Consider the following 576716-nt stretch of genomic DNA (forward strand, 5'->3'; position numbering starts at 1 on the left):
GGGGATGGAAGGCAGTTGATTTGGTGAGCTTGGTGTCCAATATTGTCCAAAGGCTTGACCAGAATGTGCTTAGGAACCTACTATTCTGATATGATATAATGGTTTTCAGGATCCCAAAATGTATCCATACTCGTTCAAAGAAGAGTTTTCCAGTGTTCTCTGTTGTGATACTCTTCTTGCAGGTCGCCAAAATAGCCATCTTAGAAAATCTATCCAAGACCACAAATACATAGTCATTACCATGATTGATAAAAGGGAGGCCAGACATATAGTCCATGTAGATGGATTCCCTCGGCTGGCTAGGAGTAGGCAGAGGAGTGTACAGGTCTTGCTTCTTGATGGTTGGCTTGGCAATGGCGTAGGTAATGCAAGATTTGATATATTTCCCAACATCCAGTCTGAGTTTGGGCGAATAAAAGTAATTTTGTAGTACAACCACATTTTTCTCCACACCAAAGTGTCATACGACTCGACTGTAGTGCGCCTCCCAAATAAGCTTGGCACGCTCGCTTGAAGGAACACAAAGGTGGCCCATGTAGCATAATAATGCGTCCTGGGGGTGGAAATCAGGGACTTGCTTTCCAACTACTAGCATCTGGTATGTCGAGGCGAACTCTGGATTATTTTTGTATAGTTGTGGCCATCCAAAGGTCTCGTGGCCACAAGAGTTGAGAACAATAGTCAGTGTTGCGACTAGGGGCCAGCTGAGGCATTTTGCAACATTATTGGTGCTACTTTTTTTGTATTTAATGTTCAAGTGGAATTGTTGCAGATATGTAGACCACTTCTGATGGCGATTGTTCTGCAACTTCCCCTGTTCCTGTATAAACTGAATAGGTCAGTGATCGATGTGGATGACTGTTTCCTTCCACAGAATGTAGTGCTTCCATTTTTGGCAAGTCTCCATGATGGAATACATCTCTTTATCATAGGTGGGGTACTTCTGAATTGTATCAGAAAGTGTCTCACTATGATAAGTCACCAGATGCTCGTGTTGGGTGAGGACTGCACCAATAACATAGTTTGAGGCATCTGTCTTGATTTCAAATGGTTGTTGCATGTCTGGCAGTGTGAGTACCAGTGCAGAGTAGAGGCAGTGCTTCAACTCAATGAATGCCTTCTGTTGGGACTCGGACCAGGAAAACTTTTCTTTCGCCTCGCCCTTAGTAATTTGACTCAAAGGGCAAGTGATATGGGAGAATCCCAACATGAACCTCTGATAAAAATTTTCAATGCCCAAAAAGCTACGAAGCTTCATTAGAGTGGTCGGGACTAACCAATCGCGAATGACTTGGATCTTGGTTGGGTCCACATGCACACCACGCTCATCTATGATGTAACCCAAGTATTGGACCTGGCTCATGCCAAAGGTGCATTTCTCTAAGTTGGCACATAGTTTGTGCTGCCGAAGGGTTTGAAGGACCTGTCGAATGTGTTGCAAGTGTTATTCCCAACTCTTGTTGAAGATAAGGATGTCGTCCAGATAAACCACCACGAATGAGTTGGTGAAGGGTCACAAGATGCCATCCTGCATTAGCCTCAAATGTAGCAGGGGCATTTGTCAACCCAAAGGGAATAACCAACCATTCAAAAAGGCCTTCCTTGGATTTAAATGTAGTCTTCCATACATTTGTGGGCTCTATTCGAACCTCGTGATAACCAGATTTCAGATTGATCTTGCTGAAATACTTGCCCCCCTTGAGTTGGTCCAGCAGGGCATCAATCCGTGGGATTGGATACCTGTTCCTGACAGTGATTTTGTTTAGTGCCCGATAGGATTGGGTACCTATTCCTAACAGTGATTTTGTTTAGTGCCCGATAGGATTGGATACCTGTTCCTGACAATGATTTTGTTTAGTGCCTGATAATCAATGTAGAGCCTCCAGGGCCCATCCTTATTTTGTACAAGTACAATCAGGGTCCCACAAGGCAAGGAACTTGGTCGGATGTGCCCTTTTTGCAACAACTCCTGGATTTTCCACTTGATCTCTTCATTTTCCAAAATGGAGTGACGATATATGAGCCCGTTGGGTAGAGGTGCTCCGGGAGTCAGATCGATTGAATGCTTGACCTAACAATGCAAAGGCACCCTTGTGGGTGAGGAGAAGATGTCCCTGTGTTCTTCCACGACTGTATCCACCTGCTTCTGCTGCTTGGAGGAACCCTTCCTAGGGGCCATGGATGTGGCTACGACCTTCCCATTACTTTGAGAGTGAATCAAAAAGAAAACAAATTTCTCAGTCTGGGAGATGACCTTACTGCATTTATTAACAAAGATCAAAGAGATGGCGGTAGGTGGGGCTACCTCTGGTATCCTGTATAACTTAGCACCCAAAGAAATAATAACAGAGCAAGGTCTAGACTCATATACAACATGCCACTTCCATAAGTATGGTTGTCCTAATAATACATCACAAACTTCAAGAGGAGCAACATCACATAGTACCTCATCCGTGAAGGGCTTGATGTTGTAGGGAAGGCGACACTGCTGGCTGACGTGAAGATCTCATCCTTGGTGAAGCCACTTGATGGTGTATGACTGCGGATGTGTTGTAGTCGGTAGGCCCAACCGCTTCATGACCTCTGTTGAAATGAGGTTCTTTTGGCTCCCGTTGTCAACAATGAACTACAACAGAGAACCCTTCACCCACATCTATGAGTGGAATAGGCACTCCCCCTCTTCTAGATCTTCAGGCTCAATCTTCTAGATCTTGGTAGTGGCCACAGTGGCACTGGGCTCTACGTCAATGATCTGCTTCCCTTTGTCATTTCCCTTGTCAGATTCTGACTCAGAGTCGGAACATGCGTCGTACTCAGAAGCCTTCAGCTCGGCCAACAGTGACTGCTTGGCGTGACACTCACTTGTGTTGTGAGTGGAGCTCTTATGGAACCCACACCACTTTCCCCTGTCCTTCTTTGTCCTCATGGTGTTGTTCTTTGCTTGCGGCTTCAACAGTTTATCCTGGGTCGTCCCACCTTGGCATTTCCCTTTGCTCTGCGGTTTGAGGGTGCCTTTCTCTTGCTTCGGATTCGCAAATCCTGTCATATCCCTTCTCAAACACATTTGTAACAGGGTGCTGTTACACAATTTTGCACAATTTTTGATAAGGAAAAGAACCCATCATTTTTGACTTAGGGACTTAAGAGGCAATTTGACTTTATTTGGTTGCTAGTGGAATGTGAGGGCCACCCACATGGGAGGTCGAATTGGCCCATTTGAATAGCTTGGAGGGAAAGTCAAATAGGTGGATGGAGGGGCCCACATGAAGCTAGGGAGGCCCATTGAGTTATAAGGAGGGAGCAACTCTCATTTTGGATTCATTCATACATCTTGCAAACAAAATCACTTGATTGTTCACTCTGTTGTTTAGCTGAGTCAACCAGCTGTTTAGTCATGAATCTCTCAAGCGGGAGAGTCAACCGATTGTTTAATCAAGAATCTCTCAAGTGGGAGATTCAACCTCTACTTCAGGGGACCATCCGTGCCCACCCTAGAGAGGCAATTCTACAAGGATTTCAGGAGTTTCGGGGTAGTCACATAGCACCGCCAATCAGCGCAGAGCTAGGAGTGCGTATTTCTAGGCAGCCAGGAAACACATAAATGGAGATTGAGGCAAGTATAGATTTGATTGCTTGTCTGGGAGTTGGGAGCTGAGGTAGCAGCATTGGACCAACGTTCTTGCTGGGTTTTACAGCCAGCTGAACCAACATTCCAACATTTCGAACTGCTGGGCTCAGGGACAATGCAGAGGCCACAGAACAGATTTTCGTGGTACTTGGGAGCAGTTGAGTTGGGCCAAGAGATCATTCGGGGAGTCAAGGATTAGGTAGCAAGGTGAACTCAGCATTTGGAGAAGTTTTCAGGTGGGATTACAAGGAGTTTCCAGCAAATCGAAATTGGCAACAAGAGTTGAGGTGAGGCTCCAAGGGAGTCGAAAATCAGAAGTCTAAACCAACCAAAATTCTTTTTGGGTTTTTCTGGTTTTTGACAAGGATTCCAAATATAAAGTTTCATAATTTTCTGAGCACCGGAGGTGGGGTTTTAAGTCGTAGCTTTGTAGTAGACAGTGTAGAATTTCTCGGGATTGAACAGTGCCTTTGGGGTCGATTTTGGGAAGTCCAAATCGGGCCAAACCATTTCTAGGTTTTTGTGGGTTTTAGCCAAGGGGTTCGGAGTTAATAGCATATAAATTTATGGGCAGTTTTAGTGTACCTTCCAGCCATTCAAACTTTAGTGGAGCAGTAGTTTCTAAGCAGCGTAGTGTAGATTGGTGCAGCAGCTGGGAAACCTTCAACTCAGCCATTTTCCTACCTAGGTTTGGTCCTGCTTGTCCTTTCAAACAAGCCCAGGTGCACCATTCCATCATCTATTGTATCTGACTTGTAGAAATATGATAAAATGGCTCAAAAATTCTCCATTTGCAGCGTTTATATGGGTGTTTGCTGAATATTTCGTTTTTGTAATTTGTTGCATGTATTATTTGCTTGTTATCAATTGTGTTCCTATTAAGGATCATTACAGTGTTATTAGAGCGGCTCAGCCTGTGGGAAAGATTTGAATCAAATAGCATGGTGGTCACTTGGAATGAGGTGGTGAGGACAACACATGATGATTGATGTGGGGAAGAAGTTGATTCATTCCTCAGTTGGGAATCTGGACATGATTGCAACTAATGTGGAGTTATTGGGGGAAAACTGGTGGGCATACCAATCATTGGGTCATGGCATTCAGGCGTCCCTCTCTTTTTGGGAATTTTGTGAACTAAGGGGTATGCACAAACCAATGGAGATTCAGTGGGATTATGTAGGGATGATAAGAGATGAAAGAGTAGTTGAAGGGGCCATGGTTAGCAAAGAGATAGTTGAGCATACACCCATTGATGAGGCGTCATCCATTGATGAGGTATTCGGGGTTGTGATCGAGTTCTTAGGTGATAACAATGCACCACAGGTTGGTGAGGTGCTGGAAGACAACTCCACTATTGTTGAGGAGACGATAGGTACAAAGGCTTCTAGATCTATGAAGGATTTGCTAGACGTCAGTCACCTACAACTGACTGGTGAGCATATCGTGCACTTTGGGTTGTCTATGGAGGAGCAGTCAAAGGCTCATGTCAAGCCTGTGATGGAGGAGAATGTGCAGCTATCCCTTGGGCTAGCCATTGATGAGGGGCAGTGCAGAGGTCACATGCTGGGTTTCCAACACAGTTCACTTCAGAGGCCCACTGGCGGGGTCTATAGCATTATCAACCCACCCTTATGCGTTGGATTGAGGGAGGCCGAGTTGTCTAGACATACCCGAGGGGGTGGACAGGTTAGCAGGACTGAGCTGAGCATGATACCACATCAGCTTGGAGGGCTTGTTCCTTCCACAAAGGATTACACATTCGATCTCTCCTTTGGGATTGGATGGTGAGAGGTACTGAGCTGGTACTCGATGGAGCAGGTTAGGCGGTTGGATACATCCATGGCCACATGTCAACAGAAGCCATGGATTACAAGAGGGACTTGAGGGTCAGACTATTTTTGGGATCCAGGTGGGATTTTCCATCACATCATAGAGTTGGTAGGTGATGGTAGTAGCTACGGGATGGATTTGACGCTTGAGTGCACCCATATTTTCAGATCTCCATCAGAGCCCTAGTCAACACTAGTGACAAGATGGTTTGACAGACGAGCAGAAATATTTCATGAGTTGTCTTGGTATATTGACGATGCGTGGAGTCATAGGGTGACTAGCTTACTCTAGGAGGAGCTGGTAGGAGGAGGTGGCATCGACAGGCTATCAAACATGACATTGTATGGAGAGAGTGCTCTCTTACTAGCATATGGGATGTAGTGACTATTGAGGATAGGCACAGTAGTGTCATTACCATTAGCATGTGGGGAGTCGGGCTACTCAGATCTTTTAGAGCAGGTGGGGGGATGTAGCCCACATCATGGAGGGCGTACTAGCAGAGAGGTGGATATTTTGGCCCATGCAAGATACTGTATGTTACAAGGTGGTACGACATTGGGCATTGGTACACAGGATTACATAGAGTTATGTCATAGAGTCTAGTGTTATGTAGAGGGATGCAGTTTGATGCATACAAACCCAATGTTAGGCCATAGCATCCTGTGGTGTGCGGGGCTATGGAGTGAGGAGTAGGGGCCTGCAGAGGAGCATGGAGATGCAAGGTGGTGTGTCATAGTATGTTGGGCTGCGTTGTGGAGTGGGAGTGCCTCACATCGCATTGAGTACATGTGAGGAGTGACAGGTATAGTGACACATGCGGGACCTAGGCTAGTACAAGATGGCATAGCTGAGGGTATCCAGCGGTGTACAGGGTTAGGCCATGGTGTACAGTTGCATGTCTAGGAGTACTAGGATGATCGGTGGCATGCAGGGGTGTATAGTGTTGCACAACGAGGTCATGGAGTGTTTCCTCCAAGGAGACCCTTGGACGGAAACACTGAGCATACCTTTGGGCGTAGTTCACCCAGGATCGACGGGGACACAGATGAGCGATACTTGATGGTATCCGCGGGGACTCACATGCCTGACCCTCTTCTACATCCCTCACGGGCGCAGTTGATTTTGTTGTCGACTTTCTGCACTTTGGGCATGAGCCATGGGGGACGAGGAGCTGACTTGAGATATTTGGGTGAGACTCAGTGCACTAAGGGGAGACTTTTCAGCAGTGGCATTGGGTTGGTGCATCAGTTGAAAACCACAGGTTGGGGGATGAGGTGATCATCTGCAGGGGTGGCATATCATTCATCACCGAGCCTATGTCTAAGGATCTAGTCCCGAGGGAGGCATGTGTCACTCTTTTCTAAGGGCATGCGGTGAGGTAGGTTGAAGGAACCACATATACAAGGTGATCCATCATCAGTTTCCAAAGGGTGACTTGCTCATAAGGGGGAGACTCAGCAGTGGCATCATCAGTTGAAAACCACAGGTTGGCATCTGCAGGGTGGCATATCATTCATCACCGAGCCTATGTCTAAGGATCTAGTCCCGAGGGAGGCATGTGTCACTCTTTTCTAAGGGCTTATCGGGATTGAGCATGAGTAGAGGATAGCGGTTACAACTGAGGTAGTTTCCCAGTATGTGTCTGGGCTCCAGACCTTACATTGGCACATTATCGAGAGGGCAAATGGCAAACCCAGGGGAGATGGCTGGTAGGGACAGGAGGATCCACATACCCTGAGTCGATTATGAGTATCGGATACCCATCTTTTTGTTGCATTCAGGGGGTAGCTCTTTGGCACACGTGGCTTCTAGCGATCATCGATACTACACAGTGGTAGGCACAGGGCAGATTAACATGCATCAAATTAGCCCATGATATATGGAGCCTATATAGCGATCACATGCAAGGACTAGAGACGAGGGCTAAAGGGATTCCATTGGTTGACAGGGCTTTTCCACAGCAGGTCTGGCTTTGGGATGCAGGGATTCAGTTGATCCAGTGTTACTTGGGAGCATGAGCGAATCCGGGAGCGATTTTTAAAAAATATATATATATATATATATATATTTTAAATTTTTAAATTTTTGAATTTTTGATACATATATGTCAACAAAAACATGTAGAATGATGAATTAGATATAAAAAACATAAAAAAAACATAGATTGATCATTGAACCATATCACATCAATCATCTAGATTCTAGAATCTAGAAATTATAATCTTCATCAACCATGTCAACAAGTTAGTAAAATACATATTACAACTGCAACATAATGAGTCTCGTGAATCATGATTCATCAAATTCAATCTTAAAGTTTCAACTTCAAGCTTTCAAAATTGAAAATTCAATATATAACATTTATCATCATTGATCACCAAAGTTGTACTTGTAAGCTAAGTTTAACGGTTAACCACTACAAGAAGTAATATCTTAGATATTTCTAAGTCCTAACTTCTAATTGTTAACATGAAATGAAATGTTATAAAATGAAACATGAATAATGAAATGAAATGAAACAACTTTAGTCTTTCACAAAGCATCATATTCATAATTCACAATCATTACCAATGAGTTATAATTGCCAACTTCAAACTTCAAATTTTCATTGTCACAGTCATATATTGTTTACAAAAAATATCATTATGATATGAAAGAGTCAAGAGTCAAGAGTCAAGGACTCAAAACTCAACAGTTATGAAAAATAAAGTCTAGTAGAAACTAGAAGAGACAAGTAAACTGTAAATCTACATGTGGCCCTTGCCACGAGAGTCTCCAGGAGTATAAGCAGGTCGTGGTGGTCTTCTAGGAGTCTCCCGCACAGACCGACAACCAGAACTAGAACCTCCACATGAGGGTGTAGATGGAGGTGGCGACAGTAAAGGAACGAGACTCAGACCTCGAGCACTGCTACTGGATGGTGGAGGTGGAGGTGGCATGGCTGCTACAGCTGCAGCTGCTTCATCTTCATCCCTCATAAGTTCCTCTTCCAGTTCTTCAAGATGCACTATACCATCCTCCAAATTGTCATCCTTTGGGTGATTGTCCCAAATTCTATATGTAGGATCCTCATAAGCCCGATCACAGTAATGACTCATCAACCTCAAGTTGTAATGCACATAAACCAAGATTGCTGCTCGGTTTTCATTGAGTCTGTTTCTTTTCACATTGTGTATGAAGCTATAGGTGCTCCAACACCTCTCTGCAGAAGAAGTATTCACAACCTGTGATAGAACCTTTTTTTCCAATTTTGGCAAAAGTCCATGGCCGCCATATGTTTCCCACCATGTGAGAGCATCAAATCTGTCTCTGTCTTCCATTGCATGGAAGGTACCAAACAAACCAGTGCCACTGAAGTATCTGCCTATTTCTAGGTGCACAGCTACACATTCCTCCCTGTCAGGTGTCAACTTTTCCAATGCTTGCAAATATCCACTAATTACCTCTGCATCTAAATGGGGTTTGGTCCTAATCCCACCCCCTGGTGCAGGTTGGCCCAACCAAGATGTAGAGTAGTATTTTGGCGTAAGGATATACGCCAAGTAATGTAGTGCAAGATTAAGTTTATTCCACCGTACACACACAAAATCGTGAATCATTTTGTACAAGTCGGGATCTTTGTTATGAACAATATCTTTTATTTGCCCCAACATGGTATCCATTTACTCATACACCTCGCCAATCACTAGTTTGTCTGTATCTGCAAACCGAATCATGTGATAAATGGGCTTGGTGAAATCCAACACTTGCCTCACACTTGTCCAAAACTGACCATCAAGAGCGGCCTCCTTCACCAGTTCAAAACCTTGCATGTTAGCTACATTTGTAGCCCTTTCCTTTAATACCTGCCAATGTGGACTTGATACCATGCTAGCCAATGACTCTCTTACCTTCAAAAGGCGCCTGAAGGTGAGGTAATATCTACCAAATCTGGTCTTCGCAATCTTCAACGACTCCAATCTCGAGTGACTACAGAAAAGGCCATGTGTATTGCTATGATTTGTAATAAATTTTATCATTTGTTTGCCTTTCTTGTACAAATCACCAATCCATTGGTATTGTGCATTTTTGTTCTTGACAACATCATGCATCAGAAGGCTCAATGTGTGAACCAAACATCTAGACCAAAATATGTTGGGGTATTTATCCTCAATAATTGCTCCCGCTGCCTTACAATTAGGAGCATTATTAGTGATGACTTGGATGACATTGTATGGCCCAATACGGTCAATTGTTTCAAGTAATGCTTCTGCAATGTTGATGCCGGTCCTGAACTTGTCTAAGTAATCATGTGCAGTTAGAAAGATGGCACCACTAACAGACACAGCAAGAACACTTATCAATGGCTTGCCTTTTACACTTGTCCATCCATCAGATACAATGGACACCCCATGGTCAGTCCAAGAACTTGTCATTCTATTCAAAGAATGTGATATTTTTGCTTTTTCATGATCAAGTCCAACGGTTCTTGCCTTGTCATACCCAGGGCTCTTGTATCCTTTAGGGGCATCATTTATGGCAGAAACCATTTCGTGCCAATAAGGTGAGCGAAGAACATTGAATGGTATCCCACATGCATAGAGAAACATGTAAACCTTAGAATCCACATCATTCTTACACCCCTCATCAAGGAAATCTGATATGGTTCTACGCCTTAAACCTGATGACCCAGTGCCTCCATATCCACTGCCTTGGGAGGATGCTGAAGGAGTTCTTTGTGCTTGTGATTGTGAGCTTGGTTCAAAGAAACCCTTTGATTTTTTGATTTGTATTGGGCTTCCTCCTCTTCCCTTATGTATTTGGCTCTATCCGTTGCTAGACAAGTTTTGATTCCTATTTGTTTGTCTCCATCCCATGGCCTTTTCCCACATAGGTGTTTTCTGGCACGGGTGTATGAACCCGTGTAATCATTGTTGCAATGGGGGCAATGAAATTTAGTGGTTCCACCCCCTTTCCCTGCTTCAGGCCTGTTAACATATTTCCACAATGGGGTTTGGTATTGTTTAGTTTTTTGAGAGTCATGTTCACCCTCCTCCAGCGTCTCCTCACCGGGGTTTTCATCAAATCCACTTTCACCAGCTTCTTCATCCCCCTCTTCATTTTGGCCCCTCTGTTTCTTACTCTCCAGCACCATAATAACCATAAAAGGGACCAAGAAGAGGAAAATCCCAAGAAATATAGCCAGGTCCATGATGTTTGATATTTGTAGGCTTTTGAATCTGCAAATTAATTTAATTTATTTAGATTAATTAATTTAATAATTTTAATCTATTAATTTAATTTAAATTCATAATTTTTTTACTAAATATAGTTAATAAACTAAATTAAACTACCTAAATTACTACCTAACTAAATTAAACTAACTAAACTAACTAAATTACTAAGTTACTTACCTCTCTGCAGGCTTGCTCCTTGCTCCTCGCTCCTTTGCTCTTGCTCTCCTTGCTCTGGTTCTCATTCAAGTGATAATGAAATGTTTGTTTGCCCCATTGGGCTTTTAAAACATTTTTTTTTTAATTGGAAAAAAGTTTCGTGTCCGCGGCTTTTTTTCTGCCCGGATCGCTCCCGGCGTCAGGCGATTCGCTCCCGGAGCGAATTTTTAATGCTCAGGAGTGATCGGGAGCGTTCGCTCCTCGATCGCTCCCGAGCGTTAAAAATTCGCTTCAGGAGCGATGCTCCCGATGTCGCTCTCTAAATTGGCAGGGAGCGGAATTTTTTTTTATTGGGAGCGCACTCCCGACTCGCTCCCGCCCGGAGCGCGGATTGGGAACGGGAGCGAGGGGGGGGAGCGCTCCCCCACAACACTAAGTTGATCAATAGATCACTCGTGATGAGCAGAGTCGTGGCAAAGAGTGATATAGTTCGCTCTTGGGATGACACATGGGGGTTCACAAAGGGTTTCATCATATGGGGATGCAAACATTCTTTGTTGCTGCACAAGTTCAGAGTTAGATTTGGATGGGTACGCCTGGGTGCCATGGAGATGCCTAGGCAGGACGTGTCTCGCCTCTTTTAATATTCCACCATCGAGTTCCAGGAGAGGAGGATACTAATTGCACACGATGGGGAGTATGACATAGTCAGAGTAGCGCAGCGTCAGCATGGTGGAAACACTCTGGGACTAGCAGGGAACTGGGGCATCACAACTCTTCAGGAGCAGATCATACATATCTTCCATTGGGCTTTAGCGAGTCACTAATGGGGCAGGGGACTTCTGGTACTGTCACCGAGCAAGATAGTGAGTGAAGCGAGGGGAGCTTCATGTTGGACAAGATTGCCTGGAATCCTGGCACATTTGGGACCTTGGCACATTTTGCAGTGACATTGGGGAGCAACAGTTAGAGAGGTTGCTTGCTCAGGCATTGCTTGAGGACAAGTGATTTTTGATGCATTGGAAGAGCCTGCCAGATGAGGATGCCACCTGGGAGGGTGAGCACATTTTGGAGCACTCAACTTTGAGGTTGCTTGTGGGCAAGCAACATTTGGGAGGGGAGGACTGTCATGTCCCTTCTCAAACACATTTGTAATAGGGTGCTGCTACACAATTTAGCACAATTTTGGCTAAGGAAGAGAACCTATCATTTTTGGCTTAGGGACTTAGGAGGAAATTCGACTTTATTTGGTTGCTAGTGGAATGTGGGGGCCACCCACATGGGAGTTCGAATTGGCCCATTTGAATAGCTTGGAGGGAAAGTCGAATAGGTGGATGGAGGGGCCCACATGAGGCTAGGGAGGCCCAAGGAGTTATAAGGAGAGAGCAACTCTCATTTTGGATTCATTCATACATCTTGCAAACAAAATCACTTGACTGTTCACTCTGTTGTTTAGATGAGTCAATCGACTGTTTAGCCACGAATCTCTCAAGCGAGAGATTCAACCACTACTTTAGGGGACCATCAATGCCCGCCCTAGAGAGGCAGTTCTACAAGGATTTCAGGAGTTTCGGGGCAGTGACATAGCACCACCAACTAGCGCAGAGCAAGGAATGCATATTTTTAGGCAGCCAGGAAACCCACAGAGGGAGATTGAGGCAAGCATTGATCTGATTGTTTGTCCGGGAGTTAGGGAGAGAAGGTAGCAACATTAGACCAACGTTCTTGCTGGGTTTTACAACCAACTGAGCCAACATTCTAGTAATTTGAATTGCTAGGTTGGGGAACAACGCAGAGGCCACACAACAGATTTTCATGGTACTTGGGAGCAACTCAGTTGGGCCAAGAGATCATCCAGGGAGTCAGGGATTGGATAGCACAGGTGAAATCATTATTTTGGAGAAGTTTTCAGGTGGGATAACAGGCAGTTTTCAACAAGTCGAAATTGGCAACGAGAGTTGAGGTGAGGCTCCAAGGGGGCCGAAAATCAGAAGTCTAAACCTGCCAAAATCCTTTGTGTGTTTTTTTGGGTTTTTGACAAAGATTCCAAATATAAAGTTTCATAATTTTCTGAGCACCGAAGGTGGGGTGTTAAGCCATATCTTTGCAGCAGAGAATGTAGAATCAATGAGATTGAATAGTGCCTTTGGGGGTTGATTTTGAGAAGTCCAAATAGGGCCAAACCATTTCTAGTTTTTGTGGGTTTTGGCCAAGGAGTCTAGGGTTAATATCATATAAATTTCTGGGTAGTTTTAGTGCACCTTCAAGCTATTTGAAATTTAGTAGAACAATGGTTTCTAAGCAATGCAGTACAAATTGGTGCAACAATTAGGTAGCCTTCAGGTCAACCATTTTCCTACCTAGGTTTGGTCCTATCTAAAGCCATTCCACCATCTATTGTATTTGACTTGTAGAAATATAATAAAATGGCTCAAAAGTTCTCCATTTGCAACTTTTATATGGGTGTTTGTTGAATATTTCATTTTTGTAATTTGCCGCATGTGTTATTTGCTTGTTATCACTTGTATTCCTATTAAGGATCATTACAAATCCAAAGTCTCGTTTTTTCTATTTAAGCTTCTGCTCAATCTTGACAGTGTATCGGTACGCCGTGCCAAGCAAGGAAATGTCTAGGACCTCCATCTCATCTTGGATGTATCTATGTAGGTAGCCACAGTACTTGAGTACCAAATGTTTCTTAGAATCTTTGATACCGAACTTTGTGCAAAGGGTATGGAAAACATTGGTGAAGTCTGACACGTCTTGGTCCCTTTCCTGTCGCAGTGTGATCCACTTTATGTATTTATCCTCATAGCTCTTGACAAGGTAGTACTGCTCCTTGATGGCGTCCTGGAATGAATATCAAGTGGGTGTGACAGAAAATAGTGAGGGTGTATTTTCATCTTTCTTCTCACAGTAAGTTTCCCAACAGTGCTTGACGTCGGGGGCAGCTTTGAGAAAAACAAAAGTAATATTTTCCTAGCTAGAAAAATCATGAATAGAAAAATATCCTTCTAGCAGATTTAACCATTTATTTATAGTGTCCACATTTATCTGACCCTCAAATATGGAATGTCAAAGTTAACTTGTACCTTAAAAGATGTGGCGCTTCCAGAGTAGCACCTGGAAGTAGATGTGTCACCCTTGGGTAGCCGCCGAAAGATCTAGGCAAAGTTGTCCATCATCATGTTCCTTTGTCGCTCGAGGGCTTCTTTGAGCAAGATTTTGAAAGGATATCCTGCCCCCTCGTCTTTCTTTTCGTCCACCATGAGAGACTGTTGAGATTTGCGAGACCGATCTTGCAAAGGTTTGACTAGTTCAAGCCCTAACTCCTTATATCCCAACCTCATTGGGGACATGCAAAAAAAAAAACAGAAAAAAAAGCATACTGCTTTGATACCATTGATCTGAATTTAAACATGAACGCAATAAATTACAGATATAACCATAAATACAAAGATGCAACATAAATAACACTTCATTTCATTAATATCAAATACTAAAATATGCTTATAAACATAATGGAAATAAAACTAGCTCAGGCGATGGTGGTTTATCTTTGAGAAAAGATGTGGTGGTTACATGCCTCTGAACTATGTTACAATGAGTCTCAAAGACCTATTTATTATTGAAAAACATGAGAAAACCTTAAACAACCAAAACCCTAACCCCGGGAGATGTAACGCCAACAAGAGTTTGTGGGCCCTGTTGGGGTTAATTGGGCAGCCAACTTCCCAGAGTCATAACTTGGTCATATTATCTTCATTTGGCGCGTATGATACCTTGTTGGAAAGATCTCTCCGAGTACTATGGGTTTTTCCGCAAGCCCCTTCCTATGGCGATGGGCTTGCAACGGAACTCAAAAAAATGTCGTTTAGGGGGTCAAAACTACTCTGGAAGTTCAGGGCCCAAAAAACTGTTAAAAATAGTAAATGCTGGAAAAAACAAAAAAACAAAAGAAACTGACTGGAGGTCTAGGTGGCTGACTACTAATATCCACCTGTATCAAGTTCTAACATCATTGGATTTTATATGATGAAAATAAAAAGATAAAATATTACAATGTTTCTACTCAATTATGTGATGTATGAGGGTATGCAACTTTCATTGAATCAAAAGCATCAAGCCCTTTATGTATTTCAATGTTGGTGACATTGATTGTTGAATTCCTTTGTCATGGCCCCACTAAAAATGTAGCATTCATTGATTAGGCATGTTAAACTTTTTCCATCTTATTTGAATGCTTAAAGGGCAATATTGACGAGGAGATCCCAATATAGGCAATGATTTTGTTGTTATGTAGTTATTTGTTGTAACATGATTTTTTTTGATGTTATGTTGTTATTTGTTGTAACATGATTTTTTTTAAACTTTAGGGGCCATTTAGAGCCTCTTTGTTGGTGTATTTTGATTCAAAGACTCATTACACTTGGTGCTATTTTGGTATATGCACTCTTATTTGCTATATACATGAGAAACTTTGCATATTTGTGTAAAATAATTTGGATTCATATGGATGCACATTAATTACAAGTTCTTTTCAAAATTTGAATAATTTATGTATTATTTAGTTAACCAATCTTTGGTTCGATTCTCATAACATTGTTGAAAATGTTGTGATCATTTCTATCAAATAAACAAAGAGAAAATTCTTAGTTTTTATTATCATGATTCATCTCATCAAATACATTTATTTTTGTTTTGATATGATTTTGTATAATCCTATCACATCTTATAACTCAGATTTAGTATTGATATCTTATAACGGATGTTTAGCATCAATATATAATATACCACTTAAACATCTTATGCATCTAATATACCAATTTTATTTTTTATTTTGATATTCATATAGGAATTTGTTTATGTGATGTTCCTTCAAAAGTTAAAAAATTGAAAAGAAAAAATTCAATATTTTCCCATTATCACTGGCAATTTAAATTCCCAATTTCTAACCCCAACCATAAATTGCCAATAGGGATAAATCTCATTGATTCAGACACGCATGCTTGATGCAAATTTCTCTTAATGCGCATTATTTTCCCGATTTGGATGCCAACTTCGGTAGAAACAAGAACTCCATCTCATTTTATACTGTCCAGAGACCACCGCGACCAAGAAAAACGCGTTACTTATGATTTGTTGCGGAATGCAAAAACATCTATTTTTGAGATGCTGTAATTAAGAAAAAGAATGTGATGAGAAACAAACCCGTTAGTCGATCACTTTACAGGGGTCTCAAATTTGTGCGGACTGAGACATTTATCACTCACGCTTGATGCAAGTCTTTCTATTTAATACATATTATTTTCCCCGAGCTGGATGCCAACTTCGATAGAAATAAGAATCTCCATCTCATTTTATGCTAAACCATTCATAATTGAGCCTCGGAACCTAATCATGACAATTTGCACAACACTCTCGAACTCGATTGAAAATGAACGTTCGAATGTTGCACCTAAGAAACTCAGGTACATAAAAATGCTATTACAGAAGTCTTGGAACAGGTGGTTTCTAATTCACTGCATGAAGGATCTCATGCTTTTAAGCACTGGTAAAAAAGATGACGAGCAGCTGAAATCATTTGTACGATTGTGAATTATCATCAGCAACAGCTTTCTCCAATATGACTTCATGTGCTGTAAAGGTCATACTTTCGATGCAAGAGTCTGAAATTATCTCGAAATCGTAAGAATTGACATGCAAATTTTATTTACAAGATCCTTGTGGCAGACCCCAGCTTTAGTAGTTTCTGAAATTCAGGCAAATTTATTTTCCCATCCATGTCAATATCAGCCTCGTCCAAAAGAGTTTCAATGGATCCTTTAATTCCTGTATGCTGCAGTACACATCGCAAATGTGGAACACAGCCAATGTTAGTCGTTCAAATAACTTTCAAAAAGTGACAGAAGACACCTTTAGAAAGTGACAAAGTTGTTTTGAACCAAAAGATGTTTCTGATATTTATACCATCCTGAGTTCTTCAGCAGTGATGTACCCATCCTTATCAAAATCAAATTTGTCAAAAGCATCTCTTGAACGCATTTGCCATTTTACAGTGTCACCCTCTTCTAGCTGACGCACATGCAACGTAGCAGCTACAAATTCCTGAAAATCTACTAGCCCATCTCGATTGGTGTCCATCTATCAAACAAAACAAGCATTAGAGGCACAAGCACCAAAATGTTTTCTATGCAATGCTTCAATCTGATAATATCAATTCTTGAAACCTTTTCTGCAAAGAAAAACTACAAAATTTTTGGTGAGCGTGAACGATGCAAGACTGACAAAAGTTCATAAAACATATCAAACTCAACACAAAAATTTGAATTGAAGTCTGGAGATAGAATACATTGTTTGTAAATATTCCATCATCACAAATGTGCAGTAAGGGTTCTAGTTGCTAACCAAGAACTTCAATATCAAGTTTTCTTTAATTCAGCCAATAGTATACGTAACTAGAGATAAAAAACCTAACAGGCTCATTAACTAACAATTAAATTACATATTTTCTTTACCAACAACAATTAAAACCATTGATACGCTCTCAATTTTGAGAGATGGGCTCTATGACACTATACTAAACTAAAACTCAGCTCAAAAGTAGAATATAAATGCAGAAATTAGTATATCATGACCCCATTTCTACCTTCAAGAACCCCTATTAGCGTATATACATTTATTTATTTTTGACAGTAACAGTTAAAAATTGTATTAAAGAATGCTGTAGTGAAACTGTACAGCACAGGTTTACAAAAAATACATGTTCCTGGAAGACATGGCCTCGAATCGACATAGAACTATAACCCTATACAGTAGGCAGCCTATCAAATTCATTCTTGCTTTAAAATCTGCAGGTATGGTGCTTGATGAACTGAGATAGTACCAACACTATCCGAAAGTAAATTGTATAGTAAATTTCCTTTCCATTATTGAATAGAGTACTCAATGGCAAGTTTACAGTGCTTTATGGATTTCTTGCCAGCTACTTGGGTCCGTTCTTTGATGTTATCATGGACAAACTATCTATATCATGAATAGAACGGGCAACTTTTTCTTTTTCTGTGGAGTCCTGAGAAATTTGTCCTCCATAGTGGGTCTTACATTTTCCATAGATCTGTTCTCCCTTGTGCTGTGAGAGGGGGTATGGATAGATGAGACTTTTGAGTGTTTCTTTTGGAGTGGCTACCTTTTGGCTGAGCTCCTTTCTGCTTCACTCTCTATTTCTATCAGCTGGTGGTTCACCTGGGCACCATTCCACCATTCTGATCGGGTTTCCTTTTTCCAAGGCGTTAGACATGCTTTTCTTCCCCCAGGTCATGAACAGGTTTGCTATTAGGAAAACTGGTGATCGAGTGCCCAATCACCAAACAAGATTGGTAGTGGAAGTTGACATGTTCATAGGCAAGCTTCTGTTTCCATACATATTCACCTGTATCTACCAAGATATCTTTAGGAAGACCCCTGGAAAGATTCATTTCAACACAAATCCTTGCAAAGGTCACACGTTGTCTTTATATTGTTTCAGGGTTGCAATAATGAAATTTACAAATGCTTTTTTCAATCTTGGTCAATATCTCAAGATGCTAGAATTGCAAGAGATGGTTAGGGATCCTTACATGGAAGGTTAGGGATAGTTAAATAGTCCAATAAGGGGTCAAACATAGGGTCCCAGGCTTCATGCAAAGATTGACAGATGCCCAAATAATGTGTCCCTATTGGCCATTGCATCAAACTCAACAATGAAAAAACCCCATGCATACAGGTAGGTATAAGCCTCCTCCAATGCAAGGGCCTTCTAACTTCAAGAAACCCAACTGTACAAATCCATCAATCTAGGCCAGAAGCCAACAAATCAGAAAATAAGTACATGTTTCAGACAGAAAGCAGTCTGGCATTTGATGGACTTAGCCACAATGATAGTGGGAATGGTTGTATCCTTTTGCATGGAAATAAAAAGCTTAACAAAGCTGTGTAATCCTCAATATGAAACAACATCTGTAATAGATATGTTTCCCTCTGCAGAAATTGAAGGACTATGTGCAAAGGAGAAAGAAGCAAGTCCATTCAACCTTGAAGGCATCAACCCTTCACCAGGCAATCCAGGCCTAAGGGAGCTTGAATCAGTGGAATTCACAGCATGCACTTGCAGGGGCGGGATGGAGACAAGTCTGCAACGGCTAGAACATTAACTGATGACATGGAGAAGGGTAGTGGAGAGCGCATCCATTTCTGATTAGGATTTTACAATTCCTTAGTGGTGTATATTATGCTATGAATCTTTTCAAGTATTGAAAATTGGAAAGAAGAAATGGTTCTTGGAAACAGGTGCTGCAATGACCTAGAAAGTATTGGAGACTTGGCGTAGACTTTTAAGATACTGCAGGAAATAGGGTAAACACTACAAAATGATTCCAGAAAGGGGAAGAAAGCTTTTCAAGTAAAACCTATCATTATGTATTGAATTCATAATTCATTAGTGCATAAAAGCAGTAACACTATAAAAGAGAATTTGTAACTTGGATTTCAGTGAATAACGAGAAAGGCTTTTGGTTACCAAATTAAAATTTGAACTCATATTTAATGTTCATAATTCATAATACATGCATTTAAGGTTTTAGGAAACAAAACCATAAACATCAAATTTCCTAATTTCTCTGCGCTAAAACTAGTAATTTTTGCATCATAACTTACGCAACTTAGGAGACTGTCTTACACAATGGTTCATGGAGTTTTATGAGTTCAGAGCTTTACCATTCTACATAATTTGGGGTATATGGAGATCTAGGAACCTTGGATATTTGATCAAGAGATGCCAAATTCGAGGGGTACTTGTTTGAAGGTTGCTGCATATTTCTGGGTGATTGGCCCTACAAAAGCAAAGCTTTCTTGCTGTCTTTTTCAGTTGAAGGATGTTTGGGAAAAATGTCCAGTTGGATTATTTGATGGGGCATCATCTTTCAACACCTGAGGTACTGGGGCGGTCATAGCTTAGCAACCTGGAGAACTCTTCCATTTTTGCTGGTTCAGTGGAGTGGGATCTAACAATAGAGCAGAGCTATTAGCACTCTGGGGAGTATTATTCTGTGCCAAATGGTTAGCTATTGAGGATATTGACATCTTTGGAGACTCCAAATTGATCATTGACTGGGTTAATCTGAAATAGTCACTGGAGTCTCCAGTGTTGACAAACTGGATGAAGACGATTTGAAGGCTGATTAGTTCTTTCAAGAGAACTTCCTTCTCCCATATTTTCAGAGAGAGAAATCAATTGGCTGATGGTTTTTCAAAAGAGGGATGCTGCTCCACTCCAGGCTTGATCAACACTCTGTTTTGGAAAATGGCTCCCTCATTCGTTGTGGGTATATCACAATATGATGCTTTGATCGGTCAACTATCCATATGCTTCTGTAATTGTTTGTATAAGCCGAAGAACCATGAACTACAGATTCATATAGCTAATTTTATGCCTATAGTTACTTCTTGTATCAACTGAAGAACAATGATCTGTTGATCATATTGCAGAGATAGGAAAATTTGAAGAACAGGCAATGTATTTTTTATGGTAAAGCAAATATGTTATGTAACTATGATAGATAGAGATGCAAGTTTTGTATGGTGACAGCACACAGTAACAATTATTCCATAATTATAGAGTGACTGGAAGAGAAATTGTAGATCTAGACAAGATCGCATGAATTGTAACTTCTTTTGTTATCAATGAAAGCAAGTGTGTTTTTTCTTCTTGAAAAAAAACTTACGCAACTTGCATGACTGTAATTTTGGCATTATTATTAGCATTTTTGGTGATTCCAGACTTATTTTGGTTGAACTTTTCCTCTAGGAGGGAACTCCATTATACTTTTGCTGTAATAACCTCTTGTGGGCAAAAAAAATTAAAATCCAACTTTATATGGCAGCCTGCATATTTTTAAAATTTTGGATAGCCAATTACTATGTAGGCGTCACAACATTCATACTTGTCATTCTTTAGGCAACATCTTACATAATTAATGGATTTATAGAAGTCCCAATTTTCTATTGTATCCCTCTAATTAGGCTATATGGGTTCTGAATTTCCACATAAATATGGGATTTGTTGAAAATTGGCAGCTCGGGGATGAATTTCCTTAACTAAAAACTCATTTCTGACAATTTTGGAGTGACTTTCTAAAAATAAAAATTCATGTCTAGCATCAAGTATGACTTTCCAAAAATAGTAAATCACCTTGCATCAATTGGTAATCAAGTATAGTTGAAGGAAAATTACTTAACTCATCATTAATCAATCCTAATAGTTCAATCTTGACTTAATCATCAATATTATTATTATTAACCTTTATGATACTATGATATTATTATTAAAAGGAATTACAAGTCACCTTATCATCATCACCTCAATCACTTCGCACTTCTCCCCTTGATGATTCACATGGCATTACATAACTCTCTCTCTCTCTCTCTCTCTAATGATACATTACACTCTCTCTTATGCACTCATTAAAGACATGGCATATTCCCAAGCAATATTGGATGACCATAAAACTAATCGAGAATTATTATTGGAACTGAGAGAAATTCTTGTAAAGCCAATAATGATTATTGAAACATTGGATTCAACACCTCAAGATCTAGAAGCTATAGATGGCGCTGAATATGAGGAGATGAAGTGCGAGACCACTCTTCAGCCGGATTCGATTAGAGGCAATGAAGAAAGTGAAGCATGTAATCAGTACCAAAAACGTGTAGAATCTATAGATAATATTCAATCTAAGGACAATATTGAAATTTTCAACTTACCAACATTCAATGAATTGAATGTCATTATTGATCTTTTACTCCCCATTGATACCACTGTTTTAAGAATTGGCCGGCTCGAAACCGACTCGGCCGAGTTGGTCTGAGTCATGCCCTCACTGGGTCGACTCGGCCTTCGAACTGGTTCGGCCCGCCAGGTTATTACTGAGCCGGCCGAGTTGTCTAACAACTTGGCCGGCTCGGTGACAACATCCCGAAAATGCTAAAAACAACGTTTTTTTTTTAACTTGCTTTTTGGGGACCCCAAACCCATTTTTAATTTGCCTATAGGTTATTTGGGGTCCATTCCTCTCTCCTAAACCCTATAAAACCCACCCAACCCCTCTCATTTCCTCACAGCCATCTCATTGCATTTGAGTGAGAGTTTGTGAGGAGTTATGGAGTTTGTTTTTGGCGCAGCAGTGAGGAGTCTTGGGCAAGCATTGTAGCAGGAGTGAGGAACTTTTTGGGCAGCCATTTGGAGCAGCATTGAGGAGTTGGTTTCTTGGAGCAACCTTGAGGAGGCAGTTTGTACCTAGAGGTATTTTTTTCACTTGTAAAAATCTGTGTTTGCTTATTAATTTTTATGTGCAAATCTGGAAATTGAAAAGAGCGTTTTTTGTGAAATAAATGAACATTGAAGCAATGCTATTTTTTTTGTTTTCATTTTCAGAATTTTTGCTTTCATTTCCAAGTCAAAAAATGGCACCTAGAGTGAAAGATGTTGCTTGGGCATATGTTGAAATGGTTGATAGTCAAATGCATTGCAAATTTTGCCATAGAAAAATTAAGGAAGGTCCTAGGGGCATTAATAGGCTGAAACAACACTTGGCGGGGATTAAAGGCCAAATTACTCCATGTGAGTCAGATGAAATTGGGGAGATTAAGAAGGAATTGTTAGGAAACTTTGAGAAGTTTAAAGAAGAAAAGGCTAGGCAAAAAGAGTTAGAGGCTGAAATTGGGAGGAAGAGGAGTATACAAAAAATGTTGGCTACCAACCCCCATTTTGATTTTGAGGGTTCTTCCTCTATCCCTTGTATTGATGCATCCAACCCCTTCCTATATGTTCCTCCCTCTTGGGAGTCTATTCAAGAAAAGGGTAAGGGTAAAGTGAAAAAGAAGGGTGATATGAATATTGTTAAAACTGGAAACTAGGGTCAAACTCCATGTGGGTCATCTTATTAATGGCAACTGATATTTTTCTTGGGTCCCTCTCATCGAGAGGTGTAGGATTGATCTAAAAATTATCCAATTCCGATAAGTATTCATGGAGATATGAATTTATTTGTGTTATGGGACAATCTGTCAAGGTTAGCCAGCAACCAAATAAACCCCACTTGTGCTCAACGTTTTATAGTATAAATAGAGGTGGCTTTCAAGTCATTTCAACATACAATTGGGATCTCTTCCTCTCTACTTGTCTTTGGGTTTTAGTAGGAGGAGAGATCCTAAGGGATAACGCTGCCCTAATCTAGAGGGAGTGCTCTAGGCTCTACGCTACCCTAATGAAGAAGCCCTAGACGTAGGACGAAAGGGATATCTAGCACGGTGATGGAGGCCTAACAGGAGACTCTAACACTGCCCTATGGAGAAACCCTAACGCTGCCCTATGGAGAAGCCCTAACGTTGCCCTATGAAGAAGTAATAATACACAACCATGGAGGGTCTAAGGAGAGACCTTAATACACTATCAAAAAGGAAGCCCATACATTGTCCTAAGGGTGGTATGGATATACCCTAGCCATAGCAAGCCTAGAAGAGAACAATGTGGAGTTAGGAGGCTATTCCAGGAGGCCAAGGAGTTGTTGAAGAGGGCCGCAGTCCATATCTTGAGGTTGAGAGGCAGGAGGAATGCTTTGGGGTAGTTAGGTGAAGGAATATCCCTTAGAAGGGCTGCAACAGCTAAGGGACAACCTGTTGTAGCAAGCAGCAGTAGATAAGAGGAGGCCGAAGGGTGGAATAGGGGTTGGAACAATCGAGCATTGCAGCCAAGGTCTTCCTTCCCTCTTAGGAAGGTAGCCGCAGTTGTGGAGGGCTATTTTGGCCACATTTTGAAGGTTGTTAGGACTACTGTTAGAATGCCCTAACCAGTCATGCAATGCAGCAAATAGAGAAGCCTCAAAATAGTGATGATACATTGAAGCAACGTGATGATGGAAGCAGATGATGATACATTGAAGCAGCATGATGATGGAGGCAACAATGATGATGATACATTGAAGCAACATGATGATGTAAGCAGCAATGATGATGATATATCGCAACAGCATGTTGATGAATGCAGCAGCATGTTGGGTATAGTGATGAAGTGTATCGTAGCATAATGAGGGGCAACACAATGGTGAGGTGCAGCTGTATGATATAGCAAGTTCATGGTGCTGCAAGTATAGCACATTGGTACAACAACATGCAAGGGACAACAAACTAACATTGGGAGAGTTGCACCATGGTACTTAGTAGCAAGTACACCAAGCATGTAATGGTACAACAAGCATGCAAGGGACAACAAGCAAGCAATGGGACATCAAACATGGACAACATGGTTCAATCATGACACATGGGACAGTCGTACAACATTAGGTGCAGCAGTCATGAGGTCCAGCATTGTGATGATGGGTGCATCATGGTGCAGTGTAGTGAGGTACAACATGATGACAAGATGCAGCGCGATGATAGGTGAAGGAGTCACCTTGGAGAATTAGTTGAAGCAGCATGTCTTCAACTGATCTCATGTATCATCTTCTTAGAGATGATCTATGCTCTCATCTAGATAAGTCAAAGTGTTGACTTCAGTTGTAAATGTACTCTCTCTCTCTCTCTCTCTCTCTCTCTCTCTCGCTGTGTGCTGAACTATTGAAGAACATATAAGAAGAATTGATCAAGGGTTTCCCCACGTTGGGGTTTGTCCCTGGCTAGCGCCACATCTTGTGTCCTCTTGTCTTGGATTGTCTTCTGCGATTTATATTTATGTTCTATCTGCAGTTTACTTTAATGCTGATGTGATTGCTAATTTGGAAACAATTTTGAGCTAGCTGTGAAAATTGAAATAAATTGCTCTAGCATAGAACATACATAAAAATAACAAATATCAAAAGTTATTTCACTGTCACACCCTCCTCTCCATCAGATGCACATGGTCCTCAAGTTAGTAGAACTTTGCAGCCCACTTTAGATGACCATTGGAAGAAAGAATTGAGGGAGACTGCTTGTAATTACATATGTAGATGGTGGTATGACGTTGATATCCCCTTTAATGCTTCCCGTTCACCATATTATGAGCCAATGTTTGATGCCATACGTGTTGCTAGAAAAGGCTTCAAAGGCCCTACTATGCATGAGATAAGGGGGTATCGTTTGCAGAAGGAAATTGCCTCCATTAATGAGTATTTGAAATATTTTAAGGACTCATGGGCAAGAGTAGGATGTACCATCATGTTAGATGGATAGACTGATCAAAGGAACTGTACCATCATAAACTTTCTTATCTTCTGCCCGCAGGGAACCATGTTTCTAAAATCAATTGATGCATCTGATAAGGTACAAGATGGACAATTGTTGTTTCAGCTATTGGATGAGGTTGTTGAGGAGGTGGGGGTGGCTAATGTTGTTCAAGTCATCACAAATAATGCCTCTAACTATGTTCTTGCTGGTAAACTGTTAGAGGAAAAACACAAAACCATCTTTTGGACCCCATGTGTTGCACATTGCATAGACCTCATGCTTGAGGATATTGGCAAATTATATTGGGTCAAAAACATTGTAGATCATGCCAAAAGCATAACAAAATTTATCTACAATCATTCATGGATTTTGAGCCTGATGAGGAAACACATAGAAGGCAGGGATATTATTAGGTCTGCCATCACTAGATTTGCTACTCATTTTTTGACATTGCAATCTATGCTTTCACAACATAGAAACTTGCAAAAGATATTTTCTAGTGAAGAATGGAATCAAAGCTAGTGGTCTCACAAATAGGAAGGCAAAGAATTGAAAAAGAAAATTAATGAAGAAATATTTTGGAGAAAGGCAACAGATTGTGAAGCTTGCTGAGCCACTGGTTAAGGTGTTGTGGTTGGTGAATGGGGAAAGATTGGCTATGGGCTTCATTTATGAGGCTATGGATCAAGCAAAGGAGAAAATAAAGAGGGCGTACAAGGATAAAGTTGCTAAGTATGGGCCCATTGGGGCAATCATTGATGAAAGATGGAACAATCAACTCCATCGTCCTATACATGGAGCTGTGTATTTTTGAACCCACGGTATCATTATAAAGCTAAATCTGTGAATCCGGATCCACTTGATTTTTGAAAAGTTAGGATTCGGTTACGACAAGGAAACGACAAGTATGATTAATATAAATATATTTTTATAATAAAATCTTGATATTAATGTCCAAATTTATTGTGATCACTATCCATCAACAACAATAGAGTTTATATTATTATTATTATTATCCAATTTTAAAGTCACGGCCAAGCCAGACACCAAATTGGTGTATGAGATCCCTTTGTTTGTGGGACAATGGACCCACCTCCGTGTAGCGATTTGACTGCTAAGTTTACGAAGGCATACATACTCTATCCCTCTAGTTTTGAACCTCTGAACCCATAGGAGGAAACGCATACTCTTAACCATCAGGCCTACTCAAGCTGAATTGTGTAGATGAATTTCATGAAAAAATATACAATACTTCATAATTAAAGTAACATTAATTATAAAAATTAAATTATAAACTATAATATATTACAAAACCATTTAAATGATAAATAATAATAATTTAATACACATATTACATTATATGAATTAAATAATAAACTTACAATATATAAAAGTTTAATATAAAATATAATCTACAAATTTTAAAACTTGTGCATAACAAATTTGATATATTTTAAATAATTTTAATTTATAATGTATATGGATAATAAAATAACAATTTTTTTTTATATTTTGAATAATTAATTTATAATATATATACACAAGAAAATTACTTTATAAATTATAACATTTCTTAACTAATATAAATAAAGTATAACATATTGAAAAAGTTTTAATTAAATTAATTTGAATAAAATATAGCATAGCTATAAAAGTATAATTAAATTAATATAAATAAAATATAACAGATTTATAATTTAATTATAATATTATAACATATCTAAAATATAAACACCATGTAATTATACGTGTTCTTTTATAACATTTCTAAATTAATGTAACAGATTTATAAAATTATAATTAAATTAATGTAAATAAAATATAACATATTTATAATTAAATTAATATTATAACATATCCAAAATATAATGAGTTCAAATGTGCGAAACTGCATATGTCCCGCAGATAAATAGAAAACCAAGTAGCGGCGTCATACTACCAAGTCTGTAGATACCAAAACCACTGATATTAATACCAATTGCATCATTTTGGCTGTCTTATTCGCTGCACGTGCACGTACTGTCTGAGCTTCCAGCGAGCAGCTATCAGGGTTAGAGTGCAATACAGGGTCAGGGCATTACCAAGATATTTTCATTAGTTAAAAACTGTTACCAAGATATTTTCACTCGTTAAAAACTGATTTCTCCCGCATCCAAGTGAATCCGGATCCGAATCCGTTTCTGATCCAGGGATCCGCGAATCCACTTCCCAGGGTGGACAGATCCGGTAACATAGCCGGCCATAACGTAAATGATGCATTAGTGTACGGAGAGATTGGTTTAGGGGCAAACTACACCTTGGAGTTTCCTGATGTTTATGAAAAAAGTTAGATATCGACATCGTCAAGCTATTTGAGAGAGGACTCTATATGTGATTTAGCAGGATTTTTCTAGAATGTTCAAACAAAACAATCTATGTAGGCCTTTGCAAAGAAGACCAAGAGCCTAAATGGCCCATGTCACTAAATTTAAGAAAGGAGAGGTTGGATATTACTCCACCTGCAGAGCCTCATGTTTCCAAGTTTGTGAACACCAAGAAACATGTATCTTTAGATATTTCTCGAACAGAGAGTATAGAGAATAAAAGCAGTCAACAAAGCAGTTGCAGAGATGGAATATCCATGCACAAAGTCTCTGATAATGAGCGTTCTGAAGGGCCCTATGGTGACAACGAAAGGTATCCATACAATTATATCAAAAAATCTACACCTCATTATAAAAAAACTTATGGAATTACAAAGGAGATCAGGATCAGCGAAATTGTTTTTGTTGATGATAAGGTGGTAAAACAGTACACTATGAGTGAACATGATGGAGAGGCATTTGAAATCAGCCTTCATGGAAGCTATAGTGTTGGAACAACACTATCTAGGAGCAGAAATTCTGATACTAGTAGTCAAAAAAGTGTTAGAGATGGAATACCCAGCAGAGACTCAGATGTCATGCATAAAAGTTACAGAGATGGCAAACCCATACACTGAAGTTTTGCAAACTGGCGGAAAATTAGAGGTAAATGATTGATTCACAGATTTGTTGAAACCAACCAGAGTAATTGTAAATATCAAACTCTGCAAATTAATTCTGAAATCAGCCAGTCAAGTTACAGTGATAAAAAAATGCTTTGAAATCAGTTAACAATGTAGAGATGAAAAGGATGCAGAAAATTATGGGGAACCAATGAAGTCATTCATTAAACATCGACGTCATTTTGGAGATCTCAAAAAATATATCTTAGAGCTGCTTGATGATGAAGAAGACCATCTACCCCTGCACTTACGATTTAGGGTCAATCAAATGTATTGTCACACTCTGAACAATTTTGAGAAATATGGATATGCATTCTTTGGTACCAGCGCAATGGCTTATAGACACGGGAGTCTTATGGGAAGGCCTTCATGTTCTCAACTAGCATAGTGTTTTCAATTTGTTACCACTCAATTTAGCAGGGGTCCTAGGAGGGGTTCCAAAGGAACTACTACTAGACCAAATGGCAACAATGGGACAAGGATCCACTGTCACCTCATTCGATGTCCCCTGCTCTTTATGGGCTTTCACTGATGGGAGAAGTCCCGGTATAAGGGAATCACTAAGAATAATGAGTCAATGATAGGATAAGTAGTGATTTCTAGAGCCCATTCACAAGAGAGACTCAAATAATAGGGTTTGCTTGCTTTAGAAGCGAGATGAAGGGCTCTCTAGGAAACGCTTGAGGGATGCTAGGACCTAGGGATCAAAGGTATTCCTTAATGAGGAATGTCCTAGACCTAAGATTTCCTTTAGAAACAAGATTCCCAAAGTGGACTTATGGAATAAGGAAAAGTTATGTTGTGGGTCCACGAAGGGAGCCTTGGGAAAGCCCTAGCTTAGCCTAGGGTTTGAATGATTCTTGAGAGGATGTGTAGGCTAAGCAAGGATGGAGGAAAGTCAAATGAATGATTAACTTCCTTTGAGTTTTTGGGCAAGTAGACTCTCCAAGATGCCACTAACCAAGGACACCTAGGGACAACAATAGAGTTGGGGCTAGGGCTTAGGATATCTCGAGATCTAGCCATGAGATTTCGTTGAAACCTTGAGGGCACCTAGAGAAAACCCTAGTGTAGTAATGGACCAAATCACACTTGAAGAGAAGCCCCCTAATGCAATTCCCACTAGGCCCTAAAGGGTACAAGGGTTAGGGCAAGTAAAGGGAAAGAAAAGGAGAAAAGAAAGGCTTAATGTGATCATCTAGACAAGGATCGGTGCCTAGCCTATTGGGAGAATGGTGTCAACAATGAAATTTGATTTTTAGACCTTTGCTTCATCAAGGAATCCAATATGTAACTTTTCTAGTCTAGAAATGTGCTAGTTAGGTCACAAAATGTGAACAAAGATGACTAGGGTTTGAGAATTCCATCGGTGTTGTGGGCATATAGAACAACACGCAATAAATTGATAGGGAAGACACCGCTTAGGTTGGTATATGGACAAGAGGCAGTTATGCCGATGGAAAACATTGTGCCAAGCTTGAGAATTGCAGTTGTCACAGATATGGCAGACCCTGACATTATGAAGGAAAGAATGTTGCCGAATGTCTAGAAGAAGACAGGTTCGTAGCAGGGTTCCATCAGCAAGTACAAAAAGCAAGGGAGAAAGCTTGGCATGACAGGCACATCAAGAAGAAGATAATCAAAGAAGGAGATCTTGTATTATTATATGACAACAAATTTGTGAAGTTCCCAAGAAAACTTAAAACACATTGGTTAGGACAATATATCATCAAGCACATCACTGATAGTGGTGCAGTTCAGCTCTCGAAGTTGAATGGCCAGCTAATTTCGGGATAAGTGAATGGTAGTAGATTGAAGATATACAGGGAAGACGTTGTCCCTAGAACTTCGCACTGAAAGGAAGGAAATCTTAGTCAACCTGCAGTTGAAAGTGGGCACGGGACTATAAACTACTCTGCAAAAAGGGACTTCGTCAAAGTAAGATTACTGCGCGATGTTCATAAATATGATGAAGTCTAAAGGAACTACGACAAAGAAAAGGTGACTGCGCTACGAGGAAGGATTCGTCGAAGTTGACTGGAAATATGACCATTGGAAAGAAAAAGCTACTGTTAAAAGGAAATTGTCATTAAGGGATGCGGGAAAAGACATTTATGAAGCACAGCTGGCTGTATCTAGCCCCATACCTACATTAAATGAGAAAATCTTGAAGCAATCATGAGGTTGGAATTCAAATTTGTTATAAAAACCACATCCCACGCCACATTTGACACTTTGCTGTCTGGAGAAGTTGAGAAATTGCATAGAAGAGAGTTATTGTATGTTTGAGAGGAGTTTTGAAGAACTTGTTGGAATATTTGCAAAGAAAGGATTAGTGGGTATTATGGAGGCACAAGGAGCAAAGGTACCCATGTCCCCAAGACGCTAGAGGTCGCCGAGAAAGCAGGTGCCCACAGAACCACAGCCACAAAAGAAGCAGGAGAAGAGACAAACTAAGGTCTCTGGGGTGGAACTCAGAACATCCCTGAGAAAGAAAACAAAGACAAAATTCTGCACGAAGAACAAAGAAGATAAGCAGAAGAAGACGATGCAGAAAGGAAAGAAACCGATACAGCAGAAGGTGCCTTCGCAGATCAACAATAGCGAAGAGAAGGCCAAGTTTCAACGCATGCAGATATAGGACGAAGAGATTCCCATTGTTCTCCCACGATCCACCTTAATGCCACCAGGAAAACCAAATGCCAAGCCGATTAAGCAGCCAAAGGATGGAATGTTGGACTTGTTCACTGTGTTACTGCTGGAGGAAGTGTCGTTTGAGGGCGAAGTGTTGGGTTGGATCCCTTAGCTAAAGATGGAAGATTGGGTTTTTAACAATCAAAGCAAATACCTTCAATTTGAGCCAAGTAGGTATCTGAAGCAGGTTTGGTACCCTGATAGTGGAGTCATGAGGCTGGAACCGTTCCAGTGGGCTGCAGGATTGCAGAGAGTGGGCCTCTTAAACATGTTGAATGTGCCCCACTTCGGTTGAAGCACATCTAGTACAATCTGTGTGCGACAACTCCGCGCACTGGTACACGATGGATGCATTTGGTTAGGGACAAGGATCCCCATTGATGAGATGCTAATTAGAAAAATCACAGCGTTGCCTCATGCAGGAAAAGACCCCGCAGAAGAATTTGTGGGCAAGAATAAGGATAAGGAGATGGCACAAATGATGAAGGAAAAGTTCGACTTAGTGAAGAAGTCGTAGGGATATGATATCAACTCCATTGATGACCAAGGAGTGTGTTTTTCCACACACATGAGGTGTAGGGCCAATGCGGTGCCTGCAACAGTAGTATCTTTGGCTGTGTAATACAGCGCAGGAGTCCAATTTAACTGGGCTGCCTATCTGTGCGAGAAATTTTTGATAGACTGCAGGAAAGTACAGGAAGAAGGGAAGCCATTCCACTTGCTTGATACTCATCGCGTTGATTGCGTGGAAAGAACTAGAAGACTCGCAGTTTCCATCTGTTGAGTAGCGAACCTCGGCGATGACAATACAGATGGAAAAGGAGAAAGCTACACTGAAGAAGCAATTGGAGGAGGTGGCAAAGCACAAAGATGATGCAATTCAGCGACAAGACAAGCTGGAAAAAGCCATCCAAGAGAGTTGCAACACAGTCCCAGATGTGAAGATCAGTGATGAGGAACCACCAGTAGAAAAGGTTGCGAAGCTCGCCCTCGTGATCAAGGAATCGAAGAATACATTGGCGAAGCTCAAATTTGATTATGAAGTGCAGATATCAGAGCTGCAAATAAGGTTGTAGCCAACCACACCACCAGAAGTACGGGAGCAGAGACAGAAATATTTAAAGGCAGTATTGAAAGGCATCTCTGACATAGTGGCGTACTGCGGGAAGCTATAGGATGACACGATGCAGATTTTGACCTCACTGCAGGAGGATCCAAACATCCAGAAAAGCGAGGAATAATTACAGGGGAAGCATAAGTAGCATGACGAGATCATGGCCGCTGTAAAGACCTTACCAATCTTGCAGAGACTCGCTAGCATTACTGAAGGGAAGAACCTCCAAAAGCAGATAGATGAGCTTCGAAGGAAGGAGCAAATATTACAAGCAAGGACTCAGCCATGGCAGGATGAGGCGCTCAAACTGTCTTAGGCAGTGGATGACAGACTCAAAGAATTAAAGAAAAGGGAGGCAGAGATACTGTAGAAGGTTGTTGGCCCAACCACAAAGGCATTGCTGGAAGAGACGCGCAAACATGAGAAACAAATGGCAAAGGCATCCAACAATATAATGCAGTATACAACAGAATTGCAACAAAGATCAAGGGAACCGAAGTTGAGTGACACGTGACGAATCATAGGTGAGTGTTGGGGGTCTGTTGGGCGCAAGCCCAACTTGGTCCAAGTTTTGGGTCAAAGACTCCGCATTTTGAGTGGATAGCGCGGAGCCGACGAAGTTATATTCATCACACGGAGCTGACGAAGTTATATTCATCGCGCGGTGTTTTAGGGGCTTTAGGCGGGTCAAAGCCACTTATTTTGTAACGGGTTTTGGGTATTAGTCATGGTTTTGTTGAATCTGTGGTATATGGACCATGGTTTTTGTAATGATGTAATGTATATAAGGAGATGTAATAATTTGTAATAGAATCATGAAGGTCATGATAGAAGATCATAAGCAACTTGAGCTTTTGTTTTGAGTTTGTATTTTGGGGAAGGCTCCGCAGCTGAGTGCGCGGAGGCTTGGAAGAGTCTGCAGCTGAGTGTGCAGACCACCTGCAGCTGGGTGCGCAGGTTGAAAAAGAGCATGTATTGAAGATCATTATTAATAAAGAAGAAGTTTTGGTGAAGTATTGTGTATCTTTCTGTGTTCATTCTCTGTTGTTGTTATTATCGTTATGCATGCTTTTTACTGAATTGCGCAAAAGAATACATGTTATATTGCTTTCTATTATTTGATGCGATAAGAGTAATTCTGTAAAGTTAATCATCAGCACGAGGTTATTTTTGTATGCGAAGTTACAAGAAGGTAGAAAACATAAGTAAATACACGGACACAACAACGCGCATATCCCTCTGGTTGTGGAAACCTGGTCTGCATCCTCCCATAACCGATTCGGGTGAGACTGCGATTTGCTTGCAGGTCATTGCTGAAAGGGCCAGTGGTTGAGGGTTTTGTTGGCAACACACTCTAAACCTAGGTCAAGCCCCCTCAAACCAATAGGTGAACTTTTCAATGAAGATTCCATCAGAGAATCTTGAGGATCTAAAGTATCCCCATCAACAGATGTTTCCTTTCGACAATTTTATGATGAACCTTGTACTAGATGACCTTGTCACTTGAGATTCCCAAGAGCCATATCCTTGACTTCCATAGATTCTAACCATATTTCATGCTTTTCTATGATGATGTCCTGAGCTCTTGCTTGTAATGCTTCTATGATGCCTTGATGCATCCCAATATTTTACTTAGTGAATCATGATAACAATATATTACAACAAAATACTTGAGAACTTGAAAAGAACTTAGTTGAGGAAGAATATCTCAGTCATAGTAGAGATTTCTTACTTCCTCAATCTTGGACTTCTTCTTTTCAACTTCCTCCACTTCTTTGGTGATATGAGCTTCTTCTCTTCCTCTTTTGTTGTTGTCCCTTTTGATCTTAGGACAATCTCTTTTGTAGTGTCCATATTCTTGACATCCATTGCATTGGATCTTAGCCATGTTCCTTTTCTTTTTCTGAGAATCAGACTTCCCAAATTTTCCTTTTCTTCTTGTCATTGTAGCATAAGCTTGATTTTGCTCACCTGCTCCCACATTTGATTTGGCCTTTAGTCTAGATTCTTCAATCTTGCACAGTGACAATAGATCTTGGAATGGAATAGCTTCTTTCTTCCCATAAATACTTGAAGTAAAGTTACCCCACTCCTCTGGTAGTGCATTTAATACAACTATAGTCATTTCTCTATCAGACATGACTTCTCCCAGATCTTGTAGTTGATCCTGGATCTTAGATATCCTCATAAAGTATGAGGCTATTCCATCTTCAACTTGTAGAGTTCTTGCCTTAATGAGATGACTTCTCCAGCAGTGCTTACAGAATACAAATCTACAAATTTGTCATAGATTTCTTTAAAATTTTCGAGTTTAGATACATATGGGATAAGGGGATCCTTAATGGATTTTATGAGAATCCTTTGAGCCCTAACTTCCCCTTTCATTTACTTAGCAAGAGCTTGAGCATCTTCCTTTCTTGGTTTAGTGATAGAACCTTTGACATGTTCCATAACCTCATTTTCAATGAGATTCAAATTTGTCCTTTTCTTCCATGCAATATATTTTGAAGCCCCAAACATTTGTTGCTTTCGTCGCAAAAAGAGATTTTGACAGATTCAGATGTGGACATAAATATACTTACTTGATAGGATGTTGCTTCTTGCTACTTCCTTGATGTTGATGCTGATATAGAGGATGGAAAAATTCTCCTTGATGAAGGTAGTTTTCTTCAAGAATGATCCTTGATCCCACAAAGAATTAGATGACATCGCCTTTTGATCTAGCTTCCTTTGGATGAATAGTCTTCAAAACACTTTAACTTGAGTAGATGTAGGGTTTTCGCCTTCCTCTTGATGATCTCGTCCTCCTTCACTGCTGCCTTCCAGATCTCGACTTCCTTTTCTTTGTTTCAGATTTGCAACTTCTTGGCTTCCTTCAGAAATCCTAGCACGTGTGAAGTGTCACCTTTGAGCCCTTGATACCCTTTGCTTTAGGTGGAGATTTCTTTCTTGACAACTCGGCTTGATGTCACCCTTGTTCTTCACCCAAAATACTCTCCTTATAGTGACTGTGATATTTCAGCCTTCTTCCTGCAATAGACAACAGAGATCTCTCACACGTGTGGAGGTTTACAACCCTTAAAACAGACCCAAATATGACCCTAAGGACTTCGCTCTTCCTTCTCTTCACTTCGTTGGTTGGGAGGCTTCTTCCTTGACCTTTTTCGCACCTTCTAATTTCATACTTGCTTCACCGAAATTGTTGCTCTAAAATAAGGCCGAGCTGCCCTATTTATAGTTGTTTCCCAGCATAATGAGTCGACATGTCCTTTGGAGAGTTTACATTATTCCTTTTTGAATATGACTTGAGGAGGAGACTTTGCTTGGTCTTGGAGGGCTATTTATACTTATCTAATGACTCATACAAAATGTAATATGCCCAAGAAGGGTCCTTCATACATGACAGACTCAAATTGCCTTTTATGACTAGATGACAAATCTTAAAGGTTCTCACTGGGAGCCATCACTAAAAATAAAATTCCATGCTCATGAAACCCATGAGACAAGCATTACAATAATAATTTTATTTTTCTTCTTTTCATCAATTACATAAAATCACAATTACACATGTCATTATGAAGACCGAACCTAGTTACACTTTTCAACGCATCCAGACCTTTGTAGCAAATTCACAGTCACAGGACCAATTTAAGCAAAATCTCATTCCTTTACAATCACAACAACAAACAATACAAAGTTTAAACAATTCAATGCAATTTCCCTTCAACAATCAGAGCATATGCTACTGTCTTTAACCATGATTCTCTTTTTCCAAGCCAAACTACTGTGGAATGTAAATAGAATGGTCACAAGCATTTCTTAGCTATTGATGCCATCATTCATCCAAAAAAGAGAAGTTTAGTCATTAAATCTTTAGGTATAACAAGAACCATTTTGCGCCACTTTGGCAAGCTTTTTATCAAAATGAGCTCATATATTATCATTTAGGAAGGAGCTTCTCTCTCTCTCTCTCTATATATATATATATATATACCCTATAGTGGAACATTATGACTATACTATCCGTTCAAATAGGGATTTACCGCCTCAATCCAACACAAAGATAGCATACAAACTACAACCTCTAGCCTTGAGGGATTCAACAAGAATTCATGCAGAACAGAGATGCAAATTGGTGCGAAGTATGGGGATATGAAACCAAGTTATTTAAGCTCATGAAACAGTGCCAACCACCACACTAAATGCAAGGCTTACTCTGGCTTGAACTCCCGTTAACAAGGGATTATAACCCAAAACCAAGGTATAGATAGCGGAAGACATGAAGAAGACCGTCATCTAAAATAAAATGTCAATGAAGATAAAAGAGAAGGAAATCCTCAGATTCACCACATTGCAACATAAGAAATGCTAGTACAACCTTGAGATTCATGTAGTCATCATACTACAATAAAGAGAAATGCCTGGGCTAGACATTGCTATAACCTAATCAGTATTTCTACCTGTTATTCCAAAGCATTCAATACATCAACATGGCACATTAGTTAGTCTTGTAAATACTAATAATGCAAACATGCTTCTTGTAGTGATAGCACCATGTCAACCAGGAATGCAACATATTTTATTGAGAATAACAAGCATAAGAGCACTTTGTTGAGAAATTTATAGGGCGGTAGTTAGGATGATTTCTCTTTCTATGATAACTGTTGGTGATGACTTTTTACTTTTTCTTACTTATTAGCTTTTTATCTTATTATTATGTTTGTTCTTATCATCAAACAACTACCAAAACAAGAAGAACAATAGTACACGAGAACACAAGATATTAACTGCATGCCAGGGCCAAAACCTCTGCACTTGAGAGGAAAACCTGTAAATCTCCTCTTCTTACAGATTCTTCAATTGACGAATTCCAAGACCTCTATACCAAGACTAACACCCTTCCAAGACCAAGTCCAACCTTCTTGATGATGTGCTTTACTTGTCCATGTCAAACCCAATCAAATCTCTTCTAGCAACACAACTTCGAACCCCAACAACAGAATTTTAGCCTCTATTGCAGGTCTGAAATTTTTGGCCCTCCTAGCAGCAACTATTTCCACATGTGTGAGCTTATTTGGCTTTCCAAGACTTCTTCAGACCTTCGCTTGAATTTATTTCTCTTCTAGGGCTTGAGGATGACCTAATGAGCACTCCTTTGATATTCTTTCTACACTTATTCCAAGTTCGATCCTGCAACAACAAAATCCTAACCCAGCAGCAGAAACCCTGGCTTCCTTCCTTCGTACGTGTGAGAGAGAGAGAAAATAGCCCAAACACTTGATGTCCTCCTTCCTTCGTACGTGTGAGAGAGAGAGAAAATAGCCCAAACACTTGATCTTTGTCCTCCTTCCTTCGCTAGCCTCTTTCTTCTTCTTCTTCCCTCACTTGATGAGAGAATGAATTGTCTCTAGGAGGTCGAGTTCCCTCCTATATATAGGCTTCCAAGGTGGATGAAGTTCCTCAAATTAGGTCGACTTCTTTGTTGGCAAGCTAACTTGGTATTGGAGGGTTTCTTGACACTTTAAAATACAAAAAAAAATAAAAATTACAAGTTACAATGTGGCCGAAGGGGTCTTCAACATATGACAATGACTCTCTTGCCTTCTTGACCTAGGACGAACCCTAGAAGCACTCAATGGGTGCTTGACGTCTAAAATAAAAGACCTTGAGCATGAAACCCATACTCCAAAAATAACAATAATAATTTTTCTTTCATTTTACAATATACAAGAATCAAAAGTAAATTTCATATTTATGAAGACCGAACCTAATTACACATTTTTCAACACTCCCTCTTAACTAGGGAGGTATTGATAAATGGTACATGGACATTCTCAATCTGAAGAGATCTCATAAGAAGAGTCATATTGGTAACCCATCCATTTAGCATCATAACAACCAACATTGTCACATAGCAAGGTCTTGACTAACAACTCTATCTCTCCACAAGATCAGAGCACAATGCTGGCGAGAACAATAATTTATAGACACCATCATCATTGTCTTTCAAGGCACATACCCCACCTGGGTTTTCACAGAGTATGTCCTTCTTGGACTATTCTTATCTTGGATAGCTAGTCCTCAAAGAATATAGGTCCTCGACTACTCTTATCTTGGATGCTCTACCTCATCCTCAAAGAGTATCGAATCCCAGATGTTTACCCAATACTCCATTCCGTCTTCCCAAATGAAGACAAGAATGATGTGTCTATCTCTCCCTCTAAACTAGGGAGGTTATATCAACCAGACCACGCTTGTCTCTCAGATGCACAAGCTTCTTATTAGGAAGACACTTCGTCAATATGTCAACTACCTGTTCATCGGTGGATATATATGGTAGTTGCAACACACCATCTTGTACTAGCTACAGAATGTAGTGATACTTGTTGTTTATATGCTTTGTTTTTCCATGATGACTAGGTAAGACTCAACTATACTCACGAGTCGTGGTTGAGTTTGACAACACTAGTCCTATCTTCCTCATCCATTTCCATCTCTAGGACTTCTTAGCCTTTAGTTTCTTCTTCTATTGATTGAGCTATTGTTACCTTTTCCCTTCATTTTGGATTCCTTGAGGTGATTTTGAGAGAATGCTTTGTGATAGAAACACTTACTACATCCCTTATTTTCATCATTGGGTCTTCTTACTCAAATGTCAAGGAATGGAATGTATTGGATAGTTTGGGACCACTATTGGTCACCTAGTTGGTATGCTTCTTGCTCGACATTCATTTTTTTGAAACTTTGACAAAGCCATCCCTTTCCACACCACCTTCTTGTTTTCTAGCCATAGTTGCAACAGTGAATGGATAGTCACGAAATAGATGCCCATGTTTGTGACATTTCCTACACCGGAAGGGAATGTTCTCATAGTCTAGTGTCTAAGTCTACTTCATATCTTGATAACTGATAAAAATTGATTTTGGTAGGGCACTTGATACGTTCATGTACACACAAATTCAAGCATATATAGTGTAGTTACCCATTCTAGTAATTTCAGAAGTTTTGAGGAGGTTTCCCGACACGTTCCCTACTCTTGCAAGTGTTTCTTCATCCTAAAACACTTGTGGTGGTGAATATAGCCAAATTCATATTGGATCTATTGCGAAGCCTTCTTTCTCAAGACTAAACTTCTCCATCCAAAATTGTAGATGCAAACCTATTCAGTGAGAAGTAAGGTCCATCCTCAAAGTTTTGTTCATTATTCTCTATGCTAACCAAAGTGGTTATGAAGAAGAAGCCCTTAGAGCCCAGTTTCAGATCTACTTGCCCCTTGGACTCTCGTATTGATTTTATCCATGACATTAATGCCTTCTTTGAAGGCCAAACCCTTATAAATTTCCCTATCTCTTAATGATCCTTCACATGCTATATATAGTTGTTGACTTTGTAGGATGTGACTTCATATCTAGAGTTTTTGTTGTCTTGGCCAAACAACCACTAGGTCAATTATTGTCTCTTCTACTCAAACCTAGAGACTTAAATGAACAACTTGAATTTTTTGTCACCCTACTTGAAGTAGCCAAGCTCTCTTTTCCTACAACCACTATTTCCTTTGTCTTGCTTGATTCTCCTAATAGAGCTTTTTTGAATGAGTGTACTCCTATGAGCCCCTCAAGTTGTATTACGTCCAATGATACCATTGACACCCTAAATTCCTCCATTCCTGCTTAGGAACAAATCGTAATGATAGCAAGCTTCATATTTTTCTCCCAGAATGCAAGAGCAACCCTGTCATAAGGATGTCAAAGAGTTAAATGAAAAGCTTACTCTAAATTTATTTTATATTTAGTAGGTCTAAAGAAGAGGATATAAGGCTCCATTGTATATACCCATCCACTTTTATTTGCAAAAGTACTTTTAAATATTCTCTTGTTAACAAAAGATGTTTTTTTCAAAAGCAGAAAGTAGGTCCAAAAATCCCACTGTAACAAAAGAAAAATGGTGCCAATCATTTATGTCTTCACATAATTAATGAAGAAAGCTAAAAATGTAAAAAAATAACATATATGGTTTGCAAAAAGGCTATCATGATTGTTAATTGAGAAAAAAGAAGCCTTTGCAGAAAGATATATTGGAAATCTAAGCAAAAATGTGTTAGTGATTTACACTAGAAAGAGACAAAGTCTACTGATGTGGCTAAAAAGACATTTGAACAAAGCAAAGCCATCTAGATGATATGAAGTTCAAAAGCACCGATGGTGCTAAAATTCAAGTTACCCATTCACATGCATCACAAGTCTACAGTTATGGATATATTATGTTTAAAAACAAGGGCAAGATGCGTCTCTTTTGGTTAATAATCAGTCTATCAATGAATAAGATGCATTATTGTTGTCAAAAGGGGTGTACACAGAGTTTCTTCTCCATATATCTTGCATGTAGATTTCAATAAACAACTATCCCATTACAATATGAGCAACTTGCAATAAGTGTAGGTATTGAATAAGAAAAGTGTTAATTTTTCATAGGGCTACATTGTTCTTTGCTTTGATAATTGCATTTCTTCATTAATACATTAAGTTCACCCCATATCATCATTAGATTATTTAGATCTATACCATTATTCATCAGCATATGCAATTATATAAAAAGAACATCATCATCATCATCAATGTATCGGAACATAAAGGAACAATAGAAGAAAAGCATGCACACACATAGAGACACCAAGATTGGTCTGAGACTTGGGCAAAACCCACTATGGGGAAAACCCTTGCAAATCTTCTTCTTCTTAGATCGTCATCAAATGATTAAGCAAAAGAGAGTACAATGATCCATAACTTTATCTATGAAAAAAACAACTATGATATCCATGAAACAAATCCAATCATTCTTATAATCAAAACCCTCATTCTGATGGTTGTAATGTACTGTCACTAACTGTAGTCAACTGCTAGACACTGTTGTCTCTGAGCGGAATCTTCGAAATACTGAAATCTCATCTTTGAGTCCCAAACACAGGGAGGACGAGTCGTGCTAGCGTCTATAGCAGTCCTGGACGCTCTCTGTAGAACTGGAAGACTACGTCCAGAACAAATTTGGACGCCCCCAGGTGAACTAGATGAGGGCGCCTGTGGTCAAACATACCCAGATCTGCCTCAAACCCTGGATGCTCTCATAAGGCTTCTGTGCGAGCATCTATGGCAGCCTGGACGCTCTCAGGACCACTCTGTGCGAGCGTTCGGGGATTCACACCTCCAGATCTACCTCTGGAACCTTGGATGCTCCCATAGGCTTCTGTGTCAATGTCTAGGGCTCTTTGGATGTTGTCTTGACCACTGTGTGCCAGCGTCCAGGCACTAAAATGCCTAGTTTTGTGCTAGCGTCCAGGGTCTAAAATGCCTAGTTTTGTGCCAACGTCTAGGAATTAGAAAACCCTAGATCAATGTGAACTTCACCCTTGAGATTTCAGACCCTTGCGCGAACTTTCCTTTGACAGACCTATGCAAACCAAGACAATAAGAGAAGAAAAGGTGGTTTGATCAATGTGTCCAAATCAATGTTGCACGACTTGTACTCGTATAAGACTTGTCGCGACATTGACTCATCGACTTGTATAAGACTCGGGAACGACCCTTATAAGACTCGTCAAAATACAAAAAAAAAACTTAAAATATGGTACATTTTAAGCACAAAAAAGAAACTAATGACAATTCCAATCCTTATAAGTTATAAAAACCACAATATATGCAATAATTCATAACATCATCTCACATCTATAAAAGTACAACATAACATATTCGATTTTTGTAAGCAAAACATTTAGATACCGAATAAGAAAAGGACTCATGATTCCATAATTAAAATAAAAAATGTCAACAAGTTCAAAATTCAAATACATATGTCATAAATGATAAATGATTGTCTCATAACAATCTTGAGTCTCATCACTTGTGGACGACCACGCCTAAAATAAGCCATTGTGGAGCTAGTGGTAACTTCGGAAGGTTGAAGCAACTATGAGGCAAGTGTATTTGGAAGTCTCCATTTGAGATGGCAACTAGAGAGATCCTTAGTCTCTTCATCAAGCCAACTCAAATCAGGGGCCTCCTCCTCCACAACCTAATCAGAGTCTAAATCAATAGTATCCAATAAAATTGGATCAGTATCCTTTGGTTGCACTTGTTTTGTGAACATTCGAAGGTTGTAGTAGATGAAAACCAACTTCTCCAACCTTTCATGCTCCAACCTGTTTCTCCTTTTGCTGTAAATGTGCTCAAACACGGACCAATTGCGCTCACAAGAAGAAGCACTGCAGGGTTGACTCAAAACTCTGATGGCAAATTCTTGTAATTGTGGTGCCTCAGTGCCACAATCTATCCACCAATGAGCTGTAAAAAAATAACGACAAAGATTAACAGTTTGCAATGCCAAACATATAAAAGAGAACTTGCAAAATTACAAGCTAAGTTCTAACAATTTGCACTTATAAGGCATTTTCTTGTCCTTGAGACATTGGCTTGCGCTGAATCTAAACATGCCAGATGCTTCCTTGTTGATATCTCGTTGTATGCTAATTTTGTCCTGAATATCTTGATCCGGGAACATCTTCTCAATGCATATCATGACACCTCTCATCACCTCGAGATCTCTTTAAATGCTAGACCCCTCATTATAGAATAAGCTCGGATTGAGATATGCTCCTGTTGCTTGCGATGGTAATTGTAGTTGCCTGTCCCAACTGGAGTCAATAATTTTCCATATAGGGAGATATTTAGATTCATTTCCCTTATATAAAGTCTTGATGGCCTCTTTGGCCCTGTCCATGCCCTCATAAATATATCCCATTGCAGGTTTCTCTCCATCCATCAATCTCAAGACTTTCACAAGGGGCTCAGTGACGCTGACAATCTCAGTCACTTTGTCCCACAAACTATCAGCAAAGACAGATGTTTTCACAAACATTGCTTCTAGTTTGTGCTATCTTTCTAGAATACCTATTGCTGGCTACAAAACATTCTTCTCAAAGCTTGGTACTCATACAAAAGGCTTTGGAGGGAAAGAAATTTTGTAGCAAACCATGTGATAGCTGGGCAACTAAGCTCACCCTGTGTGAATTCCCTCATAAGGTTCAACACCCAAGCATGATTATAAATATACTTGGTAATATGCTTGCATTCTTGCACAACATCTTGCACCCACTCCAACTTCCCAATGTCCTCTAGCATCAAGTCTATGCAATGGGCAGCGCATGGAGTCCAAAAAATGGTGGGATATTTGGCACAAAGCAACCTTCCAGCTGCCACATAATTTACTGCATTGTCCGTGATTACTTGGACAACATTTGCAACCCCAACTTCCTCCACCACATCAACCAACAATGAAAATCAAATGTGCATCTTTTACATTTGCAGATGCATCAATGGATTTTAGGAACATGGTTCCTTTAGGGCAAGCTACAACAAAATTTATTATTGTTCTACCCCTCTGATCTGTCCACCCATCAGACATAAGTGTACAACCTGTAAATTTCCATGAGCTTTTAATGCTCTCCAATTGTTCCTTGACACACTCAAGCTCCTCATCTAGCTCTTTCCCCCTAAGTGCATTATAATATGGGGCTTTTTATCCAGGGCTAGCACATGCAATGGCATCCACCATGGGCTGATAAAAATAAGACTTTCCATAGTTGAATGAAAGACTATTATGGTACCAAAACCTCCTCACTGCCATATCTGCCTCCTTCCTCTTCTTATCATTGAAACTATCCAAGGTTCGTTGAGATCTTGGACTTGTACAAGGACTGAAGAAAGAAGAGGTTATACTCTTGTTTGCCACAGCACTTGAAGAGGAGTTACCAATACCTGGACTTTGAAATTGTGTTTCACTCTGAGATGACGATCTACCTATCCCAACAATCTCATCCTTCCTTCTTTCCCTCTTAGAAATTTTTTCTTTAATGGATTCCAAAGCAGCTACCATTTCAGTGGTGACTTCATCAGGGCAACTTTGACAACATACCACACCATTCTCAGGAATTCTGGCTAGGTGGTATTTTAGCCTGTTTATGCCTGCATGCATTGTGACATTGCAATAATTGCACTTGATATTGTGGTCATTACCGGGAATGATTCGTTGACCATGTGCCCATGTCGGATCAGGTGATTGTCTGAAACCCTTTGGTGGCATGGTGACAAAATCTGGAAGAACAAAAAAAAAAATTCATTTAATTTTTTTTTGGTTTTGAATTTTATTTTAATTTGAATTTTTTTTTGGTTGTGTGGCTGAGAAACTCAGCCATAGGCAGCCCCAAACAAAGAAAATTTGCAAACATAGAAAAATAAAATAAAATGAATACATGGAAAACATTCTAACTAGGTTCATGAAGCCTACCTGAAGCTTAGTCTGATTCGATGAAGCCTCCTTTAGCTTCCTCCAACAGTGCCTTCATGCTCCTTTAGCTTCACTCTCAACACTCACACAAATTAGCCAAACACTCAAATGACAAGTGAATGAGAAATGGAAGGGAGAGAGGTGCTTATAAAGCTTTTTTTCCCTCCAATTTCCCTTTTCCTCCACATCATTTCTGAAAAACAAAAAAGGAAAAAAAAATCAAATTTTTGGATAGTTTGTGGGTTTTCATGTTGGAGGGTCTTATACGGGTCCAATGCGGGTTTCATGGGCTACCCACGGGTTTGATGCGGGTAGTCGGGTCTTATACAAAACCCGTCGGGTCCGGGTCTAGACCGCGGGTTCTATGCGGGTGACCCGGCCCAGGCATAGACCCACCCTTACCAGCGGGTTTAAAACGGGCTGTGCTTCACTTGTCCAAATGAGCTTGAGGTCTCTTCTATTTATAGGCTTTCGTGAGGGTCCACTTGGTTGAGGTCGATCTGTCCAATTTAACATATGCTTAGGGCTAACCTAACCCAACTTACATGAGTGAATAAATAAATTCAAAAACCAACTTTCGCTTGTCCAAATAAGGTGATCTTTAGGTCAATTTTGGTCCTCTCGAAAAGAGGAATCTAATGCAATCATCATCTCAGTCATCTGAGTTGTCCAAGGTGGAATTTGACCGCAGTTGCAAAAATTAACACTCCCTCTCAACTAGGGAGAATTCCACCTGCCAATATCTGTCCATCGATCAATATGCCATTCTTGTGTCTTCAAGTGTCATCACGTATCATTCCTGATCATCTTTGTCATGTAGTCATCATGCCATGACCACCTCAAGTATCTCATCATCACAAATCATCAATGTACATCTCGATCTATCCCTTGCTTATTCCTGCTTATCTCTTGATTGTTCCTGCTCGTATGCTGAACATTCTCGAATCTAGAAGAAGAAGAATTTGTTACCGGAGGGGAGCTTAAGCTACCACCCTCTATCCATCAGGTTTCTACCTAGAATCTCTGCCAGCGGGCTACTACCCGAAATATCATCATCAATCGTCATCGGAGAGCATATCATCAAGGAGCACATCTCAACTTGGAACCACATCGGGGAACACATCTCGACCCGGAATCTCATGGGGGAGCTATACATCTACAACCCCATATCGAGCAATAAGATATCCAAACACACAGGGGAGCACATCTCAACCGTGGGATCTCATCAAGTAGCTCAATCTCAACCGAGGATCGCATAGGGTTATCTCAACCCATCCTATTGCCTACTGATCTTCCCATCAATGACCTTGAATAGTCATGTGGTAGAACACCTGCATCATAATCGACTTGGGTTGTACACCCCAAGTACACTCTCAACTCGTTGGCCAAACGAGGAGTGATATTCCCGACAAGCCCAACTTGTGGGTATGATGCCAACTAGGGTATACTCTGCAAAGACCAAACAGGGGAGCAACATTCTCTGACCCTATGAAGATAGGGGAGCAACATTTTCAACCCTATGGGTAACAAATAGGGGTCATACCCTATTGTCCAGAGTTCCCTCAACTCCAGTAGTCCTCTATCTCCATTCCTCACCCTGGGAGCTCAGACAAGGAGGAAGAGTTGGCTCAATGTCCTGGATCAATGCTGCTCTCATCATACTCAAATCTGGTATCAGCTTGTCTCAATAACAATTTTTTCCTGCTCATACAACACATCATATCAAATATCATGTTAGAACATAAATAATCATATAAATCACAAAAGGATACCATAATCATCCCCCCTCTCAAGAAGGTGCCAACCACAAGCCTGAGCTTGTTTCAAACAGTTGCATTGTCTCAATATATGAGAGTATCTCGGTCCCAAATATAAATATGGGACTTTCTGCCAATCAAATCTCACTCTATGTCATCACAATGTATCTATGTCATATCTAGATCATGCTCAGACAACTCTCTAAGGAGCTTCTTCATCCTGCCTCATAGCTAGCCATGCTAGCAACATCGTACTCATCCTCAATCGTACTATGGACCTCTCGTCCAAGATATCATGGTAGATCTCATAATAAAGCAACATCCAAATGAGCTTAACAATAATCTCTATCAACAACAATACATCCATGCAGTCATATATCATAGGAGAAATATCTCAGCCTAAAAAATATAATATCTCATGCAGATATTTCGAAGGATGCTCAGTGGCATCTCTATGTGAATGAAGCGGCTCACTCATGAATTATTCAGGTTCTATGCACATCATATATATATATACGGATGGATGTTCAAAATGGAACATCAATGCTTCAATCAAGTTCAACAGCATCTTTGAACTTCAAATCAGAGTATCCAAGGATTTGCATTTTCATTATTCAATAACATTTTCCAATAACTTTGTAATATAGAATTTATTTGCCAAATTCCAGAAATCGATTCATCATGCTATGATACATCATTCCAAGCTTCAGAAACTATCTCCCTCTGATTTAGATCATCAGAGGCTCATCACCTGTCAAGACCATCAAGATATAAAACCAAAACCAAAACCATAATCAAAATCAAAGCCATACCTTGGAACTCATCATCTTGACTTCATCAGATAACTGTCAAATATAGACATATCTGGATTGGGGAGCTTGCTTCATGCAATTCTCTAAGCATAATGCCTTGCTAAGCCATCATAATCAGCCTTACATAAATCAATGTTGTACCATCACATCAGAAAGTCAACTCATCAAAGTTTAGAAGTCAGATCACAACCATTATCAAAGTCATCAATATCACAATATCAATTCTTTCAACCAGGAGACAGGTGGAGCTCATATCAAATCTTGACTTCATTTATTATTATGCCAACAAGTTGTCATCAACCATGCATTATCAATCCGAACTTGATCAAGTCATTCTCATAATCATAATACAAGTCATTTATGTCACTAGGTGCAAATGCATACACACAGATGAGTCATGTAGGTTCCATTTTCATGCTGAATCAAAACTATCATTACCTCAACCATTGTGCTAGGAACGAGGAGGCCAATACAAAATCATTTTTCCGAATACTCACATAAGTCATTATGCCCACATAGCATAGACATCAGGGCAAATCAACAATCGTCAAATCAGATCATTAGTCATCAGGTCAAGTCCAAATTCGTTATCGTAGAGAGATCTATAGTCAAAACATATCTCAATCATCAATTCAAAGTTATTGTCAAGCATCATGACAAAATATTGTTCATCTATATCAATCAACCAAATCATGCCAAACTCTTGTAGCACAAACATAGTGACATATCTATATGTATGTCCTGGTCACCTGCAAACACAAGTTCAATCTGCATGTTCATGTTATGGAAAACATTCAAGATTTTCCTGCTTCCAGATCTTGTTATCTACAACATATCTGTAGAACTGACATCTTCCAGGTGACCACCCGATTACATGCACAATACTTCATTTTTATGTGATCAGCAATTTAACCCAACAACTTCAGAAATCAGATTACAGTGGTAGAATATGTCAGAGACACCTTGGTTCAGAGTTCAGATAGCTTCAGAAAGCTTCAGATCAAGGTCAACTGTAGTCAAAACCTTGGACGCTCCCTTCAGGTTAGCATGGGAGCGTCTTTAGATGCCTAGATGCTACCTTGGCCTTAGCATGCGTGCGTCTAGGGATGAAATTTCCCAGTTTAGTGCATGCACCTGGAGCAGAAACCCTATTTTTTGTACAAGCTTCAAATCTGAGACTTTGCTACAGATCAATAATGTCAGATGCACATAAATCATACTTCAACAATACATAATTCAAATAGTGATAAGAGTAGGAATATTGAGAAGAGATTCTCCCTCTAACTAGGAATCTATGTCATCAACCTGTCTCTACTAGAGTAAGAAACATCAGATTTGTTAGATCATAAACATGTATCTACCATGGCTATCAGCATCATGACATCAATCTTTCATCAAAGGTTAGACTCAAAGTAGTAGATAGATGCAACATCATATCTCAAAGATTATGAACACAATAGCACTTTATATCAAGTCACTTCATCAAGTTAGGACATTCAGTTTAACCATATGCCATCGAGTCATGATCACGGGTAGTAAGAGATCTAGAATATCATTCTCATAGTTATACCTCTAACATCATGCTTATCATGACCAAAAGGACCAGGTAAGGTCATTCAATAAAACTTTATCAAAACAACAAGAGTGTCAATCTCTCTTTCCATATGCTTTCATCATGCTTATCACAAGCATTATCAGCGAACTCATGTATAAGAGTCAATGAGCTATCCTTCTATATGAAATCCATCATGACAGGTATCAAGAGAATCATTTACTAGAGTCAAGGTGCTAGCCTTCTTTATAGGATCAAGATGTCCAACGGATAGATGTTAGCCAATCATCAACTGTGTCAATGTATCAACATTAGATAGCCTCATAGAATTCAAGAAGATCAAAATGTTCAACACCAGATGCATCATTTTATCTTAGGAAATATAGATCCAAGTCGCTTCCATATGCATGTATGAGCCATCAAAGAAAGAGACATTCTCATCACACCTTAGGGCTTACCGAGCCATTCAATGTTATTGCTGAAATACAACATACCATGCTTACCTTGTGGTATTCAAAGACCTGTGCACCTTTTCCTTAGACATAGGCCGCTTGAAGCACTTTGTCATCTTTTCATATAGTGCCTCTTTACCCTTTCCAACTCTAGCCACACTTCCTGCATCTCAAATGATCCTCAAGAGGGATCCACTTATCACATCTCATCAAGGAGGTTAGAAACATCCATATACTCAAATACATATGCAGGAAGTATAAGTAATAAACATAATCATCAGATCCATAGGTCTAAACAAAAGTAAGAGGCATCATAAGTTAAGAAATACTTATCTTCAATGAGAGGTGATCCTCTCCCTCTTGAACCAATCTTCAAGAGCCATCAATGTCCATGGTCCATATACCAATGTTGCCTTCAATTATCCAACCAGGTCTGCTAGGGATTATCCCATCTAGGGCTTCATCAAATCTTTGTCAAGTGCTTGAGCATCTTCACATTGACCAACTAGGTTCCATATCTCATATTGTTTCCATAAACCAGGGTTTTCTCTCCAACCCTAACCTCATAGAATCCATCAAACCCTAATAATCAAGTTGCCTAGGGTTTTCTTCAAACCCTAGAATTCTTTTAGGTCTCCACCATCCTCTTCTTGCTTCCATCAAAGGTGTCATCATCGAGGTGATCTCCATGGATTTTCTTCAACCCAACTTTGATACCATGTTAATTTTTCATAGGGCTACATTGTTCTTTGCTTTGATAATTGCATTTCTTCATTAATACATTAAGTTCACCCCATATCATCATTACATTATTCAGATCTACACCATTATTCATCAGCATATGCAATTATATAGAAAGAACAACATCATCATCATCAATGCAGCGGAACATAAAGGAACAATAGAAGAAAAGCATGCACACACATAGAGACACCAAGATTGGTTCGAGACCAGGGAAAAACCCACTATAGGGAAAACCATTGCAAATCTTATTTTTCTTAGATCGTCATCAAATGATTCAGCAAAAGAGAGTACAATGATCCATAACTTTATCTATGCAACAAAACAACTATGATATCCATGAATCAGATCTAATCATAATTATAATCAAAACCCTCATTTTGATGCCTATAATGTACTGTCACCATAGTTTTAAAAACTGGTCGGCTTGAACTGGAAATCGGTCAAATCAGCCAGTTCATTTGGCGACCAGGTCAAACCAGACAAAAACCCAGTTTATGGGCCTATTTCGCCAAAAAACCACAAAAACTAGCCCAAACCAGTCGGTTTATTGCCAGGCCAATTACAGACCCCACAAAATGCAATTTTCCGAGTTTTGATGTTGTTTTGAGGGAAATTTGAAGTTGTTTCCCTCAAAAAACAACCCATCTAAGAAAAGTATGCCTCCCCTCTCATTTGCTTCACACATATCAACCCTAGCAACACTAGCAATCAATGCCAAATGGTAATGTTTAAAGTAAAAGTGACATTTCCTTTATTTTCATTTTCATCCTTTTACTTAAAATTTTCAATATTACCATGAAATGACTCATGATGTTTGAGAGTGGTTTCAACTTTCAATTGGATTTCACATGGAGAAACTAGAATTTTAGACTTCGCTCAAAATTCAGCAGACTTAATGGTTTTCAGGATTTCTTGGTTTGGGGGTTTGCAATGTTTCCATTTGATTCTATCATGCATGAGGGTATGAGATTGGCGTTTGATCAAGAGCATGAAGCCCTTTAAGGACCTTGATGTTGGTGACATTGATTTTTCACTTTGTTGAAGTTGGTGGTATTGATTGTTGAACTCCTCTACCATGGCCTTAACAATAATGTACCCTTCACTCAAACGAAAATAATTGATTAGCGATGCTAAGCTTTTTCTACCACATTATAACGCTGAGGATATGAACCTATTGGGAATCACGATCGCCGTTAGACCAAAACCTACAGGTGTTAGTCAACGATCGCATCGCCAGAGATAAGGATCCATAAGAGGCGGTTAGTCCATGTCATGAAACACACATGGAGCGTTGGTTTATCCAATGTCCAACAATCTCTCCCCAATGTGAGTCGGGTGTGTATCGAACTCGTGACCTACGCTCTGATACCACTTGTTGGGAATCACGATTTCCGTTAGACCAAAACCTACAAGAGTTAGTCAACGATCGCATCGCCAGAGATAAGGATCCACAAGAGGCGGTTAGTCCATGTCACGATACACACAGGGAGCGTTGGTTTATCCAATGTCCAACGAACCCTTCACTCAAACCAAAATCACTAGTTAGGCATGTTAAACTTCAACTTCAATTTCTATCATATTATAAGGTTGAGCAATCCAAGTCTGAAGACTTTGAGCGAGATGATGTTTATATATCTCTTGTGGATCATCCCATTTTTTGTAGCGTTGAATAAATGATGAGTTTCTTCAGTGATCATGTTGATCAGTGATTTGTTGTTTTGATGTCTATTCTTCTTGCTACTACTACCATTATTGCTAAGGTTGCAGAGGAGTTTTAGGAGTCCTCAAACACTCAGCCAGATTATTTATGTAGCTCATGTTGAGGATATCTTGTCTAGTAGTGGTGATGAGTTTGATCATGATGAGTGATCATGCTGACCACTGATATGTAGACTTGTAATAGACCAGTGACCCCATAGCTTATAACATTGTTTTTGCACTCTAGAGGCCATTTAGAGTGTCATTGATTATGTATTATGGTAAGTCACCTTACACGGGGATTCAGGATTCGACAGATACGGGGATTTGAGTGTCAGATATAGACATGTTGACCCCCCGGAACAGGACACGTTCGGATACGTTATATATATATATATATATATATAGATAGATATATATATATATATATAGATATATATATATATATATATTATTCAAACATAGATCTTCATCTAGATGTAAGTTTTACAAAGTAACATTATGCATACAAATACAATTGTGACATAAATGATAAATCATAATACATATTCAATTCATCAATGGTCCAATAGGAGAAAGACGAGACAGTGAGATAAAGACACTGTAGTTTTCTCATTAAGTCATCAAAATCAAAATGTGTTACATAGGTAGTGCAATGCCAATGGCAAATAGAAATAGCAAATACAAAACAACTATAAGTATACAAACCTCAAGGCTGTAGGTAGCTCATGACTCATGAGTCGTCAATCCTCATAGTCATCATCCAAATCAGCATCACTGTCCTCATCATCATGGTCACCACCACTCTCCTTTGTTGCATCCTCCTCCCATGTATCCAAAGTCATCTCTGCATCTGCTGGTGTGGAGGATGACCCCTCTACAGTATCACCATCATCAAATGTGACAGGCTCTAGCACTGGATCATTGAGATCCAAGTTGGCCAATGCCAACTCAACACTGTAATCCACACCCATATCACAGGAAAGACATCCCACATCTTTGTCTTTCCCTTCAACCATTCATCCCTCTGCATGTAAATAAGACGAAGGTTGGTGTGCAGATACACCATTGTCTCTGCATTGGACTGCTCAAACCTGCTCTTCTTGACGCTATACATATTCCCATATGTGCTCCAATTCCTCTCACAACAGAAGGATGAAGTCACTTGAGAGAGGAGCCTCATGGCTAACTGCTGTAGAGGAGGGCTTGTTCCCCATGAATTGCCCACCAAGAATAGGGCTTCTTTGTTAATTTGGGGTAGCATCACATGTGCTCTAGGCCTCAAAGTTTGCTGTGAGGCTTGGGCACATGTATTCGAAAGAACCCAGAAAGCGTTTTGGGAAATTTCACCCTAAAACAATTTTATTAAGATACTTAATATTTTTTATTGGACCCCTAAGTCTAAATTTAGGAAGAAATGGGTATTAATTTAATTGTGGGTGTAACTTCTAAAAGAAGACAAGGATCAAGCTAAAATTATCTTAGCCATTGATTAGCTTTTAATCTGGGCCATTGAATGTCAACGAGGAGATTATTTAAGGAGGTTTGAGGGTCATTTGGAAAGAGACACACCGAGAGATCAATAGATCGAATTTTTGAAGTGAGAAGTTCTCAAGAGGAAATTCTGATTGAGGAGATTTCTTGCAGAGAGGGGCAGTGAGTATCTAGAAGAAGGAAGTTTTCCTGGGCTGGAGAGTACAAGGCAAAGAGAGCGCATAACGATGTCCAGGGAGAGGCAGATGCTGGCCCATGTAGAGCTGACACAGTGGCAACGTGGGCCTTAGAGGGAGATTGAATCCTGTTGAGGAAATCGAGTTTCAATAGCCAGGAGCCGAGGTGTGAGACCGGGAGGCAGAGATTCAGATTTTCCAGCCAACAGAGGGTCCAGAGAAGGAGCAACGTAGTACCCAGCAGTGGTGATGCAAGAATTACGTAGGAGTGACGCAGTTCTGCATAGAGTCTACGCAGAGGCTTCAGTTCAATGTGATCAGACTCAGATTCTCCTAGTGACATGATGAGAGCACTTCATCATTCGTTTTGTCCAGTTTCTCTCTGTATTAGATTGCTAGTTGAGCATCCAAGAATTGTACTCAAATTTTCTCTTGCATAATAATAAAACCCTCAGATTTGTTGCATCGGTTTCCTCACATTGGGTTTTTTCGGTGTCAATTGTGTTATATTTTCCTTCTTGCTCAGTATCTTGTTTCCATAAAATATTTAATTAAGTGAAGGCTGCAGTGTATGTATTACGATATTTGCCGTAGGAAACAAGAAGTAATTTATTTAAAGGAAATTAACAAATAGGAGTAATATCATTAGTTGCTGCAGTAGGGGTTCCAGTTGAGGAATTTTCACATGGTATCAGAGCAATGTAGGTGAAGCAAGAAGAGTAGAGTTGATAGATCCAACACTGAGCAGAAGAGGGAGTTTGAAAAAGCTGCAGGAGGCAGTAGTTCGAAACCCCAGAGGGTTGATGCAGTTCCAAGGCGGGAGGGCAGATTTTCGAGGCAGTCTCTCTCCGAGTGAGTCGACGGAGAGATGGACTTCCAGCTCGAATTTCTGTCGAGGCAGAGCAAGCAATGAAGCCTCAGCGTGAGAGAGTTGGTGGGACGCAGATTTTCAGCAGGGAGATTGTTGGGCTGAAAGACGTCAGAAGAGAGAAGAGAAGCACAACTGAGGGAATTTCTTCCTCAGAGAATTCCCAACCAAGGAATTCGATTCTCTAGAGCTGAGCAGCAGTAAGGGGCAATAGTTTTACTAGCTCCAGTAGGGAGTGCATAGGCTACCTAGTAGCTGCACAGAGGAGAGAGGAGGTCATTCAACTTTCTATTTTTTTGACGAAATGGCAACCAATGGCTTGAGGGATTAGGACAAGTTGGACGGAGCATCCAACTACGTCATCTGGAAGGCAAGGATGTCATTCCTTCTAGATGAGCATGCCCTCAAGACATATGTCGACAGTGTGGTGGTTGTACTGCAGACGCAGATCCGTTGGAGAAGTACCGCACTAAAATGGCAAAGGCAAAAAAAATGATCCTCGACGGAGTGAAGGATCATGCAGTGTGTCACATCGCTAGCAGAGGGACTGCTAAGGAGATGTGGGACACATTGTCTATGTTATATCAAAGGATCTTCCGAGCAACAAAAGATGTACTTGGAGCAGAAGCTGAGATCTGCATTGAAGGAAACCCGTGATGAATTGGCTGCTGCGGGGCATACATCTTAGGATTCAAATTTGGTTAGACTGGCCCTCAATTTTGTCTCAGATGAGTGGCAAGTCTTCGTCCAGAGTATCTTGGGCAGAGCAACATTGTCGAATTGGGATGAGATGTGGGCAACTCTAAAACAAGAGGAGCTGAGGAGAGATTTAGTCAAGGTTAAAATTGACAAAAGCAACAGCAGTGGGTCGAAGCCCAAGGAGGACGAGGGTAATGTAGCCCTTGCATCGAAGGGACAATAGGAGCAGTGGAGACATACTAAGGACATCTCGAAGATCAAGTGTTTCAGGTGTGGTGAGATGGGTCACTACGCTACTCAGTGTCCTCTCAAAAATAAGGACAAGGATGAAAAGCACGATCCGAAGGCTGCACACACGAAGTTCGAAGAGGAGTTCGCAATGACAGCCGAGATACCTCCAGGAGGGAGGTGGGCTGATTTGGAGATATAGTTTGAAAGAGATACAAATGGGTAGGATCCTTGAGGAGTCCACCTCTAGGATCATTTCCTTGCTATGGGAGCCCAGATCAGAAGTAGTAGGATGGACTAGTGTCGGATGGTGTCGAGGAGTGACAAGGAGAGAGTTATAGTGGCTAGGATCACCTGAGACTGAACATTGCAAAGCAGAGTTGGCAACAGCGCAGATGGCACAGCCCAGAGGTCAGCAACAACGCAGCAGATTTAGAGGGTCAGAGCAGAGACTAGCAGTAGTTAGGCTTTAGCATTCTCTTAGCAACTGAGTTGCAGTACAGATGTAGTGTTAGCAGTGGCAGTGTTAGTAGCATAGCAGATGTAGCATTTGAGAGGGAGATGTAGTGCAGATGTAGCATTGGCTGTGGAAATGTCAAAGGCAACAATACAGTTACAGTAGCAACGCAGTAATTGGTGGATAACATGTCAAACATCACTAGCTTAGAGGATGATGCTTCAGAGTCAAAGTAGTATGCAGCAACGTATATTGTTAGAGTGCATTCCTCGCTAAGAGGGAGTATTATTGATTTGGGGTAGCATCGGATGTGCTCTAGGCCTCAAATTTTGTAGGGAGGCTTGGGCACATGTATTCAAAAGAACCCAGAAAGCATTTTAGGAAATTCCACCCAGAAACAATTTTATTAAAATAATTAATATTTTTTAATGGGCCCCTAAGTCTAAACTTAGGAAATTACAAATATTAATGGGTATTAACCTAATTGTGGGTGTAACTTCTAGAAGAAGACAAGGATCAAGCTAAAATGATCTTAGCCATTGATTAGCTTTTAATCTGGGACGTTGAATGTCAATGAGGAGATTATTTAAGGAGGCTTGAGGGTCACTTGGAAAGAGACACACCAAGAGATCAAGAGATCGAATTTCTGAAGTAAGAAGTTCTTAGGAGGAAATTTTGATCGAGGAGATTCCTTGTAGAGAGGGGCAGTGAGTATTTGGAAGAAGGAAGTTTTCCTGGGCCAGAGAGTACAAGGCAGAGAGAGGGAAAAACAACGTCCAAAGAGAGGCAGATGCTCGCCCACGTAGTACTGACATAGTGGCAGTGCAGGCCTTAGAGGGAGACCGAATTCCTGTTGAGGAAATCGAGTTTCAGTAGCCGGGAGTGGGCGTGTGAGACCAGGAGGCAAAGATTCATATTTTCCTGCTAGCACAAGGTCCAGAGAAGGAGCAACATAATACCCAGCAGGGGTGACGCAGGAACTGTGTAGGAGTGACACAGTTCTTCCCAAAGGCTATGTAGAGGGTATGCAGAGGCTCCAGTTCAGCGTGATCAGACTCAGATTCTCCCAGTGACAGGGTGAGAGAATTTCATCATTCGTATTGTCCAGTTTCTCTCTGTATCAGATTGCTAGTTGAGCATCCAAGAATTATACTCACATTTTCTCTTGCATAATAATAAAACCCTCAGATTTGCTGCACCGGTTTTCCTGCATTTGATTTTTTTAGGGACATTTGTCCAAAAATAATGGTGTCAATTGTGTTGTATTTTCCTTCTTGCTCAGTATCTTGTTTTCGTATAATATTTAATTAAGTGAAGCTTGTAGTGTATGTATTACGATATTCGTTGTAGGAAACAAGTAATTTGTTTAAAGGAAATTAACAAATAGGAGTAACAATAGGGGTTCTGGTTGCAGAATTTTCACATTCTTAGCCCCCCTGTCTCTAATCAGATCATATCCTGCAAATTGACCAGTGTCTGTGGAAAACTCTGCAAAGGCATCCTCCACCTCATCAAAGGATGCTCAATCCTGAAAGACCTGCCTGAATGCATCTTTCCTCCCCTGTGAGATTTCACCATCCATGTGAGGAGGGAATCTGGAGGAAGGTCCACCATTCAAGCACTCATGGTTGTAGTATTTTGGGGTCAACGAGTGAGCCAAACAATGTAAAGGTGTGCAATTCTTGTCCCATTTGTTGACAAGAATATCCTGTATAGTGGTGAAGAAGGTCTCTGATGATGTCTCATACTCGAGGCACTCACTCTGTAAAATAATGCTCCTCATAGACTCAATCATGAAATCCCATCTCTCATAAACCTCTCCTAGGATGGGTTGGTTTGTATTTGCAAATCGAAGCAAAGAAATGATTGGGTCCATCATCTGAATAAGTAGATCTACCCTCTCCCACCAAGCATCATCTAACACTGTGTCCTTCACTCTTCTAGAGGCTACTTGATCTATCTTTCTCCAAAAAGACCAAAACTCTGAAATAACCATGGCCCCAAGAGCGGTTTTGACCTCCCTCAACCTCTTCAGCATGATGAATGAAGAGACAAAATGTGTATCCACAATCTTCAACGATGATAGATCGTTTTACTCCTTGTAGATAGTGAGGGCATTTGTATGATTTTTTACAAAGTTACGAATATGCCATGCATCCTCAATAATGTTACCAATCCAAAGCACATCAAAAGCAATAGATTTTAGTGCTAAGTTCAATGAATGGACAATGCAAGGTGTCCAAAACACTTGTGGACATTTAGCTTCCGCAATCATGCCAACAACCTTGCAAACATGTGCATTATCTGTAATGATTTACACACAAGAATCAACACCTACATCTTCAATAACTTTAATAAACAACTCACCCATATATTGTGCATCCTTGTATTGTTAAAGTGCCTCCACTGCTTTCAAGAAAACTGGACCATTCAAGGAAGACACCATGAAGTTGATGAGTGGGTGTTGTGTTGGATCTGTCCATCCATTAGAAACAATGCTAACCCCAGATGTTGGCCATGATGCTTTAATAGGCTCAAGCATTTTTCCACCTCTTTTTTTGCTTTCGCCAACAATGTGGTTCTAAGCTTCTCTAACCCAGGAAGCACATACCCTGATGGAGCCCCTTGAGTTAGAGCTCAGCACATCAATAAATAGAGGTGAGCGTGCAACATTAAAGGACATGAAGTTTTGATAGAAAAAAAGGCAATGGTGAGATCAAGCTCTTCCCGTTTCTCCTTCTGAAAAATCTTGTCCATTGGACCAAGTGAAATTGTCTTTCTTTTTGCTGCTTGTCCCCCACCAGAACTCTCAAATGGGAATTTGTTGATGTTTTTCCTCAAGAATGGGAGGGGGTCATCATTCTTGGTTTTTTAAAATTTTGCAACTACATTTGCCATACCAAAATTGGACTCTCTTAGCATTTCTTTCCTCTTTGGTAAAGACACATTTGTACAAGCTCCAATTCCACAACCTGGTAAAGCCAACAAATGACCTTTCACATGGAAATATGTGCTCTTGAAAGTATTGTGGAAATAGCTGCATTTCCAATTCACATTGCCTCCTCCCTTCACCTTGCTAGGTGTGGCCCTTGCTCTCTTGTGACATATTTCCACAAGGGATATTTGTCACCTTGAGGAGGAAGTCTTCCCTCAACATTTGAAGTTGTTATTGCAGCCCCACTTGCAATAGAGGGAACACTTGCAGACCCTGATGAAATTGGGAGAGGAGGGGCATCTCCAATGGGGACATTCTTCCCCTTCCTTTGCCCCTTCCTTGTTGCCCTTGATTGAGCCATGAATGTTGTAAAAAAATAAACAAAAAATGCACAAATTTGTAAAAGAACTGCACATGAAAACTATTGTAAATAAAATGCAAAAAAAGGAAGAAAATGCACTTACCTATTGCTTGAATCTCCTTGAAAATGCTCCCACACCCTTTGCTCCTTGCTCCCAAACACCCACAACAAAGTAAACAAGTGAATGTGCAAATAGAATGGGGAAATACAGCTTTATAACGTCGCGCGGGTTCTTGCTTTTTGGATTCATGTTCGAAAAATCGAGACATGTCGTGTCCCGATCGGGACACATTCCAGATTCGAATGTCTCCCAATCGGACACGAATCTGCTCGAATCGTGTCCGATTCGTCAAATTCGGTACACGTAGGGCCTGGGGGACAAATCCGATTTCATAAGTATTATGTTGTTGATATATATTGTACTCGGTGCCAATTTGATATATTCACCTTTACCTAGTATATAGATGAGCAAACTTTGCATATTTTATCTCTATTGGTTTGAAATCATGATTTTAAATCTTAAAAATAGTTTCTTTCATTAAAAACCGAGTATTTCATGTATTTTTTTAAAGACCGGTACATTGAGATCTGACTAGTCCCGGTTTGACTGGTTCTCGTTTGAAACCCGGTTTGATAGGTGGAACGGTCCGGTCACCGGTTCCAATTTTTAAAACTATGACCGTCACTAACTGTAGTCAACTGCTGGATAATGTTGACAGTTGAACACTGTTGTCACTGAGCGGAATCTTTGGAACACTGAAATCTCATCTTTGAGTCCCGGACGCAGGGAGGAGGAGTTGTGCTAGTGTCTATAGCAGTCCTTGGCGCTCTCTGCAGAATTGAAAGACTACGTCCATAACAGATCTAGATGCTCCCAGGTGAATTGGATGAGGGTGTCCGGGTCAAACATACCCAGATCTGCCTCAAACCCTGGATTCTCTCATAATACTTTTGTGCGAGTGTCTATGACGGCTCGGATGCTCTCAGGAGCACTTTGTGCGAGCGTTTGGGGATTCACACCTCCAGATCTGCATCTAAAACCCTGGACGCTCCCATAGGCTTTTGTGCCAGCGTCTAGGGCTCTTTGGATGTTGTCTTGACCACTGTGTGCCAGCGTCCAGGGACTAAAATGCCCAGTTTTGTGCCAACGTCCAGGAATCAGAAAACCCTAGATCAGTGCGAGCTTCACCCTTGAGATTTCGGACCCTTGCGCGAACTTTCCTCTGACAGACCTGTGCGAACCAAGAAAATAAGAGAAGAGAAGATGGCTTGATCAATGTGTCCAAATGAGCTTGAGGTCTCTTCTATTTATAGGCTTTCATGAGGGTCCACTTGGGGTTGAGGCTAACCTGTCCAATTTAACATGTGCTTAGGGCTGACCTAACCCAATATACATGAGTGAATAAATAAATTCAAAAACCATCATCTCGGTCATCTGAGCTATCCAAGGTGGAATTTGACCACAGTTGCAAAAATTAACAAAAAGCAATCCACACTCCTAAAACAAAAGCAGTATCAAACATTGGGAGAAAAGAAAATAGTCTTCGATGACTTTTAAATCTAGGAAAATCATTACAAATGTTAATTTTATTTACAAGGGACTAAATGACCAGTATCATCCATTAGGTTTGCTAAGATGCCTTGAAATTGTCTATAGAAAAATCTACAAAATATCATGAGAGAAAGAGACAGAAAAACAAGAAAAAGAGCAGAATGTTTGATCTCCATTGTGATGAATTCTAAAAGTCAACGGAGAAGAGAAAATATGAGGACATACATATTTTGGAGATACTTCTTTGTTAATCGATGTTTAAAGGTCTAAGATAAAAAAATATATACAGACAATCTAGTCTGTTCAACGAGCAACTCTTGATTTCAGTTTTTCTTATTTAATTTGGAACAGTTATAGAGTTTAGTAATAACACTGAGTACCAATGTGGTTTCTCGTTACCTTGTACCACCCAAAATGGTTTGTTATTAGAGTTGTTTCACGAGGAGAAAGGATTTTGCACTACAGAGCTTGTGTTTCCAGAATGGACAACAAATCATCGCCTAGCCAGATCCCAAGAACCCATGTTGTTGATAAAAGGTGCTCATATTTATCAATAAAATCCTTCTGTTATTAATACAATGTTTCCAGTTCTAAAAGCAAATAGCTAGGATCACTTATCTGGTTTCTTTCAAGCAGCAGAAATATTATGCCCGTGGAATATTCTATAACATAGAAAAAGACAACATTCTTCATCCTCTGTTTTCTTTCCTTCTGACAGAATATATATTTCTTTTCCTATCTCACCCTAACTGCTCAACCTCCTATAAGCACTAAGTTTAGAGAAGTGCTAAATAGTTTTCTTACCGCTTGAAGAATCTCAAGGATCCTTGATTCCTTTATCATCCAAGGCCGGTCTTTGGAAAGTGCCTGAAATCAGAAGGATAAACCATAATCCCCAAAACAACATCATACTAATATAAAACCTAATGCAACTTTGCCAAAATACATATAAAAAAACACAAGAAAAACAATAACATGGGAATAAATAATAGTATGCTTATCAGTTTGAAGAAATAAAATAAATGAGAGTTCTCCACCATACTAACCATTGATTTAATATCCCAAGCAACCAGATATAATTCATTCTTTCAATTTATGTGCAGAGGAATAAGACCACTACACCTCTGTTAAGTTAAAGTTCCACATTTAACAGAGTTACAACTTCAGCATATTACAGGTAAGCATAAGGGGAACAATAGGAGGTAATGTTCAAGATCAATGGTTGCTTAGGTAAGGTTCTGGCCTTGGCATAAACCTTCTCCCTTCAATATGAGGGTGATGGAAAAACGGGAACAATAGGAGGTAAATTGGTAATGTTTAAGATGAATGGCTGCTTAGGTAAGGTTCTGGCCTTGGCGAAAACCTTCTACCTTCAAATGAGGGTGATGGAAAATTGATGGAGTGACAAAGATAATTGCCTAAGGGGATGCCACCTTCCACATGAGGATACGCAGAGGTGATGGCAACTTGATGGCTAGCTTCATATGCATCAAAGGAGAGTATGAATCAAAATAGTTCAAACTGGGAGTAGATTATTTGATTTTTTTATTTTTATTTGGTGAGAAATACATCTTATATAATCTCTTTGGCTAAGTTGCCGCGCTATAAGGGGTGTTTCTGTGCCCTCAAAGTCACCCAAGACTTGCACATGCTCTCATCCACAGCACACCTACTTGACGGATTTGGAATGTGGGTCTCTGAGTTAGTACAAGACTTATTTCTATGTAACCATTTCAACTAATTACGATATATTCCAATGGCAATCAAATATCATTTCAACATTACAACTTTGTTTGTTATAAATCATTAAGTTCCAGTTTATTAAGTAGGACAAGAAAATCATGACTAGAAAAGGAATTCCAAGGGGAAGTGACAAGTTTCAAGCATAAATTTCTGAACATTCTTGAACCAACATAGATTGAAGATCTTCATTAACAAAGAAATAGCCCCTGTAGAACATATAAAGCTTCCTAAGAATATGCTGACCTGTCTGATCTCTTCAAGCGTTATCGTTCCACTTTTGTCCACATCAATTACATCAAATTGGTCTCGAAGGGCCGCAAGCTCTTCAGTATCAAGTGTGCTTGCCAAGGCCTGTAAAACAAAGCCAGAACCATCCATCAAATTTATCTTCTTTCAACCACTAAACTGATTGAAATTATAGAAAAACCAGCAGAGCCTTGTTCTAGCAAGGGCATACAGATTTGGCAGGGGAAGAGAGTGCATGTGCCAAAAGTATATTTGCAGAGAGGAAGATGAAAACAATCCTATATAAATATCAATAGTAAAATGCAAAAAGAATCATTTTCTATCTGGAAAAATAAAATTTACACGAAGTGCAAGCTGCTTTAAACGGCTGTATTTCACAAATTCTCGCATGTTTGCTAGGAGTGATATATCCAGAGGCATATCTAAAGCATCTCCACCTTCTCTAACCCATTGGTGTGCTGCAAAAAAATATTTAGAATTGAAAAAGTCAAAATCTAAGTTTGATTTTCAAATACCCAACTTTAGATCAAACAATATTTTTCTCTGCAATTAAATGAACAAAATGAAGCTAAAAAAAGCAAAAAATATTAAGGTTTATAAAGAAATGTAATATGTCAGAAAAGTAGAAAAACGTGTCAATGATTATATATACTATTAGATAGTACATTTGATATGGAAAAACAAAAGAGAGCAAAAGCTGACAAACCTATATCAAAACTGAAAGAATACTGCAAAGCATATCAATATGCCATAACAAACTCATATAGCAAAACCTTGTCACTTCATTCCATATAAGCCTCAGGAAACAAATTAACACCTATATAGTTACCATACATTCATTCAACCAAAGCCAATCCATATCCAACATAAGCATGCTCTGAAAGTTCTACAAGGTACCGGCAGTGAGGCTCTGTTACTTATAATGCTAACCATCAGAAAGATTTACTCATGAAAACTTGTTAGAGCCTAGGAATATTCACCATTTTCCTCATCATCATCATCACATGTAGAAGTTCATGGCTACAAGGAAGAAATTGCTCCCGAGCAAAGATTTTGGCCATTATGTAATGGCTCACAGGCAAAGTAACCAGACTCAACCCAACACAAGATTCATTTTGACCAAAGAGTCAAACTTGAGTCCAGATTAGGAAAAAAATTGTGATTCAGCCTAAACATGACTTGCAATGTTGAAAAATACAGAAAATATGGATCTTCAAGAATATTTTTTTCGATGAATTTATTAGACATGAAAGGCTACAATGAATATAATTCGAAAATAACATATATAAAAAAATCCAAGCATATCATCTGATTACAATCAATCATCAAATAGTCACTCATTCAAAACCGTCATAGACCATGGCATGGCATTATGATTCATAAACCAAAACGAACTAAGTTTCTTGAGTTGTCCAATATCAAGAGTCAAGAATCAAAGATTCAAATCTGAAATCATATAAAAAAAATCTAAAAATAGTGCATAAACATAAGGCTAGGCGAACAAAACCAATGCACCCGTTAAGTTGACCTTATTTGGTAATGATATTCATATGGATAATTTTATTACTAAGACATGTTCTTTATGTTGAAGCTTGTGGCAGCTTTGGAAGGTTTTCTGCATAGGCTCGATGTCTTAGCATGTAGAAGATGATTTATTGCCTCTTTAGGAGCTTGCATGATGGAGTAAGTGATTTATGTCTTATTTCCTAAGTCTAACTTAGGAAAGGTACAATAATTAAAGTCAATTAATTATTGTGGACTATTGAGTCAAATTCTAAGGATAAATAATAATTTAAGTGAATCAGAAATGATCCTAGTTGTTTATCTCCTAGATCTTCTAGAACGGAGGTTTAGGGATTTGAGCTTGATGAAGATTATAAAATAAGCCTAAGGGAGAGGTGAAGACACAAAAGTGGAGAAAGTGATTTGCCTCTAGAGTGAGAGGCTTAGCTAGACTATAGCACAGAGAAGGAAGAATGTAGGTGGATTTGAGAGCATTTCCAGGAGGCCAAATTGCTAGAAATTTCAAAACCGGATTGATAAAGTGAGGAGGTAGAATTGTTGGAGATGCTGATTTCTAGGGCCAAATTTTCTGACGCACAGAAGTCGTTCAAGGGGAAGATTCAGGGCCGAGTTTCCAGTGAGAGGTGGGCCAAAAATCTCCAGGACGAATTTCTCCAGAGGCTAATTTCCAGTGGACCAAATTCATAGGGCTGAATTCTTCCAGTGGGGTCGAGTTACAGGTTCCAATCAATGCATATTTCCTTGTAATTTCTCTGTGGGTCAAAATCCTAATTTTCCTAAGTAGAATAATGAAGGAGAATTGATGTGGGTGTTTATCTATTGTAATGTGTGATTGATCTCTCTCTGATTTTATTTCTGCCGCATAAAAATTTCAAGTTAAAATACTAGTGGCTTTATTTTTCTACAATTCAGAATTTATTTGAATAATAAAATGAATTTTTGTGAATAAATAATTGTTGTAAGCAAATATATTTGGGTTGATATTAGGAGAATTAACATGGAATTAGAGCTTTAGGAAGCTCTAAAGGAGAGGTCCAATATCACCAGGGCTTGCAAAAGAGAATTTCTTCATTTTATGGAAGCAGAATTATTTTTAATTTTATAGTTGGGCTTTTGTTGCCAAGTTACCATGCTGATTTGTGAGATGGCACCACTGAGTACTTTGAGATATGAAGACAAGTTCGATAGAGTCGCTAACTTGAGTCCCTGGAAGATGATAACCATAGTTTTAAAAACAAATGGTTTGTGGAATTTTGTGAACACAAATACCCAAGTTCCTTCAGATCCAAATCAAGCAGTCAAGCACAATTAGAAGGATTTAAAAGCGTTGGGTATACTTTTGAATGGCATGAGGATGATATAATTCCTCACATAATAGGGAAATATATGGACCGTCAAATGTGTATAGCCCTAACTCTAAGTTGCACGAAGCACCGAAACATTTTAGAGTGTCTGAAATGGGTACATTTAGAAACATCACCTCCAAAAAATGGAAATGTTGGTCAAAACGTGATATATATATATATATATATATATATATATATATAGTGAATAACACATTATCTTGCAAGGAAAAAGGGAATAAGACCCATATATGACAATTTAGAAGGACATCCAAGTCTATATTAACTCTCATAGATAATCACATGATGGTCAAGTTTCGACCAAGTTTCGGTGTTTCGGGTATCAGTACGGCTCAAAACACTAGGTTGCTAGAAGCTTCGTGCAACATAGCCCTAACTGGTCTTTATCCAAGCACAAGTGAAAATAAGAAGATGGTGTTGCAAGAAAACTTAAACAACATTAGAATGAACATGTTTGAGACCATAACATCATACCACACAAGGATCCAGCAGTGTCGTTGTGGGAATTTGGGTAGCTCGAAAGGTATTTATGAGTGGAGAAAACCCACCAAAAGTGAGTTAGTTGGGCAAGTTACCCAAGTGGTTGGGGTTTGGACCTAAGATAATTAATTTTTTATTCTAATTTGCATTTGAGTTGTTAAATGAGGGTTTCTTGATGGGCAAGGAACACCCCCAAGTCACCCATACAAAAAGTGTAAATAAGAGGGCAAACGAGAGGCCTAGACACACTGTTGAAATATGTAACTAGGTTCTGTCTTCATAATGTCTTATCTAATCTTGATTTTATGTATTTGATGAAAAAGAGAAATAAAATTTATTATTCTTATTTTATATAGCATGGATTTCATGCTCTAGGTCAATTTGTTTTAGGTCAAAGCACCCATTGTGTGCTTCTAGGTTTTTGTCATTAGGTCTAGAAGTCAAAAGAGTCATTGTCATATGTAATAGACCCTATTGGGAATCTTGTCTCTAGTCAAAAGAATTTATTTGAGTCAAAAATTGTGTCAAAGTCCCTCCAACACTAAGTCGGCCTAAAAGAGAACAAGTCGGCCTCCTGAAGGGTAATTCGACTTCCTTAGAAGCATATTTATAAGAAGAACTTGACATCATTTAAGGGATCATTCAAGCAAGTCCGATCATAAGGAGAAGAACAAGAAAGAAGAGAGAAGAGCAAGTCAAAGACTAGAAGACAACAAAATCGAAGTTTTTGGGTCAATCTCTCTCACACGTGCGAAAGGGAAACTAGGGTTTTTACATCTTCAAGGAAAAAATTTCATATATCCAAGGAAGACCGAAATATGTCATCAAATAGAAAGACACATCATCCATTTGTCGACAGAAGAAGCAATCCAAGCAAAGAAGAAAGAAGGTCAAAACTAGCCCTTTCTCCCACACGTGCGAAGCTGTAGCTACTGCGAGAGGGGCTGAAAATTACAGACCTGCAGTGAAGGCCGAAATTGTCACTGGGGGTCGAAGTTGCTAAAGTTGCTGGAAGGACTAAATGTTCAAAATAATGTAACTAGTGTCAATCTTCATAATTGTACTTGAGTCATGGTGTAATGTATTTATCAAAAGAAAGGAAAAGAAATTTTATTATTAAAGAAATTGACTTATTAAAGCATGGGTTTCATGCTTGGGTCAATTGTTTATAGGTCAAAGCCTCCATTGCAAGCTTCTAGGGTTTATGTCAACTGTCTGTGTCCATATCATAATTTCAAGAACCCTTCTTGGGATTTATTTGTCAAAGAAGAAATTTATTTTATTATGTTTTAGGTCTTTTAGGCCTCCTCCTCAAAGTCGGCCTCAAGGAAGGACAAGTTGGCCTCAAACAGGGAATTCAACCTCACAAGAAGCCTATATATTATAGAGCAACTCGATCTCATTTGACACACCAAATTAACAAGTTTGATCTACAGTTTCTGGGCTAAGAAAAAGTGTAAATTTCAAGGGGAGAAGAGGAAGAGTCTAGTAAAGAAAGAGGCCAACATCTTGCTAAAGAAGTTGAAATTTCTCTCTTATCTCACACATGTGAGGTTTTGGATTGTTGCTAGGGGTCGAAATTCTGCAGTTGTTGGAGAGGTCGAAATTCTGAAGCTGTTGGTGAAGTTGGGGCTGAAATTTCTTAGTTGTTCTTGGGTTGTTGCTGCTGAACAAGAAGAGACTATTGAAAGTTGCTATATCTAACTTGGAGGAGGAGGAAGGTCTGTAGGTCTAAGGTCTTAGTCCATCTCATTTTGAATCACTGAAGGAAGAGTTCTTTGACTAGGTTTTCCCCTATCTAGGGGATTTTCCTTGGTTGTGCGCCTACATCTGGTGTCCTTGATTTTTGTGTTTTGGTTTTGGTAATTGCTTGATGAACTAAGATAAAAGAACATAAAAAAGATAATAATAATTCAAAGAAATCACAAGTCATTATCAACTAGAGAAAATATGCCTGCCTTTCCAATTTTCTAACACAAAAATGGCCATAAACTTGTGGCTCTCACATAATTGAGCAAGTTAGGAGGGCACATGCTCTAATACCATGTTAAACACACACAAAATTGATAGGAAAAAATTAGATAAACTCATGTGATTGCATTCTATTCACAAGATGTACATATTAATACATAGTTTTCTAACCCTTGGTTTTCATCTTCCAAGAGGTCGCTTGGGCTTCAATGACTATTGGAATTAATATTAATACATAGTTTTCTAACCCTTGGTTTTCATCTTCCAAGAGGTCGCTTGGGCTTCAATGACTGTTGGAATTAATCCACCCCAACCCTAACGAATTAGGTGTCCAACATATTTCCTAAGTCTAACTTAGGAAAAGTACAATAATTTAAGTCAATTAATTATTGTGGACTATTGAGTCAATTTCCAAGGAAAATAATTAAATTATTTAAGTGACTTAGAAATGATCTCAGTCATTGATCTCCTAGATCTTCTGGAAGGGGGATTAGGTTTAGGGATTTGGTCTTGATGAAGATTATAAAATAATCCTAAGGGAGAGGTGAAGATGCACAAGTCCTTCCTTTATTCTGCACCAAACTGCTACACCTTGCAAATTCGACCTGCGAGCTATAGCACTGCTACTTGACTTGCAACTTCGACTCAGCAACTTCGTCTTTGCAACTTCTTGGAAATCCTAATATAGCCTCCTCCTGAGACCTACTTAGAGCAAGACAACTGTCCCAAGGTCAACGATGTCAAGACAAGGGTTTTCCCTCCTCCTGAAACCAAATTTTGCACTTCGTCCTACTGCAACTTGGGCCTGCAACTTTGGCCTATTTTTGCAACCCAAAAACCCTATAATTTCACATGTCTGAGAGAAATAGAGCCCAAAAAACAAGAAATTTCATCCTTCCAGCTTCTTCTAGACTTTCTCTCTCCTTCTTCTACCTTTCCCAGCTATAGATCGAACTCTTTCTTGTAGATCGAACTTGTGAGAGAGCGTGTGTCAAATGAAGTCGAACTGCTCCTTTATATAGCCTTCCTAAGGGGTCGAATTCCCTCCTTTAGGCCGACTTGATGGTCCCATGGACAACTTGTAATCTTGGAGATTCCAAGACTTTCTAGACTCAAATATAATTCTTTTTACAATCACAAATTGCTCGAAACGGTCTTATAAACATGATGTTGACTCCAGACTCATGAGAATAAATCCTAAGATTGAACAAACCCTAGAAGCACCAAGAACATGCTTTTACCTAGAAGACCATCAATAATGAGCATGAAACCCATGCTTTAGTAATAATAATTTTCTTTCTTCTTTTCTCGTTTGTTACATAGGATACAGATTGAAATGAGTAAAACTATTATCAACACTGAAACTAGTTACATTTCTCAACACTCCCTCTTAACTAGGGAGGTATTCATAATTGTACAACTAGTACAACATATCTCAAATTAAAGAGTTCTCACAAGAAGAGTTGGATTGATAAGCCAGTTGCCATACTATAAGCATCATCATCATGACCAACACTGTCCCTGAGGCCTAACTGGACAAGCTATACTGTAATCAAGAGCATTATGCTGGGAGGATTTACGTGTGATACTGCACTACCTCAACAAGGTACATACCCCATCCGAATGTCTACAAGGTATGTCCTTTTAGGATTATTCTTATCTTGGATCTCCAATCTTGAGTCCTCAAAGAATATTGGTTCTCTTCGACCACTCTTTCTCTTGGATACCTGTCACATCCTCAAAGAGTGTCGGCCCCTTTCTTTTCTTGGATGCTATATCCTCAAGGAAACCACAGATCCTTATCCAATCCTCTGATATTCTACCATCATCACTTGAAGAGAAGAATGAGCATGTGATGTCCAACATCACTCCCTCTCAACCAGAGAGGACGTACCTATTTTCATTTAATCTTGAATAGAACTTTGCTCCTATACAAGGAGACTCCTTTACTTCTCAAAACGAGAGAAGATAGAATTCATTTCTATTTGGGAAGTCACCATCACAAGCCTTACAACTTGTCTTCATAAGAGTATTAGCCAGAGTTGCGAACATCGCGATTTTTTCGCATTGGCGATTAAACTGACGGTTTTTTCTTTGAAAAAATAACAATTTTATCATGGTTTTTTGGAAAAAAACACGATCTGATCACAAAAAATCATCAGGTTGCATGAAAACAAGTTTTTAAAGTCTTTTTTGGGTTTTTTTAATTCATTTTGCAAATAGAGGGCAAGGATGAGAGCTAAGGAGGAGGAGAAATCAACAAGGGAAAGAGGGGAAAAGTAAAGGAATTTAGCATCCCAAGCAAAAAAAGATTGAGTTTGGACCAAGTTTCCTCAACAGGGCATGGTTTTCAGGTATGGGCATCAAAGCTGGCCCTATTTTTATTGTTTTTTCCTTGTTTTTCTTTGGGTTTCTGTCACCCATATATTTCCATTATTTTTTCATGGATTTGAGTGTTTTTTTTTTCATTTTTGTTGCATTTAGTGGAGAGAGTTTTTTTTGTCAAAAATGAAAAATCGTAATTGTTAGTTTTATTTGTTTAAATTCTTCTTGTGCCCTAATCTTTTTCCATGATTTTGTTTGGATTTGAATGCATTTTTTTTCCATTATTGTTGCATTGAGTTGAGGGTTTTTTTATAAAAAACTCAAAACATTGTATGTAATTTTTAATTTCATTTGTTTAACTTGCAATTCTTCTTGTGCCCCAGGTTCAAACATCAATCTTACATTAAAACTCAAGAGTTCTACAAAGTTACAACTTACAAACATGCCAAGGAAATTGGACTCTCTGTGGGAATTTGGGAAACCTAATAGAGGGTTTGACAGATGAAATTTGCGTTGCAATTTATGTGGGCATCATATGACAGGGGGTATACAGATTGAAGTTCCATCTTGCACAATTTCCTAGACATGAAGTAGGGCCTTGCACAAATACAAATCCAGAAATCATCCACAAAGCCCTCAAATCATTGGAAGAAATAGAGACAACCAAATTGACCAAGGCAACTCTGAAGAGTCAAAAGGTAGGGGGTGGAGTGGTGGGATTGGGAGGTGACCGTAAGAGTGGTACTGGTTCTTCTTCAGCATCAGTATCTATAGTCAACCCCACAACTACCTCATCATTTTTTGTTCCTAGAACGGTAGAACCACATCTGGTGTACAACTATCTATCACATCAACTCTTAAAAAAAGGGAGAAGTAAGAAGTTGACAGGTTGTTGGGCAGGTGTCTTCTTTGGAGTGATGTTCCTTTCAAAATTGCTAGGAACAATCCATTTTTCCAACCCGTGATTGATGTTATTACTATTGTTGGTTTGGGGTACAAAGCCCCTTCCTATGATGACTTTAGAGGACGTATTCTTCAAAATGAAAAGGTTGAATGCACTAAGAGATTGGAGGAGTTTGGGGGCTCATGGGCACACACAGGATGCATTGTGATGTCAAATGGTTGGACCAATCAAAAGGGTAGAACCCTTATTAACTTCTTGGTTAATAACTTAATTGTCCCAAGGGGACAATGTTTATCAAATTTGTTGATGCATTTGCAAATATCAAAGATGCACGATTAATATGTGATTTTTTGGATGTGTTCATTTATGAGGTGGGTCCACAACATGTTGTCCAAGTCATAATCGACAATGTTGCAAATTATGTTGCTGCTAGCAGGATGCTTATGGAGAGGCATCCTAACTTATTTTGGATACCTTGCGTTACACACTGCATTGACTTGATGTTGGAGGACATAGGAAAATTTCCTTTTGTCAAGGATATTGTTGAATCATCAAAAAGGATTACAAAATTTATATATAATCATGCGTTTGTTCTTCATTTGATGAGAACTTTCACCAACAACAAGGAGTTGGTGCGCCTTGCCATTACAAAATTTGCCACTAGCTTCATATCTCTTCAATCCCTCTTGAATTCTATGTGGGATGTGAAGAGAATGTTTCTTTCAAAGGAGTGGCGTGCTTTGTCATATAGCCACAAACCAAAGGGAGAGGCCATATGCAGGCTCGTTTCATACAAGGAGAGCTTTTGGGTGGGAGTGCAGGAGATGTGTAGCATCACTAAACCTTTGGTAAAGCTTCTTCGATTAGTTGATGGAGACAAGCCCACAATGGGCTACTTGTATGAGGCCATGGATAGGGCCAAAGAATCCATTCGCAGCTATTATGATGATAAGGGGGATGAGGGGTTTGAGAAACAACAATTGATATGGAAAGTGATTGATGAGCGATGGAACAATACACTCCATCATCCCATTCATGCTGCAAGGATCTACTTGAACCCTGCATTTTCTTACTCCTTTGGTCTCTTATTTGATGTTGAGGTCATGGATGATTTCTTCACTTGTGTTCAGAAGATGGTGTCAACTCTAGCAGAACGTGCACAAATCTCCAAAGAAATGGAGATATACAAGATGGAAGGTGGAACAATTAGCTTTGAAATGGCTATTGTGGATAGGAAGTCTAAATTCCAGGTCAACTTTAGTTTATTTCAAATTTCATTATATCTTCATACTTTGCTTCAAACTTCAAATTTCATTTTTTTCTTATGTTTATCTTATTTGTTGTAGATGCATGGTGGAGAAGCTATGGTGGCAGAGTACCCAATCTCCAAAGGCTTGCCATTCGAGTGCTCAACCAAACATGTAGCTCCTTCGGATGCAAGCACAACTGAAGTGTATCTGAAAAAATACACACCAAGAAGCCCAACACGTTAAATAATAATAAAATTCTAATTAATTTTTTTGAATTCATTAAATAATAAACAATATAATTTTTTATTTTAAATTTTTTATAATTATTGATTTATTATTTACAATTTATTAATTTATGACCCTTGTATTCAAGACATGATTCACTGTTATGTGTGATGTAGCACTAGACATATTACAAATCTTATATATTAGTTCTCTTTTCATATTTATGTGTCAATGCATTTATTTTATGTTTTCGACACTTTAGGTATTAAAAAAATAAAAAAAAAATGATTTTTTTTTGTATTTGCTGATTTTTACGATTTTTTCAATTTCGGGCCCTCATTGATTTAATCTCGATCACGATTATCGCAACACTAGTTTCAGCTACCAGTTCCTCATCTTCTCGGCTCCCTCTTTCCTCTGCATCATCGATCTTTCTTTTTTTTCAAGGTATCATGGAACCACCTTCTCTCTTCAATCTTGTGACCAGTTCTAGGCCAATCCTCTTGCTCATCACTTTCTACTTTGATAAGAAGGCATTATATTGAGCCTTCCCAAACTTCAAGTTGATCATAGCTTCTTCTTAAAAGCAATCTTTCTTTTAACCTCTAAGTTATTTTTTTGCACCGCTACCTTTCAATCTCAAGCTGTCCATATCTTGCCTTCACAGTTGTCAAGTATCGGATATTGAGATTCCCTCAATATCCTTCATCCATATAGTTGAACTTGCCTTAACTATAATCATATATTCCTGCAACATTCTTCCAGGTAACAAAAATAATATGTTAACCAGATAACCAATAACAATGAAAAATTGACTTCATCATGAAGCCTTTCTCGTTCCATCAACATCCTCATGGTCCTTCTCCGTGTGAATCTTCCTTCATGCATCAAAGTGCCCAAGGATCGAACTTGATTACCAAGTTACAACTTTTTTCTTCTGGAGACTATATTGGATGTTAATCATTATCTTACATATTCTAGAGAAAGTATTAATCTTTATACATCGTTAAGTCAAATCCTTATTCTTTGCAAGCATCATATATCCATATACCTAAGCATATTTTATGGCCAACTTTCATTCCACGAGATTCTACGCATATGAATCTTATCCAAAGCTTTTATATTCAGCATGCATTCCTATGCTTTCATCCGATCATCTAGCTCTTCATATACCTCACAAAGAGCCTGCATCCTAACCCATTGCACTTCTTCATCCCTTTACCAGTATTGACTCCACATTACATGGAATGCATACTAACCTTGTCATAGTGCTTTTTCCCAAGAACCTTCCATAATGATGGTTCTTTCCAAGATCATGACGATCCACCTAAGCAAGATGACTTCCTCTAACATAATGTTAGATAATTCCTGGATGATCAATATGCAAAATTGTCTATCTATCCATCTATCTAGATGATTTCTACAAAGAAACTTAATCATGCAAATTCTAGATATGCTACTATCATATGCTTCTTTCTATGATGCTATGTAAAACATACTATCCTAAAAGAAAGATTAGTTTTCATAAAGAACTTGACAGTTAGTGAACCTTATTTAGTAGTAAAGATCCTTCACTTTTTCCCTCTTTGCCTTCTTCTCAGGTTCTCCCACTGCCTTGGCTACATGAGCTTCACTCCTTTCTTTTCCCTTGTTCTGCTTGTTTGGATAGTCCCTCTTAAAGTGACCAAATTCTTTGCATCCAAACCATTTCACTTTGGACATGTCTTTCTTCTTGGACTTACCAAACTTTCCATCTTGACTCAGGTTAGAAACGTTTGAGATTAATCATCAGATTCAATATCATCCTTGACCTTGATCCTTGATACTTGCAATATGCACTATGGCCACAACTCGTCAAAGGGAATCTTTCTTGGAGTAGATGCTTGTTTAAAAGTTGCTCCATTTTGGTGGCAATGCATTCAGTACACAGATGGTTACTTTAGAATTAGTGATTGGTTCCCCAAATCCTTGTAGATGGTCTCTTAGTTAAGAGCATTGTTTTAAGAAACGGCCGTTTCGAAACCGAAACGGCCTGGTTGATCCGAGTCAATAGCAAAAATGATGACCCGGCCCTTGAAACAGTTCAGTTGGCCGAGTCACCCATGACTCGGCCGAGTCATGGGTGACTCAGCCAACTCGGCCGTTTCCGTTATGACTCGGCCGAGTCACAAACAAACGGCCCAGGCACACCTAAACAGCGTTTTATTAATTTTTTAATGGATTTTTTGGTGTTTTTTGATTGGTTTGGATGTCAAGTATTTATATGAATTTGCTAAATGATTTTTGGGGTCCATTCCCCCCCCCCAAACCCTATTTAACACACCCAAGTGCTCTCATTCACTCACAGCAATCTTATGCATTTGAGTGAGAGTCTTCTTTGAGAGTTAGTGAGCAGTTCTTGAGCTTGTTTTGGAGTAGTAGTGAGGAGTCTTGGAGGAGCATTGTAGCTGGAGTGAGGAGCTTCATGGGCAGCCATTTGGAGCAGCATTGAGGAGCTGATTCTTGGAACAAGCTTGAGGAGGCAGTTTGTGCCTGGAGGTATTTTTTTTCACCTCTATAAATCTGTTTTTGCTTAGTAAATTTTAGGTGCATATCTAGAAATCTTAGAGAGTGTTTTTTGTCAAATAAATGAACATTGAATCAAGGTTTTTTTTTTTTCATTTTCAGATTGTTTGCTTTCATTTCCTAGTCAAAAAATGGCACCTAGAGCAAGAGATCCTGCTTGGGCATATGTTGAAATGGTTGATAGTCAAATGCAATGCAAATTTTGCCATAGGAAAATTAAGGAAGGTCCTGGGGGCATTAATAGGCTGAAACAACACTTGGCAGGGATTAGAGGCCAAATTATCCCATGTACCTCACCAAAAATTGGGGAGATTAGGAAGAATTTGTTGGCCAGCTTTGAGAAATTTAAAGAAGATAAGGCTAGGCAAAGAGACATACAGGCTGAAATTGGGAGGAAGAGGGAGATACAAAAAATGATGGCTGCCAACCCCCATTATGATTTTGAGGGTTCTTCCTCTATCCCTCACACTGATACATCCAACCCTTTCCGATATGTTCCTCCCTCTTTTGGTTTTGTTCAAGATAAGGGAAAGGGTAGAATGAAAAAGGGTGATGTGACTATCAAAAGTTATTTCACTCCCTCCTCTCCATCAGATGCACATGGTCCTGAAGTTAGTAAAACTCAAATGCAGCCCACTTTAGATGACCATTGGAAGAAAGAATTGAGGGAGACTGCTTGTGAGTACATAGCTAGATGGTGGTATGATGCTAATATCCCCTTTAATGCTGCTCGTTCACCATATTATGAGCCTATGTTTGATGCCATACATGCTGCTGGAAAAGGCTTCAAAGGCCCTACTATGCATGAGCTAAGGGGGTTTCGTTTACAGAAAGAAATTCAATCCATTAATGAGTATTTGCAAGAGTTCAGGGACTCATGGGCAAGAACAGGGTGTACCATCATGTCAGATGGATGGACTGATCAAAGAAGCCGTACCATCATAAACTTTCTTGTCTTCTGCCCACAGGGAACCATGTTTTTAAAATCAGTTGATGCATCTGATAAGGTATAAGATGGCCACTTGTTGTTTCAGCTATTGGATCAGGTTGTTGAGGAGGTGGGGGTGGCTAATGTTGTTCAAATCATCACAGATAATGCCTCTAACTATGTTCTTGCTGGTAAATTGTTAGAGGAAAAACACAAGACCATCTTTTGGACCCCATGCGCTGCACATTGCATAGACCTCATGCTTGAGGATATTGGAAAATTAGATTGGGTCAAAAACACTATAGATCATGCCAAAAGCATAACAAAATTTATCTACAATCATACATTGGTTTTGAGCCTCATGAGGAAACACACTAGGGGCAAGGATATTATTAGGCCTGCCATCACTAGATTTGCTACACATTTTTTGACATTGCAATCTATGCTTTCCCAACATAGAAACTTGCAAAAGATGTTTTCCAGTGATGAATGGAATCAAAGCAATTGGTCTAACAAACCAGAAGGCAAAGAATTGAAAAGGAAATTCCATGAAGAAACTTTCTGGAGAAAGGCAGCAGAGATTGTGAAGCTTGTTGAGCCACTAGTTAAGGTGTTGCGGTTGGTGGATGGGGAAAGGTTGGCTATGGGCTTCATTTATGAGGCTATGGATCAAGCAAAGGAGCAAATAAAGACGGTATACAAGGATAGAGTGGCAAAGTATGGGCCCATTTGGGCAATCATTAATGAAAAATGGAACAATCAACTCCATCACCCTATACATGCAGCTGGGTATTTTTTGAACCCACGGTATCATTATAAAGCTAAGGAGTCAGGAGCTTTGAGGGGGGAGGTCAGAGATGGACTGGTTGATTGCATTGAACGCATGATCCCATTGGAGTCTGATCAGCTGGAGATACACCGACAGGCCAATATCTTCAGCAATGCAGCAAGTACCTTTGGGAAGAACCTGGCAAAGATTGCAAGAGAAGCAGATGAGCCAGGTAAACAAAAATTTCAATTTTCAAATTCTTAATAGTTTTACTTTTTTTTTAAAGTTTGTTAAATCGTTTATAATTTGAAAGTTAGATATAATTTGTAATTTTGTTGAGCTAACTCATTACACTCCTATGTTTTTTGCAGCACAATGGTGGGAGGCCTTTGGTGGCCATTGTCCTGAATTGCAAAGGTTTGCAATTTGTATTTTGAGTCAAACTTGCAGTCCATCTGGGTGTGAGCGCAATTGGTCTGTCTTTGAGAAGATTCACACAAAGAAGAGAAACCGTTTGGATCAAAAACGGTTAAATGATCTAGTTTATGTCCAATACAACCTTCGGCTCAGACGAAACCATTTGCTGAACAAAAGACCTGATTCAGATCCCATTGTGTTGGAAGACATTGATCCAACATCAGATTGGGTAGTGGAGAGTCGTCCAGCAGAGTTTGATCCTGATGAGGATCTTGATGTAGATTTAGATATGGAGACATCAGTTGAACTTGAACATGTTGTTCAACTTCAGCCTGTTCAGTTGAATGCAGATCCCAATCCACCAGCCTCAGTCTCACAGCCAGCAAGGACTCCAGTTGTAGGTGCTTCCTCTGCTCAGCCACGACAGAAGCACAGCCGCATATCTACTCTATCTCAGCTTGCATCTGCTGCAGTTGCACAGCCTGCTAGTGGTACCACTTCTACAGTTGCAGTTGGAGATGATGATGATGAGGAGGAGCCATGGGGCCCCCTGTCTAACTCTGATGATGATGATCCAGAGATTGATCGACATGATCTTGGCTCCTCAGACAGTAGCTACTAGCCAATAGTACTGTAGTACTAGTACTGGAGTCTGGTCACCATCACAGTTTACTTTTGTTGTAGAGGCCATTTCTAGCCTCCTTGGTTATGTGTTTTTTGTTTTGAGTCTTTGATCATGTATGACAGTTGACTATGTATTGCCATTGGGTACCATTTTGATATAATGGATTGGTTCATGAGCCTACTTGGATCATATGTTGTCTTCCATCTATATTATAATGCTGTGTGTTTGGAAACATGAATGAAAATCTTTAAAATTATGTTTAAAATCTTTAAAATTATGTTTTTTTATAAAAAAAATAAATATTTAATGTATTTTTTACAACGACCGAGTCATTGAAATCGAGCCGGCCGAGTCATTACCGTTTCGGAGTCGGAGTCGGAGTCGATCCTCGGCCGAGTCGGAGTCGGAGTCGATCCTCGGCCGAGTCGGAGTCGGAGTCTTAAAACTATGGTTAAGAGACTCTCATGAAGAAGGATGCCACATACTCATCCTTTGATTTCTTCATTATGTACAACTTGTTCCTTAACAACATCTTTTGACCTATTGTACCTACCAAATACAAATTCACTAGCTTGTCGTACATGGCTTTGGAAGTCTTCAAATTTGCAACAAATGGAACAAGAGAATCCTTAATTGATTCAACTATGATCCTTTGAGCTCTTACTTCCCCTTTCTTGTACTTTGCTAGTTCTTGAGTCTTATCTTTCCTAGGTTCAGTAATTTCCCCAGTAACATATTCCATTACTTCTTGTTTTGTCAGTATCAAGTCAATTAAATTCTTCCAAGCTAGATAGTTTGATGCTCCAATGAGCTTGTTGCTCTCTTTGCATAAGGAACCCATATGACTTGAGGATTCAGGCATGATGTAATGATATGTTACTTATCTGATGACCAAGATTCTCCTTGATGATGTCTCCAACCTTCTTGCTTCTTTCAAGACCTTTGGAGAGTTCTTGTTGATGTCCTTGAAATATGTTCCCTAGGATTCCTTCACCAACAACTTCCAAGATCGATGCCTCACAAATAGACTTCCTTTATGAGAGATCAACACCCTTCTTGCGAGATAGATGTATTCTTGATTTTCTTCAATGTGGAAACCCTAGATTAGAAGGGTCTTCTACCAACAAGCCTTTAACTAGATTCCTTCAAGAGACAATTTTTCTTGTAGTCTTCTTCTTTCAGGTTCCGAGAGCTTCCGATCTTTTGATCAACAATTCCCTTTAGTGTCCTTCTAGTTGCCTTCCTTGCTCACCTTTGCTCTGAAACCATGTTAGAAAATGTAAAGTGGCAACTATTATATCTTATTTTCCTTAACCTTGATAGTGCTTGTGAATCTTTACTTATATTCTTTAGTTAGATCTTTCATCAGACAATATCAAGAACAATAACAATAAAAAAAAGAGGACACAAATATAGGCGCTAAGCCAGGGCAAAACACCTCCAAGGGAAAACCTAGAAACTCTTCTCTTCTTAAAATTTGCTTCAGATGAGATACAAAGACCAAGTCCTTCTCCCAGTACCAAGTTGGCCCTTTCTCAAGTCATTCCTTTATTCTGCACCAAACTACTACGCCTTGCAACTTCGACCTGCCATCTATATCACTGCTACTCGACCTGCAACTTCGGCCCAACAACTTTGTCCTTGCATCTTTTTGGAAACCCTAATATAGCCTCCTCTCGATGCCTACTTAGAGAAAGACAACTCTCCCAAGGTCAACATGGTCAAGATAAGGGGTTTACCTCTTCCAACTACCAGATTCTATAGTTTGTCCTACTACAATTCAAACCTGCAATTTTGGCCTGTTTCTCCAACCTAGAAACCCTAGAATTTTGCATGTGTGAGAGAGATAGAGCCCAAAAACAAGAAATTTTATCCTCCCAACTTCTTCTAAACCTTCACTCTCCTTCTTTTGCCCATCCTAGATACGGATCAAATTGTTTCTTCTAAATCGAACTCCTTGATCGAACTTGTGAGTGTGTGTCTTCCAAATGAAGCCTTTATATAGCCTTCTCAAGGGGTTGAATTAACTTCTTTAGGCAGACTTGTACTCTTGGAGATTGCACAACTTTCTAGACTCAAAAATAACTATTTTTACAATTACAAATTGCCCAGAAGGGTCCTATAAACATAATGTTGGCTCTATTGACTCACGAGAATAAATCCTAAGACCTAACAAACCCTAGAAGCATGAAGAATATGCTTTTACCTAGAAGACCAACAATAATGAGCATGGAACAGATGCTTTAATAATAATAATTTTCTTTCTTCCTTTCTTGTTTGTTAAATAGATACATATTGAAATGAGTACAACGATTATGAAGACAAAAACTAGTTACATTTCTCAATAGGATGTACCCTGGACCTACCACCCCCTTAGAGGTTGAAACCACCTAATAGGATCCTCCATTAACCCTTTTCCAAGGAATGAAACATCTGGGCATGTCTAAAGCCCCCATTTAGAAGGGCATGCCACGATGAAGTGTCCATTTTTGCCCCTAATAAGCAAGCTTATTTACTCGATTGCACTAATGAATTATTGTACTAGAAGGTGAGGAGACGCATTGGATCTTATAGAATATTGTAAGTGGGTCTTAATCTTGGACTTGGCCTCCCTATACGAGATCCAAGCCCTCCAGAGGGTCATAATGGCACTTGTAGAGTGAGCTTTGAGAGCCATGGGCCTCCAACCATGCAAAACATTGATTGCCACACCATGGGCTTCTTCAACACCACCACATTGCATGTTCGCGCCCCAGTTATACAAAGATGATGATGCACTTGGACCACGTTGCCCAATCGGCCACACATTGCACACGACACTTAGCAGCAAATCTAGGGCCCAAAGGAGGCGTTTTCTCATTCTGAGAAACATGGGAGGGCATGTGTCACCTTATAGCTCTCATTGATGGAGCATCGACATGATCTTGAGCCATTTGGAGGCTCATGAGACCCATTTGAGCCCACCGAGCCCAAGATGGGGTTTGGAGATGTTTTGCAACCTTTGGAGGGTGTTTCCCTCTTATTCACCATGTTTGAGGCCCTCACTTTCATCACAGCACATTGAGAACTCATCTTGGCCTTCCATTGGCCCTTCCTACTCCATTTTGCACTATTTTGGCCCTCTTGGAATGGCTTATCATTCACTTTAGTAGCTATTTGGTGGGCTTTTTACCAAAGACATGTATTTTGCACATTAAAATATTATTAGGGGTGCTCTTAGGCTAATTCAAACTTGTGAGAGGATCATATAAATAAGAGAGACCTCATTTGTATTTGGACATCACACTTAGAATTTTTGACTACCTCATTAGAGTATTTTCAGCCTACAATTTTGTGGAGAGATTTGGATGATTCTAATGCATTTTGATGTTTGGAAGAATTCATTATCTTACTTGGACCTTCTATTTGGCAAATTGATGGATGGATATATTCTTCAATATTTTGTAAGTCTTATTTAATGTTATATTCCTGATCCAATAAATGTATAATGCATGGAAAATTGTCTATGGTTTTGAATGTGCCCTAATTTTTCTAAAACATTGAAGCTATTGGAAATTTTGCATGTGTTACTCATGGATAATGATGAATGAATGTTCCTAGAGGTTGTTTTATATGTTGCATCCTTGAAACTCCATTTATTCTTGCCAACGAAGTATAAATTCCTAGTGTTGTCGTGAAGCTGCCTCCATTAGGGCTAGCGAAGCTACCATTAGGTCTCCTTGAAGAACGAAACTCTCAAATCAAAATCATTTTTTACTCCAATCCTCCCAATTGCTAGGCACAAGTCCTAGATCCTTGGTAATCACATTAACTCCATGAATTATCTTTCTTTTCACCTTTTCTTCCCTCTTATCTTTGTCCCTTTAAGGATAAGGAGGCTTTCTAGGGCTTGGTGTGAAATTTTAGGGAGGAGGAATTTTTTGATCTCATCCAGACAAAATTCTTCCTTTCTGTCTCCTCTAGGCATCCACAAGACTTGAACAAATTTTGATGGTGGAATTTCAATTAAATTGATGTCGTAGCTATCACACTGAGTGGGGAACCCTACAAGCTAATCCTTCAACTTGGGGATTCCTTGAAGGTTTATGCTTTAGTACTTGTTTAAGTATATCATTCACAACCTTTTCTCTTGCCTACCTTGACCTTGGATTAACTCTTATCTCGTCGAATATCTCAACTCTAGGTCTCATGTAGTCTTTCTTTCAAGGGGATTTTCTTGCAAAGTCTTCCTAGCTTCTCCCAAATCATTCATTGTAATGTTCCAAGCTAGGAAAAATAGTGCTATGCAAAGCAAATAATAAAAACAACGCCATAAAATTAAATCATTCAGTGCACACCCATAAAAAGTCTAGGAATATCCAACCGCTGAGCCATTTTATTATAATCTAGGAGAAAAGTACAATAATGTGGAAGTGGTGCACCTGGGCTTGCCTCAACGGCAAGCATGATCAAACCCATGCAGTAATATGTAAAGCCCAGCTGGCACAATAACGACTGCAATGATGCCCTGCACTGCCCCTGTGAAACTATGTTGTCTGTTGCAAGGATGCTGTTGGAAACTCCACCTCCTATGCTCAGAAAATTATGGAAAATTAACCCCAACCTCTACACCAAATACCCAGCATAACCCACGAAGGAATTGGCCAAATGTTGGCCTCGGAATTTTGGACCAAATTCCCCTTAGCTCCTCTAGCCGCAGGTTGAGTTGGGACCCTTGTTTGACCCCTTAGATCTTCCCAAAAAAATCTATCAAATTAGGAGTGTGATCCTTGCCCAAAACCCAGAAAAACCCAGAAAGAGTTTCCCTTGGTTCCAACCTTCAAAAATTGACCCTTCACAACTTCGCCCTCCTCCAATTTCGAATTTTGTTGTTGTGACTGATCCTATCAATCTCTCCTCTCCCAACTCCAGCAACCCTCCTCAAATGGCCCTCCAAGTAATCTCCTATTTCTCCCGACCAGCTCCAGCTCTACAATTCCTTCCTCCAACTCCCACGTGAGCCCAGTGGTGGCTCTCTGTGCAGGGCTAGGTAACTGTAAATCGAACTGCTCCAATGCAGCAACCTCCTGCTCCAAAACTCTCTCAGAAGGTTGATCCTCCACTATAGCTTCAATGCCCAAACTCCCCCTACAGTTGCTGCCCAGATGAACCCACAAGCAACACCTGCGTGTTCCCCTTCTGCGTCCTCTAGAAACATGCACTGACTAAGACATATGCTGAATGATATGACTGTGAAACTCCATTGGCTCTCCTCCAAGGTAGTACAAATTGCCTTCCTAGGGTGGCACTCGAAGTCCACCGAAGAAAAGGTTGAGATCTCCACACGGAGATACTCGTGTGCTCAACAGCACAGTAACCCGACTAAGCAGCGCGAGCAACTAAGGTTGAGTTCAATATGTCAAAAGATAAGATGTTGAAATGAGGAGAGTTGCCTTATATAGATTTCGTGGAGCACTTTTCCCTCCATCGTGGGTCCCTCACTTAACCATTTATTTACCCTCCATGCAAATCGAACTAGGGAATGCATATTCTCCTAGTGCGTGATCCGAATTGGACCCTTGAAAATTATCAATTTCTATGACTGTTTCAACTTATGTCGAACTTCAAAATCTTGTAAACAATGAGCTATTAGGAAGGACCTCTGGACAATGGCAGTTGCAGCCAGCACGGAACAATGAGAACCCTTGGTCAAAGCGCGTTGACCGTTGGCCCATGGAGACCACGCAGTGGCGCAAACTAGCAAATAGGGAGTCCAGATCAGAAAACAGAGTCCGTTTCTGATCTGCGATTAGCGCAAATCGCACATCGCAGGATAACAACCTCAAAGAAGGAAAAGCCCCGGCACCCGGTCATGTGAAAAATAGGTAAAACCGTGGGAAAAGCACTAAAACCGACAAGCAGGTCCCGTGCTCCAAAATCGACAGAATATCGGAGGCATTTCGGGCGGTAAGCGGGTTTGTCAGAGGACCAAGCGATGCCATACATTAATGACGTGTGTTTAGCGGATGAGAGTGAAAACCACTCTCATCGCGGGCTAACGGTCGAGCAAGTCAACCATGCGATAAAAGTGATGACCGTAGGATCTGGAGGCCCCAGATCAACGGCGGAGGTTGCACCCGATGGAGGACCGAATTTGACGGAAGAGTAGGCTGACGCATATGAAATTTGGGGTCTGACATGACCGTTGAGCTGGCGGATGAATCATTTCGCAGAGTAACCAAAATAACGATCGTTCGGGGAAGAGCTGGCGCTCAGTTCGTAAGGAGACAAGTGGCCACCTCCTGTGAAATGTTACACAGTGGCGATGACACAGAAGCAGGGAATTCCAAGCGGACAGAGGCAGGCGATGCGAAGAGCCAGAAGAGGAAGCGAACAATCAAGGGACGGATTGGCTTTAAGCCACAAACAGACAGAGAACAAAAAGGAGACAGAAGAGGGAGAAGAGGCAGAAGAGAGCGTGAAGCAAGAAACAGAGAACAGACAAGTCGAGCAGACCGGCAGAGCTAAGCTAGCATCGAGCAGACAGAACCGAGAGGGCTTGAGAGGTTCAAGCAATCCCTGTGAGGATATCTGTCGGGAACTGAGTACCAAATTGGACTCATCCCATTAGGAACAGTTGAAGTCGAGACTTGGTAAGGGGGAGTCTGTGTACTCTAGTGGCTTGGGGAATCCAAGTACCACCCTACTAAGCATCATCTGTTACAAAAGACTCAAATTAAGCTCTTCGTTGTAAAAGCTCTGCTTAAAGACACAATAAAAAAGGCCACCATTGAAAGCTGGACCAGGAGACGTAGCCCAGGAGGATTGGGTGAACTCCTTATTAATTTGTTGTGTTTTTGCATTTGCTTGTTGTCTCTCTTACTGTTTTCCAAAGCTTGTGTATTTCGCAATCTTATTGATCCGTTGCTTAAAATAACATAGGCAGACCAGCACATGAGTCTGTAATACCTACATTAATTAACTGAGATCATTCATAAGTGATTTTCAGATCAAGTGGTATCAGAGCTATAGGTTGTTAAGGTTAGACAAGCTTGTGCTGGATTTAGCTGTTGAATGCTAACTAGATCAAAGCTCAAATTAGGAGAAGGAGAGTTGGTCGAAACTAATCCTGAGATTGGAAGAGTCTATCCTCAGAAGACAATGTCAGAGGAAGGTTCTGTGGGGCCAAACCCTCAATTTATAGATAGTTTCCTGGCCATAAGGTCCATGGTAGAGGAAATGTATAAGGACTTTAGAAAACATAAAGATGAAGATTCATCAGGCTCCAAACAAGATAAAGGAGAAGAAGAGTCTCTCCTCCATGACCACCCAAAAGGCAAGGCGAAAGAAGAAAGCTTTCTCACACCTCTTAATAGCCCTGAACATAAAAAGAAGACATCTTTGATTAAACTAGATGTTAAATTTGATTTACCAATATATGATGGAGAGTTGAATGCAGAAAAGTTGGACAATTGGATCAGACAAATTGATGTTTATTGCAAAGTGCAGAGTATCGATTCAGATAAGAGCAAGATTCAACTGGCCAGCCTATGCCTTGGAGGCACTGCCTTGGTTTGGTGGGAAGGCAGGACCCAAGCTGACATGAAGAGACATGGTAAGACTCTTTCTGTCTAGAGTGAATTTGTTTCTGCAATTAAAAAGCGGTTCTATCCACTGGCCTACATGCAGCAAGCCATGATGAGCTGGAAAACTCTTCGTCAGTTGAAAGGGCAAAGTGTACAAGGTTACAACCAAGAATTTAAGAAGAGAGCTTTGATTCTAGGAATCTCATTAAACTCACCTGAGACTCTGTTGAAGTACATCAGTGGTCTACACAACTACATGAGGCACACTATCCTCATGTTTAATCCCACTAGTATAGATGAGGTATCTGTTCAAGCTACGCATCTAGAAGCTAGAGGAAAGAATGGAAACCCAAAAGTTGGGGGATCATCCCAACCCATTAGAAGCAAGAATAAGGAGAAAATAAAACAGAAATGGAAAGCAAGGAAGGCCAACACTGCACAAAAAAGCAAGTCTTCATGCACTCACTGTAAGAAGGATGGGAATGATGATGAGCACTGTTGAATTCTGCATACAAGGCTGAGACCTAAGAAGTTCAAGGGCAAGAAGAAGAAGACTGCTACAGCTATTAAGAAAGATTTGGGGTCGAACTCAGGAGATGAAACAACCATTGCAGCCACAGGTATAAAAGGTAAAAATTCTGAAGCATCTACTAGTGATTCTACACAATCTACTATTGATGAAGAAAATGAGAGAAAAAGACATGAGCTTTTCCATATTCGAGTTATTTCCAAACATCAAAAGATTGATACTTTGTTTGATAGTGGCTCACAAGTAAATTTAATTTCTGAAGCAATTGTAAAGAATTTGGGATTACTCACTACACCTCACAAGAAACCATACCCATTAAGATGGTTAAATGAGAAAGCACAACTACAAGTGACTAGACAATGCAAACTCAAGTTTTCTTTTGGGTCAGCATTTGTAGATGAGGTTGAGTTAGACATAATTCCTTTGGATATATGTGGAATTGTTTTAGGAAGTCCTTACTTGTATGACAAAAAAGCTATTTTCTATAGAGCTGAGAACAAGTATCTACTCATTAAAGATGGAATCGAATACTTTGTAAGAGCTCATAAGCTCAAGAATAATTACACTCTCATAAACTCAGGGTAGATGAAACGAATGATAAATTCATGCAAACAATTTTTACTGATGGTTGTAAACAAAACGAAACCTGATAAAACCAATGTATTTGAGGGCTGTGATGCTAAACAACAAGCTGATTTAAAAAAAGTTGTTTCAGAGTATGATATCTTGTTTCAAGAACCTAAAGGTCTGCCACCCAAAAAGGAAATAGTGCATGAAATTAATTTATAGCAAGATGCTCCATTGCCTAACATTGAAATGTACAGGTTGTCCGATTTAGAGAATGCAGAAATCAAGAAGCAGGTGTAGGAGTTGCTTGAGAAGGGTTCATCAGACCTAGCACATCACCATGTGGATCTCCAATCGTTTTGGTGAGAAAAAAAGATGGCTCGTGGAGAATGTGCATTGATTACCGAGCACTAAATAAGATAACAATAAAAAATCGTTATACCCTTCCTCGCATAGATGATCTATTAGATCAATTGAAAGAAGTTGTTTATTTTTCCAAGTTAGACTTGCATGGTGGATATCATCAGGTCAAAGTTGCAGAACAAGATGCATGGAAGACTGCTTTCAAAACAAAGTAGGGATTGTATGAGTTGTTGGTTATGCCTTTTGGCTTAATTAATGCTCCTGCTACTTTCATGAGAATAATGAATGATGTACTCAGACCTTTTCTTGATGATTTTGTTATTGTATATCTGGATGACATTATGATATTTAGCAAAACATGGGAAGAACATTTAAAGCATGTTAAGCAAACACTAGATGTTTTAAAAAGAGAAAAACTTTATGTTAAACTCTCAAAATGTGAATTTGGCAAAACGTCTTTGAATTATTTGGGACATCTAGTAGGGGGTGGTGAATTGAAGATAGATCCCTCTAAGGTGGCAGTCATTGTAAACTAGCCTAAACCCAAATCTGCTACAGAAGTTAGGAGCTTCTTAGGAGCAACACAATATTGGAGAAAGTTCATTTCTAACTTTTCCTTAATTGCAGCTCCCTTACATGCTTTAACAGGATTGAACAAGGTGTTTCAGTGGGGAGGCAAACAGCAGAAAGCCTTTGACACCTTGAAAGAAAAGATTAGTACAGCACCAGTACTAGCACTGCCTGATCTTCAAAGACCCTTTGAGATCCAAACGGATGCCAGTGACTATGCCATGGGAGCAGTGTTGATACAGCACAGTAAACCCATATGTTATCATTCTGAGACATTTAATTCTGCAATAGTTAACTATCCTACATATGATAAAGAATTGTATGCATTAGTATAGAGTGTGAAAAAGTGGAAACATTACTTAATGGGCAAAGAGACAATAATACATACTAATCATCAACCACTTCAATATCTACACTCCCAAACTAAGTTGCAACAATCAAGACACTATAGATGGATGGGTTTTCTACAACAGTTTCATTTAGTCATTAGATATAAAAAGGGCATACACGATAAAGTTGCAGATATGTTATCTAGACCCATTATAAATGCATCTACTATACTTAAGCATAATTCTGTGTTACATGAGAGCTACATTGAACAATATGCTCAAGATATAGACTTTAAAGATGTATATGCAACTTTAAGTCAAGGCAAACAAGTAGAAGAATTGGATTATCGTATTAAGGACCGACTCTTATATCATTGTGGGAAGCTATGCATTCCACAAACTGAAAGAGTAAAGATAATTTGAGAAGCACACACTTCTCTAATATCAGGTCACTTTGGGGTAAGTAAAACAGTTGTACCACTGCAAAGGTTTTGTTATTGGCCAAAAATGAATGAGACAGTTTCTAGATATGTAAGAGGGTGTACTATGTGTGCTAAAAGCAAGCCCAGCGATAGAAAACTAGGCTTGTACACTCCATTACCAGTTCCTTCTCATCCTTGGGAAAGTGTTTACATGGACTTTGTTGGAGGACTGCCCAAATCTAGGAAAGGTCATGATTATTTGTATGTTGTTGTGGATAGGTTCAGCAAAATGTGTATTTTGATACCTTGTAATAAATAGATTACAGCTGAACAAACTGCAAAACTGTTCTTTCAACATGTATGGGTTCATTTTGGATTACCCACTTCCATTATATCTGATCGAGACACCCGATTTGTGGGAAAATTTTGGTCAACTCTGTGGGAACTAATGGACACCAAATTGAAGAAAAGCACAGCTTTCCATCCACAAACCGATGGCCAGACAGAAGTGGTAAACAAGACAGTGATCCAGTTACTCAGGGGATATTGCAGCAAGCATCCTAAACTTTGGGATGAACATTTGTGTTATGTGCAGCATGCTTACAACCGAGCCAAACATTCTTCTACACAAAGATCTCCTTTTGAGACCTGTTTTGGTTTTACACCCAGGTCACCCTTGGATTTTGTCTTTGGTAAGGACACAACAGTTGAGGGACACAACGATGTGGACAGGGCAACTAGGTTCATTGAACAAATCCAAGAGATCCACCAGGCAGTACAGGAACAGCTGGAAAAGAGCTAGGCCAAATACAAGGCAAGGCATGACAAGCATCGGATGGAGCATAGTTTCCAAGTTGGTGATCAAGTCTGGTTGTATATCAGCAAGGACAGGATGCAAGGTGAAGGTAAAAAGCTAAAGCCTATCAGGTATGGACCTTTCAAGATACTTGAGAAAATTGGTGAGAATGCTTTTCGCCTTGATCTACCAGCTTACATGCACATCTACTCAATCGTAAATGCAGATAGCTTGAGATTGTTTGAACCTTCATTAATTGAGGATCCCGAAGAGCAGAGTCAATTGCCTTCTATTGATGACTTGCTACCTGAATATCTTAATGAATTGCAAGAAGACATAGTTCTGAACAGGAAGGTGAGAACGACGCGTAGGGGAGATGTTGAGTACTTCAGAATTGGGCTCAGGGGTTCAAAGCCCAGTAGTGCAAAATGGATAGAGATTGGACAGGTGAGAAAGTTGTATCCTCGCTTAGTCAATGCTTGAAAACCAACTTTTGGTGGTCCAAAAGCTTTTTCAATGGGAAGGTCGTGATCTGAATTGGATCCTTGAAAATTATTAGAGTTTCTATCACTGTTTCAACTTATGTCGAACTTCAAAATCTTGTAAACAATGAGCTATCAGGAAGGACCTCTGGACAGTGGCAGTTGCAGCCAGCATGGAACAACGAGGACCCTCGGTCAAAGCGCGCTGACTGTTGGCCCATGGAGACCGCGCAGTGGCACAAACTAGCAAATAGGGAGTCCAGATCAGAAAACAGAGGTCGTTTCTGATGTGCGATTAGCGCAGCGCTTTGCAGGATAAAAACCTCAGAGAAGGAAAAGCCCCGACACCCAATCATGTGAAAAACAAGTAAACTCGTGGGAAAAGCGCTAAAACTGACAGGTGGGTCCTGCGCTCCAAAACCAGTGGAATACGAAGGCATTTCGGGCGGTAAGCGGGTTTGTCAAAGGACCGAGCGATGCCATACATTAGATGACGCGTGTCCGGCGGATGAGAGAGAAAACCACTCTCATCGCGGGCTAACGGTCGAGCAAGTCAACCGTGCAATAAAAGCGATGACCGTAGGATCTAGAGGCCCCATATCAACGACAGAGGTTGCACTCGATGGAGGAACGGATTTGACAGAATAGTAGGCTAAGGCATATGAAATTTGGGGTCTGACATGACCGTTGAGCTGGCAGATGAATCATTTCGCAGAGTAACTGAAATAACGGCCGTTCAGGGAATAGCTGGCGCTCAGTTCGTAAGGAGACAAGTGGACACCTCCTATGAAACGTTACACAATGGCGATGACATAGAAGCAGGGAATTCCAAGCGGACAAAGGCAGGCGATCCGAAGAGCCAGAAGAGGAAGCGAACAGTCAAGGGACGGATTGGCTTTAAGCCACGAACAGACAGAGAACAGAAAGGAGACAGAAGAGGCAAAAGAGAGAGTGAAACAAGAAGCAGAGAACAGAGAAGTCGAGCTAATCGGCAAAGCTAAGGCAACGTCGAGCAGACAGAGGGCTTGAGAGGTTCAAGCAATCCCTGTGAGGATATCTGTCGGGAACTGAGTACCAAATTGAACTCATCCCATTAAGACCAATTGAGGTCGAGACTTGGTAAGGGGGAGTCTGTGTACTCTAGTGGTTTGGGGAATCCAAGTACCACCCTACTAAGCATCATCTGTTACAGGAGACTCAAATTGAGCTCCTCGTTGTAAAAACTTTGCTTAAAGACACAATAAAAAAGGCCACCACTGAAAGCTGGACCAAGAGACGTAGCCCAAGAGGATTGGGTGAACTCCTTATTAATTTGTTGTGTTTTTGCATTTGCTTGTTGTGTCTCTCTTACTGTTTTCCGAAGCCTGTGTATTTCGCAATCTTATCGATCCGTTGCTTAAAATAACATAGGCAGACCAGCACATGAGTCTGTAATACCTATATTAATTAACTGAGATCATTCATAAGTGATTTTCAGATCAGTGTGGGTGGCCCCCACGTACAAATTAACCACATCGAAATAACTTCTACTAAGTCTAGCCTCCTAATAAAATCGAATGGGCCCCATCACCTCTAAAATCAGCCCCAAAATGTAGAAATTAATCTTGTTCCAAAATAATTTAGGAAGGGACATTACAGTGCTCCCCTCCCAAACGTTGTTTGTCCCCAAGCAACTTCCATGTTGGATGCTCAAGTATGCGCTCGCCCTCCCAAGTAGCATCCTCATCTAGCAATCTCCTTCAATGCACCCAAAATCACTTGTCCTCAAGCAATGCCTGAGTAAGCATCCTCTCTAATTTTTGCTCCCCATTGTCACTGCAAAATGTGCCAGGATCCCAAATGTGCCACTAGATCGTGCCTGACCTTTGCACTGTCCTGATATGAAAGAATCCTTCATTACCAGGATCCCAAGCAATCCTGTCCAACATGAAGCTCCCCTCGCTCCGCTCACTCTCCTAGCTGGTAAAAGTACTAGAAGTTCCCTACTCCATCAGTGACTCGCTAAAGCCCAATGCAAGATCAGTATGATTTCCCCCTGCAGTACCCGCGCATCCCTAAAGGTTATTGAGCTGTGATGCCCCAATTCCCTTCTAGTCTGAGAGTGGTGCCACCATGTTGATGTTGTGCTACTCTGACTATGTCATACTCCCCATCGTGCACAGTCAATATCCTCCTCTGCTGGAACTCGATGGTGGAAGATTGAAAGAGGCGAGACACATCCTACCTGGGCATCTCCATGGCACCAAGGCCTACCCATCCAAATCTGACTCCAAAATTGTGCAGCAACAGAGAATGTCTGCCTCCCCATATGATGAAACCCCCTGTGAACCCCCATGTGTCATCCCTAGAGCAAACTATATCTCTTTGCCACGACTCTGCTCATCACAAGTGATCTATCGATCAACTGAATCTCTACATCCCATAGCCAAACCTGTTGCGGCATAGCCCTATCAATCGATGGAATCCCTCTGGCCCTCGTCTCTAGTCCCTGCATGTGATCAATATTTAGGCTCCATATTCATGGGCTAATCTGATGCATGCTAATCTGCCCTGTGCCTGCCACTGTGTAGTATCGATGATCGCTGGAAGCCACGTGCGCCAAAGAGCTACCCCCTAAATGCAACCAAAAGATGGGTATCCGATACTCGTAATCAACTCAGGGTATGTGGATCCCTCCTATCCCTGCCTACCATCTCCCCTGGGTCTACCATTTGCCCTCTCGATAATGTGCCAAGATAAGGTCTAAAGCCCGGACACATACTAGGAAACTACCTCAGTCATACTCGCTATCCTCTGCTCATGCTTGGTCCCGACATGCCCTGAGAAAAGAGTGACACATGTCTCCCTCGGGACTAGCTCCCTAGACATAGGCTCGGTGATGAATGATATGCCACCCCTGCAGATGATCACCTCATTCCCCAACCTGTGGCTGTCAACTGACGCACCAATCCAATGCCACTGCTGAAAATCCCCCCCGCTAATGCGCTGAGTGTCACCAAAATATCTCGAGTGAGCTCTTCGTCCCCTGCGGCTCATGCCCAGAGTGCAGAAAATCGACAACAAAATCGACTGCGCCCGGGAGGGATGTACAAGAGGGTCAACCGTGTGAGTCCCCGCGGATACAATCAAGTATCACTCATCTGTGTCCCTGTCGATCCTGGGTGAACTACACCCAAAGGTATGCCCGGTGTTTTCGTCAAAGTTTCTCCCTGTAGGCAACACTCCAAGACCTCATTGTGTAGTACTATACACCCCTGCATACCACCGATCATCCCAGTACTCCTGGACATGCCACTGTACACCGTGGCCTAACCCTCTACACCGCTGGATACCCTCGACTACAGCTATGCCATCCTATACCATCCTGTGTCCCGCCTGTGTCACTGTACTTATCACTCCCCACATGTACTCAATGTGATGTGAGGCGCTTCCACTCCACTGCGCAATCCAACATACTACGACAATCCCCCATGCGTCTCCATACCCATCTGCAGACCACTTCTCCACGCTAGATGCTCCTACCCATCCCTGAATGAGATGGCCTAAAGTTGTGTCCATATGCGTCGGCCCGTATCCAACCTAGATCATCACCTCCATTGTTGCATCACCATGCTCTTTGATGAGGGGACCTCCCCTACAAGTCCTCCCTAAGGGATGCAAGAAGTTAACCTCCCCAGGTGTCAGCAACAATGCCACCACTGCTCTGCTCCTCTGTGTCACACACAAATGCGAAGAATCCCCAACTCCATACAAGGCACTGTCTCGTGGCCTGCCAATGCCACCTCATCTGACAAACTCCTGCCAAAGTACGTTGATCATCCTAAGACCCCGTTTACAATTGTCATACCAAGACAACCCAAGGAGTCTGCCCAAAAACTGGTTTGCCACTGGTGCTAACCGAAACTCTCTTAGCAGAGGTGCACGCTCGACTGCTAGTTCAACTATACCCTCTAGGTTGTAGTCAACTGGTATACCTAGGAAATGATAGGTGGCCCTCCCAGATCCCAATGTCGGTTGAGGCTTCCAGCATCCCCAGTGATTGGAAACTCCTGTTGAGCTCCACCTGGGTCCACTACCATCTCCATAGTCCACTCCACCGGGTACCAACTCAAAATCTCTCGCCACCTAATCCCAAGAGAGGGATCGAATGCACGAACTCCCGCACATAGAACAATCCTAGCATGCGGGCGCTGCACCCTATGCAACTCAGGTCGTCTCATCTCGCTATCCTGGTCAATACATACAATCTAACTAGGTAGCTCTGTCTCCCTCTATCCAATGGGCTAAGGTAACCTAACAATGCTATCAACCCCGTCTATGTATGCCCGAAGGGGGCTGCTCTCACGCTCCAACGTGCACACTAGCTGCACCATTAGGGAATCCAACTGCTCCCCAACATGAGTCAATTTGGTCGTGGACTCGGCACAAACTGCTCTCATGCCCTCCAACTTCTCACTCAGCTACATAATCGACTCACGCATTAACACGACCTTCCTTTTTAATGCTAGAAGGTCGGCTTGGAACTGATGGAACTGTCATGGGCATCTATCATCTGTAAACTCGGTCACGGCTCCAGATACCTCAACAACTGTTAGCATCTCGGCCATGGGTGGCACCCGCTCAACAAATGGCTCTATGCGAGTAGGCTCTATCCTCTCCACTAAGGTGTCAACTGGGGCTATCAAAGAGGTCTCTAATAAAGGTGATTCCTGCGCCACACCGAGTATATCAATGTGCTCCTCACCATCCTGTGGGCTCTCAGCATCATCCTCAACCACCTCCTCAGGCTCCTGATATCTAAAGCCAAGTCTCCACCAAAAAAAGCACTCCCTAGTCTCACCCTCTAACCATCTCTGTCATGTCTGCTCCTTTTCAGGAGATCTGGTGCCCTGATCTGGTCAACTTTCCCAACACGATGTAGATGATTGCACCCCCACAGCCTGCACACCTCTAACGTATTTGTTGTAAGGGTGAGCATGGGTTTGATCTGTCACCCTCCTCAACTGGGCCAACCTCTCATCGTCCCAATGAATTCTACCCCTGAATTTCTGCATACGAGGTTTCCCTTGAGCCATGGGTTTGCCTCCAATTTCCCCCGTCACTGTGCACCCATAACCAAAGCTTCCATGATCTTTTGGCTAGTTTCCCACAGCTGGGCCAAGATCATGCTCTGATACCACTGTAATGTTCCAAACTAGGAAAAATAGTGCTATGCAAAGCAAATAATAAAAACAACACCATAAAATTGAAACATTCAATGCACACCCATAAAAAGTCTAGGAATATCCAACAACTAAGCCATTTTATTATAATCTGGGAGAAAAGTACAATAATGTGGAAGTGGTGCACCTGGGCTTGCCTCAATGGCAAGCGTGATCAAACCTAGGTGGTAATATGTCAAGCCCAGATGGCACAATAACTGCTGCAATGATGCCCTGCGCTGCCCCTGTGAAACTGTGTTGTCTGCTGCAAGGATGCTGCTGGAAACCCCACCTCCGGTGCTCAGAAAATTACGGAAAATTAACCCCGACCTCTCCACCAAATACCAAAATAACCCACGAAGGAATTGGCCAAATGTTGACCTCGAAATTTTGGCCCAAATTCCCTTTAGCTCCTCTAGTTGTTGACTGAGTTGGGACCCTGTTTGTGTTGAAGTTTCTAATTCTACTTAGTTAGAAACCCTCCATGCACTTTATCTGATTTATTCCTACCTACTTGTTATGTTACTTAACAAGTTATTTACAATATAAATACTACAAAAAAACACTTGTGCATGCTCAACATATTACATATCAACAACTGAAGGAAACAGAAACAATCACACCATATGACACCATTATTTTTGGACCAATGTCCCCGGAAAAACCCAATGTGGGAAAATCGGTGCAACTATCTGAGGGTTTTCTTATTAAGCAATATCAGAGTACAATCTAGGTGTCGAAACTGGCCCACCCAACAGAGAATTTCCTTGGCAGTAATACCTCTCAATTTGAGATAAATCTCTTGGCTGAAACTCTGGATAATCCTTCCAGCAACTCCTTAGCACCAATCTACCCCAAAAACCCCAGCGTCGGCCTTTTCTAGATTGCGTCAGCCCCTCTCTGCCTAGCGCTAGCCCTGCGTCACCTCGAATGAGTCTGCGTCAGCAACGCTGCCCTCTCTGAGGCTCTGCGCAGCTCCCAGTTGCCTCTGTGTGGCCCTGCGTGAGCCCTATCTAGCTCTGCATCACTCTCCCCAGCTACTGTGCTGCTCTCCCGGCACTATCTCTACCTCTTTGTCTCTTTGTACTCAATGCCCCTTAGCTGCAACTCCCAATCACTAATTCTATCTCTCTTAGCAAACCCCGCCCTAGAGAATAGAATGATTGATCACTTTGGTGTGTTCTCCAAGTAACCCTCAAGCCTCCTCTTATACTTTTCCTATTGACATATCAACGACCGAGATTAAGTCCTTAATCAACGGCTAAGATTAGATCTAGCTTGATCCATGTCTTTTGGACCATTCTAACACAGTTTCATATTAATCCACATTAATATTTTATTTTCCCTAAGTTTAGACTTAGGGACTCCATTAAAAATATTAATTATTTTAATATCTCCTGAACTGTTTAGAATCTGCCCAAACCCTTTCTGGTTATTGGAGATCTCATGTGCCCCAACCTCTCCACCAAATTTCGTGGCTAGAGCACATCCGATGCTACCCCAAATCAACACTCCCTCTTAGCGAGCACTGTGCTCTAGCAAAACTCCTCACTGAGTATTACTCTGATCATCAGGCATCGGTCCCTGTGCTAATGCTAGGCTTGCTGCCCACCATCCTCTACACTGTTGTATCCTGTACTGCTGCCCATGGTTTTGCCACTGCCACTGCTGCATATGTACGACAACTCCCTCGGCATTTGTTTTGTTGCTGGTCCTTTGTCTCAGCACTGCATCCGCATTGCACCTCCTCTTATCATGTTGCATCATGCTGCCCATTGTTGCACTGCAACTCAGTTACTGAGAAGTAAGTAACTGATATCCCAATCTAACCTCCCTGTTGGGCTAGAGACACCCACTGATGCTGAAGCTCCCTCTACCGCTGACAAGTGCTCCCTCTCTGACCTCTGTGCTGCTGCAACAACTCCCTGCATCTCGCAATATTGCACACCTCTTTGTGCCACCTGCATTGGTGCAACACTCCTGTGGGCGAAGAGCAGCCCACATCTCATCCCAAGGTAGAAGTGTCACTCTGCCCAGTATACTCTGGACAAATACCTCCCAGTCTTCTGAGACTGCATTCAGGGTTGTCCTCACCATCAATCCCTGATCCGGCGTGGCCTCTATAGCAGTCAACTGATCTCAGATCTCGTTCAGTCCTCCGAGGAAGGTGCCAATCGGCTCTCCCTTCTTCATCTGATACGGCCTCAACTGATTCTCAAGTAACATTCTTCTCTACACAAAAGTATGCTAGTACAATTTCTTAAGGACTTCCCACATCTCATACGCTATTTCCTTCTTGGCTGTGTGGTACTACATGGTCCTCCACCCCATCAAGGATGATGCTCTTGGCCCTCGCCATTGCCTCCTCATACTTGTCGTTATCATTGGGGTCGACTGGGATATCTATATCCTTGAAGGCAAAGTTCTTGACACGATTTCTATCAAGTACGGATAAGATTTTGGCCTTCCAGACTGCAAAGTTCGATGCTCCGTCGAGTCTATCCTGGTCTCTTACTACGTGTAGTGCCATGATGCTCTTCTACTTCCCTCCTGGAAGTTCTCTGTTCGACTCCTCTAAGTCTCTACTTCCCATCTGGAAGTTCTCTTCTAGACTCCCTCTGAGTCCCGATTTCCCTCCTGGAAATCCTTCTGCCGCTGTCGAGATGCCCCCTACTCTAATTGTCTTGTGCAACTGCACCACTGATCTGGGTTCCTCGGCTAGAAACCCTTGGTAGCAACTCCCTCCTCTTGGCCTTGCTCTGTCAGGTACTGTTCTGACTACAATACCTCACCAGCTCCACTCTGCAATATTCCCACAGCCTTCTAAACTCCAGCAACCTGAAGGTGAGAGCTCCTAGGCTCTGCGTAATCCCGGCACCAGCAACCCGGCCTCCTCAGCCAACTGCGTCAACCCTCCCAGCTTCTGCGTAGCTTTGAGTGAGGCTCCCTTTGCCTTCCTTAGCCTCTACGCTGCCTCTTCCCAGTTCACCTTTGACAACACAAGCACTGTGTCACCCTTCCCTTGTTGCTGCTCTGCTAGAAACAACTTCTGTCACCTCAGGACAGTTGTTTTCTGCTGCTATTGCTCCGCTTGGCTGATGTCCTTAGTCCTCCTGTGATCTGCAATCATGCTCTGATACCATGTTGAAGTTTCTAATTCTACTTAGTTAGAAACCCTCCATGCAGTTTATCTGATTTATTCCTACCTACTTGTTATGTTACTTAACAAGTTATTTACAATGTAAATACTGAAAATAAACACTAGTGCATGCTCAACATATTACAAAACAACAACTAAAGGAAACAGAAACAATCACACCATATGACACCATTATTTTTGGACCAATTTCCCTGGAAAAACCCAATGTGGGAAAACCAGTGCAGCTATCTAAGGGTTTTCTTATTAAGAAATATCAGAGTACAATCTAGGTGCTAAACTAGCCTACCCAACAATGAATTTCCTTGGCAGTAATACCTCTCAGTTTGAGACAAATCTCTTCGATGAAACCCCAGATAATCCTTTCGGCAGCTCCTCAGCACCAATCTACCCTAGAAACCCCAGCGTCAGCCTTTTCTGGACTGTGTCAGCCCCTCTCTACCCAGCATTGGCCCTACGTCACCCCGGATGGGTCTGCGTCAGCCTTAGGAGGCCTTGCATTGGCCATCTGGCCCTCTGCGTTAGCAACACTGGCCTCTCTAAGGCTCTGCGCAGCTCCCGCCTGCCTCTGTGTGGCCTTGCGTGAGCTTTGGCTGGCTCTGCGTCACTCTCCCCAGCTACTGCGCTGCTCTCCTGGCACTATCTCTGCCTCTCTGTACTCAATGCCCCTCAAGTGCAACTCCCGATCACTAATTCTATCTCTCTTAGCAAACCCCGCTCTAGAGAATAAAATGACTGATCACTCTGGTGTGTTCTTCAAGTGACCCTCAAGCCTCCTCTTATACTTTTCCTGTTGACATATCAATGGCCAAGATTAAGTCCCTAATCAACGGCTAAGATTAGATCTGGCTTGATCCATGTCCTTTGGACCATTCTAACACAATTTCATATTAATCCACATTAATATTTTATTTTCCCTAAGTTTCAACTTAGGGACTCCATTAAAAAAATTAATTATTTTAATATATCCTGAACTGTTTAAAATTTGCCCAAACCCTTTCTGGGTATTGGAGATCTCATGTGCCCCAACCTCTCCACCAAATTTCGTGGCTAGAGCACATCCGATGCTACCCCAAATCAACAGTTTGACCCCTTAGATCTGCCCAGAAAATTCTATCAAATTAAGAGTGAGATCCTTTGCCAAAACCCAGAAAGGGTTTCCCTTGGTTCCAACCTTCAAAATTGACCCTTCCCAGCTTGGCCCTTCTCCAATTTCGAATTATGTTGCTGTGACTGATCCTGTCAATCTCTGCTCTCCCAACTCCAGCAATCCTCCTCAAATGGCCCTCCAAGTGATCTCCTACTTCTCCCAACCAGCTCCAACGCTACCATTCCTTCCTCCAACTCCCACGTGAGCCCAGTGGTGGCTCTCTGCGTAGGCCTAGGTAAATGTAAATCGAACTGCTCCAATGCAGCAACCCCCTGCTCCAAAAATCTCTCGGAAGGTTGATCCTCCACTCTAGCTTCAATGCCCAAACTCCCCCTGCAGTCAGTGTTTTAAGATTCGGCCGTCTCGGAACTAACTCGGCCAAGTTGGTCCGAGTCAAGGCCTCACCAGGTCGACTCAACCAGTGAACCAGTTCGACCAGCCGGGTTACCGAGCCGGCTAAGTTGTCTAACAACTTGGCCGACTCGGTAACAACCCGGCAGGCTCAGCCGAGTCCGAGCCTACTCGACCGAGTCTGAACCTACTCGGCCGGGTTGGATGACAGCGGCCCATGAACTAAAAAACATTGATTTTTTTTTTTTGCTTTTGGGGGACTCAAAAGTTTTCACTATGATACTTCAATGGTTTTTTGTCCCTAAATAAGTTTATCTCGCTTGATCTTGAGAGGTTTTTTTAGGTGGTATCACATATGCTAAGTAACCAGATTCGTTCTATAGGGGCCACGAATCCGAATCCGTCATGTCCGACATGATTCTCTCGAAATTCGTGTCCAAAAAACATGACATGTCGTGTCCGACATGATTCTCTCGAAATTCATGTCCAAAAAACATGACACGTCGTGTCCTATTTTGACACGTCGAATCCCCCAGCGTGTCACGATTTTTAGCAGCATGTCACAATTTTGGAAATCGTGCCCTGTTTTCCAGGACTCGTTAGGCAGAAAAGTGACCTGCGCGGGTATGAAAAGGCCGCATTTGGTCATTACAGCGACGCATATTTTCATTTGGCAAGCGTTTTGTGAGTTGTTGGCAAGTGGAGAAGGGTTTGCAGCAAGGAGTTAAGGGAGTAGAGCATTCGGCAAGGAGATTCAAGCACCAAGTAAGTGCATTTCAGCTCCATATTTTTGCATTTCTTACAGCAGTTTGTATATGATTTTTTGTTTACAAATTTGTGCATGTTTTGTTCATTTCTTTTACAGTATTCATGGCTCAATCAAAGGCAGCAGTTAGGGGGCAAAGGAAGGGCAAGAATGTCATGGGTGGAGATGCCCCTCCTCCCTTAATATCATCAGAGTCTGCTGCAAGTAATTTTGAGGGAAGAGGAGGACCTAAAGACAACGATAAATATCCATTGTGGAAATATGTCACAAGAGAGGAAATATGTCACAAGAGAGGATGGGACAAACTCCAAGGAAAAGGGAGGAGGCAATGTGCAATGGAAATGCAGCTTTTGTCACATTTCTTTCAAAAGCACATATTACCGTGTGAAAGCACATTTGTTGGCTTTACCGGGTTGTGGGATTGGAGCTTGTAAAGATGTTTCTTTACAAAAGAGAAAAGAATTGGAAAAGGAGTCCAATGTTGGTATGGAACATGTGGCTTCAAAATCAAGAAAACCCAAGAATGAAGACCGCCTTCCATTTTTGAGGAAAGCCACCACCAAATTTCCATTTGAGAGTTCTACTTCTACTGGGGGACAAACAACAAAAAGAAGAGCACTTGGTCCAATGGACAAAATTTTCCAAAAAGAGAGACGGGAAGAGCTTGATCTCACTATTGCCTTCTTCTTCTATCAAAACTTCATATCATTTAATGTTGCACGCTCACCTCTATTTATTGAGATGTGCCGAGCTCTAGCTCAAGGGGCTCCAGCAGGGTATGTGCCTCCTGGGTCAGAGAAGCTGAGAACCACATTGTTGACGAAGGCAAAAAAGGAGGTGCAAAAAATGCTTGAGCCTACTGTAGCATCATGGCCAACATCTGGGGTTAGCATTGTTTTTGATGGATGGACAGATCCAGCACGACACCCAATCATCAACTTCATGGTGTCTTCCTTGAGTGGTCCAGTTTTCATGAAAGCAGTGGATACACTTGGCGAATACAAGGATGCACAATTTATTGGTGAGTTATTTATTAAAGTTATTGAAGATGTAGGTGTTGATTCTTGTGTGCAAATCATTACAGATAATGCACCTGTTTGCAAGGCTACTGGCATGATTGTGGAAGCTAAATATCTACAAGTGTTTTGGACACCTTGCATTGTCCATTCATTGAACTTAGCACTGAAATCCATTGCTTTTGATGTGCTTTGGATTGGAAGCATTATTGAGGATGCAAGACATATCCGTAACTTTGTGCAAAATCATACAAATGCCCTCACTATCTACAAGGAGTACACCAATCTATCATTGTTGAAGATTGCTGATACACGGTTTGCCTCTTCATTCATGATGTTGAAGAGGTTGAGGGAGGGCAAGACCGCTCTTGGGGCCATGGTTATTTCTTAGTTTTGGTCTTTCTGGAGAAAGAAAGATCATGTAGCCTCTAAAAGAGTGAAGGACACAGTGCTAGATGATGCTTGGTGGGAGAGGGTAGATATAATTATTCGAATCATGGACCCTATCATTTCTTTGCTTCGATTTGCAGATATAGACAAACCCATCCTAGGAGAGGTTTATGAGGGATGGGATTCCATGATTGAGTCTGTGAGGAGCATTATTCTACAGAGTGAGTGCCCCGAGTATGAGACATCACCAGAGGCCTTCTGTGATACTATACAGAATATTCTTGTCAGCATATGGGACAAGAATTGTACACCTTTACATTGTTTGGCTCACTCATTGAACCCCAAATACTACAGCCATGAGTGGCTGAATGGTGGACCTTCCCGCAGATTCCCTCCTCACATGGATGGTGAAATCTCACGGGGGAGGAGAGAGGCATTCAGGCGGATTTTTCAGGATAGCGCATTGCTTGCTGAGGTGGAGGATGCCTTTGCAGAGTTTTCCACTGGCAGTGGTCGATTTGGAGGTTATGATGTGATTAGAGACAGGGGGGCTAAGAAGCCCTATTCTTGGTGGGCAAATCATGGGGCAACAAGCCCTCCTCTTCAGCAGTTAGCCATGAGGCTCCTCTCTCAGTGACTTCATCCTCTTGTTGCGAGAGGAATTGGAGCACATATGGGAATTTGTATTGTGTGAAGAAGAGCAGGCTTGAGCAGTCCAAGGCAGAGACAATGGTGTACTTCGTCTTATTTACAGGCAGAGGGAAGAGTGGTTGAGGGGAAAGACAAAGATGTGGGATGTCTTTCCTGATGCTATGGGTCTGGACACCAGTGTTGAGTTGGCATTGGCCAACATGGATCTAAATGATCCAATGCTAGAGCCTGTTAGATTTGATGACTTAGAGGGGTCATCCTCCACACCAGAAGATGCAGAGGCAACTATGGATACAGGGGAGGAGGAGGATGTAGAGGAGAGCAATGGGGACCATGATGATGAGGACATTGATGCTGATTCTGATGCTTATGATGAGGATTGATGCCTTGAGGCTTGTATCCCTGTAGTTGTTTTATATTTTCTATTTCTATTTGCCATTGGTATTGCACCAACACTACCTATGTAACACATTTTGATTTGAAGACTTAATGAGAAAACTACAGTTGTCAATGTGTTTATCTTACTATCTTGTAGTTGTAAGTTTTCTTTCAGTTATGAATTATGAATCATGATTTATGTGACCAGTACCATTGACATGTATTTGAATTTTGTATGTACTATGCATGCTATAGATGAAGATCTATGTTTGAAATCAATAAATTTGTATCATTAATTAAAATTTGTGTAAGAAATATCTAATTTTTAATATATATATTTTTAATAAAATAATATATAACAAATCCTACGTGTCCTGTTCCGGGGGGTCAACGTGTCCGAATCCGACACCACGAATCCCGAATCTTGCGAATCTCGAATCCCCATGTCAGGTGACTTAGCACATATGTAGTAGAGATTCCTTAAGGGATAGCTTCATTATTCTTCAAAACCTTCCAATAGGTTCTTTGCCCCTTTCTTAAAGCAAACCTAACTTTGTGGCCCCAACCTTGGCCCTCCAAAGATGAGCATCAAGCCTTGAGTTGATTCCATGTGATGCTACACCCCTTGATGAGCCTCCAAATGCTAAAACACTAAACTTAAAAGCTTGGACGTAGGACTATTTGATGATATGCCCAAATGGACTGAAGATGCCCCCATGGATGGCCTTGACCCTATTTTGGTGGATGGTGCCTTCTTCCAAAGCATAGATGAGGATGGTTATCATTGAGATGACTTAGGAGGGCTAGCACATCCCTCTTTGATGCCAATGCTTACCCTTAGGGGTGCCATGTCACTCACATGCTTGAAAAGGGTGACATAGGGTCTCTCCTAGATGACATCATGGTGGAGGATGCACCTTTTGAAGATGTACACATGCAATTTGGGACTTTCTTGGAGTGAGGAACACTCTTGGACCCTTGTATTAGTTCCTTGATGACTTACAATCTATTTTGGAGGATAATGCCATTTCTAGCCTCCTTGGTTATGTGTTTTTGTTTTGATCTCTATATCATCATCATGTATGTATTGGACAGTGCACTGGGTGCCATTTTGATATAATGGATATATTCATGAGCCTACTTTGATCATATGTTGTATTATATCTATATTCTAATGCTGTGTGTCTGGAAACATGAATGAAAATCTTTAAAATTATGTTTTTTTATATTAAAAATAAATATTTGATGTATTTTTTACAACGACCGAGTCGATATCAAGTCAGAGTCGAAGTCGGAGTCGACCCTTGGCCGAGTCGAAGTCGAAGTCGGAGTTTTAAAACATTGCCTGCAGTTGCTGCCCAGATGAACCCACAAGCAACACTTGTGTGTTCCCCTTTTGCGTCCTCTAGAAACACGCGCTAGCTGAGACAAATGCTGAATGATATGACTGTGAAACTCCACCAGCTCTCCTCCAAGGTAGTACGAATTGCCTTCCTAGGGTGGCACTCGAAATCCACAGAAGCAAAGGTTGAGATCTCTGCTCAGAGGCACTCGTGTGCTAAACAACACAGTAACCCAGCTAAGCAGCTCAAGCAACTAAGGTTGAGTTCAATATGTCAAAAGATAAGATGTTGAAATGAGGAGAGTTGCCTTCCTTATATAGATTTCGTGGAGCACTTTTCCCTCCATCGTGGGTCCCTCACTTAACCATCGATTTCCCCTCCATGCAAATCGCACTAAGGAATGCATATTCTCCTAGTGTGGGTGGCCCCCACGTACAAATTAACCACATTGAAATAACTTCTACTAAGTCTAGCCTCCTAATAAAATCGAATGGGCCCCATCACCTCCAAAATCGGCCCCAAAATGTAGAAATTAACCCTATTCCAAAATAATTTAGGAAGGGGCATTGCATTCACAACCTTTTCTCTTGCCTACCTTGACCTTGGATGAACTCTTATCTCGTTGAACATCTCAACTCTAGGTCTCATGTAGTCCTTTCAAGGGGATTTTCTTGGAAAGTCTCCCTAGCTTCTCCCAAAGCTCGCACTTTAATTGAACCTTTCCATTAACTGAGCCATTATGCCCCACTTCAAGCCCATCGCAAACAAATCTGCCACAAATGAGGATTATTAGGACTCCTCTCGTCAATGAAAATCCAAGAGGAGAAGGGGACATAGGTTGAGGTGATAGTGGGCATTTGTCCCAAATTTTTCTTGTGCCCTCTAGCTTTAGCCTATTTACTAGGCCCTGCTAGTTTGTGCAGCAACAGACCCTATGGGTACCTTTTGGATGTCACGTCAAATTGATTCCATCTTTTTTTTTTAACCTATTACAATGCCCAACAATGCTAACAAATGAGGAAATCATTCAATGCTCACCACATTGAGAACCAAATCAATGAGACCATGTAAAAATTCTATCTTCTAGGATCATTTTAGCTATTCCCATAGGCATTCGAAGGAGTACCTAATCTCATCATTGTCTAGATCAACAACCCATACCAAGATAGGCTACCTTGCTAGGTTCTCTCAACCCTAGACACTCTCTAGATGGCATCATTAGTGAGTGTATCGATGCTTCTACATGATGGGTGCAATGATAATCTTTTCCTTCTCACTTTGTACTTCAGCATCTCATCTCTTAGATATCTAGTGGATCTTCCATGTAATTGTGCTTCTTTTTTCCTTATCACCTTTGATGCATTATTTACTCCATGTAATTCATGCATTACTCTTGCTTTATTCTTTCAAAGTAGCCTAGTGCATTACTTCAATTAGTATCATTCATTGTACTTCCTAGTGCGACTAACCTGTCTATGGTCATACATTGGACATCAGTTAAATTATCTCTGTTGTCGCACAGATTGACACGACAACGCTCAGACCAGGGGCTGTCACTCTGATCCCCGATCTCTCCGTTTAAGCCTGTCTCCCGCGGCTAAGGGGGGTAGACCCTATGAGGTGATGAAGACCAACTATCGACCAGTTGGGTTGGGAGACACGAAAAGAAACCAACACTAAAAAGATTTTGCTAAGTTTAATAGACCAGTGCCTTGTGGAGTAAATATTTAATCGCTTAATTGTCAGATGCTGCAACAATAACCATGTAGAGCAAGCATTTATCATGAAAGCTAGAACGACGCAAGATATCAATTGAAACAACTATGCTCTTAAAATGGGCAAAGCTCAATAACAATATCCAATAATTAAGAAAATTTTGATCAAAGCTCAACAAATATTCATGATAAACATTTATTCCACATGATAATTTCCTGAAAAATAACTGGATCTGACAAAGAAAATTTCCATAATATTTTTATACCTTTTAAATTTTTTTTTATTTTTATTTTTTAAAACAAAATTTCTATACTAAAACAAAACTTAAAATCTAGAATCTAAAACCCTAATTTTTTTTTTTTTTTAAACAAAATAAAAAAAGATTATAAAACAAATCTAAAGAAAATTAATCTTAAACCTAACTATAAAAATAAAAATAAAACTTACCCAAAAAATAAATCTAAAATTTAAAATCTAAAAACCTAAGTCTAAAATTAAGCTACGAATGAAACTAAAATTAAAACCTGAACAACAAAAAAAAGGACTTACGTAAAAAAGGAAAAACACGCTACAGTAAAAATTACAATGATTTGAACCAAGAGAATGCACATACCCTGAACGAAATTTACCCTGTCTTTGTTTGTCGGCGGCAGAAGAGCTATTGCACGGAGAAATACCAGAAGATTTCGAATGAAATGAGCGTTGAGGACTACCGTGTATACATACGCCCTGAGCCAATGCGATCCAATAGCAATCGAAAAACACACAACGCTACACGATACTGATACACATTGAGACATACAGCAATTACACTGATCTGACAACTGAAGGGAGAAAATCGTTTTTATTTAGAGTTTTTGGCTGAAAACACGTCGTTTGAAGCCGGCCTTTTTCGTGGAGCGCAAGATTTCACGCAGGAACGCACAGTTGTTATCACCAGGACCTATTGTGGCGGCGTGAATGCGTGTTTCACCTCACGATGTATCATTTAGAAATTCTGCTATCTGCGTGTAGATATATGAGTGTGCCGACGTCCTGATATTTTCCGAATGGTCCTTCCGCGGGTAATGCAACACGTGGGCTCAGCAGATGAACAGGAATGCAGATCGATTTGCCTTGATTATACTGATGCTCACCCACGATATACACAAAGTGATTTTGGTCTAACGCTTGCAGGTTAGTATGCGGGTGAAGATGCAGGTGAAAACCATAATAATATGATGATCTTGTCAGCAAGATCCAAGAAAAACTGAATCAAAAAATAGACCACCGCATACAACTGAAACCTTCCTTTTACCCGACCAGCAAGCAATATTTTACTGCATTTCTTTTATTTCTGAACGTAAAGGGAGCAAAATTTTGATGCTTGTTCGCAGAGTGCAATGGTGGGAAAGCAGTGAAAGATGGCCACGATTTTAAGCAGAGGAGTGCTATGATCCGGGCAGCCCTGATCTCCTTCTGAAAGTCTGATCTTGATGAAAACCCTGTACAAGAAAACAAAACCCTAATGAAAAATGCATAAAGAAAAAATTTGAAACCCTAGATCAGCTTGATTAATTTACAGATTTTGGCCCCTTAACAGCCAGATTCAGCAATAAGCACAGAAATATTTTAAAGAATAAAAATTTCAGGTTTTCACTGTGAAGAACTTCAGAAAATCTCTCATGCAAATTAGAAAAATAAACTGAATGATAGACCCAGGATCAAATCCAACTGGGCTCAGCAAAAAATGCTTGCGAGAGTTGGCTGGTTCAGCCGAGAACTTCCCCAAACGCCCACTAATCTTCTTTATTAAGAGTTCCCTGCACAGCTCACTTCAACCATCAGTAAAGAGGGAGAAAACAATATTAGATCTCAGAAAACAATGGAGATACCTGCCATTACTCCAGAAACCCTAATACCATTCAAACCCTAGCAAGTGAACAAGATACCTGTGCTCACAATGCTCTACAATAAGCTATTATTAATGGCTGAAAAATAAAATATGCAGAAAATTAAACAATCTCACAGCATTTCCAGAGAGTAACACCAGCTAGATTTGGACCCCAAAGTCTTCTTTTATTAACCAAAAACAGTTTACAAGAGAGCTTCTTCAGTACAAGACTCACAGATCCAATCTGATCTCAACTGACCCCTAGCACCCTATTTAAAGGAAATGATCCCAACGGCTAGTTCGAGTGATCCATGTCGAAATGATCTCGACCATTGATGAGAATCAAGACATCTCTTAATCTCATCCGTCGATTTATTAAAAAATGATATTTTACATGCATTCACTCAAAATATTATTATTTTATTATTTTAGGGTTTTTGCTTTATTTTATAATTTTTATATTTTTTATTTTATTTTATTTATTTTATTATTATTTTAATTATTTTTTAATTTTTAATTTATTTTAAAATGGATCCTCGAACTTAGCCTTTGGAAAAATCTCCTAGGACCTAGGACTCATGAGGGGATTTAAAACATTTTCCAACCCTCAAGACACTTTACATCATGACTTTTACAATTTACATCTTAAGGGGGAAAACCCCTTTATCATAGACCCTCAATAACCACCCAGTTTTGCGACACAACTATAATCTAGCAGATTAACGCACTAGGATTCTCCTAAAATTCTAATGACAAAATCCATCCCGACTTTGGGGTCAGGCTGAAGGAAAACTCTGCCGATCATGGATCGGTGAGACGAAAAACCTTCCGGGACGTAGATTATCATTAGAAAGTTAGGTCCACCTAGGCAATTTACATACATGACACATATCTGCTAGGATTATTTACAATTCATACATGTAGACTGGGTTTACAATTAAAATGATCAAGCTGCTGATGACTGCAGGATGGCACAGACATGTCGATCAAGTGCTACCCCTTTTTGCAAAGAAAAAAGGGGGTGTACTGCATGGGTAGTTTACTGGTAATGGTCAACATCTGGCTCTACTTGGGGACACGTTGCTGCTCTGTAGGAATGTGAGAATCCAGAATCTGCATCCATGCAACACAAAAATAAGTAGCGTCCATCCAAAAATCATCATATACATTAAGCACAGGAAAGATAAAAGCTCTTCATTTATTAACTATCTAGAAAAGTAAATCTAATGCTAAAACAGAAATAAAAATGCGGAAAAACAAGGAGTAGGGTTAGAAATACAGCGGATGCCCCATGGCATCAGATGTCTTCAATATAGTGTATACTGAGCATTTGCCAGCTTTCAGGCAAATCTGTCGGCTGCTTGTCGGATGTGCCATGTCCAATTCTGCATATGGTAGGACTTTTTCCTATCCAAAAATCAAGCTTCTCGCGACCGTCTGATGCATCAAATCTTCTTCTCATTTTCTTTCTCTTGCGCTTTTTCTTTGTGGCAGGTTGTATTACTGATGACATGGAACTTTATGTTTCAAAGCTATCAGATGAAGTATGTAAGATATGCGTGACATGTCTTTCTTTATCCTGCATCTGATCTTTATCGTTTTTAATTTTATCTGGATCACCTTCAATTAACCACCTTTCAATTGAACCAATGACCTCCTCATAATAAGATGGAGCTTGTTGCGGTAAATGAGAAGGCTCCTGATCTATTGATGTTTCCTGGTTTCTTTTATCCTCTGACCATTGTTGAAACTTTTGAACCTGTATTTTAATGGCATCAATCGACTAGAGTGCTCAACCTTTATAGCTTTGATTTGCCTGGCATGGTCTTCTTCCATATCTTTTATTACTTTATCGTTCTTTTCCTTTATGTTCATCAAGCAATACTGCATAGAGTTTATTTCTTCTTTATGATTTGCTTGCATGGTGGCCAACTGATTATTATGATCGAACGTCATGATAGTCATTTCTTCATCCATAGCTAATAACTTGTTTTGCATAGAATTAATTTCCCTATCATGATCAGCTTTCATGGTCATCATATTTTCTTCTAAACTTGACATTTTTCTTTGTATGAAACTAATTTCTGTGTCATGATTAGTCTTCATGGCCTCAATTTCTTTAGCATGCTGATTTTGCATGATCTCCATCTCCCTATTACGTTTTTCCAGGTGTGTACATAAAGTTCTCACATCATTGGCGTAATTAGTTTGATTGATCTCCATATTTTTTACCAGTAGCATTAGTTCTTGTATAATTTGCTTTTGATCTTCCTTTTCGTTGTCATTTGTCCCTGCTTTTCCACTATCATGGACTTGATCTGCAATAGTACAGGTGGATGACACATTCTGATATGAAGAATCGTCTTGGAATCTTTCACCGTCAGCTGGACCTTTTATCAAATTACTTTTATTCTGTTGCACAATTTTATGGGCAGAAGGCAAGCTGTTTGGATTACCATATCTATCTTTAAAAGCATTGACAATGTCTTGTAAAGAAGTGAAAGAATCCTTAGGAAAATTATTAAACCAATTCAAAGCATCACCCTCTAAAGAAAAGACAAAAAGACGCATTTTGATATCTTCATGATTAAACTGAGGGGGTCTACAATATATGATCATTATGCGAGTAAACAAGCCTAGATGCCTTCTAACAGCGATTGAATCACCACCCGAGAAAACAGGTAATTTAGAAATGGCTTCCTCCGGAAAATCATGGAGATGGTCAGTAAAATGACATGGTTTAAATGAATAATCCATGATGAATAATAAGGGATCAAATGGATGATAGAACGAGATCTCTGCTCAAGAAAATCAATAGATGAAAGAAGTGGAGTCGCCACTTGAACAATGAATCTGATTCTAAGATCCAGAAAGCAACCAACACGCAGATATGAGGAAAACTTCTTGTCTGGGAAAAATAAGAAAATGGAGTCGCCACCCAACAAGAAACAAACCGAAGAGAAGCTGCTGATATGACGAAAGATAAGGCAATAAAAGATCCAAATGATAACCCAAAAGGTTGAATCTGCCAGCTCAAATGAGAGATGAGAAAGATGGGAAGATGAATGTCGATGAAACTCCAGGAACAGAAAAACTCTATCCCCGGCAATGGCGCCAAAAAATGTTGTCGCACAGATTGACACGACAACGCTCAGACCAGGGGTTGTCACTCTGATCCCCGATCTCTCCGTTTAAGCCTGTCTCCCGCAGCTAAGGGAGGTAGACCCTATGAGGTGATGAAGACCAACTGTCGACCAGTTGGGTTGGGAGACACGAAAGGAAACCAGCACTAAAAAGATTTTGTTAAGTTTAATAGACCAGTGCCTTGTGGAGTAAATATTTAATCGCTTAATTGTCAGACGCTGCAACAATAACCATGTAGAGCAAGCATTTATCATGAAAGCTAGAACGACGCAAGATATCAATTGAAACAACTATGCTCTTAAAATGGGCAAAGCTCAATAACAATATCCAGTAATTAAGAAAATTTTGATCAAAGCTCAACAAATATTCATGATAAACATTTATTCTACATGATAATTTCCCGAAAAATAACTGGATCTGACAAAGAAAATTTCCATAATATTTTTATACCTTTCAATTTTTTTTTTAATTTAAAAAAAAAAAAATTTCTATACTAAAACAAAACTTAAAATCTAGAATCTAAAACCCTAATTTTTTTTTTTTTTAAACAAAATCAAAAAAGATTATAAAACAAATCTAAAGAAAATTAATCTTAAACCTAACTATAAAAATAAAAATAAAACTTAACCAAAAAATAAATCTAAAATTTAAAATCTAAAAACCTAAGTCTAAAATTAAGCTACGAATGAAACTAAAATTAAAACCTGAACAAAAAAAAAAGGACTTACGTAAAAAAGGAAAAACACGCTACAGTAAAAATTACAGTGATTCGAACCAAGAGAATGCACATACCCTGAACGAAATTTACCCTGTCTTTGTTTGTCGGCGGCAAAAGAGCTATTGCATGGAGAAATGCCAGAAGATTTCGAATGAAATGAGCGTTGAGGACCACCGTGTATACATACGCCCTGAGCCAATGCGATCCAACAGCAATCGAAAAACACACAACGCTACACGCTACTGATACGCATTGAGACATACAACAATTACACTGATCTGACAACTGAAGGGAGAAAATCGTTTTTATTTAGAGTTTTTGGCTGAAAACACGTCGTTTGAAGCCGGGCCTTTTTCCTGGAGCGCAAGATTTCACGCAGGAACGCACAGTTGTTATCACAAGGACCTATTGTGGCGGCGTGAATGCGTGTTTCACCTCACGATGTATCGTTTAGAAATTCTGCTATCTGCGTGTAGATATATGAGTTTGCCGACGTCCTGATATTTTCCGAATGGTCCTTCCGCGGGTAATGCAACACATGGGCTCAACAAATGAACAGGAATGTAGATCGATTTGCCTTGATTATACTGATGCTCACCCACAATATACACAAAGTGATTTTGGTCTAACGCTTGCAGGTTAGTATGCGGGTGAAGATGCAGGTGAAAACCATAATAATATGATGATCTTGTCAGCAAGATCCAAGAAAAACTGAATCGAAAAATAGACCACCGCATACAACTGAAACCTTCCTTTTACCCGACCAGCAAGCAATATTTTACTGCATTTCTTTTATTTCTGAACGTAAAGGGAGAAGAATTTTGATGCTTGTTCGCAGAGTGCAATGGTGGGAAAGCAGTGAAAGATGGCCACGATTTTAAGCAGAGGAGTGCTATGATCCGGGCAGCCCTGATCTCCTTCTGAAAATCTGATCTTGATGAAAACCCTGTACAAGAAAACAAAACCCTAATGAAAACTGCATAAAGAAAAAATTTGAAACCCTGATTAATTTACAGATTTTGGCCCCTTAACAGCCAGATTCAGCAATAAGCACAGAAATATTTTAAAGAATAAAAATTCCAGGTTTTCAATGTGAAGAACTTCAGAAAATCTCTCATGCAAATTAGAAAAATAAACTGAATGATAGACCCAGGATCAAATCCAACTGGGCTCAGCGAAAAATGCTTGCGGGAGTTGGCTGGTTCAGCCGAGAACTTCCCCAAACGCCCACTAATCTTCTTTATTAAGAGTTCCCTGCACAGCTCACTTCAACCATCAGTAAAGAGGGAGAAAACAATATTAGATCTCAGAAAACAATGGAGATACCTGCCATTACTCCAGAAACCCTAATACCATTCAAACCCTAGCAAGTGAACAAGATACCTGTGCTCACAATGCTCTACAATAAGCTATTATTAATGGCTGAAAAATAAAATATGCAGAAAATTAAACAATCTCACAGCATTTCCAGAGAGTAACACCAGCTAGATTTGGACCCCAAAGTCTTCTTTTATTAACCAGAAACAGTTTACAAGAGAGCTTCTTCAGTACAAGACTCATAGATCCAATCTGATCTCAACTGACCCCTAGCACCCTATTTAAAGGAAATGATCCCAACGGCTAGTTCGAGTGATCCATGTCGAAATGATCTCGACCGTTGATGAGAATCAAGACATCTCTTAATCTCATCCGTTGATTTATTAAAAAATGATATTTTACATGCATTCACTCAAAATATTATTATTTTATTATTTTAGGGTTTTTGCTTTATTTTATAATTTTTATTTTATATTTTATTTTATTTATTATTATTATTTTTTTAATTATTTTTTAATTTTTAATTTATTTTAAAATGGATCTTCGAACTTAGCCTTTGGAAAAATCTCCTAGGACCTAGGACTCATGAGGGGATTTAAAACATTTTCCAACCCTCAAGACACTTTACATCATGACTTTTACAATTTACATCTTAAGGGGGAAAACCCCTTTATCATAGACCCTCAATAACCACCTAGTTCTGCGACACAACTATAATCTAGCAGATTAACGCACTAGGATTCTCCTAAAATTCTAATGACAAAATCCATCCCGGCTTTGGGGTCAGGCTGAAGGAAAACTCTGCCGATCATGGATCGGTGAGACGAAAAACCTTCCGGGACGTAGATTATCATTAGAAAGTTAGGTCCACCTAGGCAATTTACATACATGACTCATATCTGCTAGGATTATTTACAATTCATACATGCAGACTGGGTTTACAATTAAAATGATCAAGCTGCTGATGACTGCAGGATGGCACGGACATGTCGATCAAGTGCTACCCCTTTTTGCAAAGAAAAAAGGGGGTGTACTGCATGGGTAGTTGACTGGTAATGGTCAACAATCTCATCTACCAATATTTCCCATGCAACATTTTTGGATTTCCTCCCCTTGATATGTAGGATTTCTCTCTTTTTTTTCTTGGGGATTTAGTTTCATCTCCTTATTTGGTTTCATCATATATTAAACTCTTCTGTTGGAAATGTTGCACATGTGCAAGGAAAATTTGTAATGGTGGGAGAGTCTATGTGAGCACATTCAAAATCTTGGCACTAAACAAGACCTAATTTGGGGAAATGTCAAAGTCTCAGTGAAGGACAAATTCTATCATGTTAACCATGGCAATACATATGAAAACAGTCCAGCCAAATGGTAGACACCTACATAAAAGAGTCCAACCACTACACCATTCAGCTCTAAGTGAAGGATGAAGAACTGAAGTTGGTTACCAAGTTCATTGGTAGATTGATCACACTAATTTGGAAAAATATTGAGATGTTTGACATCCACACTCCTAGAAATACCTGTCAAAAGGCTAATTTAGTAGAGGCTAAGAATAGTAGGAGGAAACCTAATATTGTTTGTGGGGTAAATTCGAGTCAAATAAAGAAAAACATTAGTGGAGATGGTGTACAAAAGAAGCCATTCAATGGGGACAATGCAACAAAAAACCTACTCCAAATCGCCAAAAGAAGCATATACGAAATCAAAGAAGAAGGATGTTCCATTCTTCAATTGTTGCAACCATGAAGGACATTCTAAGGATGAATGTTGGATGTCATCCAGAGAAGCACCAAAAGTGGAATGAACTAGAATATAAAGATAAGGAATTCTAAGTACCTAATGTTGCAAATGAAGGCATGTCCATCATGATAGTCATGCATCTAGTTGTGCTAAACATGAAAACCTAATCTCAACTAAGATTCAAGAAGCTTGTGACCACACTTTTTGATACCAAATGCAATGAGATCTAATGTTAGTAAACAATAAGCATAAATTTGCTACAATTGTGCGTCATAAACCCTGCTCCTTCGGTTGGCTCAACAGGAACAAGTACTTGCACATCTATTGCAAGTGCAATGTAAATTCCACCATCATCATTGACTATATTGACAAACTCGATTTCAATGGTGTTGCTAGTAATATATCGCAGCTCTCTCTTGTCATTATTATATTACTTAGTCACTATCTTCTATTGTATGTTTTTTTATGTCTTTTCACTGCTATTGTCTAGCTTAGCTGATTATACTTCCTAGTCCTATTGACCTACTCTTATTGTCAATTTTAGTGATTAATAAAATTATCTTAACTTATTTCATCAGAAAAGAACCATCTCTAGATATGATGGAAACAATTCTAGTTTGACAGAAAAAAAATACTCTGGCGATGGTTGGCATTTCTTATTGATCACAAAAAATCTACATTATAGAAATAAAGATCCATTGGCAATCCTGCCAGGCACCCACAACTATACAGTTCCAAGACAATTAGAATTGGGACTGTCACCCTTGGAAAGCAATTCTGATCATTGAAATTCGGATTCCAACTATGTTAAATATGAGGACTCATGTTGTGGTGTCCACAAACCCTGTTCTTTTATTAATCCCTATCTAAGGGGATTTGAGGCATGATAAATAGTGATCATATGGCAATGGCTATATGGTGGGAGAAGATAGACTATGGAGATATTGATCTAGGTGATCCTATAGGTGTATACTGTGAATGTATGATATTGACCTTTGGAGTAGGGTCTTTACCAAAAAATGTGCAAGATGGCCATATAGCTTTCCCTAGTGGTGCGGAGACTGTCCATTGCATGGGCAATGCATGACTTGAGCATTGCATTCCCATAGTTGATGGGGTAGGAATGAATTGCATACTAAACTCATAATTATATATTTCTTTCCTTGCACTGGTGTTTCAGGTTTGGAAACCTGAGGCAGCATCAAAACATAGAAGCGTCTACTGTCCATAAATGGCAAAACTCACATAATGCCTGTGCTGCAGTAAGCCTGACGTTAGGATCCTTTTTTAACAGCTTCTTAACAAAATCCTTTGCACTAGCACTAACACATAACCATGGCTTTTCATGGAAATCCAGATTCTTCTTTAGCACCTGCAAACAGCAGAAAAGAATTTAAATTACCACTAATGAAATAATCAATAGCAGAATAACTGTATATAACATGCTAAGATTTAAATATTGATTAGAAATTGGCACAATGCCACAAACAGTTGAAATAACAATGACTATTTCTGGTTACAACCTCACAAAAGCTCCACACTTTAAGACAAACTCCAAAATTCAAACCACTTCTACCTGCTTCATTTATCTACAAGTCTACCTAACCAAACTGTCTTAAGTTTGATTGGCTTCCTCAAAGTAGCCTACATATGGAAAAACAGCAAATGTGATTGACCAATTCATCATTCAAAAATGGATAGGCCACAACATGCATGGATCCTCAATAGATTGAAAATATACTAAACTAGTTGGTCATTACAGGGATCAAAATTCCTATTGGTATCAAAAGGCATATTGCATGGATACTGATAAAACTCAGACCCTTTTGATTAGACCCAAACCTAATTTCTGTAAAATAAGCAGTTCGGCAACAAAAGCTTGTCACTTCAATTGGTTGGTAATGATAGTAATATTGAAACTTGAAAGGCATTTTAGAATAGACATAGGCAGATAACGATCAACATTTTGGATAAAGTCATGATAACAGACATTTCATAGAAAACTAAGATGGCCTTCTATATCAAAAAAAAAAATGGAAGACTCATAAAGCACAGTTGGTCTCAACTTGAGAAAGGGACCAAAACCAGTTGGGTAATCAATATACAAATATGAATAGATTTACATTACTACTCATACTAGGAGATAAAACAAGATTTTTCTACCCATGAGGTGAAAATTGAAACCAAATAAACTTTGACACACAGCTTACCTCTTTAAAGATTCCATCCTCTGTCTTGTCCCAAAATGGACGCTTCCCACACAGCAAAATATATGTTATGACACCTATACTCCAGACATCAGACTCAGGTCCGGACCGGCGCTTCAGAACTTCTGGTGCAACATAATATGCACTACCCACAACATCATGAAATTTTTTACCTGCACAGATGTATATGTTATAAACATAGATTCAGTTAAAAAGAACCAAACTATTTAGTAAAATGCAAACAAAGAACATCAAAAGTGGTGCTTTCTAAGCCTCTGCTTCACTTTGTCCCAAGTCCTAAACGACTTCAGCTAGACTGTTCAAGGCAACATTTAGTGGGCTACTGTGAAGAAATAGGCAAAAAACTCTAAAAAATTATTGCACTTGAACAGGTGCAGTCTAAAGAGCATTTTCAGTTGCAAGACAGAACATCACTACAACAGATACTTAGACCAAGCTTGCTTAGGGTTTTGCATTCTTCTTTCTTGCAGCCAAGTAGAAAGGAAATAATGGTCAATAGTTAGTGTGTTCATGATGACATTCCATTTGTAGAAAATAATTTTGATAACTTGTCTGGCCCCATATAGATATTTATGATTGTTCATTTGTCTTGCAGCATGGAACTGTGCTTTCCTCTCTGAAAGTGAAAATGGTTTCTAGTGTAGCTGAGCATCGTCCAGAGGAAGAGTTTAAAGCTTGGACAGGATTTATGTAACTTCAAGGGAAGTTAGGGTGGTAACAGTCACTCTTTATTGTAGCTAAGAAGTATTTCAATTTCTAGAAAAGGAGAAAAGTGTTACATACACATGTTAATGTATGACCCGGTGACTCACAAGATCTAGTGTTCGTTATGAGGGCAACCTCTGACAAGGATCTACTAAATGCTTCTCCATAAGGACGGGTTTATTAATTTATATAAAATATAATGAGATAACTGTTCAAGAAACCTATAGGCCGTGGATGAGTGATTGTAGTGTTTGTCATGTGATGGCTTAGGCAAGATTGCATCCCGAAACCACTACTGGCAGTGTGGTTCACAGGCCAAGGAATCAAATTTCATTGAAAAAGAGATTGAAGTGCAGTATATGTAAAATTTTGGATTAATGGAATCAGAGTTTTTTAAAACTATTAATCTAAGGAATTTAAAATTCCTAACTATAATTACACATACTTTCAGTAAAGTTTTCTTACCTGGCTTGATGAAGTTTGATAACCCAAAATCTGTGGCTTTCAGAGGTGAATCTTCATCGGTCGATTTGAAAAGAAAGTTCTGAATATCAACCAAGGCATGCACACATCCACACTCAACTCCAGAACAAAAAGGAAGAGAAGAAAACATCCTACTGTATTGTCCTTGCACAAGACAGCAATTTATTTTCTGCCATACAAACCTCTGGTTTCATATCCCGATGTACAATGCCATGTAAATGACACTCAGCAGCAACTTTCAGCATTTCTCGTACAATTTTTGCCGCATCAATTTCACAGTAACGACTGTCCTTCCTAAATCCAAATACCACATGCAATGTAACTTATAACGCCACATATATCTCAATTATGTACAAACATCCACTATCTTAAAATATTGAAAAATAGCAATGCATGCTGTTATTACATATTTTCAGGCTTATCAAAGTATGACGCATGATGTATTGCTTAAGAATACAAGAAACCTCACAAACCAAATATTGAGCTTCCTCACATGGCATATAAAAAATCATGCTAAGTTATTGTGAATAAGGTAAAAATCAATATCATGTAACAAAAATTACTGAGGTTTACCATCAAGACCAATGCCTAGCTTATACTCACAAGTCAGAAGTCACAGGTCACAGATAAAGGACAGAAAACATTACAAGACGTAATAAGTGTTCTCCTATGTTTCATTTGCACTGCTGCACATAACGGTACAGCTAAGTTGCGAAGGTTCTTTAGTACATTTGTGGGTGCGAGGATGGCATTTCTTAAATCCAGGTTCATGGGAGGAGTGTGTGTGCGCACATGCACACACACACACACACATATTATATATATACTACTATACATTTTATAATATTATTTATATTATCATAATTTATTATATAGACATGTCTTTTGAATTGAGACCATAGTTTTAAAAACCGGAACTGGTGACTGGACCGGTCTACCTAATAAACCAGGTTTCAAACCGGGACTGGCCAGATCTCAATGAACCGGTCTTTAAAAAAATACATGAAATAATTAGTTTTTAATAAAAAAAATTATTTTTAAGATTTAAAACCATGATTACAAACCGATAGAGACAAAATATTCAAGGCTTTCTCATTTATATATCATGTAAATGTGAATATACATGCACACACACACACACACATATTACATATATACTACTATACATTTTATAATATTATTTATATTATCATAATTTATTATATAGACATGTCTTTTGAATTGAGACCATAGTTTTAAAAACCGGAACCGGTGACTGGACCAGTCTACCTAATAAACCAGGTTTCAAACCGGGACTGGCCAGATCTCAATGAACCGGTCTTTAAAAAAATACATGAAATAATTAGTTTTTAATAAAAAAAATTATTTTTAAGATTTAAAACCATGATTACAAACCGATAGAGACAAAATATTCAAGGTTTTCTCATTTATATACCATCTAAATGTGAATATACCAAAATGGCACCAAGTGCAATACGTATCATCAACAAAATACATAATCAATGAGGTTCTAAATGGCCTCTAGAATCTGAAAACAATGCTATAAGTTATGGGACCATTGACCTACTACAAGTCTACACATCAGTGATCAACAACATGTATCACTCCTCATCATGATCAAACGCATCACCACTACTAGACAAAGAGATCATCAACATGAGCTACATAAATAATATGGCTCAGAGTTTGAGGACTCCTAAAACTCCTCTACAACTTTATTAGTAGTAGTAGTAGTAGCAAAAATAGACATCAAGATTCAAAACTACAAATCACTAATCAACATGGTCACTCATGAAACTCATCACTGATTCAGAACTACTAGAAATGGGATCATCAACAAGAGATACATAAACATCATCTAGCTCAAAGTCTTCAAAATTGGATTGCTCAACCTTATAACATGATAGAAATTGAAAAGGTTTAACATGCCTAACCAATGATTTTGGTTTGAGTGAAGGGTTCATCTTCTTAACCTTATAATGTGGTAGAAAAAGATTAGCATGCCTAACCAGTTGTTTTCCTTTGAGTGATGGGTACATTCTTGTTAAGGCCATGGTAGAGGAGTTCCACAATCAATACCACCAACATCAACAAAGTTCAACAATCAATGCCACCAACATCAAGGTTCTTCAAGAGCTTTATGCTCTTGATCAAATGTCAATCTCATACCCTCACACATGATAGAATCAAATGGAAGCATTGCAAACCCCCAAACCATGAAATCCTGAAAACCATTAAGTTTGTTGAATTTTGAGTGAAATCTAAAATTCTAGTTTCGCCATATGAAATCCAATGAGGTCGAAACCACTCTCAAACATCCTAAGCCATTTCATGGTAATGTTAAAAATTTAAGTAAAAGTGATTTCCTTTGTTTTTCATTTTCATCTTTTTACTTTAAGAATTTAATATTACCATTAATTGCCAACATTGCTAGGGTTGAGATATGTCAGGCAAATGAGAGGGTAGGGATTCTTTTCTTGGAGGGACTATTTTTGGAGGAAAACAACCCCAAATTTCCCTCAAAACAACGTCAAAACTCACAAAGTTGCATTTTGTGGGGTCTACAGCGGCCCTGACAAAAAACCAACTGGTTTATGATGGAATCAGCCAATTTGACAATAAACTGGTCAGTTTGGTCCAGTTTTTGTGACATTTAGGCGAAATGGACCCTTCAACCGGGTTTTTTGGTCGGTTTGACCCAGTCGCCCAATGAACCGGCTAGTTTCACTGGTTTCCGGTTCAAGCCGGCCAGTTTTTAAAACTATGATTGAGACATGAATAAAAGCGGGTTACATTAAAGGAGTTCAATGGTAGCATTATCCATGGTTGGTGGTCAACAAAAGCCACCAACTCCAGTTATTGAAGAAGAATCCAACACTCAAGCTTGGACCCCTTCCACATACTAGCACCTCACAACGGGGCATATCAATGATGATACCCAAGCCTATGTCACATGCTTCGGGTTCGAATTTTCTAATGGTTCAAATGAGGTTCGATATATATATATATATATATATATATATATATTGAATAATGAATGTAATAATTTTTACGATAGAAATATAATATATAATTTTATGTTTATATGGAAATTTTAAATGATAAATTTTATATCTAGATTTTATAACTAATTTATATATATTAATATTAAAAAACGAAAGTAATAATATTTTATTATATAAATATAGTATATAATTCTATGTTCATAAGAAAATTTTAAGTGATAAATTTTATACTTCTATAATATTATGTAGATGTAATTATAAGTTATTAACATAACCGCCAATCATTTAACTATCGTCTATTAAAATTATAAAGGGTAATTGGTGACTTTATTAATAACTTGGAATAGTAGCATTTGTTGCACGGACACATTTCAGGGTTCCATTCAACTGCCATTAAAACAAACCTAGATCATATATGCTAGACGGGTCAAGATGGTAACATTTGACAGTGACCTGGAGGTTTTTGTTCGACCATCATTTAAAAATCTTTGGTCATATACATCAAATTGGTTATTGAAGGGCACATTTTAGGGTTTCATTCAACTGCCATTAAAACAAACCCAGAGTCATATATGATAGACAAGTCACGATGGTAATATTTGACAGTTACCTAGAGCTTTTTGTTCGACCGCCATTATGTGAAAATTCTAGATCTAACTCTAATCTAGAACTTATTGCAATTATCTGGTAATTATCCAACCTATATTTTCTTTAAAGATAATTTATCTCAAAAAAAAAAATTTATTGTAAATACTGAATTAAAAACACAACTACAATATTCACCAATTAAAAATTCACAAGAACTGAGAAAACCACACGTAAAAATGAACACCGATATTTTGGACAAATGCCCCTGGAAAAGCCCCATTATGGGGAAAACTAGTTCTGTAGATGAGGGTTTTATTATTACTTCAGCAATTCTGTAAATGTTAGATATTACAATTGTTTGTTATTGGAGAAAAATCTCGAATTCAATGGAAATTCGGCCTTTCTACTACAAATCAACCTCTTTGGAAAATCGACCTCTCTCTAGCAAATCCGCCTCCTCTTGGCAAATCGACCGCCCTCTACCAATTCGCAAAATTGAATAAAACTCAACGCTCTACAAAATAATTCGGCCCTTGCAAAACCTCCCTCTGAAACTCAGAAGCTAGAAGAATAAACTCCAGAAAATTCCTTCCCAATCACTGCTGCAAAAACCCTCCTAATGTCAAGCCCCATGCTATGACTAGGACACACTCCCTTGATCTCCAAGATGCCCATCGATTTCCTCATATAATCTCTCATTGGGAATTCAATGGCCAATATCTAATCTCGATGGATGGCTAAGGTCATCTTGACTCTCTCAAGTACTTTTATAGAAGTCACTAGAGAGAAATCAATTTGTCTCAATTACTATTGATTAATGAACCGGTTTTCCTAAGTTAGACTTAGGAAAGTTATTAAAAACTAGTTAATAATCTAATTAGGACATTTTCCCTCAGAAACATTTCCTGGACTCGGAGATATTTTATTCTCTTGTGCTCTTAGCCTCAATGACACTTCTTGAGACTAGAACACCTGTCTGAGCTACAATATTTAACACTCCTCTCAGCGAGGAAGGTGTTCTGCATAACACCCAACTTATCTCTGAAAATGATGAATCTTTCTTTCTTCAAGGCCTACAACGAGATGTCTGCTACCTATTGATCTGTAGGCACATATCGTAGCTGGACTACCTCACGTTGTACACAATCCTTGTTGAAATGATATATGATGTCTATATGCTTTGACTTATCATGAAACACACCATTCTCAGAGAGCCTAATGCAACTCTGGTTGTCGCAGTGAATCACAATTTTCTCCACCTTTTAACCAAACAAGGCTGCTAACAATTTCTGAAGCCAAATGACCTCGCATGTCATCATTTGAGGTGCTATATACTCCGCTTCTGCAAAGCTCAATGCCACAGACTTTTGCTTCCTGCTGTACCAAAAGACAACTCTCGATCCCATGCTAAAACAACACACTGAAGTGCTCTTTTTGTCCAACGTACTGCCTGCCAAGTCAGCATCAATATAGCCAATTAACCTAACACCATCACATTGAGTATATATAATCCCATACTCAATTGTACCTCGCAAATAACGCAACACATGCTTCGTTGTTGTTCAGTGCACCCTCTTTGGTTCAACCATGAACTGACTCAAAGAGTTTACCGCAAACGATACATCTAGCCTGGTGTTGACCAAATACATAAGAGAGCCAATCAACTTCCTATATAACGTGGGATCCACAACCTTCTCATTAGATGTATCTACCTTCCTCCAATTGGTTATGATGGTTGTAGACATGGATCTGCAATATTCCAGCCTGAATCTCCTCAAGATCTCGATACAATATTTCCCATATCCAAGGAAAATATCCCCATCTGTCTGCCACACCTCCATGCCTAGAAAGTAGTGCATTAACCCCAAATCTTTCATCTCAAACTTTGCTGCAAGGTCCCTCTTGCATTCTTCTATGAGCCCCAATGATCCTATTAAGAACAAGTCGTCCACAAATAGAACAAGAATGAGTACCTCACTCCCAACTATCAAATAGTAAAGGTTCACATTTGCCTCACTCTTCACGAAGCCCATCCACTACAAGTATCTATCAATTTGCTCATACCATGCCCTAGAAGCTTGCTTGAGCCTATACAAAGCTCTCTTCAATCTGCACACATGGGTCTCATTGTTCTGTGCTACAAAGCCTTCTGGTTGTTCAATGTACACTTCCTCTTCCAATTTACCATTAAGGAATGTCGTCTTGACAACTATCTGATGGATCTGCTATCCCATCTATGCTACAAGTGATATCACAACCCTGATGGAAGTATCCCTAGCCACAGGAGCAAATGTTTCCTCATAATCTATTCCCTCATTCTGAGAGAACCCCTTGGCCACAAACCTCGCCTTCTATTTCTAGATGCCACCATTTGCACCGTGCTTGATCTTATAGATCCAATGTGATCCAACCACCACCCCGTCTATCGGTCTAGGAACCACCTCCCAAACATCGTTCTGCATGATCGAAGTATACTCCTTAACCATGGCATCCCGCCACACCTGCTATTGTGCGGCCTCCTAATAGCTAGAAGGCTCACTATCCACAAACTCACATATCAATGCCATGTAGCCAGTGTATCTATCTGGTTGCCTCCGCTCTCTCCTACCCATCCTAGGAGTCCCCACAACTATGTTGCAAGAAACGCTGAGCAGGAGGTCATTTCCACAAAAAAACGAAACTGAAACAAGGAAAGACCACATTTCCAACAAAGTAACCCTTTTTATTTTATTTTTATTTTTATTTGGCGATTAAAATATTGTGTGGATGTTTCTAGATGTCTCTCACAAGTTATAAAAACACTCTCGCCTCATTCCCTCATCACACAAATTAGGAAATTTGTTTCACTTAGAAAGGGGCAATTTTAAAAAGGAGAAAAGAGAAAGAGAGCAGTGGTTGCAACTAGGGCGTTTTCAGCAGTGAGCAAAGGAGATTTCAACAACAAGAAAAAAAGATTTCACAAGCAGATACTGAGTGGGGAGTTTCTGGCTACAACATTCTTGGTTTTTGGCTCAGCTACAACCATCTTTCTCTTGTGTTTTGTGGCTTTTGGGGGTCCCTTCAGCGACAAAAAATTAATTTCAGTAAGAAGTATCCATTTTCTTAGTTTTTTCCCACTATTTCTTGTATTTTTTTAGGGTTTATGCTTTCCAAAAATGTGAAAAACGTTTTTTATTTTCAGATTTGTTTTCTTAATATTTTTTGCAACAATGGCTTCCAACCAAGGTGCAATTTCACCCACCAAGTCCAACCAGAGGGATGACTACTATCCTCTTTGGAGGCATGTTCAGAAGCTTCAAAGATGTGTAGGTGGTGGCTCATGGGAATGGCAATGTAATCTTTGCATTAATTCGTATAAGGAGTCCTACCCAAGAGTGAAGGTGCATCTTTTGCATGGAGTAGAATAGGATATTGCAGGTTGCCAAAAACAATAGACCCAATGGTGAGCAGGGCATATCAAAGAGAGCAAGCTGAGGCTGAGGGACTTGAAAGAAGGCATGAAGAGCTTACTAATGCTACTCCTCAAGGTCCACCAAACATTGAGCCAAGGATTGTGGTTGAAGCAAGGAAGAGGAAAGAGGCTCAACAACAACAACAACTACCACCACCCAAAAATACTAGAGGGGCATCTGCTTAAGTTCAAGATAGCAGAATTGCTAAATTGGAGAATGTGCAAGCAAGAGAAGAAGTTGATTCCAGAGTGGCTAGGTGCATCTATCCATGTGGCATCCTATTCAATATTGTTTGGTCTCATTACTAGCAAGATATGATAGGGGCAGTTAACAAAACTCCCACCAGGTACAAGGGGCCCAACTATGAAAAAGTCAAAACCTCAACTTCTCAAATATGAGAAGGAGCTTGTGGAGGATATCGTATCATTGATTCGTTCTTCTTGGAGTAGCTTTGGAGTTCGCATAGTCTCAGATGGATGGACAGATACAAGGAATAGGCCATTGATAAATATCACTGCCACTTCACCAAAAGGAGTAGTGTTTTTAAAGGTCAAAGACTGCTCTGGAGAGGTAAAAGATGCACAGTTCATTGCTGATGTTTTAATAAAATCTATTGAACAAATAGGTCCTAACAAGGTGGTGCAAGTTATCATGGATAATGCACCAGTTTGCAAAGTCGCAGGTTTATTATTGAAGGGAGGTATGACCACATGATTTGGACACCCTGCATTGTCCATAATTTCAATCTAATCTTAGAGGAGATCGAAAATAAAGTTCCGTGGATAAAGGAAATCACGGGGGAAGCAAGGGAGATCGTTAAATTCATTACCAACCACCACCAATCTCAAGCAATATTTCGAGAGTACTCCAAATTGGAGTTGTTAAAAGTTGTTGAGACAAGATATGCCTTAAACTTCCTAATGTTGGGTCGCATTGTTGAGGGTTAAGAACCATTAGTTTCTATGGTGGTGAGTCAAGTTTGAGTTGAGTGGAGATGAGAAGATCAGAGCAGGATATATGGTGCATAAGTTGTGCCTAAATGAGGAGTGGTGGAGCAAGATAGATTTCTTGCTAAAGTTCACAGCCCTTGCATTTGAGCTTTTTTAGAATGCTGACACAAACCAACCTTTCTTAGGAGAGGTATATGATGGCATGGATACCATGGTTGAGAAAACGATGGAAATCAATTCACAGGAGTCTCCACAACTTTTATTTGTTGATGCTCATTTTGTTGATTTAGTCAAGAAAATCATTGTTGATAGGTGGAACGATTTCAATACTCCATTCCACACTTTAGCACATGCCCTAAACCCGATATTTTAAGATGGAGAGCTTATTGCTCAAAGAAATGGGAAGAGGAAGGCACCCCACAAGGATAGAGAGGTGGCTAATGAGGTGGAAAAAGCCCTCCTAAGAATGTTTCCAGCTCATCTACATAGGAAGGTGAAGGAAGAATTTACCATTTTTGTCGCAAGATTAGATGACTATTCAGATATATCAACTTTGGAGGAGAGAAGCACCATGAATCCAATTAGGTGGTGGAGTTTTCATGGAGCAAATTGTGCACATTTGCAAAACCTTGCCATTTGTGTTCTTTCACAAGTGGCAAGCTCTTCATCAGTAGAAAGGAATTGGAGCACCTATGGTTTTATTCATTCTGTGAAACGCAACAGTTTGGGATCACAGAAGGAAAAAGATCTTGTCTATGTGCACTCCAACCTTCGCCTTACATCTCGAGGACCGGAAGCCTAGAAGTGGAATTGGCCAATCATCTTCTTCAGCTCCACCATCCATTGTTGAGCATGCTCCTATTTTTGACGAGGATTATGATTATGAGGATGAAGATTGAAGACTATTAGTCTTTAGTCTTTATAGTACTTGAAGCCTCATAGTCTTTATTGTACTTGGAGCCTCATATATATAATAAACGCTGATTTTGGATATATATTTTTATAATAAACCTCATTTATCAAGGTTGTTTTTGGATATTGCTCCTTTCAGTATGTGATCATTCTGTTGATTGTGCTCTAGCCACGAAAATTGGTGGGGAGGCTAAGGCACATGAGATCGGGAGATATTAAAATAATTAATATTTTTAATGGAGTCCCTAAGTCTAAACTTAGGGAAAATAAAATATTAATGTGAATTAATATAAAACTGTGTTAGAATGGTCCAAAAGTCATGGATCAAGCCAAATCTAATCTTAGCCGTTGATTAGGGACTTAATCTCGGTCGTTGATTTGTCAATGAGAAAAGTATAAGAGGAGGCTTGAGGGTCACTTGGAGAACACACCAAGAGATCAAGATTTCGACTTTCTGGGGTTGGGTTTGCTGAGAAAGTTGAGAGAGTGATCTGAGTTGCAGCTGAGGGGCAGTGAATACAGAAGCAGAGAGGCAGAGATAGCACCGGGAGGATCAGCACAGTAACCGGAGAGAGGGACGCAAAACCAGCCAAGGGTTCAACAGAGCCAGCCAGGGCTCACGCAGAGGTAGTCAAGAGCTGCCCAGTGCCTCAGAGGGCCAGCGTGAGTGACACAAAGGCCAGAGGACTGACGCAGTGCCTCCAGAGGCTGACATAGGCCAAGCCAGAGTGATGTTGGGCTAACGCTGGGCCAGACAGAGCTGACACAGTCCCTGGAGGCTGACGTTGGGGTTTCGTGGGGCAGATTAGAGCTATGGCGCTGCGAAAGTGTTTATCCGAGGTTTCAGCTGAAATATTTGCTTCCGAGTAGAGAGGTACTACTGCCGAGATTTTTCTCTGTTGGGTGAGTTGGATTTGGCACCGAGATTGTATTCTGAAACTACTTAATAAATCAAACCCTCAGATAACTGCACCGGTTTTCCCGCATTGGGTTTTTCCAGGGACATTAGTCCAAAAACAACGGTGTCACTTGTGTGCTTGTTTCTATTTCCTTCAGTTGATGATCTATAATGTGTTGAGCATGTACTTGTATTTATTTCCAGTATTTACATGGTAAATAACTTGTTAATTAACAGAACAAGTAGGTAGGAATAAATCAATAAAGTACATGAAGGGTTTCTAACAGTTAGACTTAGAAATTCCAACATGGTATCAGAGCGTGGTTGCAGATCACAGGAAAACTGAGGACATCAGCGGAGCAGAGCAGCAACAACAGAAAACAGTTGTCCCAAGTGACAAAAGTTGTTCCTAGCAGAGAAGCAGCAAGGAAGGGGTGACGCAGTGCCTGCGTCATCAAGTTCGAGCCAAGAAGAGGCAGCGCAGAGGCTGAGGGAGGCAAAGACAGGCTCACGCAGAGGCCAAGAGGGTTGACGCAGTTGGCTGAGGAAGCTGATTTGCTGGTGTCGGGATTTCGCAGAGCCTAGGAGCTCTAACATTCAGTTTGTTGGGGTTTAGGAGGTTGTGGGTGAGTTGCAGAGCGGAGCTGGTGGGATATTGTAGTCAGCGCACTACCTAACAAGGCAAGGCCAAGGAGGAGGGAGTTGCTACCGAGGATTTCTAGCCGAGAAATCCGGATCAGTGGTGCAACTACACTAACGATCGGAGTGGGGGCATCTCGACATTGGCAGAAGGGTTTCCAGGAGGGAAATCGAGGCTCAAAGGGAGTCACATCAAGAACTTCCAGGAGGGAAGTAGAGGAGCAGTGAGATGGCAATGAACGGGGTAAGAGACCAGGACAGACTGGACGGAGCCTCAAACTTGGTAGTCTGGAAGGCCAGAATCCTATCCGTTCTAGACAGAAATCGTGTCAAGCACTTCACCTTGAGGACAATAGCTATCCCAGTTGACCCAGCTGATAACAACAAGTATGAGGAGGCAATGGCAGGGCCAAGAGCATCATTCTTGACGGGTTCAAGGACCACTGCAAATGAGATGTGGGAGGCCCTAAAGAAATTGTACCAGCATACTTCTGTGCAGAGAAGGATGTTACTAGAAAATCAGTTGCGTTCATACCAAATGCAGAAGGGAGAACAGATCGACCCCTTCCTCGGTCGATTGAAGGAGATCTGGGATCAGCTGACTTCCATAGGGGCCACGCCGAATCAAGAATTGATGGTGAGAACAGCCTTGAACGCAGTTTCAAAAGACTGGGAGGTGTTTGTCCAGAGCATACTAGGCAAGGCAACCCTTCTAGATTGGGAGGAAATGTGGGTTGCTCTTCGCCAAGAAGAGATCAAAAGGCTGAGCAAGGTAGGAAGCAGCAACAAGGGGATCAGAATCAAGGAGGAGGAGGTTGATGTTGCCCTAGCATCTGAGGGAAAGCAGAAGAAACGAAAAAAGAAGGACCTCTCCAAGGTCAAATGCTTCCACTATAGGGCGTCGGGTCATTATGGGACCCAGTGTCCAAGGAAGAAGAGCAAGGGAGAGGCCACCGAGACCCAGGCTGCGCCAACAAGTGCAGAGAAGAAAGTAGAGATAGACAATGACTGTACCATGAGTGCACACACACCACTTGAGCGGAAGTGGGGAGACATCGAGCTGTAATCAGACGGACTACAGGCAACGAGGGGCAGGATCCTTAAGGTACCCAACCTCTTAGATTAGACCTTGCTATGGGAGCCCCGAAGAGGAGTAGCAGTACTAGAAGATGTCAGTAGAGACGGATGCAAATGGAGCAACAAAGGGAGCTACAGTGGAGGATTCCCAGGACAGCGTGAGGCAACAATGCGAGAAGCATGGGAGTGTTGCACCAGTGCAAGATGGCACAGAGAGGTGTGCAACAGTGCGAGATCCATTGAGTTGTTGCAACAACGCAGAGGTCAGAGAGGGAGCACTTGTCAGCGACAGGGAGTTTCAGCATCGAGGGTGTCTCTAGCCTGACAGAGATGATAGAGTTGGGAGATCAGTTACTTACTTCTCAGTAACTGGGTTGCAGTGCAGCAATTAGCAGTGATAGTGTTATGGGCAGCACAATACAACATGATCAAAGGGAGTTGCAGTACGGATGCAACAGTGGCAATGGCAGGGCCATGGGTAGCAGTACAGGATGCAGCAATGCAGATGATGGGCAACAGGCCTAGCATCAGCACAGCGACCGATACCGAATGATCAGGGTGATACTCAGTGAGGAATATTGCTAGAGCATAGTCCTCGCTAAGAGGGAGTGTTGATTTGGGGTAGCATAAGATGTGCTCTAGCCAAGAAAATTGGTGGAGAGGCTAAGGCACATGAAATCTCCAATACCCAGAAAGGGTTTGGGCAGATTCTAAACAGTTTCGGAGATATCAAAATAATTAATATTTTTAATGGAGTCCCTAAGTCTAAACTTAGGGAAAATAAAATCTTAATGTGAATTAATATAAAACTGTGTTAGAATGGTCCAAAAGTCATGGATCAAGCCAGATCTAATCTTAGCCATTGAGTAGGGACTTAATCTCAGCCGTTGATTTGTCAACGACAAAAGTATAAGAGGAGGCTTGAGGGTCACTTGGAGAACACACCAAGAGATCAAGATTTTGACTTTCTGGGGCTGGGTTTTCTAAGAAAGTTGAGAGAGTGATCCGAGTTGCAGATAAGGGGCAGTGAATACAGAAGCAAAGAGGCAAAAATAGCACCAGGAGGATCAGCGCAGTAGCTGGAGAGAGGGACGCAAAACCAGCCAAGGGTTCACGCAGAGCCAGCCAGGGCTCACATAGAGGCAGTCAGGTGCTGCGCAGTGCCTCTGAGGGCCAACGTGAGTGACACAGAGGGCCAGAGGACTGACGCAGGCCAAGCCAGAGTGACGTTGGGCTAACGTTGGGCCAAAGGACTGATGCAGTACCTAGAGGCTAACATTGGGGTTTTGTGGGGCAAATTAGAGCTGTGGAGCTGCCAGAGTGTTTATCCGGGGTTTCAACCAGAATATCTGCTTCCGAGTAGAGAGGTGCTACTGCCGAGATTTTTCTCTATTGGGTGAGCCAGATTTGGCACCAAGCTTGTATTCTAAAACTGCTTAATAAATCAAACCCTCAGATAGTTGCACCAGTTTTCCTGCATTAGGTTTTTCCGGGGACATTAGTCCAAAAACAACAGTGTCACTTGTGTGCTTGTTTCTGTTTCCTTCACTTGATGATCTGTAATGTGTTGAGCATGTACTTGTCTTTATTTCCAATATTTACATGGTCAATAACTTGTTAATTAACAGAACAAGTAGGTAGAATAAATTAGTAAAGTACATGAAGGGTTTCTAAGAGTTACACTTAGAAATTCCAACACATTCATGAGTAAATGTGATGTTAGTATGTTTCATCATCATGTGACATCCCGTATCTGCTACATTTGTTACTCCATGTTCTATGAACTCTCTGGAACTCCTGTACATGAGCCTGTGCTCGTACTAGTAATAGTACTTGTACTATCCTATCCCTGATTTCATTGTTCTACCCTTGGAGCTTCTACTGGTTGCTCATTATGATCAACTACTGCTAGAAAATCTCTAGACCTTCGATATGCCTTGTCCTCCATGAATTGAACATCTCTCCTAACAATTATCCTCCAGGTTCCTGGAATAAATATTTGGTATGCTTTTCAAGTCTTACTATACCCGACAAAGTAGCCATTCTCTGCACTCTAATCCAATTTGGAACATGTTTACCCTAAAATGTGACAGTAAGCCATGCAACCAAATATTCTGAGGTGGTTGACATTTGGCCTCTTTCATGTAAACACTTCCTCAGATGTCATCTTCCACAACGCCTTATGTAGGGCCTTGTTCTAAATATACACCGTAGTACTACATGCCTCTGCCCAAAAGTATCTTGGCATATCCTGGTCATACAGCATGGCCCTCACTGCGTCTGATATGGTACGGCTCTTTCTCTTAGCAACCCCATTCTGATGCGAGTTGTAAGGAACTGTTTATTCCCTCTTGATTCCCTCCCTGGTACAGAACTCTTGGAAGGATTTTCCTATGTACTCGCCTCCATTATCTACTTGAAGTGTTGAAAAATCTAGGGCAAATGTGTGTAGTATGATTCTTCATTACTTTGATAACAATTTGTGGAGTATTTTTACTTTTCATTATTAGCTTATTCTTCTTCTTCTTATTATTATTAGTGCATGTGTGTACTTCATCAAACTGCTACCAAAACATAAAAACAAGAACACAAGATGTTGGCTCTCTGCTAGGGCCAAAACCTCTCTTCTCTTGAGAGGAAAACCCTTTAGTGAATTTCTCTTATTGAAGCTTTTATTGAGCAATGCCAAACCCTAGACCCTTGACAAGAGTATCCTCCAAGCACAAGTCAAGTTCGTCCTTCTTTCTACATCTTATTCCCCGACACTTCTTCGGATACTTCTTCCAGCACTTCGTCTTCCTTCTTCCGGCACTTCATTCTTCTTTCAATTGTTGGTAAGTCTTGTTATACTTGCTCTAGAGGACAAGCTTTTGATGAGAACCTTCGCATATGATGATTCCTTCACCTTCTTAACTAAATGAGCTTCTTCTTCAAAGTGTATGTGCAAACTATATGTGACTGTCCAGCAACCCTAAATTTTCGCACGTGTGATGGTTTACTTGTTGTTGTAGCCTCTTTCCTTCTTTGCTTGAGTGCCCTTCCTCTTCGCTTGATTGGGAGGCCTTTTTTACTAGCCCTAAAACAGAGAGATATGTCACTGCGGTCTCCTGTTGTAATGACCGCAGGCAGACCCTTCCTTTCTTGCACGTGTGGCTGTGTTGACTCTAGAAAAGCAGTCCCTTCTACCTCGCTTCTTTCTCCCTTCCTTCGCTGCCCTAGAAGATTTATTTTCGTCTTTTCTTAAGCCTCCTTTCTGCATTGATTTCAGAGTGAAATGAGTGCATTGTATTAGAGTGGATAGCCTCTATAAATAGAGGATTGTCCCTCCTCTTAGGCCGACTTGAAGAGTAGACTTCGAATGGTTTCTATGGTGGTGTAGCATGCTTATAGGGGCTTCTTGATGGTGCCTTTGCATGGGAGGAGACTTGATTTTGCTTGGAGGTTTTCCTTACAAATTCATACATGGTGTAACATGCCTTCAACATTTCCCTTTGACTATTTGACTCACCTATAGCGCTGAAACTAGTGCTAGACCTATTTCAATGAGCACGAAACTCATTGACATGTATTATAAAATAATATTTCTTTTTCTTGAACAAATACAAATATCAAAAGTACATTTATGAAGATCGAACCTAGTTACATTTCCTTCAAAACTCCCTCTTCACTAGGGAGGTATTCATACAACATTACAAGGTGTTTGGCTATTATCAATCTTGAAGAATTCACATAAGAGAAATCAGATTAGCAATCCATCTGTTATAGCATCATATCCATCAATATTGTCTTAGTGCAAGGCCTTGACTAACAACTCCATTTCTCTACGAGATCATGTGTTGCAATGCTGGTGAGACCAATGATTTATAGACACCTTCATCATTGTCTCTCAAGGTACATACCCACCTAGGTGTTCTCTGAGTATGACCTTCTAGGACTATTCTTATCTTGGGTTCCCAACCCTCAAAGAATATCAGTCCTCTTGCCTACTCTTTTCTTGGATGCCTTACACATCCTCAAAGAGTATCAGATGTCATATGATTACCTAATCCTCCCATTCTTTCTTCCCGAGTGATGACAAGAATGTTGTGTCTATCTTGTGTCTACATTTCCATTCATGGCCTTCATCTAGACTTACAGTTGTTAGTCTTAGTCTAGTGCATGACCCATGAAATGGAAAACACAATTGTCCTCCTTTGTAATCAGGGGTGATCCAGAACTCCCTCTTGATCAGGACTTGTCAGAGCTTCATTCATTCATTCATTATAAACTTCTCCTTCGGGGGTCCTTTAGCTGCTTGATCTCCTTCCTTTCTTTGATTTGTTGAAGTCCTTGTTCGAACTTCTTCTAGGTAGGGCACCATCCATCGATCACTTTCCTCCCTGGTTTGTCATGTCATGCTTCCTTCGTGGAAAGTGGCTTTCTTTTCATTCATCAGGTTTTATTGTCATCTTGTCCATGCTTCGGAATATTCTTCTCATGGATGTTTCATTGTACTTGCATGTTTACATGCTTAGTAGCCCATCATGACTTCATCTCGATATTGCTTCAACATTGCTTTTTCTTTTGTTGGATGGCTTCTTCATCACAACATCTTTGTAGAGTAGAATCGGTTATCTGCACCTTTTATATCTCCAAGGCCTTCAGAGGTGTCAAGGGTCCTTTCTTTCTTTATCAGAGTTGTCCTGCCTTCTTTCTGAAGATATCTTCAAAGTATCTTGTGAGATAGTGATTCTCGGTGATCATGGTGTTCTTCCACTCTCTTTCTTCATTTGCTTCTTCTCAGATAGATAGGTCAACCATATAATGCTTCTTTGAGAGCATTCCTTCATTGCTTGCTTTCTGGACTTGTCCGCATTTCTTCTTGCTTCTTAGTCAGCAATCTTATGCTCCTTATGTGAGCATATTCTTTTGTTGACCTTCATTGCATTGTAGTGCATGCCTTCGAACATGTCATTGGTGAAAGAGATTCTTTCATACTTGATCATGTTATAGAACTATTCCCATGACTCAATAATATATAAATCATAACATGACTAAACCAGTGATGTATACATACCTCATCTTGATTCTCCTTTGATCATCTTAGCTTCATTTGGTTGTCTTTGGTGTGGCCCTTCTTGCTTCATCTTAGCTTGCCTGCATATCATCCTTTTCTTGAATCCCATGAATGGGATTCCCAATGAGACATTTGCTTTGGTCCATGAACCTTCTTTTGAAGATTCCATCATAGGGTCTTAGATACCCTTGCCCTGCAAATGTTTCCTTCCTTTTGATGATGGAGGACTTCTAAGATTCTTAATCATGATCAAATTTTCTTTCATCGTGGATGAGGTCCTATATTAGGTATGCTTCCCCTACATGAATATATTGAGCTATATTTGCCATGCTCTTGTATTCTAGAAGATATTTCTACCCATGCATTTTTGTTCTTATTATAAATGCTACATCTTCATGAGTATCTAGAACTCTATGTACTTCATGCTTCTAGATTCTAGAGGGTTTTTCTAGCCATGCAATTTTATCCTATTCCTACACGCTCCTATACTACTCAAAAATTTGAAAGAAGTCTAGAAGTAAAGAGTTTGACCTTGTCATAGTAGAGATCTAGAGGATCTTCCTTCATTTGCTTTTTGTCCTTCTTTCACCTCGAGTTATGTGAGCTTCTTCCCTCTTTCTTTTGTTGTTGTTATCCTTCTTGAGTTTAGGACAATTCCTTTTGTAGTGTCCATATTCTTGGCATACAAAACATTGGATTTTGGACATGTCTTTGTTGTTTGTTATTCGTGGACCAAACTTGCCAAATTTACCCTTTCTTTTCGCCATGGTAGCAAATGCTTGCTCCTTTGATCCCACATTTTTTTTCCTTAAGTCTGGTTTCCTCTATCCTGCATAGAGACCACATTTCACTGAGAGTGGTTGCTTCCTTCTTGGCATATATGCTTGATGTGAAGTTTCCTCACTCCTCAGGTAGAGCATTGAGTACTACAGTTGTCATCTCTCTGTCAGACATGACTTCCCCAAGCTCTTGAAGTTGATCTCTCATTTCAGAGATTTTCATGAAGTAGGGAGCTATTCCTTCATTTGTTATCTTCATCTTGTACAACTCATTCCTCGAAGATATTACTTCTCCAGTGGTTGAGACCGAGAATAGCTCTACTAGCTTATCATAAATTTCTTTCGATGTCTCAAATTTGGAGACATACGGAATGAGAGAGTCTTTGATTGATTCTATCAAAATCCTTTGAGCTCTTGTCTCATCTTTATTGTACTTAGCTAAGGCTTGAGTTTGTTCCTTAGCAAGGATAGTGATATTCCCTTTGACATGTTCTAGGACTTCATTCTCCTTGAGAAGTAGATCAGTCCTCTTCTTCCATGCAAGAAAGTTATTGGTGCCTACCAATTTATTGTTTTCCTTGCAAAAAGACATTGATGTATATTCAAAAGGGGACATGTACTTGATAGATTTTGAGATGTAGTGGATTTGCTTCCTCTTTGGAGACTTGATAACTTGCCTTCCCTGGATCTTGATGTTTTTCAAGTTGCCTTCTCCAAGTGGACTTGCTTGATGATGAGATTTGCTTGAAGACTTGTAACTTGATGTAGGTCCTACTTCAATTTGCGCTTCTTTGTAGGTGCCTGTATGTAAGGCTCTTTCTTCTAGCTTTGTAGACCTCCTTCATGAATGATGGATTGTAGACCCTTCTTGTCCTTGAAGTGATTGAGACTTCTAGGCTTGATGCTTCAAGTTTGAAAATGCTTCTCCTTGATGAGTGTTCTTGAGTTGCCCTTTCCTTGATGTGTCACCTTATAGCTTTGATTCCATGTTGAAGAATCTAGGGCAAATGTGTGTAGTGTGATTCTTCGTTACTTTGATAATAATTTGTGGAGTATTTTTACTTTTCCTTATTAGCTTATTCTTCTTCTACTTCCTATTAGTGCATATGTGTGTACTTCATCAAACTGCTACCCAAACATAAAAACAAGAAAACAAAATGTTGGCTCTCTGCCAGGGCCAAAACCTCTCTTCTCTTGAGAGGAAAACCCTTTAGTGAATTTCTCCTATTGAAGCTTCTATTGATCAATGCCAAACCCTAGACCCCTGACAAGAGTATCCTCCATGCCCAAGTCAAGTCCTTCCTTCTTTCTCCACCTTATTCCCCGGCACCTCTTCCGATACTTCTTCCGACACTTCGTTCTTCTTTCAATTGTTGGTAAGTCTTGTTATACTTGCTCTAGAGGACAAGCCTTTGATGAGAACCTTCCCATATGATGATTCCTTCGCCTTCTTAACTAAATGAGCTTCTTCTTCAAAGTGTAGGTGCAGACTGGATGTGACTGTCTAGCAGCCCTAAATTCTCGCACATGTGATGGTTTACTTGTTGTTGTAGCCTCTTTCCTTCTTCACTTGAGTGCCCTTCCTCTTCGCTTGATTGGGAGGCCTTATAGGCCTTGTTTACTAGCCCAAAAAGAGAGAGATATGTCACTGTGGTTTCCTGTTGTAATGACCGCAAGCAAACCCTTCCTTTCTCGCACGTGTGGCTGTGTTGGCTCTAGAAAAACAGTCCCTTCCACCTCGGCTTCTTTCTCCCTTCCTTCGCTGCCCTAGAAGACTTATTTTCATCCTTTTGTTAGCCTCCTTTCTGCGTTGATTTCAGAGTGAAGTGAGTGCGTTGTATTGGAGTGGACAGCCTCTATAAATAGAGGAATGTCCCGACTCCTCCTCTTAAGCCAACTTGTAGGCCGACTTGATTGACTACTTGTAGGCTGACTTGAAGAGTAGACTTTGGATGGTTTCTATGGTGGTGTAGCATGTTTGAAGGAGCTTCTTGATGGTGCCTTTTCATAGGAGAAGACTTGACTTTGCTTGGAGGTTTTCATATTGATACATGGTGTAACATGCCTTCAACATTTCCCTTTCACTATTTCACTCACCTATAGCACTTAAACTAGTGCTAGACCTATTTCAATGAGCAAGAAACTCATTGTCATATATTATAAAATAATATTTATTTTTCTTGAATAAATACAAATATCAAAAGCACATTTATGAAGACCAAACCTAGTTACATTTCCTTCAACACGAAGAACCTTTATCTTCCTCCTTGTCGAATTCTCCACAAGAGCTTTAACCTCTTGGAAGTGATAAAAGACCTCATCCTTGGTCTTGAAGAAGTAAATCCAAGTCTTACTAGAGAAATCATCGATAAAGGTAACAAATTATGCGTACCCTATGAGAGATTGTTTCGACATTTGTCCACATGTATCAAAATGATTCAAATCAAGTACACCTTCAAATCTGTTGTCACTCCTTGGAAAAGTTGCCTTAGCAAACTTACCCAACACACACCCCTTACATACGTCATTGTGCTCTGTGCTAACCTCTAGAGCACCTGTTATTGTCTCCCTAAGCAACTTAAGTGCCCCATGATGGATATGGCCCATCCACCTATGCCAAAGATCTCCTTGATCTCTCAGATTGTTGTGGCTTACCAGTGCCTTTGGAGTATCCATCTGCAATCTGTAAATTCTATCACTCCTGACTCCAATTATTATGGGTCGCTTCCACTCCTAGTACTTAATGAACACCTTCTACCCTCTAAAGAGTACATTGTACCCATTATCCTGAAGAATAGAAATGGAAATCAAGTTCATTCCCATTCCTAGCACATGCAACACATCATGGATTGGAATAGGATTCCAAAACTCCATCTAAAATAGGGTTGTCCCCCTCCCAACTCGCATACACTTGGACTTATTTCCCATCTCGATATTGAATCTTATTTCCTCCTTGTAGTTGGAGAAGTACTCTCTAACTCCTGTCATATGGAATGATGCCCCACTATCTATGTACCAAACACCCTGTGAGGTTGAGCTAGTTAGGCAAGCTATGAGTGCGAACTCTTGTTCCATTCAACTGAAAAGCTCATCAGCGTTCGCTGAAGTTGGTGTCTGCTTTTTTCCCTTCTTGTCAACTTTCTTTCTTTGCAGGAAGTTGCTGACATAGTGGTCAAATTCGTGACAGTCGTAGCACTTGACCTTCAATAGGTCCTGTTGACCACTCTGTGTCAACGACCCCATAGTAGTGCACCCATTTTTTCTCAAAAGGGATCCATCATGTTCGAGTGTCCATGCCATTCAGACTTCACCATCAACCGACAGTTTTGTTAAATATGTAAACCCATTCTACATGATTATAATGTAGATGATCTTAATAAGACCATCATGTATGTAACAACCTAGGTAAGCATAGTATTTTGGTGATGATTTCTACCCTAGGAGGTTTTTTTGTCTCACTGATTCATTTGTCTCTAGACACAAATCATCGGTAGAGTGTTTCCCTCCAACCTCACCCCAAAGCTAGAGTGGATTTTGTCGTCAAGATATTAAGTGAGTCCTAGTGTTTTTTATTGAGTCTTTGTAAAAGTAATTTGGGAATAATCCTAGCGAATTGGCTAGATTATTTTATTACAATTTTTTTGGTCGAGTAGATCATATTTTGAATTGCAAAATTGGGTAGATATTTGAGGGTCTATGACAAATGGGTTTCCCCCTTCAAGTATTTAAATGTAAAATCTTGATGTAAGAAAATATTTAGTGCATGATCCCTCATAATTAGACACCATGGCTAAGTATTAGAGGGTTGGAAAAATAATTAATCCCCTCATCAGTCAATTAATTAAATTTTCTGGCAAAATTAAATTAAGAATCCTAAGCTAGAAATTTAATTAATTTTGTGTCCTAGGTAAAATTAAATTCTCCAAAAGTGAAATTCGTAGGTTTTAAAGAAATTAATTTTTGGAGACCAAGGGAATATTGAGGAAATCAAGAAATTTTGGACCCTTGGGCCTTGGTGGTTAAGTCAAAGAATTTTTTTTTTAGGAAATTAACTCAAAATAATTAATTTTGAGTTAATTAAAAATTAATTAAATGAAAAATTCGATTTTCCCTCAAAAAATAAATAATTTCAACGTTGATGATTAAAGATTAATTAAATGTTTACGAAGGGTCGAGATTAATTTGACAGGGGTCAAACAAACTAGCCGTTGGAGAATCCATCTATACATTAGAGGTCGGTGTTAGTATATTTTTCATCCAATCTTTGAATCATGTACTAAGGTCTCAAGCTCTCTTGTATACTTTTTTGGAATAAATGCAAGTCTTTGGGGTTTCAACGTGCGGTGGCATTCCTCTTCATGAATCTATGGTAACATTGTTTTAATCTCTGCTTAATATTATGTGAAAACCATCAATCAATAACTCTGTTAGAATAATTTGAATACAGATATCGTATTCAGTTTGTTGGACCTAGGGTAACATTTTTAATTTTGATTGAAGTAGCATGTATCTCTATTTATTCATAATTTTATTGTTGTTCTATTTCTCTATTTGGTTTGATGGTTGATCTAGTGTTTGCAGAAGATCTCTCAGGTTGTCATTGAACATTTGGGGATAGCCCTCGGTTGGATCAGCTAACTCTCAACACATATTTTTTAAAGAGCCTACTTCATATAAGCCCTAGGATTTATCTATCGATTAATTTTTTATTTTATTTTTTTTTGCGGGGTGTTTTGGGGCTAGTACCTCTCTAAAAATTCAAAATATTTTAAATATTTTATGGAAAAATTGATAGATCTAGCTAGTAAGAGCCTTAGATTATCAAATCTGGGATCAGAGTTGGACTCATACTCCTCAGATCTGATAGATCTGCAACTTTTGTGCATAGATCTGTAAATACCTTGTATAGATCTGAAAATTTTATAACTTGGGTTTATGGGTTTTTATTCAATTTTGTATATTTGGGATCTGGATATTTTTTTTGTTTTGTTTTGCAAGTGCGGATTTGAAGGAAAATGTTAATCTGAAGCCAGATCTAGACCCTGCAGGGCAAGATCTAGCCTAAATACCATTTTTTGCAAGGACAAATTATTTATAATTGTTTTCAGTTCGACGGTTTCAAATTCATATATGAGGTTTTTTCTGACAATAAATTTTAAAGCAGAAGTATATCAGTTTAAAATGTAAATTTCTAGGAAATTTTTTTAAGTTCTTGGGCTACCATTCACTGCTTTGAAGCCCTTCAATTTATTTCTCCTCCCTCTGTCTACGTTTTCCTTCCTTTCATCCCTCGATATTTATTTCATTGTTATCATTTGCATTTCTTCTCCTTGCTGGCATATCCCCCTCATTTTTCTCCTTCTGCGGCCCTAATCTTCTCTTCCGCTGCGTCCCATCTTCCTCACTGCCTCGCTTTTCTAGTTGTGTTTTGTTTTCTTTGCCTTTGCTGCCTTGACGCATGTCCTCCTCACGCTATCCATCCCTTTCTCCCTCGCAACCTTTCTATCCCTTTTCTCTCCCGCAGTCCCTGCCTCCCTTCGTCCACGTGTTGCCTGCAAGCTCCATTGTTACTCGAACTCCCTCATTCTCAACCTGCAAGCAAACTCACCCTTTCTCCCTTTGTTGCCCAAGCCTCTACATCAGCTTCTTCTCCATCCGCATGTTAACTTCTCCTTTCTCATTCGATGCACTTTCTTCCTTCTATCTCCAAATCTGCGTTATCTGCAATCCTGCATTCCCACTTTCCCATCTACCTGTCGTGGCTCCCCTCTTCCCTACTCCATCGACCTGCAATGCGATCCATTCTCTCCTCATCCCTTCTCTCTTCTCCATGTGATTTTCCTCCTCCTCCATCATTCGAAAACCCTCACGATTTCCTCTCTTAATTTTTTTCATCCTTTGTTTTAAATTTTCCTTAGGGTTCAGTTATAAAACAAAAGGAATTCGATTTTTCTTTTATGACTTTGCTTTTCATTTTTTAATTTTTTTTTTGAACTTTTGATTTTGTTTAAAAAAAAGGAAAACTTACAAAAAAAAAAACAACAACAACAATAACAATTTTCAATTGTCGCTTTTAACGTTTTAAAAAAGAATTGAATCTAAAAGAAGGCTCTAAGATTTCAAATTGAAATTTTTTATGTGGCCTTTGGCCCATTAAAAAATAAATTAAACCTTTTTCCACATTACAATTTTTATTCATAAAACTTAGCACATTAAATTTGCCAAAGGAATAATTAAATTTTTAATCTAAAGTTCCTTTTTGGGGTTTTTGTGTTAAGAGTTCAGAATATTTTAAATCTTAAAAGCGAAATCTTTTGAGGGGTAAAATTTTTTTAAATTCTCTATAGTCAAAACACGCTTAATTTTTTTTAAATCATCTCTAAAGTTTGACTATAGGAAGACAAGAAATTTTTCTAGATTGGGGTCACTTAAGAAAAATCATTTTAATTCTGGAATTGTTTGAAGTGTTTAAGCATTTGAATTTTATGGTTCTTCATGGTAATTAATTTTCGCAATTTAATTGTTACAATATTTTGCATGCTAGGGGTTTTGAACATCTTTTTTTAGATTGCTCGTCATTTAATTAACTCCAAACGTGGTTTAATTACTTGAATTATTGGATATTTATTGCATATTAAATAGTTTGCGAACTTTTCAAGTAATTATTAAGTACTCTTTCATGGAATTGTGATAAATTACATATCTTTTGTTTCCTAAACTTGGCACTATTCTTAAGCATCTATATAATTGGCATTGATATTAAATTGTGAAACATCTTTTGTTCTCTTTGAGCTATAATCGCATTAAAAAGATTTGAAGTAATAAGCTTGTGGTTTAATTGGGCATTATATCGTGATATTGCTGAGAAGTTCATCTTTCAGTTCTTGTCTAATGGGGTGAATATTTATTTGGGCGAGATTAAAGGTTTTTGGCTTATAAGTCTGAAGCAGATCGTGGCATAAGTGCTTTGTGTAGGAGGGAGCAAATCATGGTACATGAGTTACACTAACCTTTGTTTTTCCACCCTTCTTCATATGCCTTTTGCCTTTGATTGATTTTTCTTCATAATTGTTCGGGGATCCAAGGGATGGAGAGTATGATGTGTAATACATAGCAATGGATACCCCCTTTGAGGTGGGGCAGTTCATCGACCACAAGGGGTTGGGACAATCATGGGTTAGTTAAAGATGGAGGGGGCTCATCTAGGGCCCATAGGAACAATGGTGATGGCCATGAATAAGGGGTAGAGTCCATGTTCGACGTTGCCCATGTGCTAAATTTGTATGTCCCAGCCATCTTTTGCATATTGTAGTACATTCCCTGTTGAGAGTGGCCAAATTATGCCTTTTCTTTACTTTATAGTTGCATCAACATTTGGGCATCGTTCTAGGCTCGACCCAAGGTGTTGGCAAGGGAAGGGGAAGGTTAACCCTATGTGGACCCAGTGTACACGTGGAACTGAATGGGAAAAGAAATGAACGGGGCTAAGATGAGTGGAAGGGAAGTAATGTAGGTGGTATCGAGAAGTGGGACCATGCAACCAAAATCGGGATTTCCCATGTAGTGCCAACCCTAAAGCTAATGGTCAGTGAAGGAGATCCCTAGGGACTAGGATACAAGGGTAAACACGAAATTGGGAAATGGAGACAAGAATACAAATCTAACCCACTCTTTCCATCGAATCCCTCCAATAATTCATGCCCAAAAGTGCCCATGACAAGGAAGGAAAACTACTCAACTATACCAATGAAAAGCCATACCTTTAGGGTTGGTATGCCCACCTTCAAACATACATTCATAACAAATGGTCGAGGGACCACATGGCTGGCTCAGGTGGCGAAGACAATGGCACATTGAGTTATCTGGTGACTTCAAGGGGCTATTCGCTGTCGACTGAGGACCATCTAGGAAAAAACGTTTCTCCTATATACACTACCCACAGGTGGTGGGTAACATCTAGCTCCAAATGGGACATGAGCTCTCGGGGAAAGTGCACAAAGCTACTCAGACAAGAGGTCATGGGAACACCAACAATCTCTTGGTGTCGTAGACCTGTTACCTACGCATATCAAAGACCAAGCACAAGGGGAAACATGTTTTCATGGTGTCTAATGATAACTCATGCTTAATATTAGGCCACAAAAATCAAAAGGAAAGTAAAGGTATGCAAATTTAATCCAAATGCAACTATTCTATGATGATAAATATCATATGATGTTAGTTCTAATGAGAAACTTGGCATGCAATGCATCCTACCCTAACATGCCTATAGTAAGGCTAATACTAAGTGTAATCATAAAGCCAGCGCAAAGAACATATCGTTATATCGCTATGCATATGCCTGCCAGTATGATTACTCATGAAACAAAACCCAAAGCGAATGCAGACATAATCAGATGGAGGGTGAAATGGGTGGGAGGTGGAAAAACATGATCTGCATCTGAGGTAAAAGGAAGCCCTAGGAGAAGGAAAATAGGTCAATCTAGAAGTGTGAGGCTTTCTCTCTAAGTACACAATGGTGGAATGAAATATCACTCTCAAGAACTCCTTATCACAATCATTGCTTACAATATTATGCTTTGTAGATGCCACTAGGTCGTGATGAGAGGGGAAAGGAGGGTGAGGGAAGGAAGGAGTGCAACAAATAGGTTTCTCACAGTGATGGTCACATTAGAGAGGGGAGGTTGTGGAGTGATCACAATCCTGAGGGTGTGTCAAAGGAGATAAAGTATATTCAATGAGGGATTCTTCCTTGACACCATACTCAGAAGCGGGAAAGGGCTCATGGTCTCTTGAGATCATCTGAAAAGGGGCGAGGCAATCACTTGTGGAAGACTTAAGGTGATGAACAAGAGGAAAAGGAAAAGGGGAGGGTGAAGTATTATATTCAATGGGTTTTCCTTCCTCAAAATCATAATCTAAAGGCTCGAGTGATTTGAATATAGAATCATACTGAGGATAGGTGGGAGCCTTATCGATTTCCTTAGTATCGAAGATTGGGTCTCCCCTAAAAGGAGAATCGATTACTTCCAACTGCCCCTTTTCATGCAAGGGAAAATAATAATTCTCCTTCCCAAGGGTATCAATGGATATGTCATCACAAATAATGCCCAAGAGAAAGGGAAGACCAATCTCAGCCTCATACTCCTTGTCGGTGTCGTAAATGGGAGCACAATCAAGTTGAGGGCCAACAATTTCCCATTTCTCCTTTTCAATGTGGAAGTAATCTCCAATGTCATCTTCCAAGGGGCTAATGGGATCACCTTCCTCAACGTTCTCAATAGGAGAGTCATCAGGAGTAATATCCACGAGAAAGGTAAGGTTAGTCGCAATTTCACTTTCCATAGACTCGTCCTTCCAACATATGTGTTCTCAAAATCCTCTTTTTCATCATGTGGACCCAATGATGACTCATCCTCCTGCTCATCAATTAGATCCTCAAAGTTATCTCCAACCTCTTCATCTTTATTACTAGGCACATAAGATCTTTATTCTTCTTTGTTTATCTTATTGGAGGGCTCCTCTTGGTTCAAATGAGCTTGGCTCTCCTTGCTCTCTTGATTAAGATTACATTGATCAGTCTATTTCTTCACGGAGACATCCTCGAATTAATCAAAATCTTTAATACTTCTTGGAGGGAGGTTGGCAAACCAGTCCCTAGCCTCACCCTCAAGTGACAATGCAAAAAGCATCATGAAGATGTCATCATCATCCTCATTAGGCATCCATAAGGTACATTCCCATATAAAGTCAACCATATATTGCTTGGCATCGACACTATTTCCATCAAACTTGGGCAACCATTCATAATGCTTAGCAATTAATAGGTAAGGAGCAACGGGAGGGGCCCTTCAGTTCAGTGCCTTGAATGAATTTAGGCGTTGAACGACATATTCAACCACCTTTAGTTTGAGCTTCTCGTGTGCGAGGAAGCAGTCAACTAAAGTGGATAAAGAAGGGATACTTTCAGGCTTCCCTGATTTTTCAAGCCAACCCTCAGGTTTGGTAAATTGGTCCCAATCGAGATGAGGAACTAATGAATCTGAACATCTTCATGAACGATGTTGGCCTTCAAGATATATGCCATGAAATTAGCCACATGGTCAACTGCTGAAGATCGGTCATCATCAAACCTAGGCAAGGTTTCCCAATGATCACAATCAATGGCATTTGGGTATACCAAGATCCATTTAATATCCAATGTTGGGTGTCTTACTGTCCAATACAACATGGTGTTGAATATTCTATGGAAATTATATGTGGAGTCACTAGGGTGATTGAAATTTCCTTCACAAATGCTTGCTTCACCCTACAAGTTCAATGAGGAACTAGGACTTCATTCCTCCAATGGATTCGCCAATAATGATATGTCAATATGTCAGATGGGGAGAAAACACATGTCTCTTGTCCCTGACAACAGCACCAAAATGTTACCGCTCAAACTACCAGGTGTCCTAGGAGGGGATCCTAAAAGGGCAGTTGCTAGGTCAAGGGTAACAATGGAGCAATAGCTCACTGTCACCTCGGTTAAGGCTCCTTGCTCTTTACGGACTTTCACCAATGGGAGGAGACCCTATATAAGGGAATCACTAAATGAATGCGTCAATGAAAGAATAAGGAGTGATTCCTAAGGACTATTCACAAGGGAGAATCAACTGTATGGTTTTCTTGCTTGAGAAGCAAGGTGTAAGGCTCTCTAGGAAGAGCCAAGGGGATTTCAAAGGCTAGGGTTTGAGGATAAGACTTGTAAAGGAGACACCTATTCCTAAAAATCCTTGGGGAAACTTGGTTTCCAAATGGTCTTTGTGAGATTATCTTCGAAAAGTTGTGGGACCACACGGGACCAACTGGACCCAAAATTAGCTCAAGTAAGAGGAATTGGTCACTCAAGGAGGGGCTTGACCTAATTGTGGAAGAGAAGAGGATCAATGGACAAATATTCTTGGAATAGAATGCAATGATCCAAATGAGGTTACTAGCCAAGGGAAACCTAGGGCAAGAAATGGTCCTCAAGCTAGGGATTGCAATACCTCAAGATCCCACCGTCGAATTTGCTTCAAATTTGGAGGGCCTCTAGAGCAAACTCCAGCGCAGTTGTGGAGCAAAAATAAAATTGTTTGGATGGATAGATTGTGAGATAATTGATGCCCTAGGTGACCTATGTAAGCTAGGCCTAGAAAGAAGGAGAGAAAGGTGAGAAAAATATGCTTTAAGGTGATCACCTATGGAGGATCAGTGCCTAATCCTTTGGGAGAAATGGAGTCAAGGAGATTCCAATGCTTCAAATGGATTCACTTAGTCAAAGAGGCCTCTAAAACAATTTTGCATGGCAATTAGGTCATGGGACAATTGTTTCAAGGTCTTTACACTTCGATATGGAATATATGATGACTTATCGAGATAAAATTTCAACAAAATGTCTCTAGGAACATTCACTTATTCATACATGGCCCATGACATGATGCAACACAATAAAAAGACAAATTTCCATAATTTCACATAAGAAAAGCAACAAATTTCAGCCTAGTATAGCGAAATCCCCAGCAACATGCATGTGTTATTAGAAAAATGACAAAATAGCAATAAAAGAGTACTTACATGTATGAAAAAGTATATCCAATCATCATTATATGCCAATAGTTAAGCTCCAAGACAAAAATGAAGAGATCCAAACATCAAAATTCATCCAATTTCATCCTCCAAAAAGAATAGTGAAAATCTCACAAGCTATGTTGCACGAAACTTCTAGGAACCCCACGTTTTGGGACGTACCCATACACAAAACTCCGAAACTTGACCATCATGTAATCATCTATGAGAGTTAATATAGACTTGGTTTTCCTTCTAAATTGTCATCTATGGGTCTTATTCCCTTCTTTCTTGCAAGATAATGTGTTATTCACTTATTTATAAATTTATTTATATATATATATATATATATATATATAAACATATTTTGATTGACATTTTTGCCGATGTTTCCATTTTTGGGAGGTGACGTTTCTAAATGTACCCATTGTGGAAACTCCGAAACATTTCAGCGCTTTGTGCAACTTAGCTCACAACAGAGAATGATCCAATCCAAGTGATGATGAGCGAAACGAATCACCTCCCATCTATTTATTCACTTCCTAATGAATTCAATTTAGCTAATTAGGCCTAATTTAGCCTCTAAAATAAAATAGAGTGCATAATAACAAAACTTTTGGTGACAAACCCACCAAATAGCTCAATAATGTAAAAATAAGCCTCTCAAGAGGGTCAAATGATCAACAAAGTGAATTGTTGGGCCTTTGAGGAAGCCTGATGAAGTCTAGGGGTGCCATGATGAAGAAACAGACTCAAAACATAGTGGACAAAGGGTTGGCCCCTTGTTATCCAATCAAGAACCTGTGGTGCTCCCAAGTGGGTGTGGGGGCACAAGGACAACCTCATGGGTCTCCAAATGGATCAAATATGCCTATAAACCATCTATAAGGATGACATAAACGCTCCATTTTCAACAAGAGGCATCCTGGAATATCTGCCAAGTGTATGGTGCAACCGTGGAGTCGACTGGGCCTGGTGGACCAAGTGCATCATCCTCATCCAAAAGGTGGAACATAAGAGCAATCAATGAACATTGTTGGGGATGCATGAAGTAATATCTGCTACGGTGGAGACCCATGGCTCTCAACGCTCACCCTACAAATGCCAATGTAGCCCTCTAGAGAGCTAAGACCCCGTATAGGGAGGCCAAGCGCTAAATGAAGACCCACCTACAATCCTGCATCAGATCCAATGTGTCCACTTGCCCTCCAATACAACAAATCATTAGAATAATCAAGTAATAATGCTTACAATTTATGGGCTCAATGGGGCACTTCATGGTGGCATGCACTGCCATAGTGGGATTTGGCGAGTACAAGTGTCTCCAAGCCCAAAAAGGGGGTTAACCAAGGACCCTATTAGGTGGTTTCAACCTCTAAAGGGGGTGGCATGTCCATAGTACATCCTTTAAGAGGTAGGTGGAAAATGATATAATGATGGAATGGAGTGGGGATCAGGGGAATCATCCAGACCACATGTCAAGGTACATTGGGTAGCTATAACAAGGGAAGCCCACACCTGGGTATATGAGTGTAGGAGGGAGCAAATCATGGTACATGAGTTACCCCGACCTTTGTTTTTCCACCTTTCATATGCCTTTTTCCTTTGATTGATTTTTCTTCATAACTGCTCGGGGTTCTAGGGGATGGAGAGCATGATGTGTAATATGTAGCAGTGGATACCCCCTTTGAGGTGGCATAGTTCATCGCCCACCAGGGGTTGGGACAATCATGGGTTCCTTAATGATGGAGAGGGCTCATCTAGGGCCCATAGGAACCAAGGTGATGGCCATGAATAAGGGGTAGAGCTCATGTTCGGCTTTTGCCCACGTGCTAAATTTGTATGTCCCGACCATCTTTTGCATTTTGTGGTACATTTCCTGTTGAGAGTGGCCAAATTATGCTCTTTTTTTCGTTTTAGTTGCATCAACCTCCGAGGCTTTGTTCTAGGCCCAACCAAAAGGTATGGGAATGGGGAGGGGAAGGCTAACCCTATGTGGACTCGGATGGGAAAAGAGATGAATGGGGCTAAGATAAGTGGAAGGGGAGTAATGTAGGTGGTATCGGGAAGCGAGCCCATGCAACCTAAATCTAGATATCCCATGTAGTTCCAACCCTAAAGCTAATGGCCAGTAAAGGACATCCCACAGGACTAGGATACAAGGATAACCACGAAATCGGGCAATGGAGACAAGAATACAAACCTAACCCACTCTTTCCGCCAAATCCCCCCACCAATTCATGCCCAAAAGTGCCCATGACAAGTGAGGAAAACTACTCAACCATAACAATGCAAAGCCATACCTTTGGGATTGGGATGCCCACCGTCAAACATACATTCATAACAGATGGGTGAGGGACCACATGGCTGGCTCAAGTGGCGAAGACAATGGCACATTGAGCTATCTGGCTACGTTAAGGGGCCGTTGGATATCGGCTAAGGACCATCTAGGAGAAAAAAATTATCCTATCTACACTACCCACAAGTTATGGGTAACAAAACCCTAGGGCTTGATCTTCACCCTAGGTCTTTCTTGGAGAACCCTATTGTGTCTCGCCTTGAATGGGCCTTGCGGAATCACTTCAATCCTAATTGTTAGAATATCCATTTTAAGTGATTTCCTTCATACCCGAGACTCCTCCCATCGGTGAAAGTCTATAGAGAGCAAGGGACATTGACTAAGGTGACTGTGGGTCTTTGTCCCATTGTTGTTACTTGTTCTGTTAGTTGTCCCATAGGTTCCCTCCTAGGTCCCTGCTAGATTGTGTGGCAACATGTATTAGACAAACTCTACTTGCATGCAACACTCCAATTCTTTCTTTTATTTACTCTAAGGTAGCTCTTCATCAATGTTGTAACACCTTCCCCTACAAATCTCTAACAAGTCCTTCCAACAAAGTTCGACCATAAAAAGGAAGCACTACCACGAGAAGACAATGACTTGTTTCTTTGTCAACCAATCCAAGCCTATCTCTAGAATCTCTAAGAGGATAAATTTCTCCCATTGTTGGTAATCCTCAATTCCCAAATTGCAACTTGAGCCACATAATTTTTTTCTTTTACAATATCTAGGCCACTAGGAACATAAAATTCCTTTATTGAAACTACACAAGAAAATTCTTGTTGGAATTGACCACTAAGAGAATGCACTTCGCTTTTTGAAGCTAAGATAAGTTCCAAAATTGCAACTTGATACCCGACAATTCCTTTAATGCAGTCATAGAACATTTCTATTTCCTCAAGCATCAGAAGAAGTCTTCCAAAAGAGCGGGAGATTTCATCGTTCCTAGTCTTACTTGGTCTTGTATCACCATTACCCAATCTTAAAACCAAATACCACTTGTCTTTAACAGAATCACCCAACTTCTCCCACTTCTCAATCATATCGAGCAAAATATAAAAAGCATGCTTGAGAGGACTTGAACTCCGGACCAATTCCCCTTTCAATTCCAGCCAAGACAATTCTACAAACAACACATGTTCTTGTTCATTAAAAGTCGGTGGATAATTAACTCTTTTGTTTCCATCGTGAAAAGACTTGTTGTTGTTAGCCCACAGAGGTTTGGTCTCGTGGCCAGCGGACGATCTGCTAAGTCATCCGTGCCACTGTGCAGGTCACGAGTTCGAGTCTCGTCTTAACCGAGGGTCGTTCTTGCAAGCTGGGCGGTTCCTCCTAGAGGTTATAATGGCAGCCGATGGGATTCAACCCCGTGTAACGCGACTACGATACCACCGCCGTTGCCGATTCCACTACTCACCAAAAAAAAAGAAAATACTTCTTGTTGACAGTCGAGTACTTCAATTTTGTCATTGAGAGACCCCGTTGTGCAGAGACTGGACCATAATAATTTTAAAATGTGGATTTCTTCTTCTAAATTCGATGACGAGCGTGCAGTGTTCTCAGAGGTGAAATCAATAGACACCGTTGGAATTTCTTTGACAACTCTAAATATGGAAGAACTCCAAATGCGATAACTTATTGGGATTCTTCGTTCTATGGCTGAGCTCTAGTTATAGAATGTCAATACGAGTAGCTTAAAGCCAATTTCAGCTCCATGATGTTGAAGAAAGTCTAACTAGGTTCGGTCTTCATAAATATGAAATGTACTTTTGATTCTTGTATTTTGTAAAAGAAAGAAAAATGATTATTATTATTATTGAGCTTGGGTTTCTTTCCCAAGAAATTTGTTTTATAGGTCAAGCACTAATTGAAAGTGCTTCTAGGATTGTCCTAGGTCAAGAAGTCAAATAGGGACATTGTCATAATATGAAGACCCCATCGGGCATCTTGTAAATTGTAAAAAGAATTATTTTTGTATTTTATTGAGCCTTCCAAGACCAAGTCGACCTAGAAGCTGGAATTCGTACCCCTGGAAGACCTATATATAGGAGACAGTTCGACCTCATTTGGACACATTCATTCCTCTCTCTCTCATGCGAAGGAAGAAGCAGAAAAGGGCAGCAAAGAAGGAAAAAGAAGGAGAAGAAGTGTTTTGGGTTCCTCTCTCTCTTTCTCTCCACACATGCGAAGAAGAGGGTTGAAATTCTGTAGCTTTTCGCTAGGGTTTTTGTTGCTTGGCTAGGGTTTTGTTGTGAAGGTTCGATCTGGTGAAAAAGAGCTGAAGGAAGGGCAAACAAAGTCCCCTTCTAGATCCAAAAAGAAAATTAGGTCAAACGAGGCAACTGGAGGCAAAGAAGAAGCAGTTCTAGTCCACAAGTGTGGAGTAGTAGCAGCTGCTAAGGGGCTGAAGTTGCAGATCTGCAGTTAGGGCCGAAAATCTATGGCTGGAGGTCAAAGAAGTGTTGCCAGAAGAGATTCTGCTAGGTTTTGAAAGCAATAAAGCAAACACATTATTGAGAAGTTGAACTTGGTCTTGGAAGGGCTTCAATGTTCAGTATTGGTCAAGGTCTTGGTATTCGTCAAAAAAGAATCTATAAAAAGAGATTTAAGGGTTTTCCTCTCAAGAGGAGAGGTTTTTCCCTAGCTTGGAGCCTACATCTTGCGTATTTGTATCTTGTTGATTTTTTTGTTTTTGGTAGTTGTTTGATGATTAAAGAACACACTATAATAATAAGAAGAAGAAGATAATCCTAACAAGTAAAAAAAAAGACATCACACACAGTTATCATAGTTAGAAGAATCATTAATGTCGTCTTGCCTTAGATTCTTCAACACATGAGAGGACTTCTAACGGCTGAACACATTTCCAAGCCCTGGAAACTTGACTTCTCGTGTTTCTTAAAGAGGAAGGCATGGTCCAAAGTGTGCATAGAGGCATCATTAATCAACTCAAAACTATTAAATATTTCGACAACATGACCACGTTGGACGCCAATAATGCATCTAAAAACCATAGGGACACTTCCGCCCTATGCAAAACTCTATGCCTTGAGCCTCATGTGATAGTCTGAAATGTTTACAATTACCAGAGGATGGAGCTTAAAAGTTAAATGTGAGCTTGTTGCTGGAAGAAATTGTAGTATTTGAACAATATACCTCCCTCGCTCAGACAATCCAAGGGCTTCAAGTACAATTTTGTTGATTGTTGCGAAGCAAGGCCTCTGTAAGTTTTTTGTGTGCTCAAGAGTTTACCAAGACCATGGAAGTTCAAATAAAAATATGATCGACCAAGATTTTTCTTTATCCTCCTCCTTGAGATCAGGTAAGTTCAAATGGCATGACCTCTTAACTTGGCTCTGATACCATGTTGAGTTTTTCTACAAATATGAACAATAGAAACCAATATTATAATATGATAATTACTACCTAATAATCTTCATATACTTTATCTTATGTCATTGATATTATTGAGCAATTATACACAGAAGATTTCAACAGTAATGTAATAAAAAACAGTAAGATCATAAAGAGACAACCATGCACAATAGAGACAATCTAAGTTGCAGGAAACGTGGGCAGGGGGTCCGTTTCCCCAGGGGAAACGAAACGAAACTCGTTTCCAGGCCGTACGTGCCACGTTTCCCCAAAAAAAACACTTGTTTTTTAATTTGTTTTTAAATTTTTTTAGGGTTTCCAGGTAGTTCTAGAAACCTATTCTAAAGTTATAAAAGAGCAGCTTGGCTCATTCTCTCATCACACTATTCAGCAAGTCATTTCTCTTGGAGACTGGCAGTTGTTTCAACTAGGGTGTTTTGAGCAGTGAGCAAAGTAGATTTCAGCAGCAGGAGAAAGAGATTTCAGCAGCAAGAGAAAGAGATTTCAGCAGGAGATTTCAGTAGCAGCAGATTTGGCTCAGCTGCAACCATATTTCTCTTCTCTTTTCTGGCGTTTCGGGGTAGTCTCAGCCACAGATAATTAATTTGGGTAAGCCACATTCATTTTTTTAGTTTTTTCTTACTATTTCTTCAATTTTTCTAGGGTTTAGGCAGCCAAAAATATGAAAAACGTTTTTTATTGATAGATTTGTTTTCTAAATTTATTTTTGCAGCAGATTTGGCTCAGCTACAACCATATTTCTCCTCTTTTCTGGCATTTTAGGGTAGATTCAGCCACAGAAAATTAATTTGGGTAAGCCACATTCATTTCTTAGTTTTTTTCTTACTATTTCTTTAATTTTTCTAGGGTTTATACAGCCAAAAATATGAAAAACGTTTTTATTATTTACAGATTTGTTTTTTTAATTTATTTTTGCAGCAATGGCTTCCAGCCAAAGTGCAGCTGCAACTTCAAGCCCTAGGGCCAACCCAAGGGCTGAATATTATCCTCTTTGGAGGCATGTGACAAAGCTTCAAAGATGTGGAGGTGGTGGCTCATGGGAATGGCGATGCAATCTTTGCAATAATACGTACAAGGGCTCCTACCCAAGAGTGAAGGCGCATCTATTGCATGGAGGAGGACAGGGGATTTCAGGTTGCACAAAAACATCAGATCCGTTGGTAAGGAGGGCATATCAAAGAGAGCAAGATGAGGCGGATGGTACTAAGAGAAGGCATGATGACCTTAGTCAAGCTCCATCTAACATTGAGCCAAGGATTGTAGCTGAAGCAAGAAGGAGGAGAGCTAGTCACACTCAAGAACATGAACAACCAGCACCCAAAAATACCAGAGGCACAGGGGCATCCCATTCAGTTCAGGATAGCAGAATTGCTAGATTGGTCAATGTGCAAGCAAGAGAAGAAGCTGATTCCAGAGTGGCTAGGTGCATTTATGCATGTGGTATCCCATTCAATGTAGTTCGCTCTCCTTACTGGCAAGATATGATAAGGGCAGTTAACAAAGCTCCTCAAGGGTACAAGGGGCCCAACTATGAGAAAGTCAGAACCCAGCTTCTCAAAAATGAGAAGGAACTTGTGGAGGACATTTTAGCTCCAATTCGTTCTTCCTGGAGTAGCTCTGGGGTTACCATAGTCTCAGATGGTTGGACAGATATGAGGCGCAGACCATTGATAAATATCATTGCCACTTCCCCCAAAGGAGCAATGTTTATCAAGGCAGAAGACTGCTCAGGAGAGGTGAAAGATGCACAGTTCATTGCTGATGTTATTATAAAATCTATTGAACAAATAGGGCCTAACAGGGTGGTGCAAGTTATCACGGATAATGCACCAGTTTGCAAAGCTGCAGGTTTAATTATTGAGGGGAGGTATGACCACATCTTTTGGACACCATGCATTGTCCATAATCTGAATCCGATCTTAGAGGAGATCGACAACAAAGTTTCCTGGATAAAGGAAGTCACAAGGGAAGCAAGGGAGATTATCAAATTCATCACCAACCACCACCAGTCTCAGGCCATATTTCGAGAGTACTCCAAATTGGAGTTGTTAAAAGTTGCTGAGACAAGATATGCCTCAAACTTCGTGATGTTGCGCCGCCTTGTTGAGGTTAAGCATGCATTAGTTTCTATGGTGGTGAGTCAACTTTGGATTGAGTGGAGACAAGCAGATTCAGAGCGGGGATCTATGGTGCGTAGATTGTGCCTTGATGAGGATTGGTGGAGCAAGGTAGATTTCTTGCTAAAGTTCACAACCCCTGCATTTGAGCTTCTCCGGAGTGCTCACACTGACCAACCTTTCTTGGGAGAGGTATATGATGGCATGGATTCCATGGTTGAGAAAACTATGGAAATCATTTCGCAGGAGTCTCCACAACTTTTGTTTGTTGATGATCATTTTGCTGGTTTGATCAAGAAAATCATTGTTGACAGGTGGAACAATTTCAATACACCATTGCACACTTTAGCACATGGTTTGAACCCCAAATTTTATGATGAGGAGCTTATTGCTAAAAGCAATGGGAAGAGGAAGGCACCCCATAAGGATAGAGAGGTGGCTACTGGGGTGAAAAAAGCACTTATGAGAATGTTTCCTTCTCATCTACATAGGGAGGTAAAGGAGGAATTTGCCAGTTTTGCTGCAGGAATAGATGATTATGCAAATATATTAGCTTTGGAGGAGAGAAGCACCATGAATCCAGTTAGGTGGTGGATTTGTCATGGAGCAAATGGTGTACATTTGCAAAGCCTTGCCATTCGTATTCTTTCACAAGTGGCAAGCTCTTCATCAGCAGAAAGGAATTGGAGCACTTATGGTTTTATTCATTCTGTGAAGCGCAATAGGTTGGGTTCACAGAAAGCAGAGGATCTTGTTTATGTGCACTCCAACCTTCGCCTTGCATCTCGTAGGGGTCCAGAATACAACAGTGGTCCTTCTAAAGAATGGGATGTGGATGCAGAAAATCCTGATTTGGATCTCTCTCTTGCTGCCCTGAATATTGAGGACGATTCTGGAAGTAGAATTGGTGCATCATCTTCTTCAGCACCACCATCCACTGTTGAGCATTCCGCTGCTACTATTTTTGATGAGGATTGTTATGATGAGGATTAGTCTTTTGTGACTTGTCTCTATAGTTCTTGCCTTATAGTCTTTATTGTACTTGCAGCCTCATATACTAATATAAATAAAGGCTGATTTTGGATTTTCCTATATTTTTATTTTCATTATGTGATCATTCTTGACTCATGAGTAAATGTGATGTAAATTTAATCTTAATATTTAAATGTAATAAATTATAATCATATAATGTAAATGTATCATTCATGCTTTATGATTGCACATATATATAATAATAATTTTTAAATATTTTTAATATATATATATATATTCGCGTTTCCCCGTTTCCAAAATTTGGGGAGGTCGCGTTTCGTTTCGCTTCGCGTTTGCTTTATGATTGCACATATATATAATAATAATTTTTAAATATTTTTAATATATATATATATATATATATATATATATTCGCGTTTCCCCGTTTCCAAAATTTGGGGAGGTCGCGTTTCGTTTCGCTTCGCGTTTCGGAAACTCGTTTCCGTTTCCCCGTTTCGTGCAACTTAGGAGACAATAAAATTTTCCTTGGGAAACCCAAACTTGGGAGAAAACCCAACAACTTTTCTTCCAAGAGAAATAATTCTTCAACAAGGTTTACAATTGTCTAGAAATTTGTGCCAAAAAACAAGTCAAACTTCAATTATTTCATCCCTTTTTTGCTCCCATGTGTGTCTTCCATAGAAGAGTGATGATGATGAGTGAGTGATCAAATGAAATGTCACATTGAATGGGTGCATTTACCCCAAGGGAGACAACCTTTCATGGTGGGGCCAACTTGTCCCTTTTGAGCCTACATGAAACACAAAAATAAAAATAAAAATATTTTAATTTCCATAATTTTTCTAGGCCGAATTAAGACTCTTGGCATGCAGGAATATCTCCCAATGCTACATAAAAATCAACATTTCATGCATTTTCAGCCTTTTTTCTAGGGCTGACATCATACTTTATTTGTTGTTATATGTTATTTTAACTATCAAATTTTGTTGTAAATCTGTCATTTGTTTGGGGGTAAAATTAGCCTTCACTATGTATAAATTTTATTCATTTTTTAATGGCTAAATTTTTTGTTGTTATAAAAAAAAAAATTATGTAATTCACTAGCTTAAAACCTAGTTTATAGCGGCCTGGAATTTTTCTTGATTTGGTGTGTTCAAGTAACTTATTTGAGACTCTCTAGGCTAACCCTGACCTTTAGATTGACCCATAGGCCTTGTTGACCACTACGTGTCAACGACCCATCGCAGTACACCCCCTTTTTTCGCAAAAGGAATAGCACCTGATCGATGTGTCTGTGCTGTCCAACTATCATTATCAACCTGACTTCCAAGATCTTATGTAAACCCATTCTGCATATGTATAATGTAAATAATCTCAGCAGACTCGTGTCATGTATATAACGACCTGAATAAACCTACCTTTCTAGTGACAATCTCCATTTTAGGAGGTTTTTCGTCTCACCGATTCATTTTTGAATGATCGGAAGAGTTTTTCCCTCCAATCTTACCCCAAAGTTGTAATGGATTTTGTCGCTAAGATCTTAGGTGAGACCTAGTGTTCTAGATTGAGTCTATGTAAAAGTAATTTGGGAATAATCCTAACTATTTGGTTAGGTTATTTTATTACAAATTGCTTGGTCTTCTGGATTGTACTTGTGTTGTAGAAATGGGTAGTCTGTGAGGGTCTGTTACAAATGGGTTTTTCCCCTCGCAATGTAAAAAATATGTAAATCATGATGTAAAATGTCTAGTACATGGTCCCTCATAATTAGAAAACCATGGCTAAACATTTGAGGGTTGGAAAAGTAATTTATCCTCTCATAGGTTAATTAATTAAATTTTCTGGCCCAAAATTAATTATAATCCTAAACCAAAAATTTAATTAATAAGTCCCAAGTAAATTTAAATTCTCCAAAGGCAAAATTCGTCAGTCTTAAAAAAATGAATTTTAAGATGTCCCAGGACTAAGATAAATTAACTATTTTGATAAATTTTAAACCTTTGATCCCTGGGGGTTAAGTCAAAGTCAAAATTTTGGGGAAATTAACTCAAAAATTCTATTTTGAGTTAATTAAAATGCATTTAAATGAAAAATTCGATTTTCCTCAAAAAATAAAATATTTCGACGGATGAGATTAAAAGAAATTTTGATTTTCATCAATAGTCAAGATGACTTTAACAAGAATCACTCGAACTAGCCATTGGAAGATCTATCTTTAAATAGAAAGTCATTTGTTAGTCGATCGATCTGATCTTTGAGCCGTGTGCTTAGTAAGAAGCTCTAGTGTAATATTTTTTATGGATAGTAAAGAAAGACAATAAGGTTAAAATTTGTTGGTGTTACTCTTCATGGGAATGTTGTAAGATGTTTTATTTCATGCATAATTTTTTCTAAAGCCATAGATGATAGCTTCTAAAGAGTGATCTGAGCACGAGTATCTTGTTCAGTTTGATGGGGTTTGAATAATAATTTTAATTTTGAATGTAATAGCAGGTATCACTATTTGTCTAAATTTAATTATTATTTTCTCGATCTATTTTTAATGGTTGCATTGAGTTTTGCAGTGAAATCTTGAGATAGACTATCAAGCATTAAGGGATAGTCTTTAGTTGGACCAACCAACTCTCGATCTATATTTCCCGAAGAGCCTAGCTAAATAAGCTCTAGGCTTATCATAAGATTTTCGTTTTGTGATGCATGAGGGTTTCAAGCTAGTACCGCCTTTTAAAATTTTAAAATCTTCAATTTCATTACGGCATAATGGTAGATTTGGCTACTTAGAGCCTTCAGTTTCTAAATATTGTATTTTTTCTAACGTAGGTTTTTCTGGGTTTTTCAATTCATCATGTATATATCGTTTGGGTGTTTTCTCTTCATTGTGCAGTTGCAATACTAAAGGAGAATTTTTATTTGAAGCCAGATCTAGGCCCTGGAGGGTAAGATCTGGCCTCAAAATTATTTTGCGGGGGCATTCTTCCAAATTTTTCCAGTCTGAAGGGTTTCAAATTTTTTGAGGACTTCATAAGTTTTTTGAAAGGAAATCTGAAGCATAAATATTTCATTTTTAACTAGGATTTTATGGAAAATTTTTAAAGGGTTTTTGGCTACCATTTGCTGCCTCGAAACCCCTTTAGAAAAAACGCTCCTCCGGCTGCCTGCATTTTTCCTTTTCTCTACATTTTCTGCTCCCGCAGCCCTAGTCATTCCCCTTTTTCCTTGCAACTCCTATCTCTCTCTCGTTATCAACCTCTATTCTCCTCTTCTAGCTCGCTTTCTCCTCTCTGCCTAAATCGCGGCTCCCTCTCCTCTTCAAACTGCGAACTTCCTTATCTTCGCTGGCTGCCCGAGCTCCCTCTTCTGTGTGCCTTCTTCCTTGCTGCGTTCTCTCTCGACCTCGTGGCCTCAACTCCAGTTCGCCATCAAACCCGTGTCCCTTCCTGTAAACCTGCAACCCCATCGTTGCTGTCTCCTTCAAGCTCTTTCTCCTTCGAACTCTCTCCCTCTGTCGTTGTCAACCTGCAAAGCAAACATTCGATTTCCTCTTTTCTTCTTTTTACTTTATCCTTTGTCTTAAAATTAGTTTAGGGTTTAATTTCTAATAATCCAATTTCTTCTTTTAGGTTTGCTTTTATTTTTTTTGTTTTGACTTTTTAAATAGAAACTCAAAAAAAAAAATTGATTTTAATTTTTTTTACTTTGATTTTTTTTTTTCAATTTCATTTTTTTTTACTTTTCCTTTTTTATTTTGATTTTTTTTATGACATTTGGATTTTGCTCGAGATAAAAAATAAGTAAATAAATAAAATAAATAAATAAATCATTTTAATGTGACTTTGAAAAAAACCAAAAGACTTTGCGCTTTCACATTTAAAAAATTTGAATTTTTTATGTGGCCTATGGCCCATTAAAAATTTGATTTATTAACCCTTTTGATTTTTTTACTTTTGTCACAATAAAATTTAATTTCTTCATTTACCACATTAAATTTGCTTCATAAGCTTAGCACATTAAAAATTGCCTAAGAAAAAATTAAATTGTTAATCTAAAGTTCCTTCTTGGTGTCTTTTTTGTGTTAAAAAGGTAAAATTTAAAACGAAAATTGTGTGGTATTGATAGTTTCATTTCTCTATAGTCAAACACGCCTAATAATCTTTTAAATCGCCTCTAAAGACTGACTATAGGAGAATGATAAATTTTTCTGGGTCATTAAAGAAAAATCATTTAAATTCTAGGATTATGAATTGCTTAACATTTGAATTTCATGGTTCTTCATGGTATTTAGATCTTTAGGAATTTAATTGCTATACTATTTTGCATGTTAAGATTGTTGTTTCTTTTGAATAGCTTGATGTGTTTCTTCAAGTAGGTTCGTGGTTAATTGAACATCTAAGGCACTGGTCTAAAAATCATTTCTATCTTATGGTTGTGTCTTATTCATCTCAATTAATCAGAACTGGTCTAATTTTCATTAAGCTATTCAGCCTTAAGTCTCCTAGAGTCTATTTTCCACAGGTTTCCTTCATTCATTTACCCCTAGGGACTACCCCCTTGACTTGTCTAGGAGAGAGTCTAAATGGAGTGAGTAGGGATTAGAGTGACATCCTTTACTCTGAGCATTGTCGCGGTGCCTGGACACTTTGTGCGACAACAGGCCCTTTGAACCTGAGCCTTGAATTTACTCTTTCATACACTGCAAATCCTAGTTTGTCATATTAATATCCAATGGATTTTTGTTATAGGATCCTTAGGGGGCACTTAGCTTAAGATCCTTGGGTTACTTGATCCCTAAGCCCTACCAAGGAAGCCTCCTTTGTGTTGGATTGTGTCCTTCACTAGAGAGAGGGGAGTTGTTGCTGAGGTGATAGTGGTAACACTCCCACATGTTGCACAAATGAGGCTTTGTATTAGATACTAGATTTTGTTGTAAGAAGAGGTATTGTCAGACCTTTCAAAATCACAGAATATAAATCCATGGCTATAAATTCTTCACTAGAAGGCATGCTTTAACATGTTTAAGGGGATTTTATAGATGTTAAATGTATAGTGTTGTATCCAGATACTAGATTGTGTTGTAACAAGAGGTATTGTCAGACCTTCCAAATCACAGAATATAAATCCATGGCTATAAATTCTTCATTAGATGGCATCCTTTAATATGTTGAAGGGATTTCATAGATATTAAATGTAGTGTTCTATTCATTGTTCCACAACTGTTGCATTGATTAATGATTGAATCCTATTTTGTCATCCATCTTTTTCTTAACCTTTTCTCTATTACATCAAGATGTCTTAGGAACGCCCTTGCCACATAGTAGTGTTGCAAACATCTCAATTTTATTGCAAGAAAATCACGAAATCAAGATTTTTTGGCCTAGCTGATGTTTGTCGATTTTTACCGATATTTTGGTTGTATCTTAATTTTGCCAATTTTTACTGATATTTTCCCGATTTTTACAATATTTTTGTTTTCCAAACCCTTGCCAATTTTATCCCGATGACAATGTTTGCAATGTTGCTACATAGTACCTAATGGAATATCTAATCTCAAAGACCAAGTCTTGTCATCATTTGCAACATTAGCAATTTTTTCCCTCTTCTGCTAACCATGGAGAGTTGTTCCATTATTACCCAGATCTGTCAGGAAATATGTCAGCTTGAGTAACTCATTCATGGGCCAACAGACTGTGATCCATCAGACTTGGAACAGGAAGAAGTGAGCAGAACTCAGGAGCCCCACAAGAGAAAAGAAAAATAACAAAAATTCCAGTCACAGCTAATAAAAAATGTAACAACATTCATAGCATATATAACCTGACCATTGAGATATTCAGGTAGGCAATATTTATTGCTTCTCTTTCCATTTTGGAAAAGTTAAGCATGATAATGACAATAAAAAACACATTTTGAACAAGGAATCAACTACCCACAGAAAACTTATCAACCCCTATCTAGTATCAACACATGCCTGCTTAGGTACCTGTATAGAGTGCTAGAGCCAACTCCTTTTTCCTCAAAAATCTCAAGTTTCCATACAGGATTTCCATCTAATTGGAATTCAGGAACTACTAGTTTTTTTTATGTGGCAATTCAGGAAACCATCCAGATATCTAGGTCAATCTCAAGCAATCTGCAGAAGATGGTCTAGCTAATGAAATACAACAAATCCCACATAGGTTCTAGTACCAATCAACAATGAGTTCATGGTCATTGGTGAAAAAAGCTACCTAAAGCCTGAAAACAAATAATTGCCTAAACAGTTCACATAATGAAATAATTCTATGGAAAAGCGAATGCCAAGGTATATGTGCCTCAGATCGAGAAGCACAGATTTCAGGTCATGAAAGAATCTATTATCTGATCTCTTCCGGCTTTTTCTCTGTTTTTATAGTTTTATCATTATACTTGAAGAAATTTCTCCCAGAAGATACATCAAGAACCCCTTCGGTAGGTTGACCGTGCTTCACATGCCGATCTGTCTTTCAGTTTTGGTCAACATGGGGAAAAAAAATCACTTTATCTCAGTGACTACTCAAATTTTAGAATGACAAAATCAATCATTGTTGAGAAGCTCCGGTAGTACCTCTACCCCTGCCACCTGATGATGCTGACCTAAACAAAGTCCAGGGTTAGGGATGAACCTTATCAGGAGTAAAGGGAATGAGGACCTTCAAGGGGAAGAATTGTGTGTAGATAACAGTTCTAATGAGAACAACAATGGACTGACTGCATTGTTCAATCTGAGCCTTGTAATACTCACCTACAAGTTAGCTAAGTGAAAAGCAGTGGTTTGTTATATTAGTGCTTGGAGCTCTTTGTGATGCTTAAATCAGCACAGCTGGTGTTTCATCAATCAGTGGATCCTTTTTAAACAAAAGAAGATATTTTCATAGTTTAGATTGATGTATTTGAAATTTTGTTGAGAAAAGAGTACTGTCACAAATCTTTGCTATGTGTCTTCCTAATCAAAGGATCATTTCATTCTACAACTTAATTTTAAAAATCATCTCATTTTCCTCTGTACATCCCTTCAAAATGCATGTGAACTTCAAGATGTAAACATGTATACCCATCTAGCATGAACAGAGCATAACCTACATAATCCAATTTTGCCATTTAGGACGGTTCAAAGCAATACTGGTATGGTATCAAGATACCTATTTAGTGCCCTGGAATACTATAGCAATTGGCAGATCGTAGTTTATCATGTATCTTATATTTTTCAATAAAAAATAATAAGATACATTTATTCCTGAAAAAGTAATAAGATGTGTTTTTTTTCCAAAAAGTAAGAAATATTATAACAAATTAACAGAATGAAAATAAAGGCACAGTTATGCACTCACTTGGCCAATATGCGATCAAGGAGCTCTCCACCCTCACACAACCTACAACAAGTTGATATTAATATTTAATCAATTTCCAAGATAGAAGGAACCAAAAAAAAAAAAAGCAAGAAAACGGCAAGGGTAGACTTGAAAATGCAGGGCATCTGCCATACTAACAACCTCAAAAATATTCCATTCTAGAACAAAAAAACAAATAAAATCTTTATCAATAGCAATCAAATAAACCATAAAACTCAAAGACAGATTCATGGGCACATCTAACTTATTCTAGTCATAACTTAAAAGTACTAAAAGTGAACTATATACTAAAGCTTCATGCACCAGAAATAGTAATTTTTACGTTAAAAGAAAACATCTAAAAAGATTTTTGTTTCAAAATTCGTATTTTGGCATCAAGATACAAATAGGATTACTAAAGAGAATGCCTTGCAGATCGCAATGTTACCAATTCAATAAAATAATTCATTGGGTCCTAACTACTTGCAGAGAATGCCTTGAATATTGAAGAGACTAGGTGGAGCCATGGATCTAACACAGAAAAAGCTGCTAGAACCTTTGCTTCACAAGCCTCGTCATGGCAGGCTCAAAGGAAGAGCTTGATTCCAACTCCAGACAAAATCTCAGGTATAATCTTCTTGAGAAGCCATCCTGCTCGACTGTAGAGGTAGCAGCCATTGCTATCTCTTTCTTCTTCTCATTATCTCCCTTCTTCCAACGCAAACACTTACTCACATAATGACCATGCTCGCCACATGTGAAACACTTCACCTTGCTCAAGTCCTTTGTGTTGCCCTTTATCTTACCAATGAGAGCTACATTCTCTCCATCAGACTTCTTCTTATGAAGATCCCCGTCTCGGTGTTCCTCTTGGATGAAGTCATCCCAAAAACTGTTCCAATCTTGAAGCTTGTCTCAAGCAACTATTCCTTTGATAAATGCCTTCCATTCCTCGGAGAAGCAGTCCTCACTAATTCAGGATCTGGAACGTTATCACCAGTGGCAGCTAGCTCATCACAAACTTGAGAAACCCTCGTCAGATATGAAGCCACACCCTTGCCATCCAACACCTTGGTGTTCTTGAGCTTCTCTCTCAATACCAACAACCGGTTCTCGTTCTTACTCTGGAACAATGTTGATAGGTGGTTGTCATTGATGTCAACCCAAGCAGCACCAGGAGATGGCCCGCCTTTTTTCGACTAATATGACATGGCAATTCATAGTTTTTTCGTCTCAGGATCATCCCTAATGGATTCTCCTCATTAAGTTGTTTCCAGTGGTATGTGGCACCCCACGTGGTTCTTCATGGTCTGTGAGATATTCTCATTTAAAGTTGAAAAACCCAATTTATGGGCAAAAACCCCAAAAGGGTGTTGAGGTGGTAGCATCTTCTTAGTCAAAACAACAAGACTTTTCTCAAAGGATTACAGTAATCTTATCTGTGGCAAAGAATTCACTTTGGAGGACTTTGCAAATATATTTTAAAATCAAAAGCAAGGGGTTTTAGGCTGAAAAGGTAAACTATGTGTAAAATTGAAAACCCTCAAGGGATTTCCCTCCTCCAAAAATTTGAATTTTAAAGTGGAGTCTCCCTCCAAATAAGGAGCTCGTTGCATCCTTTGAAACCCCTCCTATGTATATAAAAGAAAGTCATATTCTCTTCCAAAGGGGGATCGAACTCAATGATCATATCTTGAGAATCTTTATTTCTGAAACAGAAACTCGGTCCCTGTGGAAGATTGACAGATCATAAGAGAGGGTTTGGCAAGTTTTCTCTTTGATTTTGATTGGGATTCATTTGGGATATTTCAGAGGTTAATTTGTTTCAGAGTTTCGGCCTCCAACTAGGGCTTCATGTTCTGGGTTCATTTTGAACATTGTGTAGCTCCTCTTGAGATCTCAGGGCCAAGCGAAGGCTGGTTTGTGATGACTTTTGGCTCATCTTATATTTGTGATCAACTAAGACCGCAGCCCCATTCAGAAATGTGTTGTACTCATTAAGGCACAGACCTATTTCCAAATTTTGTGGTTCCTGAGCAGCATGAAATATGGACTTTAAACTCAAGACTATTTGATTCGGATGCACTAAAAGCTCTGTACAGGACTTCATTCAATTGCATATTGGTGCCTAATCTCTACGGATTGCTCAAGGACTGTTACCTAAAGTAAAGTAGACCTAAACCAAGATCTGGAAGTGACCAATCACCTGCAGCTAGGGCACATACAATTCCTGATCACCAACAAAATCCCTTAAGGCTCAAATTTGGGTTTCGGTGCTTATGTTGCAGAAGGAAATATCTATGCAGCGAAGTCTGTTCTCTCCATCAATGGTCCACAAGGTCTCTCGTGTGAGATCTCAGAAACAACTTAATCATCAACTCCATTCTGTGTGGTTTGGGCTTGAAATGCTTATCTCTGTGGATCCATTCATCTACTAGTGGTATGTATATATATACTTGCTCCCAGTACAGATTTGAGCTGACCTGCTGCAGTCACTCAAGTGAAGAAGCCGACACATTGTCATTCAAATATCCTATAGTAATCACAAGTTTGGTTTCAATTGGTTGAAGAATTCACTTAAGGATTCGAGCCAGTTATGCATAATATAAGCAAGCAGTCCAATTCCTTCTTGTGATAGTATTTGAGTTACTGTCATCATATTCAAAAGGCAGTGGTATAGTTGCAGCACTATTGAATTGACAGTGGAAAGGTCTTACAGCTTGAAGGATACTCTTGACATCACCATTAAGGTGGTTACGATAGGCATTTTGAAGTAGAAGCAGTTGAAAAGTTGAATCAGTGATTGGGGACTGTCCATAAGAACATCATCTACAGCAGTATGCAGTTTGAAGCAGTAAGGGCAGAGCAGTTTCTTCTACAAGCAGTGAGAGGTTTATGTTGATCAGGTTGGATAACGGTTTCAGTGGTTTGCAGTCAGGGAAGTTACATCTACAGCAGTTATTTCAGATTGCAGTTGTGTTGTCTACAGAAGTTACAGAGTCATCACAGCACTAAGGGTTTGGTCAAGTATCATCATCATTCTTACAGCTGCATCAAACAAAGGTACACTTGTTCATTATTATAGCAGTCTAGTGTAAGGGTGTCTTAGTTCAAGTCTGGTTGTAAGGGTAGTTGTAAGAGTCTTATCATTAACAATCATTATAAGTGGGTCATTACCCTTGGTACGAGAGCCCACAGCAGTTGGAAGTTGTTTATTCATTGTAAGTGGGTCATTGTCCCTGGTACGGGAGCCCACATTAGTTAATTTTGTCTATTAGCATTTTCAGGGTGGTCAGGTGGTGCTAGGGAGGTAGTTGAAGTCACCTTCAGGTTGGCGCCTGAAAACACTTCAGGGTGGTAGGGTGGTGCTAGGGCAAGTTGGAGCTAGCTAGGGTGTTGGAGGCTGGAGCATTCTTTCAGCCAACTGCTGATAAAACCAGGGCGTTGGAGCGTCCTTCCAGTGGGAGCTGGAGAATGAATGTTTTTCTAGAGTTTTAGGGAGTTGGGGCTTTCTTTTTAGTTGGAGCTGAAAATTAAAAGAACTTATAAGAAAAGTGTTTGATGGTTTTTGACCCGGAGGGGGTTTTCCATCTAAAAATCTTTGTGTTCACTGTGTACTGTTTATTTATAGTCTTAAATAACTACTAAAGATTAACTAATGCTCTGAAAAAATTAATAAGTTACTAATAGCTAAGAAATGTTGATTCACCCCCCTCTCAGTGTTTCCAACAAACAGGTCCTGAAGAGCCTTCCACATATCATGTGCAATGTTAATAGTTATTCCCGGTTAGATGAGTTATCAAGTGATCCTTTACAACATCTAGGATGATTTGTTTGGCCTTCGCGTCCAACTCTTCATACATATCCAACCCCTTTGGCTCCGTTGGTTTTTGAATCTCCTAGTTAGCAAACTCCCATATCTTGTTCACCAACAAGACCAACCTAATCCTTTCTTTCCAAGGGCTATAGTTGGATAGCCCTTCCAACCTGTCCTCATACCTCAGACTAGCAACCAACTTTTCCATGATATTAGTTCTTCAACAACAAAACAACCAGCTCCCTCTTAGGCTTCTTGTTGTGCAGATTCTGATTCAGTTGTCCCTTCAAAGTAGCTCTAATACCATGCTAGATTTTCCTTACAGCCTAGGTTTGGTCTATGGCTTACCAAGCACACAAACACACTAGAAGTGCACAACCATGAACAACTTTGCACAGCAAAAATATAAAAGTAGTGAATCAACTAGGTACACAAATTTATGAATGACCCAAAACTTGGTTTTATTAGTCCTTCAATAAAACAAACATGGGGCTCCTGTACCAGGGATCATGGCCCTTACAAAACCCTGATACAAGACTACTAGGGCTTGAGATTAGCTCCCTTTATCCCTCAAACTGCCCAAAAGAACAATGACAAAAACAACCAACTTACTTGTTGATGTAGCCCCTTCACAATAGTCCTTTCAGTGCTTTTTGGTCACTAACATCTAGTTGTCCTTTGCCACAAATCTCGCAAATAAATTGCTTCTTTAATGTCTCTGCATGCCAGCGGCTCACAGTGGCTTTTATCCTTCAAGGTCACTATATAACTCATCCCCAAATCACTTCAACAACTCATAGTGAATTAGCCCTTCAATTCACTATATATTAGCCCTCAAAATGTCAACTACTCACAGCGGATCTTGTCCTTCTCAGTGTGGAAAAAGTCCCGAAAAAATCGGGATTAATTCCTAAAAATGCGATTTTTTGGCCGAAACGATTATATCGGCCGACTTTTTGACGATTTTTTGAAAAACGAAAAAATCGCGATAAAATCGAATTAATCCCGATTTTTTCGGGAGTCGATTGAAAAAATCGTCTGCGTTATAAAAAATTTCGCCGCGGGCATAAAAAGCCGGAAATCATTCATTTAATTTTTCACTGTCTTTTTGCTTGTTCCGGATCCGCGCTGTGGAGAATCGACGCCCGAGGGTTTCAACCTATAGGTTTTCGGTGTGCATTTTCCAGTTGCAACGTTGCCAACAGGAGCCCGCACGCCTCGGCCCTCAACGTTAAGGTATGCAGCATTCACTGCTCAGAGCATTCACCACTGTTTCATATTTATTAAATTATTACATATAATATATATGGCTATGCGCAATGAGCATTGCGGCCCTGCGAGCAGCGGAAAGCCATGGCCCATTAAATTTAACAGCGTATATGACATATGTAATTGTATTGTGCTGCGTGCAATGTGAAAGCCATGGCCCATTAAAATTTAACAGCGTATATGTAATTGTATTGTGTTGCCGCCTGCGTGCAATGTGAAAGCCATGGCCCATTAAAATTTAACAGTGTGTATGTAATGGTATTGTGCTGCCGTGCTGCGTGCAATGTGTACACTGTACAGTGTAACTGTATATTATATAACTGTTCAAACTTCAGTCACCAGTATTCAAACTTCACTGTTAAGTAACTTAAGTTTCACTGATATATACCACAGTTGTGACTCGTAACCCGTGAGAGCATTTTGTCATTATTATATATTATATACCACAGTTGTGACTCGTAACCCGTGAGAGCATTTTGTCATTACATATCGTTCACATGAGCATAGGAATTTCTGTCTTATGTCACTGTTTAATAGTTTATAATATATATATTATATATCATTGCCATACAGGTAACAGAACAAAATTATTGCCAAATCAAACAAGGTCAAGGTTATTGCCATGTCAAACAACGTCATATTTAGGAGTCCTGTTATCACTTAAGGTCATTCAGCCAGTGTTAACATTAAAATTAAAAAAATTAAAATTAAAAAAATTAAAATTTAAAATCACTGTAAATTTGTAATTTAAATTTTAAATTTATTAATTTGTTTCTAAATTGAAAATTCTGAGTGCAATACAAATTGAAATTACTAATTATATTTTGCTGATTTGAATTTGTTTCAATTTTTATTGTGCCCAGGTTTAAATTCCAGCTCAAAGTTTAAAACAAAATGCCGAGGATTTTGGATTCTATGTGGGAGTTTGGTGAGCCTGATGCTACACCCGAAACTGGGGGGGTCAATAGAATGTATTTGACTTGCAAGTTGTGTGGCAAGCATATGTCAGGAGGCATCAACAGATTAAAATTCCATTTGGGGCAAATTCCGGGGCAAAATGTTGAACTTTGCAAAAACACAACTCCAGAAATCATCCGACGGGCCATTCAATCATTGATGGATAAAGAGGAGGGAAAAGAGACCAGGGCCAATGTTGCACGAAGCAGGAGCGAAGCGGAAGCGCGAAGCGGAAGCGCGAAGCGCAAGCGCGGAGCGCGGAAGCGTCATTTTCCAAAAATCTAGGAAGCGAAGCGTCCGCGGAAGCGTCTGCTATATATATATATGTATTTTTTATATTTTTTTGCATTTATACTCAAACCAAACATCCCAAATACCAAATTAATTGTAGAAGACATGAAAACATGCATATTTTTGCATAAATCAAGATAGATATGGCATCCATGATTCCATTGTAGTTACTAGTATGTACAACAATCATCTATATTCTAGCTATTACAAACATACATCAAATTTTTAAGCATATTATAAAACATAAAACATTTAAGCATATTATAAAACATAAAACATAGAGCATATTATGATTTATCTAGCAAGTGAGCAACTGTCAACATTTGTCATGTCCAAAATTCAAATAATAATGTTTACAAAATATGTCACTTGGTCACCGCCAAGCCAAAAAGGTTCAAAATTCAAATTCACAAGTCTACAAGTCTAATGAGTAATCTATGACAAAAAGAAGTAGATTGTGAATATATCTACTAATCTCTCCTCCTTCCACCACGAATAGAACGTGATGGCGGGCCTCCACGTGGTGGCAATGAAGAAGATGGTCCCTGTGTAAGTCGTGGCACTGGAACTGATGAAGAAGAACCCCCTGCCGTTGGTGTTGAACCATGGAACCTAGAAACCAAGGGACCAGATGGGGGTGGGGGTGGTGGCATATCAACACCCGTGTCATCATCCTAGAATCGCTCAAAAAATTCATGCAAAAAAAAAACACTAGTTAACAAAAAAATTAAAAACATGAATTAGAGAAATGCTTTATAAGGGAAAATTGGAAAATTCATACCACAATGGACATACCTGGATAAGAGAATCCTCTAATTGCTCTAGTCGCAACACTCCATCCTCCAAATTGGGCTCCTCTGGATTCTTGTCCCAAGTCAACAAGTCTTTATTAGACTTTGCATCTTCACAGTAATGGGACAACAATCGCAAGTTGTAATGAACATAAACCAAGCTCTCTGCCCGGTCTAAATTCAACCTATTCCTTTTAACACTGTGGATGAAAGAATAAGAGCTCCAACACCTCTCTGCAGAAGAAGTGTTTACCACCTGTGATAGCACCCGTAATGCCAAACTCTGTAGAAGTGGAGTAGGCCCTCCATGCATGTTCCACCACTCAAGAGCAGAAAAATGCTCTCGATCTTGAATTGCATGCATGCTCCCAAATGGACCAGTGTTGCTCGTATAGTTGCTCACCTGTCTCCGTACCAATGCAGCCTCCTCATTATCAGGGATTAATCTACTCAATGCAGCCATATATTTTTCGTGAACCTCTTTATCTTGGTGTGGTTTTTTCCTGACTCCCCCCCCAGGTGCTGGTTTTGAAAGCCATGATGGATGATAGTATTTAGGTGTCAAAACATATGCTAATGCATGCAATGGAACATTTAGCATATCCCATCGTTTTTCCACCTCTTCACGAATATAATTGTACAAGGTGGTATCTCTAGGCTCAACAATGTCTTTAATCTGCCCCAACATGCTATCCATTTGCTCATACACCTCCCCAATTACTGGTCGATCTGAATCTGCAAACTTGATCATGTAATAAATTGGTTTGGTGAATTGCAAAACATATTTAACCTGTGACCAAAAGTAACTGTCAAGAACAGTGTCCTTGACTTCATTAGCACCATCTGTGTCAGTGTTAATTTCATCCCATGTTTCAGCACACACCAGATTAGTTAAAGCTTGTCTCACCCTCACTAGCCGCCTAAAGGTGAGGTAATAACTAGCAAATCTTGTCTTTGCAATTTTAAGCAATTGCAACTTGGAGTAAGTGCCATAGAAGTAGTTTACCCTTGTATGCCCTGTGATGAATTTAATGAGCTGCTTCCCTTTCCTGTAAACCTCAGCAATCCACCCACAATCTTTGTGTTTCACAATATCATGCATCAAAAGGTTCAATGTGTGAACCAGGCACCCAGACCAAAAGATGTGTGGATGAGTACGCTCAATAATTTTTCCTGCTAACTTACAATTTGCTGCATTATCTGTGATCACTTGAACCACATTATTCGGACCAACATCTTTGATTGATTTCAATAGGAGATCTGCAATGTTTGGTGCAGTTGCACTGATGGAGGAGGAGTCATGAGATGCAATAAATACTGCACCACTAGAAGAAACACCAAGAACATTTATCAAATGTTGGTTTCTAATATTTGTCCACCCATCTGATACAATGGATACCCCAGAATCCACCCACTCATGTGTAAAACGTGTCAAAGCTCTTTGAACCTTAGCTTTTTCTCTTTCTAATAACACTGTTCTAGCTTTCTCATAGTTGGGGGCCTTGTATCCTTTTGGGGCTTCATTGATGGCCTTTACCATTTCATGCCAATAGGGAGAGCGAAGCACATTGAATGGTACACCGCAAGCACAAAGAAAACGGACTATCTTTCCATCCACATCATCCCTCCCAGCAACATTAAGGAAATCCCCTATTGTTTTTCTACCTCCAGAGGTTGCAAAAGTACCATGAGGAGATGGGCAACTACCAAATTTAGAGGTTGCACTTGATTCAGAATGAGTTTTTTGTTTCTTGTTTTTTCGTTGTGCAGCCATCTCTATTTTGATGTATTTTTGTCTTTGTTCACTTGAAATGTTTGGGCAAATGGTTACCCCCACAGAACCCTTTTTTTCATCACTGTCTAGCACCCCACAAAGATGCCTCCTCAGACGGGTATATGAACCCGTATATGGTTTTCCTCCATGACAACCATGAGGGCACATCCATTTGTAAGATCCACCACCCTTTCCCCCTTCAAGTTTGGTCACATAGTTCCACAAGGGATTTGATGTACCTTTCCCATCTTGTGCTTCAGTGTCCTCTTCAAGTTCATCCCCTTCCTCTTCAAACCCTTCCTCCTCATCATACATTGGGTCACTACTATTAGGACCAAGTTCATCCCCTTCCTCTTCCCCTCTATTCCTCACCCTTGCCATCATTAAAACCAAGAGTGGAATGATACATAGAAGCCAAAAGAACACCATCTTGGAATATGGATATAGGTGGTGGACAACCTGTAAATAAAGGAGCAAGTAGAAACAATGGGAAAGAGTAGGAGAGGGAGGAGAAAAATACAATTTTTTTTTCAAAAAAACAAGGGAGTTTGGGGTTTGAACTTACCTCTTTAGCTCTTGTAGATGAAGTCCTCCAAGCTCCTCCTCCTTCTCCTAGCTCCTCCTTCTTCACTCCTCCAAGCTCTCCTCTCTTCTCCTCTCCTTTCCTCTCTTCTCTTCTCCTCTCCTCTCTTCTCTTCTCCAACTCTCATAAACTCAAAGTGAGAAAATGAGAAGAGAATGGGGGCTTTATTCTTTTCTAAAGTCACCCTAAACTCACCCTAAACTCACCCTAACCCACCCCCTCATGCTAGTTAAGTTAAATTTTAAAAGAAATTAAAAAAAAAATACGTTTAATTCGCTGCCTCCGCGGGTTGCGTGCGGGTTGCGCCTGGGTGGCGTGCGGGTGGCGTGCGCTTCCGGGCAGGTTGCGTGGCGCCACCCCTTGCCCGAATCGCCTCCCGAACCGCGATTCCGGGGGGCCGCAACCTCAAATGGCAGGAATCGTTTTTTTAACCCGGAATCGCGCCACCTCAAAAACGGAATCGCGCTTCCTATGGGGATTCCGGATCGATTCCGTACGATTCGCGATTCTGCCTTTGGATCCGGGGGGGGGGGCGATTCCTGCAACACTGACCAGGGCAGCAATAACAAAACAACTTGTAGGGGGCTCAAGAGTGGGGGGAATTGAAAGTGGCAGTGCTTCTACAGCAGCATCACCTTCCTCACCCATGGGTACTCATCCTTCTATCTCATCTTTTTTTGTTCCTAGAACAACAACTAGTTCACAACCTGGGATTAGATCATCAATGTAAAAAAGGAAAAGGCAGAAGCTGACAAGTTGGTCAGTAGGTTTCTTCTATGGACTGATGTTCCTTTCAACATTGCCAAGACAAACCCATTCTACCAGCCTATGTTTGATGCTGTTGCTGTCATTGGCCCGGGGTACAAAGCCCCCACCTTTGCAGAATTGAGAGGGCCTCTTCTTCAAGATGAAAAGACTGAGTGCACTACTAGATTGGCAGAGTTTAGGGCATCATGGGAGCACACTGGATGCACAGTCATGTCAGATGGTTGGACTGACCAGAAGGGTAGGACCCTTCTTAACTTCTTGGTTAGTTGTCCCAAGGGGACAATGTTTATGAAATCTGTTGATGCATCTGACCACATTAAAGATGCACGTTTATTATGTGAGTTGTTGGACCTCTTCATTCAGGAAGTAGGCCCAAGCAATGTTGTCCAAGTCATAACGGACAACGCTGCAAATTATGTTGCCGCTGGCAAGATGCTTATGGAGAGGTATCCTAACTTATTTTGGACACCTTGTGCTACTCATTGCATTGACTTGATGTTGGAGGATATAGGTAAAATTCCTACTGTGAGGGATATTGTTGAATCAGCCAAGAGCAGAACAAAATTTATTTATAATCATTCATTTGTGCTTAGCTTGATGAGAAAATTCACCAACAACAAAGAGTTGGTGCGGCCTGCCATTACACGATTTGCCACTACTTTCATATCTCTTCAGTCTCTGTTGAATTCTATGTGGGAGGTGAAGAGCATGTTTCTCTCAGTGGATTGGCGTTCTTTATCTATTAGCCGCAAACCAGAGGGAGAGGACATATGCAGACTAGTTTCATATGATCAGAGCTTTTGGGCAGGAGTAGAGGAGGTGTGTGCCATTTCAGAACCTTTGGTAAAGGTTCTTCGGTTGGTTGATGGAGAGAAGCCCGCAATGGGCTACTTGTATGAGGCCATGGATAGGGCCAAAGAAGCCATCCGTGCTTATTATGCAGATAAGGGAGACGAGGGGTTAGAGAAACAACAGGTCATGTGGAGAGTGATTGATCAGCGATGGAACAATACCCTCCATCGCCCCATTCATGCTGCAGGTGTCTACCTCAACCCTGCATTTTCTTATGCTTGTGGTTTCAGATTTGATGCCGAGGTGATGGATGGATTCTTCACTTGTGTCGAGAGGATGGTGTCATCTGAGCAAGAACGTGAGGAGATTTCTAAAGAAATGGAGGTCTATAGGATGGGAGGTGGCACATTTGGTTTTAACATGGCTATTAAGAATAGGACGACCAAAATGCCAGGTAAGCTTTAGTTTGTTTCAAACTTTCAAGTTTTGAATTTCAATGTTTTTTTTTATGTTTCTAACTTTATCATTTTTCTTTTAACTTGTAGATGCTTGGTGGACAAGCTATGGTGCCAGAGTACCCCATCTCCAAAAGCTTGCCATTCGAGTGCTCAGCCAAACATGCAGTTCCTCTGGGTGTGAGCGCAACTAGAGTGTATTTGACAAAATACACTCCAAAAAGCGCAACAGGTAAAAACTAAAAAGATTTCAAATTAAATTTTTTGAATTCGTTTGATTAATTTTAATATTTAAATTTTCTAAGTACTAATTTACAATCTATGACCCTAATACAGATTGGAATCCCGACGCCTCAATGACATGGTATACGTCTACTACAATCTTCGATTGTGGGTGAGACAGCTTCAGAAACCTACTGATGTGGAAGCCATCTCATTGGACAATATTGATACCACCGCTGCATGGAGAGTCGAGACTGAGAGGCCAATCTTGGACACGATCCCGGATTGGTTAGGTGTGGATCTAGAGGATGTAGCAGTTGCAGAGGAGGGAGAGCCAGAGATAGAGGAGGAGGAGGCGGAGCAACATCAGGGTCAGGAGGCAGTAGCAGAGCTGGATGAGGATGCTGAGGAGGAGGTGACACCATCTAGGGTGGGCAGCAGCAGCGGCAGCGTAGCACAGAAGCCACCTCTTCCATCAACTTCTAGAGGACGATTGAGTCCATTTCCTTTTGTATCCCCAGGGGCAGGGTCTTCTTCCTCTAGAGGAAAAGGCAAAGCCATTCCCTATTCCTGTAAAAGGGGAAGAGGATCTCAGTGACTGATTAGTGATTACTTGATGACTTTTAGATGACTCATGATGTACATTTATTATATTTTTTGTTGATATTTTGACTCTTGAGAGTTGAGACTCAGACAGGACTCAAAATTCAGGAGTGGATTCACTATTTTGATATGTGATGTAGCACTAGACTTCATATACATGTTATATATTAGCTTTCTTTACATGTTTATGTGGAAATGCATTTATTTGATGTTGTGGATATTCTAGATGTTAAAAAAAAAAATTAAAAAAATGAATAATTTTGTGTTTTTTTAATTTTGCCAACTTTTTGCCGACTTTTTCAAAAAACTCCCGACTTTGCCGAGTTTTTCAACTTTTGGACCCTTGCCGAATTAATCCCGACTTCGACTTTTTCCACACTGCTTCAAACCACTACATAAATAAGTCAACAAATAGCATTGTCCAAAGCTCCTCTTTTGGACAGCCTTCAGAAAACCATCTCAACAACCCAACTCCTCCAACATTTCAGCCCTCCACACTGTCATAGGACCATATCTCTCTCCCTAAGGTACTTTGTTGCCTCTATTCAAAATTTGAGGTCAATTTCGGCCTCTCCTAGTGCCTCGACCTACCCTAGAACTTTTGTGAGTCTGTCATGTCCCTTGTCAAACACATTTGTAACAGGTTGTTTCCACACATTTTTGCACAATTTTGGCTAAGGGAAAGAACCCACCATTTTCGACTTACGGACTTAGTAGGAAATTTGACTTAATTTGGTTGCTAATGGAAGGTGGGGGCCACCCACATGGGAATTCGAACTAGGCCATTCGAATGGCTTGGATGGAATTCAAAGTGCTGGATGGAGGGGCCCACATGAGGCAAGGAAGACCCACAAAGATAAAAGGAGGAGAGAGCTCTCATTTGGATTGATTCTTACACCTTGCAATCAAAATTACTTGACTGTTCGCTTTGTTGTTTAGCTGAGTCAACTGGTTGTTTAGCCATGAATCTCTCAAGCAAGAGATTCAACCTCTACTTCGGGGGACCATCCGTGCCTGCCCTAGAGAGGTAGTTCCATAAGTATTTCAGGAGTTCCGGGAGTGTGTGACAGCACTACCATTTAGCCATAACAGGGAGTGTGTATTTTTGGCTAGCTGGAGAATACGCAGGGAGAGTTTGGAGCTATCAGTGATCAAGCATTTGTCGGGAGAGTTGGAGGATTGGGAGGGCAGCAAAGGGCCAACCTTTCTTGTGAGTTTTGGAGCCAGCAGAGCCAACATTCCAGCAGTTCGATTTACAGTTACCTGGCCCTGCACAAAGAGCCATCACTAGGCTCACGTGGGAATTGGAGGAAGGAATTGTAGAGTTGGAGCTAGCCGGGAGAAGTAGGAGATCACTTGGAGGGCCATTTGAGGAGGATTGTCGGAGTTGGGAGAGAAGAGATTGACAAAATCAGTCACAACAACATAATTCGAAATTGGAGGAGGGCCAAGCTGTGAAGGGTCATTTTTTGAAGGTTGGAACCAAGGGAAACCTTTTCTGAGTTTTACTGGGTTTTGGACAAGGATCACACTCCTAATTTTATAGAATTTTCTAGGCAGATCTAAGGGGTCAAACAGGGGTCCCAACTCAGCCAGCAGCTAGAGGAGCTAAGGGGAATTTGGGCCAAAATTCTAAGGTCAACATTTGGCCAATTCCTTCGTGGGTTTTTCTAGGTTTAGGCCAAGGAGCAAGGAGCTGAAATCTCATAATTTTCTGAGCATGGGAAGCAGTGATTCCAGCCATTTGAAGTCAGCAGACAGAGCAGTTTTCTAGGGCAGTGCTGTTCAGTTTGGTGCAGCAGTTGTAGCAGCCTTTAGTTCAACATTTTCTCACCTGGGTTTTGTCCATTGAGACAAGCCCAAGTGCACCATTCCATTTTACCATTGTATTTGCTCCTAAAGAAGTAATAAAATGGCTCAGCAATTCTCTATTTCCAGTGTTTCCACGGGAGCTTAATGTATATTTCGTTTTTTTGATTGCTGGATTGTTTGCATGCTTTGTATATCACTTACATTCCTGTTTAGGAACATTACAGAATCTTCTAAGCCCTTGCAACCTTCCACAGTAGACAGATCAAAGGCTTGTTAGGCCTCCTCCTAGGGCTTCGATCCTCCCCCCTAGCACTTAACTTAACATAGAATTCAGACAAAATTTCGATGGAATCTCCTCCTTAATTCGGCTTGGACAAAACTCTCTTTAGGGCACAAAACACACACAGAAATTCATCCTAGCTTTCTAAGCATACTCGGCCTCTTCTCATCACAAATCAGACCATAAACTTCGCTCTCCTCCTAGCTGCAATTTGTCCTTGAGGTTCTATGACTCCTTGGGCAAATATTGATCACAAGATGAGTTGCTATGTGTGATTGACCTTTCCTTAGGTCTCTTTATTCGTAGCTCTCCAAATATTGACTTAGGAGCCCTTTGCTCCATTAAAGGTGTCCTCTTATGACAATTAAACAAACAATATCTATGGGTCTTGTTACCCACCACCAGTGGGTGACCCCATAGGATAATATCTCTCCTAGATTTGTCTTCAACCAGCAGCCAATAGCCCCTAACAACCACCAATGTAACCGACATATTCTGCCAGTTGATCTCTGCTCCCTAAGCCAGTCACATGTCCCCTCACGCATCTATCGAGAGCGTACATTTGAAGGTGGGCCATCAAACACTAAAGGTATGTTTTTCATTGTGCAATCAAGTGCTTATGTTTGTTTTTACTTGGGCACCTTGGGCATGGATTATTGGGTGACTTGGAAGGAGGGAGGGTTTTGACTGTAGTCTTGTTCCCTCACCTTAAATGGGATCCTCAACCCTAGCATCGTGGGATCTCTCTTCAAGATGGGCACTACTTGGGAAACCCTGATTTTGGTAGCGCAATCTTGTTTTCCTGTTTCATATTTTTCACTTCCCTCCGCACATTACATGCCCTATTTCATCATATTCCCTCTCTAGGTCCACATGACCACAGGATCCACAAGACTCTGGTACTCCCCTCCGCTTGTCCACATGTTTGGGTCGAGCCTGGAACGTTTCCCCGAAGGTTGATGCAGCTAAAAAAAAGAGGTTAAAAGCATATCATGGCCACATACAAAGGAAAATGATATCACAAAATGCAAAAGATGGTCAGGACATTAGATTAGTACATGGGAAAAAGCCAAACATGAGTTCTACCTCTTCATTATGGCCATCACCCTGGTTCCTAAGGCACCATGAATGCCCTCCACATTATTATGGAACCCATGCACATCCCAACCCCTGCTGGGCAATGAACTCCACCACCTTAAGGGGGTGATCATTGCTTGTATCATATACATCATGCTCTCTTCTCCTGGAGCCCCAAGCAGTATAATAAAGAAACATCAAGAAAAGGAAAAAGAAAAATGAAGAAGGTTGCAAAAACAAAGGTCAAGGTAACTCATGTACCACGATTTCTCCCTCCTACATCTATACACTCAAATATGTGGACATCTCTCATCATTACCACCCTTGAACCCATGGCATTTAACTTTGAGACCCTTGTGTCCCTATCCACCTCATCATTATTCACATGACCCCTACCACTTGAAGGATGTACCTTGGACATGTCTTTTCTTTTAGGGGCTAGGAACACTTAATAGGGTTGTTCATTAGACACTCCTACCTAGGGAGGTAACAATATGACATGCTCAAAGCCCAAATGTGGAAGGAAATCCCACTATGAAGTCTCATTTGTGCCATTGACTAACAAGCTTGATTCACTTAAATGCACTAATGAATTATTGTACTTGATGGTGAGGAAACACATTGGATCTTATATGTAATTGGCAAGTGGTTTCACCATGGGTTGGGAAACTTAACTGGGGCCCAAGCCCACCAAAGGATCATATTGGCATTTGTAGGGGATGCGTTGAGAGCCAAGGGACTTTGTCAAGTGAAAGAGCATTTGTTAAATTTAGTTAACAATGGTATGTTATATGCTTAGCACAATTACATCAATGTTCCTTAAGAAGCCCAATCATAGTTTCCAATTTAGATTTCCAGTAGCAATCACATTAACCATTAATCACATTGACAATAAAAGTATATATAACATAAAACAATATGCAGAAGACAAGCCAAGACAAGAGGACACCAGATTTGGTGGATGCCAAGGAAAAAACCCAAGATGGGGAAAACAATCTGATCAATTCTTCTTATTATTATATCAAAATGTTCAGCAAAGAGAGAGAGTACAAAAGTCAAATTGACTTGCCAAATTCAAAGTCAAAACAACCCTATCAATTTCTGTAGTCAAACTTCAGCCCTAACCAAAAAGTCAACGTTGGTCAAGGCAGCAATAGAATGTCCTCAAAACAACTCGGTGTTCCCAGTCAAACTCGGCCTAGTCAAGAGGTCAAAGTCAGCCCAAAATAGTGACAAAGTCAGCAATCAAACTCAATCAAACTGCTGTCCTGAAATCTGTTGTCAACCTGCAATTTGGTCTGTCGTCAAAGTGCTCAGAAAACCTCGGTTTCTCTACCAAAAGTTGTGGTCTGCTGAGACAAAATTATCCCCAAAAGATCAAAGTCAAATGATGCCCAAAAGGTGTTGGTCAACATTAGTCAGACTATGGTCAACTCTATAATTTTGGCCCTATAATTCAGCTTCTGAAATTCGTCCTTCTTGATCCACACATGTGAGAGAGAAGAATTCCCAATGTAGTATGAAACAATGAGAGTAGAGAGAATGTGTGAGTGAAGAAGATGCCAAATGAGGTGAAAGGTCACTTGTATTTTATACAAGTCGTTGACGGTGCAGTGACACATCCATTGGACTTTCTAAGCCTACATGATGATGTGGCCGACCTTGACAATTTGCACATGTGTGGGCATAACTTCAAAATCACACTTCTGCTTGTCCAAATGAGATGATCTTTATATCAATTTTGGTCCTCACGAAAAGAGGAATTTAATGAAATCATCATCTCCATCAAATGAACTGCCCTAAGGTGGAATTTGGCTCGAGTTTTCAATTTTAACACTCCCTCTCTACTAGGGAGAATTCCATCCATCATCTTCATCGACCATCATGCCATCATGTCGTCATGTACCATCTTTTTCATCTCATCTCTGCTCTCTTGAACCATGATGTAATAATGAAGAACAATTGATCAAGAGTGAGTCACAAGACCCTACCACTCTCTACTGACAAAAGTCAATCCAAATGTAAAACCTCACTTGATCCCAGATCAAGTTGTTGAACACCATGCATCCTCGACATAGGGAGTACGAAAGTACACGATGCATCCATTGGTAGTGTTATGGTCCCTATCCACATTTTCCAACTCCTTGGCCAGATGAGATGTATTTCGCATGAGTCTCGAACAACATGGGTAGGATGTATGCTGGGGGGCATCAGCAGGAGAAGATGAACCATTCATCCTGCTCATATGCCATAGGAGAAGGTGAACCACTCATCCTATGCATATGTCAATCGTAGGGGAAGATGAACCACTCACCCTACATACATGTGTCTGTAATCGTAGGGGAAGGTGAACCACTCACCCTACACACGTCTACCATCATGCGGTATCACACGGGAAGGTGAACCACTCACCATGTACATAGCTGTTAAATTTGGACAACTAGGTCCAAACTCCATGTTCTGATGCTCAGATTAAGAGGCTAATATTTTTGTTGGATTCCTCTTTCTGAGAGGTGTAAAATCCATATAAAAATAGTCTTAATCCGATGAGCAGAACTTATATTTTGAATTTATTATTCTTAATAAATTATATGTGCAAAGGTCAGCCAGTTTTGTAATGTAGGCTCACATGCCCAACAGATGTGTCACACACCCTCATTGATGGATATATATATACAGGAAAAGTTGGAGAGAATTTGATCACAAAAACAACTCACATCTTCCTCTCTCATCCTAAAAAGTACGAGCTACCTGGAGGACGAATTTCAGCCACACGTGGGAAGGACGAAGAGGATTTTTCTGCTGCTAGGGTTTCTGCTGCTAGGGTTTCGCAGAAGTTTGACCAGCGTTGACTTTGGTCAACGCTTGGTCCAAACAAGCTGAAAACTTGTGGGAGGTTCGATTTTTGAAGGCCATACTACCTGGCACAAAAATCGAGGTCAAAGGGTTGATCGTTTTGCTGCTGCGTTGACTTTTAGCTTGCTGCCCCTGCGTTGACTTTTCAGGACAGCGTTGACTTTTGTAGAACTCACTTGGGTTGACTCATCTACTGGTTGGAGGGTTGTTGTGACACACGCTGGGCTGGCTGACCAAAGGAGACTTTGTTGGTTGAAGCATCCTGTTGACCGCCGAAACAAACACATACATTTTTCTTGTTTCTGATTTGTCTTCTGTAAGATCTGCTTATATGTTCTATCTGCATTTTGCTTATCTACTTGTATGATTGCTGTGAGAAAAGTGAAATTGCTCTTAGCATAGAACATCTACAAAACTTTACAATAGCGCACCAGTAGGGGAAGGTGAACCACTCACCCTATGGTCGCTCATAACTCCAAGAAGTACCCCAAGCCCCCAGGAGCTCCCAAAGCTCAGTGTCCAACTCAAGCGGGACCCTCATAGGAGGGTCTTTCCACGACTCCAAGTCTCTCTTGAAAGGCTAAGAATTTGACCTTCCCTAAGGGCTTCGTGAGGATGTCTGTGACCTGCTCATCAATCCTGATGTGTTGGAGCCTTATTGCTCCCCATTGTACCATATCCTGGATAAAGTGGTACCTGATATCAATGTGCTTGGAGCAGTCGTGGAACACGGGATTCTATGAAAGGCGAATCCCACTTTGGTTGTCATAGTAGATCACAGTGGTATCCAGCACATGCTCAAATAGCTCACTAAAGAGCTTCCTCAACCAAACAGTTTCACAACAGGCCATACTAGCTGCAATGTATTCGGCTCGGCAATGCTTAGAGCAACCGATTTTTGCTTCCTGCTCATCCAAGAAATTGAAGCAAACCCCAATGAGAAGCAACATCCAGACGTGCTCTTATGATCCACCACACTGCCAGCCCAGTCAGCATCAGTATATCCATGTAGCCTCAAATTCCTGGCAGTGTATCTCAGTCCATAGTTGATTGTGCCACGGAGATATCTCAAGAGATTCTTAGCAGCAATCCAATGTATGTGATGAGGCTTAACCATAAATTAACTCAACGTATTCACAACGAAGCATATGTCAAGACAAGAGTTTACCAAGAACATTAAATCCCCACAAGTTGTCTATATTCAGAAGGATTTGCCAATTCTGGCCCAGCAGCACTTCCACATAGCTTCTTAAAGTTGAGTTCCATCGGAGTAGACACAAACTTGCAATCCACCACTTCACATCTCTCGAGCAGCTTCACAACGTATTTTCCTTGAGAAAGGAAAATCTCACCTGGCTTTTGCCAGACTTCCAAGCCTTGGAAGTAGTGCATCAGACCTAGATCCTTCAACTCGAACTCGGAAGCCAACTCCCTCTTACATTGATAAATGAGAGGGTCCGCACCTGTTAGAAAGAGATCATCTACATAAAGGATTAGAATGAGAGGCATGTCATTTTCAACCTTGAAATATAGGTTAGGATAAAGTTTACTCGTTGTATAGCCCTTTTGATAAAACAGCTATCAATCCTCTCATACCAAGCCCTGGGGGCTTGCTTCAACCCATAGAGAGCTTTCTTCAACCTACACATATGTGTCCTTCGATCGTGTACTTCAAACTCCTCAAGTTGTTCTACATAGACTTCCTCCTTAAGCGAGCCATGCAAAAAGCAGTCTTAACATCCATTTGGTGTAGGCTCCATCCTTGAGAGGCAGCAAGGGAAATAATGGATCGGATAGTGGTATATTGGGCAACTGGTGCAAATATCTCATCATCGTCCACTCCTTCCTTTTGAGTGAAGCCTTAAAAAACAAACTTGGCCTTGTATTTTTCAACACTCCCATCAACTCCATGTTTGATTTTGTAATCCATTTAGAGGTGACCACAAACTTGTCCTGGGGTCTGGGAACCACATCCTAAACATCATTCTTCATGATTGATTCATACTCCTCATTCATCGTATCCTTCCATAGTTGGTGTTTCACGGCTTCTTCGAACATACGTGGCTCAGATTGAACAATAGTACTCATAGCAGCTAAGTACCCTTGATACCTGTTTGGCTTCTTACTTTTACGAAATGTCCCTCTTTGAGCAATATGTCTTTCAGCATCTTCGACAGTATCTTTGAGCCACAACGATCTTTTCCTTGAGGTAGACGGATCACCAAGAGGTGGATCAATGGGATCCATTGGGCATCGATTCATCTGTCGGAGATTCATCCTGCCTTCCTGTAACATCATCATTATCTTTCCTTGGGATAGGGAGATCTATGGTTTTCCTAAGGGAAGAATCTTCATCAAAAGTGACATCATGGCTTGTTTCCACTTCTCTTCGACCAGGCACATAGATTCTATTTGCTTTCGAAGTTTCACTGTAGCCCACAAATGTTCCTTTCTTCCCAAATGCTTCTAACTTGTTTCTTTTCTCTTTAGGCACATGAAAATACACGGGACAACCAAATATTCTAAAATGAGAAACATCAAGTTTCTTACCAAAGAAGACTTATTCGGGTGTCTTGAAATCCAATGCTTGAGGTGGGTTCCTATTTTGAACATATATGGCAGTGTTGGCAGCTTCTCCCCATAATAACTTTGTTAGGCCTTCATCATGAAGCATGGCATGGGTGGCTTCTATGATTATTCAATTCTTCCTTTCAACAACTCCATTTTAGGTTCACAAAACTCTATAACATGTCATTCCTCATCTATAAAACGATCCTCACCTGTATGGATTCATTATTTAACAACTCCATTTTGCTCAGGAGTGTATGGAGTGGTGGTCTCCCTCTTAATACCAACCGCTCTACAAAAACCATTGAATTCATTTGATTCATATTTGGTTCCATTATCAGTCCTCAATATTTTGATTCTTCCCTGTTTGATTTTCAACCAAGGCCTTGAAAGAACAAAACCATTTGAACACTTTGTCCTACTACTTCAAGAAATAGATCCATTGCGAGAGAAGTCATCCACAAAAATTGCATAGTATAAGTATCCTCCTAATGATGTTACGGGAAACATACCAGATAGATCAGAATGGACCAATTGAAGAATGTCGGTAGATTGACTTTCACTTAAGGGGAATGGTCCCCTTGTAAGCTTTCCAGCTACACAACCTTGACAAACACCTTCATGATTTATATTGAACTTGGGCATACTTGTGACCATCTTCCTTACCCCAGGTAAGGCTTTGTAATGAAGGTGAGCAAATCTTCGGTGCCATAATTCAGATTGAAGATATCATATCTCCCAAAGGAATTCCTCCAACTTGATAGAGACCTTCAACCCTACATCCAACTGTAAATGCATCTTTAGGGTTTCTTTGCCAAATATGTACATTTCCATCAATCAATGCCACCTTGACGACTTCATCTTCCATCGCAGAAATAAACACCACATTCTTCTTCAAATTGGGTACATACAATACTTCTTGTAGATAAAGGGTTTGACCTTAATTTAAGTGAAGAGTGATCGTCCCTATCCCTTTCACAGGGTAAGTGGCATTGTCTCCAAGTATGATCTCCAAACTAGTCTTCTCAATCAGATTTGAGAGGGCCTTACCCAGAAAAGTGCCTTGAGACACCACTATCAATTAACCAATTATCCAAAGTATCAGGAGAAGAGGAAGTAGGGAGGGCCGAAATAAGATAAAATTCCTTATGTTTTTCTACAACATTACTTTCCTCATACCTGGAGTTTCTCGTCCTTTTGGGAGGTCAACCATTACCATATCAAGCAGCAGGAGAATTCCTCTTTCCTTTATTGTTGAACATGTTGTTCCTTTGATTTCCATTGCCTTTGAAATTGTTGTGGTTGTTGTTGTTGTAGTCATCATCCCATGGAGTATCCTTCTTCTCTAGCATAGTGGTCAAACCTGTTGCAATTGTAGCACCTTCATTTTCTTCCTTTGAATCCCTGCTTGAATCCTTGACCTTGTCTTTTTTGACCAGCATTGTTCTTCCTCTTTGCATGAGCAAAGAAGGTAATAGGTTCATTTCCATTTGAAGGCTTGTCTCTCTCCATCATCCTCATCTCTTCTTGTGTGCATCTAGCCAATAATTCATCGAAACTAGGAATCCTATCATTGTTAAGAATAGTGGTGTTAAACACATCTCATGCTCTTGTGAGACCTCCAAGAGCAATGAAAAGTGAGCTCCCTGTTAGCAACAACTTCTCCAATAGATAGATGATCATTCTTGATTTTTGTAATCCTCATGAAGTAGGATTGGATAGACTCCCCTTTGTCCATCTTGATATCCTTCAACTTGTTTTTGAGAAAGAGGATTTGATTTGCATTGTTCACTTTGAACATACCAACCAGCTTATCATACATCTCCTTAGATGTTTCTAAATCAGAAATATAAGCAACCAAATGCTTTTGAATAGAGTCTACAATGATTCTTTTAGCTTTGACGTCACCTTTCTTGTATTTCGTCTTTGCAGCAGTAGGTGCAATTCAAGGAGGCTCCACCACTCTTCCCTTTACATAGTCCATAGCATCATTCTCTTCCAGCGTCAAATCCAAAGTCATCTTCCATGCATGATAGTCAGATTTGTCCTTGAGCTTATCCTTGGATTTGAAGTATGATGTAGAAGCCATTGAAGCTTTGTCCAACAGTTCCTTCCTAGTGATTTTTTTCTCTCTCTTGCTTGGGCTTTGTCTTCACCTGGGCTCTGATTCCATGTTAAATTTAGTTAGCAATGTTATGCTCTATGCTTAGCACAATTACTTCAATGTTCCTTAAGCAACCCAATAGTAATTTCCAATTTAGATTTCCAGCAACAATCACATTAACCATTAATCACATTGACAGTGAAAGTAGATAGAACATAAAACAATATGTAGAAAACAAGCCAAGACAAGAAGACACTAGATTTGGTGGATGCCAAGGAAAAACCCACGATGGGGAAAAACCTTTGATCAATTCTTCTTATTATTATATCAAAATGTTCAACAAAGAGAGAGAGAGTACAAAAGTCAAATTGACTTGCCCAATTCAAAGTCAAAACAACCCTATCAATTTCTGCAATCAAACTTCAGCCCTAACCAGAAAGTCAACAACGTTGGTCAAGGCAACAATAGAATTTCCTCAAAACAGCTCGGTCTTCCCCAGTCAAACTCAGACTAATTAGGAGGTCAAAGTCAGCCCAAAACAGTGGCAAAGTCAACAGTAAAACTTGGACAAACTGTTGTCCTAAAATCTACGGTCAACTTGCAATTTGGTCTGCGATCAAAGTGCTCAGAAAACCTCAGTTTCTGTGCCAAAAGTTGTGGCCTGCTGAGACAGAAATATCCCCAAAAGATCAAAGTCAAATGATGCCCAGAAGGTGTTGGTCAACGCTGGTCAAACTGCAGTCAACTCTGTAATTTCGGCCCTATAATTCAGCATCTGAAATTCATCCTTCTTGATCGACACATGTGAGAGAGAAGAATTCCCAATGTAGTACGAACCAATGAGAGAAGGAGAGAGAATGTGTGAGTGAAGAAGATGCCAAATGAGGTGAAAGGTCACTTGTATTTATACAAGTCGTTGAGGGTGAAGTGACACATCCATTGGGCTTTCTAAGCCTACATGATGATGTGGCCAACCTTGACAATTTGCACATGTGTGGAGATAAATTCAAAATCACACTTCTACTTGTCTAAATGAGATGATCTTTATATCAATTTTGTTCCTCTCGAAAAGAGGAATTTAATGCAATCATCATCTCCATCAAATGAGTTGTCCTAAAGTGGAATTTGGCCCTAGTTTCCAATTCTAACAGCATTCTCTCATCTCATGGGTACCCTCAACACCTTCAACAGCTTGTTCATTGCCCCACATTATTCGCGAGATGATACACTTGGACCAGCATTGCCCTGAGCCAGCTTAGCAGTGCACATATGGTTTGGCAGTTGATCCAAGGCCTAGAGGAGGTTTGTCTCAAGCTTAAGACATTGGAGGGAAAGCACCATCATCAGTGCCCTCGTTTGGAGCAGTCTACAAACTTATGTTCCACAAGGAGACCCATAAGACCAATATTTGTGCCCCATAGCCACTTTGGAGCACCACATGATGACTTACATGGACAACAAGTGACCATCCCCTTGTGTATCATTTATGGAGCCCTCTCTCTCACTTTGGCACTTAGAGGACTCAACGTCCCTCACTTCATCATGACATCATCATTTCGGCCTACTATTAGATGGCTTATTCATAATTTGTGCATCTACTTAGTGGGCTTGTCACCAAGGCCTTATTTTTGCACATTAAAATAATGTTAGGGGCTTTAGAGTAAGAATTTGACCTCTAAAAGTCTCATATAAAAAGAACTTGCTCTCACTGTGAGAGAGCATCATCATCACTTGCATTCTTCTCCTGTAAAAAAGAACTTGCACTTTTTCTTTGGAGACTATTGGAGATTCTTAGATGCATTTTGACATTTGGAGCTGAAATTTATGATCTTATTTGGAGTTATCTCATGATTTGTGGATGGATATATCATATTGTCATCTTGATAGTGTTTTCTCTTGAATATTTTCTTGGAATTAATGTCTAATGTATGGAATTGTCGCAAGTGCCCTAATTGTTGAAAATCATTTTTGGAAAACTTTTGGGTTGGCAATTACTGTTAGGCCAGGCAGTAAATCCACAAAGCAAAAAACTGATTCGTATATTTTATTCCATCAAGTAGGTCTATTATATACATGAGGGAGAGACTGTTCAGTTCATCTCCCGATGACTGTTCATATTTCTCATTTATTTATTTACATATATTTACCCAATCACAAGGATTAGGTGTCAACATTCCCCCCCTTAATCTGAAGGGATGTTGGTGAGTCCAAGCATCATTATGAATCATTCAAGCTTTTCTCTTACAAGCGCTTTGGTGAAGATGTCTGCAATTTGCTCATTTGTGGAACAATGACGAAGATGGATTGTTTTGGCCTCAACATGATGTTGAATCAGATGATATTTAGTATTGATGTGCTTCGTTCGATCATGGAACTTTGGGTTCTTGGCCAACTTTATTGCAGAGGTATTGTCAATCATGAGTGGAGTTGATTGTACTTGTTTTACCTGCAAATCTTCAAGAATTTTCCTGAGCCACACAATTTCTTTTGTTGCTTCAGCTGCTGCCACGTATTCTGCTTCTGTTGTGGAAATTGTTGGAACTGATTGTTTGCGTGATCTCCAAGAGACAGGTCCTGATCCAAGACTCATAGCATATCCTAAAGTTGATACCCTAGTTTCTTTGTCTCCATCGAAGTCTGAATCAGAGTATCCAATCAAGCTGAAGTCATCCACCTGTGTATACTTGATTCCAAAGCCTTGAGTTCCCTTCAAGTACCTTAGAACTCTTTTTGCAACAGACCAATGTCCCTCACAAGGCTTTTGCATAAACCTGGAGAGGATTCCAACAAAAAACGAAATGTTTGGTCTGGTAGTAGTTAGGTAGTTGAGACTTCCTACAAGTTGTCTATACTTTGTTGCATCCTCAAATTCTTTTCCTTCAATAGATGTGAGCTTTAGGTTTTGTTCCATTGGAGTAGTAAGAGGATTGCATTCTATCATGCCAAACCTGTTCAACAGATCTCCAATGTATTTATTTTGAGAAAGAAATATGGACTTTGGATGTTGGGTTACTTCAATGCCAAGATAATAATGAACATAGCCCAAATCAGTCATTTCAAAACCATTTCCCAATTCCTTCTTTATGGATGCAATGTAGCTTTCATTGTTCCCTGTCATTAAAAGATCATCTACATATACCACAAGATATACAACTTGTTGGGATCACGATTGCCGTTACACAAAAACCCACAGGTGTTAGTAAACAGATGCATCGCCAGAGTTAACGGATCCTAGAGAGGCGGTTAGTCCATGTCACGAAACACACGGGGAGCGCTGGATTATCCAATGCCCAACAATCTCCCCCCCAGCGCGAGCCGGGTGTGATTCAAACTCGAGACCTTTGGCTCTGATACCACTTGTTGGGATCACGATTGCCGTTACACCAAAACCCGCTAGTGTTAGTAAACAGACGCATCAACAGAGTTAACGGATCCTAGAGAGGCGGTTAGTCCATGTCACGAAACACATGGGGAGCACTGGATTATCCAATGCCCAACACAACTATTTTGCCAACTTTATTGACAAATAAAGTTGCATCATCAAGATCAAAATGTTTGAAATTGAGTTTCAGAAGATGCTCTGTTAGTTTTTCATACCAGGCTCGCGGTGCTTGTTTGAGACCATACAAGGACTTCACAAGCTTGCATACTTTATGTTCATGTCCTTTCACAGCAAATCCTTCAGGCTGGGACATAAAAACATTCTCTTTTAGATCTCCATTCAAGAAAACAGTTTTTACATCCATTTGATGGACTTTCCAACCGTTTTGAGCTGCGAGTGCAAAGAGTGTCCAGATGGTAGCCCATTTTGTTGTGGGGGCAAAAGTCTCCTCATAATCGACCCCTTCCTTCTGTGCAAAACCTTTTGCCACAAGCCTAGCTTTGTGCTTGTCAAGTGAGCCATCAACTTTATACTTGTTCTTGTAGACCCACTTGCAGCCAATTGGTTTGGTTCCTAATGGAGGATCAACCAGCTTCCAAGTGCCATTCTTTATGAGGGCATCATACTCCTTTTGCATCGCTTCTTTCCATTCATCATGAAAAGCAGCTTCTTTGAAGGAAGTTGGTTCAAAATCTGTAGACAAGTTCAATTCACAATCATAAGAAACATCCATATCAATAGGTGAATTAGAGTCATCTACATCACCTCCATTTTGCCGGTTTGAATTTCTGGTTCCTGTCTTTCCAACTTCATCAGGATGAACACTTTCAAGTGTCTTTGTCACCCACTTTGGGGGACCTTTCTGAGATGGTCCAGGCTGCTTCGTTGATTGAGTTGGGACTGAATCAATATTGAGTCTCCCAATTCTATCAATTACATCACTTAAAGCATCATCCGTTGTTGGAGTTTCATGCGGGGGAGAGTGTTCTTCAGAAGAAGATTCCACATGTTGATCTAGTATAGGAATCCCCCCTTCAAGATGTGGAATCTGATTATCAAATTCTTGAAATGATTTTGCTTTTGCGAATCTATCCAAGCGATCAAGTTGCCGCTCAACAACATTGTCAGTTTTGGATGATTCAAGGAAAATTACATCTCTAGATACAACAAATTTCTTATTTACTTCATCATAGAGGCGGTATGCTTTGGAGGTGTTTGAATACCCCAGAAAGATACACCTACGACTTCTAGCACCAAGTTTGTTTCTATGTACCTTTGGTATCAAGGCATAACAGGTGGAACCAAAGACCCTGAGATGCTTTACCGAAGGAACATGTCCATACCACATTTCATATGGAGTCTTGTTTCTTATAGCATTAGATGGACATCTATTCTTTATATATGCAGCACATAGAACAGCATCAGCCCAAAACATTATCTTTACATTTTTGAAGAAGAGCATGGATCGTACCATTTTTAAGATTGTCCTATTCATTCTTTCAGCTACACCATTCTATTGGGGATTATAAGGCACAGTTGCTTGACGTTTGATCCCATGTTGGCGAAGATAGTTTTCAAATTCATTTGATGTGTATTCTTTTCCATTATCAGTGTGAATAGACCCAATATGAGATTATGCATCATTTTCAATCCATTTATGAAAATTCTTGAATGTTTGAAAAGCATCAAATTTGTTCTTCAATAAATAAACCCAACACATTCTGGTGTAGTCATCAATAAATGTCATGATATATTTATTTCCATTTGCAGAAGGAACAGGCATTGGACCACATAAATCTGAATGAATGAGTTCAAGTTTCCTATGTGCTCTTAAATGTGAATCATGAAAAGACTATTTCCTATGCTTTCCTAGAATGCAAGCATCACATTGCTTAAGTTTCCTAGGAATTGTAGGCAAACCAGCAACACCATTTTTCTTCAATAAGCGGAGACTGTTATAGTTCAAATGTCCAAATCTAGAATGCCATAATAAACTTGATGGAAGTGTACCTTCTTCATGATGAGAATTGTATGAGAAATGTTGTGCATGAGGAGAGGTTCCTTGCAGTTTGAGAAGCCATTCTTCTTATATTCCCCTCATAACAAGTGAGTGGTCAGATGCTTTTCTTACCTCAAGCTTGCCATCAAACATAAGAATGGAGTGACCTTGCTGGCGGATGTGGACCAAGGACAGCAAGTTTCTCTTGAGCTGTGGGAGATATAGAAGATGATCCAGAAGAAAGTCTAGAAGACCAGGCAGTTTAAGCCTGATTATGTCAAGCCCTGATGGCTTGATTTTTTATTGATCTGCAAAGTATACTGCTCCATCAACATTGTTAGTGAAATTTTCAAAAAAATCTTTTCTATGAGTCATGTGGCAGGTTGCTCCTGAATCAAGCAACCAATCATTTTTCCAAGAAGCAAGTGAAGCATTAAATAAATCTTCATTTACTCCAATGTTACATTGTGCCACAACATAGTGAGCGGTTTCAGGTGCTTTACCTTTGTCTGTATCATCATTTTTACCTTTCTGTTGGTTTCTTTTCTGCTCAATTTTGTCCCATGGTAACTTGCATGTAGAGGCATCATGTGATCCATTTCTTTTGTAGCGAATACAGTGCAAATCTGCCTTTTCTCCTTGAGAATGTTTGCCCCCCCCTGCCTCTGAAATATCTTCCTCTTCCTCTTCAACCACCTCTTCTTCTTGTAGAATCTTGAGAAGGATGCTTTTCTTTATGAGCAAGGCACACAGCTTCTTCAGAAGATTCAGGGGCTGTCTTCTTTCCAAAAGCTTTCTCTCTTTCAGCAAACTTTTTCACAAGAGAGTCAAAGGTTATATCTTTGAGATTTCCATTTGCTTGCAATGACTCCAGATAATTGGAGTAAGTAGGATAAAGTGCCTTCATAAAAGCGATAAGAGGAATATCCAATTCAACCTTAGAGGATTTGATATCATGCATTATAGACTTTACTTCAGATGCAAGAGCAAGAGGATCATTATTTTGCAGTTCAAGAGTGAAGAGTTTAATCATGAGTTGAACAACTTCAAGTGCAGAATGTGAGTCATAGAGTTCTTTCAGCGTTTGTAAGGCTTCAAAGGCAATTGAATATGACGAAATATGGCGACTCACCTCTTCATTTACAGATGTTGCGATTAATGCATAAGCTTTGTTGTTCTTGTTTTCCCAAATGACGAGCTCTTTGTCTGAGGTAGGCTGTACTAGGTCATTGTCTCCTTCTCCGACACACACTCCTTTCCACAACTCATTGAAAATGAGGGTGTGTTTTATCATCCGGGACCATTCAGGATAGTTCTCCTTGCCAGTGAGAACTATTCCCACCATGGATATGATTGAATGCATTCTGTAAAAAAATTACTTTTGCTGATAGAAAAATACTTCTACTGTCAATGTATAAAATTGTACTTCTCGTGGAGAAAAAAATGCAGCTCTGGTGTAAAAATTGTAAAAAAAATTGCACTCTTATATATAGGAATTGGTAACCTTATGGTGGAGATGATATCACTCACAACACAAAGCTTCAGAGAACCACATAACCTCGAGCTAGAAAACTCGTGCAACGTACCAAATCGGCCAAAAGCAACTAGTCTGAATGTAAAGAGACCTAGAAACCAGCCGAGATGTGGGTTATATGTGAGAGGTTATATCACAGTGGCTTTGACTGTAGAGGAGGTCCAGTTACCATCATTGTACGCAGAGTATGGAGGGGAGTGAGCGTTGTATGGAAATGTTCAAACAATACATATGACTGCGTATGGGAGCAGAGGTATGGGCAATGTTACAAATAATAGCGGTGGCATATGGACAATGGTGGTATTAAAGGCAAAGAGAGAATTTATGTATGCACCATATGGTACCAGTGGTTAACACAAAGCGCTATTACCTGTGATATGGTAACGGCTCCTGCACAGTCGACTCATACAATTTTATACAAGCAAAACGCTACCACAATTATAAAACAGAGTCTTCAAAAAATATTTAACGCAGAGGCATCATACTGTCGCATTTCTCATGCCACTCCAATGGAATTAAATGCATTGATTCCACCATTAATTATCACGTCATGCTTCATCAAACAAATTCAAGTCAGGCCATTCCGCTACAATACCATTCTACTGCGCCACCCTCCAATGTGGTATGGAGGTCGAGCATTGTGCTTGGTGTTGAATGACAGTGGACACCCTCCAAGACTACTTCAAGCATGCTCCGCTGCTCTCAACCATTGATGGAGGGCCGACTGTCAAAGGAGAGGAGTCGCTAGCTTTCAAAAGAGTCGCCATCATTCAACACATTCAACCTGAGTCTCCAGATATGGAGGCCGGACGCACAGTCGAGGTATGTGTGGAATATGGGCGAAAAACGCATATGACAGTGTATGAAAGGTGGGTTCAGGCTTCAGGAGTATGGTAGAGGTGTCAGTTCTACAAAATAGGCAGAACATAGGGAGGAGGGAGTTACAAGGGCAGAGAGGGAAGCCAAAAATGGAGCTGGCTCTGATACCATGTCAGGCCAGGCAGTAACTCCACAAAGCAAAAAATTGATTCGTATATTTTATTCCATCAGGTAGGTCTCTTATATACATGAGGGAGAGACTGTTCAGTTCATCTCCCGATGACTGTTCATATTTCTCATTTATTTATTTAAGTATATTTACCCAATCACAAGGATTAGGTGTCAACAATTACATATGCTACTCATTGTATGGCAAATGATGAATGTTCTTAGCGGATGAAAATTTTTCTTTCTTCATAAAACTCCATAAATATTGAGTGAGTAAATGTTAAAGGTTGGTTGCTAGGGCATCAATATTTAGCCTCCTTAAGGACGGTTTTGGCCAATATAAAATCATCTAAGACTCCATAAGCCCAAAGGACTGTTACCCACCACTAGTGGGTGACCCCATAGGAGAATTTTTCTCCTAGGACCCCTAATAGCCACCAGTGTAATCGATTTGTGCCAATTGATCTTGCCTTCTTGAGCCAGTGATACGTCCCCTCGCCCATCTGTTGAGAGTGCATGTTTGAAGGTGGGCCATTCAATCCTAAAGGTATGTCTTTCATTGTGAAATCAAGTGCTCATGCTTGTTTTTCTTTGGGCACATTTGGGTATGGATTATTGGGTGACTTGGAAGGAGGAAGGATTTTAACTGTAGTCATGTTCCCTCAGCTTAAATAGGGGGTTAATTCCCAACCCTAATCATGTGGGATCTCCCATAATGGTTTATATATTCAGGATGGGCACTACTTGGGAAACCCCGATTTTGGTAGCACAGTCCGTTTTCCCGTTTTATATTTTTCACTCCCTTCCACACATTACATGCACTATTTCATCATCTTCCCTCTCTGGGTCCACATGACCATTGGGTCCACAAGGCTCCAGCACTCCTCCCCTTGTCCACATGTCTGGGTCAGGTCTGGAATGATGTTGTGGAGGTTGATGTAGTTAAAAAAAAACAAAAGGGACAAAATCATATCATGGCCACATACAAAAGGAAATAATACCACAAAATGCAAAAGATGGTTAGGACAATAGTAAAACTAGCGCGTGGGAAAAAGCCAAAACATGAGCTCTACCCCCTTATCATTATGGCCATCATCCCGGTTCCTGTGGCCCCTATGAGTGCCCCTTACATCATTAAGGAACCCATGCATGTCTGAACCCCTGGTGGGCGATGAACTCCACCACCTTAAGGAGGTAAGCATTGCTTATATCATACACAACATGCTCTCATCCCCTGAAGCCCCGAGCAATAAAATAAAAGAAAAATCACTAAAAGGAAAAAGGAAAATGAAGGGTGGAAAAACAAAGGCTGGGGTAACTCATGTACCACGACTGCTCCCTCCTACATTCATACACCCAAATATGTGGGCATCCCTCATCATTACTACCCTTGAGCCTATGGCATTTGGCCTTGAGACCGCTGTGTCCCAAACCATCTCATTATTATTCACATGACCCCTATCACTTGAAGGATGTAACTTGGACATGTCTTTCCCTTTAGGGGTTGGGAACACCTAATAGGGTCATTTATTAATCACTCCTACCTAGGGAGGTAACACTCTTGCATGCTCAAAGCCCCGAATTTGGAAAGGAAACCCATTATGAAGTCTCATTTGTGTCGTGGATTAACAAGCTTGGTTCACTTAGATGCACTAATGAATTATTGTACCTAATGGTGAGGAGACCCATTGGATCTTATGCATAATTGGTAGGTGGTTTTATAATGGGTTGGGCAACTTAACTGAGGCCCAGCCCCCTAGAGGATCGTATTGACACTTGTAGGGATGCGTTGAGAGCCATAGGACTCCATCATGTGATATGGCATTATCTCATCTTATGGGCACCCTTAGCACATTCAACAACTTGTACATTGCCCCACATTATATGTGAGATGATGCACTTGGACCAACAGTGCCCCCAGTTGGCTTAGTACTATACACAGGGTTTGGCAACTGATCCAAGGCCTAGACGAGGTTTGTCTCATCCTTGAGACATGGGAGGGCAAGCACCATCTGCACTGCCCTCAGTTGCAGTGGTCTACAAGCTTATTCTTCATCAGGAGACCCATGAGACCAAAACTTTTTCCCCAGAAGTACATTGAAGCACCACATGATTATTTACATGGAGACTAGGGGGCCAACCCCTTTTCCATCATTCATGGAACCCTCTCTTACATCATGGCACTTTGAGGATTCAATGAGGCCTTCCAACGGCCCTTCCACACAATGATTCCATCATTTCGGCTCAATTATGGATGGCTTCTTCATCACTTTAAGAGCTACTTGGTGGGCTTGTCACCGAGGATTTGTTAGTTGCACATTATTTTATAATTGTAAGGGCTATTAGGCTAACTCGAATTAGGAAAAGGATTATATAAATAGAGATGACTCTCGTTGTGAGAGGTCATCATCATCATCACTTGGACTTCTCTTGTAATAAAAATTTTGCACTTTTTCTTTAATGTTATTAGAGACTTCTATGATGCATTTCGATATCTTTGGAGGCTAAAATTTCGATCTTTCTTGGAGCTACTTGTTCTTTGATGGTTGGATATATATCTTGTCATCTTGTAAGTGCTATTTGTTGAAGAATTTCTCTTGTATAATGTCTAATGTGTGAAATTATTGCAACTGGCTAATTTTATTGTGCCATAATTTATTGAAAATCATTGTAAAAAAAATTGGTTGTAAATTGCACATGCTACTCATTGAATGAAAATAGATGAACGTTCCTAGTGGACGGGATTTTGTTCTTCTTCCATGAAGAGCCATAGATATTGAGTAGGTACTTATCGAAGAGTTATTGCTAGGGAATCATTCTTTGACCTCCTTCAAGAAGAGTTTGGAAGATCTTTAATCATCATAGACTCCATAGCCCAAGAACTAGGCACTAGTCTAAGTAAGATTGGTCATCAAACTCCCTTCTCTCTCTTTTTCTTCTCTCCAAATTTTCGACCCCTTTTCCTAGATAGACTAGCTAGGGCACCCTACGAAATCCTTTAGACGTGGAAAATTTCAGATCTGTTTGGACAAGAATCTGTGTTGGTGTCTCCTCTAGAGGATCTCAAAGTTTGGAGGAATTTTCGCAGTTACTTTTCAAGAAAACTTGTGCCCTAGTTGTGTCTTTGGAAACCTATCTTGAACATCTTAGATAAGATGGTCTTCTTAAGCTTATATAAACTTGATATTCGGTGGAATAACTCATTTAAGACCCTTTCCCTTCTCCCACCTTGACCTAGTGAGCACAATGTAAGAGCTCCTCCCATGATTATTCATAAACCCTAGGTCTTGTGTGGGCCCTTTATAGGTCTCTCAAGTATAGCGAAAACCTACTTTGAAGTGATATATCATCTTGCAAAGATTCTTGAGAGGTCGTATCTCATCTTGGAAATCTTGATCTAAGGCATACCTATTCTCATTGCATATTTCAAGCCCTAGGTCTTGATTTCCATCCTAGGTCTTTCTTGGAGAGCTTTTCATGCATCAAGCCTTAATTGAGCCTCTCCTTGAATGCTCTTAGTGGAATCACTTTACATCAGTGTTGCACTAATCGAGATTATATCGTAAAATCGCAGTTTTTTCAAACCTGTGATATTATCGCCCGATAAATACAACGATTTTTTTCGGCGATTTTTATGAAAAAATCACATGATTCGACCTAAAAAAATCGTGGCCCTTTCCAACAGCACGTTATATAACAAAAAATCACGATTTTTTTTAATTCATTTGCACAGCAGACAGTGGCACGCTGGCAGCGACGAGGTTTTAGACTCTTGGAGTGACCACTTGGTCATTTGGGAGCTGAATCCGCTGATTGGAGGTGAAAAACGGAGTGAGAACTAAGGAAGAGACGAATTTTCTCCAACAAACCAGTATGGGCACCAACATTTTGTGTTTTGTAACTTTGTTTTGGTTTTTTTCTATGTTTTTGGTTGGGTTTGGAATTTGGATAGCCCATTGTTTATCAAAAGAATTCAATGGGTTATCAAATATTTTTGAATTTATTTGAATCTTGATGGGGTTTTTGTCATTTGATTTTTCATTTTGTTTGTTAAATTTCTTAAATTGTCAAAAATACCATGTGTTTTGCTATAACTTATGTTACTCATGTATGTAATTTTTTTTTAGTTTTTGTACAATGTAAATTGTAAGTTTGTAACTTGTAAATTGTAATCCTTATTTTGCCATAGGTTCACCGAATCACCATTCAACTTCAAATTCAAAGTTCAAAGTTCAAAGTCAAACATGCCAAGGAAATTGGGCCCTCTGTGGGAATATGGTGACACTGATGGAGGGATTGATAGAATGAATTTGTCTTGCAAGTTGTGTGGGCAGCATATGTCGGGGGGGCTTACAGATTGAAGTATCACCTTGCACAAATCCCTGGATTTGATGTAGGGCCTTACACAAATACAAATCTTAAAATCATCCGAATAGCCATGAGATCTTTGGAAAATTTAGACCACAATAGAGAGGCCAAAGCAGAAATGAAGAAGCAACTAACAAAGTCAAGTGAACAAGGAAGTGGCACTGGTTCTACTTCAACATCAACCAACTCGGTAGCTGCGTCATCATTTTTTGTTCCTATAACCACGCCTGGTTCACAGCCATCTATCACTTCAATGCTTAAAAAAACTAAGAAAAAACAAGCTGACAAGTTGTTGGCCAAATTTCTCCTTTGGAGTGATATTCCTTTCAGCGTTGTAAGGAATAATCCATTTTTCCAGCCTGTTGTTGATGCTATTGCAACTTTTGGCCCAGGGTACAAAATCTCTTCTTATCATGACTTTAGAGGTCGGATTCTTCAAAATGAAAAGGTTGACTGCACCAAAATATTGGAGGAGTTTAGGGAATCATGGGCACAAACAGGATGCACTGTGATGTCAGATGGTTGGACTGACCAAAAGGGGAGAACCCTTATAAACTTCTTGGTTAGTTGTCCCAAGGGGACTATGTTTATGAAATCTGTTGATGCATCTGCACATATCAAAGATGCAAAAACTTTATGTGATTTGCTGGATGTGTTTATTTTGGAGGTGGGTGCAGAACATGTTGTCCAAGTCATAACGGACAATGCTGCAAATTATGTTGCTGCTGGCAGGATGCTTATGGAGAGGCATCCTACTTTATTTTGGACACCTTGTGCTGCACATTGTATTGATTTGATGTTGGAGGGCATAGGGAAAATTTCCTTTGTCAAAGATATTGTTGACTCATCAAAAAGCATTACAAAATTTATATATAATCATACATCTATGCTTAGCTTGATGAGAAAATTCACCAACAACAAAGAGTTGGTGCACCCCACCATTACACGGTTTGCCACCAGTTTCATATCTCTTCAATCCCTCTTGAATTCTATGTGGGATGTGAAGAGAATGTTTCTTTCAGAGGAGTGGCGTGCTTTGACAATGAGCCACAAACCAGAGGGAGAGGCCATATGCAGACTAGTTTCATACCAGGAAGACTTCTGGGCGGGAGTGCAGGAGTTGTGCACCATTATTGAACCTTTGGTAAAGGTTCTTCGATTAGTTGATGGTGAGAAGCCCGCAATGGGCTATTTGTATGAGGCCATGGACAGGGCGAAAGAATCCATTCGGGCCTACTATGATGATAAGCGAGATGGGGGGTTTCAGAGACAACTCCTATGGGAAGTGATTGATGAACGATGGAACAACACACTCCATCGTCCCATTCATGCTGCAGGGATCTACCTGAACTCCGCATTTTCTTACGCATGTGGGTTCGTATTTGATGCTGAGATCATGGATGGATTCTTAACCTGTGTTCAGATGATGGTGCGATCTCCAGCAGAACGTACAAAAATCTCCAAAGAAATTGAGACATACAGGATGGCAGGTGGCACATTTGGCTTTGACATGGCTGTGACTAATAGGATGACTAAAATGCCAGGTATTTTTTAGTTTGTTTCAAATTTCATAGTCTCTTCAAGTTCATAACTTCATTCTTTGATTCAACTTTCAAATTTCATTTTTTTCTTATGTTTATTTAAAAATTTATTTGTAATTTTGTTGTAGATGCATGATGGAGAATGTATGGTGCTAGGGTACCCCTTCTGCAAAAGCTTGCCATTCGAATCCTCAGCCAAACATGTAGCTCCTCAGGATGTGAGCGCAACTGGAGTGTATTTGAAAAAATACACAACAAGAAGCGCAACAGGTTAACACTTAAAATATTGCAAATTTCCAAATATTTTTTGAATTCATTAAACAATATATTTTTTTGTAATTACTATTTCATGATCTTTGTACAGGTTGGAGTCCCAGCGACTTAATGACATGGTCTACGTCTACTACAATCTTCGATTGTGGGTGAGGCAACTTGAGAGGACACCTAATATGGAGGCCATCTCATTGGATGGGATTGATACCACTGCTGCATGGAGGGTTGAGGCCGAGAGGCCTCTCATGGAGTTTGCTGATGATTGGTTAGTGCAGGAGGTAGTGGAGGGGGAGGAGGAGGAGGAGGAGGAGGCGGAGCAACAGGAGGAGGAGGTGACACCACCTACCCAGGCTACCCCTGCCACCAGTAGAGGACGTGGTCTACCTCCTATAGCTCCTAGTTCTTCAGTTTCTAGAGCACAACAAAGTCCACTGCCAACTCCACCGCAATCTACATTTAGAGGGAAAAGAAAAGCTATTGCATTTTCTCGCAAGAGGGGCAGAGGAAATCAATAGTATTAGACTTTAGTTATTTGGTTCATTTCATTGTATATGACATTATGACTCATGATATGACTCATGAGATACATTATTATATTTTTTGTTGATATTTTGAGGCTGAGTTGGGAGTCATGAGTCAGGACTTACTATTCAGGACATGATTCACTGTTATGTGTGATGTAGCACTAGAAATGATATTAAACATCTTATATATTAGTTCTTTTATCATATCTATGTGTCAATGTATTTATTTTATGTTGTAGATGCTTTAGATATTAAAAAAATTGAAAAAAAAATGAATATTTTTGAATGTTACGATTTTTTCCCGATTTTTTCCAATTTTTTCCCTGCACCAATTTAATCCCAATAACAATTAATGCAACATTGCTTTACATAGATCATTGATCCTTCTTTCTCAAGTGATTCATATCCTACCGGGACTCCTCTTATTGGTGAAAGTTTGTAAAGAGCAGGGGACACTGACTGAGGTGAAAATGGGTCTTTGTCCCATTGTTGTCATTTGGTCTAGTAGTTGTCCCAAAGTTCGCCTCCTAAGACCGTCGGTAGATTATGTGGCAACAAGGACTAGGTACTAGTCCAAGAAGTTTGGTTATCAACTCTTCTCTTCTCCATATTTTCTCCTCGTAAATTTCGGTCCGCTAAAGGTAGGGCAAAAATCTAGGGTTTGTAGCGAAATTTTATGGAAGTGATTTTTTGGGAATCTGAGGGTCCACACATTAAGCTTAGGGTCTAGGCTACCTATGGTCCAAGTTTGGTGGGCATCTGCCCAAGTTTCATCCATAAAATCTCTTCCCTAGGTGCCACTCCAAGAGGGAAAATCTAGGTCTTTTTTCTCTCATGCTGGGGACTTTCTTGAGCGTTGTATGAGCATAGTATTTGTTGGAATAAACCATAAGAAACCCTTTCTCCTCTGTTGCCTTGACCTAGTGAGTACCTTGGCGTATTTCTTCCCACGATTATTCATAAAAGCCTAGTTCTAGCACAAGTCTTTCCTAGGTCTCTCAAGGGAAGCAAAGAACTTCTTAAAAGTGTTAAAACATCACATTGAGCTTCTTTGAGAGGTCTTATCCCATCAATTGGGGTCTTGATTTTAGGAAAACATGTTATCATTATAAATCTCAAACCCTAAGTCTTGATCTCCTCCTAGGTCTTTCTTGGAGAGCTTTTAGCTTCCTTGAAGCATTGAACCATTATTGTGCCTCTCCTTGAATGGGCTTTGTGGAATCACTTCACACCTAAATAAATTATCTATTCATTCCAAGTGATTCCCTTCCTACCAGACTCCTCCCATAGGTGAAAGTCCGTAAAAAGAAGAGAACTTTAACTGAGGTGACAGTGGATCATCGTCCCATTGTTGTCACTTAGTCTAGTAGTTGTCCCTTAGGTTTTCCCTTCCTTAGGGCCCTGCTAGATTATGTGGCAACAGATCTCAAGCCCACAACCTTGGGTCTAAAACCCATTGCTTGGGCACTTTGCCTATAGAAGTCCTTTTTCGTGGGTTTTCTCCACACAAATCAAGTACCCTAGATTTGTGGGAGTACCTCCCAAGCCTTTTCAACATCGACAAGCAAAGTTTGGGCGATGGAAGAGGACTAGATCTCGCAACAATGCAAGTAGAGAGGTGTCTAGAGGTAAGGTTGTGATGCGGACAAGGTCACCAATGGTGGTCGTAGCAAGTTGCAAGCAGAATGTGGACGAAAAGGGAAGCCCTAACCATCAAGGTTGCTAAGTAGACATGTGGAGGGAACACCCGACGTAGATTGTACATCAATAGCCTGAAGGGGTCAAGCAACAAGTTTGCAAACGCAGGGGCAACATATGTTACAGAACATGGGAGACATGAGTTAGGCCTAGAGAAGAGCACAAACATAGGTGCGGCCATAGATAGGAGACTAGTATCAGTGGCCCAAGCAAACCAAGGACAAGCTCCAGCAGTTATAGATAGCATGACAAGGAGTGCAATTTTCTTCTTCATAAAGAAAAAAATATTTTTTATAAGGTTTGATCAGTTGGACAGATATGGCTACTAGTCTCAGGGTTGAAAATCGCTTCGATGGGTAGTATAAGTCTGTGGAAAAAGTCCCGAAAAAATTGCAATTTATTCCTAAAATCACGATTTTTTGGGCAAAAGGATTAAATCGTGCGACTTTTTGGCGATTTTTTCGTAAACGAAAAAATCGCGATTTTATCGAATTACTCCTGATTTAATCGGGAGTCGATCGAAAAAGTCGGCTTCCATTTTTAATGCGTGGATAAAATGCCGCAAAGGCTGATTTTGCTTCATTTTCGCTATGTGTTTTCACTGTTTTGGCTTATTCAGCGCTGTGGAGAATAGAGGGTTTCGGACGTTCCGTTTGCAACTTTGCCATTGCTTTAAGAGGAGCCCACAAGGTATGTTAATGTTTCAGTCTTCAGATTTCTTAGTTCTAATTAACCCGAGGGCCGAGATACCTGTAGGCTGTTAAAAATTCTTAAATCTTACATTTCAGTGGGATTGTATCGTAATATCAATATGTAATACCAATCTGAAGTCTTGTAGCAAGAACCCTACTACTGCAAGACAGTATTATAACCAAACCCTTACTGCTTATTGTTGCAATGTGTTTACCTCAACTCGCTGATAGAAAAACCCTTGTAGCAGAACCCTTACTGCAATCATCAATTCATGACAATGGAACCCTCCATGCCAGTCATGACAATGAAGTATTAAACGAATATACCTTTACTGATCTGAAGATGTATGTTCTTCTGATGCAGGAATGTTTTCAATGCAATCCTTAATAAAGAAGCCAAACACGAAATACAATTTGTCTAAAAAGCTTCATAAAAGCTTCAGATCTATATGCAATAGACCTTGATTTATTTTATGCCAGTTCAGAATTAATGAACAATGTCAATCAAGATATTTTAACGCCAATATACAAAGAAATCTGCTACAATAAGAAAATACTCATGTTTTGTTGATAATTCGATCACTAGTTAGGGCTTCTGAAATTTTCTCAAAAAACAGTTTTGGTCACAAATATAGCCAAATAGGATCCGCATACATACATTGTTTGAGTGATTTGTTTTAGGACATCATTTAGGACTATTTTGATGGATCATTTCTACATAGACGTTAATCCTATTGCTAGTCCAAGGGAATGCCGAATACCTTTAAGCCTTGTACCAAACCAAAACAATCTTGCACTTACTTCCTTTGTTGATTAGAATTATAGCCTCTTTAAGATCTGCAGACTCTATATTATATATTATATTAGAATTGTAGACTCTAAGATCTGCAGACTCTATATTTCATAATCATAAATGATAAAAGTTTTATCATAAAACAGTGACATGTCACATAATCATAAATGATAAAACAGTGACCTTATAATCACTGTATATTCACTGTATATGTGACTTCAAAAATATACATTGACTTCAAAATAGCTACTATGTAGTATGTACTGTAAATTTGTAATTTAAATTTTAAATTTACTAATTTGTTTCTAAATTCTGAGTGCAATACAAATTATATTTTGCTGATTTGAAGGCTGAAGCAATTTAATTTGTTTCAATTTTTTTTTGTGCCCAGGTTTAAACTTTAAATTCAAGTTCAAAGTTTAAAACAAAATGCCAAGGATTTTGGACACTATGTGGGAGTTTGGTGAACCTGATACTACACCCGAAACAGGGGGGTCAAAAGAATGTATTTGACTTGCAAGTTGTGTGGCAAGCATATGTCAGGGGGCATTAACAGATTAAAATTCCATTTGGGGCAAAATGTTGAACTTTGCACAAATACAACTCCAGAAATCATCCGACGGACCATTCAATCATTGATGGATAAAGAGGACGGAAAGGACACCAGGGCAGCACTAAAAAACCAGCTTGTAGGGGGCTCAAGAGTGGGGGGAATTGAGAGTGGCAATGCTTCTTCAGCAACATCACCTTCCTCACCCATGGGTCCCAGCGCCTCATCTATCTCATCTTTTTTTGTTCCTAGAACAACAACTGGTTCACAACCTGGGATCAAATCAGCAATGATAAAAAGGAAAAGGCAGAAGCTGACCAGGTTGGTCAATAAGTGTCTTCTATGGAGTGATGTTCCTTTCAACATTGCCAAGACAAACCCATTCTACCAGCCTATGTTTGATGCTATTGTTGTTGTTGGCCCGGTGTACAAAGCCCCCACCTTTGCAAAATTGAGAGGACCTCTTCTTCAAGATGAAAAGACTGATTGCACTGCTAGATTGGTGGAGTTTAAGGCATCATGGGAACACACTGGATGCAGAGTCATGTCAGATGGTTGGACTGACCAGAAGGGTAGGACCCTTCTTAGCTTCTTGTTTAGTTGTCCCAAGGGGACAATGTTTATGAAATCTGTTGATGCATCTGCACACATTAAAGATGCACGTACATTATGTGAGTTATTGGACATCTTCATTCAGGAAGTAGGCCCAAGCAATGTTGTCCAAGTCATAATGGACAACGCTGCAAATTGTGTTGCAGCTAGCAAGATGCTTATGGAGAGGTATTCTAACTTGTTTTGGACACCTTGTACTGCTCATTGCATTGACTTGATGTTGAAAGATATAGGTAAGATTCCTACTGTGAGGGATATTGTTGAATCATCCAAAAGAATAACAAAATTTATTTATAATCATGCACCTGTGCTTAGCTTGATTAGAAGGTTCACCAACAACAAAGAGTTGGTGCGTCCTGCCATTACACGATTTGCCACTACTTTCATATCTCTTCAATCTCTGTTCAATTCTATGTGGGATGTGAAGAGCATGTTTCTCTCAGCGGATTGGCGTTCTTTATCTATTAGCCGCAAACTAGAGGGAGAGGGCATATGCAGACTAGTTTCATATGATCAGAGCTTTTGGGCAGGAATAGAGGAGGTGTGTGCCATTTCAGAACCTTTGGAAAGGGTTCTTCCGTTAGTTGATGGAGACAAGTCCGCAATGGGCTACTTGTATGAGGCCATGGATAGGGCCAAAGAAGCCATTCGTGCTTATTATGTAGATAAGGGAGACGAGGGGTTCGAGAAACAACAGGTCATATGGAGAGTGATTGATCAGCGATGGAACAATACCCTCCATCGCCCCATTCATGCTGCAGGTATCTACCTCAACCCTGCATTTTCTTACGCCTGTGGTTTCAGATTTGATGCCGAGGTGATGGATGGATTCTTCACTTGTGTCGAGAGGATGGTGTCATCTGAGCAAGAACGTGAGGAGATTTCTAAATAAATGGAGGTCTATAGGATGGGAGGTGGCACATTTGGTTTTAACATGGCTATTAAAATAAGAATAGGACGACCAAAATGCCAGGTAAGCTTCAGTTTGTTTCAAACTTTCAAGTTTATAATTTCAATGTTTTTTTTTATGTTTCTCATTTTTCTTTTAACTTGTAGATGCTTAGTGGACAAGCTATGGTGCCAAAGTACCCCATCTCCAAAAGCTTGCCATTCGAGTGCTCAGCCAAACATGCAGTTCCTCTGGGTGTGAGCGCAACTAGAGTGTATTTGACAGAATACACAACAAAAAGCGCAACATGTAAAAAGATTTCAAATTAAATTTTTTGAATTCATTTGATTAATTTTAATATTTAAATTTTCTAAGTGCTAATTTACAATCTATGACCCTAATACAGATTGGAGTCCCAACGCCTCAATGACATGGTCTAAGTCTACTACAATCTTCGATTGTGGGTGAGACAGCTTCAAAAACCTACTGATGTGGACGCCATCTCATTGGACAATATTGATACCACCTCTTTATGGAGAGTCGAGACTGAGAGGCCGATCATGGACTCGATCCCGGATTGGTTAGGTGTGGATCTAGAGGATGTAGCAGTTGTAGGGGAGGGAGAGCCAGAGGTAGAGGAGGAGGAGCAACATCAGGGTCAGGAGGCACTAGCAGAGCTGGATGAGGATGATGAGGAGGAGGTGACACCATCTAGGATGGGCAGCAGCATAGGACAGAGGCCACCTCTTCCATCGGCTTCTAGAGGACGATTAAGTCCATTTGTATCCCCAAGGGCAGGGCCTTCTTCCTCTAGAGGAAAAGGTAAAGCCATTCCCTATTCCCATAAAAGGGGAAGAGGATCTCAGCGACTGATTACTTGATGACTTTTAGATGACTCATGATATACATTTATTATATTTTTTGTTGATATTTTGACTCTTGAGAGTTGAGACTTAGACAAGACTCAAAATTCAGGAGTTGATTCACTATTTTGATATGTGATGTAGCACTAGACTTCATATACATATTATATATTAGCTTTCTTTACATGTTTATGTGGAAATGCATTTATTTGATGTTGTGGATACTTTAAACGTTAAAAAAAATTAAAAAATTGAATAATTTTGTGTTTTTTTAATTTTGCCGACTTTTTCAAAAAACTCCCAACTTTGCCGAGTTTTTCAACTTTTGGACCTGTTGACCCCTACTGGTCAACTACCCATGCAGTGCACCCCGTTTTTTCTTGACAGAAAGAAGCAACACCTGATCAGCATGTCCGTGCCATCCTGCCATCATCAGCAGTTTGATCTTTTTGATTGTAAACCCAGTCTGCATGTATTAACTGTAAATAATCTTAGCAGACATGAAGTCATGTATGTAATTTGCCTAGGTGGACCTAACTTTCTGATGATAATCTACGTCCCGGAAGGTTTTTTGTCTCACCGATCCACGGATCGGCAGAGTTTTCCTTCAAACCTGACCCCAAAGCCGGGATTGATTTTGTCATTAGAACTTTAGGAGAATCCTAGTGTGTTGATCTGCTAGATTATCGTTGTGTCGCAGAGCTGGGTGTTTTATTAAATGGGTTTGTCCCTTAAGATGTAATTTTGTAAAAGTCATGATGAAATGTGTCTTGAGGGTTGAAAAAGTTGTAAATCCCCTCATGAGTCCTAGGTCCTAGGTCCTAGGTGATGTTTTCCAACGGCTTAGTTTGATGATCCATCTTAAAATGAATTAAAAAATTAAAAAATGAATAAAAATAATAAAATAATAAAAAAATTAATAAAAAATTAAAAAATGAAGCAAAAACCCTAACTAATAAAATAATAATATTTTAAGTTAATAAATCGATGGATGAGATCAAGAGATGTCTTGATCCTCATCAACGGTCAAGATCAGTTCTACATGGATCACCCAAAACTAGCCGTTGGGATCATTTCCTTTATATAGGGTCTTAGGGGGTCATTTTAGATCATCTGATCTGTGAGTCTGTACTGAAAAGCTCTCTTGTAAATCTGATTTTCTGGTTAATAAAAAGACTTTGGGGTCCAAATCGTGTTGGTGTTGCTCTCTGGAATTGCTGTGAGATCTTTAATTTTCGGCATATTTCAGTTTTCAGCCATTAATCATAGCTTGTTTATAGAGTAGTGTGAGCACAGGTATCTTGTTCACCTGCTAGGGTTTGAGGGCTGCTGGGGTTTCTGAAATAATGGCAGGTATCTCCATTATTTCCTGAGATCTAGCAGCTTTCTCTCTCTCTTTGCTGATGGTTGCTTGAGATGTGCAGGAAAACATTTTTTGAAGGAAATTTTGTGGGCGTTCGGGGAAGTTCTCGGCTGAACCAGCCAACTCCCGCAAGCACTTTCTGTGCAGAGCCCAGCTGATTGTTCCCTGGGTTAATCATTTAAAGTTTCTTTTCTGTTTTACATTGAGAGATTTTCTTTCTGTTCACAGTGAAGTTCAAAAAATTTCTGATATTCTGAAAGTATTCCTGCTCTTATTTGCTGAATCTGGCTGTTAAGGGGCCACAATCTGTAAATTTTTAGGCTGATCTAGGGTTTCATATTTTGTTTTATGCAGTCTTCATTTAGGGTTTAGGGTTTTTCTTAAAAAAAAAATTTGCATATATCAGCAGGCTTTTGTTTTCTTGTACAGGGTTTTCATCAAGATTAGATTTTCAGAAGGAGATCGGGGCTGCCGGATCATAGCACTCCTCTGCTTAAAATTGCGGCCATCTTTCACTGTTTCCTCCCCACCATTGCATGACAGCCTTCAGAAAATCAACTCAAATCCGCTGACCTGTGGACTCCTCAGCGTGAATAAATTCCGGATTGATGAGCATGTTGGAGGAGTGCGCAACGGAGGAGTGACGGGCCCAAAGTCTGTGCAAGTGACCTGCGTTGTTGGAGCGTTGCAGCGTCGTTGTGGAATGATATATACCAGCGTTGTGGATTGGAGATCCTGCGTACACATTGTTTAACAGAGCGGAGTGGCTGTTGGAGCGTAAAGGTGGAGCTGCGCACTGTTTGTGACGGTGTTGCTGGTCGACCGTGGTGCCAAACTCGTGGAGGTGAAGCGTGGAGGTTGGCACTACCATACCTGGAGGTATTTCCTGCGTGGAGATTGCTGTTACCTGCGGCGTGGGAGGATTAACACCATAAAACGTTGCTGGTCATCACGTCAGACCTGTCTCAGGAGTTAAGCGTTTAAATTCATCATTGTGGGCGTCTTGCGTGGGAGTAGCAGCCATCGTTGAGCCAGGTATCCGCCATCGTTCTACGCACAGATTTCGCTGAGGGATGTCGTGTGGTTCATTAAGATTTTAATGCCCAGCGTGAGTTTATTTCTTCAAGCACCTGCCCATCACGCGCCTCAGGTAATAAACATGTATCGTTTTTGACTTCTGCTCAGAGGTATCGTAATGCTTAGGTAAGTCGAGTGCGTATCTTTAGGGTTCAGTCGTTTTTCGATTTTTTTTTTTTTTTTGATATCCATGCATGTGCGTTGATAGGTTAGCGTAGGTATAGCTTAGTTTTTTTTATTTTTTAATTTGTCATTCGATATAGTTTTGATTTTTTTACATTACGCTGTGATTTTTAGATTTATTTGAAAAGGATGTTTTGAAAATCGTATATTATGTTTAGTCATTCATTTTTATTTTTAGTCTTTTTAGATTTAGGTTTATATTTTTGTTAATTGTTAGGCTTTAGTTTTTAGATTAATTAATTTTAATTTAGATTTGTTTTGATTTTGTTATTTTAAGATATACATATGAAAATAAAAAAAATGCGATTTTGCTTTAGGATCTAGACTTTAGATTTTATTTAATTTTATTTTTTTTAGGGTTTTGGTTTTAAATTTTAATTTTGTATAGTAAATGTTAGAATAGATTTTAAGTTTTATATTTTTCTAGATTTTTTAATTTTTATAAAAAATAAAAAATAAAAATAAAAAATTCTTAGATTTAGATTTAGATATTAAAAAAAAATAAAAAAAAGGGATCTATTTTTATTTTGGTTTAGTTTAAATTTTTTATAATTTAGTTTTAGATTAGCCTTTTAGATTTTTATTTTTAGATTTTTAAACCAAAAAAAAAAAAAAAATTTGAAAAAATATAAAAATTTCGTGGAAAAACTATTTTGCCAGTTTCAGTTGTCTATCATGTTATATCTTTCATACTGAGATCTAAATTTTCAATTTGAGATACGAAATATGATATCTGGTTAATGGTTTCTGATTCGTGGTGGTTTAAAGCATTCACTTTTTTTCAAAATTTTCAGTTGTCGGATATCATTCTGATCATGTGATTTAGCTAATGACAAATGATTGTTGTTCACGGTTGATGTTTCTGTATCATTTAACAAGTAATCATTGTAATAACAATCTTTTAAGGCACTGGTCTGCTCAATTAATTAAATCTTTTTAGTGCTTATCTTGATCGTGTCTCGTGTCTCCCAACCAACTGGTCGACAGTTGGTCTCATTATCTCGCAGGGTCTACCCCCCTTAGCCGCGGGAGACAGGCTTAAACGGAGGGATCGGGGATCAGAGTGACAGCCCCCGGTCCGAGCGTTGTCGTGCCAATCTGCGCGACAACAGGACCCTTGCAGAATTAATCCTGACTTTGACTTTTTCCACATTGGTATAAGTACAACATCTAGAAGGAGAAATGCATTGGGGTGAGCAAAACGAGATCTAGGAGTTTGCAGAACAAACTCAGATTCCTCCTACTGATGCAACACTTTAGGTAGCCCATAAGAAGAAGGATGTGAAATCCAAGAGGATTATCCTGGATGGAGTGAAGGATCATATTGTTCCTCGTATACTTGGGAAGAAAAGCGCCAAAGAAATGTGGGAGGCATTGACTAATTTATACCAAAGCGACAACCAGAACCGAAAAATGGTGCTAAAAGAGAAACTCAAGAGCACCAAGGTGTCCAAGACTATGACGATTTCTTCTTATCTCACCCACATATCTCAAGTATGAGATGATCTTGTTGTAAAATGGGAGAAAGTGTCTGACTCAAATCTGCTAAGGACAACCTTAAATGGGTTCACAAAGCAGTGGGGTACCATGGTTAAAGGAGTCGTGGCACGAGAAAATCTCCCAACCTGGGATAGGTTGTGGGATGACTTCACCCAAGAGGGGACTCATGAGGAAGCTCTAAGTGGCAACCAAGTAAAAGGTGAAGGGGATGAGAAGAACATTGCTCTTTCAAGTCATGCAAGACAAGGCAAGGGGCCTGCCAAGTTGAACAAAGGAGAGAGGATCATCTCATGATGGGAAGAAGAAGGACATGAGAAAATTCAAGTGCTTTGCATGTCACAAGCTAGGACATTATGAGAGTCAGTGTCTAAACAGAAAGAAAGACAAAGTAAAAGCACAGGTTATAGCATTAGTAGAGATTGAAGAGTTTGAAACAAAATTTGAGGAGTTCTCATTGGCAATTGCTTGTATTTCTGGCACTAGTGTTAGAAGTGCCCAGTTTGTGGGCAATGATGTATGGTTCATGGATAGTGGAGCATCTCACCATATGACAGGAATGAGGGAAGTTATGCATAGAGTTTTAGATACCAATTAAAACATGCATGTGAAGGTTGGTATGAGTACCATACATGCAGTGAAAGGGGTTGGAATAGTGTTATTCTAGCTAGAATTAGGAGGATCTCTAGAGGTGGCAAAGGTGTTATATGTCCCAGAGCTAAAGACGAACTTGCTCTCAGTCTTAGCTCTGGAGGACGAAGGGTATGATGTTGTGTTCCAAAAAGGATAAGTATTCATACATACAGAAGGAGCTACCCAGGACACAGCAATAAAGCTTGGTGTTAGGAAGGGTAAGTTGTTCATCCTACAGGACTAGCCTATAGGTAGATCCAATGGGATCTTGGATCAAGGATCGATGTTAATGATAGAGATTGAGCAAGAGGCTTTGTAGATTGAGTTGGGACTAAGGACTTAGTTTTCTAATCTGGAAGATGGGTAGGAGGCCTCTTCCCGATTGGTCAAAACCAATTGCTATGAGCTAACATTGACGGATGCTTAGGAGCAAGCTCCTAGGAGCACAATTGGGAGAAACAAGTCTTTAGTGCAAATTCCAAAGCAGGTATTAGGGAATTCGTCCATTTCAAAGGGAGTAGCTACAACAACAGATGATGTGGTGGGATTGGAGACAAATCTAGGTGGAGAAGTTCTTCCAAAAGTACCTCCCTTACTAAGAGGGGTTGTTGATTTTTGTAGCTTGGGTAGGTACTTTTGCACAAGCCTTGTGTCTAGACATGCAAAAGTTGCCCACATTCTCCTAAGAACACTTGCTCAAGTGTGAGCAAGTTGCCGATGTAATTTAGCCTAAGTCTAACTTAGAAAAAAAACACATATTAATATGTTGTCTTATTGAGCTAAAAGAAACTTAGCAAAAGTAAAGTAATTTACTTTAGTGAATAAGTTTTAATCTTAGTCGTTGATCTCAAATGAGGCGAGATCTAATCTTGGTCGTTAATCACTTTGAGATTAAAGTTAGGGTTATAGATTTAGCTCATGAAAAGTTATAAAACCAAGGCTAGGGAGAGGGAGAAGACACACACTGCAACAAAACAAGGTTGAGAGAGGCATCTCAGTGAGCGGTGTGCTGGGTTCAAAGGAGTGCAAAGAGGTTGGAGAAACAGACCTGCAGGAAAGGTCGAGCATCGATCTGGGGCAAATCTACTAGATCATATCCAAATTATTTGTATTATCTATTTTCCCAGTCGGGCCATTATCCCAGGAGGAAAGCCCATGTATGTTTGGATCTCTTTATTGAAGAATGTGTGACTAGGTTCAATCTTCATAAGTATGAAATGTATTCTTGTAAATAATAAAATGAAAAGAAATTATTATTGGAGCATGGGTTTCATGCTCAAGTTCTTTTATTTTATAGGTCAAGCACCCATTGAGTGCTTCTAGGGTTTGTCCTAGGTTAAAGAGTCATTGTCATATATTGAAGACCCTATGGGCACATTGTATCTTGTAAAAAAAAAATATTTTGTCTTTAAAGTGTCAAAATACCTCCAAGATCAAGTCGGCCTAAGGAGCTGTCAAGTCGGCCTACATGAAGAGCCATGTCTACCCCTTGGAAGAGCCTATATATAGAGAGGAACTCGTCCTCCATTAGACACACTCACTCATCTCATTCTATGCGAAGAAGAGGAAGAGAAGAAGTCGAAGAAGTCGAAGTGCTTGGGCTAGACCTATCTCTCTTGTGAAAGTTGACGTTAGGGTTTCTGCGTTGGGTCTATCTTTAGTTCGATCTTGAAGGAAGGAGAGAAGAAAAGGCAAGAGAAGGTCACTTAGGGTATCTCATTAGCCCTAAGTCTCAAGGGAAGGCAAGCGAAGAGGAAGAAGGCTATTCGAGGGAGATCGAAGTCTCTAGGAGGAGCAACAACAGTTGCAACAGTTGTCGTGAGACAGAATTTCAGATCTACAGTGGGAGGTTGAAGTCACTGCAACAGGAGGCCGAGTTGATCTTGATCTTGGAGGGTATTTGTCTGAGTCACTAGGTCATGGTATTCATCAATTGAAGAATCTATAAGAAGAGGAGATTTACGGGTTTTCCCCTCAAGAGGAGGGGTTTTGGCCTTGGCTTGCAGCCTATATATTGTGTCACTGTTCTTATTGTTTTGGTAGTTGTTTGATGTATCGCACACTATAATAACAAGAACAAAGCTAATAAGTAAAAAGGTAACACAAACAATTATCAAGTTAAGAGAATTAACATACTTACTGCCCTATTGAATTCTCAACATGGTATCAGAGCTAAGGTTCTCTAAGGGCATCATGAAGATCTCCTCTACAATGAAGAAGTTCATTAAGAAGATTGCATGTCATCTCAAGAAAGGTATTAAGGAAACATGGAATTTCTTATTCTCTACAAAGAAGGCATCAATAAAAGAAAGGGATGAAGGTCTCTTCTCGGCTCTCTCTGGCACATTTCAAGATGAAGACATTTGGGTAATTGACAGTGGTGCATCAAAGCACGTGATTGGCCATTCCAATAGATTAAAGACCTTATCAAAAGGAAATTTCGCTTATTCAATGGAACTTGGAGACAACAAGAGATATCCTGTGAAAGGTATTGGATAAACCTACATAAATTTGGAAGACGGAAGTAACATCCACCTCAACAACATTCTCTTTGTTCCAAGTTTGCACAAGAATTTACTTTCTATTTCAAGTCTAGAAGATAAGGGTGATAAAATAGCCTTCATTGATGGAAAGGTCGTTGTTTGGGGAAAAGACTCAAGTATAGATCAAGCCAAAGTTATAGGCATTCGAGAAGGAAGACTCCACAGGCTGACATCTCCTATGGCCCAAGCCCTAATTCACATTGAAATCAGCCCATGTGAACTTTTGCATCGAAGATTTGGTCATCTACATTTCAAAATCCTTCCAACCCTAAGTTCCATAATAGATGGAATTTTGAATCTAAAAGAGGATCATGAAGGTGTTTGTAAGGGATGTGCATTGGGTAAGAATACCAAGAGACCATTTGGAAGCAGTGCTTCACGGACAAAAGAAATCTTGGATCTCATTCACTCTGATGTATGTGGTCCTGTGACTCCTAAATCACTTGGAAGGCATCTATATTATGTCACATTTATAGATGATCATTCAAGAAAGACCTGGGTTTACTTAATTAAAACCAAGGACGAAGTATATACAAAATTTCAAGAATTCAAAGCTGAAGTGGAGAACCATACAGAAAGAAGAATCAAAATACTAAGATCTGATAATGGAGGAGAATATACATCCAAAGAGATTATAGCATTCTGTAAGGAGTTTGGGATTAAGAGGGAGTTGATAGTCCCATATAATCTCGAACAAAATGGAGTTGCAGAAAGAAAGAATAGATCCGTTGAAGAAAGTGTGAAAGCAATGTTACACAATCAGGATCTACCTAAGTTTCTATGGGGAAAGCCACAAAGACAGTTGTATACATCCAGAATCAAAGTCCCCACAGATCTCTAGACAACAAAACTCCGAAAGAAGTGTTCACTAGAAAGAAGCCATAGGTATATCATCTCTAGATCTTTGGGTGTCCTATATATATTCATATACCAAAGGACAAAAGAAAGAAGCTAGATCCTTCTAGCATGAAGGAAACATTTGTTGGGTATAGCAACTCATCAAAAGCTTATGAGATCTACATGAGAGATGGACATCACATAGAAGTCAGTGGTGATGTCATATTTGATGAAAGCATAGCATTCAAGAAATCAAAGGAACTTTTTATAAACTCTAATGATGAAGAACTTCCAATATTTGAGGAGGAATTTGACTAAGGAAAAGAAGAAACACACCATGAAGAAGAAGGTCCCTGTGAACCTGTTCAAATTGTGGTCATCCCTGAAACAAGGAAAAGACCTAATTGGTTGAAATCTACACTACTTGATGTAGAAGGTCATGGAGTAACAGGCTCATTAAAAGAAAGCAAGAAACCCAAGAGATATTCTGGATATGTTCCATACATGATAAAACTGATAGAAGCAGAACCATCCTCCTCTGAAGAGGCTGTAAATAATCGAGAATGGAAGGATGCCATGAAAGAAGAATATCAATCTATAAAGAAAAATGGAGTCTGGGAGATCGTACCTAGGCCCCAAGACAAATCTGTAGTTACTTCCAAGTGGATCTATAAGATCAAACATGCAGCTGATGGAAGTATAGATAAGTATAAAGCAAGATTTGTTGCCAGAGGCCTCTCTCAACTTGAAGGCATCGACTATGAAGAGACATTTTCTCCAACAACAAGATATACAATGATTCGATCATTAGTCTCTCTAGCAACATCGATGGGATGGAACATCCACCAAATGGATGTCAAGACTGTGTTTCTGAATGGCACAATAAATGAAGAAGTCTACATAGAGCAACCCTTGGGATTTGAAGTCAGATAGAAAGGCATATGTTTGCAGGTTGAAGAAGGCACTATATGGTCTCAAATAAGCACCAAGAGAATGGTATGCTAGGATGGATGCATACCTTCAAAGGATAGGCTTCACAAAAAGCTCTGCTAATTCAAACCTTTACATTAAGGTTGTATATGGTGAACCTGTAATCATTCTTCTGTATGTAGATGATCTTCTCTTGACAGGTGTAGAAGGTCGAATTGAAGAATGTAAGAAGCAACTAGCAACAGAATTTGACATGAAGGATCTTGGGTTGATGCACTACTATTTGGGACTAGAAGTCTAGCAAGGACCTAATGAAGTTTACTTGGATCAAGGAAAGTACGTGATCAAGATACTGAAAATATTTGACATGATGGACTGCAAACCTATGACTACTCCGATGATCACAAACTTGAAGAGACTAAGGAGTTCTGAATCTAGCCCAGTGGATCCTTCCAAGTATAGGCAACTCATTGGCTCATTATTGTACTTGGGGAATACTCATCCAGACATATGCTTTGCAGTAAATGTTCTCAGTCAATTCCAAGTGGAGCAGAAACATGATCATTGGGTATCAGCAAAACATACTCTGAGATATCTACAAGGAACCATCCACTACTGTCTAAAGTATGATAGCAAGAATGGTGTCCAATTAATTGGATATACAGATTTTGATTGGGGAGGCAGTGAGCAAGATGGAAGGAGCACTATGGGAGGATGTTTTAGTTTGGGATCCTCCATGGTCTCATGGATGAGCAGAAAGCAAGACTCAGTTGCTTTAAGTAGTGTTGAAGCTAAATATGTTGTAGCTTGTGAAGTAAGCAGCGAAGCAGTATGGTTGAGAAAGTTGTTATCTGATATGTTTGAAGGACCGATGAACCCCACTGTGATACATTGTGACAACACCAGTTATATACGTTTGTCTGAAGATCCATATTTCATGGAAAGACAAAGCATATAAACAACAAGTATCACTATATCCAAGAGCTAGTACAAAATAGTGTGCTGAAGCTACAATACATCTCCACTGATGAGCAGTTAGCTAACATATTAACAAAGTCACTTCCAAACAAGAAGCTTGTATATTTAAGGGGCAAGCTTGGTTTGGTCGATGTATCCTCCCTAATTGAGAGGGAGAGATAGACACTACATTCTTGTCTTCACTTGGGAAGAAAGAATGGAGGATTGGGTAACCATCTGGCATTTGATACTCTTTGAGAATGTGGTAGGGCATTCAAGATAAGAGTAGTCTTGGACCGTTATTCTTTGATGACTAGCTATCCAAGATATGAATAGTCCAAAGGAAGGTCATACTCTGTAAACACCCGGGTGGAGTATGTACATTGCGAGACAATGATTACGGTGTCTATGAATCATTGGTCTCACCAGCATTGTGCTCTAATCATGTGGATAGAGTTGTTAGTCAAGGCCTTGCTATGTAACAATGTTGGTTGATATGATGCTAGACAGATGGATTACCAATCCGACTCTTTTTATGAGATCTCTTCAGATTGAGAATGACCATGTACCCCTTATGAATGTCTCCCTAGTTAAGAGGCAGTATTGAAGAATGTCGTTAAAATTGGCAACTAGGGCCAAACTCCATGTGGGTCATCTTATTTATGGCAGCTGATTTTTTTCTTGGATTCCTCTCTTCAAGAGGTGTAGGATTGATTTAAAGATGATCTGATTCCAACATGTATTTATGGAGATATGAATTTATTTATATTATTTGACAATTTGTCAAGGTTGACCAGCGACCAAATAACCCCCAGCTCAACCTCAATGTTCCATTTAAACAGAGGATACCTCAAGTCATTTGTTACACACATCTCTCATGATCTCTCTCCACTCGTTTGGGTTTGGTGGAAAGAGAGGTCAAGAGGGAGATCTAGCCGAAGTGAAGGAGGAGGCCTAATCCGCAACAAAGGAGGCCTAATATGCAACTGAAAGAGAAACCTAGCTGCTGTCATCTAGCCGCAGTCAAAGATGCCCTAGTCGCAGTCATAAGAGAGCTCCAATATGTAGCAAGAGGGAGCCCTAATCTGCTTTAAAAGGGAAGCCTTAATCCGTTGTCCAAAGAGGCTCTTATCCGCAGCTAGAAGGAGCCCTAATCCACAGTAAAAGAGAAGCCCTAGCCACAGTCATAAAGGTGCCCTAACTACTATCCTAAAGGAAATCAAGCCACAGTCATAAAGGTGCCCTAACCGCAACCAAAGATGCTCTAGCTGTAGTCAAAAGAAAGGCCATATCCGCAGCAAGAGGGAGGCCCTAATCCGCAGAAGAAGAGGCCCATAACTGCAGCAAAAAGGAAACCCTAGCCAGGAGAGACAACGAGGACATTTGAGAACTGTTTCAGGGGTACATTTAAGAGACAGAGTTGTTGATTGAAGGGCCGAGGCCCTGTTCTTGGTGGTCGGGGTAAGGAGGGCTTGCTAGAGTGTGCAACAATTGTTTTAGGGTGACAAGTCCATGCGTTGGGCTTGAAACTGATCTAAAGGAGCAGCGTGGAGGGCAGCGTCCTATTGGAGGATAGCCGCAACAAGAGGAAGCAATTGTGGGTTAGTTTGAGGGTTGTTAGGGACTGTGTTTGCGTGCCCTAACCAGTCCATAATTGCAGCATCCAAGTTACCCTAGAACAGTGAACTAGTGCTCACATTTTGGAGTGCATCTTGTATGTGTTGAGTCAGTTTGATGGGAAACTTGTAGGAGTCCTTAGGACAACATAGAAATTTAGTTTTCTCACAGCGCAGAGGGTTAAGGGTTGCATATTGTGCCCTAACCAGATTTACAGGAGCAGCAAGCAAACAGAGGAATGTTGCATCAGTGTTATGTGGAGGACCATTAGTTTGATGATCTTCTCAAAGGATATGCTACAACACTCTTAGTGATTGGTTGAAGACTGTCATGAGAATTCAGGATTGCATCTTTGAACAATCATCATTAGCAGAATGATGGACTTTCTCCTACTGCCATAAATATCAGTTTTGTATATTTGTACTATCTCTCTCTGTTGAACTATTGAAGAATAGTAGGAGGAATTTATCAAGGGTTTCCCCACATTGGGGTTTGTCCCTGGTTGGTGCCACATCTTGTGTCCTCTTGTTTTGGCTTATCTTCTACTGTTTATGTTTATGTTCTATCTACATTTTACTATCATGCTAATGTGACTGCTAAACTGAACATTGATATTGGGCTAATTAAGAAATTGAAGTAAAATGCTCTTAAGCATAGAACATACCAAAAATTAACAAATGTGTAACTAGGTTCGGTCTTCATAAGTATGAAATGTATTCTTGTAAATAATAAAATGAAAAGAAATTATTATTGGAGCATGGGTTTCATGCTCAAGTTCTTTTGTTTTATACGTCAAGCACCCATCGAGTGCTTCTAGGGTTTGTCCTAGGTTAAAGAGTCATTGTCATATATTGAAGACCCTATGGGCACATTGTATCTTGTAAAGAAAAAATTATTTTGTCTTAAAAGTGTCGAAATACCTCCAAGATCAAGTTAGCCTACATGAAGAGGCACCTCTAACCCTTTGGAAGAGCATATATATAGAGAGGAACTCGTCCTCCATTAGACACACTCACTCATCTCATTCTATGTGAAGAAGAGGAAGAGAAGAAGTCGAAGAATACGGTACAAAGAAGAGGACGTCGAAGAAGTCGAAGTGCTTGGACTAGATCTATCTCTCTTGTGAAAGTCAAAGTTATGGTTTCTACATTGGGTCTATCTCTAGTTCAATCTTGAAGGAAGGGGAGAAGAAAAGGCAAGCGAAGGTCACTTAGGGCATCTCATTAGCCCTAAGTCTCAAGGAGCAGCAACAGTTGCCGTGAGATAGAATTTTGAATCTACAATGGGAGCTCGAAGTCACTATAGGTTTTCCCCTCAAGAGGAGGGGTTTTCGCCCTGGCTTGCAGCCTATATACTGTGTCACTGTTCTTATTGTTTTAGTAGTTGTTTGATGTATCACACACTGTAATAACAAGAACAAAGCTAATAAGTAAAAAGGTAACACAAACAATTATCAAGTTAAGAGAATTAACATACTGCCCTATTGAATTCTTAAAACTCTTAATGAAAAACTTGTTGGGAAAAAAATCTGATCGTCATTATGATTGAGATCGATTATTTAAATGTGCTTCCACTGAATTTTTGTTCGCAATCTATCTGTGTATTATTCAATAGAGGTGCTTGGTTCGCAAGAAAACTAACATAGGTCTCATAAACTCTCCCATTGATGTCTTTCTCATCAAGCTTGTGGCTCCATTTAGATAAACTCATTCATCACAAGAAAACATTCTCCTCAAGTTCTTTATATGGCAATGAAATATTGCAATGTGGGGAAGTTCGTCACGAACAAAGTGATGGTTGGCGTAACAAGCTCCCTACCCTTGTGTTTTTTATCATAATGTTCAAGACCCATGTTTGGTTCTAAATGCATTTTGCAATGCTTTTGAATGACTCCAAAACCCTCTTTACCCAATCGATTTTCATGTATCCTCAAGCATCAGGGCTAGGTAGTATGCAGTAAATAAGATCCAAAAATGGTTTGGTGCTTCTCCTCAACATGTTACTAGCAACAACATAGTTAGAGACATTATTAGTTAATGACTTGTACAACATTTTCCACCCCCAACCCCACATCCACAATTACTTCATCCAAAGGTTGAAATAATAACTATGCATCCTTCACATGGCTAGAGGCATCCACTGATCTCAGAAGCATAGTTCCTCGAGGGAAATAAACAAGGAAATTAACTATGATATAGGACTTTCTATAGTCCATCCATCCAATATCAAGGTATATCCTAATTTCATCCATGAATTCCTAAATTCTCTCAAGCCATCATTTATGTGTCTAACATCTTGTATAAAAGTGGTCCCCTCGCGTCATGAAAATTAGGACCTTAAGAGCCCCTTCTAGATGTAGTTGTGGCATCAAACATTGGTTGATAATAAGGGGAGTGGACAACACTCAAACGAATATCTACATCATACCACCATCTAACCATGTCTTAAAATGTTGCATTTGTTTAGCGTTTCTTCCAATGGCTATCAACAATGTGTTGAGAGCCAAGGGTGGTGTGGGGTGCAAAAATCCATGAACCTTCTTCTTCTTCAATGTGGACATATCATCAAATAGAGTTGGAGCAATGAATATAAAGGAATTCCTACTAGAGGAGAAGACATCATAACTATGGTTTTACTTCCACTTTCATCAACAAGAAATTTCTCCCCTTCTCCCTATCTCTTCATTCATCTCTTATACCTTGGATTTTTCTACATGAGCATCATCAACAAAAGCTTACATTTGGGATCTTATTTCATCTAGGTCTACAAGACATGGTTTAAATTGCCCCCATATGCCTACTAAGTGCTGTCTCACTCTACATATCCTCCATTTTGATTTCCTTATGACAATGTTTGCATCTAAATTTCCCATTATTCTCTTCACAATGGCTCCATGCAAGGAATCTAACATTCTTGGGGGGCACAATAATGTCTTTAATAGTGAAAATAAATTTGCAAGCATAAAACTATCCCTACTTATTTGCTAAAAAGAGATCAACAATTTATATAGAAAGACAATGAGGGTTTGAGATATTTTTTACATACCTTCAAATTGACACAAGAATCCAATCTCAAATTGTTGAGAATAATAGCTCAAATAGGAACTTAGAAAAGTAATTATATTTTGTAATTCGCTTTAGTAAAAAAATGTGAAAGTCTTATATTTAGCAATTGAGTCTAAAATTGTATCTCATGCATGACTTAGACTAGGCAAATCTTAAAATAGATTCTCTACTAAAACATTAAAGGTAGGGTAAGGTAGAGTCTTTTAACACACACACACACACTTGGGCAGTTGAGCAAAATAGAGAGAGAGAGATGTTGAAATATGTAACTAGGTTCCGTCTTCATAATGGCATATGTAATCGTGATTTTATGTATTTAATGAAAAGAGAAAAAAAAAATTTTATTATTTGTGATCTTGGGGCATGGGTTTCATGCTCAAGGGAAATTTGTTTTTAGGTCAAGCACCCATTGAGTGCTTCTAGGTTTGTCATAAAGTCAATTGAGTCATTGTCATGTATTGAAGACCCATTTGGGCATGTTACATATTATAAAGAAAAATTTATTGAGTCCAAATAGAGTCAAAAGGCCCTCCAAGACCTCATCATGGCACAAAGATCAAGTCACCCTACATGAAGGGACAAGTCGGCCTCAAGATAGCAATTCATACCCCTCACAAGCCTATAAATAAGAAGGAATTCGACCTCATTTAGACACTCACTCAAGCAAGTTCGATCTCCTCAAGATAGAAGCTGGAAAAGGACGAAGAAGAAGAAGAAGAAGATCAAGATTTCTATAGTTTCTGGACTAGACAAAATTTTGAAGTTACATCGAAGATGTGACGCTGCAAGTTTGAAGCTCTGAAGCTGCAAGGTCGAAGTTGTAACGCTGCAATTTCGAATCTATGAAGTTGCCTCTAGATCGAAGCTGTGAAGATGCTAAGTCGAAGTTGTTGAAGCAGCTAGGTCAAAGTTGCAGAAATTCTTGTTGGAGTCGAAGTTGTTGGAGAAGTTGCTAGAAGGTCGAAGTTTGTTGTTGGAAGTTGTGTAAGGAAAGCTCATCAAGAAGGAAGGATGACTTGGTCTTAGAGGGTCTTGGTCAAGGGTCATAGGTCTTGGAATTCATCAATTGAAGTTCTATAAAAAGAGAAGGATTTTGGTGGGTTTTCCTCTCAGTTGGAGAGGTTTTGGCCCTGGTTGATCGCCTATATCTTGTGTCCTATTGTCTCATTGTTCTTTATGATTTGGTAGTTGTTTGATGATAGAGAACACTAATAATAATAAGAAAAGAAGAAGTTAATCAAGTAAAGTAAAAATACATCACAAGCAGTTATCAAAGTAAGAGAAATCACCTACACTTGTTGCCACCTAGATTTCTCAACAAGAGACAAAGTAGGTGGCTGGGGAAGAGGAATTCATGGGATGCAGTTCGTGCAGTTTCGTATAGTCATACGAGAGTTCGTACAGTCATATGGAAAGGTCATGCAAGCTGTAATTTCTCAAGCAGGCCATAGATGCTCAATCCAGGGTGTTTTTGGTATCCATGTAATATTGTTTCGGTTTCCTCGTAACTTTTTTTTGAAGGAATGGAAAATTGATTTGAAGGAGTAACTATCTAGGTGTGAGGAAAACTAATTTTTATGCTTTCATTGTTTAATTTCTAACCATTGTATGATTGATGTTATGGTCTAAATTTTAAATTCGACACTAATTAAATTCAGCCATCTACTTGTTTGATTGAGATCATAAGGATATTAATCACCTAGGGCTTGAAATTCTCACATTGTATCATAGCTCGATCTCTTATTGAGATTCTCAAAAATTTGCAGTAGTAAATATACTACTTGGAAAAAGGACTAGCAGTAAGAGAATTTTGAATTTTTATTTTTGATTTGAGAGTTCGTGCAAAAAACCTTAAGAGATGGCAACAGTGGGCCTCCAGTTTGAGGACAAATTGGATGGTGCCTAGAACTTTGTAGCATGGAAAGTGAGGGTTACACTCTTACTAAAAGAGAATGATATTTGGGATATTGTCAAGGACACCATGACTCCACCTACATATCTGCAGGACTTGGTAGCTCACAACAAAAAAGAAGTGGCAGAAAGCAGATGATCCTAGATGACATAAAGGGCCATCTAATCCCTCGTGCATCTAAGAAGAATAATAAAGAAAAGGAGATGTTTGATGCCCTGGTTAGTCTTTTCCAAACTTAAAACATAAACAGGAAGATGATATCATGGAACAAACTCAGATCCATGGAAATAAACAGATGAGACATAGTCGCCAATTACCTTATGAAGATCACATAAATTCGTGATTAGTTTGCAAAAGTCTGGGAGAAGGTTGCGGATGCAGAGCTAGTGAAAATGGTACTAAATGCTTTCCCAACTTCAAGGGAACCATTTCTCAAAGGTATTTTCACTCGAGAAAACCTTCCCGACTTTGAGAAGCTTTGTGATGACTATATCTAACAGGAGACTCAAATGGAGTCAAAAGCCAACAAGAAGGGTGGTGATGAACTAGTTCTATTTGGTTGGTCAAATAAGGGCAAAGGTAAAGGACCTAACAAGAGTAACAGAAAGTGTGAGGAGTCAACCTCATATCTAGGAAAGAAGGATTTGAGTAAAATCAAGTGCTTCGTTTGTCATAAGCACATTCATTATGCATAAAGCAGTAGAAGAAGCAGGTAGCAGTGTCTATAAAAACTTAGATGAACGAGTTTGTTGCCATGTTCAAAAAGGATTCCTCAATGATATCTTGCCTTTCTACAAGCGCAATTATGAGGAATGCATGCTAAGTGGAAAGTGAGGCATCTCAACTTATAAGATCATCCCAATGGTTTTTTTCTAGCTTGAAGAAGTAGGATTAAGGAGTGTAGGTTGATCTCAGTGATGATGCCAAGTACCCAATAGCAGGAGTTTCTACTGTTCCCATCCAGCTCGAGTCAAATAATTCTTTAGATTTTGATAACGTCTTGCTTCTTCCAAGTCTCAAGAAGAATTTAGTTCTAGTTTTCATCATGGAGGATAAGGGCTTTGCAATTGAGTTCAGGAACTAGGAAGTCTTCATTAGGCTAAAGGATCTTAGCTTAGATTCAACTCAAGTAATAGGGGTTATAGAAGGTAATTTGTACATGTTGCGGGGTGAACCTATTCAAGCTTTAGTGCATAACAATGACAACTTGCGCAAGTTGTGTCACAAGATAATGGGGCACCTACATCACAAAGTATTGCCTATTCTAAAGGAGATAGACACTAGTCTTCCAAGGTTCAATATTGAGCAACATGGTGTATGTAGAGGGTGCAGACTTGGCAAGTATGCCCAGGTTTCTTTCCCAAGAAATTAGCATAGGTCTAAGAGGATTATAGACCCAACACGTTCAAATGTTTATGAACCAATTCAATAGCATCAATAACAAAAAGCATGTATTATGTTTTCATTATTGATGATTTCTCTCGCAAGACTTGGATCTACTTCTTAAATACCAAGGATGAGGTCTTTAGCAAGTTTCAAGAGTTCAAGCTCTAGTTGAAATCCAAATAGGGAAGAAAATCAAATTCTTGAGATTGGACAATGGGGTAGACTATACCTCTAAAGAGTTGAAGGATTTTTGCAAGGAGGCAAGAATCAAAAAGGAGTTGGCAGTTTTGTACAACCCACAAAAGAATGGAGTTGCAAAGAGAAAGAATCAATCCATCATGGGGGTTGTAGAGGCCATGATACATGACCAAGACTTTCTAATGTTTCTTTGGGTAGAGGCATGCAACACAACAATCTACATCCAGAAATGACATCCTCGTAGGATCTTAGAGGACAAGACACCAAAGGAGTCATTCACTAGTGTGAAGCCAAAGGTGAGTCATTTATGTTGATGTTTTTGCAGCATCAAATAGACATTCTCGCACAAGGTCATGTTCATTTGAATAGTGGAGGAATTATACATTCACCCAAAAAAGTTATGTTGATTTGGTCAAGGGTGAATGGCCTAGAGGAAGACATCTCCCATAAGGCCAAGCTAATTTGATTAGGGAGATTAACACATTTAACCATGGGGCCATGCTGATTTGACTAGGGGTAAATGGCCTATGGTACTCACATTGCTAGCTCTAGGGTGGAGTGATCTATTTTATAGAGCAGGTTTGAATTGATTATCTAATTGGGTTTTTACCAACTTGTGGGGTAACAATTCTAGTCTAATGTTCAGTTTTCATGCGAGCATGATAAGCGAGGGGTAAGAGCCACCTCTTTGGGTGTCCACTCACATTAGAGCTCTATATAAATAGACAAACATGTGAGACGTAAATCAATCAACATAGCAAACTCATTGATATTTTCTAGTGGAGAAGAAAGTCAGCAAAGAAGAAATATGTTTTGGAGATCATCTTTTCTTCATTTCTATCTCTCTCTCTTGGCCACACTTGTGAGAAAGAAGGCGAATTTGACCAGAGTTCACGGAGTTGTTTTGACCAAGTTTTGACCAAATTTTTGGAGGTTGCACATGCGGGTTTAACCACAGGTCGCACATTTGAGTTTGACCATAGGATGCATGTGCACATTTGACCACAGATTTGAGTTTGACCAAGCTGAGTTGACCGCAAACTTTGAAAGTTTGAACAACATTGACTTCTAATTATTTTGATTGGTTTGACCAGCATTGACATGGAGCTATTTGACCAGGTTTGACTGGTATTTGATTTGGAATATTGGCAGATTTCTAGACAAATTTCTAATTTATAACCTTGCTGAAAAAGGCAATTTCTCCTAAAAAAGATTGTTGGGTTTTCTCCTAAGGTTAGGTTTCAAAGGTGAAATTTTGTCTATTGTGGATGGTTTTCTTTCTGTAATCTTTATTGTTTCTGCTACATTTACTGTTGAGATTTTATGAGTATAAAATATTGTTTGAAAAATCATTAACAAATAATTATCAGGCAAAAAATTGTATTCTATTGCACTTGTCATAGAATTTCAACATGGTATCAGAACTTTGTTGAAAAGATCAACCATTGAAGTCAGCCTAAGAGACAATATTTAGCAGTTTGATTGGATTTTAGGTCTCTTGTCAAAATGGTGCCAAGTCTCAAATTACAAGATCGGTTGGATGGTGCCACCAATTTCAAATCTTGGAAGACCAGGATACTCCTTGTCTTGGAATAAAATGAGCTTCAGGATCATGTAAAGGAAGTCTTCTAGAGCTCCAAGTAGAGAATGATGGTGTTGTTGGAATTGTAATGAGGTTCGGTCTTCATAATTTTCATTGTACTTGAGTCAATATGTAATTAAGAAAAAATATTATTATTATTTTTATTATCAAGCATGTTCTTCATGCTTTATTTTGGTCAAAAGAAAAAGTCAAAGGGCATGTTCTTCGTGACCCTATGAAAAGAAGTAAAATTTTATTTTTTTGTTTGTCTAAGTTGCCAAGTTGGCCCTTCAAATGGATAAATCGACCAGCCTATAGGACGTGTCTCTTCATATGGTCGAACAACTATATATTTTCACTTATGCTGCACATTTTAGCAATCAATTTAGGTCTTCTGTGGAAAGAGAAGTTCGGGTCCGTGACAGATAATCTAAGGCATGAAAAAGGAAAATCTTTTGTAATGTATCTCTTTGTAATGCGGCCTTTTGTGACAAACAATTCTATTTCTCTGTGTGATGCAAAGTTTCTGTGACACAAATAATGTGACTTTTTGTGTTGGATGATGGAAGTTCCTGTGACATATCTCTCTATGAAGATGCGAATTCCAATGGATGTAATCCTATGTACTAATGCGAGTACTTGTGGCACCTTTCCTATATTGACGCGGACTTTCAATGGCATCTATATCTTTGGGATGTGGTACGCATGACTAGACAAATTGATTGATCATGCATGACAAAAATAGGAGGGCTAACTTGGCACTTGAAACCCTGGTTAGTTTGGCTTGGATTTATCTTGTTGATGAAGAATCTATAAGGAAACGATTGACGAGATTTTTCCCTTGTGGGTTTGGCCCTGGCCTCTAGCCTAATTTTTGGTGTCTCTTGTCTTTTTGTGTAATGTATTTGTGTAATTGCTTGATGACCTAATGAATGAAGTAAAAAAAAACTTGTCATAAGTAATTAACATGATCAGAAATTCTCTCTTGCATTGGAATTTCAACATGGTTTCATAGCTAACAATTAAGAAAAAAGTCTGAACAAAGGTGGTCCAATATCTGTGGAGGAAGTCTGTGAAACAATCTCTTGTGTCGGTGATAAAAACCTACCTTGTGAAAAGAGCCAAATTTTGTGATGAAATACATATTCTAGTGAGCCGAGTTCTGTGACATCTTTTGTAATTATATGCAAGCTCTAAGATCCGTCGGCACATTGTTCCGTGGACAAACCTATAACATTTTGTTTTGGATCACCTTGCTAGACCAAAAGATCATGGATGGGGCCAAAATTAGGTGGATCATCTTCGTAATTAAGAGGTCAAGACCTTGTAGTTGACATAGCATATTTGGTGACGAATGAAGGTACTATGATATATCTCAAGAACAATATCATTTCAAGAAGGCCTGGAAAAGAGACTCTCTCATAATCCCTCTAAGATACAAGTTGTAAAGGCATCTGAGTTTTCTTTGAAACATGATATCTGAATCAAAGTTGTGGCATATCTATCATATCTTTGTGTTACCTGAGCTCACTATGACAACACATCTCTATATCTGACATTTACTATGACATTCGAACACTACATATGAAAGGCATCCTATGCGAAGAAGTATATTCATAAAAGAAATTGAAAATCTAAAACTATCTTTGAAAAGGTATTTGAACCTTCTGTGTAGGCATCCGATTATTCTATTGTAAAAGGCATCTGAATCTTCTATGGCACTATGATTTATAATATTCCAACACTAGTATTGTCAAAGTGAAAGCGTTGTCTTACAACTGTATGGTCACAAGTTTTAAGTACGTGGTATATCTCCTAGACATATAATAGTACGTAGTATACTTTTGATGCATGAAAAAAACAGTGCGAATTTTGATACATCAAAATTTAAAGCATTTTTGTGTATAGTCTATGAAAAGGACAAATTACAGAGGTCTATAATTCTCTATAAAAGGAGGAGTTGAATTATCAATAATGCCAAACTTGAAGATATGTAAAGTATATAAAAATACAAGATATACTAAGATCTTCTCTGCAGCACAAGCCTGAAGTAACCATAACATCGAGATGTAAAAGAAGGATGAATTACATCATTGAAGTCGATCTGTCTATGAAGTCTGAAAGGAATGATTTAAAGAGTCTGAAGTTTATGGAAAGATTGAACCTCATTTTTGTATCTCTGTTGGAGGAAGATGATACATATCAATTGAAGAAAAATCAAAGGATCAGATCTTTGAAAGGTTTGACAGGTAAGGTTGAAATAGGTATGTACACTCTTTGTTCTCTTGCAACTAATGACCTATGTCAATCATATTGCATATAATGCTAAGTTTTCTAGGTCATGATTAAAATGTAGAGTAAGTTAAACAATCTTATGCTCTCCTAAAGGATAGTGAAATATTATAAAAGGGTCTGTGTAGATATGTTAGATATTTTTTATATTTTAGCATATATAGTTTATCACTACATGTGAAGACTGTTGAGAAACCTATAGGGCAATGATTAGAGTAATTTCTCTTTTCTCGATAACTGCTTGTGATGCATTTTTACCTTTTCTTACTTATTAGCTTCCTTACTTATTATTATGTTTGTATATCATCAAACAGCTAGCAAAAACAAGAAGAACTCTAAACAAGAACACAAAATATAAGTTGCAAGCCAGAGCCAAAACCTCTCCACTTGAGAGGAAAACCCGCAAATCTCTTCTCTTCATAAAGTTTCTTCAATTGACAAATTCCAAGACCTCTAGACCAAGACCAAGGCCAATGCCTTCCAAGACCAAGTCCAACCCTTCCGAATGATGTGCTTTCCTTATCGAAGCAAACCCAGTCAAATATCTTCCAGTAGCACAACTTCGACCCCCAGCTGTAGAATTTCGCCCTCTACTACAGATCTGAAATTTTGGGCCCTCCTACAGTTGTTGTTGCCACACATGTGAGCTTCTTCTAGCCTTCTAAGGCTTCCTCAAACCTTCACTTGGATTTCTCTTCCTTTTGGAGCTTGAGGATGGCTTATTGTGACCTTCGCTTGACCTTCTTTCCCTTCCTTCTTCAAGATCAAACCTGCAAAATAAAACCCTAGATCAGCTGCAGAAACCCTAGCCTTCCTTTGTAGGTGTGAGAGAGAAATAGCCCAAAGATAATTCTCCTTCGCCCTCTTCCTTCTTCGTTGCCTTCTTCCTCTTCTTCCTTCGCTTGAATGAGTGAGTGATGTATGTCTTCCAAGGAGGTAAAGTTTCCTGCTTTATATAGGCTTCTTAAGGTGGACGTTGCTCCTCAAATTAGGCCAACTTGGTCTTGAAGGGTATTTTAACACTTTTAAGGACAAAAATATTTTCTTTACAAGTTACAATGTGCCCGATGGGGTCTTCAACTTATCACAATGACTCTTTTCATTTTGACTTGTTGACCTAGAACAACCCTAGAAGCATTTAATGCGTGCTTGACCTATAAAATAAAAGACCTTGAACATGAAACCCATGCTCCAAAAATAAAAATAACAATTTTCTTTCACTTTACAATTTACAAGAATCAAAAGTACATTTCATATTTATTAAGGCCGAACCTAGTTACACATTTTTCAACACTCCCTCTTAACTCGGGATGTATTTATAAATGGTACATGGATATTCTCAATCTAAAGAGATCCCATAAGAAGAGTCAGATTGGTAACCCATCTGTTTAGCATCATATCAACCAACATTTTCATATAGCAAGGCCTTGACTAACATCTCTATCTCTCCACAAGATTAGAGCACAATGTTGGCGACACCAATGATTTATAGACACCATCACCATTGTCTCTCAAGGTACATACCCCACGTGCGTGTTCACAGAGTATGTCCTTCCTTGGACTATTCTTATCTTGGATAGCTAGTCCTCAAAGAATATCGGTCCTCGAATACTCTTATCTTGGATGCCCTAACTCATCCTCAAAGAGTAATGGATGCCAGATGCTTACCCAATCCTCCATTCTGTCTTCCCATGTGAAGACAAGAATGATGTCCCTATATTTCCCTCTCAACTAGGGACACTATATCAACCAAACCAAGCTTGTCTCTCAAATACATAAGCTTCTTATTAGGAAGTGATTTTGTCAATATGTCAGCTACCTGCTCATCAGTGGAGATATATTGTAGCTGCAGCACACTATCATGTACTAGCTTCCGAATATAGTGATACTTGTTGTTAATATGCTTTGTCTTTCCATGAAAGACTGGGTCTTTAGAAAATCGTATACAACTGTTGTTATCACAATGTATCACTGTAGGGTCCATTGGTCCTTCAAATATGTCAGGTAGCAGCTTCGTTAACTAGACATCTTCTCTGCTTACTTCACAAGCTGCAATGTATTCAACCTCAACTCTTATGAAACCAGATCACAAAAAGATAAAAAAGATAGATCAACGCCTTAGAATTCAGCCTCTTCGAGGGGGAAACCTCCTTTACATTACACAAATGAATGATTCTTTGATGATTCAAATGACAAAACCTCCTTTCCTTTCTATATATAGGAGTCTAACTGACCTAACAATAATAATATAAAGGCACAAAAATAACAATAGAGAGATTCTATGGGGCACAGTAATAACAATATGAGGACAATAGGGGCACAACAATATTAATAAGGGATATAACTACAATAGTAATGGGGTAATCACTAGTATTATAGGGACCTAACAGGCCCCTCTCCTTCAAAAAAGTGTTGTCCTCAACACTTGAGTAGTTCTGGATGCTTCTGTATAAAATTCTCATCCTCCCATTCGGAATCTTCAACGGATAAGTTCTTCCACTTGATGAGATACTCCCAAATTGATCGATTTTGTAGCTGTCGAGTTCTTATTTCTGTGACTGCTTCCAGTTCCAATATAATTTTTCCTTCCTCGTCAAGTTCTGGCAATATTGTTTGAACTGGGAGCTTGTCGCCTATAACCTTCTTAAACATGAAACATGGAAAACTGGGTGCACTCAAGAAGCTGCATGAAGCTCCAATTTGTATGCCATAGTACCAATCTTTTGCAACACCTTGTACAAACCGTAATACTTTGGTGATAATTTTTTATCCTTCTTAGCTTGTTTGAGAGACATTTGTTTATATGGTTGTAGCCGTAGGAATACCCAATCACCTACATCAAAACTTATTTCGCTGCGATGTTGATCTGCCTGTTGTTTCATTCCATTCTGCGCCATCACGAGGTTATCCTTTAAGAGTTGGAGGACTTGTTGTTGATGCTCGATGTGATGTTCCACTGCTTGAACCTTAGAATTTTCTCTTAAATATGATGTGATGGATGGTGGCTGATATCCATAAAGTGCCATAAATGGGGTCATTTTTGTTGTTGTATGGAAGGAAGTGTTATACCACCATTCAGCGAGAGGCAACCATTTGACCCATTGTGTCTGTTTATCAGATACAAAGCAACGAAGATATCCTTCCAAACATTTGTTTACTATCTCAGTTTGCCCATCAGATTGAGGATGATAAGATGAGCTATGAGCTAACTGAGTACCGAAACAAGAAAATAATTTTGTCCAAAAATTTCCAGTGAAAATGGGATCTCTGTCACTTACAATAATCTTTGGGTTTCCATGTAGCTTTTGAATTGTTTCCATAAATGCAATAGAAACTGTACTGGCTTTAAATGGATGTGATAATGCACAAAAGTTGCATACTTGGTAAGTCTATCAACTACCACCATGATGACACTCTTTCCCTCAGACTTGGGTAAACCTGTGATAAAATCCATTGAAACCTCCTCCCAACATTGGCTTGGAATGGATAAAGGTTGTAATAGACCCAGGGTCTTAATTGTTTCAACTTTATTTTGTTGGCAAACCAAACATTCTGCCACAAACTTTTGAATATCTGATTTATGTCCATCCCAAAAAAATTCCTTCTTAACCCTGTGGTAAGTTTTTAAAAATCATGAGTGCCCTCCTAAGGGAGAAGCGTGCAATTCCATAAGAATATTTTGTTTGAGTTGGGAATTCTTACAGAGGTATAAGCGATCTTTATACTATAACGAATCATTTTGCCAGCTAAATGTATCAAATGTACTGGAATCTTGTTGTAACTTTTGAATAAGTGCCCACACTTCTTCATCGTTCTTCCATTCCTCCCTTGCTTCGTTTATCCAATCTGGTTGGATAATAGAAATGGCGCACAACAATGCTTCCACATCCTCATCCTTTCTTGAGAGTGCATTTGCCACCATATTTTGCTTCCCTTTTTTGTAGATGATTTCAAAGTCATAACTCAACATCTTTGTGACCCACTTTTGTTGCTCTTCAGAGGATAATCTTTGTTCTAAAAAGTATTTAAGGCTATCATGATCCGTTTTTACCTTGAAGTGTCTTCCCATTAGGTAGGGTCGCTATTTCTTAAGTGCATGTAGTATTTCCAACATTTCCTTCTCATAAATGGCTTTGTGTAAAAGCTTTCCCTTGATTGGACGACTTTCATAAGCAATGGGTCTTTCATCTTGCATTAAAACAGCACGAATTCCATTTCTTGAAGCATCACATTCCACAATAAAGGTAATTGTGAAGTCTGGTGTAGCTAAGATTGGTGCTTGGCACATTGCCTCTTTAAGATGTTCGAAGGCCTTTGCTGCTTCTGGAGTCCATGAAAATGCATCTTTCTTCAATAATGTTGTTAGAGGTGCTACTATTCTCCCATAATTTTTTACAAACTTGCGATAATACCCTATCAACCTGAGAAATCCTCGCAGATGCTTTATGGATGTGGGGATTTTCCATTCCTTAATGGCTTTAATTTTGCTAGGGTCTACCTTGACTCCTTCATGAGATACAATATGACCCAGATATTCCACCTCTTGTACTCCAAAGAAACATTTGGATCTTTTTTGCATATAATTGTTTCTCCTCCAATAGTTGTAGCACCCTATCAACATGTTCAACATGATCCTTCCAAGACTTGCTGTAGATTAGTATATCATCAAAAAATACTAACACAAATTTTCTAAGGAAGGGTTTGAAAATGGAATTCATCAAACCTTGAAATGTAGAAGGTGCATTGGTAAGGCCAAAAGGTATGACCAAAAATTCATAATGACCCTCATGAGTTCTAAATGTTGTTTTTGAAATGTCTTCAGTCTTCATTCTGATTTGATGATATCCTGAATGAAGATCCAACTTGGTGAAGTAAATTGATCCATGCAATTCATCCAGTAATTCATCAATGACAGGAATGAGAAACTTATCTTTAATAGTGAGCTTGTTGAGTTCCCTATTATCCGAACACATGCGCCATGATCCATCCTTCTTGTGCACCAATACTACTAGAGCAGAGAAAGAACTTTGATTAGGCTGAATTATACCAGCCTCTAGCATTTTTGCAACCATATGTTCAATTTCACTCTTTTGGGCATAGGGATATCTGTACGGCCTGATGTTTGGAGGAACACTTCCTGGAATCAAATGAATAGCATGATCATGATCACGAATAGGTGGGAGACCTTTGGGAGTCTCAAATACCTTGGAATGATTGTCCAAGACCTTTTGGAGATCTGGTGAAATAGATAATTTCGATGTGGAAACATCTAGCAAACATAATTGTGCAATTACACCTCTTTGTTCCTTTTTTAGAAGCTTTGTCATACCGTTAGAGCTGATTATCTTTCTCGGTTTCCCTGCAATACCCCTTAATTCAACTTCCTTTCCTTCCACAGAAAATTTCATGAAAAGTTCTTGAAAATTAAAAGCTATTGCACCCAAGGATTGTAGCCATTAGACTCCTAATACAACATCAGCACGTCCCATTGGAATGAAAAGCATTGGGCTAGTCAATACATATTCTCCCATGGATAGCTTGATATTATGGCACTTTCCAAAGCAATTTATTGCTCCTCCATTTGCAACCATCACTTGACACTCTGGTGCTGGATATAGGAAGCAATTCAATTCTTTTGCTACCTTACAATGAATAAAATTGTGGGTACTCCCTGAATCAATCAACATTATTACATTTTTCTTCTTGATTTGTCCTTCCATCTTTATGGTTTGAAGAGCCAATGCATTACAAGATATGGTCGGATTCATTTCTTCTTTATCTAGGCTTTGTTCCTGGAGTATATCCTCTTCTTTTGACCTTTCTTGCTCATTTTCTTCTTCCTCTTCACAATCTATGTAGAATAATTTCTTCTCAACACACTTATGACCTTTAGTGTATTTGCTATCACAACTGTAACAAAGCCCTTTTACTCTTTTTTCTTCCAATTGTTGTGGTGTCAACCTTATAGGTTGTGGAAGACTAGGGGCAACAACACTTCCATCTTTATAGTTGTGAGTGGTATGCTTCCTGGTTGCCATAATTTTGCTTTCCATTTTTCTTGCTAACCTGAATGCCTTCTCTAATGAATCAAGGTCCCAAAGGCGAACATCATGTTGGATATTATCCTTTAAAGTCCCTATGAACACATCAATCCTATGCTCCTCTGGAATATTTTTTACCCTTATGTTCAATTTTTGGAACTCTTCAATGTGCTCCATTATTGAACCCTTTTGTTTGAGACTTATCAATTGGCTAAAAAAAGTGTTTCTTTTTGTATCCTCATAATGTGTTGTCAATTCTTCCGTAAAAATTGCCCAAGTGATAATTTGTTTACAAGAGCAAAGCCATTGATACCATACAAACTGATTTGGTTCCAAATATAAAGTTGCAATACGTACCTTTTGTGTGTTTTGCACATTATTGAGATCGAAAAATTGATCCATCTGTAATATCCATGTTGCAGGATCCTTGCCATCAAACTTCCTCATATCGATTTTTGGAATATGGTGGGTCTTCGATCCAAAATTAGTGTCTATGAAATCATGATTAACATTTCTTTTGTTCGCATCATGAGTTTCCTTTACTACCCTTTCACCATTTGTAAGTATTTCTTGTAGAAAATTTGTCAAATCTGTGTTCAAATCTGCCATGTCTGTCTTCAAATCTGCCATATCTCTCTTCAAATCTGTCTTCAAATCTATCTTCAAATTATCCATCTTAGCTTCCACGCCCTTTATCTTAGATTCCACGCCATTTATCTTAGTTTTTGTTAGCTTTTGTGAGAGTGACATTTGTTGCACTTGGTCTTGTAATTTTGATATATCACGTAGCATTTCTTCCTCTTCTTCATGAATCATGCTATAGCTTTCAGGTTGCTTACTAGGTGTTTGCATTTTCTTTCCTCGGGGCATCAGTTACTGATAATAATGCTCTACTATGCCCTTTGAATTCCATCAAAATAATTTTTCAAACCAAACTTAAGCAAAAATTTAAAAAAATCTACACACCTTTTTTCACTTTGTAGGAGCTCAATATTGCCTCTGATGTATCTCTGTAATTTCGGATCATCCAGTTCTGAAATTGCGACCTGCAGTAGCCCTCTTTGTCCTCTCTCCAATGCCACTAGTCTGATCCAAATTTGATTCTCCAAGGAAGAGTTATGCCAAATCTCCCACAGTGACGTGATTATAGACTAGTTTAGTAGAACGAACTTGTACGACATGCCACGTGTCCCTGTTTCGACCTTTGGCTCTGAAAAATATATACAAGAAACTACAGTCCATCCTCTTTCTATACCTTCTTACGAAACTTCAATCCGATGCTCAGAGAGAAAGTTATGACGATTTTCCCCAGGTCACCTGTTTGGAATGTAATTCAGGAGTCTGCAAAAAGACCAACTTCCTCAGATCATATCTCCGCAAATATAGCGCGAAAAGCTCTGAAATTCAGACCCAACGTTCCGTGTGATTTCATCTCAAATGGGTTTTTTTTTTGCTTCTGAAACGTCGCGGAAAAAGAATTATAGCAAAAATTCCACGATGACCTATTTCGAGCAGCGAAACCCTAGAATCCAAAGCTCTGATACCAAATGTTATGAAACCAACTCACCAAAAGATAGATCAACGCCTTAGAATTCAACCTCTTCCAGGGGGCAACCTCCTTTACATTACACAAATGAATGATTCTTTGATGATTCAAATGACAAAAACTCCTTTTTATATATAGGAGTCTAAGGAGTCACAATATAACCCAGCCGACCTAACAATAATAATATAAAGGCACAAAAATAACAATAGAGGGATTCTATGGGGCATAGTAATAACAATATGGGAACAATAGGGGCACAACAATATTAATAAGGGATATAACTACAATAGTAATGGGGTAATCACTAGTATTATAGGGACCTAACATCAACACTACTCGAAGCAACTATATCTTGATTTCTGCTCATCCATGAGATCATGGAGGATCCCAAACTAAAACATCCTCCTGTAGTGCTCCTTCCATCCTGCTCACTGCCTCCCCAGTCGGAATCTGTATATCCAATCAAGTGGACATCATTCCTCCTATCATATTTTAGGCAGTAGTGGATTGTTCCTTGCAGATATCTCAATATATGTTTTGCTGCTATCCAATGATCATGCTTTGGCTCCACTTGTAATTGACTACGAACATTACTGCAAAACATATGTTTGGTCAAGTATTCACCAAGTACATCACTGAGCCAATCAATTGTCTATACCTGCAAGGATCCACAGGGCTCGATTCGGAACTCAGTCTTTTCAAGTATGTGATAATTGGAGTTGTCATTGGTTTGCAATCCATCATGTCAAACCTCTTCAACATCTTGATCACATACTTTCCTTGACCTAGATAGATCTCATCAGGTCCTTGCCAGACTTCTAGTCCCAAATAGTAGTGCATCAGCCCTAGATCCTTCATGTCAAATTTTGTTGCTAGTTGCTTCTTACATTCTTCAATTCGACCTTCCACACCTGTCAAGAGAAGATCATCCACATACAGAAGAATGATTATCGGCTCTCCCTTCACAACCTTAATATAAAGGTTTGGATCAGCATAACTCTTTATGAAGCCTAATCTTTGTAGGTATGCATCCATCCTAGCATACCATGCTCTTGGTGCTTGCTTGAGACCATATAATGCCGCCTTCAACCTACAAACATATGCCCTTTATCTTTAACTTCAAATCCCAAGGGTTTCTCTATATAAACTTCCTCATTAATTGTGCCATTCAAGAATGCAGTCTTGGCATCCATTTGGTGGATGTTCCATCCCATCAACGCTGCCAAAGAGACCAACAAACGAACAATTGTGTACCTTGTTGGAGCAAGTGTCTCTTCATAGTCAATGCCTTCTTTTTTAGAGAAGCCCCTAGCCACAAATATTGTCTTATATTTATTAATACTTCCATCTGTTGTGTTTGATCTTGTAGATCCACTTGGAAGGTACCACAGATTTGTCTTCAGCCCTAGGTACGATCTCCCAAACTCCATTCTTCATTATATATTGATATTCTTCATTCATGATAGTCCTTCCATTCTTGGTGATTAACAACTTCTTCAAAAGTAAATGGCTCTACTTCTATTAGTTTTATCATGTAGGCTGCATACCCAAAATATCGTTTGGGCTTCTTGATTTCCCTAAATGTACCTTGAGCTTCTCCATGACCTTCTGCATCTAGTAGTGTAGACTTCAACCAATTAGGTCTTTTTCTAGTTTCGTGGATTACCAGAGGTTGTATAGGTTCATCGGGACCTTCATCTTCATGGTTTGATTCTTCTTCTTCCTTGGTAACTTCTTCTTCGAATACTGGAAGTTCTTCATCATCAGAGTCCATAGGGATATCCTTTGATTTCTTGAATGCAATACTTTCGTCAAATATCACATCTCGACTGACTTCTATTCGGTGTCCTTCCTTTATGTAGATCCTATGGGCCTTAGAAGAGTTACTGTAGCTCACAAATGTGTTGATTTATGGTAGCATTAGAGGTGCTCTAAGCCTCAAAATTTGCAGGGCGGCTACGACACATGTATTCCACAATACCTAGAAATCGTTTTGGGAAATTCCACCTGGAGACAGTTTTATTAAAATAATTAATTATTTTTAATGGGCACCTAAGTCTAAACTTAAAAAAAAATAAAAAATTAAAGGGTATTAATCAAACTGAGGGTGAAACTTCTAGAAGAAGACAAGGATCAAGCCAAAATGATCTAAGCCATTGATTAGAATCTAATCTAGGCTGTTGGTTCTCAACGAGAAGATTATAAGAGGAGGCTTGATGGGCATTTGGAAAATACATCAGAGAGAGATCAAGAGATCGAATTTCTCAGAGAGGGCAGTGCAGCAGTTGCTAGAGAATCGATTGAGGAGATTTCTTGCAATGAGGGGCAGGGATAGTTTCCGGGGGAAGTTTTCCTGGATCGAAGTGTACAAGGCAGAGAGACGTCCAGAGAGGATGACATACGGCCACGCAGAGCTTCAAAGGGAGATCGAAATTTTGCTGAGGAACAGTCAGGATCTAGTGTCGGAGCCGGGGTGTGAGACCGGGAGGCCTAAGAGCTGAAGTTTCCAGCCAATAGAGGATCAAAAGGAGGTGCAGCGTAGTCCCAACCGCAGTGGCGCAGTGACTGTGTAGGCTTGACGCAGTATTGCGCAAAGGCTCACCTCCAATGCAGATCAGTGTCGGTTCTTCCAGTGACAGGGTGAGATCATCTCACTACTTTTTTGTCCAATTTCTCTCTCTATCGGATAGCTAGTTGGGCTTCCAACGAATTGTATTCAAAAAACTATTGTTTAATAATACAAACCCTCAATTGTTGCACCGATTTTCTAGCATTGGGTTTTTTCGAGGATATTTGTCCAAAAATAACGGTGTCATGTGTTGTGTATTTCTTTCTTTCTCAGTTTCTTGTTTCCACATTTAATTTAATTGGTGAAGGTTGCAGTGTATTAGTTTCGATATTTGTTGTAGGATGCAGTAAATAATTTGTTTAGTGATTTAACAAATAGAAGATAATCAGTTGCTGCAGTAGAAATTTGGGTCTTCCAAATTTTCACATGGTATCAGAGCGCAAATGAAGCAAGATAGCAGACTGGAAGAGCCCAACGTTGAAGAGAAAGAGGGAGATCGAAGTGTTGCGTAGGCAGCAAACTGAATCCCTAAAGGGATTACGCAGTCCAAGCCAGGAGGGCAAGAGTCTCAAGGAAGATCTCTCTCTGAGTGAGTCAACAAAGTGGTAAGATTTCCAGATAGAGATTTGTCAGCGGCAGAGGGAGCAGTGCAACAGCAGATTCAGCACAGAGAAGTTTTCTGGTGAGATGCAGTTTTCTGCAATAGTTGTTGGGGCAGAAAAATGTTAGAAGGAAGAAGAGAGCCATTGTTGAGGGAATTCTTCCTCAGAGGACTTCCAGCCAAGAATTATTAATTCTCATTTGTTGAGCAACAGTAAGGAGCAGCAGATCTAATAACTCCAGCAGGGAGTGCGTAGGCCAGCCTAGCAACAGCGCAAAGGAGAGAGGAGGCAGTTCGACATTTCATTGGCAGAGATGGCAGCTAATGGGTTGCGAGATCAAGATCGGTTGGAGGGTGCATCCAACTATGTGATCTGGAAGGCAAGGATCTCATGCCTTCTAGATGAGCACAATCTCAAAACCTATGTCGACAGTGTGGTAGCTGTACCCGCGGATCCAGATCCACTCAAGAAGTACAAGGCTGAAATGGCGAAGGCCAAATGATTGATCCTCGATGGAGTGAAAGATCACATAGTGTGTCACATTGTTGGCAAGGATATTGCCCCACAAATATGGGAAGCATTGGCCACGCTATACAAAGGATCTTCCGAACAGTGGAAGATGTACTTGGAGCAGAAGATGACATCCACGCAGATGCAGAAGGGGGAATGCATTGATCAGTTCCTAACGAAGCTTCAGGAAATTCAAGACTCGTTGGCAGTTGTGGGGTCAACACCTCAGCCTAACGAGATGGTTAGGTTGGCCCTGAATTCAGTCTCAGAAGAATGGCAAGTATTTGTCCAGAGCATCCTGGGCAGAGAAAGATTGCCAGATTGGCAAGGGATGTGGGTCGCCCTTCAGCAGGAAGAGATGAGAAGAGACTTGGTCAAGTGTAAACTTGATTGCAGTAGCAACACTAGAACAAAGTCCAAGGAGGAGGAAGAGAATGCATCCCTTGCATCGAAGGGGCAGCAAGAGCAACGGAAGAAGAAGAAAGATGTCTAGAAGATCAAGTGCTTCCGGTGTGGTGAACTCGGTCACTACGATACGCAATGTCCTCTCAAGAAGAAGGGCAAGGACGAGAAGCATGATCCGAATGTTGCATTCGCAAAGATCGAGGAGGAGGAGTTTGCCATCATTGCCCAGATACCTCTAGGGGAGAGGTGGGGTGATCTAGTACTGTAGTTCGAAAGAATTGAAGATGGGTTGGATCCTTGAGTCCACCTCTTGGATCAATACCTTGCTACGGAAGCCCAAATCAGAAGTAGCAGGATGGACCAGTGTCAATTGGTGAAGAGGAGTGTCGGAGTGATAGTTGCAGTGGCTAGGAGCACCAGAGACTGAGCAGTGCAAAGTCAACAACAACGCAGAGGCTTCAAAGGGTCAGTGCAGAGATTAGCAGTAGTCAGAACTCCAACAACAGATGCATCATGTTGAACACCTATTCAGTAATTTTGGATGTTTTTCTGTTATTGATGCAGTAGCAGCAACAGTTGGAGAAGGTTGCAGTGTTGGCAGTGGCAGTGCTAGCAATAGCACAGATGCAGAACTTATTAGGGTTGCAGTACAGATGCAGTGTTGGCAATGGCAGGGTCAGCAGCAGTACAGATGCAACATTTGCGTAGTAGTTGGTGGGCAGCGATGTCAGACATCAGCAACGCAGAGGGAGATGTTACAGAGAAGGGTGATGCTTCATTAGGTTGCATTACTAGAGCACATTTCTTGCTAAGAGGGAGTGTATATTTCTAGTACAACGGATGTGCTCTAAGCCTCAAAATTTGCAAGGAGGCTAGGACACATGTATTCCATAATACCCAGAAATTGTTTTGGGAAATTCCACCCGAAAACAGTTTTATTAAAATAGTTAATTATTTTAATGAGTGCCTAAGTCTAAACTTCGCAAATTAAAATAATTAAAGGGTATTAACCAAACTGAGGGTGAAACTTCTACAAGAAGTCGAGGATCAAGCCAAAATGATCCAAGCCATTGATTAGAATCTAATCTAGGCCGTTGGTTCTCAACGAGAAGATTATAAGAGGAGGCTTGATGAGCATTTGGAAAATACACCAGAGAGAGATCAAGAGATTGAATTTCTCAAAGATGGCAGTGCAATAGTTGCTAGAGAATCGATTGAGGATATTTCTTGTAATGAGAGGCAAGGATAGTTTATGGGGGAAGTCTTCCTGTACCAGAGAGTACAAAGCAGAGAGGGCAAAGAGACGTCTAGAGAGGCTGACGTAGGGCCACGCAGAGCTACGCTATGGCAGTGCAGAGCTTCAGAGGGAGATCAAAATTCTGCTAAGGAATAGTCAGGATCTAGTGCTGGAGCCGAGGTGTGAGACCGAGAGGTCTGAGAGCTAAAGTTTCTAGCCATAAGAGGATCAGAAGGAGGTGCAACACAGTCCCAGCTGCAGTGACGCAATGACTGCGTAGGCTTGAGGAAATACTGCGCAGAGGCTCACCTTCGGCGCAGATCAGTGCCGGTTCTTCCAGTGACAGGGTGAGATCATCTCACTACTCTTTTTGTTCAGTTTCTCTCTGTATCGGATAGCCAGTTGGGCTTCCAACGAATTGTATTCAGAAAACTACTGCTTAATAATACAAACCCTCAGTGGCTGCATAGATTTTCCAGCATTGGGCTTTTCCGGGGACATTTGTTTAAAAATAATGGTGTCATGTGTTGTGTATTCCTTTCTTCCTCAATTTCTTGTTTCCGCATTTAATTTAATTGGTGAAGGTTGCAGTGTATTAGTTTCGGTATTTGTTGTAGGATGTAGTAAATAATTTGTTCAGTGATTTAATAAATAGAAGATACTTAATCAGTTGCTACAGTAGAAATTTGGGTCTTCCAAATTTATGTTCCCTTCATGCCTGATGGATCTAATTTCTTTCTCTTGTCCTTAGGTATATGAATATAGATGGACAACCAAAAGTTCAGAGATGATCTACAGTGGGTTTCTTCCCAGTGAACACTTCTTCGAGAGTCTTTTTTTCTAGTGATCTGTGGGGACCACGATTTTGTATGTATACAACTGTCTTTGTAGCTTCACCCCATAGAAATTTCGGTAAATCTTGATCATGTAGCATAGCTTTTACACTTTCTTCAATGGATCGATTCTTTCATTCTACAACTCCATTTTGTTCGGGATTATATGGGACTATTAGCTCCCTCTTAATCCTAGACTCCTTACAGAAATCTATGATTTCCTTGGATGTGTATTCTCCTCCATTATCAGATCTTAATATCTTGATTCTTCTTTCTATAAGGTTCTCTACTTCAGCTTTGAATTCTTGAAATTTGGTAAATACTTCATCCTTGGATTTCATTAAGTAAACCCAAGTTTTCCTTGAATGGTCATCTATAAATGTGATATAATATAGATGACTTCCAAATGATTTAAGAGTCATAGGACCACAGACATTGGAATGAATAAGATCCAAGATTTCTTTTGACCTTGATGCACTACTTCCAAATGGTCTCTTGGTGTTCTTACCCAATGCACATCCCTTGCATACTCCTTTGGGATATTTCAGTTCGGGAATTCCATCTACTATTGAATTTAGGGTTGGAAGGATTTTGAAATGGAGATGACCGAATCTTCTATGCCGAAGTTCATATGCGCTGATTTCAATGTGAACTAAAGCTTGAGCAAAGGGAGATAGAAACTTGTAAATTCTTCCTTCACAAATCCCAATTACTATAGCATTTTCTATGCTTGAGTTTTTACCCCATACTACAACTTTTCCATCAATGAAAGCCAATCTATCACCTTTATCTTCTAGACTTGAAACGGAAAGTAAGTTCTTATACAAAACTGGAAAAAATAGGATGTCGTTGAGATGAATATTGCCTCCATTCTTTAGCTCGATCGAGGTTGATCCGATTCCTCTCACAGGATAACTCTTATTATCACCAAGCTCTATGGAGTTAGAAGACTTTCCTTTTGACAATGTTTTTAGTTGTTTGTGATGACCGGTCACGTGCCTTGATGCTCCACTATTGATCACCCAAATGCTCTCATCTTGAAATGTGCCAGTGAGTGCTGAGAAGAGTCCTTCATCCTTTGTCTTGATCACTTCCTTCTTTGGAGTAAATAAGAGATTCCATACTTCTTTGATACCCTTATTGAGATTACTTGCTACTTTTGAACACTTCTTTATAAACTTCTTTACTGTAGTAGAGATATTCATAATGCCCTTAGCCAACCTTAGCTCAGAAACCATGTTGACAAATCTATAGGGCAATGATTAGAGTGATTTCTCTTTTCTTGATAACTGCTTGTGATGTCTTTTTACCTTTTCTTAGTTATTAGCTTTTTTACTTATTATTATGTTTGTATATCATCAAACAGCGACCAAAGACAAGAAGACAGAATATAGGCTGCAATCCAAGGCCAAAACCTCTCCACTTGAGAGGAAAACCCGCAAATCTCTTCTCTTCTTATAGATTCTTCAATTGACAAATTCCAAGACCTCTAGACCAAGACCAATACCCTCCAAGACCAAGTCCAACCCTTTTGGATGATGTGCTTTCCTTGTCCAAGTCAAACCCAGTCAAATCTCTTCCAGTAGCACAACATCGACCCCCCGCTGCAGATTTTCGGCCTCTACTGCGTATCTAACATTTTCGACCCTCCTGCAGTTGCTACTGCCACACGTGTGAGCTTCTTCTAGCCTTCTAAGGCTTCCTCAAACCTTCCGTTGGATTTCTCTTCCTTCTGGAGCTTGAGGATGGCTTATTGTGACCTTTGCTTGACCTTCTTTCCCTTCCTTCTTCAAGATCAAACCTACAAAAGAAAACCTTAGATCAACGGCAGAAACCCTAGCCTTCCTTCGCATGTGTGAGAGATAAATAGCACAAAGACAAGTCCCCTTCATCCTCTTCCTTGTTCACTGACTTCTTCTTCTTCCTCCTTTGCTTGAATGAGTGAGTGATGTATGTGTTCCAAGGAGGTCGAGTTTCCTCCTTTATATAGGCTTCTCAAGGTGGACATTGCTCCTCAAATTAGGCCGACTTGGTCTTGAAGGGTATTTTGACACTTTTAAGGACAAAAATAATTTTCTTTACAAGTTACAATGTGCCCGATGGGGTCTTCAACTTATGACAATGACTCTTTTGACTTCTTGACCTAGGAAAAACCGTAGAAGCACTCAATGGGTACTTGACCTATAAAATAAAAGACCTTGAGCATGAAACCCATGCTCCAAAAAAATAATAATAATTTTCTTTCATTTTACAATTTACAAGAATCAAAATTACATTTCATATTTATGAAGACTAAACCTAGTTACACATTTTTCAACAAAGACTAGTGTTTTGTGATCAAGAAATGAAATGAACTCCACATAGACGGCTTGTCAAATTCTTTTCTAGTGTTCCATAGTAGAATTTGCAAATTTGGGTTATGGCAATTTTTAAAAGGATCTAAGGTTTTGTAAACCCTAGCTAAGGTACAAATAAGAAAAACTCTAACGAAACCCTAAGACTAATCATTTCCTCTATTAGTAGAAACCCTAGCTCTTGATAATGACATAAATGACATAACGTTGATGTGAGGGCAAGGTTGGTGAAAAGGTCCAAGATTGAGAAAGAGTTGACCTTCCTCAAAAGATAAGTACTCTCCTTGATTACTACTATTGCTATTGTCATTGTGCATTGCTTATTTATATCTGTTCCTTTACAGCTTCCTAATAAAGTTCGCAGGTTGATAATGAGAACTATTTAAAACTGGACAAGAAGTGAAAGAATGGAAAGAACATAACAAAGCATGAAGATGGAAGATTGCAAAAAGAGAGTGCAGCGTGAAGGTTCTCCAAGTAAGAGGAAGAGGATCAAGTGAAGATGATTTCCTCAGTTAGAAGTGTTACCCCAGATTTTGGAGGAGCCTCCTAATTAACGAACTCGTACTTTGGGAAAGAAGGATTATTGAACCAAAGGAGGTAATATTGACTTTAGAGGGAGCAGGAAGTAGAAGCTTCCATGAAGAATCTTACAACTTGGGACTTAAGGTTATATCAATTAAATTGATAGTGTTGATGATGAAAAGAGATACCACTGATGATTGGGTTGGTTTCCGGGAAGAATATGAAGCAGAATTTTGTTGCACTATGAAGGCAGAAGATGTGGCAGTTAATACAATTAGTTGTGAAGCAGTTTGGACAATGGTATAGGAACTTATATACAGGTTTTAGAAGGTTGTTAGAAGTTGCTTGGAGAGCCCTAATTCAGTGAACAAAAAGAAGATTTTTCTATGTGTGGGTAGACCTGTGATGCCATAAAGGATTGGCTTTTGGAGGTAACTAAGAGCAGTCAAGAGGACTAGTCGTTGTGTCCTAGTTATATGATTGACAGAGGCTTGAATCCAAAATGTGAGGGAAACATCCAAGTCCCGAGTATGGTCTTCTTTAGAGCAAAAGAAAGACAAAAGATTTAGCAATTTGTTTTGTTAGATGAGAAGCAGTTTTGGCTCCTTAAATTGTTCAAATGGACTATTTAATGACATGTTGGATTCAACCATGATACTATGTAGCAGTGTTCGACAGGGGCGTGTCCCCCAACCTAGGAATCGTGATTCCTCGCTCCCTCGCGCTCTGGGGACTTGGGGTCGTTTGGGGATCGTTTCCCGACACTCCCAAAAAAAGGGCACGCACAAAAACTCCAAAGGGGGTTCGTTTCCCAAAAAAGGGGTTGATTCCGAGTTGACAACCCAGGTAATATTATTTACATTTATCCAATCTATTCCCCTCTTACAATCTTGGTCGCAATGATCTAAGACAACAAATTCTATTGTTCAATTTCTATTCGGTAACTTTTGCAGGCGTTTGGTTCATGCATTGTCACTTGGAGGTTCACACGAGCTGGGGATTGAAAATGGCATGGGTTGTGCTAGATGGAAATACCCCAAATCAATCTCTGCCTCCTCCTCCTTCGGATCTTCCAGCCTGCTAGCTCTCAATACACCATCGATGCTTCTACTAATGGCTCAAACATGCTGGTATTTATGAAAACATATATGTACGTGGACTTAATCTAAGTTGTTAAAGGTGATAGACAGTTAATTTTCTCAGATCGTGGATAGGAAAGGACCATATATTAGTGCAACAGTGATGTTGTGTCCCAACTTCGTCGATATTGACTTGATGACGTGAATGATAATACTGATTTTGTTCTGACTTTCCCATTCTCATGGTTGTGAGCCACAATACATGTCGTTTCATGGGACAAAATTTATGTAAACCCGACAATTTTCTAAATTTCCATGCACTCAGTTTTGTTGAACATGCTAACACGTCACAGTCATATTTTGAATTTTAAGAAACGCAAAAAACTATAAAAATTTCTCATTTATGCAACATTTACTGACACTAATTTTAATAAGCTAAAACTAACATTACATTAACTTTTTAACTATATAAATTTGAATCTTGATGTATTAGACTTGAATTTTATTTCAATATTCACAGTTGGAACTTCAATATGGTTAAAACTTTTATTTTAATTTTATATTGTTACAGTTACATTTTTTATTGTATCATGTTTTTCATTTTAAATTTGTTTCAGCTATATGATTCATCGATTTATCCTTCATGATGTAAGTGTTATATAATGATAAAGACAATTAAATTATGAAAGTTCAATGATATATTTATAAGTTTTTCATACTTTTTTTTACTATTTTTGTCGAGGTCCTTTGTGTTAAAGACCCTGATGTCCCCCCACGTTTCCTAAAAATTGGTGGGGATCTTTTGCATAGGCCGCTCTTGTGTATCCCCGCTCCCCCGTCCTGGAAACTTAGTGGAACATTGCTCTATAGTGATCAAAGATGATTGTCAAGAACCTCGTCTTCATGAAAGATTCAAGAGCATGGTGTTGATAGGAGCCGAGACGCTACAACAGATCTCCATAGAAGAACGAGTAGTTGATGTAAGGGAAGTATGAGTACTTCCAACACAAGCTTGGGCTTGTAGATATCTTCCTCCTGTTTGAGAGGGAGTGAGGATGGATTTCTCCTCCCAGGTTGAGAGGGAGTAAGGTTAGACACATGTTTCTCCTTGTGTCATGTGCTGCGGCAGATTAGGATTAACACCCTAAGTCAAGTACATGGGCATGGATAAGGTGAATGGTGGATTGGATAAGCATCTTGGACAGACATTCTTGACTCATGTACTGTGATGGATTAGGATTAACACCCTAAGTCAAGTACATGGCCTTGGATAAAGAATGGTCCAGTGGACAGACATTTCCTTGAGGGAAATGATTAGGTTGAGGACATACTCTAGTGATCCTAGGTGGAATATGTGCCTCGTAGAGGCAGTGTGGTGTCCAAATGGAATGCCTCGCAAGATTGTGCTCTAATCTTGTGGAGAGATAGAGTGTGCCTATCAAGGCCTTGGTAATGTGACAATGTTGGTTGTGATGATGTTATCATCATTGATGCTTATCAATCTAGATCCTTTCTTATAGAAGTTCTCAACTTGAGAGTATCTTGATAAGTCATTATGAATACCTCCCTAGTTAAGAGGGAGCGTTGGAATTGTAACTAGGTTCGGTCTTCATAATTGTCATTGTACTTGTGTAAATATGTAAAGAAGAAAAATTCTTATTATTATTTTTATTATCAAGCATGTTCTTCGTGCTTTATTTTGGTCAAAAGAAAAAGTCAAAGGGCATGTTCTTTGTGACCCTATGAAAAAGTAAAATTTGAATTTTTTGTTTGTCCAAGTTGCCAAGTTGGACCTTGTTAAAATTGGCAACTAGGGCCAAACTCCATGTGGGTCATCTTATTTATGGCAGCTGGTATTTTTCTTGGATCCCTCTCATCAAGAGGTGTAGGATTGATCTAAATATCATCCGATTTCGATAAGTATTCATGGAGTTATGAATTTATTTGTGTTATAAGACAATTTAAGGTCGGCAAGCAACCAAATAAACCCCACATGAAATCAACGTTTTAGTATAAAAGGAGATGACTTGAGAGTCATTTCACACACACTTCCATCTTGATTTCTCTCCACTTGTCTTGGGTTTTAATGGAAGAGAAATCTAGGAGTGGAAGCCCTAGACGTTGGAGGAAAAGAGGCTACCCTAGCTGCAACAAAGAAGGTAGGCCAGCAAAGCGATGAAAGGGTTCTATGCGTTGACCTAAAGGAGCTTAAGGAAGAATCCTAAGGTAGTCCTAGAAGGCAGCCCTAAACGTTGTCCTAAAGGCAGCCCTAACGCAGTCCTAAAGGCATCCCTAATGCAGCCCTAAACGTTGTCCTAAAGGTAGCCCTAACCCAGTCCAAGAAAGCAGCCCTAACGCTATCCTAAGGCAGCCCCAACCTATGCTATCTCAAGGGTATCCTAGCCACTGTTAAGATGAAGATAGATGATGTCCTAAACATACCAATGGTGCCCTAGCCGCAGGCATATGGTGCCCTAGCCGCAAGCATATGGTGCCCTAGACGAAGGCCTAATGCGGCTGAAAGGGAGGACTGATTTAAGGCCTAAAACAAGGCACCGCGTTGCTGAAAGGAGACCGAGAGTAGGCCGAGTTGAAGAAGGGTTGTTTGGGGCAGCGAAAAGGTGGGTTGTAGGTGACAGTGTCGGACTGTGGTAGGCCGCATTCCTAACTACCTCAAAACAGGGACAACATGGAGAGTTTGAGGGCTCAAACATGCCGAGGACAGCAATGCCAATAAATGGGACAGTTGGGCTACATGGTGTTGCTAAGACACATGGGGCAGCAGCAAGGTATGGCAAGGCTAAGGGGACAACAGCAAGGTATAGCATGACTGTTAGGGACAGCAGCTACAACAATATATCTAGGCAGCAGTGGCAAGGGACAGCTACATAGTAAATGGGACAACAAAGGAATGCTAAGGCAAGCATGGTGCTGAAAGCACATGAGACATGTATGTCAACATGGTTCAGCATACCACATGGGACAGTAGTGTGGCAACATGATGCAGCTATGGCACATGGGACAATTGTGGTAGCATGGTACAGCAATGGCACATGGGACAGTTGTGGCAACATGGTGCAACAATGGCACATGGGACAGAAGTGCAGCATAAGGTGCAACAGTATGATGTGTACAACATGGTCATGAGGTCCAGCATTGTGATGATGGGTGCAGCATGGTGCAGCACAGTGACGTGCAGCATGATGACGAGATGCAGCACAATGATAGGTGAAGGAGTCACCTTGGAGAATTAGTCGAAGCACAGCATGTCTTCAACTGATCTCATGTATCATCTTCTTAGAGATGATCTATGCTCTTATCTAGATAAGTCAAAGTGTTGACTTCTGTTGTAAATGCACTATCTCTCTCTCTCTCTCTATTGAACTATTGAAGAACATATAAGAATAATTGATCAAGGGTTTCCCCACATTGGGGTTTGTCCCTAGCTAGCGCCACATCTTGTGTCCTCTTGTCTTGGCTTTTCTTCTCTGATTTATGTTTATGTTCTATCTGCAGTTTACTTTAATGTTGATGTGATTGATAATATGGAAAAGATATTGAGCTAATTGTGAAAATTGAAATAAATTGCTCTAAGCATAGAACATACCTAAAATGAACATGGTATCAGAGCTGAGGTGAAGACAAAGCGCAAGCAAGAGTGAAAGAGCAATCACCGTAGATAGTTGGTAAAGGACAAAAGGATCAATGGATTCCTCATCCCTCTTCAAATTCACCAAGGGTGAAGTCGAAGCAAAGAATATTATCAGAATGGCGCAGTGGAAGCTTCTGATGGCCCACCTAAAGATCACTTCAATGGGAAGTTTGGACCTAAGGGTGGACAGAAAGACAGATGCCTTGTTTGTAATAAGTTCGGCCATTATGCGAAGGAGTGTCCGAATGGCAGGGACACATCTCTTGATGAAGATAACAATCATTCCAGGGACATCTTCAATGATCGGAGGAATGACAAGTAATGCAGGTCATCAAGGAAATGGCCGACTCTTCAAAGAAAGCAAGGAACCCTAGGTATGAAGAATCAAATGTTATTTCTGATAAGATAAAGAAGCGTTATCGTGTATTGGCCCTCTCCTTCAGATTCTGTGGGAATCTAGCTTATTGATTGCAGTGCTTCAAGGCACTTCATCGAATAGAAGGGTGATCTCTCTAATTTAGTAGAGATGGAAACAACCGTGGGATTATACTTGGAGTCGATGCCACCTATCCCGAAAAGGGTGTAGGGAATATTACCCCTCAATTGAATAAGGGTAACACGATTCATTTACAAGAATCTATTTATGTACCTGATCGCAAGAAGAACCTGATGTCCATTTCGGCAATGGAAGTCAAAGGTTTCGGGGTGGCATTCATAGATGGAAAGGTACGTGTTTGAAAATGGAATTTTCAAAGAAGCTTTTGAGTTCAGGGTTGCATCAAGTTGCAGGAGGTCCATTGGGGACCATGTCAGTTTTCACATCTCATCTATAGCACCAAAGGTCTACTTATTATGGGACCCTACCCAACGTGAGTCAAATGATGACAGGGATGCCTGAATCCAAGAAGGTACATGTCCGAGATGTACCTAAGAAAAATCTTACAATGGGACCATTCCCCTCATGTAGCAGGTCCACAGGTTTGGAACAACCCGAGGAGTTTGAGATTCATGATCGAGAATCTCATGTATACAGGTGGAAGAAAGCCCTCCATGGCTTGAAGCAAAACACCCCGAGCATAGCATGAGAGGATTGATAGTCATCTGATGAAGTTGAGATTCACTAGGAGTAAAGCTGATCCAACCCACTGCTCGAAGGTTGTGGATGATAGACCTCTCATACCGGCACCTTCTGAGGACGACCTATTTCTGAAACGTGCAGACCCTCTCATTTGCAGAAGTAAGAGGGAGTTGGATTCCAGAAGTTGAATGGTAAACTGCAAGTCTGTAACTACCTCGAGGATCTTAACTTTTGGAAGTTATATGGTAGTGATGCAAGACCAGATTTGGGAAATGCCTCTGAGTTTCATAAACTCATTCGCATTGATGTTCTTGGTGAACTTCCGTCCGGATATATGTTTTGCAGTTAGCATGTTGGGCTCATATTTTGGTTGAGCCTCACTAGATTGGTGATCAGAATCTTCTCAAATATCTTCGGGGCACAATCCCTCATAGATTAAGATACACTACCGGAAATATGAAACTACATGATTATTCGAATGCTCACTAGGCAAGCAGTGTGGAGGATTACGAGCAATTCTGAGTGTTGATTCTCTTTGGGTTCTACTCAATATTCTGGATGAGCAAAAAGCAGAAGTCGATTACTATAAGCGCCGCTAAGACCAAATACATAGCTACGAGTATGACCTCATGTGAAGCTGCCTCGTTGCGGAAGCTCTTCAGTGAGTTCTTTGTACACATGATGGATACCACCGTGATCTTCTGTGTCAACCAAGGGGGGATTCGATTGTTGAGGAATCTCGTATTCTATGATTGCTCCAGTATATAGACATCAGATACTACCTTATCTGGGATATGGTACGTCGATGAGCGAGGAGGCTCTATCGCATTGAGACTGATGTACAGGACGCAGACATTCTGTCAAAGCCCCGGGCAAAGGGCAAATTTGTGACTTTCCTGAATGACTTGGAGTCGTTGAGAGACATTCTTATGAGGGTCCTACATGTTGCATGCATTGAGCTCTAGGAGCTCCGGGGGGCTTGGGGTACTTATTGGAGCAACAAGTGACCATAGGGCGACTCACCCTCCCCTAATGGTGCGTTGTGTACAGGGTGAATGGCTCAGCCTTTCCCTGTGATACCTCGTGGCGACTTAGGGACAGGATGAAGTGGTTCTCCTGTCGAGGCATCCTACCCATGCAGTCTGGGACTCATGGGAAGTACCTCTCATCTAGCCAATGAACCTCTGGCCTAATTTTTGGTGTCTCTTGTCGTTTTATGTATTGTATTTGTGTAATTTCTTGATGAAATAATGAATGAAGTAAACACTAAACTATCACAAGTAATTACCATGATCAGAAATACTCACTTGCATTGGAATTTCAACAGACGTTTATAGGGGTTGTGCACTTGGCAAGAATGCTAAGGGATCTTTTCCAAGTAGTGACAGTAGGTGCAAGGGGATCTTGGATCTAGTGCATTCAGATCATGGGGGCTTCACTCAATGAACTTTTAACATATCATGTGTGTTCCTAGCATACTAAAAAATACCTTTAATTTGACTACATATTGGAAAACACTTCTAAAAATCACATTATTTAACCCTCCACCAACACGAACCCAATACACTTTCCCAATTTAAAAAACCACTACTTCCACTTGATATTGTAGATATCCATTTTTTCATTAACATTTTTTATACCCCTTTATATTTTTTCATTAACTTTGAGCTACATTTTTTATACTTGTCAATATAAAAACCCTTTATCCACGTTTATATTCACAATATATTATGTTAATTTTTCCTCAATATATATCCCCCAATATGAATGCATGGGGTATGGTATTCCTCCCCTAGTGAAGCCCCAGTGGGTGTATGCGGACCGATGACAATAACAACATTAGGTGGTTTCTTCTACTACGTGACATTCATTAACAATTTCTCCCAGAAGAATTAAATATATTTCATGAAGACAAAGGATGAGATCTTCAGCAGGTTCAAGGAGTTTAGGGCTTAGATGGAGAGCTTGATAGGGAAGAAAATCAAAGTTTTGAGGTCGGATAATGGAGTAGAGTATACTTCCTGGGACTTTAGCGATTTCTATAAAGGATGCAGGAACAAGAGGGAGTGTATAGTTCCTTACAACCCTCAGCAAATTGGGGTTGCAGAAAGGAAGAACAAAGGAAGCGGTGAAGGCGATGATTCATGATCAGTATCTACCCATGTTCTCGTGGGAGAGACATCCAACACAATTGTTTATGTTCAGAATAGAATTCTGCACCGGATATTGGAGGACAAGACTCCTGAGGAGGCACTCACAAGAGTGAAGCCAAAGGTCAGTCATTTGAGGATCTTTGGTTGTCCAATATACATCCATGTGCCCGAAGAGAAGAGGAAGAAGTTGGAACCTTTTGAAAAGAAGGGTACTTTTGTGGGATATAGCGAGACTTCGAAGCCCAACATTCCAAGTCAATGTCAAATTGACCTTAACCTGGATGTTACTTTTGATAAGATTGTAGCCTTCAGGAGGTCGAAAGAGTCCCACATGGAGATTGATATTGAGGAGCAAGAGCCTCCAAAGGATGCACGTATAGGTCCCTCTATTCCAGTAGATCATCCTTTAGACTATCAGGAGGAGTCAGAAGAGCCAGTAGAGCTAGTGGACTCGCCTAGAGATGTTGCAATGACCAGGAACAGGTCGGCATGGCTTCGTGACACTTTGCAGGAATTAGAGAGGCATGCAACTCCAAGTAGTACCTTTAGGGAGAGTAGACAACCACAGAGGTACTCGAGCTATATGGCATTGATAAGCCATGTCATTGATTTTGAGCCTTCTAGTTATGACGAGGCAGCAAGCCAAGAAGTTTGGGAGGATGCCATGATGGAGGAGTATCAATCTATCATGAAGAATGATGTGTCGGAGACATTGTTGAGACCTGAGGGGAAGCCAATAGTCGCTTCCATGTGGATCTACAAGATCAAGCATGTAGCAGATGGCAACACCAAGAAGTACAAAGCAAGGTTTGTGACAAGAGGATTCTCCCAGAAAGAGGGAGTAGACTATGATGAGACATTTTCTCCAGTCACCAAGTACAGTTCTATCAAAACTATTCTTTCTCTTACTTTTGTTATGGGTTGGAGATTACATTAGATGGATGTAAAGACCATGTTCCTTAATGGTGTGATTGAGGCAAAAGTATACAAGGAGCAACCTCAGGGCTTTGAGGTACATGGGAAGGAGTCCCATGTCTACAAATTGAAGAAGGATTTGTACAAACTCAAGCAAGCAACAAGGGCATGGTATTCTAGGATTAATGGATACTTGATGAGTTTGGGCCTCACCAAGAGTGATGTAAATCCTATCCTTTACTTCATGGTTGTTGATGTGATCCTTTGATCTTGGTGTTGTATGTTGATGATCTGTTCCTTTCAAGAGTAGAGAGGCTCATCATCGAGTGCAAGAGGGAGTTGGCCTCGAAGTTCGAGATGAAAGATCTTGGCTTGATGCATTATTTCTTGGGATTGGAGATGTGGCAGAGATCAAATGAGATCTTCTTCGGACAAGGGAAGTACATTGTTCAAATTTTGAAGAGATTTGGCACGATGGATTGCAAGTCCATGACTACATCTATGTTGAAAAATCTAAAGAAGTTGAGTGATTCTGCTTCATAATCAGATTTGGTGGATCCCACAATGCACAGGCAATTGATTGGATCCTTGATTTACCTAGTTAATACCAGACCAGATATTTGCATTGCAGTGAACACCCTGAGCTAGTATATGGTTGAGCTGAGGCATGTACATGGTTGCATGTATCTGCTCGTAGTGAAGCATGTATTGAGGTACCTGTGTGGAACAGTGGGACATGGTTTCAGATATGTCTCAGGTGGTGAAGTGAGGCTGCAAGGATATATTGATTCAAATTGGGTCGAGAGTGTAGAGGATAGAAACAACACCTCGACGTATTGCTTCAGCTAGAGATCAGCTATGATATCCTTATTTAGCAAGAAGTAGAATTCTATTGCACTCAATATAGCAAAGGCGGGGATATCGCAACCAGTGCCACAAGTTAGGAAGCAATGTGACTTCGGAAGTTGCTTGCAGGGTTATTTGATCAGGTGTTAGAGACAACCTTGATACATTGTGATAATCAAAGTTGTGTCAAGCTTTCGAAGAATCCAATATTTCAACACAAGTCGAAGCACATTGAGATCAAATATCAATTCATCTGAGACATGGTGCAGAAGGGAGCAGTGTAGCTCTAGTACATATCCACAGATGAGAAGATTGTAGACATTGTCACCAACCCTATGCCTACATCAAAGTTTGTGTACTTCAAAGAAAAGCTTGGCATGATGCAAAATATCTCCCTCCCTGAGAGGGAGTGTTGATGTTTTTGCAACATCGAGCAGACATTCTCCCACGAGATCATGTTGATTTGACTAGTGGGTGAATGATACATTCACGCAAAGAAGCCATGCTGATTTGGTTGGGCCATACTGATTTAACCAAGGGTGAATGGCCCAGGGGCATACATCTCCCATTAGATAAACAATTCAAACCCACTCTATAAAATAGATCAGTCCACCCTGGAGCTATCAATGTGAGTACCATGGGCCATTTACCACTAGTGGGGTAACAATTCTAGTCTAATGTTGAGTTATCATATAGGCTCCATAAGTGAGGGGGTGAAGAGCCAACTTTATGGGTGTCCAATCACATTAGAGCGCTACATAAATACACAAACATGTGAGAGGCAAATAAATCAACATAGCAAACTCATTGATCTTTTCTAGTGGAGGAGAAAGTCAACAAAGGATAAATTTGTTTTGGGGATCATCTTTTCTTCATTTCTATCTCTCTCTCTTGGCCACACGTGTGAGAAAGAAGCCAAGTTTGACCACAGTTGACTGAGCTATTTTGACTAAGTTTTGACTATCTTTTTGGAAGTTGCACATGTGAGACGTTAACTGTTTGACTGAGTTGTTTAACCACAGGATGATCGCACGATGCACATGCAGATTTAACTGCAAAATTGACCATTGGTCCAAGTTTAAGCAATTTGAGTTGACCGCAAACTCTAACAGTTTGACTAGCATTGACTTTTGATTATTTTGACTAGTTTGACTAGTGTTGACTTCTGATTATTTTGACTAGTTTGACTAATGTTGACTTGGAGTTGTTTGACTAGTATTTGACTTGGATCACTGGCACAAATTTCTAGACAATTTTCTGATTTGTAACCTTGCTAAAAAAAACAATTTCTCCTATAAAAGATTGTTGGGTTTTCTCCCAAGGTTGGGTTTCCCAAGTGAAAATTTGCGCCTATTCTACATCTTTCTATAATCTTTATTATTTCCATTGCATTTATTGTTGATATTTTCTTACTATAATTATTGAATGATAGTAGTGGCATAAAAATCTTGTTTGAAAAATCATTAAGAAATAATTATTAGGCAAAAATTTGTATTCTACTGCAATTGTCATAGAATTTCAACACGGTATCAGAGCTTTGTCAAAAATACCAGCCATTGAAATCATCCTAAGAGATAGCATTCAACAGCTTGATTGGATTTTAGATCTCTTGTCCAAATGTTGCCAAGTCTCAGAGTAGAAGACAGGTTGGATGGTGCCACCAATTTCAAATCTTGGAAGACCAGGATACTCCTTGTCTTGGAAGAAAATGAGCTTCATGATCATGTAAAGGAAGTCTTCTAGAGCTCTGGGTAGAGCAGGATGTTGTTTGCAAGGGTTGTGCAGTTGGCAAGAATGCCAATGGATCTTTTCCGAGCAGTGATAGTAGGCCCAAGGGGATCTTGGATATGGTGCATTCATATGTATGCAAACCGATGACAGTACCATCTTTGTGTGGCTTTGTAATGTCCTCTCCAAATTGATGAGATGAGGGCGACAAAATAGCCTATCTAAACCCGTAGGCTATAGTCTTGATAAAGGGGTAAAAACCCATTTTTTCCAATGTTAGGGCAACATTGTGTAAAAGTTGGGTCGGTTGGGGCAAAAAGACCCAAAATTGGGGGTTGCACTCACATTTGGGAGCCCATGGAAAAAGCTATAAATAGAGGGGAGATGAAATCAAATAATCATGATTGATTTGCATCAAATACATCTGATTTTTTTGAGTAGTAGCTCTGAGGGTTTTAATACCCCTTTCTTCCTACTATTTTCAATGGTGAAAAATTCCACCCTTGTTAGTAAGCCTATTTGTGTTTATTTTCTATTTTGTTATGGAAAACAGGGAGTTATCTATCTAGAAAGTAGTGGAATTTTGGTGAAGATATGAGGGAAATATGTGGCCAATTTCATAAAGCAGACAAAGAAGATTCTAAAAGAAAAACACTAAAATTGTTTTGGAGAATGTACATTTGTCCTTAAGTTAAACAGTAGCAGATCTTCTGGAATAGGCTGAGACTTCCTAAGGAAAGTCAACTGAACATTACTCTGAAGTGGTGCGAGTTTGTCTAAGGCATATAGCACAATTCATTGAAGCAGATCAAAACCTTTCTGAGATAGGCATTGGGTGATTCCCTTGGATGATGTTTATGGTCTAGCCCTAAAGTTGCTCAACTATTCTCTACAGCCATGTTAGACAATCCTTGGAGCAGTCCTAAGTAATTCTAGAGCTGCGGTGGCTAATCCTTGAAACAATCCGACCACCCCTTGAAGTATTTATAGAGCAGATTAATTGCAAACGGAGCCCACGTTGGATAATCATTGAAATAGTTCTTGAAGTATTTCTCGAGCAGTGACGTGTTGAGGCAGAAAGAACTCAGTGAGGCAAGTGCGGTCCTACTATAGGAGTTTAGATTAAATTTCAAATAGTTGGATCTATTTGGGACATTTCCTCAGATAATAGAATTAATAAATTAATCCCAGTTTCATATATTTTTAGTAGAGTTTTCAAGCAAGTTGAGAATCTCATCTGTGTTGGGTCTGTAAAGTATTGATTGAACATTGCTTTGTTGGATCATCAATCTTTTCATTGTGAATTTTGAGATATTACTATCCATTATTGTTATCAAAATTAATTGTGTATTTTATGAAGAGATGCTTGTTGGCATGTGAACGTATTAAGCTCTATTAGAAACCCTAAGCAAAATAAGAAACCCTAGGAGAAAAAAATTGACCTGGGGCATTAGAGACTTCTTGAACTATGTGACATTCATTGACAATTTCTACCAAAAGAATTGGATCTACTTCATGAAGACCAAGGATGAGTTCTTCAGTAGGTTCTAGGAGTTCAAGGCTTAGGTGGAGAACTTGACAGGAAAGAAAATCAAAGTTTTGAGGTTAGATAATGGAGGAGAGCATACTTCCAAGGACTTCAGTGGTTTCTACAAGGAGGCAGGGATCAAGAGGGAGTGGATAGTTCCTTACAACCCTCAGCAAAATGGGGTTGCGGAAAGGAAGAACAAGTCTATTATGGAAGCGGCGAAGGCGATGATTCATGATCAAGATCTACCCATGTTCTTATGGGCAAAGGTATCCAGCATAGTTGTTTATATTCAGAACAGTAGTCCCCACCGAATATTGGAGGACAAGGCTCCTAAGGAGGCATTCACAAGAGTGAAACCAGAGGTTAGTCATCTGAGGATCTTTGGTTGTCCAATATACATTCAAGTGCCCAAGGAGAAGAGGAAGAAGTAGAACCTTCTGAAAAGAAGGGTACTTTTGTAGGATACAACGAGACTTTGAAGGCCTACAAGATCTATATTCCAGGACAACGTCTGATTGAGGTTAGTCGAGATGTTACTTTTGACGAGGAGGTAGCCTTCAGGAAGTCCAAAGAGTCCCACATGGAGATTGATAGTGAGGAGTAGGAGGTTTCAAAGGATGCAAGTACAGGTTTCTCTATTCCAATTGATCATGTTTTAGACTATTTCAAGGATTCAGAAAAGCCAACAGAGCCAGTGGACCCGCCTAGAGATGTTGCAGTGACCAGGAATAGGCCAGCATGGCTTCATGGCATTTTGCAAGATGCAAAAAGGCATGCAACTCCGTGTAGTACCATCAGGGAGAATAGACAACCATAGAGGTACTCAAGCTATATGACATTGACGAGTCACATCATTGATTTTGAGCCTTCTAGTTATGAGGAGGCAGTAGGCCAACAGGTTTGGAAGGATGACATAATGGAGGAGTATCAATTCATCATGAAGAATGATGTGTGGGAGATAGTGTCGAGACATGAGGGGAAGTCAACAGTGACTTCCAAGTGGACCTACATGATCAAGCATGCAACAAATGGAAACATCAAGAAGTACAAAGTGAGGTTCGTGGCAAGAAGGTTCTCCTAGAAAGAAGGAGTGGACTACGATGAGACATTTGCTTCTGCCGCCAGGTACACTTCTATCAAGACTATTACTTCTCTAACTTCAGTTACGGGTTGGAGATTACATCAGATGGATGTAAAGATTGTGTTCCTCATAGGTGTGATTCAGGAGGAAGTGTACATAGAGAAAACTCAGGGCCTTGAGCTATATGAGAAGGAATCCCATGTTTACAAATTGAATAAGACTTTGTACAAACTCAAGTAGCCACCTAGGGCATGGTATCCTAGGATTAATGGATACTTGATGAGTTTGGGCTTCACCAAGAGTGACGTAGATCCTGACCTTTACTTCATGGTTATTGATTGTCAACCTTTGATCTTGGTGCTATATGTTGATGATCAGTTCCTTACTGGAGCAAAGAGGCTCATCGTCAGCTACAAGAGGGAGTTGGCTTCGGAGTTTGAGATGAAGGATCTTGGCTTGATACATTATTTCTTGGGATTAGAGGTGTGGCAAAGATCAAATGACATCTTCCTCCGATAGGGGAAATACATTGTTCAAATTTGAGGAGATTCAACATGATGGACTACGATTCCGTGGCTACACCTATGACGACAAATCTGAAGACTCTGAGTGATTCTGCTTCAGATTCAAATTTGGTGGATCCCACAATGTACAGGCAGTTCATTGGATCCTTGATGTACCTAGTTAATACCAGGCCAGATATTTGCTTTGCAGTAAAAACCCTGAGCCAGTATATGGTTGAGCCGAGGCATATACATTAGGATGCAGTGAAGCATGTGTTGAGGTATCTGCTTGGTATAGTTGGATATGGTTTGAGACATGTCTCTGGTGGTGAAGTGAAAAAGCAAGGATATACTGATTCAGATTGGATTGGTAGTGCAAAGGATAGAAACAACACCTCGGGGTGCTGCTTTAGCTTGGGATCAACTATGATATCTTGGTTTAGCAAGAAGCATATTTTTGTTGCACTTAGTATAGTAGAGGCAGAGTATATCATAGCTAGTGTCACAATTCAGGAAGCAATGTGGCTTCAGAAGTTGCTTGTAGGGCTATTTGATTAGGTGCTAGAGATGACCTTGATACATTGTGATAATGAAAGATGTGTCAACTTTTCGAAGAATCCAGTGTTTCATGACAAATTGAAGCACACTAAGATCAAATATCACTTCATCCGAGACATGGTGCAGAAGGGAGCAGTGGAGCTCCAATACATATCCACAAATCAGCAGATTGCAGATATTCTCACCAAGCCTTTGTCTAGAGCAAAGTTTGTATACTTCAAAGACAATCTTGGCGTGATGCAAAATGTCTGCCTCATTGAGAGGGAGTGTTGACGTTTTTGCTACATCGAGCACACATTCTCCTATGGGGTCATGTGAATTTGACTAGTTGGGAATGATACATGATACATTAACGCAAAGAAGCCATGTTGATTTGGCTAGGCCATGCTGATTTGGCCAAGAGTGAATGGCCTAGGAGCAGACATCTCCCATAGGGTCATGCTGATTTGACTAGGGAGATTGATACATTTACCCATGGGGCCATGTTGGTTTGGCTAGGGGTAAATGGCCCATGATACTCACATTGCTAGCTCTAGGGTGGAGTGATCTATTTTATAGAGTAGGTTTGAATTGTTTATCTAATGGGGTTTTTACCCACTAATGGGGTAACAATTCTAGTCTAATGTTGAGTTGTCATGTAGGGTTCATAAGTGAGGGGGTGACGAGCCACTTCTATGGGTGTCCACTCACATTAGAGCTCTATATAAATAAACAAACATGTGTGAGGTAAATCAAACAACATAGTAAGCTCATTGATCCTTTCTAGTGGATGAGAACGTCAATAAAGGAGAATATGTTTTGGAGATCATCTTTTCTTCATTTCTATCTCTCTCTTGGCCACACATATGAGAAAGAAGGCGAGTTTGACCAGAGTTGACTAAGCTATTTTGACCGAGTTTGACCAGCTTTTTGGAGGTCGCGCATGTGAGACATTGACTATTTGACCTAGCTATTTGACTGCACGCTAACCACAAGAAACACGTGTGGGTTTGACAGCGAGCTGCATGTGCAAATTTCGCTGTAGAATTGACTGTGGTTTCGAGTTTGACTAGGACGAGTTGACCACAGACTTTGATAGTTGACCAATGTTGACTTGGAGTTGCCTGACCAAGTTTGACTAGTATTTGACTTGGATTATTGGCAAAGATTTCTAGGAAAATTTCTTATTTGTAACCTTGTTGAAAAAGACAATTTCTCCTAGAGAAGATTGTTGGGTTTTCTCCCAAGGTTGGGTTTCCCAAGTGAAAAAATTTGTGTCTATTGTGCATGGTTGTCTTTCTATGATCTTTATTGTTTTCACTGCATTTATTGTTGAGATTTCCTTAGTATAATTATTAAATGATAGCAATGGCATAAAAATATTGTTTGAAAATTCATTAGGAATAATTATTAGGCAAAAAATTGTATTCTACTGCACTTGTCATAGAATTTCAACAATTTATGCATCATTGATTGTCTAGTTTATATCCATATACCAGTAAAGAAGAGCTCCAATTTGAAGCCCTCTAGCATGAATGGTTTATTTATAATTTAAAATGAGACTTCAAAGGCTTATAGGATATATATTCCAAGCAAAGGAAGACATTAGTAAGACAGAATGTAAATTTTGAGGAATACTTTGCAACTAGGAAGTCCCATGAAGCTATTCCAGTGATAGAGGATGAGAAGGGAGAAGGTCTGAAGGTCAAGCCAGGGTCATCAGTCATTTCCAAGGTAGTACAATAACGTTCAGGGGATGAGGGGAAGACATGAACCCCTTCGACTTTTGTCAGGAAACCTCAATGGTTCAATCATACAATGAGAGATGTTGAGGAGCATGTTGAGACTCCTAGGAACAATTTTAGAGGGAGACCTCACAAGAAGTTTCCAAACTATATGGCATTGACAAGTAGCATTCTAGATTATAATCCTTTCGATTTTCAAGAGGTAGCAAACTAACAGGTATGGTGGGAAGCCATGGTGGAGTACATCTCTATCATGAAGAATGATGTTTGGAACATAGTGCCAAGACTAAAGGGGAAGTCAATTGTGAGTTCTAGGTGGCTCTACAAGATCAAGTATGTTGCACATGGTAGCATTGAGAATTTCAAAGTGAGGTTTGTGGCAAGAGGGTTCTCACATAGAGAGGAGTGGACTATGAAGAGACATTTGCTCCAGTCACCAAGTCACTTCTATTGGAGCTTTTATGTCCTTGGTTTCATTTATGGGATGTAGGATACATCAGATGAATGTGAAGATAGTCTGCCTTAATGGTATCATTGAGAAACAAGTGTACATAGAGCAACCTCGGGGCTTTGAGGAAAATGGGAAGGAGTCCCATGTGTGCAAGCTTCAAAAAGCCTTGTATGGACTCAATTAGGCATTGAGAGCATGGTATTCCAAGATTGATGGATATCTTCAAAGTATGGGCTTCACTAAAAGTGAAGTAGATTCTAAATTTTATTATATATAACTTATCTAATCTACTTATTTTGGTGTTGTATATAAATGACTTGTTTTTTACAAATGTAGAGAATCTCATTACAAGGTGAAAAGAAAACAAGGAAGCTAAGTTCGAGATGAATTATATTGACTTGATGCATTACGTTGGGGGTTGGAGGTATGGTTGAGACTAGGGAAGATTTTCCTTGGTTAGGGTAAGTATACAATTCAGACCCTAAAGAGGTTTCAAATGGAGAATTGCAAACCTATGATGACACCTATGATCACTAATTTGAAGGTGATAGCTTCCTATTCAAATTTGGTGGATCCCATGATGTACAGGCTATTAATAGGTTCCTTGATGTATTTGGTCAACACCAGGTCAGATATATGTTTTACAGTGACCACCTTCAATCGGTTCATAGTGAAGCCAAGGAATGAGCATTAGGTAGCAGCAAAACCTGAGCTCAAGTATTTGAGGGGCATGGTGGGGTATGGTCTAATATATCTTGGAGATGGTAAAGTGAAGTTGCAGGGGTATTCAGACTTAAATTGGGAAATTAGTGAGTAGACAGGAAGAGCACCTCAAGGTGTTGCTTTGGCTTGGAATCACAGATGGTATCCTCATTCAATAGGAAGCAGACTTCCATGGCACTTAGCTAGTAGTGCTAGTTGTGAGACCATTTGACCTTGCAAGTTACTTGCAAGATTGTTTGATCAGGAGCTAGAGCCTAAAGCTATTTATTGTGATAATTAGAATTGTATCAAACTCTTTGAGAATCCATTATTTCATGACAGGTCCAAGCACATCAAGTTCAGATATCACTTCATACAAGACAAGGTTCAAAAAGAGCAATGAAGTTTCAACAGATTCCCATGAATCAACAAGTAGCTAATATTCTAACTAAGTCTTTAGCAAAAGGAAAGTCAGAGGTATTCAAGGCAAAACTTGGATTAATACAAAAAAAATCCTCACTAAGAGGGAATGTTGAGTATCATAGCTTGCACAAGAACTTCTGCACATGTTTAATGTGAACATGCAAGAAGTAATTCAATATATTTTCGAAAAGTAATTATATTTTGTAATTCACTTTAGTTAAAAAAAAATTGAGTCTTATATTTAGTAGTTGAGTCTAAAATTGCATCTCATGCATGACTTAGACGATGAGAAATCTTAAAATAGATTCTCTACTTAAACTATAAAGAAAAGGCATGGTAGAGGCTTTTATCACTCACAGACTTGAGCAATTGAGAAAAACAATGAGAGAGAGAGAAAGAGATAGAGTCCAGGGAGCTAGGGAAAAGGCATTCCCAACAGCATGCAGTTTGGGACAATAGTCCGTACAGTCGTACAGAATTATGCACAACCATACAGATCTGTATAGTCATACGGACAGATCTGTACATTGATACATAAAGGTTATACAGGCTGTCCAGCATGATGTACAATAGTTTTATGTTGTTTCTGGTTTCTTTCCAGCAGGTTGTACTTTCTCAAGTAATCCCTGGAAGCTCAGCTCAGGGTGTTTTGGATATCCATGCAATGCTGTTTTTTTTTTTGGGGGGGGGAGGGGGGGGGGGGCAGTGTGTGGAGGTTTCCTTGTAAGTTTTTTCTAAGGAATGAAAAGTTGATTTAAAGGAGTAATTACTTGTGTGTGTGAGAATTTATTTTTTATGCTTCCGCTGTTCAATTTCTAGCTATTGTGCAACAGATGCTATGGTCTGAGATTCAATTTCAGCATTAATTAAATTCAGCAATCTACTTGTTTGATTGGGATCACAAGGACATTAGTCAACTAGGGCTTGAAACTCTCACATATATCTCCTCCAACATTGTGTATGATATGTAGACCATTGTTGCAGAGTCTCTGTCCACCGAAATCAGAACACAAACTGCTCCAAATCAGCTCCACTATCACTCAGAATCAACTCTCTTTGCCATAGCTCCAAAATCTCCAAATGCCGGCAAATAAAAAATGAGGAGTGTGAAGCAAACAGAGCAAGGGGTCATCATTATATAGGCTAGGATTAAGGATTGGGGGAACTCTTTTTGTGCTTTTCTTTTTAAATTTCTGCTATTGATTTACTGCGGTCATCAGTTTGAACCAGTGCCAAGCTGTCCAGTTTGGACAATAAATGGTCATGATCTAGTTTATTGTTGATTCAAACCATTTTACTCCCAAAATGTTATGAACTAGTTGGTTCTGATAATATTAAATAAAACAATTAATACAATTGATTTGTGTTCTTTATGTAATGTAAGATTTCCCAAAAAAATAATGTTAAACAAGTGTCCTATACATATATAACAAATGCATGTTTAAGCCTACCAAACAAAAAGAAATGGATAAAGAAATTTAAACATATGAAAATGGTGGTCCCTAATGAATTGGAAAATACTTACTCCATTACGATGTAAACATAATTATCATCTTCAAATGCGTTATGGAACCTAACCACATTCTCATGCCCAGTCAAAGCACGCAATATTTGCACCTCCCTCCTCACATCTTCAATAGCAATGGGAAGAAGCAACTGCAAGGTCAAATTATGTCATTTAAGTAATTCCATAAAATGCATATCAAGCATAACCTCATTATGCATAAAGTGCACAAGTTCATGAGATAAATGTGTCCTAAGAGGTAAAAAGAAAAGCCCCAAGTCCAGTTTCAAATTAAGCAATTCAATGCATACATACAAAAGTCAATGAATAGGAAATCTGAAAAAGGAATAGCTAAGATTGAAAACACTCAAGTTTGGCTCTATTTTCAAACAATCCACAATTTATAAAATTCATATAGAAAAAAAAAATAAATAAATAAAATTATAAAGGATCAAAGACATAAAACGCATGCTTAAAAACTAGCTCACCCTAAAGTTATTGACTAATATGCCTAGTTGAGAAAAGCATGTCGAAAGTGGAAACTCTTAATGCTTACATATGAAGCAGATAATGAAGGCTTTAACTACACAACTTTCGATAAAAGTTCATGAAGAGAGAGATGAGAAAATTCACACTAATAAAAACTGAACTGGACATGGTTTGACTAGTGATTCCTCAAAATCAAATCAATCATGGTTAAGGATTTGTATTTCATTTTGCACATGTTTGTTAAAAATTATTTTATATTGTTTTATATTGGTTAAGTCGGGTTGATAAAGTTAGAAATGTGAAGGCTTATATTATTACATGTCAAATGCAACTAACACATAAAAGAGTTACGAGCTATGACATGCATAGGAATCGGATCTAAGAACGGGCAGGTTTGTCTAATATGCCACGAGATATGATCTTTTATGGTTTCATTGACATAACTTGACCCAAAAGAGTGTCCAATCCGTTACATATGTCGGTAACATAGTCTTTATGTCACTAGCTTATCCTAAACCCTATTATGATCAACAGCTCTTACTATATTGTTTAAGTTAACAGCCCCTAAGACAAAGGTGATGTATATCAAAACTTTCAACCTGAATCATTTTCTTGTTTAAGAGAAAAAGAAAGAAATAACTTGCTAAGTTACCAGGATTCGGATTCGGGTACGATTCGGATACGGATATGCCATTTTTTGAAAAGTCAGGATCCGAATATGGCAAGTACAATAATCCTGATGATGAACCACGGAGGTTGGTTTGAAACGTCGATTACAACAAATATGAATGCGATGACTCCAGAAGATAACACCACACAGAATATAGATCGCAGAAGCCTCAAATCAATAATATAACATATTTTATAATTTTTAAAAATTAAATTTATATAAAAATTAAATAAAAACATATATTAAATTTAAATATATAGTTTTTATATATAATATTTATAAAAATATTTATTAAATGAATGATCTCAAAATTAATATATTATTGATAAATATTAATTAAACATTAATTGAATTTATATAAAATATAAAATTTATAACTTCTATTTAAAATTATAAATATAAAACTTAAAAATTAAAAAATTAATGTATCATAATATTCAAACATTAATAACTATTATTATATTTAAATTAATGAGCATTAAAGTTACTTTATAGAACGAACTTTATAGAGAATATCTAAACGTTCATACCATATAATCTTTCATTAAAGTTTATCATATGGTCAATCAAGGAAAAATTAATGAACGCAAATATCCAAACGTCCATAGCGTATAATCTTTCATTAAAGTTTATTATATTGTCAAAAGTTCATTATATTGTCAACCAAGGAAAAATTAATGAACGCTGGCAGCGAACTAGTTAATTATTAGCTCTGCTGATTTTTCCATTATATCGTGATTCATCCGCTGACTTTTCATTCTGAAATTTTACGCTGACATGTAATTTGGAATTTTGATATTGTCAAAAGTTTATTATATTGTCAACCAAGGGAAAATTAATGAACGCTGGCAGCTAGCTAGTTAAATATTAGGTCTGCTGATTTTTCTATTATAGCGTGATTCATCCGCTGACTTTTCATTCTGACATTTTGTGCTGACATGTAATTTGGAATTTTGTGCTGTCGTCGAAGAGTTTTACATATACACAGTGGCTGGGGGGATCTGGGCGGATCCGAATCCGTATTCGTCTCTGATACGGGGATCCGCGGATCTAGCCACTGGGACTGACGGATCCGGTAATAAGTGAGCTCACTTTACTAATCATCAAGCCACTGGCCCACGTTATTAATATGCTTCAGAATTTTTAGTTTAAAGTTAGGTTATCAAGAGCAATTTTGGTTTGTCAATTGGATCTAGCTCAAGTGGTTGGGAAGAAGGATGGTTATCCTCCCCACCAAGGTTCAAATCATGTTTATTAACCTAAACCCTATTATGATCGACAGCTCTTACTATATTGTTTAAGTTAACAGCCCCTAAGACAAAGGTGATGTATATCAAAACTTTCAACCTCAATCTCATTTTCTTGTTTAGGAGAAAAAGAAAGAAATAAGTGAGCTCACTTTACTAATCATTAAGCCACTGGCCCACGTTATTACTATGCTTCAGAATTTTTAGTTTAAAGGTAGGTTATCAAGAGCAATTTTGGTTTGTCAATTGGATCTAGCTCAAGTGGTTGGGAAGAAGGATGGTTATCCTCCCCACCAAGGTTCAAATCGTGTTTATTACATGTTCGCTCTTCATGAGCCTATAGTTGATTATGTTGGAAACACTGAGAGGGGGGGGGGGCTCAATCAGTATTTCTTTTTAACTGTTCTAGTTATTACCAAAAGCATATATATATATATGTATATATAGAACACAGAAATCGACAGCTAGAATTAATGCTTTTATTAACACAAAACAGTGCAATGAAGTAAATACAATATAAGTATATATCTGGTTGTGATTAGTTGCCAAGCTCCAACATGGACTTCAGTGAGGCTCCAACCTCCAGAGCACCAACTCTGTTTGCAATGGTTCTGCACTTAGGAGCACCAACCCCTAAGGATGTCAATCCTGTTCAGTTCTGAGGCTCCAACCCAAACCTGGTATAAACTGGTACGCTGCTGATCTCTGTTCTATTGAGGTTCTCCTTCACCCCTATTCTCCTGCCTCTGCTACTTCTGCTGCCTCTCACACTGGTTATTCACCACCACAACAACAACCACAATTCTTTGTTTTTCCTGTTTTATTCATTCCCCATGCCTCTATCCAATCGTTTCCGCTTACACCGCCTCTTAAGCTTCCTCCTCGTCATTGCGGCTTCCTCTGCACTGTGCGAGTTCACTGACTCTCTGGGGACACGTAGATTCATTTGATAGGTCCAAACAATCCACAGAGAACACATCTTCCCGGTTTACCATAACAGTGCTCCTTTTGGCAATGATTGCAGGCATACACAGAGTTTTTTTTCACTAGTTTAACGGAGATGTTGTGTCCCGATCGCAATCATAATCGCCATGATTCACCCCTTTTAACTAACGTTCAGCCTTCTGAACCATCGGAACAGCCATCGTAAGCCTTTTGGCCTAAAACACCCCACGCAAGCCAAATATGTCATTACACAAAGAATATGAGAAAAAAACAGTCAAAACGACGAAAGGGCAGACTTTAGGAAACATTACACCCGCACCTATTCCTGTATCGAGGCCAATCCATATCGCAATCATCGCTTTAGTGTGGCAAGTCTTCATAATATGCGATATGTGTCGGATGCGATGACAGATTAGGTCATATTGTAATGTGCGGCAGGTCCGCGTCGATATGCATCGCAGTCGAGAGTTGCCCCTGGCGGGTCGAGAGTTGCCCCTGGCGGAGGTCCGATGCAATATCGCTATCGGCGATCGCAATGGACCGCTTGACATATTGTAGCACCCGCTTCCGAAGTGCCGATGCGATTATCACTATCGGTGATCGCAAGTCGCACATGGCCAAGGCTCGATGTTAACGTAGACCCCTCATAGCGATGCGATGTGCCAGACCTGATACAACTCAACACTCCCATGTATAGAGTTTCAAGTCCACAATCCGCCTCCAATAATGTATTTGCCCTAGAGCCAAGTCTTCCACCTCCGATAGTGTTAAGCCTATGTATATGGGCTTTCTGTCTGCCGATAATGTTAAAGCATGCATACATGGGTTTTACGAGCCCAATAGCATAAATGTATATATATATATATATAAGGTTCTGCACCTCCGATAGTGTAAAAACACATATGTATGATATATGCTCCTATGCTTATATCTGCATGCATATAGTTCTTTTGTGGCCCGATAGCTCCTGATAATATACATGCACCCATTGCTCCTTTGATGGCTTTGTCCGCTTCCTTAGAGCTCTGCTTGTTCCTCTGTTGCTTCGATGGTTGTCTGCGTCCTCTGTTGGCTCTGTTTGCTCCTGTACTTTGGCATATATGTATGGTATATATATATATATATATATGGCTCCTCTATAGCTCCAATAGCTCTATTTTGGCATATATGGTCCCCGAACGTTGTTTAAATGCATGCATATATATATATATCTGAGTTCTGCTCCTCTTGGCTCATTATATCTGAGTTCTGCTCCTCTTGGCTCCGTCTGTTCCTCAAATATTGCCATATTGACATCAATGACAATCTGTGTCCAACAATCTCCCCCTTTGTTATTGATGGGAATATTCTTCTGCTCTCCCCCTTTGACATCAATGGCAAAGGAATGCATATGGGCTCCCCTTGTCCTGCTACATCTTTATGAATGAACTTGAGTGATGATAAAGAGATAACCCCCATCTTTTGACGCAGATGTTCGAATGCTTCTCAAGGAAGAGGTTTTGTGAAAATATCAGCTATCTGCTCCTTAGTACTGATATATTCCAGGACGATGTTTTGTTCAGCTACTTGCTCACAGAGGAAATGATACTTGATTGGTATGTGTTTGGTTCTTGAGTGCATCACTGGATTTTTGTTGAGACTGATAGCACTTGTGTTGTCACAATAGACGGTAATCGGTTGATCTGTACATATGTCGACATCTTTTAGAGCTTCCTTCATCCATAGTATCTAAGTACAATAGTCTACTGCAGCGATAAACTCGGCTTCAGCTGTGGATAATGATATGGATGATTGTTTTTTGCTGAGCCAGGATACTAAACAGTCTCCTAGGAAGAACGCATTTCCACTAGTACTTTTCCGATCATCTATATTTCCAGCCCAATCAGCATCGGTGTATGCAGTTACAGTCAGTGTTGAGCTCTTTGGGTACCAAAGATCAAAATCAGAAGTTCCTTTCAAATATCTGAGAATTCTTTTTACAGCTCATAAATGGGATTGTTTGGGAGCAGATTGAAATCTTCCCACCATTCCTACTGCCCGCATTATGTCTGGTCTTGTAGCTGTTAAGTATAGAAGGGCTCCAATCATTGACCTGTAATGAGTTGCATCTACTAAAGGGGAGTCATCATCTTTGCTCAATTTGCAGTTTGTGGTCATAGGTGTGCTCGTGGGTGCACAGCAGTGTTGTTAAAATCGCGATAAAATCGCGATTTTATCGGAAAATCGCGATTTTTTCCTCTGCCCGATCAAATCGCGATTTTTATTCGTAAAAATCGCCACTTTTTTTTATACCGATTTTTATCGAAAAAATCGTGGGGGCTTGGGACAGCATAGTTTTATAACTTTTTTTGGGTTTTTTCATGCAATTTTTTTTAAAGAAACAAATAATTTTTGAGTGGGGCAACTTAATGATCAAGTCTATGCCCTAGTATGGATATGCTATTCATGGTAATGTTAAATTCTTAAAGTAAAAGTGACATTCTCCTTAATCTTCATTTTCATCCTTTTACTTAAATTTTTAACATTACCATGAAATGACTCAGGATGTTTGAGAGTGGTTCCAGCCTCATTGGATTTCATATGGAGAAAGTAGAATTTTAGATTTCATTTAAAATCCAGCAGACTTATCAGTTTTTCAGGATTTAGGATTGGGAGATTGTAATGTTTCGAGGTGACACCATCCGCCCAGCCTACCCCTGCCACCAGTAGAGGACGTGGTCTACCTCCTATAGCTCCTACTTCTAGTTCTTCAGCTTCTAGAGCACGTCAGACTCCACTGCCATTTCCACCAGCACAGGCACCAGCTTCTACATCTAGAGGGAAAGAGAAAGCTGTGCCATTTTCTCGCAAGAGGGGCAGAGGAAATCAATAGGATTAGACTTTCATTTTATTGTATATGACATTATGACATGATGAGATACATTATCATATTTTTTGTTGATATTTTGAGGCTGAGTTGGACTTGGGACTCAGGACTTACTATTCAGGACATGATTCAATGTTATGTGTGATTTTAGCGCTAGAAATGATATTAAACATCTTATATATTAGTTTTTTTATCATATTTATGTGTCAATGTATTTATTTTATGTTGTAGATGGTTTAGATATTAAAAAAATTGAAAAAAAATGAATATTTTTGTGCCAAACGCTTTTTTCCCGCTTTTTTCCGCTTTTTTCCCGCTTTTGTCGATTTTTTCCGCTTTTTTCCCGGCGCCGATTAAATCCCGATCGCGCTTTGTGCAACATTGGTGCACAGTGCTCCATTCCATATTTTTTGAGCATGTCTTTTAGATATTTGGTTTGAGATATACACAATCCTGCTCTGGTTTGAGATACTTGAAGTCCAAGGAAGTGAGACAGCTCTCCTATCATTGACATCTCAAACTCTTTTGACATGTTTTGAGAAAATTCATGGCTCATTTCATCATTATTACTAGCAAAAATCAGATCATCGACATAAACAAGAGTAACTAGTAACTTACCTTCATCTGTCTTTATGTATAGATTACTTCCAGCCACTCCCTTTTTGAAGCCTTGTTGTTGTAGATAGTGATCCAGTCTTGCATACCAAGCTCTAGGAGCTTGTTTCAACCCATATAAAGCCTTTTTCAACTTACAGACTAAGTCCTTTCCTTCTGTTAGATCAAACCCTTCTGGCTGCTCCATGTAGACTTCTTCTTTGAGTTCCCCATTTAGAAATGTTGATTTCACGTCCATTTGATAGATTTTGAATCCTTTTGAGCAAGCAAATGCCAAGAACATCCTGATAGCTTCCATACGGGCTACTGGTGCAAATGTCTCTTCAAAGTCAATTCCTTCAATTTGTGAATAGCCTTTGCAGACAAGCCTTGCCTTGTTTCTGATAACCTGTCCTTCCTCATTCATTTTATTTTTGAACACCCATTTGGTTCCTATTATGTTTTTGTCCTTTGGACGAGGTACCAACTCCCATGTCTTGTTCTTCTCAATTTGGGACATTTCTTCTTCCATGGCTTTTACCCAATGAGGATCCTTGCTTCTGCAAATGTTTCTGGTTCTATCATAGACAGAAGGGCAATGACTTTTCTCTTTGGTGTAATTGTTATCCTTCTTCGGGTCTACACACCTTCATCTCTATCACTAATAATCTGCTCTTCTGGATGATATCTTTGGATATACTTCATCTTTGAGGGGGTATGAGGTGGTTCTCTTTCCTCTTCTTCTTCTTCCTCATCTATTTCTTCTTCTTTAGGTTCTTCTTCTTCAATGAGAAAATCATCTTCATGTTCTTCAATTTCCTTTTCAGGAAGATCTTCATCAACCTTTACATCAATGCTTTCCACTATTTTCTTCAATCGATAATTGTAGCACTTGTAAGCCTTGCTCCGTGTAGAGTATCCAAGAAATATCCTTTCATCAACCCGAGAATCAAACTTTCATGGTGAGCCATCATTGATTTTTATGAAGCACTTGCTTCCAAAGATCTTGAAGTACTTCACTGAAGCAGGTCTTCCTTTCCATAACTCATAAGGAGTTTTTTCACAATTTGGTCTTAATTGAGTTTGATTCAATGTATAGACAGCTGTCCCTACTGCTTCTCTCCAGAATTTAGGCTGCAAGTCTGCTGCTAATAACATGGTTCTTGCCATTTCTTGGACTGTTCAATTTCTTCTTTCAACTACCCCATTTTGTTGAGGTGTTCTGGCAGTAGAGAATTCCCTTTTAATTCCATGAATATTACAGAACTCACTAAACTCGTTTGATGTGAATTCTCCCCCTCTGTCTGTTCTGAGGCACTTAATTTTTGAATCTTTTTCATTTTCTACAAGGGCTTTTAGATTCTTAAAACACTCAAAAGTTTCATATTTATACTTTATAAAATATATCCACATCATTCTAGTATAGTCATCAACAAATAACACAAAGTACCTTTCTCCTTGGAGTGCCTGATTTCTAGTTGGCCCACACACATCAGCATGGATGATCTCCAAGGGCTTCGATGTAGAGAGCTCCTTTGTCTTGTGGCTGGTTCTGGTTTGCTTTCCATGTTGACATGGACCACATACTCCTTGATTTGGTTTGAACAGCCTTGGGATGTCTCGTACAGCTTTGATCTTGCTGATATTGATCAGATTTTCGAAGCTTGTATGTCCAAGTCACTTGTGCCACAGCCAACTTTCATCTGTCTAACTCAAGTAGCATTTATTTTCTTGAATCTTGTTCAGAATGTAAATGTTTTCTGGTGTTCTCACCCCTTTTGCCACAAGTTCCCCTGAGGGCAGAGTTCCTTATTTCACAATCTTTGGTGCTGAAGACAACCTTATGTCCTTGATCACAGATTTGGATGACGCTCAGGAGGTTGTGTTTGAGTCCGTCTACTAGCAGAGCATCTTAAGCTTTTCCTTTTCCATTGATCAGAGTAACAGTTCCTTTTCCTGCAATTCTGCTAGATCCACTTCCAAAGGACACATTCCCTTCCTTTTTGCTCAGTGAGACAAACTTCCTTTTGTCTCCTGTCATGTGTCTAGAGCACCCACTATCCACAAACCAATGATTTCCATTATTTTGAGCATATAGAGCCAGGCCGCATTTATCCATGTTGGAATTCTTACTACTCGTCTTTCTTCCTTTGAGTGGGCAATCTTGTTCATAGTGTCCATTATTGTAGCAGAATGAGCAAATCAGATCAAATTTGGTCAAGGGATCAAATGAATTGAAGGTTTTGATTTGTCCCTGCCTTTTGGGGGCATATGAATTGATTATTCGGTCCTTTAGCTTTGGCGTTTCACTTCTGCAAGCCATGCAATGTCTGGCTTGATGACCGAAGTTTTTACAATGAAAACAGTGTCCAAGAAAGATGGTTTTGTACCTGTTGAAGCAGCCACGGTTTGAGTCGATTTCCTTCCTGGGAATTACTCCTCCCTCATTCTTTGGATTTGAGATGGGCCCTTGGTGGAGTACAAATTTGTATTTGCTGTAGTGTCCATGATTCGACTCCACATTCTTCTTTGGAATAATTCTCTCTTCATTCTTTGGATCTGGGATGCGCTTTTGATAACATATTTTTTCTTCTTTTGGATTGCAGGAAAGTGCATCAGCATAGCTTTTCGCACTATTCTTAATGCTTGAGGATTCTCCTTTGAAACCTATTCCAGACTTGTCATGTTGAGGTTTTTGATTTTTTAGAATAGTCTAGAGTATTTGAGAGCTTTTACAGCCCTTTTTAATTTGCTCCAACTCCTTTCTCAGAGACACTATTTCGGCCTCACGTTCTTCACAAGTCTCTTCTTTTTCTTTTAGCTTTGCTTCCAAGAGATCTTCTCTTCTTCTTGTTTCCTCGTTTTCCACTTTGAGAGAAATGATTTTATTCTTCTTGTTTCCTCGTTTTCCACTTTGAGAGAAATGATTTTATTCCGTAGTTTCTCATTTTCTTCAATGGCACTTATTAACAGTTCATCTACATTTCCTTCCAGCCTTGAGTCATCATCATCTGTGAGTGCCATGAATAATGTTTCTTGGCTTTCATCATGGTCACTTTCCTCATCTGATTTCTTTTTGATGACCATAAACTCATCCTCATCAGACTCATCTTGCTTAGAGAAAAAGTTCTTCTTATTGAACCCTTTCTTTTTGTGTGTCATTCTTTTAGAAATTCGTTCATCATCACTATCACGTTTATGAGGTCATTTTGCTGCATAATGACCTATTTTTCCACATTTAAAACAGATAAGAGGATACTTGCCTTTAAGCTTAGATCCTTTCTTCAGCTTTCCTACAAATTGAGCCAATTCGGATTCCACATCTGACTCATCACTACAGTGATTCCTTTCTTTCCCCTTCTTTGACTTTGAGGCCTTGAATGCTGCATCTTTGGAGCTTGGGCCACCTTTCCTCATCTCACAGGCAATGAGGATTCCATGGACTTCATCCATTTTGAGGGTATCTAGATCCTTTGCTTCTTCTATAACGCTTATTTTGGAGTCAAATATGTCTGGAAGAGATCTTATTACCTTTTGAACAATGGTACTTTCTTCAATTTTTTCGTCCAATCCTTTCAGGGAGTTGACCACTTCAACTACTCGGAGGAGGTATGCTGCAATATCTTCTTCATCTTCCATCCTCAGACTTTCAAATTGTCTTCTATGAGTTTGAAGCTTTGCCTTCTTGACTTTTGAGTCTCCATCGTATAAGCCAACTAGCTTCTCCCACATTTCTTTGGCAGAGGTACAGTGCATGACTTTTGTAAACTTGGAATCAGTGATTCCACTAGTGATGGAGTTCAAGGCCTTTGCATTTGCGATGTAGGCTTTCCTCTCGTCTGGATCTGTTGGAAGAGTGGTAGTCATTTGGTATTCATTTTGAACAAAATGCTAGACTTCAGGTCCAAGGGACATTAAATAGTCGGTCATTCTTTTTTTCCAGAAACCAAAGTTAGTGCCATCGAACAGAGGAGGTCTTCCTGATGCTTTGTGATTTCTCATCATGGCTGCGGATCCTTCTTCACGCTGTTAGGCTAGTATGAAGAAACCGGCTCTGATACCAATTGTTGGAAATACTGAGAGGGGGGGTGAATCAGTATTTCTTTTTAATTGTTCTAGTTACTACCAAAAGAATATATATATGTATATATATAGAACACAGAAATCGACAACTGGAATTAATGCTTTTATTAACACAAAATAGTGCAATGAAGGAAATACAATATAAGTATATATCTGGTTGTGATTAGTTGCCAAGATCCAACTTGGACTTCAGTGAGGCTCCAACCTCCAGAGCACCAACTCTGTTTGCAATGGTTCTGCACTTAGGAGCACCAACCCCTAAGGATGTCAGCCTTGTTCAGTTCTGAGGCTCCAACCTCTTGGACTCCAACCCAAACCTGGTATAAACTGGTATGCTGCTGATCTTTGTTCTGCTGAAGTTCTCCTTCACTCCTATTCTCCTGCCTCTACTGCCTCTACTGCTTCTGCTGCCTCTGCTACTTTTGCTGCCTCTCACTCTGGTTATTCACCACCACAACAACAACCACAGTTCTTTGTTTTTCCTGTTTTATTCATTCCCCATGCCTCTGTCCAATCATTTCCACTTACACCGCCTCTTAGGCTTCCTCCTCGTCGTTGTAGCTTCCTCTGCGCTATGCGAGTTCACTGACTCTCTAGGGACACGTAGATTCATTTGACAGGTCTAAACAATCCACGAAGAACACATTCTTCCCTACTTACCGTAACAGTGCTCTTTTTGGCAATGATTGCAGGCATACACAGAGTTTTTTTCACTAGTTTAACGGAGACGTTGTGTCCCGATCGCAATCATAATCGCCATGATTCACCCCTTTTAACTGACGTTCAGCCTTCTGAACCATCGGAATAGCCATCGTAAGCCTTTCGGCCTAAAACACCCCGCGCAAGCCAAATATTTCATTACACAGAGAATATGAGAAAAAAACAGTCAAAACGACGAAAGGGCAGACTTCAAGAAACATTACACCTGCACCTATTCCTTTATCGGGTCTGGTCCATATCGCAATCAGCGCTTTAGTGTGGCAGGTCTTCATAATATGTGATATGTGACCGATGCAATGACAAATTAGGTCATATTGTAATGTGCGGCAGGTCCGCGTGGATATGCATCGCAGTCGGGAGTTGCCCCTGGCGGAGGTCCGATGCAATATCGCTATCGGCGATCACAATGGAACGCTTGACATATTGTAGCGCCCGCTTCCGAAGTGCCGATGCGATTATCGCTATCAGCAATCGCAAGTCGCACAGGGTCAAGGCTCGACGTTAACGTAGACCCCTTATAGCAATGCGATGTGCCGGACCCGATACAACTCAACACTCCCATGTATAGAGTTTCAAGTCCGCAATCCGCCTCCAATAGTGTATTTGCCCTAGAGCCAAGTCTTCCGCCTCCGATAGTGTTAAGCCTATGTATATGGGCTTTCTGTCCACCGATAATGTTAAAGCATGCATACATGGGTTTTACGAGCCCGATAGCATAAATGTATATATATAAGGTTCTACGCCTCCGATAGTGTAAAAACACATATGTATGATATATGCTCCTCCGCCTGTATCTACATGCATATAGTTCTTTTGTGGCCGATAGCTCCTGATAATATACATGCGCCCATTGCTCCTCTGATGGCTCTGTCCCGCTTCCTCATAGCTCTGCTTGTTCTTCTGTTGCTTCGATCGCTGTCTACGTCCTCTATTGGCTCTGTTTGCTCCCGTACTTTGGCATATATGTATGGTATATATATATATGGCTCCTCTGTAGCTCCGATAGCTCTATTTTGGCATATATGGTCCCTGATCGTTGTTTAAATGCATGCATATATATATATCTGAGTTTTGCTCCATCTGCTCCTCTTGGCTCATTATATCTGAGTTTTGCTCCATCTGCTCCTCTTGGCTCATTATATCTGAGTTTTGCTCCATCTGCTCCTCTTGGCTCATTATATCTGAGTTCTGCTCCTCTTGGCTCCGTCTGTTCCTCGAATATTGCCATATTGACATCAATGACAATCTGTGTCTAGCAGATTAAGGCTCTTAATGAGCCATGAGGAATATCTCACCCTTTCTTATCGATCGGAGGTTGAGGTTGTGGTGCTTGGTTAAATACAAAAGAGAAAAAACACAAAAAATGTACAAGCTTGGTTTGAGTTAAGTTTCATCTTATAGCATCATAACCTAGCACCTATAAGTGATCCAAATGGGAGTACATTTTCAAAACATGCAAAGTTGCAAACAAAACACAAATTATGGAGAATTTATTTTCACGAAACACAACCTTATTATTGTTGAAATGTAACTGGTGTCGGTTTTCATAATTATGATGTCATGACTTAATATAATCATTGGAACTGTCAAAAGAAAGAAAAGAAAAATATTTGTTTTTGTAAAAGAAAAATTATTTATACATGGGTTTCTTTCCCATGGTTTTGGTCCTACGTTGTGCACCTATTGAGTGCTCTAGAGAGTCAAAGTCAAAGTCATAATGTGAAACCCCTAGAAGGGCTCTTGTATCAATGTAAAGAAAAATATTTCATGTCATGAAAATGTCTAGAACTGTCCAAGAGATCAGGTTGGCTAGCCCTAAGGGTCGGCCTAGAAAAGGTTTAAGGACCTACTCAAATGACTATATATTGGAGAGGAATTTGTCGTCCAAAGATGAACTTGTACATTCGAATTTCTAAAGAATATCTGAGGCAGAACAGAAGTGCGGAGAGGATGAAGAAGGACAGAAAATCTGGAAAATTGTTTTGGGTATTGGTTTGTCTCTCTCTTTGGCAGCCGAATTCTCTGTGGAAGGACAGACTACTTCAGATTCGAATTTGTGATGAAAGGAACATATTTTGTTTAGGTGGTTTTCCTGGTCACTTGGAGGATAATCTAGAGCCTTGGTCTTGGAAAAGTCTTCATTGACAATTCTATAAGAAAGAGTTCTTTGGGTTTTCCTCTTTGGAGGGGTTTTGCCCTGGCTTGGAGCCTACTTCTGGTGTCTTTCTTGTGATTACATTGTGATCTTCTATTTGGCAATTGTCTTAATGATAAACAGAATTAACCTATGATGCAAAAGAATTAACCTAACTCACAAGAAATGTCAAAGACACAAGATAAATCAATTAATAATAACCCTAATGCTCTACCCTAGATTTCACAACATGGAATCAGAGCTAGGGCTTTGGATAATGGGAAGAAAGAAGATCACTTTGGCATTACTACACCTCAAGAAAGATCGACCAAAAATTGTGGAGGCAAGGAGTAGAAGTTCTAGGCAATTTTCAAGCCCTAATTGCAGATATTAGGCCACAGATCCTATCAAGGATTGCAAAGGTACTTAAAGAGATTTTTAGCTCTGTTTCAAGAAACCAAATGAATAAGGGAACAATGCTCTCGTGACCACTCTCTTTGGCAAGTATTTTGGCTTCTCCATTAGCCCTAATCTCTGATTATAAGCCGCAGACCTATCCACAGGAGATCAAGGTCATAAATAAGTCTGAAAGGTTGATCAATCCCATCAAAGCAAGCCGCATTCTCTAGTATAGGAGCGAAGTTCAAAAGGCCTACAAATTCATCCAAATGTCTAGTATGTATATCCTTTTTCTGTTACAAATTGGTCTGGGTATTAGAAGGTGTCAAAGCCTATCTAGAAGCCCTTGAAAGAAAGAAATTCATCTATGGTACGGTTCTGAGCATTTGTATGCCCTAGAAAAAGTGTCAAATCCTCCCTATACCTGAGCATGAGGTCTATGGTATCACTGTGTATAGAGCAGAACTTTATATCGTTAAGCCTGAAATTATGAAATATAACTCTGTGGTATGTAAGTGACATTTTGGAAGACCGCAAGATACAGCTACTTGTGAATTTGCGAACTAAGTTTTTACTGGAGGTCGCAATGGCTCTTAGTCTGAACTGCGTCGACCAAACCACCAGAGACTCCGCAAGCAAGAAGCTGGAACGTGCACGAACTGCATCGGCTGCTTTCGGTGCGCCAAGAGCAGGGTTTTTTTGTTTTCTGCAGAAGACAGGGCTTACAAGAAGAAAAGATCTGTGCTATTGGCCAGATCTGTTGAATACGGTGTTGCCACCAAGATCACGCTCTGTGAAGACGCTGTCTCTAGCAAACACGGAGCCCTCAGGACGAAAAATCGCCGATCCTGCCACAGGTATGAAGAAATAATCCAGTTTTTTGCATATCAAAGCGCAGATCTGTATTATATTGTTGTTGTTCTTGACATCCATAGGCTCAAACATCCGCCATTGAGCCCCGATCGGGCAATATACCCACAGATCCGTGGCAATGAGCATAGATCGAGCCTCGGGCTCGTAGATCCAGACCTGCTAATGGAAGAACGACCCTATTTATGGTCAGATCCGGAAGCTCGCTCACAGCCAGAGCACACGGACCTGATCTCTAAGGCAGATCGACAGCAGAAGGGATATATGCGCGATACCGGGTTAGGCGGATCAGGATCACAGCCAGAACCCAGGCAACAGGTAACATCAACTTGTTTTCAGATTTTTATAAAACCCCCTGTGGGGAAAACCAGTCTAGTGTGGGTACATGCAGAAAGCACCATTATGCAGTTGAAACAGCAAATATGGGCATTGATGGGATACCCTGTTCAGATCCAACATTTGGTCAGTGGTAGGTGGTCCCTTCAGGACAGCAAAACCCTGAGAAACTACGATATTACCCCAGAAACAACCATTGCTTTAAACCTTAGGCTGAGAGGAGGTGCTCTGCCCCAGGGTCCAAGCTCCTCAGGAGGAGACAAGGGGAAAAAGACAGCAGCTCAGCATCAGCCCAAGGGAGGCTCCTCTTACAAAAACATCTTACAGGGTAACAGAGATCCAAGGTCCCCTCCAGATCAAGGTGGATATACACCTAGGCCATACATAGTAGATCAGCTAGGGCAAACCCCAGCCCTAAACTTTGATTCTACAGGACTTGAAGATTACATCAAGTCATATGAAACACAGGCCCTAATCTGTCGATTTAACAGTTTTTGGCCAAAGCCAATGGATCTATTTCACTGGATCTTCACCAATTGGACCATGGAATGTGATATACATCTATGCTCCAAGGGGTTTTTCATTGTTAAATTCGCATCCACGGAAGTCAGAGATACAATCATCAGTACAGGGCCTTGGTTTTGGGGAACTTCGGGTCTTTTTATGACCCCATGGTTTCCAGATTTTGATCCAAACAAAATGACTATCTCCAAAATGCCAGTCTGGGTCCGCCTATATAACCTTCCTCTTCACTTTTGGAGTGAACGAGTTTTGGAAGGAATTGGGAATAGCATAGGGAAATACATCAAAACAGATCTGGAAAGGACTGATGAGAGGATCTACACTTTTGCACGCATTTGTGTGGAAGTAGATCTAAGTAAAGGACTGCCGGAAAGCATAAGGCTGGTATACAAGCAACAAAACTGGCTGCAAGGACTAGACTACGAAAACACTGCTTTCAGATGCAGGAACTGTAGGCTGACAGGACACTTGCAAAGTACATGCCCAGAAGCCAAGAAAGCAAACAGTAAAAAGAAGCAGAAAGGGAAGCAGAGGAAAGGGTGGCAATTCCCCCCTCCTGACTCAGAGGACGATGAATCAGAAGCAGAGGAGGAAGTTACCCCCACAGAGAATACTGAGCATACCCAAGGAAAGGAGACTCAAAAGGAAAACATATCAGCCAACAAGGTTTCACAACTCCATTCAAATCAGGCAGAGAAGACAAGCGAGGATCTGAGTATGGGAGGGATCAAACGGCATCACCCCTCAGACACTTCAGACTCAGACAAGGATACAGCTCCACAGAAAGCAGAAACACAGTTAGTCCTAGCTTCGATCGAGCCCACCCAAGGAGAGTGGCGCAAGGTCGAAAAGAAGAAGGGGAGAAAAACATGAGGTGTGAGTCCTCTACTCACCCCCGGGAACCAGTTTTTCTGTCCTTTCCTCCTTTCTTTTTTCTTTTTTCTCATTCTTTCTAAATGCACGGTAGCCTCGCTACGTTGCATTGTGTGCGAAAGCACACGAGCCCAATGGGCAACTTCTGGAAATGCTTCAATGCATATGCTTTGTGTAACTTTTCATTTTTTAAATAAAAGGTTACCGCTTTTTTCCTGTGGAAAAAAAAAAAAAAAAAAAGTGACATTTTGGAAACAAAATTCTGCATACAAAGTCTTAATCAGGGATACCGGAATTCTTAATCATAGTCAAATTAAAATCTAAGATCACATCCTATCTTTCCAAGTGCAAGAAGTCATGAGCACTGTTTGAAGGTTGTATTGAATAAAGATTTTGTCATCTTAAAGAAAGGAGTCAAGACCTCCTGAAGGCTTGACATACGTATCCATCTTTCAAATATTCACATGAAGAAGACCTAGAACGTCAGAACATTAGGCCTATCATATAGTCCCTTGTGCATAAGCATAAGTGTGTTTAAGAGAAGGTCCATCCCCTTGTCAGACAGTGGCATAGAAAAATTAAAAGTACCAATGCATTCACTAGAGTGTCATTCATATATATACAGTCCAAAGTCTATAGGAGTCGGTGAAGCTGACTCATTAGAAAGGAATCATTGATCATCTTCATAATAATATTCGTGAGTAGGGGTATCACAATCTGAAAGGAAAGCTACAGGCAGAAGGTGAGGTCACATCTTTGTGACAATGACATCATAAGTGGAAGTTAACTTTGAGAATTCGCTGACAAGCATTGCAAGACTTGTTGAATATTGCTACACTATACCTGACAATGATTAGCAGAGGGTTATAGACTTTGAAAAGATAGCAGTTCAGAGACAGTCGAAAGGTCATATCATTGTGACAAAGATCAGTGATTCTGTCAACTTTTAAGTATACATTGTCTCACCTCTGTGAGAGGACTCAAAGGAAGAACAGTATGTTGGTATTAAGGGAAGCAGCAGTTCTGAGGCAAAATAACTATAGTATGTTGGAGCAGGAAAAGATAAAGAAGGATATCTCGAATTGATGATCACCTTGAAGGAAAACCTATGAAGAAACCATGGCATCTAAAAGTGCAGACCACTACAGGTATACAACCATGAGGTATGTATGGCACATTTTTTTTAATGGTCTGACATATAGTAGGGTTGATTGATTGTATAGGGTCTATTGTCAAAATTATTGACTCTAGTAAAACCCTAGTAATATGAAAACCCTAACCCTTAGGGTTTATATGCAATCTAGGACTTACAAGGTTGATAAGTTATGTGTGATCCCTCGATCTAGGGTTAGCATTTGATAACCCTAGGCATACAACCTTTAAGTTTCATGGTAACCATAGATTGAAAGATTGATATCATGCTTTTGTTATTGTATACGTTGCTTGGGGGTACTTGTCAATAAATGTTGCAGTTACAGCAAGTAAAGGAAGGAGGATGGACAGCTTCCCTGTTTTGGCAAAGCATGATGAAAGGAGGGAACTCTAAGGACCTTTGGATCCTTGGGCATTCATGATATAATTGTGTATCTATGGATGCCTGGCAAAGTTAAAACAACATACGAAAGAATTAGTGGAATAGCAGTCAGCTAGCCGATGTAAAGACTTTGCTGCAAGCAAGGATCATTCATGGATCTGCCTTTGTGATGACATAAAGTGAGTTCTTCACCTTGGGAAGAATGACTATTTTAGAGCAGGCCTACTTCAGTTGCAGCACGACGGACCTCATCCAAGAAATGAGGAATAGGACTAGATGACTAGTTGAGATGTGTTCCATGGAAGGCTCTGATGAAAATTAACAATACTTCCAAGCAAGCAAAGGAAGTTGTCAAAGAAAGTCAACAAGACAAAAGACAAAAGAAGTATGTATATATCAGATAGATTAAGTCATCACATAGTTGCAGATTATGGTTGAATGCTCTATCTTATGAGCATGATGGAAAAAGAAGAATCTCTTCTTGATACATAATGATGAAAGTATACACCTTGAATTAGTTCACATATTGATAAGATGAAATCAACATAATATGTCCTCATATGAGTATGAATTTGGTACCAGAGCACAGGTGGTTCCTTAAGGCTTTGATCTTTGGCCTAGGGAAAAGTGTCCAAAAGAATTTAATTTTTCTCCTAAAGTAACTTTATAATTTTTATAAAGTTAAATCTAATTTAAAAGTGACTTTAAGTGATAAAGTTACTAAGTCTAATTTTAAAGTGACTTTTATAAAGTCCATGAAAAATTAGAAAGGAAAAGTGACTTTGGAAATAAATGACTAAGTGGGTCTTTATTAAAGTGGGGTGAATTAAAAAATAAAAAGTGAGATTTAAATGAGCATTTAATCTCAGCCTTAGATCTCAATCTATTTCAGCCATTGGATTTAGGGATCACCCAAAAGTCACTTGGGGTTAGATTAAAGGAGGAAAAGTTCATTCATTCTTTCATGAGCAGATTGGGAGAAGGAGAGCAAGAGAGATTTCTGAGCGGGGAGGAGAAGGAGACAGCAACTTGGCACACATTCCAAGGCAACAGTTGAGCAGATTTGTACAGCTGATTCAGCACACAATGAAAGGCATATTTTGGCACGATTTTCGAAGAGTGGTTTGCACAAAAATCGAGGAGCAGTTTGCTGGTTTTCTGCATGCAAAACGAGGGCCGTACAGCGCATTTATTGCAGGCCGTACAGCGCATTTAATGTTGTCCATACAGTTGCATTTAATGATGAAAGTGGGCACGAAAATCGAGGAGGCCGTACAGCATTTATTGTTGTCCTGTTTGCTGTAATTTCCAGTTTGCTGTGAGGCATGGGAAAAGAGATAAGTTGTAAATTTGCTTGCTGATTTTTTGTTGAATATTTTTCACTGTGAAAAAGGCATTTTCAGAAATAAAGAAGAGCTCTCAAACTGGTTTTCCCCAAGAGTTGTAGGGGGTTTTTCCAGGGTCAAGTTGACCAAAAATCTCAGTGTTTAAATGTGTTTTAATGGCTGTTTATTACTGCTGATTTTTATTTCTGCAATTTCCAGCATTCTGTAAAATTTCCAGAATTTGTGTTTTCAGCAATATTTTTTCAGCTTGTTAAATGTATGGTTATGGGAAAGGGCATTTAACTACATGGGAGAAATAAGTTGAAACTGAAAACCGGGGTGGGAAAACAGAAATTTCTACAGTTGGCAAGATGAAGAAACTATTTATAGAAATTCCTTGGGTACAATATGTGAGGAAAGGAAGAAGGATACATGAAAAAGATACAACTATAATAAGATGGAATCAACATCCGATGAGTAGAAGGATTTGGTATGACATCTCCATGGGGACAAAAAATCTGGAAAATTGTTTTGGGTATTGGTTTCTCTCTCTCTCTCTCTGGCTGCTGAATTCTCTGTGGAAAGACAAACTACTTCAGATTTGAATTTGTGATGAAAGGAACAGATTTTGTTTGGGTGGCTGGCCTGGTCTCTTGGAGGATAGTCTAGAGTCTTGGTCTTGGAAGTCCCTAGGTTTTCCCCTTTGGAGGGGTTTTGCCCTGGCTTGCAGCCTACTTCTAGTGTCTTTCTTGTGCTTGCATTGTGATCTTCTATTTGGCAATTGTCTTGATGATAAAAAAAATTAATCTATGATGCGAAAGAATTAACCTAACTCACAAGAAATTGTCAAAGACATGAGAGAAATCAATTAATAATAACCCTAATGCTCTGCCCTAGATTTCTCAACAATTATTATGTTGCAACTCTTAAACTTACAATTAAACAAACATCACATAGGCAATGGCACAACTCTTTGGACAGAAAAATGCTAGGAAAAGTCACATTTGTGTTGCAAGGTCATCTACTTATATAATGTAAGGTCATGAAGTCTTGAGTCTAATTTCATTATTTGAGTGTGCATTCATAAGTGTTTTTTGCATGTACATGTGATTAATTGTAGTTATGAAGTGATTTTAAGTGCCCAATTAGCACATAGTAGCGTCATAGGTGTGTAAGAGAAGTGTCAATTGGATGTAGCTCAGGTTGTTGGGAGAAATATTGTTATCCTCCCCACCCAGATTCAATTCCTGCATTTGACATATAGAGTTCACAATGAGTATATCCTTGTAATGGCTTTAAGCCTTGTTCTTTGAGAGTCCCTCGAGGACTGAAACATGTATATTCCTCATATGGAATATAAAGATATTTCTTCAAGGAAGATAAAAAGAGGCGTGAAAGAGGGTGCAGTCCTAAAAATAGTATGAAAAATCTTTTGGTTTGGCTATTAACTATTAACCAATGATTATATAAACAAATAACAGTTAAGTTATTAACTACCACCTAATGATTGTATAAACTAATAACTTTTAGCAATAATTATATCAACTATTAACTAATGATTATATAAACTAATCACTAGTAAACAGTAATTATATTGACCATTAAACTAATAACTAATAATCATACCATAGTAACTATTAATATATTATCTTCCAAATACTATTAAATAAGAATAGTCGACTTCTCCCTTCTAATTTCCGTAGCTGCATAAATGGCATTAATAGTTCTTATAGTCAACTACCAAGTTAAAGTTCGAAATGTTGACTAATTATCCTTTGATGTGGATTCTTGTGAATATTTAATGGGTTATATAAGACATATTTTCGAAGAAAAAAGAGTCGGTTTTCATGGTTTAACATTTCATAACAAAGATAAAATCATTTAAACAATAAACAATATTCATCAATAATTAAAGACAACAAACAAATAAGTGTTTCAATTAACTAATAGTTGTAATGATCAAAGTTGTTTAGTTGCAATAAAGTCTAAACCATTCAGCAATTGACATCATTCAAACATCGGGAATTCACAATAGAATCACTTCTTCAATTCCTTCTCTCAATTATAAACTTTGGGAATATAATCCACAAGTAGAATATATTTAACAATGATTCCTACAACCTATGATTATAGTCTAAAAATGCTGAAGTATGAGATATAGAGAGAAAAAAGAAAATACGAGACTTGTAGGATATGAGTCTTCAAACCATAGCCACTAGCCAAGTGAACCAAGAGAAAAAGATCAACCCCTTCTTAAATGAAAAAAAAATTCTATATAGTATTTGGAGCTCTTAGACAGTGGATTAAAATTTCCATCTAAATTGAATGTGCATCCGACAAACTCTCTAAATGCAATCTTCCCCAATGAAAATCCTATTCATGATGCATGAATGCACCCCATACCTCTGACTAATCTGATATACCTCCTCTCGATGTAATCAATCATTCCAACACAAATATAATCTAAAGAATCAAGGGGGCAATTCATTGCCAACAACCTCTGCACTTACCATTTACGAGGAAAGAATAGGCAATTTCAATTTCTCTCTCTTAAGGGCATGGAAGCATTCATTACTCACGAGTATAATTCTTGTTATGTTGTGGACAAGATATTTGTCCTCCATGATGACCAATCGAAGATTGGTCATTGCGAGGAATATTCTCATAAAAATAATACATTTAGAACTTCCAACAAAACTGTCTACATGAATGGTTGTTTTGGAACTCTAACTTTTATATATGGGCACTCCGAAAATGAACAGAAAGGGTATCAATCTTTAAAATAATAAGCTTGGGCTCTTTCTATGTAAAAAGGGGCACTTATACATTTGAATTCAATATGGAGTCCAAATGCCACGTGGTATCTACTAATAGGGCCATGTCATCAAATTCTAAACACCAAGACCTTTCTAACGAGCCCTTGTTTGTTGAATTTGGTTCACTGTAGCCAAACTTGTAGCCTCTGAAAGTTTGAGATATGATTGTCATTAGATATATATTAATTCATTCTTGATTGTTAGATTTGGGTACAAAATGTCCATAGCACATTTATTCCATGAGCATCCCCTTTATAATTTATATGTGTGAACACATTTCCACCATATCGTGTGCCAAAGTTTTCATGTAGTTCCTCGCTTGTTCATAGCCGTGAAATAATTTTAGATCCCCATCACCCTAATCATGTGTTAAGTTATCACCAAAATACTATGTGTCACTCTACTCTGATCCCTAATCCACATGGCTCTCAACCACCAATTGCTTTGTTTACTAAAAGTCAAACTATCAAAATTATTTGAAGTGGGAAGAGAGGAATGTAGGTTGGAGGTATGTGGGGCTCAAACAGTCCACCCTCAACCCCAAGGGAAAATGCAACATGGACGGCAAGTGTGGGAAAAAGGAAATACACAAAAGGAGGAGAGTGAATACATCCACCCTCTATCCCAATAAAAGGAACACGGGTAACACAAAGTGGTGAAGATAAGTGAATGGGGGTAGATGGAAGTTAAGGAAAGATGGAAGCATGGAGTGTAGGTATGTAGGGTAGAGGAAATACATGGATGAGAAGTGAATCATACCTATGCCCTCCACCATGGTTATGGGATACAAAGACTTTGGGGACAAAGGATTAGCTCTCTATGACCCCAACTTAAGCCCAAAATTTTGAGGGCGGAGGATGGGCCCTCCATGATGCATACTAAAGACCATAAAAATAACTCTAAATCATAAATACAAGGACAAAGGATGGGCTCTCGACTACCTCAACTGAAGAACATAAAAGTGGCAATAAGTCTAAAGAAGAGGCTAGAGCATGGGCTCTTCTCTACCTCACAACATTTGCCAACTTCTTCACTACCAAATTTTATATTATTAAAGAAATACCGTAAGAAAAAAGGGGGTAACCTCAAGATCCATTTAATCCCAAAAAACACTACCTCAGATGCCAAGCAGATTTTCCTATTTGGCTACGTGAAGGGAGAATTATTTTCATGGCCCAAACCCAAGTCTTGACAATGCTCCCTTTGAATTCGATGGCCTCGATGAATTCAAAGGCCAATGAATCCATTGCTACTTTATGCTCCTACTCATGAAAGAAAAGTCCATGTCAAGTCAACACTCTTTGTAATTGGGAACCAAATTCACAATGTTAGGGTCCTAACCCACATTCATTATTATTATATTATTTATATTTACGTTGGCCTAATATGTAGGGTACATCATGTTTCCCCTTATCTCCTATTTATAAGTCAACAAGATCCATTTAGATAGTCATCTCGTATTGTGCATTTAGATATCTTGTAATTGGCATTAGGGGAATTTTGAGGTCTAAAATGGGCCTACTATGGAATATAATAAAATAATAGTTAAAATAACATAAACAAGACTTATGAATTTAACAACAACAAAAAAACTACTTATTCTTTGTATTTTTTACTTATCTCCTTATAAGTTTACTCAAATGTCAAATGTATGCACCCATTGGATGTCGAATTTGGGCCTCCTAAGGAAAATAATAAAATGAGAGTTATGAATTTTTAAAGGAAAATAAAGAAAACTACATTTTCAAAATGTATCTTCAACTTATCTCCTAATATCTTTACTCAAATGTCATGTGTAGGCATCTGTTAGATGCAGAATTTAATTCAATATTCCATGGGTGCCTACACTTGAGACTGGAGTAAACCTATAAGAAGATAAGTTGAAAATACAAATAAAAAAATAGTTTTCTTTTTTTCTCTCCAAAAATATTTACCTTTAGGGATGACATCATCATATCAAATCTTATTGGTTCTTTTAAAGTTGATTTTGTTAGTACAATTTTTGTTTTAAGTCTTGTTACCCCGCTTGTGTATTGTCCCAAATGGAACAATTTGGGGTTTCCTCAAACTTTTAACTCATAAACACTTCGGATAAATTTTCCATTCATAAACAGAAGATTGCCATGTAAAACAAAACAAGAGAATGCATGCAAATCAATCATACAATGAGCAGAAATAATCTCAGCTTTTATTATAATGTATAAACTGGGGTTTTACATGCTGGAATAACAAAAATAGCTGAGATATCTGAGATAGAACTGGCCTCAAGGATTTGCTCCAATGTTGCACAGGCCCTCCACCAAAACTGAACCAAATTGTCACTGCTAAGCTCTCCTGTGAATTCTGGATGAACTCACCAAGGGGAGATGGGTACTCGCCCAATCTCACTAAATCACCCGAGGGTTTCTGTCCTGGGGCTACCAATGGAGTAGAGAACTGGGTTCTCAACCTCTCATACAAGAAACAATATCAAAATCCAAGATGTCCTCCAATGGCCTCCTCCTCCTCTTTTATAGATTTGATGGATCCCTCTAGAACCTCCCATTTTATTATTATTTTAATCATGGAGCACTTTTCCCTCTTGTATTTTGATTAAAATATTCTTTTTAATGCGGGAAAATGGTAAATTGGCCATCTTGTCTCCCCAGGTCACTGAAACTCCCATCTAACCATCCCATCATGTAGATCATCTTGTTCCGGTTCCAACGAGCTATTACGCTAAGGTGTTCTGCCACATATTCCTCCCGAAATGCCACCTTAAGTGTAGTTAATTAAGTCAAGCTCACTAATAACTTAGTTTTCTGTAAGTTGTCACAATGCGCCAGAATGAAAGGAAAATTGTGCGGATGATGGAATATACCAAGCGTATACCATGGAACCTCATAGAAACTCCTCAAAACTTCCTCAAGACCCCTGATGACATAACCTGCTCCACTGACCTGGCCATCCCCTGCCCTGGAAATCCACCCTAGTTGTACTAGGAAGAAAAATAAAAATGGGGACATGACAGCTTGTCAATAGGGGAACATATACTTTTCAGTGCAGCATTCAACATCATTGTAAGCCCAAGGTCACAAGTTAAAACCCATGTAAAAGCCATGTCAAGCCCTGTATTAGGCATCCTAGAACTGTGTCTTTGTCATTGAGTCTATATTTAGTTGTTTGGTCAGGCCATGTCCTATGCCTTGAAGTTCCATTTAAAGTCTCTTTCATCCCTAATCGGATTAGAGGCCTTTACATGAACTCTCTTATGCACTCATGGTTTTATCGAAGCCTGCATTTGTAGGGGAAATCATTGGTGTATCATCCAATCTAGCCCGCATCAAGGTGCACCTATGTGACCTTGGCCTTGGCGCAATATTCCTCATGACAACTCTCATAGCATAGTAGTCTCTTTTGGAAACATTCATGTTTCTTGAGGTAATTCACAGTTCCCAATGCAAAATGGTCTTTGTGGTAAAAATGTCAACTTGGTCTCAAAATGTGCAGATTGAAGAGAGGAATCCATGCCACGTCAATTTTTTCCAATTAGGGAAGGAAGTGGCTAGTTACAACTTGGTCAAGATTGGTCAACAAGTCAAAAGTTAAAACAAGTTTCCAAGTGACAAAACGAAGGCAGCATTTCACTATTTGTGACATGCAATATGTCAAAAGTGGTCTACTCAATGAGGGGAGCAAAACCCATGTTTCAGATTTTTCAAATCCTCAAGGGCATTAGAGGTCATCCACAAGGCATGATGACGTGGCAAAAAAGTGATAATAGAGATACGCAATTGATATTAAGCTAGTTTTAGCATACCCAAGTGTCAAAATTGTTTGAAAGTCAAAAGCAATGGAGATCCAGCTTCCATGTGGCTGAGTCAGATTACTAAAGGGAAAAGTCAAGTCAAAAATAGTCGTTGGTGAAGTCAACTAGCTATTAGAGAGTCAAACTAGTCATTGGAGACTCGATGAACCAATTAGTTCAACAGTGGACCAAGAAAGTAGTTTTTAGAAGATGAATTTCTCCTCCAAGTGACCAAGTCGAATTTTTCAAGGGTGACTAATTGGAATGTTGAGCTACTATTGCTTACTATTTGACTATTGACCATCACGGACCATTAGCAAAGGCAGTGTTGCGGGGGAGCCCCCCCCCCCCCCCCCCCTTGATCTTACTCCCAATCCGCGCTCCAAGCGGGAGCGACTCAGGAGCAGGTCAGGAGCACGCTCCCTAAAAAAAAATCGCTCCTTGCATTTTCAGGAGCGTTTTGCTTTTTTTGCAATTTTTTTTTGTAGTAATGTTCGAAATGCAAATTTTTTGAAAGAAACAAATAATTTTTGAGTGGGGCAACTTAATGATCAAGTCTATGGCCCTAGTATTGATATGCTATTCATGGTAATGTTAAATTCTTAAAGTAAAAGGATTCATCCTTTTACTTAAATTTTTAACATTACCATGAAATGACTCGAGATGTTTGAGAGTGGTTCCAGTCTCATTGGATTTCATATGGAGAAAGTAGAATTTTAGATTTCATTCAAAATCCAGCAGACTTATCAGTTTTTCAGGATTTCAGGATTGGGGGATTGCAATGTTTCCATTGAATTTTGTCATGTATTAGGGTATGGAACTTGTATTTAATCAAGAGCACCAATCCCTCTATGTACCTTGATGTTAGTGACATTGGTTGTCGAACTCCTCTATCATGACCTTCCTAAAAATGTACGCATCACTCAAACAAAATCTTGACTTGACATGCTATGCTTTTTCTATCTTATGTTAATGCTTAGAGGGTGATATTAATGACAAAGATCCCTATACAGATACAAAGGTAATGACAAAGATCCTGATTTTCCAACAAGACTAAAAAATTAGACATTTCTCGTGGTGGTAAGAGGCCCAAGCATAAGAAATAGATAATAGATTTACGTCTCTTTTCCAGTTTTTAGTAGTTTTTATAACTATTGACTCATTCATATTTATTATGATATTTTTTTAAACAATATATGACAATTTAAGTTTGAAGTTGGCAATTATAACTCATTAGTAATGAATTATGAATATGATGCTTCATGAAAGTTGAAAGTTGTTTCATTTCATTTCATGTTAGATATTATTTGTTGTAATGGTTACACTTAGCTTACAAGTACAACTTTGGTGATCAATGATGATAAATGTTATATATTGAATTTTGAAAGCTTGAAACTTTAAGATTGATGAATCATGAGACTCAATATGTTGTATGTTACTATGTTACTAACTTGTGGACATGGTTGATGAAGATTATAACTTCTAGATGATTGTTGTTATATGGTTCAATCTATGTTTTTTTATGTTTTTTATATCTAATTCATTATTCTACATGTTTTTGTTGACATATATGTATCAAAATATAAAATATAATATATATATATATATATATATATAAACGCTCCGGGATTCGCTCCCAAACCGGGAGCTTCTGAAAATGTCGCTCCCACTCCCGTTTTCGCTCCCGCTCCCCGCTTTCGCTCCCGCTCCCAAGTAACACTGAGCAAAGGGAATTTGTGGACCAAATCATGGAATCTTGTCCAAGTTGACCTCGTTGTGGGCAAATTAAAATTATTTTTGTGATATTTTATGAATTAAATTACTAAGTCTCCAACTTGTAGATTACTAGTAAACATTTTAATGGGGGAGAGTTCAACTAGCCGTTATAATTTTTCCTATAAAGGCTATCCTCTCCTTATTTGTAATGTTGTTGTTGTCAATTGAGACAAATGCTATCATAATAAAGAACTCATATTTTGCAAACCCTTGTATAATTGATTTTTACATTGGTGGAATGGTTCTTGTTTTATTTCTCTTCTTGATATATGATTCGTGCATAATTATTCTAATTAATTTTGGTGATCAATAAAACTATTCCAAGGCTAACAATTTTTGCCACTGAGGGGCTATCTAGTCACATGGACAGAATCAATTGGGAGGAAACCCCACTTGAGTTTCATGGTTTTGCAGGAAGGTCAATCCAAGCATTTGAACCATCTTGTTGAGGGAGCTTCATTTTGTCTTTGGGATTTCATACTCTACCACACACAAAAATCGAAAGTTGGAAACACCACTTCAAGGAGAGGTCGTTTATAGGAAGGTTCGAAAGTCGCCAAGAGGGTTAAGCAACAGTGGGGGCGACTTCCATTTTGCACTAAACACACTCCCTTGAAAAAACCATCTATATCTACATAGAGGGGTATTGGCTCCACATTCGAGAAAAAGAGAGACACAAAAGGCACAGGTATATCACAAGTACAACAACCACTTATTTTCAAAATACAAAAACTTATTTTATTTTCTGCAGTGAGAGCAGGATATCAGCTTGTTGGTTTTTCTTGTTTTTATCTTTTAGCAAGCTAAAATCTTGGGGATAATTGATTTAATTGATAGATCTTACCAAGATAGGATACAAGTTAATTGCAAGCTATTTTTACACTTGTATCTAGCAATTGGCATTGAAGATCTGAAAAATAGGCTATTGTACCAAGTTGGATCTGCAATTTACAACAAGTTCTACAACAATCCAAGTACCTTCACTCTAGATTCTAGAACTTACCCATTTGCTCTAAATTGTTTTAAGAATATTATTTTCATTCTCTAGAGTAATTTCCTTTGATTTCAAGCCATAAATAATTGTGTATTTTAAATCTGAAAATTTCTAGGTGCTTAAACGCTAAGTCTTTCACCCAGAAAAATGAAATTTAATTTCCAACTTGGTGGAAATTGAGTTTTCAATCAAATCTGGGTAGAGGGGAGGCCCCAAAAGCCTTTATATTAACCCTCTAACCTTTTCACCCCCTAGACTAACCCACTAGGAGTGTTTAGATACTTGTAGGGTGGCTGTAACAGTCAAATCAGATTGTTGTTCCTGTGTTTCTGCAGACTTCATAGTTTTCACACAGAACAACAAAATGTTTTAAGCCATATATCCTTAATCAGCCACCCAAACTGAAATATAACATCATCTATGGTTAGGATTTTCAGTATAGATCAAAATACATAGGTTGATGTTTTGTGAATTTTGGCTACTAATATTTGTTGTTTAAATTTCTGCTACTAAAGTGACATTTTTACAGCGAGGCAGTAGGTATAAACTTATAAAGTAAACACCTCCACCTCAATTGACTCCATATAAGGCATCGATCTTGTACCAGAATTGTTGAGGGTAATTCAGGGACTCCTCCCTTGGTTGTTTAAAGGCTGTTGGTCCTAAATAGCGGGGGTTTGGGCCAAGGGGACAGTGGGTACCTACCCTATTTGCCCATCTAGTAGGTTGTCAAGACCTTAGCAAGACTGCTAATTTAATCGGTAACAAGGCCCATTTTTTACCACAAAATTCCTCTAATGAGGCTTTCCCCATAAAGTGGTTTATTATCCACTCATTCACTTGTTCGAGGCCTAGAATTACTCAAACAAGTATTAATTATTGTTCATTTGGTTATATGGTACATAACATTTGGTACCAACGCAAACAGTATTTGGTTAGGCACCTTCGAATGGGACACCTTAATATTTTTTTCTCTAACTATTTTTTGAGGGCTTTTCAGAATGCAATTTTCAGGTTCCAAATAGAACATAGTGAAGTACATAGGGTCAAAATTTCAGATTTTGGTTCGCTATACATTTGGAGCTATAGACAGTGGAAGTTAGGGATTTTGACTAGTCCTTAAACTAGTTTGAAACTTGTGTTTTTGGTAAAGTGGCCATATCTAAAGCTAGAGAGGTCCAAGTCAAGTGCTACCAGTGGTATTGTAAAGAAGACAAACTAGAGTGTTTCAAGTCAAAATTTCATAATTAGATCTGCAAACTCGGATGTGCATGGCATAACCTTTTCTTTGCACGTCAGAATTAAGTGACACTTGTGCTAATGAAAAGAAGACATACCACGCTATTATTGCCATGCTTTAATTAAAAGTAAGGGTTTGTAAAATTTAAGAACTTCAAATTCGTTTTCGAAAAATTGAGAGATCACATATCCTATAGGCCAAATTTCAAACTCAAGAGTAGAAATCAAGAGATAGAACAGCTACAAAGTCAGCCTATAGGGCATCCCTTAAATAAAGTCTTTAAAAGTTATGTTAACTTGAAACCTTCATAACTTTTAATTCGAAGATCTATTTGACATGATCTAAAATGTAAGGTAAAGAGAAAATAGAGGATAATTCTAGGTAACTATTACTTTTGGCTCACATAACAAGAGGCGGTGGAAAAAATTCTACAGTGTGTAAACCTCTAAAGAGCTCATCCATGACTGATGAAGAAAGTAAAGACTTACAGAACTCGATATCCAATTTGCATAACCAACTTAAGGGCATTGATAATATAATGTTGAAGAAGGCTGGTTCTATAGTTTTTCAAAAAGATAGCAAAAAGGATACAAGTGAGCAGCTATAGAAATCCATGGCAGCCATGCTCATGCTCAGGCATGTCCTAGACGAGAGGCTACCTAAAAGTGATAAAGTGAACCAAGGAGTTCATGAGAATATAGATACAGAAATTCAAGTTGAACCACCTCTCACCAACGATAATATTCCAGGAGGTTTTAACTCTATTATTGGAGCTAATAATGGAAGGGTTCTTAAGGTTATTGAATTTCCCAAGGTTGAATTAAGAAAGTTTGACGATGGAGAGAGGAGGTACAAATGCAGCTCATGGAAAAAACATCATTATTGACTAAAGATGTCAAACTGTTAGACTCTGCTGGTTATTCTGAATTTTTAGCTGCTTTAGTTGCAATGACGATGTACATATGCCTCTTTATACTCTTCGATTTTTCCTCTTGCTGCTGATGTAAATACTATAAGTGTCTTTTACAAAAAGAAGAATAGCATGCAAAACTGCAACTAAAGATTTCAGATCAGTAGACAGATTCTAGAAAAACTGTGAACAAATGTGACAAAATTTGTGCATAAACTACTCAATATTTTGATCTGATTAGCATGAGTGCCCTGCCCTTGGGCGGAATAAAAAGGAGACAGAATGGAGAAAAAAACAGTAAGGCGTTGTAAATTGAATATTGTTGATATATGTATCTTAAATCTGAAACTTTCAGCAAAAAGGAACAATCAAATAAAGAAATTATCAACAATTAAACCACTCAAATTGACTCAAGAAGATGTCTTCAGTTAATTAGAGCTGTTACAAACACATTCTGAAGTGTGAACCAATCTCAGATTAAACTTTCGTCCACAAGAACCAGAGGGTACAGAAGATAATCGTCACAGCTTAAAACCTTTAGTGACCTACAAGAATGACTTGACCATAGCCAATAGACATAGAAATAAGATGAAGAAAAAGGAGACAAGAAGAAAAATTTGCTGAATAGTGAAGAACTTGAAGCACTGATGATCTGAAGTGCCTCTTTACTCTCTACTTAATAGGTGAATGTCTTCTCCAAGTCTGTGCCCTCCATCTTTTGATAATAACCCAAAAAGGTCAGTGTTATCACATGCTGCTATTACGCACATACAGAAGCACAAAAATAGCAGTAAACTCTTCTTGAAAATCAGTTCTCATCCTTGTCTAAGTCAACGCATGACAGATCCCTAACAGCTGGTAACAACTCCTTGAAATCAGCACCTAAACTTCATGTGAATCAAACTATCCACAGTGCCTCGTCATGCTGAGGATAAACCCCATGAAAATGCCCAACATGCTGATCTTACCCACAAAAAAGAGCGCCCCTTTTCACGCCGAATATAGATTAATAGATGAGCATTGAGAACAAAGGCAGTCTAAATTGATCCCATCAGTAGTGCCTAAACTCCATCCTATCTTACCATACAAATCAAGAATTTTCTTTTTGGGAAAATGCCAATACCATCCTCCCAAGCAAAATGGCTGATCCTTTCCTGAATCCTCGTTGAAACATACCATATATTCCTCAAATGAAATGCCCTATCTATGCTCATGTGGAGTGCTCATCTTGACCAAAAATAGCAGTGTGAAGAAGTGCATAAAAGCCAAGAAAGGGAGCATCCTTCCTGCCCAAGAAAAGGAAAGATTCCGAGCTGATATTAGAAAAGGTGAGGTACCAAAATAGGGTTGCTGATTTAATTCCACGAGTAGCAGAATTCAACTGATGGTTTACCCTTAAATGAAGTATCCGAGGCAGTCCTAAAATTACCACTCAATGCAGTGCAGGATCTAAAGTGATTTTATTGGAATATGTGCCACAAATAACCTCAAAATTAGTGCCAAAGCCTCAATACATGTTTACACTTCACTCATTGATCAATCAACCTTGCCCAAAAATAGAGGCTGACAAAACTAGTAATGCCTAAAAAAAGACATTACAAAAAATATAAAGTTTTAAGAATGTCCAGACTCCAGATCAAACAATAGTGAGACTTTCGAAAAATAGAAACACCTAAAAATGGACTTTCTAAAAAAAATGGTCTAAAAATAGACTTATGACAGAAATAGCCATGCATGTCTATGGAAGCCCTTCACAACAGACATGTTGAAAACACTGGATTCATGCACCAGAAACCTTGCTGGAAAGCTCATAAGTGGAAGCGCTGTTGAAGTTGTAACTAGTTTAGGTCTTCATAATGTAATGTAAAACAATCATCGATGTATTTATTATATTTATTGTTGGTCAAAGTATGTTCTTCATGCTTATAGAGTCAAAAAGAATTTATTTTGAGTCAAAGAAAAATGTGATTCATATCCCATTTGGACATTTTTAAGAAAAGAAGTTTGAATTTTATGTTGAGTCAATAAGTCCACAAAATGTCAAGTCGGCCTGGGCCTCCAAGAGCCACCTATTCGACCCTCCTGGACAGCTATATATAAGAGGCAGTTCGACACGTTTGAGAGATCATCCAATCACACCACAAAAAGTACATCTGAACCATGCAAGGGAGAACAAGAAGAAGTCAAAGGAGAGAAAAAGTCTTTTGTTGACCGAAATTTTTTATGTGGACTGAATTCTATACAGGCCTAATTTTCTGTGCTATTGCAGGCCCGTAATTTCAGGAGTTGACCAAATTTGGGACAGTTTGACCATCGTTGACTTTGACATTGGAGGTGACTTGGAGGAGGATTTGACTTGGCATTTTTGGTGGCAGTTTTGGTATTGGTCTTGGATATCTCATTTTGATCAGATTCTATAAGAGAAGGATTGTTGGGTTTACCGTTTTCCCCCTTGTGGGGTTTTGCCCTAGCTTGGAGCTTAATTTTTGTGTCTTTTGTCTCTTTGCTTTTCTTGAAAGAATGAACATTTGTATAATTGCTTGATGAAAAACACTTAATAAGCGACAAGAAGACATTAAACATTCACAAGTAATTATCAAGACAGAGAAATCAAGCCTAACCTCACTACAATTGATTTCTCAACATGGTATCAGAGCTAGTTAAGGAACAAGATCTATTTAGGCTGAGTTTGAAAAGCTGTTGAACAAGTTCTTGAGAAGAAGTTATGGGCTAATTTATTCTGTGATTAGGCCAAAGCAATTTCAGGTCTAGCAAAGAGGACAGAAAAGTATTTACAGTGACAAGAAAAGAATATAACCCGCAGCAAACAAAGTCTGAAGTATCATCATATTTACCTCGCTCTAGCATTCCTCTGAAGGACAAAGTCAGTCCTATACCTCTGTGGTAGAGTTATATGAGTCATGAAGCTAATACCAAGTCTGTGATAAAAGTTCAAAATTCTCAAATCCATCTATGTTGGGATCCACATTATCCCTGAAGCAATTCAATCTCTTTGATCCGAACGGTGTAATTTCAAGTGGAATACTAACAAACTCAACTTACATTTCTGGCATCCAAATAGAAGGAATATTGATGTGTCTCTATAGTATTGTTCAAGCACAAATCTCCTAAGTCCAAGCTCTTCTATGGCATACAAAATATATATATCTCTGTGACAGTGTTAGTGTGTAGGCCTGTACCTCTTATTCGTGTGAAGGACTGTAACATTGTTTCTACATTTTATGAGCCACCATTGAAATTTGAGAATGCAGACCTGAAGTACTGAAGATATATATACTCATTAGCAAAAATTCACATTTGTGGAAAAGTCTGTGCTAAATCCAAGACATCCGTAGCACTCTCTTCTGTGATATTCATCCGAACTTGACTGAGGAATCCAAGTTATATCACCTCTTTGAAATTCAGTTAGCAGAAGTATCCATGATTCATTTCCGATCTTCATAAACTAAGTATTAGTTATGGGCAAGCAACTTCAGAGACTACATGCCAACATCCTTGTTTTATACATTATGAAGGGCTACGAGATCCAGAATGCAAAAGGCCGACCTGATATCTTCTCGATATAAGCAACTTACAGAAATATTTGATGGCACCAAAGGAAGAAACTGATGACAAGTAAGAAACATAGAAATACAAAAGATCAACAAAGGCCCACTATATCTGAAGATGTCACTTGAAAAGTTCTGCATAACTAAGTACTGGTATAAGAAGGTTTCTTGGATGACTGAACCTCAAAATTGAAACCCTAGCTAGTCAACTGTAATAAGACAAAATGGGTTGAAAAAGAAAAGCAAACTGATCTGTCAAGAAGGCCTATTGTAATCTCTGTGTGACAAAGGCAGAGTCCTTGTGAAAAACCAAAAACCTGTAACTGACATCCGAGCTCACTATTGTTGTATCTCTGTGGTACAAGTTTGTATATCTGAAGCCTGAAGAAACCATGATTTGACACCATATTCAAAAAAGGAGGACAGGTAAGGATGAAGAGGTACTTATAATTTTTTGTTCATTTCAAAGTTATATTGCAACCAATGATCTATGGCATTTCTCTTGCATGAATTGTTAAGTCTACTAGATCATGGAGAATTCACATCTATCATGTAAGCCAAAAATCTTATGCTCTTTAGATATTGACGTATTGAAAAAGACATCTACATAGGTATATTGAGGTCTTGTCCATGATCAATGTGTTAGTATTTGAACTCTTTACTTGTAAATGAAGGCTAAGTTTTACAGATATCCAGTGATAGAAGGTATGACAATAACAATTATAGGGTTTTGTAGCTAACTCTTTAGTATGATAGTAGAAATCGCAAATATGGAATATCACAGGTTTCAAAGTTTTTGTATAATGAAGCATTTAGGGTACGAATTAGAAAAACCTAGGACTACTCATTACAGTTATAAGAAGAAATCCTAGATCTTGGCATTGACAGAAACAACACCATGCTGATAAGAGGACAAGGTTGATAAAAAAGATTGATCTTCCTCAAAAGATAAGTACTCTACATCTCCTTTCTTTGACTACTATTTTGTCTATGCACTTCGATTTTTGTTCTTTCATAATCTTCTAATAAAGTTTGCAGGTCAGAACCAGAACTATCTAAGCTTTACTAGCAAATGGAAGAATTGAAAGAACATAGCAAAGAACGAAGATTTTTCTGAATCTTAATAGACATTAAATGAAGAAGGAGAAAGCAGTTTGAAGTATGCATCAAATAAGTTGATTAGATGGCAGCATGAAAGCAAGACTTAATAAAAGGGAAGAAGTTCACTTACCTCAGCTGGAAAGAGGAAGTTGTAAGATCTTGGATGGATACAATACTACTTGAAGTTTGGCAAAGAAGTTGTTGATTGGTTCCCTGGTATATTCGATTCAAGAACGCATCGATTGGATTGATCCTGATAGAGATGCTACTGATGGTTGGGAGCTGAAATGATTTCTTGGAAGAGCATGAAGCAGAATTCTGTTGCAATGCGAAGGAAGAAGTTGTGAAGGCTTGTACAATTAGCTGTGAAGAAGTTTAGCTCCATAGGGTGTTTGATGAACTACTTGATGACATGTTGGATTTGATTATGTTACTAATCAAAGTTGCATGAAGATTGTCAGAGAACCATGAAGGTCAAAGTGCTTTATGATTTGAGAGTATGAAGCAGATAGGAGCCAAGAAGCTACAACAAATCTCCACAGAAGAACAGGTCGCTGATTTAAGGGTCCAAGGAAGTATGAGTACTTCCAACACAAGCTTGGGCTTGTAGTTATCTCCTCCTTGGTTGAGAAGGAGTGAGGATCTCCCCCTTGATTGAGAGGGAGCGAGGGTGGGCACCGTATTCTCCATGTGTCATGTACTATGGCTAGGACTAACAACCGTAAGCCTAGTGCATGAACATTGATAGGAGAATGATGGACTGGATAAGCATCAGGGACATGCATTCTTGAGTCATGTATTGTGGTTGATTAGGATTAACATCCTAAGTTGGATACATGCACTTGGTAAAGAATGGTCCGGAGGACATACTTTTCCTCGGAATTAGGAAATGGTCCTGTGAAGTCATACCTTGGGAATACCCGGGTGGGGTATGTACCTTGAGAGGCGGTGGTGTCCAAATTAATTCCTCCCAAAATTGTGGTCTAATCTAGTGGAGAGATAGAGCATACTTGTCAAGCCCATGGTATTTTGACAATGTTGGTTATGAAGGTGTAAATCATCATTGATGCTTATCAATCTGGATCCTTTCTTATATAAATATTTCAACCTTAGAATATCTTGTTGAGTCATTATGAATACCTCCCTAGTTAAGAGGGAGTGTTGAAGTTGTAACTAGTGTTGGTCTTCATAATGTAATGTAAAAAAATCATTGATGTATTTATTATATTTATTTTTGGTCAAAGCATGTTCTTCATGCTTATAGAGTCAAAAAGAGTCAAAAAGAATTTATTATGAGTCAAATAAAAATGTACTTGAGTCATGTCCCATTTGGACATTTGTAAGAAAAGAATTTTGAATTTTATGTTGAGTCAATAAGTCCACAAAATGTCAAGTTGACCCTCCTTGGAACAAGTCAACCTGGGCCTCCAAAAGCCACCTATTCAACCCTCCTAGCTAGCTATATATAAAAGGCAGTTCGACTCATTTGAGAGATCATCCAATCACACAACAAGAAGTAAATCTAAACCATACGAAGGCGAACAAGGAGCAGAAGTCAAAGGAGAGAGAAAGTATTTTGTTGACCGAAATTTTTGATGTGGACAGAATTCTGTACAGACTGAATTTTGTGTGCTATTGCTGGCCTGAAATTTCAGGAATTGACCATATTTGGGATAGTTTGACCATCGTTGACTTTGACATTGGAGGTGACTTGGAGTAGGGTTTGACTTGGCATTTTTGGTGGCAGTTTTGGTCTTGGTCTTGGTCTTGGTCTTGGATATCTCATTTCGATCTGATTTCATAAGAGAAGGATTGTTAGATTTTCCCTCTTGTGGGGTTTTTCCCTGGCTTGGAGCCTAATTTTTGTGTCTCGTCTCTTTGCTTTTCTTGAAAAACTGAACATTTGTATAATTACTTGATGAAAAACACTTAAGAAGTAATAAAAAGACATTAAACATTCACAAGTAATTATCAAGACAAAGAAATCAAGCCTAAGCTCACTACAATTGATTTCTCAACAAGCGCTTCAGAGTCCATACCATGCATGTTAAATACATTGCATACATGTGTTGAAAACCCTACGATAAGGCTTATGATGGTATCTATGGTTGTGCCCCCGCATCCAAGAATATCTTGTACCATCATTAATTAGGAAATAACATGATATTGACAGACAGTTAATAAGGGACCTCCAAACTCCTAGGAAAGATACCCTTGAATGCTAGCCACTAGTGTTTACCAAGGAAGGGGTAGTGCACCCAAAGGAGCCATTGGGAGTAATTGCATCAATCAAGAATGACTTTACTAGCTAGAATAACCCCAAGTTTTAGATAATCTGGTGTTGTTACAAGTGTGGGAAGAATCTAAAATTATCAAGTTTTTTGTATGAGTTTAATTTAGCTCAATAGATTATGAAATTACTAGAATAGTTTCTCTAGATTATAGCAGACAAGTTCAATCCTATACAAGCTATGAAGAATATTTAGTTTTGATTCTTGAATGAAGACTCTATAAGGGATTGGAAGAACGACGGTTTTGGTTTTGAAGCCTAAAAGATGCATTCAAAAGTTTATCAAAAGCCTCAAGTTCTGTGGATATTGTACTCATAGTTTTGGCAGATATCCACACTGCTTCAGATTCTAGATCAGGTGAGACCTTGGGCTTCCTTTAGCCCCACCCTCCAACCAGGGTGAGTTGGCCAAACTCTTTTCAGACCCTTGAAGCATTGCCGTTTTAGACAATAGCACATAGGCCACCAATTCAGCAAATGGATTAGCTCCAAGATATCCTAAAATCAGGCTCCCCTTGCACAAAGTACTACTATCTAGTTCAACTTGAGCAATGAATCGTCCTTTCAAAGCTTCTTCCGCACGGCCTTGAATGTGAGGAGAAATGAACCCTCTCACTCCAGTGCTCCTATGAAGACCTTGAAGCCAAGCCCCCTTGACCATAGACACCCTTTAGATGACATCATTCAAAAATGGATGGACCCCTTCACAATGATTGATGACTCTTCTAAGGAGCTTGGTTCTCTGACCCCTCACTTGCCTTGTCATCTAGCTCCAACATGCCCTGACTTCCTCTCTTTTGTATTGCACATAATTTTTAAACATTTTTCAAGTACATTGTACCTATTCTTTTAGCTAGCAACTTAGATCTTTATACGGTTTTGATAGGGTAGTTACAGGAACTGCTTTCACACTCACTCCCACTATGTATCTACATTTGATCTACATGTTTAGTCTGATTTAACAACTTATTGTGGTCATTCATGGGATATTAATAAAATTCTCTTAACTTCCTTTTTTCAGAGCTATGCTGTGCCCAGGGCAGGGTCAAACCATATGTTAGATGAAAGAACAGTCTGCCCAACAGCATGATGCTGTCACCAAAATTGTGCAGAGAACTTGGTCGAGCCTAGGTTAACTTATCTTACCTATTAGACTTATTGTAATATAAATAAACAAAATCTTAATATAAAATATCTTTTTCAAACCATAAAAATACATGAAAGTTAAATCAATGACTGTACAGAGATTAAGATTTTTTTGAGATGTGTGAAATTGGGTATTTTTGTCACTGAACAGTTAATTGTATATATAAGTACTTTCCAATCAACGTATCAGTCATGAGGCCTTAAGGCTCCATTTAAGCACCCCAATTAAATCCTGATAATATGCATTATTTAAATTAACAAATATCCAAAATTTCCAAACAGAGTTAGAACAAAACGGTCTTTTCGCCCTCTCTAGAAATAAAAGGCGGCACGGTTTTTGAGATAATGACAAGACTAAAACATAACCAACAGGATGGCATTCGCACAATGCTGCCCCGAATTTACCAGACCCATTGTAGAAAATCCCACAGTATATACATGAAATCAAAATGAATAAAGGAACGAGGAAGGTGACCTTTTGCTTTTCGATCTTTTTGACAGCTACCCTTTCATCGGTGGCCCTGTAAATGGCGACATAGGTGTAGCCAAATTGTCCATGTCCCAGCAATTTCCCTGTCTCATACCTCTCATCAAAGTCGGTGTCAAATCCAAACACTGTTCTTTTCCCCAGAGGGGCCCTGGAATCTGATGAAGGTTTTTCCTTCTTTGCATTTTCATGCGGAGATTTCTCTTTTATAGGGGGGCCGTCAGAGTCATTAGCCTTGGGCGTACTCTTGGCCGCGCACTGTCCCATGGTGGATGTACTTTTATTATAACTATATTATTAAGATGCTTCGTCTCTGCAGCAGAGAAGATCAATAATTCCTGCCAAATACAGGCTGCTGCAGCACCAGAATGGCAGGGCTCTGCTCTGAAATTATGAATGATGAGAATTTCCAGTGAGAAAATCTTGGAGAACAAACCACTTAGGATCAGGAAAACCACCGTACATGCAAAAGAGAGAATAGAGAGTTTGGATTTAGTCAACCGTAACCCGACATGTTGGGAATGGTTGAAGCAGATTTTGTTGCAGACCCCTTGTTATGCGGAGGATATAGACTTGTTGTAAACGCATTGTTATTGTTGTTATATTCATCAAGATTGCACTCGGAAACGCTAGTGGGGCAGAGTAGGTACTTTGGGGTTCAGCGAAGCCTGTTTGTTGTGAACTACTGCCCTTATGCATTGTAGAATTGCAGATGTCAGCAACCATGTGAGATGGTCCTTGTGCTCCAATTACCAACTAAACTATGAATATTGATATATTATTGTTTTTTTGTTCATAATTAATCCAGGGCCATAGTTCCTGGAAATAAACAAACATATTGGTGGAATGCCACATATCACGCTCCATTTTCTTATGTATTTACGTGGAAGTGGCTTTCGTTTTCGAGGCGGCTTTTGAACTTGCCTCACAAGAATAATGCCTCTATTGATAATAAGGTAAGATTTTTTTAATTGGTAATTGTAGATTCTAACAACCTAATGAAAGGAAAAAGGAAAACTTACATTACAAGTATTAACACTAAAAGTGGACAATTAAGGTGGTAGTTCTGTCATGGCCGTAAAATTCAAATGGAGATTGCTTAGTCAACTCACAAGAAGGTATTTCTGGAGTTCCAAAATTATTGAAGCATCACACGGTATTTCAAAATTTTATTTGAAAATAAAAGCAGGCAACATAGATAGACCACCTTTCGGCTACAGAGATCTATTTTGGGGTGAGGTAAGGCATTTCTATATTGGGAAAACAGCGTTTATCAACGGAGTGCATTAAGGAAATTTGGTTTCGACTTTCACTTTGTACAACGTTGTCTTCGTGGTATAGGATTTTGAGAAGACCAATTCGATAAAATTCTTTATATCCACTGGTGTTCAAAACTCTAGACATGTTACCAGCGTTTTATGCGAGGGATACGTGTTTTTCCTTTTTCGCCTTTTAAGGAGTTGTCGTTTATATATTAAATCCAATTTTTCCGAGATGACTTGTAAATTTTGTATTTTTAGAATATGAGTGCTAATATAGAAATATGTTTCTTTAATATAATTTATTTATATGTAAGGATATATTTCTAATTGAAAAGAGTATAGTAACGAAGTATAAATATGATAGTTATAGACAAATGTATCGTATGTTGTGTGCTAGTATACATATTAATTTATCATGAAAATTGTCTAATAAAAGATAAACAATCTAAGCCGTTAGCATTATAGCTGTTGGAGTCTCTGCACGCTCTATTTAATCAAGCTAAGCCTGCTTGGTTCTTCAACTTGTCCTGACGATGAACCACACTGGTTGGTTCGAAACGCGTCGACAAAAGATTGATTATGTGACTTTGCTGAGAAATTTCTAAACCATGTTATGGATCACAGAAGTCTAAATTCCTTAAAAGATAAACAAATTAATTATTGAAAATTTTAAATAAAAAAAACATAATCTACAAAAAATTAAATATATTGGGTGAGATACTTAATGTAAGTACCACCATAATCTATAACTATACAAAATAAAAGGGAAAGACAATGTATCATACAAAGTAGAAAGGGAATATAATATATATGGTACAAAAATAAATTGAATATAATACATATTATACATAAAGTAGCAAAGAAAATACAATACAAAATATACAAAGAAATTATAATATATATTAATTGTTATATAAACTAAAATGGAAAAATTATAACATACAAACTTAAAAGAATTCATTATATATATTATGCAATTAAAAGAAACATAAAATAAAGTCACGAGGAGTTATAAAGTAGATTATGAATACAACATGAATTAAATAAATACAGTACTTAAGTCCATTACTCTTAAACATCCATTACTCTTAAGTGTGACTGCTTCTACGAAACGAAAGAGCAAGGTGGGAGCTGAAATTCGCTCGACCTATGACCAACAAAGAACCAGGAAAACATTTTATTGATCGGAACCCTGAGACGGTGGAAAGGAAGGCGGTGGAATGATTGGTGTATAAGAAGAGAGAAGATGACAAAGGGAAAGGGCGAGGTTCTTGACCGTTGAGGAAAACAAAGGCAAAGAGGAATACACAAAGAAGAAATAGTCAGAATCTATTGAGAGGAGTTTGATAATTGAGCAATTGTTCTTGGAGTTTTGGGCATGGGGGCCAGAGGTCTTGTCTTCTAGATCTGAGGATCATATAGGTAGACCCCAGATAGGCTTGGCGGAAAAGGGCAAGTTTGGTAATGGGCGCAGGAGCTACAACCAACAAAAACATCTTCAAATGAAAGTCCCAGATAAATACTTGCAATTGTATTGTTAAATTTCACCTAAATTTTTAGGACCTTACATTTTAAGTTTCCAATTAAATTATGTTAACTGTTCAATTTCAGAGCTTACATTTTTAATATAGGTTTTTTATTAGTTTAACTATTTTGAAGTGAGACCCAGCCATGTGTCTTTCATAGGGGATCCTAAAGGGATTCAATAGGATTTTATATAAGATTATAAAACTCCCCTTACTGACTTAATGGGATTTATGTGAACTTTTATGAAAAAGCATTTATTGATCAATTTAATTGTTGAGGTTATACATATTTGTGTGTGACATCATTGTACGTAAGCATGTGGTGCAATGGAAAATAAAAGAGGACTTTCTCATGCTTGTTTGGATTCAAATCCCGCTATGGTTTGTTAATGGAAAAATTAAAAAATGATTTTTTCCAGTGCAGCATTCACCACCATTGTAAGCCCAAGGTCACAAGTCGAAATTCATGTAAAAACCATGTGAGGCCTAGTATTAGGCATCCTAGAGAACCGTGTCCTTGTCATTTAGTATGTATTTAATTGTTTGGTCGGATCATGCCCTATCTCTTTAACTTTCACTTAAAGTCCTCTTTCATCCCTAACTAGATTGGAAGGCTTTAGGTGAACTCTCTTGTGGACTTATGGCTTTATGGGAGCCTAAATTCGTAGAAGCGACCTTGATGCATGGGCCAGCCATACCCGCGTCAAGGTGCAGCGATGTCATTCCACATGGTTAAAGTCTATTGAGTTTGCATGTGACCTTGGCCTTGGTGTAGTATTCCTCATGATAGCTCTCACTACATAACAATGTTTTTTGATATCATTCAAGTTTCCCAAGACAATTCATAGTTTCGAATGCAAAGTGATCTTGGTGGTCAAAGTCAACTTGCTCTCAAAATGTGCAATTTGAAGAGACAAAACCATGCCACATCAAAGTTTTCCAATCAAAGAAGGTAGTGGCTAGTTACAACTTGGTCAAACTTGGACAACAAGTCAAAATAAGTTTCCAGGTGACAAAAGAAAGGCAACATTAGGTTGTTTGTGACATGCATTACGTCAAAAGTGGCCTACTCAAAGAAGGGAACAAAATCCATTTTTCAAATTTTGCAAATCTTCAAGGGAATTAGAGATCATCCACAAGGCATGATGACATCGCAGACAAGTGATGATGTGGCAGTGATAGGCAAGATATGAAGATTCCACGAGATACGCCGCTGAGATTTGGCTCGGTTTTAGCATACCCAAGTGCCAAAATTGTCAGAAAGTCAAGGGCATTGGAGATCCAACTTCCATGTGGCTAATTCAAATTACTAAAGGGAAAATTCAATGAAAAGTCTGTGAAAAATAGTCATTGGTGAAGTCAACTCATCGTTAGAGGGTCGAACTAGCCATTGGAGACCTAGTGGACCAATTATTAAGCGATGAGCCAAAAAAGTAGTTGTTAGAAGATGAACTTCTCCTCCAAGGGATAAAGTCAAATTTTTCAATGGTGACCAAGTCAAATGTTGAGCTACTATTACTTACCATTTTGAATATTTACTATCATGGACCATTAGCAAAGAGAATTTGTGGACCTAATCATGGAATTTTGTCCAAGTTGACCCCCTTGTGGGCAAATTAAAATTATTTTTCTAATATTTTATGAATAAAATTACTGTCTCCAACTTGTGGATGACTAGTAAGCATTTTATTGGGGGAGAATCCCACTAGTCGTTATAATTTTTTCTATTAAGGCTAGCCTCCCCTCATTTGTAATGTTGTTGTTGTCAATTAAAACAAGTGTTATCATAATAAAAGCTCATATTTTGTAAACCCTTGGGTAATTTATTTTGTACATTGGTGGAATGGTTCTTGTTTTTATTTCTCTTAATATATGATTCGTGCATAATTATTCTAATTTATTTTGGAGATTAATAAAACTATTCCAAGAACATTTTTTGTCATTGAGGGGCTACCTAGTCTTATGGAAAGAATTGATTGAGGGGAAGCCCCACTTGAGTTTTATGGTATTGCAAGTAGTTCAAGCATTTGAACCATCTCGTTGAGGGAGCTTTATTTTGTCTTTGAGATTCCATATTCTTCTACATACAAAAATTGAAGGTTGTAGATGCCACTCCAAGGAGAGCTTGCTTCTAAGAAGGTTTAAAAGTGACCAAGAGAGTTTGGAAAGAGTGAAGGAGACTTCCATTTTGGACCAAATGCGCTCCCTTGAAAAAACCATCTATATCTAATTAGAGGGGTATTGACTTCACATTCCAGCAAAAGTGAGACACAAAAGAGCATAGATATATCACAGACACCACTTATTAAAAAATTATTTTAATTTCTACAGTTAGAATAGGATATTAGCTTGTTGGTTTTTCTTGTTTTTATCTTTAACAAGCTAAAACCTTGGAGATAATTGATTTAATTAATAGGTCTTACCAAGATGGGACACAAGTTCATTGCATGCTATTTTTACACTTGTATCTAGCCATTGGAATTGAAGATCTGAAGATTAGACTATTGTACCAAGTTGGATCTACAATGTGCAACAAGTTTTACAACTATCCAAGTAAGTACCTTCACTCTAGAACTTAGCCATTTTCTCTAAATTGTTTAAAAAATATTATTTTCATTATTTAGAGTAATTTCCTTTAATTTCTAACCATAAATAATTGCATATTTTAAATCTGGAAATTTATGGGTGCTTAAACACATAAGTCGTTCACACATAAATTTGAAATTCAATTTCCAAGATTGTGTTTTCAACCAAATTTGAGTAGAGGGAAGCCCCAAAAGTCTCTATATTAACCCTCTAATATTTCCACCCTCTAGACTAACCCTCCAGAAGTATTTAGACATTTGTAGAGTGGGTATAATAGTCGAACCCAGTGTTGCGAAAATCAAGATATTATCGTGATAACAATAAAAATCACGAGTTTTTCAAAATGCTGATATTATTGTCCGATTATTATGCGGTTTTTTCGAGAAAAAAAATAGTGAAAAAATCATGCTAACTTCAAAAAATCACGATAATTTCGAAGTTATCGCCATTCAATGGGAAGTTATCGTGGGGGTGGTGGACAGTGTGTTTTTAAAAGGGAAAACACGATTTTTTTTGTCATTTTGAATAGACAACGACATGGATTGAGAGCTGAGGAGGAGAGGAACCTTGGAAGGCGTCTACTAGGGCAGAGGAGAAGGAAGCTTGGAAATTTTAGCATCCCAAGCAAGAGAACTTCGTCTTTGAATCAAATTTCTCCGGCAAACCGTGGTTTCCAGGTTTGGGCACAAAATTTGGCCATTTTGTTTTGGTTTTTTTCTTGTTTTTGTTTGGGTTTCTATAACCCATTGTTTATCAAAGATTTTTGAGTCGATTTGATGGTTTTTTTTTTCATTTTTGTTGCATAGAGTGGAGAGAGTTCATTTTGGATTGAGTTGAGGTTTTTTGTTTGTTAAATTGTCAAAAATTCAATGTGTTGTGTCCATTGTCATGTATGTAATTTTTTTAAAATTTTTGTAACTTGCAATTCTTATTGTGCCATAGGTTCAACTTCAAAGTTCAAACTTCATCTTACATTAAAACTCAAGAGTTCAACCAAGTTACAAACATGCCAAGGAAATTGGACCCTCTGTGGGAATTTGGTGAACTTGATGGAGGGTTTGATAGATTGAACTTGTCTTGCAAGTTGTGTGGACAACATATGTTTGGGGGGGTTATAAATTGAAGTATCACCTTGCACAAATCCCTAGACATGATGTAGGGCCTTGCGAAAATACAAATGCGGAAATCATCCGAAGAGCCATGAGAATCGAGATCATTAGAAGAATTAAAGCAAGAGAGAGTGGCCAAAGTAGAAGTGAAGAAGCAACTAGCAGGGAGGGTGTTAGGCTCAGGTGAATATGGAAGTGGCACTGGTTCTACTTCAGCATCAATGTCTACAACCAATCCTATAGTTGCCTCATCATTTTTTGTTCCTAGAACCACAGTTGGTTCACAACAATCTATCACTTCAATGCTTAAAAAAAAGGAGAAAGAACAAGCTGACAAGTTGTTGGGAAAGTTTCTCCTTTGGAGTGATATTCCTTTCAGCATTGCAAGGAATAATCCATTTTTCCAACATGTTGTTGATGCTATTGCAACTGTTGGCCCAGGGTATAAAATCTCTTCTTATGATGACTTTAGAGGCCACATTCTTCAAGATGAAAAGGTTGACTGCACCAAAATATTGGAGAAGTTTAGGGCATCAAGGGCACAAACATGATGCATTGTGATGTCAGATGGTTGGACCAACCAAAAGGGGAGAACCTTTATAAACTTCTTGGTTAGTTGTCCCAATGGGACAATGTTTATGAAATTTGTTGATACATATTCACATATCAAAGATGCAAAAACTTTATGTGATTTGTTGAATGTGTTTATTTTGGAGGTGGGTGCAGAACATGTTGTCCAAGTCATAATGGACAATGCTGCAAAATATGTTGCCGCTAGCAGGATGCTTATGGAGAGGCATTCTACTTTATTTTGGACGCCTTGTGCTGCACATTGTATTGATTTGATGTTGGAGGACATAGGAAAATTTTCTTTTGTCAAAAATATTGTTGACTCATCAAAAAGCATTACAAAATTTATATATAATCATACATTTGTGCTTAGCTTGATGAGAAAATTCACCAACAACAAGGAGTTGGTGTGCCCCGCCATTACACGGTTTGCCACCAATTTCATATCTCTTTAATCCCTCTTGAATTCTATGTGGAATGTGAAGAGAATGTTTCTTTTAGATCAGTGTCGTGGTTTGACAATGAGCCACAAACCAGAGGAAGAGGCTGTATGCAGATTAGTTTCGTACTAGGAAGACTTCTGAGCAGGAGTGCAAGAGGTGTACATCGTTACTAAACCTTTGGTAAAGGTTCTTCGATTAGTTGATGGTGAGAAATCCACAATGGGCTATTTGTATGAGGCCATGGACAGGGCCAAAGAATCCATTCGGGCCTACTATGATGATAAGGGAGATGAGGGGTTTCAGAAACAACTCCTATGGGAAGTGATTGATGAATGATGGAACAACACACTCCATCATCCCATTCATGTTGTAGGGATCTACCTGAACTCCACATTTTCTTACCCATGTGGGTTCGTATTTGATGCTGAAATCATGGATGGATTCTTAACTTGTATTCAGAGGATGGTGCGATCTCCAGCAAAACGTGCAGAAATCTCCAAAGAAATCGAGATATACAGGATGGCAGGTGGCACATTTGGCTTTGAGATGGCTGTAACTGATAGGACAACTAAAATGCCAGGTATTTTTTAGTTTGTTTCAAATTTCATTGTCTCTTCAAATTCATAACCTCATACTTTGCTTCAACTTTCAAATTTCATTTTTTTCTTATGTTTATTTTATTTGTAATTTTGTTGTAGATGCATGGTGGAGAATCTATGGTGCCAGAGTACTCCATCTGCAAAAGCTTGCCATTCAAATCCTCAGCCAAACATGTAGCTCCTCATGATGCGAGCGCAACTGGAGTGTATTTGAAAAAATACACAACAAGAAGCGCAACAAGGTAAACTTAAAACTTAAAATATTGCAAATTTCCAATTAATTTTTTGAATTCATTAAACAATATTTTTTTATAATTATTATTTTATGATCTTTGTACAGGTTGGAGTCCCAGCAACTTAATGACATGGTCTACGTCTATTACAATTTTCGATTATGGGTGAGGCAATTTGAGATAATACCTGATATGGAGGCCATCTCATTGGATGGAATTGACACCACTGCTGCATGGAGGGTTGAGGCCGAGAGGCCTCTCATGGAGTCTATTGATGATTGGTTAGAGCAAGATGTAGTGGAAGGCGTAGAGGGGGAGGAGGAGGAGCAAGAGGAGGAGGAGGTGACACTACCTACCCAGGCTAGCCCTGCCACCAGTAGAGGACGTGGTCTACTTCCTCTAGCTCCTACTTCTTCAGGTTCTAGAGCACAGCAGAGTCCACTACCAACTCCACCAACATATACATCTAGAGGGAAAGGGAATGCTATTGCATTTTCTCGTAAGAGGGGCAGAGGAAATCAGTTGTATTAGACTCTAATTATTTGGTTCATTTCATTGTATATGACATTATGACTCATGATATGAGATACATTATCATATTTTTTGTTGATATTTTGAGGCTGAGTTGGGACTCAAGAATCAGGACTTACTATTCGGGACATGATTCACCGTTATGTGTGATGTAGCACTAGAAATGATATTACACATCTTATATATTAATTCTTTTATCATATTTATGTGTCAACGTATTTATTTTATGTTGTAGCTGCTTTAGATATTAAAAAATTTGAAAAAAAATGAATATTTTTGTATTTTACGATTTTTTCCCGATTTTTTCCCTCGCCGATATTATCCCGATAACGATTTTCGCAACATTGGTCGAACCATATTATTGTTTCTGTGCTTTTTGCAGACTTTACAGTGTATCACATAAAACAACAATATGTTTTAAGCCATATATCCTTAACCGATCACCCAAATTGAAAGTTAACATCATTTTTGGTTAGGATTTTCAATATAGACCAAAATCCATATGATTTTGCTTAGTGAATTTTGGCTACTAATATTTGTTGTTTCAATTTCTGCTACTACAAAGACATTTTTACAGCTAGGCAACAATTATAGATTAAAGACTTCCACCTCAATTGCCTCCATATAAGGTATTGGTCTTGTATCAGAATTGTTGAAGGTAATTTAAGGACTCCTCTCTTGGTTGTTGGGTCTTGGGCTGAGTTAACAATGAGTCTCTGCCCAATGTATGCCCATCTAACAAGGACCTTAGCAACACTACTAATTTAACTAGTAACAAGGCTCATTTTTTACCACAAAACTCCCCGAATGAGGTTGCCCCCATAAAGTGGTTTATTATCAAATCATTCATTTGTTCTATGCATAGCATTACTCAAACGATAGATAATTATTATTCATCGGGTTATTTGGTATCAAAGAAAACAGTGTTTGGTTTGGCTCCTTCAAATGAGACACCTAAATATTTTTTCTCTAACTTTCTTTTAGGGCTTTTCAAAGAGCAATTGTCAATGTGCAAATAGAACATAGTGAAGTACGTTGGGGTAAAATTTTAGATTCTGGTTCATTATACATTTTGAGATATAGATAGTGGAAGTTAGGGCTTTTGACTAGTCCTTAAACTAGTTTCAGACTTGTGTTTTTGGTAAAGCTATTATATATAAAGCCTGAGTGTTACTAGTGGTATTGTATCACATACAAACTGGAGTGTTTCAAGAAAAAATTGCATAATTAGATATGCAAACTTGGATGCATGGCATGATGTCGAAGTTCACTCTTGAATGGTGCCAAAAATGACAAGTTTTAGGAAAGTTATCATAACCTTTTCTTTCCATATCAGAATTTAGTGAGGCTTATGGCAATGAAAAAAAGACACATCACGCTATTATAGACCAAATATCAAACTCAAGTGTAGAAATCAAGAGATATAACAACTACAAAGTCGACCTATAGGACAACCCCCTAAATAAAGGCTCAAAAAGTTATGTTAACTTGGAACCTTAATAACGTTCAATTGGAAGATCTATTTGAGATGATTTAAAACATGGGATGAAAAGAATATAGAGGAGAATTCTAGGTAACTATTATTTTTGGCTCATATGGTAAGAGATGGTGGAAAAAAATCTACATGGTGTAAATCTCTAAAGAGCTCATCCATGACTCATGAAGAAAGTGAAGACTTAGGTAAATTAATCTCCAATTTACACAGTCAACTTAGAGGCATTGATAATATAATGTTGTAAAAGGCTGATTCTATCCTTTTCAAGAAGACAACAAAATAGATATCGGAAAATTGAAGGATATTATCAGTGAACATTGAACAGTTATACAAACCCATAGAAGCCATGTTCATGCATGTCCTAGATGAGATGCTTTCTAAAAGTGATAAAGTAAACAAAGGAGCTCATGAGAATATAGATAAAAAAAACTCAAGCTGAACCACCTCTCACCAATAAGCATATTCCAGGAGGTTTTAACTCTACTATTGGAGCTAATCATGGAAAGGTTCTTAAGGGTATTCACTTTCCCAGGGTCGAATTAAGAATGTTTGATGATGGAGAGAGGAGGTACAAATGCAGCTCATGGCAAAAGCATCCTTAATCAAAGCATCATTATTGATTAAGGATGTCATACTGTTAGACTCTCATACTTATTCTGATTTATAGCTGCTTTAGTTGCAATAAGGAAGAGGATGTACATATACCTCTATATACTCTTCCACTTTTCCTCTTGATGCTGATGTAAATACTATACGTAGATTTTACAAAAAGAAGAACAGCATGCAAATCTGTAATTAAAGAATGCAGATCAGTGGACAGATTCTCAAAAACTGTGAACAAATGTGACAAAATTTGTGCATAAACTACTCAAGATTGGTCTCATTTGAATGAGTGCATTGCCCTGGGGCGGAATAAAAAGGAGACGGAAAAGAAAAAACCAGTAAGGCATTTTAAATTGAATATTGTTGATATATGAATCTTAAATCTGAAACTTTCAGCTAAAAAGAACAATCAAATAAAGGAATTATCCACAATTAAACCACTCAAATTGACCCAAGAAGATGTCTTCAGTTAATTAGAGCTGTTACAAACAAATCTGAAGTTTGAACCAATCTCAGATCAAAATCTTGTCCACATGAACCTGAGAGTACAGAAGATATTTATCACAGCTTAAAACCTTTAGTAACCTACAAGAATGACTTGACCATAGCCAATAGACTCAGAAATAAGATGAAGAAAAAGGATACAAAGAAGAAAAATTTGCTGAATAACGAAGGCCTGCTCCAAGTCTGTGCCCTCCATCTTTTGATAATAACCCTAGAGGGTCAGTGTTATGACATACTGATATTACGCACATATACAAACACCAAAGTAGAAGTAAACTCTTCTTGAAAATCAGTTCTCATCCTTGTGTAAGTCAACACATGACAGATCCCTAACAGCTGGTAATAGCTCCTTGAAATCAGCACCTTAACTTCATGCGAATCATCCTATCCACAGTGCCTCATCATGCTGAGGATAAACCACAAGAAAATTCCCAACATGCTGATCTTACCCACAAAAAAGAGCACCCCTTTTCATGCTAAACATATATTAATAGATGAGCATTGAGAACAAAGGGAGTCTAGATTGGTCCCATCAGCAGTGCCTAAACTCCATCCTATATCGCCATGCAAATCAAGAATCTTCATTTTGGGAGAATGCAAATAGTATCCTCCCAAGCAAAATGGCTGATCCTTTCCTCGTTAAAACATACCATATTTACCTCAAAAGAAGTGCCTTATCTATGCTCATATGCAGTGCTCATCTTGACAAAAAATAGCAGTGTAAAGAAGTGAATAAAGCCCAGAAAGAGGGCATCCTATCTGCCCAAGAATGGGAAAGATTCCGAGCAGATTTTAGAAAAGGTGAGGTACCAAAATAGGGCTGCTAATTTAATTCCATGAGTAGCAAAGTTCAACTGCTGATTTACTTAAATGAAGTATCCGGGGCTGTCCTAAAATTACCTCTCAATGCACCGCAGGATATAAAGCGACTTCCTTGGAATATGTGCCACGAATAACCTCAAAATTAGTGCCAAAGCCTCAGTACATGTTTACACATCACTCACTGACCCAGTGTTACTTGGGAGCGGGAGCGAAAGTGGGGAGCGGGAGCGAAAACGGGTGCGGGAGAGACATTTTCAAAAGCTCCCGGTTTGGGAGCGAATCCCGGAGTGTTTTTTATATAATATATATTTTTTATATTTTTATATTTTGATACATATATGTCAACAAAAACATGTAGAATTATGAATTAGATATAAAAAACATAAAAAAAAACATAGATTGACCCATATAACAACAATCATCTAGAAGTTATAATCTTCATCAACCACGTCCACAAGTTAGTAACATACAACATATTGAGTCTCGTGATTCATCAATTTTACAGTTTCAAGCTTTCAAAATTCAGTATATAACATTTATCATCATTGATCACCAAAGTTGTACTTGTAAGCTAAGTGTAACCATTACAACAAATAATATCTAACATGAAATGAAATGAAACAACTTTCAACTTTCATGGAGCATCATATTCATAATTCATTACTAATGAGTTATAATTGCCAACTTCAAACTTAAATTGTCATATATTGTTTAAAAAAATATCATAATAAATATGAAAGAGTCAATAGTTATAAAAACTACTAGAAACTAGAAAAGGCAAGTAATCTATTCGCTATTGCTTATGCTTGGGCCTCTTGCCACCATGAGAAATGTCTAGATTTTTAGTCTTGTTGGAAAATCAAGATCTTTGTCATTAATATCACCCTCTAAGCATTAATATCCAGAGGTATCTTTGTTATTACCTCTGTATTTGTATAGGGATCTTTGTCATTAATATCACCCTCTAAGCATTAACATAAGATAGAAAATTCATAGCATGTCAAGTCAAGATTTTGTTTGAGTGATGCGTACATTTTTAGGAGGGTCATGATAGAGGAGTTCGACAACCAATGTCACTAACATCAAGGTACATAGAGGGATTGGTGCTCTTGATTAAATATGAGTTCCATACCCTAATACATGACAAAATTCAATGGAAACATAGCAATCCTGAAATCCTGAAAAAACTGATAAGTTTGCTGGATTTTGAATGAAATCTAAAATTCTACTTTCTCCATATGAAATCCAATGAGGTCGGAACCACTCTCAAGCATCCTGAGTCATTTCATGGTAATGTTAAAAATTTAAGTAAAAGGATGAAAATGAAGATCTCCTTAATCTTCATTTTCATCTTTTTACTTTAAGAATTTAACATTACCATGAATCACATATCAATACTAGAGCCATAGGCTTGATCATTAAGTTGCCCCACTCAAAACCTATTTGTTTTTTTGAAAAAAAATTGCATTTGGAACATTGTTGCAAAAAAAGGCTAAACGGTCCCAAAAAGACAAGGAGCGTTTTTTTTAGGGAGCACGCTCCCAACCCGCCCCCAAGTCACTCGCGCCCGAAACACAGATTGGGAGTGGGATTGGGGGGCGCTCCCTGCAACACTGCACTGACCAATCAACCTTGCCCAAAAATAGAGGCTGAGAAAACTAGTACTGCATAAAAGGATAATATAGACATTAGTAAAAATAGTAAGTTTTTAGAATGTCCATACTGCAGATCAAACAATAGCCTGACTTTCCAAAAATAGAAACACCTACAAATGGACTTTCTAAAAAAAGATAGTCTAAAATAGATATATGACAGAAATAGCCATGCATGTCTATGGAAGCCCTTCACAGCACACACGTTGAAAACACTGGATTCACGCACCAGAAACCTTGCAGGAAGGCTCATAAATGGAAGCGCTTCAGACCATGCATGTTAAAAACATTGCATGCTAAAAACATTGCATGGATGTGTTGAAAACCCTACGAGAAGGCTCATGATGGTATCTATGGTTGTGTCCCTGCATCCAAGAACATCTCGTACAATCACTAACCAAGTGAACTGTGATAGCATGATATTGACAGACGGAGAATAAGGGACCTCCAAACTCCTATGAAAGAAACCCTTGAATGCAAGCCACTAGTAGTGCCCCCAAAGGAGTCATTTGTAGTGATTGCATCAATCAAGAATGACTTTACTAGCTAGAATAACCCGAAGTTTTAGAAGATCTGGTGTTGTTACAAGTGTGGGAATAATCTGAAATTATCATGTTTTTTGAATGAGTTAAATATAGCTCAATAGATTATAAAATTACTAGAATAGTTACTCTAGATTATAGCAGACAAGTTCAATCCTATACCAGTTATGAAGAATATTAGAAGTCTTCCTTTTTTAATGAACGCTCCATAACGGGTTGGAAGAACACTAGTTTTGGTTTTGAAGCCTAAAAGAGGCAATCAAAAGTTTATCAAAAGCATAGAGTTTTGTGGATATTGTACTCATAGTTTTGGCAGATATCCACACTGCTTCAGATTCTAGATCAGGTGAGACCTTGGGGTTCCTCTAGCCCCACTCTCCACCCAGGAAGAGTTGGCCAAAATCTTCAAGAGTCTTGAAGCATTGTCGTTTTAGGCACTAGCACATAGACTACAAATTCAGCAAACGAATTAGTTCAAAGATATTCTACAGTCGGGCTCCCGTCGCACAAAGTACTACTCTCTAGTTCAACTTGAGCAATGAGTTGTATATTTGTAGTTTCTTCCCCACGGCCTTTTATGTGAGGAGAGATGAAGCCTCTCACTTCAGTGCTCCTATGAAGACCTTGAAGCCAAGCCCCCTTGACCGTAGACATCCTTTAGATGACATCATTCAAAAATGGATGGACCCGTTCAAAGTGATTGATGACTCTTCTAAGGAGTTTGGTTCTCTGTCCCCTCACTTGGCTTTGGCATCTAGCTCCAATATGCCCTTGACTTCCTCTCTTTTGAATTTCACATTACTTTTAAACATTTTTCACGTACATTGTATCTATTCCTTTAGCTAGCTACTTTGATTTTTATATGGTTTTGATAGTAGAATTGCTTTCACCCTCACTCCCACTACGTATCTATATTTGATGTACATTTTAGTCTAATTGAACTCTACTTATTGTGGCCACTCATGGATATTAATAAAATTATTTTAACATTTTTTTTTCAGAGTTATGTTGATCCTAGGCCAGGGTCAGCTCACATGTTGAATGAAAGAATAGTTTGCCCACAGCAAGATGTTGTCACTAATTGTGCTGAAATCTTGGTTCAGCCTATCTTAACTTATCTTACCTATTGGAAATACTGTAATATAAAAGTTTTTTTTTCATAATATAAAACCTTTTTTTCAAACCAAAAAAAAAATTCTTTCAAACCATAAGAAATAAAAGAGTAAGTTAATTCAATGACTGTATAGAGATTAAGATTTTTTCGAGATATGTAGGTTCGGGTATTTTGTTACTGAATAGTGAATTGCACATATAAGTACTTTCGAATCAACGTATCAGTCAAGAGGCCTTAAAACTCCGTTAAATCCCAATTAAATCCTGATACTATGTATTGTGTAAATTAACAAACATCCAAAAATTCGAATGGAGTTAGAACAAAACGGCCTTTTCGCCTTCTCTAAAAATAAAAGGCGGCACGGTTTTTGAGATAATGACAAGACTGAATTAACAACAGGATGGCATTCGCACAATGCTTCCCCGAATTTCTTATACACACTGTAGAAAATCTCACAGTATATACATGAAATTGAAATCAATAAAGGAATGAAGAAGGTGACCTTTTGCTTTTCGATTTTTTTGACAGCGACACTTTCATCGGTGGCCCTGTGAACGGCGACATAGGTGTAGCCAAATTGTCCATGTCCCAGCAATTTCCCTGTCTCGTACCTCTCATCAAAGTCGGTGTCAAATCCAAACACTGTTGCTTCCCCAGAGGGGCGCTGGAATCTGATGAAGGTTTTTCTTTCTTTGCATTTTCATGGGGAGATTTCTCTCCTTTAGGGGGGCCGTCAGAGTCATTAGCCTTCCGCGTGCTCTTAACCACGCACTGTCCCATGATGGATGTTCCTTTATTACAACTATATTCTTAAACTGCTTCCTCTCTGCAGCAGAAAAGATCGATAATCCCTGCCAAATATAGGCTGCTGCAGCACCAGAATGGCAGGGCTCTGCTCTGAAATTATGAATGATGAGAATTTCAAGTGAGAATATCTGGGAGAACAAACCACTTAGGATCGGGAAAACCACCGTACACTCAAACGACAAAATAGAGAATGTGTATTTAGTCAACCGAAACCGAAGCAGATTTTGCTGCAAACCCCCCGAAATTGTGGAGGATTAAGACTTGTTTAAACCCATTGTTATTGTTGTTGTGTCCATCATGATTGCACTTGCAAAGGTACCTTTGTCAGATTAGGTACTTTGGGGATCAGCGAAGTCTGTTTGTTGTGAACTACCTACTACCGACGCCATGCATTGTAGAATTGCATATGTTTGCAGATGTCAGCAGCCATGTGATGTGGTCCTTGTGCTCCAATTACCAACTAGCCCTATAAATATTCAAATATGATTGGCCTTTTTTTGTTCATACTTAATCCAGAGCCATAATTCCTGGAATAAACAAACATAATGGTGGGATGCCACATTTGACGCTCCATTTTGGAGAGAAGGTAGATGTAAGGCATTTTTATATTGGGAAAGCAGCGTCTATCCACCGCGTGTCTCGAGGGAATTTGGTTGCAACTTTCACTTCGTACAACGTTGTCTTCGAGGCGTAGGATTTTGAGCAGACCAATTCGATAAAATTCTTTATCTCGACTGGTGTTCAAGACTCTAGACATGTAACCAGCGTTTTATACGAGGGATATGTGTTTTTTTCATTGTTCGTTTTTAACGTGTTGTTGTTTATATACAAAATTCAATTTCTCTAAGATGAGGTGTAAATTTTGTATTCTTAGAACATGAGTTGTAATATAGAAATATTTTTGTTCAATATAATTCATTTTATATATGGTTTTTTTAATTAGTTTAATTAATTTGAACTCAGACCCAACCACCCATGTGTCTTTAGGGAATCCCAAGGGATGCAATAGGATTTCATATAAGACATGTGTCTTTAGGGAATACGATTTCATATAAGACTATAACCCATGCTGATTTAATGGGATTTATGTTAACTTTTGTGAAAAGATATTTGCCGGGTTATATATATTTGGATGTTATTGTACATAATTATGTGGTACAATAGGAAAGCGAAGAGGACTCTTCTTTCCGGTCCATTTGGGTTCAAATTCCACTAAAGTTTGTTATTGGAAAAGTAAGGGGATTTTTTCAATGTAGTTTTTATCGTTATTGTAGGAGTGATCATCACATGGGTTAATCTAGCCTACGTTAAAGTGCACCTATGTCATTCCACATGGTTAGAATCTATCGAGTGTAACCTTGGCCTTGGTGCAATATTCCTCGTGATAGCTCTCACAACATCGCAACCTTTTTGACAGCGTTCATGTTTCCCAAAACAATTCATAATTCCCAACGCAAAGTAGTCTTGGTGATGAAAAAGTCAACCTGCCCTGAAAATGCGCAGTTTGAAGAGACAAATCCATGTCACATCAATTTTTTTCAATCAGAAAAGGTAGTGGCTAGTGCATCTCAAGAGATTTGATCTCTCTCGATGCTTTGTAGATCTGGAGTTAAGATGGATCTAGGCTAGTCTAATTATTAATTATAATTATAACTATTAATTTCATGTTTTTTATTTTATTTTTAGTTCAATTTTATGTAATTGACCGAGTTAAAATGTTTTATTGATAATTATAATTTTAATATATATAACCAAGTCAAAATGTTAAACATTACATCTCTACCATAATGGGTTAGAGAGCACCTCTTCACGCAAGAACTTGGACAACAAGTCAATAGGTTTTTAGGTGACAAAACAAAGGCAACATTTGGTTGTTTGTGACATGCATTACATTAAAAGTGGTATACTCAATGAGGGAACAAAATCCATATTTTGGATTTTGCAAATCCTCAAGGGCATTAGAGATCATCCACAAGACATGATGACATGGCAGGCCAGTGATGATGTGGCAATGCTAAGCAAGATATGAAGATTGCATTAGATACACAGTTGACATCTGGCCCAGTTTCAACAAACCCAAGTGCCAAATTTTTCAGGAATTCAAAGGCATTGGAGATACAACTTCCATGTGGTTAATTAAAATTATTGAAGGGAAAAGTCAAGTCAAAATAGTCATTGATGACATCAACTAACCATTAAAGGGTCAAACTAACCACTGGAAACCTAGTAGACCAATTAATTAAGAAATGGACCAAGAAAATAGTTGTTAGAAAATGAATCTCTCCTCCAAGGGACAAAGTTGTATTTTTCAAGGGTGACCAAGTGGAATGTTGAGCTACTATTACTTACTATTTTGATTAGCAAAGGGAATTTGTGGGCCAAATTGTGGAATTTTGTCCAAGTTGACTCCCTCGTGGGAAAAATAAAATTATTTTTGTAATATTTTATGAATAAAATTACTAAATCTCCAACTTGTGGATGACTAATAAACATTTTATTGGGGGAGAGTCCAACAAACCGTTATAATTTCTCCTATAAAGGCTAGCCTCCCCTCATTTGTAATGTTGTAATTGTTGTCTATTAAAACAAGTGATATCATAATAAAGAGCTCATATTTTACAAACCCTTGGGTATTTACTTTGTACACTAGTGGAATGGTTCTTGTTTTTATTTCTCATCTTGGTATATGATTCGTACATGGTTTTTTAATTTATTTTGGTGATCAATAAAATCATTTCCAGACTAATAATTTTTGTCATTGAGAGGCTACCTAGTCATGTGGAGAGAATCAATTGAGGGGAAATCCCACTTGAATTTCATGGTTTTGTAAGTAGGTCAATCCAAACATTTGAACCATCTCATTGAGGGAGCTTCATTTGGTCTCCGGGATTTCATATTCTACCACATGCAAAAATCAAAGGTTGTAGACACCACTCCAAGGAGAGTTTGCTTCTAGGAAGGTTTAAAAGTCACCAAGAGAGTTAAGCAACAGTAGAGGTGACTTCCATTTTGGACCAAGAACACTTTCTTTTAAAAAACCATATATATTTGCTTAGAAGACTATTGACATCACATTCCAGCAAAAGTGAGACACAAAAGTGCACAAATATATCACACCGACCATTACTGGTTTTCTTGTTTTTATCATTTTGGCAAACTAAAATCTTGGGGATAATTGATTGAATTGATAGATCTTTACCAAGATAGGATAGAAGTTCATTGCATGTTATTTTTAAACTTGTATCTAGCCAATGGCATTGGACATCTGAACATTAAACCGATGTACCAAGTTGGATCTGCAATGTACAACAAGTTTTACGGCTATCCAACTAAGTACCTTTACTCTAAAACTTAGCCATTTTCTCTAAATTGTTTAAAAGATATCATTTACATTATTTAATGTAATTTTTTTAATTTCTAGCCATAAATAATTACATATTTTAAATTTGGAAATTTTTGGGTGCTTAAACACATAAGTATTTCACCCAGAAATCTAAAATTCAATTTCCATCCAGTGTTATCGGAACAGGACCAGAATTAACAGAACCGGCTGGTCCGATCGGTTTGGGCCCAAAACGAGTCTGGTTAGGGTTTCAAAACTGGAATAGGTCAATTTTGTAACGGAACCGGACGGTTTTGTAACGGAACCGGCCGGTTTTGTAACAAAACCGGTCGGTTTGGGACCAATTCCGTGCAATCTGTACTTCCATGGGCCAACGTAAAAAAAAAAATTGTTTTTTTTTTTTTGTTAGTTGATTAGCCCACTTCTAATTCTCCCATAGGCCAACCTAATATTCAAGCCTATGGACCTTAGCCTAATATTCAAGACTATGGCCCTAGTATTGTTATGCAATTCATGGTAATGTTAAATTCTTAAAGAGTGACATTCTCCTTTACTTTTCATTTTCGTCCTTAAATTTTTAACATTACCATGAAATGACTCAGGTTGTTTAAGAGTGGTTCCAACCTCATTGGATTTCATATGGAGAAAGTAAAATTTTAAATTTCACTCAAAATACAACAAACTTAATAGTTTTTCAGGATTTCAATATTGGGGGGTTGAAACATTTCCATTGGATTTTCTCATGTACGAGGGTATGGAACTAGTGTTTAATAAAGAGCACCAAGCCCTCTATGTACTTTGATGTTAGTGTCATTGGTTGTCGAACTCCTCTATCATGACTACTAAAAATGTACCCATCACTCAAACAAAATCTTGACATGACATGATATATTTGTTCTATATTATTTTAATGCTTAGAGGGTTGTATTGATGATGAATATTCCAATATAGGCAATGGTTTTGATGATAAGTAGGCATTTGTTGTAGCATGATTTTTTTTGGATGTTAGAGGCCATCGAGAGCCTATTTGCTGATGTATTTTTGGTACAAAGGTGGATTGCACTCGATGTTATTTTGATTATGTGCACTCTTACATGCTATATAAATGAGAACTTTTGCAATGTATAAATGGTTTGGATGTTAGAGGCCATCTAGAGCCTATTTGCTAATGTATTTTTGGTACAAAGATGGATTGCACTCGATGCTATTTTGGTTATGTGCACTCTTACATGCTGTATAAATGAGAACTTTTGCGGTGTATAAATGGTTTGGATATATATGTGTGTCTGTGTCTGTGTCTGTCTGTTTTGGTCAACCAGTATTTTTTTACAATTCTGGTTCGGCTATGATAACATTGTTTCCAACTTGCTGAAAATTGAAGTTTTCAACCAAATTTGAGTAAAGAGGAAGCTCCAAAAGCCTCTATATTTAACCCTCTAACCTACACCCCTAGACTAACCCTCTAGGAGTGTTTAGACACTTATGAGTCGTTGTAATAGTCAAACTAGATTGTTGTTCCTGTGTTTTTTGCAGACTTCACAGTCTGTCAAACAGAACAAAAATATGTTTTAAGCCATATATCTTTAACCAACCACGGAAATTGAAAGTTAACATCATTTTTAGACCGAAATCCATAGATTTGTGTTTGATATTGAATTTTGGTTTGGCTCCTTCAAATAAGACACCGTGATATTTTTCTCTAGCTTTTGTTGAGGGCCTTTCAGAGAGCAATTCTCTAGGTGTAGATAGAACATAGTGAAGTACATTGGGTCGAAATTTCATATTCTGGTTCGTTATACTTTTGGACCTATAGACTGTGGAAGTTAGGGATTTTGACTAGTCCTTAAACTAGTTTCAAACTTGTGTTTTTGGTAAAGAAGTCATATATAAAGCTAGAGACGTCCAAGTCGAGTGCTACCAGTGGTATTGTAATGAAGACAAACCAGAGTGTTTCAAGTCAAAATTTCATAATTAAATTTGCAAACTTGGATGCATGGCATAACATAAAAGTTCACACTTTTGAATGGTGCCAAAAAGAACAAGTTTTGAGAAAGTTATCATAACCTTTTCTTTCCACATCAAAATTTAGTGAGACTTATGGCAGTGAAAAGAAGACATACCATGCCATTATAAACCAAATTTCAATCTCAAGCGTAGAGATCAAGAGATACAACAGCTAGAAAGTCGGCCTATAGGACATCCCTTAAATAAAGGTTTAAAAATTTATGTTACTTGAAACCTTCATAACTTTTAATTAGAAAAACTATTTGAGATGATTTAAAACGTGTGGTAAAAAGAAAATAGAGGAGAATTCTAGGTAACTATTATTTTTGGCTCATATGACAAGAGGTGGTGGAAAAAATTCTACACTGTGTAAATCTCTAAAGAGCTCATCCATGACTCATGAAGAAAGTGAAGACTTATATAACTCAATCTCCAATTTGCATAGCCAACTTAAGGGCATTGATAATATAATGTTGAAAAACACTGATTCTATACTTTTCAAGAAGATAACAAAAGGATATCGAAAAAAATTGAAAAATATTATCAGTGAACAGCTAAGTCACCTGACACGTGGATTCGGGATTTGACGGATACGGGGATCCGAGTGTCGGATACGGACATGTTGACCCCTCAGAACAAGACACGTTCGGATACGTTATGTATTATTATATATATATATATATATATATATATATATATATATATATATATATATTTATTAAAAATGAGATATAACTTACACAAATTCTCATTCATGATACAAATTTATTGATTTCATACATAGATCTTCATCTAGATGTAAGTTTTATTGTTTACAAAGTAACATTATGCATAGTACATACAAAATTCAAATACAATTGTAATTTGTGACATGGCAAATAAATGATAAATCATAAATCTGAATTCATAATACATATTCAATTCATCAATAATCCAATAGGAGAAAGACAAGATAGAAAGATAAAAACACTGACAACTGTATTTTTCTCATTGAGTCATCAAAATCAAAATGTGTTACATAGGTAGTGCAATGGCAATGGAAAATAGAAATAGAAAATACAAAACAACTACAAGTATACAAGCCTCAAAGTAGTAGGTAGCTCATGACTCATGAGTCATCAATCCTCATAGTCATTATCAAAATCAGCATCATTGTCCTCATCATCATGGTCACCATTGCTCTCCTCTGCTGCATCCTCCTCCCCTGTATCCAAAGTCATCTCTGCATCTGCTAGTGTGAAGGATGACCCCTCTACAGTGTCACCATCATCAAATGTGACAAGATCTAGCACTGGATCATTGAGATCCATGTTGGCCAATGCCAACTCAACAGTGTTGTCCAAACCCATATCATCAGGAAATACATGCCACATCTTTGTCTTTCCCTTCAACCACTCATCCCTCTGCCTGTAAATAAGACGAAGGTTGGTGTGCACATACACCATTGTCTCTGCCCTGGACTGCTCAGCCTGTTCTTCTTCACACTATACAAATTCCCATATGTGCTCCAATTCCTCTCGCAACAAGAGGATGAAGTCACCTGAAAGAGGAGCCTCATGGCTAACTACTGTAGAGGAGGGATTGTTGCCCCATGATTTTCCCACCAAGAATAGGGCTTCTTAGCTCCCTTGTCTATAATCAGATCATATTTTGCAAATTGACCAGTGCCAGTGGAAAACTCTGCAAAGGCATCGTCCACCTCATCAAGCAATGATCTATCCTGAAAAACCCACCTGAATGCATCTTTCCTCTCCAGTGAAATTTCACCATCCATGTGAGGAGGGAATTTGCGGGAAGGTCCACCATTCAGCTACTCATGGTTGTAGTATTTTGGGTTCAATGAGTGAGCCAAACAATGTAAAAGTGTGCAATTCTTGTCCCATTTGCTGACAAGAATATCCTATATAGTGGTGAAGAAGGCCTCTGGTGATGTCTCATACTCGGGGCACTCACTCTGTAAAATAATGCTCCTCACAGACTCAATCATGGAATCCCATCCCTCATAAACCTCTCCTAGGATGGGTTGGTCTGTATCTGCAAATCGAAGCAAAGAAATGATAGGGTCCATGATCTGAATAAGTAGATCTACCCTCTCCCACCAAACATCATCTAGCATTGTGTCCTTCACTCTTTTAGAAGCTACTTGATTTGTCTTTCTCCAAAAAGACCAAAACTCTGAAATAACCATGGCCCCAAGAGCGACCTTGACCTCCCTCAACCTCTTCAACATGATGAATGAAGAGGCAAATTGTGTATCCACAATCTTCAACAATGATAGATTGTTGTACTCCTTGTTGATGGTGAGGGCATTTGTATGATTTTGTGCAAATTTACGGATATGTCGTGCATCCTCAATAATGTTACCAATCCAAAGCACATCAGAAGCAATGGATTTCAGTGCTAAGTTCAATGAATGGACAATGCAAGGTGTCCAAAACACTTGTGGATATTTAGCTTCTACAATCATGCCAGCAGCCTTACAAACAGGTGCATTATCTGTAATGATTTTCACATAAGAATCAACACCTACATCTTCAATAACTTTAATAAACAACTCACCCATATATTGTGCATCCTTCTATTCTCCAAGTGTATCCACTATTTTCAAGAAAACTGGACAATTCAAAGAAGACACCATGAAGTTGATGAGTGGGTGTCGTGCTGAATCTGTCCATCCATCAGAAATAATGTTAACCCTAGATGTTGGCCATGATGATTTAATAGGCTCAAGCATTTTTTGCATCTCGTTTTTTGCCTTCGTCAACAATGTAGTTCTAAGCTTCTCTGAACCAGGAGGCACATACCCTGATGGAGCCCATTGAGTTAGAGCTCTGCACATCTCAATAAATAGACGTGAGCATGCAACATTAAAGGCTAAGAAGTTTTGATAGAAAAAAAAGCAATGGTGAGATCAAGCTCTCCCTGTTTCTCCTTTTGAAAAATCTTGTCCATTGGACCAAGTGAAATTGCTTTCTTTTTGCTACTTGTTCCCAACTAGAACTCTCAAATGGGAATTTGTTGCTGCATTTCCTCAAAAATGGAAGGGGGTCATCATTCTTGGTTTTTTTTTTTTTTTTTTTTTTTTTTTTGCAGCCACATTTGTCATAGCAACAATGGACTCTCTTTCCATTTCTTTCCTCTTTTGTAGAGCCACTTTTGTTCAAGCTCCAACTCCACAACCTGGTAAAGCCAACAAATGGCCTTTCACACGGAAATATGTGCTCGTGAAAGTATTGTGGCAAAAGTTGCATCTCCAATTCACATTGTCTCCTCCCTTCACCTTGTTGTTTGGCCCTTGCTCTCTTGTGACATATTTCTACAACGGATATTTCTCAATGTTACATTGAGGAGGAAGTCTTCCCTCAACATTACTTGCAATAGAGGAGTACTTACAGCAGACTGATGAAATTGGGAGAGGAGGCGCATCTCCAATGGGGACATTATTCCCCTTCCTTTGCCCCTTCCCTGCTACCCTTGATTGAACCATGAATACTGTAAAAAAATAAACCAAAAATGCACAAATTTGTAAAACAAATGCATATGCAAACTGTTGTAATAAAAATACAAAAAAACTAGAGAGGAAATGCACTTACCTGTTGGTTGAATCTCCTTGAAAATGCTCCCACACCCTTTGCTCCTTGCTCCAAAACACTCACAACAAACCCACAGCAAAATAGAGAAGTGAAAGTGAAACAAAACAACAGCAAATTCGCTTTTTAATGCCGCGCGGGTGACTTTTTCCGGATTCGTGTCCGGAAATCGGGACACGTCGTGTCCAATTGGGACACGATCCGGATTCGATCATGTCCCAATCGGACACGACGTGTCCCGATTTCCGGACATGATTTGGCACGAATCATGTCAGATTCGACGGATTCACGAAACGTCAGCCCTTTTGAACGAATCTGGTTTCATAGGTGAACAGTTATAGAAATCCATAAAAGCCATGCTCCTGCATGTCCTAGATGAGAGGCTTTCTAAAAGTAATAAAGTAAACCAAGGAGCTCTACAGAATATAGATAGAAAAATTCAAGTTGAACCACCTCTAATCATATTCCAGGAGGTTTTAACTCTATTATTGGACCTAATCATGGAAGGGTTCTTAACGGTATTCACTTTCCCAAGGTTGAATTAAGAAAGTTTGATGATGAAGAAAGGTGTTACAAAGGCAGCTCATGGCAAAAGCAACAAGCATCATTATTGATTAAGGATGTCAAACTGTTAGACTCTGATGCTTATTCTGATTTTATTGCTATTTTGGTTGCAATAAGGAAGAGGATGCACATATACCTCTATATACTCTTCTTATTTTCCTTTTGCCGCTGAAGCAAATACTATAAGAAGTAGCTTTTATAAAAGGAAGAATAGCATGCAAATTAATTGCAGATCAGTGGACAGATTCTCGAAAACTGTGAACAAATGTGACAAAATTTGTGCATAAATTACTCAAGAATCATCTGATTTGCATGAGTACCTTGCCCTTGGGCGGAATAAAAAAGAGACAGAAAGGGAAAAAAACAGTTAGGGATTGTAAATTGAATATTGTTGATATATGAATCTTAAATCCGAAAGTTTCAGCTAAAACGAACAATCAAATAAACGAATTCTCTACAATTAAACCACTCAAAGAGACCCAAGAGGACGTCTTCAGTTAATTAGAGCTGTTACAAACGCAAGCTCAAGTTTGAACCAATCTCAGATCAAACTCTTGTCCACAAGAACCTGAGGGTACAGGAGATAATTGTCACAGCTTAAAACCTTTAGTAACCTACAAGAATGACTTGACCATAACCAATGGACTCAGAAATAAGATGAAGAAAAAGTAAACATGAAGAAAAATTTGCTGAATAGTGAAGGACTTGAAGCACTGATGATCTGAAGTGCCTCCTTACTCTCTACTTTATAGGTAATGTCTGCTCCAAGTCTGTGCCCTCCATCTTTTGATAATAACCCTAAAAGGTCAGTGCTATCACATGCTGATATTACGCACATATAGAAGGACCAAAATAGCAGTAAACTCTTGAAAATCAGTTCTCATCCTTGTGTAAGTCAAGACGTGACATATCCCTAACAGCGGGTAATAAATCCTTGAAATCAGCACCTAAACTTCATGTGAATCATCTTATCCGCAGTGCCTCATCATGCTGAGGATAAACCACAAGAAAATGCCCAACATGCTGATCTTACCCACAAAAAAGAGCGCCCATCTTCATGCTGAACATAGATTAATAGATGAGCATTGTGAACAAAGGGAGTCTAAATTCAGTAAATTGGTCCCATGAGTCGTATATTGCCATACAAATCAAGAATCTTCTTTTTGGGAAAATGCCAATACTATCCTCCCAAGCAAAATGGCTGATCCTTTCCTCGTTGAAACATAAAATATATACCTGAAATGAAGTGCCCTATCTGTGATTCTATGCTCATATGGAGTGCTCATCTTGACCAAAAAGAGCAGTGTGAAGAAGTGGATAAAGCCAAGAAAAGGAGCATCCTATCTGCCCAAGGAAAGGAATGATTCCGAGCAGATCGGAGAAAAGGTGAGGTACCAAAATAGGGTTGCTGATTTAATTCCATGAGTATCAGAGTTCAACTGCTGATTTACTTAAATGAAGTATCTGGAGCAGTCCTAAAATTACCTCTCAATGCAGCGGAGGATCTAAAGTGACTTCCTTGGAATATGTGCCACGAATAACCTCAAAATTCCTCAATACATGTTTACACTTAACTCACTAACCAATCAATCTTGCCCAAAAATAGACACTGACAAAACTAGTAATGCCTAAAAATAGTAAGTTTTCAGGAATGTCCAGACTCCAGATCAAACAATAGTGAGACTTTCCAAAAAATGGAAAAACCTAAAAATGGACTTTCTAAAAAAAGATAGCCTAAAAATAGGCGTATGACAGAAATAGTCATGCATGTCTATGGAAGTCCTTCACTGCACACATGTTGACAACACTGGATTCATGCACCAGAAACCTTGCTGGAAGGCTCATAAGTGGAAGCGCTTCAGACTCTGCATGTTAAAAACAATGCATGCATGTGTTGAAAACCCTACCAAAAGGCTGATGATGGTATCTATGGTTGTGTCCCTGCATCCATGAATATCTCGTGCCATCAATAATCAAGTGATAGCATGATATTGACAGAAGGTTAATAAGGCACCTCCAAACTCCTACGGAAGATACCCTTGAATGCAAGCCACTAGTGTTTACCAAGGAAGAAATAGTGAACCCAAAGGATCCATTGGAAGTAATTGCGTCAATCAAGAATGACTTTACTAGCTAGAATCTGGTGTTGTTACAAGTATGGGAAGAATCCGAAATTATCAAGTTTCTTGTATGAGTTAAATTTAGCTCAATAGATTATGAAATTACTTGAACAGTTTCTCTATATTATAGCAGACAAGTTCAATCCTATACAAGCTATGAAGAATACTTGAAGTCTTCCATTTTTTAATGAAGACTCCAAAACGGATGGGAAGAACACTAGTTTTGGTTTTGAAGCCTAAAAGAGGCTATCAAAAGCCTCAGTTTTGTGGATATTGCACTCATGGTTTTGGCAGATATCCAAACTACTTCGGATTCCAGATTAGGTGAGACGTTGGAGTTCCTTTAACCCCACCGTCCACCCGGATTCCAGATCAGGTGAGACCTTGGGTTCCTTTAACCCCATCGTCCACCCAGCAAGAGTTGGCCAAACTCTTCAAGACGCTTGAAGCATGGTCGTTTTAGACATTAGCACAGAGACTGCCAATTCAGCAATTGGATTAGTTCCCAGATATTCTAAAGTCAGGTTCCTTTCACACAAAGTACTACTCTCTAGTTCAACTTGAGCAATGAATCGTCCATTCGAAGTTTATGTGAGGAGAGATGGACCCTCTCACGTCAGGGCTCCTATGAAGACATTGAAGCCAAGCCCCCTTGACCCTAGACATCCTTTAGATGACATCATTCAAAAATGGATGGACCCCTTCCAGTGATTAATGACTCTTCTAAGGAGCTTGGTTTTCTGTCGTCTCACTTGGCTTTACCATCTAGTTCCAAAATGCCCTGACCTCCTCTCTTCTGTATTGCACATTAGTTTTAAACATTTTTCATGCACATTTTATCTATTTTTTTTAGCTAGCTGCTTAGATCTTTATATGGTTTTGATAGTGTAGTTATAGAACGGCTTTCACACTCACTTTCACTTCTACTATGTATTTACATTTTTAAGTCATTTATGGTTAATAAAATTATCTTAATTTTTTTTTCTTCATAGCTATGTTGTGCCTAGGCTTGGGTCAGCCCAAATATTTAATGAAAGAATGATCTGCCTAACAATAAAATACTGTTACCAAAATTGTGTTTTTCTAATTTATCTTATTATTTTTTTTGTGGGTAAGTATGAAAGAGTGCCTTAACAGTGCATCCATTCACTGTCAATCCAAAACTCGGTAGGCTTTAACTTATTTTATTGTTGGAAATATTTTAATATAAAAAATAAATTCACATAACTTTTTTCCAACTCCGAAAAATAATTTTTTTTTTCAAACCTTGAAAAAAAGAAGAGAGTAAGTTAATTCAATGACTGCATAGAGATTAAGATGTTTTTGAGATATATGAATTTGGTTATTTTGTTACTGAATAGTGAATTATGTATCTGATTACTTTCGAATCAACGTATCAGTCAAAAGGCCTTAAAGCTCCGTTTGATGACCCCCAATTAAATCCTGAGTATGCATTGTGTAAATTAACAAACATCCAAAAATTCGAACGGAGTTAAATCAAAGCAGTCTTTTCGCCCTCTCTAGACTTAAAAGGCGGCACAGTTTTTGGGAGACTGACGAGACTAAAATTAACCAACAGGATGGCATTTCGCACAATGCTTCCCCGAATTTACTAGACCCATTGCAGAAAATCCCACAGTATATACATGAAATTGAAATCAATAAAGGAAAGAAGAAGGCGACCTTTTGCTTTTCGATCTTTTTGACAGCGACCCTTTCATCGGTCGCCCTGTGAATAGCGACATAGGTGTAGCCAAATTGTCCATGTCCCAGCAATTTCCCTGTCTCGTACCTCTCATCAAAGTCAGTGTCAAACCCAAACACCGTTCTTTTTCCCAGAGGAGCGCTGGAATCTGATGAAGGTTTTTCCTTCTTTGCATTTTCATGTGGAGATTTCTCTTTTATAGGGGGACCGTCGGAGTCATTATGCTTGCGCGTGATCTTGGATGCGCACTGTCCCATGATGGATTTTCTTTTATTATAACTATATTCTTAAACTGCTTCGTCTCTGCAGCAGAGAAGATCAATAATCCCGGCCATATACAAGCTGCTGCATCACCAGAATGGCAGGGGTCTGCTCTGACATTATGAATGATCAGAATTTCCAATGAGAAAATCTGGGAGAACAAACAACCTAGGGTCGGGAAAACCACCGTACATGCAAACGACAAAATAGAGAATGTGGATTTAGTCAACCGTAACCCAACATGTTGCGAAAGGTTGAAGCAGATTTTGTTGCAAACCCCTTGTTATGCGGAGGATATAGACTTGTTGTAAACCCACATTGTTATTATTGTTATAATCATCATGATTGCACCTGGAAAGGTACCTATGGCAGAGTACGTAATTGGGGCCTCAGCGAATTCTGTATGCGAGTTGTTTTGAGTCTGATTTTTTGGAAGTTTTTTTTTGGTTTTTTTGTCAAATTTTTTTAAAAATGGCGAGAATTGATTGAAATCACAAGTTTGATGTGTAACCGTGCACAATCGAAATGCCTCAGAAGTTTTTGATGTTGCTGAATTCATATACAGTCAAAAAACTTATTTAAATAACACAAACCAAAATTTCACCTCAAATTTTTAGACCAAATTCATACACCGAAAAGTCCAAAAAATCACACTAAAAATAACTCCAGTCTATTTGTTGTGAACTACTAATCCTTATGTATTGTAGAATTGCAGATGTCACCAACCATGTGATGTGGTCTTTATGCTCCAAATACCAACTAGCCCTGTCAATAATCAAATATGATTGGGGCTTTTTTTCGCCACATATCACACTCCATTTTCTTATGTATTTATTTGGAGAGTAGTTTACCAAGGCCACAAATTTGTCAGGAAAATAGTGGAAATTTCGGTATGAATTTTGCCATAATCTAAATTTTGGGAAATCTAGGTTACTGTTGTCAAATTTCAGAAATTTGGGTACCGGGAAGGTTTTCTATGGTGTTGAATCCATTTTCACCATAAAAAACAATTCAAACACTCTTATTATAGATTTTTTTGAAAAAAAAAAATCCATTTTCACCATTAAAAAACAATTCAAACACTAGGTTACTGTTGTCAAACTTCAGAAATTTGGGTACCCGGAAAGTTTTATATGATGTTAATCCATTTTCACCATAAAAAACAATTCAAACACTTTTATGATCAAATTTTTTTGAAAAAAAAAAACATAACATTTTCACCATTAAAAAACAATTCAAACACTAATATAATCAGAATTTTTGATAAATTGAAAAAAAAAATTATCAAAATTTAAATATAACAAAAAAAATATATTATCAGATTTCAGCAAAAAAATAACTTTGCTAGCGAATTTGTAACATCCGCGGACAACGCCATTACGTGGAAGTGGCTTTCATTATTGAGGCAGCTTTTGAACTTGCCTTACAAGAATACTTAACGTAAGAATGGAACTTTCCATCATAAGGTAAGATCATTTTATTGGTAATTTAGGATCTAATCAAGGAAACTTACACTACAAGTATTAACATTATTAGTGGACAATTAAGGTGGTATTTCTGTCATGCCCGGAAAATCCAAATGGGGACTGCGTAGTCAACTCACAAGAAGGTATTTTTGGAGTTCCAAAATTATTGATGCATCACATGGTATTTCAAAAAAAAATATCCTTAGTTCAAGACAACAGAGATCGACCACCTTTCGGGTACGGAGATCTATTTTGGGGAGAAGGTAAGGCATTTCTATATTGGGAAAGCAGCGTCCATCCACCGCGTGACTTAAGGGAATTTGATTGCACCTTTCACTTTGTACGACGTTGTCTTCGAGGTATAGGATTTTGAGCAGTCCATTTCGATAAAATTCTTTATCTCGACTGGCGTCTAAAACTCTAGGCATGTAACCAGCCTTTTATACTATGGATATGTGTTTTTCCTAGTTCGTTTTTAATGCGTTGTTGTTTATATACAAAAAATTATTTTTTTCCAAGATGAGGTTTAAATTTTGTATTCTTATAATATGAGTGCTAATATAGAAATATGTTTGTTTAATATAATTTATTTTATATAGAGTTTTTTATTAGTTTAATTTGGTTGAATTAGTTTAATATAGTTGATTAAGGATGTCAAACTGAGACTCTGATGCTTATTCTGATTTTATAGCTGTTTTAGTTGCAATAAGGAAGAAGATTACATATACCTCTGTATACTCTTCCATTTTTTTTATAGCTGTTTTAGTTGCAATAAAGGAAGAGGATCACATATACCTCTGTATACTCTTCCATTTTTCCTCCTCTATGATGATGTAAATATTGCTGATGACGTAAATATTATAAGAAGTAGCATTCAAAAGAAGAATAGCATGCAAATATGCAATTAAAGATTGCAGATCAGTAGACAGATTCTCAAAAACTGTGAAAATTTGTGACAAAATTTGTGCATAAACTACTGAAGATTGATCTGATTTGTACGTGTGCCTTGCCCTTGGGCGGAATTAAAAGGAGACAGAAAGCAAAAATTGTAAATTGAAAATTGTTGATATATAAATCCTAAATCTGAAATTTTCATCTAAAATCAACAACCAAATAAAGGAATTCTCCACAATTAAGCCACTCAAATTGACCCATGAAGATATCTTCAGTTAAATAAAGCTGTTACAAACATAATCTGAGGTTTGAACAAATCTCGGATCAAACTCTTGTCTTCAAGACCCCGAGGGTACAGGAGATAATTGTCACAGCTTAAAAGCCTTAGTAACCTACAAGAATGACTTGATCATGCCCGACAGACTCAGAAATAAGATGAAGAAAAAGGAGACGAGAAGAAAAATTTGCTGAATAGGGAAGGACTTGAAACACGGATGATCTGAAGTGCCTCCTTACTCTCTGCTTTATAGGTAAATATCTGCTCCAAGTCTCCCTCCCATCTTTTGATAATAACCCTAAAAGGTCAGCGCTATCACATGCTGATATTACGCACATATAGAAGCACAAAAATAGCAGTAAACTCCTATTGAAAATCAGTTCTCGTCCTTGTGTAAGTCAACACATGACAGATCCCTAACAGCTGGTAATAACTCCTTGAAATCAGCACCTAAACTTCATGTGAATCATCCTATCCACAGTGCCTCATCATGCTGAGGATAAACCACAAAAAATGCCCAACATGCTGAACTTACTCAAAAAAAAAAAGAGCGCCCCTATTCATGCTGAACATAGATTAATCAATGAGCATTGAGAACAAAGGGAGTCTAAATTGGTCCCATCAGCGGTGCCTAAACTCCTTCCTATATTGCCATGCAAATCAAGGATCTTCTTTTTGGAAAAATGCCAATACTATCCTCCCAAACAAAATGGCCGATCCTTTCCTCGTTAAACATACATATACCTCAAATGAAGTGCCCTATCTATGCTCATACGGAGTGCTCATCTTGACCAAAAATGGCAGTGTGAAGAAGTGGATAAAGCCAAGAAAGGAAGCATCCTATCTGCCCAAGAAAAGGAAAGATTCCGAGTTGATCTTAGAAAAAGTGAGGTACCAAAATAGGGCTGCTGATTTAATTCCATGAGTAGCACAGTTCAACTGCTGATTTACCCTTAAATAAAGTATCCGGGGTAGTCCTAAAATTACCTCTCAATGCAGCGCAGGATCTAAAGTGACTTCCATGAAATATGTGCCACGAATAATCTCAAAATTAGCGCCAAAGCCTCAAAACATGTTTACACTTCACTCACTGATCAATCAACCTTGCCAAAAATAGAGTCTGACAAAACTAGTAATGCCTAAAAATAGAAAGTTTTTAGAATGTCCAGACTCCGGATCAAACAATAGTGAGACTTTCCAAAAATGGAAACACCTAAATATGGACTTTCTAAAAAAAATAGACTTCTGACAGAACTAGCCATGCGTGTCTATGGAAGTCCTTCACAGCACACATGTTGAAAACACTGGATTCATGCACCAGAAACCTTGCTGGAAGGCGCATAAGTGGCAGCGCTTCAGACCATGCATGTTAAAAACATTGCATGCATGTGTTGAAAACATTACGAGAAAGCTCATGGTGGTATCGATAGTTGTCCCTGCATCCATGAATATCTCGTGCCATCATTAATCAAGTGATAGCATGATATTGACAGACGGTTAATAAGGGACCTTCAAACTCCTATGGAAGATACCCTTGAATGCAAGCCACTAGTGTTTACCAAGGAACAGGTGGTGCACCAAAAGGAGCCATTGGAAGTAATTGCATGATTGTATCAATCAAGAATGACTTTACTAGCTAGAATAACCCCAAGTTTTAGAAAATCTGGTGTTGTTACAAGTGTGGGAAGGATCTGAAATTATCAAGTTTTTTGTATGAGTTAAATTTAGCTCAAAACATCATGAAATTACTAGAATGGTTTCTCTAAATTATAGCAGACAACTTTAATCCTATACAAGCTATGAAGAATATTTGAAGCCTTCCTTGTCTTAATAAAGACTCCATAAGGGATTGGAACGGCATTAGTTTTGGTTTTGAAGCCTAAAAGAGGCAATCGAAAGTTTATCAAAAGGCTCAAGTTTTTGTGTATATTGTACTCATAGTTTTGGCAGATATCCACAGTGCTTCGGATTCTAGATCAGGTGAGACCTTGAGCTTCAGTTGGTTAAACTCTTCAAAACCCACGAAGCATGGTCGTTTTAGACCCTAGCACATTGACCACCAATTCAGCAAATAGAATAGCTCCAAGGTATCCTAAAATCGGGCTCCCCGCGCGCAAAGTACTATTCTGTACTTCTTCTTGAGCAATGAATCGTCCATTCGAAGTTTCTCCCACGCCCTTGAATGTGAGGAGAGATGAACCCTCTCACTTCAGTGCTCCTATGAAGATCTTGAAGCCAAGCCCCCTTCACCCTAGACATCCTAGGGATGACATCATTCAAAAATGGATGGACCCCTTCACAGTGATTGATGACTCTTCAAAGGAGCTTGGAAGATCTTGAAGCCAAGCCCCCTTCACCCTACACATCCTAGCGATGACATCATTCAAAAATGGATGGACCCCTTCACAGTGATTGATGACTCTTCAAAGGAGCTTGGTTCTCTGTCCTCTCACTTGGCTTTGGCATCTACTTCCTCTCCTGTATTGCACACTAGTTTTAAACATTTTTCATGTAGATTGTGCATACAATACACTAGTTTTAAACATTTTTCATGTAGATTGTACATACAACACACTGGTCTTAAACATTTTTTTTTATGTAGATTGTACATATGCTTTTAGCTACTTAGATCTTTATATGGTTTTGATAGTGTAGTTATAGGAACTGCTTTCACACTCACTCTTATTATGTATTTACATTTTTAAGTCTGATTCAACTGCTTATTGTTGTCATTTATGGGCTATTAATAAAATTATTTTAATTTTTTTTTCAGAGCTATGTTGTGTCTAGGTTAGGGTCAGTCTATATGTTTGATAAAAGAATGATATGCTCAATTATAAGATTATTATTATTATTATCCAATTTTAAGGTCACTGCCAAGCCAAACACCAAATTGGTGTATGAGACCCTTTGTTTATGGAATAAGGGATTCACTTCAGTGCAGAGATTTGACTGCTAAGTCTACTAAGGCATACATACTCTACCCCTCTGGTTTTGAACCTATGACCTAAATGCTGTCACCAAAATTGTGCTGAGAACTTGTTCAAGCCTATCTTAACTTATCTTACCTGGTGAAAATATTAAAATATTTTTTTTTTCAAAGAATAGATAATAAAATCTTTTTTACAAACCATAAAAAATAAGAGTAAATTAATTCAATGACTGTATAGATATTAAGATTTTTTTGAATCAACGTATCAGTCAAGAAGCCATAAAGCTCCATTTAAGAGCCCCATTTAAATCCTGATGGTATGCATTGTGTAAATTAACAAACATCCAAAAATTCGAACGAAGTTTAAAAAAAGCGGTCTTTTTCCCTCTCTAGAAATAAAAGGCAGCACGGTTTTTGAGATACTGACAAGACTAAAAACAACCAAGTCGATGGCACTCGTACATACTTCCCCGAATTTACTAGATCCATTGATGAAAACCCCAGGGCCCACAGTATATGCATGAAATTGAAATCAATAGAGGGAATGAAGAAGGTGACCTTTTGCTTTTCGATCTTTTTGACAGCTACCCTTTCATCGGTGGCCCTGTGAATGGCGACATAGGTGTAGCCAAATTGTCCATGTCCCAACAATTTCCCTGTCTCGTACCTCGCATCAAAGTCGGTGTCAAATCCAAACACTGTTCTTTTTCCCAGCGGGACGCTGGAATCTGCTGAAGGTTTTTCCTTCTTTGCATTTTCATGCGGAGATTTCTCTTTTTTAGGGGGGCCGTCGGAATCATTAGCCTTGCGCGTGCTCTTGGCCACGCATTGTCCCATGATGGATGTTCTTTTATTATAACTATATTTTTAAACTGCTTCGTCTCTGCAGCAGAGAAGATCAATAATCTTCTTCGTCTCTGCAGCAGAGAAGATCAATAATCCCTGCCGAATATAGGCTGCTGCAGAATGGCAGGGCTCTGCTCTGAAATTATGAATGATGAGAATTTCAAGTGAGAAAATCTGGGAGAACAAACCACTTAGGATCGGGAAAACCACCGTACATGCAAACGACAAATAGAGTGTTGATTTAGTCAACCGAAACCCGACATCTTGGGAAAGGTTGAAGCAGCTTTTGTTGGAAACCCCTTGTCATTGCGGAGGATATAGACTAATTGAAAACCCACTGTTATTGTTGTTGTATCAATCATGATTGCACCTGCAAAGGTACCTGTCGCAGAGTAGGTTCTTTGGGACTCAGCGAAGTCTGTTTGTTGTGAACTACCTACTACCGACCCTATGCATTGTAGAATTGCATATGTGTGCAGATGTAAGCAACCATGTGAGGTTTTCTTCTTATGGTACCAATCTGATAATATTAAATTGAATTTTTGGTACCCAGCTTTTTTGATAGTGGAAATAGATTTAATATTTCAAAACCCTAAATATCTTAAAAAAAACAAATATTCCTATTATATTTTATAGGAATCTTACCTAAATTCCCAGGACAACAACAAATTTGAAAACTTGAAGACTGGTTAGACTACCGCCCATGTGATGTGGTCCTTGTACTCCAATTGACCAACTCGCCCTATCACTATTCAAATACGATTGGGGCTTTGTTTTTTCAAACCAAATCCAGGGCCATAATTCCTGGAAATAAACAAAGATATTGGTGGGATGCCACATATCTCGCTCCATTTTCTTATGTATTTACGTGGAAGTGGATTTCATTATCGAGGCCGCTTTTTGAACTTGCATTCACAAGAATACTGCCTGTATTCATAATAAGGGAACTTTATTTTTTGGTTTTTTTTTGGGAAAACGTAGATTCTAACCATCTAATCATGGAAAAAGGAAACTTACATTACAAGCATTAACACTTGAAGTGGACAATTAAGGTTGTTTTTACTGTCATGTCCGGAAAATTCACCCTGGTTGTTGCATGGTCAGGTGGCACAAAGGTATTTTTAGAGTTCTAAAATTATTAATGCATCACATGGTATTCCAGAAATTTTAGAAAGCGAAAAATTATCCTTAGCTCAAGGCAATATATATCGACCACCTTTTGGTACGGAGATCTATTTTGGGGAGGTAGATCTAAGGCATTTCCATATTGGGAAGGCAACGTCATAGGGGAATTTTGTTGCAACTTCCACTCTGGTACAACGTTGTCTTGAAACTCTAAAAGGACTTTTGAGTAGACCAATTCGATAAAACTCTTTATCTCGACTAGTTTTCGGAACTCTACACATGTTAGAGTCATCTGCATTTTACGCGAGGGGTAAATGTTTTTTAATTTTTAATGTGTTTGTTGTTTATATATTATTCAAATTTTTCAAGCTGAGGTGTAAATTTTTGTATGTTTAAAATATGTGGGTTAATATAATTATATTTGTTTAATTTATTTTATTTTATTTTATATATAGTTTTTTATTGGTTTAATTACTTTGAAGTTAGATCTGGCATGTGCTTTTTACATGAATATGAAGCGATTTAATGAGATTTGATATGATATTTTTTTATTGATTTAATGGGATTTGATATGATACTTTTTTTTGTTGATTTAATGAGATTTGATATGATACTTTTTTTATTGATTTAATGGGATTTGTTTCAAGATCTAGGTGGATTTTAAGTTTATTTAAGAGCATATTTGAAGAGTATACAAAAGGTATCACTGTTTAAGATTTATATTAGTTGGGTATAAGATTGACCTAAATGATGTTTTATTATGGTGAACCAAATATGTTCTTGTTACAAATTTTGAGTTGATTTGATTAGCTCAATTAATTTGTAGAAAATATTTCAAGACATATTGCTAAGAGGTCATAGTTTCTAATACAAGGGAGACTTGCTAAGTCAACAATAGCTTTTGCAATGAGAAATTAATTCTCCTTCGACATGGAAATTCTAGGGAAGAAATGTGAATTCTCTTAGAGTTCAAGTGGGGATTGGAATAGCCATTAACAATGAAGCATAAACATTTGTTACCTCACAAGGAGTTATTGAGTTCAAAATAAAGGTATTTGAAGAGCAACAAAGATCAATGATTCATTGGTGATCACTTTTGGTTTGGAAATCATTTGGAAAATGAAAAGCTTGACAAAATCATCGAAATAGCCATCTCTATGGGGATTGATCTTGAATATATACCCTTCTTAAAATTCTTAAGAGGCTCAATACAAAAAAATGACCTAAATACAAATTACATGTTTAAAATGGGGGAATATAATATCCAATTAAAGAAGGGGCAACATAAGCCATATTAATCTGCATCACCCCACACCCTCACAAAATAACACTACATGTTTCCCTAGCAAAAACTCTATTTTCATTGACTTTAAGGGCTAACTAGTCTCTCCATTAGAGGTTAGGAAGAACTAGAGCACTACCATTGTTGTAACATTTGTTGTGTCCTATGTGAAATCAAAGGGTTAAAGAAAGTCTCCGCTAGTGTGAGAAAGATGCAGTAGAGACAAAGGGGAATGTAGTGCACTTTGTGATCTAGTGGGTATGATGGCAAGACCAGTTTGAGGAGAAGAACACGAAGAACAACAAGGTAAGTGACAATTTCACCTAAGAAATTGGAAGTCGATTCCTTATTTTATGTGACTATGAGTCAAAGACTCATGCCTCAATTAATATCATAATAGGATCAATTAGAAATGGCCTCTTCTCTAGCTTCTTACAAAATTTGATTACGTTCATAATGGCCCACACAAACCTCCCTCCAAAGGCCCAAATTTCCCTATCTCTAGACTTTGGTGATAACTCCTTATACTTTATCTCATGAGGCTTGATGGAAAGCTTTGCGTTACCACTCATGGATTCACCTGGCAATGCAATTTGATGGGCCTATGCAATGATAGTAATTATAATTCCAACATGGGTACCACTATAGAGTCAAACCTTATGGTCATCAACAATGGAGACTTGGAAAATTAGGTAGACTTGGTTTTCAAAGACCTCAAAGGATGTTAAGTTTATTTATCGTGTATTTTGTATGTTTTGTGGGATAATAGTACTTCTAGGATAATTCCTTAAAAAATATACTTACAAACTCTTAAGTATAAGGAATTGGACAAAATTTCATTGTATTTTTTTCTTTTTAAATTACGTACCTATTCATAGTTTCATAATATTGATGCTTAAATACTTATTTTTGTATCTTAATACTACATAGTTTAATCAGGGGAATTTTAATACAAAATCCTACCCAGTACTGCAAACAAATAAATAAATTTTATTTTAACTTGATATGGCATTATGGTATTTAATGATCACTTTTTTCTCATTTTCTTTTTTAACAATAGGAATCTCAATTGTTTTTTTTTTTTTCATTTTGAATTACAAGTGTTATACATGCTATCATCTCATCAATATTTCCCCACAAAAAGAGTGAGTTAATCTTGTAGCGAAAGGACATTCTTTCTAGCCATAGATCTTATAACAATCCAACAAAAGTTTCAAGTGAGATCAGAGTTCCAACCATGATCCAAGTTACATAGATGGTGGAATGATCCTCTAGGGGATTTTCCCAATTCTAAATCGACCTAAACCATTAAAAATTTGATCATAGTTCTAAATTAACAAGAATTTCAATTTTTTACATCACTAGATTTCAAAAACTAGTGGGATGTTCGCTACAAGATTAGATAGTTGTAGAATGCACCTCATTGCTCTCAATGCAATTATATCTCTAAATACATGTGCAAGGCTACTATAAAAAACACTACACATAACAAAAGTTAAAGAGAACGTGTGGAATGTTGTGGACCAAGTGACACCAAATAACATAAAAACATATAAAAAATAGGTAATTCCACACCTTGAGAATGGTTGAGAGTGAATGAATAAGAAGCATCTAGAAGGGATGAACCTCCTTTTAAATAATGTCAAATGCACAAGACATTAGTACCCCTAAAATTAGGGCTCCTTGGTATATATATGAGATGAAGGGTGAAATTAAAAATAATGGGCATAGTCAACCAATAGTAATATAAAAATAACAGTGTAATGTCCCAGACCTAGGGGTAAACATGCCCCTCCCCTTCAAACAAGTGTTTTCGTCAACACTTGACTAGTTGTGGATGATTTTGTATGAAGAAGCCATCTTCCCATCTCGCATCTTCTATTGTCAAGTTCTTCTACTTCATAATGTACTTGGTAATAGTTTGATTCTTTAGTTGTTTAATCAATGTTTGAATTATTATTATAAGTCTCGTATGATTTTTTCCACTTCATTAAGCTTTGGAAATTAGTTTGAACTATGATCTTGTCACCCATGACCTTCTTTAAACAAGAAACATGGAAGACCAAATGTACACATGATGATGGAAGAAACTCCAATTTGTAAGCCATACTACCAATCCTCTACCACACCTTATAGGGACCATAGTACATGAGTGCTAATTTATTGTCCTTATTTTCCTGACGATGAACCACACTTGCTAGTTCGAAACGGGTTGACAAATGAATTTTGATGTGATTATCACCAAAAACTTTTCTAAAAAACTTGAAGGACATTTGTTTGTATGGATAGAACCTCAAAAACACCCAATCACCTACCTCAAAATTCCTTTCACTGTGATGTTGATCTTCATGTTGTTTCATCCTATTTTGTGTTATATCTAAGTTTTCCTTCAATACTTGGAAAACCTCTTGTTGATGCTCTAGGCGATCCTCCATTACTTAAATCTTAGCTTTCCCTCTCAAGGGTGACGCGATGGATAGAGGGTTATACCCATAGAGTGTAATAAATGGGGACATATTGGATGAAATATGGGAGGAAGTGTTATACCATTATTTTACCAAGGGTAACCATTTGACCCATTATATTTATTTATCAAATGCAAAACAAGTAGTTCACCTTCCAAACATTTATTCACAATTTTAGAGTGCCCATCAAATTGAGAATAATAAGAGGAGCCATGAGCCAATTGAATATCCAAACATGAAAATAATTAAGTCCAAAATTACCATTGAAAATTGAATCTTCATCACTTACATTAATCTTGGGGTTTCCATGTATATTTTGTGTTGTTTCCATGAATATTACTACCACTGTGTTTTCTTTAAAAGAATGAGAAAGAGAGAAAAATTGGCATACTTTATGATTCGATCCACCACCGCCACGATCGGATTTCTTTCTTTATACTTTTGTAGACCTGTGATACAATCCATTAAGACCTCTTCCCAACATTGACTTCATACAAATAATAGTTTTAGAAGACTTGGGTTCTTGATTATCTCCCCTTTGCTATATTGGAAAACCAAACATTTAGTGACAAAGTTTTGAACATTAGTTTTAAAACCTTCCCATAAAAAAATTGTTCTTGATCCTATAGTAAGGTTTCAAAAACCTTGAACATCCTTTAATAAAAGCGTGCAATTCCAAAATGACCTTCTATTTGAGTTGCAAATTGTTGTATAAAACTGGTGATCCTTATACCAATTTGGGCCATTCTTCACACAAATTTAACCAATGCACCAGGGTCCAACTATTGTAATTATTAAATGAGTTTGTATTCCTTTTGGTCCCATTTCCATTTTATCTATGCTTCTTCCACCCAATCAACTTGTAGAATGGAAATAGAACAAAGTAAGGTTTTTGTGTCTTCCTCTTTCCTTGGAAGTGCATCCACCAACACATTTTGTTTCCTCTTTTGTATATAATTCCAAAGTCATAACTTAGCATCTTTCTAACCCTTTGTTGCTACTCTTTTGAAGATACTCATTATTCCAAGAAGTATTTTAATGGATCATGTTGTGTTTTTTCCTTGCAACATCTTCCAATGTAAGGGTGACATTTTAACATCCCCCTATTCTACCCCTAGTTATTATAATGACAATTGTGACTACCACACTAGCATTGAGAGAGCCACGACTGGCCAAACCTGTAATTAAATGTCTAACAATTATTAATTAAAATCAATTAATTAACACAACTGAAGAAGGTACGACCTTATGGATCCTTCGTCTAATAGAATATTTCTTGCTCATCAATTTTTCCTAAAGCCACTTTCTTTCCCATGTGGTTTGAAAACCCATGACCCATACCGTGTTGAATTAAATATAGAAGTTGCCTGTAGTCAATAGAAGCTATCGTCTTATAGGTTTAATTTGATGCAATCAGAGCTAAACTAGAGTTGGAAACATCCTATTGATAGTTCATTTATGAGAGTCCACTAACAATCTTTATCATAATGGACTGGGGTGGCGGAAGGGCAAGTGATGCCCATTCCCCTTTTTCCTCCCATAGATCGAAGAGACAAATATTGAGGGAGAGAAAATTCAGGAGAAGCCAAGACAAGGCTCTCTTTGAGGTCTTAATGAACACTCTTAAAGAAACACACAAAGAAGAAAAAGGTGGTGCTCTCTCTCTCTTAGAAAACATGAGGATGTAGAAGAAAAATATATACACCCTCACAACAGAGGAAAAGAGAGCTCTCACGCTATCTCTCGCTCTCATGTTGGATGAATCAAGCTTTTATATTCATTTGGGTAACCTTATTCTCTAGGGAGAACAAAATGCATTCAAGGCAGATTTTGAGCATTGTGAAGTTGTAGAGCTTAACATGGCAATGTTGGAGATAAATTTGAATATGAACTATATGATCCTAGGTCATGACGCTTATGGTTGTGTTTAAAACCATTGATATGTTGACTAAGCCTATGAGGCTTGTGTGAATCTTAGTGAATGAACCACTAAGTGCTTATTGTTGAGTTGATGAACCATCGAAGTAGTGGACTCCAGTTCCTAAGCACTTTACCAACACATTGATGTGAATTTATCCCTTGTTCAAGCATCCCCTCAAACTTTGGATCTGGATCAGGGGTGGTTAGCTGCAAGAGAGATCACATTATAGCTTCCCTATGTTGTATGGAGAGTCAAAGTCCCTCCTTCAGTTGCACACTACTCTAATACACGCCGATAAGTAAAATAGTTTATGCATAATTGATATATGGATGTTGATTGTGATGTTATGTTGATTTTCTAATGTATGGTCATGTTTCATTCATGAAGGAATACCTAAACCATTGTATATTCATGGTTGACAGACTATATTATCTATTCATGGTGTTAATGAATGCTTGAGCTATGTGGTTGATTCCATCTTAATGAATTGTAGGTTATCTGATATGTTTATAATTGGTGATCAAAGAATTACTCAAGATCAACCTATTATCTTAAAAGTTCTCCAATATCTTAAATGTTTATGAATGAGATGACTGATCTAAAAATGAAAATTGATCGTCCTCTGACACTTTGCAACTTAGATAAATTTGGGTCTTTAAACGGTCACTTAAGTTGTAACTTGTTCAAAGGTGAATAGTTAAGATTTCAATGAACGTAAAGATGAAACACAATCATATGCAATCCATCATGGTAAAAATGAAGAAGAGAACAACCACGTGATAATAGAGTTCACCCCTCATGGGCTACGTATTCGGGCCCTGCACTAATGGCTAGGCCACTTTATTAATATTAGCAACAAAAAGAGTACATTACAAATCTTTGACTCATAGAGTAAACCTCCTTCTAGAGTGGCACTTGTTTCTCCTACAAAGAAATGTTCTCCTTCAGAGAAATCTCACTCACAAGTTGACTCCCTTGTATAAAGAAATGATGGCACCAAAAGGAAAGGACTCTCTCACTCAATGTGGCAACAGGTCTTGGTACTCATTCTAAGATAAAAATAAAACACAAATCCATCTACTTCAAATTGAAGTGTTGAAATGGACTTTCTCCATAAACATATGGAGAATAGACTGAAAAATGGTTGCTCTAATGAAGAAACACCTACTGCATATGCATCAGGAAGGTTGGAAAACCCCTGTCTAGGCTCTTTCCATGCTCAAAAAGGTCTCCATATGGCCTCAAAAATCCAAACACAATCTTTGTCTCAAACACAAAAGAGGACTTGGCTCTGCAAATTGTCCAACAAACAATGCTCAAATCACAAAAATAATACTTCCATTGAGTTTAGAACACCCAAAAACCCCACAAAATGACTGAAAAATGACCAAGTTAGGCCTCCTTCTCCATTTCTCTGCTATATGTCCTGTAGAATGGCAAAACTGGCTAATCGGGCAATGAATTCCACCTTTTGGCAGATCTCTGAGTGACAAATTGGCACGGGAACAACGGAAATCTCACCGAAAAAGGTGCATTTTGTCACCTCCTCAATCACGCCAATAACCCCTTAGAGTTGATTTTCCACCCCTGCTCTCAAGCACCTGGGCGGCCATGTGGCCAAGGGACAGGCCACGTGCCATCCCCTAGCACCATCCTGCCAGTGGTTATATGGGTGCCGATATGACCAGGGTCCCACCGAATTTAAAATTTAAAAATTTTGTTGGGCCCTGTTTAAATTCTTCGTCAAGTCATATGGGTGTATATATGACCGGGGGTCGAGGCTCAACTCCTCGTCCGCTCCGTTGTAGTCGTTGGTTATATGTGTGACATATGGCCTAGGGTTGGGCCACGCACCCACCCTGACCTCCTAGCCCTCTGTGTCTACGTCGTTGCTTCTAGGAAATTAAATCTGACCAAGGACAGGGCTTAACTGCCCCACCCCCCACTCCGCTAATACATGGTCACATTCTTGCAATAAGACTGGGGTTGGGGCCATGTGCCTCGCCCCCTCCCGCCAAACATCAAACCAATTCACTTTAAATATAATATGTCTATAACGTTTAACAAGCGGCATGGTTGGCGGAACAACAAGGTACTTGGTTTATAAATTACAGGTTGTGGGGTCGAATCTAACGAAGGTCAGTCATTCCACTCACCCAATTTTGGCATGAAAAATCGAGGGCCATGCTGTGCCTCGTCATTGGCCTTCATCAACACAACCAACAAATCAAAACACAACACCTCAACGTGTATGGCGCTGCCACGCGGCAGCACATGATTGATCTGTCCGATGACATACCCTGTACAGTCACCTGATAATGTCAACACGACATCACTATATGTCCTGCCTAGTCAGTAGCCCATTCAACCCTGCAAGTTGACTTTTTAGTTGTTTGCCAAAAACTTTAGAACCTGATAACTTTCACATATGGTGTTGGACTGAGGAAATTCAAGCGTCATTGAAATCAAAACAACGAGATCTACAATTTGGCACCAATTTTGAGTGATTCCAATCACTTTTATTTTTGAGCATATTTTGATCCCCTGGATCACACCTCCCCACTAGGAACTTTTGTACCACCAAAAGTTTGTTTTTACTCAGCAAGTGAGGATACAACTCCTTCACTTTCTTGATCTCAATCCACCTTGTTTTACTTGGATTGGTGCCTTTGAGCCCCACTTGAAGATACTCCACATTGCCCCTACATGAATTCCTTATCCTCCTGGAAAGACTTGAGTCTTCCCACAACTCATCTAAATATTCAGGAGAAAAATATTCAATAGATGGAATATTAACATTCTCTTCATGATCATCAATCATTGGAGTCTCACACAATCTTCACCTTGAAGTCTTTCCTTGTTGATAAATGACCAAACTTGATCTTCCACTTGGAAATCATTATCAACTCGATGCTTGTCATGCCTTGCCTTGTACTTGGCTTTGATTTTCTCAAGCTTCACTTTTCACTCCTTGATGCACAAGCTACATTTATTCAATGAAATTTTTGACTTTGTCCACATCACTACGCCCATCTACTGCAAAATCTTTACCAAAGAGAAAATACAAAGGAGACATTTACAAATAACCCAAACAAGCTTCAAATGGAAATATTTGCATAGATGAGTGCTTGAAATGATTATAGCATGTTGGATGTAATGCAAATGCTCATCCCAAAGTCTAGGATGCTTACAACAATATCCATGAAGTAAATGCATCTTTTTACAATATGTAATAAATTCGATGCTCAAATTCCCATACAAATTGACTCATCAACAAGTCAAAATAACATCAAAATCCAAAGAAAACATTGTTGCATATAAGTGATTTATTCATGACATCACTTTTACAAAATACCCAACTATGGGGATATGCAACACATGGAATACAAAACTAAATGCAATATTTAACTAGACAAATAATCCAACCGTTTCTTACCCAACCAGGCTAGGGAGTTTTATTTTTGCATTTCGCTTTCCTTTGAAACTGCTTCAGGGATGGTCATGGTGTGCCTCACACGTTCTTCTTCCTTCTCCTTCTCAGGTGATTTCATGATACATTTTTCCTTCTTTGGATGAAGATATGGATGCAACTTCGAAATTTTCTCGATCTAATTCCCACCTATATTGCCATGAGTGCAAAATTTTTTGTGAGCGTTTCTTGGCAAAAATGTCTTTGTACTTGGAAGAGGATTTTCCTTCCTTGTCTCACTTCCAATTGACATATTCATTTTCTTGAATAATGCTTTCCTTTTTTGGCACTTATCTACACAATGGTTAGGTGCATGACAAAAAGTGCAAGGAAACATTTTCCACAACATTTTATTCAAATCATCATGTTGTTTATAGACATAGAAAGCCTTTGAATAATCAGGACATGTATAGATTTTATGATTGTCTTTAGATTATGAGTCTTTTGAGGAGAAATTGATAGACGAGGAGAACTTGACTTTGTTCTTCCTTTGAAGCACTCGTCTCTCTTTGGAGATGTTTTGCCATCAACGTCATCATCATGACATGATACTCCTTCAACCTGCAAGGGTTCTTTCTTCACGAATTTCACACTTGGAAGAATTCCTTTTCAATTTTGGAGCATTATCCAACTTCTTCTTGAACATTGCCCAAACCTTCATGCCGAGGTTGTGGTATCACCTCAATAGGATTAATAATTTTGTGACTATGAATTCCAAGGCCCTTACTATTGTACCCCATTTTGGTCAACAATTTCATACCAATACCTTTGGTATGTTTCTCAAATGATGCAAAAGAAGCATTATCATTGTTAAAAGAATGAATTAAACATGAAGTATTTTTTACCTCCTTTTCTACTTGCAAAACTTAGTCCTCTTCCTCCTTCTTCTCTTTTGAAGACGAAGTGGTGGATAAGGATTCAAGAAAACCACTCGTGTGATTTAACATATAAGCAATGTTCTTCATCTGATAAAGGGTACAAACATCAGTCATCCCATGACCACAAACTTGTTGAGTCTTAGGGGAAGCTTCGGTAGCTGAACATTCCCCAATTTTCTCTTCAATGACATTTTGCAACATTAAGCACAACTTATTCTTTTCATCCTCTGTTGTTTTGAGCAATCTTCTTAGTTCCTTGTTCTCCACTTGGAGAGAAGAATTTATCTCTTCTAGTTTTAGGAGTCTTTCATGCTGTAAAATTTCACCCATGCTCATAATCTAGTCAGAATTTTCTCTGATACTAGTGATCTGAAAATGAAAATCGATAGTCCTCTGACACTTTGAAACTTAGATAAATTTGGGTCTTTAAATGGTCACCTAGATTATAACTTGTTCAAAAGTAAATAGTTAAGTTTCCAATGAACTTAAAGATGAAACACAATCATATGCAATCCATCATGGTAAAAATGAAGAAGAGAAAAACCACGTGATAATTGAGTTCACGCCTCCTGGGCTACATCTCTGGGCTCTGCTCCAATGGCTAAGTCACTTTGTTGATCTTAGCAACAAAAATAGTACATTACAAATCTTTGACTCATAGAGTAAACCTCCTTCTAGAGTGGCACTTGTTTCTCCTACAAAGAAACGTTATCCTTCGGAGAACTCTCACTCTCAAGTTGACTCCCTTTTACAAAGAAATGATGGCACCAAAAGAGAAGGACTCTCTCACTTAATGTGGCAACAGGTCTTGGTACTCATTCTAAGATCAAACGCAAACACAAATTCAACTGCTTCAAAATGAAGTGCTAAAATGGTCTTTATCCATAAACATACTTAGAATAGACTGAAAATGGTTGCTCTAATGAAGAAATAGTTGTTGCAGATGTGTCTGGAAAGCTGGAAAACCCTTGTCTAGGCTCTTTTCATGCTAAAAAGGTTTCCATATGGCCTCAAAAAGGCAAACACAATCTTTGTCTACAACACAAAAGGATTTGGCTATGCAAATTGTCTAACAAACAATGCTCAAATCATAAAAATAATATTGCCATTGAGTTCAAAAACCAAAAACCCCTATGTAGTCTCTTCTTGGGCTCAAAAAGACTTAAAAATGACAAAGTTAGGTCTCCTTCTCCATTTCCCTATTATATGTCCTACAAAATGGCAAAAACTGGCTAATTGGGCAACGGATTCTGCCTTTTAGCAGACCGTTGAGCAACAAATTGGCATGGGAATGACAAAAATCGTGCTGAAAAAGGTGCATTTTATCGCCTCCTTAATCATGACAATAACCCCTTAGCGCCTATTTTCCAGCGCCGTTCTTAGGCACGTGGGCCACTGTCTGACCAGGGGTCAGGCCACGCTTCATCCCCTAGCTCCTAAAATCCTGCTAGTGGTTATATGGGCGTCGATATGACTGGGGTCCCACCAAATTTAAAATTTAAAAATTTTGCAGTGCCTTGTTTAAATTCTCCGCCGAGTCATATGGGTGTATATATGTCCTGGGCTCGGGGCTCAACTCCCTGCCCCCTCCATTGTAGTCGTTGGTTATATATGTGACATATGTCCCAAGGCTAAGCCACATGACCACCCCAACCTCCTAGCCCTCCACCTCTACGTCGTCGGTTCCGGGAAATTAAATGTGATCAGGGCTAGGGTTTAACCGCCCCACCCCCACTCTGTCGACACATGGTCACGTTCTTGCAATAAGACCGAGGTTGGGGCCATGTGCCCCGCCCCCTCCCACCAAACATAAAACCAATTCACTTTAAATATAATCCACCCATAATGTTTAACAAGCAGCATGGTTAGTAGAAAGGTAAGGCGCTTGGTTTCTAACTGACGAGTCATGGAGTCGAATCTGGGGGAGGTCGGTCAGTCCACTCACCCAATTTTAGCACGAAAGTCGAGGGCCACATGGTGCCTCATCATTGGCCCTCATCAACACAACCAACCAATCAAAACTCAACACCTCACCTTGTACAATGCTACCTCGTGGTAGCACGAGATTGGCCCGTCTAACGTTGTACCTTGCATAGTCACCTTCTTACGTCACTGTATGACCTACCCAATCAGCAGCCGAATCAACCCTACAAATTGACTTTTTAGTTGTTTGCCAAAAAATTCATAACGCAATAAATTTCGCATATAGTGTCGGATTGAGTTGATTCAAGCATTATTGAAATCAAAACGACGAGATCTACGATTTGGCATCGGTTTCGAGTGATTTCGAGGACTTTGATTTTTTAGCATATTTTGATCCCCTGGATCAAAAACCCATTACCGTAGTCTCGATTGTAGACCATATTACATGATATGAGTTTAATTTATAGGTTTTTCATGATGCAAACTTTTGAGCGTTTATGAATGTGTTGAATGCTAGAGTTGTAACCCCGTTGTTATACTCATGACTGGAATGATATCCTATACAATATTGAAGTTGGTTGACTTGGTCTTAGGATCCATGCCTTTCTCTTGGTTTTGGATCCAGATGTGGATAGGGATGCTTCCATCAATGAAGGTTTGAATGGGAAAAAAACCATATTACCTTGAAACTTGGTTGTATTTGGTGATTCGAGATCCAAGGGTGGCAAAGAGTGCACACCCTGGTGGAGCTCAAGATGGGTGCTAAGCTAGATCTTCGTCAAATAAATAGGTGGATCTATAAATTCGATAATTTTGGAGGGGAGAACACTAATGCAATTTCATAGCACTAGATCAACTACAAACCAAAATTAACACATAAGTGTTTCCAAACTAGCAAGGGAGCAGAGAGTTGGACCAGAGTAAGATCTTGAGTGTTGAAACTCCATCCGCCGCCCACTACTCACCGCCAAGAGCTTTGATGTTGTCAATCTATGTTGAAGAGTGTGTCAGCGAAGTTGGTTGACCTGACCATGGTTCTTGCTGCAAACCCTAATACCACCCTCCACTTGATTTCCTTTGTTAAATGTTAAGACACCATGAGCAATTGACCCAACCATGGTCCTAACATGGAGCCTTGCCACCACCCACCACCCGCAGCTGAAACCTTCATGCTTGTTAAACATTAAAATAGGAAGCTAATGGGGCAATGGGCGGTTTGTCATGACATGTCCTATAAACTCCACCTAAATTGGAATTTGATCCAAAATGCATATAATGGGGAGAACCCTGCAAGCACATATGGGAGGACTCTGTGGGGCCTCTGCCTGAGATGATGTGGCAGTACCATGATGATGTGGACTTATGTAAAATTGACATGGAAGCACAATAAGGGCCACACATAGGTTCAACGTGGCAACCCAATGCTAGCGTGACCTTATTTGATTGGTCAAACTTTATGAAGGCATAACTTTCAATTTGAGAGTCAGATTGAGATAAAATTTATATCAATGGAAAGCTCTCGATAAGCTAAAAAATATGGTGGCATTTGTTTTAAGATATGAAGATGATGTGAAAAGATATGTTTTTGACCCCATCTTCATAATAGACCTTGGAGGTTGGGTCAATTCAATAAGTAATGCCCCCCGCAACTAAAGATAGTAGGAGGGGGTGGGAGGGAGTGTTATAACCATTACTTAACTATATGGACTAACATTTCCTTCCCATAAATAGGTTTAAGTTATTTTCTTTAAATTGGTAGGTATGAGGCAAGGGGGAGTTGTTTTTGCATTAAAATTGCATCAATGACATGCCTCAAGGCATCACAATCCATAATAAAAGTTTTTGTGAAGTAAGGTGTGGCTAGGAAAAGAGTTCCGCACATGGTTTCCTTAAGTTTTCCAAAATCTTGAGTTGCTTCCTAAATCTAAGAAAATGAATCAATTTTTAATCATATTGTTAGACGTGATACTATTAAACCATATTTTTAGATAAACTTGTGATATTATCTAATCAATGCTAAAAATCCCCTGAGATTCTTCAAGGTTTTGGGAATTGGACATCCATCATAGCTTTAATTTTTGTTAGGGTCCACTTTGATGTTGTTGGCTTATATGGGCCTGACCCAGGTTTGGAAGAGTTATTTAGCCAAACAAATCTCGCAGCTACCGGCCCTTTCGGCAACAAGCCGCGGAGCGCGGACTGAGGTCTCACCCGAGGTAGCAGGGGAGGGTGTTGGAACCAGGTTTCCACACCCTAGGGATGTCTAGGTGTGGTCTGGAGGTTTCGCACACTGGTTTACAGCTCCGCGCTGCTCGGTCTTCACACAGATCCAGCTTGATTATATCTTTCTTATTAGTGTGCTTTTCTATTAGATGAAGTAGTTACCAATTACCAAGGTCTTTAAGCAAACATTTAACCAACACAACTGATTCGCGCATTAAAATGAACCCAGATTTACATTCATTTAAACCATAAGCAGATTAAATTAAACAGATATTATGACAGCTCAGAAGAAACACAGAATTTCAGAAGAAACTTATCTTTATTTCCACTTTATCTTTAATACATCCAGATCCGCCCTGCACACTCAGCTGCAGGGGTCCGCACACACAGCTGCGGACTTTCCAGGCCTCTGTGCACACAGCTGCAGAGCCTCTACCTACTACCCTTATCCCTCGACTCAGACTTACAAATGCTTTCAATCTATCTTCTTCAAGTACCCATTACATTTCATCCTTCCAAGAACTACCTTTCCCCCATAGAGTCGCGCTCTATTTATACCCTTCCTTGGCCCACGATCCTGTGCGAGCCGACTCTATCTATATTTCTTTACATTATTTTCGGGCGGACTACCCTTTGAATCAACCTATTATAATTCGTACTCCGCGCTTTCAACGAAGTTTTTACAATCATTTAATCCTATTTTTCGGGCTTTCTACCCCAAAACCCTTACGCGAGACCTCTGCTACCCAACAATCCCCCAACACAATCATCGTGACTCGTCCCAAGTCACTCGCTAGCGCGGCTAGACGCTCCTTCCTGGCTTCGCGGTTCTCCTCCCTTTGAGTGCCGCTCGTCGTCCTGTTGTTCCTTCATTGTCTCCTGCAACGCTTCGTACAACTCCTGCTTCAGTTTATCTATCATGTTTCGCAATCGATGATGCTCATTCTGCTCTGCTCGGTTAACACAGAACACCCCCTTATAGGATTTTAGTGCGAGCAGGGGAGCCGCATACGAGACCGCCTGGTACCATCGCAACCACTTCCGACCTTCGTATCTTCTCTTCGCACCATCTACTACAGGTTATGTTGCAATTTTGCAAGACCCTGGATGTCGATCACAAGATCCCAATCCTCGAGGGACATCAGAGATGACTTATTAACTATATATCTACCCATGGTCGTCGTCTGTCCATCCTTTCGTTGTTCTATTGTAGTGCGTCGGCCTGCCCCTGGGCAAGGTAACGGCCTCCGGACCAATTTTGCTTCGTGTTCCCTCTTTTCTGGTACATCTCCTGCTGGTGAGGTTGCAGTCTGTGGGATGCCTGCAGCGGTCACCCCATACTCCTTAGAGAGCCCTGCCTTTCCATCAGCTAGATTACTACCTTCGGGCGCATGCCTTGTGCAGAGGTAATGAACAGTTCCATCTGTGTTGCCAAAGTGTAGGTCACGCAGGAGAGTCCCTTCGGTGATTTATAAGCCATGCGAATTTCAAATGCACTGGTTGCCGCCTGTTTTAGTTCGTGTAACCTGCTCGTGTAAAACCTGTGGCAGCTCGTTCCATAACTGGTTCATACTATTTCTCGTAATTGTCCACTGCCTACTCCCTTTTGCCATAATGTAGACATCATGTCATGAATAGTGATATCAACGGTCATCATTCCTTTTATCAGCGCGTTCGCGTGATCCCTTCTGCGCAACTGCGATCCTTGTGTTTGGTCAAATGTACGCGCATCGTAGTACTCGTGCATCTGTCCCCCAGGCTACTTTATCGTCCCACACTCTCTTTCAACTAGGTGGAGCGGTGAGACTATCTTCTGAACGGCCAATCAGGCGGTCGACCCGCCCGTGTAGAGCTTTAGGCGACTTCCATTCACTCTTCTCGGGAAGGGGTCTCCATTGAGTTTAGCCAGCTGAACCGCGCCCCCATCCGTAACTTCTTTGACGACATAGGGTCGCAACCAGTGCATGCAGAGTTTACCTGGGAATTTTCGAACTTACTGTCATAAAGAAATACTAGACCGTTCTCCTTGAAGGTGTGCACCTTGATATGGCGATCGTGCCATGCTTTCTCGCGCTATTTCTGTACCTGTTGATGGAATCCAGCCAAAAATTGTTCTTCCTCTAATTCTTCAAGCTATGTGAGCCGCCTCTCTTCCAATGCCTCACGGTCTGCCATGCTAGTGATTGCCGCGATCCGTAGACTAGGCACAATATATTCCATAGGCATAACGGCCTCCTTGTCATAGACTAAGTGAAACGGCGTCTAGCCTGTCAGCTTCTTGCACGTCGTTTGGCATGCCCATAGCACAACAGGGATGTGCAAGTTCCAGTCATTGCGTCGCGCATTACAAACCTTAGTCAACGCATTTTCCAAAATTTTGTTGAAGGCCTCGACGATCCCATTTGCTTGCAGATGGTAGGGCATGCTCTATTGGTGATATATTTGAAATTCCTCAGTGAGTGCGCTGATTGTTTCATTCAGAAAATGTGCTCCCCTATCACTCATGAGAATTTTGGGGCAGCCAAACCTGGTCAAGACGTTCTCGAACAAAAAATTTGCTGTTGTCGTAGTCGTGCAATCCTTAACTGGCTGTGCCTCGACCCATCGGGTCAAATATTCGCTCGCAGTGATGATATAATGCACGCCCGTCTTTCCTCGCTGCTCAATAGGCCCGATGAAGTCAATCGCCCATTTCTCAAATGGCTGTAGCATTATCTTTGGCTAAAGTGGCATTTCATCCCTTCGCGACAGTTTACCCGTCCAGTGACATACATCGCAAGCTCAACAGTATGCTTTCGAATCTTGATGTAGAGTAGGCCACCATAATTCGGTGCAAAGAATCTTTTGGGCTGTGGCGCAACCCGCATAATGTCCGCCAGCAACCCCTCCATGTGCTTTGGCTAGGATCTGTCCATGCTCAAATTTCGGTACATATCGACGCAATATTTCGTCGTTGCCCATCTTGTAGAGGTGGCCTGCAATTATAGTAAAATCTGTTGCGCGTATCACTAATTCCTTCTTTTGCTGGACAGAATACCCCTGCGGCACAGTGCCCGTAGTTAAAAAGTGGATAATATCTTCAAAGTGGCCATCTGCAATGCGCACGGCATATAACTGGGCATCCGGGAGTCCCTCCTCTAGATTTGTTGGTTCTTCGCCAGTCTCAATTCGGGACAGGTGATCCGGACCTGCATTCAGACGTCCCAGCTTTACAACAACCTCAAAGTCATATTCTTGGAATAGTAGCAACCATCGACAGATGTGCCCCCCCAACACAGGCTTATTCACTAGGTATTTGAGCGCAGAGTGATCAGTATACATCTTAAAATGTCCTCCGAGCAGATAGTGATGGAACTTTTGGAGCGCGTATACCATCGCCAATCCCTCTCGCTCAGTAGTAGAGTAATTCTTTTTTTCTTTAGACAACCTGCGACTTGCGAACACAATCGGGTGATCAATTCCTTCTGCGCCTTCTTGAGTGAGTACTGCACCCAATGCGATACATGACGCGTTGACATGTACATAAAATTCAACGTCCCACTTTGGAAAGAACAAGATAGGGGCAGATGCCATCTTTTCCTTAAGCGTTTCCAAGTTTTTGTTACATTCCTTGTTCTAGCAATATGTAGCATCCTTCTTCAGTAACTGTTCCATTGGAGCTGTGATCTGGGCGTAGTTTTTTATAAACTTTCAGTAGTACCCCGTGTGTCCCAGTGTAGCGCGTAGCTACTTGACACTTCGCGGCGCTTGCAGATTTAGTATGACAATGACCTTTGCCGGATCCACCCAGTCCTTGCTTACAAACCACATGGCCTAGCAAGTTCCCAAAAGGGACAACAAAGGTAGACTTCTTTAGGTTGAGTGCAATCTGGTGTCGGTGGCAGGTATCCAGCATCAATCGTAAGCTCGCGACATGTTTCTTAACCAAGCCAAATACGGTTCGGTCATCCTGGTAGACTTCTAAGAACTTGTGGATAAATTCTTTGAATGCAGCTACCACAATATGAAAAAATATCACTGGCGCATTCTTCAGCCCAAAGGGCATTACTGTATACTGAAAAACAACCCCATTCGGTAGAAAATGTTGTCTTGCTTTGATCCTCTAGTGCAATTTTGATCTGAAGGTACCCAGAGAATCCGTCTGTGAAGGAGTATGCTTCCTGCCCCACATTTTCGAGTACCTCATCTATAAAGGGTGTTGGAAACGGATCGTTAACACAAGAATCATTGAGCTTCCGCAGATCTACGCAGATGCGGATCTCTCCTTTCTGTTTCTTCTCCTACACAACCATAGGACTTACCCAATCGGACTCCTCGACTGGTTCAATAATTCCTGCTGCCATCATCTTGTCCAATTCTTCACGTACCTTTGCTTTGCATTTTGGATTCAGTTGGTAGGGTCGTTGTTTCACTGGCTTTGCATCTAGCTTCAAAGTTATTTTCATCATCCCTAAGTCTCTTAGAATCCCTTTTAGCTCCATAATTTTTGTAGGGAATAAATCTTGGTATTCACAGAGCAACTCAACGACCTTTTCCACTGTGGCATCGTCCCAATAGTCCCCAAGCGTAGCATACTTCGGCTCTTCCTCTGTTATGATATTTACCTGCTTTGTTTTCAATGGCGCCGTGATGTCTGGATCTTCTATCTCGGGGCTGCACACCTCACGACTCCCTTCGGATTCTAGTATATTAATGTTACAAGGGTCATCCTCATCATCTTTTACTTGTACATTATAACATGCTAATGCCTAGCTCAATTGTCTCGACCATTCTGATGGAACGACTTCTTCTAGTTCCAGTGATGTTCTGAAGATGGCAGTTTTTACTAACTATAATGTGTCGTCCACGGTATCCATCAATTGATCTTCAAAGAGGAATGTCGACAGAAACCCTTCGCGCAGGATATCCCACTCGCCGGTGCCATGTCGGAGCTCTGTTTCCATATACCAGTTCCTTGGAATGACATTCAGAGTATGATAAAATAAGTGCACCCATTCTGGTTGAGGCTCCGCACCATAAGCTTCGGTCCATTTGCTCAGGTGTATGCGCGGATTCTCATGTCTATCATATTTCTCTGTTATTCGTAGCACTGGCTTCCCAAACCTTATCAGCATCATGTGCCTGCAGCTTCACCAATCTTCGAAGGTTCCTTCATGGGTACCCCACCATCACGCCGGTGTCATGTGCAATGCCCATTTTAGTGCATCAAACCGTTGGTAAACTGGAACCGTTCTTTCGAATTTAACCAAGAATTTATCCACTTCTATCAGCCCATCATACATTGGTAGTTTGAGGGTCTGAGCTTTAACGCAATACAAGGATTTCGTCATCATATTACAGTGTAGCGTGGTTACCCCGTTTACCCTGTTTCACCATCGCTCATCCTCTTCGTCTGAATCGTTGTAGCCCCACGAGGGTCTGCTCTCCTCCTTTGGCCTATGTGCAGCAATCTTGTAGATACAATCCAATGCATCATCCCTTTCGTCGTTGCGCACAGGTTCTGTGTAGCGTGGTCCTTCTGTTGGATCTAGCGGAACGACTACACAGAGCGACTTCTTCTCAAACATCATCTTCCTTTGTTTGAGGTCAATGACCCCATTCATGTCAATGGCCCAGTCTATCCCTAGTAATGCAGGGTACAGGCTATTTTCGTCCATGATTTCAATAACTTCGAAGTCCGTCCAGGTACTTGCGCCATTAATATCTACTGTAATTCCTTGCAGCCTTCCCATGGGCAAGATCTTCTGCTGATTGGCCATCCGCAATTGGATAGGAGACCATTGTAGTGTAGGCTTACCCATGCGCTCCCAAGTCTGTTTAGGTAATATGTTTGCATCTGAACCTAGGTCTAGAATGACCTGATCCATCTTGTAGTCGCCAATCTGCGCCGTTAACCGCATCTCCCGACCCGTTCGTGACGCATGTCTTCCTAATTTCCGGACTGCGCGAGGTTCACCCCACCCTGCGCACCTATTAATCACTTCCTGTAACCCTCTAACTACCCTGTTGTCACGAAGCAGTTTTATGCATGTCTCTAAGAAGGTAGTCAACATCGAGGGATCCCTATCCGGCTCAGGCCGATCCCTACTACCTTGGGTAGAGATGCCCGTGAAGCTTTCCCTAGCTTCCATATTGGTCTCCCCATCTATCTCTCCTATGGCTGCACCGCTCCGTAATACCCTGATTACCTTGGGTTCGTCGTCGTGTGGTTCGAAACTCATCATCTGCACGTTTGCATTATTGTAGGAAGCGCTACCTTTTTGTCGTGAATCTGTGCTATCAGCATGGGGTAATTTAGTAGCTCATGATTGAATTGCTCACAATATGTACATGATACTCGGGTTGGATTGGTACAATCCCGCGCGTAATGTCCTGGTCCTCCACAGTTGTAACAGATTAGCTACCTGCGACCCCTTCCTGGTCCCATTCTGCCCCATCCTCAACCGTGTCCCGGGAACCCACCGCGCGCAAACGTCGCGGCTGGATCCTGACCTCGCACCTCAGTTTTCATTCTGTAAGCCGGTGTCTGGTCCATCAACATTCGATAGCTACGACAATCTCTTTCTTCGTGAGCCATCGATCTACAAAGTTGCAAAAGAGCTGCTGGGGGGTCTGGTTGTATTTTGGCAATAGATGACAGTTATCAGTGTTGTGCTTCCCTCCTACCTAACAGATTGCGCACCAGAGTGGGGCAATCACGCTCGGCTTTGCCTATACCTTTGGTCGCAATGGTGTTGGTCCCCCTGTTACCACAAAATTCACCGAGACCGGACAGTGATATTTATCGTGTCCCTGGCTCTTGCACTTTATACACCATACTTCCTCCTGAACTTCTAGGCGCGGTGTATGTTCTTGTTTTAACTTCTGTATTTCTAAACATAAATTTTGAACTTGTGCTTGGATTTGTTGAACTCCCAACCATGGGTCCTATACCGGGGTTTCGTGCAGCTGCATTGCTGCCTCCAGCGCTTTTTCTTGGGTTGAGATCTTATGTTGTGACAAGGCCAACTTCAGATATGGTGTTAGTGATGCGATGAACCAAGCGTGGTGTTGTGCATCCGTCAGGGTCATGTTGGCCTTGTGAATAGTGCTTTTCAACCTCTGATCCAAATCCCATGGGGTCTCACCAGGCATCATCATGATCTCTTTGAATCCCACAACTGACTATGCTTCTAACTTAGGCCGGCGAAACTCCTTTGTTAATTCAGTATGGATGTCCACTATCCCCACTGTTGGGTTGATGCTTGAATACTTCATGTACCATGTTAGCGCACGATCTTGTAGTGCATTGACTAAGATGGCTTTCTTGATATTATCATCTGCGACCTGCTGCGCGTTCCATACTGATGTTAGTACAAACCAAAATTGTTCCGGGTCTTTGCCTCCTGCTCCTTTGAACACTAGTAATTGAATCGTGTTCGCCATAGTTACCCTTGTTCTACTACCGTCCCTGATCCTTTTGATTTTTCAATGTTCCCTTCTATCGATTCCCCACACTTCACACCAGACACCCCTGATGAGCCCCAAAAATGGATAATTATTTGGGCTCATTCAACCTCCTAATTCGACTTAATCCACCATTCTCATTAGTTTATTGCATGTTTTTTATTATATTTATGCTAATAGAGTGAATTGGGTTAGTCATTATGCCAACAAGTCTAATGTGTGCTTTGTGTAGCCTTTTTGGTCAATTTGGAGACAAAATTGAAGGGTTTAATGAGCACTTGGCAGCCAAATTCGTGGGAGAACAAGGGAGAGGATTTGTAGGAAGGTGTCCCCTTCATTTACGGGCCCTTACCTCGAATTCTCCACCATCATCTCGGAGTTCAAGGGCCACCAAATCAATTAACACAAGGGTAGCCAAGCAAGTCAAGTAGGACTGCTGTTAACTACAAGTTTTGGGCAACCGAGTCCCTAAAGTTTAGGAGGACTGTTGGGGTCCTCAATTTGTATAAATAAGAAGGCTTAGGACCTCATTTTGGTTAGCTAGTAGTTAGTCACTTTGTAGTCATTTTTGTATTCATTTTGTAGTCAGTTTGTAGTTCGATTTTTAGGCAGTAGATTAGCTTTGCTTTCAACACATTTTTCAAGTTCTCCTTGTGGACAGTTTTGATGTAACTCTTCATTTCTTGATCAATAAAGATGAATCCAGCTTTGCACCAGCTCTAAATCTCTCTTAGGAGGCTGTAGCTCTTGGGGTTGGGCCCATCTCAAGCGCCCAGTACCTCCTTTGTTTACCTTTATGTGTCTTTGTTGCATTCTTAGAGTAAAATCTGCTACTTAGATTTAAAACTTGTTGTGTTATTTAGGTTGCTTTTGATGATTAAAGTAGATTTTCATGTTCAGATTGATTTGGATAGATTAATAACATAAAGGATCCTTGGAAAAAGGGGCTCAAGCACCTCTGATCTTACCTCTCCCTCAGTGGGATCGTGAGTTGGGACAAAGGTGACCTTGCTGCCCACAAAAACGCTGTTTTGCTTCACCATGCAAGTATTAGTGTTGGATTCTTAGTTGTCAAACTTGATATCAGTTTTGACTGCATGCTTAGGGTTATGATTGCTTAGTTTCATAGTTAGTTCATTTGATTTTGTGCAAATAAACTTCTGTTCCATTTCTTTTGCTATTATCTAGGTCAGAGTAGGTCAAGGTAATTAGGTTCTTGATTTTCCAAGTCTTCATTTGTTAAATTCAAAAAATAACTTGTAGAGCACCTGTTATCCTTCTCTATCTACCCATAATCCATCAGATAATCTGCTCCAACCCTTAGTCCATGATTCATACCCTTCATTTGCCATACTTTCCCCACCTTGCCCTAATTCCTACATTCTTGTGCATCATCGCTTCCTCCATCCGTGAACAAATCCAATCGCTCCTTAGCCTCATCCACCAAGTCCTAGACCTCTTCACACCCCTATTTCACCTCCATACTCATTCCTCCATCTTTTTCCCTCCATCCATGCTCCAAAATCCCATTTCGAAACATCCTGTAGAAGAATTACAGAACATCCTGTAGAAATCCTGAACATCCTGTAGAACCCCTGCAGACTCCCTGTAGAAGCTCATAAACACGGTTTCTTGGCAGCCAAACTTTGTGAGACTCTCTGGAAGGGTGTTAGGGACCCCTTAGACCCTCTCTAAACCTTCCCAACCTTTCCCAAGTATTTCTCCTCCTTGATCCACCTCTGCACAGTAAAAAATAGTTAGAAGCACATGCATGATAATTCCAACAACTTAATCAAAAATACAAAAAGATGTTTTCTTCAAATAGTGATAGCTTAGACATTTGCATTTTACCTTCATAGAAGTAATGGCATCTCTTTCAGTAGTTTGCATGCTCTCCTTTGCGTCAGTAGGACTAACTGGTAGAATTAGGGTTTGCTAGGGTTTGCGTTTCTTTTTGGCTTTCAGTTTCTTTTTGCAATCAGATTAGCTTCCTTCGAGTTAGCTTTCATCCATCAATTAAAAAGCTTATTCTAAGAGCTCATAGAAGTTGGCTTAAGCTCCCAGTGGACTTGTGCCAGCTGACCAAGTGACAGCTGCGGCAAGAGCTAGTACTTGTGCATACAGCACCGTCGCTTCCAAGTTTGTTACGAACTACCGGGTTGATAAAATTAAAGAAGGGAGTTCTAGGAGTTGTAGCATTATTGCTACAATACTGGAGCCCACCATCTTTTTGGCGCCGTTGCCGGGGAAGCGTCAGAGTATTGGTGATTGCCGCTTTTCTTCTATTTTCTACTACAACCCCCTGCTAAGTAGTTTATTTCATTTCCATTATGCAATTTCGTTTCTGTAAAAGTAGATTAGCATTTCCCGCTTTCCTAGATTAGTATTTCAATTCCGCAATTTCATTTATGCAAGCGTAGATTAGCATTTCAATTCCGCAATTTCATTTATGCAAGCGTAGATTAGCATTTCAATTCCGCAAGTGTAGACTAGCATTTCATTCCTGCAAGATAGATTAGTCCTTTCCTGTTTTCATTTCAATTCCGCATTTTCATTTCAACAAGATAGTTAGTTGCAGTTCAATCTATTTTAGTTTTGTAGGTACAAGAAGAAAAATACAAAAATCAACCAAAAAGATTTCTTTTCATGCCTTGTAGGAGTAGAGATAAGTTAGAAAAATGATTGCACAACACCCCCACTGCTTCACACAGCCAACATTCTCTCTTCTTCGATGGCTGTGATTAAAGAGCCCTTAGGTGGACAACAAGACATATTTGAAGAACCTCAAGGGAAGAAGAAGAAGAAACCATTCCTCTGGAGCAAATGGCTACAAGCAGAAATGTTGGGAGCAACAGCTTGTCCAAAGACGAACTTGAAAATTAGATCGAAGATTTCAAGAGTGATATGAGGCAGTTTCTTGCCATGCAACTGGATACCTTGCGGATCCAAAGAAGCAAGAAGAAGCCAAGAGGGCTTTGGCCATTTTTTGTCATAGGTGCACTAGAAAGCATCTTAGGAACGAATGTCAATTGTACTTCATAGAAGTGTGTTTTGTCTGTGAAGAATACCATCCTACAGATCAGTGCCCTTCCTTACCCAGAATCAAAGCTGCATATCAGAGAGCCAAAGGAGCCACTGAATCACTCTATTATATGAACCAAAGGAGGCCGCATGGACCTAGATCTTACCAGCAGGAACTGCAAGGGACACCTGAGACCTATTATGACCCCTATCAAGCCACTTTCATGCCTTCTTGGGGTCCCCCTGCTCATCCTTCCTGGTTCACACCTCCTCCTTGCTCCTTCATAGATCCATATTATACCCAACCAGCTGCTCATTCGTTTCACTCTTATGCTCAGCCACAGCCTCGGTGGAATGCACCTCATCAGGGGTGGAGGCCCCAGTACAACACTCCTCCCACTTCTTTTCCTCCACCACCTACTAAATCGCAACCATCACCTCCTCCTCCACCAAGGCAACCCCAAATGCCTACCCAACCACAACCCCATCCGCATCCATCTCAAATACACACCTCCACTCAACTACCTGTACCACCATTTCCAAAACCATACCATGGAGCAGCCCAACCCAATTGCAAAGCTGAGGCACAACATGTCCAAACAACTCCTCTTGAGCTCAATGATCTTCACCATAGCTCAGGAAGAGAATTGCAAAAAAGAGATCATCTTGAAAGCATTGAAGGATCACATCTAGCAAAAGAAGATTCAAAAGAAGAGATCAAAGAACCCTGGGCTTTACTTGATGAAGAGAAGACATCAAAAGCAGAGATAAAGAAAGATCCCTCATGGTTACCATCAAATCCTCCATGTACTCAAGAGAAAGATCAGCAAAAAGAGGAAGATGTGAAGGTCATGATAGAAGAAGATATGGAGAATGATCCAGATCAGCAAAAGGACCAAGGATATCAAAGCTATATTGAGACATGGTTCCAGACAGTCACTAAGTTGCAGCAGTACTCTCTTCATCAGCTATGTTTGATCCCTTCAAAGTCAAATCATTTGGTCTCTAAGATCTGGATAGCTGTCAAAGCATGCATTTCAAGCCACCACATCATTTTATCTCTAATCTCGATGTGCACATGGCTTCATTGGAAGTATTCTTATACTTGAAAGGAATTTTGTTTTTCAAGTAGGGTAGGGTAGAAAAAAAAAAAGAAAAAAGAAAAAATGAAAATAAGAAGAAAAAATAAAAATCTAAGGTGAAAGCCTCCTCGGAGGCTCCTTAGATTGGCTCATTGATTGAAAACCTCCATGAGGCGGTCAATGGGTTGGGGAAAAAGAGAAAAGAGAATAAGATCTCTGGGTGAAAACCTCCCTTGGAGGCGCCCAGGGCAGGTAATTAGGGTGAAAACCTCCATGAGGCGCCCTAGTTGTTTTTCAGAAAAAAAAAAAAAAAAAAAAAAAAGAGAAGCTAATTTCCATTGAATAATTTCATGTTGCAGCAATGACATTGCAGGTCAGGAGGATCACTCAAAACAAAGACAAAGGAGTTTTTGTGCCTTCTACAGGAAGTTCTATATTTCTACAGGAAACATCCTGTAGAACCTTCAAGCGAGCCAGATTCGATTTTGGAAGGGGATCTAAAGCTTGGAATCCATTGGTTATGCCTGCAAGCATCCATGTTCCCATTCCTCACCCTTTTCCATCATCTTTTCCACCTCATTGTGCTTCTTCATTGTGCTTCTACAGGAAGTTCCTGTAGAAATTGTAGGAAGCTAGAAATGGATTTCAAAAAGGTGGTTTGGCGAACATGGTAGCTTCCTCAAGGGTTCAGAAGTCCTCCTGCACTTTTCAACCTCCTCCTCCATCATCTCCATGCCTGCATCACAACCCAAGCTCAATTTTTCATACCATGCAACAAAACTGCAAAATGCCTTGAAGCAAAAATACCTAGAACAGAATTTGTTTCTTCCATAACTTGAAAACCATGCATCCATTTGAAAAACCGTTTTATGGGGAATTGTACAAGGGTGATGGCAACATGTCTGAGCAGTTTCAGCCAATTCCGGTGCACGGTTTCCAAGAAATCAGCCTCCATCACCATCAGCCATTTTTGCATTTTCTCCATATCCATGCATCCGTTTTAAAACCTGTTTCATGGGCAGAGGCACATAGGTGATAGTAGCCTACCCAAGCAGTTTCAGCCAATTCCGATGCAAGGTTTCCAAGAAATTGATCTCTGAAATCTTCAGCCATTTTCCATTTTTCTTGAAATCTGTGCATCCATTGATCACGATTTTGCTATGGGAGGTGCATAATGATGATAGGAACGTGCTCAACAAGTTTCAGATCGATCCGGTTTACCGTTTGGGAGAAATGGCGAAAACAAGTTCTGGTCCTGTGAAAATTCAGCAGCAGCAGCTTGAAGGTGCAGATCTGAACGTGGAAATGAACTCCTACAGCTGGGATCCGGCCAGAGGACACCTGCACAAGGAAAAAACAACCATGAATCATCAACCAAGCCACCATGAAACCACATAAACAAATGCATGCAGCAACTGAAAGATCTCAGCACTTCACAGCAACCACGCACGACTTGCAGGTACGTGACTAAAATCGTTCCTCTGTTTGCATGAATGTAATTCGTAAACAGCATGAGCAATGAGATGGTTGGGATTAAAGAATCGGTGGCCAGCTAACTGGCCACCCTCGTTCAGTTCAAACAGCGCTCGGTGGGTGCAATCGACACGTGTGCTTAGCCATCTCAGGAAGAAAACTGAGAACAGGTAGTGGTGGTTGTTTAAAATCCAACGTAATTGATGGGAGTAATTACAGGAAGAGAACTACAGTTCATAATAACACTGCAGTGGGGACCAACGGTCTGCATGGGGCCAACGTGCACTTGGCCAGCTCACCCTCCATCAGCGAAAATCTTCATAAACAGCCATCGAACTCTCACAGCTATTGTTTCTAGTTTATCCTCGTCCTTATAGCTGCAACAAGCTCCATAGCAGCAAACCAAGCTTTCTTGGCCATTTTCTTTTAAAAACCCTCCTACTTATCAGCGTTCTACAGGAAGAAGTTCTCTAGGAAGTACGACACAGCCTTCAAAAGCAGAGAAAATGAATTTTTCTTCGACAGATTGGAGTTTCGAAGAGAGGTAGGCTTGAAAAACGCCATACCCGTGCATGAAATTTCAAAAGGTGGTAAATTAAATTGTTTGGAGTAGGGAAAGTTAAAACACGTTTTCCCGTGGGTCGAAATAGCAGTTTATGTTGGACACCTAATCCTAATGGGTTAGCGTGGAAGTTGAATGGACAAAGCAGTCCAAGAGACCTTGGGATCTGAATCCCAAGAGTCACATATGTGTACTATAAATGTATATCTATTGTTAATAAAAATGAACTGACTGATTTATCATTCACATTTGTCTTGCTGTCCATGTGTGTTTAACATGGTATCAGAGCCACTTGTTTTTCTGTGGCCTGTTATGTGCATGTCAGTCTTGCACCTCTGTCCATAAGCGTTTCCAGGTAATTTAGTGCTGTCCTGTCTATTGGCTCGCCCTATCTGTCAGTTTGAATAATTAAATTCCGTCTCTGCATCAGAAAGGCCTGTCGACCTCTGCGCATTCCATTTTTACTACACCTCATTATTAACATTACTGTGCGCTATTCTGACATGACTGAAACGCTGTTTTGACATTAATGAAACCTGCGCTGCTCTGCTATAATATCTTCCTTGCATAATACCTTCTAGACGTTGCCAGAGGCGTTGGAGGAATTGTCAGTTGTAATCGTTGGAGGCAAACAGAAGAATCCTGAGTGTCAAAAAAAAAAAAAATCCGAACCCATCTCTGTACTGCAGCCCTGCTGCTCATACCTCGGCTTGGAACGTTGTGATAAGGGTCAGAAATCTCAGCTCTTTCGAAAAAAAACTTAAACGTCTGAAGCGCGAGTTCCCTAGTCGGCGACAGAATCAGAGCCCTAATGCCACCGCTTGCAGAATGCTCCCTTAATTTCTCGAGCATGGGGACGAGAAAGGCCGCCGTCTTACCAGACCCCGTCCGAGCCATCGCCACGACGTCCAGTCCGGCCATAATAAGGGGCATAGTCTTGCGCTGAATGGAGATATGCATGAACCTAGAAGCACTCTTGAGTCGCAGGTGAAGATGACGATGTTATTGTCCACATCCTGAAATGGTAACGGCGTGAACACCGACGTCCCGTTTTGGATGCTGAAAGCCACGATACCCGGTTCATCAGAGGTAGCAACAGAGAGCTCCACATCTTTTCCAACCGGTTTTGTCCTAACTTTGGCACTTTTCCTCACAAACAAATGAACCACAACAGCATCATTTTCCAAGGTCAAATCATCTACTAACCTCTGGTCCTCGAGCTGCTTCCCTTTGAAAACCAGCTCCTGTTCCTCCAAACACAGGCCCTTTTCTCTCTGTGCAATCCGCTGCTTCAACTCTCCAACATTGCGATTCCTTTCCAGCTGAAATACAAGCTCCTTTCCATCGACTGTCCTCACATTCACAACCTGAAGATCAGAAAGACGGAGAACCAGATGCAACACATTCCCATCGGTGACACCGTAATCCTTGATTAAGCTGTTACTCCTAGACAACTCCCTCCCCCCATACACTAGCTTCTGCTGTTTGACATAAAAACCCTTGTACGCTTGATGTGAGTGTCTGCGGCATAAGCAAAATAAGAAGTCTAGTGTTTGGCTATCATAATGCCGAATGTTCACCAGATTTTAATGTATTTCTGTTCTTTGTATTTCGTTCCAAATTGGTACTTGTGGTTTTATTTGGATGTATAAGTTGACAATACCACAAGCAGAGAAGTCTAGTACAGGTGGCATAATTGAAAATGTGTTGGAAGTTCGCCTCACAAACATGGAACCTCTTTCTAGTAATCGTTAATCACAGACTGGCTGTTTAGAAATACGTGATATAACGTTAAGTGGCTTTTGTTGGACAGGGAAGCAGATTATTGCACAGGTTTAGGAGGTTGTTCGGTTCCAAGGTTTTCAAAGATGGGGCCTTCTGCTGGCCTACTTTAGTTTTGAGTATTTACTTCTGACGCTCATTTCCTTAAGTCAAGATTGTTCACAGCGTTATTCATGAATGTTTCCAATAGGGACATCATTTATTCTTCTCAATGAACTGGTGAAGCCATGGTTCAGTTGATATCAGTCCTGTATTGCACCTGGTAATTTTGGAAATTTTATTAAAGCTCATCTTGGTAAAGACTAAGCAATAAGTGCTGACAAGAATGAGTTTATTCAAAGTGATTATGAGTTGATGCTTTGAGGATGTTGTTTCTTTCATTCTCTAATCATAATTTCCGTTTGGTTCTTTGTTAAACTGATCTATTTTGTTTGAGAGGCACTAAAAAAAAAAAAGGGTTACAGTTTTGAGCATTCAACAAACAAAAAGAGGTTATAGTTATCGCAGTTATAGTCCATTTGGTCTGCAAACTTGCAAATTCTCATCCAGTTTTGTGTAAATTATAGCGCAAGGTATTATAGTCGGAGAAAATGGCTAGATTTGATGATGTACTAGAGCTACTGAATACACTAATACACTCCACTATTGGTGGGAAGGTAAATGTTAGCAAAGACACTCTTTGTGACATTCAGACCTGCCTGCATGATGCACAAGAAAAAATCGATTTTTTGCAGCTTGAATCACAACTACAGCAAGAAGAGCTACATCAAAATAGACACCATTCTGAACCTGTTTCTGTTCAGAACATTGAGACAACCACCCATCAGCAGCATGTTAATAATGGTACAGTTCATTCAAATAAAGCAGCAACTGTATATGCAGATGCAGAAACTCAGTCTGCACTTCCCAAGCCCATCATCAGACCTTGGGAACAACTTGTCCACAACAAGCACAGAACTGGTCTTGGATATGACAAGGACTTGTCCTTTCATATTCCAGACTATGCCAAACCCATTCAGTTTCAGAGTGCTGGATTCATTTATGACAGTTCACCTGCTCCTCATGACAGTTCAGCTCCAGTTGTTCCAGATTCTACTCATCTTCCACCGCAGCAACAACAACAACAGATTGTAAAATGCCAACACTGTGACCGAGTTGGCCATTTGAAAGATCACTGTTTTGATCTTCATCCATGTAAGCACTGTCATAAAACCAGCCATTCTTCACACAGATGCTTCAGAAACAAACGTCCTGCAAGAACAAAGATTCATCTTGGATGGATCGCTTCTTGGCAATGGGCATCAACAGCCAAGAAGATATTCCAAACACATGTCAGAACTTGTTCCAGAATATTGAACAGTCTTGCAGTTGAGTTTTCTCCATCTTCTCACCTTGTATCTGACAGGGGGGGAAATGATGGTCATCTACAGGCTTCGAAGTCACATCAAGCGAGCCTGAGCCACAACCTGCCACACCAGTTTCAAAGTTGTAGCCAGAGACAAAGATGCCTGAACATGCCTTCAGTTGGCAATCTGGGACACTTCCTCTAGCAGAAGACTTCAGCTTCTTGCCAGTTTTGGAAGAGTTCCAGGAATCACAGAGTTGTTGGTCATCCTTAAACCATCACAGATTAAGAACACTTCCTCTAGCAGAAGACTCCAGCTTCTTGCCAGCTTTGGAAGAGTTCCAGGAATTGCATTAAGCATTCCAGAGTTGTTGGTCATCCTTAAACCATCACAGATTGAGAACACTTCCTCTAGCAGAAAACTTCAGTTTCTTGCCAGTTTTGGAAGAGTTCCGGGAACTGCACTAAGCGTTCCAGTGTTGGTGGTCATCCTTAAACCACCGCCCTTTTTTTACCAACATTTCATAGAGCACATTCAGCCTAGTGCTGCCATGCGATTTTGCACATTTTGTATTACAGCTCTCTTCTTGGACTCATACATAACCCTTCGGATTAAGGGGGGGAATGTTGGACACCTAATCCTAATGGGTTAGCGTGGAAGTTGAATGGACAAAGCAGTCCAAGAGACCTTGGGATCTGAATCCCAAGAGTCACATATGTGTACTATAAATGTATATCTATTGTTAATAAAAATGAACTGACTAATTTATCATTCACATTTGTCTTGCTGTCCATGTGTGTTTAACAGTTTACTTGTGGTTTCATGAAATTTCTTCGTTGGTTCTGCATCAATATTCTCCTCCATAGTTCCTGTTAAAACATTTTTTCTCTTGTAGAAAAGATAAATCACTGTCAGGGCTAACCTGTGTGAAAAATGTGAATTTTACATTGGTATATGTATGCTGGTGGGTGTGAAAATTAAGCTCTACACTCTGTCTGTAAGAGCCTAATTTCATTTTGACAGTCAAGTTTTGGGGCAGCAGCAGCAATATAACCAGGGAATTGGTGAAAAGGGAGATACAAACATCTGAGAAACCCTGTCTTGAGAATCAAAGGAGGAAACCATACACATAATTCCCCTTCTGATCAGAGCACAAGCCAAAACAGAGCATTATATCTGAATTCTGGCCAAGGAACTCACTTCATCCAGCAGTGAGGAAAGGGAGCACATTGAGGCAGAAGAGAAAGCCAGGGGTAAGGAAACCCAAGACAGACCACCACAGGAAAAGCCACAGGTAAAGCAATAGGAAAAGCTAGAGGAAAAGCAAGAAAAACGACAAGCTGCTGAGGCCAAAGCTGTGGGTGGAGTAAAAACACAGACGTCGGGGGAGAAGCGGTTGCAAAACCGGGCAGAGAGGACTGAGAATGTACAAAAAAATAAGGGCACACCCAAGGCAATCAAAACACAAGTCAAAGAGAAGGCACCCCCAGCTAAGCAAGCCAAATCAAGGAAAACTGTTTCTACAAGAAGCCAACTGACTGCTTCTACAGGAAGCCAGAAAACGACCTCCCAGCACAAGCAAAAGGGTCCCTACCAAGTTCCCAGGCATCCTCACATCCATCCCCTCCATGAACACTCATTTTTTTCCGGGTTCGAGCACAATTTAGTCATGGTTCAACCTTCTACAGGAAGCTACAGGACTTTCTACAGGAAGTTCTGTATTTTTACCAGAAACATCCTGTAGAAGCCTTTGGACAGGCCAGAATCAAGTATGGAGAGGGATTTGAAGCTTGAAGTTTGTTGAGGAGGCATGCAACCACTCTTTTCTTCCATCCTCCACTGGTTTCATCTCCTTTCACCACCATTGCCACCATCAGATTGAATATACTTGCACAATCATACCAAAGCTGAGAATTCTCTAGAAAAAGGAGCAAGTAGTGGGAAGAAGCAAAGAGAAAAGCATGGTTTCATGACAGAGAAGAGGACATCACATCAGAAGCTTGGCATGACAAGGAGGCCACCAGGGCCATCAAAGATGAGGAGATAGATTGGTTGCTCAGAGGATGAGCAACACTTTCAGTAGGGGGGTGATGATGAGCCCCAAAAATGGATAATTATTTGGGCTCATTCAACCTCCTAATTCGACTTAATCCACCATTGTCATTAGTTTATTGCATGTTTTTGATTATATTTATGCTAATAGAGTGAATTGGGTTAGTCATTATGCCAACAAGTCTAATGTGTGCTTTGTGTAGCCTTTTTGGTCAATTTGGAGACAAAATTGAAGGGTTTAATGAGCACTTGGCAGCCAAATTCGTGGGAGAACAAGGGAGAGGATTTGTAGGAAGGTGTCCCCTTCATTTACGGGCCCTTACCTCGAATTCTCCACCATCAGCTCGGAGTTCAAGGGCCACCAAATCAATTAACACAAGGGCAGCCAAGCAAGTCAAGTAGGACTGTTGTTAACTACAAGTTTTGGGCAGCCGAATCCCTAAAGTTTAGGAGGACTGTTGGGGTCCTCAATTTGTATAAATAAGAAGGCTTAGGGCCTCATTTTGGTTAGCTAGTAGTTAGTCACTTTGTAGGCATTTTTGTATTCATTTTGTAGTCAGTTTGTAGTTCGATTTTTAGGCAGTAGATTAGCTTTGCTTTCAACACATTTTTCAAGTTCTCCTTGTGGACAGTTTTGATGTAACTCTTCATTTCTTGATCAATAAAGATGAATCCAGCTTTGCACCAGCTCTAAATCTCTCTTAGGAGGCTGTAACTCTTGGGGTTGGTCCCATCTCAAGCGCCCAGTACCTCCTTTGTTTACCTTTATGTGTCTTTGCTGCATTCTTAGAGTAAAATCTGCTACTTAGATTTAAAACTTGTTGTGTTATTTAGGTTGCTTTTGATGATTAAAGTAGATTTTCATGTTCAGATTGATTTGGATAGATTAATAACATAAAGGATCCTTGGAAAAAGGGGCTCAAGCACCTCTGATCTTACCTCTCCCTCAGTGGGATCGTGAGTTGGGACAAAGGTGACCTTGCTGCCCACAAAAACGCTGTTTTGCTTCACCATGCAAGTATTAGTGTTGGATTCTTAGTTGTCAAACTTGATATCAGTTTTGACTGCATGCTTAGGGTTATGATTGCTTAGTTGCATAGTTAGTTCATCTGATTTTGTGCAAATAAACTTCTGTTCCATTTCTTTTGCTATTATCTAGGTTAGATTAGGTCAAGGTAATTAGGTTCTTGATTTTCCAAGTCTTCATTTGTTAAATTCAAAAAATAACTTGCAGAGCACCTGTTATCCTTCTCTATCTACCCATAATCCATTAGATAATCTGCTCCAACCCTTAGTCCATGATTCATACCCTTCATTTGCCATACTTTCCCCACCTTGCCCTAATTCCTACATTCTTGTGCATCATCGCTTCCTCCATCTGTGAACAAATCCAATCGCTCCTTAGCCTCATCCACCAAGTCCTAGACCTCTTCACACCCCTATTTCACCTCCATACTCATTCCTCCATCTTTTTCCCTCCATCCATGCTCCAAAATCCCATTTCGAAACATCCTGTAGAAGAATTACAGAACATCCTGTAGAAATCCTGAACATCCTATAGAACCCCTGCAGACTTCCTGTAGAAGCTCATAAACATGGTTTCTTGGCAGCCAAACTTTGTGAGACTCTCTGGAAGGGTGTTAGGGACCCCTTAGACCCTCTCTGAACCTTCCCAACCTTTCCCAAGCATTTCTCCTCCTTGATCCACCTCTGCACAGTCAAAAATAGTTAGAAGCACATGCATGATAATTCCAACAACTTAATCAAAAATACAAAAAGATGTTTTCTTCAGATAGTGATAGCTTAGACATTTGAATTTTACCTTCATAGAAGTAATGGCATCTCTTTCAGTAGTTTGCATGCTCTCCTTTGCGTCAGTAGGACTAGCTGGTAGAATTAGGGTTTGCTAGGGTTTGCATTTCTTTTTGGCTTTCAGTTTCTTTTTGCAATTAGATTAGCTTCCTTCGAGTTAGCTTTCATCCATCAATTAAAAAGCTTCTTCTAAGAGCTCATTGAAGTTGGCTTAAGCTCCCAGTGGACTTGTGCCAGCTGACCAAGTGACCGCTGCGGCAAGAGCTAGTACTTGTGCATACAGCACCGTCGCTTCCAAGTTTGTTACGAACTACCGGGTTGATAAAATTAAAGAAGGGAGTTCTAGGAGTTGTAGCATTATTGCTACAATACTGGAGCCCACCAACCCCTTATGCAGATCCCGGTCCCAGCAACGAAACCATTTGTTGGCTTATCTGGGCTTGACTTCGGAAGAGTTATTTAGCCAAACAAATCCCGCAACTACTGGCCCTTTCGGCAACAGCCCGCGGAGCGCGGACTGTGGTCTCACCCGAGGTAGTAGGGGAGGGTGTTGGAACCAGGTTTCCACACCCTAGGGATGTCTAGGTGTGGTCTGGAGGTTTCACGCACTAGTTTACAACTTCGTGCTACTCGGTCTTCACAGAGATCCATCTTGATTATATCTTTCTTGTTAGTGTGCTTTTCTAGTAGATGAAGTAGTTACCAATTACCAAGGTCTTTAAGCAAACATTTAACCAACACAACTGATTCGCGCATTAAAATGAACCCAGATTTACATTCATTTAAACCATAAGCAGATTAAATTAAACAGATATTATGACAGCTCAGAAGAAACACGGAATTTCAAAAGAAACTTATCTTTATTTCCACTTTATCTTTAATACATCCAAATCCGCCTTGCACACTCAGCTGCAAGGGTCCGCGCACACAGCTCTGTACTTTCCAGGTCTCTGCGCACATAGCTGCGGAGCCTCTTACTACCCTTATCCCTCGACTTGGACTTTCAGATGCTTTCAATCTATCTTCTTCAAGTACCCATTACATTTCATCCTTCCAAGAACTGTCTTTCCCCCATAGAGCCGTGCTCTATTTATACCCTTCCTTGGCCCGCGATCCTGCATGGGCCGACTCTATCTATATTTCTTTACATTATTTTCGAGCGGACTACCCTTTGACTCAACCTATTATAATTCGCGCTCCGCGCTTTCAGCGGAGTTTTTACAATCATTTAATCCTATTTTTCAGGCTTTCTGCCCCAAAACCCTTACACGGGACCTCCGCTACCCAACAGATGCCCTAATGATATACAATATGGCCCAGATATTCAGCTTCTTGGACCTTAATGGCACAATTGGAAGGATTTACATATAGTTGTTGCTCCTCCAATAGTTTTAAGACCCTCACAACATGTTGTTGCTCCTCTAATAATTTTAAGATTCTCCCAACACGTTGGACATGTTCTTCCCACAATTTGTTATAAACATATTTTTAGGAAGGGCTTGGAAATAGTATTATTGAAGATTTGGAATGTGGAAGGTGTGTTAATAAGGCCAAATGACATCATTGTAACAACCTTGGTCAAAAATCCATGTAATAAAGGCAAAATAATAACCATGGTCATGGGACACATATTCCAAGTTAAATGTTGGTCAAAAACATAGTGATGGGGAACATTTGTGGTTAATTAATGGCTATGGAAATTGGCAAAGGTAATGGCAAATGCTTTGGAAAAGAAAAGTGGCATTAATTGGCATTTTATTTATGAAAATAATGGAAATTAGGAGAAAAGGAAGGTGGAAGGTCATAGGTTGCATGTGACAAGGAAAATGAAGGAAAATAATGGAAATTGAAGAAAATAAAGGCTTCATTAATAAAAAGGCTTCTAAGGATCAGTTGGTACCTTTTGTCAGTTCAGTTTTGGAGCTCTCTCTCTACCATACTCTAGGACACTTCGAGTTTTCTTGGAGCACTCTTAGAGGAGCTTGGCATACTTTGGATTTGGAGCAAGAAAGAAAAGGATGAGCAGGAAAGCACAAGAGGACATTGGGAAACAACTACAATGGGCTTTGCTTGTAGGTACCAAGTTTCATGTATGATTTCCTTGCTAGTTTTGGCATGCATGGCATATGCATGTGGTTTCTTAGTTATGATATGTAATTGACATGGAGGATTTCCTAGATTAATAGTGGATTTGCCTAGCCTTACCATTTTTTGGATAGCCATGGTGTTGTGGGTGTCTTTCCTTTTCTTTTCCAGCTGGTTCTCATGTTCCTTATGGCTATGGTTTGAGTTATTAGTTCCTGTAAACCTTGGTTGGACAAACGCTCTGGAAGCCATGTAACAACTTCGATTGAGTTACTAGTCCTAGAAGCCTTGGTTGTACAAATACTCTGGAAGCCCTTGGTGGATTGAGTTACTAGTCCTGGAAGCTCTGGTTGGACAAACACTCTGGAATCTCGACAGTAGCTATGGGTTGAGTTACTAGTCTTGGAAGCCCTGGTTGGAAAAAATGCTCTGGAGCCCTAAAAATCTTGGGTAGAAACCAATCTGGTAATGGTTAGTGATGTCTGTCTGTGAGGTGGAATCACTGGTTGAGGGTTGAGGTGGTTTGGCCTATGGAAGACTGCTTTGTTTTTTATTGAGTTGCTTTATGAGATCCCACATTCATGCTTGGAATATGGCACAAGGGTGATTGGCTAAAAGAAAGATTTGATTCATCCAAGCTATGGTCGGGTGGTACATGGAAGTCCCAAACCTGGTTGCATTTTGCATATGTTAATAAGAGCTTTTTTCCTCTTGTATTTTATGGGTAAATATACTTGTTCATGTGTGGTTTTTATGGATGTTATATCCTTGTTATTTTTGTTGGTTATGAGTATGTTTTATGACAAACTTGATGTATGGCTTTCATCATGTTTTGATTAGAAAATGAATGAAAAATTAATATATGACCTAATAGATGATAATGCAACTATTGTGATAGAGCAACAATGCTTCTTTACGAATCTCAGATAAATATGAGACCCCTATGCTTAGATTTGTTGTTATGACATGTAGATTTCATATTTGTGACATGTATGACGAAATTCCTGTCATGGATAGTAGGGGTCCAGTCAAGTCATTGATCAAGTGGTTACATTAGTACCTTTGTTCCAATGCCATTTATCATTTCTAGAAGTTTCATCAAATTCTTGGCAGTGGCCTGAGTCCTGGCCCTGAAAAAGTGGCACAAAATCCGAGGTCGTTGGCACAAAACTCGCTGAAAAAGTCCATAACCGCTACGATGCCTTACTATGGGAACAACTGGAAGGCATCAGTCGCATGCATGGCTTGTCATGGGAGCGGTTAGGGGTCCAGATTAGAAAAATGTCAAGATTCGTCAGGGGTTGGTCACCTAGGAAGGTTGGTTAGCTCCTGGACGTTCTATAGCATGTGTGGAAGGTCATATTGGTCTTGTCATGTCAGTTCCATTTCCTTAACTGTACATGGGGAGTTGAATCACATCATAGTAGCCTCTCATCACATGTTTACCCCGACAGACCAGTTAACTTGGGTAAATGTGGGAGGGTGGTTACAATAATTAAAAACACATAACGACCTTTATGTGTTCTAAATGTTCTTTTGAGGATGTTTTTTTTCCTTATTCTAATATGATGATATCATGAACAAATTTTCAATTTATTATAGAGAAGTGCCTCGTAAATCGTCTAATAATTCATCAATGATAGGAATATGAATCTCATCTTCAATGGTAATGTTGTTGAGATCTCTATAATTTGGAAACATATGCCATGAATAATCATTTTGTAAATCATTTCCATTGGTGAAAAGAAAACGACTTGGCTAGGTCAAATGAAGCTACCATCTAAAATTTGTTGAACCATATGCTCAATCTCACTTTTTTGGACAAATGGGTATTTGTAAGATCTCATGTTAGAAGGAAGGCTTACTAGTTATGAGTGAATAGCATGATCATGCATCCAAGTAGGTGAAATGCCTTTGGGCATCTCCATAAATACCTTATTGTTGAGAAAACTTTTCATACGTCTAAGTGAATAAATGATTTAGATGGTTAAACATCCATAAACACATTTGTGCAAAAATTCTATGTTGTCCTTTTTTAACAGTTTTTGTCATACCACATCTTAAAATATTTAAATCCATAATTTTTCATTTTTTTCCATATTTCCATAAGTACCACAAAACTAAATAATATTAAAAATAATAAAATTTTAACTTTTAAAAAATGGATAAGTTTAATATTATGATGTTTAAACCCATGATTTTCATTTTTTCCATATTTTTATAATTATTTCAACATTAAAATTTTAACCTTTAAAATTTCTATAGGTTTAACCACATCCTACTATCAATTTAAATGTTTTATATTTTTAACTTTTTTCTAATGAGTTTTTCCTAAAAGTTTTAAAATTATAGATTTGCATTATTGAAATTGCATAATTTAAGCAGCAAGCAAGTTTTTAAAAATGTTCAATCATTTTATATATTCAAAAAATTATTTAAATGAATTCACTAATAATTTTGTTATCTGATTTTAATCATACTTATTAGAAAACAAAAGTATTTAAATTTGTTTTATTTAAGTTATTAATTTTTATATTTTTCATATTTTATAACATTAAAAGGTAATAACATTAATTCTGTTTAACCTCAAGAGTTAGTTCAACTAGTCAAGTTCTCATTGCTAAGTACTTCACTGATTGGGAGGTCACAGGGTTAATTTTCCTCAATGCCCTTAGGGTTAGGCCCCGCTAGTTTGGCCGACGAGATGTGATTCCCTTGTGGCGATATGCTCAGATTTTCCCGTGGATGTAGCGTCCACCCACGAAAAGGAAAAAGGAAATGCAAGAGTCGTATCGATTTACAACCAGACTCACATAAGGTGATATAAATGTTGATGCCACAATAAACGCGGGGAGGGAGATAAGTTTAAAAATCAACATTAGAGAAGTTTGATAGACCATATCCCAAAATTGATTACCACAATGACAATAGCTTGTGACCATTTACTTCAAAAGATGGGAGTCCCATCCTTCTAACACAGTGGATTTCCAGTTTGATCGAGATTTAAATTCAAAAAATAACAGTTGAGAATTAACATAGTTAAGGGATGTGAGCAATTTTAAACTTTTTATGATCTAGCTCAATTTAACCTTGGGTCGTCGCTAAGCAACATTTGGCTAGAGAATCAACCATAGAGTTGAGATGCTTATAAACATGAATAAATTTTAGATGCAGAAACTGAGAGGATAACAAGAGGACTCAGTGAATAATAGTTGGGAGATCAAAGCTTAACCCACATATAGCCTTGGCCAACTGGCATATTATTACCATGGAATCACCAAAAACCATAATACTGGATACAATTGTTTCCAATGCCATTTCCAAACCTTTCCAAAGAGCCAAAAACTCTTCCTAATTGTTTGTTGTGTGTCCAAACTCCATGTGAATTATGCTTCAATTTTTTCGTCAGGGCCAATAAGAACCCCTCCCACTCTTGTCTCCCCAAGGTTCCTTCTTAAAGCCCCATCAAAGAAGATCGAAGTCACATTTTTAACTTTTCTCCCTTGATTGAATTTAATTGCTTTAGATTGAGGTTGGGAACCATTTCTCTAACCGAACACTTCAAAATAAAAATAGCAAATGTGAAGGGAATCCGAAGATGGATCCATTCACATCCCTTAGGGAAAGGTCCTCCAAATCCTTTCTTTTGAACCCCTAGTGGAGATATATTCAAACACGAAAGAATCGCTCTTTGAGCCACCTTGTAAGGAGTTAGAATTTCATTTTTAAAGATTTCCTAATTTCTCGCTATCTAGATGGACCAACACAGAAACTTGGGAAAGGCTTACCCTCATCTGATTGGAAGAGAGGAAACTTTTCTAGGCCAAGGATACTTTGTCCTCCAATTTTCAAACATTCCCTTCCACGAGCAAAAGATAGAATCCACGAAATTAATATCAGAAAAAAATGCGCCAAACCTCAATGGAAGCCTTGAATGTTTTTTTTCTTAATATTTTCGGCTGTGAATATTTTCTGATGAACTAAGGTCCAACATAACAATTTCACTTTTGGAATGTAGTTTGAATTCCATAATTTTGTCCAAAGTATGCATGGAATCAAATGTGAGCGCTGCTTTATGACATGATTATATCCCATTTTTTTCGATTAGATATGCTAAAGACTCAGGGTCCAGGACCGAAATTCTTGATGCGAAACTGATATGGGATCCAAGTTCTTTAATGAAGTTAACAAATTGTCCCAATTTGGCTTTAGGTGAATCGAGTGCTCAAGATTGAGCCAACCCTTCTACACCCCTTTTATGTTCCATTTCAAAATGTCCTTTAATTTTATGAAACAATGTTGTTGCATCTGTTATCACTCCAAAATTTCTCTTGAGTTGTTGTGAAAGAAATGATAGAGGTAACCACAAACCTACTTTGGAGATTAGGATCTAGCCTTCCTAATGCTCAGAGAGGGCTCTCTCTTTATGATTTAACTTTGTTTAGTCAATTGATTTTAGGCTAGTTATGATTGTACTTGGGTTTTGGTTTTGATTTGGTGGTGGGATCACTGACTTAGATGGATAGAGGGATGTATTTTACCATTGGGCTATGGGGTCAAGTATCAAGCAAACAGGACTAGATCAAGCTCTAAAGATAGTGTTTATAGGGCAAGGTAGCTAAGTAAATTCAGATCTTAAGGTTGGATGGTGAAGTTGTTTTCAATCAGATCCAAGGAGCAATTAAGGGTTCCTTAAACCGGATAATGAAGGAAATGGTAGGAGTCAATCGAAACTAGGGAGCAATGAAGGATTCCCTAATCTGGATATCAGAGGAAAAAATTAAAACGATTAATTGTTCAAGACGTAGTGTACTTAAACAAAGTATGTAATATAATTCCAGTGAATTCATTCAATTTAGATAACATGCAAGTTTGTGAAACACTTAAGAAAATAAAAATTTGACAAAAATAAAATACTTCATTGAAGTAGCTCAACACATGAATCTTGTAATGCAATCTCTTTATTACTCAGTCTAGTCTACTGACACGAAAAATTGATACAATGAACCCTTAGGTTACAGATAAATACAACTATAGAAATGTCTAGCAATCCACACTCTATACTTCGAATTATGAAGTATTTATACAAAAATAGTTTGCAAAATATCCCAAATTGTCTTGGAAATGAATCTAGGGAAAAGAAATATCCTCATGCAAGAATATAGAGACAGATATTCAATTGCTGCAATCTGTCCCTGTTTTTTAGGCTGTGTTGTCTTATTCTTTGATCTTTTGTTGTTTATTCTCCTTTGATTTTGGTCTTCCACGTTGACTGTTCATTACTCTTTCATCTGATACTCTTTGACCTAGTCTGACATATTGCTTTTCTTTTACTACTCTGTTTTCACTTTTACCTTGAATATTTACAGTAATTCATTTAACTTTTCCCATGTGTCTGCATCTGGTAATTTGATATTTACCATTTTTCTATAGATTTCATCTGCTTCTGTGTACTTTGCAAAGGTGGGCCTATACACAAAAAGGTGTTTTACCTCATGATGGAGGTAAAACAGGTTCTCAAATGTTTGGTACAGAACCTTTCCTGTAGGCATCCCTTTCATGGATGAATTATTGGCTTGATCTCTTGCCACTTCTCTAATCTTCCTATTGTATTCCTCATGTGGCATTAATATGTCATTTATCATCAAGGGATTTGGCAGACATTTCTGCCTTAAAACATCAAACTTAACCATGAACCTGTCTATAGCCAGCTGCATGGTTTGGCATTTGTCTTCAAGGTTCATCATTAAATTCCTCTTGGTGAACACTTTTTTCACCTCTAGTATGGTGCCGGTCCTATCAACGATGTCCAGCTCCTGCAATTCATATTTATTTTTAGAGTTAAGGAAGTGGATTATTCTGGTGGCTTCTTCTGGCATGTCTCCAAGTTCAGCCCTAACTCTCTAAATTTCTTCTGTAGCCTCTTCGACTAAATTATTTTGTTCAAACATGACTTGTATAGATGGCCAAATATCATTGACGGAGTCAATGATATTGGCCCATAGCTGTTCCTTAGCTTGGCCAAGTGGCTCCTTCAATGTTAGCTCTTTCTCCAAATTCTTCATTCTTTTAGTCAATGTGGTTGACTTCTGAACTTCATTCTTGTGCATAACCTATGCAAGTTTATTCTCATCCTCGAGACTTGTTATTTGTTCTTTTAGGTTATTTGTCTCTGTGGTTTGAATGAACATGTCTTCCATGGCTTTGACCAGTTTACTTGCCTCATCACTTGGCTGAGCTGCTGCTGTTGTTGAACCTGTTGATAATGTAGATGTTGTTGCAACTGGAAGTGTTGTAGCCAGTGGAGCTGTGGGAGCCAATGAAGCTGCCAAGGTTGATGGTACTATTGTAGTGACTGTTGGAATGGCAGTGGCAGTGGCTGTCTCAAGGCTGGCCTATTTTAACTATATCAAACTGTCCAACTCCTTCTCCATTTCTTTTAATTGATCATTTAATTGGAGAATGAGATCCATCATCTCCTCTTGCTGGGTTTGACTCTCAAGGACCTCCTTGGTCTGTGGATGCTCTGAATGAGGCAACTTTAGTTGCTTCTTCAAAGTAGCAATATCCTCATTTTTCTTCTTTATCAATTTCTCTGCAGCTTTGACATCATTAGGATTATACCCCAGCTCAATCACCAAGTCTTCCAGTGACTTGATTCTGTTGTCCTTGGCCTGTGAGGATGCCTTTTCCAACTTATACTGTGTTGTGATATTATCCAGTGAGCCTTGGAGTTTGTGCACAGTCATTGCTTTATTTTTCATGGTGGAATAAATCATCTCTCCTGCCTGCTTATGGAACTCAATTTGGTCAATAGGGTGAACATCCCTAGCCAAAACTTCAAATTCAGTCTTCCTATAGTCTGCTGATGATTTGGGCTGCTGGACTGTAGGTTGCATGAATGTCATTTGCATCTTCCCAGTCTTAATGTCAAAGGTTGACATTAACCTATTTTGATTTGCAGGTGTTTTCTTGAAGTACTGGGCATAAGTCTCAGCCTTTAATGCCTCATTTCTCAACTTAATTTCTTTGTATTTCTCCTTTATATCTTTCTCTTTATCCACTGGCTTGCTGGATGAAGAGACTTCAATGCTGAGTTGTTTCTTAATAAGTTGAGTGTTTGAAGTAGAAGGCTGGTGTGTTTCTTCTGAAGTTGTTGGGCCTTTACTCCTTCCAACCATTGTTTCAATGTCAGTGATTTCCACTATGTCAATGGTGTCTTCTTGTTTAGTTACAGGATTAAGCTTGGGCTTCTTCCTGTAATTGATCTCAAATTGGTCATCTATAGTGTCCATTGCTAAGCTAGAACCTTATTCCCTAGTTCTTTTTGCATTTCTGTCTTCATTGGCTGGAGTTTGCAAAATAGGAGGACTAATCATTTGTTCTTCTAGGGCTGGAACCTGCAGAAAGGAACTAGTATCAATCTTCTTTTCCACATCTATCAAAGTATTCTCCACATCTACTATAATGTTATTCACATCTATTAAAGTGTTTTCCAACCATTCTGATTGGTTGGCAAATCTCTCAATGTCTGGCCTAGGATCATGTATGAAAGGACTCAATTTGAATTTGAGCCTTAGTTTATTTATGACTCCATGAGGGTCATATTGCCACATAAAATTGCTCTTGAAATTCATCTGCCTCTAGTTCAGCTTCCCTATTATTACAAATAAAATGGCCCAATTGGTTTTTAATTTTAAACTGGGTCTTCTTCCTAGGTGATAGGAAATTAACTTCATTAGATTTTATGATTTGTCTGAAATACTCTAATGCAAATATCCTCATGGGGAGGTATTTGGGCAACTTGTAGAGAGTGAGTTGGCATCCATGTATTCTGATTTCTGTGTGGTCCTGGTATAGATACCAGTCTCCCACTCTACTGTTCTTGGCCATTTGTAAAACTCTTTTAATCCCTTGACTGATCCTAGGTTGATAGCTACTAGTTAACATGTTCATAACTGGATGGACAAATGAATCAATGAAGTTTTAATAAGAAAAACAGTGGAATATCTCTGGATCAATGGTGTCCAAAAGATGACAGATCTTGGATTGTCTTTGGTGTCTAACTTTTGGATGCTGACTGGAAATTTATTTGACTTATAGTACATGAACATGTGAAACAAAATTGAAGAGTATTTAAATACTCTCTCATTTGGTAATATGATAAACTGTTCATGGATTCTGTCTGCTATGAACTGAGCATAGTTGTTGTTTGGTCAATTTAGTGTGTTCTAAATTGCTATTTAAAATGTCAATCCGGGGTTCGTAAACTGACGAAGTGAAGTGTACTATATGTACTAGATAACCATTTCCTTAGTCTTTTGTCGTTTTTTAGTTTTTTAGTTTGTTTTTGGATTTATCTTTCCCTAATGTGTGATGGTGAAAATGAAAGTTAAGTATGGATGGTGATGGTGATTTCTACAGTGATTTTCCAAAACTTAAAAGTGCTAAAAAAGAAAGCTTTAAAACAACTGTAATGAAATCAATTCTTAAGAGGAAGTAAATGTATTAAACAGTGAACTAATGACAATGGCCCAGTATCCTTGCTGCTGAATGAAAAAGAAAGTAAAAACTGAACTTAAAGCAACTCAAACTAAAAGCAAAGCAACTAATTCACACTACTTCAACTCTTCAGATCCTTTACCCTTCAGCTCAATCTACTTTGTGGGAAGCAATCATGAACAAGTCAAGCAATATGATATCTAGATGGCAAGAAATTAAATTGCAGAAAGGAAACTAATCATACTACTTCAACTCTTCTGATCCTTTACCCTTCAGCTCAATCTACCTTGTGGGAAGCAATCATGAATAAGTTTAAACAATATGATAACTAAATTGCAGAAAGGAAACTAATCACACTACTTCAACTCTTCTGATCCTTTACCCTTCAGCTCAATCTACCTTGTGGGAAGCAATCATGAATAAGTTTAAGCAATATGATAACTAAATTGCAAGAAATTAAATTGCAGAAAGGAAACTAATCACACTACTTCAACTCTTCTGATCCTTTACCCTTCAGCTCAATCTACCTTATGGGAAGCAATCATGAATGAGTTTAAGCAATATGATAACTAAATCACACTACAATAAGTAATATTCTGATTTCTTACTAATAGAGTCACTTGACTATAGAAAGAAACCATAAACTGATGAGTAGTATGATGTCCAAGTAACAGAAAAATAAATAAGCAAATCACAACTTGAAAAAGAACATTGCTGGAATTAAACTTCAGAAAATTAAAGTTAGCAGGAAGGACAAGATGATCTCATATGTCAATAGTTATCAAAAAGAGGAAAATTTGCCCGGGCTGCCTAAGAAAACCTGCAGAAAAGCATTGATCAGCTGACAGCTATAAAAAACAGAAGTGAACATGTAAACAGTAGTGAATTTAAAAACATCTAAACAACATGTTATATACAAGCTAATGATTATGAAGATAGAAACATAATGAAATCAAATGACAACTATACAGGGCTTTAGTGCGCAGGGGCCCTCTGCCACCTCAGCCAGTCAATGAACAGTCACAAGAACGAGCTCAGCAAAGTAGTCTTCTCATGTATTAAAGCAACAACAACATATATAAAACAAAGTACAGTGGGGTGCTAATAGAAACAATTCCAAAAATTACATCGCAAAAGCTTCTACACAGCGTTCATCAACGCGTTATTTATAATGAAAAAGTGTTGAAACTAACTAACTGAATCCTATGCTATTAACTGCGTTGCCAAGGACACGTAGATCTCCTCAGCCGAGATCTAGCGTAACTGTCATCATGTCTATTAAATCTTCGGAGTGGTAGCTGTTGGATTCAGGTTACGGGGATGATCTCCAGGTGTGCCGGTGTCTTTGTGGGCTGAGGACTGTGCCACGTAAACGTTCACGTGCTCAAAACAGAGACGTGCCACCGCTAAATTCCTTGGTTGGCTTTGCCTTTGACCCTTGTTGACCGTGACCTTCTATGGATGATTTGGCTGATTTGAAGGGACACGTTCCATGTACCCGTCACCTGTAGCTTGCCCATGTGGCTCATTTCTTCATAGGACACATGTAGCATAGCTTTTAACAAAATAGCTGCGGAATCCTGTGCTGGCTGCGGAAACCTGTGCTGGCTGCGGAAACTGACAAGTTTCCGCAGCTGCCTGAACAAAAATCTAAACCAAACAACAGTCATAAGCATAGTCAGAAAACCATGTAAAAAGCTCTTTTTAGACTATAATGCAATGGTTTAACAGCTTGGTGGATGAAGTAAGTGGAAAAAGAAGGCTGAGAAGGTGTATAGGAAGGTGCAGGTTTGAGGCTCAACATACCCCCACTGTGAAGGTGTTGCATGTCCTCATGCAACCAAAATTTAGTTATTTCCCTCTAATCCATATGTTCTGAGGCTTCTGCAAGGACATCTAGCCCTCTTTTCTTCTTCTTTGATGCTAACATCATCCTTGGTTTCCTGACTAGACATTTGAACTTGAGATTAATCACTGCTCTGCTTAACTTTTTGCACTTTTTCTTCAGCCTCCTGTTTTTCTTTTGCCACAGTCCTAAATGGAGCATAGTGTTATCATGGACAATGTTGTCTACCTTACTCTGCTCTTTGAGTGCTTCATTTTCCTGTTTGATATGCCTATTTAGGACTTCTAATTCAAATACTTCATGTTTCAAAGACTGAACTTGTGCATCAAGTGGAAAAGTGGTACTCGGTCCTGCAGCTGATTGTTCTAAGGATTCCAGGTAGTTATATATCTCTTGCTGATTAGGATCTACCTCAGGTGTCTTTCTCGGACTAGGCTCAAAATCTGGTGGAGGAGGAAGACTGCTCTCTCTTTCTGGCCGAAAAGGGCTTTCCTCACGTGGAGGACTTGATTCAATGCTTGGCTGAGCTGGAGATTTCTCAAGTGTCTCTTCACCTAAATCAATAAAGTGAGACTGTTTTTCTTGGGTTTTATTCCCTCTCCCTTTTAGCCTAGTGCTCCTCCTTAAGTATGGACTAATACTCTTCTCTTGTGCACTCTGTTTTCCTTTTTCCTTTTTCTTGGCTATAGCAGCAGCCTGAAGGTGTACTAATCTTTCTGACAGAGGTTGATAATCCTCTTCTATGGATTGCTCAGGGGATGGATAGACTTCTTGAATGGTTCTTTTTCCTTTTTCTTTCTTCTGTTTCTTATTTTTAGCTCTATCTTCTTCTTCTTTTTGGACGGTTTCTTGAATTTCTATTGTAGGGGAGTCTTGGACTGTAATGTTCTTTTCTTTCCTCCTACTTTTCCTTGGAATCTTTGGTGGACTGCTTCCAGAGGCCTCAGACGGCTCTTGGAAGTAGTTCCTTGTCAAGAATTGCTCCCAAGTATCCTTAGTTTTCTTTAACTGGTCCTCAATAAGAATTTTTATGAATCCATGATGGTAAAGATGAGGTTCAATGTTGCCTACGTGTTTTTGAACTGTAAAACTCATCTTTTTCAAACTTAATAGCAGAAAATGAGGCAAATTAAGAGTGTGACCCTCTATGAAATTCATCATCAGTCTGGCATGATACATATACATAGAACCAAAACGACCTTCACACGTGATAAATTTCTGGATGACTAACAGTAGACTAGACCATTCCTCTTTTAGTGCATGAATAGGGATGCCTCTTGTAAATACGGTGGTATCCATACCTTGGTTTTGTAGCATGATTCTCCATATTTGATCGTCCACACTTCTATTTTTAAACCACCTTTCACCTTCTTGAGGTAGGCCTGTGGCAGCTGCTACTGTGGCCTCAGTCACTGTAAACTTTAAGTCTCCAATCTCCATTGTTTGTCCATCAAAAGACCGCGCAAAAGCTTTGGTCACCTCCTTGTTATGCCCTTTAAACTTTTGGATAAATCGTAGCCATCTAGCTTTCTTCAGCAATTCCTTAGTTTGAGGATAACCCTCCAAGTATTTCGGTCCTTCTGGCTCGACTCTCAGTAATTTTCCCATCTGCTGTTTTAAATTCCAACTGAGAGTTCTTCTGCGTGTGAGGGTTCAGAAAAAAACGGCTCTGTTACAGGGTTTAGGATAGACTGTAGTGACTGCAGTCGGGGTTTTAGGATGACTGTAGTGACTGCAGTCGGAAATGGAGAACAGGGAATGGAAGTACTCAAATTACCGGAGGAACAGAGGGTGAGCAGCAGTGAACAAGTTTAAAATGTGGATGCATGCGAGGAGTATGGTATTAGTAGAGTGGTAAACGAGTTACGGCGGAATTCTTTCGAATCGGGTGACTATGTATGAAATTTTTACACGTCTCAACAGACAGTTGCGGAAATTACGGCTAAGAAGAGCCGTAACACAATAGGTCACGTCTCAAGAGTACGGGTAATAAATAGAAGTGCAGTCAGTCTTGAGTTTAAACTCGGAATAATCATGAGACCGTTGGAGAAATGAATGCAAGGTGTGTGCAGTGATATCGTGGAATAGGAGTGGTAGTGGAGCTATCATATCAAATCATTGCACATAGTAGAACTTGTTATGGTTTAATAACTATGCATAATTACGACTTGTATTGTTATTTGATAAAGATTTTTGATCATACCTTTGGAAACTTTGTCATTTCTAGCTCAAGGCTTCTAACCAATTGCTCTTCTTTGATGTCTTGGAGATGCCCCATGTCTTTAGTTTAATTACACCTGCATTTCATGATTATGGCACTAACAGTTGACTGTGAATTTTGAAAACAGAGTGATGCTGGCTGCGGAAACTGTTTCTGGCTGTGGAAACTGCTTCTGGCTGCGGAAACGGTTTCCAGCTGTGGAAACTGAGACAGCACCCCCTTAACTGCACAAAGATAGTTAGAGAAGAACTAACTGAATGAAAATAGTCCTGGAAGGGACTTTTATTGATGGAGTGAAATGGAATGAGTGGAATGAAATGAAAATGAAGTGAAATGGAAATGAGAATGATATGGAGGTGAAGTGAAATGGCAAATAAGATGGAGTGAAGATGGCAAGAGAAGGAGAGGAGATTTTTTTTGGAAAATATAGTGTCAGGTGTCCCTGATTTTCACTCTATATTTTCTGTATAAGACTGCCAATCTATGATTGGTTTTCAGGCCTATACGATTTTTTTTTTTTAGCTGAAAGAAACAAAGGCTAGGCTGATGGGGAAGAAGGATTCTTCTCCACCAGCCTTATTGCAGAATTCTCTTGGAACATTTTGACAAATTCCTCTTTTGAGAGTGGCTTATGATAAATTTTCAATCGGTGGCCATTCACAATGAGAGGAGTTTGAAACTCATCAATGGTCTTGATTCTTACCCCTCCATTGTTAAAGACTTTGTCAATCTCATATGGCCCAAGCCAATGAGTCTGAAATTTTCCTTTGAAGTATTTAAACTTGGAATCAAACAGTAATGCCCAATATCCCTCTTGAAATTTTCTCTCTTTGATATATCTGTCATGCCACTTAGCTCTTTGATGTTGAACTAGATCAGTCCTTAAAATTGCATCTTGTTTGATCTCATCTAGCTCATTCGGCTGCGCCATTCTGTGCTTTTGAGCTTCTGATAGATTCATCCCCAACTGAACTGCCATCTTGAAAGTCTTGACTTGAAACTCAATGGGGAGCATGACTTCTTTCCCATAAACAAGTTCATAGAGAGAATGTCCTGTTGTGTTTCTCCATGTAGTTATGTAGGCCCATAAGGCTTCAGGGAGCCTTTCTGCCCAATCTCTTCTGTGTAGGTGAACAGTTTTGGTGATGATATTCTCAAGAACTTTGTTTGTAGATTCCACTTGGCCATTTGCTTGTGGACGGTAAGGAGTAGATTTTCTGTGCTTGATTTCGTATTCTTCCATCAGCTTCTCCATCAAGTTAGATGTAAATTGACTTCCCTGATCTGTCACAATTTCTCTTGAGGCACCAAAACGAGTAAAAATATCCTCAAAAAGAAATTGAACAACTGAATTTTCAGTGGCAGAAGGCAATGCTTTAGTTTCTACCCATTTAGTGACATAATCAGTGCATACCAATATATACTTCTTTTGTTTAGATGGTGGATTAATGGGTCCAATGAAATCTAAAGCCCATTTTTCAAAGGGTTCGATGAGTACCTGTGGTTGTAATGGCATTTCATTCGAAAGAGTCGGTCTCCCAACTCTTTGGCAGCTGTCACACCTTCTGACATATTGTTTTGCATCTTTGAAAAGGGAAGGCCAATAATATCCTAAAGAAAGGATTTAATAGGCTGTCCTTTTGTCAGCAAAGTGTCCACCGCATGGTTCATCATGATATGCCTTGAGGATGTCAGGCATTTCGTCTTCCCGAACACATCTTCTGATCACACAATCTAGCCCTGTTTTAAACAATTCATTAGAAATCCATGAATAACTTGAGCTCTCCTAAATAATTTTTCTTTTTTTACCAGGAAATAGATGTGGAGGTAGCTTCCCTGTAACCAAGTAGTTAGCAATATCTGCATACCAAGGAGTCTTAGTAGTTACTGCAAACAAATATTCATCTGGAAACTTATCCTCTACAAGAGAATCTTCGTTAGTATTTTGGATTCTAGACAAGAAATCAGCTACTGTATTTCCCTGGCCTATCCAACACAGTAATATTGAATTCTTGTAAAAGTAAAAGCCATCTTGTAACTCTGCCATTAATAACAGGTTTGTTCATGAGATATCTAATTGCAGAATGATCAGTATGGACAAAAGTTTCATAGCCTGTTATATAATGTCTAAACTTGTTGATTGCATGAACAACAACTAAGAACTCTTTCTCAGTTACAATATAGTTTAACTCAATGTGAGTCAAATTTTTACTGGTGTAGTAAATAGCATAGGGAACTAAGTCCTTTTGTCCCAACACAGCTCCTAGAGCTGTATCTGAAGCATCTATAGAAATATGGAAAGGAAGTTTCCAATGTGGACCTCTCAAAATGGGTGCTTCAGATATTCTTGTTTTCAAAGTTTCAAATGCAGATTGACAATTAGGATCCCATTTGAATTCACAGTCTTTTGTAAGTAATTTGAAGAGTGGAGATGCTATTTTGGTGAAGTTTTCAATAAATCTTTTATAGTATCCAGTAAATCCAAGAAAACTTCTAACATATTTTTGACAATTTGGAATAGGCAACTTGGAGATGACCTCAACTTTTGATCTATCAACTTTAATCCCATCTCCTGAAATATGATGTCCCAAAACAATCAACAATGTAAACTTTGAAACGGGAACTATAAACTCAAAACGGGAACTGTGGCCAAAAAACCCCGAAAAAACATCAAAAACAGTGCTAAAAGTGAAAAGTGTTGACGCTGGAATAACACATTTTCTTTTCTTGAGTAAATTTTTAACATGTTTTAAAAATGGCGGTGAAAACCAATTTTTTGCTCAAAAATTATCCAAAAAACACCCTCAAAACGAAAAGGGTTGATTATCGAAGAACACTTTTTTTTTTTTCAAAAGTAAAATTTCAACATTTCGAAATAATGGCATGAAATATTTTATCATGACCACGAAAAAACATTAAATTTAAAAAAATAATGAAAACATAAAATTAAAAATAAAAATAAAAAATTAAAACAATGAAAAAATAAAAAAAATAAAAAAAACAAAAAACAAAAAAACAAAACATAGATTAAAATAAATATTAAAAGAAGAAAAAAAAATATTAAAAAAACGAAAAAAAATCAATAATAAGATGTAAAAAGAACGAAATTAATGATAAGAATTAAAAAACTAATAAAAAAAAAAATTATAAACAATTAAATAGTAAAAAAAATGGGAAAAATGAGTTATCTTGTAAACAAAAGAAAAGGGGGCAAAAATATATATATATATGGAAAAGAAAAAAAAACATTTAAAAGAAACAAAAAATTAAATAGGTTAAAATAGAAAATTTAAAAAAAAAAATTAAAATTAAAAACAAATTAGGTTTAAAAAAAATTAGAAAATTAAAAAAAAAATTAAATCTAATACTAAAAACAAATATAAAAATATATATAAAAGACCAAAATAAAAATAAAAACAAAAAATGTTAAAAAAATTATCTCACAAACCATAAAATAATTTGGAAAAAAAAAACAAAATTAATATATATATATATATATAGAAAGTAAAAATAGATAAATTAAAAAAAAACATTAGAAAAAACTGGGGATTAAAAACAAACTAGTTAAAATAAAATAAAAATTAATGAAAAAAATTAAAAACTAATAAAATTAATATTAAAAAACAAAAAAAAAATATTCAAATTATAAAAAAAAAAAAAAAAACAAAAAAAATGTGTATTTTTTATTAAAAAAAAAAATTAATTATTTTTTATTAAACATAGGTATTTCATTTAAAAAAAAATTAAAATTAATTTTTTTTTTTAAACAATATTTTTTATTATTAAAAACAAAGTTTACTTTTATTTTTATTTAAAAATAAAATTATTGAACATGTATTTTATATTTAGAAAGAAATAAAAAAAAAAAAAAAAAAACACTTATAGTTTATATTTAAAAATAAAAAATTACATTTAAATTTTTTTCAAACAATGTTTTTTTATTTAAAAAAAATGAGTTGTTTTTTTTTTTTTTTTTTTTTAACAATTTTTTTTTTTTGTTATTATAAAAAAGGTTTTTGTTTTTGTTTTTGTTTTTTTTTATAAATCAATATAATTTTTTTAAAATATTTTTTTTTGTTATAATAAAAAAAAATTGTTTTTTTTTATAAACCATTTTTTTTTTTTTTTTTTTTTTTTTTTTTTTTTTTTTTTTAAATTTTAAAAATCATTAAAAAAATTATCGATTTCCAAATTATAATTTATTTTTTTTATTAAAAAAAAATAATTTACGTGGCGGGGCCTCAATTCGGGAATTGAGGCCCCGCCCCCCGGCCACCCGCAGGCCCCTCCGCCCACGGCAACGCCGCCACGGGCGCCGGGGGGCGGGGCCACGTAATTTTTTTTTTTAATAAAAAAAAAAATTACAATTTGGAAATCGATAATTTTTTTAATGATTTTTTAAATTTTAAATTAAAAAACAAAAAATAAAAAATAAAATGGTTTATAAAAAAAACAATTTTTTTTTATTATAACAAAAAAATTATTTTAAAAAAATTAAATTGATTTATAAAAAAAAAAAGCAAATTTTTTTTTTATAATAACAAAAAAAAATTATTTTATAAAATAATTGTTAAAAAAAAAAAAAAACAATTTTTTTTTTGAAATAAAAAAACATTGTTTGAAAAAAATTTAGATGTAATTTTTTTTTTTTTTTAAATATAAAATATAGGTTTTTTTTTTTTTTTTTTTTTCTAAATATAAAATACATGTTCAATAATTTTATTTTTAAATAAAAATAAAAGTAAACTTTGTTTTTAATAATAAAAAATATTGTTTAAAAAAAAAAATTAATTTTAATTTTTTTAAAAATGAAATACCTTTTTTTTCCCGTAGAAAAAGTCGTAATTTCTATTAGTTAAAGAAATTACATTCTGTAGATGTCTAAACATATGCATAGTGAGGCTGGCTGCCTCTTAGACGGTAGCAAAATATACACAGTTTGTTTCAACCATGTACATGTAGCACAAAAAACCCGATTTTTCCTCCACGCAGGGAGTTTACTGGTCTCATATAGATTGTATCATAATACCAGTGATAAACTTGTTATAGTGCTCCACGCAGGGAGACTTTAGAGTATGTAACTGTAAAAAATATTACTAACAAAAACCGGCCTGTAGCGACCTGAAAAAGTGTCTGTAATGTAAATAAAAACATCAGTGTTTGCAGCGGCTGCTACACCGCTTCCTTTTAGAGGAAGAAAAAACCCGTGATTCAAAACCGAATACAAAAAACCCTGTGTGGATAGGATGGAACCATCTTCAAGGCTGTATGTCTCTTTGTGCGCGTGGATCTACAAATGGCCTGTGATAGTGACGATGGAAGGTTCCATCCACTTCTTCCTGTATTAACCAGTCTTCCTCTTGCCTTTGCGCTGCCTGCTTGGATAGGAGGTCCGCCCTTGAGTTGCGCTCCCTGTAAATATGATAACAATCAAATTTTTCAAAAGCTGCTATTAGCCTGTGTGTCTCATCCAGTATATGTCTCAAAGAATAAACAGTGCAGATAGATGTTCTGTTGAGCCAGTTGCAGACAAGTTTTGAGTCTCCAAATAATTGTAGTTTAGTGCAACGTTTTTCAAGTGCAAAGTGGATGAGGTGTTTGGCGGTGGATAGCTCGGCATAATTATTTGTGCCCCTTCCCAGGTATATTTGTAATTTGAAGCAGTGTTCTTCCCTAAGGAAAAGGAGGGCTCCTCCCCCACAGCCATCTGCTTGTGCTGAGCCATCAAAATAGGCCCAGGGGTAAGATTTGTCAATGTGTTCAGGGGTAATAGTTCGAGGAGGGGCAGGTGGGGGGTCATCAGGGAGGAGAGCGTAGTCTGCAAGGATGTGAGATCTGATGGATGGCCAGGATGGTGTTTTATGGTAAAAAATTGCACGATTCCTCGCCGTCCAGATAGCCCAGCTCATGAGGAGGGGGATGTTCCTATCTTTGCCCGAGTGGTTCTCCAGCCAATTCAGCCAGGCTTCGATGATTGTCTGTCCTTGCCATCGATTGAGGGAGGGGAGATGAGAAGTAAGAAGGGACCATTGTTCAATGACTACAGGGCAGGACAGAAATAGGTGTTCAGTGTCTTCCTCATTGCACCTACATAAATGGCACCAGAAAGGCCCATGGAATGATCTTTTTTTCAAATTTGAGCCTGTGGGAATTTTGTTGAAAAGGATGGCCCACATAAGCATACGCGATCTGGGGGCTGCTTTGAGATGCCAAATGGCTTTCCACCACTGCTGTGCATTTTCAGGCTGAAATTGTTGCATAAGCTGTTGGTACCCTTCCTTGGGAGTGTATGAACCGTTTTTTGCAAGTGCCCAGACTATCTCGTCTTCTTCATCCGTTATCCTGATGTGTGCTTGAGTAAGGGCATCTGTATAGATCTCCCATTCATGCCGCCACTGATCCGGGATGTGGAGATCTAGTGCTGTCTTCCAGGCCTGTTGGAGAAAGGTGGAGTTTTGTAGGTCTGCAATATGTGCTATATGAGAGACACCCTGGTCCATAAGATAATCCGTTAGCTGTGCTGGAAGTTGATGGGCATTGCCACATCCAATCCAGGGGTCTACACCTATGCGGACTGCGTTCCCCTGATGTATTCTCCAAGTTAAACCCTCCCGAATGAGAGGGAGGGATGAGAGAACCGCTTTCCATATGTTTGAGTGTCTTCCGCTTCCCCTGTGTTCCCTGCGAATCCAGCTGAAAATGCTTTCCGGGGCAATATATTTTTCCACTACTACCCTTTTCCAGAGGCTGTTGGATGTGATCAGTTGCCATCCTAGCTTTGCTGCCAGAGCTTTTGCGAATAAATCCAGTCTTTTTATGCCCCATCCTCCCCACTTCTTGGGCCTTGCTATGGTATCCCATTTTACCCAGGCAAAGAGGTTTCCCTGTTTGTTCCCCTTCCAAAGGAATCTGCAGCATATCTTCTGGAGTCTGGTTAAGATTCCTCTTGGTATCCAAGCCAGTGACATCCAGTATACAGGGGTTGCTTCCAGCACAACTTTTATAAGGGTGAGTCTCCCAGCCCTGGTGAGATATCTGTTATACCACACTTGTAATCTCTTCTCCACCTTTGCAATAAGCCAAGTCCAGTCCGCAATTTTGTATCCCCCGTGTTTCACTCGGAAGCCAAGGTATTTCAGCCCTTCCTCCATCGGGTGTAGTTGGAAAGGGAACCGATTTTTTATGTAGATGATCTCATGGTGCGAGCAGCCAGCTGCTGTAAGAGTGGATTTATGAACATTTATAATCATTCCTGTAGCCTTCTGAAAAAGGTCAAAAACAAATTGTAAGGCTGAGGTGTCGGCCAGGCTTCCGTTTAAGAAGATGAGCACATCATCCACAAACAGGAGGTGAGTGAGAGAGCAGTTTTCCGTGATTTTTATCCCATTAATCCTTCCCCGCCTGTGTTCTGATGCTATCAACCTGCTAAGCCCTTCCATGATGAGAAGGAATAGTAAAGGGGATAGAGGGCATCCTTGCCGTAAACCTCTTTCAGCTGTGAAGAAAGGGGTGGGGGCACCATTTAGTAGGACACTGTACGGCACATCAGATATACAGCTCATAATCCTCTTGATAAACATATAGGGAAACCCCAGATGGGTGAGAAGCATTCGGATGTAAAGCAAGTTTGCCCTATCGAAAGCTTTAGAGAGATCTACCTTAAGGATCATTCCTTTCAAATGCTTGCTCTGCATCGAGTGGAGGAGTTCCTGAGCAGTACCAATAGCTTCATGGATTTGGCGGCGATGGAGGAAAGCAAATTGTTTAGGGGATATATGGGCTGAAAGGATGGGCTTGAGTCTGTTCGCAAGGATTTTGGCCATAATCTTGTAGAGGCAGTTGCAGAGCGAGATTGGCCTAAATTCATTGAAAGAGACTGGCTTGTCGGATTTTGGAATGAGGGCAATGAAAGTAGCTTTGATGGCCGAGGGGATGTTTCCTGAGAGGCTGCAATGATTGATCACTTTAAGGAGGTCCTGGCCCAGAAGCTCGAAGAAGGCTAGATAGAATTCGATGGACCAGCCATCAGGTCCCGGGCTTTTGTCTCTTTGGAAACCCCGAATGGTGGCTTCCAGCTCCCCCAATGTAATTTCTTTAGTGAGCTCAGCTGCTTCCTCGTCATCCACAAACCTGGGGAAGAGCTCGGCTACTCTCATGATCTCTAGCAGACTTGCTTCTCTCGGGGCCCTATATATATTCCTGAAGTGTGAGGAGGCTAGGAATGCAAGTTCTCTGGATGTGTGGACCTGTTGGCCATGTTCATTTTGCAGCTCCCAGATAGTGTTGATCGCTTTCCGTCCATTCGCAAACCGGTGGAAAAACTTTGTATTCTCGTCCCCTTCCTTGAGCCAGATTGCTCTACTTCTTAATCTCCAGCTTGCCTCTCGGTCTCTGAGAACTTGTGATCTCTGATTGATAAGGCCTTCATACATGGCTTTCTGTTCCGGGGAGATATAGGTTCCCTCCGAGTGGGATTCTAGGTCTGCAATTGCTTGCTCTGCAAGGGAGATCGTTTGGTCATCTTGTTGCCTTTTCTGGTGAGCCCATTCTCTGGATAGCACCTTGATTTCAGAGAGGTTCCTAACAAAGCAGGTAGCTGGGTCTTCTCCCTCGGGGAGAGGATGTGTTTTCCAATAGTCTGATATTAGTTTAATATAGGAGGGGTCCCGGAGCCATGTGGAATTAAACTTGAAAGGGGCCTTGAGTTTCTGTTGCCTTGCTCCAACTTCAAGGAATATAGGTCTGTGGTCCGATATCCCTCCACTTCCAACCCATTGCCTGGATCTGGGGTGATTACTGTGGAAAGCCTCCTTGATAATAAAGTGGTCCAGTCTCCTGGCAAGGCTTTGTTCACCGGTTCGATTATTCTTCCATGTGTGCTGGATCTTAGCCGAGGGGATATCGATCCAGTGATGATCCTCAAGCAGCTGCTCGAAAAAATCCGATAGCGGGTCGATCTGCGCCATATGTCCCCAGGATTCTGAGTGGCCCTTTGAGAAGTTCAGATCTCCTCCTATAATTGTATTCTCGGCTAGGAGGAGAGGGGAACTGAAAAGCTTTCTCCAGAAGAGATCCCTGTTGAGGCAAGGTCCATAGACATTTATGATTCTTAGATCCTCCTCCAGGTCCATGGAGTATATGTCCGCACCCAAAAAGCCTCCTCCACCCCAGATATTCTTCAGATTGATGGAGCAGTTCTTGAATCCAATAGCTATACCCCCAGATCGCCCAGAGACATCTATGGCGTAGAAAGACCATCCTGGCATCCAAGAGCCGAGGATGGACGTGGCCGAGTCTGCTTTGCATAAGGTTTCTTGTAGAAAGATGATATCAACCGGTTCTGAGAAAAAGAGTCGTTTCAGGGCCAGTTTTTTCTCTGGGCTGGCCAGCCCTCTACAGTTGAAAGATAAAATCTTCATGGAGGGGGGTGGGGGAGGGTGTCCTTTGCTCTAAGAACCCTTTCGATGGTGTGCTGTTTGCCCTGGATGACATCGTCCCCAGCTTGTTTCTTAGCCTTGTGGAGGGAGGAAGGTCTGCCTCTTCCCTGCTTGGGCGATAGGATGAGAGGCTCCGCAGACAGCCCAATGGCGTCCGATTCATTTTGCTTGGTGATCGAGCGGGTGGAGTACCTCGGTGTAGAGTTTACCGAGGGGGAGGGCGAATGAAAGGAGAGGGGGTGGATAGAGGGGAGGGAGCAGGGGGCAGGTAAGCCCGAGGGCTGAGGGATGGGGCATGTCATATATTGAGAGCGTGTAGGGGGATGAGGCGGGCGGGAGACCTTTACCAGATCGAGGGCTGACGGGGAAGAGGGGGGGAATCTTGATCGGGGGGGGGCATGTGGGAGGGGAGAGATAAACTCAAAGAATTAAGAAGCGAAGCAGAGACAGTTAAAGGAAAAGACGTACCCGATGAGAAGACAACTCCTTTTGCAGCCTTTGAACGCGTCATAGGAGGAGATGGAGGCCGGATCGGGATCGTTCCTTGCTTCTTTTGCCGAGGTGCAGGCGACGCTTCTACCATGTCAGAGGTTATATTGTGCTCCGTTCTAGGAGCCGCCGCTGCCGGAGGGTCAGGTAGTCCCTCAGTAGTGGGCTGGTCCTGTGTAATGGGGGTCTGCTGGACTTTTTGGAGGAGAGGGCAGTCTTTGTAGAGGTGTCCCACTTGATGGCATCTTCTGCATCGATAAGGGATTCCTTCGTAGTCGAGCTTCTGCTTCCTTGAGGAGGATTTCCACTGGATGGTGATGTGTTCAGGCAAGCCCCCTCTGGTATCTAGATGAACAAGAACCCTGGCGTATGCCATCATCCCCGTCGTAAGGTAAGATTTGTCGGATTCCATGAAAGTGCCCAATGAGTTCCCTATTCTTCTGAAGATGTCCTCGGACCAATACTGTAGAGGCAGGCCCGGTAGTCTGACCCAGACTGGCCCGACCCCAATCTGTTCGGACTCCGGGTCAAACAGGGGCGTCCATCGTTTGAGGAGTATCGGAGCTTTTTCAAAATGCCAGAACGATGACAGTACCCAGCTCGTGTGGTTCGCCCTTGCGAACCAGGCTCGCACGAATGTATGGACAGAGGGGATTTCCGCCAGATATTGGCCCCAAATCTCCGTGGCCCAGGTCTTCAGTTTTTCCGCTGAGATATGCCTACCCCGAATGCGACCCACAAGTACTCTGTCCGCTAGATCCATAGCGTCTCCCCACTGGATGTCTTCTTCAAGTCTTAGGATGACGTCCTCAGATCTGGATTTAAAGCAGCGTTGCTTCTTCAGGGGGTGGGAGGACATGCGTCTAGGGTTTTCAGGTGCCCTGGGTCCTGCCGGTGGGGAGCTCTGGGGGGGGGGGGGGGGGGAATGGCCTCCGGGAGAGGGGGGATAGCGTGGTAGCTTCCAGAGGAGGCCGGAGGGGCAGGGGGGGGATCGGATCTGCGGGAGCGGGGGTCTCCAGAGGGTCAGTGGGCAGATTGGGGATGAAGGGAAGCCCCGGCTGAAGAGAAGGACCAGCGTCGGTAGGGGAGGATTGTAAGCAATCCGCAAGGAATCCAAGGGTAGCCGGGGATGGAGCAGAAAAAGTGGCCCAGGAGGAGGGATCACCAGGGAGCAGAGTGGTGGGAATAGACGGATCGGTCGACTGAGTAAGGTCCTCAAAGCTGGCGGACAAATTTTCACTGTACATACCTCCAGAAGTCGAGAACGTGGATCGCCAGATGGAGCTTTCTGCCAGCGGGGAGTCCGAATAGTCCACCTCGTCAATGTCCATGTCGCCAGCTGCTAGTAACGACCTCGAATCCAGGAAACCGCCAGAGACCGGCACCGACCGTATGGGAAGACCGTTAGGGTTGTACAAGCTGGAGATGTGGAGCAACAGGAGCTCAGCCAGGTCGCGCAGGCGGATAGATAGCGACTGTCCCTGCCATTAGCTGTTGGCAAGACTGTAGAAACCCTAGCGCCGATCGAAGATGGGTGAAAACCTGTAACGGGGTAAAAACCGATGAGGGTAAAAACGAGACAAAGGGTAAAGGTATGGAGGACCGAGCGGGGTGACAAAGAGGGGAAAAACCCCGGCGCAAAGATCAAGTAAAGGTGAAGGAACGGGGTCGGGGGAGGCTACAGGGCCGTAACCGGCCTGCAACCCCGTTCATGCAGGTCTCTGTTAGTCCATTTTACAGAGCCGTACTCCTCCTCTATGCTCTCGCCGGAATCATTTTTCTAAATGAAATACCTATGTTTAATAAAAAATAATAATAATTATTATTATTATTATTATTTTTTAATAAGAAATACACATTTTTTTTGTTTTTTTTTTTTTATAATTTGAATTTTTTTTTTTTTTTTTTTAATATTAATTTTATTAGTTTTTAAATTTTTTTCATTAATTTCTATTTTTTTTTAAACTAGTTTTTTTTTTTTTTTTTTTTTTTTTTTTTTTTATCAGTTTTTTCTAATGTTTTTTTTTTAATTTCTTTATTTTTACTTACTTAATATATATATATATATATATATATATATATATATATATATATATATATATATTTTAATTTATTTATTTATATTTTCTAAATTCTTTTATGGTTTGTGAGATAATTTTTTTTACATTTTTTGTTTTTTTTTTAATATTAATTTTACTATTTTTTTACTTTTTTCCTTAATTAATTAATTTTTTTTTTTTTAGTTTGTTTTCAATTTTTTTTCCCTAGTTTTTGCTAATGTTTTTTTTTCTCAATTTTTACTGACTTATATATATATATAAATTTTGTTTTTTTTTCCAAATTGTTTTATGGTTTATAAGATATTTTTTTAAACTTTTTTTATTTTTTTTATTTTTGTCCTTTTTTATATATAATTTTTTATTTGTTTTTTAGAAACAATTATTTCATTTGGATTGAAAATTTAATTAACGACGTATAAATATGTAAAATATCGACCTTCTTCTTTAAATATGCAAATCAATAAAAAGCTCACTACAGAAAAAATAAAAATAAGAATAAAAACAAAAAAAATGAAGAGGAAGACCACTTCCAAAATTATTAAATTTACAAAATAATTATTTACATTTCATACATTAGAAAAGTTAAAGTAAAAAAAAATAGGGTTTTTAAAAAAAGGGCTTGATGCAAAATAACCACTTTTTAAAATCAGCATGAAAATCACTACCATTCTAAAACACAATGTACATAACAAGAATTTAAAAAAATTAAAGTGCCAAAAACCATGTTCTAAAAAAAACATGTGTATTCTGCATCACCAATTTTGAAAATCGGGTCATTTTTTTGCTACCTCTACGAAACGGGTAACAGTATCAGTTCCCGTTTCAAAGTTTACATTGTTAATCTCTTCAGTAAACATCATAAAGCATTTTTCATGACTTAATGATAGGTTTGTTTCTTTACATCTTATAAGGACTTTTTCCAAATTCTCTAATGCCTCTTCAAACGAATTACCATAGACTGTAAAATCATCCATATAAACCTCTACACAATCATGGATTAGATCGGAAAAGATTCCTAGTACTTCCCTTTGAAATGTTGCGGGTGCATTACATAATCCAAAAGGAAGTACTCGGTAAGCAAAAGTTCCCCATGGATAGGTAAATGTGGTCTTGTCCTGATCTTCAGGTGCTATCTGAATCTGATTGTAACCACTAAAACCATCCAAAAATGAAAATACTTTTTGCCTGCTAAAGTATCTAATACCTGATCGATAAAGGGTAAAGGAAAGTGATCCTTCAAAGTTGCTTTGTTCAATTCCCTGTAATCAATGCATACTCTCCATTTACCATTCTTTTTAGGTACTATCACCAAAGGAGAAACCCATCGGCTATCTGAAATTGGATAAATGAAGTTCACATTAAGTAACTTTTGGAGCTCTTCTTTCACTATCTCCATAAGGTTTGGATTCATCCTTCTCTGAGGTTGTCTGATTGGTCTACTGTTTTCCTCAATGTAGATGTGGTGAATGCAAGTCTTAGGGTCAATACCTTTCATATCGGTATACTCCCATGCAAATGCAGTAGAATGCTTTTGCAAGATTTTGGTTAGTTCTTCCTGTTGTGATCTTTCCAAATTTTTGTTGATATTCAATGTTTTTCCTGGAAAGATCTCAATGGCGGAACTACCAAATTCTTCCATAGAGAAAAGAGACATTTGTCTAGATGATAGATACTCAATGTCAGAAACTAACTGAAATTGTGTGTGGTCATATTCTGAATATGTTTCAAAATTTTCTAATGTGTTCAGAATTTGACTATCTTCACTAACTTCAGAAATGGTAAAGACAGGTTGTATAGTATCTTCATCATCAACCCACTCATTATCTCCTATTTCTGTAATTTCTTTTGTTGGAGGATACAGATTGAATTTCTTTGTCGAATTACCATCAGAAATATACATATCCCCAGACCTACAACTGATGAAAGCATCAGCTGTGGCTAGCCAAGGTCTTCCTAAGATGAGAGGATGTCCTCCTAAATTACTCTTGGGAGTTGAAATCATGAAATCCACTGGATATTCCCAAGAGTCTAAGGAGACTGAAATGTATTCTAATACACCATCTGGTTTAATAATTGATCGATCTACAAGTTGCAGTAAAGTAGGTGTAAAGAGAAGATTAGGAAGTTTCAGCTGTTCCATAGTCTGTCTACTCATAATGTTGGTAGCAGCCCCTAAATCAATCAAAGTATTTGGGATTTCAACCCCATTGATATGTGTTTTGACAATTGGACTATCGGGATCTACATACTTCTGCATAGTATTTTTTCCCATCATGATGTCTGCAATTTTCCCTACCAGGTGGATTCTTCTTGTGTCTCTAGGTTTCCTTCCTAATCTTTTAAGACTCAACTCCTTTATTGTTTTTGCTAGAATAGGAATCTCTTTAATGGCTTGTAACAAGGGAATCTTGATACAGACATTCTTCAATTCATCTAGAAAATCATAGTCAGGCAACAAGATTTGTTTTTCCACTCCTTTGTCAATTTGTAATCTTTCAGGAAAAGGAGGTGTGGATGAAGATGCAGGTTGCTCAACTATAGGAGTTGTGGGGGTTAGCTCTTTTTATTTTTCTTTCTGAGTGTTTGGGTTTTGAAGAGATGCTTCAAAACCCTTATTAGCTTCAAGGGACTCTTCCTCAGAAATGCTTTGATTTTGGGCATCTATAGAAGGTTTATCTAGAACTCTACCAGATCTAAGTTGTACATCATTGAGAGGAACAATCATATAGGCAGGAAATTGTTGACCTTCTATCATGTAAGCATTTTGAGGGTTTTTATTATTGGGGTTTGGCAATGGCTGAGAAGGAAGTTGATTTGACTTCTGTTGGAATGGAATCAAGAGTTGAGAATTTGGGTTTTGTTGAGAAGGTTGTTGTTGTTGAAATGGCAATGGTAGTTGTGGGTTTTGATTTCGAAGTTGTGGAGCTTGTTGGTTTTGAAAAGATGGAGGATATTGATAAAATTGAGCAAATCTCCCATAAGGATTTTGCATACCTTGTACCCATGATTGAAAAGGATTCTGAGGTTGGGACCAAGGTTGTTGCCAAGGATTCCAATTTGGTGGGGGTTGAAAGTTCATAGAGTTGTTAAACCCTTGATTTTGTTGCCCCTGCCAAGGTCTCCTTGCAACAAAACAGAGAGACTCAATTGTATTTGGATCTTCTTGAAAGACAGCTTTGAGCCTAGGATTTGAAGGACAATCCTTGGTCTCATGATTCTCTGAACAGATCACACATGTTTCTACAACTTTTGCATCCAAGGGACATTCCCTGAGAGCATGTTTTTTTCTACATTTTGGGCAAAAGATGGCTAAAGCTTCAGCTTCTGCTTTCTGCTTATTGTGGATCTTAAGAGTGTCTAGTTGCTCACTAAGACTCCCTAAGATATCAGTTTTGAATTCATCAAGCATGTTGCCAATCTCAGCCCTACTTACTGATCCAGTTGCAGATTTGTTTGCTCTGATGAGAGAAGGATCTCTAGGCCCTTTTCCAGTTTTAGATTTTCCTCTTGAGAGATGGACACACAGTTCTGCTATATCATGAAGTGGAAGTTGAGATATGTCTCCTTTTCCCATCATGTTCAAAATATCTATCCATTCATCTCTAATGGCTTTTTAATAGAAGGGCTTTCAAGGTCTCCTCGTCTAAGTTACTCATTTTTGCTCTTTTCAGGTTGTATTGAAATCTTTCAAGTAAATCCTCCAAGTTTTCATCTTCTTTTTGTACCATTTTGAATACTTCATCCTTGTGATTGGTGGGCATACAATAGTCCAGGTATCTATCCAAAAATGTTTGTTTCATATCATTCCAAGTCCTAATGGATTGAGTGAGTAATCCCATGAACCATTTCAAAGCTGCTCCTTTCAATGTTGAAGGAAGCAGTTTGAGTTTTTGAGAGTCTTCCAGATAATCATAGGTTCGACACACGACCTCAAACTCAAATAGAAATGTTTCAGGATCTTCATTTCTTAACCCATGAAATTTTGGGAGGACAGATGGTGAAATATTTTTCATTGTTGCTCGAGAATCCTCATCGACTATAGGAAATCCGAATGAGTTATCTCCATCCCTATTTCCCCCATTGTTACCTCTACCTCCTCCATTATTTCCTCCTCCTCCTCCTCTACCTCTACCTCTACCAAATCCGTTTACTCCCTCTTCTGTCATGATAGTTTCCCCAGAGACTTCAGAGTCCTCTGGTTCCTCTACTAAGGGCGAACGAGGAGGAATTTCTCCCTCTTCTTCCTCAGGTGATTCTACTTCTTCAATTACAATGTGTCTCCTTGTAGAAGAAAAGAAAGGATCTATTCCTAATTCAGATTCGATGGATGGTGTGGGAGAGTCAACTACTGCCTCTTGAATTCCAGGAATCCTAGGGCTAGGAGTGTAGGTTGGAGATGATGGAGGTGTCTCTTGTCTATTCCTTGAAGTAGAAGGAGTTGTAAAAATCGAACTCTTGGCTCTAGCTAAAAACCTTCCCCTAGAGTCTCTTGCTCTATGCATGTCATTTTTTTTTTCTTCAAGTCGGGCTAATAATTCTCTTTCTGATCTTCCAGGTCACTCTAGGTGCAAGAAGAGAGCATACTCAAGAAACTATTAAACCAATAACTTTCTCTTTTCTGATCCTCTAGATCACACTAAGTGCAAGAGGAGAGCATACTTTGAGAGGTTATCAATTTTCCTTCCTTGAAATTTTCGTGTGTTTTTTTTTTGAAGAAATTGGCTACCTAAATTCACTTCCCCGGCAACGGCGCCAAAATGTTTAGTCAATTTAGTGTGTTCTAAATTGCTATTTAAAATGTCAATCCGGGGTTCGTAAACTGACGAAGTGAAGTGTACTATATGTACTAGATAACCATTTCCTTAGTCTTTTGTCATTTTTGAGTTTTTTAGTTTGTTTTTGAATTTATCTTTCCCTAATGTGTGATGGTGAAAATGAAAGTTAAGTATGGATGGTGATGGTGATTTCTACAGTGATTTTCCAAAACTTAAAAGTGCTCAAAAAGAAAGCTTTAAAACAACTGTAATGAAATCAATTCTTAAGAGGAAGTAAATGTATTAAACAGTGAACTAATGACAATGGCTTAGTATCCTTGCTGCTGAATGAAAAAGAAAGTAAAAACTGAACTTAAAGCAACTCAAACTAAAAGCAAAGCAACTAATTCACACTACTTCAACTCTTCAGATCCTTTACCCTTCAGCTCAATCTACTTTGTGGGAAGTAATCATGAACAAGTCAAGCAATATGATATCTAGATGGCAAGAAATTAAATTGCAGAAAGGAAACTAATCATACTACTTCAACTCTTCTGATCCTTTACCCTTCAGCTCAATCTACCTTGTGGGAAGCAATCATGAATAAGTTTAAGCAATATGAAAACTAAATTGCAGAAAGGAAACTAATCACACTACTTCAACTCTTCTGATCCTTTACCCTTCAGCTCAATTACCTTGTGGGAAGCAATCATGAATAAGTTTAAGCAATATGATAACTAAATTGCAGAAAGGAAACTAATCACACTACTTCAACTCTTCTGATCCTTTACCCTTCAGCTCAATCTACCTTATGGGAAGCAATCATGAATGAGTTTAAGCAATATGATAACTAAATCACACTACAATAAGTAATATTCTAATTTCTTACTAATAGAGTCACTTGACTATAGAAAGAAACCATAAACTAATGAGTAGTATGATGTCCAAGTAACAGAAAAATAAATAAGCAAATCACAACTTGAAAAAGAACATTGCTGGAATTAAACTTCAGAAAATTAAAGTTAGCAGGAAGGACAAGATGATCTCATATGTCAATAGTTATCAAAAAGAGGAAAATTTGCCCGGGCTGCCTAAGAAAACCTGCAAGAAAAGCATTGATCAGCTGACAGCTATAAAAAACGGAAGTGAGCATGTAAACAATAGTGAATTTAAAAACATCTAAACAACATGTTATATACAAGCTAATGATTATGAAGACAGAAACATAATGAAATCAAATGACAACTATATAGGGCTTTAGTGCGCAGGGGCCCTCTGCCACCTCAGCCAGTCAACGAACAGTCACAAGAACGAGCTCAACAAAGTAGTCTTCTCATGTATTAAAGCAACAGCAACATATATAAAACAAAGTACAGTGGGGTGCTAATAGAAACAGTTCCAAAAATTACATCGCAAAAGCTTCTACACAGCGTTCATCAACGCGTTATTTATAATGAAAAAGTGCTGAAACTAACTAACTGAATCCTATGCTATTAACTGCGTTGCCAAGGACACGTAGATCTCCTCAGCCGAGATCTAGCGTAACTGTCATCATGTCTATTAAATCTTCGGAGTGGTAGCTGTTGGATTCAGGTTACGGGGATGATCTCCAGGTGTGCCGGTGTCTTCGTGGGCTGAGGACTGTGCCACGTAAACGTTCACGTGCTCAAAACAGAGACGTGCCACCGCTAAATTCCTTGGTTGGCTTTGCCTTTGACCCTTGTTGACCGTGACCTTCTATGGATGATTTGGCTGATTTGAAGGGACACGTTCCATGTACCCGTCACCTGTAGCTTGCCCATGTGGCTCATTTCTTCATAGGACACCTGTAGCATAGCTTTTAACAAAATAGCTGCGGAATCCTGTGCTGGCTGCGAAAACTGACAAGTTTCCGCAGCTGCCTGAACAAAAATCTAAACCAAACAACAGTCATAAGCATAGTCAGAAAACCATGTAAAAAGCTCTTTTTAGACTATAATGCAATGATTTAACAACTTGGTGGATGAAGTAAGTGGAAAAAGAAGGCTGAGAGGGTGTATAGGAAGGTGCAGGTTTGATGCTCAACAATTGTAAACTGTAGCAGAAGGCTTGCCTGGGCAAAAGATAGAAAGGAAAGCAAGGAAAACCTCATCCACATGTTCATCTATGGTGTACCCTAGAATGTAAGAGAGCATGGTTATAATTTCTCTGCCTCTCTCAGAAAAAATGGTGGCAACATATGGAGTACTATCTATTGGAGTATGAGACTCATCTATGATGAAAGTTTGAAAATCTGAGCCTTCTTGGGAAGGTCTAGCTTTATATAGAGTTCAAGTAAAACTTCAATGGAAAATGGGGTCTCATTTGGACCTGGCTAGATCTGCAACATTTTATTTATTGATTCTACTGTAATAGTGAATAAAACTTGTTGGTCAGGGTTGACTATGGCTCTTTGATTGGGAACATAACAAGATTCATAGTAGTGGATGATTTCTGGGAATTGGTGTACTTCTGGGAACAAGTACTTAGGGAAATTGAACTCCCATAGGTGAATGTCATCATTCTTGTTCAAAAAATTGTCTTTACTCCAACAATGAAGTTTCAGTAGGTAGGCATGGGAAGCAGTGTCCTTGATTTGAAATTCTCTGTCGGCTAATGGAAGGTGGTCAATGTTCAGGTGAGGGATTTGCAGAGGTCTTACATCCAGTGAGGTTTGGGAAGCCATAATTTGGTATATTCAATTGAATTAGTCTTTCTGTGGCTTTAGGAGTGAGGTCAGGAGCTCTGGAATAGTGGGGAGGGTAATTACAATATGTAAAAAAAGGTTCGGATGCACAACAAGTCTTTTTTCAGTTTAGGAAGGTTTCTTAACTAATTTAATTAATTAACCATTCAATAATTACTGTGCATAGATTGAATCACAGGGTCGTTCTGGTTCTTTCAAAGAATACCTGGAGAAAGACGGTTTGGTGTGCAGATGGGGTTCCGTGGTGGTAGCAGAGGCTTCTAAGGCTTCAATGATCAATTTGTTGCTTCAATTTGGTGTCTACAACATCTTCGGGTGGCAAAGTTGGTTAAATTGGTCACGCAGAGGTTTAGGGTGTCAGAATTGGTTTAGTAGAGGTTTACAGTGAAAATAAGCGAAAAGAGCAAAAGAGGGCTTTTTCGGCCTTTTAACCAATAACGGTTAGATTTTGGCGTGAGATTTATTGAATGAACATAGGGAAGTTTTGGTTTAGGCGGGGAGGTGGTTTTCGGTGACATCTCACCGCTTTTGGATGGAGAGCGGTATTTTTCGCGAGCACGTGATATAACCTGGTGCCACCATGTAGCCAAACAGTGCTCAGCCAAAACCGTGAATCTCGTGTGCTCTCGGGCCGTTAACTGCCAGACGATGAATTCGCGTGATATGGCTGTGCACCGTTGGATCTGGGGGTGGGAGATCAGAGGGATATCACGCAATGAAATTGCACGGATGAAGTCGGGAAAGTGGTTGGCGTGGCCCGGGGTTTAATTACAATGAATTGTAATTAATTAACAGATAATGATGTTTTTTTTAATATAAGTAGTGGGTTAATAAAGTTGGGGACCATGGGTTATATTGCGGGGTTTTTTAACTGCACCAAGGATTGGTGGGTTTAAAAAGGGTGTTAGGAAATTATAACGTGGCAGATTTATAAAGCGGGACTTCAGGAAAAAACTTAGGATAAAGGGTTTTAGTGGGCTTTTTAGGGGAAAATGGGAAATTAATAAGGGGGGAATGTATTATTTGTAATGGGAATGGGTTTCACACTAGGGAAATGGGTTTTGGGAAGGGAGAATTATTTTTGAAGGGTAATTGTCTAGGGAAGTGTGTGAAACAAAGGCATGAAAGGTCAAAATGAGGGGAAAGGGTTTTTTACAAGTAATGAAGGGATAATGAGGGGAAATTAGCAAACTAAGTATGTGGGGGTGTAGTGAAATGAGGGGAAATTAGTAAACAAGCTTTGGTGAATATCCTTTTTCTTTCACAATTCCTCCTGCACATGAAACATAGGATTAAGCATGATGAATGTGCTTTTGACTTAGCAACCTTGTGCATTTGCAACATTTCTTCTACCTACCCTTTATTCACCCTAGCATTTTCTCTTCATTCAATGGGTGCATTTGAGCTTGCTCACTCTTCATTTCTTTTTCTTTTGATAAGAAAACTATCTAATTCTAACCTTATAACTTCCAATGGCTCAGATTAAACTGATGAGCTCATTATTATTCTCTACCTAACTACAGATCTGCCAAGAACAAACAATTTGGCTAGATCTTTATTCTCTATCTATCAACATGAAATTTAAAGCATGAATGAGTCAATATTAAACTATTTTACCATCATGGATTGTGGCATTTTTGACAAGTTTCACATAATCTTATCTTGCGAAGTAAAGTCAAAAGTAGTGGCATTTGAATTTTCACACTTTCATGATCTATTCTTATCTCTTTTTGGGGTTCATATTTTTTATTTCTTTTTTACTTTTTATTTCTTTTTGTCCTTTGATTATTCTTTTAGGACATACCCTCTTTACATTTTTTAATTTTAATATGGGAAAACATTTTGCAGAAAGCAAAAGTATGTACAATATTACAAGACTAACCATATCCAATTCAAAATTATGAATCCTATTATTATAGGACCCTAACATCTTCCAAAGGGAAGATCCTCGAATTCTTCACTTTCGTCCAATGGGATGTGAGATGTTATATGATATTTCCAAATATCAATGTCAGTCCCATTTCCAAGTTTCCAACTAATATGTTCAATAATAAGAGGGGTTGCTTCCTTGCATAATTTCCAAATGGTAGATCAAGGACCAGACCAACAAGCAAATTTTGCCCTGAGTAGATGGTTCTAGTTAAAATATTTCCGCAAAAGGTTGATTTCCACCATTCCATGGAGTTTGAAACAAGCCTCAAAACAATTTTAGCTCTGAGAGAAATGTTCATATATAGAGGGTCTTTAACAGCCAGTCCACAATTCACCTTTGCTAGACGAGCTACATTCCAGTTCACTAAGTGAGTCTTTTTTTCACTATTCCTCCCTACTTCCTCCTAGAGAAACTTGTGAATTAACAAACTCATCTGGTTAGTAACAAAATTTAGGGCTAGAAGACCAAAGCATAGATAGATAGGAAGGGATGACTAAATAAATTTTACCAAAACTACTGGGCCATTTGAAGAAAGCCATTGAGCACCCCAAGCTTGATTTTTCTTCCTGAAGTTATTTATAGTGTCTTTCCAACTTATTATAGGTACCAAGAGAGATAGGAATTCCCATAAATTTAAAGTATTGTCATTCTAAATCTAAAGGGAATCCAAAAACCTACAAAAATTCATTAATGTTTGATAAAGGATAGTTCCAGGTATTGGTCCAGAACCCTTTTGAATCACTGAGAAACTAGCTTTGAGGCATCCCCTAACAACAATGTATTGTCGGCGAACTAAGAGCGGTGAATATCCTTAGTGTTTCTAGCTATACTTATACCTTGAATTCTCTCATCCCTTATGGAAATCTCCAAATTCCTGCTTAAGCTTTCCGCCACAAGAATATAAAGGAGGGGGGAAAGAAGACACCCCTGCCTCAAACCTCTAGAGGCATAGAAGAAGTTACAAGGGTGACCATTTACCAAATGAACAAATAAATGATTTCCAATACAGGCTCTGATCCAATTGATAAACTCTTTGCAGAAACCCAATTTTTCTATCACCGAGAATAAATAAGAATGATAGACCCTATTGAAAGCATTTTCCATGTCAAGCTTGATTACCATACCTAGCTCACCACTTTGTTGGCTGGAATGAATTACCTCTTGGAAAATAATGATGTTGTCAATGCTTCATGAAATCGCCCTAGTTTTCCAACATAATTGCATGGATAACCTTTATGATCTGGTTGGCTACTACTTTTGTTAAAATGTCGTATGCAAATCTAAATAGATAAATTGGTTGGAATCGACTCAAATGAGGACGACTTTGTCTCTTTTAGAATTAGAGCTAAAAGGAATGAGTTGGTATTGCCTCCCAATTTTGCTTTGGATCTGGAGGAGTTAAGAATTCACATAAGGTATTTTTGATCTGAATCTAAAAATTCTTGTAGAAGCATTTAGAGAAGTCGTCTGATCCTCGAGCTTTATCTGGCTGCAGGGACCAAATGGCTTCTATTACTTCATCTTCCTCAATAAGCTTTATAATATGAGAATTTTCCAAATTCGAGACATTGGAGGGAAGATAAGAGCTGAAGGAATTCTCCACCTCTGGGTCGTTAACTGTGTCCTCCGAGTATAAATCCTTGGAAAAATGAAAGGCCCCAATCTTAATTTTTGGAAAAGAACTTATTTTGGGGCGACCTTCAGGAAAAAAATTCCTTGACCCAATTATTTGTTTTCCTAGCTTTAGAATTTTTATGGAAAAAGGAGGTATTCTTGTCACCTTCTTTCAACCATAATATTTGCAACTTTAATCTATAGTAGTCTTCTTCATGCCTGCTAATTTTGAATATTTGACTACTGGGTTATTTTTCTTCTTCTAAGTGCCTATCGATAATTGGACCGGTCTCAAACAATTTTTGATGGGCATCGAGTTTCTTGTTTAACTCAATTTTCTCTTGCTCTGGGGGTCTGAAACTGATTTTTGCCCAGGTTCTGAGAACTTGCTTCACCGCTATTAGTTTAGTTTTTGATATGAAGGCAAGATACCCATGAACTGGCATAACCCAATCCTGAATTATTAAGTTAAGAACCCCTTCTTTTTAAACCTGAAAGGAATCGGGCCTAGGTCTTCTGGAAGATCCAAATCCAGCTCGATGGGTTTATAGTTAGAGTTCCCTTGAGCCAGAATAACAAATAAAAATTCAGTTCTGTTTACCAACCAATTGCTGTGGATGAGAAAGCAATCTAATGCCGCGTTATGGGCATTGTCCCTTCTCACTCGTTGATAATATCTTCCATTTTTCGTTAAAAAAGGTCTCTTACATTATTTCCACCTTGTTTTTGAGAGGAAAATAAGTCTATATTTAAATCCCCTCTCACCATGCTATCTATGTGCCATTGACACTCTTTTAGGTTTGATGAGTGTTATCACTCAGAATTAACCTCAAGGCTGAGAAAAGGCAATTTCGAGGTAACCCCAGACCAAGCTCTTGATCTGGCATCTAACCCTGCCAGACCAGAGAGGGCGCTCTCTTTGTCAACAATATGTGGCTTCAATAAATGAAATTTTAGGCTAGCTATGGAGTATGGGGATTTGTTTGAAAAGTTTTGGGTCGAAACAGTAAGAGAAAGGACGATTGGGCTATGGAGTCAATGCCAGTTTCTGCCGGCAAACTTGGGGCAAAGTAAGTGCCATGTTCAGCCAGATAAAGATTGTGAATGTGAGAAGAATAGGGGAGAAAGCCCGCTGCCCTACAGGCATCAAACAATGGATGAATTTGCAGTAGCAACTTTAGACGAAAGAGAATCATGAGGTTGCTCAACAGAGCATCTAGCAAAGGATGAATTCTGCAAAGACAACCATTACATCTAACAGCAAAATCATCATGAAAGGAGCATCATTACAGATGAATTCCTAACACATCTCTTAGATAATGCTGTAACAAGGTAGAAAAACAAAATGTGTAAATGGATTTATGAGAAAAACATACTGGACATTTAAGCACTGTGATGAATCCCAGGTCCAAAGGGCAAAAAACTGCTTTATTAAAATGATATTCAGGAAAACTTTACACAATGCCAAGCAGCCTCTCTGCCGCCAAAATTGAACCCTTACATCTTCAAACTAATCCTATTTATAATATTACATATTAATTATTGATTCCTAAACATAGGAATCAAAATAATTAAAATAGAAAAAACAAACAAAAACCAATTGTGTTTTTATGGTCAAATTACATAAATTAGATTATAACAAAATAACCTAATTAAATCTCAAAAATAAAAAGGAACAATTAATTTTCTGCCACAATTCGAATTACCAAAGTCTGTTGTGGAACATCATTGGAAATCAGGGATAATCTGGGATGCTGATCAACTCATCCTCCACCTGCGCTCTGTAAATGCCTTGGGTTCATGAAATATTTGCCATTTGTTCATTGAATAATTTGAATACTGCCACCTCTCCTTCAAAAACTCAATGTTGTTGATCTCATAGCTAAAATACTTGTCATCGATTCCTAGAAAACATGAACGTCCAGGAGGAGATGTGAAGTCAGCTCTACGAAGGGCAGCATCAGCGTGGTCAGCTTCTCTTAGCACATAATCGAGATAATTCTGCTCTAAAACACGTTCTCCTATTCTTTCACGGTGTAAATATTCAAGCCCTGGATCTACCACACGATAATCAATATCAGATAACAACCCATTCCTCACAGGCAATGGATCAGCAGGAGGCAGAGCCTATCTCTGATACACAGAAGCATATGAATCTGATTCTTGACAAGCATAAGCATCAAGTAATGGTGCACACTGAGGCAATACGGTGTTAGGTCAATATATTGGAGCTTGGGGAACCTGATCAACAAATGGTACACATCTTGTTGCCCCAACAATCATGAACAAGTTTCCCAGGCCGTCCATGAGAGTTTGAGGACCACGAGAGTTCTGAAAAGGTGCCAGTCGAAATAGCTGGGACATCCTTTAACCTGTTCTACGTTCAATTGTGAAGTCATACAAAAGAGCCACATTCCATTCGCAACCTTCTCAACAAGATCCTCGTGTGCAAGCTTATAAATGGTGTCAATAATAAAGAGCAATCTGCGGCCTTGGGAAATTTACCACCTCTTGAAAGTGCCTGAAACCTTTGTTGTAAATATCTCATGAGTGGCCATCAAAAATCCACATACTCAACAACCCTTTTCTTCTCCTCCTTATCACCAGTATACAGTGCTTTGAAGACACAACGACACGGGCCATCTCCACCCATAAGCATAGCAGTCCATGTCTTTGGCATTCCTCTATGCGCAACGCTAAACCCAGGAGTGCAGCGCCACTGACAACATACCCCACTTGTCTTTTCAAAAGTATCATTGCCAGGTAAAATCATCCTTCTATCATTATCACTAACTGGACCACCAGCATTATGTGCTTTCGGAGTAGAGTGTTTCTCTTAATGCAAATCCGAAACACACACTACGCGTGACCTTGACTGAGAAGACGGATTGAGAACTTCTGCAGAAACTAGCGAGTTGCATTGATCTCTATTTGCTAAATTAGGTACAACAATAATATTCAAGCCCATGTTGTGATTGATTTTGTCCCTCACTTTCTCCATGAGAATAACCAACAAAATAATGCCATCACCACTTAAACTCTGATCTTCTTCAATGGACTCATTCTCCACTTCTGTTGTACAACCAAAAATCCAGTCCCACTGGCTTTGGAAATAAGCATAAATTTTAAGCAATATAGAGACTATAACAATTTGAAACAAGTGACCTCCACAACTGACACATACTCAAATGATTTAGCATCATCATTTACCCAAACAAGAATATTAATCCTTCACTTCTCTGCATGAAAAGATCTGATAGCCAAATTGGACTTTCAAAACTTAGCATATTTCATGCTCGAGATCTATAGACTTATTCACTAGAGGTTGAAAACCTACATAGAAAACTCCTTTGTTTTCAAATACCCTTGTCATTGTAGAACCTGCTTGTACACTCTTCTTTGAAATGGAAGTTGCTACTGGATCAACAAAGACCATTGGCAGTGCACCTTTATCTAACTTTTTAAATAAACAAAGTTGTACTCTCCCATGCTTAATTAACAAGCAAAAACAAGGCTACTGTGTTTGTCGAGGAAATGAAAATGATTTCCAACTTTCCCTGTCCCTGTCATGCAAACCCAACATTAACAAGATAATTTTCCTTTTGCTTGTACATGCTGCTGGTTCATCTTTATATGCAATTCCCTTCTTTAGGATCTTACTCATTCTTTTATTAACCATTTCTCTACGTTTGTAGGTTTAAGAGTGGTGAACTGATTTGAATTTGAGAATGGCTTCCAAAATTCTCCAAAAAATTGGTCTACATTCATTACTTTTGTCAAGTTTTCTCCTCCTAGATCCTATAGTCTGCTCTCTTCATATAGGTCTGCTTTCCTTTTATGTATATAGTACTTGTTAGAACCCTCATAAAGATAGGCAAATGGATGAAGGACTAGACTTCCACAAGTTTATTTGCAAGCAAACTCTCCATATGATCTAAAGTTCCTTGGATTAGCAAGATCTAAAGTCCAATTCAATATCCCTATGAATTTGAACATAATTAAAATACTATTCTTCGAAACTGCCCTGTCTCTTAATACTTCTGTACATATGGTATACTTTTGGGTCTTGGGCCAATGCACTCAGTAAGATAACGTTCTTCAGTGGGGGCAAATAGAACAAGAACTGATTTGAAAATTTTGTTTTCCTCCACGTCCTCCTGCGCTGCAAAACATTGAACTCTTCTGAAATTATAATATTAATCCAATTGCTTCTCATATGACACTTGAAACAATTTTTAAACATAACTATCTATATTTAATTTCCATGTTCATCTTTATGTATGCAAGGGCCACCTCAACCTTTACTATCCTCTTAGCAATTTGAAAAGAAATAAAAATTTAACACAAGGGATTACAAGTGAGAATTTGATTGGATTATAACTCCATCCATATGCTTAACGCAAGAGAAAAATAACAACTCTATGACCAAAATTTTGAATAATGCTAGTCCCTTAGACTTCGAGCTTGAATGGAGACAAAAAATCTGCAATGAAATTAACCTTTCACTTTGAGCTTTAAAAAAACATGGTCCAAAATTTGTAGCTTGCCACTTGCTTTTATTCCAATATCTAAATATTCCTTTTCTGGAAAACTTTTCATAAGTGAGTTTTCCAATGACTGATCCACTAGATAAGGGTGATTGCAACACTTCCTCAATGATAGAAGGACATCCCTAAGAAGCTCAGCAGAATCAATTATTTTTGAACACAAACATAATGAATCACAATTGTTGACGAGTGTTTTGCAACAGCTCTAGCTGCACATTAGTGAACTCCATTGGAACCCAATGCTCTATCAATTTAATACGTGAGATATTATCTGATGTATGTTCATATATAATGTAATCCTTTATTTTTTTCTCCATTTGAGTTATATATTTCTCTATCACAGTCCAGCCACTGACATCTCCTAGTTTCCTCTGGATCATTAAACACATAAACAGCTGCACGGGGAGATCTTTGAGTTAATCATTCCTTTGGTCATATCTTTTAATCCGGGAGCCGGTTTTGGGAGTATGATATACCGTTGGAAAGCTATTTCCGAGTTGTTTCTGATGGACACACTAATGACATGTTTCTCCCTAAAGATCATGTGCAAAAAATCTAACAAAACCGAACATAGTAAGAGCTCATGTTGATCCCTGGTGATAGGCTGCGAAGACTAGAACTGACAATAAGGAGTCCCAGAACTCACCTTTTTAACTGTACAAGACCGGGGTGTAGGCATTGATGAGAAAAATTATGTTTTTTTGTCTCTTTGTCCTCTAGTTTAACAATCACTCAGAAATGTGATTTGGCACTATATTTTAATTTAAACCGAGCTTCTGACCAAAGAGTGCATATTCCACCAGAAGCTCCCTAGGATCTATATGCGATACCTAAACTACTTTTCCAAATTATTCTTGATAAGGCCACGACCTCTTCTTCAACTAGCTTTGTTTCTTGCAAAAATAAGAATTGTGGTTTTCTCAAATTCACTAAGTATTTTACTACCTTGGGTTTGATAGGGTTTACCAGTCCCCTAATATTCCATGAAACAAGTTTCATTTAAACTTTGAGGTAGCAGATTTACCTCCTCTAGACTTGGAACTCATGTTTTCTTTATTGCTTGCGTTTATGAGAATTTTTGTAATCTGAGGTTGGTTTCCAAGTTTGATGTTCTTCTCTACCTCAACCTCTCTTGCATCTTTCTTAGATGATCAACCTTTTTTAGAAATTTCCAACTCGTGAATTGTTGAGTGGCTATCATAGTTCAACCTCTCTTTTGCACTTTTTGTTAACATCCTCCCCCTTCTTTACTCCGAGTCGTTTGGATTAGGAGAGGCTTCTCCTTCTCAATTCTCTGACCCGTTTGGAATGACTGGGGTTGAAATACTTTGATGGAACTAGAGCTTAACATTTCTCGTTGTGGTTGTATTAATCAGAGGCTCATCTTCATGACTGTCCTTTTCAACTCCTTCTTCTTGCTCGCCTTTTGAGCTAAGGGTTTCTTCTACAATTGGTGGCTCATCTTGGTCCTTTTCCTCTTGGAAAAGAATAACATACAGGTTCATCTATGTGGAGGTCACATGCATAGTCGAAGCTTTCAGGTTTATGGAATTTCCTTTTTCTTTGTTTGACCCTCTTTTTTGAGGTTGTCAATGGTCCTCAACTTCTTAAGCCGACCCTTTCCCATTTCTAGCTAGAGACTTCTTGCAATCCTGTGCAAAGTTCCCGTTTTCATGGCAACTCTTGCACTTAAATGAGAGTTGCCCATGGTCTAGGGGTTGAATATGCTTCCACTCCTTGATTCAAGATGATTTCAGAGGGAAGTTCTTTCTCCAAATTCACTTGAAAGCAATTTTTTGCGCAAACAAATTGTTTCCCATTCAATTAAGCATTGTCCAGGAACCATCCCATGCCATTCCCAATGGTCTTCAAATAGTCGTCACTCCAACATGAGAGGAAATCAAGGAAGTTTAACCCAAACTAACACAACTTTAGGGATATCCTCATCTGGGTTAAAATCAAGAGACTAAGAATTCAAATACATACCCTTAGAGCCAAGAAAATATGACCCATTGTTGAAAACAATGTTCTTGTTATTTTTGCATTCAAAAAGGAAAGAAAAGAAATTATTACCAATTGCAAATACACAGAGACTTCCTTCCATCATAGGCTTCCAAGCTATGTCAACCCAGTGTTCGACTAACTTTGGAGAGCACACATGCCCATAAACTTGTTGACCAACGCCTTGTTGGAAAGGGTTAAGGAGGTCCTCTGGAAAGTAGACGAGCGCACTACCATCAAAATATTCTTAATAGTCTTCTCAAATTTGAACTGCGCATCTTTGAGTGAATGAATGAATGAATTTTATTGACATCCACGAGACCCAATGGTCTAAGGAATCTATATTCCAATCCAAACAAAACATCACAGTCTCAAGTTTCCCTCTAAAACAACCCTTTTGCCATGAATCTTGATCAAGAAATTCACAGCTTTGTGAAGCCTTGCTTCCTCAAACATCGTGCTCAGACTATCCACCTTCAGATTATTTTCAAATTGATTACGAATGTCCTCATAAGCCAGACATTCCATAATGAAGTGCCATTCAGTTTCAACTTCTCCTTTCTTGCAAAAGATGCAAGTTCTTTCTTCCCACTCTTCCTTGGGAGTTATCCATCTACCTATTTCACACCTAAGATGGTGAGATCCAGTCCTCAGTTGCGATATTAAAATTTTAGCCTTTCCCTTGATTGCGATGCTCAAATAAGTCTTTTCATCATGCGACTGTGATGGGTTGAAATTTTTGACATATATCGATTTTTTTCTGCCAACCTGTTTCTCCCACATGGCAGTCCTAAATTTTTCAAGTACCCACTTTTTTATCTCCTCTTTAGAGTTAGGACAGTCTTGCCAATTTATTCCCCATTTGCTCATCCACTTGTCATTTTGCTTCCTCCAAGTTTTCTTCCTACACTTTAGCTCCTCTGCAGCAATCATCTTGGGCCAATGGTGTTCATCCATGTTTTCCATCTTTTTTAAATAACAAAACAAATGAATGATTGTTGAAGCCTCCATTGGGAACATTCCAGCCTCCGCTAGCAAGATCTCATATGGGATAATTGACTTGACTTTGAGGCTACTGATTGTTAAGTGCTTTTGAATTCTTTCTAGTTGTCTCCAACCTCTTGACATAAAACCTCTAAGGCCTTTGAATGATCTCTGAAACATTGAGAAAATTTTGCAATTAGGATAAGATCATCAACATACAAAAGTAGCTTCACCACGAAACTTGCTAGTTGAATCCCCTCTCCACTGGCGTTGTTTAGCAATTCTTCTAACTTATCAATATATAAACCAAATAGAGTGGGGGAAAGGGGAAACCCCTGCTTGACCCCAATGTCACTACCAAAGCATTTTGAAAAGCACTCTTTAGTTCTAATTTTAACACTAACCTTCTTAGACAACTTATGTACAACAACCCTATATTCACTTGGGATTTCGAGCTCTTCCATTCTTCTCCAAATCTTATCTCTAGGAATAGTGTCAAACTCTTTTTTTGAAGTCGATAAAGCAACAAAAGGTTCCCCCCCTGAATGTCCCATACTTTTTCAATGAAGTGCCTAAGAGTGATGCAATGATCAACTGTAGAGTGTCTTGGCCTAAAACCAGCCCATCCTTTTGCTATTCTACCTTCTTTTTCTGCCCAACTGTTGATTCTACACTCCATCATGCTCCCGAATAGTTTTCCAAGAAGAGTATTGACCATAATAGGGAGATAATTAGAGGGATTCTTAATGTCTCCACTTTTGTAAGGAGGGATAACTACACTTATTGTTCATTCAATTGGAAAATTGTGTTGTGTGATGTTGTTGAAGATCCTTTTGATGATTGGGGCCAAGATCTCATTACCCCATTCTAAAAATTATGCCTATAGCCCATCAATGTCTTGGGATTTATCACTTGCTAACTTTTTTATACCACTCTTGACATCCTCCACTAAAAATAACTTGGTTGTAGTGTTGATTACGGGGGCCTACTTTTCTCTTGTTTTCTTTCATAAAGGAGCTTTGCATATTCCAACCAATGAATATCTAAGACATTATTATCTATTTTTTTTCTCTTTTGTTGTAGTTCATGCCAGAATCCTTTGGGATTGTGATCTCCCAAGGAGATTAATGTTGATTTCTGGTAGCATCGGATGTGCTCTAAGTCTCAAATTTTGCAGGGAGGCTTGAGCACATGTATTCCAAAGATCCCAAAAAGTGTTTTGGGAAATTCCACCCAGAGACGGTTTTATTAAAATAATTAATTATTTTTAATGGGTCCCTAAGTCTAAAATTAGGAAATTAAAATAATTAATGGGTATTAATCTAACTATGGGTGTATCTTCTAGAAGAAGACGAGGATCAAGCAAAAATGATATTAGCCATTGATTAGCTTCTAATCTGGGTTGTTGAATGTCAACGAGAAGATTATTTAAGGAGGCTTGAGGGTCATATGGAAAACACACCAAGAGTTGATCAGTCAGATCAAATTGCTGAGCTAGAGAGCAGCGCAGTGATTTCTTGATGATCATGTAGAGAGGGGAAGAGATAGTTTTGGCTGGAGAATCTTCTTTGGAGCTAAGAATACACAATAGAGAGGCATAGAAAGATGCAGAGGAGGCTGAATAGTGCCCAGTGAGGGTCATGTAGAGCCAAGAAGGGCTTACGCAGAGCAGCGCAGTGGCTTCCAAGTAGAAGTCTAAAATTTTGTTGGGGGTTTGACGTTCTGAGCCGGGAGGGTTGAAGTCGAATCTCATGAGAGAAAATCGATCCATAAGAGAGGTGACGCAATGCATCAAAGGAAGTGACGCAGACCCACTTAGTGACCGTGTAGGGGCAACGTAGAGGTAATCGAGGACTCATTCGTTCAACTGCTAGATCAACCAGGACTTGCAATGTAGAGTGAGGTAATCTAACTAATTTCTTCTGTCGAGTGATATTCTTTATACTAGATTTCTAGCATGGTATCTAGAGTTTGTATTCAGAAATAACTTCTGCTTATTAGTAAAAACCCTTAGATCTATTGCACAGGTTTTCCCGCATTGGGTTTTTCCAAGGAAATTTGTCCAAAAATAACGGTGTCATTGTGTTGTATTTTCTTTCTTGCTCAGTTTCTTGTTTCCATATTATATTAAATTAAGTAAAGGTTGCAATGTATGTATTTCAATATTTTTCGCAGGAAACTGCAAGTAATTTGTTTAAAGGAATCTAAAAAATAGGAGAAATATCATAAGTTTCTCTAGTAGGGATTCCGGTTTATGAATTTTCACATGGTATCAGAGCTACAAGTGAAGCAAGAAGAGCAGTGCCAGAAGAGCCCAACGCTAAAGGAGGAAGGGAGTTCAAAATTTCTGCAGAGGCAACAATTCAAATCCCGAGAGGGTTTACGTAGTTAGGCCAGGAGGGAAATATTTTCGCGGAAAATCTCTCTCTAAGTGAGTCGACAAAGAGGTAATAATTCCAGTTCAAGGTTTGTCAACTACAGAGGGAGCAACGTAGCAGAAGCTTCAACAAAGAGGGGTTTTCTGGTGGGACGCGAGTTTCTACAAGCAGTTGCTGGGTAGAAAGAAATTAGAGAGAAGAGAGAGACACGATTGAGGGAATTCTTCCTCAGAGGGCTTCCAGCCAAGGAGTCTGAATTCTCACTAGATGAGCAGCAACAAAGAGAGGAAAATCTACAAGCTCCAGAAGGGAGTGCATAGGCCAGCCTAGTGCTGCACAGAGGAGAGAGGAGGTCATTCGACTTTCTATTTGGTAGAAATGACAGCCAATAGGTTGAGATATCAGGACAGGTTGGATGGGGCATCCAACTATGTGATCTGGAAGGCAAGGATGTGTTGAGGGCCCTGAAATCGGGTCAACAACAAGGGGGATACCCACCCGGTCGGGAACCTGGTTGGCAGCTCCGTGCCCGTTTGGTGTAGCGGGTCCAACCGGGGATAACGGGACCAACTTCCCGTTCTAAGGGGTGTGTGTGTGTAGAGTTTGGTGATGTGTGTGTGTGTAGAATATGATAATGAAAATCTGGAATTATTTCTAAGCTAATTTAATTCTAAACTCTGAGACTGAATTTTATACTACTTTAATCTATCAAGAACAACACATCTAATCTACGCTAACCCGGGATAGAACTTTTTCCATTATGCGATCTAGAAAGATTTCACACAATAACTGGTAATGAAGATTATTCAGCTATTATGAGAATATAAATCAATTAAGATGAACCATCCTGCATAAAAAGTTAAGCAAAACGGTTGTGAACATCATATCGCATAATCAATTATTCATGTATTAAGCACAAATCAATGACTCCACCGTACAAAAGTGCCAAATGGTAGTCCACTCATTCATACATTAACATATAAACAACATCAGCTGTATATTACTCTAAGAATGCAAGCAGAAATTCGTCAAGAGATAAAAGTACCATTTATGACTGATTTTATACTCACAGACCTTAAGCAATAACGATCTATTTCTACTTACTTCTAATGCCTACTAAGAGTACAGAAGTGCAACATCAGTAGCAGGTATTAAAATCCAAACATAAATAAATCTCGATCCGTCCATTCATCAAAAACCCCCTCCGAGGGTGCAAAAGTGCATATTATGAGGACAAGTTTTTTGACAAATTTCCGGACCCTTCTCCAGTGCAACGAGAAGGGTTAAATACTACTAACCGGCTAATTTTAATTACACAAATTTATGGAACGGCTTCAAATGACCACCCTTTTACTAAAACAAATTTATTTCTAAAAACTGAATCTAATTTCTAACCATTTCTGTATCTGCCCCTTAGTGTTGTAAGCGATGCGCTGTTCGCCGTGAAAGAGTCGGCTGCTTGTCCTTTCCTTTTGTTCAAGCTTGAAAATTAGAAATAACAAGAGCTATCACCTCTTTCTGACAAACTAGAAGATATTTTTGAAAGTGTTCTTCTGGAGGAGTGTCTTCACGGCATGTATACTTAGTACAACTCAGATTTCTTTCAAACTGATTGTGCTGTTGCTATTTCGGTTTCCGGCCATGTGAATGACTCAATGAGCTGGGGATTTTGTTGCCTGAATGATTTTCTCAATTGAAACTTGTTTCCATTCTTTGTTCCAGGCTTTTCTGAGACGTCTTTCCCCTTAAGCGTTTTTCTTTTTGCTTTACCCAATTTGGGACTCAGGATCTTTCATAAACGCTTTGCTTTTGTGCGCCTTTGACTCTGAGTCCTGGATAGCCTATTCCCATCAGAATTTGTTGAGTGATACTCTGGAATCCGCGGCCCTGCTGTATGCAGTATCCATCTGCGAAGTCATCTCCTCTCTGTTCTTCTAGCTCTGGCGCTTTTCCTTAGATGTTTCCTGCATATAGATTTATATCAGTTGCTGACTTATAGTTCACGTAAATGAAAAGAGACAGAAGAAAAGATTGACATGAAAGCAATTAAGTTCCAATGAATGCGTAATCATGTCACCCATTATGACTTGACTCTTCGAAAAACGCAACATAATCATCTTTGGATACACAGGCGTACAATCATTAATTTCCCGTAAGGTGCGCGCCTAATATTGGGCTCACAGATCATGCCGAGGAATGCCTGCGACGAATGGCTTCTGCGATTTGCATCGCAGCGTCGAAGATTGCGATGTAAATAAGTGGTATCGCAGCAATTGATGGTCTCATTCGTCGCAAACCATAGATCGCAGGTCGCAGCTTTGCATGGTCGCAAATCGCATATCGCAAGATCGCAAGGTTTTCGCTTTGTCACTTTGTGCTGCTTATGCGACATTGCGACGTGCGACGTCGCATATCGGCCGTCGGCGGTTCTTTAGGTTTTCCCTTTTTGAGCGCTTCTAATGCATGTGGTGTGATGAGTTCTCGCGTCGCTCCCTTTCAGTGTATTTATGCGCTTTGGGAGAGCGCTTCTTTTTTCCTTTGCGACGCGATATAGCTCTTAGGGAGTTAATACAAAAGATTTTTCAAACAAAAATATTTTTTGGATTTTTGGTTAAGGGTCCCCCTTTGCTTGATGTTATTACTAATATTAAACAAAGAGGGGGGTCGTTGGTGACCACAACAATGGCGATTCACTGTGAAGAACCAGTTATCTCTGCATTTCTATTGACCGTTCACTTCCGAAACAGCAAAATTTTTATATGTCTAAATTTTGTTATGGATAGATAGAGTAGATTACCCCTCACCTTGTCAACGATATTTTGTCTCAACCCTTTTTATATCCCAATTGCTTGCTTCCTCAGGTTTTTTCTTGCATTCGCATCAGACATTACTTGGTCTTGATTAAAGATAAAATAAGGTCTTCTCTGCGTACTGGCTTAAAAGTATGCTCATTTGTCCTAGGTAGAGCCTCTGCTGCGCGCAAGCGTCCATAGCCTCGACAGGGTTACCATGTTATCCAGCAATGATCCTTTTTCCTGTTTGAGGTTACTCGCAACATTCCAGAGAAAAATCCTTTTTGACACATTTTTCCTTTTTTAATTCTCTAAAGAACAATGTCTTGGTTTGGTGGCCAAATTATGACACAGTCATTCACTTGATTTACACTTTTGCTGAACAAGCCGGCTCGTGATGAGACCTCTTGTCTTTTGATTGCAACAATCTTAAGTCATTGCCCTGTTTTGATAGACAGTATTGGCAAAGTCAGCAAGTTATAATATCTGTGATCATGATAAGCCGGCTCGTGATGAGACCTCTTATTCTTTGAGATATAGTGTTTTCCTTGGATTGTTTCTCTGAATGCTGTAATTTCCTTTTAGCAGGGAGGAAGTCATTGTTTTTCCTTAAGAAAGCTCTGGACGACAATAATAGAGTTTTTGAAAACAACAGTTTTGCAGAGAATGCTTATTTTATTATTGATGATACCTTTCATGGTGCCGATACAAAACAATTTTTTTTACCAAAGGTTGCTTTTGTCAAAGTTTTTTAGAGGTTGAAACGAGTATCGTAATCAAAGTGAAGTTAACTCTATTTGTCAATAATAAAATTCAGATTTTCAAAAAAATTTGCTATTTGTACAAGCGAAATCAAAATCTGATAGAGAATTGGCATGCTCTTTCATGAATCCTTTTTAAATGATCATTTACAACGGGTTTTATTCATAAAAAGAGAAAAACAAAACAAAATAAAAACTAAAAACTAAATCTATCCTACAAAAATTAGAAGAATTCTCTTCTATGGAAAGTATAATTTAAGAATCAGTCCATTGACAGGTAAAGAATCTCTCCTACCTGCCAGATCCTGCAACACGAATGTAGACGGGCCTACGACTTCTACAATCTGAAAAGGGCCAAGCCACAGCTTTTGAAATTTCGTATGTTTGCCCTTTTCTTCATGAGCCTTATCCCATTTCAAAACTAAATCACCCATCTGAAAGTTTTTTCCGGTTATGATGCTTGAGTCAAAAGAAGATTTTATTAGCGCTTGGTGATGAGCATGGGTTTTCCTAGCTTGTTCTCTTTGTTCTTCTAGTTTGATTATTTCCATTTGTCTTAATTGTAAAGAGGAAGTAGATACTTCATCGATATATTTCACTAAATACAAAGAGGGAATGACTAGGTGAGTCGGAAGAACCACTTCTCTCCCATAAACTAAATTAAAGGGAGAAGTGCCGATTGAAGCTTTCTTTGTGATTCTATCAGCCCATAAAGCATTTACCAGTGCTTTGTGCCAATTCTTTTGGTTTTGGTCGACTGTTCTTTTGATAATTCTGATTAGGTTCTTGTTTGTTGACTCAGCCAATCCATTACCTTGCGGATAGTAGTTGGCAGAATATTTCAGTTTGAACCCTCTTTTAAGTGCAAACTCAGTCATAGTATTTCCAGAAAAATATGAAGCGTTATCAAACATTAATGCTGTTGGCAATCCAAACCTAGTGATGATAAATTGATCTATGAATTCAATAATATTTTCAGAATGAACTGTCTTGAGAGGAACTGCTTCTACCCATTTGGTAAAATAATCAGTTGCCGTAAGGATATACTTATGCTGCTTAGAAGAGTGAGGAACGATCTCACCTATTATGTCCAAGCCCCATTGACTGAATGGTTGGTCGATGTTGACTGGTTGTAGCGGCATGGACGGTTTCCTTTGTTTTCTTGCAGCAGTCTGGCAGACTTGGCATTTCCTTACGTGATTGTATGAGTCTTTGAACAGCGTGGGCCAATAATATCCTGCACACAAGATTTTATGTGCAGTTGCATCTCCGACATAGTGTCCACCCGCTGGTCCATCGTGGAGTTCCTGCAAAACCTTTTCGGCTTCAGTTTTCTCAAGACACCTAAGAAGCACAGAATCATAATTCCTTTTAAACAAGACATCATTTATGAGCTGGTATTGTTTAGCTTTTAATCTCAGAGCTCTTTTCTTGGTATGATCCAGACGTGATGGAGCATACCCGTTCTTAAGAAAATAAATGGTGTCAGCATATGATGATTCTGCATCGTTTAGGCTTACCTCATACGCTTGTACCTCTTCAGATGAGTTCTCCGGGATTTGCGATGCTCCGGCTAACATCTTGCAGAAACCTTGACCTCTTACGATGTTTGCTGGTTTGATCTCAAGATCATATTCTTGTAAAGCGGTAATCCAATTAGCTCTCTTTTCGCCCACGTCTTTCTGCACCAAAAGGTTTCTTACCGTCGGAAACGGTACTACGACTTTAGTGTGGGCTTTAAGCAAGAAAGGTCTGAAATATTTGATCGCTTTGAAAACAGCATATGCTTGTTTCTCTACGTCTGAGTAATTAATTTCAACACCTTGTAAGTTCGAGCTAAAGAATGCGATTGGAGCTTCCGCTTTCTCTTGATTTGCTTGGGTCAAAATCGCGGCATAGGATTTCTCTGAGGCAAAAGTGTACAAGATAAAAGATTCCGAAAAATTTGGGGTGGCCAAAGATGGAGCATTGATGATAGCTTGTTTGATTAAGTTGAACGCTTCGTGCTCATCTAGACCCCATTTGAAATTTGAATTCTTTTTTATCATATTTTGTAAGGGAGAAATAATACGTGAAAAATCCGGGACAAATCTTTTGACAAAATTGATCTGTCCAAGGAAGGATTGCATGGCTTTCTTGTTATGGGGTATGGATATTTCGGAAATTTCCTTGATTCTGTCGGGTTCTATGTGAATACCAGATTTCGACACTATGAATCCGAGCAATTTCCCTTCGCTTAATGCAAAGAAAGATTTCTTTGGGTTGAGCGAAATCCCATACCTCAAGCATCTTTGAAAGATTTGCTTCAAATCTTTGAGATGGTTGTTTCGTTTTTTGGAGTACACTGTTATATCATCCAGGTAAATCACTACTGATTTATTGACTAGCCCTTTAAATGCAATGTCCATGGCTCTCTGAAAGGTAGCTCCGGCATTGATCAGACCAAATGGCATCTTCCGATATGCATAAGTGCCCCATTTGGTTCGGAACGTAGTCTTTAACTGATCATCGGGATGCACCAGTACTTGATTGTATCCTGAAAATCCATCTAGGAATGACATTAATTCTGAGCCTGCTACTGCCTGTAATATTTGCTCCATAGGTGGGAGGGGAAAGTTATCTTTCTGACAGGCTTTGTTGAGATTTCGGAAATCGATACAGATTCTAATGTCTCCGTTTTTCTTCCTAACGGGCACCATATTGGATACCCATTTAGAATGCCTTACGGGGAAAATTATTCTGGCTCTCAACAACTTATTAAGCTAAGTTTTTATCTGATTTTCTAGGTTAGGGTGTATTTTTCTGAGCTTCTGCTGGACAGGTTTTTCATTGTCAATCATAGGGATAACATGTTGAATGATATAAGTGTTGTATGTCTTTAGCTCATCGTAATTCCAGGCAAAAACGTTTTTGTATTGTCTCAGAAGACAGATATATGCTGATTTCTCTTCAGGGGCTAGGCCGTGACCTAGGTTAACGTTTTGTGGCTTCTGATCGGTCCCTAGGTTTACTAATTCATAGTTCAGGGTAGAACTGCAAAGTTTAGCATTGGCGGACTTTTTAAACCGACTTTTCAAATCATACAGATCTTCTAACTTGACCACTGATTTCGGTATAGCATTGTCAGAGCCATTTTGTTGTATTTGGTGATCATGATTGTTGGATAGGTAAATCCCCTCTACGGCCAGAGGCGATCCCACTAGTCTAAAACAGAACTAGGCACAATCAAACCACGCTGCCACACAAATTCCTAGTTATGCATCAAAGGTGAATTAAGAAGACCAACCTGGAATCCAACGCTATGGTTGAAGCAGAGTTGATATTCCCGCTCCCTCGCTCCGGCAGATCATAAACGGATACCTGCACATGCAAAGGAAGAGACAGATACCAACATAAAATCTACCAAGGCACAACTATATTTCAGTCAGAAAGGAAATAAATCAACACATCACCATAATAGACAATGAGATTGGAACTATAATAGCAGTCGCTCATTAATTAATAATAAACAGGAAAAGTTACAACCAAGGTTCTGACGTTGAACCTCTCCTGGCTGGGCGAGCAACTATATGTGTCTTGCAATGTATCTCCTCTCCGGCAACATAACCTCTCTATGCTTCATTATCCCTCATGATAACCACAAATAGCATTCCTCCAAGAACTCAAGAACTCAACATCTAGCACTCCATGGCTAATGCATGAGGACAAATATTTATAGATGGAGAAGGTAGAAAGATTCGATGAACCAAGACACCCATTGTGGATTGGCATTATCTCGGAAAAGCTACTGTGGATAGTTGTCAAGGATAGATGATGACTCTCGACCCCTATCCACTGGATTTTTCCCTCAAAAGGCTTCGTGATCTGAAGGGAATAAATCACACGGGCGTGCTTTTGGCAAAAATCATTACTAAACTGGGCTGGCGCGGGTGTTGTTCTGTGACAGAGCGCCAGTGGTCGCGCCCTCTTTTGAGGATCTCAGTTATTGGCGCGGGTAAGATACTGTGGACCTGCGCCAATGGAAAAGGAGCACTTTTCAGGGATAATTTGCAGAAGGTGTCTTCAGGGAACATGAAGTACATACTCAGGGGAACATAATGCAAGTGTTTTTGGGTTATGTCACTGCTCACAGGTCCCGGAATGCGTCCTCCAATGTATGGAAACGGGGCGATAGGGACGGTGACCAATGGTGACAAATTACTGTGTAACAGATGCCCCCTAAAGCATGAAGTCCGAGAGGTAGAGAGAGGGGTGAAATGCTTTACGAGAACACACAAGAACACATATAGAGAGCTGCCGCCGAGGATCTGTGTTAAGAGACATGACTGATAGTTCAATTACATGATGTACGTGGTATGGTCACAGCCATCCATAAGAGAGTACATAAATAATCTAGATCCATAGTATGGACGCAGCCATCTGGTTAGGATCAATGAATAGACTCAGGCATGGTCGCAGCCATCCAATGAATGAGTCAAGTATCAAGAATCACGCCTGGATTACAACAGACAAAATCCAGGGTCTTGCGCTCCATCTCGACCCGAACAAGAGTACAAGTTCAAGCATGTGAATATATGAGCTGAAGTCGAACATGCATGAACATCGTCTGATTACCAGTCAATAGTGGAAACTGTTAGCAGACGCGAGAGGTACCACCAATAATGACAATGGCCCTCAAGGTACTATAGGTACAATCTACGGCGTGTGAATTAATGATCTGAAATCGAACACCCGTAGAATCATTCGATCGGAGGCCAATGATGAAAACCTCACGTCGAACACGAAGAACCTGCCATTGAGGCATGCAGGCTCCAAGGCACCGGAAGGGAGTCTCTAGATCTACTTCCTGGATAATGAGCTGAAGTCGACAGGAAGTGACCTTGATCGAAGGTGGGCCATAATGTTTCCCACATCGTCGACACGAGACAGAGAGATAATGTTGTGAATCAAGATTGTACGAACTATCAGAGGGAGGTTGTTTCTTTGCAGAGGTCAACTTCTCTTGAACATATCGGCGGCACATTAATGGAATTGGCAGTATTTGACATCAATGTATCAAAGGTCATGATGACAAGGCAATGAGTGGATGAGAGGTCAAATAAGGTACCCAAGTCCATGGAAGCAAGTGAAAGATATGAAATGAGATATCCCTACCCTGGACACGAAAGCCGAAAAGTGCCATGTTCAAGAGCGACATACTGCCGTCACGGTAATAATTATGGTTCAAAAATTCCCCCCCCGCCATTTCTGGCGAGTACCCCAGTTATTTTTAACAAGCTTGATGGGGATAGCATATGCTTGTGTTGTGACAAAATCCGATGTCATTAAGTTTTAACGAGTCTGACAAAGGAAGAACTCGACGTCTTTTCATGTTTAGAGAGTTTGAAAAGACAGCAGAAAAGGAAACTCCAGGGATGTCCTTTTTCGTAAAGTTGTGTCTCTCGGGCCCGAAAAAGTATAAAATAATACCCGAAAGAACCGCCTGATCATTATGATCGAGGAGTACTTTTCATAATTAGTGATTTCGACCTGAAAAAGTAAAAAAGTGGTCAAAACCACGTCGTTTCGTAACCATTAACGAGTTTGAAACGACAAAAACCCGGTAATCTTTTTATGTTTTAACGGTCGACAAAAAGAACTTAAAACGACCGCCCCTTATTAACATTTAACGAGTCAAGAGGAGTGACTCGGCAATCTTTTCCTCTTTAAATGGTTAGAAAAGAGCTGAAAGCGGACCTCCATTTTTATTTTCTTTAACGAGTCAAAAAGGAAAAATACTCGGCAATCTTTTCATATTTTACGAGTCAGAAAAGAGCGTAAAGGTGACTCGTCCTGAAGGAACGAGTGGTATAAAGGGTAGCGACTGGTTCCGGTAATGGTGGAACTTGCTCAAAACATGTAAAGGTTAAGAGGCTGGCTAATAAAACCACTCATCGCTGCAGTTCCTCAGGAAAGGATAAACAACCAGGTGAAAGCATATGATCGGCCAAAGAGATGGTGGCGATGGAATGAAACAACCAAGGCTCATCTAGCAGAATTTAGCAGATAAAAGGCAATCACGGGATGTAAATCAGGTATGGGTTCATTTTTTACACAAGCTTGAACCATGGAGAACTTTGCTTGGATTCGGTTTCATGTTTACACAAGCTTGAAACGAAAAAATATGCTTATTAAATTTTTTCATGCCCCCAGCATGATAATGCAAAATCGAGGTACATGCCCCCCAAGCTTCATGGCATTCACGGAGTGGATGGAATGAAGGTTTACTTGGAAAGACTCGATTTTGAAGGAGGATGCATGCCCCCCCGGGCCTCAGTCACGCGCCCGGGTCAGCTGCCGTCATCAGAATGACGGAGTGGATGTTGGGGCATTTCCTGTGGAAATAAGACCATTTAGGAATGGTAGATGACTATATGTGAAGTGTGAACCGGGGAATGAAAGTTGGTCTACGACCTTGATCGTCCTTCCTTCATGCGGAAAACACATCACTCTGAAGAGTGAGGACACAATTGCACGTATGCGATAAATATAGTCTCGTCCAAGGAGTAAATTGTAATCTAACGGACCTTGGACTACCATGACACCCATTTGAACAGTCTTCCCTTCTAATGTGATAGGTACATTGGGAAGAATTCCTAAAGGTCGAGTTGTTTCTCGATGGAAACCTGTAAGGTTTCTTATCTCAGGCAGAAGCAGTGGGGAACCAAGTGCTTCCCAAGCTGTTGAAGAAAGGATACTCACAGGAGATCCCTCATCAATAATTGTACCGGCCATAACCATGCGGTATACTTGGACTATAATTCGAAATGGTATGGAGGCTGGTAACCGAGGATTGCCTAGTTGATCCCAATTAAAGGAAACAACTAGATTGCTTGGAGGTGGGACTGGGTAGACATCCGGATATGATTCGGATGGACTTTCTTCCTGGTGCGAAGGAATGAGAGGGATGCTCACTTGATCATTAGAGTCTATGTTGATGAATAGAATTTGGATAGTGGGGTCTTCATTCTTTGCAGTGATAACATCATCTGAGGGGGGAACTTCTGAAGGCAAAATCGGGTCACTTGTAAGCTGGACCTTTTGACTTTTGTCTGGTTTGGATTCAGATGTAAGATCATCTAAGGATGGAACTTCTGAAGGCAAAACCGGGTCACTTGTAAGCTGGACCTTTTGACTTTTGTCTGGTTCGGATTCAGATGTAAGATCATCTAAGGATGGAACTCCTGTAGGAAAAACCGGGTCACTTGTAAGCTGGACCTTTTGAAAGACCAGGTCAACTGTAATCTGGAACTTTGGACTTTCGTTTGGTTTGGACTCGGGTGGTTCATCCTTGATGATAAAGTGGTGCGTAGATGATGAATGTAAATCAACACTCGTTCCGACCAGGGACTGGTCTGGAACAGGCGGAGCACAGGTAGGTTCAGGAAGATAAGGCTGGACCAAAGAGGAATCATGCTTGATCACTTGGTTAGTGGAGAGATGATCTGCAGTTGCAAAAAGACGCTGATATCCAGCGGGTAGCTGGGGTAAGGGAGCTGACAGACTTTCCAAAAGACGGGAGGCTTCATCCATAAGTGGACAAAGGCGAAGGAGATGATTACCTTCACAAAGTCAACAAGGGAAACGAACCTTCCCTTTTCTCTTACCAACTGATAAGGTATCGTCGATCTGCGACGACAAGGGGTGAGTCGGGTCACGGGACCATATATCTAGGATCCTGGGAATACCAGGACAATCAGAAAGAAAATGGTCCTCCTTGCATAATCGACAAGGAGACTTAGCCTTCCGCGGAGGAGCAGAAGGTGGTTCCACTTCAGATATTTTCGTGGTAGATGGGACCTTTCCCTTAGGAGACTTCTTCTTTTTGGTCTTCTTCTTCTTCTTCTTAGCCACCTGTTTACTGAAATCTAAGGTTTCACCAGGCGAAGTAGAAGATGAGGACGCAACAATGGGCGAAGAAGGCAAGGAGTCCACCTTAGAATCAACATGGTGTTGTTCGGGTGGAGGTGGTGGTGGCGGAACAGGAGTTATCACACTCGAGACCACCGAGTTTGAAAACAACCATACGGGTAAACCAATCGTCAACCCAGGCAGAGACAAATGTTGCGATATACTGAACACCGACGTTTCCAACAGAAGGAAATGGACGAGGGTTCCCATCAGGAGGAACACCTTGGCCGGTGGGCGTCGGGAAGACTGCCATTGAACGAGAAATAATCCTACTCAAGCTAACGCAAACAAAATCTAATTGGGTAGATGTTATCGTGGCCAATAAATTTTAAGACACTGAACTTAACCTTTTCATTTTTTAAGAGTCGAGAAAAGGATAAAAGATGACTCTAGTCTCCTTCGAATATTTAATGAGCACGAAGTGACAAGACGCTCACAGGCACCTTTTCTTTTAGGGAGTCCGAAAAGGATCAAAAGTGACTACTCTGGAGACTCTAGGTAAAAGGTTTACCAAACAATCCGTAAAACTGCTTATACACCTTGGCAATCAGATGAAAACCAAGGACTTCCCGTACTGCAGTCAATCTTCCCGAATGCTGTGTTCAGTGCATTACGGCTTGTAAGGCGGCAGACTCGGCTTCCTAGGGATAAAGGATAATAGCCTAGTGGGGTCTCCCGTATATACGCGACGGTACGTGGGAGCTCAGTCCGTATTGGCACCTATCGGTTCACCGTGGAGGAATCACCCAACCACTCGACGATAAACTACCAGGTTTAAAGACGCCGGAACACATCTCTAACCTAGACCTCTAGAGTATTTCCGTCATGTTCCAATGCGTTGTTATGTTCATTGAGTTTATTTTAAAGTTTATCTTCGATTATGTTTCAGTTTTTTGGTCCTACCGTATGTGATATCTCAAAAACTTCTTAAATACAAACTATATGCCAAAATTATATCATTTGATTCGATGAATTCTATCTACAGGAGGGTTGAGATCTTTACACAAACGAAATGATCACTCAACAAACAACAAAGATCCTAATGCAGCTAATAACAAGAAATGAAATTTTTTCTTTTTCTTTTTAATAGCAACAAATAACAACAAATGTTAACTAATAGAATGCAAAAGATATTTTGTTTTTCTTTCCTTTAAGATGGCATGATGCATTTAAACAAATCTTAAGAGATATGCACAATCCAAGTTCACTCAATGAAATAGAACCAATTCTGAAACACCAAAATGAACTATGCAAGCAAGGAAAAACACAAAGACTTTCAATGAACCATGTAATCTAAGTTCGAATGAAGTCAAGTAAAATCCAAAGAGGCTAGAAGTGAATCACTCAGAGCATAGAAGATCAAGCTTTAACAAATCACTGGATAGGTGCAGAACACAACCAACAAGTTGACTGGATAATCAAGAGATCGAAACTTCCCACAGAAGGCTAGACATGCAAAGTCACTAGATGTTCTAGGGCTGAGACGAAAATCAATAGAAATAAGCAAACAACAAAGGATAAAGGCTAAAACCAGTCAAACAGAGGTTCAACACACTTCCAGAGGCTGTAAGAGATATAAAAAGAGGCTGAAAGAGCTTTCCACCCACACACAGGCAAAATTTACAGGGCTGGCGCGACTGTCAGCCTACAACTTGCGCTACCACAGGATTGGCGCGAGTTGCTTTTGAGCAACATGCGCCAACTGGCGTGACTGTCAGAGTAATAACCGTGCCAATTAAGCTTGCCGGCTAGAAAAATAAATAATACGACCTCAGGTTGGGTTGACAGTGCTCAGATGGGTCAAACAGTAAAGAATAAACTCAAAACTGACCCAGGAAGCTCATTCACTCAAGCAAGCAGAAGAAAATTAACATGCAAGACAAATTCCAAATAGCTTATCCCCAGTGGAGTCGCCAACTTGTTGGATAGGTAAATCCCCTCTGCGGACAGAGGCGATCCCACTAGTCTAAAACAGAACTAGCCACAATCAAACCACGCTGCCACGCAAGTTCCTAGTTATGCATCAAAGGTGAATTAAGAAGACCAACTTGGAATCCAACGCTATGGTTGAAGCAGAGTTGATATTCCCGCTCCCTCGCTCCGGCAGATCATAAATGGATACCTGCACATGCAAAGGAAGAGACAGATACCAACATAAAATCTACCAAGGCACAACTATATTTCAGTCAGAAAGGAAATAAATCAACACATCACCATAATAGACAATGAGATTGGAACTATAATAGCAGTCGCTCATTAATTAATAATAAACAGGAAAAGTTACAACCAAGGTTCTGACGTTGAACCTCTCCTGGCTGGGCGAGCAACTATATGTGTCTTGTAATGTATCTCCTCTCCGGCAGCATAACCTCTCTATGCTTCATTATCCCTCATGATAACCACAACTAGCATTCCTCCAAGAACTCAAGAACTCAACATCTAGAACTCCATGGCTAATGCATGAGGACAAATATTTATAGATGGAGAAGGTAGAAAGATTCGATGAACCAAGACACCCATTGTGGATTGGCATTATCTCGGAAAAGCTACTGTGGATAGTTGTCAAGGATAGATGATGACTCTCGACCCCTATCCACTAGATTTTTCCCTCAAAAGGCTTCGTGACCTGAAGGGAATAAATCACACGGGCGTGATTTTGGCAAAAATCATTACTAAACTGGGCTGGCGCGGGTGTTGTTCTGTGACAGAGCGCCAGTGGTCGCGCCCTCTTTTGAGGATCTCAGTTATTGGCGCGGGTAAGATACTGTGGACCTGCGCCAATGGAAAAAGAGCACTTTTCAGGGATAATTTGCAGAAGGTGTCTTCAGGGAACATGAAGTACATACTCAGGGGAACATAATGCAAGTGTTTTTGGGTTATGTCACTGCTCATAGGTCCCGGAATGCATCCTCCAATGTATGGAAACGGGGCGATAGGGACGGTGACCAATGGTGACAAATTACTGTGTAACAATGATGGTCTTCGTCGATTATCTGATTTGAGTAGGATCCTTCAGAAGTAAGGAAATTTACGATGTCAGGATCGTTGTTGAACACTCTCCAATTGGTGATATTGTCAGGGATGGATGGTCTAAAGACTAATTCTATTGAAAACCTATCAGGACTAAAATCTTCGGAAGGGATAAGTCTAGAGGCTACGTTAGCTAACAGGTCTGCGCTTGCGTTTTGAATTCTTGGAATTGACGAGATGTTAAATGCTACGAAATGTGCAGTGAGATCTTGAACTAATGATTGATAATGCTTTAAATGACTTGACAGGCAATGTATGGTGTTACGTACCTGTTTTACGACGATCTCCGAATCTCCAAAGACTTGAAGATACTTAACGTTTAATCTGATTGCTTTGTATAGGCCTTGAACCAAGGCTTCGTACTCCGCTGTGTTGTTCGTGCAATCGAACTCAAGTCTGCATGTGAGCATAATCTTGTTCCCGTCTGGGTTAATCAGAACGCATCCTGCTCCTGCTCCCTCATTGGATTTAGATCCGTCAAAATATAATTTCCAAAATAAAGAGGTATTTACAGAATTATCTAAAAAACTAAAACATTTTGAGTCATCAGTTTGGGAGAAATTTTCAACTTGGGATAAAACTGAATTCTCTAAGTATGGTGAAATATGAGCATTGAAATTACCTAAGAAAGAATCTATTGCGTAATTGCCTACAATGCTGCTATTGTATGTTATGGCTTCATTTTCTCCTTCCAGTTCTGTCACTATGTATTTTTGGTGCAACTCTCGTTCAACCTTTATCTGATTTGGTTTACCATTGTATGGTAACCACATGTGCGACCAGTCGGTTGAGAAATATCCATGGAGTTTCTCCGACCAATCCCTGCTAAGAATCAAACCATAGAACTCAGGGATATCAGCTACTAGAATGGCGATAACCTGACACACTTTTGGGTTAGACGACAATCTTATGGTCACCTGATTAAGTTCACCAATCACTTCGACTTGGGATCGATCAAGTTGAACTATACGTACTGCGGATTTTTGAGGTTTCACATTCAATTTGGCACATATTGACCTGGGTAAAATATTCGTTGAAGCACCAGAATCGACCAAGCAATTGTGCACGTTTTTATTGAAGATTTCATATGTGAGAAGAAAAGGAGGAGTATGAGATCTCGATCTTCCTCCAATCAAGGCGATGTCATTTGGATCAATTTTATTGATCGTGTTGGTTGGAGGTCTTCCCAGATTGTGGGAAGCTACAGCTGTAGGTAAAGATGTAGTAGGCACAGCATGTAATTCTTTCATCATTATTTTCTGCTGGTGTTTCAATTTACTCAATTCATACAGAGTGATATTAGCTCTAGTCTTCTTCATGTCATCAATGATGTTATATTCCATTTCATCCGACACTATTAGTGTTCTTGATGGAGGCGTTTGATCAGATTGGACTGGGCTAAGCTGGGTCGCTTTAGCAGTTGTCTTTTTTGTTGCGACCTTTTCTTTTGTTGCAGGGTTTGCGCCCTTTTGTTTTGGGGTAGTTTGGGGAGGATCAAGTTGATTTTTGCTTCTCGTGCTAACAGGAAATGCTTCTTGATCCTCTTCTTGTGGGAGGATGAAGTCCCACATTCCTTGTAGTTCTACGACCTCTTCCTCGTCGGTCTGCCCTTCAATGGTATTCTCTTCTTCTTCGTCTTCTTCAGATTCAACGTTTGAGACAACACTAGGTGGTTTTACCTCCATGGGAGGATTTCTTTTAAAAGTCCTAAAGGGCTTTTTCGAAGAAGTCTCTGCTACTTGTTTCTTAATATCAATAATCTCATTGGACATGGCTTCCAATACTTTTTGTAATCCTTCCAAATCGAAAGGGTCTTTCGTTTGCTTCTTCTTGGTGTCTTCTTTGAAAGAGATCTTCTTAGATTTGCGTTCTTCTATAGCAGATCTCTGTTCTAGGGCTACCACGCATTTTTCCACTGCTAACGCTTCTGTCAAGTTGTCAACTAAGGTGGTCTTGTTTGCCCTATCTACGAAGATAGCCAAGTTTGGAGGTAAAGCCGTGATGTACCATTCACATCTTACTTCCTCGCTAGGTTGTGAAGCAGCGGGGATTTTGTTGTGGATCTTATTGAACCGTAAGTTAAAATCTTTAATGGGTTCTCTAGCCTCAGCCTTAAGATTAGATAGGTCATTGATCAATGTCACCGTGGATCTGTCATCACCAAACTTGGTGAGGAACTGACTTTGAAAAATATCCCAGCTTGTGATGGATCCGGAAGGTAACGAAAAATACCACGACCCGGCTGTTCCTTGCATTGTATAAGGGAAAAGCCGGACAACAGCGTCTTCATTAGTGACTCCGTTGAGATTAACAGAAAGCATGAAATTATTGATATGTTCCTCGGCTAGCATGCCTGCTTCCGGATTGAATTTAGGCAGCCATTTCTCAGGATGGGCCGGTATAGGGCTCAGGGGTGGAGGCATTAAAACCGCCCCAGGATTTTTCCATGGAGACTGGGCCATCGTTGAGCTGCTAGTTAATGGAAGTGCAGAAGATGATCCCTGATGCTGAGAACATGAGGATATTAAGATCTTTGATGTTTGAAGAGGAAGGTTTGTAGAAGATGGGTGAGTGAGTTGGAATGAAAGAGTGGGTGGTTGACTTCACGGTGAGGGAGTTGATATGGACGAAGTGGATGAAGGAGTCTTATTGTCAGACTCTGGTGGTGTTTTTCTTGCTCTTTTCCTGGTAGGAAGAGGGAGTTCACTTGGTTGTATGCCAATTTTTTCACTCTTTAATCTGGTAAGGGGATGAGCAGGGTTGTACTGCGAAGTCACACTGCTTTTAGATTTATCAGACTTCTGGTTAAAAATAGCGAATCCCTGGAGTTTACGAATCAAAGTTTGAATTTCAGGGGGTTCAATGATAGATTGGTCTGATATATTCGAATATGTAGCAGTGGTAGATACTCGAGCGACTTCAAATTCCGGGTTTAACCGTCTCGGAGAAGTCGAGGGAGTTGATGAGGGTGTATTACTCTCAGAATGGTATTTAGATATTGCTTTAGGTGCCATTCATAGTTCGTGCCCTCCTTCTAGCGCCAAATATGTTGAGGGCCCTGAAATCGGGTCAACAACAAGGGGGATACCCACCCGGTCGGGAACCTGGTTGGCGGCTCCGTGCCCGTTTGGTGTAGCGGGTCCGACTGGGGATAACGGGACCAGCTTCCCGTTCTAAGGGGTGTGTGTGTGTAGAGTTTGGTGATGTGTGTGTGTGTAGAATATGATAATGAAAATCTGGAATTATTTCTAAGCTAATTTAATTCTAAACTCTGAGACTGAATTTTATACTACTTTAATCTATCAAGAACAACACATCTAATCTACGCTAACCCGGGATACAACTTTTTCCATTATGCGATCTAGAAAGATTTCACACAATAACTAGTAATGAAGATTATTCAACTATTATGAGAATATAAATCAATTAAGATGAACCATCCTGCATAAAAAGTTAAGCAAAACGGTTGTGAACAGCATATCGCATAATCAGTTATTCATGTATTAAGCACAAATCAATGACTCCACCATACAAAAGTGCCAAATGGTAGTCCACTCATTCATACATTAACATATAAACAACATCAGTTGTATATTACTCTAAGAATGCAAGCAGAAATTCGTCAAGAGATAAAAGTACCATTTATGACTGATTTTATACTCACAGACCTTAAGCAATAACGATCTATTTCTACTTACTTCTAATGCCTACTAAGAGTACAGAAGTGCAACATCAGTAGCAGGTATTAAAATGCAAACATAAATAAATCTCGATCCATCCATTCATCAAAAACCCCCTCCGAGGGTGCAAAAGTGCATGTTCTGAGGACAAGTTTTTTGACAAATTTCCGGACCCTTCTCCAATGCAACGAGAAGGGTTAAATACTACTAACCGGCTAATTTTAATTACACAAATTTAGGGAACGGCTTCAAATGACCGCCCTTTTACTAAAACAAATTTATTTCTAAAAACTGAATCTAATTTCTAACCATTTCTGTATCTGCTCCTTAGTGCTGTAAGCGATGCGCTGTTCACCGTGAAAGAGTCGGCTGCTTGTCCTTTCCTTTTGTTCAAGCTTGAAAATTAGAAATAACAAGAGCTAGCACCTCTTTCTGACAAACTAGAAGATATTTTTGAAAGTGTTCTTCTGGAGGAGTGTCTTCACGGCGTGTATACTTAGTACAACTCAGATTTCTTTCAAACTGATTGTGCTGTTGCTATTTCGGTTTCCGGCCATGTGAATGACTCAATGAGCTGGGGATTTTTTTGCCTGAACGATTTTCTCAATTGAAACTTGTTTCCATTCTTTGTTCCAGGCTTTTATGAGACGTCTTTCGCCTTAAGCGTTTTTCTTTTTGATTTACCCAATTTGGGACTCAGGATCTTTCATAAACGCTTTGCTTTTGTGCGCCTTTGACTCTGAGTCCTGGATAACCTATTCCCATCAGCATTTGTTGAGTGATACTCTGGAATCCGCGGCCCTGCTGTATGCGGTATCCATCTGCGAAGTCATCTCCTCTCTGTTCTTCTAGCTTTGGCGCTTTTCCTTAGATGTTTCCTGCATATAGATTTATATCAGTTGCTGACTTATAGTTCACGTAAATGAAAAGAGACAGAAGAAAAGATTGGCATGAAAGCAATTAAGTTCCAATGAATGCGTAATAATGTCACCCATTATGACTTGACTCTTCGAAAAACGCAACATAATCATCTTTGGATACACAGGCGTACAATCATTAATTTCCCGTAAGGTGCGCGCCTAATATTGGGCTCACAGATCATGGGGAGGAATGCCTGCGACGAATGGCTTCTGCGATTTGCATCGCAGCGTCGAAGATTGCGATGTAAATAAGTGGTATCGCAGCAATTGATGGTCTCATTCGTCGCAAACCATAGATCGCAGGTCGCAGCTTTGCATGGTCGCAAATCACATATCGCAAGATCGCAAGGTTTTCGCTTTGTCACTTTGTGCTGCTTATGCGACATTGCGACGTGCGACGTCGCATATCGGCCGTCGGTGGTTCTTTAGGTTTTCTCTTTTTGAGCGCTTTTAATGCATGCGGTGCGATGAGTTCTCGCGTCGCTCCCTTTCAGTGTATTTATGCGCTTTGGGAGAGCGCTTCTTTTTTCCTTTGCGACGCGATATAGCTCTTAGGGAGTTAATACAAAAGATTTTTCAAACAAAAATATTTTTTGGATTTTTGGTTAAGGGTCCCCCTTTGCTTGATGTTATTACTAATATTAAACAAAGAGGGGGGTTGTTGGTGACCACAACAGGATGTCATGCCTTCTAGATGAGTATTTACTCAAGGCCTACGTCGACAACATGGTGGTTGAACCTGTAGATCCATATCAGTTGAAACGCACAAGGGAGAAATGGTGAAGGCCAAGAGGATTATCCTTGATGGAGTAAAGGATCATGTGGTATGTCACATCACTAGTAGAGGGACTACTAAGGAGATATGGGATGCCTTGGAAATGATGTGTCAAGGATCTTTCAAGTAGCATAAGATGTACTTAGAGCATAAATTGAGATCTGCACAGATGCAGAAGGGGGAGCACATTGATATGTTCCTCACGAAGCTTTATGAGACCCAGGATGAGTTAGTAGATATGGGGTCTACACCTCAAGGTTCCGAGATGGTGGGACTGACTCTAAAATCAGTCTCATAAAAGTGGCAAGTCTTTGTCCAGAGCATCCTGAGCAGGGAAGCTTTCCTGGACTAGGATACTATGTGGGCAACTCTCAAGCAAGAAGAGCTGAGGAAAGATCTAGTCAAATGTAAGCTTGATGGAAGCAGCAGCAGTGGGTCGAAGCCCAAGGAGGAGGAAGAGAATGCATCCCTTGCATCCAAGGGGTACCAGGAGCAGTGGAGTTAGAAGAAGGACATCTCAAAGATCAAATGCTTCAGGTGTGGTGAAATGGGTCACTATGCAGCATAATGTCCTCTCAAGAAGAAATACAAAGATGAGAAGCATGATCCGAAGGTTGCACCCGCCAAGATCGAGGAGGAGGAGTTTGCCATGACAGGCAAGATAGCTCTAGGTGGGAGGTGGGCTGATTTAGAGTTGTAGTTCAAAAGATATACAGATAGACAGGATCCTTTAGGTTCCCACCTCTCAGATCGATTCCTTGCTATGGGAGCCGAAATCAGAAGTAGTAGGATGAACCAGTGTCAGTTGGTGCAGAGGAGTGTTGGAGCGACATATGTAGTGGATAGAATGCCAAGTTTGAGAAACATAGTGCAGAGTTGTAGCAGTGCAGGGAGGCACATTGCAGTCGCTTTAGAGGGATAACGTAGACTAGTAGCAATCAGATCTTCAGCATGGAGATGCATCTATGTTGAACACTTGTTTAGATTTTGGGATGTTTTTCAGTTGCAGTGCAGATGAAGTGTTAGCAGTGGCAGTGCTAGTAGCAACACAGATGCAACACTTGAGAGGGACATGTAGTACATATGTAGTGTTGACAGTGGCAGTGTCAGCAAAAGTACAGTTGCAGCAGTAGTGTAGTAGTTGGTGGAAAACATGCCAGACATCAGTAATGCAAAGGATGATGTTATGAAGTCAAGGCAATGCTTCAGTGGGAGGCATTGCTAGAGCACATTCCTCACTAAGAGGGAGTGTTTATTGCTGGTAGCATCAGATTTCCTCTAAGTCACAAATTTTGCAAGGAGGCTTGAGCACAGGTATTCAAAAGAACCTAGAAAGAATTTCTGGAAATTCCACTTGGAGACATTTTTATTACAATAATTGATTATTTTTAATGGGTCTCGAAGTCTAAACTTACGAAATTAAAATAATTAATGGGTATTAATCTAAATGTGGGTGTAACTTATAAAAGAAGACGAGGATCAAGAAGAAATGAAGTTAGCCATTGATTAGCTTCTAATCTACATTGGTGAATGTCAACGACAAGCTTATTTAAGGAGCCTCGAGGGTCATTTGGAAAACACACCGAGAGTTGATCAATCAAATTGAATTGCTAAGCCAGAGAGCAACACAGTGATTTTGGGGTGATCACGCAGAGAGGGGCAGAGATGGTTTTGGTTGGAGAATATTCTCTAGAGCCAAGAATACACAATAGAGAGGCAGAGAAAGATGCAAAGGATGCAACACAATTCTAGTGAGGGTGACATAGAGCCAGGAATTGCTCACATAGAGCAACGCAGTGCCTTCCAAGCAAAAGTCCGAAATTTTGCTAGGGGTTTGACGTTTTGAGCTGGGAGGGATGAAGTTGAAGCTCCTGAGAGAAAATCAATCCAACAGAAAGGTGATGCAGTGCCTCAAAGGCAGTGGCATAGGCCAATGCAGTGACTACATAGGGAAAACACAGAGGTAGTAGGGGACTTGTTGGTTTAGCTACCAGATCAGTCGGGACTTCCAATGTAGAGTGAGGTAGTCTCACTAATTTATTTTGCTGAGTGATATTCTCTGTAATGGATTTGCAGCAAGGCATCCAGAGTTTGTATTCAGAAATAAATTTTGTTTCATAATAAAAACCCTCAGATCTACTACATCGGTTTTCCCACATTGGGTTTTTCCATGGACATCTGGAAAAAAATAATGGTGCCATTGTGTTGTATTTTCTTTCTTGCTTAGTTTCTTGTTTACGTATTATATTAAATTAAGTAAAGGTTTCAGTGTATTTATTTCGATATTTGTCATAGGAAACTGCAAGTAATTTGTTTAAAGGAATCTAACAAATAGGAGAAATATCATCAGTTGTTGCAGTAGGAATTCTAGTTTATGATTTTTGACATGGTATTAGAATTGTAGGTGAAGAAAGAAGAGCAGTGTCGGAAGAACCCAACACTGAAGGAGGAAGGGAGTTCAAAATTTCTGCAGAGGCAACAATTCGAATCCCTAGAGGGTTTGTGTAGTCAAGCCAGGAGGGCAAGAATTTCGCGGTAAATCTCTCTTTGAGTGAGTCGACATAGAGGTAAGATTTCGAGTTTGAGATTTGTCCGTGACAGAGGGAGCAACGCAGCAGAAGCTTCAACAAAGAGTGGTTTTCTGGTGGGACACAATTTTCTGCAGGCAGTTGCTGGGCAGAAAGAAATCAAAGGGAATAGAGAGACACGGTTGAGGGAATTCTTCCTCAGAGGACTTCTAGCCAAGGAGTCTGAATTTTCAGTAGATGAGCAACAATAGAGAGAGGAAAATCTACAAGCTCCAGAAGGGAGTGCATAGGCCAATCTAGTGCTGCACAGAGGAGAGAGGAGGTCATTCGACTTTCTATTTGGTAGAAATGGAATCCAGTGGGTTGAGAGATTAGGACAGGTTGGATGGGGCATCCAACTATGTGATCTGGAAGGCAAGGATGTCGTGCCTTCTAGATGAATATTTTCTCAAGGCCTTTGTCGATGGCGTGGTGGTTGAACCCGTAGATCATTATCAGTTGAAGAAGCACAAGGGAGAAATGGAAAAGACTAAGAGGATGATCCTTGATGGAGTAAAAGATCATGTGGTATGTCACATTGCTAGTAGAGGGACTGTTAAGGAGATATTTGATGCCTTCTAAACGTTGTGTCAAGGATATTCCGAGCAGCGGAACATGTAGTTAGAGCAAAAACTGAGATCTACACAAATGCAAAAGGGGGAGCGCATTGATCCATTCCTCACGAAGCTTCAGGAGACCTAGAATGAGTTATCAGTTGTGGGGTCTACACCTCAAGGTTTCAAGATGGTGAGACTAGCCCTAAACTCAGTTTCAGAAGAGTGGCAAGTTTTTGTCCAAAGCATCTTGGGCAAGGCAGCTTTGCTAGACTGGGATAGTATGTGGGCAGCTCTCAAGCAGGAAGAGATGAGGAGAGATCTAGTCAAGTGTAAGCTTGAAAGAAGAAACAATAGTGGGTCGAATACCAAGGAGGAGGAAGAGAATGAATGCCTTGCATTCAAGGGGTAGCAGGAGTAGCGAAGGCAGAAGAAGGACATCTCAAAGATCATAAGCTTCAAGTGTGGTGAAATGGGTCACTACGCAACATAATGTCCTCTCAAGAAGAAAGAAAAATATGAGAAGTACGATCCAAAGGATGCACCCGTGAAGATCGAGGAGGAGGAGTTTACCATGACAGTCAAGATACCTCCAGGAGGGAGGTGGGCTGATTTAGATTTGTAGTTCGAAAGAGCTACAGATGGGAAGGATCCTTGAGGAGCCCACCTCTCGGATCGATTCCTTGCTATTGAAGCCCAAATCAGAAGTAACAAGATGGACCAGTGTCAGTTGGTGCAAAGGAGTGTTGGAGCGATAGGTGCAGTGGCTAGAACACCAAGTTTGAGCAGTGTAGTACAGAGTTGTAGAGTGCAGGGAGGCACAATGCAGTAGCAGCAGCAGTGCAGTGGCTTTAGAGGTATAGCGTGGGACTAGAAGCAGTCAGATCTTCAACGTCAAGATGCATCTATGCTAAACACTTGTTCATATTTTGGGATTATTTTCAATTGTAGTGAAGATGAAGTGTTAGCAGTGGCAATGCTAGAAGCAACACAAATGAAACACTTGGGAGGGAGTTGTAGTACAGATGCAATATTGACAGTGTCAGTGTCAGCAACAGTATAGTTGCAGTAGTAGTGCAGTAGTTGGTAGACAACATGTCAGACATCAGCAACGTAGAGGACAATGTTATGAAGTCAGGGTGATGCTTCAGTTGGAGGCATTGTTAGAGCACATTCCTCGCTAAGAGGGAGTGTTGATTTCTGGTAACATTGGATGTGATATGAGTCTCAAATTTTCAGGGAGGCTTGAGCACATGTATTCCAAAGAACCCAGAAAGCGTTTTGGGAAATTCCACCTGGAGACAGTTTTATTAAAATAATTAATTATTTTTAATGGGTCCCTAAGTCTAAATTTAGGAAATCAAAATAATTAATGGGTATTAATCTAATTATGGGTGTAACTTCTAGAAGAAGACGAGAATCAAGCAGAAATTATCTTAGCCGTTGATTAGCCTCTAATCTGGGCCATTGCATGTCAACGAGAAGTTTATTTAAGGAGGCTTAAGGGTCATTTGGAAAACACACCGAGAGTTGATTAGTCAGATCGAATTGCTGAGCCAGAGAGCAACGCAGTGATTTCGTGGTGATCACACACAGAGGGGAAGCGATAGTTTTGGCTGGAGAATATTCTCTACAGCTAAGAATACACAACAAAGAGGCAGATAAATATGCAGAGGAGGCAGCACAATGCCCAGTGAGGGTGATGCGGAGCCAGGAAGGGCTCACGTAGAGCAGCGCAGTACCTTCCATGTAGAAGTTTGAAAATTTGTTGGGGTTTTGACATTATGAGCTGGGAGGGATGAATTTAAAGCTCCTAAGAGCAAATCAATCCAGCAGAGAGGTGATGTAGTGCCTCAAAGGTAGTGACGCAGGCCCACGTAATGACTGCATAGGGGCAGCACAGAGGTAGTTAGAGACTCATTGGTTCAGCTGCCAGATCAGTCGGGACTTGTAGTGTATAGTGAGTGAGGTAATCTCACTAATTACTTTTTTTAGAGTGATATTCTTTGTACTGGATTGCCAGCAAGGCATCCTGAGTTTGTATTTAGAAATAATTTCTACTTAATAATAAAAACTCTCAGATCTGTTGCACCGATTTTCCCACTTGGGTTTTTTCGAGGACATTTTTCCAAAAATAACATTGCATTGTGTTATATTTTCTTTCTTGCTCAGTTTCTTGTTTCCGTATTATATTAAATTAAGTAAAGGTTGCAGTGTATGTATTCGATATTTGTCGTAGGAAATTGCAAGTAATTTGTTTAAAGGAATCTAACAAATAGGAGAAATATCATCAGTTGCTACTATAGAGATTCCAGTTTAGGAATTTTCACAATCAATTCATTCCTCCTTGAAGTTACATAAATTTCTTTTTTTTTGGTTTTATCATATTTTTATACTTTTTCCTGCTTTCCCTGTTTGTCTCCTTCTTTTTAAGGGACCTTTTAGCAGTCTTTCACTATTCATCATACCAAGGATTAGTTGGGAAAGTGTTTGAGATCCTCTTCTTAGGCTGCGATCTTTTGTACACCTTTAAAGCTTTGTGGATTAGAGGGATCAACATTTTGCTGCTAATGTATTCTATTTCTACATTGTCTTCCTTGTTTTCTGTTTTGTTTTTTTTTCCCATTGAAAGTGTTGTCTTAGAGCAACAACAAATAACTCTTGGTTTTCTTGATTTATGAGGATTTTTCCAATTGCATGCACTTTCTTATTACCTTGTTGGGTCTACTCTTCTTGAATGTCGCTTGTGTGTGTGCCCAACTTGATACAAAGAGGCATATGGTCAGAATTCATGTTAATATGACACGCCTCAATATTGAAGTCTAACAAATTGCAAACAAAGCCTTGAGAACGTATTACATAGTCCACCACACTTTGACCATTGTATGTTGTACATGTGATTCCCCCATATGTTGGCCAAGATTTCATGCCATTGCAAATTACCATGTCATATAGGCTACATAAGCCTAGCAACTCAACGCCAAAGTGTGACACACTCCCATTCCCATCCTGGGAAGTCCTTTTCCACATGTGCTCTTCATTCTCTTCTAACCAAAGAGGATTGTTGTCCAAATTATCATCACTTCCCAACTAAATACACTGATTGTTTGTCGTCCTGGCATTAAAATCATCGATTAGAACTATTTCTCCTAAGCTCCTGAAAGTAGAAATATCTCTTTTTAAAGCAGCATAAGGGTCTTCTTTATCTAACTTTGTCTTCTTGTAGAACTTCGAGTTTTGTGGGGAAAAGTAACACGCTGCCAATCTGAATGTTACTTTGTTGTCTCTTATATTTACCCATATAAATTGCTTATTTGGATCCACTTTTTCCACTTTCGCTATTTCACTCCACCCATCCCTTATTAGAACGGTGATCCCTCAATGTCCTTTCCCTGTACTAGTCTCTTCATTCCACATTGAAATTTTATTGTACCCTTCGAACTGTGGAACCCTACAGCCCTCATGCTCATGGGTTTCCGCATGGATAATGATGTCTTTCCATTCTGCTATAGGCCCCAATCCCAGTCCTCTCCTCCATGGGTAGCCTCTAGAATTCCAACTCACCATGTTTAGATACTCCTAGTTAGCCAAGCATCCCTGTTTTTTATTTGTTAAGTGCTTGCTAACTTGGGCTTTCCCGTTTTTCAGCCACGCCCATTTTCTTGCTTCTCTTGCTGATTTCACTTTCTCCCATTCCCTCCTTCACTCGTCTTGTTGTTCAAGTGTCAAGTCATCATCTAAGTAAATATGGGTGCCTCTGAGTAGCCCCCAGTTCTTTAGGATAACCAACTTGTCTACTATGCCCCTTAATGAAACTCTAACATGCCATCCCTTCCATTTTCTTCTTTTTACCAATCCTATTTTCTTGTTGAATATAACCTGTCTGGTTCAGCTTTTCCTTGAGAAAATCCCTTGCTAGAATATTTGTTCTTTCTTTTTCTCCATATTCTTTCAGGCCTTTGATAATGATGTTTGTGGCCTTAACTTGCTTATCTTTTTCTTCTCTTATTTGTATCTTGATTTGTTTCTCAATCTTTTTGCTCAACTATTGGTTCCTTTACCATCTGGGACCAAGATTTAACTTCTTCTATTTGTTGCTTTAGTTCATTTTATCTTATTTCTATGATTTCAATTATTGATTGAAACTCTTCTAGCTGATTTGCTTTGCCAATTTCACATGTCCCTGTGTCTTTGTCTTCTAATGCCTTTGTTTCATCTACCTCTTGTTTCAGTGTGATAAACTCTTGCTTCCCTCTTTCCATACTGTTTTGTAAGCTTATTACATGATCTCTGAGAACCCTGTTTTCCCTTTCCATCTTTTGACTAGTTTCCAAAATTTATTTTAATTTGAGTTCTTCATGTTGCCCCTTTATCTCTCAATATACTTGATTCTTTTTTCATGCTCATGAGTTCGCTACATAGAGCTCCGACGACCATAACAGCAGAGAGGTTGTGGGGATGTATGTGTCCTTACTGCTCTCTTATTTGTTTGTAGGAATATCTTCAATTTCACCTTGCTTTGGCCTAGGTTTACCTTGTTTTGATATGACCTCTTTATTTTTTCTAGCACCTACCACTTGATTTCCCTGATTTTCTCCTACCCAATTCATTTTTGCAAATTATGATAGTTGTACTGATTTTTGCTATTTTTGGGAAGCTCCAATTGATATATATATATATAATTTTATTTTCCTGTGATTGTCTCATCTTTTTGGCCTACCTACGCTGTAAAATCCCTTTGTACTAGATGATAGAGATTCCAGTTCACACTTAGATTCTCTGTAATAATTTTGGAATATGGCTCCCAAACTCCTCCCAAGATTTGTGTATTGTGATTCCAAGGTGTGCACCAACCTTCCTCCATAAACCTCCTTAGTGCTAAAACTCGGTGTTTGCATTTGATAACCACCTGCCATATCCCACCTGTTTGGGATATTTTTTTGTAACTCTGCGTTTCCTGGGTATATTGTTTTCACCAAAACCTATGTTTTCTCTACGTTGGGTCCCCCTGTCCCCATTCCAGTTATTTTAACAATATCATTGTTGGTTGTAAGTGGCTTAACCGTGGTTTCAGAGTCTTGGGTTTGAAATGTTTTTGCTTTTCTTGACTTGAAACACAAACATTGAACATAAACAAATAATTTTAAAAGACAAAAGGGGAGATATGGGTCCAACTTGAGCTTCCCATGGGTCAGGCTTGAGCTTCTGATGTATGTTTCTCATATGCTATCTAGGTGTCTAGGTTCGCTGTCCCTAGCTTGCTTTCTGCTGATTCACTATCCGCTGTCCGCTGTGCTTCACGGTCCACAAACCATCGATATTTATGTTGTCCATTGTGTTTCACTGTTCGTTGAGCTTCACCTGCTATTGGAACTCTTGGAACATTGTGCTTCACCCACTATTCGTTGTGTTCATTGAGTGTGCTTTGCTTAGTATGAAAATGAGTTAGCATTGTTACTCTCTTGGTCTCTTGGTGGTTCAACCCCGTGAACATCAAAGATAAAATCATTACGCGAAAGGTAGCTTCCTCGTTAGGAGGAGGAAGAGGGGCTAGTTCCATTTTGTTGTCTCCACTTTGCGTTGCAATTAGAATTAAGATAGTTGTTTTCATTGCAATTGAAATTATTTATCTTTTTTCCTCTAACAATATCAAAGCTTCACAATGGGGGATCATCTTTATAATTTCTTATCAAAGTTGTGAGTGAAGTGGTTGTGTTGGTTGATATAAATGTTTAATACAATACTCCACTCTTTAGCCCGTGGATGTTTGACATGTCCAATGCATTTGTGATAGATTCAAGAGATTTATACAAACTTTTAGCGCTTGACATGTTGAATGCATGCATGCCAAATAGTGGTTAAATTTAATGAGCATTTTTTAATCGGATATTCACCATTTTGAAAATTGCATAAGTTATTTTTTAAATTCAAAGTATATATATATATATATATATATATATATATATATATATATATATATATATATATATATATATATATATATATATATAAGCTAGAATGATCCAGGTGGATATTGGTGGCCACCTGCCAAGTCCACCTGGACCCCCACCATTGTCTTTCTCAGCATTTTCAGTTTCCTTAATTGTAGCACAACTTACTATTTTTAGCAGTTTTTCGGGTCCTGAACTTCCGGAGCCGTTTTGAGGCCCTAAACGACGTTTTTTTGGGAATCCAAGGGAAACATGGGTCCATGGAATGGACCATGTTGCCTGTTCCAACAATGATAGTGCTCGGATAGATCTTTCTAATGAGCTATTGTACGCGTCAAACGGAGATCATATGCCAAAGTTACGACCCCGGGAAGTTGATGTACCAATTTACCCCAAACGGGGCCCACAGTTTGGCGTTTCATCTCCTAGGGTTAGGTTTTGGAATGTTAAGGGTTTTCCATTGTTTCTCAACAATAAATAGGCCTTCGAGCCTCATTGTAATAGAGTTCAGAGGCATGTAGCCATCACATCTCTTCTCAGAGATAAGCTACCATCGCCCTAGCTGGTTTATTTCCATTTCTGGTTGTAAGCATATTTCAGTATTTTCCATTAATGAAATGAAGTATTATTTCCGCTGCATCTTTGTGTATATGGTTATCTCTGTAATTTGTTGCGTTCCTGTTTAAATCTAGATCAGTGGTATCAGAGCAGTCTGCTTTTTCTCTGTTTGTCTTTGCATGTCCCCAACAAGGTCGGGATATAAGGAGTTAGGGCTTGAACTGGTTGAACCTTTGCAAGACCAACCTCGCAAATCCCGACGGCCTCCCATGGCGGACGAGAAGAAAGACGAGGGGGCAGGAGATCCCATCAAAATCTTGCTCGACGAAGCCCTCGAGCGACAACGGAACGCGATGATGGACAGCTTTGCCCAGATCCTTCAGCGGCTACCCAGAAGCGACGCATCGGCTTCCAGCAACTACTCTGGAAACGCCACACCCTTTAAGGTACAAGTTAATTTTGAAATCCCCATATTCGAGGGTCAGATAGACGCAAATGCCGTAGATAAATGGTTAAATCTGCTAGAGGGTTATTTTTCTGTTCATGAATTTTCGATTCGGGAAAAGATTGTTTTTGCTCTTCTCAAAGCAGCCCCCCACGTCAAGGACTGGTGGGAAACCTACTGCGAGCAGAAGGATGAAAGTACTGGCTCACTATTTTCAGCCGCACCCACCTGGGATTCGTTCCGGGATGCCATCAAGGAGAAGTACTACCCTGTCGGGAGCTATGAGGATGAATACATAAAGTGGACCACGGTGCGTCAGAGAAGGGACCAAGACGTGCCAGAGTTCACCAATCTTTTCCATACCCTTCGCACAAAGTTGGGTATCAAGGATTTAGAGCAACATTTGATACTCAAATACCGTGGCTGCCTGCACAAGTACATCCAGGAAGAAATACAATTCCTAAACATCCCCTCGCTCGGCGCAGCATACCGATATGCCGTCAAGGTCGAGCAGAAGTTTAAACAAAAGAAGCGAGACTTTGGATCTGCGAATCCAAAGCAGGGGAAAGGTGCCCCTAAACCACAGAACAAAGGGCAAAGCCAAGGCGGGACAGTCCAAGACAACCAGCCAAAGCTGCAAGCAAAGAACAGCACCGCGAAGCTGAGAAAGGACACTGGAAAATGGTGCGAGTTCCATAAGAGCTCCACTCACAACACAAGTGAGTGTCGGGCCAAGCAGTCACTGGTGGCTGAGCTAAAGGTTTCAGAATCAGATGCATGTTCTGACTCTGAGTCAGAACCCGATAGGGGGTATGAAAAAGGGAAGCAGATCATTGATGCGGATCCCAGCGCCACTGTTGCTACCGCAAAGATCCAGAAAAATGAACCCGAAGATCCAGAGGAGGAGGAGCGTCTCTTCCACTCCCAGATGTGGGTAAAGGGCTCCCCGATACAGTTCATTGTTGATAGCGGGAGTCAAAAGAACCTCATTTCGGCAGAGGTCATGAAGCGGTTGGGCTTACCGACCACAGCACATCCACAACCATACACCATTGGGTGGCTTCACCAAGGACGAGATCTTCGTGTGAGCCAGCAGTGTCGCCTTCCATACAACATCAAGCCCTTCACGGATGAGGTATTGTGTGACATTGCTCCCCTTGAAGTTTGTGATGTGTTACTAGGACAACCATACTTGTGGAAGCGACATGCTGTGTATGAATCAAGGCCCCGTGCTGTTATTATTACATTGGGAAATAAGTTGTTCAGGATACCAGAGGTAGCACCATCTGCCACCATCTCTTTGATTACTGCAAAACAATGCAGTAAGATCATTTCCAAAACCAGGAAATTTGTTTTCCTGATGATACGCCCTCAAGGAAAGAAGAAGACAGTTGCCGCGGCCTCCAAACGGGGTCCCTCTACACGACAACTACAGATGGACAAGATTGTGGAGGAGTACGAGGACGTCTTCACCTCCCCGGCAGGGGTTCCTCTGCACTGTCAAGTCAAGCACTCCATCGATCTGACTTCAGGTGTGCCGCTACCCAATGGACCAATTTATCGGCGCTCCGTTCTGGAGAATAATGAAATCAAGAGGCAGATTCAGGAGCTCCTGCAGAAAGGTCACATCCGTCCGAGTTCATCGCCCTGTGGGAGCCCGATCGTGTTGGTACAGAAGAAGGATGGGACGTGGAGACTCTGTATTGACTACCGGGCGCTGAACAAGATCATTGTCCGTAATAGGTACCCGATCCCGCGGATTGATGACCTCCTAGACCAACTAAAGGGGGCGAAATATTTCAGCAAGATCGATCTTAAGTCAGGATATCTCCAGGTACCAATCGAACCCTCCGATGTGTGGAAGACTGCCTTCAAATCCAAGGAGGGCCTCTTCGAATGGTTGGTCATGCCTTTCGGATTGACGAATGCTCCTGCAACCTTTATGAGGCTAATGGATGACATCTTGTGGCCATTCACCAACTCCTTTGTAGTAGTATACTTGGATGACATTCTGATCTTCAGCCAGAGTTGGGAAGAGCACCTCCACCACATCCGACAGGTTCTCCAAACACTGCGGCAACACAAGCTATGTGCCAATTTGGAGAAATGCACTTTTGGCATGACCCAGGTTCAGTATCTGGGATACATCATTGATGAACACGGGGTGCATGTCGATCCGGCCAAGATCCAAGTCATTCGGGATTGGCCCTCTCCAACCACTCTAACAGAGCTCCGCAGCTTTCTAGGTCTTGCCAACTTCTACCGCAAGTTTGTGTTGGGTTTTCTCATATTTCTTGGCCCTTGAGTCAAGTCACCAAGGGAGGGGCGAAAGAAAAATTCTTTTGGTCTGAATCTCAACAGAAGGCATTCAGGGAGTTGAAGGATCGCCTCTGCACGGCACCAGTGCTCGCGTTACCAGATTTACAACAACCATTTGAGGTCGAGACAGATGCCTCTGACTATGCTATTGGGGCAGTCCTTACTCAACATGGACATCCAGTGGCATATCACAGTGAAACACTTTCAGACACAGTCCGGAAGTACCCCACTTATGATAAAGAGATGTATTCCATTGTACAGGCCTGCCGACAATGGAAGCATTACATTTTGGGGAAGGAAACGGTCATCCACACAGACCACCAACCCCTGTAGTTCATACAAACCCAAGGGAAATTGCAGAATGATCGCCATCAGAAGTGGTCTACATACCTGCAACAGTTTCACTTGAATATCAAGTATAAAAAGGGCAGCACCAATAATGTTGTAGATTGCCTCAGTCGACCACCGATCATGGCGCTAACCACCGTGCTCAACTCTTGTGGGCACGAGACTTCTGATTGGCCACTTCTCTACAAAAGCGACCCGGAATTCGGCCACACATACCAGACACTCTTGGAGGGTCGGCATGTTGCAGATTTTCACCTCCAGGATGCCCTATTATGCCACCTCGGTCACCTTTGTGTTCCTTCAAGCGAGCGTGCCAAGATGATTTGGGAAGCACACTACAGTCGGGCTGCTGGGCATTTCGGGGTCGAGAAAACAGTGGCAGTACTGCAAAATTATTTCTATTGGCCGAATCTTCGACAGGATGTTGGGAAGTACATCCGATCATGTACTGCCTGTGCCATTGCCAAACCGAACATTAAGAAGCACGGCCTCTATACCCCATTGCCTACCCCTAGTCGACCTTGGGAATCCATCTCCATGGATTACATGTCAGGCCTTCCTTCCACTAAGCAAGGAAATGACTGTGTTTTTGTGGTCGTCGACAGGTTCTCGAAGATGGCCATTATGGTGGCCTGCAAGAAGAATATCACAGCAGAAGCCACTGCTAAACTCTTCTTTGAACGAGTGTGGGTGCACTTTGGGATCCCACAGTCTATCATATCAGATCGGGACAGTCGGTTTCTCAGCACATTTTGGTCTAGTCTCTGGTCAATGCTGGACACCAAACTCACGAAGTCCACAGCCTTCCAACCTCAAACTGATGGCCAGACAGAGGTTGTCAATAGGATGATTGTGCACATTCTGCGCATGTATAACTCAAAGCATCCACGCACATGGGACGAGAGCCTCCCCTATGTTCAGCACAGCTACAACTGAGCTCTTCACAGCTCCACTGGCCATAGCCCTTTTCAGGTGGGTTTGGGATTCCAGCCACTATGCCCCATTGATGTGGCCATGCCACTTGCAACTACTCACATGAATTCAGCTCATGTCCAGTCCAAAACAGATAAGGCCACCAGCTTCATTGAGTGCATCCAACATATTCGCCAGCAGGTCCATGACATTCTTGAGAAATCAAATGCCAAGTACAAGCAGCGACATGATCAACATCGGGTGCCACACAAGTTTCAGGTGGGCGACAAAGTCTGGTTGCATTTGCAAAAGGAACGCCTTACTGGAGCCTGTCGGAAATTGAGACCACTCCGATATGGTCCTTACACCATTACTAAGGCTATGGGAGACAATGCATTTGAGCTCAGCATTCCCCCATTCCTTGGCCTGCACCCAGTGTTCAATGTGGACCGCCTTCGGCCATACTTTCCACCATTGCTAGACACATCTGACATTGTAGAACAGCTCAAACCCACAGAATTAAATCCAGATTGCATGGAACAAGCTGCAACTGATCGGATCGTGGACACACAGATCAAGAAAAATCGCCAACAGAATATCCAACTGTATCGAGTTGTCAAAGCAGGCCAACTCCTTCAGCAGGGCAAGTGGCTCACCAGGGAACAAGTTCAGCAGAAGTTTCCTCATCTCATGGAGGAGCTCAACGCAATGGGGACCATTGCTTCCTAAGGGGGGAGGAATGATCCAGGTGGATATTGGTGGCCACCTGCCAAGTCCACCTGGACCCCCACCATTGTCTTTCTCAGCATTTTTAGTTTCCTTAATTGTAGCACAACTTACTATTTTTAGCAGTTTTTCGGGTCCTGAACTTCCGGAGCCGTTTTGAGGCCCTAAACGACGTTTTTTTGGGAATCCGAGGGCAACATGGTTCCATGGAATGGACCATGTTTCTCGTTCCAACAATGATAGTGCTCAGATAGATCTTTCTAATGAGCTATTGTATGCGTCAAACGGAGATCATATGCCAAAGTTACGACCCCGGGAAGTTGATGTACCAATTTACCCCAAACGAGGCCCACAGTTTGGCGTTTCATCTCCTAGGGTTAGGTTTTGGAATGTTAAGGGTTTTCCATTGTTTCTCAACAATAAATAGGCCTTCGAGCCTCATTGTAATAGAGTTCAAAGGCATGTAGCCATCACATCTCTTCTCAGAGATAAGCTACCATCGCCCTAGCTGGTTTATTTCCATTTCTGGTTGTAAGCATATTTCAATATTTTCCATTAATGAAATGAAGTATTATTTCCGCTGCATCTTTGTGTATATGGTTATCTCTGTAATTTTTTGCGTTCCTGTTTAAATCCGGATCATAGAAGTCATTGTATTACAAAAAATGTACAAAGATTACATGCTCTTGGACTTAACCGACTAGATACAAGATAGAATCAGAAGCAGAAGATATTGAAAATCATAAAACTGTAGCAAGACCTTGTGAGGGAAACTAGATGACCTCCTAAAAGGCTTATCACATCAAAATGACATAAAAAAATAGAAGGGAAGAAGCTCAAAAATGACTTGACCGCATGCGAAGCTTGAATGATGCTAAGAACTACTCACTGGGGTTCAAAATGCCAAGCTTTAGCTCTAGAGGATCTTCCAAAATCAATGATGTTGGTTGGTAGTAATCGTTGACATTAGGAAAAGGGTGCTTAGTTAGCAAAGGGTGCCCAACTGGCACATGGTGCAGTGTTGGCAAAGAGTGCCCCACTAGTTTTTTGTGGAATGCTAGTTGAGGATGGGTGACACTGCCTTGGCCTCTGGTATTTGTGCCCTTGCAACCATACGTTTCGAGCTCCATTGGAATTTTTTCTATGGTACTGCGCTATCATTGACGCCTAGAAGAGGAGTGGCCTTTAGTGCTTCAAGGATGTTGTTGATAGGTTCTGGTAGCATGCAAGGTAGAATACCTGAGGCTCTGAAAGAGGAGCTAGTTGTAGACGAGGAAGTATGTTGGAGTTGAAAACCCAAAGCACCAACAATGCCTCACAAAGTTTCTTGTGCATGGTGAATATGAAATTTCAAATCCAAAATACATCCCTCCAACACCATAGTGGCATCTTCCTAGTCTCATAGGCGGAAACTTAGTAAATTATGGGGATCCCGTGCATTGTCACCAATGATGTCAATCTCTTGGGACTCTAGGTCTGCAACTAAGCATCGATAATGATCAGGGATACTCTCATTGAATTAATTAGTGCCCTGGCTATGCCAATGGGGGAGAGGCGTCCTGCCTTTGCCTTTGCTTCCCCTGCATGGTCTACCACACTCCCTCACCTTAGTAACTTCCAAGGAACACTGTAACCAACCTCTCCATCTTTTATTTCCCTCAATTGTTTGCAACTGATGCTTCTGCCCTTTAATGACCCCACTTTTGGTGTTCTTAACATTCTCTGTGGGTAAGTCAATATTTCCATTAGGAGAACGTGTGTATAATTAATTGAAGGGCCATAAATACCAAGTCGAGAGGAGCTTACCACCATCACGATCTCTAGAGTAGTGGATAGACGAGGGAGCAGGCCTAAGGCATCGCCAATCCCTCAGAGTGAATGCCTTGAACACGTTAACCATTAAGGTGATAAATGCATCCCTGCATCGACAAGACACCGAATCCGATATATATATATATATATATATATATATATATATAGATATGTATAATTCTTTCTCATAAACTTCAATTTAATGATTTTTTTTTGAAGTGTGAGTGTTGTAGACATATGTAAAAAGTTATGGTATACGTACATTTATATGAAAAAATTCCACAAATTTACCTCATTTTTTATAAAAACAAATTTTTGAAAGCTTAACAGTTTAAACTTTATCCTTAATTTGGGGACCATTTTCATTCATAGCTAAAATATCGCAATTTTATTAAATAGTATAAATATAACTATTAGGCTTCCTGCAATTAGTAAATCATTTGTTCCCACATGTAATTTTATTCTTTAATTTGTAAATACTTCACATTTTCTATTCGCTTGTTTACTCCTCCCTAAATGTTAAAATAGAACTTCATAAGATGTCATAATATCGAAATGGTATCCATATTATTTAAATGATGAAAAACGTGATTTTATTTTATTTTTCTATTTTTTAAATAATGGGAATCAGAAACTTAAAATCTACGACCATGGTTGTCATCAAAAATCACATAATGTTGTTGTCAAGAAAAATCCTAAAATCTATAATTTTGTTGTCACTAAGGTTGTTGAAAATGTAGCAAAGAATGGCTTTTTTGACTTGTGTCTTAGTCAAATGTTCCAATTCGAATTAAATCTCATAGTTGCTTGAGTTAGTTGTTAGTTAACATGTGTGATGTGGCTTATCACTGAGTTATAGTGAGTTAATTCGAGTTAGATGACATGCAATGAGTTATGGACTAGTTGATGGCTAAAATGAGCTATCTAGTGGAATTAAACTCTAGTGTTCGTTAGTTAACTGATCTTTATTTCTAGAATAGAGATATTTTTTAGTTTAGTTGAGTCAGAATAGCGACTTCTGGTAGCTCGCAGATCATGGAAAGATAACTTTTCGTAACTGTAGAATCATGAATTTTGGTAGTTCACAGATCAAAGAAATACCACTTTTGGTAGCTGTAGAATGATGACTTTCGTTAGCTTACATATCACAGAAATATAAATTTCGGTAGTTGAAGAATCAAAACTTTCGGTAGTTGAAAAATGACAACTTATTAATAGCTTGCAGATCATTGAAAGACAAATATCAGTGGTTATAGAATGATGTCTTTTGAGAGCTCAAGATCACCAAAAGATAACTTTTTGTAGCTATAGAATGATGACCCTCAGTAGCTCACATATCATAGAATGAATAATTTCGGTACTTGCAGAATGACAACTTTCGATAGCTAGTGGACCGTAGAAAGGAAACCTTCAGTAGCTGCAGAATGATGACTTTCGTTATCTCATAGATCGAAAAAAGACAACTTTCGGTGGCTAAAAAATTGCGACTTTCGGTAGCTCATTGATCATAGAAAGACAACTTTCCATAGCGATGGGCCTCCAAATTAGACATAAATTAAGGCCCATCTGACCATCCTTCAACACATTAAGCCTCTCTTTTTGCATTAGATGACATTTTTTTAGCTTTAATATGTTCATTAGGAAGGTTTAGAGATAATTGCATATTTGTGCCTAATATTATTTATTTTTGTAGAATATTGTGAATATTGGGCAGATTATGAAGATTTGGGGAGGAGATAATCTAGGGACTTGCTCCCTACTATAGGAGGATAGAGATTGGATAATAAATGAAAAATATCTTATGAAATTATTGGACTAATTCTGGAGCTCCAGTGATTGAGAAAATCTAGGAATGTGTTCATTGTCATTTAATGCATATTCCTAGTGTTGGGAACCAGATCCACTATTTGAGGGAAATTGATGGGGAACCATTCTCTTTGAAAGAGGAAGCTTTCCCCTCCAGAATCCCTGAAGTAGTGGATCTTGTTCCTAAGACTAAGAATCTGCATTAAAAGACAGGGAACACATTCTCAGATTTTCTCAATCATTGGAGCTCCAAAATCTGTCCAATAATTTCATAATATCTTGTTCATTTATTATCCAATCTTGATCCTTCTGTAGCAGGGATAAATTCCCTAGATTATCTCTTCCTCCAAATCTTCATAATCTACCCAATATTCTCACAATATTCTACAAAAATAAATAATATTAGGCACAAATACACAATTATATCTAAACCTTCCTAATGAACATATTAAAGCTACAAATATGTCATCTAATGCAAAATGAGAGGTTTAATGTGTTGAAGGGTGGTCAGATGGGCCTTAATTTATGACTAATTTGGAGGCCCATCGTACCCCCCACTAAAAGTGTTGCTCATCCTCTGAGCAACTTAGTGACCTAATTGTGCCTCATTCATTGCCCTGGTGGCCTCCTCAACATCCCAAGATACCTAAGAAGGAATTTTGGCACATCTTCTCTTGCTCCATCCTCTTCCTCTTCTTCTCCAGCTCCTTCTTCTGTAGATCCATCCTTTTATTTAAGTTCTAATTATGCTTGTGCTTGCGTCTTAAGAAAAGTCTCCTTGTTAATGTCCACAATGTTTTCCCATGATACAAGTTTTCAAATCTTCTCCACATCATATGTGATAATTAGCATCCTTGATGAGTCTATGGACTCTCTTCAATTGGAACTACTCTCCCCATGATTTCTCACTGTGATTTTCCAAAGTTTGGCAAACCAAGACTCCCAATCCTTCTCTTAGATGTCCCTCTTCAAATCTAAGGTAAAGTTGCTCAAAATAAGGCTTTTTGCAACTCTCTAGACTTTCTTGTAGCACAATGTCTTCTCATGTAGCAAATTTTCCCTTCTTGTAGGTGCTTTGTTTCTCCTATAGCACTCCTGTCGCACGTATAAAATTGACCAGATATGCTCCAAAATCTTGGTTTTTGTCTCTTAGGCTTGAATAATGATGCCTAGGCTCCAAAACCATGATTGAGTAAGACCAATAAACTCTTAAGCCTTGCCTCTTCTCTATTGCAAATTCACCTCTACAGTTATGATTAGTGGATAGATTCATGACTTGAAGATCATAATGATGATTTTATGATTATTTTATGAAGCACCTTATGGAATTTGTGGACAATCTTGAATGTAGTGATTGATTAATGATTTAAAAGGCTATGGTTTCCATTTCCAACATTTCTATTTCTATTGCATAGACTATGCTTCCTTTTGATGTACCATTTACACTTTGCAAATAGGTTAATGTTTACATTTCTGCAAATAGGATTAACATTTACATTCATGCAAAGTATAATAGACTTTCCTCTCTGCAAAAGTAATTAGGTTTCCTTTCTACAAATAGAGTAACATTTCCATTTCTACAATTATTTTAGGCTTTGATTTCATGGCATTCACTTCATTACATCAGATCAATGAAAGAAGGACACATTGCATGCTGCACATATAGTGTCGACACCTCCTAAGTTTGTACAAACCCAGGTTGAGAATTTAAGTTGGTAGCCTTGGGAGTTGCAACATTCTTGTTGCAATACTAAGGCTCATCACATGGCTCGTAGATCACAGAAAGAAAACTCTTGGTAGCTGCAGAATGATCACTTTGGATACCTCCAGAATGGTGACATTTGATAACTGCAGAATGATGACTTTCAGTAGCTTGTAGGTCATAGAAAGACAACTTTCGGTAGCTGCAGAATCATGGCTTTCGATAGCTGCAGAATGGCGACTTTCGATAGCTCACAAATCAAAGAAAAACAAATTTCTATAGCTATAGAATGATAACTTTCGGTAGCTCACAAATCACAAAAAGATAAGTTTTGGTAGCTTCATAATGGTGACTTTCGGTAGCTCGCAGATCACAAAAAGACAACTTTTAGTAGTTGTAGAATGATGAATTTCAGTAGCTCACAGGTCATAGAAAGACAACTTTTGGTAGTTGCAGAATGACGACTTTCAGGAGCTCGCAAATCACAAAAGGACGACTTTCGGTAGTTGTAGAATCATAAATTTTGATAGCTCATAGCTCATAGAAGTATAAGTTTTGATAGTTGTAGAATGATGAATTTCAGTAGCTTGCAGATCACAGAAAGAAAATTTTCAATAGTTGTAGAATGACGACTTTCGGTAGATCATAGATCACTGAAAGACAACTTTCGGTAACTGCAGAATGTTGACTTTTGGTAGCTCGTAGATGACACAGAAAGACAACTTTAGGTAAGAAACTCTAAGAGTAATCTTGTTCCCTCCTTCAAACAACACCATTCTTGCAATGTAAACATGCAAAAAGAAAACATTTAAATATTTAAATATAGGCTAACAACATCAATGCTTCTCCAAGGTCAGCAATCCCAATCCTTCACCTACTCTAGTGATTAGTCTTTAAGGTATTCAAAACGGGAACTTCACTCATAACTATAGTTTCTATAAATAATTGCTAAATCATAAGCAATGAAAAAAATGATACTAAAGAATAAAAATACTAATCTAACATATTGCAATATGAACTATAGATGTTAGCTATGATATGTTAAAGAGAAAAGGGGCAACATGGTTGTCATCAAGGATGTTGAAAATGTAGCAAAGAATGGCTTCTTTGACTTGTGCCTTAGTCAAATATTCCAATTTGAATTCAATCTCATATTTGTTTGAGTTAGTTCTCAGTTAACATGTGTGATGTGCCTTATCACTGTGTTATAGTCAGTTAATTTGAATTAGATGGCATGCAGTGAGTTGTGGACTAGTTGATGGCTAAAATTAGCTATCTAGTGGAGTTAAAATCTAGCGTTCGCTAATTAACTGATATCTATTATAGAATAGAGATATTTTTGAGTAGTTGACTTTTTATTAACTCAACTCACTCTCAGTTAATTGTTGTAGCTACTAAATTTATCCCTAGTAGATCATGCAATTTGAATCTATTGAGATTAAATGAAGGAACAAATTGTTTTTATTATGGTACACAGGTTTTCGTGTGCAGAGATTTGAGAAGCAAGTAGAGCAAATTCTCTTGGGAATTGCGCAAGGAAATAGGAGAAATTCCTAGTTTTTAGGGGCATATCTACGCTATGAAATAGGAGCTCCTAGTAGGATTTATTTTGCTAAGTGTTGGGAAAGTCTTGTAGAGAGTTGATCAATATTGCGGGGAGCTTTAGGCTTGAAGTAGATTCTATGTATGCTTTAGGCTTGAAGTAGATCCTATGTAATAGATCATATTGCTCAGTTGATTTAATACAAGTAAGAGGGGCTTTCCCAATTGTGTTCCCTACATAAATTTCTGTGTGATTGATCTATGTGTGATTGTGTTTCTATTCACTGTTTTATTTGCGTGGAATTTTATTAGATAAATCTTATGTATTTTGTTGAAAATAGCAACAAGAAATGGTGAAAATAGCAACAAGAAATGGTGAAAATAGAATCGAGAATTTCTAGTTTAATTTGTCCTTGAATTAAACTGAGAATTAAAATCGAATTTTATTCTCATAGCAACTTGTAATAGCTAATAGAATTAAATGTTAACCAATTTATGGTAATGTGACAGGAACATTTTGAATGCAAACCTACACTTACATGTTGAATGTCCGTGGAATAATAGGAGTGTGTTCAACAAATATTGTGTTAACATAGGTATTGAATTTTTTTTTTTTTTCTAGGTTAAGACTAAACTAAGTACCCACAGGGAATTGAACCAGTGACCTATCGCAAGGAGTGCCTTAACAGCACACCCATTCACCGTCAATCCAAAGCCCTGTGGGCAACATAGGTATTGAAATATTGAAATATACATAAATATTATTTAAATTAGTATATTAAAATATTTTATTCATTATGATGGAAGTTTAATAAAATTTTGATACTTTGTATATGGGTTTTTTCACTTGTCTTTTTACTGGAGTACTTGTAGACCTTGGTCGAACAACGTATATATGATGTATCATGTTGGATAGTTTGTGTGTATATATGATCTATCATGTTGGACAATTTGTTTTCTTTCATATCTACTGAAAGGATCTGAGAGATCTTTTATGAATACACAATTGGATGTGTATATATGAAATGTAATTTTGTTCAATCTATAAATGAAATTAAGGTTTTTTTCCTAGGAAAAAAAATATTTATCACCTATATTGAACTTTATTATTATTATTTTGTCAAATATCAAATTTATATTAAAAATTAAATTAATTACACATCTTATTAAAAAGGTTTTTTTTTTACTTTTACTTGTTTGTTTTAACATTAAAATATTTTATTATAAGCATCATTAAAGTAATTTTTTTCAATACCTATGTTACGTAAACTATTTCAATGTTATATATATATATATATATATATATATATATATATACAATTTTCGTATTTAAAATATTCTGGCTCATTTGATTATTTTACTTTTTGACCTTTTTTAAAGTATATTATTTCAATGTTATATATATATATAAATAACAATTTTCGTGCTTAAAATATTGTGGCTCATTTTATTATTTTACTTTTTGACCTTTTTTAAAGTATATTTTTAGTAAAGTTTGTCTAAAATCTAAGTTCAAGTTGTGTAGTTTAGACAATTCAAGTGTGAAATGAATTTTTCAAGACATTAAATCCATTTATATATTAAAAAGAACATTTTAAGATTTAAATCCATTTATACATTTAAAAAATGCAATTTAAATAATGAGAAATTATGTTATACACACAGATATATATCTATATATATATATAAAGTCATCTTGATCTAAATTTTAGGGATTAAATCTCTTGAGATATAATTTTTTTTTGAAATTTTGCATTGTAAAACAAATTTATATAACAAAAAATTTGATTTTCTTGAAACTTATAATTATAATAAATTTAACTAATTATATTTAAAAATAATAATTATATGATTAAAAATTAAAATTATAAACTTTTAAAAATCTTATTCATAGGCTAAAAAACAATCTGTCTTATAAACTATCTTTAACCTCGTAAACATTAAAATACTTTCTTTCTATACTCTCATATACATTAACGTTATCCCCTAAATATTAAAAAAAAATCAAACTCCTTTATATCGCAAGTGTAATGTCAACATTGCCATTTGAAGTTCAGCTCCATCTTTCTTTGTCAATTCTAAATGATGACTATCATCATAACTTTTCAATTATTTTCTCGATAAAGTGGTGGCTTCCTTTTTCAAAAATCTTTATAATGTTAAAAATAAAGCATTAAACTTTAATATTCATATTTTATATTCGCATGCAAACTCTGTTTTAAATATTATAATGTAGTTTCATACTAATGATTTGACGTACAATGACTTTAATAAAAATGTCCATATCCTACCCTAAGTTGACCCTTTGTGCCATCGATAAGTTTTTAACCCCCGATTCATAAATCGACCCTCACAGAGAAATGCCTTTTATTAAATATGAGGAAATCGGGCCCACTCATCCTTCACATCTTGAAAGTTGATTTTTGAGATGCTTGACTTAAAAAGGAGTGGTTAATATAGGTTACAATTTTGTTTAGGAAATTATTTTTCAGTAAAATATTATTTTTTTTATTAAAATAAATTGGTTATGAGAGTATTTGAATTGTTTTTGATAGTAGAAATAAATTTAGCACTATCAAAAATTTCATACACTTAGAATCTTAAAAATTAATCGTTATAACTAAAATTTCCTAAATTTTTTAAACAAAATCTTACCAAATTTTTTACTAATTCCCTGACAGAATTGTAAGCTCATTAAACTACTCTCATCAAAATAAGTAATGAATGATTCAATACATGAGGGAGTCAATTTAACAATTAAGAATTTGGAATTAATTTAAAATTTCAAATATAAAATAAAAATTTTAAATGTAAATTTATTAAATTTGATAATTTTTCAAATCTAAGAAATTATTAAATTTTAAATATAAAATAAAATTTTTAAATATAAATCTATTAAATTTAATATTTTTTCAAATCTAAAAAGTTATTAAATTTCACAATAATTTATGTAACTCTAGTATCCATTTTGATATTTTTACCAAAAAAATATTAACAAACGATCCTGAACAATTTGCCCTTCAAATCCCTCTTCCTTATGGCTTTATTGGTGAAAAGCAAATGAAGCCGCGAAGGAGTTAAATCGAACCACTCAAATGGGTGAATGTTTATGTGGGACAGTGTCTACGGATGGCACAATTTTCAAATAGGGTATTTCTTTTCTGGTACAATTTCCGTTAAAAATATTTTTTTTGGATAAAATTATGGTTTGTTTGTTTTTTTTTTTTTTTAATAATGTTTTTTAAATATATTAATTTAATGAGGCTATAATTTTGCTTAGAATTTAGTAAAAATTATGGTAAGATTTTGTCAAAATTTGTAGAATTTTTGGAAATCTTAGTTACCATGGTCAAGCTTTAGGATTTTGGATGCTCTGAGGTTTTTGATGGTGTTGAATCCATTTTCACTATAAAAAACAATTCAGACACTCTTATGGTTAGAATTTTTGATTAAAAAAAGGCCTAATTCCGGTAAAAAATATTTTTCCTAGTAAAATTGTGGCCATAGTAGACAACGCCAAAACAAGCAGAAAAAAAAGCCGAATTTCAGTGAAAAATATTTTTTTTGGTAAAATTGTGGCCATAGTAGACAATGCCAATAAAGGCCTACGAAGAGGGATTGAATTTCAAGGGAAAATTGTTCATGATGGTTTGTTAATATATTTTTTGTTAAATATCAAAATAGAAACTAGAGTTATATAAATTATTGTCAAATTTAATGAATTTTTTAGACTTGAAAAATTATCAAATTTAATAGATGCTTTACATTTAAAATTCTTGTTCGCACTCATTGAGTGGCTACTAGTCCACGAGCAATAATCCACACAGATTCATCAAGGGCGACCTAATATATCAGGCCTAACCCCAAGGGCATCAAGGAGATTTAACCTCGTGACCTCTCAATAGGAGAGGTACTTAGCAATGAGTGCTCGCCCAATTGAGCTAACTCTCGAGGTTTCGACTCTCCTATGTATTGAACCACCCACCACCCATTTTAATGTACCCTGATTTTTGTGTCATAAACATAGTTTTTTTTTTTTGTCGTTCAAAATGGCTTTCATTAGATTTTTAAAATAACATAGAATACAAAAAAGATCTCAACAACCCCCGCTCTCGCCTTCCAACCCAAATTCATTCCCAGACTGCCAAACTGAAGCAGATCACTTGTCAAGCTTTGAATATAACTTTAGAGTTCGTGAGGGAGATCATCACAGAAAAAGAATTAATGCCAAAACAACTCATGATGGGGGAGTTAATACTTATGTGGAGGAGAAACAAGCCCTAATAGCCTTTCACAAGACACTAGTACTTCAGCTTGCGCACCCCATCGGGAGTGTCATAAACATAGTTAATTTTGTACAATCCAGGAAAGATTTTCCTTTGAGTATCTCTAGATATGCTTGAACTATGGGAGTGTTGCAATGTAGCAATCAATGTAAAGAACATTGGAAAGATGACATATTTACACCTTAAAAAAATATCATACCATAGTATGGTGATGGTTTGTGAGTGAAATAAACCTATTATTTTGCCTTGTTTACCTAATAAATAAATTTCATTAACTTATATCTAAATATCTGTATGGATGAAGGAAAATTTCATTCAAACCTGCTTCATTTTTATTTCAGGGTGTTAACGGAAAATGAAAATAGGACAAAAATTGCATCATGCTCATAATTTGTTTAGTATTATTCCATATGTCACCATTTCTTAATGCTTTATCATTTTCCAAATTTACTAACTTTTTTTTTTAATCAAAATTATTTAAGATTATTTTCTATAATCTTATTTTTATTATTTTAAAATTTAATTATTGATTTACTCTTATCAAATGCATTTTTTTTTTATCGTTAAAAGTCTATCTAAGCTTCTATTATATGTACAAAATAAACTTACAGACAGTAGAGCAGTTGATCCCAGGCCAAAAGATGCGCCTTGGGAAGGTTCGTTCTGAGACTAACAGCTCCCACGCAGGGGTAGCAGCAACTGAACCAAAATTTCTTGACACAGTGATTCCAAAAAAAAACCAAAACTTCTGGAGGAACCGAAGAAGTGAAAACATCAATCTACTACTTTGCAATCCTAAGAACATAACTGTTTCTGCCCGCGCAGGGGCGATCGATCAAGACTGACTGAACAAAACAGGAAAGAGAAATGAAATTGGGCCCATCATGCATGGGCCAGACATACAAATTCAGAAAATACCAAATAGTCCGACGCGTTGAGGAAGCTGTGACCATCTTACCCTCAGGGGTCTTGGTCGTCTCTTCGGGTGGCAAGAGGAGGGACTGAGTGAGGCTGGGGCTCACTGTCAGGTTCTTCATTAAGGCTTGGGTCCTCAACCACGTAGCACCATCCCCTTCCTTCTGGGACACCTGCCCACATTGCCTTCCATGTTGCCTCGTCCATGCCAGGTGGTGCCAGCCCCAAGTATGGTCCGGTGTCGTTGTCCTCCTCCGTTCCCAGAGTAGCCTGTTCGGCCTGCGGCGTCTCCTCCATGCTCCTTTTGCCTTTGTCCTCTTTGCTCGAATTCTTTGGCAAGGTTTCCATTGTCTCCATTGTCTCCAGGGTCTCCATGCTCGCTCTCGCTGAAGACGTTGCCACCATACCCGGTGGAGCTCCCACTTCTTCTCTCTCAGGAATTCTTGTAAACATAACAGATATATGGGCATTGACCCCTGTGGCATCCCCTGAGTCACCCAAGGTGAATACCACTGAGCCAAATGCAGGCAGCAGAGGCCCTCCTTCGCTTGAACTGCCCACTTCCACGAATTGCCCATGCTGCAGCTGCGTTGCTCTGGCTCTCCGGTGGCAGTAGCAGCAACAACAATGATGGTGTTCGTCTGCTGCAGGGGTGCGAGAGGAGGACCCTCTTCCTGGTCCTCGTCTACTTGGCTGGCTTTGCCGCAGTTTGACCATGCCTGCTTTTGTGCTTCTCTTGAATGCACAGACCACTTGAATTGCCAAGCACCCTCCCTCTGTGTGCCAATTAGCCTTTTGAATCTCCCACTGAGCCAGAGAGCCCGAGAAAATCCACCACTGCAGTCTGTCACACCACCAAAAACAGTGGCATGCCAAATTTTGCACAGCAGCAGAGTTTCTGGCTTGCCTCGGCTCCTTCTTCCTTCTCTTCCACATTCTCCTGGATTTATCATGCCAGGGGTCTCGCATTGTGCTCTGTGATCGAGAGTCGAGCTTCCCCTTCCCCAGAACAATAACTGCAGGCCGCCCCCAAACATTAAACACCATGAATGCCGTCGCGTGTGTGCAGAATAGCCAAGGAAAGGCGGTGAAGCTTGCTCTTTAATGACAGCCACGAGGCGGCACATGCTTGACATGTGGTCCGTCCTCCCCTACCACATAATCACCCGCATCCGGGGCTTATCAAATGCATTACCAATCATTTTGTTTTATAATACATTCTATCATAATTTATGGATATCTCATTGCAAGATCAGATCATTATCCTACGTTTAGATTGTATTTATCATTGATTTCACCAATGCTCTACTTGGATTTAAATTGCTCTAACCCATTAAGATATATTGTACAACATCGTTTATGGTGCGTTTATTGTTTTGTATCACATGCTTAGTTTAAAATAATCTGTAAGCAGAAACAACACTTTTACAAGGTGTCGAGTCTAAAGTGCAGTGCACTATAGTTTAATGGGCTATTTTCCTAGATTAATTTTTTTCATTCGCGTGTGAATAGATTGTTAATACCTTTTAGTGCATCAATAATTTATATAACATAAATTTAAGACAATCAAACATAATTAGTTTTAACAAAGCAATGATTCCAATGGGACTCTTTCTTTCGAAGGTTTTTAAAAAATCAGTGTTCTTATTTCTATTGGAAGGTAGTTTCTATCTTTATCTTTTTTTTTTCCATTGTAAATAATTTTGTTTCAAGAGAAATTATCTTTTTTGTCAAGCTGAGGGGAGAGTGAGGGTCAAATACAAAAATATTCAAGTGGGACTTTGTCTTTTGAAGGTTTTCGACAATTCATTGTTTCCATTCCCATTTGAAGGCATGCTCTATCTTTTTTTCCTCCATTTTAAATACTTTTTTCAAAGGAAATCATCATCTTTCTCAACCCAAGGGGACAATGAGGATCGATACAACAATATTGATAGGCACACAACTATTACTTCAATATTTCTTTCAATGTCACTTGTAGGGAATTGAACCTGGGTGGGGGAGATAACAACTAATTTTCCTAACAACCCAAGATAACCCCAATTGACTTCTCTGTTGTAATGATGTCCCATTGAAACTTTTAATATTTTTGCTCCCTTAAGTGATTGAATTTTCTTTTAGGTTATAATCTCTTTTTAAAATGGGTCTTTAGAATATTCAAAAAATTATAAATTCTCAACTTAACCTTTCATAATCACAAAAGGGCTTTTTATTAGTCTTTGAAGGTTGGGCAATAGCAATTATTTAATCATTGACATAGTATTAGTTTGTATTTGACTGTATCATATATATATATATAAACATTTTTTTTCATCGGATAACAACATTTAAAGTCTTATTATAAGTTATGTTATTCTCAATGTATATTTTTCAATCAAAATGTTAGTTTAATCTAAATTTTAATCTTTTTATGCATTGTTAATTAAATGTTATTTCTCTAAGTCTAACATCAAGTAATTTCTATTGGTTGAAGTCATTCATCAATGCCAAAGTTCTTAGAAACTAGGCTTTCCATTCAATGCAATTTCCAAAATTAATATATATTCAAATTTAATATCCATTTAAATACATTGTTCCAAAAAAATAAATACATTAAGTGCATCCACTTAAATAAATCTACACCTTAGATTGCATTGCCACCACTTCATCACTACAAGTTGGACCACTTTGCCACTACCTCACCTAAATCATTGCCATTTGCACCCACATACAAAATTGCACTTAAGTCTAGTGGAAAGTGAAGCAAAGGCGAGGGTAAACAATGAAGATCAGTTTGTTTATTACCTATTACAATGTACCTTTAGCCACATTTTGTTATTGTGAAAGATGTGCACACACAACTCCTGACCAAACAGGGAGGGAAGGATGTCAAAATCTGTAAATTCCATAGACATATATGGTTGAGGAACTAGATCCCTAAAGCAAGGGTGTATGGAGCAAGAAAAGGCTACTACAATTCTTGTTCCAAATATAATTCCAGCACTAGAAACAACTGAAGCAAATATAAAGCCAACAAGAGAAAATGTGGTTGATAAAAGCTTGGCTAAGCAAATACTTGAACCAAACAAGCAAGTAGGTTGGGTCCCTACAATAAAGAGTGTTTCCTTTTTTAGGGCTTTACTTACCATTGGGATAGATGAATTTATTGTCTATCTTACACCCAAATAAGATAGATTGAGTTTATTGGCTTGAGATCGCTTGCTCTTCTACACATTTGCTTTCTTATGTGATCTTCATATATCAAGAATATAGAGAATTTACTAATTTGGAAGGACAAGGTTTACTCTTAACATTATTACTTTAATATTCCTATCAATTTTTTTTTTGAAGTTACAAACATAGATAATTCAATTTAACAATGTAATATGCCAAAAACAAATTAAAGATCAAGAATCATCTTAAGCTTTTGCAACCTAAATAAATCTAATATAATACTAGTAATTCTAAGTATTATGAAGAGTATTAGTTGTATATGGTGGTTACAAGTACTTGGAATACCTACTCTAGAGTAGTTAGGTCTGTCCTCACTATTGGGTGAAGCCATAATTCACATTTGATATGAGAAAGGTTTCGAGCCTGATGTCTTGTGCATTTATGGGGATATTTTTTTACATAACACTTACCAAAACATAGGTACAAACCTAGGTGTCTATCAATTGGAAACCATTGCTCATCTGTTCTCCAAAACTTAGCTTACTCATGAACAATTGGTTCCATTTTCATTTCTTGGATGAGGGATATCTTCTCACAGTCCTTTAGAGAGCTTGGGTCATTGGTATGGGTTTTCTTTTGTTGGAGAGGAGGCATGTTGGGTTTAATTATCTTACAGAAGAATCCAAATCCCAATATCTTTGGGTCAAGTTGGTTGACTTCCCTCTACAACTCTAGACTAAATAGATTATTATGAAGGTTGCAAACTATATTGGCAGGTTCGTCTTCTTTGATGATATGTATTTAATGGCATTCGACAAACAAATTTTATGGGTTTTGGTTGACATGGATGTTTCTAAGGGTTTACCGACTGATTTGGAGATTTACTTTGGGGACACAACATTTATTGGAAAATTATATATTATAGAACAATGGAACACATAAAATATTGCAAATATATAAACACAGAAAACACATAAAACAAGACAGACACAAATATACGTGGTTCACCCAATTTGGGCTAAGTCCACGGAGAAACAACGATCTAGCAAAATGAAGAGATACAACCTACAACAAATCCGTTGTAATTTCCTCTTCGCTCTCACACAATCTCCTCTCTCTTTTTTCATTGAGAATACACATCTACATAACGGCAATACAATTCCCTTATATATAGCGAGGGATTTCCTTCTAGGGGGCGAGTCCTAAATTAAACATAACCTCTACCGTCAGATCATCGGCCTAATGAATTGCTCAGATTGCTTATGAAATTACAATATTTTACAAGGCAATTTTACATCTATTTTTAGCTTCGGGGGCACTGCCCCCCCCGTGAACGAACAAACAAGAGGCGTTGCTACCCCATTACAAACTGGGGTCCAATGTGGAGATACCTCTGAATAAAGAAGATAATCAGGCTACACGCCCAACAATCTCCCGCTTAGAGACCGATTATAGCAACTCCACCATTGCTTCATTTGCTGGACAATGGCTCCACTTTGGACCTCGCTGTTTCTCATCTTCATCATCATACTTGAAGATCAATTAAAACCGAGTAGAATCTCAGTTTCTCCCTGGTTACAACTTTTGTTAACATATCTGGAGGATTCTGGCTAGTGTGTATCTTTTCCTGCTTCAACTGTCCATCTTCCAACACTAATTGTATGAAATAGTACTTGAGATGTATATGTTTAGTCTTGGAATGAAATGCAGAGTTCTTTGCAAGACGAATAACTCTCTTGTTGTCAATGTATAACCTGCCCAACTCCTGCTTCTTACCTAGTTCATCTAGAAATCTTTGTAACCAAATCATTTCTTTACTAGTTTCTGTAGCAGCAACATACTTTGCTTCCATTGTTGAGAGTGCAACAACACTTTGCAATTATGAAACCCAACTAACAATTGTTCCACCTATAGTAAACACATACCATGTGGTGCTCCTCTTGTTATCTCTATCACCTACCATATTTGCATCAACATATCCCTGTACTGCAATGTTTGAACCATCAAAGCATAACGCTTGATATGTGTTACCTCTCAAATACCTGAGAATCCACTTCACTGTCGTCCAATGTTCTCTTCCTGGATTGTTCATGTACCTACTTACAACTCCCATTGCATGTGAAATATCAGGCCTTGTGCAGCCAATTTCATATATTAAGGTTCCAACTGCTGATGCATATGGGACTTTAGATGTTGAGAAATGGCAACAAGAAATTCTAGTTTAATTTGTCCTTGAATTAAACTGTGAATTAAAATCGAATTCTATTCTCATAGCAACTTGTAAATAGTTAATTAAGTTTAAGTAACTTAATTAGCTTAGGAATTTCGAGTTGGAAGTCTTTCTGTAGTCATGTATATGTTCTCCCTAAATTTTAGGGGTCCAGTATGAGTTTAAATTGAGTTGTAAATTAGATAACTCAATTTACTGAGTTATGTTCAGTTAAATTAGTTCCAAACGGTTTGAGGAACTAATAGAGAGTTAACAATCAGTTGGTGCACTAGTGCATCCACAAGTGTAATTCTAGTTAACTAAATATTCCCTCAACAGAAACTCACGCATGTCGATTCTGACAAAGACCCAGTTGGGACTAGAGTGCAGGGACAGTGTACTATCAATTGTGTGATTTACTGAGTTGTAAATATCATGCATGCAATCAGAGAAGGACCTATGTTTGGATTGCACAATTTTGGAAGCATGAATTCCCTTTAAATACGGGCTATTCATCCTTGGAATTACGCAAGAGATTATGGGATTGGAGAGCTATTGAATAGGCTAAGGATTTGACTTGAGTTACCTTGTGAGTTGAGAGAGTTGAGCATACTTATGCGGAATTGTTCTAGTGAGAAAAATATTTGTATCTTCACTCATATTTATGATATATGCAATACAGATAATGAGGTTTTGAGCAGTGGATTTCCCTAGATACATCTTGTGTTATGTGCCATTAATTTATTTTCTTCTTGTTCATATTGTTGTCATCGATCTATTGGCTTCCGCTGGTTGAAAGTAGAAGTATATTCTTGTCCTGTGCTTTAGTAATTTACATGAGCTTGTGAATCTACAGAATTTTCTACATGGTATCAAAGCTGAAGACAGTATACTAGAGGAGATTTTGAAGTTTTGAGTTACAGTGAAATTCAAATTTGCAATACATACTTCAGGATCAACATATGGCATTCTACGGTTTGTAGCTCGAGTATGCCTTGGAAGGAAGCTCAAATTTTATAGCCTGGAGGGACAGAATGGAGGCTATGTTAGAGGATAATGGCTTGAAGGAATTCGTTGATCAAGGAATTCCTAAGCAAACAACATTGAATACACAATCCTTTAGGGAGTTTGAGACCACATGTCTCGGGTCTCCTTGGTAAGGAAAATTTGTAAGCTATATGGAAAGCATTGACAGACTTGTATCAGAAAAACAGTGACCAAAGGAAATTGGCACTTAAGGACAAACTTTGTAAAATCAAAATGGAGAAAGGTGAGACGATTCCAAAATATTTGACCAAGTTCACTCAATGTCATGATGAACTTGGAAGTGTTGGAATCCTGATTGCTGAGGACTATATGGCGAGTCTTTCTCTTCTAAAAATCCCAAAGAGTTGGTATAGTTATCAGGACTCTGTCAATGGTTGGGAGAAGTTGCCAGATTAAGAAAGGCTGTGGTCGGATTTGATGCTGGAGGAGATCAGGAGGAACACCAGGGATGGCTCTTCATCAAAGACTGATGATGAAGAGAACTATGCCTTAGCGATTAAGGTGAAGAAGGGGAAAGGGAAAGCTTCCCATCCAAATTATATTCTTATCATGGAGGTAAGAAGAAAGACATGACGAAAGTTAAGAGCTTTCATTGTCATGAGCTGGGCCATTTTGCTACAAGTTGTCCACTCAAGAAGTCCAAGAAGAATTCTTGAGGAGGAGTGACGGGTGAGGATTTGGTCTCTCAATTCGGATTGGACTTTTCCCTCATTGCATGCATGGTGTCATCAAAGATGGGAAGTGTATGGTACTTAGATAATGGAGCTTCATTCCACATGACTGGTGACAAAGAGTTATTCAGTGACCTAGAGGAGAAAGATATCCATATGCATATCGAGATGGGTGACGATAGGAAGTATAGCGTTACTGGATTGGGAACGATTATTTTTTAGAGGGAGAATGGAGCTCCACTCACCTTGAAGGATTTTATGTATGTGCCTGGGTTGAAGAAGAACTTGGTATCTGTTTCCATGCTTGAGGATAGAGGCTATGATGTTATCTTCTCGAAAGGAAAGGTGTTCCTTCGACACATAGCCACAGGTCAAGTAAAGAAGATAGGGATTTGAGTGATGAATCTCTATAAGCTGGAGGTAGAGGAGTATGTTTCTTTGAGCACAAAAGCATAAAGGGTGCAGAGCCGAGACGTTGGCGAGTTGTGGCATAGGTGTTTGGGCCACTTGCATCATGGGGCTTTTAAGATATTTCAACAGATCTCTACCGGTCTTCCCAAAGGTACACTTGAGAAAGTTGATACATGAAAGGGGTGTACTTTGGGAAAATACACCAATTCTTCCTTTCACGACAGAGATAATTGAGCAGAGGCTATTCTAGATCGAGTACATTCAGATGTGTGTGGACCATTCTGGACAACATCCATGGCCAAACACAAGTATTATGTTATATTTGTTGATGAGTTTTCTCGAAAATGCTCGATATTTTTCATGCAGAAAAAGGATCAAACCTTCACAAAGTTTTGTGAGTTTAAAACATTGGTGGAGAAAGAGTCAGGAAAGAAGGTTAAATCTTTATGGAGTGATAACGGTGGTGAGTATGTCTCAAACAAGTTTAAGAACTTATGTGCAGTGGAAGGGATTAAACGGGAGTTAATGGCACCCCATAACCCCCAGCAAAATGTGGTGGCCAAGAGGAAGAACAAAAGCATAGGAGGGGCAGTGAGGGTGATGTTGCATGATCAGAGACTAGCACTACACTTGTGGGTTGAGACATGCAACAAAGTGGTTTATGTTTAAAACCATAGCCCACATCGGATGCTTGAGATGAAGACACCAGAGGAGGTTTATTTCAGTAAGAGGCCAGATGTTGTTCACTTCATGATTTTTTGGTCATCAGTATATTTCCATGTGACCAAAGATGCATGGAAGAAGCTTGAGCCGATAATAGAGTTGGGGATATTTTTGGGATATACTGATACACCTGACAATTATCGGGTGTACTTTCCGACTAGCAGGATGACATTGATTCATAGGGATGTCAGATTCGATGAGGAGAAAGCCATGCGAGTTTCCCTTGAGAGGGAGATTGAGCTACATGTGGATGAGGAACTTTTAGCTCCTAAGGTTGAGGAGCCTCGGATTGATGTGAAGTAGCCACATGCAGATGATCCGGGAGTGGAGACATCCACTCAGGCAGAGTCTTCCAGAGAGGAAAGAAACCACACCAGGGAGGTTGACAGATTGTTGGATGATGCACGGGAGAATGTGGGAGCACCCACTTCTCAATGTAGGAAGAGTAGTTCACCTAAGAGGTACACTAGATACATGACTCTTATGGGCGAATGTGTTGTGACAGAGCCATATTCCTTTAAGGAAGCAGTGCAACAGTTGGTTTGGGTTGATGCCATGGTGGAGGAGTATGAATCCATAGTTCATAATACTGTTTCGGATGTGGTCCCAAGATAGGAGGATGAGTCATCAGTTAGCTCCCATTGACTTTACAAGGTAAAGCAAGGTATAGATGGTAGTGTGGAGAAACATAAGGCTAGATTTGTGGCCCATGGATTTTCATAGGTAGAGGGGATTGACTATGATGAGACCTTTGCTCATGTTGCAAGGTACTTGTCGATTAGATACCTCAGGGGCACTACTTAGTACATATTGTGGTACAGATGGACATAGGGAGTGAAGATTCAAGGCTTCACCGATGCAAATTGGGGACGGAGTCCACTCGACTAGAAAATCGCATTAGGAGGGATCTTCAGTATTGGGTCAATGACAGTTTCTTGGTACAACAGGAAACAAAGATCGGTTGCACTCAGTTCTGCAAAGGTAGAGTACATGGCTGCTAGTCAGGTAGCATGTGAGGCCATATGGATGAGGAAGATCCTAGTTGGTCTGTTTGGTTAGTAGATGGATCTGACAGTGATTTATTGCGATAATCAGAGTTGTATCAAAGTCTCTGAAAATCTAGTTTTTCATGATAGGTCCAAGAACATTGATATCTGATATCATCATATCAGAGATTGTGTATTGAGGCAGATCATGTTGTTAGAGTAAATTCCCACGAAGGAGAAAGATGCTGACATTTTGACAAAGGCATTGTCAAGATGTAAATTCGAGTTTCACAGAGAGGATCGGGGTAGTTGATAATCCCTTTCTTGTTGAGAGGGAGTGTTGAGAAATCGCAACAAGAAATTCCAATTTGATTTGTCCTTGAATTAAACTGTGAATTAAAATCGAATACTATTCTCATAGCAACTTGTAAATAGTTAATTATGTTTAATTAACTTAATTAGCTTAGGAATTTCGAGTTGGAAGTCTTTCCGTAGTCATGTATATGTTCTCCCTAAATTTTAGGGGTCCAATATGAGTTTAAATTGAGTTGTAAATTAGATAACTCAGTTTACTGAGTTATGTTTAGTTAAATTAGTGCCGAATGGTTTGAGGAACTAATAGAGAGTTAACAGTCAGTTGGTGCACTAGTGCATCCATAAGTGTCACTCTAGTTAACTGAAAATTCCCTCATCAGAAACTCATGCATGTTGATTATGAGAAAGACCCAGTTGAGACTAGAGTGCAGGGACAATGTACTATCAATTGTGTTTTATTGAGTTGTAAATATCATGCATGCAATTAGAGAAGGACCTATGTTTGGATTGCACAATTTTGGAAGCATGAATTCCCTTTAAATACGGGCTATTCATCCTCGGAATTACGCAAGAGATTAGGGGATTGGAGAGTTGTTGAATAGGCTAAGGATTTGACATGAGATACCTTATGAGCTGAGAGAGTTGAGCATACTTGTGCGAAATTGTGGAGTAGTGAATAGACGAGGGAGCAGGCCTAAGGCACCGCCAATCCCTCAGAGTGAATTCCTTGAACACGTTAACCATTAAGGTGATAAATGCATCCCTGCATTGACAAGACAGCGAATCCGATATCTATATATATATATATATATATATATATATATATATATATATAGATAGATAGATATATATAATTCTTTCTCATAAACTTCAATTTAATGGTTTTTTTTTATAAATTTAAGTGTGAGTGTTGTAAACATAAAGTAGGTGTGTAAAAAGTTATGGTATACGTACATTTCTATGAAAAAATTCCACAAATTTACCTCATTTTTTAGAAAAACAAATTTTTGAAAGCTTAAAAGTTTAAACTTTATCCTTAATTTGGGGACCATTTTCATTCATAGTTAAAATATTACAATTTTATTAAATAGTATAAATATAACTATTAGGCTTCCTGCAATTAGTAAATCATTTGCTCCCACATGTAATTTTATTCTTTAATTTGTAAATACTTCACATTTTCTATTCACTTCTTTACTCCTCCCTAAATGTTAAAATAGAATTCCATAAGATGTCATAATATCCAAATGGTATCCATTTTATTTAAATGATGAAAAACATGATTTTTTTTTTCTTTAAAATTTTCCTAAATAATGGGAATCGAAAACTTAAAATCTACGACCATGGTTGTCATCAAACATCACATAATGTTGTTGTCAAGAAAAATCCTAAAATCTACAATTTTGTTGTCACTTAGGTTGTTGAAAATGTAGCAAAGAATGGCTTTTTTGACTTGTGTCTTAGTCAAATGTTCCAATTCGAATTCAATCTCATAGTTGCTTGAGTTAGTTGTTAGTTAACATGTGTGACGTGGCTTATCACTGATTTATGTGAGTTAATTCGAGTTAGATGACATGCAATGAGTTATGGACTAGTTGATGGCAAAAATTAGCTATCTAGTGGAGTTAAACTCTAGTGTTTGTTAGTTAACTGATCTCTATTTCTAGAATAGAGATATTTTTTAGTTTAGTTGAGTCAGAATAGTGACTTCCGATAGCTTGTAGATCATGGAAAGATAACTTTTCGTAATTGCAGAATGATGAATTTTGGTAGTTCACATATCAAAGAAATACCACTTTTGGTAGCTGCAGAATGATGACTTTCGTTAGCTTACATATCACAAAAATATAAATTTTGGTAGTTGCAGAATCACAACTTTCGGTAGTTGAAAAATGACAACTTTCAATAGCTTGCAGATCATAGAAAGACAACTATCAGTGGTTATAGAATGATGTCTTTTGAGAGCTCAAGATCACCAAAAGATAACTTTTTGTAGCTATAGAATGATGACTCTCAGTAGCTCACAGATCATAGAATGAATAATTTTGGTACCTACAGAATGACAACTTTAGATAGCTAGTGGATCGTAGAAAGGCAACCTTCAGTAGTTGCAGAATGATGACTTTCGTAAGCTCATAGATAAAAAAAAAGACAACTTTCAGTGGCTACAAAATTGTGACTTTCGGTAGCTCATTGATCATAGAAAGACAAATTTCCATAGTGATGGGCCTCCAAATTAGACATAAATTAAGGCTCATCTGACCCTCCTTCAGCACATTAAGCCTCTCTTTTTGCATTAGATGACATATTTTTAGCTTTAATATGTTCATTAGGAAGGTTTAGAGATAATTACATATTTGTGCCTAATATTATTTATTTTTGTAGAATATTGTGAATATTGGGCAGATTATGAAGATTTGGGGAGGAGATAATCTGGGGACTTGCTCCCTGCTACAAGAGGATAGAGATTGGATAATAAATGAAAAATATCTTATGAAATTATTGGACAAATTCTGGAGCTCCAATGATTGAGAAAATCTAGGAATGTGTTCATTGTCATTTAATGCATATTCATAATGTTGGGGACCATATCCACTATTTGAGAGAAATTGATGGGGAAGCATTCTCTTTGAAAGAGGAAGCTTTCCCCTTTGAAATCCCTCAAGTAGTGGATCTTGTTCCTAAGACTAAGAATCTGCATTAAATGACAGGGAACACATTCTTAGATTTTCTCAATCACTGGAGCTCCAAAATCTGTCCAATAATTTCATAATATCTTGTTCATTTATTATCCAATCTTGATCCTTTTGTAGCAGGGATAAATTCCCTAGATTATCTCTTCCTCCAAATCTTCATAATCTGCCCAATATTCTCACAATATTCTACAAAAATAAATAATATTAGGCACAAATACACAATTATATCTAAACCTTCCTAATGAACATATTAAAGCTAAAAATATGTCATCTAATGCAAAACGAGAGGTTTAATGTGTTGAAGGATGGTCAGATGGACCTTAATTTATGTCTAATTTGGAGGCCCATCGTACCCCCCACTAAAAGTGTTTCTCATCCTCTGAGCAACTTAGTGACCTAATTGTGCCTCATTCATGGCCCTGGTGGCCTCCTCAACATCCCAAGATACCTAAGAATGAATTTTGGCACATATTCTCTTGCTCAATCCTCTTCCTCTTCTTCTCCAGCTCCTTCTTCTGTAGATCCATCCTTTTCTCCAAGTTCTAATTATGCTTGTGCTTGTGTCTTAAGAAAAGTATCCTTGTTAATGTCCACAATGTTTTCCCATGATACAAGTTTTCAAATCTTCTCCACATTATATGTGATAATTAGCATCCTTGATGAGTCTATGGACTCTCTTCAATTGGAACTACTCCCCCCATGATTTCTCACTGTGATTTTCCAAAGTTTGGCAAACCAATACACCCAATCCTTCTCTTAGATGCCCCTCTTCAAATCTAAGGTAAAGTTTCTCAAAATAAGGCTTTTTGCAACTATCTAGACTTTCTTGTAGCACAATGTATTCTCATGTAGCAAATTTTCCCCTTCTTGTAGTTGCTTTGTTTCTCCTGTAGCACTCCTGTCGCACGTGTAAAATTGACTAGATATGCTCCAAAATCTTGGTTTTTGTCTCTTAGGCTTGAATAATGACACATAGGCTCCAAAACCATGATTGAGTAAGACCAACAACCTCTTAAGCCTTGCCTCTTCTCTATTGCAAATTCACCTATGCAGTTATGGTTAGTGGATAGATTCATGACTTGAAGATCATAATGATGATTTTATGATTATTTTATGAAGCACCTTATGGAATTTGTGGACAAAATCTATCTTGAATGTAGTGATTGAAGAATGATTTAAAAAGCTATGGTTTCCATTTCCAACATTTCTATTTCTATTGCATAGACTATGCTTCCTTTTGATGTACCTTTTACACTTTGCAAATAGGTTAATGTTTACATTTCTGCAAATAGGATTAACATTTACATTCATGCAAAGTATAATAGACTTTCCTCTCTGCAAAAGTAATTAGGTTTCCTTTCTACAAATAGAGTAACATTTCCATTTCTACAATTATTTTAGGCATTGATTTCATGGCATTCACTTCATTACATCAGATCAATGAAAGAAGGACACATTGCATGCTGCACATATAGTGTCGACACCTCCTAAGTTTGTACAAACCCCGGGTTGATAATTTAAGTTGGTAGCCTTGGGAGTTGCAACATTCTTGTTGCAATACTGAGGCTCATCACATGGCTCGTAGATCACAGAAAGACAACTCTCGATAGCCGCAGAATGATCACTTTCGATACCTCCAGAATGGTGACATTTGATAACTACAAAATGACAAATTTTAGTAGCTTGTAGGTCATAGAAAGACAACTTTCAGTGGTTGCAGAATCATGACTTTCGATAGCTGTAGAATGGTGACTTTCGATAGCTCACAAATCAAAGAAATACAAATTTCTATAACTATAGAATGATAACTTTCGGTACTTCACAAATCACAGAAAGATAACTTTTAGTAGCTTCATAATGGTGACTTTCGGTAGCTCGCAGATCACAAAAAGACAACTTTTAGTAGTTGTAGAATGATGAATTTCAGTAGCTCACAGGTCACAAAAAGATAACTTTTGGTAGTTGTAGAATGACGACTTTCGGGAGCTCGCAAATCACAAAAGGACAACTTTCGGTAGTTGTAGTATCACAAATTTTGATAGCTCGTAGATCATAGAAATATAAGTTTAGATAGTTGTAGAGTGATGACTTTCAGTAGCATGCAGATCACAAAAAGAAAATTTTCAATAGTTGTAGAATGACGACTTTCGGTAGATCATAGATCACTGAAAGACAACTTTTGGTAACTGCAAAATGTTGACTTTTGGTAGCTTGCAGATGACACAGAAAGACAACTTTAGGTAAGCAACTCTAAGAGTAATCTTGTTCGCTCCTTCAAACAACATCATTCTTGCAATGCAATCATGCAAAAAGAAAACATTAAACATTTAAATATAGGCTAACAACATCAATGCTTCTCCAAAGTCACCAATCCCAATCCTTCACGTACTCTAGTGGTTAGTGTTTAAGGGATTCCAAAGAGGAACTTCACTCATGAACTATAGTTTCTATAAACAATTTCTAAATCATAAGCAATGAAAAAAATGATTGACCTAAAGAATAAACATACTAATCTAACATATTGCAATATGAACTATAGATGTTAGCTATTATATGTTAAAGAGAAAAAGGGCAACATGGATGTCATCAAGGATGTTGAAAATGTAGCAAAGAATAGCTTATTTGACTTGTGCCTGAGTCAAATATTCCAATTTGAATTCAATCTCATAGTTGCTTGAGTTAGTTCTAAGTTAACATGTGTGATGTGCCTTATCACTGTGTTATAGTCAGTTAATTCGAGTTAGATGGCATGTAGTGAGTTGTGGACTAGTTGATGGCTGAAATTAGTTATCTAGTGGAGTTAAACTCTAGCGTTCGCTAATTAACTGATATCTAGTTCTAGAATATAGATATTTTTGAGTAGTTGACTTTTTATTAACTCAACTTACTCTCAGTTAATTGTTGCAGCTGCTAAATTTATCCCTAGTAGGTCATACAATTTGAATTTCCTATTGAGATTAAATGAAGGAACAAATTATATTTATTATGGTACACATGTTTTTGTGTGCAGAGGCTTGAGAAGCAAGTAGAGAAAATTCTCTGGGGAATTGCGCAAGGAAATAGGAGAAATTCCTAGTTTTTAGGGGCATATCTACACCATGAAATAGGAGCTCCTAGTAGGATTTATTTGGCTAAGTGTTGTTAAAGTCTTGTAGAGAGTTGATCAATATTGCAGGGAGCTTTAGACTTGAATTAGATTCTATGTAATAGATCATATTGCTCAGTTTATTTAATACAAGCAAGAGGGGTTTTTCCCAATTGTGTTCCCTAGATAAATTTCTGTGTGATTGTGTTTCTATTCACTATTTTATTTGCGTGAAATTTTATTAGATAAAACTTATGTATTTTGTTGAAAATAGCAACAAGAAATGGTGAAAATAGAATTGAGAATTTCCAATTTAATTCGTCCTTGAATTAAACTGAGAATTAAAATCGAATTTTATTCTCATAGCAACTTGTAATAGTTAATAGAATTAAATGTTAACCAATTTATGGCAATGTGACAGGAACATTTTGAATGTAAACCTACACTTACATGTTGAATGTCCGTGGAATAATAGGAGTGTGTTCAACAAATATTGTGTTAACATAGGTATTGAAATATTGAAATATACATAAATATTATTTAATTTAGTATATTAAAATATTTTATTCATTATGATGGAAGTTTAATAAAATTTTGATACTTTTAATATATTGTATATGGGTTTTTTCACTTGTCTTTTTACTGAAGTACTTGTAGACCTTGGTCGAACAATGTATATATGATGTATCATGTTGGATAGTTTGTATGTATATATGATCTATCATGTTGGACAATTTGTTTTCTTTCATATCTACTGAAAGGATCTTGAGAGATCTTTTATGAATACACACTTGGATGTGTATATATGAAATGTAATTTTGTTCAATCTATAAATGAAATTAAGGTTTTTTTCCTAGGAAAAAAAATATTTATCACATATATTGAACTTTATTATTATTATTTTGACAAATATCAAATTTATATTAAAAATTAAATTAATTACACATCTTATTAAAAAGTAGCTAATTTTTTTACTTTTACTTGTTTGTTTTAACATTAAAGTATTTTATTATAAGCAACATTAAAAAGTAATTCTTTTCAATACCTATTTTAAGTAAACTATTTCAATGTTATATATATATATATATATAGATATAACAATTTTTGTGTTTAAAATATTTTGGCTCATTTTATTATTTTATTTTTTGACCTTTTTTAAAGTATAATTTTAGTAAAGTTTGTCTAAAATCTAAGTTTAAGTTGTGTAGTTTAGACAATCCAAGTGTGAAATGAATTTTTCAAGACATTAAATCCATTTATGTATTAAAAAAAACATTTTAAGATTTAAATCCATTTATACATTTTAAAAATGCAATTTAAATAATGAGAAATTATGTTATACATATATATATATATATATATATAAAGTCATCTTGATCTAAATTTTAGGGATTAAATCTCTTGAGATGTAATCTTTTTTTGAAATTTTGCATGGTAAAACAAACTTATATATCATTTTTTTTTTTTTTGTAAGCTTGGTAGGACTCTCTGATTTTCGAGTTTACATGTCCATTATTCACCCCGCTACGGAGGGAGGGTAGCACAAGATTCGAACCCAAAATCTCCAGTTCCGTGAGACTTCATTCCGTGGCCATTGCCACTTAAGCTACCCCATGTGGACTATATATCAAAAAATTTAATTTTCTTAAAACTTATAATTAAAATAAATTTAACTAATTATATTTAAAAATAATAATTATATGATTAAAAATTAAAATTATAAACAATCTATCCTATAAACTATCTTTAACTTGATAAACGTTAAAATACTTCCTTTTTTCATATTCCAACGTAAATTAATATACTCCTCGGTAGATTAACGTTATCCTTCTTAAATATTAAAAAAAAAAAATCAAACTCCTTTATATCGTAAGTATAATGTCAATATTGCCATTTGAAGTTAAGCTCCATCTTTCTTGGTCAATTCTAAATGATGACTATCATCATAACTTTTCAATTATTTTCTCGATAAAGTGGGGTGGTTTCCTTTTTCAAAAATCTCTATGATGTTAAAAATAAAGCATTAAACTTTAATATTCATATTTTATATTCGCATATAAATATTATAATGTGGTTTCATAATAATGATTTGACGTACAATGACTTTAATAAAAATGTCCATATCCTACCCTAAGTTGACCCTTTGTGCCATCGATAAGTTTTCAACCCCCGATTCATAAATCGACCCTCAGAGAAATGCCTTTTGTTAAATATGAGGAAATCGGGCCCACTCATCCTTCATATCTTGAAAATTGATTTTTGAGATGCTTGACTTAAAAAGGAGTTGTTCATAGAGGTTACAATTTTGTTTTGAAAATTATTTTTCAGTAATTTTTTTTTTTTTTTATTAAAATAAATTGGTTATAAGAGTATTTGAATCATTTTTGATAGTGGAAATAAATTTAGCACTATCAAAAATTTCATATACTTAAAATCTTAAAATTTGATGGTCGTAACTAAAATCTCCCAAAATTTTTAATTTTTTTACAAAATTTTATCAAATTTTTTACTAATTTCCTGACAGAATTGTAAGCTCATTAAACTACTCTCATCAAAATAAGTAATGAATGATTCAATACATGAGAGAGTCAATTTAACAATTAAGAATTTGGAATTAATTTAAAATTTCAATTGTAAAATAAAAATTTTAAATGTAAATTTATTAAATTTGATAATTTTTCAAAAAAAAATTATTAAATTTTAAATATAATTTTTTTTAAAATATAAATCTATTAAATTTAATATTTTTTCAAATCTAAAAAATTATTAAATTTCACAATAATTTATGTAATCTAGTATCCATTTTGATATTTTTACCAAAAAAATATTAACAAACGATCCTGAACAATTTGCCCTTCAAATCCCTCTTCCTTATGGCTTTATTGGTGAAAAGCAAATGAAGCCGCAAAGGAGTTAAATCGAACCACTTAAATGGGTGAATGTTTATATGGGATAGTGTCTATGGATGGCACAATTTTCAAATAGGTATTTCTTTCTGGTACAATTTCCATTAAAAAATAATTTTTTTGGGGATAAAATTATGGTTTGTTTGTTTGTTTTTTTTTTAATAATGTTTTTTAAATATATTAATTTAATGAGGCTATAATTTTGCTTAGAATTTAGTAAAAAATATGGTAAGATTTTGTCAAAATTTGTAGAATTTTTGGGAAATCCTAGTTACCACGGTCAAGCTTTAGGATTTTGGATGCCCTGAGGTTTTTGATGGCGTTGAATCCATTTTCACTATAAAAAAATAATTTAGACACTCTTATGGTCAGAATTTTTGATAAAAAAAGGCCTAATTCCGGTGAAAAATATTTTTCCTAATAAAATTGTGGCCACAGTAGACAATGCCAAAAAAAGCAAAAAAAAAGAAGCCAAATTTCGATGAAAAATATTTTTTTTGGTAAAATTGTGGCTACAGTAGACAACGCCAATAAAGACCTACGAAGAGGGATTGAATTTCAAGGGAAAATTGTTCATGATGGTTTGTTAATATATTTTTTGTTAAATATCAAAATAGATACTAGAGTTATATAAATTATTGTCAGTTTTAATGAATTTTTTAGACTTGAAAAATTATCAAATTTAATAGATGCTTTACATTTAAAATTCTTGTTCGCACTCACTGAGTGGTTACTAGTCCACGAGCAGTAATCCACACAGATCCATCAAGGGCGACCTAATATATCGGGCCTAACCCCAAGGGCATCGAGGAGATTTAACCTCGTGACCTCTCAATAGGAGAGGTACTTAGCAATGAGTGCTCGCCCAATTGAGCTAACTCTCGGGGTTTCGACTCTCCCATGTATTGAACCACCCACCACCCATTTTAATGTACCCTGACTTTCGTGTCATAAACATAGTTTTTTTTTGTCGTTCAAAATGACTTTCATTAGATTTTCAAAATAACATAGAATACAAAAAAGATCTCAACAACCCCCGCTCTCGCCTTCCAACCCAAATTCATTCCCAGACTGCCAAACTGAAGCAGATCACTTGTCAGGCTTTGAATATAACTATAGAGTTTGTGAGGGAGATCATCACACAAAAAGAATTAATGCCAAAACAACTCATGATGGGGGAGTTAATACCCGCGTGGAGGAGAAACAAGCCCTAATAGCCTTTCACAAGACACTAGTACTTCAACTCGCCCTAATAGCCTTTCACAAGACACTAGTACTTCAACTCGAGCACCCCATTGGGAGTGTCATAAACATAGTTAATTTTGTACAATCTAGGAAAGATTTTCGTTCGAGTATCTCTAGATATGCTTGAACTATGGGAGTGTTGCAATATAACAATCAATGTAGAGAACACTGGAAATATGACATATTTACACCTTAAAAAAATATCATACCATAGTATGGTGATGGTTTGTGAGTGAAATAAACCTATTATTTTACCTTGTTTACCTAATAAATAAGTTTCATTAACTTATATCTAAATATTAGTATGGATGAAGGAAAATTTCGTTCAAACCTGCTCCATTTTTATTTCAGGATGTTAACGGAAAATGAAAATAGCAGAACAATTGCATCATGCTCATAATTTGTTTGGTATTATTCAATATGTCACCTTTTGTGAATGCTTTATCAATTTTCCAAATTTACTAACTTTGTAATTTACCTTTAATTTTTATCAAAATTATTTAAGATTGTTTTCTATTTTTATTATTTTAAAATTTAATTATTGATTTACTATTATCAAATGCATTACCAATCATTTTGTTTTATAATACATTCTATCATAATTTATGGATATCTCATTGCAAGATCATTATCCTACGTTTATTAGATTGTATTTATCATTGATTTCACCAATGCTCTACTTGGATTTAAATTGCTCTAACCCATTAAGATATATTGTACAACATCGTTTATGGTGCGTTTATTGTTTTGTTTCACATGCTTAGTTTAAAATAATGTGTAAGTAGAAACAACACTTTTACAAGGTGTTGAGTCTAAAGTGCAGTGCACTATAGTTTAATGGGCTATTTTCCTAGATTATTTTTTTTCAATTGCCTGTGAATAGATTGTTAATACCTTTTAGTGCATCGATAATTTATATAACATAAATTTAAGACAATCAAACATAATTAGTTTTAACAAAGCAATGGCTCTGGTGGGACTCTTTCTTTTGAAATTTTTTAAAAAATTAGTGTTCTTATTTCTATTGGAAGGTAATCTCTATCTTTTTTTTTTCATTGTAAATAATTTTGTTTCAAGAGAAATTATCTTCTCTGTCAAGCTAAGGGGAGAGTGAGGGTCAAATACAAAAATATTCAAGTGGGACTCTGTCTTTTGAAGGTTTTCGACAATTCATTGTTTCCATTCCCATTTGAAGGTATGCTCTATCTTCTTTTCCTCCATTTTAAATACTTTTTTTAAAAGGAAATCATCATCTTTCTCAACCTAAGGGGACAATGAGGATCAATACAACAATATTGATAGGCACACAACTATTACTTCAATATTTCTTATCAATGTCACTTGTAGGGAATTGAACCTCGGTGGGGAGATAACAGCTAATTTTCCTAACAACCTAAGATAACCCCAATTGACTTCTTTGTTGTAATGTGTCAGGCCAGGCAGTAACTCCACAAAACAAAAACTGATTTGTATATTATTCCATAGGTAGGTCAATGTTATATACAATAGGAGTGATTGTTCAGTTCATCTCCCGATGACTGTTCACATTCCTAATTTATTTATTTACACAAAATTCCCCCAATCATGAAGATTAGGTGTCAACATTCCCCCCTTAATTTGAAGGGATGTTGGTGAGTCCAAGCATCATTTTGAATCGTTCAAGCTTTTCCTTTCCAAGTGCTGTGGTGAAGATGTCTGCAATTTGCTCATTTGTGGAACAATGACAGAGATGGATTGTTTTGGCCTCAACATGATGTCGAATCAGATGATATTTAGTATTGATATGCTTTGTTCGATCATGGAACTTTGGGTTCTTGGCCAACTTTATTGCAGAGGTGTTGTCAATCATGAGTGGAGTTGATTGTACTTGTTTTACCTGCAAATCTTCAAGAATTTTCCTGAGCCACACAATTTCTTTCGTTGCTTCAGCTGCTGCCACGTATTTTGCTTTTGTTGTGGAATCTGCTGGAACTGATTGTTTGCGTGATCTCCAGGAGACAGCTCCTGATCCAAGACTCATAGCATATCCTGAAGTAGATACCCCAGTTTCTTTGTCTCCATCGAAGTCTGAATCAGAGTATCCAATCAAGCTGAAGTCGTCCACCTGTGTATACTTGATTCCAAGGTCTTAAGTTCCCTTCAAGTACCTTAGAACTCTTTTTGCAGCAGACCAATGTCCCTCACAAGGCTTTTGCATAAACCTGGAGAGGATTCCAACAACAAATGAAATGTCTGGTCTGGTAGTAGTGAGGTAGATGAGACTTCCTACAAGCTGTCTATACTTTGTTGCATCCTCAAATTCCTTTCCTTCAATAGATGTGAGCTTTAAGTTTTGTTCCATTGGAGTAGTAAGAGGATTGCACTCTGTCATGCCAAATCTATTTAACAAATCTCCAATGTATTTCTTTTGAGAAAGAAATATGGACTTTGGATATTGGGTTACTTCAATGCCAAGATAGTAATGAACATAACCCAAATCAGTCATTTCAAAACTTTTCCCCAATTCCTTCTTTATGGATGCAATGTAGCTTTCATTGTTCCCTGTCATTAAAAGATCATCTACATATACCACAAGATATACAACTGTTTTGCCAACTTTCTTGACAAATAAAGTTGCATCATCAAGATCAAAATGATTGAAGTTGAGTTTCAGAAGATGCTCAGTTAGTTTTTCATACCAGGCTCGCGGTGCTTGTTTGAGGCCATACAAGGATTTCACAAGTTTGCATACTTTATTTTCATGTCCTTTCACAGCAAATCCTTCAAGCTGGGACATAAAAACATTCTCTTTTAGATCTCCATTCAAGAAGGCAGTTTTTACATCCATTTGATGGACTTTCCAACCGTTCTGAGTTGCTAGTGCAAAGAGTGTCCGGATGGTGGCCCATTTTGTTGTGGGGGAAAAAGTTTCCTCATAATCGACCCCTTCCTTCTGTGCAAAACCTTTTGCCACAAGCCTAGCTTTGTGATTGTCAAGTGAGCCATCAGCTTTGTACTTGTTCTTGTAGACCCACTTGCAGCCAATTGGTTTGGTTCCAAATGGAGGATCAACTAGCTTCCAAGTGCCGTTCTTTATGAGGGCATCATACTCCTTTTGCATCGCTTCTTTCCATTCATCATGAGAAGCAGCTTCTTTGAAGGAAGTTGGTTCAAAATCTGTAGACAAGTTCAATTCACAATCATAAGAAACATCCATATCAACAGGTGAATTAGAGTCATCTACATCACCTCCATTTTGCCGGTTTGAATTTCTGGTTCCTGTTTTTCCAATTTCATCAGGATGAACACTTTCAAGTGTCTTTGTCAGCCACTTTGGGGGACCTTTCTGAGATGGTCCAGGCTGTTCTGTTGATTGAGTTGGGACTGAATCAAGATTGAGTCTCCCAATTCTATCAATTACATCACTTAAAGCATCATCCATTGTTGGAGTTTCATTCGGGGGAGAGTGTTCTTCAGAAGAAGATTCCACATGTTGATATAGAATAGGAATCCCCCCTTCAAGATGTGGAATCTGATTATCAAATTCTTGAAATGATTTCGTTTTTGCGAATCTATCCAAGCGATCAAGTTGTCGCTCAACAACATTGTCAGATTTGGATGATTCAAGAAAAATTACATCTCTATATACAACAAACTTTTTATTTACTTCATCATAGAGGTGGTATGCTTTGGAGGTGTTTGAATACCCCAGGAAGATACACTTACGAATTCTAGCACCAAGTTTGTTTCTATGTACCTTTGGTATCAAAGCATAACAGGTGGAACCAAAGATCCTGAGATGTTTTTACCGAAGGAACATGTCCATACCACAATTCATAAGGAGTCTTGTTTCTTATAGAATTAGATGGACATCTATTATTTATATATGCAACACATAGAACAGCATCAACCCAAAACATTATCTTTACATTTTTGAAGAAAAGCATGGATCGTACCATATTCAAGATTGTTCTATTCATTCTTTCAGCTACACCATTCTGCTGGGGATTATAAGGCATAGTTGTTTGATGTTTGATCCCATGTTGGCGAAGATAGTTTTCAAATTCATTTGATGTATATTCTTTTCCATTATCAATGCGAATAGACCCAATATGAGATTGTGCATCATTTTCAATCCATTTATGAAAATTCTTGAATGTTTGAAAGGCATCAGATTTGTTCTTCAATAAATAAACCCAACACATTATGATGTAATCATCAATAAATGTCATGATATATTTATTTTCATTTGCAGAAGGAACAGGCATTGGACCACATAAATTTGAATGAATGAGTTCAAGCTTCCTATGTGCTCTTGAATGTGAATCATGAAAAGACTGTTTGCTATGCTTTCCTAGAATGCAAGCATCACATTGCTTATGTTTCCTAGGAATTGTAGGCAAACCAGTAACACCATTTTTCTTCAATAAGCGGAGACTGTCATAGTTTAAATGTCCAAATCTAGCATGCCATAATAAACTTTATGGAAGTGTGCCTTCTTCATGATGAGAAAAATATGAGAAATGTTGTGCATGAGCAGAGGTTCCTTGCAGTTTGAGAAGCCTTTCTTCTTCTATTCCCCTCATGACAAGTGAGTGGTCAGAAGCTTTTCTTACCTCAAGCTTGCCATCAAACATATGAATGGAGTGACCTTGCTGGCGGATGTGGACCAAGGACAACAAGTTTCTCTTGAGCTGTGGGAGATATAGAACATGATCCAGAAGAAAGTCTGGAAGACCAGACAGTTTAAGCCTGATTGTGCCAAGCCCTGATGGCTTGATTTTTGACTGATCTGCAAAGTATACTGCTCCATCAACATTGTCAGTGAAATCTTCAAAAAAATCTTTTCTATGAGTCATGTGACAGGTTGCTCCTGAATCAAGCAACCAACCATTTTTCGAAGAAGCAAGTGAAGCATTAAAAATATCTTCATTTAATCCAATGTTACATTGTGCCTCAATATAGTGAGCGGATTCAGGTGCTTTACCTTTGTCTGTATCATCAATTTTACCTTTCTGTTGGTTTCTTTTCTGCTCAATTTTGTCCCATGGTAGCTTGCATGTAGAGGCATCATGTGATCCATTTCTTTTGCAGCGAATGCAGTGTAAGTCTGCCTTTTCTTCTTGAGGGTGTCTGCCCCCCTGCCTCTGAAATATCTTCCTCTTTCTCTAGTATGCATACTGTAACAAAAATTATTTCTGCTGATAGAAAAATATTTCTGCCAATATACAGTAAAAATTGTACTCAAAAGGGTATTCTCAAAAAATTTCAAATCTCTTCCTCATATACCAATATGTACATCAATACCTCACGCTACAACTTTATGCAACATATTTTCTCCAAATGTATTTTCTTCAAATGCCTCCAATATAAATGCGTCCATTATTACATTCAAATATTACATGATATGGAAAATATGTATAAGCATGGGTAGAGTAATCCATTGTATCCACTAATTTCGAGCTTTCAATACATAACAAATTATTTGCAACATCTCAAGTTTTCAATATTCTCTGACCAATCAAGGAATATTATATCAAATACCAGTCAATACGCTCATCGAGGTATGGACCGGCCAGATCTATATACAAAGAAGAGGCCGAGCTGATTGGCTTCCTGCGTGAAGGCTTTGAAGACTCCAGAGAACCAAAATATTCCAGCAATTCGAACCAAATTTGATGGCACTTTAAACGGGGGAGTAGTTCTTGACAAACCGTCCCAAAAAAATCGAACGCTCAGAGCACCAGCATAACTTCTTTTTAACTGATTAAACAAATAAAACAACGCTGGAGCGCCAGGCCACCGAAGCTAAAACAACAATGTCTATTCAAATTCGAAACAATGCTGGGGTGATGCTGCTTAAACTATTCAAATTCGAAACAACAATAAACTAATCAAATACTTTCTGCTGTTACGCTACAAAGTAAGCTGACGGTTTCTGGTTCTGAGATCAACGAGTGGTGGTGGTCGTGGTGAACTGCAACGCCCAACATAACTCATGACAGGCTTTCAAAACCTTAGCGATGGTGGCTAGAATGAAAGAGCAAGCACAGGTACCAAACGTCCACAAGGAAAACCTTCCACAACTCCGATGTTGCTGGAAAATATCAAGAATGAGAAGACTGAGATAAAATCCTCCACCACAAAACAATGAGAGGTCAACTAATTTTTCAAAAAAAACAACGTGTGAGAACAAAACCAGATTGCTATTACATAACCCTAAACATTATACCATGACCATCCCACGATTTATGAGCGACTTCCACTTTTTATAAAAAATACAAAATGCTCACTAGACATTCCAGATACAAATATCTTTCATCCGTCCTGATTTCATATGGACATCGTTCAAACACATAACGTTGAAGGGTATACAGCGTTCAACGTTCACGTTTGAGATGGAATGAACACACAACGTTAAACAACAGAACCAATGTTCAATAATGTCAGAACAACGTTCAAAAAAATGGGCGGTCGATAGGGAGTTTGCAGCAGCGCGCGTCATTAAAAGAGGTGGTATCACAGCGCTGGAAAGGAATATGGCAGAGGCAGTAAGGACAGTGGGGCAGCTACCATGTCAGGAGCAGCTAATTTTATGGAGAACCTGCTCAACTATATGGAGAGCAGACAGAGAGTTACAAGGGACACAAAGGCTAAAAAAGAGCTGGCTCTGATACCATGTCAGGCCAGGCAGTAATTCCACAAAACAAAAACTGATTCGTATATTATTCCATAGGTAGGTCATTGTTATATACAATAGGAGTGATTGTTCAGTTCATCTCCCGATGACTGTTCACATTCCTAATTTATTTATTTACACAAAATTTCCCCAATCATGAAGATTAGGTGTCAACATAATGATGTCCCATTGAAACTTTTCAATGTTTTTGCTCCATTAAGTGATTGAATTTTCTTTTAGGCTATAATCTCTTTTTAAAATGGGTCTTTAGAATATTCAAAAAATTATAAATTCTCAACTTAACCTTTCATAATCACAAAAGGGCTTTTTATTAGTCTTTGAAGGTTGGACAATAGCAATTATTTAATCAATGACATAGTATTAGTTTGTATTGACTGTATAATATATATACATACATACATATATATATATATATATATATATATATATATATATATATATATATATATATATATATATATATATATATATATATATATATATATATCTATATATATATATATGTAAACATTTTTTTTCATCGGATAATAACATTTAAAGCCTTATTATAAGCTATGTTATTCTCAATGTATATTTTTCAATCAAAATGTTAGTTTAACCTAAATTTTAATCTTTTTATGCATTGTTAATTAAATGTTATCGCTCTAAGTCTAACATCAATTAATTGCTATTGTTTGAATTCATTCATCAATGCCAAAGTTCTTAGAAACTAGGCTTTCCATTCAATGCAATTTCCAAACAATTTAATATATATTCAAATTTAATATCCATTCAATTAAATACATTGTTCCAAAAATTTAAATACATTAAGTGCATCCACTTAAATAACTCTACACCTTAGATTACATTGCCACCACTTCATCACTACAAGTTGGACCACTTTTCCACTACCTCACCTAAATCATTGCCATTTGCACCCACATACAAAATTGCACTTAAGTCTAGTGGAAAGTGAAGCAAAGGGGAGGGTAAGCAATGAAGATCAATTTGTTTATTACCTATTACAATGTACCTTTAGCCACATTTTGTTATTGTGAAAGATGTACACACACAACTCCTGACCAAACAGGGAGGGAAGGATGTCAAAATCTGTAAAGTCCATAGACATATATGGTTGAGCAACTAGATCCCTAAAGCAAGGGTGTATGGAGCAAGAAAAGGCTACTACAATTCTTGTTCCAAATGTAATTCCAGCACTAGAAACAACTGAAGCAAATATAAAGCCAACAAGAGAAAATGTGGTTGATAAAAGCTTGGCTAAGCAAATACTTGAACCAAACAAGCAAGTAGGTTGGGTCCCTACAATAAAGAGTGTTTCCTTTTCTAGGGCTTTACTTACCATTGGGATAGATGAATTTATTGTCTATCTTACACCCAAATAGGATAGATTGAGTTTATTGGCTTGATATCTCTTGCTCTTCTACGCATTTGCTTTCTTATGTGATCTTCATATATCAAGAATATAGAGAATTTACTAATTTGGAAGGACAAGGTTTACTCTTAACATTATTACTTTAATATTCCTATCAATTTTTTTTTTTGAAGTTACAAACATAGATAATTAAATTTAACAATGTAATATGCCAAAAACAAATTAAAAATCAAGAATCATCTTAAGCTTTGCAACCTAAATAAATCTAATCTAATACTATTAATTCTAAGTATTATGAAGAGTATTAGTTGTATATGGTGGTTACAAGTACTTGGAATACCTACTCTAGAGTAGTTAGGTCTGTCCTCACTATTGGGTGAAGCCATAGTTCACATTTGATATGAGTAGGGTTTCGAGCCTGATGTCTTGTGCACTTATGGGGATATTTTTTACATAACACTTACCAAAACATAGGTACAAACCTAGGTGTCTATCAATTGGAAGCCATTGCTCGTTTGCTCTCCAAAACTTAGCTTACTCATGAACAATTGGTTCCATTTTCATTTCTTGGATGAAGGAGATCTTCTCACGGTCCTTTAGAGAGCTTGGGTCATTGGTATGGGTTTTCTTTTGTTGGAGAGGAGGCATGTTTGGTTTAATTATCTTACGGAAGAATCCAAATCCCAATATCTTTGGGTCAAGTTGGTCGACTTCCCTCTGCAACTCTGGACTAAACAAACTATTATGAAGGTTGCAAACTATATTGGCAGGTTCGTCTTCTTTGATGACATGTATTTAGTGGCATTTGACAAACAAATTTTATGGGTTTTGGTTGAAATGGATGTTTCTAAGGGTTTACTGGCTGATTTGGAGATTTACTTTGGGGACATGACATTTGTTAGAAAATTATATATTATAGAACAATGGAACACATAAAATATTGCAAAAATATAAACACAGAAAATGCATAAATCAAGAGAGACACAAATATACGTGGTTCACCCAATTTGGGCTACGTCCATGGAGAAACAACCAATCTTTCATTTATATTATCTAGCAAAATGAAGAGGTACAACCTACAGCAAATCCGTTGTAATCTCCTCTTCGCTCTCACACAATCTCCTCTCTCTTTTTTCGTTGAGAATACACATCTACATAACGGCAATACAATTCCCTTATATATAGTGAGGGGTTTCCTTCTGGGGGGAACCCTAAATTAAACATAACCTCTACCATCAGATCATCGGCCTAATGAATCGCTCAGATTTCTTATGAAATTACAATATTTTACAAGGCAATTTTACATCTATTTTTAGCTTCGGGGGCACTGCCCCCCTGGAAACGAACAAACGAGAGGCGTTACTACCCCATTACAAACTGGGGTCTAATGCAGAGATACCTCTGAATAAAGAAGATAATTAGGCTGCACGCCCAACAATCTCCCACTTGGAGACCGATTATAGCAACTCCACCACTGCTTCATTTGCTGGACAATGACTCCACTTTGGACTTGGTTGTTTCTCATCTTCATAACAATACTTGAAGATCAATTGAAACCGAGCAGAATCTCAGTTTCTCCCTCGTTACAACTTTTGTTAACATATCTGGCGGATTCTGGCTAGTGTGTATCTTTTCTTGCTTCAACTGTCCATCTTCCAACACTAACTGTATGAAATGGTACTTGAGATGTATATGTTTAGTCTTGGAATGAAATGCATAGTTCTTTGCAAGAGGAATGGCACTCTTGTTGTCAATGTATAACTTGCCCAACTCCTGCTTCTTACCCAATTCATCTAGAAACCTTTGTAACCAAATCATTTCTTTACTAGTTTCTGTAGCATCAACATACTTTGCTTCCATTGTTGAGAGTGCAACAACACTTTGCAATTTTGAAACCCAACTAACAATTGTTCCACCTATAGTAAACACATACCATGTGGTACTCCTCTTGTTATCTCTATCACCTACCATATTTGCATCAACATATCCCTATACAACAATGTTTGAACCATCAAAGCATAATGCTTGATATGTGGTACCTCTCAAATACCTGAGAATCCACTTCACTGTCGTCCAATGTTCTCTTCCTGGATTGTTCATGTACCTGCTTACAACTCCCACTGCATGTGCAATATCAGGCCTTGTGTAGACAATTTCATACATTAAGGTTCCAACTGCTGATGCATATGGGACTTTAGATGTTGAGAAATGGCAACAAGAAATTCCAGTTTAATTTGTCCTTGAATTAAACTGTGAATTAAAATTGAATTCTATTCTCATAGTAACTTGTAAATAGTTAATTAAGTTTAAGTAACTTAATTAGCTTAGGAATTTTGAGTTGGAAGTCTTTCTGTAGTCATGTATATGTTCTCCCTAAATTTTAGGGGTCCAGTATGAGTTTAAATTGAGTTGTAAATTAGATAACTCAGTTTACTGAGTTATGTTTAGTTAAATTAGTGCCGAATGGTTTGAGGAACTAATAGAGAGTTAACAGTCAGTTGGTGCACTAGTGCATCCACAAGTGTCACTCTAGTTAACTAAATATTCCCTCGTCAGAAACTCATGCATGTCGATTCTGAAAAAGACCCAGTTGAGACTAGAGTGCAGGGACAGTGTACTATCAATTGTGTGATTTACTGAGTTGTAAATATCATGCATGCAATCAGAGAAGGACTTATGTTTGGATTGCACAATTTTGGAAGCGTGAATTCCCTTTAAATATGGGCTATTCATCCTCAGAATTACGCAAGAGATTAGGGGATTGGAGAGTTGTTGAATAGGCTAAGCATTTGACTTGAGCTACCTTGTGAGCTGAGAGAGTTGAGCATACTTGTGCGGAATTGTTTTAGTGAGAAAAAGCTTTGTATCTTCACTCATATTTATGATATATGCAATACAGATAACGAGGTTTTGAGCAGTGGATTTCCCCAGATACATCTTGTGTTATGTGCCATTGATTTATTTTCTTTGTGTTCATATTGTTTTGATCGATCTATTGGCTTCCGCTGGTTGAAAGTAGATGTAGGTTATTGTCCTGTGCTTTAGTAAATTACATGAGCTTGTGAATCTACAGGATTTTCTACCATGGTATCAGAGTTGAAGACAGTATACTAGAGGAGATTTTGAAGTTTTGAGTTACAGTGAAATTCAAATTTGCAATAAATACTTTAGGATCGACAGATGGCATTCTACGGTTTGAGGCTCAAGTGCGCCTTGGAAGGCAGCTCAAATTTTATAGCCTGGAGGGACAGAATGGAGGCTATGTTAGAGGATAATGGCTTGAAGGAATTTGTTGATCAAGGAATTCCTAAGCAAACAACATTGAATGCACAAAATCTGTCCGAATTGAAGAAGCGTGTGGCGAAGGTGAGGTGGATAATCCTTTAGGGAGTTTGAGACCACCTATCTCGAGTCTCCATGGTAAGGAAAATTCGTATGCTATGTGGAAAGAATTGACGGACTTATATCAGAAAAACAGTGACCAAAGGAAATTGACACTGAAGGACAAACTTTGTAAAATCAAAATGGAGAAAGGTGAGACTATTCCAAAATATTTGACCAAGTTCACTCAATGTCATGATGAACTTGGAAGTGTTGGAATCCTGATTACTGAGGACTATATGGCGAGTCTTTCTCTTCTAAGAATCCCAAAGAGTTGGTATAGTTATCAGGAATCTGTCAATGGTTGGGAGAAGTTTCCAGATTGAGAAAGGCTGTGGTCGGATTTGATGCTGGAGGAGATCAGGAGGAACACTAGGGATGGCTCTTCATCAAAGACTGATGATGAAGAGAACTGTGCCTTAGCGATTAAGGCGAAGAAGGGGAAAGGGAAAGCTTCCCATCCAAATCAGATTCTTATCATGGAGGTAAGAAGAAAGACATGACGAAACAAAGATTGGTTGCACTCAGTTCGGCAGAGGTAGAATACATGGCTGCTAGTCAGGTAGCATGTGAGGCCGTCTGGATGAGGAAGATCCTAGTTGGTCTGTTTTGTTAGTAGATGGATCAGACAGTGATTTATTGCGATAATAAGAGTTGTATCAAAGTCTATGAAAATCTAGTTTTTCATGATAGGTCCAAGCACATTGATATTTGATATCATCATATCAGAGATTGTGTATTGAGGCGGATCATGTTGTTAGAGTACATTCCCACGAAGGAGAAAGATGCTGAAATTTTGACAAAGGCATTGTCAAGATGTAAATTTGAGTTTCACATAGAGGATAGAGGTAGCTGATAATCCCATTCTTTTTGAGAGGGAGTGTTGAGAAATGGCAAGAAGAAATTCTAGTTTAATTTTTCCTTGAATTAAACTGTGAATTAAAATCGAATTCTATTTTCATAGAAACTTCTAAATAGTTAATTATTTTTAATTAACTTAATTAGCTTAGGAATTTCAAGTTGGAAGTATTTTTGTAGTCATGTATATGTTCTCCCTAAATTTTAGGGGTCCAATATGAGTTTAAATCGAGTTTTAAATTAGATAACTCAGTTTACTAAGTTATGTTTAGTTAAATTAGTTCCAAACTGTTTGAGGAACTAATAGAGAGTTAACAGTTAGTTGGTGCACTAGTGCATCCACAAGTTTCACTCTAGTTAACTGAATATTCCCTCATTAGAAACTCATGCATGTCGATTATGAGAAAGACCCAGTTGAGACTAGAGTGCAGGGACAGTGTACTATCAATCGTGTGATTTACTGAGTTGTAAATATCATGCATGCAATTAGAGAAGGACCTATGTTTGGATTGCACAATTTTGGAAGCATGAATTCCCTTTAAATACAGGCTATTCATCCTCGGAATTATGCAAGAGATTAGGGGATTGGAGAGCTATTGACTAGGTTAAGGATTTGACTTGAGCTACCTTGTGAGCTGAGAGATTTGAGCATACTTGTGTGGAATTGTTCTAGTGAGAACAAGCTTTGTATCTTCACTCATATTTATGATATATGAAATACAGATAACGGGGTTTTAAGCAGTGGATTTCCCCAGATACATCTTGTGTTATATGCCATTGATTTATTTTCTTCTTGTTCATATTGTTTTCATCGATCTATTGGCTTCCGCTAGTTGAAAGTAGAAGTAGATTCTTGTCCTATGCTTCAGTGAATCGCATGAGCTTGTGAATCTATAGGATTTTCTACATGGTATCAAAGCTGAAGACAATATACTAGAGGAGATTTTGAAGTTTTTAGTTTTGGGTTACAGTGAAATTCAAATTTGCAATACATAGTTCAGGATTGACAAATGGCTTTCTAAGATTTGCGGCTCGAGTATGCCTTGGAAGGTAGCTCAAATTTTATAGCCTAGAGGCATAGAATGGAGGCTATGTTAGAGGATAATGGCTTGAAGGAATTCGTTGATCAAGGAATTCCTAAGCCAACAACATTGAATGCACAAAATCTGACCGAATTGAAGAAGTGTGTGGCGAAGGCGAGGTGGATAATCCTTTAGGGAGTTTGAGACCACATTTTCTTGAGTCTCCATGGTAAGGAAAATTAGTATGCTATGTGGAAAGCATTGATGGACTTGTATCAGAAAAATAGTGACCAAAGGAAATTGGCACTGAATGACAAACTTTGTAAAATCAAAATGGAGAAAGGTGAGACTATTCCAAAATATTTGACCAAGTTCACTCAATGTCATGATGAACTTGGAAGTGTTGGAATCCTGATTGCTGAGGACTATATGGCAAGTCTTTCTCTTCTAAGAATCCCAAAGAGTTGGTATAGTTATCAGGATTCTGTCAATGGTCAGGAGAAGCTGCCAGATTGAGAAAGGCTATGGTCAGATTTGATGCTGGAGGAGATCAGGAGGAACACTAGGGATGGCTCTTCATCAAAGACTGATAATGAAGAGAACTGTGCCTTAGCGATTAAGGCGAAGAAGGGGAAAGGGAAAGCTTACCATCCAAATCAGATTCTTATCATGGAGGTAAGAAGAAAGACATGACGAAAGTTAAGTGATTTCATTGTCATGAGTTGGGCCATTTTGCTACAAATTGTCCACTCAAGAAGTCCAAGAAGAATTCCTGAGGAGGAGTGATGGGTGAGGATTTGGTCTCTCAATTTGAATTGGACTTTTCCCTCATTGAATGCATGGTGTCATCAATGATGGGAAGTGTAGGTACTTAGATAGTGGAGCTTCATTCCACATGACTGGTGACAAAGAGTTATTCAGTGACCTAGAGGAGAAAGATATCCATATGCATATCGAGATGGGTGACGACATGAAGTATATTGTTACTAGATTGGGAATGATTATTTTTTAGAGGGAAAATGGAGCTCCACTCACCTTGAAGAATTTTATGTATGTTTCTGGGTTGAAGAAGAACTTGGTATCTGTTTCCATGCTTGAGGATAGAGGCTATGATGTGATCTTCTTGAAAGGAAAGTTGTTCCTTTGACACATAGCCACAGGTCAAGTAAAGAAGATAGGGATTCGAGTGATGAATCTCTATAAGTTGGAGGTAGAGGATTGTGTTGCTTTGAGCACAAAAGCATAAAGGGTGCAGAGCTGAGACGTTGGTGAGTTGTGGCACAGGTGTTTGGGCCACTCGCATCATGGGGCTTTGAAGATATTTCAATAGATCTCTATTGGTCTTCCCAAAGGTATGCTTGAGAAAGTTGATACATGAAAGGGGTGTACTTTGGGAAAATACACCAATTCTTTCTTTCACGACAGAGACAATCGAGTAGAGGCTATTCTAGATCGAGTACATTCAGATGTGTGTGGACCATTCTAGACAACATCCATGGCCAAACACAGGTATTATGTTATAGTTTTTGATGAGTTTTCTCGAAAATGCTCGATATTTTTCATGCAGAAAAAGGATCAAACCTTCAAAAAGTTTTGTGAGTTTAAAACATTGGTGGAGAAAGAGTCAGGCAGGAAGGTTAAATCTCTATGGAGTGATAACAATGGTGAGTATGTATCAAAAAAATTTAAGAACTTATGTCCAGTGGAAGGGAGTAAACAGGAGTTGATGGCACCCCATAACCCTCAGAAAAATGTGGTGGCCAAGAGGAAGAACAAAAGCATAGTAGGGGAAGTGAGGGTGATGTTGCATGATCAGGGCCTACCACTACACTTGTGGGTTGAGACATGCAACAAAGTGGTTTATGTTTAAAACCGTAGCCCACATCAGATACTTGAGATGAAGACACCAGAGGAGGCTTATTCCGGTAAGAGGCCAGATGTTGTTCACTTCAGGCTTTTTGGGTCATCGGTATATTTCCATGTGACCAAAGATGCATAGAAGAAGCTTGAGCCGACAATAGAGTTGGGGATATTTTTGGGATACATTGATACACCTGACAATTATCGGGTGTACTTTTCAACTAGTAGGATGACAGTGATTCACAGGGATGTCAGATTTGATGAGGAGAAGGCCATGCGAGTTTCCCTTGAGAGGGAGATTGAGCTACATGCAGATGAGGAACTTTTAGCTCCCAAGGTTGAGGAGCCTCGGATTTATGTGGAGCAGCCACATGCAGGGGATCCGGGAGTGGAGACATCCACTCAAGTAGAGTCTTCCAGAGAGGAAAGAAACCACACTAGAGAGGTTGATAGATTGTTGGATGATGCACGGGAGAATGTGGGAGCACCCACTTCTCAACTTAGGAAGAGGAGTTCACCTAAGAGGTACACTAGATACATGACTCTTATGGGCGAATGTGTTGTGACAGAGCCATATTCCTTTAAGGAAGCAGTGCAATAGTTAGTTTGGGTTGATGCCATGGTGGAGGAGTATGACCCCCATAGTTCATAATAGTGTTTCGGATGTGGTCCCAAGACAGAAGGACAAGTCATCAGTGAGCTCCCATTGACTTTACAAGGTAAAGCAAGGTATAGATGGTAGTGTGGAGAAACATAAGGCTAGATTTGTGGCCCGTGGATTTTCATAAGTAGAGGGGATTGACTATGATGAGACCTTTGCTCATGTTGCAAGGTACTCGTCGATCAGATACCTCAGGGGCACTACGTAGCACATATTGTGGTACAAATGGACATAGGGAGTGAAGCTTCAAGGCTTCACCTATGCAAATTGGGGAGGGAGTCCATCCGACTAGAAAATTGCATCAAGAGGGATCTTCAGTATTGGGTCAACGACAGTTTCTTGGTACAATAGGAAACAAAGATCGGTTGCACTCAGTTCGACAGAGGTAGAGTACATGGCTGCTAGTCAGGTAGCATGTGAGGCTGTCTGGATGAGGAAGATCCTAGTTGGTCTGTTTTGTTAGTATATGGATTAGACAATGATTTATTGTGATAGTAAGAGTTGTATCAAAGTCTCTGAAAATCTAGTTTTTCATGATAGGTCCAAGCACATTGATATCTGATATCATCATATCAGAGATTGTGTATTGAGGCGAATCATGTTGCTAGAGTACATTCCCACGAAGGAGAAAGATGCTGACATTTTGACAAAGGAATTTTCAAGATGTAAATTCGAGTTTCACGGAGAGGATCGGGGTAGCTGATAATCCCTTTCTTGTTGAGAGGGAGTATTGAGAAATGGCAAGAAGAAATTCCAATTTAGTTTGTCCTTGAATTAAACTATGAATTAAAATCGAATTCTATTCTCATAGCAACTTGTAAATAGTTAATTATGTTTAATTAACTTAATTAGCTTAGGAATTTCGAGTTGGAAGTATTTTTTTATTCATGTATATGTTCTCCCTAAATTTTAGGGGTCCAATATGAGTTTAAATTGAGTTGTAAATTAGATAACTCAGTTTACTGAGTTATGTTCAGTTAAATTAGTTCCAAACTGTTTTAGGAACTAATAGAGAGTTAACAGTTAGTTGGTGCACTAGTGCATCCACAAGTGTCACTCTAGTTAACTGAAGATTTCCTCATCAGAAAATCATGCATGTCGATTATGAGAAAGACCCAGTTGAGACTAGGGTGTAGGGACAATGTGCTATCAATTGTGTGATTTACTGAGTTGTAAATACCATGCATGCATTCAAAGAAGGACCTATGTTTGGATTGCACAATTTTGGAAGCATGATTTCCCTTTAAATACGAGCTATTCATCCTCAGAATTACGCAAGAGATTAGGGGATCAGAGAGCTGTTGAATAGGCTAAGGATTTGACTTGAGCTACCTTGTGAGCTGAGAGAGTTGAGCATACTTGTGTGGAATTGTTCTAGTGAGAACAAGCTTTGTATCTTCACTCATATTTATGATATATGCAATACAGATAACGGGGTTTTGAGCAGTGGATTTCCCCAGATACATCTTGTGTTATGTGCCATTGATTTATTTTCTTCTTGTTCATATTGTTTTCATTGATTGATTGGCTTTCACTAGTTGAAAGTAGAAGTAGATTCTTGTCCCGTGCTTTAGTAAATTGCATGAGCTTGTGAATCTATAGGATTTTCTACATTAGACATATAATCCATCTCTTCCTGAGTCTTGGGATACATCTCCTTAATTAGTTTGAAATGGCTAGCCAAAGGTGTAGTAACTTGTTTTTCATTTTGCATATTAAATCTTTTCAACACCTTTTGTATGTACTCACTCCGAGACAATGCTAATTTGCGATTTTTCCTGTCTCTATTTATTCTCATACTAAGGATTTGTTTTACAGCACCCAAATCCTTCATTGCAAATGAATTTGCCAATTTTCCTTTGAGAACATTTATTTCCTACATGTTAGACCCTACAACAAGCATGTCATCTACATATAATAACAATATAATATAGCTGCCATCATTTTGTGTTTTGAGATAAACACAATAATAAGAGTGACATCTAGTATAACCTTGTTCAGACATAAACCTGTCAAATTTTAGATACCACTACCTTGGAGTCTGTTTTAAGCCATACAAGCTCTTCTTCAACCTGCACACTAGTTTCTCCTTCCCTTTGACCTGATATCCTTGTGGCTGTTGCATATAGATCTCTTCCTCCAAATCCCCATGGAGAAAGGTTTTATTTACATCTAACTTCTCAATATGTAAATCTTCAGCTGCTACTAGACTTAAAATAGTTCTGATTGAAGTGATTTTAACAATAGGAGAAAATATTTCATCAAAGTCTATACCTTTTTTCTATGCAAACCCATTCACCACAAGTCTAGCTTTAAACCTTTTCCTTCCTTCGTCTTCTTCCTTCAACCTGTAAACCCATTTACTCTACAATGTTGTTTTACCTACAGGCAACCTGACTAAGTCCCAAGTCTGGTTATGTACAAGGGAATCCATCTCTTATTTCATGGCTAGCTCCCACTTCTTCCTAGTTTCCACCTTTAATGCTTCTTCATAGCATTATGTTTCACTAGAATCAGTCAACAATACATAATATAATGAAGGAAAGTATCATGTAGGGGTTCTACTTATCCTGTTAGATCTTCTAACACCACTTTCAGGTGTTTTAGGTGCTTGTTGCTATTGTGGTTGATGTTTCTGTTCTAGTTGTTGATCATTATGATTTTCAGGCACCGTTACTTTTTCTGTGATCTCATCAAGCACTGTGTATTCTTTGTTTTCTTTTTCTTGTTTCTTTTCCCGCATCTGATCCTTACACAAAACCTTTTCATTGAATATGGCATCTGTGCTCCTAATGATTTTGTGTTTTTCATAATAATAAAAGCGATAACCAAAATCATTAACACCATATCCAAGAAAGGTACATTTCTTTGATTTTTCCTCAAGATTTGTTCTATTTTCTTTATTAATGTGAATAAAGGCTTCACAACCAAAAGTATTTAAAAATGAGTAGTTTAACTTTTTACTTGTCCATGCTTCCTCTGGAATACCTACAACCAAGGAAATTGAAGGCCCTCTGATTATTAGATAAAAATCAATATCTACAACATTTGCCCAAAATTGTAAAGGAAATCCTACATGCAATCTCATGCACCTTGCACGCTCCATGATTGTTCTGTTCATCCTTTCTAACACACCATTTTCTTGTGGTGTTCCTGGAACTGTCTTCTCTCTGCGAATTCCATGTTCTGAACAATACTTATCAAACTATTTTCTACAATATTCACCTCCATTGTCTAATCTATGACACTTCAACCTTTTTCCTGTCTCATTTTCAACCAAAGCTTTCCATGTCTTGAAATGTTAGTCCTTACAATCTCCTAGGCTGAAAAGGAAATCAACAAGGGTAACCTCAAACCACTTCAGCTCAGTAGCTAACCCTATTGAGCATGAGAGGGATCTCTCTAAGTCTCTTATCAGTGATATGACTTTAAATCAAATGAATTTTAGGCTATATATGTGTATTTGTTTGTTTGTTTGTGAAAATTTGGTTTTTTTAAGGATTTGCTGAACTTAGGGTTTGGAGCCACAAGTAGGTCTAGTCTGTGGGAATGCGCATGAGCAAACATAAGAAGGAGCTAGATGTCAAAAGCCATGGTGTAATTTGAGTATTTGTCAGTGTAGTATAGAGGATATAGTGTGGAAGAAACTAATGAGCATAAATAAACATGATTTCATTAGCTTAGGAAGACAAAACACATAACTATGAAAACCAGATAACAGAGCTTGAAAAACAAGAATTCTGAGTATTTTATCACAAGGTATTCATAGAAAGAAGAGATATAACATAGATAAATATGTTTAGACCATGATAAAAAAATAATAATGAAGTACAAGCACCATGAACTCACTGGGCTAGAGTTCCTTGAAAATAGCTGCAACCTGTATCTGTATTAGCTGAAAGACGATTACAATGCAAGCTTCATTCACAAAAAGTTCAACCCTCTTCTCTTGAAGTGAAATGATACATATAGACTCTCCTAGACCACTTTCCCACCTTCAAGAGTCTAATTCCTTGGTGGAGGAACTGACTCTAAGATTCTCTCAACCAACAGGTGAGAGTGAGAAGGTGAAACACAAACACTTCATGAAGAGTTTGTTTAGGAGTTTGCTTCTTTTATGAGGCCTAATAAACATCAAAAACAACCTATGATGTACATTTATTCATGCCTACATCACCTAGCCTCGTAACTAGTGCCATTATATAGATAATATTGACTTTGACCAAGTCAAACAAAAAACTAGAAATTTTACATAGTGAATTTTTCCAAATAAAAACACAGAAAGTGCAGAAGCGCAGTGCCAACTTCGAGCTGATTTTCAGGTGCCTTCCAGGGGTCAAAATGAAAATCTGAGAGAACGAACAATTATCCCCTCAAGTCTAGTTTCCAGAATAGTTTGAATTTCTAAATTTGGAGCATGGGAAGACCTTCAAAAATCCATTCTCCCAAGGTCACTCCAGAAGTGCAACACCTGTCAAAAAATGGTCCAGAATGATAGTTTTTTGCCACTTTTTTTTTTGCATTTTTCTCCAAAACTAAGCCACCTCTGCAAAATTTGGGCAAATGGGTTTTTAGTGGATGGTAAGACCTTTCCAAAAATGCATAACTTTCGTCAAATGGAGGCCTGAGGAATTCTGGAGCAGCTGAATTTCTTAACTTAGACCAAAATTTGTCAAAACATTCAAAATTATCAGAATTTTCTCAAAATTGGAGGGAAGGTGTAAAAATAGGTTTGTTATAGCTTCATGGATTCTTCAGCAAGCATCTCCAAGTTTCCCTCACCCTTTTGGTCTTTTTTGGCCTCCTTGAGCTTGTTTTCAAGTTGTTTTACCTTGACAATGGCGATCATGTTTTGAGCTTGATAGTGATGCGCCATGTGTCTGAGAAAATGATTGTATCTATTTGCCTTCTCAAGGAGCTTCTCCAAGTGTTCATTCACCCTTTTAAGCCAATATTCTTTATCTTGATGAACCTCTAGGGCAATCCTTTCTTTTAGGTCAAGGTCCTCATTAAGCAGAATTTGTTCTTGTTCCTCTTGCAAAGCTTTCTTAAGGCCTCTTGTTCTTGGTATTTTCCTTTTTCCTCTCACCTCTGATGCTTCAGACTCACTTGATGTCATGATCTCCTTACCTTTGTCGATTTGCTGCATTAAATTGGCTTTTTCCTATTCTATTATCAACTCCTTTGCTTTGAGTTGACTGTTTTTCTATTCAAGGAATGATATAACATACTTTGCCCTTTCCAAATTGATTGCCAACTCCTTGATTTGGTAGTCCTTATCCCTGATTGTCTGTCACATGTTTGAAGTCTGATCCTCTGCCTTTAAATCAATAATCTCAAACTCATGCTCAACTGTGTCTTTATCCTTTGCTGTTTATCCCTGTTTTGTTGATGAAGAAGGCTTGGCCCCTTTCTCTTTATGAGAAGAAAACACAAGCCTCTGCCCTTTCTTATACACTTTGGTCACCTCAGGTTTGTGTAGCTGAGTCTTCTCCAATATTTTGTTAGATGACCCTATCTTTGTTTATTGTTTTGGTGCACTTGGAGACTGAGATGTTGCATTTCCCTCATGCCATTTTAAAACTGCTTCTAAAAAGGCTTCCCAAGCCATACCTCTCTCTGCCAGCTGGTGAAGGACAATGGTTTTTATGAGACTGTGATGGAACAAGCTTAGGGAGTGCTCTTTATCCTTTAATTGTATCTTCTCAAACATGTTTGAAATGCTCATAAATAGGTAATTACACATGTTGAGTGGCTTTTGAGATGTGAAATGCATCAAGAGGCGAATATGATAGGCATACAACTTGGAGAATCTACCTTCACAAGTAAAGAACCTCATGACAATTTTCATTAAAGCGGCATAATTCTCTAGTAAATATCTGAAAGGCATGAGGTGAGTATGTGTGTATCTGTATGACATCTTTAAGAAGGGCTTGTAGTTTTCAAGATCTAGACTCATTCCTTTGAACCAGTATTCGCCATTGTTTGGTAAACCAATTGCTATTGAGGTGGAGGCCAGTGAGAAACTAAACTCAATACCAGTAATGACAACAGTCTCTCCTTTCAGTTGTGTTGCTACCCAATCTGTTAGTTTCTCATAAAACCCTGCCTCACTCACCCTTTTGCAAAATTCCAAGCAGTGGACATCCTCAAAGCATTGTTTGATGAAAGGATAGGAGTTGATTGTGTTGCAGTCTGATGGTTCATATCTGAGGATCCTCCCTCCTTTGTGTTGTTTCTGGCGAAGATTTTTCCTTCATGATGACACAAAGTCCTAGCAGCAGGAAGTGAAAATAAGATGTGAGGTGTGAATGGAAATGAAGTGATATGTAGGAGATTTTGAGAAAATGATGGGAGGGGTCTTAGGAAAGGTGAGATTACTTTGAAAACTGATGAAATTGGTTGGAGAAATAGTGGAAAGATGTTGTTTCTTGCAAGTGAAACCAAGAGGATTTATGATGAAATTTGCCAAAAAACCTCTAGGAATGAGCTAGGGTTTCACTTTTTGAGCGTTTAAACTTTGTTTTGAGGTGGATGAACTGGTCAAAGTGACTCATTAAACATGTATGCTGGTGTAGTATATCATTTTACATGTTTTGGAAATCAAAAATTATGATGGCCATTTTCACCCTAATATTTCCCATGCAAAACTTGCTACACACTCTAACTTGAAGAATTATTGACATGAAATGAAATTGGGCAAGCAAAAGATAGAGGGTGATGGTGTACCTACATGTTCCTTAGCTTAGAAGACAATAAAACCAAGCTTGCAAGTGAAAATTTGAAGTTTGGGAGAGTTTTGGTGAGTTCTGGGGCACTTTGTCCTGCGCACGGTGCAATGTTTGTACGCGCAATGCCAAAGCGCAGTGTAGTTCACAAAAGCGTAACACCTATCTCCTAAGCTCAGCGTAGTGTTTCTACGTGCAACGCCTTCAAATTTTTGCTAATTTCTCCTAGGAAGACAAGTTTTTTTCTTTTTTGGGCGAGAGAGCTTGATGGTAAAGAGTGAATAGGATATGAATGAAAGAGTTATGGGGCTTTTTGAGTTTATATAGGGAAAATTTCCTCACTTTTTCAAAAGGAAATGGGACCCACCCTCCTTTAGGAATTGATTTTCACTTTATGAAGACATATTTTACCTTTACCATTGCAAACCTAAGATGTCCTTTTGCTTTCCTAAGTGTTGGAGCTTCTTTTTCTGGAACCTTTGATATCATGAGAATATGAGGAGTGTGTGGATAATCAAGATCAATTCTTCAACAGTTGCTTTGTCATGTTTGACTCACTGCTAGTTTTATTCATGGAAATGATGGACCTTGGAGACCCTAGTGACCTAATGGATGACCTAAGACCTAATGGAATGATGATGATGACTGACCCATTTTCATTGTGAAACCTTCATAAAGTGTGATAGGTGACCAACATGAGTGAATTTTCAAACAATGACTTCATCTTTAGACTGACCATACAATGACCAAATTTGTTGTGTAAACCTAGTAACAGAAAAATTTGATTTTGAAAGCCTGAAAAAACATAGTAAAAGCATTTTTGATCCAGGTGACAGGCTAACAAGACTGACACTAACATTGGCTCCAACTGGGGATGGCAGCTCCTTGGAGGTGTCAAGAACACCATAGACCAAGTAGCCTTATTCATTGGGCAATGGAGTCAACATGCATAAAAAAATGACTTTTGACTTAAGGTTGACTGACCTTTTGTTATGACAGAAAAATTGAATAAAAAGAATGAAAACAATACTGACTCAAAGAGCCTTAGGGCCTTCACTTCGGGCTTCAAACTCTGATGACAACTATCTAAAATGCTAGAAGTAAAATACACACCGGTATGTACAATGATGATGACCTTTCAGGATTTTAGACATAGTAGTGCTTGAGAAGCCTACCATTGGTCGCCCCTCCTGAGTAATCTTTTCCATCCATTTCTTCCAACAAGAAAGCATTCTTTCCTCTAAAAGCAGAAATTTTGTATGGTCCCTTCTATAAGTTTTCAAACTTTCCATGTTTGACTTTGTCTTCATTTCTAGCATCCCACCGAAGGATCACATCTCCCAAATTGAAATTGTCTTCCTTTCTTTTGTGGTCATAAATCTTTTTCATCTTGTCCTGGAGTTTGGATGTATTTTGAAAAACTTCTTCTCTTGTTTGCTATAAATGAATCATTCGATCTATCCTCCTTTGCATGTAATTAGTTTCACTATCCAATTCCTATAGGATTTTCATTACTGGGACAACAAGAGATGAAGGAAATATTGTGTCAACTCTATATACCAACTGGAAAGGAGACATACCTATTGACTTTTTGGTGCTGACCCTGTCTGCCCACAAGGCATTGATGATTTTTTTATGCCAATCCTTTTTATTCACCTCGAGGACCTTTTTGATGATGTTAAATAAAGATTTGTTGGAAGATTCAGCAAGGTCGTTCCCTTGCAGATGACAAGCAGTAGAATGTCCTAGGACAATATGATATTTGGCACAGAAATCGACCATTCTTTTTTATTTGAAAGTAGCATCATTGTCTGTTATTATTTTTTGTGGGCAGCCAAATCTAGACAAAATATTAGACTCTAGAAATTGAATGATGACAAAATCAGTAGCTTGCTCGGTTGGGATGACTTCAATCCACTTTGTAAAGTAGTCGGTGGCTGTTAATATCCATTTATGTTGTGCTGAAGATGAAGGATGGATTTCGCCAATGAAATCAAGACCCCATTGTTGGAAAGGAGTTGAAATCAAAATTGGTTGTAGTGGTAATGGCATAAGTTTCCTCTTTCCTTGAAAATTTTGACATTCATGGGAGCTCATGACTATTTTGTATGTATCAGAAAAGAGGGTGGGCCAATAGAAACCAGCTCTTAAGATCTTGTTTGCTGTAGTTTTCCAAAAATGATGACCGCCACAATCTCCTTTATGAAAATCCTTCATTATATCTTTAGCTTCATCTTCTATCAAACAATTCAGCAGCACACCTCCAGGATCTTTCCAAAATAAAATTCCATCCAGAATACAATATTTTGAAGCTTCGAGTTTCAGTGATCTAGCTTTACCTTTGGGGACTTCCGAAGGAGGATTCAAATGTTGCAAGAGTCAGACAATTTCAGAATACCAAGGTGAGGACATGAACGTGTCAGACACCTGCAGGAAAGGGTTATCTTCTTCTGGTTCTTTTGATAGTGCAGCCATCAAATTAATATCTAGTGCATGTAGATTTGATTCCGCCATAAGTTTGGCTAACCCTTTTCCTTTGACGAGATTTGTAGGTTTTATCTCCAAGTCATATTCCAGCATGGCTGCAATCCACTTTTCTCTTCTGCCTTAAGGATCTGTTTGCATATGAATTTCTTTTACTGTTGCAGTAGGGACATAAGCAATGGTATGTGAATGTAGAATATAAACTCAGAAATCCTTGAGGGCTTTTACCAATGCCAATGCCTGTTTCTCAATGATATTATATCTCAATGCTGCATCTCTTATAGTGCGACTGAAGAATGCTATAGGCTGCACATTTTTTTTTTTTTTTTTTAATTTTTAATTTAATTTATTTATTATTAATTATTATTATTATTATTTTTAATTTTTAATTTTATTTATTTATTTATTTATTTATTTTTTTTTTTTTTTTCTGCATTTGGACTGCTGCTAATGTATGCTCATAAGCAAAAGAAAAATGATGAAATTTGAAGTTTAATCTAGGCTAATCAAAATAGGAGCAGTAGATAATGCAAATTTTACCACATGAAATGATTTCTTAGCCTCCAAATACCACTCTACCTCGCTTTCCTTCTTCAACATATTTGTCATTTCTTTCAAGTGCTCAGCTAGATTAGGAATAAATCTCGTCAAAAAATTAATTTTCCCATTGAACGATTGAATCTCTTTCTTGTTCCTAGAGAAGTCTAGTTGCTGAATGGCCTCCACTTTGGCAAGATCAATGCGGATGCCATATTTAGAGATGATGTGTCCTAGTAGCTTACCTTCTTCCATGGCGAACAAGCTCTTCTTTGGGTTAAGTGAGATGCCAAATTTTCTGCATTTCTGAAAAACAATCCTTAAGTGATGCAAGTGATCTTCATCAGATTTTGAAAATGCTGTTAGATCATCTAGATAGATAATCAGAAATACGTCTTTTTCATTTGCAAATGCTATGTCCATAGCCCGTTGAAAGGTGGATCCTGCATTCTTCAGCCCAAAAGGCATCTTGGCATACATGAACGTACTCCATGGCATTGTGAAGGTTGTCTTGAGCTGATCGTCTTTGTGTACCAGAATTTGATTATATCCAGAGTATCCATCTAGCAGTGACATCCTAGAGGATCCAACCACCCTCTGTAATATGTGATCCATCTTGGGCAAGGGATAGTTGTCTTTCAAGGACACCTTATTGAGATTTCTGAAATCAATACATAGACGAATTTTCCCGGTCTTTTTCCTCATAGGTACTAGATTAGACTTCCATTCAAAAAACCGAATGAGAACAATTATTCCAGACTTATAAAGTCTATTTACCTCTTTTTCAATTGATGGCAGCAACTTGGGATTGATTCTTCTCAATTTCTAGTGAAATGGCTTTTGATCGGGTTTTATAGGAATAGTGTGCTGAATGATACTTTTGTCATAAACTTTTAGATCTGAGTAATCCCAAGAAAATGCATCAGCAAATTCCTTCAATAAAGACATGTACTTACCCTTTGTTTAAGGAGATAAAGACTTTGATAATTTGACCAATTTAGGATTTTCAGTTGTGCCAATGTTTACATCTTCAACTACCTTTTATGTAGGAACCATGGTGGGCTTCTTGGCGACATCATATCTGTCAAATAACTCTTCCAAAGGCACCAAACCTCTTGGAATGTCTTTTCTTGAGCTGTAATACTTCAGTGTCATCTGAATGGATGTTGGGATCATCAAAGTTGTATGCATAATTAATATGAGGATTCTGAAATTCCCCCTCCAACTACAGAAAGTTGTTTATTTTCTTATCATCACCAAACACTTGCCAAAACCTCATATTATTTGGGATAGCTGGGCGATGCTTGACATGGATGGAGTACTTCTGATTAGGATGTATAGGGATCTTCACCATACTTGCTGCAGTGGCGAGTGAATCAGCTATGACATTCCGAGTTCTAGGAATCAAAGATAAAGTATATTCTGAAAAAGTTTTGAGAATATCAAGTACATCATTGCAATAAGCTCTCATTCTTGGATGTTTGGCCTGGTATTCCCCTTTGACTTGATTGATCACTAATTCAGAGTCGCCATAAACATCAATATTTTTTTCTCCCAACTTTTTTATAATTTTGAGGCCAATAATCAATGCCTCATACTCCGCCTCATAATTTGAACATTCAAAAGCCAACTTGTAAGAGCTCATTCTCACATTTTGAGGGATTTTGTTTGACTGATGTAATGGACCATGTATCCAAACACAAACTCTTGCTCCTTATTTTCCTGATGCACCATCAAACTCCATGGTCCAAAGACCATTTTCTTCATCCAGAAAAAGGATTTCTAAAGACTGATTTTTTTTTTTTTTTTTAGGATTTTGAATAGCTATTTCAAGAATTTCTGTTTTCTGCACTATTCTTTGAATCTCCTCAGTAGGATTTGTAGGCTTCCTATATTCATCACCAAACACTTTACCTTCTACTGTAATAGTTTCATTTATGTTGCCCATTAGGTTGGGAACTTTTGAAATTTCCACTAATTGACTTTCATCCTCAACAGAATTCATGTAACTAAACAAAATGAAAGAGTCAATATCAGTATGAATTGACTGGCTTCTCCTTACTGCTGATCATGAATTTCATCTTCTTTTCTCTATAAAGTTTCTGGAGTTGTCCAAAAATAGGGATAGTGGCGTATGAAAATTCAAGCTGCAGAGTGCCCTTTAATTTTTCTCCCCAAGACCTTGAAAGCAACATGCCAAACCTAGGAGGAATATCGGTAACTACGACATCCATAAGTACATTTTTGGCTGGGATTTGGTCCAAGGACACTACCAAGTCTTTGATAAGGCCAAGGCATTTCACTCTTCCAAAATCAAAAGAATAAATATCATGGTAAGGTCGGGTGATGCTCAGTCCTAGTTTATCCATGATGGCTTTAGGAATCAGATTATGAGAGGCACCAGAATCTAGCATAACATTATGAAGGATAAAATCATGAAGTTTAAGACTCAAATAAAAAGGAGGTATTTCACTATCTTCGGGAGATCCTTCTAAGGTTGGACCAAAAAGGATTGCTAGATCATCATCAACTACATAATTGTATCAGATATCTGATAGACCTTAAGCATCTTTGCAATCTGAAATTTATATTTGTCATTCCTTACCAATTCGGTGAGGGGAATGGCTATTTTCAATTTAGAAATTTCATTTTCCAAACTAAAAAGATTGGATTGTTTTTCTACCTATTTTGAAACGATGTCCTTCCTTTTTGTTTGGCCTTTAGCTTGAGGTTCCTTTCTTTGGCTTTCAGTTTGCATTTCTTTATCTTTCCTGATATTGCTAGTGGAGGCTTCATTTGTTTTATCCTGATTCAGTATGACAATGTCTTTGTCTTTATTCTAGCCTACAGGAGTGATTTCTTTGCTTCGTGCATCCTTTTTTAGATTTTGTCTTTTCTCAGTTAGAGTGAAAGGTACATTTCTATTCCTCAAATTATACTGCTTTTGAAGATTATTGAGGGCATTCTGATATCCTCTTTAGTACTCTGCAGTCCTATCAACCCACAGATCTTCGCTTGCGAACACAAATTGTTGATCATTTGGTATAAGAGAGTCTTCGAAAAACTGATTTAGGAAGATAGGCAGTTCATCTTCTTGAAAGAAGTGATTTGCTTCTACAATTTCTTCTTCATCTTCTTCCTGACCTTCAGTGTAATTTTGTTGGAATGGAGCTCGTACTTGACCTTAAGGATCTTGGTTTCACTACTCTTTCTGTCAATTTATGAACTACTGTTGTTGCTTCCCACAAAATTTAGGGTTCCTCACTGAAGGTTCAACTTGTCGATCAGTTATGGATATTCTATCCATCATTCTCTCCATAGTTTTTATCAGATTGTCAAGCTTTGCGTTAGAAGATGATGCAAACTCTTCTTTGAAGATAAATTTCTTCTCTGTTCTCTCTGGCTTTGATTTTGACTCCTTAATGAGTAAATTGGCTTCAACACTGATTACATTTCGTTGCATCTCTTCAAGAGTAGTGGGGTCTCTTTCTCTGAGCTGGTAGGCCATGTCCGGATCAAAAGCGTCGGGATAATGAAGAAGAGCCAAACGAGGAGGAGGATTCATATCATCATGTATAGAATTGTACACTGTATTAAATCTTGATGTGAATTCTTGAACTATTTCATTTGGGTTCCTTTTCATTGAATTATACTCAGCCAATATCTGTAATGGATTTTTCTTCTCTTGCCAACGAGCTAAGAATAATTCAATCAATCTTTGAGAATTGTTGATAGAATTAGCAGCCATACTTCAAAACCATTTCTTAACATCTCCTAAGAAACTCTGATCTATTATCCTCATTTTGGCATTCTCCTCATCAATTTATTCTAAATCAATGAAGTCTATTAGCTTGTCAACATGCTGCTGAGCTGTAATTTCTGCACTTCCATCAAACAAAGGGAGTCTTTGACCATAGTTTTGAGGCAAAGCAGCAAGTTGAGCAGGCAGTAAAAGAGGCGCAAATCTTGCCATGACTACTGGAGAAAGTGATGGTGTTACAATGGATTGTCTAAGTAAGGGTGGTGATGTTGATGAGGATGATGGAACTACTAAAATGAGTTGAGGAGGTAGACATGGAACGAATGGGGGAGGAAGGAAGGATGATGAAACTGAAACTTTAGGAGATGTAGTAGATGTGCTTGGAGGTGAAATAGAGGATGAAGCTATGGCTAGGTATTCAAGTTGGTATTAAACAAAAGCTTTTTCAGTAATGATTTGGAGTTGGTCAGCAAGGCTTTGAAGCTTATCAAAATTTAACCACAGTTCATGATCAGTTTTAACAGAAAAAGATTATGAAGAAATAGAGTGAGTTTCAACTTTTAAAGGTTTTAATGTTATATCAAAGATACAAGAGTCAGACTTGGACCTTGTAAGTGATAATTCTATCTGCTCTTCAAAATGAATTTTCTCAAAGGCGAACAGGCTTTTAGGCAGAGAAGTTGTTCTTTTAATTTTACGAAATGCACTTTTAGTGATGGGTAGTCTAAGTTTTCTGAGTAGTTTTTCTGGATCTTCAACAATAAAGGGTGGATTTGGGTCAAGGTTTGACCTGGTATGCCTTTTAGAAGCCAGAATGTATACACCCTACACTGATGAGATTTATGAATTCAACCTAACTTTGAATACTGGAAATTGAGAGGTATAGAACAAATTCTTTGAAAGCTCTTAGATATTTCCTAGGAATAATTTAACAGTCGTTCCCCTGAAGCGACGCCAAAAATGTTAGTCCTTACAATCTCCTAGGCTGAAAAGGAAATCGACAAGGGTAAACTCAAACCACTTCAGCTCAGTAGCTAGCTCTACTGAGCATGAGAGGGATCTCTCTAAGTCTCTTATCAGTGATATGACTTTAAAGCAAATTAATTTTAGGTTAGATATGTGTATTTGTTTGTTTGTTTGTGAAACTTTGGTTTTTTTAAGGATTTGCTGAACTTAGGGTTTGGAGCCACAAGTAGGTCTAGGTTGTGGGAATGTAGGAGAAAACATAAGAAGGAGCTAGATGTCAGAAGCCATGGTGTAATTTGAGTTATTTTCATTGTAGTATAGAGGATATAGTGTGGAAGAAACTAATGAGCATAAATAAACATGATTTCATTAACTTAGGAAGACAAAACACATAACTATGAAAACAAGATAACAAAGCTTGAAAAACACGAATTCTGATTTTTTATCACAAGGTATTCATAGAAAGAAGAGATATAATGTAGATAAAGATGTTTAGACCATGAGAAAACAAAAATAATGAAGTACAAGCACCATGAACTCACTGGGCTAGAGTTCCTTGAAAATAACTGCAACCTGTATCTGTATTAGCTGAAAGATGATTACAATGCAAGACTCCTTCACAAAAAGCTCAAACCTCTTCTCCTGAAGTCAATTGATACATATAGACTCTCCTAGACCACTTTCCCACCTTCAGGATTCAAATTCCTTGGTGGAGGAACTGACCCCAAGATTCTCTCAACCAACAGGTGTGAGTGAGAAGGTGAAACTCAAACACTTCATGAAGAGTTTGTTTAGGAGTTTGCTTCTTTTATGAGGCCTAATAAACATAAAAAACAACCTATGATGTACATTTATTCATGCCTGCATCACCTAGCCTCATAAATAGTGCCATTACATAGAGAATATTGACTTTGACCAAGTCAGACTAAAAACTAGAAATTTTACATAGTGAAATTTTCCAAATAAAAACACAGAAAGTGCATAAGCGCAACACCAACTTTGAGCTGATTTTAAGGTGCCTTCCAGGGGTCAAAATAAAAATCTAAGAGAATTGTCAACTAGCCCTTCAAGTATAGTTTCTAGAACAGTTTGAATTTCTGAATTTGGAGCATGGGAAGACCTTCAAAAATCCATTCTCCCAAGGTAACTCCAGAAGCGTAGTGCCTGTCAAAAAATGGTCCAGAATGCTAGTTTTTTGCCACTTTTTTGGATTTTTCTCCAGAAATAAGCCACCTCTTCAAAATCTGGGCAATTTTTTTTTTATAGGATGGCAAGACCTTTCCAAAAATGTATACCTTTCCTCAAATGGAGGCCTGAGGAAAAATCGCAACGCCTCTGGAGCAGCTGAATTTCTGAACTTAGACCAAAATTTGTCAAAAAATTCAAAATGCTCAGAATTTTCTCAAAATTGGAGGGAAGGTGTAAAAATAGGTTTGTTATAGCTTCATGAATGCTTAATCAAGCATCTCCAAGTTTCCCTCATCCTTTTGGTCGTTTTTGGCCTCCTTGAGCTTGTTTTTAAGTTGTTTTACCTTGACATTGGCGATCATGTTTTGAGCTTGATAGTGATGCGCCATGTGTCTGAGAAATTGATTGTCTCTGTTTGCCTTCTCAGGGAGATTCTCCAAGTGTTAATTCACCATATTAAGCCAATATTATTTATCTTGATGAACCTTTAGGGCAATCCTTTCTTCTAGGTCAAGGTCCTCATTAAGCAGAATTTGTTCTTGTTCCTCTTGCAAAGCTTTCTTGAGGCCTCTTGTTCTTGGTCTTTTCTTTTTCGCTTTCCAAATTGATTGCCAGCTCCTTGATTTGGTAGTCCTTATCCTTGATTATCTGTCGCATGTTTGAAGTTTGATCCTCCACCTTTAAATCAATAATCTCAAACTCATGCTCAACTGTGTCTTTATCCTTTGCTGTTGATCCCTGTTTTGTTGATGAAGAAGGCTTGGACCCTTTATCTTTGTGAGAAGAAAACACATACCCCTGCCCTTTCTTATACACCTTGGTCACCTCAGTTTTGGGTAGCTGAGTCTTCTCCACTATTTTACTAGATGACCCCATCTCTGTTTGTTTTTTTGGTGCACTTGGAGACTGAGATGCTGCATTTCCCTCATGACATTTTAAAACTACTTCTAAAAAGGCTTCCCAAGCCATACCTCTCTCTGCCAGCTAGTGAGGGACAATGGTTTTGATGAGATTGTGATGGAACAAGCTTGGGGAGTGCTCTTTGTCCTTTAATTGTATCTTCTCAGACATTTTTGAAATGCTCCTGAATAGGTAATTACACATGTTGAGTGGATTTTGAGATGTGAAATGCATCAATAGGCAAATATGATAGGCATCCAACTTGGAGAATCTACCTTCACAAGTAAAGAACCTCATGACGGTTTTCATTAAAGGGGCATATTTCTCTAGTAAATATCTTAAAGGCATGAGGTGAGTATGTGTATCTTTGTATGTCGTCTTTAAGAAGGGTTTGTAGTTTTCAAGATCTAGACTCATTCCTTTGAACCAATATTCAACATTGTCTGGTAAACCAATTGCTATTGAGATGGAGGCCACTGATAAACTAAACTCAATACCAGCAATGACAATAGTCTCTCCTTTCAGTTGTGTTGCTACCCAATCTTTCAGTTGCTCATAAAACCCTGCCTCACTCACCTTTTTGCAAAATTCCAAGTAGTGGACATCCTCAAAGCACTGTTTAATGAAAGGAAAAGAGTTGATTGTGTTGCAGTTTGATGGTTCATATCTAAGGATACTCCCTCCTTTGTGTTGTCTCTTTCTTTCTGGCGAAGATTCTGCCTCCATGATGACATAAAGTCGTAGCAACAAGAAGTGAAAATAAGATGTGAGGTGTGAATGGAAATGAAGTGATATGTAGGAGATTTTGACAAAACGATGGGAGGGGTCTTAGGAAAGGTGAGATGACTTTGAAAAATGATGAAAATGGGTGGAGAAATAGTGGAAAGATGTTGTTTCTTGCAAGTGAAACCAAGAGGTTTTATGATGAAATTTGCCAGAAAACCTCTAGGAATGAGCTAGGGTTTCACTTTTTGAGCGTTTAAACTTTGTTTTGAGGTGGATGAAATGGTCAAAATGACTCATTAAACATGTATGCTGGTGTAGGATATCATTTTACATGTTTTGAAAATCAAAAATTATGATGACCATTTTCACCCTAACATTTCGCATGCAAAACTTGCTACAAACTCTAACTTGAAGAATTATTGACATGAAATGAAATTGGGAAAGCAAAAGATAGAGGGTGATGGTGTACTTACTTGTTCCTTAGCTTAGAAGACAATAAAACGAAGCTTGCAAGTGAAAATTCGAAGTTTTGGAGAGTTTTGGTGAGTTTCAGGGCACTCTGTCCTGTGCGTAGCGCAGTGTTCCTACGCGCAGCGCGGTTCACAGAAGTGCAACGCCTGTCTCCTAAGCACAACACAATGTTTCTATGTGCATCACCTTCAAATTTTTGCTAATTTCTCCTAGGAAGACAATTTTTTTGCTTTTTTGGGCGAGAGAGCTTGATGGTAAAGAGTGAATAGGATATGAATGAAAGAGTTATGGGGCTTTTTGAGTTTATATAGGGAAAATTTCCTCACTTTTTCAAAAGGAAATGGGACCCACCCTCCTTTAGGAACTGATTTTCACTTTATGAAGATAGATTTTACCTTTACCATTGCAAACCTGAGATGTCCTTTTGCTTTCCTGAGTGCTGGAGCTTCTTTTTCTAGAACCTTTGATATCATGAGAATATGAGGAGTGTGTGGATAATCAAGATCATTTCTTAAAAAATTGCTTTGTCATGTTTGACTCACTACTGGTTTTATTCATGGAAATGATGGACCTTGGAGACCCTAGTGACCTAATGGATGACCTAAGACCTAATGGAATGATGATGATGACTGACCCATTTTCATTGTGAAACCTTCATAAAGTGTGATAGGTGACCAACATGAGTGAATTTTGGAACGATGACTTCATCTTTAGGCTGACCATACAATGGCCAAATTTGATGTGTAAACCTAGTAACAGAAAAATTTGATTTTGAAAGCTTGATAAAACATAGTAAAAGCATTTTTGATCCAGGTGACAGGCTAACAAGGCTGACACTAACAGAAAGTATCAAATACATCAGATTTATTTCGAATATAATAAACCTAGGTTTTTCTGGTTGCATCATAAATAAAAGTAGCATAATGACGAGAGCCAACGAGAGATGATACCAGAGAAGGTCCCCATACATTTGCATTCACAAGCTCTAATTTTTTTTCTCTTCGTTTCTTTCCCAACTCCGAGGAATATGACTCTCTTCTGTTTTCCATAAACACAATTTTCACAAAATTTTAAATCAACATGCTTCAAACTTGGCAACAAATTTCTTGAGTGAAGATTCTTCATCCCCTTCTCACTCATGTGCCTGAGCCTATGATGCCACAAGGTTGTATCTTCTCCTATAGAGGTTAAAGCATTAACAAAATTAGCAATATCATTGCATAAATCTAATGTACCAACCTTTTCTCCTTTTTCTATTATGAGGGATCGTTTAGTGACCTTCAAAGTTTTATCTGTAAAAGTAGTTACACAACCTTCACCTCCCAACTACCCTGTTAAAATTAGATTTTTATTCAGATCTGGAACATGCCTTACCTCTTTCAATATCCATTGGTTTCCATTCTGTTGTTTTATGAAAAATTTACCCATTTCAATGATTTTACTGGGTTTATCATCACCCAAATGAACCTGTCCAAAATCTCCTTGAACATAGTCATGAAAATGTTTCCTATCAGGTGTGGCATGGAATGAGGCCCCTGAATCTACCACCTAGGCATCAATAATATTTTCTAATGAAAAATTCAAATCATCTTGCAACACATCACCTGTCACATTCGCTTCATAATTATTTTCTTGTTGTGCGTCTCCTTCTTTTCCATTTTGAGACTTACAGTATTTCTTCAGGTATCCTTTCTTCCCACATTTCCAACATACTATCCCTGATCTGGACTTGGATTTGCCTTTCCTTGATTTAGTACAAAATCCTGGGCTCTTTCCTCTTTCCATTTTTCTTCCCCTAGTCTCCACAGTCAAAACATTACCTTATGTCTCATTGGAGCGTTTCTATTGCATTTCCTCACTAAGGATTGCACCAACAATGTCATCAAACTTTAAAGTACTAGATCCAGAGACAAAGTTACTAATGGCCATAAATAAACCATTCCAACTTTCTAGCAATGAGCACAAAAATAACAGACCCCTAACTTCATCATCAAAATATACCCTACAGAACTTAATTGACTGGTAACCGTATTAAATTCATTTAAATGATTAGCAACAGATACACCTTTTGACATCTTCATGTTAAATAGATGCGTCATAAGAAATACCTTATTTGAGGTCGAGGGTTTTTCATATAGTTTGGCCAATGCTGACATTAAACCCTCTGTTGTCGTTTCCTTTGAAATATTAAAGGTTACCGATGCTGCTAGGCACAATCGTATTGTTCCAAGTTCTTTTGTTTCAAGAATATCCCATTCTGTGTTTTTCATACTCGTCAAATTATTTGTATTTCCGCTCAATGGTAGGTGCAGATAATTTTGATACAGATAATATTCAATCTATATCTTCCATAGCTAGTAGTTTTGGCTGTTAAAATTTTCAATCCTAAACCTACCATCTTCTGCCATTTCTCCCACTCGAACTAGGAATCCTTCTCTCTTGAAATTTTATCAGCCAAATAGACCTTCGAATCCGATGCCAGTTGTTAGAAAATTAAATATTACAGAGCAATGGAACACATAAATTATTGCAGAAATATAAACACATAAAACACATAAAAGAAGAGAGACACAGATATACGTGGTTCACCTAATTTGGGCTACATCCATGGAGAAGCAACCATTCCTTCCTTTATATTATCCAACAAAATTAAGAGATACAACCTACAAATCCGCTATAATTTCCTCTTCATTCCAACATAATATTCTCTCTATTGTGTTGCTTAGAATACACATCTACATAGCCGCAATACAATTCCCTCCTATATAACGAGGGTTTTCCTTCTAGGGAAAACAACCCTAAATTAAACATAACTTCTACCGTCAGATCATCTGCCTAATGAACGGTTCATATTGACTACGAAATTATAATATTTTACAAGGCAATTTTACATCTATTTTTAGCTTCGGGGGCGTTGGCTCCCCTAGACCCCATTTGCAGCAAACAAATGGGTGACGTTGCTGCCCCATTACAAACTGGGGTCCAATGCGGCGATACCTTTGAATAAATAAGATACTCAGGATCGACACCCAACAACATTTAATCAAAGGTTGGACTTTTGGAAAATCCCCTTCAGGTGCTTAAGATGCCACAAGGTAGGTCATCTCAAGAGGCATGTATTTTAGTGGGAGCGTAGAGGCTTACAAATCCCAAATCAGGTGACTATTTTCCATTTTTGTTTAAGCTCATATCTTCTGCATTCATTGGTGGTCCTTTCTTTGGGGTTCCATGTGATGAGTAGATGGTTTCTTTGAGTTGGAAACCATCCAGACCATCGACCTTAGATGTGAATAATTTATGGGTTATTTATGAAGTAACACCCTCAAAACTACTGTGTAATGGAGCTTCGAAATCTGCCTTTTCTTCCGCTAGGGTGCCGATTTCGTATGCCTTATCTATCCATCACTCGAACATTGATACTAAATGTTGTCTAACTTCTTCTAGAGGAGTTGGAGTTTCATATGCCTTGGTATACTCGTATGATCCTCTTCGGGTTCGATCAACTGGAGTGCCTCTTCCACCTCCTTCTTCTGGGATTTCTCCTTTATTGTCGGAATCTCTCTCAAGTAAACTAATTCAAACACTTATGCTAATGCTACTCTTCTGTTGGATAACCTAGAGGAAAAACCAGCTATGCTTTCTATTGGTATTTCCATTTCTTTAAATGATATTATCTATTTTGAATTCTATTTTTAAAATTCCCCCCTTTAACCTGTTCTACTACCCTTCCTTCAATTTGTCATTCTATGGGGTTGTCTAATTACATTAATGCTCTCCTTCGCTCCTCTGGTGCTCATCAGTCTTCGTTTTCTATGTCTAGCCTCCTAAAAAACCCTGATTCCTCCTCTGGAAGAGGTCCTAACTAGATGACTAGCTCTTCCCCTATGTATTGTCCACCTTAGGTTTATGATCCTAAGGCAAAGGCTTTTAAGGCACTAGACTCCCTCTCACTCGATCCTTCTTATTTGTCATCCCTCAATCTTTATGATGTCACTATATTCTCCTTTCCTCATCTCAGTGCTCATATCCTGGGTGATCATAATTCTCCTTTCACAAATGTCACCATCAGGAAGAAAAACAAAATAAAAAAGAGCTCGCTTGTAATGATGGCATTCTTGGTGGTCACTTTAAGGAGATATCAGATTTGTTTGACTCCCCCAGGGCCCTTAGAGCTAAGATTCCCTCCATTAAGGGTTCCTCATGATCATAATGTATGCAAATATTTAGGGAGTAGGAGGCCCTCCCATAAAATGTGCCCTCTATATATTTATGGATTTACACCATCCATTTATTCTCTTTGTTCAGGAAACCATGGTCCCAGGTGTTAAATCCTAGGAGGAACTTCTCCAAATATGTCCTAGATGGTATATATGTTTTGTCAATGTTGTGGATCATTCTCAGGGCCTATCAATCTTATGGAACCCACAAGATGCATCTCTTAGGCCATACTCCTCAAATGTTGGTATCATCCAAGAAGGATATCTTAGAGGACTGAAATTTCCTATCACTCTTGTGAATTGCTATGGGCCTTACAAGGATAGGGAGATATTTTGGAGTCATATTCGTCCTAGTGCCTTTCTATAGGAACATTCTCTCATTCTTGCTGGAGATTTAAATTTTATGACCTTTTCCAGTGAAGTTTAGGGTGTTAACACTAGATTTGATCCCTTTTCCCCAACCATATCATGAAATATTTCAGACTCAAACCTCATTGGATTATGCCCTATACCCCTTTTTGTTACTTGGAGGAATGGGAGGTTAGGGTAAATGGGATAGGCAAATGCCTAGATTGTTTCTTGATTGCTGACTCTTTGGCTGCTAAAGGGTAGATATCACTCATGGATCTACTCGGAAGACATTTATGACCTCTTCCCTATATTTCTCCATCTAGATTTCAACATCTCTCCTTCCAAGTTTCCATTCAAATTTAACCATTCATGGCTTAAAGAGGAATCCTTCATTTCATTGGTACATTCCTATGGGAAGCATATTCAAGTTTAATCTTCTTTTTCTACTATGGATTCTTAGTTCTTTAAGATGAAGGAACTTAAAAATCATGATAAAATACGGGCTCAAAATATTATTCTCGATCAGTAGAGGGAGTTGGATGATATTGAGATTTTTTTAAAATTCTATCAATCCTCTTTGATATCCACAAGTTTCCAGATGTTATCAAAAGTCAGTTGTGTGTCCTAACAGAGAGGGGAGCTAAGCTCCTTAAAGTTGATGAGGAGCGATGGCGCCTAAAAGTTAGGGTGATATGGGTTAATGAAGGAGATGGTAATACCAAATTATTGCACAAGTTCACCAACCATCTAAGGATACACAATTCTATATAGGAATACAAGATGTTGATGGAAAAACTCATTGCTCCCAACATGAATTAGAGAAGGCTACAATGGCTCACTTCTCAGGCCTTTTTAGAGATTTTGGTCCACCTAAGATGGTGATCCAGGTGGATATTTGTGGCCACCCACCTATTCCACTTGGACCCCCAACACTCTCTCTTTCAGTTTTTCAGTTTCTTTAATTGTAGCATAGTTTACTATTTTTGGCAGTTTTTTGGGTCCTGAACTTCCAAAGTCATTTTGAGTCCCTAAACGACGTTTTTAGTAAAAACAGAGAGACTAAAAAAGCCCCATACCAATCTAGCTATCTATTGTTGACCTCCTTTCTTCGATATCTTCAAAACGAGGTATTATGATAGCTAAACAAAGATCGTATGCCAAAATTATGACCCCAGGAAGTTGATGTACCAATTTACGCAAACGGGGTCCACAGTTCATTTCAACACAGTTCAGAGGCATGTAGCCGCCACATCTCTTCTCAGAGATAAGCTGCCATCACCCAAGCTAGTCTATTTCCATTTCTATTTGTAAGCATATTTCAGTATTTGATTTTAATGAAATGAAGTGTTATTTTTGCTGCATCTCTGTATTTACGGTTATATCTATGATTTGATGAGTTCCTATTTAAGTTCAGATCAGTGGTATCAGAAGGGTCTGCTTTTTCTCTGTTTTTCTTTGCATTTCCCCAATGAGGTCGAGATATAACGAGTTAGGGCTCGAATTGGTCAAACCTTTGCAAGACCAGCCTTGCAAATCCCGATGGCCTCCCATGGTAGACGAGAAGAAAGACGAGGGGGCAGGATATCCTTTCAAAATCTTGCTCGAAGAAGCCCTTGAGCGACAGAGGAATGCGATGATGGACAACTTTGCCCAAATCCTTTAGCGGCTACCCAAAGGCGGCACATCTTCTTCCAACAACCACTCTGGAAGCACCACACCCTTTAAGGTACAAGTTAACTTCGACATCCCCATATTTGAGGGTTAGATAGATGCACACGCTGTAGATAAATGGTTAAATCTGCTAGAGGGATATTTTTCTGTTCATGATTTTTCCAGTTGGGAAAATATTAATTTTGCACTTCTCAAAGCCTCCCCCCATGTTAAGGACTCATGGTAAACCTACTGTGAGTAGAACGACGAAAGTAAACCTTCACTATTTTTAGCTGCACCCACTTAGGAATCATTTCGAAACGCCATCAAGGAGTAGTACTACGTTCTTGGGAGCTATGAGGATAAGTACATAAAGTGGACCAGGTTGCGCTAGGGAAGGGACTAGGATGTGCCGAAGTTTACCAATGTCTTTCATACCCTTCGCACGAAATTGGGTATCAAGCATTCTGAGTGACATTTAGTACTCAAGTATCACGACTGTCTACATAAATACATTCAGGATGAGATGAAGTTCCTGGACATCTACTCGCTCGGCACAGTGTACATATACACTATCAAGATTGAGTAGAATTTTAAACAAAAGAAGTGAGACTTTGGATTTGCGAATTTGAAGCAAGGGAAAGGTGCCCCCAAACCGTAGAGAAAAGGACAAAGCCAAGTTGGGGTGACCTAGGACAACCCGTTGAAGCCGCAAGCAAAGGACAACACCTTGAAGACAAAGAAGGACATGGGAAAATGGTGCGAGTTCCATAATAACTCCACTCACAACACAAGTGAGTGTCAGGCCACACAAGTGGGTGTCGAGCCAAGCAGTCACTAGTGGTCGAGTTGAAGGCTTCAGAATCAGACACATGTTCAGATTTAGAGTTAGAAATTGACAAGGGGAATGACAAAGGGAAGCAGATCATTGGCGTGGAGCCCAGTGCCACCGTAGCCACCACTAAGAGATAGAAGAATGAGCCTGAAGATCCAAAGGAAGGGGAATGCCTCTTCTACTCATAGATCTAGGTGAAGGGTTCTCCGTTGTAGTTCATTGTCGATAGTGGGAGCCAAAAGAACCTCATTTCAGTAGAGGTTGTGAAGTAGCTGGGTCAGTCGTACACCATCGAGTGGCTTCACTAAGGACGAGATCTCTATGTTAGCCAACAATGTTTCCTTCCCTACAACATTAAGCCGTTCATAGATGAGGTATTGTGTGATGTTGCTCCTCTTGAAGTTTGTGATGTATTATTAGGACAACCATACTTGTGGAAGCGACATGATGTATATGAGTCTAGACCTCGCTTTGTGATTATTACTTTGGGAAATAAGTTGTACAGGATACTAGAGGTAGCGCCGCCTACCGTCATCTCTTTGATCTCTACAAAGAAATGAAATAAGATCATTTCACAGAACATGAAATTTGTTTTCCTTATGGTTTTCGCTTAGGGAAAGAAGAATATTGTGGCCACGGCTTCCAAATAGGGCTCTTCCGCATAGCAACAACAAATGGATAAGGTCGTGGAGGAGTACAGGCACATTTTGGCCTCACCTACGGGGGTACCTCTGCATTGTCAGGTCAAGCACTCCATTGATATGACCCTGAGCACGCCACTACCCAACGGATTGATCTATCGATGATTTATTCTAGAGAACGATGAGATCAAGAGGCATCTTCATGAGCTATTGCAGAAAGGGCACATCAGGCCAAGCTCATCACCCTATGGGAGCCTGATTGTATTGGTACAGAAGAAGGACGGGACCTGGAGACTCTATATTGACTATTAGGCATTGAACAAGATCACTGTCCAGAATAGGTACCCAATCCCACGGATAGATGACCTTCTGGACCAGCTCAAGGGGGGGCTAAATATTTCAGCAAGATTGACTTGAAGTTAGGTTATCACTAGGTTCCTATCGAAACCTTCGATGTGTGGAAGACCACCTTCAAATCCAAGGAGGACCTTTTCGAATGGTTGGTCATGCCTTTCAGGTTGACGAATGCCCTTGCAACCTTCATGCGGTAGATGGATGACATCTTGCGACCCTTTGCCAATGCATTCATTGTAGTGTATTTAGATGACATCTTGATCTTTAGCCAAAGTTGTGAAGAGCACCTCCACCATATTCGATCGGTCCTCCAAACCTTGCGACAACATAAGTTGTGTGCCAATATGGACAAATGCACTTTTGGCATGACCCATTTTCAATATCTGGAGTACATCATTAATGAGAAGGGTGTGCATGTAGTCCCAACCAATATACAAGTCATTTAGGATTGGCCAGCCCCAACCACTCTAACAGAGCTCCACGGCTTTCTGGGCCTTTCCAATTTCTACTTCAGGTTTGTGTTGGGGTTCTCTCATATCACTTGGCCCTTAAGTCATATCACGAAGGGCATAGCGAAAGAAAAGTTCTTTTGGTCCAAGAACCAACATAAGAAATTTTCTAAGTTGAAGTAGTGCCTCTACTTTGCGTCAGTGATCACATTACTAGACTTGCAACAACCATTTGAGATTGAGATATATGTCTCCGACTATGCTATTGGTGTAGTTCTTACTCAGTAGGGGCATCTAGTGGCTTAACATAGTGAGACACTTTCATACACAGTCTGAAAGTATCCCACCTATGACTAAGAAATGTATTCCATTATGAAGGCCTACCGTCAATGGAAGCACTACATTTTCACGGTCATCCACACAAACCACTGACCCTTATAGTTCATACAGACACAAGGGAAGTTACAGAACAATTGCCATTATAAATGGTCCACATATCTACAACAATTCCGTTTGAAAATTAAGTATAAGAAGGGAAATATAAATAATGTTGCACACTTCCTCAGCCAGCCACTAGTCATGGCACTGATCACTATGCTTAGCTCTGGTGGGCATGAGACTTTGAGGTGGTCGCATATTTGCTAGAGCAATCTAGAATTCGGCAACACATACCAAACACTCCTGGAAGGTAAGCAAGTTCTAAATTTTCACCTACAGGATGCACAGTTATGCCACCTGGGACACATTTGTGTTCCTTTAAGTGAGTGTGCCAAGATGATTTGGGAGGTGTGCTACAGTTAGGTTGCTAGACATTTCAGAGTAGAGGAAACAGTGGCAATACTGCAAAAGTATTTCTATTTTCTGAACCTTCATCAGGATGTTGGGAGATACATTAAATCTTGCACTGTTTGCGCCATTTCCAAGCCAACCATCAAGAAGCAAGGCCTATATACTCCTCTTTCTACTCCTAGTTGACCTTGGGAATCCATCTCCATGGATTACAAGTCGGTCTTTCCTTCTTCCAAGCACGGTAATGATTGCTTTTTGTGGTCGTCGACAAATTCTCTAAGATGGCCATTATGGTGGTCTGTAAGAAGAGCATCACAATAGAGGCCACTGCTAAGCTCTTCTTTGAGCGAGTGTGGTTACACTTTGGGATCCCACAATCCATTGTCTTAGATAGGGACAATAGATTCTTGAGTGCATTTTGGTTAAGTCTTTGGTCGATGCTAGATACAAAACTTACTAAGTCCACGACTTCTCATCCCCAAACTGATGGCCAAACAGAAGTCGTCAATAGGATGATCGTACATATTCTACGCATGTATAAGTCAAAGCATCCATGCACATGGGATGAAAGCCTACCCTATGTCCAAAAAAACTACAATAGAGCACTCCATAGCTCAACGGGACAAAACCCCTTTCAGGTAGGGGTGAGATTACAGCCATTATGCCCCATTGATGTGGCCATACCATTTGCATCTACTCAGGTAGATTCGGCTCACATCCAGTTCGAAGTCGACATGGCTAACAGCTTCATTAAGGGCATTCAACACATCCACCAGTAGGTTCACGACATATTGGAGAAGTCAAATGGCAAGTACAAGCATCACCATGATCAACATCGGGTTCAGTACAAGTTCCAGGTGGGTGACAAAGTTTGGTTACATTTGTAGAAGGAGCGCCTCACTAGACCCCACTGCAAGCTTCTCCTGCTCCGTTATGGGCCATATACGATCACCAAGGCTATAGGGAACAATGCCTTCGAGCTCAACATTTCACCATTCCTTGGTCTACACCTAGTTTTCAATGTAGACCGCCTTTGGCCATACTTTCCACCATTGCTGGATACATCCGACATTGCAAAAAGACTCACACCAACAGAGCTAAAACCAGACTACATGGAATAGGCCACAACTGATCATATCATGGACACATAGATCAAGAACATTTTCTAACAGAAGATCCAACTATATCGGGTTGTAAAAGCTGGCCAACTCCTGCACCAAGGCAAGTGGCTCACCAGGGACCAAGTTCAACAGAAGTTTCCCCATCTCATGGATGCACTCAACGCAATGGGGACCATTGCTTCCTAAGGGGGAGGATTGTTCCACGTAGATATTGGTGGCCACCCACCTATTCCACTTGTACCCCCAACATTGTCTCTTCAGTTTTTCAGGTTCCTTAATTTTAGCATAGTTTATAATTTTTGGCAGTTTTTCGGGTCCTGAACTTCTAGAGCCATTTTGAGGCCCTAAACGACGTTTTTAGGGAAAACAGAGAGACTGGAAAATCCCAAATGTGAATTATATTTTCATTTTTGGCCTCTTCTTTGAGACCTTCAAAACGAGGTATTATTATAGCCAAATGGAGATCGTATGCCAAAGTTACGACTGCAGGAAGTTGATGTACCAATTTACCCAAACAAGGCCCACAGTTTTGGCGCTTCATCTCCTAGGGTTAGGTTTTTGGATGTTGAGGGTTTTCCATTGTTTCTCAATAATAAATAGGCCTTTGAGTCTAAACATGGTTGAGTTCCTTTATCCATTAGAAATATTCATCTGAGTCAATTACATGGAGGGGCCTAGTGGATGGTTTATGTTGGATGTATAAATGACTTGCTTGGAAGGTGGGAAAAGGTTATTAGGTTATTCTTGGGAGGGATCATTTTATGGATTTCATCACTTATCTTCAGAGCTTATCTCTTGTCTTAATGCAAAGGGATTATATAGGCTATGCCATGTCTCTTTTCCCAGCTCCTTGGTTGCTTCCCATGGTTGTTGGAAAATATCTTTTCCTTGGATTTACAAGGTACCCTGGCGAATGAATGGGATTCTTTCATTAATAATATTATATCTAGTGGCCTTTTCTTAAATAGTGAGGATAATTCCATTGTATGGAGTTAGAACACCTCCTTTGGTCAGGTCACTACAAGACTGGCCTGTAACTCGATCTCAAATTCATCTCTACACCCTAGGGACATTTGGTGGAATAATAAGGTCTAGCATTAGCCTATGTTGCCTAAGCTCAAGTGGTTTCTTGGATTTCTTTGGAAAATCACATTCTCACTTAAGACAACCTTTTGCGTAGGGGCTGGTCCAAATGTCTGTTGTCTTTGCTTGAGTGGAGCATAATCTATAGGTCACCTCTTTTTCTAGTGTGACTATTCCAGAGCTTTATAGAATGAAGTTTTGGTTTCACTTAACATTCTGGATAATGGTCCTTTCTCATCCCTTGAGTCTTGTCTTCATTGGTGGGATCTCAAGATGGGCAATTTCAAATCTCTACTTGTATTTTTACCCTGGGGTATATGGAAGGCATGAAATAAAATCATCTTTGAGGATCAACCTATCCTTCTTTCTTGCATATTGTCTTTGATCATTAGTTTTTTAAGGATTGTTTGAGACCCTATAAGCCCAAGCGGGTTAGAATTTTTTGTTACAATTCAAGATCTCTCTCCTTCCATGTTGGATTTTTTTATGGAGCCGCTCGAGATGGAGTTTGTGGCAGGGGTGGGGGAACTTATACTTATTTTGGAGAATATTTCCTATCATATCTGGCTAAACTTGGTGACATACTCCAATACCAAGGCATAAATCAAAACATGTTGGTCACTTTTGTTCATTGCTTCTTACATCAATATTGACTCTTTATAGGTCTATGGTGACTCAAAATGTGTCATTGATTGGATATCAGGGAGTAATAATATGCAAATACACATTTTCTCCATTGGATGGACAAAATCACCTCGCTGAAGAAAAAAAATCCTCTCTTTTCAACATATACATAGGGAATGGATCCTCTAAGTGGACTATTTCTATAAGAAGGCTCTCAATGAGGAAAACAACCTTATCTTCTTTGAAGGCCTAAGTTCACATTTTTGTTATTATTTCTTGGCATTATGAGAGATATGAACATTTTTCTCAACATACCAAATCTTCTTTCTCTGGTTTTTCTGAAAGAAGGAATTTTTTTGTAGACTGTTGTATTTCTGTGGGTGAGGCCACAATTTTAGGGAAGGTTTCAGGGGATATCAATGCCACTTTCATAGCTCTTATTGCAAAATTTTCAAAACCCCTTACCTTAAATGACTATAGGCCGATATTTCTTTGCAATCCCATCAATAAGGTCATTGCAATGATCCTATCTAAAAGATTGAAAAGCTTTCTCTCTTCCTCTTTATCTTGTGAACAATTTGGGTTTCTTCCAAATCACTTGACCATGATGCCATCGAGGTGGCTCAAGAGGATTTGCTCTCAATTAAGACCAAAAAACGCAGTTCTCTAATCCTTAAAATGGACCTAGTCAAATCCTACAATGGTGTGAATTGGAGCTTCCTATGCTTCTCCTCCTCCATATTGGTCTGGACATAAATATTACAAACTAGATCATTGGGTGAATAACATCTACCAACTTAAGAGTGCTTCTCAATAGAACCACATCTGATTTCTTTACTTGCTCCAAAGGCTTGAGACATGGGTGTCCATTATCTCGCCTTTTATTCCTCTTTATCAAGAGGGCCTTAGCTAGATGATAAATAAGGCTAAATATGATGGACTTATTAATTGGGTCAAGGTGTCTAAGTCCATTTATCTAACTCATCTCCTATTTTTGGATGACGTTTTAATTTTTGGTGACAAATTTGTTTTTGAATGGTCTCATTTCATTGTATTTTTACGTCTTTTGCTTTGCAACTGGTATGTAGGTTAGTCACCATAAATCCTCTTTTATACATAATCTTATTTCAGATTAGATTATTTCCTTAATAGTCTCTATTCTTCTGTATAAGGTGGTCCCTATTGATCATGGTATTTTCTACTTGGGCTATCATGTCAAGGAAAATCGATACCATGTTGAAGATTGATCTTGGCTTATTAAATACATTGAACACAAAATCGACAACGACGTTAAAGGTGCCTCTGCAGTAGGATTACTTTGGTTAAACCTATTCTAGAGAGAATTCTGGTTTATTAGCTAACCTTCTAAATCTACCATTAGGATGATATGTCAGTGCATGTTCAACTTTCTTTGGAATGCTAAGAAGAATTGTGCAAGTTTCCAATTGGCTAAATGGGACAAACTTTCACAACCCAAAATCTTTGTGGACTAGGGATTCAAAATCCTTCACTGGTTTGGTCAAGCCTTGGAAATGAAGAGCTTTTGGAGGTTCATCACAGGTATGAGCATTTGGATATGCATTATCTTTGATAAATACCTCCACAACAAGCTCATCTTGAAATGGATGAGGTGCTTTAACCATTAGAAATATTCATCTGGGTCAAATACATGGAGGGGTCTAGTGGATTCTTTACCTTGGATGTGTAAATGGATTGCTTGGAAAGTGGGCAAAGGTTATTAGGTTATTGTTGGGAGTGATAATTTTATGAGGGGGAGTCATATTATCACTTATCTTCAAAGCTTATCTCTTGTCTCAATGCAAATGGAGTACATAAGTCGTGTTATGCCTCTTTTCCCAGCTCCTTGGCCACTGATCTAGATTTAAACAGGAATGCAAAAAATCATAGATATAACCATAAATACAAAGATGCAATAGAAATAACACCTCATTTCATTAATATCAAATACTAACATATGCTTACAAACATAATGGAAATAAGACTAGCTCAGGCGATGGTAGCTTATCTCTTAGAAGAGATGTGGTAGCTACATGCCTCTGAACTGCGTTATAATGAGGCTCAAGGGCCTTTTTATTATTGAAAAATAAGAGCAAATCCTAAACAACCAAAACCCTAACCCGAGGAGATGTAACACCAAGAGTTTATGGGCCCCGTTGAGGTGAGTTGGACAACCAACTTCTCAGGGTCGCGACTTGGTCATATTATCTCCGTTTCACGGGCATGATAACCCGTTGGAAATATCTCTCCGAGGACTACGATGGAAAAGACGATTTTATGCAAAAATTTGTTCGGGGTAGATTACCAAAAAATGTCGTTTAGGCCCTCAAAACGGCTTTGGAAGTTTAGGACCCGAAAAACTGCTAAAAATAGTAAACTATGCTACAATTAAGGAAACTAAAAAACTGAAAGAAATAATGGTGGGGGTCCAAGTAGAATTGGAAGGTGGCCACCAATATCCACCTGGATCATTCCTCCCCCCTTAGGAAGCAATGGTCCCCATTGTGTTGAGTTCCTCCATGAGATGAGGAAACTTCTCTTGAACTTGGTCCCTGGTGAGCCACTTGCCCTCGTGAAGGAGTTGGCCGGCTTTGAAAACTCGATACAGTTGGATCTTCTACTAGCGAGTGTTCTTGATCTGCATGTCCATGATTCAATCAGTTGTGGATTGCTCCATGCAATATGGATTTAACTCTGTAGGTGTGAGTTGTTCTGCAATGTCTGATGTGTCCAACAATGGTGGGAAGTATGGTCGAAGATGGTCCACATTGAACACTGGGTGCAGGTGAAGGAATGGGGGAATGATGAGCTCAAATGAATTGTCACCCAAAACCTTGGTAATGGTGTAAGGACCATATTTGAGTGGTCTGAGTTTACGATAGGCTACGGTAGGGCATTCCTTCTGCAAATGTAACCAGACTTTGTCACCCACCTGAAACTTATGTGGCACCCAATGTTGATCATGTCGCTGCTTGTACTTGGCATTTGATTTCTCCAGAATGTCATGGACCTGTTGGTGGATATGTTGGATGTGCTCAATGAAGCTGTTTTCCTTATCAACTTCTGACTGGACATGAGCTGAATCTACCTGAGTAGCTACAAATGGTATAGCCATATCAATGGGACATAGTGGCTGGAATCGCGAGCCCACCTGAAAAGGTTTGTAGCCAGTCGAGCTGTGGAGATCCCAGTTATAGCTGTGCTAGACATAGGTAAGGATATCATCCCATGTGCGTGGATGCTTTGAGTTGTACATGCTAGAATGTGTATGATCATCCTGTTGATGACCTCTGTCTGGCCATCAGTTTGGGGATGGAAAGTTGTGGACTTAATGAGTTTGGTGTCTAGCATCGACCAGAGACTGGACCAAAATGTACTGAGGAACCTGTTGTCCCAATCTGAGATGATAGACTATGGGATCCCAAAGTGTACCCACACTCATTCAAAGAAGAGTTTAGCAGTGACTTCTGCTATGATATTCTTCTTGCAGGCCGCCAGAATGGCCATTTTTGAGAATATGTCAATGACCACAAAAACATAGTTGTTACCATACTTAGTAGAAGGAAGACACGACATGTAATCCATGGAGATGGATTCCAAAGGTCGACTAGTGGTAGGCAGCGAGTATAGAGGCCTTTCTTCTTGATGGTCGGTTTGGAAATGGCGCATGCAGTGCAGGATCTGATGTACTTCCCGACATCCTGTCGAATATTTGGCGAGTAGAAATACTTTTGTAGTACTACCAGTGTTTTTTCGACCCCGAAATGCCCTGCGGCCTGACTGTAGTGCACTTCCCAAATCATCTTGGATCGCTCGCTTGAAGGAACACAAAGGTGTCCTAGGTGGCATAGCAGGGCATCCTAGAGGTGAAAATCTGGAACTTGATGACCCTCCAAGAGCCTCTAGTATGTGTGGCCGAACTTTGGGTCACTTTTGTAGAGAAGTGGCCAATTAGAAGTCTCGTGCCCATAAGAGTTGAGCATGATGGTTAACACCATGATCAGTGGTTAGCTGAGTTGGTCTGCAACATTATTGGTGCTACCCTTCTTATACTTGATATTCAAATGGAACTGTTGCAGGTATGTGGAGCACTTTTGATGGTGATCATTCTGAAACTTCCCTTGCGTCTGTATGAACTGTAGGGCTCGGTGGTCTGTGTGGATGACCGTTTCCCTCCCCAAAATGTAATGCTTCCATTGTTGGCAAGCTGCACAATGGAATACATCTATTTGTCATAAGTGGGATACTTCTGGATTGTGTCTGAAAGTGTCTCACTGTGATATGCCACTCGATGCCCCTGTTGAGTAAGGACTGCCCCAATAACATAGTGAGAGGCATCTGTCTCGATCTCAAATGGCCGTTGCAAGTCTGGTAAAGTGAGCACTGGTGCAGAGAAGAGGCGATGTTTCAACTCTGCGAATGCCTTTTGTTGAGATTCAGAACAAAATAATTTTTCTTTTGCTCCTCCCTTAGTGACTTGACTCAAGGGTCAAGTGATATGAGAGAATCTGAACACGAAGCTGCGGTAGAAACTGGAAAGACGTAGAAAGCTACGGAGCTTTGTCAGAGTGGTTGAGGCAAGCCAATCCCGAATGACTTGGATCTTGGCTAGATCCACATGCACCCCTCGTTCATCAATAATGTATCCCATATACTGAACCTGGGTCATGCCAAAAGTGCATTTCTCCAAATTGGCACACAACTTGTGTTGCCACAGTGTTTGGAGAACCTGTTGGATGTGTTGGAGGTGCTCTTCCCAACTCTGGTTGAAGATCATGATGTCATCCAAGTATACCACTACAAATGAGTTGGTTAATGGCTGCAAGATGTCATCGATCAGCCTCATGAAGGTTGCAAGAGCATTTGTCAACCCAAAAGGCATAACCAATCATTCAAAAAGGCCCTCCTTGGCTTTGAAGGCAGTCTTCCACACATCGGAGGTTTTGATTGGTACTTGGTGATAGCCAGACTTCAAGTCGATCTTGCTAAAATATTTTCCCCCCTTCAGTTGGTCCAAAAGGTCATCAATCCATGGGAATGGGTACCTATTCCGATAGTGATCTTGTTCAGCGCCCGGTAGTCAATACAGAGTCTCCAAGTCCCATCCTTCTTCTGTACCAACACAATCAGGCTCCCACAGGGCGATGAAATCAGACATATGTGACCTTTCTCCAGTAGCTCCTGAATTTGCCTCTTGATTTCATTATTCTCCAAAACAGAGCATCGATAGATTGGTCCATTAGGCAGCGGTGCACTTGGGGTCAGATCGATGGAGTGCTTGACCTGACAGTGCAGAGGCACCCCTGTGGGGGAGGTGAAGAAGTCCTCGTACTACTTCACGACCTTGTCCATCTATTGTTGTCGTGCAGAGGGGCCCAGTCAGGAGGTCGTGGCCACCGTCTTCTTCTTTCCCTAAGCACGTATCATCAGGAAAACAAATTTCCCGATTTTGGAAATGAGCTTACTACATTATTTTGCAGTAATCAAAGAGATGGTGGTAGGCGGTGCTACCTATGGTATCTTGTACAACTTATTTCCCAAAGTAACAATAAAAGCATGAGGCCTTGACTCATACTCATCATGTCACTTCCATAAGTATGGTTGGCCTAATAATACATCACAAACATCAAGGGCAGTAATGTCACATAATACCTCATCCGTGAATGGCTTGATGTTGTATGGAAGGCGACATTTCTGGCTCACGTGAAGATCTTGTCCTTGGTGAAGCCACCCGATGGTGTATGGTTGTAGATGTGCTATGGTTGGTAAGCCCAACCGCTTCACGACCTCTGTCGAAATGAGGTTCTCTTGGCTCCCGTTGTCGACAATGAATTGTAGCAGGGAACCCTTTACCCACATCTGGGAGTGGAAGAGGCGCTTCTCCTCCTCTGGATCTTCGGGTTCCTCCTTCTGGATCTTCGTGGTGGAAACAATGGCGTTGGGCTCCGCATCGATAATCTACTTCCCTTTGTCATTCCTCTTGTCAGGTTCTGACTCAGAGTCATAACATGCATCTGATTTCGAAGCCTTTTGCTCGGCCACTGATGACTGTTTGGCCTGACACTCACTTGTGTTTTGAGTGGAGCTCTTATGGAACTCACACCACTTTCCCGTGTCCTTCTTTGGCTTCGCGGCATTGTTCTTTGCTTGCAGCTTTGGCGGGCTGTCTTGGGCCACCTCGCCTTGGCTTTGTCCTTTGTTCTACGGTTTGTAGGCACCTTTCCCTTGCTTCAGATTCGTAGATCCAAAGTCTTGCTTCTTCTATTTAAACTTTTGCTCAATCTTGACCGCATATCGGTATGTCATGCCGAGCAAGGAGATGTCTAGGAATTCCATCTCATCCTGGATGTACTTGTGTAGGCTGCTGAGGTACTTGAGAACCAAATTCTTCTTAGAATCCTTGATACCCAACTTCGTGCGAAGGGTATGAAAAACATTGGTAACTCCGACACATCTTGGTCCCTTCCATGTCGTAGTGTTGTCAACTTTATGTATTTATCCGCATAGCTCCTGACAAGGTAGTACTTCTCCTTGATGGCATCCCGAAATGAGTTCCAAGTGGGTGTGGCTGAAAATAGTGAGTTTGTACTTTCATCCTTCTACTCACAATAGGTTTCCCACCAATCCTTGACATGGGGGGCTGCTTTAAGAAGTGAAAAGGTGATCTTTTCCTGGATGGAAAAATCATGAACAGAAAAATATCCTTCTAGTAGATTTAACCATTTGTCTACAACGTCTGCATCTATTTGAACCTCAAATATGGGAATGTCAAAGTTAACTTGTACCTTAAAGGGTGTGGTGCTTCCAGAGTAGCTGCCGGAAGTAGATCTGTCACCCCTAGGTAGCTGCTGAAGGATCTGGGAAAAGTTGTCCATCATCGCGTTCCTTTGTCGCTCGAGGGCTTCCTCGAGCAATATTTTGATAGGATATCCGGCCCCCTCATCTTTGTTTTCATCTGCCATGGGAAGCCGTCAGAATTTGCGAGGCTGGTCTTGCAAAGGTTCGACTAGTTCAAGCCCTAACTCCTTGTATCCCAATCTCGTTGGGGACATGCAAAGAAAAACAGAGAAAAAGCAGACTGCTCTGATACCATTGATCTTGATTTAAACAAGAACACAACAAATTACAAATATAAACATAAATACAAAGATGCAATAGAAATAACGCTTCATTTCATTAATATCAAATACTGAAATATGCTTATAAAAAGATTGGAAATAAGACTAGCTCAGGTGATGGTAGCTTATCTTTGAGAAGAGATGTGGTAGCTACATGCCTCTGAACTACGTTAAAATGAGGCTCAAGGGCATTTTTATTATTGAAAAATAAGAGCAAACCCTAAACAACCAAAACCCTAACACAAGGAGATGTAATACTAAGAGTTTATGGGCCCTGTTGGGGTGAGTTGGATAGCCAGCTTCCCGGGGTCACGACTTGGTCATATTATCTTCGTATGACGCACATGATAACCCATTGGAAAGATCTCTCCGAGGACTACGACAAAAATGAAAATTTTAGGCAAAAAATCAATGGTGGTAGATTGCCAAAAAAACTCCGGAAGTTTAGGACCCGAATAATGGTAATCTTAAATGAGGTAATAGCAAAGTAATATACCAATCCTTATGTTGCTCATCCGATATCTGTAGATTAGCCTATTGTAGCAGACATTTCAACCTTTGATCAAAATCCCACGCAGATTCATTCACCTTCTACTTAATTTCTTTGACCTCAATTACAGACTGGGCTTGTGACTTAGGCTTCTTGAATTCATTATTCAGTGCATCTTCTGTATCTTTCAATGATGCAGCTGGATGGGTCGTACTATACTTAATATACCAAATCAATGCCCTATCTTGCAATGTTGTGACAAGCTTCACTTTCTTTATATTTTCATCCGTTATCTATTGTGACTTCCACATAGCATCTGCTACAAACCAAAATTATTCAGGGTCTTCTATCCCTAGACCCTTGAATATAGGCATCTTCATAGCATTCGCCATACTGAATAGTTGAGGTGGAGGTGGAGGTGTAGATGTAGGTGTGTGAGGTGGAGCTGATGGTGGAGGTGGAGTGGGTGGATGTGGTATTCCCGCAATATCCTGATTTACCTTCTGCGTTGCACCTTGGGGTATCTTTAGACTATTACTTTCTTCATTGCTATCAGACGCTCCCACTTTATGTAGCTCCCATTAAGTCTCGTCTAAAATCAATTTAATGGCATAACTTGTTTCTCACACAATATCATTTTAATCCAAGTTTTTAGATACTTCAGATACTTACGTCTTGGTCCTTTGAAAAATTCCAGCATTAATCTTTGCTATAACTGACATACATGTCAATCGTGAGCTTAGTAATAAATCCATTCAAGATACTATCAATCCAATAATCCACGGCCTTCGCGATCTTGTTTCTGAACCTTCCAGGTGCCTCACTAACTCTGGAGTCCACACAATAGGGTTATCCAACTTCCAAGTACCTTGACCATCTGCCAATTTAGCGAACCGTTCATATAATTCGCATAGAAAAAAGCAGAAGAAAACTCTGTGTTCCTCTGTATATAGGTACCTCCTCAACCACTCTTCTTTCGATAGGCGTGGATTCCTATTTTCTTGGGCTGCAAACTTGTGCAACTTCCGATTTATCCACTTTTCAATCTCCTTTTTAGTTTGCAGTTATGCCACATCACACATTCCTCAGATAAATCTTGGTACCAGTAACAGAACCATTTGTTGGCTTGAGGGGGCTTGGACCCAGGTTCAGAGCTAGTTGTGCTAACCAACAAAACCCTACACTACCAACCCTTTCTGCAACAACCCGCATAGTGCAAGATGCAGTCTCACCCGAGGCAGTATTGGGGTATGATAGAATCAGGTTTCTGCATCCAAAGGACTATGTGATGTGTTTCTATTAAACTTAGGGCTTTATCCTGACCTTTGCGAACCTTAAAACCCATAAATTATAGCAACTAAAAGTTAGTAGATCTAAACCATTCGATGATTGCACTAGCATTCATAACATCATGTAAATAAACATATCTACTTCTTCACGCATCTATTAAGTACTTTTCATAATTAATTGCATTCGACGGATGAAACACACAGTAAATTTAAAGGTAAACAATAGTACACAGATACACAGATAATCCTTCAGAACAATCTTTATTATGTTGATATCTTTAGTTACAGACTCTTCCAACCCTACGCACATAGTTTCAAGGGCTCGCACACTCAGCTATGGACTTACCAAGGTCTCTGCGCACACAGTTGCAGGAGCCTTCCTGTTCGCCCAAGTATAGAATATACAAAACAGACCAAAAACTTTCCTTTCTATGTTCTTTGTCATCTCTCTATGAATCTTATATGACTCCTTTTTATATGATACTTCATTACAATACCATGGTCCATGAACCATGGGCGAGTCACAAAACAACTTGGATCTTAACAAACTAATGTGCTTTAACCTTCCTAAATCCCCTTTGACTCCTATCGACTTGCACTACTTGCGCTCTTCTCCTCAAAATGTGGAGACTTTACACTAATTGACAAAACTTTACAAAATTTGACCCTAGGGGATCCCGACCCAACAGGGAGGGTTCTGTAGTAGCCCTGGTGAAAAGTTCATGTAATAAAAGTTAATAAAGGAAAAAAAAGACCATGGATAAGGGACATGTATTCCAAGTTGAATATTGAGAAAATATATCCTAGTGAGCATCACTGGATGTGTGTTTTGGCTAAGGAAAATTGGCAAAGGCTAAGGTGAAGGCATTAAAAGGAAAAAAGGTATATTTGGCACATTTATTTATGGAAATAAAGGAAATTAGGAGAAAAGGAAGGCAAAAGGTCACAGGTTGCATGTGAGGAGGAAATTGAAGGAAAATAATGGAAAATGGAGAAATTAGAGGCCTCATTCATTGTTGAAATATGGAAACAAGAATATTCCAATTTAATTTTTCCTTGAATTAAATTGTGAATTAAAATCGAATTTAGTCTTAATAACTACTTGGAAATAATTAATTAATTTATTTTAAACTAATTAGTTGGAGAAATTCAAGTTAGAATTCTTTCTGAAGTCATGCAAGAATTATCCCTTAAATTAAGGAGATAAGATTGAGTTATAACTTAGTTTATTGAATTAAGTCCAGTTAAATTAGTTCAAAAATGTTTGAGGAATTAATAGTGAGTTAACGGTCAGTTGATGCATTAATGCACTCAACTAGTGCTATTCCAGTTAACTGAAGATTCCCTCATTAGAAACTCATGCATGGCTATTATGAGAAAGGCCCAGTTGAGATTAAAGTCAAGGACAATGTATTATCAGTTGCATGTGTTTTCTCATGGAGAAAACTCATGCATGCAGTCAAGGCTTTAATCCTTGAGGATTGTGCAATTTTGGAGGTTATCATCCACTTGGTAAAAAGGTTTTCCACTTGGTAACAGGGAATCATCCACAAGGAACAACGCAAGGAAATAGGAGGTTGGAGGGTAGAGAGGAAGGCTGGAGAGAAGCCAAGATTTTCTTTGAGCATCTGTGAGGATTGTACTAAGAGTTGGCTAGCTATGAGGGCTAAGGATTTGTATAATTCCTATGTATTTCCACCATGTATGGTAATACCATAGGGTGGGGTTTTGAGCTGAGGCTCTCCCCAAAGTATTTTCATGTGTATTGTGCCATTGATTCTTCTTCTTCTAGTTATATTGTTCAGCTCGATCTTTAATCTTCCACAAATTGGTAGTAGAAGTAGGTTATATTATTCTGCTTTGATTTATATTGCATTATCGGGTTAACCTACCACCAAATTTTTTACATTCATAAAAAGGCTTTTGAGGACCAGTTCATGGATTTGGTCGATTCAAGTTTGGAGCTCTTTCATTATTATCTCTCTCTCTCTCACTCTTGGTCACTTGGAGTTTTCTTGGAGCACTCTATTTTGGAGGAAGGAAAGGAAAAACAAGCAAAGGGAAGGAAGGCAAGCAAGGAAAAAGGAAAGGAATGCAGGATCAAGCAGCTTTAGCAGGAATACTTGTAGGTAACCTTTTGCATGTGTGATTTCCTATATGGGTTGGACACACATGACTTTGCATGTTGGTGTATGGTTCTCTTGTTGTTGATGGCATGATTTTTCCAGGTTATGACAGTGGATTTTAGCCTAGCCTAGACTTTTTACAGATGCCATGGTATGTTGGGATGTTGATTTTGATTTTAGAGATTTGGAATTGCTGGATGGATTTCAGAATCTGGGGCGGAGGTGGTCTCAAGGTTTATTCCCAAATTCCTAGGAATCGCTTGATCAATTTTGGTAGGATACATGGTAAATCCTGAGGGAGCAGTCTCAGTTTAGGGCCCAGTGATCTAGTTTTGGATTGTGGTAAGGCCTAAGAGGAAAGGAGATGAAAAATTCCTCAATGTTAGTGATGGATTCTGGATGGCATTCCAAGCTATATTCTGTTGTGATTAGAGCACAGGTTTTGGTGTGATCACGGTTTGATGTGGGTGGAGGTGGTTTAACCTCTAGATTTCTATGGATTCCCTTGGTTGTTCTTGGATTTGTTGTTCTATGAGATCCCACATTCATGCTTGGAATATGGCACGAGGGTGACTGGCTGAAAGAGAGCTTTGGTTCAACCATGTCTATGGTCGGGTGGAACGTGGAAGTCCTGAACCTGGTCGAATTTTCCTATAATCAATAAAAGCTAAGTTTTCTTACTTTTGCATTGATTTATATGTGGATTTAATGGTTGTCATATCTCTGATATTCATATGGCTTCATGCTGGTTATAAGCATGGTTGAATGACTGGTTCATGTCATGGATCTTTCATGTAATTACTTGTAACTATTAAATGGATGGATGCAAGACCTAATTGATGTTGTAGTAGTTGAATGGAGAAGGAGGTGATCCTTCTGGTTATGTTTCATAAGTTGTTTCAGTCATTTATGCTATGTCTTGTATCCTAGACCTGTAGGTTGCATTGATGCCAAGTGTTTGACAGAATGTTAGTCCCGGTTGGGGATGCTCAGGCCTAGTCGTGGAGGTGATTTTTGATTGATCAGCATTGTTATAATGTTTTCAATGAATTTTGGAAGTTACAACAAGTTCTGGGCAGAGGCCAGGATTTTGGGTTAGAAAAGTGGCTTAAATCCCAGGGTCGTTGGCACAAAATTTGTAATTTTGGTCCACAATCGCTGGCAGGTAGGCATGTGAGAATGACTTTGGGTTTCTAGTCGCTCCCTTTCCCATAGCATGAGAGCGTCTATGGCCTAAGATTTGTAGAATAGCAGTGGGACCCAGGGATAGGCTGTCTGAGTGGCTAACTTATCTCTCGAGGGTTCTGTTGATGATGTTGGAAGACTGTATGTGATGTTTCGTCGATTCCACTTCCTTAAGGTGACATAGGAGGTTGAATATGATTGTAATAACATCTCTCCTAATGTTTACCCTGGTTGGCATGGTTACTTTGGGTAGACCTAGGAGGGGGTGTCACACTTACAACCTCCTCAAAAATATTCTCGTATATAGTGAAATCATCCATGTATATTTCTACACATCCATTGGTAAGGTTAGTAAATATGTCGAAAACAACCCTCTAAAATGTGGCAGGAGAATTACATAAACCAAATGGAAGAACTTGATAAGAAAAATTCCCCTAAGGGCATGTAAATTTCATATTCTCTTGGTCTTTAGGGGAAACTCAGATCTGGTTGTAGCCATTGAAATCCATCAAGAAAAGAGAAAAATTTCTTCCCTTCCAAGGTATCAAGGACCTCATTAATGAATGATAGGGGGAAATAGTCCTTCAAGGGAGCCTTGTCTAAATATTGATAATCTACACACACCCACCATTTACCATTATTCTTAGGCACAATAACCATGGATGAAACCCGCTTACTATTATAAATGGGATAGATGAAACATGCACTGAGAAGTTTCTAAATCTATTCATTAACTATATCCTTAAGAACAAAATTCATCATTCATTAACCCTCCTTAATATAGATATGGTGAGTACATAGATTCATATGGATCCTTTTCATACCAGTCTAATCCCATGTGAAATCATTGTTGTGTATCATTATCATTTCAATATGTTACTTATGTTGAGCAGGTTGTAATCCACTATTATTCTTCAAGTTTTTCCTAGGATAAATTTCAACTCGAAAGGAATGTCCCTTAGAGATAGAAGCCAAATATGCCATGTTATCCCTATTTTGAATTAACTCAGCATGTGAATAATTCTCTTTAGAGTACCTTTCAAGGAGGTGTGAAAGGGATAAGTGTTGACAAGGTTAATCCTCTCTGCGGACAAAGACGATCCCTCTAGCCTAATGAGTGGGTCTAGCAACTGAAGTTACAATAAACTAGATATCTTCCTAGATTATAATTGAAAAATAGAACGAGAGAGATGACATACCTCACTCTAATGCTATTTTGATTTCCTTTGTTGAGATCCTCGGACCGCTTGTGTCACAGACTTGTTCCTGCTTCTTTCAGTGCTTATGTACCTACACAAGTGATAAAGAGACAACAAATCATGCCAAAACCAATAGCAAATTCAATAATAACCTACTTAGCTGATCCAGGAATGCTAAGCTAATACATACATGAACATATATATATTTTGGGAAGATGAACTAGCAGTTGTATATTATCTAAAGAATAAATGGAAGCTTACAACCATAGCCTTGATGTTGAAAGGCTCTCCTTGAGTGATAATCCAAGTCCAAGCCAAGAAACTCTCCAAACACTCTTTCTCCAAGTATAATGAATAGCCTCTAAGTATAAGCTCAGCATAGGGGTGCAAATGGACATAGACTGACACCAGACCAACCATTTGGGAATGGGAGAGGAGGAATTTATAGGTTGGGAGAGGGAGTTAGGACTCTTACAAAGATAGGATTAGGCCCACATCTCAAGGAGGTAGCTCATATGGATAAGCCAAAGAGGTCAAGTTAGGAGGATTGGACCTCATCTATGCGAAACCACCTCTAGCTCACCACTCTGGAAGCTTCTAGATCACGAAGCTTCTCATCCTATTTGGGAAAAATTCCTTTTTGAGACCATCACGGGTTTGCAAGGGATCATATAGATGTCATCATTGGCCTAACATAATGCAACAGGCGATCATCATGGTTTTGAGCTTCATAAGGGCGATGACCCTCATTTTAGGGTTTTAAGAGCTATTTCTTTAGGGAAAGCTCCAAAGATTTCCAAGAAACGTTAGAGGGATTTGAGTTGTATACATGGATGAGTATATTGTATAATGATCATGTTTCAGGCACTTCAAGGTAAGTCACAGGGAAGTGCAGGAGGTGTGACAAAAGAAAGTGTAATAGATACCCCCTAAAGCATGAAGGCAAAACAAGGAGTGATGGCTGAGATGCTTTACGAGCTTTTGGCAAAGGACGAGGACACGCAATGATAGGAGACCTGCAAACAAATCAAGGACACACACACATATATATATATATACACATATTTGAGATCAAGACATTAATCCATGGCATGGATGCAACCATCCGGATGATGAAGGCTATATGAAAAGATCCATGGTATGGGCGTAGCCATCCAGATAACAAGGATCATCATAGATATAAAGTCTCATGGTATGATCATAGCCATCCGTATAGTAGAAACATGTGTACAATCATGAATGACATATAACTCCATGCAGTCTGAGTCATAACAGACAAGATTCAGGGTCTTGCGCTCCATCCCGACCCGATCAATGTACGATTCCTAACATGCAAATAAATGTGTTGAAGTCAAACATGCTAGAAAACCACCTGATTATTGACCAATGATGTAGATCGTTAACAGGTATGAGAGAAACCAGCAATAATGACAATGGCTCTCAAGGTACAATAGTACAATTCGTGAATGTGATGATGAAGTTGAGGTCGAACACTCGTGGAATCACTTGATAAAAAGCCAATAATGAAGACCTATCATTGGATGCAAAAAACTGACCATTAGGGCATGCCAGCTCTAATGTACTGAAAGGGAGTTCTAAGTCATCTTCCTAGATAATGAGCTGAAGTCAACAGGAAGTGACCCGTCGAAGGAGGGCAATGATGAATAACCCATTATCAACATGAAACAAGGAACAAAGTGGAATATTATTCAAGACTATAGCAATGACTCAAACAATGTGTAGGTAAATAACTGCAGATTTGACTTCTCTTGAACATATTGGTGAAACGACTCCGAAGTGTGGCAACATCTACCTCAACATAGGAATAAAGGTCATGATGATAGTGTGGAATAGTAAAATGAGAGGCAAAATGGATCACCCAAACCCGATAGTACAAGTAACTGAGTGAGGATATCCCAAACCCAACACGAAAGCAGAAGAGTGTCATGTTCAAGAGTGACATGCTGCCTATACAAAGGATGTTTTATCTTCATTTTCCCCCGATATTTCTAGTGAGTACCTCTTTATTTTTGCACAATCTTGAAGAGGATACCATATGCTTGTCATATAAGTTCATCATTTGGATGAATTCATCCTAGTAAGTTCTATGAGCCCTGGGATGGAGAAACTCGGTCTCATCATGGTGACGAGTCTTTCGTTGTAAAGTTTTAATGAGTCCGCCGTAAGACAAACTTGGTAGCTTTTTCATATTTAGAGAGTTTGAAAAAGAGATGAAAAAATAAAACTCCACCAAATCCATGTTCATAATTTGTCTCTCGAATCTGAATAGGTAGAAAAAAATATTCGAGAGAACCTCTTGGCTATGTTTGAATAAGGTGTTCCTTTTTCGTATAATGGTCTATCTCAGTCTGGAAAATGGTTAAACTTATACTGAGTAGACGTCAATTCATGTACTTTAACGAGTTTGAAATGACAAGTAATCGGAAATCTTTACATATTTTTGGAGTTTGGAAAGAGCTAAAAGAGGACTCTACCTGGAGGAACTAGTGGTATGAAAGGATAGCAATTGGTTCTGATCATGATGGAACTGCTCAAAACATGTAATGGTCAAGAGGCTGGCTAATAAGACAACTCATCCTAGATGTTCCTCAGGTACAAGCAAAACAACCAAGTGAAAGCATATGATCGGCCAAAGAGATGGTGACAATGGAATGAAAGAACGAAGGTTCATCTGGCAAAAAATCAGCTGATAAAAATGGCAATCACGAGATGTAAAGTGGTAATGGTTTCAATTTTACACAAGATTGAAATGGATACAAACTATGCTTGAATTTGGTTTTATTTTTACATAAGCTTGAAAAAAAGATAAACTATGCATGAGATAAGCTTGCATGCCCCCAACATAATGACTCAATTCGAGGTACATGCCCCCCCAAGATTCACTTATTCACCTAAGTAGACTATTTATTACTAACATGTGAATGGAGTGAAGGTTCACTTATGAGATCAAGTGAAACACTCGACTGGAGTTTTACGAGATCTAATCCAGGACTCAAATTGGAAGGGGATTTGTTTCATTTTTTAACGAGCTTAACACATGAAAGGGAACTATGCCCATGGGACCTATTTCATTCTTTAACGAGGTTGGCATAGTAAAATAAATATCCTCATGACCCTTGATTCATTTTTTAACGAGCTTGACACAAGACAAGGAAATTTGCTCCAACCCTTGTTTAATTTTTTAAGGAGATTGACACAAGTCAAGGAACTCTGCTCCATCCCTTGTTTCATTTTTTAGCGAGTTTGACACAAGACAAGGAACTCTACTCCACATTCCTTGTTTCATTTTTTAATGAGCTTGACACAAGACATGGAACTCTGCTCCAAATCCCTTGATCACAGACCAAAAGAGGCCATGGTTTCCAAGAGTTTCTTAGCAGATGGGAGAACGACAATTTGGAAGGGATACATGTCCAAGGATCCAAATGAAAAATCAGGTTCCAATGACCCCAGTACATGGTGTACTACATCACCTACTAGATCATTAATAGATGTGGGCATGGAACAGGTGGCCACATAATTAACCTGTGGCGGGGGTGATACCGCTTGCACATAAGAACCATTTAGGGATGATGGTTGATTCAGAGTTGATTCAGGACTAATGAATGTAAGATGATCAATGATCATAATGCTTCCTTCATGTGGGAAACACATCACTTGAAAGAGGGAAGAGACAAGAGCTCCCATGACGTAAAAATAGTCATGGCGAAGGAGTAGATTAAAATCCAACGAGCCTTGGACAACCATCACGTCTATATAGACAGTCTTTCCTCCCAAAGTAATAGGCAACTTAGGAAGGATCCCTAATGGTTGACTGGTTCCTCTGTTAAAAGCTAACAGATTCTGGGTGATGGGGACAAGCTGAGGAGAACCCAAAGCTTTCCAAGTAGTTGAGGACAGAATGCTAACAAATGTGCCCTCGTCTATGACTGTGCTAGGTACAACTATATGGTAAGCTTGTACTATAATATGGAAAGGCGCATAAGACAGAAGGTGATATCTTCTAGTCGACTCCAATCAAAAGAAGTGACTAAACTACTTAGAGGGGGTGTCGTAGGAACATGATATTTGACTTCTTTCTCGATGGGAACAAGAGAAATGCATTCATGCACCTCGGGGATAGGATGATTTACCTACAGTTCATTTGAAACTGAAGAGACCAGAAGAACCTGAGCAGTATGAGTTTCACTCTCTATCGGAAAGGTGTGGTTAACTGAAGGTGGAGTCAATTCTATTGATTTCTCAACCAATGGTTGGTCGAGAACGGAATCACGAGACTCACTTTCAGGGAGAGAGGGGTTGAACAAAGATGACTTTTGATCAATCTCTGGATCAACTAGTGAAGGATCAGAGGAAAGCTTTCGATACCTAGTCGGAAGATGAGGTTGAGAAGCTGTAAGGTTTTCCAACTCTTTGTAAGCTTCATCCATACGAGAACAAAGGTGAATGCGATCATTACCTTCACACAACTTACATGGAAATTTCACTTCTCCCTTTCTCCCATGAGATTTATTGTTACTAGTTAATGGTTTATCACCAGCATGATCGTCAGAGGCTGATGACAAAGGTCAATGTGAACCTGTAAACCATACTTCTAAGACCTTGGGAATACTAGGGCAATTCCAAAGAAGGTAGTTATCCTTACATTACATGCAAGGGAATTTTTCTTTCTGGGGTTGGTTGGAAGATTTTTCTTCATTAGTTGCATCCGTAGCAATGGCTGCTTGGTTGCCCCCTTGCTTATTTTGGTTCTTCTTCTTAGCTTCCTGATTACTAGAATCCAAACTTTCACCAGGCGAAGAAGAAGAATGGGGTGAAGAAATAGACGAAAAAGGAAAGGGGTCAACTTTAGGATCAACATGAGGTTGATGTTGTTCAGGTGGAGGAGAACTTGGTTGAAAAGTAGTTTGGACACTCAGAACCACTGAGGTCGAAAATAACCAAACTGGCAGACCAATGGTCAATCTAGGAAGGGACAACATTGCCATATAGGGAGCACTAGTATTCCCGAAAGAAGGAAAAGGACTAGGATTCCCATCATAGGGGTTTCCTTAACTAGTAGACTCAGGAAATGTTGCCATTGATATCAACCTAAGATCTACTAAGGAGTATTTCCATAGGAAGGATGTTGTTCTGTAGTCAATTAATTTTAGAATTTGAAACAAAATCTTTGCCTTCTCATGTTTTAAAGGTCGAGAAAAGGACGAAAAGGTGACTCTACTCACTTTCGTTGGTTTAGAGAGCTTGAAAGGACAATTTGTTCGATGATATTTTCAAATTTAAGGAGTCAGAAAATATCGAAATGACTACTTAGGTAACTCTAGTAAAAAGGAGTACCAATTAACCGTGAACTGCAATATACAACTCAGCAAATAAATTTACCAAGGACTTGAAGTACGTGTAGGCAATCTCCTTGAATGTTGTGTTTTGATGTATCACATTTACAGGATGGCAGACTCAGCTTCCTATGGATAAAGGTTTGCAACCTATGAGGGTCTCCCTTTATATACTTGATGGTACAAGTAGCACAAGTCCGTGCTAACACTGTCTAATGCTGAAGCGAATGACAACTGTTAAGTTTTAAAGACGCCGAAACACGTCTCTAGCCTAGACCACTAAGTCTGAAAGTTAATGTTTCAAATGTTGCTTAGATTAATTGATAGGTTTTAAATTTGATCTTAAAATTATGTTTCGGTTTCAATTCCTTAACGATGTTACCTGAACACCTAAGATGCAACTATATGAGAAAAAGAAAACTTTTCATCTCAATGAAAGCTAGACTAATCAAGGGAAGAAATTTCAATCAATAATGCATCAAACGAAATGCATCATGCAAAATTCCTTCCACTAGCTTTCACTTTCGTCTTCCATATGCAATTCCAAAAGTAAAAATGGTTTTCCACTTTTCACTATCCCAAATACAACTTTCCAAAAGCAAAACGATTTTACTTTACAAAGATTCACTTATATGAAGTATGCTTTTCTATTCGTTTTGAATGATTTGATGCACCTAATACAATTTTTAGCTTTCAATCATAAAAAAAATGTGATCTATTTTCAATAATGATTCTCAAAAAAGTAACTTTTTAATGCAACTAATCTAATGCATTTTCACGAAAAGCAAATTTCGAAATACAAGCTAAAACAAATGCAAAATGATCTTTTCAATGATCTCCATAGAAAACAACACTCAATCAATTAGCAAAACCAACATCTCAATGACACCAACAAGCAACAAGCAATGACCAATTAACTAGAAACCCTGGAACTCAGTCAGATTTCGCCTCGAAGCCAATGAGACAAATTTTTCAAATTAATCAAGACGATCAATCAAAACATTGACCAATCCAAGCATACATGATGGGAAAAGACCTTAGGGGCCAAGACACACTGGATTATTAGGAAGAAATCTTTAAAATTCTCATATTCAAGGATCATCGCTACTTTATATACCCAAACCCTTGATTATCTCTACTTTGCATAGGAAAACCCTCGATGGCATCACTACTTTATATAGCCAAAGTAGTGATGATTTCAATATGTCCAAAAAATGAAGAAAAAAATTCATTGCAACTGTAAAGGTAAAAACCTCGATCATCACGACTGTAAAGGTAAAAAACGCGATGCCATTGTGACTGTAAGGGTAAACCCACGATGGGCAAGGAATATGGGAAAAAACTAAAAATATTCCAAGAAGCAATACATAATTAGCACTCTAAGGCAGTAATCAGTGATGGTATAAACCCAAACTGATGCAAACAAGACGAAGAATCGATGGTTGGTCAAACTAGTCAAAAGATTAGGGTGAAATATTGGATGGAAAGGGTCATAGGGTCCTTAGTATGGTTGTTATGAAACCAGCTCAAGAAAAGATAGAAAAGAGAGATCAACGCCTTAGAATTCAGCCTCTTCGAGGGGGAAACCTCCTTTACATTACATAAATGAACAATTCTTGGATGATACAAATAACAAAACCTCCTTTCTATATATAGGAGTCTAAGGAGTCACAATATAATCCAGCCGACCTAACAATAATAATATAAAGCCACAAAAATAACAATAGAGGGATTCTATGGGGCACAGAAATAACAATATGGGGGTAATAGGGGCACAACAATATAAATAAGGGGTATAACTACAATAGTAATGGGGTAATCACTAGTATTATAGGTACCCAACATGCCCCTCTCCTTCAAAAAAGTGTTGTCCTCAACGCTTGAGCAGTTCTGGATACTTCTGCATAAAATTCTCATCCTCCCATGTGGAATCTTCAGCGGATAAGTTCTTCCACTTGATAAGATACTTTGAAATTGATCGATTTCGTAGCTGTCGAGTTCTTGTTTCTGTGACTGCTTCCGGTTCCAATATAATTTTTCCTTCTTCGTCAAGTTCTGGCAATATTGTTTGAACTGGGAGCTTGTCGCCTATAACCTTCTTTAAACATGAAACATGGAAAACTGGGTGCAATCGAGAAGCTGCAGGAAGCTCCAATTTGTATGCCATAGTACCAATCTTTTCCAACACCTTGTACGAACCATAATACTTTGGTGATAATTTATTATCCTTCTTAGCTTGCTTTAGGGACATTTGCTTATATGGTTGTAGCCGTAGGAATACCCAATCACCTACATCAAAACTTCTTTCACTGCGATGTTGATCTGCCTGTTGTTTCATTCTATTTTGTGCCAACACAAGGTTATCCTTTAAGAGTTGGAGGACTTGTTGTTGATGTTCGATGTGATGTTCCACTGCCTGAACCTTAGAATTTTCTCTTAAATATGATGTGATTGATGGTGGTTGATACCCATAAAGTGCCATAAATGGGGTCATTTTTGTTGCTGTATGGAAGGAAGTGTTATACCACCATTCAGCCAGAGGCAACCATTTGACCCATTGTGTCTGTTTATCAGATACAAAGCAACGAAGATATCCTTCCAAACATTTGTTTACTATCTCAGTTTGCCCATCAGATTGAGGATGATAAGATGAGCTATGAGCTAACTGAGTACCAAGACAAGAAAATAATTCTGTCCAAAAATTTCCAGTGAAAATGGGATCTCTGTCACTTACAATAATCTTTGGGTTTCCATGTAGCTTTTGAACTGTTTCCATAAATGCAGTAGAAACTGTACTGGCTTTAAATGGATGTGATAATGCACAAAAGTGTGCATACTTGGTAAGTCTGTCAACTACCACCATGATGACACTCTTTCCCTCAGACTTGGGTAAACCTGTGATAAAATCCATTGAAACCTCCTCCCAACGTTGGCTTGGAATGGATAAAGGTTGTAATAGACCCGGTGTCTTAATTGTTTCAACTTTATTTTGTTGGCAAACCAAACATTCCGCCACAAACTTTTGAATATCTGATTTAAGGCCATCCCAAAAAAATTCCTTCTTAACCCTGTGGTAAGTTTTTAAAAATCCTGAGTGCCCTCCTAAGGGAGAAGTGTGCAATTCCATAAGAATCTTTTGTTTTAGCTGGGAATTCTTACAGAGGTATAAGCGATCTTTGTACCATAACGAATCATTTTTCCAGCTAAATGTATCAGAAGTACTGGAATCTTGTTGTAGCTTTCGAATAAGTGCCCACACTTCTTCGTCATTCTTCCATTCCTCCTTTGCTTCGTTTATCCAATCTGGTTGGATAATAGAAATGGCACACAACAATGCTTCCACATCCTCATCCTTTCTTGAGAGTGCATCTGCCACCACATTTTGCTTCCCTTTTTTGTAGATGATTTCAAAGTCATAACCCAACATCTTTGTGACCCACTTTTGTTGCTCTTCAGAGGATAATCTTTGTTCTAAAAAGTATTTAAGGCTATCATGATCCGTTTTTACCTTGAAGTGTCTTCCCATTAGGTAGGGTCGCCATTTCTTAAGTGCATGGAGTATTGCCAACATTTCCTTCTCATAAATAGCTTTGCTTAAAAACTTTCCCTTGATTGGACGACTTTCAAAAGCAATGGGTCTTTCATCTTGCATTAGAACAACACCAATTCCATTTCCTGAAGCATCACATTCCACAATAAAGGTTTTTGTGAAGTCCGGTGTAGCTAAGACCGGTGCTTGGCACATTGCCTCTTTAAGATGTTTAAAGGCCTTTGTTGCTTCCGAAGTCCATGAAAATGAATCTTTCTTCAATAATGTTGTTAGAGGTGCTGCTATTCTCCCATAATTCTTAACAAACTTGCGATAATACCCTGTCAACCCAAGAAATCCTCGCAGATGCTTTATGGATGTGGGGATTTTCCATTCCTTAATGGCTTTAATTTTGCTAGGGTCTACCTTAACTCCTTCATGAGATACAATATGACCCAAATATTCCACCTCTTGGACTCCAAAGAAACATTTGGATCTTTTTGCATATAATTGTTTCTCCTCCAATAGTTGTAGCACCTTGTCAACATGTTCAACATGATCCTTCCAAGACTTGCTGTAGATTAGTATATCATCAAAAAATACTAACACAAATTTTCTAAGGAATGGTTTGAAAATTGAATTCATCAAACCTTGAAATGTTGAAGGTGCATTGGTAAGGCCAAAAGGCATGACCAAAAATTCATAATGACCCTCATGAGTTCTAAATGCCGTTTTCGGAATGTCTTCAATCTTCATTCTGATTTGATGATATCCTGAACGAAGATCCAACTTGGTGAAGTAAATTGATCCATGCAATTCATCCAGTAATTCATCAATGACAGGAATGGGGAACTTATCTTTAATAGTGAGCTTGTTGAGCTCCCTATAATCTGGACACATGCGCCATGATCCATCCTTCTTGTGCACCAATACTACTGGAGCTGAGAAAGAACTTTGACTCGGTTGAATTATACCAGCCTCTAGCATTTCTGCAACCATACGTTCAATTTCACTTTTTTGGACATATGGATATCTGTACGGCCTGATGTTTGGAGGAACACTTCCTGGAATCAGATGAATAGCATGATCATGATCACGCATAGGTGGGAGACCTTTGGGAGTCTCAAATACCTTGGAATGATTGTCCAGGACTTTTTGGAGATCTGGAGAAATAGATGATTCCAATGTGGAAACATCTAGCGAACATAATTGTGCAATTACACCTCTTTGCTCCTTTTTTAGAAGCTTTGTCATGCCATTAGAGCTGATTATCTTTCCTGGTTTCCCTGCAATACCCCTTAATTCAACTTCCTTTCCTTCCACAGAAAATTTCATGAAAAGTTCTTGAAAATTAAAAGCTATTGTACCCAAGGATTGTAGCCATTGGACTCCTAGTACAACATCAGCACCTCCCATTGGAATGGAAAGCATTGGGCTAGTCAATACATATTCTCCCATGGATAGCTTGATATTATGGCACTTTCCAGAACAATTTATTGTTCCTCCATTTGCAATCATCACTTGACACTCTGGTGCTGGATATAGGAAGCAATTCAATTCTTTTGCTACCCTACAATGAATAAAATTGTGGGTGCTTCCTGAATCAATCAACACTATTACCTTTTTCTTCTTGATTTGTCCTTCTATCTTGATGGTTTGAGGAGTGGTAATTCCCGCCAATGCATTACAAGATATGGTCGGATTTATTTGTTCTTCATCTAGGCTTTGTTCCTGGAATATATCCTCTTCTTTTGACCTTTCTTGCTCCTTTTCTTCTTCCTCTTCACAATCTATGTAGAATAATTTCTTCTCAGCACACTTATGACCTTTTGTGTATTTGCTATCACAATTGTAACAAAGCCCTTTTGCTCTTTTTTCTTCCAATTGTTGTGGTGTCAACCTTGTAGGTTGTGGAAGACTATGGGAAACAACACTTCCTTCTTTATAGTTGTGAATGGTATGCTTCCTAGTTGCCATAATTTTGCTTTCCATTTTTCTTGCTAACCTGAATGCCTTCTCTAATGAATCAGGTTCCCAAAGGCGCACATCATGTTGGATATTATCCTTTAAAGACCCTATGAACACATCAATCCTATGCTCCTCTGGAATATCTTTTACCCTTATGTTCAATTTTTGGAACTCCTCAATGTGCTCCATTATTGAACCCTTTTGTTTGAGACTTATCAATTGGCTAAAAAAAGTGTTGCTTTTTGTATCTTCATAATGTGCTATCAATTCTTCCGTAAAAATTGCCCAAGTGATAAATTGTTTACGAGAACAAAGCCATTGATACCATACAAACTGATTTGGTTCCAAATATAAAGTTGCCATACGTACCTTTTGTGTGTTTTGCACATTATTGAGATCAAAGAATTGCTCCATCTGTAATATCCATGTGGCGGGATCCTTGCCATCAAACTTCCTCATATCGATTTTTGGAATGTGGTGATTCTTCGATCCAACATTAGCGTCTATGGAATCATGATTAACATTTCTTTTGTTCTCATCATGAGTTTCCTTTACTACCTTTTCACCATTAGTAAGTATTTCTTGTAGAAAATTAGTCAAATCTGTCTTCAAATCTGCCATGCCTGTCTTCAAATTTGTGTTAAAATCTATCTTCAAATTGTCCATATTATCTTTCATGCCATTCATCTTAGCTTCCACGCCATTTATCTTAGATTCCACGCCATTCATCTTAGATTCCACGCCACTTATCTTAGCTTCTGTTAGCTTTTGTGAGCGTGACATTTGTTGCACTTGTTCTTGTAATTTTGATATATCATGCAGCATTTCTTCCTCTTCTTCATGGGTCATGCTAGAGCTTTCAGGTTCCTTACTAGGTGTTTGCATTTTCTTTCCTCGGGGCATCAGTTACCGATAATAATGATTTACTATGCCCTTTGAATTCCGTTAAACCAAGCTTACACAAAAATTAAAAGAAAAACTACACACCTTTTTTCACTTTATAGAAGCCTGATATTGAATCTGATGTATCTCTGTAATTTCAAATCATCCAATTCTGATATTGCTACCTGTAGTATCCTTCTGCGTCCTCTTTCCAATGCCACAAGTCTGAGCCAAATTGGATTCTCCAAGGAAGAGTTATGTGAAATCTCCCACAGTGACCTGTTTTTAGACTGGTTCAGTAGAGCGAACTTGTGCGACGTGCCACGAGTCACTGTTTCAACCCTTGAATTTGAAACACACACACAAGAAATTACAGTCCGTCCTCTTTCTGTACCTTCTTACGGAATTTCAATCCGATCCCCAGAGAGAAAGGTATGACGATTTTCCCCAGGTCACCTGTTTTGAATGTAATTTAGGAGTCTGCAAAAAGACCAACTTCCTCAGATCATATCTCCGCAAATATCGCGCGAAAAGCTCTGAAATTCGGACCCAAGGTTTAGAGCGATTTATTATCAAATGGGTTTTTTTTGTGATTTCTAAAACGTCACAGAAAAAAAGTTATAGCGAAAATTCCACGATGACCTGTTTGGAGCAGCGAAACCCTAGAATCCAAAGCTCTGATACCAAATGTTATGAAACGAGCTCAAGAAAAGATAGAAAAGAGAGATCAACGCCTTAGAATTCAGCCTCTTCGAGGGGGCAACCTCCTTTACATTACATAAATGAACAATTCTTGGATGATACAAATAACAAAACCTTCTTTCTATATATAGGAGTCTAAGGAGTCACAATATAATCCAGCCGACCTAACAATAATAATATAAAGCCACAAAAATAACAATAGAGGGATTCTATGGGGCACAGAAATAACAATATGGGGGTAATAGGGACACAAAAATATAAATAAGGGGTATAACTACAATAGTAATGGGGTAATCACTAGTATTATAGGTACCCAACAATGGTCGCCATTTTGTTGACAAGGTTAATCCTCTCTGTGGACAAATACGATCCCTCTAGCCCAATGAGTGGGTATAACAACTAAAGTGACAATCAACTAGACATATTCCTAGATTATAATTGAAAAATAGAACAAGAGAGATGACCTACCTCACTCTGATGCTATTCCGATTTCCTTTGTTGAGATCCTCGAACCACTTGTGTCATGGACTTGTTCCTGCTTCTTTCAGCACTTTTGTACCTGCACAATTGATCAAGAGACAACAAATCATGCCAAAACCAATAGAAAATCCAATAATAACCTACTTAGCTAATCAAGGAATGCCAAGCTAATATATATATGAACATATATATTTTGGGAAGATGAACTAGTAGTTGTATATTATTTAGAGAATAAAGGGAAGCTTACAACCATAGCCTTGATGTTGAAAGGCTCTCCTTGAGTGGTAATCCAAGTCCAAGCCAAGAAACTCTCCAAACACTCCTTATCCAAGTCTAATGAATAACCTTTAAGGACAAGCTCAGCATAGCGGTGCAAATGGACACAGACCAACACCAAACCAACCATTTGGGAATGGGAGAGGAGGAATTTATAGGCTAGGAGAGGGAGTTAGGACTCCTCCAAAGATATGATTAGGCCCACATCTCAAGGATGTAGCTCATAAGGATAAGACAAAGAGGTCAAGTTAGGAGGATTCGACCTCATCTATGCGAAACCACCTCTAGCTCGCCACTCTGGAAGCTTCTAGGTCACAAAGCTTCTCATACTCTTTGGGAAAACTTCCTTTTTGAGACCATTGCAAGAATTCAATGGAACAGAGTGATGCCATCACTGGCCTAACATGGTACAATAGGCGATCATCGCGGTTTTGAGCTTCATAAGGGTGATGACCCTCATTTTAGGGTTTTAAGAGCTATTTCTTCAGGGAAAGCTCCAGAAATTTTCCAAGCAAAGTGAAAGAAGGGATCTGAGTTGTATACATGGATGAGTATACTGTATAATGATCATGTTTTAGGCACTTCAGGGTATGTCATAGGGAAGTGCAGGAGGTGTGAAAAAATATTGTGTAACAATAAGGCACTAGGTATGTGAGATTGAGTCATAAAGGTGAAAATCAAACCATCTTCAATCTTTTTCTTAAAAATTGAGGCTTGGTCAAGAGTAAGGAGAGGTTGAATTTCTCCTTCATCATTGTCTTCATGAAAAAATTGAGTTTCATAATCAAGAACAATTTTTCCAAGAGGATAGAGAGTTTAATTTTTGGTATAATTACCAGGAGAAATGGCCATTTCCCCAGATCTACAATTGATGTATGCATCAACGGTAGCCGACCATGGCCTTCCAAAAATCAAAGGATATCCTGCAAGATTGGTTTCAGGTATTAGAATCATAAGGTCAATAATGTATTCCCATGAATCTATAGAAATGACTATATTTTCGAGGACTCATTCTAGCTGTAAAGTAGACCAATCAGCTAGTTGAGTATTGTTGGAGTTGGTCATAGTGTTGATAGTTGGAGTTTTTCCATAGTTTCTTTTGGCATAACATTGATAGATACCCATAAAATATCAAGGTATTAGGTATGGAGATATTTTTAATATTAAACACTTACTACTGGACTTCTAGGGTCTATGCATTTAGCTATGAAAACTTTCCTTGACATTAGGTCACCCAGTTTTCCTATTACTTGAATGGTCTTGGGGTCCTTCCTTTTCCTCGAATTTTTTAGGCAAATTTCTCGAATTTCCTTTGCATAAATTTGACCATATTTTATGGATTGGAACAATGGAATTTTAGCATAGACGTTTTTGAGTTCCCCTAAAAAATCAAACTCTAGTTGTGAGGAAGGCTTTTCCAAACACAACCTTTCTAGATAAAGGGGAATTTTCTCCTTTCTTGGTGTAAGTTCGGGAGGAGAAGACTTATTATCATAATTATCTAGTCTTGCGAGATCTTCCTCATCCTCTTGTTCTTGAATCACGGGGCTAAATAGATCATTGACCACCTTCCCTGATCATAAGTGGATATCTTGACAATTTATTGGAGTAATAGTATAAGTAGGAAAATGGGGTAGTTCAACATTATAGGCGAGTTGTAATACTTTATTATTTGGGTTACATATCGGTTGGGCAAGTAATTTTGGAATTAAATGAGGAGGTTGATTGGATGGTAGTTGAAGTTGTTTTGGATGCAGTTGAGGAGGAGAATATTTTGGAATTTGTAGTGGTATATTACTAAATGGAGGAGGTCCCCTCCAGCATGGTGCCTAGTTTTGGTTTTGTACTTGTGTAGGCCATTGTTGCCATGGCACCGGGGGGTATCTTTTTGGTAATGGAGTTTGATATGAAGAAAAATACTAAGAAGAATCATGTGGTTTGATATGAAGCAAAATACGGAGAAGAATCATGTGTTGAACCAAATGGTCAAGGGGCCCAAGGTTTTTTATAAGATACAAAACAAATTTATTCAGTCTCTTCATTAGCTTCTTGAAACTTTTCCTTAAGCCCTGGTAAACATGGACAATCTTGAGTGTCATGTTTTTGTTCACAAATGATACATATTTTGACACTTTTTAAAGGGCATTCTTGAAGGGGGCATTTCTTTTGGAATTTGGAGCAAAATATGTCTAGGGCCAACTCAGCTTCTTCCCTCTTCTTTTTTCCTTGCAAGGTATATAACTTGGAACTAAGTGTACTAAGGATGTCAATTTTAAAGTTGTCCTGTAAGTTTCCTAGGTCAGCTTTGGTCACCATTGTTCCCCTTGATCTACTAATTCTATAGATTATGTCTTGGGAATTCTTCCCATACTTAAAACTCCCTTGATAATATCACTTGAATAAGTCACAAATATTTTCATATGTAAATTGGGAAATATCTCGTGCTCCCACGTGATTTAATGTATCAGTATAATATTCTTATATTCCTTTAAGGAATAGGATACACAAAGTTTCTTGATAAAAAGTGTTTTGTTTTGTCCTTTGTAAATTGTGTTGAAATATTTCTACTTAATCCTCTAGACTTTCATCATCTGCTTGTGACATTTTAAAGATTTCCTCCTTAATATTCCAAACTTTATACTATCCTTGATATTTCTTTATGAAATTATTCTTCATCCTATCCCAAGTTTGAATGGAGTTTCCTCCAAGTCCCGTAAACCAACAGAAAGCTACATCCTTTAATATAGAAGGAAATAATTTTAATTTTTGTGCAACCATGGAAGATTCATAGCTACAACAAAGGACATAAAACTCAAATAAGAAAGGATTTGTGTCTTCATTTGCAATACCGCAGATGTTTGGAAGGGAGAAGAGGGGAATATTTTTCATTTGAACCGATCCATCGTGATCTTGGATAGGAAATTCAAAGGTGATAGGTTAATTTTATTTGGGTCCAGTGACTTCTTCGACTCCCATTCCTATTTTCCAATATTTGAATTCACTTGAATGTTCAAGTTCTTTAAACTTATTGGAACCTTCAAAACCTTGATATTCCTTGATCCATAGAATTTCTTCTTCCTTCGATAGCAGTTATTCCTTGGGAGATTTCCCTCTTGTAATATGTTGGAATTTTATAGCCCCTAAAGGATTTCTTTTCCCTTGCCTACTTTTTAGTATGTTAATTTGGGTGGCTCCTACTGCACCATATGAAATTTTTGAGATTTTTTAAATGTGGTTTAATACGTCTATCATGTCCTCATATGTAGGATAACAAGGACATAGGTTACTGAAAGGGGTAGTTGGCGGTTTCCTTTGGTCGCTTCTAGTCTTGGTATATTTTTACCCTATTTACATGAGGATTCTTAATTCTTTTGAGTGTGTCCCTGACAAAGACACCAAAAATGGTGGTGTGTTTATATTTTTCTTATTTCAATAGGGGTTTCAAGATATGCTATACATTTATTTTTTCGAAATAGGGTTGGTAAGCTTGTGAGGCACACCATGCAATATACATAAGAGGAAAGCTACTCACATTATCCTCAATGACCTAAGCCTATTTAAAAGGTAAATTTTATGGGAACATAGTTTCAGATGGGAGAATTTTCTTAAGAACGGACCATAACGAAGCTAGATGGTGCCTCATGCACCAAGCTCTTGTTCTCGGGTGGCTAGCTCTTTGTCACTAGGTGGAACTAAAGCCTATAAATTTGCATTTGATTCCACACAATTTTCTTGCAACAATTTGGAGCAGGTTGGCTCTAAAGTGATTAAATATAGGTCTTGTTACCCAACCAATCCAATCCAAAATATCTCGTTATTGAGAAATGGCAATAAGAAATTCCAGTTTAATTTGTCCTTGAATTAAACTATGGATTAAAATCGAATTCTATTCTCATAGCAACTTGTAAATAGTTAATTAAGTTTAATTAACTTAATTAGATTAGGAATTTCTAGTTGGAAGCCTTTTGTAAGTCATGTAAGTGTTCTCCCTAAATTTTAGGGGTCCAATTTGAGTTTATATTGAGTTGTAATTAGATAACTCAGTTTACTGAGTTATAGTCAGTTAAACTAGTTATAAATGTTTGTTGAACTAGTAGAGGATTAGCAATCAGTTAGTGCACTAGTGCATTCATAGGTGCTACTCCAGATAACTGAAGATTCACTCATCGGAAACTCATGCACGTCAGTTCTGAGGATGGCCCACTTGAGACTAGAGTGTAGGGACATTGTACTATCAATTGTATGATTTACTGAGTTGTAAATATCATGCATGCAATCAGGAAGAGGAACTAATTAGGATTGCACAATTTTGGAAGCATGAATTCCCTTTAAATACAGGCTATTCATCCTAGGAATTATGCAAGGAAATAGGGGCTTGGCAGGCAGTGGAAATTGGCTAAGTGTTGGCTAATAGCGGGCTTGTGAGGTAGAGAGTTGAGAATACTTGTGCGGAATTGTTCTAGTGAGAACAAGCTTTATATCTTCACTCATATTTATGATTAAGTAATACAGATAGGCGGGGTTTTGATTAGTGCCTTTCCCCAGGAAAACTTATTGTGTTATGTGCCATTGATTTGAATTCTTCATGTTCATATGGTTTTCATCAATCTATTGGCTTCCGCTGGTTGAAAGTAGAAGTAGATTCTTGTCTATTGTTTTAGTAGATTACATGAGCTTGTGAATCTATAGAAAAATCTACATGGTATCGGAGTTGAATATAGTATACTAGAGGAGATTTCAAAGTTTTGAGTTTTGGGTTACAGGTGAAATTCGAAGTTGCAATACATACTTCAAGATCAGCAAGTGGTGTTCTACAGTTTGTGCCTCGAGTATGCCTTGGAAGGAAATTCGAATTATATAGCCTAGAAGGACATAATAGAGGTTGTGCTGGAGGATAATGTCTTGAAGTAATTCATTGATCAAGACATTCCTAAGCCAGCAACATCGGATGCACAAAATCTGGCCGAATGGAAGAAGTGTGTGGTGAAGGCGAGGTGAATAATCCTTGAGGGAGTTCGAGACCACATTATCTCGAGTCTCCATGGAAAGGAAACTCTGTATGCTATGTGAAAAGCATTGGCAGACTTGTATCAGAACAATAGTGACCAAAGTAAATCGACACTGAAGGACAAATTGTGAAAAATAAAAATGGAGAAAGGCGAGACTATTCCAAAATACTTGACCAAGTTCACTCAATGTTGTGATGAACTTGGAAGTGTTGGAATCACGGTTGCCTAGGATTATATGGTGATTCTTTCTCTTCTGGGACTCCCAAAGAGTTAGCATAGTTATCAGGACTCTGTCATTGTTCGGGAGAAGCAGCCAGATTGGGAACGACTGTGGTCAGATTTGATGCAGGAGGAGATCAGGAGGAACACCAAGGGTGGCTCTTCATCAAAGACTAGTGATGAAGAGAATTTTGCCTTAGAAATTAAGGCGAAGAAGGGTAAAGGGAAATCTTCCCATTCCAAATCAAATTCTTGTCATGGAGGCAAGAAGAAAGACATGGTGAAAGTGAAATTCTTTCATTGTCATGAGCTGGGATACTTTGCTACAAATTATTCACTCAATAATTCCAAGAAGAAGTCCCCAGGAGGAGCAGAGGGTGAGGCTTTGGCCTCTCAATTCAAATGGGAATTTTCCCTGATTGCATGCATGGTGTCATCAATGATGGGAAGTGTATGGTACTTAGACAGTGGAGCTTCATTCCACAGGAATGGTGACAAGGAGTTATTCAGTTACCTAGAGGAGAAATATCTCCAGATGCATATCGAGATGGGTGATGACGGGAGGTATAGTGCTACTCAATTGGGCACAATTACCTTTTAGAGGGAGAATGGGGCTCCACTCATCTTGAAAAATGTTATGTATGTGCTCGGGCTGATGAAGAACTTGGTATCCATTGCCATGCTTGAGGATAGAGGCTATGTCGTGATCTTCTTGAAAGGAAAGGCATTCCTTCGACACATAGCCATAGTTCAAGTAAAGAAGATATGGATTTGGGTGAAGAATCTATATAAGATGGAGGTAGAGGATTGTGTTGCTTTGAGAACGAAAGTAGAGATGGTGTAGAGATGAGATGTTGGCGGGTTGTGGCATAGGTGATTGGGTTACTTGCATCATGGTGCTTTGAAGATCATGCAATAGATCTCCACCAGTTTTCCCAAAGGTACACTAGAGCAAGTTGATACATGCAAGGGGTGTACTTCGAGTAAATACACCAAGTCTTCCTTTCACGACAGAGGCATTCGAACATAGGTTATTCTAGAGTGAGTCCATTCAGATGCGTGTGGAGCATTCTCGACAACATCCATGGCCAAACAAATATATTATGTTATATTCGTTGATTAATTTTTTCGAAAATGTCAGATATTTTTCATGCAGAAAAAGGATCAAACCTTTACAAAGTTTTGTGAGTTTAAAGCATCAGCAGAGAAAGAGTTGGAAAAGAAGTTAAAGATCTATAGAGTGATAATGGTGGTGAGTATGTCTCAAATGGTTTTAAGAATTTTTTTGCAACGGAAGGGATTAAACGGGATTTGATGACACCCCATAACCCTCAGCAGAATGGGGTGGCCAAGAGAAAGAATAGAAGCATAGTAGGGGCAGCAAGGGCGATGTTGCATGATCAGGGTCTCCCACTACACTTATGGGCCAAGGCATACAACACAATGGTTTATGTTTAGAACTGTAGCCCACATTAGATACTTGGGATGAAGACACCAGAGGAGGCTTATTCCGATAAGAGGCTAGAGGCTAGATTACATGAACTTGTGAATCTATAGGAAAATAAACACTCCTAGTGTTACTAGTCTATAAGTTCAAAGGAAAGAGCATTAAACCACACATTCAGTTTTATGATAACTATTATTCCAAAAACTATAATGAAGCGAATTAAAACCAATTGAATATAAAACCATTTAAATACACTAGAATTACTACAATCATAGCCAAACTATTAACCTAATTACATATTAGAAAGAAAATCAATTGGCACAACACTGTACCTTGAGTGGGCCCCTCCTCGAGGCCGTTTTGTTCCCTCATGCTATTAAACTGTCAACATAGGCTCAAATATAATTCCAAATTTATCCACAGAAAGTGCATCAAATCATAGTCACGAAACATACATTAATTTCACACACAGCCTTTGTATTATGAATTAGACTCACAGTAAACATTGTTATAGAGCTATATTGATCACTAACTTACTTTTCAAAGTGTGTGCGTGTGTAGATAGAGAGAGAGAGAGAAGGAGTCTTTTTTTAAACTTAGATAATGGACCGAACAAGGAAAAAATAGCAAACTAGTAGTTATGGTTACAATAAAACAAAGAACAATTACAATAGTCCAGATTCATGGTCAATATAAGAATTACATGGCGAGTATGAGAAATTTTGGTATAGCCACCATTGTTGTGCACTAAGTTGTAGTGACTTTTATGATTCAAGCTCTCGTTCCAAATAAAATTTCATCTCTCTGACTTCCTCCAGTATGCCTGTGGTTGGGCATTGAATGATACCACATGTGTGGCATATTAACCCTTCAACAATTTATTTTTTCCTGTGATGGTTTGATTGGATATGTGCTTCATAAGCTGGCATGTTGGCCGTTGATGTTGGGCACCGATATGTGCATGTGACCTGTTCAAGTTGACTTCACAATATTGATCCCCATGGCTTCAAAATAATGAGGTTCTCGTCTAGGTATTATTACACAAGGTAAAATAGGGTCCCTTTTCTTTGATCAAAATTACCATTGATCTGTACCTAGCTTCTTATAGCCTGCTAATCAACCTAATAGCTTTATACTTCCAAAAAGCATCCACCTGTGGCTTAAGAAAACCTTTTGACACCACAATCATTCCACCACTTTATTATGCACACAACAAACTTTAACACACAAATATATGTGTATGGGGTTACATAACACCTAGACTTGATACATTATCAAACATCCCTCAGTTCAAAAGTATATATCTATATCTATCTCTCTATCTCTTTCTCTCTCTCTCTCTCTCTCTATATATATATATACACTTTTGAGCTTGAAATTAACAAAGAACATATGCAATGGTCCAAAAATAAGGAAAGAGAGATAAATTGAGGCAAAAAGAGGTAGTTTCACAGGTAAAAAGGAAGCGAATTTGGTAGCTCATCAATAGGACTAGGCACTAGCCAAGTTTTTGTTAATAAAAGAATATTAAAACTCAAGTATTTTCCTTTTCTTTATCTCTCTAAGGCTTTTTAAGGTAAGTTGCTAAGTCCTTTTTAGGGTCAATTTTCTAATATGGTAAGTTTGAGTGGATGCTTGTGGATAAAATTCCAAGGTTTTCCTCTATAAACCTTTTAATAAAAAAACATATCATTTATTGTGGTAAAACATCATTAAGTAGGGTTGAAGTCATCATTTACAAAACTCCTTTGTGCTATTAAAGCCCTAATCCCTATCCAAGCTTCAACTTGAAACCTACTTGAGGGTTTCCCCTATTACTTTGTTGATCATTAAGGAAACCATTTCTTTGACTTATACATGTCTAGATATTCCTTTATCATTTCATATCAATAAGCCCTAGCTTGTAGTAGTCCTTAACTAGTCTAGGGTTAAAATACTTGTTCCTTTATAAAGAAAATTTGAGCTTATTTTAGATTGAATGTATCTTTTCCTAGGCTATTAATATCACCTTGAGCCATCTAATTAGAATACCCTTATAGGTGAATACATGGAAACCTCCCTTGTGGTGAAATTCCACTAAACAACAAGAGGAAGATTGCTAGGGCGACAACGACAATATTTCCTCATTGTTGTCATAAGGTTTGGTCCTTACCATGTGAGTTCCCTCTCAAGGCCTTCCAGGTTTTGTGGCAACAAGTACTTCTCGAATGATTCGAGAGAAGTAATAGGATATTGAAACCAAGATTTTGGTTTGGTCATAGAGAATGATATGTCTAGAGTTGTAGGAAAATTCATTGATAACTAACTTGGAAATGTAGAAGTGGATAATGTCAACTATATGTTCGTTGAGAGGAGATTTGAAGGATCTATCAATTTGAATTGAAATAAAAGGTAACCCATTATGGTTTTACATATAATATTTATAGGACAATATTTTCACAAAAATAAAAATAAAATGAAATAGAAGAAAGTGATTAAAATCATCGTTGGGCCAATTTTTCTCTAATTATCTAGACTTTCCTTTCATTAAATTAATCCTTGATAGAAAGAATCGCTTTCCCACTAGAAATATAAATTTCTCCATCAAGTCCTTTTTATGAAACGTTATTGTCCCTCCATCACTTTAAGTTGTTTATAATTTTTATTGTAGGCCTATCAAATAAGATTAGAAATCAACAACTACACTGAAATTAATGCATCTGGTGAAATCAATCAAATAGGATTAAGAATCAACAGCTACACTAAAACCAATGTATCAATTTCATTGAATAACATTGTATCTACCCCTCCCTATCTCCCACATATCTCTCTCCCTCCCTATCTCCCTACCCATCTCTCTCACTCTCTGCCTCTCCCTCCCTCTCTTTATCTCTCTCTCATTCCCTCTCTCTCTCTCTCTCCTTGCTATGTATATCTATGTCCCACAACATATCTCCTTCTTTGTCTCTCTATATCAACCCCACAAACACACATGATCTCTCTCTCCATATCCATCTCTCCACCACTCCCTCTCTCTATCTCTCTCTTCTTCCTCTCTCTCTCTCTCTCTTTCTCTCCCCCTCTCCCCCATTTCTCTCTCTCTCCCCCCCTCTCTCTCTCACTCTTTCTCTATCTCTCCCCCCCCCCCCCCTCTCTCACTCTTTCTCTATCTCTCCCCCTCCCCCTCTCTCCCATCAATATCTCTTCACCTCTCCCTCTCTCTCTCTCTTCCCTACCCCACTCCTCTCTCCCTCACTCTCTCTACAACTCTTCCTTGTCTCCCTCCCTCTCTCTCCACCTTTCTCACTCTATGTCTTTCTTCTTCCCTCTCTCTCTCCTTCTCTCTCTAAAACCCTCTCTCTCTTCCTTCCCCTCTCTCCCTTTTTCTCCCACCTCCATTTGTCTTTCCCCTCATCACTCTCTTTCTCTCTTCGCCCTCCAACTATGTCACTGTCTGCCTCCCTCTCTCATTCTCTCTCCCCCACTCCATCTCCATGTCTCTCTCTGTATCTCTTCTCATCTCTCTCTCTCATATCCTTCTCTCTCTCCTCCCTCCTCTCCTCTCTCCCTCACTCTCTCTCCAACTCTCCCTTGTCACTACCTCTCTCTTCCTATCTCTCTCCTCCTCTCTCTCTTCCCTCCTCTTTCTCTTCTTTCCTCTTTCTCCCTCTCTCTCTCCTCATATTTCCCTTCCTCTCTCTCCCTCTCTCTAGATTTGTCACTATAACTTAATATTATGAATATTTCATATTAATACTCTCTCTCCCCCATCACTCTCTCTCTCTCTCCATCTTTCTCTCTCTATGTATTTCTTCTTCCCTCTATTTTTTAAGTCCTCCACTCTCTTCCTTCCTATCTCTCCCTTTCTCTCTCACTTGCATTTCTCTTCCCCCGCCCCCCCTCTCTGTCTCTCTCTCTCTCTGCGCTCCAACTCTATCACTATCTTCCTCCTTCTCCTCTCTCTCTACCCTCCATATTTGTGTCTCCCTCTCTCTCTGTATTCCCATTATCTCCCCATCTCTCTCCTCTCTTTCTCTCTCTCTTCTATCATATCCTCCCTCCGTCACTCTCTCTCCATATCTCCCTTATTGATACCTTTGTTTCACCACCTCTATTTCTCTATGTCTTTGTTCTTCCCTCCCTCTCTGTCCCCCTTCAACTCCATCTCTCTTTCCTTCTCTCTCTCTCCCCCCTCTCTCTCTCTTTCTTTCTCCCTTCCTTCCTCTCTCTCCCTCTCTCCCCTCCTCTCTCTTTTCCTTCCTTTCTCTCTCTCTCTCTCTCTCTAGCTCTATCACTATAGCATAATATTATTACTATTTAATGTTAATATGGTTAATATTTAATATATACTATTAATGTAATAATATATTACATTATAATTTATTATACTATTAATGTAATAATTTATTTTTATTTTCGAAGAAAATCCAGGCAGATCGACCCGAATGGATCACATCCCGTTAACTTGCCAGAAAAACCTATCCCCTAGGGCATCGAGGTGAATTGGCCTTGTGTACCCTCATTGGCAAGGTGCTTTAAAAATGGGTACTCAACCAATTGAGCTAAACCTCAAGCCTTTACTATTAATGTAATATTATATTAAATTTGATAGATTTTACTTCTCAACGATGCTATTAAATTTTCAACCTAAATAAAAAAATTGATTTCAAAATTATGCAAAATTGTGTATATTGAAAATGTAAACATAATCTACATTATTCACATACATAATATCATGACTTAATTCCCAAACGCAGAGGAACCCAACAACCCGCCTGACACGTAACTACTGTTAGCGCTTGAAATTTCACCTCAGGCTGAGAAAGGTAAACCTCAAGGCAACATCAAACCATTTAGCCTCGTAGCTAGCCCTACGGGGCAGGAGAAGGCTCTCTCCGGTCTATCTCGTAAAATCTCCAATAGATGAGATGACCAATAAGGTAACACTGATATTAGGCTAGTAAACTGATCAAAGAGTTTGATTTGGGGGTTTTTTGGGTTTTTGGTGGCAATTTGAGGAGAGGGCAATTTTGGGTGCGGGGATTGGACACAGTTTCTGCAGGGGGTTCCTTGGGGCGAGGTAGGAGACAATGTTGATGCCTTTAACTGAGGTGGATGGTCAGGAATGAAAGATGAAGAGCTAAAGAGAGCAAACAATAACTTTGAATTCTCTTTAGACAGAAGAAAACATTGAAATTAAACAAACTTAAAAGCAGAGCATGGCAAGCATGAATTCTTACTTTAACACTTCATTTGTTTAATGTGCAGATGTAAAAGAAAGGAAATGAATCACATAACAAGCTTACAAGAACATTGAGAAACACACCATCAACACATGAGTCCACAAGAATCCCAAAGAGGACTGCAAAACCCTGGTCTTCCTTAGCCAAAAATTGCAGAGATACAGTGAATAATACAATGATAGCTTCTCCCTCAAGAGTCCAACCTTCCAACCTTCCAACCTCTAAAAATGATTGAGAAAATACATAATATAGGCAAGCCAACCTCTTCCCTTGCCTCTAGGGGTCGAGCTCACTATCCTAGGAGCTGTTTCAACCAATTCTAAACTAAGCACTACAAACTAGGCAGTCAAAACAACTTGCCTCTATAAGCTAGGAAACCAATTCATTCATTTAATTTTCACCCTTTTCATGAATGAATCTTCTAGAAGTGTTAAACAAGAGTAAAGTGTCTTAGAGTTACAATAATTACATCAAAGATAATCATCTTCCACCCCAAAAAGTCAAACTGGGTCAAAACTGCGTTTTTTTGGGCTGTACAATGCAATCTGGCAAAAACTGCCTGACGGGTCGCGCACCTTTGGAGCGATGTTTGAAGCACTTTCACGTGTCCAAATTGGGAAAGAGTAGGCTTGTTGGAAAGGTCTGTGAGTCTACTTTCCAACCCAACTAGAATTTTTGAATTTGGAGTTCATTTTCCCTGTCAAAAATCAAATCTCCCAAGACTGCTTTCTGCAGTTCAAAAAAATGGCAGAAAGTCATTTTTTGCTAGTTTTTTGACTTTCTGGAGGCCTAAAACTTCATAAAATCTCAAGTCCATTGATGAGAATATGTAACTTCTCATGAAAAATCTGGAAATGCTGAGTTTTTGCAAAATGGAGTTGCCATGATGAAGGGTCGCGCGGGGGGTGAGACCCGTTAATGGAGAAAACCTGTGTTTGGCATAAAAAATTCACAAATGACAAAATTTTCTCCAAATTTCTTGAAATTTGGGCTGAGAGTCCCCAATCAAGTACCATGCTCAGTCAAAGAGGCTTTGGCCAAAATTTGGAGTGGATCGGGCGTTTTCCTTCGTTTTTGTGCTTTGGCCAACCGTCCTTGGAGCACCTTCGTTCTCGCCAGTATTTTTGACATTTCTTTAAAACCATGACACCTGTGCAAAAAGTGAAGGAGGTTTTTCTTCCTTGGCATGTTTTGGACAAAAACCTCTCTCCGTTTTCCAAAATTAATTTTTTATTGCTCTGGAACATCATTTGAGTGCGACTTGTCCCGATGTGTGAAACAAGGAATTTTGTCGAAATGGAGCGAAATGAAGGGAATAGGGGGCTTCTAAATTCTTGGGGAAATTTTTGGAAGTAGGGAGGGATGTTAGGAAGCAGGAGAAAGTGGAATCTCAGAGATTGAGTGAGGGGAAGGGGTCCAAAAGGGAAAAACACAGGCCAAACCTAGAAAATTGCCAGGTTGTAGCTAGAAACTAGGGTTTGTGCAAAAATGAGGAATTTGGCGGATCTAAGGGATGGGAAGTGTTTGATAAGGTACTTTAAGGATAGGGGAAGGTGTATGAACATCAGGAAACAAGTTTTTCTGGTGATTTGACCATCCAAGAGAAATTGCCTTCAAAACCCTAGGAGAGGGAAATGACCTTGCCTAGGCACAACTGAAGCATGAATAAGGTGTAACATGACCCAATGGAACCTAATATGATGATAGCAACCCTCTGAATGATGATAGGCTCAGCTGAATGATGACATGGACTGACATTTGGACAACTTTGAAAAGTGTGAAAGCAAACCCTAGACCTAATGCCTAGTGACCAAATTTTGCTTGAAGACTCACTGAAATGACAAAATTTGACCTTGACACTTCAAAATCACTTTGTAAGAGCATATTTAATCACTGGAGGAAAGATGGAAAGACTGACACTAACATTGGCTCCAATGGGGATGGTAGCTCCTTGGAGGTGCCAAGAACCTTAGACCTCTGGGAGAGCAGACCAGTGCCTTACAATCATTGGGCAATGGAGTCATTATTTTGAACGGAGAACACAAAACCTTTGACACATTTATTGAATGAAAACTTGACTAAAAAGTGGTTGAAACTTAACTGAAACTTGACTCAAACCGACTCGATGACAAATTGAAATGATGGAAAAACTTGACTCTATCAAACTAACTCAAGACCTGAACTTAAAATTTAAAACTTGATGGCAGTACATAACCGCCTATGTTTCTTACAAGACAACCTACCATCAAACTATATCATAATGCCAATGCAACCAATCAAGAAGATGGCTTCTTGATTGATTCTCCTGATCAGATCTCATGATCAACAATAGATACTGG

The 576716-nt window shown here is 39.0% G+C and overlaps 2 protein-coding genes across 5 annotated transcripts; one reads left to right on the forward strand and one right to left on the reverse strand.

Annotated features, from left to right (window-relative positions):
* Nucleotides 1-15895: 15895 nt before the first annotated feature.
* On the reverse strand, nucleotides 15896-341377 carry LOC149205553 (calcium-dependent protein kinase 28-like). Of its 4 annotated transcripts, none has more exons than XM_089395109.1 (12): nucleotides 340631-341377; nucleotides 264817-264947; nucleotides 162450-162491; nucleotides 117497-117608; nucleotides 117297-117375; nucleotides 116109-116278; nucleotides 115144-115270; nucleotides 62354-62469; nucleotides 62009-62116; nucleotides 60827-60889; nucleotides 16801-16974; nucleotides 15896-16669 (listed from the first exon to the last, which is right to left on the reverse strand). In XM_089395109.1, the coding sequence occupies exons 1-12, from the start codon at nucleotides 340907-340909 to the stop codon at nucleotides 16544-16546; spliced, it is 1527 nt and encodes a 508-aa protein (XP_089251235.1). In that variant the 5' UTR covers nucleotides 340910-341377; the 3' UTR covers nucleotides 15896-16543. The 4 variants fall into 4 exon arrangements, with proteins under 4 accessions (XP_089251235.1, XP_089251234.1, XP_089251233.1 ...); XM_089395108.1 differs by lacking the exon at nucleotides 340631-341377 and adding an exon at nucleotides 334221-334695; XM_089395107.1 differs by lacking the exon at nucleotides 340631-341377 and adding an exon at nucleotides 304507-305311.
* On the forward strand, nucleotides 173492-174172 carry LOC149205554 (uncharacterized). The gene is made up of 2 exons (XM_089393492.1): nucleotides 173492-173945; nucleotides 174037-174172. The coding sequence occupies exons 1-2, from the start codon at nucleotides 173582-173584 to the stop codon at nucleotides 174138-174140; spliced, it is 468 nt and encodes a 155-aa protein (XP_089249618.1). The 5' UTR covers nucleotides 173492-173581; the 3' UTR covers nucleotides 174141-174172.
* Nucleotides 341378-576716: the final 235339 nt, after the last annotated feature.

The sequence above is a fragment of the Pinus tabuliformis genome, chromosome 1_2, assembly GCF_031772625.1.
Source record: "Pinus tabuliformis cultivar Carrire ecotype Pingquan chromosome 1_2, CPIR1, whole genome shotgun sequence".
Classification (NCBI taxonomy): domain Eukaryota; kingdom Viridiplantae; phylum Streptophyta; class Pinopsida; order Pinales; family Pinaceae; genus Pinus; species Pinus tabuliformis.

What these genes read in the sequence shown, in the direction of transcription:
- LOC149205554 (XM_089393492.1), top strand. Translation starts at nt 173,582, where the DNA reads ATGGGCTACTTGTATGAGGCCATGGATAGGGCCAAAGAAGCCATCCGT. An exon ending in TAGGACGACCAAAATGCCAG is followed by an intron (nt 173,946 to 174,036) that starts GTAAGCTTTAGT and finishes TTTAACTTGTAG; the next exon opens with ATGCTTGGTGGACAAGCTAT.
- LOC149205553 (XM_089395109.1), bottom strand. Translation starts at nt 340,909, where the DNA reads ATGGGACAATGCGTGGCCAAGAGCACGCGCAAGGCTAATGATTCCGAC. An exon ending in CTTGATCGCATATTGGCCAA is followed by an intron (nt 117,609 to 162,449) that starts GTGAGTGCATAA and finishes ATTTGGATTTAG; the next exon opens with GAAGGACAGTCGTTACTGTG. An exon ending in CTGCTGAAGAACTCAGGATG is followed by an intron (nt 16,670 to 16,800) that starts GTATAAATATCA and finishes TGTGTACTGCAG; the next exon opens with CATACAGGAATTAAAGGATC.